The 549,922-nt window shown below is 44.2% G+C and overlaps 3 protein-coding genes and 1 long non-coding RNA gene across 5 annotated transcripts; 3 read left to right on the top strand and 1 right to left on the bottom strand.

Moving 5' to 3' along the window:
• Positions 1 to 97,717: 97,717 nt before the first annotated feature.
• trim44 (tripartite motif containing 44) lies at positions 97,718 to 341,752 on the top strand. The gene is made up of 5 exons (XM_039743940.1): positions 97,718 to 98,633; positions 187,195 to 187,272; positions 236,693 to 236,932; positions 282,715 to 282,734; positions 341,084 to 341,752. The coding sequence occupies exons 1-5, from the start codon at positions 98,091 to 98,093 to the stop codon at positions 341,145 to 341,147; spliced, it is 945 nt and encodes a 314-aa protein (XP_039599874.1). The 5' UTR covers positions 97,718 to 98,090; the 3' UTR covers positions 341,148 to 341,752.
• A 20,504-nt stretch (positions 341,753 to 362,256) lies between these two features.
• ldlrad3 (low density lipoprotein receptor class A domain containing 3) lies at positions 362,257 to 450,188 on the top strand. The gene is made up of 6 exons (XM_039743928.1): positions 362,257 to 362,451; positions 401,271 to 401,417; positions 413,072 to 413,197; positions 417,577 to 417,711; positions 443,756 to 444,125; positions 448,886 to 450,188. Exons 1-6 carry the CDS (start codon positions 362,400 to 362,402, stop codon positions 449,043 to 449,045), a joined length of 990 nt encoding a protein of 329 aa, XP_039599862.1. The 5' UTR covers positions 362,257 to 362,399; the 3' UTR covers positions 449,046 to 450,188.
• A 3,614-nt stretch (positions 450,189 to 453,802) lies between these two features.
• LOC120523005 lies at positions 453,803 to 489,618 on the bottom strand. 2 transcript variants are annotated; one of them, XR_005632549.1, is made up of 4 exons: positions 489,389 to 489,618; positions 487,271 to 487,370; positions 485,476 to 485,615; positions 453,803 to 453,970 (listed from the first exon to the last, which is right to left on the bottom strand). It is a non-coding gene; the product is annotated as an uncharacterized LOC120523005 (long non-coding RNA). The 2 variants fall into 2 exon arrangements; XR_005632548.1 differs by lacking the exon at positions 487,271 to 487,370.
• Positions 489,619 to 536,405: 46,787 nt separating this feature from the next.
• Positions 536,406 to 537,315, top strand: LOC120523000 (histone H2B 8-like). Its single transcript, XM_039743901.1, has one exon. The coding sequence runs from the start codon at positions 536,557 to 536,559 to the stop codon at positions 536,932 to 536,934; it is 378 nt and encodes a 125-aa protein (XP_039599835.1). The 5' UTR covers positions 536,406 to 536,556; the 3' UTR covers positions 536,935 to 537,315.
• Positions 537,316 to 549,922: the final 12,607 nt, after the last annotated feature.

Below are 549,922 nucleotides of genomic sequence, written 5' to 3'. Positions count from 1 at the left end.
TTATCCTATTGCTGTCTGAGTGTCGCCCCCTAGTGGTGAAGGCACAGGAATGGAAACCAGAAGGCTGAGCATTTAGCCTGTAATATGGAGCCATTGTGTGGTCCTGAGTGAGCTCAGGTGTGTGTGTGTGTGTGTTTGAGTGGACATGTGCATGAGTGACCGAGTGACCGAGTGAGTGAGTGAGTGAGTGAGTGAGTCTTGTGGCCACTAAGGGACAAAGCTGATCGAGCCTCAAACCCTTGCAATGGCTGCACTCCCCAATTTGAGTTTTATTACTCACAAAACCATCCAACAGGCCTCTTCCTTTAAACACTTTTCCTTCCTTCTTCCCTTCCTTCTCACCCACTCTCGACTCCCACTGCCCTGGTGGTAGATGAAGGGCTCCTTTTATTACCAGGACCTGATAAGATGTGTCAGTTACTGTTTTTCAGGTGGAAGTGAGTCTGCCAACACACACACACACACCAAACAGCTCCCCCTAGTGCCATCGGAGAGTCCCAAAAGGGTAGCACCACAGAACTACAACGCAGCCCTTTAGGTGTCCTAAAATGGGGAGCTTGGCCATCCAATGTAAAGGGGTAACGCCAGGGCCCCATGAGCAAACCTCCCTCTGCCCTGTTACAATGGCCTCCCAACCATGAAAGGAACCACAAAATGACCCGGTCGGGATGCCCGACCATCCACATCCTCCTTTACAGTCTCTAATCATTTCAGAACGTTTTGGAATGGAAACTGAACATCATCCAGCCTTCCCTAATGACTGACTGATGAGATGAGTCCATACTTGTGGTCACGGTGGCACCCTGCCCTAGTGCCCAATGCCACCCAGGTGGGCACCAGCTGTTTGAACTGCATTTGAATGTCTGCATCCCTTCAGAGTCCGTCCATGAAGACTGAGTCTGAAGTCTGGTTTGGAATGATTTCTGGTAGGTGCCAAGGGCAAATCCTAATCCCACTGACATACAGTAAATCCTGTAATAAAGCACTGTAGATGCCACAGAGGCTGGACGGGCATCCTGGCCAGAAGAGGCGGAGTGGTGGCTCTGAGGCTAGGGATCTGCACTGGCTGGCTGCCAGTTCGAATCCCGTAAATGCCAAAAGGGGCTCTGCCAATTGTAACCTGCAATTGCTGAGCGCTTTGAGAAGTGAGAAAAGTGTTATATAAATGCAAAGAATTAATTAAGAATTATGGTTCCTTACCCAGACGGGAGGCTCCTAACAGGCAGATGGGCATCCCAGTCGGGGAGGAGAAAGGGATCAGAGCCAGAAGGGAGGACTGGAAGAGATGGACGGACAGCCCGCTGAAAAGGAAAGATGTCGCTGGGGGCTATTTTCTCCGCCAGCACACTAGATGGCAGCAGCCCCGGATATCCGTGCCTAGTGGGAAGCCAGCAGGGCATGTCGGGAAATGTAGTCCAGCAGGGCAGCCCTGCTGGAGTCACTGGGGGCCACGAGAGGGCGCTGCATGGAGATAAGCTACCTGTTATAATGGACTTCCATGCGACCCGGAAGTGCTTCCATCGGGCAATCGCCCTGGCATCAGAAGTACTCCCGGGTCCAGGTGAGTCAGAGCTGGGAGGTAATGGAGCAAAGCTTGACTGGAGGAGGGTGGTGCAGTAGGGAGAAGGAAAGCATTGTGGAGAGGAAGACCTGTGTTTGTGTGTGTGCTTTTGTTACTTTTGGAGGTAGTTATAATAAAGCCTTCCATTATTTGAACCCGGGACTCTTTGTGTCTTCGTGTTTGGGGCTCACTGATGCCCCAGTATCATTCACAGCACATAACAAACCAAAAAGATTTGGGGCTCCGCCGTGTAAATTGTGCAGTATTAGTGAGTCGTCTATAAAGACTGATCTCGAGTTCTGACCCTGGCACTGATGGCAAATGAACACTGCAGGCTTTTATAGTGGAGGAAGAGGAAGGGCGTGTTAGTAGAAAGGAAGTGGTGTGAGGTCATCTGAGGGTGTTGGTAGTGACATCATCAGTGGGGCCAGAAGTGAGGACAGGGTCAGACAGAAGTGATTGGTCCATGTGGTTGTTTCTTCCGGAGTTCTGAATGGAGAGGAGAAAGGGAATTTAATACTCAACGCCAACCCTTTGTCTTGCGTCTCAGTGCCACGATTTGAGTCCTTTGACTGCCTCCCAAGCGCACGTGCGTGACAACCCATAATAAGCAAAGGACCCCGAGGGTCACAGGCCAATTTTGATCTTATTTAAGATATTCTGAAGAGAGCGGTCCATGATGAAGCTGGCCAAGATTTCACAGGCACTGCCAAGCAGGTAGAGCGAGAAAAGAGCACGCTGATACTTGAGGCACACGTATGTGGAGACAGAGAAGAAGTTAGACCAGGAGACAGAGAAGGATCGTTTTGAGAGGTACGACTTGAACCAGTCCAAGTCTCTCAAGGGAAAAGATTAGCAGGGAGTGGTTAAGATCGGAGTTTCATCTGTACAGAGGTGGTAGGACAAGGCCAGGTCAGGTCAGGTCAGGTTGGGTTGGGGAGGATGCATTGGTACACACCCACCACATAATGAAACAGCTTGGCATCCTGGTTGGCAACCCACCAGACAGACACGCGGTCCAGTGTCACCCTCCGGAAATGACCATCTATGTGCCAGGTGTTACGTGGGTGTCCCCATGTCCTGGTCCAGCCGATCAGGTCCTCAACAGTGAGCTGGATTACCTTCGGGTTATTCCGCCACATGGCCATAGTGCCATAACTGACACTCCCTCACAGTGCCGGTCATGTGCCTCATTTGGGTCTCGGTGAGCAACACAAAGTCAAAGCAGTGGGACCCAAGGACTCTCTGAAGAGACACACATGAATTAGTCCAGTCTTGGTTTCAGGTCACAGGATAGCGTCCATGACTCACAAACAGGAAGCACTAGGACTCTAAAGACTTGGACCTTCGTCCTGTTACATAGATATCAGGAGGGGCAACCACACACCCCTTTCCAAGGGACCTCTTGATCCCCCCCCACCCCATGCTCTCCCAATCCATCTACTGACTTCATAGCAAGAGTCACCGGAGTCATAAATGTCACTGCGAAGGTTAGTAAACCTCTCGATGACGAGGTCGACACTCTTTCCACAGTCAGACACACTGCTGATGGTCGTGCCTAAGAGGTCATTAAAGGCCTGGCTCTTTGGTTTTTATCAGGACCCTCATAAGCCCAGACACTCAGACACCTCACTCAGTCTCTTGAGAGCCCCCATTGTGAGGGAGAGTCAGTTATGACACTATGGCCACGTGACGCGATTACCCGAGGGTGATCCGGCTCATTGTAGAGGACCAGGCCTAGGGGATGCCCACATAACTCCTGGTTACGGCAGACAGAGGGTCATTTCCGGAGGGTGGGATTGGACCGTGTGTCTGCCTGGGGGGTTGCCAATCTGGATCCCAAGCCTTTTCGTAGTGTGGTGGGTGTGGATACTCTCTGTGCCACTTCATGCTCCCCAACCTGACCTGACCTGACATATCATCACTATAGTTGGACTTCTATGATGCTGTTGAGGAGAAAGTTGTGGATGTAAAGGTTGAACTATGACAGTGCAAGAACCACGGCTCACTTTCCTTGTCGTGCCTCATTCAGGTGTACGTTGAATTAACGATCGCTCGGCATGACGCCTGTGAGGTCTCAAATTCTGAGGTGTGAGGTTACTTTAGTGAGCTAGCACCTTCAACACCATCCAACCTCTGCTCCTCAGGGAAAAGCTCACAGAGATGGCAGTAGATTCACACCTGGTGGCATGGATTGTGGACTATCTTACAGACAGACCTCAGTATGTGCGACTCGGTAACTGCAGGTCTGACATTGTGGTCAGCAGCACAGGAGCGCCGCAGGGGACTGGACTTTCTCCGGTCCTGTTCAGCCAACATACATCAGACTTCCAATACAACTCGGAGTCCTGCCACGTGCAAAAGTCCTCTGACGACACTGCTATGGTGGGCTGCATCAGGAGTGGGCAGGAGGAGGAGTATAGGAACCTAATCAAGGACTTTGTTAAATGGTGCGACTCAAACCACCTACACCTGAACACCAGCAAACCAAGGAGCTGCTGGTGGATTTTAGGAGGACCAGGCCCCTCATGGACCCCGTGATCATCAGAGGTGACTTTGCAGAGGGTACAGACCTCAGATAAATACCTGGGAGTGCAGCTGGATGATAAACTGGACTGGACTGCCAATACTGATGTTCTGTGAAAGAGAGGACAGAGCCGACTATACTTCTGGCGTCCTTCAACATCTGCAATAAGATGCTGCAGATGTTCTATTAGACAGTTGTGGGGAGAGCCTTCTTCTACGCGGTGGTGTGTTGGGGAGGCAGCATAAAGAAGAGGGACACCTCACGCCTGGACAAACTGGTGAGGAAGGCAGGCTTTATTGTAGGCACAGATCTGGACAGTTTGACATCTGTGGCAGAGCGACGGGCACTGAGCAGACTCCTGTCAATCATGGAGAATCCACTGCATCCACTGAACAGGATCATCTCCAGACAGAGGAGCAGCTTCACAACAGACTGCTGTCACCGTCCTGCTCCATGACAGACTGAGGAGACCCCACACTATGGGACTCTTCAGTTCCAGTCGGGGGGTAAACGTTAACATTATATAAAGTTATTGTCTGTTATACTGTCATTGTTATCACTCTTTAATTTAATATTGTTCTTTATCAGTATGCTGATGCTGGAGTATGTAAATCTCCCCTTGGGATTAATAAAGTATCTATCTATCTATCTATCTATCTATCTATCTATCTATCTATCTATCTATCTATCTATCTATCTATCTATCTATCTATCTATCTATCTATCTATCTATCTATCTATCTATCTATCTATCTATCTTCTAGAGCAACTCCCTTCTTCCAGATGGTGTCTTATGCTGCCATGAAGGCCTGACGCTGTCGTGAATTGGGGCAAAGAGAGAAGGGGGCTACAAGGACCAGCATGACAGAGGACCGATCGGTAAAGTGTGGGCACACCACATATTCTGCTCGTTGAGGTTTTTTAATTCTGTTTCCAGCACCTTCTAGATGTTCCTGGATTCATCAAATCCATCCCTTCCATCATTTTATAAGACATTCCCACCTTCCTGCCTTTTTCCCCTTAAATGCCCAGTATGGGGGCACACTGGTCATCACCGACATTGTGACGGCTTTTGTGTAAAGTTCATTGAGCCGCATCCCAAATTCTAAATGTATTCTTATTATTATAATGTGTCTATGACTCTGGAGAGGACGGATTAAACCGTGTGACCCCTCAGAGGGCAGCATGTAAGGGGGTGGTCTGAAGCCCTGCCATTGAACCTGTGGCTCACACGTCCCACCAGCCAGCCTTTCCAGTTTTAATTGTGTGGATTTTTATCCTTGAACTCCCATCTCATTCCTGCCGACTGAATCCAAACAATCGGAATGTCAGGCTCCGCTTGATGTTCCTCTTTTCCTTTTTTCGATTTTTAATTTATGCTAACAGACTCGTCTTTTGTGTGTCTTGGGCGCTCTGCGCGGCGTTTTCTGCTCTCACGTGTTTCACTGATGGCATATTCGTCTTTTTTTTTTTTCCTTTCCCCAAATTAATTAAAATTCAGGCAGTGAAGCTTCTCCTCGTAACTTTGGCGAAACAATGAAGGGGTTCCTGTGGGAAAGAATCACAGCGGCTGCCATCACGCCACACTGGGCATTCACTAACGCTCTCTGAGGCAGTTTGTCGCCTGGGCGCTTAACTCCCTTTGCTCGTCACCTCTGGGCAGAGTTGGAGTGTTCAGCGGGCGTCAGGATTTATTGAAGAAGACCTCCGCTGTAAGTAGCTGAGGCTGAACGGGAAGAGCTGGCCGTCTGCTGCTGAGGATTTATGTGTCAATAAATGAACAAGTAATTCCTTCATTAAGAGATCAATTAATGCCACCAGTCATCACTTTATTTACTTATTTACTTTCTGAGAAATGAATTGACCAAACATAAATTCTGTAACCCCGTGATGGACTGGCACCCTGCCTTGTGCCCAATGCATGCTGAGACAAGCTCCAGTTTTCATGAGACCCTGCTCAGGGTAAGCGGGTTTGGAAGCAGATGGGTGGATGTGATTCTGTAAAAGAGAGTGGAGTCCTTCTGATTAACTTGGCACACAATGGAAAGAAAAGAAGAACTGGAATTCAGCAAGCAGGAATGGCATGAACCCCTCTAAATTAAAATGGCACTGCATTCCCTGCTGCCTCTAAAATGGACAGGCTCCATTCTTTAGTTTATATAGCGCCTTTCACATAGAGTGTCACCACAATGGAACACCCCAAGTAACTAAACCATCAGGTTTAAACCTATGATATTGTGCCCATTTAGTGCCCACATTGTGTGACAGTCATACATGTGTGTCTGACGATCGCCCCTCCCTGACTCATCCTTTTTAAGCAATGCCACCCCAGGACGGGAGGGGGCGCTGTCACTCATGCTATCGCTTCTTTCAGTTCCCGCAGCACAGAGAAGATGCCAAATGAGGGCAACTGACTCCGCCCCCTTTCAGTCAGAGGACTACAAATTCCAGAAGGTGGCACCTCACTGTAGACTGACACTGGAGAGAGATTTCATCATTACTATTGTTCAGCTAACAGTGTCTCTGTGTGGAAGTGTCTGAGCATCAGGTCAAGGCTGGCTGTGTCCCTTGGGTCCCCACAAATACAATAAACAAATCTCCATCTTCAGATGGTGTGAATCGCGACCGCTACAAGGTGACGAGGGGTTCTGGGTTTCCTCCAGACATGACACCAATCTTGGGGTCATCAGACCAGAGAGTCTTGTGTCTCAGCCTAAGGGTCTTTTAGTTGCCGCCTTCCATGTTAGGCTTCTCCCCAGCGATTCTGTCGGTGGAGTGTCACAGTGCTGGTTTGTCTTTCTGGAAGTTTCTCCCATCTCCACACAGGTTCTCTGAAGCTCAGCCAGAGTGATTATCAAATTCTGGGTCTTGGTCTCTTACCATGATCTTACCATGATCGCTCAGTTTGGCTGGGTGGCCACTTCTAGGTAGAGTCACCGTTGCTCCCAATGTTTTCCATTTAAGAATTGCGGAGGCCGCTGTGCTCTTGGGAATCTTCAGTGCTGCAGAGAGGTTTTCGAAGCCTTCCCCACGTCTGTGTCTCAAAGCTGTGCCGGCAATCCATTGAGCTCAGGGCTTGGGATTGGTCATCTGGGGGACCCCCCCTATAGACCGTCGTGTGCCTTTGTAATCGGGACCGTCGATTGAATTGACCACAACGTGTAGAAACATCTCAGTGATGGTCAACGGAACGGGAGGCAACTGAGCCGGATTGCAGCTGGCATAGCCAACGTCTGAGTACTTGGGACAGTGGGATATTTCAGACTGTTTTATTTTTGATGCATTTCCTCAAATTCCTAAGAAATCCGGTTTTCACGTTATCATTCTGGAGAACTGAGTGCTGCTTCATGAAAGACAACAAAATAAAATAAATGGAAACGATTGAGGATAAGGCTGCAAAATGTGAAAAAAAGTTGAAGGGTCTGAATACTTTCTGCATGCTTGACCCACCTGAATTCCAGGTGAAACAAAAATGTCAGCATTTATTCCTACCCATAATGCACCAGTCTGGCATTCAAGTCTTTGAATCAAAGATAGACTTAATAAGAAGGTGGGATTCCAGAGTAATGAAGCTGACCATGCTCTCCGTGGCAGTGTGCCATGGTCAGAAGGATGCCCACTGCGCTGAGGTGGACCCCGAAGTGACATCAGGGTTCTTCATCCAGTTCTTCAGCTTTAATTTCCATATCTAAGAAGGAGAATGAGTGAATGTTCATGGCCTGACAATCTAACCCTGGACCAGACTTACCATGCTTGGGACTGTGGCAGGTAGGGGGCACCACTGAGCCTTAAAGCCCCACACAGCTCTTGAGTTCAAAAGGAAAGCGTTTTTATTTTATTCATCAAAACAGAGTACCTTCACAGGTTCCTTCTTCCACAGTATAAATACAGTCAAACTCTTCATCGCTTTTCTCCTCTTCCTCCTCCTCTCCAGTGCACCTCATTCGTCTCCTCCTGATTCTGATTCCCAGATTGAGGTGCAGCGGGCCTCCTTCATGTTATGTTGCCAAAGCACTTCCAGGTTATGCAGAAGCTCCATAAAATAAGAGGGTCTTTTCCTGGCAGCGCCCTTTAGTGGCTCCCAAATACCCCAGCGAGTCCCATGAACCCCTGCAGGCATCCAAACTTGGGACCATGCTAGAGCAGAACTGCCACATATCGTACTGGGGGCACTGTCCCTGGTACACAGACTCCTTCAGTCCATCCAATAGTCCTTTTCCTCATCTTGGATTACAACCAGGTATCATCTCGGCCAGGTTGCTCCTCCATCCTGGTTGTCCTTTCATTATGGTCTCCCAGCTAGTTAAGACACCACTCTCCATTCCAGTCGGTGTGCCTGCCCATCTGTTATGACATCTTCAGGAGGTTGGCATCAGATAGAATTTAGATGGATCACATTTACGCTTAGACCACCTTCAAGGGTTATGGTGGTCTATGTGTCTCCTTCGTCCACATTAAAATTCACACCAGCTGACTCTTGTGAGGTTGTCTAATGCAGACAGAAGACACGTGTTAAATGCCCGCTTCTAACCATCTCAACACAATGTGGTCCAATCACATATATATTTGTTTTTTGATGTGGTCAAGTGCCACCTGATCATGACTGGACCACTGAAGAAAGACACACTGAAGATGTGGCACAATCCTTAGACCAAGTTGGTCAGGATGTATTGTAGTTTCCATTAGTATGTATTGTCATAGGTTGACCATTGGGTGAGAAGCTGCCAGGCTGGCACAATGAAGCACCTTGAAAACATAAGGCATCTTGCGCTGGCAGGCATGGCGCACAACATCATGGCATTGTGAGGCAAAGGAAGGGCATGTCGTATTTATTTAGAATGTCTTGCAGTTGTGATTATTCTGTGTGTGGAAAAGCATGCGAGAGGTCACTGTAGACTGCCAGGGTGACGGGGGGTCCCTTTAGCATATAATGGATGGCTGGCAGGCAGAAGACTCCTAAGGGTGATTGGAACTTGATTAGCAACTTGAAGCCCTGGCAGTGCCAAACTCTTCAAGAATTTCATCTGGTATTCCTGTCCTCAGGAGTGATCCTTGGCATTGCCCCCACAGAGTCAAGGCTGAAGAAACAGAAGGAAACAGAGGTAGGTGGGCCAGCAGGCAGCTTTGTGACAGCAGGTGTCACCTTCAACCGTGTAGAGAAGATGGCAAGCTGCAGTAAGAAAGCCATTGCAACAAACAAATAATAAGTAGGGGCTTGCCCTGGGTGAGGGACCACCACCAGTCTCCATGTCTTCTGTAATTAAAGCATAGAACAAAAGAACAATTAGCAATATGGAGACTGTAGAGCAGTTAAGCTCCTGTCCTCTCCGGTGCCCATCATGCAAGCTGTTGACTCGTCGTCTGATTCTGTGGTGGCTTCGGGTCTGCCAGACCCGATCCTCTCAGAGTCTCCTCCAGTTTACCAGTTCCTTTTGATGGTGTCGGACATTGAACTCACTGACACCTTGGCTCACTCTCTGATTCGGTAGAAAACACCAACACCTTCGAGGGTTACGGTGGCCTACATGTCACCCATTGTTAATCGCCTATTGTCCCAATGATACTTTGGAGGGTGTTTGCCCACACGCTGCTTTTGTACAGGCGGAAGGATTGTGCACTGTGAGTTGTTAATGGAAAAAGGTGATTGACAGGCGTGCCTTGAGAAAATCAAAAATCCTTAGTTTTATTTTAAAAACGTGTTTTGTGTATTAGTGTATCATGGGTTTGGAGCCCAGTGGTGTCCCCTTGTCCCATACAAAGTGAATGACGTTGACTATATTACTATTTATTTTGATTTATTTAGTAGACACCTTAATCCAAAGCAACTTACAAGACAGGTTTTAGAATAAGGGAGCAAGCCGCCATGCAGTAGGGACTAGGACTACAATGTGAGCGCGAGGGAGCAGAAGTTCTACATGATGATGAACTGCAGCTTTACCAAGAACCGCATCCGCATCTGAAAGTCTCTATCAGTAGATAGATAGATAGATAGATAGATATGTGAAAGGCACTATATAATAGATAGATAGATAGATAGATATGAAAGGCACTATATAATAGATAGATAGATAGATAGATAGATAGATAGATAGATAGATAGATAGATAGATAGATAGATAGATATGAAAGGCACTATATAATAGATAGATAGATAGATAGATAGTGTCAGGGATGCCAGGAGCAACGACCCTGCCGGGACGCCATGAGGGACCGGAAGAGGGTCAAAGCCCATCCTGGATCACGTGGGGGCCGCCTTCCTGGTTGCTCTGGGGGCCACGGGTACAGGGCATGGAAGCTTCACCCTGTAGGGGCCCGTGGTCACTGCCAGGAGGCGCCCCAATGCCTTGGGGACCTGTTACCCCAGCACTTCCGCCACACCAGGAAGTGCTGGGGTGAAGATTTAGGACGGCACCCGGAGAGCTGCCGGGAGGACAGCTGGCACTTCCGCCACGCTGGGGCGTGGCCAGAGGAGGAATGCCGGGAACACCTGGTGCTCATCCGGGAACCATATAAAAGGGGCCATCTCCATTCATTCAGGGCTGGAGTCGGGAGGAGGAAGGACGAAGCACAGAAGAGGTGTGGAGGCGGCCTGAAGAAAGGCATTGTGAGGCCAGGACTGTGAATTGGGGTTTTGTGCACATGACTGGGCTCTGTGTGACCTGTGTAATTTGTAAATATTGTAAATAATAAATGTGTGGTGGCGATTAAGAACATGTCCGCCTGTCTGTGTCCGGGTTGGCTCCACAATAGATAGATAGATAGATAGATTGGCTGTCACTGAAGCTGCTCCTCTGTCTGGGAATGATCCTGTTCAGTGGATTCTCCATGATTGACAGGAGTCTGCTCAGTGCCCGTCGCTCTGCCACGGATGTCAGACTGTCCAGCTCCATGCCTACAATAGAGCCTGCCTTCCTCACCAGTTTGTCCAGGCGTGAGGCGTCCCTCTTCTTTATGCTGCCTCCCCAGCACACCACCAGCGTAGAGGGCGCTCACCACAACCGTCTGATAGAACTTCTGCAGCATCTTATTGCAGATGTTGAAGGACGCCAGCCTTCTAATGAAGTATAGTCGGCTCTGTCCTCTCTTACACAGATCATCAGTATTGGCAGTCCAGTCCAATTTGTCATCCAGCTGCACTCCCAGGTATTTATAGGTCTGCACCCTCTGCACAGTCACCTCTGATAATCACGGGGTCCATGAGGGGCCTGGGCCTCCTAAACTCCCCCACCAGCTCCTTGGTTTTACTGGTGTTCAGTTGTAGTTGCTTTGAGTCGCACCATTTAAGTCCTTGATTAGGTTCCTATACTCCTCCTCCTGCCCACTCCTGATGCAGCCCACCATAGCTGTGTCGTCAGTGAACTTTTGCACGTGGCAGGACTCCGAGTCATATTGGAAGTCTGATGTATGTTAGCTGAACAGGACCAGAGAAAGTCCAGTCCCCTGCGGCGCTCCTGTGCTGCTGACCACAATGTCAGACCTGCAATTCTCGAGACGCACATACTGAGGTCTGTCTGTAAGATACTCCACAATCCATGACACCAGGTGTGAATCTACTGCCATCTCAGTACTACAGCAGCCATCTCGTAAGACAGAAGCGACGCAGATCGAAAATATTTCATCAAAAGAGTTGGGTGCAGGGAGATCACTGCACAGCTTTGGAACGAGAACGGAGAAGCGTTGTCCAGTCTTGTCACCTCTAGCTAGACGCGGGACGGTCAGCAGGCAATCAGGAGCAGAACAGAGACTTCTTGAAAAGAACCAAAGACTGGCGATACTGAGGAGCAGAACCATTCAGAGCACCATAAGAGTTTTGAACTGGAATCCAGTGCAGAGAGTGAAGCAAAGGAGGAGGAGGAGGAGGAGGAGTGACATGAAGAACAGAGAGAGCCCCAGTCGAGCAGGAGGAGCTGGAGAAGAAGCCTCACCAGGACAGAGTTGTAATAGTCCAGCCGAGAGAGAAAGAAAAGAGCGAAAAAGAAACTGCTCCTGGCATCTGTCTTCACCCAGTCCATCCAATATCCTTCACTCCCAGTCTGGATAAGAATTGTCCTGGCCAGTTTGCCCTCCGCTATTATTGGCACCCCTTGTAAAAATTAGAAAGAGGGGTTAGAAAAAAAAATCCCTGTTTGCTGAAGACGCGTCATCTTGCACTGGAAAAATGAGAACCATCTGACTTTTAATTAAAACAAGTTCACTCAAAGAAAAACAAAGCCCCTATCAAGATTTTTAACATAAACACATATGGGGTGGCACAGTGGCGGAGCGGGTAGCACTGCTGCCTCGCAGTAAGGAGACCTGGGTTTGCTTCCCAGGTCCCCCCTGCGTGGAGTTTGCATGTTCTCCCTGTGTCCTCCCACAGTCCAAAGACATGCAGGTGAGGTGCAATGGCGATTCTAAATTGTCCCTGGTGTATGTGTGTGTGCTTGGTATGTGGGTGTGTGTGTCTGCGTACGCCCTACAGTGGGCTGGCACCCTGCCTGGGGTTTGTTCCTGCCTTGCGCCCTGTGCTGGCTAGGATTGGCTCCAGCAGACCCCCGTGATCCTGTGTTAGGATATAGCGGGTTGGACAATGACTGACTGACTAAACACATATGCCACAATTGTTGGCACCCTTTGAAATTAATGTGAAACAATGGCACTGATTGGAAGTTGATTGGAGTGTATAGGAAATTTCCAGATGAAATTAATGACTTCCTGATGAACTGGGATATGAATGTGAGGAGACACAGAACCAAATTTCCATAGCCATCCATCATCCTGGCAAAGAAGAGAGAAGACTCAATCGAAATGACTTTCATACCGCAGGGAATGGTTATAACAAAAGAGCTGCTTGCCTGAAAATGCCCATTTCTACAGTTAGGGCAATAAAGTGGTCATCAACCAGAATTGTGACAAACCTGCCTGGAAGGGGACCCCAAGTTTATTTTACCCTCAGGTACAGTGAGAAGGATGGCAAGTGTGGTAATAGAAAGGATCGCTGTTGGGGAATTACAACAAAAAGTCAAATCCAGAGGTTATCAAGTCTCCAGAACCACTGTCAGACATGGGCATCTTCATGCCAACAGATTATTTGGAAGGTATGCCAGAAAGAAGCCTTTTCTGTCAGTTATCCACAAACATAAGCGCCTGGTGTTTGTAAAACGTTACTACAACTTTGACTGGAACCATGTTCTATGGTCTGATGACACAAAAAAATTGAACTTTTTGGCAATAAACACACACAGTGGGTTTGGTGTGAAAAGAAGGATGGCTATAATGATAAGAACCCAACTGTGAAATATGGTGGCAGTTCTGTGATGTTGTGGGGCCCTGGAACCATTGTTAGGGTACATGACATTATGGACTCCATGAAATATCAGGAGATTTGAAATCAAGGCCAGGATTCCTCCACCAAGGAAACTAAAATTGGGTCGTTATTGGATCTTCCAGCAGGATAATGATCCGAAACGCATCTCCAGATCAATCCTGCAATGGTTAACTGACCACAAAATCAAAGTTCTGCCATGGCCATCTCAGTCCCCTGACCTGAACCTGATTGTAAACCTGTGGAGTGAGCTGAAGAGGAGAGGACACAGGAGAGGGCCGAGGACCCCCTTGATGATCTTATGAGATTATGTAAAGAAGAATGGTGGGCTCAGATGCCATGCTCGGTATTCTCCAACCTTATGAAAGGTTACAGGAGAAGACTCCATGCTGTTGTATTGGCAAAGGGAGGTTGGGCAAAGTTATAAATTATTGATTTCATGATGAGGGCTTTGTTTTTCTTTGAATGAATTTGATTCAATTAAAAGTCAGATGTTTCTCATTTTTTTCAGCAGACAGGGATTTTTTTCTAACCCTTCTCCCTTGTGTGGAGTTTTCATGATCTCTCCATGTCCAAGGAGGGGTTACTCCCACGGTCCAAAGACGTGCAGATTAGGTGGACTGGCAATGCTAAATTAGCCCATGTGTGAGCTGGCACCCTGTTCTTGCCCTGTGCCCGATGGCTTCCATCTTCTTCACCACCCTGCTGAGGGTAAATGGGCTTGAAAATGGATGGATGGTTAGGAACATTTTAATAAGTTAAATGAATGAGAGCTGCTTATGATTCATTGGCACAACTGTGCCCACTGGCTCAAAATGCCCAAATGGCACTACTTATCTGTGTTTACTTAAGACCATTTGTTTATTTATTAATTTTATAGGATCAACACATGTACAGTATGTGTAGCAGTTCACTCAGGCGTCATATGAGGGCACCCTTAAGACACTCTGGGACCCTGAGACAGTTGGTTCTGATGCCCAAACTCCAGAATTGCACCTTTGGATGACACTACAGAAAGGCACTATATAACATGACAGGTGCTTGTGTCAGTTATACCACCGCTTGTCTGTGATTTACTTAAGACCATTTATTTATTTATTTATTTATTTATTTATTTATTTATTTTATAGGATCAGCTTATGCCCTGATCCCCGAATTTCAGTAATTGTGCCTTTGGATGAAATTATAGAAAGGCACTATATAACATGACAGGTGCTTGTGTCGGTTATGCCACTGTTTGTCTGTATTTACTTAAGACCATTTCTTTCTTTCTTTCTTTCTTTCTTTTATAGGATCAGCACACACATGTGTAGCAGTTCCCTTAGGGGTCATATACGGCCACAGTTCAAAGCCCACCTGCAAGTCACTCTGGGACCCTGAGACAGTCAGTTCTGATGGCCAAACTCCAGTAATTGTGCCTTCGGTTGACACTACAGACAGGCACTGTATAACATGACAGGTGCTTGTGTCAGTTATACCATCGCTTGTCTGTATTTACTTAAGACCATTTATCTATCTATCTATCTATCTATCTATCTATCTATCTATTTATTTATTTATTTATTTATTTATTTATTTTATAGGATCAACTTATGCCCTGATCCCCGAATTTCAGTAATTGTGCCTTTGGATGAAATTATAGAAAGGCACTATATAACATGACAGGTGCTTGTGTCGGTTATGCCACTGTTTGTCTGTATTTACTTAACACCATTTATTTATTTATTTATTTATTTATTTATTTTATAGGATCAGCACAAACATCTGCAGTAATTCACTCAGGGGTCATATACGGCCACAGTTCAAAGCCCACCTTCAAGTCACTCTGGGACCCTGAGCCAGTCAGTTCTGATGGACAAACTCCAGTAATTGTGCCTTCGGTTGACACTGCAGACCGGCACTATATAACATGGAAGATGCCACCACAGTTTAAAGCCTTTGCCCGGCAGTCAGATGATGAAGGTGTACTGGAGTGCCCGCCCAGTCATCTGCCCGCTCACAGCTCTCCTGGCCCGTCACAAAGCGTCCTCTCTTTAACTCCGAGCTGATCTCTGGGAAGTTCCCTGCGAGCTGCACAACAGATGGCTGTTAACGACTGCGCCCAGGAATGTGCAGACAGGACCCAACCTGTGTGTTTTCCTAAGACTCCGTGCCCATCCTTTTCATCCCCCCTCCCCACCAGCACCTTTGTAGCCGCTCTCCAGGCATGCAGGGAATGCTTTGCCAAGTGGAATCAAAAGAGCCGCGGGGCCGGTAATCCGTCTGATGATCAAACGGCCAGGCTGAGTCTCTGTGCTAATCAATCTGGCACGGGGTGGTGGTGGGGGGGCATCGGTCGGCCTGTCATCGCGTGCGCAGGTTTGGGTTTCAAAGGAAGGTCGGTGGCCCCCGTATCTTCTCCGTCCAGGTGCTCGTCTGATTTACGACCTGCGAGATCCAGCAAGGCAGCCGGCTATTGACGGGGCGGCAGAGACAGAAGGGCCTCGAAAGCAGATGATTTCCTTCAGAGAGGTTACAATAAGGTCAGCAGGCCACAAATCACGCATGTCAGGACATTCCTAGGATTTCAGAGAGCCGTGGATCTGCCTGAGCCTGTAGAGGTGCCGGTCAGCTTTCTTTAGTGGGGGGGGGGAATGTTCTCGGGTGTTGGAAACAGGAGTGGCACAGTGGTTAGCGCATGAGAATGGGTTCACTTCTCACCCTGGTCACTGTCTGCATGGGGTTTGCATGTTCTCCTCCACTCTGAAGGACTGTGGTTTGCGTGGGCAACGTATTAGCGTGGCACTCCATCCAGAGCTTGTTCTTTCATTGCCCCCCAGAAGCCTGAATTGTATAAGATGGACTCAGGGAATGAACTCATTGATTCATCCCAGTTCAAGTGACTCTGCCCATGATAGACTGGCATACTGTACCAGGACTTGTTCAGAATGATCCTAGGGTGGGCTCTGCCAGCGTGTAGTTGGACTCTTCTAGATGAGCGCTGCCCGCGGTTCAACGATTAATGAATGGACAGATATTGCTGGGCACCATTGACGTTCATCAGTTTCAGATTACTTTGTTGGCCTGTCTGTGCCTTGCTGAGCGTTCATTACGTCGCTGGCCATTTGTGTTCGGTTTTCACCTCGTAAACAACTCGACGTCTGACCTCAAGGATGAGAGAGCTGCACAAAAATACATGGAATTGAAATGAAGCAAATTCTACTTTACTCCTGCGTATCAAAGACATGCGCACTTTATTTTAATTACTGAACCCAAACCAGCCAGCTACGTGTGCACCCCGTGATGGGCAGGCATCCCGTCCAGGATCCGTTCTTGTTTATGCCAAATGCTGTTGTTGAAATTAGCCTAAAACCAGAATTTCATTACTTTAGTGGATGAATAGATAAAAACATAGACCTCCACTATAGGATGGCACAGGCACAGTTCTTAAAGACCTGGGTTCAGCCTTGCGGGCAGGTCACTGTCTGACTTCGGTTTGCTCTTATTTCCCAATTTTAAGTTTCTCCTAAGAAATGTACACCTTGTCTTCATTACTGACACTAAACTGTCCTGTGAAATTGACAGGCGTCCCATCCAGGGTTACTTTCTGACTTGTTCTCAGAGTATGTTCTCCCTGGCTACATCGCCATCTAGTGTCTGATATATGTTATTAATGATATTCCCCACCTACATCAACCCCTATGGTATCAGCTATGTCATTGATGATATGCCCAACTACATCGCCCCCTAGTGTCACAGCTCTGTTATTGATGGGATTGCTAGCTACATCACCTCCAAGAGTCTCAACTCTGTTATTTATGGTTTCTCCCACTACATCGTCCTCAAGTGTCTGCTCTCTGTTATGGATGATGGCCTTGTCTGCATCGCCCCCTACTGTTGCTACTCTGTTATTGATGACATTCTTGATCAAACTACCCCCCTTGTGTCTCAACTCTGTTATTGATGATATCCTCAACTATATCATCCCTTTAAAATTTGACATCTGATATTGATTACATCCCTGACTATATCGTTCCCTAGTGCCATTAATGCTGATACCCTTGACTACTTAATCTCCTAGTGTTTCAACTCTGTTACTTATGGCATGTCTGACTACATCGCCCCCTAGTGTCTGAACTCTGTTACTTATTGTATCTCTGACTGTATTATTCTGTAGTGTCTGCTTTATGTTATTGATGATATTCCCCAACTACATCGCCCCCTAGTGTCACAGCTCTATTATTGATGGCATTGCTAGCTACATCACCCTCTAATGTCTCAATTGTGTTACTTATTGTTTCTCCAACTACATCATCTTCGAGTGTCTGCTCTCTGTTATGGATGATGGCCTTGACTGCATCGCCCCCTACTGTTACAACTCTGTTATTGATGACATTCCTGACCAAATTGCCCCCTAGTGTCTCAGCTCTGTTATTGATGATATCCTCAACTATATCATCCCTTTAGTATTTGAAATCTCATATTGATAATATCCTGGACTATATTGTTCCCTAGTGCCATTAATGTTGATATCCCTAACTACTTAATCCCCTAGTGTTTCAGCTCTGTGACTTACAGTATGTTATCTCCATCTACATTGCCCTCTAGTGTTTTTAATTCTAATGGTGTTCCTGACTACATCGCCCCCTAGTGTCTGAACTCGGTTACTTATTGTATCTCTGACTATATTTTTCTGTAGTGTCTGCTTTCTGTTATTGACTACATCTCCCCCTATTGTCTAAAATCTATTATTGATGATATCCTCAACTATATCATCCCTTTAGTATTGGATATCTGATATTATTAATACCACCAACTATATTGTTCCCTAGTGCCATCATTGTTGATATGCCTGACTTTAACATCCCGTAGTGTTTCCACTGTGTTACTTATGGTATCTCCAACTAAATCACCCTCAAGTGTTATAACTCTGTTGTTGATGATATCCCTGACTACATCGCCACCTAGTGTCTCAACTCTGTTATTGATGGTAGACTGGGATAGCAGCTACACTGCCGTCTAGTGTCCATATTACTCATAGTGTCCCAGACAACATCAACCCCTAGTGTTTCAACTCTGTTACTGATGGTATCCCCAACTACATCGCCCTCTAGTGTCTGAACTATGAAGGTATCCCTGAATACATTGCCCTCTAGTGTCTGAACTCTGTTACTTATTGTGTCTCCGACTATATTATTCTGTAGTGTCTGCTTTCTGTTGTTGATGATATCCCAGACTACATCGCCCCCTACTGTTGCAACTCTGTTATTGATCTAATTCCTGACTACATCACCCTTTAGTGTCTCAACTCTGTTATTGATTATATCCCCAACTAAATTGCCCTTTAGTATTTAATGTCAGTTATTAATAATATCCCTGACTACACTGCCCTCTAGTGTAGCATCTCTGTTATTGATGCCATTACTTACTACATCGCCCTCTAGTGTCTGACCTCTGTAACTGATGATATCTCCGATTACGTCACCCTGTAGTGTTTTAAGTCTGTTATGGATGGTAGACTAGGATAGCAGCTACACTGCCCCCTAGTGTCCATATCACTCATAGTATCCCTGACTACATCATCCCCTAGTGTTTTAACTTCTGTTACTTATGGTATCTCCAACTAGATCACTCTCAAGTGTTTTAACTCTGCTATTGATGATATCCCAGATTACAATTTCCCCTAGTGCTAGAAACTCTGTTATTTATGATAAGCCTGACTACATCGCCCCCTAGTGTCTGAACTCTGTTACTTATTGTATCTCTGACTATATTATTCTGTAGTGTCTGCTTTCTGTTGTTGATGATATCCCCGACTACATCGCCCCCTAGTGTTGCAACTGGCATTCCCGATGACATCCCCCTTAAGTGTCTCAGCTCTGTTATTGATGATATCCCCAACTATATTGCCCTTTAGTATTTAATATCAGTTATTAATAATATCCCTGACTACACTGCCCTCTACTGTTGCACCGCTGTTATTGATGGCATTACTGACTACATCGCCCTCTAGTGTCTCAACTCTGTAATTGATGATATCTCTGATTACATCGCCCTCTAGTGTTTTAAGTTTGTTGTGGATGGTAGACTAGGATAGCAGCTACACCGCCCCCTAGTGTCCACACTACTCATAGTATGCCTGACTACCTCATCCCCTAGTGGTTCAAATATAATAAAGGTTTAAAAGGTCATAACTGTTGCGTGTTCAGAGTGCAGTGAATTTCTGACTGGCATGTGCTAATCAACTTGTAAGACGTTGCCGTGATTAGTGAGTAGAACTGCACTATCTTGAGAAATCTGAGAGCATATTAGTCATAAATGCATTTGACATAAATTACAGGTAAATTGCGAGGAGGAGGGGGGTTATTCAGGGCCATCTTAACATATGGGCACAATGGGCACCAGCCCCAGGAGCATAGGGGCCCACGATGTTTCTTATGCCTATCTATGTTTCTGTTTTCCTATCAAAACAGCGCATTACTTTGCTTGGGGCCTGTGATGCTGTTAAAACGGCCCTGGGGTTATTAGTGATGCAGGCCAGTGGGTGGGGCCTAATGATTGACTGGCAGCTGCTGAGCGAGGCCAGATGCTTGAAGTGATGCCAGCTGGGCGGGGTTTACAGGGTTCATTGAGGTGTTACAGTCACGTGTGCAGAGCACAGGGAAAGTCTCACTTGCATGTTTGTAAATTCTCTCCTGGTGTCCAGCCAGCCGTCCATCCATGCAAACCTGCTTATCCTGAGCAGGGGGACAGAGGAGCTGGAGCTTATAAAGTGTATGAGATAAATTAGGAGTTAATTACGAGGAGAAGGGCTGTTAGTAACGCTGAAGGCAAGGTGGGGTCAGACACTTGAGTGATATCAGGCTGGGCGGGTCCACATGCTTGAGTGGCAGCTTTCTGGGCGGGACTAGAGAGGCAGAGATAGTCTGCTTATTGTCTGTCACGTGTACGGAGGCCAGTGACTGTCTTGCTTGTATGTGCTAATCAACATGATACTGTAACATGGCACCACTCTTCAGAGTGCCTCACCTTGAAACTTCTGCCTTCCTTGAGTGAAGAATCTCAGATCACGTTTGTCATTTCCAACAAGACGTCAGCACGTCATCATGCAATGCAGCTAAGAGCAGATATAGCGCCTTCACAAAGCCTTTCGACGCCTTCACCTTCTCACACGTCCTTGTGATAAGATCAGTTCCCTCAACAACCAGCACTCAAATGTTCCAGAATGACAATGCAAAAGCAGGACTTCAGAAATCTGTGCACTGATCCAAGTCTTCAGACCTTCACTCAAGAGTTTGTCACTCCAGCCCGGAGTCTTGTTGGGTCTGACGCATCAAGCTGGATTTATGGGAATTTCTTCTCTGCAGACCCTCTCAAACTCTGTCAAGTTGGATGGAGACCATCTCTGGTCACTTTTGGTCAGGTCACTTTAGAGATGTTTGATGGGCCGGACCACTCCAGGGCTTTCCCAGAGTTGTCCCTAAGCCACTCCTGTGTTGTGTTGGCTTTGTCCTGTTGCAAGTGGCCAGTCCAAGGCCCAGGATGCTCTGCAGCAGGTCTGTTTTTATTTAAGGGGTCTCTCTGTACTTTGCTCGGTTTCAGCTTTCCCTCAACCCTGTCTAGTCTCTCAGGCACCAATGCTGCCACCACAGCACTTCACCTATGGAATGGAGATGAACCTTGTCTCACTTGAGTGTCACTTGAGGCCAGGCCTGCTCAGTCTTGGTCACATTAGACCAGTCAGACCAGTCAGCGAGTCCTTTTGGTGCCTTTTGGTGAACTCCATGTGTTGTCCAGCCACTCTGCCATAAAGCCCAGAATCAGTGAAGTGTTGCAGTGGTGGTTGTCCTTCTGGAAGATCCCCTCCATCTCCATACTGGTTCTTCAGAGCTCAAACAGAGTGAGTATGAGGTTCTCTGTCACCTCTCTCTTACCCTTGATTGCTCAGTTTGGCCGAGCCAATGCCTCTTCTTAAGAGTTCTGGTTGTTCCAAACTCCTTCCTTGTATAACTTATGGACACCACTGTTCACGTGGGAACCTTCAGGGATGTAGCCATCTCCAGATCTTAGCCTCAACTCAACCTTCTGCAGGGGATCCCTCTGACCTCATGGCTTGGTGGGACCTGCTGGACCTTTGATTGACAGCTCTATGCCTTTCATACTCAGTCCAATCATATGAGTTGACCAACAAGTGGACTTTGGACATCTCAGTGACAATCAATGGAGTGGGACACACCTGAGCCAAAGTCAGGTGTCAATGGGATATTTCTGCTTTTACAGTTTGTCACTTTGTCAGTCTGGAATGTTAAGTGTTGCTGGATGAGGAAAAAATGAATTGAAATATAACATAATATAAAAAATGAGGGAGTCTGAAGACTTTCTGAAGGTCCTGAGCTGCAAATGACCACTCCATTTATTGATATTCTCCACATTTTTGGGTCCTTCATTTGACAATCACACATATTGGGGGCAACCGAGACTCACTGGTTTTACATCTTTGGGGATGTGAAAGAAATTCACGTGAAAACCCAAACCAACACGAGGAGAACATGGAGACTCCGCACTGCGGCAGAATTCCAGCCCAGGTTTCTGATCCATAAAGCAGCAGAGCTACAAGCTGAACTGCTGGGTCGCCAACCAGTTAACCTGCAACTTCACAGCGTTCTTCATTTAATGTAGCGGGCTTCATGGAGGGGGTCATCACAAGATGCTTGATTTACAACACAAACTTATTTAAACTGGCAAGATTTATTAAAAGATTGAGATGCATCTCTGAGATGAAGTGAGGGTCCTGACACAGCAAGAAAAGAAGGAACGCTAAATTATTCAAACGGCTCAAGTAAAAAGTGACATGTCATTGGGGACAAACTTTAGAGGACATGGCAGCCTGCTGTTTTCCGGCCCTCTCCCAGTTTGAATGAGCATCCTGCTGTTAGCGCTGATTAGCACGTCCACTCCCAGCAGTAGCGCCATGTGAATACCAGAGCCATTAATTACTGTCATCTGGCGCAGCGGTGACATCACACTGGTGCAGCAGGTGTTGTTCTGTTTCCACGACAACGGGCATTACAGACGCGTGATGGAGCGAAGGGTGAACGGCGATCAAGGGCGCCTTGGAGGTCACATCCCGACTGTGACAGCCTGGTGACTGCGGTGCTGTTTGTCCTTGCAGGGCCTTTCGGGTCAGTCACACCACGTCACACCACGGGGCTCCTTCAGATTTCTACCAGAACTGCTGGCATTCCATTAGAGACTGGCACTTAATGAGCAACGCAATGCTGTGCTGCGCAAAATACGTTCAAGAAGAGCGCGTCTTAACATCAGACTGGCAACACATTGAACATACGAGTGTGGGCGGAGCCTATCTGGGAAGGCCGGGTTCGAGAAAGGAGTGGCAGACACCGGGGGTTATGGGACACACAAATACAGGGCACTGTCTGTCTGTCTGTCTGTTATATAGTGCCTTTCATATTATCTATCTATCTATCTATCTATTACTCTTATTCTCTCATATACTCTTATTAATCTTATTTATTACTATTATTATTATTATTATTTTGTTTTGATTTTATTGATTGGTTTAGTATAGTAGTGTGCAATGTATATTGAGTATATACTGTATATGCTGTGTAGTACCTGCTAACCTTTTTGTCTTTTAGTTGTACAGCACTTTGGTCAATTAAAGTTGTTTAAAGGTGCTTGATAAATAAATAAATAAATAAATAAATCTATCTATCTATCTATCATATAGTGCCTATCTATCTATCTATTATTTTTAATGCCTTTTTATATCTATCTATCTATTAGTGCCTATCTATCTATCTATTTATCTATTATTTATAATGCCTTTCATATCTATCTATCTATAATATAGTGCCTTTCACATCTATCTATCTATCTATCATATAGTGCCTATCTATCTATTATTTTTAATGCCTTTTTATATCTATCTATCTATCTATTATATAGTGCCTTTCACATCTATCTATCTATCTATCTATTTATCTATCTATCTATTATATCAGAGGGGACTGGGCGGTATCATGGTCTGGAATCCCTACAGATTTTATTTTTTCTCCAGCCGTCTGGAGTTTTGTTTTTTCTGTCCCCCCTGGCCATTGAACCTTACTCTTACTCGATGTTAATGTTGATTTATTTTTTTATAATTATGTCTTTCATTTTTCTATTCTTTAATATGTAAAGCACTTTGAGCTACTGTTTGTATGAAAATGTGCTATATAAATAAATGTTGTTGTTGTTGTTGTATATAGTGCCTTTCATATCTATCTATCTATCTATTATTTATAATGCCTTTCACATCTATCTATCTATCTATCTATCTATCTATCTATCTATTATTTATAATGCCTTTCACATCTATCTATTTATAATATAGTGCCTTTCACATCTATCTATCTATCTATTATTTATAATGCTTTTCATATCTATCTATCTATCATATAGTGCCTATCTATCTATCTATCTATCTATCTATCTATCTATCCATCCATCCATTTTCTAACCCGCTGAATCCAAATACAGGGTCACGGGGGTCTGCTGGAGCCAATCCCAGCCAACACAGGGCACAAGGCAGGAACCAATCCTGGGCAGGGTGCCAACCCACCGCAGGACACACACAAACACACCCACACACCAAGCACACACCCGGGCCAATTTAGAATCGCCAATCCACCTAACCTGCATGTCTTTGGATTATGGGAGGAAACCGGAGTGCCCGGAGGAAACCCACGCAGACACGGGGAGAACATGCAAACTCCACGCAGGGAGGACCCGGGAAGCGAACCCGGGTCTATCTATCTATCTATCTATTATTTATAATGCCTTTCATATCTGTCTATCTATCTATCTGTCTGTCTTATATAGTGCCTTCTGCCTATCGGTCTGCCCATTCCTCCCTCGTCTCTCTGGCAGTGCCACATGCTCGGTGTCACCCACCGGGGTCCATTGCTGACTTCTCGATTTCCTTCAGATGCTCCCCTCACTCGCCTCGTCTTTTTTTACGTTAAAGTGCGGCGCGATGCTCAGAGAAACGCTGAATATTTGACTCCGTGTTATTGAATGCATTGTCACAAACCGAAAGTGTTTTATGGATTAAGTGCAACCAAATAAAGCAGGATTTTAAAAAAACGGGAAACGCGGTAAAAAGCTAAAATGTCGGGCAAGCGACAGATCGCTAATGAATTTTCAACATGTGAGCATAAAAGAAAGAAGCCGGCAATATGAAGTCATTTGTCGTTTTCTCTCACGCTCTTATTAATTTGTCTTTCATGCTCCCGTTGTCTTCCTCCTCCTCCTCCTTCAAACAGATGCTGCAGTCCGCGGCTCCCTCCGCTTGTGTTTGGTCATCTCGTTGTCGTTCTGACATTTTAAACTCTTCTTGTTTGAGCTTGGAATCAGAAAAATGTTTTGTCCTAAAATGACACGGCTAAGAGAGCTGATCAATTAACGCGGCGCACATGCGCTGACAGGAGAGAAAACAACATTAGAAATGAAAGACGGTGGAAAATTAAAAAAGCAATGGCGCGGCTGTCACTTCACTGTCAAGCCTGCTGGTCGCTGGGTGGGTGTCGGGGATGGGGGCCTCCGTGATAGGGAGGCGCCCACTAAGTAAGGGAATAGGTGTGCGGATTTAAACAGATTGATAATCAGTGTGCGCCCTGACTTTTTAAACTGTCAGTGTTTTACATTGCCATCATCTGAAGCAGACATAACAAAACAAAAAAAGTCTGTGTGTTGTGTTTTTATTTCTTGTTTTATTTGCTAACAAACAAGTGTTACCTTTCCTGCCTGTCTCCGGACCGTGGTCGGGGTGACGCAGGGGAACTTCTTCTTCTTCGTGTCCAGTGGTGTGAAGCTCCAGGGTCAGAGCAACGTGCTTTGGGGTAAAACCCTGTCCCTGAGTTCCCTTGTCCTAATTTACAGCAGGGAGTGACACACAAGGCTTGACTGCTCAATGGTTGACTTTATTATATCTTTCTTTCTTTTAAGGTGCTTGTTTCAGCTTAACAGAGACCAAAACAGGAGAGCCCCACCACGCCAAAAACAGAAAAACCAACCACACCTTAAATACCTCAATATACAAAACTGCACCCCTCAAACACGACAACTCCACCCACAGCCCACATTCAGTATGATCAGGATGGCAGGCTGCTGTTTTAATCTCTGATCCCAACACAAGTCACCACCGAGAGGACATGAGATGAGGACCTTAGGGTTAGCATATCAGTGTGTGGTTATTGTGTCGTCTGGCAAGCGGGTTTGAACAACGTGAAAGAAAGACATCCGGGTGTGAAATAAACTAATAGACAGTATAAGAGAGTCAGAGAAAGAGAGAAACAGATATGAAAGGCACTATATAATGAATAGATAGATAGATAGATAGATAGATAGATAGATAGATAGATAGATAGATAGATAGATAGATGTGAAAGGCACTATATGATAGATAGATAGATAGATAGATAGATAGATAGATAGATAGATAGATAGATAGATAGATAGATAGAAATGAAAGGCACTATATGATAGATAGATAGATAGATAGATAGATAGATAGATAGATAGATAGATAGATGTGAAAGGCACTATATAATGATAGATAGATAGATAGATAGATAGATAGATAGATAGATAGATAGATAGATAGATAGATAGATAGATGTGAAAGGCACTATATAATGATAGATAGATAGATAGATAGATAGATAGATAGATAGATAGATAGATGTGCTGTACAAGTGCTGTGTTTCGTTCCAAAGCAGTGGTGTCACAGACCCCGAGGACTGAGCCTCTTTATGTCTTTTCTTCTACAGGGACATGTAATTGTCACCTATACAGATTGTCTGTCATCAGTGACACTGGCGGGTTAATAATTTCTGTACACTCAAGTTTTTAAAGCTTACCCTGGACTGTCGTTGTAACAATCATCCTGGTGGTCTTTTGTCCTTCAGAATCTTGAGCATATCTACGAGGGTCCTCGCCCGTTGCGTGTCTTTCAGAAGCATCATCCCTGACAGCAGCCGCTCTTGCTGGTTTGGCTCGACGTAATATTCCAGAATTTCAATGTGTGAATCGGATTTGAGAAGCTCGAGAGGAGCGCCGACGCGGGCACATTTAATATGGTGATTGAGTCCTATTGGATTTCACTTGCAAATCAGATCCTGAGGCCGCCATTGATCAGCTCTGATAAAACAGCCTGATTAGTCGTCTCTCCCGGAGGACGCGCAGCGAGCACAAACATCTCGCATCCACACAGACTGGAATGCACAAACTGTCTTCTGACGTTTTAATTTATTAAGCTGCGTTTAATATCTGGTCTCAGGGCCTCCTCGTGGATTTTGATTTCCGAATAATGTGATGATATTTGGCTTTTAGGTTGTTTTTAGATCACAGAGTAATTTAGAATGGCCTGAATTATTAATAAACACATTATATGCGGATTTCTCGATTTGCACAAATCCTGAATTCTATTGGAAATTTCAGAATTGGAGCTTTTTATTGGGCAGTGTGGTCTCAATTGTTAAGTCATTGAGGTTAGCTGGTTCAGTGCCCATCCTGCTCCCCTGCCATCTCCCTGGACTGATTTTGTAATAAAATGACGAAGCACTTGCAGAGTTGTGAGTGCACAGCCTCTCTACCAGTCTGGAGGGGCAATAAATGGTGAGCCTTTGCATTCACTACACACTTGTGTATGTGCGTCAGAAGGTCGTGTCTCAAGTTCTTCACAGGTAGGTGACACCACCCCAAGCCAAGAGGTGGCGGTGTCTCTCGTAACGACTTTATCTTCTCTTTATTCTGCAGCACAGAAGAACCGCCCAGTGAGTGCCACTAACTCCGCCCATTACGCTCCATGGCCTATAAAATCGAGACTGTCCTCAGGGAAATACGTCACTGAAGGCTTACACGAGAAGACTCAAGAAGACTCCTGGGGCTAAAAGTGGCTGAGTGCCTGATGTGGAGTGGAGACAGAGAGAGTGACTCTCGGTGAACCCGGTGCTCGAGCATCCTGCCGCGAATCCCAGGGGATTTTTCCTTTTAAAATTTTATTGTTCCCAAGTACTTCCTAAGGATTTCAGTCTCATTTCTTTCACCAAAACGATGCATTTGAATTACATCAAAGTATAAAGGATGGCTGACATGGGCTGGCATCCTGACCGGGATAGTGCATGATTCATTACCTGGCCGGGAAGCCGCCATACTGAAATGCTAATACAAATGGCAGGTTATTCCCTGTTTTAACAAGAGGTTGGCTGGCAGGGGGTGGCAACCTTGGAGTAAATATGCTGATGTCCCAGTCCATGGTTCCTTACTTTGCTGGGAGGCCAGTGTACTTAAGGAACAGAAGGAGACGATGTATTCAGATCAGTGGCTCCCCCAATATGTTAGATGGCTGCATACCCAGGCTAGGATTCCTATACAGAAACCTGCAGGGCATGCTGGGAGCTGTAGTTCCATGGGGAAGCCCTGTTGGGTTCTGTGGGGTCCACTAGGGGGAGCTGCTGGGATTAGTAATCCCTATTTTGTGGGACTTCCATTTGACCCGGAAGTGCCTCCTATGCCCTGGCACCGGAAGTACACCCCGGGACTAAAATAAAAAGAGATGCTCAGTCTCTCCCAGACAAGTAGGAGTTGGGTGTGGAGAACGGACAAAACTCATCTGGAAGGAGCAGAGGAGAAGAAAAGAGTTGGGATTTGAGTTGCTGTTTATTAAAGACGCCATTTTGTGAGGTCATTTATAATAATGAACCTCACGTTTGTACCTGGGACTGGTGTCTGTGTGGTTGTGTCTGGGGCTCGGGGTGCTTTGGTGCCCCCTACTGGTTACAGGCGGCACACAGAGGCGTCACCTGCAGTAAGTGGTGCCCTTTCAGAAATCACAATGCTAAAGCTGGACAGCAGGCTTCCTATGCTCTATTGATTTCAGATGGCTGGGATGGTGGACTCCAATGCTTTATTGATTTCGGATTGCAGAATAAAGTCTTCAGGTTTAATGGCTATCTGATTGCCCACATTGATGAGCTCCTGGAAAAGCTGAGTAAAGAGCCCACTTCCCAATCCTCAGAGTAGCTAAGGGGCTTTGAAAGCTGCAGTCAACCCAAAGGAATGTCTGAGTCTGTCACACTGCCATTCGGGCTTCAGGTGGCACCTCTGCCATTTCATCCATCCATCCATTATCCAACCCGCAATATCCTAACTACAGGGTCACGGGGGTCTGCTGGAGCCAATCCCACCCAACACAGGGTGCAAGGCAAGAATCAAACTCCGGGCAAGGCGCCAGCCCACCACAGGGCATACACACACACACACCAAGCACACACTAGGGACAATTTAGGATCACTAATGCACTTGACTTGCATGTCTTTGGACGGTGGGAGGAAACCCACACAGACATGGGGAGAACATGCAAACTCCACACAGGGAGGACCCTGGAAGTGAATCTAGGTCTCCTAACTGCCAGGCAGCAGAGCCCCCCGACTGCACCAACCATGCCACTTCTGCCATTTCATCTTGTACTAAATCACATCTGTCTGCCCATTTTATAATCACAGGGAGCCAGTGCAAGATGTTATAGAAGCCACATGGGTAGCAGCCCTGATCCGGGTGCCAGTCTGTCACAATGGGCACCTTATGACTTAAAGAAGTGCCCCTTTTCAATGTGGCCGAGTGCAGGAATGACAGAACAGGTGGGGCAATGACTGTGTTGTCCCATTTAATGCACAAGGCCAACTGAAAATAAAGCCTTTCTAACAAAACAAAATAATGAAATGAATCATAAAATAAGCCTGGCTCTTAGCCATCGTAACTCAGGGTCAATCACAGGAGCTTCGCCTGGTGGTCCGCTCTGATCACAAAAGACGCCTCCTTTCAGAAGGCCAGGCTTCTTATGCTATGCAGACTGGAAGGGGCGGGGCTAAGTCTCCTGATTGGATGGGAGAGAAGGAGGAAAGAAGACGTTAGCAACAGCGCCCCCTCTCGCTCCGGCGGGCAATCACATACCCACCAAATGAGCCCGTGAGGAGACCCTCTGTGTAAAAACGAGTGAACGGCCGTCACACACCCTGACGTGGACCTTAAAGCTGAGGATAGAATAAAAGGACAAGGAGAAAGAAGATGGAGAGAATCGATTCAAAGTACGCACTTCCTAAAGGAACTGGAGGTTGTTGTGAAATTGGTGGATCTCTTTATCTATTTGTTTAACTCATTTCTGAATTTAAATTATCCTCTAATTAATTAATGCTCTTAATTGCATCATCATTTTCCTCTTCAATTTTGACTTATTTGTGACATCGTCTTTGTGTGCGTAGCAATAATGGAGTCAGGGTCTGAGCTCTTCTCATATTGTTTGATGCATTTGCTTCAATCCCAGTTAGTGACTCGGCTCTGGTATTGGGCACACTTTGGGGTCACAGAATTGAATTTCGATGTTTTATTGAATTTATTAAAATCAAGTAACATTCCATACAAGCAAGTCAAGTTTTACAAAACTAGGTTTGAAACAAATCGACCCCCAGCCATGATAAAAAGAGAGCCAGGCCAACAGAGTAACATTTTAATAGTAGGAATAATAAGTAAGTAAGGAAATAAATAAATATAAATAACATAAAAAATTGCTCCTTCTAAAATGCCTCTCAGTTCTAATATCCTCTGCTTCTGACGTTTTTGTTCTGAGTTTTTCCAGAACGATGATTTTGGTTTCTCGTTCCGGCTTTGACGCTTGTGTTTTTGATCCTCTTTCCGTTGTGACAGTAGGGGTCGCTGTTGACCCCTGAACCCCGCAGACAATACGTCCAAACAGCAGGTAAAAGTCCCAATAATGAATTTATTTTCACAAGAATGCGCACAAAGCGCCTCCACCTCCACAACAATCACAATCAGAATCAAATAACCCTCCTGTCCACCCAGCAGCTCCGTCACCCTTCCTCCCGACTCGACTCAGTCTGCTGGGGTTTTCCACAGTCCTTTTATATTCCTTGACCCGGAAGTGCTTCTGCCCCCCAGTCCATGTGATTTCATCGCACTTCCAGGTCAGATAAAATCTTCTTCTTTTCTTCATTCCTTCCGTCCCCGTGATTAGGGAGTACTTCCAGGCTATAATGAAAACACTCGTGCCTCCCTGCAGCGTCCCCTGGCGGCCTCCACGGTATCCAGCAGGGCTGTGAAGCCAAACTCCAATGTCCATGATGCCCTGCTGGAATTCGGGCACCTGCATGTTGCAGCGAGGACTCCAACTAGCGGCGTGGGGGTATTGGCCGGGATAAACAGCTGACCAAATATCACACTGTTTACTCGTCTCTCTCCTGGTCTGCTCTCAAACTCGATGTGTGCACGGACGTTACAATGCAACACATGTTATGTCTGAATAGCGCTCTTCACTTACGCAGGCACAGAGCGCTGACATCTATTCCTGGTATGCAAGTTGTCACGCGTGTGCCCACAGGGGACGGCTGAAGGGCTCTAGCTCCAGGGGTTGGCGCTGTGCCCAAGTGCACTTCTCACTTCCTTCCTCTGCAGATGGGATGATTGACAGGAATAACACCTCTGACATCACTTCTGGTGTCCGTCCACCTGGACCCGCCTCTTCCTACTCTGCCATCTTTGTTAGTTCAGGATTGGTTGGCTACTCTTGATTTTGTTTCTCTGGTTTTAAATTGAAATTGACTCAGTTTTCATTTTAGTGTTCTCGCTCTAGAAATTTCATTGCAGTTTGCTGAACAATTCTTTGAAATTCCTGTACGACTGCGGTTATGGTCAATAGTAGGTGTCCGGGGGATCTTGCCTGGTTGCTTATGACCTCCTCCCTGACTCACATCACAAGGACTTGCTGATACATTCCAGCGAAGGGCAGGAGCTCCACTGTCCGAGACTCAGGTGTGACCAGTGAACAAGTCTAGTTAAATACTCTTGAGTTTGATACTAAGGTTTCACCTCCTTTGTCTTGACTCAGTTTTCATCTCACTGTTTCACTTCTAGTAATATAACAGAGTTTTGGTCACCAACTCTTTTCAAGCTATGATTACAGTGAATAAGAGGTTTCTGGAGAATTTGGCCTGGTTACCCAGAGATCATCTCCCTGACTTGCGTCATAAAGACTTGCTGATACATCCCAGAGCAGTGCAGGACCTCCATTCTCCGAGTCACAGATTTGATCAGTGAACAGTAGAAGTTAAACCGTCTTAATTTTCATACTCTTGTACCTCCTTTGCCTCGACTCGGTATTCATCTTAGTGCTCTAGCTGTGGGAATTTCATAGGATTTTGGTGAACGACTCTTTGCATTTCACTAACGACTATGACTACAGCAGCGACCATCTCCCCGACTTGCATCACAAAGATTCACTGATAAGTTTCAATGCAGTGCTGGAGCTCCTTTATCGGAGTTACAGATTTGACCGGTGAACAGGACTGGTCAGGCACTCTTGATTTTGTTTCTCTGCTATTCACTCGTAGCTCTTTTGTCTCAGAGTTTTATCTCTGGTAATACAATAGAATTTCGGTGAACAACACTTTCCAATTCTTGTACGACTATAATTCTGGTGGGTTAAAGCTTCTGTAGTGGGCTGGTGCCCTGCCCGGGGTTTGTTCCCTGCCTTGCCCCCTTTGTTGGCTGGGATTGGCTCCAGCAGACTGCCGTGACTCTGTAAGTTAGGATCTAGCAGGTTGGATAATGGATGGATGGATGGATGGATTAAAGGTTCCTAGAGGATCTTGCCTTGTTACCCAGGGATCATCTCCCTGACTTGCGTCTCAAAGACTTGCTGATACATCCCAGAGCAGTGCAGGAGCTCCTTTGTCCGAGTTACAGATTTGACCAGTGAACAGGACTGGTCAGGCACTCTTGATTTTGTTTTCACTCCTCGTTCTTTTGTCTCAACTCAGCTTTGGTCTCGATGTTTTAGCTCTGGTAATTTAGATGAACTCCTCTCTGCTGGTCTTGTATGACTTTATTTACAGTGGATTGGCAGATTTTGCTTGGTTGCCAGCGTGTTGTACGACTATATTTATGGTGGGTTAAAGGGTCCTAGAGGATGTTGCCTGGTTGCCAGTGACTTTCTCCCTATGGCGTGTCCCAAAGACTCGCTGATACGTCCCAGTGCAGTGCTGGAGCTCCTTTGTCCGAGACTCAGATTTGACCAGTGAACAGTAACGGTGAGATACGCCTGATTTTGATACTAAGGTTTTGACTTGTTCCTCTTTTGTGTTGACTCACTTTTCTTCTCAGTGTTTTTAAGTCTTTTAACGTAATAGAGTTTTGGTCACCAGCTCTTTGTAAACTATGATTACAGTGGACTACAATTATGGTCAATGGTAGCTTTCTGGGGGATATTGCCTGGCTGCTTATGACCTCCTCCCTGACTCACGTCACCATTATTCACTGCTACATCCCAGTGCGGTGCAGGAGCAGGAGATTTGACCAGTGAACTGGACTGGTCAGGTACTCTTGGTTTTGTTTCTCTCGTTTTCACGCTGTCAGTGTTTTAGCTCTGGCAATATAATAGAATTTTGGTGAACAACACTTTCCAATTCTCGTACGACTATAATTACTGTGGATTACAGGTCCCTAGAGGATTTTGCCTGATTGCTGGCAACTTTCTCCCTGAGTCGCGTCACAAAGACTCGCTGCTACATCCCAGTGCGGTGCAGGAGCTCCTTTGTCCGAGACTCAGATTTGACCAGTGAACTGGACTGGTCAGGTACTCTTGATTTTCTTTCTCTCGTTTTCACGCTGTCAGTGCTTTAGCTCTGGTAATATAATAGGATCTCCTTTGTCCGAGACTCAGGTGTGATCCTGCAGCTGAAGCTCTGGTTTCGACTCGTAGCTCTTTCTCCTTGACTTAGTTCTTGTCTTAGCAGTCAAGATATGGACACGTTCTCTGAAGAAACACATCTTTAGATGCCGGAGAGGTTATTAGTGCGAGTTCTGCATCTCCTTTGATGATCGGCTTCTCTTTTGATCGCCAGATGTTCTGACCTTGGCTCGTTTTTCTGGATTTCGATTATATCCTTTTCCTTGTGATAATTCATCACTTGGTCATTACTTTCAGACTGAGCCTTCGGGCCTTTTCTTTCTAACGACAATGCTGCACATGGGGCCAATTTAGAACTAACAATTACTCTCACACAAATGTTTTAGGGATGTGAGAGAAAAACTGAAGAACCAGAATTATAAAAACACACAGACATGGAGAGAAGGTGCAAACTCACACTTGATTTTATAAACTGAGGTGTAAACCTCGATGAGGTTGTCCTACCTGGCAATGACCGGGTGGGGCGCCTCACCCACCCTTCAGGCCTTTCTTCACAGTGCCTGGTAAGTGGGCCCAAACATAATCAGCCAAGCCACCTCCTCATGGACTGGCGGCTCAAAGGCTCGATTAATCAATCACGGCTCTAGGTGGGACGAGATACTTGGGTCACCACAGGGGGTCTGGGCCTTCTACACATGCACTGTCAGGAGTCGAGCTTTCATCAAAAGTGCACAGCAAAATGTGAAGCGGCAAAGCAAAACCAAACTGCACTCTGCCCTCAGAAGCTTGGATTTGAATCTGCAGACTGACGCCTCATAATGTCGTCTCGGAGCCGGGCTTTCAGAGATTTTCCATCCTGAGGAGCGTCCAATCATGAAATTAAGCAGGAAATTGCTGCCTGGAGCAGTTAGTGATTACTCTGACATTAAAAATGTATGTTAAGTGATTCAGAGGGTGATTGAGGCCTTGTGGTAACCCCAAGGGCTGGTGGTCTATGCCACATTTTCTGGTTTTGATTCCCTTGAACTGTTGCGCCTCCTCAGACTGGACTGCGGTATGTCAGGGTGGCCATGAGAGCGACTGGGCAAGCACTGCAGATGTGTGTCTGTGTGTGTGTTAGATGTGCCGTTGTACCCTTGAACTGAGACGTCACCAGTCCGAATAACCTGGACAGTAGGCACTGTGGGCAAGCAGCAGGGATAACCAGTGTGGGAAGTGGGAGACACTCGGCACATTAGGACAGAAAGATCCACATCAGGAGAGGGGGTCAGCAGCCACAATTATAAAGGGTCTAAAAATCGATCGTGGGGACAGCTGAAGGGCTCTAGTGACAGCAGGGGTATGCTGAGGAGAGCAATGTGTCCTACAGCAGAGTGAGACATGAGAAGTAGTCATGAAGCATCACTTTCCAGCTTCATAATCATCACTCTGTCTGACACTCTTTTCACCTCCAAACACTCTTGATGTGCTGTTCCTTCAGAATAACTCCTACTCCATTTCTCCTCCCATCCACACCATGATAGAACAATCTGAATCCACCTCTGACCCACCTGGCCATACATTTAGTCTCACAATACATCAACCTTCCTTCTCTCCATCATAGTGGCTAAATCTCTCCCCTTACCAGTCATACTGCCAACATTCACAGTTCATACCCTCAGTTCCGCTCTCTTTACCTTCCTCCTCTCCTCCTGCCTCCAGACACGTCTCCCCCTCTTCTTCTCCTTGTATGGAAATTTGTATTGTAGTCAACATATTGATTTGGCAAAATTTGACACCAGATGTCCTTCCTGACGTAACCCTCACCATTTATCCTGGCTTGAGACCAACATGAAGAAACACACTGGTTTGTGCATCCCCTGTGGCTGGGTTAGATGTGAAAGGCACTATATAATAGATAGATAGATAGATAGATTATGTGAAAGGCACTATATAATAGATAGATAGATAGATAGATTATGTGAAAGGCACTAGATAGATAGATTATGTGAAAGGCACTAGATAGATAGATTATGTGAAAGGCACTAGATAGATAGATAGATAGATTATGTGAAAGGCACTATATACACTATATAATAGATAGATAGATAGATAGATAGATAGATAGATAGATATGAAAGGCACTATATGATAGATAGATAGATAGATAGATAGATAGATAGATAGATAGATAGATAGATAGATAGATAGATAGATAGATATGAAAGGCACTATATAATAGATAGATAGATAGATATGTGAAAGGCACTATATAATAGATAGATAGATAGATAGATAGATAGATAGATAGATAGATAGATAGATAGATAGATGTGAAAGGCACTATATAATAGATAGATAGATAGATCTGAAGTGAATGTTCTCCTCATGTTTGGCACACCTGATTTTGAACCCATGACTGGAGACTTTCATCAATTCAGACATGTTGACATCTGTGTTTTGATCAATGACTATCGTGGTGGGTGAGAGCACCTCCTGCACTGCTGGTTCCCTTCCTGTGCCCAAGACAGAGGTATAGGCAGTAGCTTTGTATAACATGGATAAGGTGGAAAATGGATGGATGGATGGTAAATTCATACCAAGCTCCCATAGGTATGTGACGCCTTGGCAAACTAAGCAGTTCAGTTCCCAGAATTCCCACGAGGTCACATGCATATCAGATGACCCCAGTAGCAGACATTAGCTAAGGTGAATACTTCAGAGGCCTGCAAGCCAAGGGTCAGTCCAGGACATGAGAAAGCCACATGTGGACGCCTGGTGACCAGACACACAGTAAAACAAACAACAGGAAGGGTTTCGGGTTTCATTGTGATGAGCAGCTCTTGCTGTGTTAATCCACATCACGATCCTTGACTTTTCCATCTACGATATTAACACAGAGATGTGTTTTGTGAAACACCAGCATGGAGTGATAGAAGAGCAAGATGCAGATCCTCAAAGAGTGATGGATCTTTTTTCTCCAGAGACAGTAATACAACAGTGCAGTCTCCAATAATGCAGCACTTTTCTCTAGTGACTGGCACCCTGAGTCCATCACTTTTCCTTTTACTACTTTATGTTTTTCACATGTAGACCCAGGCTCAGGTTAGACGATGAGGTGCTTGTGGACACATCAAGTGGGACATCCCAAGGGTCCTGCCTTCAGGATTGCGAGATGCCCCCTAGCGGTCACACCAGGTATGTATTTTCTTTTTTAATTTGCCTGGTCATACACTAAAGGAGAGGCAGGGACTGAATTAAGGACTCCCAATGCCAAGGCATTCCACAAGTCCAATTGTATTCATATCTGTTTTACATTTGGAGCACTTCAGGTACAGTAAATATATTCAGCTATATATATATACATTGCCATGCATGCCCATCAGAGGTATGCAATACCCTGCCAGGACAAGAGGGGGCGCTGTCGCTGATGGTCTTGTCTTCTTTTTGTCTCCCTCACAGTGCCAATGAGGATAAGTGAAGCAGAAAAGCTTTGCCCCTTTGGGCCCAGACAATATGAAAAAGCAGACATGCCTGAAAGGTTGCATCACATTTTGGACCAAACCAACGACCAGTTCAGAGCGCCAACAAAGCCTCACCCAACTTTTAAAGGGCCATTTGAAGGTTAATCTTCATTTCAGTTTCTACGTTCTCAAGGACCTGTTTCTTATCCTCATAATTATTTTTGCTTTCTGGATCAGAAGTTGGTAGCCTGGTTTGCACCCTAACTTTACTTCGTGACTCTGTCATATCTGTCCCATAGACCACTTTAGGTCTATACTGTATGTCTTCTCGAAAATGGTCACGTCTGCATTCTGTTGGGCCAAACCACCTGGTGCCTCAAAAGACTGCCAAGCAAGATGCCATGCACAGCTTCAGCCCAGATGCCTACAGAGATCCCAGGTTGGCTGGCCTTCAGAATTTCTGGCATCATAAACAACTTTAAAAGACTGGTAAATGAAACACCTGTTCATCCATTAAAGATACGGCGAGCTGCACATCAACTGACATGACAATCTGCCGACACTTTAATGAGCGTTAATGTAGCCAGTTGGGGCTGTGCCAGACCCTCCATTATTTAAGTGCCTCTTGTGCCATTTCATGCTGGCACTCTTCTTTTAAAACTAGAGGATATGAAATGCAGGGATTATATAATAAAACAGAGGCAACCATTCAGAAGTGCGAGAGTCCAGTGCAGGTCACCACTTAGCGTTAGCCGCACACCAATTACACAGTTACCAGCGAGCTTATTGTAATTCCTATGTTCTGCAATAAGTGAGAATGAGCAGCACAAGAACCCGGGGTACCACTCTGGTCAGCTCTGTTTATTAAAGCCAAAGAAATACAAATAGAGCACAAAATCAACGGTGTCCACTATGAAAGAGAAGGGGCTTCAGAGGCTTTGACTGCTTCTGAGCAGGAGTGCAGTACCCCAGTCGGGTTTAAACTGAACGCCCACTCCTGGCAGCCGAACGAAGGGAAAGTGACGTCAAGGATCATCTCTCAGGACCGCCGAAGGCAAAAGAAAATCTGTCAGCTACAGTGCCCCCTGTCATCTCGTCCATGTTCATTTGACCTTGAGTTCAAGTAGACAAATGGTGGAGCGCTGTGCAGTGCATGATTGAACTACCCAGAAGCCATCACAAATGTATTGTATTGTGCCAGCTTCTATCTGTTGAGGGTAACACTTCATTTTTAAAATGCCTTTACTTTTTCATTTACCCTTACAGATAGATAGATAGATAGATAGATAGATAGATAGATAGATAGATAGATGTGAAAGGCACTATATAATAGATAGATAGATAGATAGATAGATAGATAGATAGATAGATATGAAAGGCACTAGATAGATAGATAGATAGATAGATAGATAGATAGATATGAAAGGCACTAGATAGATAGATAGATAGATAGATAGATAGATAGATAGATAGATAGATAGATAGATAGATAGATAGATGTGAAAGGCACTATATAATAGATAGATAGATAGATAGATAGATAGATAGATAGATATGAAAGGCACTATATAATAATAGATAGATAGATAGATAGATAGATAGATAGATAGATAGATAGATAGATAGATAGATAGATAATTAATTTTAAAATGACCTTTATTATGAACATTAACAATATACACAGTCATAAGATAAACAGCCCCAATATTCAAGATAAACAAAAAGTAAATATCAGACAACTACCACTACTCCCCCTTTACACTCCTCCTACTCCGCACATTAATAAGAAAATCAAAACAATTGACAGTTCATTATGATACAAAGACCACCACTGCCCCCCCTTTACACTCCTCCTACTCCGCACATTAATAAAAAATTGACAGTTCATTATAATACAAAGACCACCACTGATCCTCCTTTACACTCCTCCTACTCCGCACATTAATAAGAAAATCAAAACAATTGACAGTTCACTATGATACAAAGACCACCACTGATCCCCCTTTACACTCCTCCTACTCCGCACATATATAATATAATCAAAAAATTAACAATTCATTATAATACAAAGACCACCACTAATCCTCCTTTACACTCCTCCTACTCCGCACATTAATTAAAGCATATTGTTGAAGCCCACCAATGCTTTTCATTCCCAGTTGATCACCAGTTTGCCCCCCTCCACAGCACACAGTACCTGTCGTGTCCCCCACATGTCGCTGAACATTTCTAAATTGTTTGTTAGTTTATGGTACATGAATTCGAGTTTTAGTCGACTTTTAATTAAAACTTTGAACAGCAGCAGAGCGTCGGTCCCCATGAGGTTTCTCTCTTTATTCCTCCTTGTTTTTAGGATTGCCAACTTGGCCTGTCCTAAGAGGAAATTCCCAAGAACAGACTTATTCCTATTTTTTTGATTATAGTTAATACCAAAGATAAAGTTAATTTTTGAGAGACCAAAACCAAAACCACTAAGAATTAAATCCAAGAAAATAAACAAAGGCCTCAGCCGTTCACAGTGAATGAACATATGAAAGATGGTCTCCCTTGTGTCACAGAACGGGCACTGGTCAGTCTCTGAAGCGTTAATTATATTCAGAAATGAGTTTGTGGCCAAGGCCGAGTGCATTATCCTCCACTGCAGATCCCCAAGTCTTTTCTGTAACGGGAGTTTATAAAAGCTCTCCATGAAGGTGTTATGTTCTCTGAGACCTGCAGTTCTTTCCTCCACAAAGTATCTGGCAACCCTTTCAGTTGGTTATAAAATGTCACTTTGACACACAGTTTATAAAGTTCTTTTTTGTTAAACAGTTCAAAGTCTTTCTCGACCAGAGTCCCAAATCTGAGAAGGTGTCCAGGTCTGTCAGTGTGGTCAGTGACGTGTGGTCTTACAATGATGGTGGGTGATGTCATCTCTGCTTCTGGTGTCCCTCACCTGTGAAGTACTCGTCACACAGTGAACTCGCTCCTGACCTCCGCAGTGCTGTTTGTACTTGACTAAGAAAAATGTCAACCAAGCGTACTGATCTGATCCCCAGGACTGTCGCTAGGTGGGCAGGGTGTGCCAGCACCTCATATTTGTATTAAATAAATGTCTTATTTTTAAAATTCTTTTGTTTAAAAGAATTGATACGAATGAGTCAGAAAATAATAACGAACAATCTAAAAGAGGATTCCAGACTAAAGGTTCTTCCAAGAACCAAAAATACTTTCCAGATTTAGCCTGGTCCTTCTGAACTTTCTGTGCCAAACCTGAAGTGCAGATTTATAAAATTCCGCAGGTCAGACCCAACAACGTTGGCAGAATGTAATAAAAATAATGTTCAGCAAAATTTAAATTCCTTACCCCACGAAATAAGGTAAAGGCCAGCTGTCTCCATGGTAGGTGCTCAGGGCCGTATAAGAGCCGATGTAATGCCTGTAACCTAAAGGCCTCCATCTTGCTCACCAAGTCAATGAGTCCCTGACCGCCCTCTTCTACAGGCAGATACAGGACACTGCGCTTTACCCAATGCAGGCCATCCCAAAAGAAATCTAAAAGTATTGCCTGGATGTTCTTGATGACCGATATTGGAGGGTCTATACACTGTAACTTATGCCAGAACATGGAGGCTATTAAGTTATTAATAATGAGGACCCTGCCTCGACAGGAGATCTCCTTTTGAAGATACTTCCATTTCTTCAGTCTGGCTTGAACTTTTTCCGCCCAGTCTGCCCAGTTTTCTTCAGCTACTCCTCCTTGTCCTAAAACACCCCAGGTATCTGAAGACTCTTCTGTTCCACTTAAGGCCACCAGGTAGGCCCGGTGGGTCTCCATCCCTCCAGTTGCCAATTAAAAATGCGGTACTTTTGTCCCAGTTAATTTTTGCCGATGACAGTTTTTCAAATTCATCCAGGCAATGTTTCAGCTCCGTGATGTCTCCAGGATGACAGATGAACACGGTTAAATCATCAGCATACGCGACCACCTTGAGCTGTAAATTCGGGCACTGAGGGATGTTCAGACCTTGAAGGCGGATGCGAATTTGTTGTAGTAGCGGCTCGATGGAGAGCGAGAAGAGCATACCGGACAGAGAGCAACCCTGACGTATCCCTCTGGTGACCTTGAACGGGGCGGTTAGTGTTCCATTGAGTTTCACGACACTAAAAACGTTGTGATATAAAAGTCCAATGTGTTTAATGAATGAAGGTCCAAAGCCAAAGGCCTTCAGCACTGCTAAAAGGTAATTGTGGTCCACCCTGTCAAACGCCTTCTCCTGATCCAGTGATAAAAGACCAGCATCAAACCCAAAGAGCCTGGCAGCATCAATCACATCCCGAACCAGGAAGATGTTGTCCAGAATACACCTGCTGGGGACACAGTATGTCTGCTCGGGGTTCACGATACTCGCCATGACTCTTCCTAACCGGTTAGCCAGGGCCTTGGAGAAGATTTTGTAATCCGCACACAGCAGGCTTACTGGGCCAGTTCTTTAGCTCCGTGAGGTCTCCTTTCTTTGGGAGTAGTGTGATAACCGCCCTGCGACAGGAAAGGGGCAGTTCACCCACTCGCAGACTTTCACAGAAAACCTCTGCCAGATCAGCGCCAAGGTGACACCAAAAAGCTTTAAAAAACTCAACAGGCAAACCGTCAATTCCTGGGGACTTCCCAATGTTCAGCCCATTCAACGCTGTGGTCAACTCATCTAGAGAGATCGTAGTTTCCATGAAGTCTTTCTCTCCATCTAGAACCTGAGGTAAGTCCTGGAGAAAAACTGACGACTCTAAATGTACCTCTTCAATGTCTGCAGAAAACAGTCGCTGGTAAAATTGGTGTGCCCAGGATCGAAGGGCTTCAGGCTCCAGCAGGTTTTGACCTTTGTCATTTTTTAAACAGTTGATGGTCTTACTTTGGCCAATTGTTTTTCCAGTTTAAAAAATTGCGTAGGAGCGTCCATCTGGGTGAGCGACTGCATTCTCGAGCGGACGAGTGCGCCGTTGACTCTCTTGTCTATAAGGTCCATCAATAATTGTTTCTTAGTTTTGAGGGACTCAAAATGCTGCCGTCAAAGTTATTACATAAAACTGAATGAAGTTCCTCAATATCCTTCTCCAGTTCAGAAATGGCGCATTCACATCCCTGGTGGTGTGCTCGGTGTATTGTTGGCACAATACGCGTATCTCAGTTTTGAGCAATCCCACCATTGCCTCAGTGAAGAGAAGGTCTTCTTTTTGTATCTCCATTGTGTCCAGAAGTATTTGAAACAGTTGATGAAGTGGGGGTCTTTCAGTAGATTATTATTAAAGTGCCAGTAGGATTTAACAGAAGGAGCAGAGAGAAAAGAGATTTGAAGGGAAACAAGACAGTGATCAGATAAACTAGTTGGAAGAATGGAGCAGTTAGCTATGAGGTTCCTGTGATTTTTCTGGATGTAAATTCTGTCAAGTCGAGCCATAGACAGCAGCCCAGCTGAGCTCTTCACCCACGTATACTGCCGGACCCCCGGATAAAAATCCCTCCAAATATCAAGGAGATTATTATTGGTGACCACAGACCTCAGTGATTGGACGGACCCGGTGCGTTCTAGCCCATTCCTGTCCAGCTGCGCATTTTCTGTGCAGTTAAAGTCGCCCCCAACAAACACCAGCTCATCATTGTCACATGTCCCCAGGACATCATTTAAAACTGAGAAGCAGTGAGTTCTCTCAATCCCTACATTTGGGGCGTACACGTTAATGAACACCCACTTCTTCTCTCCCAGCTGCGCTTCTACCTTCAGCAGCCTCCCCTGGATTAACTCAGTACAAACAACACTGTCAGGTACAAAACTCTTAGAAAATAAGATCGCGACTCCTGCACTGAGATTTGAGCCATGACTAAGATGTGCCAGCCCTGGCCACTCTCTGTGCCAGTCAGACTGATTAGCCTCGTCAGTATGGGTCTCTTGAAGGAAAACCACGTTAATTCTTTTTGCGCTAAGTGCTCAAATAGCGCCGTTCTTTTACTAGATCTCTGCAGCCGTTTATATTGAAAGAGCACAGGAATAGACAGGCATTTTAAAAGAAAATAAGGTGGCGGTCAACAACACTACATTAACCAAAGAAACGGGTAATCGCATTAAAACTGCCATCATGATTGTGCTTCTAGTGAACGTTTCACTTTGCTTATGATATTCTTTAATCGGACTCTCTCTTTGGAGGTCATACCTAATTCAGCAGCCCGCCGCCGCACTTGCTTCGCCGAGCTCAGAAACTGATGGAGATCAGGAAAGTGTTCGACTATACTGACCCCCCGCTTCCCTTCTAAAACTCTAAAAGCGCAAAATGCTTTCTGTGCTGTAAGCCTCGTGTAAGCTCGAGTGAGATGACAGATCAACTCTTATCGACGGGTCAGATTCATTGCCGTCCTCCCCTCCTTCCTCTCTCGCTTTGATTTCAGTGCCGTCTGTCTGCTGCTGATCACTAGCGGCGGCCTCTGCACTTTCAGTCTTAGTGCTCTTCTTGGCGCGCCCACCACTGGTTATTTGTTCTTTTCTTTTCTGGTTACCGGCTTAACATAACCGTGTTCATCGTTACTGTCTTCAACGAGCATTTCTCCATCGGCCCCGTCTCATGCGTTGTTTCTTCAGTCAATGCCTGCACAGCCAGCGCTCTTCTCCGCCCCCTGAGAAGGCGCATCTCTTGGGCACGTCTCTAGAGCGGCAATACTCTCGGTGGGTGTTTTTTGGAGAAGCGCTGCAGGGTCATCTTTATAATATTCGACCCCTGGTATCACCTTAGCCACCATCTCCTCCTCTTCATGGCTGACTTCAGCCTTCTTGTTCCCATTACTTTTACTAATCTGCCCGGCATTAGCCGCTGCGGCCGTGATCATTTCAGCCCTCAGGTTTTTTCCTAACGCAGGCTCTCCGCTGGACACTTCCAGCTCCCCTGCTTCATGTCCCGGCCAGCTGTGATACTTTGAACTACAGTAATTTCACTCTGATCTTCAGCCGCTTCATCTGAATCGTAACTCAGATCCTCCATTTTCGAATCACTGATCACCGACTCATTCTCTTCGTTGTCCGAAGTTCTATCACGGGCTCTCTGTGCACACCAGACGGTCCCGGCATATCCGAGCTCTCCGTCATCTCACCCGCTTACACTGACTCGCTTTGTGCCCTGTCTGACCACACTTAAAGCATTTCATTTGTTCCGTAGTGATAAAAACTATATATTCGTAACCCTCTACTTTAAATTTCAAGGCCACATCAAGCTCCTCACGCGAGTTATTTAGTATCATGTACACCTGTCTCCGGAAAGACACGACATGCTTTAAATCCGGTGAGCGGCAGCCAAGCGGTATCATAACCACATCAGATATGACTTCACCATATCTACGAAGTTCATTTAATAAAGCCTCATTTTTCAAAAATGGTGGAACATTTGAAATAATAACTCGTTTAGCAGGAGTCGATAAAGGCAGAACCGGGACTAGCGAGCCGTTTATCACCAGGCCTTCCTGCACTATAGTATGCACCATAGCTTCGTCGCTTAGAAAACTACAATAGTTTTGTTCATTCGGGATGCTGACTTCACATTCTTACAGCCAACTCTTTTCGCTACCTCAATAACACACGCCTCAACAGAAACCATCGGGTCCACAACCACTTTAATTCCATTTTTCCTTGAAAGATTTTCAAAATTTCGCGGGTTAAGCCCTGGAGGCTTTGCTCGGGACGCGGCCATGGCGGCGCGGCAGCGTCCGACTATTACAACAACCACTGACAATAAACTATATACTTTCAAATAAATGGCAAATCAGTAAAAAAATCTTTATACATAAAACTAATAGTAAAGAAAGTTAGAAAAAGAAAACGAGAAATACTCACAGATACCCAAACGAACGGAGCGAACCTGCGACCAACAACCACGCCCACCCAGACCAGAGTAATCGACAGACAGAAACTCTGGCTCCCTGAGTGATGATGGCTGGGCTCTTTTATAGCCCACCCGGAAGCGTTCCAGGTGACTGACTACCTGGTCCTAATTGCACTTCCAGGTGGGGCTGAAGACTCATCCAGCTGGGCTGTTGAAAGCAGACACCCCCCCCTAGTGGTCACCCCGGGCCCCAACCCAGCTCCCATGGAGCCCTGCAGGTGGTTGGGGAATCATCGTCGGCCAGGGAGGCTGCCACCAAGCATCCTGGGGGAGATATTGGACTGCCCATGGTGGGTCCCCCATAACATAAGCAGATAGATAGATAGATAGATAGATAGATAGATAGATAGATAGATAGATAGATAGATAGATAGATAGATAGATAGATAGATAGATAGATGAAAGGCAGTATTTGATAGCTGCTGTACATACTGACTGAGCAGAAGCCATTTCTGCTTAATGAGGTCCATTTGCTTTGCTCTGCAGGCCGCCGATGACAACTGTTTCTAAATGAAGTTAAATGACGGGCCTCATTGGCTGGTCACCCCACTAATTGCTTAGTTTGCTTTCTAACAAATTCACTATATGAGTTGAATTAGAACTTAACGTGAATGTCATAAAGCCATCCAAGAATTCTCCCAATGTGGATTCTTACACCTAATGACTCTTTTTTTGTTTGTTTGTCTGTTTTTTTTAATAAACCGTCTGACGGGGGACTGGATGCCTTCTTAGAAGTACTGCTCCTCGTGTATTATTATTTTATTTTTTTTTGTTGTTGCACTGCCTTGATATGTCATCAGGCTGGCCTTCATTTTTGTATTCATAATCATCCTGTATTTTGATGGCTAATTAGGTGATTTGTCAAAGCAGTGATGTAGCAGAGGTTTAAAGTCAAAGAGCTAACCTTATACATTTGTGTATCTAATGCTGAATTTAAGTTTTTTTTCAGATTATCCTTCTTTATTTTTATAGTGCCCTTTGTATCATCCCTCATCATGAGGAACACCATAAAGGAGCACAATTAGGAAGCATACATTGTATTAAACTGTGTGTACTTTCTGAAGGGTTTGTAATGATGAGCAATACCCAAAATAGCAAAAGTCTGCAAGGCCTTTAAGCAGAGCCATACACTAGACCGGGGCCTCTCCTAGCCTGACTTGAGTTAGGCCTCCTTCCAGGCAGCCTGAAGCCAACTCCACTGGCAGGCTTGGGCCTGTTCAGATGCCCAAATGTGTGAAATTGGTTATTATAGTTAAAGAAATGTTCTAAATATCTAAAATATTTCAAAATTCCCTTCAAGGAAAATGGAATGTCCAAAAGCAGGATCTTTATAAAGAAAGCTATTTATTTATAACTAGCAAAATACCCGCGCTTCGCAGTGGAGAAGTAGTGTGTTAAAGAAATAATGAAAAAGAAAAGGAAACATTTTAAAAATAACGTAACATGATTGTCAATATAATTGTTTTGTCACTGTTGTGAGTGATGAGTGTTGCTGTCATATATATACAGTGGTGTGAAAAACTATTTGCCCCCTTCCTGATTTCTTATTCTTTTGCATGTTTGTCACACAAAATGTTTCTGATCATCAAACACATTTAACCATTAGTCAAATATAACACAAGTAAACACAAAATGCAGTTTTTAAATGATGGTTTTTATTATTTAGGGAGAAAAAAAATCCAAACTACATGGCCCTGTGTGAAAAAGTAATTGCCCCCTTGTTAAAAAATAACCTAACTGTGGTGTATCACACCTGAGTTCAATTTCCGTAGCCACCCCAGGCCTGATTACTGCCACACCTGTTTCAATCAAGAAATCACTTCAATAGGAGCTGCCTGACACAGAGAAGTAGACCAAACGCACCTCAAAAGCTAGACATCACGCCAAGATCCAAAGAAATTCAGGAACAAATGAGAACAGAAGTAATTGAGATCTATCAGTCTGGTAAAGGTTATAAAGCCATTTCTAAAGCTTTGGGACTCCAGCGAACCACAGTGAGAGCCATTATCCACAAATGGCAAAAACATGGAACAGTGGTGAACCTTCCCAGGAGTGGCCGGCCGACCAAAATGACCCCAAGAGCGCAGAGACGACTCATCCGAGAGGTCACAAAAGGCCCCAGGACAACGTCTAAAGAACTGCAGGCCTCACTTGCCTCAATTAAGGTCAGTGTTCACGACTCCACCATAAGAAAGAGACTGGGCAAAACGGCCTGCATGGCAGATTTCCAAGAGGCAAACCACTGTTAAGCAAAAAGAACATTAGGGCTCGTCTCAATTTTACTAAGAAACATCTCAATGATTGTCAAGACTTTTGGGAAAATACCTTGTGGACTGATGAGACAAAAGTTGAACTTTTTGGAAGGCAAATGTCCCGTTACATCTGGCGTAAAAGGAACACAGCATTTCAGAAAAGAACATCATACCAACAGTAAAATATGGTGGTGGTAGTGTGATGGTCTGGGGTTGTTTTGCTGCTTCAGGACCAGGAAGGCTTGCTGTGATAGATGGAACCATGAATTCTACTGTCTACCAAAAAATCCTGAAGGAGAATGTCCGGCCATCTGTTCGTCAACTCAAGCTGAAGCGATCTTGGGTGCTGCAACAGGACAATGACCCAAAACACACCAGCAAATCCACCTCTGAATGGCTGAAGAAAACAAAATGAAGACTTTGGAGTGGCCTAGTCAAAGTCCTGACCTGAATCCAATTGAGATGCTATGACATGACCTTAAAAAGGCGGTTCATGCTAGAAAATCCTCAAATAAAGCTGAATTACAACAATTCTGCAAAGATGAGTGGGCCAAAATTCCTCCAGAGCGCCGTAAAAGACTCATTGCAAGTTATCGCAAACGCTTGATTGCAGTTATTGCTGCTAAGGGTGGCCCAACCAGTTATTAGGTTCAGGGGGCAATTACTTTTTCACACAGGGCCATGTAGGTTTGGATTTTTTTCTCCCTAAATAATAAAACCATCATTTAAAAACTGCATTTTGTGTTTACTTGTGTTATATTTGACTAATGGTTAAATGTGTTTGATGATCAGAAACATTTTGTGTGACAAACATGCAAAAGAATAAGAAATCAGGAAGGGGGCAAATAGTTTTTCACACCACTGTATATATATATAAACACACACATATAAACATATAAATATACTTATCCATACATATCTACATATATACACACACATACACTATTTGGGGTGCGAGCAACTGTTGCTGGGGGTGCCAGAATCCATCAAGGAAGAAAAATGAAAAACATTATTTGTACAAAATCTTCATTTATTTATCCATTCCTAAATAATTAAATGGGCAGGCTATTTCGTATCAGTGCAATACGCTGCTTGTTAAAACGGATGACTCCGCTCTTATGCAAGTCTGCGTGGATATTATGAACTATCGTATCTGTTCAAGTTCTATTTCAATTTTAAATAGAAGGAATTTTTATTTAATCAACAGAAATATCTTTGGTAGGAATGTAAGTTAAATGTAGGCATCACTGCATAAATTTTTCTTCACCATAGAAATGTAAAGAGTAAATTCGCCTTACATTCCAACCAAAGATTTTTGTGTCGACTAAATAGAACTTGAAAAGATATATTTTATTGAATGTGATCGCGCAATTCAGATCGAGTTGACGTGCACTACAGTACATCGAGCTTGCGTGCTATTGTGGTGTCGCCTGCGTGCCTCAATAAGTTACCCTCCCCTCACTCTTACTTGTTTACCGTTCATCTAATGATTACACTGAGTGTGACTTTACCAAAACAATCATTGATGGCGAATAAAGTATCCATTATTCATGAAGCTTCAATTGGTGATCTGTCTTTCTGCGTTAACCGCATATTTTTTCATAAGTCTCAAACCAAGGGGATGCGAAGGTAAAATGAATCGGGAAGTGCGCGTACATACTCAGTGCACCCCCTCTCGGGAATCGAACCTCGGACGTCAGCGCTAGAGGAGAAGCCTCTTCCATTGCGCTACAGCGTGTGGTTTGTCTATTTGAGAGTATGTAGATCGCGCTTCGCAGCGGAGAAGTAGTGTATTAAAGAAGCTATGCAAAAGAAAAGGGAACATTTTAAAAATAACGTAACATGACTGTCAATATACAGTATTTGTTTTGTGAGTGTTACTGAGTGTTGCTGTCATCAAGGATTTGATTATCATTATTTCTTTCAATCAGGTTCGTATTTGTAGGATGTGTTGTGTTCAAGTTACATTCCGTGTTTGTCAATCGTTGTAAAGATGACAGGTTTCATTCATCGATTCGTTTCTTACTGCATCAATAAACAGCTCGTCTTCTTCTTTATCTGAGACCTGACACACTGCATGCATGGCTTTTTTTTTTCCTTTAGCGGGACGTTGACTTTTTCCACCGTGTGCTTTGTTTCCGCAGTAGCTGCACTTATGAATATGCTTGTATGTATCAGATGCTTCATATTTTTTTGCTGCCTTCTCAATTGTGTAATTCGGTTTTTGCTCAGCGCTCTTTGGAACAGTTGCTTTTTATCTGTGCACTGCGTCAGTTCACGTGAGCCACTCGGTGTACTTGCATCGAAGGTTCTCAGCTGTGCTGGTGCCATCTCATGCGATGTCCACGGCTGTATTTAATGTTAGCTAAGACCCGGCACTTAAAAGTTTCTCTCGCAGTTTCGCTGAGTTTGTGCCAAACACCACCCTGACCATCTCACCTTCCTCTGCATAAGCACAGTCCTTCACCCGTGAATATTTAGCGTCAGTGTTTCTATTGGATCTCCGCTGACATATATGGGCAGGCACTAAATTATGTGGGAGGCGTAACTCCGCCTCCCACGGCCATTGAGCAGAAGTCTATTATAGTATATGGACGAAAAAATAGGTTCCAGTTATGACCATTACGCGTAGAATTTCGAAATGAAACCTGCTTAACTTTTGTAAGTAAGCTGTAAGTAAGCCTGCCAAATTTTGGCCTTCTACCTACACGGAAAGTTGGAGAATTAGTGACGTTGGAAAGCCACTGGACAGTGGCGTCATACCACCGAAATAAGTACATACATCGGTTTTGGTTAGCGCAGGGAAGCCGCCTACCAAATTTCGTGAAGATGGGGCCATAAATAAGAAAGTTCAACATGGCGGATGTTGTCGACCGTTATCGACCGTTATGACCGTCACGTGTAGAATTTCGAAATGAAACCTGCTTAACTTTTGTAAGGAAGCTGTAAGGAATGAGCTGCCAAATTTCACCCTTCTACCTACACAGGAAGTTGGAGAATTAGTGATGAGTCAGTCAGTCAGTCAGTCAATATGTGAGTCAGTGAGGGCTTTGCCTTTTATTAGTATAGATAAACAAGATAATAAAATCTTCAAAATAAAAAAAAAAAAAACAAATGGAGGTAAAAAAGTGAACAAGACCCTGAGCAGAAATCCAGATTTCATCCTGGAGCGCCCTCTACTGGCCTCTGCCAGCTGCACACCTCTGAGTCTAATGCAACCATCAAAGGAGGAGGAGAGATGGAGTGGGCAGACTTCTCCTTGGTGGCGTCCACAGGCTGCTGGCTTTTGTTTCTTCAATTTTCTTAATTTAATATCAGTCTTGTGTCTAATATGGGAGTCTGGTCTGGACCGATTGAAGGGGTAGACCCTGGAAAGGACAGATGACGACCAGTGGGCACTCAATGGCCATCTCAAGAGCCTCAGGAGGCTGACCTATGGATTGCAATTTTCTGAGCAGGTCAGGTTGGGTGCTTTATCCTGTAGCAGGCTTGGGTCCAATTGGGATGCCTCCTTCTGGGGATCTCCTTTCTTATAAGGGTCTGACCAGAAGGAACGGGGCCTTTTCTGGGCTCCATGGGTGGGTCATGTGCCCTTGTTGGGCGTATTTTCAGAGCTACAAAGGTAAGAGGCAAAAACTCACTGTGACAGAATTCTGATGAATACAACATTCCCAAGTCTACCTCCACAAAAGAGAAACCGGGACGAGGCTCATTACTTTTCAATCAGTCCTTTTAATGACCAACATAGTTTGATTAATTTTTTAATACTAGTTTGGTAACAATTTCATCTAAACTCTTCTTTTTTTTAGCAATTTTCAACATGTGCAAGTAGGGTGTAACTTCAAGGTTATGACAAAAACGGTAATACCATCTCCGAGCATGAGAGGGCGTTGTCGGTAACATCCATCCATCCATTATCCAACCCGCTATATCCTACTACAGGGTCAAGGGGGTCCGCTGGAGCCAATCCCAGTCCCTCCTCTCCACCCAGCTTCCTCCTCGCTTCCTTCACGCCAGAACTCGACTCTTGCAAGGTTTGCGTTCTTGGTTGTTTACGGTTAGTTTTTGTATAAATTACAGATTTTTCAAACTTTCATTTTTTTCCCTGTGCTCAAAACTCTTTCGTAAGGGTCTAGCGTAAACTTGGTCTTGCAATGTTAGTTTTCTCAGTGTTATTCAATGTTCTTACGTTTAGTTTTTTATTACACTGTGGATTCTATGGTATAATGAACTATTTTTGTGCTTAACCACTTGTGGACGATTGTCATAAAATCGCTTCAAACCGATTCCAGCCTGAATGTGCGCTGAGGTGGAGTATGTATCCCGCCAATGCCAGTCGATGCGTATTCAATACTGTTGAACACTACTGTTGAATTCAATACTAGCTAAAGGGCCTGGGGAATTGTAATACTACACCAGACCAGGGGGTGGCAGGGTGTGCTGACTGTCTCTCTGTTTCTTGCAGACCATTCCCGGGAAATCTCACCAGGCTCCGGTGCCTCTGACAACGTCACTTCTGGCTCCGGTGCCTCTGATGATGTCACTTCCGGCGCTGTTGCCTCTGATGACGTCACTGCCGGTTCCGGACTAGATGACATCATTTCCTTCCCAAGCCCTTAAAACCGCCATCTTTCCTCCGAATGATCAGTCCTGTTTTGGACTCAGTCTTGTGAACATCTCTGTTCAAATATCTCAAAAACTTTTTGCAGCTGGGAAATAATATACGGGTGGCTGCCCCAAACCTTTATGACGTCTGGAGACTCATTCTTATTACAGTGGCGCAGTCTGCAGGATGGTGGTCCCCGAAAGAAAACGGGACAGGACCAAAGAATTATTCAGGCGAGAAAGTACCGGGGCCGAGTTTTCTTGTGGAATGTTCGTTTGGGGGGTCAGGAGTGACTTGGCGCAGACTCCGCTCCCTAAATATGAAACCGGGCTAGTATTCTCTCAGAGGAAGAATATGAATGATATTTTCAGACGTGCGCTGGTTCTTATGGAGGAAATCAAGGGGGCTCGGAGGAGAGAGCTGAGCTGCCCATTGGGATTAAGATCCCAGATAAATATGGGCTTTCCCCAGGCCAGCAGGCAATGATCTTAAAAAGACTGGGAGTTAGATCCAGAGCGATCTATCCGGGAGCAATGACTGCCCCAAACCTTTATGATGTCTGGAGACTCATTGCAATATGTACCAAAGATCACATTGGAAGCACCGGTCACATTAGAACACTCTAGACGAGAACAGGCCATTCAGCCCAACAAAGCTCGTAGTAGATGGCCACACCATCTAGCAGCCATGGTGGAAGCGAAATCCGCCTGATGGAAGCGAAGTGTTGGCGTGTCTGTGCACATGGAGTTTGGCTACTAATTTCGAGAAATTGTCCAAATTTGAAGGAAGTTGTGGTAAGATAAAAATACGTGCCCGCTTATTGTTTGCTTGTGTGCTATATTCAAATGAACAATCTCCACTTCATTCCAGCAGAGTGTAATTGCAGACCGCAGTACCTATGAGGTCAGTCATGTAAGGCCCCAACATCACAAAACGCCCTCAATGTCAGTCACATAACACCCAACACATTAGACTATGATTGGCATTAGGGCTCTGTTACACTATGGTTAAGATTAGGGTTGCAGGAGATTTATCTCAGTCAACTGACGTTGTGGGCATCACCTGACCAATGTCACAGGTATTGCAAGCATCTGCTTGATGGCAAAAACACAAATAATTTCATTTTTTATGTTACATACAGCTCGTGCGGTCTGGAACGGATTAATCGTATTTACATACAATCTTATGTGGAAATTATGTTTGGGTTGCGACCAAATCGGGTCACGTCCAGAGTTTTGGAATGAATGATGGTCATGACCAGAGGTACCACTGTACCCCAGGTAGTATAGTGTAAGCTGTACAGTATGTAGTTCAAAGATACATCTTGTGACGGACGGCCGGCGTCCATTCCCAGCTGGGACACCCCTTCGCTATATGTTCAGGGGGAGCACCCATGGACTGTGCAATACCTCCCCCTGGATGCTAGATGGCCGCCCCCCTGGGCTGGAGCAGTGCCTCAACTTCCCGCAGGGATCCATGGGAATTGGAGTTGGGTGCAGCCCTATTGGGTCCCGCAGGTGCAGCCAGGGGGTGCTGCAGCTGGGACTCCTGAGCCCGTATGGGCAGCGTATTCGCCACACCCGGAAGTGCAGTCGGAACTCGGCACTCAACCACCTGGACTATAAAAGGGGCCAGCAGCCACCACTCAAGAAGCCAAAGTCAGGAGGAAGAGGACGACAAAGCTTGGTGGTGCCAAAAGAAGAGTGTTTGTGCTCGTGCTTGTCTACTTGTGGGACTGTGGTGTGCCTGCGGGGGTCACAGGGAAAACGTGCCCCACAGGTAAAGAAAAATAAAAAGTTCTTGGTTTTTATACGTGCCTCTGGTGTGAGTCTGTGTCTAGTCAGGTGCCTATAAAGTTCCATGTTACAATCTTTAATATTCTATCTGAAATATAATGAAACATATTGTGTCACATCTGTGGGCTTGAGACACAACGTGAAGGCTTAGGACAACTTGGGACAACTTGAAGGTTTCTCTGATGGTAATTCCACCCGGAGTCGAGGGTTGGCGCTGTTGCCTAACGCGTCTCCTCCTTTCTCCCTTACAGATTAGATGACTGGCAGCCCAAATGACATCACGTCCGAGTTGAGATATCTTGGCCCCGCCCCCTTCCAGTCTGGCTTCTATTTAAAGGGTGCCGCCGCCATTTTGTGGCAGCCTGTGTTGTGTCTGAATAATTTTTTTTTCATCACTTATACGGGGGTCTGCCTTTCAGTGGTCACGACATTTCATTTTTGTCTTGTCTTATATCTTCCCCAATGCATTGTGTATAAGACGTGTCACACACGTGCGCATGGGAGGCAGCTAAAGGGCTGAAAAGAAGGTAATTCCCGATCGGACCAGAGGGTGGCAGAGTGCACTGATCCTTACTCTTTATTCCCCGCAGACCAAATGTGGGAAATTCCGCCCTATGACATCACTTTCGGTTCCACCCCTGAAGACATCACTTCCTCCTTACGACTTTAAAACCCACCCTATCTGTACCAAGCCTCAGTTCTGTTTTGGACTCTTGTCTGTAAAGACTCAACCTCTTTCTTCAATTTTCCATTTCCAAGTATACGGGTGGACCTCTTATTGCGTCAAGGCTTGATAACTCTTTGAGGGTGGAATATTTTTTCCAAAAATCAGTTTCTGAAAAGCAATGGTTTCACGCAGAAATCAACATAAAATATCTGTTGCTGCATGCTGTGACTGCCAGTTTGACAAGAATATGCGGCCAAGCTGTCTTTACAGGGCTAGGTCACAGTGCACTGCAATCTGGTTTCTACCTCTTATCAATGTTAAGTGACAGTCCTCCCTGGCGAACATTGTCAGTACAACGATTAGCTGGGGACCAATCAGCTGAAGCTGGAATCTCACATTCGCTTTCAATCACTTGTATCAAAATCGGAGTTTGACAAGTCATAGTCCAGCTCAGAGACAATAACAGACAAAACGTCATCCACGGAGTATTTTGCTTGACGCATTCGTGTTGATCTCTCGCCAGATGTCAGAGCCATTTTTGCCGTTGTTTGTGCCTTGCTACTCATGCGAGTGCAGAAAATCTCGGTCCAACCAATAAATCTAACTTTCCTTCTAGTCCAACTAAAACATAACGGTTGGTCTTGTCGCACTTTACAGTCAATTACCATCATCAACAAGAGCTGACCTCATTCCAGAGAAACATTTGTAAAACCAATATGGATGCAAACACTACAAACCAAGAGTGACGGTGCTACCTACAACCACACGCTCATTCAGGAAGTGGTCCCCTGAGGCAGAGCAGGCTCTGAGAGACTGGAACTACAGACTGGGATATCCTGCTGGGGTCACATAGTGAGAACAGTGAGGAGGTTGATGACTGCACAACTGATTACATCAACTTCTGTATGGACATTGTAGTTCCAGTAAGAAAAGTACGCTGCTTTGCTAACAACAAGCCATGGATTACAAGTGACATCAAAGGCCTTTTGAACCAGAAGAAAAGGGCTTTTAAAGGTGGTGATAAGCATGAGCTCAAGTGCGTGCAGAAGGAACTCTGAGTCCAGCTCAGGGCAGTGAAGAAGCAGTACAGGTGAAAGCTGGAGCAGGTTGCAGAATAACAGCATGAAGGAAGTGTGGGATGGGGTGAAGATCATCACTGGCTGCAGCTCGAAGCGGGGTGCCACCATTGAGAGAGACGTGGAGAGAGCAAACCAGATGAACAACTTCTTTAACAGGTTTGACCACCCTAATCCACTCTCACCTCAGAGTACTGCACCCTCCACCCATCCTTCTGCTGATACCAGTATAGGAGAGACATCACCACCCACAATTACAGCAGCCCAGGTAAGCAGAGAGCTGAGGAGACTTCGTGCCAGCAAAGCAGCGGGTCCAGATGGTGTATCACCACGACTGCTGAAGGCCTGTGCGCTGGAGCTGAGGAGTCCTCTACAGCGCATCTTCAACCTGAGCCAGGAACAGGGGAGAGTCCTGAGGCTTTGGAAAACATCTTACATCACCCCGATCGCAAAGGTATCACGTCCTGGTGAGCTGAATGACTTCTGGTCTGTCACTCTGATGTCACATGTGATGAAGACCATGGAGCGGCTTCTGCTTCACCGCCTGATGCCACAGGTCCACCATGCCCTCGACCCTCTGCAGTTCGCATCCCAGGAGAAGGTGGGAGCGGAGGATGCCATCATCTACATGCTACACCGATCCCTCTCCCACTTGGACAGAGGCAGTGGTGCTGTAAGAATTATGTTTTTGGACTTCTCTAGCGCCTTCACCACCATCCAACCTCTGCTCCTTAGGGACAAGCTGACAAAGATGGGAGTAGATTCACACCTGGTGTCATGGTTCGTGGACTATCTTACAGACAGACCTCAGTGTGTGCGTCTCGGGAACTGCAGGTCTGACATTGTGGTCAGCAACACAGGAGCGCCACAGGGGACTGGACTTTCTCCAGTCCTGTTCAGCCAACATACATCAGACTTCCAATACAACTCGGAGTCCTGCCACGTGCAAACATTCACTGACGACACTGCTATGGTGGGCTGCATCAGGAGTGGGCAGGAGGAGGAGTATAGGAAGCTAATCAAGGACTTTGTTAAATGGTGCGACTCAAACCACCTACAACTGAACACCAGCAAAACCAAGGACCTGGTGGTGGATTTTAGGAGGACCAGGACCCTCATGGACCACTCGATCATCAGAGGTGACTGTGCAGAGGGTACAGACCTATAAATACCTGGGAGTGCAGCTGGATGATAAACTGGACTGGACTGCCAATACTGATGATCTGTGTAAGAGAGGACAGAGCCGACTATACTTCATTAGAAGGCTGGCATCCAACATCTGCAGTAAGATGCTGCAGATGTTCTACCAGACGCTTGTGGCGAGCGCCCTTTTCTAAAACTTAAATTTAATAACTAAGATGTACGTAGTATTTTCTGAATAAATAATTGTTTGTCAAAAAATGTTTTATTCACAGCAGCCTGTACGTATGCAGTGCCGGACAATGGGTACGCGGCACCCTTGCGCAAAGTAATTGGCTCCCCAAATTTTCTTGAAATAATATTGATTTTTTCATTTTTAATAAAAGGGTCCGCAAGCCATCGAACAATTTTTAAAGGGACTGCCATGCAAGAAATTCTAAAGAAGTTTGAGAACCGCTGCTCTGGTTACACTTGCTCCATCGGAGTAAACAGCAGTTGGTAACAACGCATGGCGTGGTATTCTGCACATTCCAAGCATCCGTAGCATCCACGGATAGAAGTTGGACATTTCTGTGTGTATGACTGACTTAATGAGACACAAATAGACAGAAGCGCTAATAAACAGTAGGATACTACAGCTATCGCTAAAGTTCCTGGTGTACGTCACCATCTAGGATTGACGTTACAATCTGACGTCGAACAAACTTGGACTTGACAGACCAGCCCCGAGTTGCTGAGTTGGAAATGCAACTTAAGGGGGCGTCCCAGTTGAAAACCCCAACTAGCAACTTGGACTTCAAATGGAATATGACACAAGATCAGCAGGCAATTCCTTCGACCTCACGGCTTGGTTGGTGAACCTTCTACAGACAGATGTGTGCCTTTCCTGAATTGACCAGAGGTGGACTCCAAAGCTGTGGAGAGAGAACATGCCCCCAGATTCAGAAGCAAGATCCTTCCCTAAAATATTGTTTCATTTATGTTGATTGTTGTACTGTAGATTGCTACTGGGAGTGCTGTGACACATTGTGTGACCCTTGTAATAAATGAGAGAAACACTCATAAAGGTTTGGGGTTGTAGCCCCGTATACTGTAAACAAAATTTGGTCAGTAGTTTCCATAAAACTCAAAAGACATTAAAGGGTAGGAAGACGGACAGTTTATAGGGAAGAATGTGGGATGCTGGGAAAATTGAGATGGTGGATGGGAGTCTGACGTCATTGAGGGGGAAGCAGAGGGAAGAAAGGAAAGTGGTGTAGCTCTTTCAGTCGTCCGGGCAGTCTTACGGCGGCGGTGTCTCAGTCTTTCTGAAGAAACAAAGAAAGAGAGGTTAGTACGAGGACCTGTCGCCGTGCAAATCGGGTCCTTAAGATGCTCCCCAAGCGCTCGTGTGTGACACCCTCTACGTTTTTCCCAGTTGACCCTGGGGTCTGTCAGGGGTCTGTTCTGCTCCTACTTTGTTCCATGTTACCATGGACTAGGTGGTCAGCAGAGTTGTGGGGTCCAGCGGCTGTGAGGCATCTTGACTTTGCTGACGATGCCGTGATCTTCAATGGAGGCTCTGATCGAGGGTCTTGAGAGACTGAGTGAGGATTCTGAGGGTCCTCATAAAAACCGAGATGCAGGCCTTTAATGAGCTTTTGGGCACAGCAGTGTATCTGTCTGCGGAGAGAGTGTCGACTTCGTCATTGAGAGGTTTACTTACCTTGGCGGTGACATTCATGACTCTGGTGACTCTTCCTGTGAAGATAGTAGATGGATTGGGAGAGCATGGTGGGGGGTCATGAGGTCACTTTAATTCTTTGAGGGCTGAATATTTTTTTCCAAAAAACACAAAGCAATGGTTTCACACAGAAATTCAAATGAAGTATCTGTTGCTTTGTGCTTTGGCTGCCAGTTCACCAGGAATGAGCAGCAGACTGGTGGCCAGGCTGTCTTTGCGGGGTGCGAGAGTGGCAGTGGCGCTCACGGTGCGTCACAATCTGGTTTGTACTTCTCATCATTGTAAGTGGCGGTCCACCCAGGCGAATGTTGCCATAGGCACATCAGCTACAGTACATGAACCCGTTCAGCACCACAACCAGCTGATGCTGGTACCTCACATTCATTTGTGATCACTTGTATCAAAATCAGTGTCCGACAAGTCAGAGTTCAATTCAATGATAATATGCAAAACGTCGTCCACGGAGCATTCACCTCTATCTCTCACCAGATGTCGATGCCATTTTTGCTGTTGTTTTATGCCTCGCTTACTGACATGAGTGTAGGGAATCTTGGTCAGACCAATGAAGCTAACTTTCACCCTAGCAAAGAGAGTCCAACTAAACCATAACAGCGGGTTTTGTCTCCGTTTACAGTTGATTACCACTGTCAACCCCTCCTGTTGACAAAAGTCGATATCTGCCATGAACGAGTTAAAGGGGTGTATGGCGCTCCTGGTTTCTCAGCTAAAAGAATGAAGGTCCAAGTCTTCAGAGTCCTGGTGCTCCCTGTTTGTGTGACATGGACACTCTCCAGTGACCTGAAACCAAGACTGCACTCCTTCATGTGGGTCTCTTCAGAGGGTTCTTGGGTCCCACTGGTTTGACTTTGTGTTGCTCACGGAGTCGTGAATGAGGCACATGACCTGCATTGTGAGGGAGCGTCACTTACGACACTATGGTCATGTGGCGCGATTACCCGAGGACGATCTGTCCTGATAAAAACCAAGATGCAGGCCTTTAATGCGGAGTGAGTGTCAACCTCGTCATCAAGAGGTTTACTTACCATGGCGGTGACATTCATGTGACTCTTCCTTAGAAGTCAGTAAATGGATTGGGAGGTCATGAGGTCATAAAGAGACCCCCTCCTGATATCTCTGTAAAAGTACAAAGGTCCAAGTCTTTAGAGTCCTGGTGCTCCCTGTTTGTGTGACATGGACACTGTCCAGTGACCTGAGACCAAGACTGGACTCCTTCATGTGTGTGACTTGCGTCAGTGGGATATTTCAGTTTTTTATTTCTAATGAATGTGCGAAAATTCCTCAAATCCTGCTTTCACTTTGCCATTCAGGGGTATCTGAGTTGTTTGATGAGAGAAAAATCAAACCGAAATGATTTTAGCACAAGGTAGCAGCGTCACAAAAAAGTGACAGAAGTGAAGGGGGTCCAATTGCTTTCTGACGTCTGCCTTTTGCTTGGCACGAATACAAGTGATAGAAATTCTCCTTCCAAAGCACATTTTATTCCAGACTCATAGGAACAATTTTTGGTGTCTTTAAATAGAACTTCCAGAAACGTAAGAAATTGAATGAATCTTCAAGGGACAAGTCGACTCCATTCCGGTCTTGTCAGTTTCAATACAATTCAAAGGCTTCCTGTGCAGAGCTGCTCTGTTGTTATCTTCAGAACGGATCTGAAAGACAGAAGTAGCCTAGCTGGGGAAAGCCTTGTCGTGCTGGAGGAGCGGGCGCTTCTGAGCACTTTTATTACTGACAGACATGAGATTGGAGAGTTGAGGAAGTCAATCTGGCATTTCTCCGACATGTGCTTGTGAGGACGTGCGTCTTCTCTGGAATCAGATCATCCCTAGAAAGCACAAGCACTGCTTTCCATGCCGCCTCCATCAATATATATATATATATATATATATAGTCACCTGGAAGGGGTGTTACAGCCCCACAGCCCCCAGACACAAATCCTGGGTGCAAATACAAGGTTTAGTATAATGGAATACTTTGCAATAAGACACCCAAGCACAACTCACTTCTTCCACTGCTCCGCTCCTACAGGCGACCTTCATCCATCTATCCACCCAACTCCAGTTCTCCTGGATGATGTCTAGCAGCTTCTTTTATCCTGGAACTGCTAGGGCACAGCCCATTGGAAGCATTTCTGGGTCAAATAGAAGCCCCACAAAGTAGGGATTACTACTCCAGGCAGCTCCCACAGGTGGATCCATGGGACTACTGGTCCCAGCATGCCCTGCGTGTGGGAATCGTAGCTCAGGGATGCTGCCATCTAGTGCATTGGAAGAACAAATGGTCCAAGCAGATTAACTCCCTGATTCTACCATTTTATAATAATAATAATAATAATAATACATTTCTGCGGTGGGTTGGCACCCTGCCCTGGATTGGTTCCTGCCTTGTGCCCTGTGTTGGCTGGGATTGGCTCCAGCAGACCCCCGTGACCCTGTATTCGGATTCAGCGGGTTAGAAAATGGATGGATGGATAATACATTTTATTTATATAGCACCTTTCCCATGCTCAATATATTGGCCAGGGATGGCTGCATACCCACATCCATTATGGCATCTCATGCTAGTCTCTTGTCCGAGGCGGGATGATCCAAGTCTTCTTTTTTTTCTTGCTTCTGAAAGGCTAGCCTCCAGTCCGGGTAAGGATCCTTGCCCCATCCCAATCAGAACACCCGCTCCCATATCCATCACTTTATATATATTTTCAGACTTTATATATATTCTTACGTTCCGTAAGGAAAGTAAAGCATCCCCAGACCAAAAAAGGGGTGATGATAAAGGCCCAGTTTCGTTTGTCCCATCCCAACAAAGTCACCACTTGCTCAAAAGCTAAAGAAAACATCTCTGGGTCATCGGAAGGACCCATCTTCATCAGCACATTCTTAGAATTTTCAGGAAGAGGAGGAGCCGGCCCATCCTCCAGATCGTGAGGAAGCGGGACATTCTGAACGATTTGAAATAACTCCTCGGCATCCGTCTGTGCAACCACTTCTGGTACCAATTGTTAGGCTTTTTAAGAAGGTAGTCTGTCAACGTTTTTCTGGGGTGTTCCCAGGAGTGTCTGAATCCTCTTGAGGTGCGATCAGCTCCCCACCTCACAATATGTAGCTTGTGATGGCTGGCCAGGTCCATGACCCGGCCGGGACAGCGGCTGCGTGGAAGGACCGAGGGAGAGAAGAGGTTTGAGGCATTATCTTCTCCAGGACACTAGGGGACAGCCCCCCTGTGTTGTTGCAGCACTATGGATTCCCGCAGTGCATGCTGGGAGTTGAAGTTTGGAGCAGCTCTGTTGGGTTCAGTGGGCACCGCCAGGGGGTGCTACAGAAACCAAGGAGCCCTTTGTGGCACCATTTCCGCCATACCCGGAAGTGCTCTATAAAACGGGTCAGAACCAGAGCCAAGATGAGCCAGAGTTGGGTGGAGGTGGAAGGAATAAGAGACAGAGAGAAAGAGAAGAGGAAGAAGAAGAAGAAGAAAACTGTGTCTGGTGCTGTGTATGGTGCTGGGGAGCAAATGAAGGCGTGTTGTGGGGAGACTTGTGTCTGCATCTGTCCGCCTCTCTACATACTGTACTGTATATAGCAGCTGAGTGCTGGCATAACAAGGAGTTGAAGTAAAACAATAGGTGGGGCACCAGCTGGGTCACCCTGTTTAATTACACTGTCTGAATCAAGCATGCGCCTTTTTGGCTTCATTACTCAGCCCGTTTGGTGAATCAACAAAAAGAAAGCATCAGGCTCTTTAGCCATTAAAATCAGGGTCCTTCAGGGAGCTCCGTCCTTTGGTCTGCTCTGCTCAAAAAAGACACATCCTTCCAGCTTCCTGGGCTTCTTATGTACATGAACTGGAAAGGGCTAAGTGCCCTCACTAGGTGCTTGTTGGTGCTGCAGGGAGAGAAGAAGAGAAATCTGTTAGCGACGGCGCCACCTCTCATCCTGCCAGGTTATCACATACCTCGAATGAGCCCGTGAGGAGATCCTCGGATGCACATGCATCACATATACACTGTGTGCACAATTATTAGGCAAGTTGTATTTTTGAGGATTAATTTTAATATGGAACAAACACAGTGCTATCAGTCAGTCCAAAATGTTAATAAACCTGAAACCTGAATGTTTCACAACGGAAATGTGAGTGTGAACATCATCAGGGGAATACATATGTGCGCACAATTATTAGGCAAGTATTAGTGTGCAGAATTATTATACAACTAAAGGAAAAATTAAAATTTTCCCATCTCACTTGTTACTTTTCATCTGTTATAGTGAGAATAATAAACAAACACCTCAAAATTCACAAATAAACATCTCTGACATTTCAAAAATAAATCAATCAATCAATGACCAATATAGCCACCCTTCTTTCCAATAACAGTCATAAGCCTTTCCATTCATGGAGTCTGTCAGTTTCTTGATCTGTTGACGATCAGCTTTTTGTGGAGCAGTGACTACAGCCTCCCAGACACTCTTCAGAGAGGTGGATTGTTTTTCTCCCCCGTAAATCTAGCGTTTAAGAAGTGCCCACAAGTTCTCGATAGGGTTTAGGTCAGATGAGGAAGGGGGGCCATGTCATTATTCCTTCATCTTTAAGGCCTTTACTGGCTGGCCACGCAGTGGAGAACTTCGATGCAAGCTATGGAGCATTGGCCTGCATAAATATCCAGGTCTTCTGGACTTTTTCCTGTATCACTGTTTGAAGAAAGTGTCCTCAAAAAACTGGCAGTAGGTTTGGGAGTTGATTTTGAGTTCATCTTCAACGCGAGAAGGTCCAACTAGCTCATCTTTAAAAATACCAGCCCAGTTAGTCAGTCAGTCAGTGAGGGCTTTGCCTTTTATTAGTATATATATATATCTATATATATATATTATCTATACTAATAAAAGGCAAAGCCCTCACTCACTCCACTCACTCACTCACTCATTCACTCACTCACTGACTGACTCATCACTAATTCTCCAACTTCCCGTGTAGGTAGAAGGCTGAAATTTGGCAGGCTCATTCCTTACAGCTTACTTACAAAAGTTGGGCAGGTTTCATTTCGAAATTCTATGCCTAATGGTCATAACTGGAAGGTATTTTTCTCCATTATCTGTAATGGAGTTGAGCTGGAATGGCGTGGGGCGGAGTTTCGTGTGACATCATCACGCCTCCCGTAATCACGTGAACTGACTGTCAACGCAGTGCGTAGAAAACCAGGAAGACCTCCAAAAAGCGCTTAAGAAAACATGCATTATATAATTGAGAAGACAGCGAAACAATAAGAAGCGAGCGAGTGACATATACTACCATATTCATGAGTGCTGCTACCTCGGAAAGAAAGCACGATGTAAACCTAAACTTTAAATTAAGTTCATAGACAGGCTACCGCTGGCGTTTCACATGCCCACAGGTAATGCGGGATACAAGTTTAATGAGAGGGCGGGATATAAGCGAGAGTTTTGATCACTTTGTAACTAAGTTAAAATTGTAGGTGAAGGGTGTGCTTATGCAAATTCGAGACTGTGTTTGTGGGGATTGACAGTTAAAGGCGGGTGGGGAGTCACGTCATCATCTCCCCTCCCATTCACCTCATTTCGCTCCGAGCTGAGCTCCGCGGCTAACGCCGTCTTCCGAAGCAACTTCGTCAGACTGCCACCAAATACTGACAGAAAAATCCACAAGTTAATACACACGCTGTCTCTAGAGTTTCTCCACACTGAATCCTCCAGGCACTACTTACAAAAGGTCACATTGACAATCGTGTTACGTTATTTTTAAAACTTTCCTTTTCTTAGCACAAGCACAGCTGAGAAGCTTGATGCATGTGCTCCATAACGCGTAAAAATAATGTATTTAATCACACTTTGCATTACAAGCAAAGGGGAGCTTTTGTCAATGCATGATTTCCTGGTACACGATTACATTGATCAGCGCATCCCGATTTATTTTACCCTCGCACCACCTTAGTTTGAGAAGAAGTATGAAAAAATATGAGGTTAACACAGAAAAACAGATCACCAATTCAAGCTTTATGAATAATCGATTAAGCCATCAATAATTGTTTTGGTAAAGCCATCCTCCTTCCATTTTATAATTTTTCCGCCACTAGCCGTGATTAAATGAGCGGTAAAAAGTAAGAGCAAAGCGAGGGTGACTTATTTAGGCAGGCATATATATGACAGCAACACTCATGACAATGTCAATCATGTTACGTTATTATTAAAATGTTTCCTTTTCTTTTCATTACTTCTTTAACACACTACTTCTCTGCTGCGGGGGTATTTTGCTATATATATATATATATATATATATATATACATATATATATATATATATACATATATATCATATAATATATGAATGACCTCCAAAGAGCGCTGAGACTTTTGATATCATGAACGTGTCTGCAAAAACTGGGGTCTCCTGCCCAGCAAAAGTCGAGCAGCCAGCGCGCATAGCTGTGTCGGCCTTTGAGGCGCTGACTGCGCTTCTGCTTTAAGTCAAAGTGAGCACTTTTAATTTTTTCATCCTCCCCCTGCGCTATAGCCCAGACAAGTGCAAACACGGGACCCCTTTTCTGCACCACGGAAAAATAATATTAAGGCGATTCACACTTTCTTTTGCACGTATACGATTATGAGGTCCTAAACTCGGATTATGAATTCACGCACACGAGTGGAGGACTGACACTGCCATCACAGCCGATTAATGGCGGGGACGTCTCACCAGTCTACACAAGACCCACCGCGACTGTCCCCAAAAGGCGATCATAATGTCACAGAACACATCTCTCTATACTATATAAAAGAAAAAGGCAACTTTCCTTTCTTTACACCTTTTTTCCTTTTATCCCAAACCAAAGCCTTTCTCTCTTAACACTGCCGAGGACACAAAACTAATTTTCTTTAAATGCCGGTAAGGCACATTACCAGAGGCACAAATTTGAGCGTTCACATAGAAAATGTAATTTCTATACCACAGCCGTCGTGTAGCGCCTTTCAAAAGGGATCAACTACCGAGAGATGATCCATATACATTTTAGCTGCTGTTAGTTACTTACCTGTTGTGTTACACAGTCTTTAAAATGTAGTTAACCCGCAACCACTCCAGTAGTGCTCAATGTACCTGTACTTCTTAAAACGTTATTGTTTTACTGTTTAATTAAATTAAATTAAATTAATTAAAACTTATAGACTATATTTTATTATTTTTCCCTTGCACTCAGTGACTAAAGCTATACACACACATAGACACATACAAACATACACACAAGTATATGTATGTGTATATATATACACACACACATATATACATACTTATATATATATAATAATATATATACTTATATACACATACATCCACATATATACATATACATATCTACATATACACACATACATATACATACACACACAAATACATAAATATATACAGTACATACACACACATATATAAACATATATATACATATACATACATATCAACATATATACATATACACCACACACATATATATATATATATATACTCTTTGGGGTGCGAGCAACTGTTGCTGGGGGTGTCAGAATCCATCAAGGAAGAAAAATGAAAAACATTATTTGTACAAAATCTTAATTTATTTATCCATTCCTAAATAATTAAATGGGCAGGCTATTTCGTATCAGTGCAATACGCTGCTTGTTAAAACAGATGACTTCCGCTCTTACATGCAAGTCTGCGTGGATATTATGAACTATCGTATCTGTTCAAGTTCTATTTCAATTTTAAATAGAAGGAATTTTTATTTAGTCGACAGAAATATCTTTGTTAGGAATGTAAGTTAAATGTAGGCATCATTGCATAAATTTTTCTTCACCATAGAAATGTAAAGAGTAAATTCGCCTTACATTTCAACCAAAGATATTTGTGTCGACTAGATAGAACTTTAAAAGATATATTTTTTTGAATGTGATCGCACAATTCAGATCGAGTTGACGCGCACTACAGTACATCGAGCTCGCGTGCTATTGTGGTGTTGCCTGCGTGCCTCAATAAGTTACCCTCCCCTCGCTCTTACTTTTATTACCGTTCATCTAATGATTACACTGAGTATGACTTTACCAAAACAATCATTGATCGAGAATAAAGTATCCATTATTCATGAAGCTTCAATTGGTGATCTGTCTTTCTGCGTTAACCGCATATTTTTTCATACGTCTCAAACCAAGAGGGTGCGAGGGTAAAATAAATCGGGAAGCGCTGATATACATGTATGTGTGTGTATATATATGTATGTATGTATATATATATTAAAAAAGTTTTACTGTGAAATAATGCAAAGAGTACGCGACACGTGTTTCGCCCTAATTTTGGGGTCATGAGGCGTACATACTCAGTGCACCCCCTCTCGGGAATCGAACCTCAGACGTTGGCGCGTGTGGTTTGTCTATTTGAGAGTATGTAGATCGCGCTTCGCAGCGGAGAAGTAGTGTGTTAAAGAAGTTATGAAAAAGAAAAGGGAACATTTTAAAAATAACGTAACATGACTGTCAATATACAGTATTTGTTTTGTGAGTGTTATGAGTGTTGCTGTCATCAAGGATTTGATTCTCATTATTTCTTTCAATCAGGTTCGTATTTGTAGGATGTGTTGTGTTCAAGTTACATTCCGTGTTTGTCAATCGTTGTAAAGATAACAGGTTTCATTCATCGATTTATTTCTTACTGCATCGATAAACAGCTCGTCTTCCTCTTTATCTGAGACCTGACACACTGCATGCACGGCTTTTTTTTTTTCCTTTAGCGGGACATTCACTTTTTCCACCGTGTGCTTTGTTTCCGCAGTAGCTGCACTTATGAATATGATTGTATGTATCAGACGCTTCATATTTTTTTGCTGCCTTCTCAATTGTGTAATTCGGTTTTTGTTCAGCACTCTTTGGAACTGTTGCTTTTTGTCTGTGCACTGCGTCAGTTCACGTGAGCCACTCGGTGTACATGCATCGAAGGTTCCCAGCTCTGCTTGTGCCATCTCATGCGATGTCCACGGCTGTATTTAATGTTAGCTAAGACCCGGCACTTAAAAGTTTCTCTCGCAGTTTCGCTGAGTTTGTGCCAAACACCACCCTGACCATCTCATCTTCGTTTCCATAAGCACAGTCCTTCACCCGTGAATATTTACGCCTCCCACGGCCATCGAGCAAAAGTCTATTATAGTATATGGACGAAAAAATAGGTTCCAGTTATGACCATTAGGCGTGGAATTTCGATATCAAACCTGCTTAACTTTTGTAAGTAAGCTGTAAGGAATGAGCCTGCCAAATTTCAGCCTTCTACCTACACGGGAAGTTGGAGAATTAGTAGTGAGTGAGTCAGTCAGTCAGTCAGTCAGTCAGTCAGTCAGTGAGGGCTTTGCCTTTTATTAGTACAGATATATATATTGTGAACTGGGACCCGGACACAGGCAGATGGACATCGTATGTTCACCCACAAACACTTTTATTTACAATATTTACAATATTTTAACTCAGTGCACTTCCCAGTGTCTCCAGCACCGTTTCCCCCAAATGTCCAGGCTTCACAGTCTCTGTGCCTTTTCTCTTGGCCGCCTCCTGTCCTCTCTCCAGCTCTGTCCTCTTCCACCTGACATCCACTAATGACTGGAGGTAGGCGGCCCCTTAAATGGGAACCCGAATGGGCTCCAGCTGATTCTAGGCACTCTCCTTTGGACACACCCGTGTGTGGCGGAAGTGCCGGCTGTGCACCCGTAAGCCGTCCGGGTGTCTCCTGTTCTCCTCCCACCAGCACTTCCTGGTGTGGCAGAAGTGCTGGGCTCCAGGGTTTCTCAGGCACCTGGGCGCCACCTGGCGGTGGCCATGGGTCCCTACAGGGCTGGGCTTCCAAGCCCTGTACCCGAGGCCCCCAACATAACCAGGACGGATGCCCCCTCGCGGTCTGGAGGAGGCACAAGCCCTCCTCTGGTCCTCCTGGGAGCCCGGCCAGGGACCACAATATATATATATATAGATATATATTCCTTCCAATTCATGAGAATTACAGGTTCAAGATCCCTGTGAATATAAAAATCCATGAATCTATTCTGGGCCCAGGATTCCAGGACATTTTAAGTTTATTGCACTAAATAAGATATAAAAAGTTGCAAGACAAACAAGACAGAAGGAAACCACGAGTGTGAGGCTGGCTGCCGATATAAAGATGCATGGGGTCTGTTATGGTGTACAAATCCAAAAAATAATTCTGTATTATATTTTGCTCAATCCCAACAAGATGAATTCAGATGTAGGAGGCAGGCACATTCTCTTCCCTTACACCTCACTTTTATAACAGTTGTTCACAGCTTAGCTCTACTTTGGTTTACAGCCTGGGAAAGACGAACATGGTGATGTTTTAGGCAACATCAAAAAACTTTATTATATGGGAAAAGTTGGATTAAAGAGTTTCAGCAAAATTCACCCATCATATTGACAACCAGCCAATCAAGTGCATGGAACATTTATGTGTTGTGAAACCACGGCAGGAAACTTTATAATAAATATGCCTCATTTTGAAAGCAACTTCAGAAGAAGAGAAACATTGATGACGGAAGAGTGACGTCAGAAAATAAAACAAAGTCACGTGTGAGCAGTTTTCATCCGATCGCCAGTATACAGCATTTTCATGAACATCAATTGCTAAATCAAACGCCGCCCTGAGACTTTCATCCTTGACATCATTGATTCCTTTCAGTAAGCTTTTATTTTTAAGACTATTTTATCCAGACTTTACTATCAATCTTATTTTCTATTTCTTATTATTGTTCTTCAATAAATAGTAACTTGTTTTCATCTTTCTATGCTTTGTCTAAATGGCTAGAGTGATTGAAATAATAAGGTAGATTTCTTTGAGCACCTGGAGCAGCCAGAGAGTTGCCATACACTCTGTGCTGCAAGGTTTATTAAGGCTGAGGGTGAGAGCTCCACTCAATTGTAGGGAACAGGACATGAAGAAGGTATTCTCGGCTGATAAATGGCCTATAGTCAAGTATGCTGAGTCTTTGTATGTTTTAATATTTTCTTGGAGACCAAAAGTAATATTTAGGTTTGAGATCTATTTAAAACATTGTATGTTGTTCGTGCCGATAATAAATAAGTCTCTTGATGTGCGGAGAGAGTGACAAGGCTGTTTTATTCTCATAGCACTTGTGTGGATTAAAGTGCTAAAAGTTAGCCAACTGTGTGTGTCATTCATAGGGCACTGTTGTGGTTAGGGTCTGAGTGTGTGTGTGTGTGTGTGTATTTGTGTGTGCGTGTGTATCTATGTATGTGTGTGTTATTATTTAGGGTGCGGGGATAGACCATTAATGAACTTGACCCCATGTGAGGGGTAAATAGACGATAACACAGCGTCCCATCAAATAAATTGTGTCGTTCAGCAGTTAATGTATTATAATAATAAGGATGTGTATATATTTATGGAGGTAAAGGATAAAAATGATTAATATTAGATATACTAAAGAATACAAACGATAATGATGGACACAGTCCAGATTCACAGACGCTGATGACGATGGAGTAGTTATTAAATGAAATCCCCTGTGAAGTTTTGTCCTACCGTGTTATGAAAATGCAAATGAAGATTTGTAGACGTTGTGAGTGCAACTCAAACAAACCACAGGAACAAGCAGGCACAGGACAAGAGCAACAATCCAGAGAAAACTGTCATCAGACAGGTGTAATCATAATCCAATGGTGAAGTGAAGCTTGGAAACAAAAAGACACCAGCGGTTGTGATCCTGATGGCTTAATAGGTCTCACTTTTAAAACTAGTGCCCTTATCTTTTTAAATCCAAATCATATGATGGGATATCATCTACTGTTAAATTCTGCTTCGTAATTGTAATATTTTTATTTTTATACTGTATTGAGGATTTATTCTGCTCTGTGTATTGTGTTGTATTGTCCCCCCTTCTTTTTGACACCCACTGCACACCCATCCTGCCCGGAAAGGGGTTTCTCTTTGAACTGACTTTCCTGAGGTTTCTTCCAAATTTTTCCCTTCAAGTTTTTTTTCCTTGTCTTCTTAAAGAGTCAAGGCTGGGGGGGCTGTCAAGAGGCAGAGCCTATTAAAGCCCATTGTGGCACTTCTTGTGTGATTTTGGGCTATACAAAAGTAAATTGGATAGGATTGTATTGTATCTTTCACCCAGCAGCCCTTGAGGTGATCTCTAAAGCTGCCCAATGACGCAAGTCCTCGCAGGGTTGCTGGGATTTGTAGTCCATTTCTGTATCACTGCTATAGTGTCATCTGCAGTTTTCTGCAAATGAAGTCGCAAAGCCTGCAAAATAATTTCCATTTAATTATTAATGACAAACCCATGAGTAGGTGGATCCATGAATCGTAAACCTGCACCTCATAAGGGCCAACCAGTATACACAGAATATATAAAAAGGCCAAGTGGAGTGTCTTCTGACAGTATTACGACCCCGAGACTTTCTTCATACTTTATCGTGTTCTGCATTTCATTTTAAATACATTTGCCATTTTTGCCCATCAATCTACACTCACTAACCCAAAGTGAAAATAAGTTTTTTTTTAAAAAGTTTTGCAAATTTATTAAAATCAAAACCTGAACCTCTCCTTCACAGAAGTGTTTAGACCCTTCATTCAGTATTTCGAAGGAGTTCCTTGGGCAGCAGTTCCAGCTTTGAAGTATTCACATCCTTCACTTTGGGACTCCAAACTGTATGAAGAACTCATCTCTGCAGCATGAATATAAAGGCGGGGGGGGGCCTTCCTCTTGGCTCCGCCTCTTACAGTTTCAGCCACAAAACTCAGGAATGTTGCTATGATGTACAAATATACAATGGACACTCAGAAATAATAATTGAAATTAAACAATGACATTAAAATTAATATAATAATCGGACATGTGAAACACAAGAGAAGTAACAATAAAAAGCAAAACATACATCATCCAGGGAACAAACCCCATCTGAAACGTAACGGTCAAGTGTACAATCTTGGAAGAGACAGTGAAAGAAAAATGAAAAATGACCATGAGAACGGGCAAAAGTCAAAGCAAGGAATCAAAACTGAAATGAAAACCAAAAATTAGAGTCAAAAAACAAGAGCAGAGAATTAGTAGCCAAGAAAAACAAAAATAATATTCTGTTTTATCACAGCGAAATGAAGGTTTATCTGTCAGACTGGTACACCCTGGCATTGCTGAGGGCGATCTTTCAGCCGTCACTTTCAAGACGTCTCAGACGAGCACAGAGCAGTGACTTCTGGGAAACGGCAAATGCAAAGGCAAAACAAAATAGCCTTACAGCAATAAAAACATATTACATTCTTTTTAATCAAGCCAGATACATCATTTCTGACCAAGTATTCAAAAGCCTTGCACTTGGAAACCTAAGATTACATATAAATATTATCAGGAATCTGAAAATACTAAATAAATTAGTAAAAATGAAAGATCACCACATCAGGTAATTCTAAATACTAAGCATGGCGTTGGACTGTGGCTATTTGGTAGCACATGCGTTATGATGAAGTGGAGTCTGCAACATGGCACAGTGGGCTCAATTTCTAACGCCAGTGGCCTGCTTCAGGATTCATAGGCTCAAAAGGGATCTAAGCCTTAAAAATAAATGGAAATATCTGTAAAAGATAACAAAAGCCCTGAAAGAGAAGAGGAGACCATAAACCCCTGGCTTGTAATTAAAAATGGAAAACAAAGAATATCTGTACATGAAAGATATATTTAGACAAATAGCGCAATACGGAAAAAGGCTCAGCAGAGGTAAAAGACCCCCAAGGAGTGAAAGGACTATTCCAATCAAAAACAGCATCCGTTTTTAATATGTTGTTTACCCAATGTAGTTTGTAATGGTGCCCGAGATTAAAATATAATCTCACATTTTTATTCAGAGCAAGAGAAATAATATTATAGTATAATGGAACTTAATGGTGTCCAGTTCTGTCCAATGGCAAACAACATGAACATATTCTCATGAATCCACATGTCTGTTATCCACTTGTTTGATAGATAGATAGATAGATAGATAGATAGATAGATAGATAGATAGATAGATAGATAGATAGATAGATAGATAGATAGATAGATAGATAGATATGAAAGGCACTATATAATAATAGATATATAGATAGATATGAAAGACACTATAGATAGATAGATAGATAGATAGATAGATAGATAGATAGATAGATAGATAGATAGAAGAAAGGCACTATATCATAGATAGATAGATAGATAGATAGATAGATAGATAGATAGATAGATAGATAGATAGAAGAAAGGCACTATATCATACATAGATAGATAGATAGATAGATAGATAGATAGATAGATAGATAGATAGATAGATAGATAGATATGAAAGGCACTATATAATAATAGATATATAGATAGATATGAAAGACACTATAGATAGATAGATAGATAGATAGATAGATAGATAGATAGATAGATAGATAGATAGATACTTTATTAATCCCAAGGGGAAATTCACATAATCCAGCAGAAGCATACTGATACAAAGAAACAATATTAAATTAAATAGTTATAAAAATGAAAAAAAATTAAAATAGAATTAATGTTAGCATTTACTCCCCCGGGTGGAATTAAAGAGTCACATAGTGTGGGGGAGGAACGATCTCCTCAGTCTGTCAGTGGAGCAGGACGGTGACAAAAGTCTGTCACTGAAGCTACTCCTCTGCCTGGAGATGACACTGTTCAGTGGATGCAGTGGATTCTCTATGATTGACAGGAGTTTGCTCTGAACTTGCAAAATGAAGTCATGTTTGGCTCAGATATTAATAATACTTACAGTGCCGAGAAAACGCCAAAGTCAGGGCAAGTGACTCCGCCCCTTCCAGTTGACTCTCCATAAAAGACCGGCATCCACCAGACAGAGTGCTTAGGGAACAGAGCTAAACGCGGGGCTCATCCAGCTGATTACTTGGATTTGCTTTCAGCCCTGATATTTGAAAGGCAAATACACAAAAGAACGTTCATTTTTGATGTATTCTCGGACATTAAATGGGAGAAGCCGGTTGGCGCCTCAGATTGTCCTTTATGTTGGAACTCTCATCCCTACACTCAGCCACAGTGGGACAAATAAGAAAAGAAGGAATCAAAAATGAGAATAGGATTCCTTGTAGAAGAAGAAGTTTGGATGATGGACCGAGAAGGAGCTCCTTATCCTGAGCTTACATTCCATTACATCATAAACTGTTTGTCTCTCGTTCCGCATGCAAGCTTGAGATTAAAAATTGTTTTCAGCTTCCATCACATGGGGCAAGCAACATAAAAAATATCATTTTGGGGTAGAGGATTTCTTTAAGCAAACAAGTCCCCAGATGTAATCCAAAAATTGGGATCGTTAATCTGAAGCAAAAAAAGCAGAATAACCAGTAATTCCACATAACATCCTGGTCAGGGGGCATGTGAATTCATCTGGTGTTCTAGGACTCCATGAAGGCTATTTTAGGTCCTTTTATCGCAGCCTTTTTGAGAGGTGACATTGGTGGCACTTCCTGTATTGCTAGGGGTGTGGCTTCTAGGGGCGTGACCGTGGATAATCAGTGCAATGGGATAAAATGTTGGCTTGGGGTTTCCTTTCATTACCTGATCTGCAGATGCTTAAAGAGAAATGCTTAAAAGAAATCTTTTGTTATTGTGCTCCTCGAATACTTTGTTTGGTTTGACAGCTTGTAACAAGGCTACATAACTTGTCAGGCGGGTTGGCCTTTTGGACTGTTCGTCACTATATAATGTGGCTGGGAGGGTGTCTATGAATAGCCCTTTAGGCATTTTTGTGGACGGCCAAGTGCTGGAAGGATCCCGCCCGGTAAATATTCCAGCTGCCAGTTGTCGGTGTCTTGTTACTATAACAACCAAGCAGGTAAAGGATGTTTCGGTGGATCGAGGAGAAGGGGATAAAAGGAAAAGGCAGAAGGCATGGAGGTGACTATCTGCGCTTTAAGAATCATCAGGATCAGACTTCACCCAGGGACGTCTGCTATTTGTGGGGGGCCACCCCGAAGTTGAATCAGTGCGAAGAATCCCCGAGAAGAGGCCAGGTGCTGGTGTTCTCTGGGTGCTCCCATTTGGTGAGTTGGACTCGTGATTGAGTTTCTTCGGGATAGCCGTTTTCACCAGAGGACTGTTTTTGTTTTCCTCTACTCCATCCTACAATAGGAACTGTACTGCAGGTTTCTTAGATAGATAGATAGATAGATAGATAGATAGATAGATAGATATGAAAGGCACTATATAATAGATAGATAGATAGATAGATAGATAAAGTGAAAGGCACTATATAATAGATAGATAGATAGATAGATAGATAGATAGATAGATAGATAGATAGATAGATAGATAGATAGATAGACAGATAGATAGATAGATAGATGATACTTTATTTATCTCCAAGGGGAAATTCCCACACTCCAGCAGCAGCATACTGATAAAGAACAATATTAAATTAAAGAGTGATAACAATGCAGGTATAACAGAGAATAACTGGAGATGATCCTGTTCAGTGGATGCAGTGGATTCTCCATGATTGACAGGAGTCTGCTCAGCGCCCGTCGCTCTGCCACGGATGTCAAACTGTCCAGCTCTGTGCCTACAATAGATCCTGCCTTCCTCACCAGTTTGTCCAGGCATGAGGCGTCCCTCTTCTTTATGCTGCCTCCCCAGCACACCACCACGTAGAAGAGGACGCTCACCACAACCGTCTGATAGAACATCTGCAGCATCTTATTGCAGATGTTGAAGGACGCCAGCCTTCTAATGAAGTATAGTCGGCTCTGTCCTCTCTTGCACAGATCATCAGTATTGGCAGTCCAGTCCAGTTTATCATCCAGCTGCACTCCCAGGTATTTATAGGTCTGCACCCTCTGCACAGTCACCTCTGATGATCATGGGGTCCATGAGGGGCCTGGGCCTCCTAAAATCCACCACCAGCTCCTTGGTTTTGCTGGTGTTCAGGTGTTGGTGGTTTGAGTCGCACCATTTAACAAAGTCCTTGATTAGGTTCCTATACTTCTCCTCCTGCCCACTCCTGATGCAGCCCACCATAGCAGTGTCGTCAGTGAACATTTGCACGTGGCAGGACTCCGAGTTGTAGTGGAAGTCTTCGATTTGTTTATGGAGTACGTTAAATCTTTCTTTTTGTTTTCTCTGAGATCACTTCTTTTTCTTTCTCCTTATGTCTGTGTCAAACCGGTGGTTAAGATTTGGCTGCTGGGGAGGGCATCTGGAGAAAGGGGTTCACAAATGAGCATTCAGGCACCAGGCAAGTAAATTCAATAATTGAATTGTAATATATTCACCAGTCCCACTTCCTTCTGATATTTTGCCATATTATTTAAGGGTACATATAGGAGAGAAGAAGGGCGGAGGACAGAATATGTTAATGCTATTTTATCCTTCAAATTTTGTCCTCTTTCCTCTCGGGTGGTGAAGTGTAGTAATCAGGTCCCATATCGGGCGATTGTTTCACACTTTGCCTTTTTTAACAACTTCCAATTTTGTCTCTCATCAGGATTTGGTAGCTGGGTTTATTTTTTTCTGTTTTGATTTTTTTTTTTTTTTTTTTTGCGCTTCTACTGGTTAAGTTCAGTAAACCACATGTCCGTATCTCGTCAGGATATGCAGAACTCCTCCGTAAACCAAATGATCTCCAACTCCTGAGTCTTTCTCAGCTGATGTAAAAAGACAGAGGGAGGGCTCAGGGCCGGTGACATCAGGGTGGCCACGCCTCCTGAGGATCCACCCACAAAACACAAGGAACATATTTGAACATTAATACGCAGAGAGATTGAAATATATAACAAAATTAATAAAAAGCATGTTACCCACACTCCGGTTTGCTGGCGCCCTGCCCGGGGTTTGTTTCCTGCCTTGCACCCTGTGTTGGCTGGGATTGGCTCCAGCAGACCCCCGTGACCCTGTAGTTAGGATATAGCGGGTTGGATGATGGATGGATGGATGGATGTTACCTACACATACTGACAACAAAAACTTAAAAACAGAATTAACGTAATAAGTAACATTAAATGTAAATAATAAAGTGAATAAACAGAAAAGAGACAACCTTGAGCCAGATGGGCAACTCTGTCATTACCATGACAACATACCACTAAGAATTTCACGGTGAGAATAAGAAACGTATAAAATATTAAAATATGGGATTGAATTGTAATTATTGATGAACAAAATCGAGCTTCACCACTTCGAGGGACAATTAAGGCCTTTTACATTTGTGCTGAAACATTTCCATCCACTTCTATAATGAGTATTCATCACGGGGCAGTGATGGGCTTTCAATGATTTCTATGGAAAAGACAAATTTAGAAAGCACTTAAATGGAATACATACCACTAGAGATTGTGACCAACAGGGGCCACTTGGTTAACCTGGAGATCGAATGCAAATTTCTCTACATGCTGATATTATTTATTTTGCAGTTGGTTACTGGAAGGAAGTTAAGTCTATTGAGTCGGAGGTCATTTTCAGTCAAAACAGTAATGCCTGGAGCAGCCTCTCCAGCAGAGCTCTTCCTCATTTAATCTCAGATCAGTGATATACACAGCTTTGTAATTTAGCCCCTTTGTTATACCAACTGAGAGGTTAAAGCATTAGAACAATCTGGACTAGCAGAGGCCATTCAGCCCACCAAAGCTCGCCTGTCCTATCCACTGAATTCTTCCAAAATCACATCAAGTTGAGTACTGAAGGCCACTAATGTCCTCTTGTCTACCACCCTACTTGATCACTTATTCAAAGTGTCTGTGGTTCACTGTGTGAAGAAAAACTTCTTGTTGTTTGTGTGAAATTTCCCCTTCACAACTTTCTGTGTCCCCGTGTTCTTGATGAACTCATTTTAAAGTCACAGTCTCAATCCACTGGACTAATTCCCTTCATCATTTTAAACACTTCACTCAGGTCTCCTCTTAATTTTCTTTTCCTTAAACTGTAAAGGCTCAGCTCTTTTAATCTTTCCTCCTAACTCATCCCCGGTAGCCCTGAATCAGCCTAGTCGCTCTTCTCTGGACCTTCTCTAGTGCTGTTATGTCCATTTTGTACCCTGGAGACCCAAACTGCACACAGGACTACAGATGAGGCCTCACCAGTGTGTTATGAAGCTGAGCAGAACCTCCTGTGACTTGTACTCCACACATCAAGGCGCTATATAACCTGACAGTCGGTTAGCCTTCTTAATGGCTTCTGAACACTGGCTGGAAGTCAATAGCTTAGAGTCCACTACGTCTCCTAAATCCTTCTCATAAGGTGGACTCTCGATTTTCAGACCTCCTATTGTGTATTCAAACTTCACAATTTTACTTCCTATGTGTAATTCTTTACATTTACTGACATTAAATTTTATCTGCCACAAATCAGACCAAGCCTGTCTGCTGTCCAAGTTCATTTGTGATGATTCAGTGGATTCTAAATTATCTGACAATCCACCTATCTTGGTATCATCTGCAAACTTAACCAGATTGTTTTTTATATTCCTATGCAAATCATTTATAAATATTAAAAATAGCAGTGGCCCGAGCACTGACCCCTGTTGGACAAACTGGACATTGACCAAGCAGTTGTGTCTGGGGTTTGTGGTGCTGCAATGCCCCCCAGCAAATTATCCATTTATGTATTTCTTTATTGAAAGTGTTTCTGTTAAAAACTATCTATCTATCTATCTATTATATAGTGCCTTTCACATCTATCTATCTATCTATCTATCTATCTATCTATCTATCTATCTATCTATCTATCTATCTATCTATTATATAGTGCCTTTCATATCTATCTATCTATTATATAGTGCCTTTATATCTATCTATCTATCTATCTATCTATCTATCTATCTATTATATAGTGCCTTTCTATCTATCTATCTATCTATCTATCTATTGTGATAAGAACGACAATAAGACATCATAAAGGTGGGGCAGCCACCTGTATAATGTGCCTTGGCTGCAAAAACATATTTTTGAAGATAGCGAGTGGTTCACAAAACAGAACTGTAGTATATAGTCAAGATGGCGGCTTTAAAGGCCATTGTAGGAAGTGATGTCATCAAAGGTGGGGCCTGAAGTGACTTCGTCAGAGGAGGGACCGAACGTGACTTAATCAGAGGTGGGTCTGGAAGTGATGTCATCAGAGGCGGGGCCAGAAAGTGACATCATCAAAGGTGCCGGAACCCTGTGGGATTTCCCGAGAATGGTCTGCAAGGGATCGAGAAAGATAATTTGTGCTCCCCGTCCGCCCCCTTGTCAGACATGGAATTGACATTATTCATGCCCTTTAGGTGACTCCTACTTGCACGTGTGTGACACTATCTATTTGTCTGTCTGTCTATCTATCTATCTATCTAATAATAACAGCAGGCATGTCATGTCTACCAACTTACTGCCCAAATTCTAGAATGGATGTTGTATCCATCAGGAACATCCAAAGGTTTTTCTAAGGCTTTTCTGAAATGGTCAGAATGAAGATTCCTCCCATGGAGAAGTGACACAGCTCTGCCACCTTCCTCTTCCTGAATATTACAGATTTAAGTTTGTCCAGTCTAAAGTATTTCTATGCCCCTTCTCCAGACCCTGGAGGATCCTTCTGCATCCTTGCACCACTGTTTTACACCTTCAAGTTCTTCTTCTGGCAGTTGCCCTAAACAAAGCTGGTCACGTTGGCTTCTGCACAATGCTTTACTAGTGTGCGCTGCAGAGTTGGTAGAATTATCTGGCAGGATGTCCCACGTCTGTGCTTCCCAATGCCTGCCTCTGCTGAGCTCGGTGGCTCCAATCACTCCCCATTAACCTGTGGCGCCCACCGTTTTGTTGATGGATAAGCCGAATGCTCTGCTGCCTTCTGCCTCATTAGGCCAGGTAATGAAGGCTTTCAAATCTAGTAATTTACAGCGCTTTTATGAGCCTCAAAGACGTTTCCAGAGGCCCAGCGCTCTGCTGCCGCAGCAACTTTCTTCCATTAAATTTTTGCTTCTCCGGCTGTCTCAGAAAACGGAGATGATTTAAGGGAATGGCAGAATCCCAGAATGCACAAGGTGCCCGGTGTAAATCAATCGGCAGGCTGATGAGCCTGAGATGATCACAAAGGCGAGGCGGATGTGCAATGACGCCGACTGCACAACACAACACTCCTGATTGATGTACAGAAGGAGACAGGGAGGCCTGCTGTACAGCTGCACACCAGTGTCCAGTTTTCAGCTGTTCTTGGGGTTCACTGGAGTCACAAATGGCCACCAGACACACTGGACAACTCTGTACTTCTCCACAAGCGCATCTACAATAGATCTTCAAACAGGCCTATGTCATCTGTACATTGATCCCTGAAATGGTCTGTCAGGGCTAAGCTCAGGGTCTCAAAGGTCAGGGGGGTTCTTTAATAAAGATGAAACTAAGTGAGCCTTGGAAGCTGAACCCAGATGTGCTGCTAAGAATTTCTGGACCATCTGAATGGTCAACAGCAAATCGTATTAAAGGAAGACACGACAACATTTGAAGTCGCTCTCTCTAATGGTAATAGACAGTGGACTGACTGAAAACTTGCACTTTGGTGGTATTGTTAATTGATGTGCCAGGAGAAAAACAAAGTATATTTATTACGGTCAAAGATAAATAATCTCATCTGCTCCACTCTGGTCATATCCTTTTGTTGCCTCCTCACAGAATTCCAGCCTGTTAGTAAAACACGACCTCCCTCTTCGGACCCCATGCTGACTGTTCAGTAAAACTCCTGCACTTACCATGCGTTGCTCAATCTTATCCTTAATAATTCCTTCCAACCTGCGATGCACATTAAACTCACTTGGTTGCTTGGATCTGCCTGCTCACCCATTGTATATAATGGGATAATATTTGTCATTTTCCAGGACTTTGGAGGGCAGCACAGTGGCACAGTGGTAGCTCTGCTACCTCGCAGTAAGGAGACCAGGTTTTGTATCCCAGGTCTTCCCCGTGTCTATGTGAGCTTCCTCTGGGTCCAAAGACATGCAAGTTAGGTGGACTGCTGATACTAAATTGAGTCTAGTTGGTGTGTATATGTGTGTGTTCACCCTGTGATGGACTGGCACCCTGTCCAGGGTTTGCTCCTGCTTTATGCCCTGTGTTAGCTGGAATAGGCTCCAGCAGACTCCTGCGACCCTGTTCAGATTTTGAATACTTGGTTAGAAATGATGTGTCTGGATTAATTTAAAAGAATGTAATATATTTTTAGTTTGCTGCAACACCATTCTGTTTTGACTTTGTGTTTGCAGTTTCCCAGAATTCACTGCTCCATGCTCCTTAGATTCATCTTGAGAGTGATAACTGAAAGATCGTCCTCAGCAATGCCAGGGTATACCAGTTTAAGAAATGACTGACTGATGACAGTCCTTTGGAATTTCCCCAGTGCGCAGGGACTTCCTAAATTATGCATTAAGGGTTTTATATCTGCACTCACTAACCTCTTTAAGAGCTCGATGGTAAATGTTAGCTGGTCCTGGTGATTTGTTTGATTTTAGCCTTTTTATTCTGAGCAGCTCTTCTCTCTTTACAATTTCTAAATCCCTCAGTACCTCCTTAGTAGACCCTGTTACTGCTGGAAGGTTATCCACTTCCTCAACTGTGAACACCTCAGATAAATGATAAGTTTAGAGTGTCCGCTATTTCACTGTCTGTATCTTTTAATTCTCCTTTACTCATCCTATGCACTTAATCTCCTCCTTGACTCTTCTATTACTGCTAAAATATTGAAAGAATCTCTTTGGGTCATTTTTCACCATATTTGCTATATTCCTGTATAACCACCTTTAACCTCCCTAATATTCTTCTTAATGGTTGCCCTCATGTTCTCATACACCCTACAATTCACTTTGGATTTATTAGTCTTACTAGGGGGCTTCAGCCCCTGCTCGCTTTGTTCGACAAAGCGCCAGCCTGCACTACATGCCAGCCACTTCACATCTTTGCCACTCACGTATGTGGATTTCACTTTCACCAAAAAACAAAACTTTTAATTCTCGTAGATACGCCTGTTCATTGGGAAGAAACACTACTTTTCCCTGATGGCAACACGAATTAGTCGATCTACGAGTCTCCGACTTAAAGTTTAAATTCCAACAATATACTCCATCTCTTTTCGCTGTTCTGTTATTCCATCAAGTAATAATTTCCGTTTGTTTGCGTTAATGCAATATTTACTTTTTAGCAGAATTTTAGTACTTTCATTATCTCTAACCTGCTCTGCATTAGAGCTTCAACGTTTTTGAATTCTTTACGACTTTCTACTCTGTCATCTACTCTTTGTCTTTTATTTCCGGCCCTGGGCGTGGTTAAATCTCTTGGCACAAAGTCTCGTCTTGCGGAAAGTGAAAGTGTCACGTCTCGTCCCAGGTTAAAAAGTTTCGTCTTGTCCCAGGATTTCTTTTATTATAACAGAGAGCTATGTCTTATTTGTCTGTTTTTTTTTCCTTTGCAGCTTCTTTTCAACTTCTTTATAACCCACTAGGGAGTTTTTTTTAATTTCTGATTAATTCTAAACGTAGGTATGTACTTGTTCTGCATTAAAAGTAAAACATTTTTAAACCTGTTCCACTGCTCCTCGATTGTCTCCACGCTTACATTCTTCATTATGTAAAGCACTTTGAGCTACATTTTTTGTATAAAAAAAAAAATGAATGTTGTTGTTGTTAAAAGCTTATCCAAGTCCATCTTACTTCGACTTAGCCGCATCTGCTCAAAACTTGCCCTACCAAAATTAAACCATTAAACAGTTTTAGTCTTTACATTTGTACTCTTCCGAAATATTTAAAATTATATTATATTATGATTACACGACCCAAGTGGTCCAATCACATCTACACCCTCAATATTATCCTGATTATTATAAAATACTAAATCCAGACAGGCTTCACCTCGTATTGGTGCCTTAACATACTGTGTTTAAAAACAGTCACTGATTACGTCTAAAAACTCCTGCTCTTGTGTGCCACCATCTGCAAGGTTATCCCTTTTAATATTTGGATAATGAAAGTCCCCCATGACTATAATATGTCCCTGTAAATTTGCCTTTTTAATATTACTAAAAAGATGTTGGCATTTGGCGGCCTATAACGCACTCGTTACCTAAGGCCGCTTTCCTGATGAATCCAGACGTGCTCACTAAGATGGGGTTCATCCTCTGATTGAGGAAGACTTGCATTTCCATTCTGTTTGACATAGACAGCGTCCCCCAGTGTGTACCCGGCCATGTTATACCCATCGGCATCTTTTTTATTTAGCCAGGTTTTTGTTTTTGCTAGATGATAATTATGCTCCGCTACACTCAACTCCACCTCTCCTGTTTATTTATTTATTTTGTGTTCAGTGCCAGGCTGTCATCTGCAAACAGGGCCATGGCAGAACAGTTTTTAATATCCAGATATGAAAACAAAGCAGAATGTGAGATGGTGAAGGGATTTGAATATTTTTTGAATGCACTATAGGTAAATATGTACAGCCATGTGAAAAAGAAAGTGCACCCCATGGAAACTGTTGACTTCTTCAGCTTTTTATACAGACAGTACACTAGATCTTCATGCAAACGGTGACTAGAGATTAAGGTGATGCACTTGAGCAAATGACACATCAGTCTGATGCAGTATGTGGTATTCATTCTCTTAATCTAAGTTAACAAAAATATGCACATTTCTCATATGGAAAAATAAAGTCTACCATTTGCAGTATTCATACTTCAAATCCATCAAATTAGAATAGAAAGAAGGTGTATTCTGTCCATTTGTTACTTTTGTGGCTTTAATGTATGGTATTCCCCAAGTTGATTTGTTAACATTGTAGAAGAGACTACAGGGCAAGGTTAAGAGTATTGGGGCATCTTGAGGCCAACCCCGTATAATTTTAAGTATAAAGGAAATGCATGTTAGAATGCAAAAGCGATTCATCCTGAGTTCCATCTTAGGTAGACTGATTAGGATGGCGGCTCTGCCAAACTTAAGGCAATCTGAGAGGAAGAGGCGGGTCACACAGTGCCACCTCCTGTCTCAGCGGAGAATTACCGTCATCCAAGCTTTCAAGCAGTTTGCCATGGACACACACATGATAACGTGTATAGTTAATAGCCCACCTGTTGCACGTTGTAGAGTGGGCTTCCCTATTACTACAATAAATGCATGGTGGATCCTCTGGGGTGAAGACCATATTTTCAGCTCTCTCTCTCTCTCTAATTTTATTTTACTTGACATGTCTGTGTACGATGAGTTACGTGTTATTGAGTTCTCATATGCAGCTTTTGTAAGTTTCATTAAAAGGTTAGGGTTTATTCTTTGAACGCTGTGCCACTGGGTTTTGATGTAACTCGGTGAGGTGTACAAGGTGTTCTTGTGAATATTTTGGCCTTTAATATTGATGTATTAATAATGTTGGTCTTGTAATAATTTGTAATCAGTTTGATTTACAGTTTCATAAGCATTGGAGAGAAGCCATTTTAATGATGTTGTGACATGCAACACAGCCCCACCACGCTACGTGTCCTGCTTCAACGGCGCCTTTGCAGCCCCGTTGTACAGCAGTGTGTCCGTTGGCCATAGGAGGCTCATCACCAACAACCTCGCAATCCCATCGCGCAACTTGTCTGTCATCATCAGCAACCTTACAACCCCGTCACACAGTATGTCCATCGGCCATAGAAGGCTCATCACCGTGACAATGAGTTCCCTCCCAGTCTCGCCATGCAGAGCGTTCATCAGCCGCGGACTGATTGCCGACCTGTGGGGTGCTTTAATTCAGCCAATGACCTGGCCCACTTTCTCTTTGTCCCCTCTCCTCCAGGACGATCCTATCCCAGTCGCAGATCCACAGCCGCGAGACCAACCTGATGAGGAGGATTTCCAGTACCCAAACTGAAGATGGGATCCGAGGCGGAATGACTAATGAAGTCACTGCTTGTTTGCTGTGTTTGTGTGTCGTGGAGTGGTAGCTTCAATAAATACGCTTGCTCTTCCTGTTTGAAGTGCTTTTAATAAAGCTGGTCAGGTGCTGGACAGTGACTCACACATCACCATGTCCTGTTCTTTTTAATTACTAAAATGGTTTGCAAATGCATTTCTTGTTAAGAATATTCCTATTGTAATCTGTTCATTTAGCCAAAAAGGGGGGCCTTTTGCTTGACTTCTCATTGCATCCATAATGGCTAACAGGATACAACACCCTAGTACTACTACTTGTTAAGAATATATAAGTGCATTATAAAAGACAGGGGGCACCACTGAGCCTCAAAACCCCAGACCCACCACACTAAACAATCCCAGGTGTTAAATGCAGAAAATGCCTTCTTATAGAAACCAATTCCACAGCCTTTCAATGAATGATCCTCCTCCTCCTCTAGGTGAGCTTTGTCTTCGGCCTCCTGACTCTACTGTACAGTAATCTACACGTGAGGTGACTTGAGAATTAGCCGATACTTCAGTACTGTGTTGGGGAAGAACAGGACAAAGTCTAGAAATGTTTCGGAGCTGGAAGAAGGCAGCCTGAGAAATGTTATTTATATGGGAGGAATTATTTAATAACTAGAAATTAAGCCCGTTACAATAACGGGCGCTAGAACAGTAGTGCATAAACATTAGTAGGAACAGTCGATATTAAATGGCAAGGGACCTCGTATGTGGCTGTAATATGCGTCACTGGATTGTGTGCCTTTCATTTTCTCTCTCAGGAATACTGGTTTGTATTTCCGTAAAATGCCTGTAATTTTGTATGACAGTAATGCAGTCGAACCTCGGTGGAACCGAAGTAATTTCCCCCATAGGATTGTATGTAAATACAATTAATCCGTTCCAGACCGTATGAACTGTATGTAAATATATATTTATTTTTTTAAGATTTTCAGCACAAATATAGTTAACAATACCATTGAATGCACAGCGTAATAGTCAACTAAATGTAAAAACATTGAATAACAATAAGAAAACCTTGAACAACAGAGAAAACTAACACTGCAAGAGTTCGCGCTACAGCCTTACGACCCGCTCGCTAAAATAACTTTTTTTCAATGAGTTTTAAGCACAGGGGGAAAAAAATGAACATTTGAAAAATCTGTAATTTAATAAACAACCAAGAAAAGTAACATTGCAACAATGCACACGCGCGCCTGTGTGTGTGTCTGTCTGTCTGTCTGTCTGTCTCTGTAGCGCGCCTGTGTGTGTGTGTGTAAGTGTGTCTCTCTGTCGGACGGGTGGGCGTGCGTGCGTGTCTGTCCATCTCTCGCGTGGGCCTGCCTGCGCGCGTGTGTGTGTGCGTGTCTGTCTGTCTGTCGCGCGCACGCACCTGTGTGTATCTCTCTCTCTCTGCACATACAGGGAATGCACAGGAAGAGACTGAACATGTCCCGTGTGGTCCCGCGCATGCGCACTTCACCAGAAGACACACACACACGGACACTGGATGCACGCAAGGATTTTATTAAAGAGGATGATAATAATAATTACTATTATCTATACTAATAAAAGGCAAAGCCCTCACTGACTGACTGACTGACTCATCACTAATTCTCCAGCTTCCCGTGTAGGTAGAAGGCTGAAATTTGGCAGCTCATTCCTTACAGCTTCCTTACAAAAGTTAAGCAGGTTTCATTTCGAAATTCTATGCGTAATGGTCATAACTGGAAGCTATTTTTCTCCATATACTGTAATGGACGTTAGCCCGATGGCCGTGGGGGGCGGAGCTACGTGTGACATCATTACGCCTCCCAATCATGTGAACTGACTGTGACCACAGTACCTAGAAAAAAAGGAAGAGCCCTGAAGAAAAATGCCAAATACTTTATTCGCAAGATACAAGTTTAATGAGAAGACACGAGGTATAAACGAGACTTTGGATCACTTTGTAACGGAGTTAAAATTGCTGTAGCGAGAAACTTTTAAGTGCCGGGTCTTAGCTAACATTAAATAACGCCGTGGACATCGCAAGATCGCACGAGAGAGCACAGGCACAGCTCAGAAGCTTCGATGCATGTACTCCGAGCGGCTCACGTGAACTGACTATGAGCGTAGTACGTAGAGAAAGCAAGACCTCTAAAGAGTGTGGAGAGTTTTGCTCACGTGAACGTGTCTGCAAAAAGTGGCGTTTGAAGACACGCACAGGAGTGGAGTGTCGACAGTGCCATCCCGGAGAAGTAAATGGCAGGGCCGTCTCTCCAGTCTACATGAGACCCACCGCGACGCTCATATCGTCAGCGAAGACATCTCTCTACACTATATTAAAGAAAAAGGCAAGATTCCTTTCTTTACACATTTTTTCCTTTTATCCCCAACCAAAGCCTTTCTCTCTTAACACAGCAGAGGACACAAAAATGATTTTCTTTTAATTGCTGGTAATGCCGGTAAGGCACATTACCACAGGCAGAAATTTGGACATTCACATAGAAAATGTAATTTCTATACCACAGCCGTCGTGTAGCGCCTTTCAAAAGGGATCTACTACCGAGAGATGATCCATATAGGCCTACATTTTAGCTGCTGTTAATTACTTACCTGTTGTGTTACACAGTCTTTAAAATGTAGTTTACCCGCAACCACTCCAGTAGTGCTCAATGTACCTGTACTTCTTAAAACGTTAATGTTTTACTGTTTAATAACTTATAGACTACATTTTATTTTTTTCCCTTGCACTCAGTGAGCGAGGCCAATGGCTGATCAGTTATATATATATATACAGGGAGTGCAGAATTATTAGGCAAGTTGTATTTTTGAGGAATAATTTTAATATGGAACAAACACAGTGCTATCAGTCAATCCAAAATGTTAATAAACCTGAAACCTGAATGTTTCACAACGGAAATGTGAGTGTGAACATCATCAGGGGAATACATATGTGCGCACAATTATTAGGCAACTATTAGTGTGCAGATTTATTATGCAACTAAAGGAAAATGAAAATTTTCCCATCTCACTTGTTTCTTTTCATCTGTTATAGTGAGAATAATAAACAAACACCTCAAAATCTACAAATAAACATCTCTGACATTTCAAAAATCAATCAATCAATCAATCAATGACCAATATAGCCACCCTTCTTTCCAATAACAGTCATAAGCCTTTCCATTCATGGAGTCTGTCAGTTTCTTGATCTGTTGACGATCAGCCTTTTGTGGAGCAGTGACTACAGCCTCCCAGACACTCTTCAGAGAGGTGTATTGTTTTTCTCCCCCGTAAATCTAGCGTTTAAAAAGTGCCCACAAGTTCTCGATAGGGTTTAGGTCAGATGAGGAAGGGGGCCATGTCATTATTCCTTCATCTTTAAGGCCTTTACTGGCTGGCCACGCAGTGGAGAACTTCGATGCAAGTGATGGAGCATTGGCCTGCATAAAAATCATGGTCTTCTTCCTGTATCACTGTTTGAAGAAAGTGTCTTCGAAAAACTGGCAGTAGGTTTGGGAGTTGATTTTGAGTTCATCTTCAATGCAAAAAGGTCCAACTAGCTCATCTTTAAAAATACCAGCTCATACGTTGGAGTGGAGCTCTGTGCCCATTACTGATCCACAGGTCCATCCATCTGGTCCATCAAGAGTCACTCTCATCTCATCGGTCCATAAAACCTTTAAAAAAAATGTCTTCAGATATTTCTTGGCCCAGTTTTGACGCTTTCAACTTATGTTTCTTGTTCAGTGGTGGTTGGGTTTCAGCCCTCCTTACCTTGGCCATGTCTTTGAGCACTGAACACCTTGTACTTCTGGGCACTCCAGGTAGGTTGCAGCTCTGGAATATGAAAGTACTGGAGGATAATGGGTTCCTGGTAGCTTCACGCTTGATTCTTCTCAAATCTTTGGCAGCTAATTTGTCTTTTGTTCTCAACATTTCTTGCGACCCTGTTGACTATTTGCAACAAAATGTTTGATGGTTCTGTGATCACACACCAATATCTTAGCAATTCCAAAAGTGCTGCATCCCTCTGAAAGACTTTTTACAATTTTTGACTTTTCAGAGTCAGTTAAATCTCTTTTTGGCCCATTTTGCCTGAGGAAAACTAGCTGCCTAATAATTCTGCACACCTTGATATAGGGTGTTGATCTCCTTAGGCCACACCCTCCCTCATTACACAAATACACATCACCTGACGTGCTTAAATCCAATAAGCATTCAAGTTAATACAGCTTGGAGTTGGAATATACGCATTAAAAATGATGATATGGTCAAAATACTCACTTGCCTAATAATTGTGCACACAGTGTATATATATATATATATATATATATACTGTATATATGTATATATATACTGTATATATATATATATATATATATATATATATATATATATATATATATATATATATATATATATATATATATATATATATATATATATATATATGAATGAATGACCTCCAAAGAGCGCGGAGACTTTTGATCACGTGAACGTGTCTGCAAAAAGTGGCGTCTCCTGCCCTTCAAAAGTCGAGCAGCCATACACCCCGATCTACATACTGTCAAATAAACGAAACACATGCCGTGGTGCAACACGAGAGGCTTCGCCTCTAGAGTTGACGTCCGAGGTTCGATTCCCGAGAGTGAGTGCAGTGAGTGTGTACGCCTGATGAGCCCACAATTAGGGTGAAACACGTGCCATGTATTGTTTGCATTATTTGACAGTGAAACTATTTCAGTATATTCAATATATATAAATCAGTGCTTCTCGATTCATTTTATCCTCGCACCCCCTTGGTTTGAGAAGATGTATGAAAAAATATGAGGTTAACACAGAAAAACAGATCACCAATTGAAGCTTTATGAATAATGGATACTTTATTCCCCATCAATAATTATTTTGGTAAAGCCATACTCCGTGTGATCCTCCTTCCATGTTCTAATTTTTTCGTGTCTGTTTTATCTTGGTAGAGTAATATATATATTGCTCTACTTTCCCCTATTGTATTATTAATATGTAGCCTTAGAATGCCTAATCTCACAGACTTACCACTGTATATAACTTATCCCCACCTTCCCTTCTATATCTATAACCTCAGGCAATTAGATGTAGTAAAAAGACAAGCAGGAGTTAAGTTACACATAAAATAATGTATTACTGATAACATTCATAAATAATAACAAAATGCAAAGTACATTTGAATATTGGCAACCATACAACCTGATAAAATGGTGATGTGTAACTCAGGTGGCACACAGACTTGTAGTTACTTAAAATGTCTCTAGTTAAGGCATCGTTGGTGCTCAGCTTTCAGCCACATGTCTGTTCAATATGGCTGAAGCTGTACTCTTCATTGTGTTGTCTTCATCCTCACAGGTTAGCAAGAGAGATGCTTCTTCATCATATGTGAGTCAGTCAGAGAGAGAGAGAATGTGGTTGAGCAGCTACATTTATAGACGTTCTCTCCAATTCCTAGAGCCAATAGGACATCATGGTACTTAAAGGCCTCTGAGACAAGCCAATTCCAAACAGCCATACCTCAGACCAATGGGAGAAATAGGACATTTTAACACCTCAACCCCCCAAGACCATATATTAAGCTAACCTGGCTTTGTGTGGGGGATCAAACTGGTTTAGGACACATCCCCCCAAATCCTGTCATAAAATTACAAAGAGACAGTCGTAAAAAGGGGGATGGGGGAAGGCAAACATGAATACCTCTCACCACTTGGTTTGCCTAAATTATAAATAAAGACATACAAAACATTTATCAAGTTATATGCAAAATCTCACATCACAACAGCGACTAGCCATGATTACATGAACGGTAAAAAAGTAAAAGCGAAGCGAGGGTGACTTATTCAGGCGGGCAGGCGAAAGCTCAATAGCTTGAATTTGGATATAAGTAGATTCTATTTAGTCTCCAGAAATATCTTTGGTAGGAATGTAAGTTAAATTTACTCTTTAAATTTCTATGGTGAAGAAAAATGTATGCAATGCTGACTAAATTTACCTTTCATTCCTACCAAACATATTTCTGTCGACTAAATAAAAATTAATTATATTTAAAATTTAAATAGAACTTGAACAGATACAATACTTCATAATACCCACACAGCACTACAGTAAGTGCACATAAGAGCAGGAGTCATACATTTTAACAAACAGCGTATTGCACTGATACGAAATAGTCTGGCCATTTAATTATTTAGGAATGGATAGATAAATTAAGATTTTATACAAATAATGTTTTTCATTTTTCTTCCTCGATGGATTCTGGCACCCCGAGCAACAGCTGCTTGCACCACAAAGGAGATATGTACAGTATATATATATATATATATAGAGAGAGAGAGAGAGATATATATATATATATATATATATATATATATATATATATATATATATATATATATATATATATATATATATTGTGGAGCCAACCCAGACACAGACAGGCGGACATGTTGTTTCTCAACCACCACACGTTTATTTACAATATTCACAAGTATTTAATTGGTCACACAGACCCAGTTCAGTGCACAAACGAACCCCAAATACAAAGTCCTGGCCACTCAATGCCTTTTCTTCAGGCCGCCTCCACAGCTCTCCTGAGCTTTGTCCATTCCTCTTCTGGCCACGCCTCAGCGTGGCGGAAGTGCCGGCTGTCTTCCCGGCAGCTCTCCGGGCGTTGTCCTAATTCTTCCCCCCAGCACTTCCGCCACACCAGGAGCTTCCATGACTTGTACCCGTGGCCCCCAAAACAACCAGGAAGGCGACCCCCACGTGATCCAGGGTGGGCACAGACCCACATCCGGTCCCTCAAGACGTCCCAGCCGGGTCATGGCCCCTGGCATCCCTGACAATATATATAATATATAGTGTGGTCCCCGGCCGGGCTCCAGCCCAGGAGGAAGAGAGGAGGGCGTGTGCCTCCTCCAGACCGCGAGGGGGCGTCCGTCCTGGTTATGCAGGAGGCCTCGGTAGGGGCTTGAAGCCCGCCTGTAGGGACCCGTGGCCACCGCCAGGCGGCGCCCCAGTGCCTATTTATCCCGGGAGCCCGGCCCTTCCGCCATACCAGGAAGTGCCGGGGAAGACGACAGGGGACACGCGGACGGCTTCCGGGTGCGCAGTCGGCACTTCTGCCACACAGTGGCCAAGTTTAATTGCTGGGAAGCAACTGGAGCCCATCCGGGTTCCTATAAGAGGGGCCGCCTCCCTCCAGTCATTGGTGGATGTCGGGAGGTAGTTGGCAGAGCTGGAGAGAGGACAGGAGGCGGCCAGAGGAAAGGCACAAGGACTGTGAGCCCTGGACTTTGGGGGAATCGGTGCAAGAGGCACTGGGGTTGCACATGAGCAGAAATTGTAAATATTGTACAATAAACGGTGTGTGGGTGAACAATATGTTGTTCGTTTGTGTGTGTCCGGGCCAGCGTTCACAATAGATATATATATATATAGATATAGATATATATAGATATAGATATAGATATAGATATATATATATATATATATATATATATATATATATATATATATATATAACAGTGACAAAACAATTGCATTCATCACATTGACAATCATGTTACGTTATTTTCAAAATGTTTCCTTTTCTTTTTCATTACTTCTTTAACACATTACTTCTCCGCTGCAAAGCGAGGGTATTTTGCTATATATATATATATTTAAAATATAATGTGTGTGTGTGTGTATGTATATATGTGCATATATATATATATATATATATATATATATATATATATATATATATATGTATATATATATATATATGTGTGTGTGTGGGTGTGTGTATACAGTATATATGTACAGTATATTTATATTTATGTGTGTGTGTGTGTATATACATATTTACAGTATATACAATGGGTGGGCCTCTCTGGCAGGGTCTTAAATTGGTTTGAATCCTACCTGGCAGGTAGAAAATTCATTGTTAGTTGTGGTAATCACAACTCAAAGACCCCTGATATCCAATATGGTGGTCCACAAGGCTCTATCCTGGTCCGCTGCTCTTCTCAATCTACATGCTTCTGTCAGGTCAGATTATCTCAGGGCACAACGTGAGCTACCACAGCTATGCTGATGACACACAGCTGTACTTATCAACAGCACCTGATGACTCCGACTCGTTCGATACACTAACACAATGTCTGACTGGTATTTCTGAATGGATGAATAGTAATTTTCTCAAACTAAATAAAGAGAAAACTGAAATTTTAGTAATTGGCAATAATGGATTCAAAGAGATTATCAGAAATAAACTTGATGCATTAGGATTAAAAATTAAGACGGAAGTAAAAAATTTAGGGGTAACTGTTGACTGTAATCTGAATTTTAAATCACATATTCATCAGATCACTAGGACAGCATTTTTTCACCTAAGAAACATAAGTAAAGTTAGACCTCTTATATCACTGAAAGATGCTGAGAAATGAGTTCACGCGTTTGTTTTCAGTCGACTAGATTACTGTAACGCACTCCTCTCAGGACCACCCAAAAAAGACATCAATCAGTTACAATGAGTGCAGAATGCAGCTGCTAGAATCCTAACTAGGAAAAGAAAATCCGAGGACATCTCTCCAGTTTTGATGTCACTACACTGGTTGCCTGTGTCATTCAGGATTGACTTTAAAATTCTGCTTATGGTTTATAAAGCCTTAAATAATCTCGCTCCATCTTATATATCAGAATGTCTGACACGTTATGTTCCAAATCGTAACCTTAGATCTTCAAATGAGTGTCTCCTTAGAATTCCAAGAACAAAACTTAAAAGAAGTGGTGAGGCGGCCTTCTGCTGTTATGCACCTAAAATCTGGAATAGCCTGCCAATAGGAATTCGCCAGGCTGATACAGTAGAGCACTTTAAAACACTGCTGAAAACACATTACTTTAACATGGCCTTCTCCTAACTTCACTTTAACTTAATCCTAATACTCTGTATGTTCAGTTCATCATAATAACTATTCATGGTGGCTCCAAAATCCGTACTGACCCCAACGCTCTCTTCTGTTTCTTTTTCCGGTTTCTTTGTGGTGGCAGCCTGTGCCACCTCCACCTACTCAAAGCATCATGATGCTCAAACATTGATGGACTGAAAGCCAGAAGTCTACGTGACCATCATCATCATCAGGTCCTTCCATGAAAACCCTAAATCCAAAGAGGACTTTTTGATTTATGTTAGGTAGATTGCCCAGAGGGGACTGGGTGGTCTCGTGGTCTGGAATCCCTACAGATTTTATTTTTTTTCTCCAGCCTCTGGAGTTTTTTTTTTTGTTTTTTCTGTCCACCCTGGCCATCAGACTTTACTTATTCTATGTTAATTGATGTTGACTTATGTTTATTTTTTATTTTGTCTTCTATTTTTCTATTCTTTATTTTGTAAAGCACTTTGAGCTACATTTTTTTTGTATGAAAATGTGCTATATAAATAAATGTTATTGTTGTATGTATGTATATATGTATATGTGTCTGTATATATACTGTATTTATATATATGTAGATGTGTATATGTATATATCTATAGATATGTGTATGTGTGGATATGTGTATATGTAGATATGTTTATATGTGTGTGTGTCTGTGTGTGTATACTGTATATACGAGTATATATGACAGCAACACTCATATCAATGACAAAACAATTACATTAACAATCATGTTACGTTATTTTTAAAATGTTTCCTTTTCTTTTTCATAACTTCTTTAGCACACTACTTCGCTGCGAAGTGCGGGTATTTTGCTAGTCTAATATATAAAGCAGAGTCAATGTGTGTATGTATGTATGTATGTTTGTCCGCCATACAAATCTGCACCAGGAGTCCGATCGACACCAAACTGGGCATGGGGCTCCTTTGTGACCAGGAGAAGGTCATGGAGTATGCTTGGTTGGGAAAAATGTTCATGGTGACCCGCAGGGCACCTTTTCAGCGACACAACATTCGGCACACATCCCCGTACTTATCATCGACAAAATGGCTGCATGTTACAACAGACATTCACCGCAGCGCCATCTAGCGGTAGCTTTGGTCTCTGTGTATCGCTCTTCACCCATGTTTCTTTAAATTGCCAACAGATGGCAGAAGTGCCCAAGTATTAGAAGGCCGACTGCTTTGATCGGGTTACGGGGAACTGTCGTATGGATGTAAAACGTGAACGACCCAGTCCACGTGACCGGCTGACACACCCGCGTTTCCGCATGTCACACTCCCACACACACTGATAGTGCTGTATTTCATTCACCAACGTACGTTATATGGCAGCACGTTTGAACAGAGACTCGCCTTATAAAGACAGCATCCTTCCCCCACCATTTTCCCCAAAGGCAGCACCGGTTCTATGTCACTTCTCTCTGTAGTTAACGTCCATTAGATGATATCACGGTTCAACACAGATGCTCCTTAGAAACACAGCACCCCTCCCCGCCATTTTTCCCAGTACGGTTTCAGTGCTACTCTTTCTCACTGGCTTTCCGTATTTGTGGTGCAATTTCCTCATTTTCCGACTCCCAGTACGATTTCAGTGTTGCTCTTTCTGACTGACTGGTGCTATTTTTCCGCTTTCCAATGTATTGTCAATAACGTAAATTCATCTCACTGTGGTGCTTATTCCGTATGTAATACCATGTAACACATTATAATTGTCCTGCTTTTCGCTAATATACCCATGCCAACAAAAAAAAAGATGTACAATTGGAAGGTCCACTTCAGATGGCACAACAAAGTCTGTTTCAAGGGCGTCTGAAATGCCACAGCACACAGAATCCAGAGTGGAGCAACTAACAATAAAATGTCAATCAGAAAACTGTTTGCTCTATTTCTATGTTCTGTTTCTTTCATTTGGAAAATTCACCAGTTATACATTCCCAGGCAATGCCGGGCACTCCTGCTAGTTAGAGTATAAATGGATATAAATAATTGCATTTAAACGGTTCGCCAAAATCTGTTGTATGTAAACAATACTGTTTTAAATGTTATTGTTTTTTCCACGTCTACCTGTATTAGTTTAAATGGCACGTTTGCCACTCGCAATATGGCGGACTCGCTGACGTATCGTGTCGACTGGGCAACACAGTGAATGCAGCGTCTATCTATATATGTCTATGGGCTGGACGACTTGCTTTTATGTCCGACATAGCCCCTCGAAAGCACTTCCGGGTCAGATGGACGCCTCCTGAAACAGGGAGATCTCCTCCTCCCTGCAGTGCCCTCTGGTGGCACTCAAGGACACTGGCAGAGATGTCCCTCAGAACTACGATTGCCATAAACCCCTGTGGGCATCTTTGCTGGGTTCACAGCAGCAGAGCCCTGCCATCTGTTATGTTGGGCAGGAACTGCTCTTGATATCCCAGCTCCTCCTTACCATCCACTAATTTATCCCTTTGAATGAGATGTTGGTCCAGCCCGTCCGCTGGGTTATGTCTCCTTCCATTACAGCAACGAGAAAGAGTTCAGCACGGCAGTCACAGTGTAAAGGTAGAATAAGGATATTGTGTGAGGTTAGGAATGTTGGAAGTAATCTTATTCTAAAGAAAATGTGAATAATATATTGTAAATAGTTTTGTATGTAACAAGTATGTTATAGTAAACAAACAAAAAAATGCACGGTGGCTGCTGTGTGGATGTCTGTTTCATGGTCTGCTGTTTTATTTTTGAAAAGAGAAATAAAACTTCTCCTCTGCCTCTACATGTAACTTATTTGACTTTATTTTGTCACGACGCCGAGGGGGACATGTTCCAGTCTGCCACAGAATCAGGGGTCATCGATTGGGGGCCAATGACGAGAACCTCCTTAGGGAGTCTACAGGTGGACCTGACTGTCTTATTTAAACCACAGTTATTTGAGGGTCTGCTGTTGTCTCTGCTAGTGACGTGTGTGGTGTCATCAATCCGAGATCAAAGGAGCTCTCTAAGGCCCGCAGACAGACCGCAGATGCCTAGAAGTCTGATAAGAAATTTTAAAAGATCACCAAATTATTTGAAATCTCAACTGCAAGGGAAATCATTGACAGGTGGTGAAGATTTCAAAGGATTGTGAAATAATACAGGACTGGCTGGTCCATCAAATTCAGACCAACAGCTGACCATATGATACTAAAAAAGTCTCCAAGATGAGCCAAAGACATGTTTGATGTAAACAGGAGAAGACCCTCATGCCATCGCTTAGGAATGGTAGTGGAAATGTACTGGTGTGATAAATGAAGGAATCTGGACTGGCCTGGTCAGAGTTCAGACTTGGATCCCACTAAAATGTAGTTTGAGGGATTTGAAACAGGCAGGACATGCAAAAAATCCCACTTGCACTTGAAGAACTTTTGCATGGAGCAGTGGATAAAAATGTCGCCGAGCTGATGTCAGAGACTGACAGGCAGTTATGGAAAACAACTACAAGAAGTCATGTCTGCTAAAGGGGGCAACACCAGCTTCGGAGGACAAGGGTGGACTTACTTTTTCCAGTAAACCATTAGATCCATTAATATTTTTGATGAATAAATAACTAAAAAGATCACTTTTTTCTTCTGTTTCATTTAAGTAGATCACCTTTATATGTAGGCACTGTTTTCATGAAGATCTAATGTTCAGATATGTTGAAAATGTCAACAATTTCCATGACGTGGACTTACTTTATCAGATAGATAGAAATGAAAGGCGTTATATAATAGATAGATAGATAGATAGATAGATAGATAGATAGATAGATAGATAGATCTGAAAGGCACTATATAATAGATAGATAGATAGACAGATAGATAGATAGATAGATAGATAGATAGATAGATAGATCTGAAAGGCGCTATATAATAGATAGATAGATAGATAGATAGATAGATAGATAGATAGATAGATAGATAGATCTGAAAGGCACTATATAATAGATAGATAGATAGATAGATAGATAGATAGATAGATAGATAGATAGATAGATAGATAGATAGATAGATAGATGAAAGGCAATATATTTCACTTCAACGTTAAAGAGTGTTTTGCTCATTGGCAAAAAACATTTCACACAAAATCCCTCGGAATTTCATGTTGTAACATAATAAAGTGTGAATGTGCCGCAGTGGCTAGCACTTCTGCCTCCCAGTTGTATGAATATGTTTCCACGTCCAGCAGTCTGTGTGCTTCTTCCTGTTCTTTGAAGATTTCTCTTGGCTTCTCCTTTCTCGTCCCAGTGGTTTCTCTTCTCAGAATGAGAAGAGAAAATTTATTTATTCACCATTCGTAGTCTTTATTCCCAACTGCTTCTAGCTGTCATTTCTTTTCCAGAACTCCCAGAATAGATAGATAGATAGATAGATAGATAGATAGATAGATAGATAGATAGATAGATAGATAGATAAGACAGGCAGTGGATCCCCGTGACTCTTAATTCCATGGCAAGCGACTCAGCTTAAATGCGCATTAAAATGCTCACAGCTTATCCTACTGGATGTGATGGTCGTGTCCACGTGAGCATTTCCCACATCCATCTTAGGTACAGTGGTGGTACAGTGGTAGCGCTGCTGCCTCGCAATTAGGTGGCTTGCCGGGTCCTCCCTGTGTGGAGTTTGCATGTCGGTGTCCTCCGGTTGCTCCAGTTTCCTCCCACAGTCCAAAGACATGCAGGTTAGGTACATTGGCGATCCTAAATTGTCCCTAGTGTGTGCTTGGTGTGTGGGTGTGTGTGCCCTGCTGCATATTTTGTTCCTGTCTTGTGCCCTGTGTTGGCTGGGATTGGCTCCAGCAGACCCCCGTGACCCTGTGTTAGGATATACAGTAGATGGGTTGGATAATGAATGACTGACCTTGTGTACAAAACAAGAAGACTGTTTGTAACGTTTACACCTGCAGTTATTTACGCAAGTCCTATAGGTAGAGATCTCTCGTCCGGAATCATATTTGGTTATTAATAACTCGTTCAATTATTTTCCAGCCGCTGTCCTATCACATACAATGCGTTTTTATTGCCGAGCACAGGCGCTCCGCTGTTTGAACTCGAATACGCGTCATCGTTGCCTGGAGACGAGCGGCGTGGCCTGACCCGGAAGTGGAATCCTTTGAGGAAGTGAGCGGTTTTTAAAAGTGAAAGTAGTGATTTGGAGCCTACTTTCAGGAACCATTCGGCTTTGTTATTAATTGAGCATTTCCTGGCGTGTTATTTAAAATGCAAATGGCTGCGCTCAGCTGTACAAGCGGCGAGGAGGTGAGGGAGTGATATCTGAACCCAAAATAAAGAGAACCTGACCAGTTAAGACGCCGTTTTAAAGAAGCTGGTATACAGGCTGGCGGCGAATAGAGTTGCCATTTGGGGGCAAGGCAAGTGTCGGGGCCGTAGCTGTTATAACAAAGGTAGATCATTCAACCTGTCGCGAAGGCTCCTGCAGTAACAAAACTTTGACACTGTGAGAAATACAAGAACAGGGCCGTAATGGCGACAGGTGCCTCAGGCCACCCAGGTGGGAGCTTCAACAAAGACATGACGCTCGAGCAGGATCTGCCCAGTGATGGGACGTGTGACGCCTGTGACCCTGACGACCCTCAGTCGGCCGTCAAGTTCTGTGCCAAGTGCAGCTTTGCGTTTTGTGAGGAGCACGGCAGACAGCACCAGACGAGAAGCCTGCACGATCTCGTGGATTACGGCGCGGGGATGCGCCCCTCCGTCAGGGCGATGGAGCAGGCAGAAGGCAGCCTTCAGGAGGGGGTACTGGGGGCTTCCTGCAGCCCAGAAATGGACGATGCCCAGGCTGGTGGACCTCACCAAGCAGAGAGTGAAGACGGCCACGAGCAGGCTGGTGCTTCACGGGTTAGAAACACAGCCACGGTGGAGAGACTGCGGTGTCAGGAACACGGCCAGGAGGGAACGCTTTACTGCAAACCGGACGAGAAGATCATCTGTGTGCTGTGCGCTGTTCAGGGGTCGCACCGGGACCACCAGATCATCACTCTGCCAGAAGCCTTTGCAGCTTTTCGGGTGAGTGCACACAAGGGCTGGGCAGCACTGTCGAGGGAAATCTTTCACAAAAGTTAGAGTGGAACAGGATGCCTTTATTGTCATTTAATGTGTGACTCCTAAAATGATGCAAAATGAAATAGAAATGTACAGTTAGGTCCATAAATATTTGGACAGACAACTTTTTTTCTAATTTTGGTTCTGTACATTACCACAATGAATTTTAAATGAAACAACTCCGATGTAGTTGAAGTGCAGACTTTCAGCTTTAATTCAGTGGGTTGGACAAAAAGATTGCATAAAAATATTTATGGACCAAACTGTATGTAAATATGAAAAATACAATGAGAAGGAAGGTAACAGTGCTTAGAATGGTGGGAGTGGCATGGAGAAGTTGAACTGCTCAAAGGTTGGGCTTTGAGTGTTCATGAGACGTAAAATTGACTTTGCGTTTACTGGATGTTTCACTTAAGAATCAAGTTTGTCACAGGAGTTTCTCTTAAAAATAGCTTTAGATAAAAAGGAGACACGAGACCCAACCGAGGTAAAAGGGAGTCAAAACTGAGGACACTAATGACAGCAGCCATTTTGTGCCAGTTAACAATTAGGTGGTGATGGGGGGTGATTAGGGGTCCGTGGTGGGCAAATTAACCAGAACATCAGGGTACCCGCTACTCTTTACAAAGGATGCCCAGAAATCTTTCATGAGCACAGAGAGTCAGGACCTCAGTTAAATGTCTAATTTGAAGCACGGTGTCACCGTCACTGCACTGGCGCATTGGGATTTGCACTCCCAACATCTGGGAGCAACTGTGGGCGGCATGCTAATCCATCACAACATAGGAGTTTTGACAAAGAGGGGGAGACCATTAAGTCCTTTTTTCACTCAATAATAATAATAATAACAATTCTTTTACATTCGTATAGTGATTTTCTCACTACTCAAAGCGCCACTTCAGCTACCACCAATGTGCAACCTCTGCCCAGGTGATGCAATGGCAGCCATTCTTGTAGGTACGCTTATCACACTTGAGCTATTAGGTGGTGAAGTGGTGAGAGACAGACAGCCAATTAGAGACAGGGAATGTTTAGGGGGGGGCAACTGAGCCAGGAGATCAGGATACCCACAACTTTTTACAAAGGATGCCCAGGGATCTTTAATGACCACTTAGAGTCAGGACTTCAGTTTTATATCTCTCTATTATTAAAAAAAAAATCCTGGAGAGAAACAGTAGGGTGATGAGACATGATCTTCACGTTAAGATCACAGAAGACACTTAAAAGACCCGCAAGACTAGAGAGATTGGCCACAGAGCGTCTCGCGGGGACCTAAAGCATGAGACTTTGTGCCAAGAGATTGACCCTGCAGGACCGTCTCGCCATGACGTAGAGCATGAGATTCTTACAAGACACGTCATATTTACACATAAATAAGAGCGCGGGGAGCCACACAGTCAGTCGTGTAAAGGAGGCTTTGAGCAGACACAGATCAGGGCTCTCAGTGCATATAAAGTGTAGAAGGACAATACATTATAAATGAAACGTAGACGACTGAGTGAAGAAGAAAGCAACGTGGAGAAAAGAGACTCAAAAGCATTGGAGAGACAAAAAAGAAAAAGAAGAATCGAGGTGCAAATTCAGAAAATAAGGAAAGTAATAATCAGCCCGCAACAAGTGGAACTGAAAAAAAAAAAGCAGGTCCAGTTGGGCTCAGAATTAAAAGACAAAGTAGAACTTCATAAAGACGTTCACGGATGTTGGTGCTAAACACATGCAGAGCAGGTTAGAGATTAGGAAAGCAGTGGAATTCGAAAGGCTCAAAAAAAAAAAGTTGGTGTGATACACATGTGGAGAAAGTGAAAGAATATGAAAGTATAAAAAAAAGACAGTAAAGATCACAGGAGCGCAAACAAACGGAAATTATTACTCGAAAAATGGAAAATAATCACCACGGACCAGGTGTCATTGAAACAAAAGCAGAACAAAGCGAGGTCAGAAATAAAAGACAAAGAGTCGAAAACAAAGTCAAACATCATAAAGAGGTTAAAAAAACAATTGGGCCAAACACATGCAGAGCAGGTTAGAGAAAATGAAAAGTGGAATTCAAAAGACTCAAAAAGAAGGCGCAAAACACAAGAAGAGCAAGATACAGAATATGAAAGCAGAAAAATACGACAGCATCAAAAAAAGAAAGTAAAGATCACATTAGCGCAAAAAAAGAGAAATAACAAAAAGGCGAATAGAGATTGAATACATGGACACCGGTGATCTGTCAGAAGTATGGAAATATTGCAAGGCTTTGAAGTTTAAGTCAGAGAATTTCAAAAACGGAGTTTACCTCACATGCATTTATTGGTTACTTTGCAAAAAAAATGATTAACTGCGGATGGTGAAGATGGTGTTGTCTGTGCTGAAATTCCAAAGAGAGTCACCTGTCCTGAATTAGGGTACAAAGTCATCAAACACGTCTCATGGAGCTCATTTAAAAGATTCAGCACGTTGGGACTCCAAAGATTCTAAATATTGTTTTTACAGAAGTTCTGAAATTAAAGTGAAACTAATGAAATAGCAACAATTCAAAGAAAAAAAGAAATCTTAAAAGTGTGTATCCGGAAAAACAAAAATGGGGGTTGGCGACCGAAGCCCCCTAGTCTTATCTAAAGGACGGCACCATATTTCTAACAGTGTCTCTGTCACTGCACTGAGATCCACAGTCAGACTACAGGGTGAGCGCCCCCTGGTGGCCTCACCAACACCTTTTCCAGCAGTGGCCCAAGCTTTTCCCAGATGGTCTTCCTTCCACGTACTCGCCGGTCCCAGACATGCTTAGCTTCAGGTGGATGAGCTCTTCTGAAGTGCGTGTGGTATGGCAGCTGTCAAACATTGAGTGACAATTAACAAAAGAGAAACCTTACAACGTTAAAACCGAGGCTGTATTTTTTATCTAAAGGCCAGAAGAGAAAATAGTTTAATCAGACTGGAAATTTAAACACATTATATTACAATTTACATTTAGTCGGAGTTGGTAGATTTCTTCTGACTCCAGTAACCCAAAAGTTGTACTGCTCAAAAGTTGGGCTTTGAGTGTTCATGAGACGTAAAATCGACTTTGCATTTGCTGAATGTTTCACTTAAGAGTCAAGTTTGTCACAGGAGTTTCTCTTAAGAACAGCTTTAGATAAAAAGGAGACACGAGACCCAACTGAGGTTAAAGGGAGTCAGAATTGAGGACACTAATGATGTCAGCCATTTTGTGCCAGTACACTCGCCACACGTTAACGATTAGGTGGTGATGGGATGAGAGAGATAGATGGGGGTGATTAGGGGGTCTGGAATGATCAGGCCGTGGTGGGCAAATTAACCAGAGCATCAGGATACCAAACCCAGGGATCTTTTACGACTACAGAGAGCCAGGACCTAGGTTTAATTTGAAGCCTGGTGACATTTTTACAGCACGCTGTCCCCGTCACTGCACTGGTGTATTGTGATTTTCACTCCTAGCAGCTGGGGGCAACTGTGGACAGCATGGTAATCCATCACAACATAGTAATTTTGATAAAGAGGAGGAGACCATTAAGTCCTATTTTCACTAATCTGCTCAGTAATAATAATAATAATTCTTTCCATTCATATAGCGATTTTCTCACTACTCAAAGCGCCACTTCAGCCACCACCAATGTGCAGCATCTATCAGGATGATGCGACGGCAGACATTATTGTAGGTATGCTCATCGCACTTGAGCTATTAGGTGGTGAAGTTATTAGCGACAGGCAATGATTAGGGTTAATTTAACTAGGACATCAGGAGGGCCCAGAATGATCAGGCTGTGATGGGCAAATTAATCAGAATATCAGGATACCTGCTCCATCTTTACAAAGGATGCCCAGGGATCTTTAATGACCACAGATAGTCAGACACTCATCCAAAGGACGGCACCATATTTATAGCAGTGTCTCTGTCACTGCACTTGGATCCACATTCAGACTACTGGGTAAGTGCCCCCTGCTGGCCTCACCAACACCTTTTCCAGCAGCGACCCAAGCTTTTCCTAGATCACGGGTGCCGAACTCCGGTCCTGGATAGATAGATACTTTATTAATCCCAAGGGGAAATTCACATACTCCAGCAGCAGCATATTGATAAAAAAAAAATATTAAATTAAAGAGTAATAACAATGCATGTAAAAGCAGACAATAACTTTGTATAATGTTAACGTTTACCCCCCCGAGTCACATAGTGTAGGGTCTCCTCAGTCTGTCAGTGCAGCAGGATGGTGACAGCAGTCTGTCTCTGAAGCTGCTCCTCTGTCTGGAGATGATCCTGTTCAGTGGATGCAGTGGATTCTCCATGATTGACAGGAGTCTGCTCAGTGCCCGTCGCTCTGCCATGGATGTCAAACTGTCAGCTCCGTGCCTACAATAGAGCCTGCCTTCCTCACCAGTTTGACCAGGCATGAGATGTCCTTCTTCTTTATGCTGCCTCCCCAGCACACCACCGCGTAGAAGAGGGCGCTCGCCACAACCGTCTGGTAGAACATCTGCAGCATCTTATTGCAGATGTTGAAGGACGCCAGTCTTCTAATGAAGTATAGTCGGCTCTGTCCTTTCTTACACAGATCATCAGTATTGGCAGTCCAGTCCAATTCATCATCCAGCTGCACTCCCAGGTATTTATAGGTCTGTACCCTCTGCACAGTCACCTCTGATGATCAAGGGGTCCATGAGGGGCCTGGTCCTCCTAATATCCCCCACCAGCTCCTTGGTTTTGCTGGTGTTCAGTTGTAGGTGGTTTGAGTCGCACCATTTAACAACGTCCTTGATTAGGTTCCTATACTCCTCCTCCTGCCCACTCCTGATTCAGCCCACCATAGCAGTGTCGTCAGTGAAGTTTTGCACGTGGCAGGACTCCGAGTTGTATTGGAAGTCTGATGTATGTTGGCTGAACAGGACCGGAGAAAGTCCAGTCCCTTGCGACGCTCCTGTGCTGCTGACCACAATGTCAGACCTGCAGTTTCCGAGACGCACATACTGAGGTCTGTCTGTAAGATAGTCCACAATCCATGACACCAGGTATGAATCTACTCCCATCTCAGTCAGCTTGTCCCTAAGGAGCAGAGGTTGGATGGTGTTGAAGGTGCTAGAGAAGTCCAGAAACATAATGCTTACAGCACCACTGCTTCTGTCACAGTGGGAGAGGGATCGGTGTAGCATGTAGATGATGGCATCCTCCGCTTCCACCTTCTCCTGGTATGTGAAATGCAGTGGGTCGAGGGCATGGCAGACCTGTGGCCTCAGGTGGTGGAGCAGCAGCTGCTCCATGGTCTTCATCAGATGTGACGTCAGAGCAACAGGCCGGAAGTCATTCAGCTCACCATGACGTGGTACCTTTGGTACTGGGGTGATGCAAGATGTTTTCCAAAGCCTCGGGACTCTCCCCTGTTCCAGGCTCAGGTTGAAGATGCGCTGTAGAGAACTCCCCAATTCCAACTCACAGGCCTTCAGCAGTCGTGGCGATACTCCATCTGGACCCACTGCTTTGCTGGCACAAAGTCTCCTCAGCTCTCTGCTCACCTGGGCTGCTGTAATTGTGGGTGGAGATGTCTCACCTGTGCTGGTATCAGCAGAAGGATGGGTGGAGGATGCAGTACTCCGAGGTGAGAGTGGGTTAGGGTGGTCACCGGAATGTTCAAGCAAACTATAGAAAAAAAACAGATATAAATCCATTCAGGAGTTCTCTTGTGAAAAGCATATAGACAGACAGACAGACAGATGTTGGATTATCAATCTATCTATCTGTCTACTGTATAGGTGGATGTAGATATACTGTAAATAGATACAGATATTAAGCTTCATTTTAAACCCAAATTTCCTCCAGGGGACAAATAGAGTTCTATATATCTATCTAAACTTAATTCCAGGCCTATCAGTTAGGCTTACTTAACAAGAAGCCAGCCATCACGCACATCATGACCCTCAAGTCCACTTCCTGCTGCTGACTGATAAAATAAAGGAATTGTGGGATGAGCAAAGCCACCCAGCAACAGCATTAGTCAGACACATTTGAGCATCACATATTAGTTATATATTAATTGACTGAAAGTGTTTTCAGTTTTTAAAAGCAAAATTTATTCTGTGCTGGTGCTTTTATCACAGCATGCATACAGTCATTTGTGCTGATTACATTAGGAAAATCAGCAATGGCTGCAAATTGCCTTTTGATTTCCGCTTGCTCCTCCTGAGTGTAAGAAAGTTGAATGTGTCTGGGTAGCATCTTAATCACACCATCCCATATGGGTGTCATGACATGGCTCAGGGTTGGTAGTGAGATTCCTGACTGGTCAGTCAGTTCACGCTGAACATTGCCCATCGCCAAATATCCTGTGGTTGTGTGATGGTCCAGGTGGGCTTGTAATCGATTGATGTCTTTTTTTGGGTGGTTCTGAGAGGAGTGCATTAAAGTCATCTAGCCGACTGAAAACAAAGCGTGAACTCATTTATTAGCATATTGCAAAGTTATAAGGGGTCTAACATTTGTTCTATTTCTTAAGTGAAAAAATGCTGTCATAGTAATCTGATTAATATGAGATTTAAAATTAAGGTCCGAGTCAATAATTACCCCTAAATTCTTTACCTCTTAATTTTTAATTCTAATGCATTAAGTTTATTTCTATTAACCTAATTATATTAATTTATATTCACTAAAATATCTGTTTTCTCCTTATTTAGTTTGAGAAAATTGCTACTCATCCATTCAGAAACACAAGTAAGACATTGGGGTCAGTGAATCAAGAGAGTTGGGGTCATCAGGTGCTATTGATAAATACAGTTGTGTGTCGTCAGCATAGCTGTGGTAGCTCATGTTATGCCCCGAGATAATCTGACCTAACGGAAGCATGTAAATCGAAAAGAGCAGCGGACCCAGGATAGAGCCTTCTTAGTGAATATTTCTAATGGGGCTATTGACATGACATTTTCACCACACGTTGGTAACATGCCAAGTAATCCACATATACAAAGAAATCCAAACAAACGAGTCCATAAATGAAGTGATCTATGCTAATAAAAGGCAAAGCCCTCACTCACTCACTCATCACTAAGTCTCCAACTTCCCGTGTAGGTAGAAGGCTGAAATTTGGTAGCCTTATTCCTTACAGCTTACTTACAAAAGTTAAGCAGGTTTCATTTCGAAATTCTACACGTAACGGTCATAACGGTCGACAACATCCGCCATGTTGAACTTTTTTATTTACGGCCCCATCTTCATGAAATTTGGTAGGCGGCTTCCCTGCACTAACCAAAACCGATGTATGTACTTATTTTGGTGGTATGACGCCACTGTCGGCCACCATATTGAACTTTCCAACGTCACTAATTCTCCAACTTCCTGTGTAGGTAGAAGGCTGACCCCATCGTCACGAAATTTGGTAGGCGGCTTCCCTGCGCTAACCGAAACCGATGTATGTACTTATTTTGGTGGTATGACGCCACTGTTGGCCGCCATATTGAACTTTCCAACGTTACTAATTCTCCCACTTCCGGTGTAGGTAGAAGACTGACATTTGGCAGGCTCATTCCTTACAGCTTACTTACAAAAGTTGGGCAGGTTTCATTTCGAAATTCTACGTGTAACGGTCAACAATGTTCGCCACGTTAAACTTTCATATTTATGGTCCCATCTTCATGAAATTTGGTAGGCGGTTTCCTGTGCTAACCGAAACCAATGTATGTACTTATTTCGTTGGTATGACGCCACTGTCAGCCGCCATATTGAACTTTCCAACGGTCTTTGTTACTTACGGGCCCATCTTCAAGAAATTTGGTACGCGGGTTCCCAACGTTAACTGAATCCTACTTACGTACATATCTACATCCATAGCCTGCAGCTCGGTCACCGTGTGAGGTGGCGTTGGTCCCCCATCCCAACGCCCCACGCTGTTGGCTGCCTGCCTATATAAGGCCGTCCGTTGCTCCAGTCTCTACATTCCCTTCCTTGCTTCGCAACGGGAATTAACGTCTCCCTGCTGATAACTGCAGCTTTTTTATTTAATCCACGGCTTCTCCACTCTTTTATTGTTCATTTATTATGATTATAGTTATTGTGTAGGTATTTTAGACTTACTTTACATTGTTCAGGTGCCCATTTCCTTTATCATTCCAACCGTACCCCCATTAACATGTCTATCGAGGTGATCACCATCGATCAAAGAACTGTCACTTACCGAGTGGTTTCCATGCCCAGAGATGGCACCTGCCTTTTCCATTCTCTGTGTTACATATTGCACGGCCATATCAGGCTCACTCTTGATATCCGGAGGAAGATTCTGTCTTATGTATTGAATGACTGGGACAGGTTCAAGGTGTGGACTGATGACGGTACAGGAGATAATTAGACTACACAGGAGCACTAGAAGAGTGAAATGTTTAAGCCCTTCGCCTATGGATCTGCATGTGAGTTGATGGCTGCCGCTGAATTGTTCGGTTGTTGCTTTCAAGTGTACTGAAATGGCCAAATATTTTACACCTTTTGACAACCGCCAATGCCTCTTAAACATCTTATATTCACAGGTGACGCTTTCAGTAGTGGACACTTTGATGTTTATGAATGTTTAAACTCTCAAAAGCTGGATGTGATTTTATTGATGAAACCGGTTGTGTGCTTACAACGCTTGACAGATGCTGAATGTCTCTTCAGCATAAGTCCTACAAATACTGTCGTCATTGAAACAAACCATGAAACTCAAACCGATTATGACAGCAGCAATCCAAGCTGTGAGATTTGAGACAAGATTACTGTTCACATGGCAAACTGTACGTTACATGCTCAAGAGTAAGCTCAGCGCACAGCTTGGTCATATTACAACCGGAGGGCCGAACTCACAATGTGGTATACAAAGAGATCCTTAACAAATAATTATTGGTATATTTTCCCTCAGTTTAAAAAGGTTTAATTTTCTTCGTAATAAAAATTTTAAGGCAGCACTTCACCGCTGCGATGCGCGGGTATTTTGCTAGTGTGTTATAAAGTGGAATGACACAGGGAATAAGTATTGAACACGTGACGAAAAGGCCTGGAAAGCCAAATTGACGCCTGTCAATCCTGATAGCCCCCCATCAGTGCAAATGAATATCAGCTGCTTTAGTCCTAACTAATGGCCTGTCATTCTCAAGGGATCACACAAGAAGCATCTCATGATGGGTTGAAAAGCAACCCAAGCTCACTGGAACATTCAGAAGTTTAGAACTATGTCTGTCACCAATGCCATCAGTGTGTTTGTGAAGGTCTTGAGAGAGCTCTGTGCTTTTACCCATCATGAGATGCTTCTTGTGTGACACCTTGGTAATGATAGGCCATCAATTAGGACTAAAGCAGCGGATATTCATTGGCACTGACAGGGGCTAGCAGGATTGCTTTCTCAATACTGACACACTTCAGCAGCTTTTTGCACCTCCCTTTCTTCACGTGTTCAGTACTTATTCCCTGTGTTATTCCACTTTATTACGCATAACCTGATTTATGAACTTATTTGTTCTGATGGCTATGCCTGTCTGTGGAGAGATTGTCGACCTCATCTTTGAGAGGTTTACTTACCTCGGCAGTGACATTCATGTGACTCTTCATATGAAGTCAGTAGAGGGATTGAGAGAGCATGGAGGGGGTCATGAGGTCACTTTGAAGGGGTGTGTGGCGCTCCTGATATCAATGCAAAAGGACGAAGGTCCAAGTCTTTAAAGTCCTGGTGCCTCTTGTTTGTGAGACATGGACGATATCCAGTGACCTGAGATGAAGACTGAACTCCTTCATGTGTGTCTCTCCGGAAAATCCTTGGGTACCACTGGTTTGAGGCACATGACCTGCATTGTGAGGGAGTGTTAGTTACGGCACTACGGCCATGTGGTGCGTTTCCCCGAGGATGATCCAGCTCGTAGGATCCTCATTGTTGGGGGGCCCGAGTGGCTGGACCAGGCTAAGGGGTCGCCCACGTAACACCTGGCTGCGGTAGATAGAGGGGAGTGTGGGACTGGACCGCATGTCTGCCTGGCTGGGTTGCCAACTGGGATCCCGAGCTGTTTCGTCATGTGGTGGGTGCGGCAATGCGCTGTACCAGTACATGCTCCCCAACTTTACTTGACTTGTTCTGAGTTCTTTGTATGTGTGGATTACTTGGCTTGTTACCGACATCTGGTGAAAATTTCATGTCAATAGCCCCATTAGAAATATATTTGCTGCGAAAACCGTTGATGCGTTCAATGCTTATTTTCCCTGCTGTAAATAAAAGATGTGCGCCATGGTCTTTACAGAAAGCGGCCTTAACATTTCAGGGTCTGCAGCGAAGCAGCACTCTTGCCGTCTAGGGACAGCTTAGCAATTCGCTAAATAAAAACGTTTTGATGGACCGACTGGCCTCCTCTCGATTGTCAGATTTCTTATGTTCTACTTGTACGTTCTTATGACTAGAGCACTGCTTTTATTTTTTCTTGTGTCCCCATCTTGCCCTACTTAACGTCTTTGAGACCCACAATGACAGTCAGTCCATCTTTCCCCTTTGGAGAGTCGCCATCGACAGGGTTGCTTAACTCTTTGAGGGCTGAATGTTTTTCCAAAAAACAAAAAATTCTGCTAACAAAGCAGTGGTTTCACATGTAAATCAACACAAAATGTCTGTTGCTGTGTGCTGTGGCTGCTGTCGGCGCCTGCTTGTCATCTCTGGCAGCTATTCGGGGGCAGCTCGACGGCCAGAAGGAAGGCCGTGGCGGACCGGCTGCCTGGCTATCTTTGTGTGATGGCGGCAGTGGCAGTCTAATTCATGCCTCTTGTCATGGTAAGCGCCGGTATCCTCCTAGGCAAATGTTGCCCTTAACAGGCACATAAGCTACGTGAACATGTTCAGCACTACGATCTGCTAATGCTGGTACCTCAATTTCATTTTCGAGTCCAACAAATCAGAGTACAATTCAACGGTAACACACAAAATGTCACCCCCCGCGGAGCATTTTGCTTTGCACGTTCGCTTTGGTCTCTCACCAAATGTCGATGCCCCTTTAGAGGTTGTTTGCTCTTCGCTACTCATTCACACAAAGGCAATCAAAGTCAAATCAATGAAGCAAACTTTCCTTCTAGCAACGAGAGTCAAACTGAAAACGTATCAGCGAGTTTTGTCACCGTTTACGGCTGATTACCAACCTGTACTCCTTAATTTCGACAAACGTTGACATCCGCCCTTTAAAGTGTTAAATGACCTGCAGTGACCCATCGCGAGATTCTTCGCCAGCTGTGCACGACTCTTCTCTCATTGAATATGACAATGAGTCACATCTCGCTACGACTCAAAAGCAGGCCAACTTTGACCCATTAGATTAAGAAACTATGGGCCATGGCAACGATCTCAAAATCTAGTCCAAACCATGCGTCCAAGGGGTCAGTGGGCCGACATAGTTACCTTTCTTAAACAAAATTCCTCACTGTTAGGACCACACAAGGTGATTCCAAGATGGCTAATCAGGCTGTGGTCGAAAGTAAGGTACTGCGGGTCTATAAGCATACGTTTGATAGGTCACTGTGCTCTGTGCAAGTCCATCTTCTAAATTTGCTTTCTTCTGCTCACATGCCCAGCTGACACACAGCCAGATTAAGCACAGGGGTTCACCACACAGATCTGCCTACAAGCCGTAGGATGGGAGGCGGGCGGATTGGAACAACTGGACAGCGTGCAGTCAGACTGTGAGATGCTGTCACCGTGTGCTGTTTCTGTCTGTTAAGTCAGCATGGAATTGTATCCTTCGTTGAAGTACCATTGCCTTGTTTGGAATTGCATGTTCATCTGAAGGGGATCCTGCACGTGAAGAAAGAGCATTGCGCGCTACACCTTTGAAGCCAACAAATGGATGGAAGACCTCAGCGTCTGTTCCTGAGAATGCTTTCCACTTCTGCAATGATGACACCGACAGACTCTATTCCACTCCAGGACCGGGTCTTGTCACTGCCTTCATTCGTCATTGTACTTTCTGCAGTGTAAGGCCAGGTTTCTTCTTCACGTGACGCCTGCTCAAGCGGATGCTCTTGATACGTAAACGTTTTACTGTTCATACTTGCATGCGTACTTTACGGAAATCTGGAGGAATCCACAAGGTGGCAGTGCGAGATATTATCACGGTGAGAACAGGTTCGGCTTCGCTGTGTCGTGAATTACCTGGAACAGCCATTCAATTCCGATGACACCCTACCGCAATATCTCTGAAAAGGATATTTAATACTTGAATCCATCAATCCAGGGATGTGTCCATTCCAGCAAGCATTGGGCACGAGGCAGAAACAATCCTTGGATGGGTTTGGGTTCATCACTCATCGCAAGGTGAATACAAGTACTTACATACACACTGGAGTCATTTTCGTGTCACCAAATCTGCATCTCTTTGGATGGAAACTGAAAACCACTGTGGAAACCCAGCAGGAAAACATGGAGACTCCAGCGACGTGACTCCCTGCGAGACAGCAGTGCTACTGCTCTGCCACCGTGCCACCTCCATGTGTGTAATTATTATCAGTATTCATTATTTAAATTAAATTAACCATTTATCTATAAAATGTGACAGACATACTTTATTGCATTTCATCATGAAAGTGATATCAAGTATAAATTTTAGGATTGTAAATGTGCAGAGAGTTGGCATATCATACATTTAATGTGTTCAGTGTGGCGATCTACTGTTGTCAGGTCAGGAGGAAGCCCCAGAAAAAAAGAGGGCACAGAAGATGGTATGCGAGACTTTTAAAGCGTATCGTGTCATTATGATCAGGAATATGGGACACTTGAATATAAAAGCACCACAAATGCACGTGTGTGTCGGCATTTTGCTTCACCACATCAAACCGTTCATCAAACATCAAATCGCGCACATCGATCTCGTAGGATCATCATAGCAGCTTTCTGTCACATGTAGCACACTGCGCCCCCCCCCACCCGACTTTTTGCTGGTATTGCAACTCACGCACGTGTCACGTTAATCTCAGAGGACGCGTCAAATGAACGCTAGGAACGCGTGGCTGCCATGATGAGTGCACGTATGTGTTCTGAGCGTGAAGTATAAACGAGCCCTAAGGTGATGTTAAACAAAGTTAAGTTATTTCTCCTACGTGATTTCTTACCGCCGTGTCATCTTTTATGTTACTAGAGGGCTTCGCCCGCTGCTCATTTCGCTCGCCAACCCCTGTTTTTGTATGTCCAGATACACACTTGACATATTTTTTTTTTTAGTTGTTGCTACTTCATTAGTTTCGCTTTTATTTCAGAACTTCTGTAAAAACAATATTTGGAATCTTTGGAGTCCCAACGTGCTGAATCATTTTAATGAGGTCAGTGAGACGCGTATTTAATGACTTTGTACCCTAATTCAGGACAGGTGACTCTCTTTGTAATTTCAGCACAGACAACACGATCTTCATCATCAGCAGTTAATCATTTTTGTTGCAAAGTAACCAATAAAAGCATGTGAGGTAAACTCCGTTTTTTTTAATTCTCTGACTTAAACTTCAAAGCCTTACAATATTTCCATATCACCTGTGTCCATATATTTGGTCTCTATTCGCCTTTTCGTTATTTTTCCGAGTAATAATTTCTATTTTTTTGCACTAATGTGATCTTTACTTTCTTTGTTTTGACACTGTCGTTTTTTTTCTGCTTTCATATTCTGTCTCGTGCTCTGTTTGTGTTTCGCTCCTACGTTTTTTTTGAGTCATTCCACTTTTCATTTTCTCTAACCTGCTCTGCATTTGTTTGGCCCCCTTTGTTTTTTAACCTCTTAATGACGTTTGACTTTGTTTTCTACCCTTTGTCTTTTATTTCTGATCGCTTTGTCCTGCTTTTTTTTTCAATGACATCTGGTCCGTGGTGATTATTTTCCCTTTTTCGAGTAATAATTTCTGTTTGTTTGCGCTCCTGCGATCTTTACTTTCTTTTTTTTTTTTATATTTTCAAATTTTCCTACTTTCATATTCTTTAACTTTCTCCACATGTGTATCGCGCCTTTTTGTTTTTTTTTGAGCCTTTTGAATTCCACTGCTTTCATAATCTGTAACCTGCTCTGCATGTGTATAGCGCCAACGTCCCTATCGGACCTACTTTTTTTTGTTTCAGTTCCACATGTTCCGAGCTAATAATTACTTTATTTTCTGAATTTGCACCTCGATTATTCTTTTTCTTTTTTGTCTCTCCAGCGCTTTTCAGTCTCTTTTCTCCGCGCTGCTTTCTTCTTCGCTTAGTCGTCTACGTTTCATTTATAACGTATTATCCTTATGCACTTTATATGCGCTGAGAGCCCTGATCTGTGTCTGCTCAAAGCCTCCTTTACACTATTGAGTGTGTTGCTGCCCGCGCTCTTATTTATGTGCAAGTATGGCATGTCTTGCAAGAACCTCATGTTCTACGTCATCGTGAGACGGTCCTGCAGTGTCAATCTTTTGGCACAAAGTCTCATGTCTAAGGTCCCCGCGAGACGCTTTGTGGCCAGTCTCTTTAGTCTCACGGGTCTTTTAAGTGTCTTCCGTTATCTGAACGTGAAGATCACGTCTTGTCGCCCTACTGCTTCTCTCCAGGATTTTTTTTTCTATAATAGAGAGATATCTATATAGATTTGGGTTAAGTAACATGCCACAATCACAAACGAACTCATTCCCAGGGAATGAGTGCCCCATAGTGGACACAAGGTTCCAAAACAACTATTGGGGTGTCAAGCCGATCGTCCCCGTTTAATTGCAGTCCTAATATTAAACACATAAGGTCGCTATGTGCGTCTTCATTACAAATAACTGTAAACCAATTCATTCGAGATGTTCTGGTAACAATTCTAAGGAACACGGAACTTTGTCCTTCAGCTCAGTCGAGTCAAAACTGATTGTTTCTCTGTGGCAGCGGTGAGCTGATTTAAAGCTGGAAGACTTGGAGGGGCAGAATCAATTGCCCTCGCCAGGGATCTTCTCACCATTGCGGATAACAAAAAAAGAGGAGAAGGTTCGCTTGAGCGCCCCCACTCTGCCCTGGGTGGCATTGCCTGAATTAGACAATCCCAGCGGGTGATCCACAGACACACATGCTTGACAAGGTGTACTCTGCCCGTCTGTCTTACACATGATAATATCTTTTACTTCTACTCTGCTCGTGTTTGTTTGTAGTGATGGCACCTTCTCTTTGGACCCTTCTTCAAACTTAGAGCCTTATCTCCTGTCCAGACCAGCTTTGTCTTCATGTTTGGCTCTTTTTTCCCCCTTGTTTTAAATTCAAGCGCTGACCCATGACAGTGGCTTTGGCGACCCGTTAATTCCATGTGGCAGGTGACACACGCAGCGTTTGCTGTATTCATTCTCTCCGTGAGCCTGCTGTTAACACCATCTTCACTTTATTATGGATCACTGGCTTTGAAATGCAAATTCAGTGATGTTAGGATTGAATGTCAGCGCCATAACGTCCAACAGACTTGACTTCCTGCTGGGCAGAACTGAGTATCAAGTGATGCAAACACGGAGAGGATACACCGGCTGAACTGGTGAGAAGAGTACAGTCGTGGGCAAAAGTTTGGAGAATGAGCCGAGTGTTGGTTTTCACAAAGCGTGCTGCTTCAGTGTTTTCAGATCTTCCTGTCAGACGTTTCTCTGGTGTACTGAAGTAGAATGACAAGCAGTTCAGAAGTTTCAAAGGCTTTTATTGACAATGACATGAAGTTTACGTGCAGAGTTGGCCCTTCTTTCTTTTTCAAGACCTCTGTGATTCACCCTAGCAGGATGTCAATCAACTTCTGGGCCAAATCCTGACTCATGGCAGCCGCCCATTCTTGCATAATCAATGCTTGGAGTTTGTCAGAATTGGTGGTTTTTTGTTTGTCCACACGCCTCTTGAAGATTGACCACAAGTTCTCAATGGGATTAATAATGTCTGGGGAGTTTCCTGGCCAAGGACTTCAAATTTTGATGTTTTGGGCGGCACGGTGGCACAGTTGGTAGCGCTGCTGCCTTGCAGTAAGGAGACCCGGGTTTGCTTCCCACCTCTTCCCTGCATGGAGTCTGCATGTTCTCTCCGTGTCTGCGTGGGTTTCCTCCCACAGTCCAAAGACATGCAGGTTAGGTGCATTGGCGATCCTAAATTGTCTCTAATGTGTGCCCTGAGGTGGGCTGGCGCCCTGCCCGGGGTTTGTTCTTGCCTTGTGTCCTGTGTTGGCTTTGATTGGCTCTAGCAGACCCCCGTGACCCTGTGTTAGGATATAGCAGGTTGGAAAATGACTGACTGACTGTTCCCTGAGCCATTCGGTTCTCACTTTTGCCTTATGACCCGGTGCTCCATCATGTTGGTCACCAAACTGTTCTTGGATGGTTGGGAGAAGTTGCTCTCAGAGGATGTTTTTGTTCCATGAGGAATGAAATATGAAACAAGCCGACAGATGACCAGCTAAACTGGAACGTCACACTACAGCCAGTTTCTCTCCAACCAGTTTCTTAATGAGAAGGCAATTCTTGCTGTTAATTAAAGCCATTATTGAATATCAGGACTTGTTGCTGCTCTCAGACTGTTAATTTTCTGTCTTTTTTTTTACTAAGACCACCATCAAGATGTTTTGGTGACCTGAGCTGTCCAACATGACCAAGACCTTCACCTTTCTATATTTTCATTTCATTTTTTGTTTTTATTATTGTTTGGCTGCTCATTAAGGAAAAGGAAACAACTAAGGGGGTCAGAGTCACGATAATTAAAATGAAGGCAAAACAATTGAATCTGCAGCAAAAACGGCTCACTGATTAAGAAGATGGTTAGAATGAAACCCTGCAGCCACTGCGGCCCACCAGGACTGGAGTTGGACACCCCTGTCTTAGAGAGTTCTTTCACTCTCTGCATGGTGAAGACACACACTTCAAACCAAACTAAATATCTGAATGAGTTTAAATAATAGGACGGGCTCACACGAGGTTCTCTCTGATCATTGGCACCGGAGGTAGTGGTAAACGGACCGGTGGATTTACTATCGTACTCTTCTTTATTTATTTATCTGGTTTAGTACAATGATATATACTGTATACCCTGCTGTTCTTTCTTGAACTCTGTGAAGTGTTTTGAGCATGGGAAAGGCGCTATATAAATAAAATGTATTATTATTATTATTATCCATCCTGCTATATCCTAAAACAGGCTTCACGGGGGTCTGCTGGAGCCAATCCCAGCCAACTCAGGTCGCAAGGCAGGAAACAAACCTCGGGCAGGGCGCCAGCCCACCTCAGGGCACACACACACACACACACACACAAGGGACAATTTAGAATCAGCAATGTACCTCACCTGCATGTCTTTGGACTGTGGGAGGAAACCCACGCAGACACGGGTAGAACATGCAAACTCCACGCAGGGAGGACCCGGAAAGTGAACCCACAGGTCTCCTAACTGTGAGGCAGCAGCACTACTACTGCGCCACCGTATCACTATTATTAAAATTTATATTGTTTATTTAAATTATACAGTGGACTACAAAATGTAAATGTTGCTTGACGTTTGTTATGTTACATTTAACTATAAATACTGTGTAAACGAAGATTAAATCTTGATTTTTCCAAATATGTTAAAATAGAATAAAAAGCATTTCATCTGGTCCACTTGCTCTTTCACATCGCTGTAAAATAAAGTTTATCTATCTATCTATCTATCTATCTATCTATCTATCTATCTATCTATCTATCTATCTATCTATCTATCTATCTAAAATGAAGATCAATCTGCTGCTCTGCGCTAAGGCGGTGCGATGCCTTAAAAGTTCACATGGCCCTGTTAGATGAACGATGCCAGTGTTCTGCAAGTTCACACCTCACAAGGACTCGCTCAAAGTTCAGTTCACACCGATTAAAATGAATACGTTCACGTTCATAGTTCACCATTTCAGTTTTGAACTAGCTCATGTTCAGTTCATTTTGTATTTTTTAAGGAGTGAGAATAAATGACCCATGAGTAATTTTTTCAGTTTTGCATGCCTTACAGTGGTGTGAAAAACTATTTGCCCCCTTTCTGATTTCTTATTCATTTGCATGTTTGTCACACAAAATGTTTCTGATCATCAAACACATTTAACCATTAGTCAAATATAACACAAGTAAACACAAAATGCAGTTTTTAAAATGATGGTTTTATTATTTAGGGAGAAAAAATCCAAACCTACATGGCCCTGTGTGAAAAAGTAATTGCCCCCTGAACCTAATAACTGGTTGGGCCACCCTTAGCAGCAATAACTGCAATCAAGCGTTTGCAATAACTTGCAATGAGTCTTTTACAGCGCTCTGGAGGAATTTTGGCCCACTCATCTTTGCAGAATTGTTGTAATTCAGCTTTATTTGAGGGTTTTCTAGCATGAAGCGCCTTTTTAAGGTCATGCAGGTCATAGCATCTCAATTGGATTCAGGTCAGGACTGTGACTAGGCCACTCCAAAGTCTTCATTTTGTTTTTCTTCAGCCATTCAGAGGTGGATTTGCTGGTGTGTTTTGGGTCATTGTCCTGTTGCAGCACCCAAGATCGCTTCAGCTTGAGTTGACGAACAGATGGCCGGACATTCTCCTTCAGGATTTTTGGTAGACAGTAGAATTCATGGTTCCATCTATCACAGCAAGCCTTCCAGGTCCTGAAGCAGCAAAACAACCCCAGACCATCACACTACCACCACCATATTTTACTGTTGGTATGATGTTCTTTTCTGAAATGCTGTGTTCCTTTTACGCCAGATGTAACGGACATTTGCCTTCCAAAAGTTCAACTTTTGTCTCATCAGTCCACAAGGTATTTTCCCAAAAGTCTTGGCAATCATTGAGATGTTTCTTAGCAAAATTGAGACGAGCCCTAATGTTCTTTTGCTTAACAGTGGTTTGCGTCTTGGAAATCTGCCATGCAGGCCGTTTTTGCCCAGTCTCTTTCTTATGGTGGAGTCGTGAACACTGACCTTAATTGAGGCAAGTGAGGCCTGCAGTTCTTTAGACGTTGTCCTGGGGTCTTTGTGACCTCTCGGATGAGTCGCCTCTGCGCCTTGGGGTAATTTTGGTCGGCCGCCACTCCTGGGAAGGTTCACCACTGTTCCATGTTTTTGCCATTTGTGGATAATGGCTCTCACTGTGGTTCGCTGGAGTCCCAAAGCTTTAGAAATGGCTTTATAACCTTTACCAGACTGATAGATCTCAATGACTTCTGTTCTCATTTGTTCCTGAATTTCTTTGGATCTTGGCATGATGTCTAGCTTTTGAGGTGCTTTTGGTCAACTTCTCTGTGTCAGGCAGCTCCTATTTAAGGGATTTCTTGATTGAAACAGGTGTGGCAGTAATCAGGAAATTGAACTCAGGTGTGATACACCACAGTTAGGTGATTTGTGAACAAGCGGGCAATTACTTTTTCACACAGGGCCATGTAGGTTTGGATTTTGTTTCTCCCTAAATAATAAAAACCATCATTTAAAAACTGCATTTTGTGTTTACTTGTGTTATATTTGACTAATGGTTAAATGTGTTTGATGATCAGAAACATGTTGTGTGACAAACATGCAAAAGAATAAGAAATCAGGAAGGGGGCACATAGTTTTTCACACCACTGTATATTAGTCTATTATCAATCAATCAATCAACATTTATTTATATAGCACATATTCATACAAAAAAATGTAGCTCAAAGTGCTTTAGAAAATGAATAGAAAAATAGAAGACACAATAAAAAATAAACATAAGTCAACATTAATTAACATAGAATAAGTAAAGTCCGATGGCCAGGGTGGACAGAAAAAACAAAAAAAAAAACTTCAAAGGCTGGAGAAAAAAAATAAAATCTGCAGGGGTTCCAGACCACGAGACCACCCAGTCCCCTCTGGACAATCTACCTAACATAAGTCAAACAGTCCTCTTTGGATTTAGGGTTTTCATGGAAGGACCTGATGATGATGGTCACGTAGACTTCTGGCTTTCAGTCCATCAATGTTGGAGCATCATGAAGCTTTGAGTAGGTGGAGGTGGCGCAGGCCACCACTACAAAGAAACCGGAAAAAGAAACAGAAGAGAGAGTTGGGGTCAGTACGGATTTTAGAGCCACCATGAATAGTTATTATGATGAATTGAACATACAGAGTATCAGGATTAAGTTAAAGTGAAGTTATGAGAAGGCCATGTTACAGTAATGTGTTGTCAGCAGTGTTTTAAAGTGCTCTACTGTATCAGCCTGTTGAATTCCTATTGGCAGGCTATTCCAGATTTGAGGTGCATAGCAGCAGAAGGCCGCCTGCCCGCCTCACCACTTCTTTTAAGTTTTGTTCTTGGAATTCTAAGGAGACACTCATTTGAGGATCTGAGGTTACGATTTGGAATATAACGTGTCAGGCATTCTGATATATAAGATGGAGCAGATTATTTAAGGCTTTATAAACCATAAGCAGTATTTTAAAGTCAATCCTGAATGACACAGGCAACCAGTGTAGTGACATCAAAACTGGAGAAATGTGTTCGGATTTTCTTTTCCCACTTAGGATTCTATTACAGTGTTCTTGAATAAAATACAATAATTTAGATTTTTTTTTATTTAAAAACACTTTATTGAGTTATATCCAGCAATGAACACGTAGAACCATATATGCTGATATCCTCTCGGTCAAAAAAGAAATTAAACAGATGCGAGTATCCATACAAATGACCGCTGTTTCCAACTGTGTGACACAAATGGTGACGGCTGAACCAGCATGTAGGTGAACTAACTTTTTACTCTGCTGGTGAAAATTTGCCTCACATATTACATATCCAACGGGGAAAAATATAACGTGGCCTCGCGAAGTCCAACGTTTTCCTAAAAGCGAAAGCGGAGCTTCACCGCGTGCTCGTGTCAGTTGGGGTACAGCTTAAGCACAAGCAGGCAGATACAAACAGTGCCGATCTGATTTAATATTTTTTTCTGAATACAAGTAAATGGCAGAAGATTCGTATGAAATAAATCCATCCATCCGTTATCCAACCTGCTATATCATAACTACAGGGTCACAGGGGGTCTGCTGGAGCCAGTCTCAGCCAACACAGGGCGCAAGGCAGGAAACAAACCCCAGGCATGGCGCAGGGCACACACACACACAAACACGGACAATTTAGAATCGCCAGTGCACCTAACCTGCATGTCTTTGGACTGTGGGAGGAAACCCACGCAGACACGAGGAGAACATGCGTACTTCACGCAGGGAGGACCCGGGAAGCGAACCTAGGTTTCCTAACTGGGTCTCCTAACTGCGCCACCGTGCCACCCAATGAAATAAATATTCATAAATATCCAGTTATCTGAATACCGTAATCGGATTCGGCTCCACCCCAACATTACAGGGTAAGGCAAAAGGTTTAATCTGAACCTAAGGCAGATCCAGAGTGTCACCTAAAACTGAACAAGCTCACGTTCAAGTTCTTCACTTTGTGGCGGACACCCCTCTGGCAGAGTACCTGGGGGAACGGCCATGGGAGGCCAGTTACTTCCCCCCCTGAACACTTGGTGGCAGCCCCTCGGGTTGCATCGGGGCCACAGTCGTGGAACACCAGAGCTCATCCCTGTTGGGCTCTGTGGCCACCGCCAGGGGGAGCTGCACAGCTTAACGAGCCCATCTGGGAGGGAACGCAGCCACACCCGGAAGTGCAGCCTGAATTAGGCTAATTATCACCTGAAGTACTTCTGTGTGGACTATGAAAGGAGCCTGAAGCCGTTACTCCGGGTGCCAGAGTCGGGAGGAGTGTTTTTTTGGGGTGTTTTTGGTTTCTGTGTGCTTTGGGGACTGAGAGACATGGGCAAGACGTTGCCCCCAGCTGAAGAGAAAGTAAAAGTTTGTAAACTTTTTACATGTGCCTCCGTTGTCAGTCTGTGTCGGGTCGGGCACCTATATAGCGCCTTATCACAACTTGCAAATACGTTACGTTAAGTTCACCATTCTTAGACAAATTAGCTTATTCAATGGACGTACTTTTTCAAACTCGTTCATGCACAACACTGAACGATACCATCGCCTCTTTTTGGGTGGGAGAGATGGATAGCCGCATTATGGCTTACGAACAGTTACCCACGTGAAGCGCCGACACCGGGTTTGGCACGTGAGCATTTTGTTTGCTGCATCTTGGCACACATAGGGGTAGTCGGAAATGTCATTCTGATGATTCGAAGGTGATTTGTTCCAAGTGCATTTGGAATTACTGCAAATTTTGATGCCATATTGGCACAAAACCTTTAAAATTCAATCTGCCTTAACATAAAATGGATTTAAATAAAATGTGTTTTTTTTTTTCCTGTTTTGTCGCATTACAAACTGGAATTAAAATGGAATTTGGAGGGTGGTAGCGCCATTTGATTTACACACCATGCTGTGGTGCATAGATTAGCCTGGATATTGGTAAATACCCAACTCTTTATGAAAGATGTGCAGGGGTCTTTTTTGAACGCAGAGTTAGGACCATCTTATTCAAAGGATGGCACCATTTTTATAGCACAATGTCCCCGTCACTGCACTAGGGCCACCAGGTAAGTGCCCCCTTCTGGCATGTGGTATGGCTGCTGGCTTTCATAGACACAGCCTATGAGTGGCACAGACTGCGGTCTGCCTGGCAGATAGCCCATCCTCTAGGACCCCACAGGCTCATCCACCTGCATAACTCGGAGTTTATCCCTTAAGAGGGTTGGCCGGGTGGTACTGAAGGCACTGAAGAAGTCAAAGGGAATCATTCCAGTGTTGGTTGGCCCCACATGCTGGAGAGTGGACTCTGTGATGGACTGCTGCTGCCCTGTCCAGGGCTGTTTTGTGTCTTGCCTTCCATGCTGTTAGGGGAGGCTGTGCCCCCCAGTGACTTTAATTAAGCAGGTTTTGCAAACGTTATGTTGAAGTTTCTACTTGACAAAGGCTTCCAGTTTGATCTCCACTGCCATGTAAATGCTTGACTCTTGAGAAGGTCGCTTAACCAATCAGTGTTTCAGCTGTAGAAGAAATTCAGGAGTTGTTCGCCATGTGTTGTAAATTCATTTGAACTTCTGCCTTTTTAATGTCAAGGAAATCTTTATTATGGCACAAAAGGAAATTACAAGCTTTTGACTAACTAACTTTGGACTCCTTCGGTACTGTGTCTCTCCGGAGAATCCATGGGTGCCGTTGGTTTGACTTTGTGTTGCTCATGGAGTCCCGAATGAGGCACATGACCTGCATTGTGAGGGAGCGTCAGTTACGCACTACGGCCATGTGGCGCGTTTCCCCGAGGGTGATCAGCTCGTAAGATCCTCATTGTTGGGGACCCAAGTGGTTGGACCAGGCCAAGGGGTCGCCCACGTGACACCTGGCTGCGGCAGGTAGAGGGTCATTTCCAGAAGGTGGGACTGGACTGCGTGTCTGCCTGGGGGTTTGCCAACCGGGATCCCGAGCTGTTTTTTCATTTTGTGGTGGGTATGGCAACACACTGTACCAGTGCATACCCCCCAACTTGACTTGACTAACTTGCCTTACAAGTAAATAACCAATGATATCAGACAGCAAGAAAGAGAAAAACCATAAACTGTATGCTGCTGAAAAGCATCCTCACCTACAGTGGTGTGAAAAACTATTTGCCCCCTTCCTGATTTCTTATTCTTTTGCATGTTTGTCACACAAAATGTTTCTGATCATCAAACACATTTAACCATTAGTCAAATATAACACAAGTAAACACAAAATGCAGTTTTTAAATGAGGGTTTTTATTATTTAGGGAGAAAAAAAATCCAAACCTACATGGCCCTGTGTGAAAAAGTAATTGCCCCCTGAACCTAATAACTGGTTGGGCCACCCTTAGCAGCAATAACTGCAATCAAGCGTTTGCAATAACTTGCAATGAGTCTTTTCCAGCGCTCTGGGGGAATTTTGGCCCACTCATCTTTGCAGAATTGTTGTAATTCAGCTTTATTTGAGGGTTTTCTAGCATGAAGCGCCTTTTTAAGGTCATGCCATAGCATCTCAATTGGATTCAGGTCAGGACTTTGACTAGGCCACTCCAAAGTCTTCATTTTGTTTTTCTTCAGCCAGTCAGAGGTGGATTTGCTGGTGTGTTTTGGGTCATTGTCCTGTTGCAGCACCCAAGATCGCTTCAGCTTGAGTTGACGAACAGATGACCGGACATTCTCCTTCAGGATTTTTTGGTAGACAGTAGAATTCATGGTTTCATCTATCACAGCAAGCCTTCCAGGTCCTGAAGCAGCAAAACAACCCCAGACCATCACACTACCACCACCATATTTGACTGTTGGTATGATGTTCTTTTTCTGAAATGCTGTGTTCCTTTTACGCCAGATGTAACGGGACATTTGCCTTCCAAAAAGTTCAACTTTTGTCTCATCAGTCCACAAGGTATTTTCCCAAAAGTCTTGGCAATCATTGAGATGTTTCTTAGCAAAATTGAGACGAGCCCTAATGTTCTTTTGCTTAACAGTGGTTTGCCTTGGAAATCTGCCATGCAGGCCGTTTTTGCCCAGTCTCTTTCTTATGGTGGAGTCGTGAACACTGACCTTAATTGAGGCAAGTGAGGCCTGCAGTTCTTTAGACGCTGTCCTGGGGTCTTTGTGACCTTCGGATGAGTCGTCTCTGCGCTCTTGGGGTAATTTTGGTCGGCCGGCCACTCCTGGGAAGGTTCACCACTGTTCCATGTTTTTGACATTTGTGGATAATGGCTCTCACTGTGGTTCACTGGCATCCCAAAGCTTTAGAAATGGCTTTATAACCTTTACCAGACTGATAGATCTCAATGACTTCTGTTCTCATTTGTTCCTGAATTTCTTTGGATCTTGGCATGATGTCTAGCTTTGGAGGTGCTTTTGGTCGACTTCTCTGTGTCAGGCAGCTCCTATTGAAGTGATTTCTTGATTGAAACAGGAGTGGCAGTAATCAGGAAATTGAACTCAGGTGTGATACACCACAGTTAGGTGATTTTTGAACAAGGGGGCAATTACTTTTTCACACAGGGCCATGTAGGTTTGGATTTTTTTTTCTCCCTAAATAATAAAAACCATCATTTAAAAACTGCATTTTGTGTTTACTTGTGTTATATTTGACTAATGGTTAAATGTGTTTGATGATCAGAAACATTTTGTGTGACAAACATGCAAAAGAATAAGAAATCAGGAAGGGGGCAAATAGTTTTTCACACCACTGTATGTGGAATTTTCACTTTTAGTTAATCCATTAAAGTTCTTGTTAACTTGGGCTTTACCACTCAGCCGTCCAAGTGTTAGAGGTACCTTTGGACTTGTAGGTAGCGCTCTTTGTAATCTGTCTCGCCAATTGCAGTATATAGTAGAAAGTCTGAGCAGACTCATTATAGATTTGAGAAAGCCATTTTAAGACACACTCTGCATATCGCCATTCCTCAGAATGTTAGACTGACCACAGAGCTTCTGCCAGCTGCTTGAATCGAGCATCACAGTTTTACTTTATCGTGAGCTTGCATGCTTCCAGTAACGCAAACCGTCCACAGGACACAGCTTTCTACAAAATCCATGCTGTAGTTACACTACAGTAATATGGAAAATATGAAATGAGCGCCACAATGTGCCAGAAGGCAGATAGGAAATAAAAGAGCTGGAGATGAGATAACCAGAAGGGATAAGGCAGCAGAGATGTTATGGTCAGAGAGAGAGAGACAAAAAGGTCAGAATACCAGTAGGAGCTAAAACGCCAAAACGTTTAAATTTCTAAACAACAATTGGGGTTGAAAAAGTGAAGAAAGCAAAGTTCCTAAAACTAAGGTCTTCTCAGAAGCACATTTTAACTTTCACTAATAAGAAAAATGAGTTTGTGCAATCCAAGACGCTCAGACATCTTGCAACTGAAGAAATTTTGCTTGGAGGACTGGTGAAAAAAGTCACCAAGTCGATGTTACAGGCTGGTTAGGCGCTGAGAATACACACCTGAGGACTACTCAGTTAAAAGTGTGTAGTGAATAGCAGCGAAATCTGGAGCTGCAAAGACTACACCCACAACACAGTTTCTCCAGTCCGTGTGTTTTAAACCATCGCAGGGGTTTCGGGAAGAGAGCAAAAGATACTGAACAAAAGAGTTGATGCTGAAAGAAAATTAAAAGCTAAAAATGCTGTTATCCAATCAGGAGCACAAGGGAACTGGAGCTTATTTCAGCCCAACAAAGATTGCCAGTCCTATCCTCTTAATTCTTCTAAAATAACATCAAGTCAAGTTTTGAAGGTCCCTAAAGTCCTCCTGTCTACCAGGCTGCTTGGTCACTTCCATGTGTCTGTGGTTCTCTGTGTAAAGAAAAACTTCGTAATGTTGGTGTGAAATTTCCCCTTCACAAGTTTCCAACTGTGTCCCAGTGTTCTTGATGAATTCATTTCAAAATAACCGTCTCGATCCACTTGATTAATTCTCTTCATAATTTTGCACACTTCAGTCAGGTCTCCTCTTAATCTTCTATTTCTTAAACTGGCTCAGCTATTTTAATCTTTCCTCATATCTCATTCCCCAGGAGCTCTGGAATCAGCCCTTGTTGCTCTTCTCTGGACTTTCTCTAGTGCTGCAATATCCTTTTTGTAGCCTGACCAAAACTGCACCCAGCACTCCAGATGATACCACGCCAGTGTGTTATGAACCTCCTTGGATTTGTACTCCAATCATATTTGCCATTTTCCGTTCCTTCAGAATTTTCCCACTGCACTGTGACTTCTTAATGATATACTCGAAGAGTTTATATATGTACAGTGGTGTGAAAAACTATTTGCCCCCTTCCTGATTTCTTATTCTTTTGCATGTTTGTCACACAAAATGTTTCTGATCATCAAACACATTTAACCATTAGTCAAATATAACACAAGTAAACACAAAATGCAGTTTTTAAATGATGGTTTTATTATTTAGGGAGAAAAAATCCAAACCTACATGGCCCTGTGTGAAAAAGTAATTGCCCCCTGAACCTAATAACTGGTTGGGCCACCCTTAGCAGCAATAACTGCAATCAAGCGCTTGATAACTTGCAATGAGTCTTTTACAGCGCTCTGGAGGAATTTTGGCCCACTCATCTTTGCAGAATTGTTGTAATTCAGCTTTATTTGAGGGTTTTCTAGCATGAACCGCCTTTTTAAGGTCATGCCATAGCATCTCAATTGGATTCAGGTCAGGGCTTTGACTAGGCCACTCCAAAGTCTTCATTTCGTTTTTCTTCAGCCATTCAGAGGTGGATTTGCTGGTGTGTTTTGGGTCATTGTCCTGTTGCAGCCCCCAAGATCGCTTCAGCTTGAGTTGACGAACAGATGGCCGGACATTCTCCTTCAGGATTTTTGGTAGACAGTAGAATTCATGGTTCCATCTATCACAGCAAGCCTTCCAGGTCCTGAAGCAGCAAAACAACCCCAGACCATCACACTACCAGCACCATATTTTACTGTTGGTATGATGTTCTTTTCTGAAATGCTGTGTTCCTTTTACGCCAGATGTAACGGGACATTTGCCTTCCAAAAAGTTCAACTTTTGTCTCATCAGTCCACAAGGTATTTTGGCAATCATTGAGATGTTTCTTAGCAAAATTGAGACGAGTCCCAATGTTCTTTTTGCTTAACAGTGGTTTGCGTCTTGGAAATCTGCCATGCAGGCCGTTTTTGCAGGCCAGTCTCTTTCTTATGGTGGAGTCGTGAACACTGACCTTAATTGAGGCAAGTGAGGCCTGCAGTTCTTTAGACGTTGTCCTGGGGTCTTTGGTGACCTCTCGGATGAGTCGTCTCTGCGCTCTTGGGGTAATTTTGGTCGGTCGGCCGGCCACTCCTGGGAAGGTTCACCACTGTTCCATGTTTTTGCCATTTGTGGATAATGTCTCTCACTGTGGTTCGCTGGAGTCCCAAAGCTTTAGAAATGGCTTTATAACCTTTACCAGACTGATAGATCTCAATGACTTCTGTTCTCATTTGTTCCTGAATTTCTTTGGATCTTGGCATGATGTCTAGCTTTTGAGGTGCTTTTGGTCTACTTCTCGGTGTCAGGCAGCTCCTATTGAAGTGATTTCTTGATTGAAACAGGTGTGGCAGTAATCAGGAAATTGAACTCAGGTGTGATACACCACAGTTAGGTTATTTGTTAACAAGGGGGCAATTACTTTTTCACACAGGGCCATGTAGGTTTGGATTTTTTTTTTCTCCCTAAATAATAAAAACCCACATTTAAAAACGGCATTTTGTGTTTACTTGTGTTATATTTGACTAATGGTTAAATGTGTTTGATGATCAGAAACATTTTGTGTGACAAACATGCAAAAGAATAAGAAATCAGGAAGGGGGCAAATAGTTTTTCACACCACTGTACTTACTGACCTCCTTAAGAACTCGAGGATAAATGTTATCCTCCTATATTATATAAATAAATATTCATTATTACAAAATAGTAAATGTAGACCAGCTTTCCCCCACAGATTTTTTAACATCCTGTTTTATAAAAAGTCACCATTTACGTCTAAAAGTTCCTGCTCTTGTGTTCCACTATTTGCAAGGTTAGCCCAGTTAATATTCATGTCGGTAAAGTCCCCCATGACTATAATATCCCCCTGTAAAATTACTGTCTGCATTGAGTCGTCTGTAACTCCTAAAACAAGACCGATTTCCCTACGTATCCAGACGTCCTCACTAAGGTGGTGCTCATCCTCCGATTTGAAGAAGACTTGAATTTAAATTCTGTTTGACATAAACTGCAGACCCCAGTCTGTCTGTCCCTCCTAAAAATTGTGAACTCCTCCATTTTACATTCATCCCCATCTTTGTTATTTAGCCAGGTTTCTGTTACTGCTATAATGTTATAATTATGCTTGGCAACATACCACTCCAACCCACTTTATTTTATTTTTCACACTCCTAGCATTAAGGAAAGCTTTTTATAATGTGTTACACATTTTACTTTTTCACATAAAGTCTGGGTTAGAATTTACATTACTATACATATTCACTTTTGCACTATTGTTTGTCCCCTAGTGTACAATTTTAAACCTGGCCTGGCCTAATGATTAATCTTAATGTTTTAATGAGCGCTGCAACAATAGAGACAGACATACACACGTAGACCACCACAGCTACTGGGCTCCAAACGTTTGTCTGCTACGATATTTCTCAGTCATTTTGAGTATTGCGTCACTGTATGACATAACAGAAAACAGAAGTTAGATAAGCATTGTGGTCTGTGGATGTACAATGTGTTAAAACACTGCGGCTATTCTGGCATTGCATGTTTGCATTATCAGTTATTTCCAATTTCTTTAGTTATTTGTTTAGTTGTGCAGGCAGAAGGTGGATGTTGTGCAGCCTTGTCTGTGCTTTATTGGTGTCGTTAGGCAGATTTGTTGATTCAGGTGATTTGAGTGCTGACATATTCATCTCCTGAGGCTCTTCGTTATCCGCTCTCCTAACTGCAGTCCTTTTGACTTCCTGTGAAACACTGTTTGCATATTTTGCTGTTCATAGATTATAGCTGCCATTTCTTTCAAGCTTGACAACTACGCTATCGTCATAACACCAAACAACAGGGAGCGCACACAGCACCTGCCACAACATATCGTTCATATTTACCGCTTGTCTATTGATGCCATCAAATGCCAACATATAATCTGATGTTGCAGAAAGGGTTTTTCCCTTGCAACACGTTATGTTTAATTTTAAAACGTGCAGTGTGCTTTCCTCTTATGTGACACACATTTATATGTCTAATAGAGCTTTTTTAGGAGACTTCTCGACTCTTGACATTTTGTCGTAATCAGAATTTTGCTCTTTGTTGGACCAGGTTAACGAGAGCACCTCTGATCTTTGCAGTTCAAAATCATCACACCCTACTTTGAGCTCTGCCTTCATGAGGCGTTGGATTGGCTTTAGAAACATGACACTCAGTGAGCCGGCTAGTTATTCCCACCTGGTTTTAAGCAAAACTCACTCATGGCCGTCTCCTGATGTGTGTGTGTATTGTGGAGGACTGCCAGCTTCATACTCCAGTCCTCCCCCAAGGCCGCCAGGAGGAGTTCTCCCGACAGCAGGATCGTGCCCGGACTTCCAGCAGGGCATCATGGACCTTGTAGTGTTTATACACAGCCCTGCTGGATACCTTGGGGGCCGCTGGGAGTCGTTGTAGGGGGGCTCGTGGGCTCATATGTGCCCTATAACCCGGGAGTACGTCACGGTCACGTGACAGGAAGAAACGACGTGCTCCCGGGTTGAAGAAAAGGACTGTTTACCCTGGCCCGGAAGGAATAAGGAACTATGGACTGATTGGGCAGGAACACCTCCAGGTCAGGGTGTATAAAAGGACTCTGGGAAAACCCAGACAGTGAGCTGAGCTGGGAGGTAGGAGGGCAAAGTGTCTGGGCGAGGAGGAGAGAAGAGTATTGTTGTGTGGGTTGAATTTATGAGTAGTGTGGAGGGTGCTTGGCGCACTGTGCAAAAGAAGAATAAAGAGTCTTGGACTTTTACCTGGTGTCTGGCGTGGTACCTAAGGGTTCAACAGAGCGCTAGTGCCCCCTACTGCCACAGTGTATATATATATATATATATATATATATATATATATATATATATATTATTAAACGTATGGCTTGAGCGAGACTAGAGACCTGTAGACAATTATGCAGAACACCTCCAAGAAAAAATTTCTCCTAAATGTGGAAATGCCAGCTTTTGAGGGCAAGGATTGATGTACTTTTCCCCCCATTACTTCTATTGATATTTTTGTTGGATATTTGATTACAAAGGTGAGTTTTCCTTGAGCTTTTATTCAAGTTTATCACCTTTATCTGTAGGCATTGTTTGCATGAAGATCTACAGTTTCAAATTAGTGTTGGATCGGTACTAAAACTTTGACTTTATTATCAATAGCAGGTTTTGGACTTTAATACCGGTACTGAAATGCTCGGAAGCAAATAACAGATATCTCCCCCAACTGCCCCTTAGAAGCCCCCAAGCCCTCGGTCTCCCAGCTGTTTCGTTCCCCAACCCTGCATGCACGTATGTCTTGCTGCTCAGCTGCCCAGTTTTGCGCCTGTCTTGGATGCCGCGCTCCATATATCAAAAAGGCGAGCCTCCTCTTTGAACCATTTAGAAAGTTTACATTAACATATGTTCGACGATTGGGGGTTCTAAATTGAGTTCCCCTTCCAATCGTGCTTATTAACGGCAATGAATGAGGTGCTTGAAAACTGCCATTTAGATTTTGTTTCTTACCCCATCCCATTTTGCATGTGCACGTACCTCCTTGCCCTGCTTCATAATCGTGTGCGACTCACTTTGTAAATCGATTAGAGGGGCTTCCTCACTGAATATTTGTCAATAGGATTGAATACTTGTAATAAGATCTAAACAGCAGATTGCCCACCGTGGAGTTCGAGCTGTGCTTTTAGCTGTTTGAAAGCTATCATTTACTTCCGGTACTGAAATGAATGAAATTCTAGTGCCATACACGTTTTTAAAAATTCGTTTTTTAAGTTCTTTTTCAGTACCGGTATACAAAATTAATAAAATTCTAGTACCACACTATTTTAAAAATTCATATTTACAGTTCTTTTTCAGTACCGGTATACCACGCAAAACTAATTTAAACCTGTTAAAAGAGTCAACAGTTTCCATAGGGTGTACTTACTTTTTCACATGACTGCCTGAAGATTCCACATAACTATTTAGTTTTTATATAAAATTGTTATTTCACCATTTCAAAATTTTTTTTTCATGGTTTCTTACACCTTTTTGTTTTTCTTATGGGTGCCGCCATTTCGCAGATCCCATGGCTGGAACGCATCACCTGGTTTACGGCAGCGCAGCCCCAGAGGTTGAAATATCCGCCATTGTTAATGTGACAGGTTTAAAGTTCACCACTAGCGGCCATGTTCACATCCAAGTTTGCGAACATTTCCCCAAGACACCTGATTCAATTCCTTCATACCTTTTAGGTTGCGACTTTTTGCCGCTGTTTTTGACTGCGTCTGTTTTTGGCTTGGTTTGATTTTCAGTTTGATTCTCTCTTCATATTTTGACTACATCTCATATTCTGATCCATCAGTTTCAATTCTCTTGCTTCATTTCATTCAGTATACTTATTTATTTTTTCTCGGGGTAATAGGTCAGATTGTATTGTATATAATTCATCAGTCAATATGAAGTATTGACAAACCGTGCCTTTCTTTATTATACATGTGTTTCAACTTGCGATAAAATTGTTTGACAATTGACAGCCCCTGATGTGAGTCAATGGTGGTCAGACGTACTGTACATGCAAAGTGCATTAGCTCTTCACAACACATACAAAGGTTTTAAAACTCACTGATCTGAGCTTTGAGCATCAGCCAATCAATCCTGCCCTAATGGCAGGAGCTGCCAGCACCATGACAAGACATTTTACAGCTGTGACGATGGCGGAATTGAGGTGACAACAGTTAGAGTCTGGTGTGGCTGGAACATAGCATGATGGCACAGGTTTTATTACAAAGTGCTTCTATGATTTTATTTCCTGAAGTATTTCTTGTTCTAAGCTTGGTTGTTGCAGATGTGTAAGCCAAGGAATCTGAAGCAGCCAACATTTTCCTTTGTTACTTCATCGATGCTGACTGAGGTGGCTGTCTGTCTCGGTCGTATGCAATCCACAATGAGTCCTCATACATGGAACACGGTACACAGTCGGACCTCCAAATTCACTGGTTCCACATCCATGGATTCAGACACAACTTGAATTTGCCGTGTGACATGCACTATGTAGTGAGATGGGCTGCTAGCTCGGGAGAAGCACCACTGAGGGGTGGTGACAGGGTCGGCTGGCAGCACCGGTCCCTCCACTCTTGCTCTTCGAGGCTCAGTAATGGTACCTCCACTGTTTTACTTACACAAACCTTGTTACGATTGTTACTTCCTATAGAGTCAAGTTTAGTCGTCTTCTTCACAGTCCACTAGAGGCCACAAGTGGTTGCAGCAGGGCCAGCCTGAGGACCTCACTAGACCCCCTAGTAGCCGTGGTCAGTGTGTACAAAGAGCAAGGCATTAATTAGTGTGAGCTCAACGGCTAGAGGCCTGTTTATACACATCGCTGCCGGGTCCCGCTAGGGTGCGTATTGCCCTCACCGACACAATCCAATATTTAAAAGCACACTCCATTTATCTTTATTCATTTATTAATTTATCTATTCACAAGTTTTACACTGCTATTGTGAAGTCAACATTGTCATCCACTATACTGAACCAAAGTCATGAGTCTTAAAGCTTTTAGTATTTTTGTACCATTCTGTAAATATTCTTCTTGTTTTTCATTTCTATTACTTTATTTAATTACTAGCAGAAGTACTCTGTGGAAATTCATCACGGCTAAAAACAACCCACGATGTGACAAACTGACATAATCTTAGACAAAAGCTGTAATCCAGTGAGACAATGAAATTGCTATCTAAATTAGTTGAGAGCATCAAGACGCTGTACGTGTCTGTAGGACCGAGATGAGGAGCTGAGGCGCCGGGTGGTGAACCCTGTATAACTGGCAGGTGATTGGCCAAAATAAAAAGAAAAATACAAACGGTCGATAGTGCTGCAGTATAACATCCTCTTCATATGCAAGCCATAGGTCGACCAACTCCTTCAGGCGGTGGTGTTCTTGTATATGGCTCTGGCTGGAAGAGGTGGGGTGGTTTGTTGGTGGAAGTGCCTTGAGAGAAAAGGGGAGAAGAAGTGAAGCACCAGCACCACCCTCAACTTGGAGTGGCATTGTGCGTAGTGAATGAGCCCTGAAGATGTGCCTTACTTACAAATCTGGGATTGCTTATAATAAACATTTCCTCCCATCAGCCCCTGTGCATTCCTGCTGCCTGATGGGAATTGTAGTCCTCATGTAGGTTTGGTTTTTCAGTTGCTCCCCTCTCATTATACCTGCTCTCCTCTATATGAATTATACAGTCATATGAAAAAGTTTGTGAACCCCTCTCAGCCTGCATAACAATGGACTCTCCTTTCAACAACAAAGATAACAGTGGTATGTCTTTCATTTCCTAGGAACATCTGAGTACTGCGGTGTTTTCTGGACAAAGATTTTTAGTGACGCAGTATTTATTTATGAAATGAAATCAAATGTGAAAAACTGGCTATGCACAAATGTGTGTCCCCTTGTCATTGTGCTGATTTGAATGCCTGTCACTGCTCAATGCTGATTACTTGTTGGATGAGCTCGTTAAGCCTTGAACTTCATAGACAGGAGTGTCCAATCATGAGTGGTCAAAGGTATTTAAGGTGGTCAATTACAAGTTGTGCTTCCTTCCCTTTGACTCTCCTCTGAAGAGTGACAGACAGCATGGGATCCTCAAAGCAACTCTCAAAGATCTGAAAACAAAGATTGTTGAGTCTCCTGGTTTAGGGGAAGGCTACAAAAAGCCATCTCAGAGGTTTAAACTGTCAGTTTCAAGTGTAAGGAATGGAATCAGGAAATGGAAGGCCACAGGCACAGTTGCTGTTAAACCAACTCAGCAGGTCTGGCAGGCCAAGAAAAATACAGGAGCGGCATATGAGAGGCAGGATTGTGAGAATGGTGACAGACAACCACAGATCACCTCCAAAGACCTGCAAGAACATCTCACTGCAGATGGTGTATCTGTACATCGCTCTACAATTCAAGACATCTGTATAGCAGGGTGACGAGAAAGAAGCCCTTTCTGCACTCTCGCCACAAACAGAGTCGCTTGTTGTATCAAATGCTCATTTAGACAAGCCAGATTCATTAAGAACAAAGTGCTTTGGACTGATGAGACACAAATGGAGTTATTTGGTCAGAACAGAAAGCGCTTTGTATGGCGGAAGAAGAACACCGCATTCCAAGACAAACACCTGCTACCTCCTGTCAAATATGGTGGAGGTCCCATCATGCTGTGGGGCTGTGTGGCTAGTTCAAGGACTGGGGCCCTTGTTAAAGTCGAGGGTCGCATGAATTCAACCCAATATCAACAAATTCTTCAGGATAATGTTCAAGCATCAGTCACAAAGTTGAAGTTACTTAAGCAGGGGTTGGATATTCCAACAAGACGATGACCCAAAACACAGTTGGAAATCTACAAAGGCATTCATGCAGAGGGAGAAGTCCAATGTTCAGGAATGGCCGTCACAGACCCTTGCCTTGAATATCATCGACAATCTATGGGATGATTTGAAGCAGGCTGTCCATCAAATTGAACTGAACTGGAGAGATTTGGTATGAAGAATGGTCAGAAATACCTCCATCCAGAATCCAGACGCTCATCACAGGCTATAGGAGGACAGCGTCTGGAGGGTCAAAGGAGCAAAAGGAGGCTCAACTAAGTATTGATGTCATATCTCTGTTGGGTGCCCACATTTACACACCTGTCTAATTTTGTTATGATGCATATTGCATATTTTCTGTTAATCCAATAAACTTCACGTCACTGCTGAAATCCTACTGTGTCCATAAGACATGTCAGACATTAAAAGGAAGTTCAGCCGATGAGAAACAAAAATCCAAAGATTTAAGAGGGGTTCCCAAACTTTTTCATATGACTGTAATAAAACCAACAGCAATGCAAATACAGTCATGTGGAAAACAAAGTATACTCTCTTATAGTTCTGTGGTTTTACATATCAGGATATAATAATAAAAAATAAATCTGGTCCTTACCAAGTTCTTAAATTATTTCAATCTAACCTCAGGCGTGAGACAACACATGACAGTTCCCACTATGTTGTTATTTATTTATGAGAAATGAAGCCCAAATGGAGAAGCCATGTATGAAAACTAAGTGCAGGCCCTAAATTCAGTAGCTTGCAGCAGTAACTGGAAGTAATCATTTCCTGTCTGACTTTATCAGTCTCTCACATCATTGGTCGCTTTAGTTCACTGAGGTCTGCAGGCTTTCGTTTCTGCACAGCTCTTAGCATTTCAGTCAGGTTGAGGTCTGCACTTCGACTGGGCCATTGCAGCACTGATTCGTGATTCTTTTCCCTTTCAGCCTTTCTGTTGTAGGTTTGTTGCTGTACTTGGGCTCCTTGTCCTGTTGCGTCACTCAGTTTCAGCCCAGCTTTAGCTGTCAGACAGATGGCCTCACATTTGACTCTACAATAGTTTGATAAACAGGGTGGTCCAGATCTAATTATGCAGATCCAGATCATTCGGATGCCTTTGATTTATGCGAGGACGAGTCCAGCTCGGCGTGAAGACGATTCTTCATGTCGTCAGTTCGCACACTTCTCGATGGTCCGAGATTTTTTGGGTGATTTTCTATGTAATAAACTTAATAAGTCGTAGCGTAGTGAAAATTGCATAATTAGATCTGGACCACTCTATACAGAGGAGTTTACGGTCAGCTCAATGACTGCAAGGTGCCCTGGTCCTGTAGCTGCAAAACAAGCCCCAAATCATCAGCCCCCCTCCACTCCACCACTGTGCTTGGCAGTTGGTCTGGGGTGTTTGTGCTGATGTGCTTTCGCCAAATGTGGTGCTGTGCATTGTGGTCAAAAAAATCTCCACTTTGGTCTCACTGAGTACAAAAGATCTGATGGCTTTCTTTGTTTTTAGCATCTGAGAATATGAGACTCTGAGGAATATAACATGGGATGTATTAAAACATTCCCATAGTCACCTGGTAGCTCGTTTTTCCAAAGTGGTTTTGCTATAACCACTTTTCTTGCTACGACTTTTGAATTCAGTTTTTGTTTTGGTCTTGCTTTGGTAATTCGGTGTTTTCCTCTGTCTTTTGAAGTTTTTGAACTTGTCTGTCCATCTCTCAGTAATCCTGCCAAATAAATTGCATTGCCTTTTCCCTGAGATGTCACCCATTGTACGGCTGCACTCTGATCCCAATCCAGGTGGTTCATGGTGTGGCAACGTGCTGTAATCCCCCAACCTCTCTCTCTCTCTCTCTCTCTCTCTCTCTCTCTCTCAAAGGAAGCAGAGGGTGATGGGGCGAGCAACCTCATCAGAACTGACTGATGGTAAGACTGGTGACCAGCAGGGGGCAGTGCTGGGGCCGCTGCTATTTTAAATATCTATAAACGATTTAGATAGGAATATAAGGAGCAAGCTGGTTAAGTTTGCTGATGATACCAAGATGGGTGGATTAGCAGATAATTTGGAATCCATTAATTCATTACAGAAGGACTTGGACAGCAGACAGGCTTGGACAGATTTGTGGCAGCAGATTAAATTTAATGTCAGTAAATGTAAAGAATTACACATAGGAAGTAAAAATGTGAGGTTTGAATACACAATGGGGGTCTGAAAATCGAGAATTCACCTCATAAGAAGGATTTAGGAGTCATAGTGGACTCTAAGCTATCAACTTCCTGTCGGTGTTGAGAAGCCATTAAGAAGGCTAACAGAATGTCAGGTTATATAGCGCCTTGATGTTCGGAGTACAGGTCACAGGAGGTTCTGCTCAAGCTTTATAACACACGGGTGAGGCCTCATCTGGAGTCCTGGGTGCAGTTTGGGTCTCCATAAAGACAAAGCAGCACTAGAGAAGGTCATGAGAAGAGCGACTAGGCAGATTCAGGGCTACAGGGGATGAGTTAGGGGGAAAGATTAAAAGAGCTGAGCCTTTACAGTTTAAAATAAAGGAGATTAAGAGGTAACCTGAGTGAAGTGTTTAAAATTATGAAAGGAGTCAGTCCAGCGGATCGAGATGGTGACTTTAAAATGAGTTCATCAAGAACACGGGGGCACAGTTGGAAACTTGTGAAGGGGAAATTTTCCACAAACATTGGGAAGTTTTTCTTTACACAAAGAACGATAGACACTTGGAATAAGCGACCAAGTAGTGTGGTGGACAGTAAGACTTTAGTGACTTTCAAAACCCGATTTGATGTTTTTTTGGAAGAAATAAGTGGACAGGACTGGCGAGTTTTGTTGGGCTGAATGGCCTGTTCTCGTCTAGAATGTTGTAATGTTGTTCTAATTTTCTCTCTCTCTTCCCTCACGGCAGTCTACTGGGAATGAAAAGAATCATTTTCACAAACCAAGACAACCAACATACAGTTACATTTCTGCTACCATTATAATATAAAAGAGTGTCTTGAAATGTAGTCTCAAGCTTGACTTAAAGGTGTGAAATCTCCAAAAGAAGCTAGTAAAGCAGACTGTGACGCTCACTGGCCATTCCAAATGAGGCTCACCCAGTCCAGCTCTCTCCAGACTACAGCAGTAGGCTTCCAGCCTAGCAGGCCCCAAACAAGGGGAGTGGGCATGTCAACTAGAAATGTCCGAAAATGAAGCCAATGCCCTATATAGAGGAGTATTAACATAAGAACATTAGAACACTGTAGACAAGAACAGGCCATTCAGCCCAATGAAGCTCGCCAGTCCTCTCCACTTATTTCTTCCAAAAAAACATCAAGTCGAGTTTTGAAAATCCCTAACGTCTTACTGTCCACTACACTACTTGGTCGCTTATTCCAAGTGTCTATCGTTCTTTGTGTAAAGAAAAACTTCCTAATATTTGTGTGAAATTTCCCCTTCACAAGTTTCCAACTGTGTCCCCGCGTTCTTGATGAACTCATTTTAAAGTCACCGTCTCGACCCACTGCACTAATGCCCTTCATCATTTTAAACACTTCAGTCAGGTCTCCTCTTCATCACTGTAAAGGCTCAGCTCTTTTAATCTTTCCTCCTAACTCATCCCCTGCAGCCCTGGACTCAGCCTAGTCGCTCTTCTCTGGACCCTTTCTAGCGCTGCTATGTCCTTTTTGTAGCCCCAGGCTTGCACACAAGAGAGCAAACAAAGAATCATTATAAAAAAAATATAAATTATAGCAAAATGCAGTATGAGGTAAAAAAGGAGTATACTATCCGGAAATCCTATAACTAACCAGTTGAAATCCACAATTTGTAATCATAATCCTTGTAACAGAAATAAGAAGTCAACAGTTAACCCTTAAACTGCTGTCGGTTCCCAATGCACTTTTCCAGCACGCTGTAGCTGAGTATATTCGGTGACATATATTCGTTGAACACTGCAACCGGAAACAGTTGGTTCCCAGTGCAATTTGCCAGCAGGCTGTAGCTGATCAGTCTGTGCCGTACATTTTATTAAGCAGCCAGCTCAGGACCACTGGCGCCCCCTAGCGAATCAGCCTCACTGTCCCTGGGATTCAGCCGCTGCACTCGACTAGCCTGCCAGCATCAGCCAGTTGAAGCGCAGTTGGTTCGGTGATTTACTGAATTTCGTCAATGGCGTCAGCTGCTCTTTGTACATAGAATAAGAGATTGTTGCAGTGTGTAAAATGATCAGTGTTGCAGTAATCGTGATGCTCTTTGCTTGAAATAAATGTGCTCCATTAAAATGTCACTTTTTCTTGGTGAATTGTGACATTTCCCTAAAAAGTGCAGCAAAAAATGATTTGATGTCCAGGCGTGCATTAACCCCCAAGTATGTGGCAGTTTAAGGGTTAACAGAAAATGTAATGTAACACAGCAATACTTGGAACTCCCAATCCAGTCTCAATGGTATTCTGATGTAAACTCGCTCGAGTCTGACCCAAGCAGCCAGAGGGAGGGCTCTGAAGTGGTGATGTCACGGTGGCCCCGCCTCCTGTGGCTCCATCTGCAAAACACACAAAATGCAGCAGCACATACTTGTACACATAACAGAAAATACCAAAAAATATGAAATCTAATTGAAAAGAAACAATAAAACACGCATTAACTCATAGCAGGCAGTTTCTTTTGCCAGTTTCCTCAAGGCCATAATTCCTCACGGGTTTTGTGTCGGCACGACCTTGAGTTTTAAATTTTAAATAAGACAGTACGAGCTTTAGAGATTTTGGCGGGACATGAGCTTACAGCTCTGCAGATTCTACAGTAGCACTGAATACAAAACTGGTGATAACCAAATTGATCATTTCTTCAGTTTATGCTTTTTTTCTGTCCACAGTAAAGTAGCTGTGCATGCATAAACACTTTGAAATCTCGCCAAACCCAGCACTCCTGGCAGTGAGCGTCAGCTGCGGCTCAGCCTGAATGGAGCTTTTATGGCTAAGGTTCTGGGGTCAGGAGGATACGCTCATCTATCTCCATCTGATTCATTTTTATTTTCTGCTTTATGCAGTACAGGATTCTGGGTGAGGTAATCAGTCCCGGAGTACAGTGGATTCAGTGTGTATTGATACCCCTTCACTTTCTGCTCACTTTATTGTGTTGCAGATTTATATTTTATAATGGAGAAATTTGCCATTTTTTTGTCCATCAATCTACACTCAATAACCCATAATGACAAAGGAAAAACATGCTTTTAGAAAAGTTTGCAAATTTATTAAAAATCCAAAACTGAAATCTCGCATTCCTGGAAATATTCAGACCCTTTAATTCTCCACTTTTTAGAAGCCCCTTTGGCAGCAATTCCAGCTTTGAATGTTTATGGAAAAGTCTAAACAAGCTTTGCACACCTGGATTTGGACAGTTTATCTCATTCTTCCTGGCCTGGTAGATCTTCACAATCTCCATTAGATTGGAAGAGAAGTGTCTGTAAATTGCCATCTTCAGGTCTCTTCACACAAGTTCTCTGAGGTTTAAGAGTGGGCTTTGGCTGGGCCACTCAAGGACAATCAGAGTCTTGTCCCAAAGCCACTCCAGCATTATCTTGGCTGTATTGTTTGGATCACTGAACCGTCACCTCCATCTGTAGCAGGTTTTCTTCCAGGGCCGCTCTGAATTTCGCTGCATCCTTCCCTCATTCCCTCCAGTCTCCCTTTCCTCGCAGCTGAGAAACACCCCCATAGCATGATGGGACCAGCACCGTACTTCACAGAGAAGGTATAAGGAAGGGAATAAGCAGTGCTAGGTGATTGCCAGACAGACTGCTTAGAATTCTGCCAAAAGAGGTCAAGTTTTACCTCCTCAGACTAGGGCTGAATGTTATACCAGTACTGAAAAACCTACATTTTAAAATGGTATGATACCAGCCTTTTGGGAGTTTTGGTACTGGACGTTCCTCTCAATCTGTGCCCTCGACATTTACTGTTGCAGTTGTGGAAATGTCATTTCACAAATTGAAACTACACACTGTGATGTGATCGGAACTTCATGTGGGAAATTACTTACAGGTGAGCTTGACTTCACAGCCATTAAGAGGGACGCCTGGGAGGTGAGCAATTGTGCAGAGCACCTGGGAGGCAGGAGTAAGAGGAGCGGCGTTTTGGAGTTATGCACGGTTTGCTTCATATCGGCACTGAGATCCAAAAGTTGCTATTGATATGGAAGTCAAAGGTTTGGTACCGAACTAACGCTACATCAGACCAGAACATCTTTTTCCTTAGACTCCAAGCGGCCTGTCATGTGCCATTTACCTGGGAGAGGCTTCTGTCAAGCCACTCCGTCATAAATGCCTGATTAATGGTGCGCTCCTGAGATGGTTGACCTTCTGACAGGTTTTCATGTCTCAGCAGGGGACTCTCCTTGGATTGGATTGACCTTTGGGTTCTTGGACTAATGACCCTGTCCCAACCAAAGTCCTTGTCTGATTACTTCAGGAAGACTCCTTGTGGTTCCAAACTTCTTTCATTTCACAGTTCTTGAGGCCACTGCTCACTGTGGTTTGATCCTCTCGCCTTGATCTGTGCCTCACCACAGTTTGATCATGGATGTCCACAAAGAGTTATTTGGAATGCATCGCTTGGCTATTGTCGTGACATGCAGTGTGAATTGTGGAACCTTCTACACACAGGGACACATGTGACTTTATAAATGACTAGCTGTGTAAGCTCTTCAGCCAATCAATCGCATCAGTTGTGTATTAGCGGCTAAGTGTCTCCTCAGAGGTTTCGTTTTGCCAACGTGCTCATCTCGTTTTGTTTATCAGCGGCTAAGTGAGTTTCTCTTTTCTCGCTGGTTTCACTTTGGCGACAGAGTTGATTTCTTTGAGCTTCTACCATTGCACTTCCGGGCCAGACAGACAGACACGCGTAGTCAGTTATATATAAGATGTCAACTCAATTCAATGTGCCACAGATGGACACCAATCAAGGAGAATTAAAGCCATCAGGAGGCACCTGAGCACAATTTGGAGTGCCACAGTAAAGGGTCTCTTAATACTTCGTTTTTGATTTTTGATAGATTTTGTAAAACTTTCTGTAAACATGTTTTTACTTTTGACATTATTAAGTTATTAACTGTTAATATCAAATATATCCATTTAAAATGAAATTGACGATGCAATAAAGTGTGTAGACAGTGGAGGGGTCTGAAAACGTCCTGATGCCACTGTAGTACGATATGCAGAGGAAGCAGGGTGCATGCGTGTCTTACTTTACTTTGCATTTTAGCCGAGCCCAGATCCTATTTAGTGAGAGAAATTGTTTTCTATCCTTTGATACCTCTTTTTATTTTCTCGTATACATAGTATAGGAATCGTTAAAAAATTCAAGCTCGAGATTTTGATGAATCTCGATGTTTTAGACCTTCCTGAGTCCAAAAATACCATTTTAGAAATGATGTCGGTCTGTGTGTAAACACGATAACTTGAAAACGCTATGACCTCGGTCAGTGAGATTTTGTACGCCTGCTTTATATCAAAAATAAGGAATCCTATCAACTTTTGGGCCACTTTGGCGACCAAAAGTGGTACCATAACTGAATACTGTTCCTAATTTTTAAGTAAACTATAGTTATAATTACAGATAGTTGATTCAAATTTTATACAGATATTTATAATGATAAAAAGCAAACAGATATGAAATTTGAGAAAAACAACCATCTGAATTTTTTGTATCGTGGAAATATAAAAGTGTACACGATAAAAACTATGTTAAATATAGCACATATTCTTTCAATAACTGTTACTAATTTTCCTTTAATTTATACATTATCAGTTTAACAATAACGTGTAAACATTGAACATACCATGTAAATGTGAAGATGTCATGGAAGCAATAAGCTGCTACGTCCTCGTTGTGTTCCTGGTAATATATTTAATTTAATGATTTTTTTTTTGTATTTCCACCATCATTATCATACAGTCATATGAAAAAGTTTGGGAACCCCTCTTAATTCTTTGGATTTTTGTTTGTCATTGGCTGAGCTTTCAAAGTAGCAACTTCCTTCTAATATCTGACATGCCTTATGGACACAGTAGGATTTCAGCAGTGACATGAAGTTTATTGGAATACCAGACAATATGCAATATGCATCATAACAAAATTAGACAGGTGTATAAATGTGGGCACCCAACAGAGATATGACATCAATACTTAGCTGAGCCTCCTTTTGCTCCTCTGAGCCTCTCGACGCTGTCCTCCTGTAGCCTGTGATGAGCGTCTGGATTCTGGATGGAGGTATTTCTGACCATTCCTCATACCAAATCTCTCCAGTTCAGTTCAATTTGATGGACAGCCTGCTTCAAATCATCCCATAGATTGTCGATGATATTCAAGTCAGGGGACTGTGACGGCCATTCCAGAACATTGGACTTCTCCCTCTGCATGAATGCCTTTGTAGATTTCCAACTGTGGTTGTGGCTGTAGGTCATCGTCTTGTTGGAATATCCAACCCCTGCTTAAGTAACTTTAACTTTGTGACTGACTCTTGAACATTATCCTGAAGAATTTGTTGATATTGGGTTGAATTCATCTGACCCTCGACTTTAACAAGGGCCCCAGTCCCTGAACTGGCCACACAGCCCCACAGCATGATGGAACCTCCACCAAATCTAACACTGAAAGACTGAGGAGATCGTTTCTCCCCTTCACTATGCGACTCCATTTCCATCCGGGGGGTAAACGTTAACATTATTCAAAGCTATTGTCTGTTTTACCTGCATTGTTATCACTCTTTAATTTAATATTGTTCTTTATCAGTATGCTGCTGCTGGAGTATGGGAATTTCCCCTTGGGATTAATAAAGTATCTGTCTGTCTGTCTGGGTGTTTTTCTTGGAATGCGGTTGTGTTCTTCGGTCTTCTTCTGCCATGCAAAGCACTTTTTGTTCTGACCAAACAACTCAATTTTTGTCTCATCAGTCCAAAGCACTTTGTTCCCAAATGACTCTGGTTTGTCTAAATGAGTATTTGATACAACAAGCGACTCTGTTTGTGTCGTGAGTGCAGAGAGGGCTTCTTTCTCGTCACCCTGCCATACAGATGTCCTGAATTGTAGGACGATGTCCAGATACACCATCTGCAGTGAAATGTTCTTGCAGGTCTTTGGAGGTGATAACAACAACAACAACAACATTTATTAATATAGCACATTTTCATACAAACAGTAGCTCAAAGTGCTTTACATATTAGAGAATAGAAAAATGAAAGACATAATTATAAAAAATAAATCAACATTAACATCGAATAAGAGTAGGGTTCAATGGCCAGGGGGGACAGAAAAAACAAAAAAACTCCAGACGGCTGGAGAAAAATAAAATCTGTAGGGATTCCAGACCATGATACCCCCAGTCCCTCTGGGCATTCTACCTAACATAAATGAAACAGTCCTCTTTGGATTTAGGATTCTCACGGAAGGGCTTGATGATGATGATGGTCACGTAGACTTCTTCCTTTTAATCCGTCCATCATTGTTGGAGCATCATGAAGCTTTGAGTAGGTGGAGGTGGCGCAGGCCACCACCACAAAGAAACTGGAAAAAGAAACAGAAAAGAGAGTAGGGGTCAGTACCGATTTTAGAGCCACCATGAATAGTTGTTATGATGAATTGAACATACAGAGTATCAGGATTAAGTTAAATTACGATTAAAATGAAGTTATAAAAAGGCCATGTTAAAGTAATGTGTTTTCAGCAGTGTTTTAAAGTGCTCCACTGTATCAGCCTGGCTTAATTCCTATTTGCAGGCTATTCCAGATTTTAGGTGCATAACAGCAGAAGGCCGCCTCACCACTTCTTTTAAGTTTTGTTCTTGGAATTCTAAGGAGACACTCATTTGATAATCTGAGGTTACGATTTGGAATATAACGTGTCAGACATTCCGATATATAAGATGGGGCGAGATTATTTAAGGCTTTATAAACCATAAGCAGAATTTTAAAGTCAATTCTGAATGACACAGGTAACCAGTGTAGTGACGCTAAGACTGGTGTGATGTGTTCTGATTTTCTTTTCCTAGTTAGGATTCTAGCAGCTGCATTCTGCACTAGTTGCAAACGATTTATATCTTTTTGGGTAGTCCAGAGGAGTGCATTACAGTAATCTAGTCGACTGAAAACAAACGCGTGAACTAATTTCTCAGCATCTTTCAGTGATATAAGAGGTCTAACTTTACTTATGTTTCTTAAGTGAAAAAATGCTGTCCTAATGATCTGATTAATATGTGATCTGTGGTTGTCTGTCACCATTCTCACAATCCTGCCTCTTCATATGCCACTCCTGTATTTTTTTGGCCTGCCAGACCTGCTGTGTTTGGCACACAGCAACTGTGCCTGTGGCCTTCCATTTCCTGATTCCATTCCTTACACTTGAAACTGACAGTTTAAACCTCTGAGATGGCTTTTTGTAGCCTTCCTCTAAACCAGGAGACTCAACAATCTTTGTTTTCAGATCTTTGGAGAGTTGCTTTGAGGATCCAATGCTGTCTGTCACTCTTCAGAGGAGAGTCAAAGGGAAGGAAGCACAACTTGTAATTGACCACCTTAAATACCTTTGACCACTCATGATTGGACACTCCTGTCTATGAAGTTCAAGGCTTAACGCGCTCATCCAACCAAGTGATCAGCATTGAGCAGTGACAGGCATTCAAATCAGCACATAACTAAATACTGCGTCACTAAAAATCTTTGTTCGGAAAACACCGCAGTACTCAGATGTTCCTAGGAAATGAAAGACATACCACTGTTATCTTTACTGTTGAAAGGAGAGTCAATTATTATGCAGGCTGAGAGGGGGGGTCACAAACTTTTTCATATGACTAATTAAATGTAGCTAAATGTAGTTTTACTTATAGAAATTTATTGAAACAAATCTTATATAATATTAAAACTTTTTCTGTATTTTTAGATGACTATAACTCTTTACTTTGCACATAATCTCGGTATTGCATATGTTATCAGGAAAATATTCCACCACCGTTTTCGAACTCATTTGCGAAAATATCATTTTAATATAAAGTTTGATTATAAACAAAGATAAATGATTGTGTATCGATATTATCAATTAGTTATGATGAGAAACAAAAACATGGCATTTGAGAAGTATTGCACAACTGGCAGTGGTTCTACTGACCTTTTCCTCTATCTCGGTATATGAGAAAGTCGAGGGGAGCACACACTCCCGATTTTTATAAAGATTAAGTATCCCTAGCCAGTAATGCCTGGGATGAGAAGAATTTCAAATGCTTATAATATTTGCATATGCATAATGAGATATCTTGGGGGTGGGTAGGCAAGTGACCAAGTAGGGAAATGGAGTCAAGCCAGATAAATGACAACTCGCGTGTATAATAATTCATATCACCAAGCTGTTATTCTAATGTGTATTAACATGACAAACATATTAAATTAAAATTGATAAATACGACACACAGGCTGCATTTTAGTTCCCTTTTAAGGGATTTTCTGTCTCTTCTCAGTTTATATTGCTTACCTGTTGTCACTTCTCAGGGAACTGGACGAAAGGGCAGGAATATCTCAGCCAAACTTCACTCTGTCATGGCCGCCATGCCGGAGGCCATTAGCTGACTGAGAAGGTTTTCGTATAGTGTGGGTGCACAAACATAACACATTAGATGTTTTTGCCAACATCAACTTCTTCATTCAGCTGCTCCCATTTAGGGGTCACCATAACGGATCATCTGTCTTCATCTGTTTCTGTCTTATACATCATTTTCTACCACGACTGCCTTCATGTCCTCCGTCACCACATCCATAAACTTCCTCTTTGTCCATCCTCTTTTCCTCTTGCCTGGCGGTTCCATCCTTTACATTCTTATCTCGATGTACCCCTTATCTCACCTCTCCAAACCACTTCAATCTCGCCTCTCTTACTTTGTCACCAAACTGTTGTACCTGTGTTGTCCCTCATTCCTAATCCTGTCTACCCTTATCAGTCCAAGCGAAAAACTCTGCCACTTCCAGCTCCGCCTCCTGTCATTTTGTCAGTGCCACCATTCCTCAACTATACACAGCAGGCCTTACTACTGTTTTATAGATGTTCCTTTTCACTTTTTATAAAAAGTCCATTTGAAACAATGTCTGGTTTTCCCAACATAATCGGAGCATTTGACTGCAATCGGGGCACCGAGCGAGAATGACGCTGCTTTTGTTAACCATCAACAATGACATTCCATTAACGCACATGCCATCTGCAATTTTAACGGTGCCGCACAGCACTTTTGAATGCAGGTGTTATCACTTCATGCCTCGTCGACTGTGTTTCCTTGCTTCACCATGGTAACCCTCCCACACTCCCCTGTGTTGTTGATCGTGTGTCATTTCCTTGCAATGTCTGATGCTTTATGGGAGCTCACTCAAGGATCTTCTGATGCATGTCATTGGTTTGTTATGCTCGAAGCTTTCAGAGGACCCCCCTCTGACCCCCATCCCACTGTCACACATGTGCATCAGAGGAACCCCTCCCCGGCTCATTTCAGGCACGTAGTACCTCGTTGGGGCGAGAGGGGGCACTGTCGCCAACAGTCTCGTCTCTTTTTCTTCTCCTCTGTAGCAGCGAGAAGACAGCCCTTGAGGGATCGTAACCCCACTGCTTCCAGCCTTAGGGCTATAAAGGTCCAACGCCTCCTCTCATTTGGACCCGGACTTGGTGACAGAACAAAGCTTTCCACTCTCAAGAAATGAACCTTTCTATTAAGCCAGGAAGGCTACTGTGTGTTGTTTCTATTTTGTGCCCTTGAATGCTGATTTTCATGTTATGTTATTTGAGAATTAAATGGGCACACAATCCACATGCAGTTATTCACCTGTACACCCCACTCTGAAAGATTAAATCAGTTCTGAGTCTGCATAGGTTGTTCACATTCATGTTTTGGTGTAAGCCTATGTCCACATTTGAATCTAAGTCAAGTTTTATACAAAAGGGTCCTGGTGTGAAATTTTCCACTTGTGGCCTCAGGTTGGCACTTAAACGGTTTTGAATTTTGGATTAGGGTTAGTGAACCTGTGTCACCAATTGATACCAAAATGTATGCTGTGTTAGTATGTGTGACACAAAAAAAAAAATAATCATTTAATCAGTAAGTAAATATGCTGCACAGCTCGAATGGTGAGAATGTGCACAGTCAATGTTCCTTAAATGGTAGGCTGCTTTATTTATGACACTGGTATGATGTGCTTTATGAGCCCAGGAAGCAAATTAAACTAACAATATGATTATTGTAGGCTAATTATCCTCCATTGAATTCCATTACTGTGTTATTTCATTTTTTCCTAATTGAGCCCCATGCAGTATGTACAGTAGCTGGTAGAGCTGACAATGAGCAGAATAAGGCCGCTCTGCCCTTCTCTACATTGTGACTCAATTTAAATGCCTCCCGTCCATCCACTTAAACACACACAGGCCAGCAGTATTAGCTCATGCGTGATGTCCTCCATAGGGCTCGTTTATACTTCACGCTCAGAACGCGTACGCATTATCTTTTTTGTTGAAAGGAGAGTCAATTATTATGCAGGCTGAGAGGGGTTCCCAAACTTTTTCATATCACTGTGATTAAATGTAGCTAAATGCAGTTTTACTTATACAAATTTATTGCAACAAATATCTATACTAATAAAAGGCAAAGCCCTCACTCACTCATCACTAATTCTCCAACTTCCCGTGTAGGTAGAAGGCTGAAATTTGGCAGCTCATTCCTTACAGATTACTTGCAAAAGTCGGGCAGGTTTCATTTAGAAATTCTACGTGTAATGGTCATAACTGGAACCTATTTTTCTCTATATACTGTACTGTAATGGACGTTAGCCCGATGGCCGTGGGGGGCGGAGCTGCGTGTCACTTCATCACGCCTCCCACGTAATCACGTGAAATGACTGTGAACGCAGTACGTAGAAAAGAAGGAAGAGCTCCCAAAGAGCGCTGAAGAAAAACACTGAATACTTTATTCGCAAGATACAAGTTTAATGAGAAGACACAAGGTATAAACGAGACTTTGGATCACTTTGTAACGGAGTTAAAATTGCTGTAGCGAGAAACTTTTAAGTGCTGGGTCTTAGCTAACATTAAATAACGCCGTGGACATCGCAACATCACACAAGAGAGCAGCTCACGTGAACTGACTGAACGCAGTACGAGTGATCACTTCCATGCATCAAATCAGTTCAAAAAACACATTACACAATTGACAAGGTAGGAAAAGAATATGCTCTGAGCTGAGCTCCACAGCTAACGCGGTCTTGCAGAAGCAACTTCGTCACGCTGCCACCAAATACTCACAGAAAAATCCACAAGTTAATACACACGCTGTCTCTAGAGTTTCTCCACACTCAATGTATTCCTTGAATCCACGTTATACCCTCTCCCATTTCAATTCAAATGCCTCAAATTTCCAGTAAGGCTCTGCTACTATACGTTGCATTCTCAAGAGTAATCTCAGTGCACAGCTTGGTCATATTAGAACCGGAGTGCTGAACTGACAACGTGGTATGCAAAGAGATCCTTAACAGATAGTTATTGGTATATTTTCCCTCAGTTTAAAAAGGTTTTCTTTTCTTCTTAATAAACATTTAAAAGCAGTTCTTCGTCGCTGCGAAGCGTGGGGATTTTGCTATATACAGTATATATATGTATGTATGTGTAATATGTAGATATGTATATATGTATATGTATGTGTGTATATATATGTATATTTATCTGTATGTATATGTATATTTATCTGTATGTATGTATATACGTATATCTGTGTGTATGTATGTATGTATGTGTATATATTTATGTTGATATGTGTATGTATATGTATATATATGTAGATGTGTATATGTATATACACTCACCTAAAGGATTATTTGGAACACCATACTAATACGGTGTTTGACCCCCTTTCGCCTTCTTAATTCTACGTGGCATTGATTCAACAAGGTGCTGAAAGCATTCTTTACAAATGTTGGCCCATATTGATAGGATAGCATCTTGCAGTTGATGGAGATTTGTGGGATGCACATCCAGGGCACGAAGCTCCCATTCCACCACATCCCAAAGATGCTCTATTGGGTTGAGATCTGGTGACTGTGGGGGCCATTTTAGTACAGTGAACTCATTGTCATGTTCAAGAAACCAATTTGAAATGATTTGAGCTTTGTGACATGGTGCATTATCCTGCTAGAAGTAGCCATCAGAGGATGAATACATGGTGGTCATGAAGGGATGGACATGGTCAGAAACAATGCTCAGGTAGCCGATGCCCAATTGGCACTAAAGGGCCTAAAGTGTGCCAAGAAAACATCCCCCACACCATTACACCACCACCACCAGCCTGCACAGTGGTAACAAGGCATGATGGATCCATGTTCTCATTCTGTTTACGCCAAATTCTGACTCCACCATTTGAATGTCTCAACAGAAATCGAGACTCATCAGACCAGGCAACATTTTTCCAGTCTTCAACTGTCCAATTTTGGTGAGCTCGTGCAAATTGTAGCCTCTTTTTCCTATTTGTAGTGGAGATGAGTGGTACCCGGTGGGGTATTCTGCTGTTGTAGCCATTCCGCCTCAAGGTTGTGCGTGTTGTGGCTTCACAAATGCTTTGCTGCATACTTCGGTTGTAACGAGTGGTTATTTCAGTCAAAGTTGCTCTTCTATCAGCTTGAATCAGTCGGCCCATTCTCCTCTGACCTCTAGCATCAACAAGGCATTTTCGCCCACAGGACTGCCGCATACTGGATGTTTTTCCCTTTTCACACCATTCTTTGTAAACCCTAGAAATGGTTGTGCGTGAAAGTCCCAGTAACTGAGCAGATTGTGAAATACTCAGAGCGGCCCGTCTGGCACCCACAACCATGCCACACTCCAAATTGCTGAAATCTCCTTTCTTTGCCATTCTGACATTTAGTTTGGAGTTCAGGAGATTGTCTTGACCAGGACCACACCCCTAAATGCATTGAAGCAACTGCCATGTGATTGGTTGATTAAATAATTGCATTAATGAGAAATTGAACAGGTGTTCCTAATAATCCTTTAGGTGAGTGTATATACAGTATATATAGATATGTGTATGTGCACATATGTGTATATGTAGATATGTTTATATGTCTGTCTGTCTCTGTGTGTGTGTGTGTATATATATATATATATATGACAGCAACACTCATAACAGTGACAAAACAATTACATTGACAATCATGTTACGTTATTTTTAAAATGTTTCCTTTTCTTTTTCTTGACTTCTTTAACACACTACTTTTCCACTGCGAAGCGCGGGTATTTTGCTAGTTATATAATAAACACTTTTTCTATATTTTTAGATGACTATAACTCTTTTTACTTTGCACTTAATCTCGGTATTGCATATGTAATCAGGAAAACATTCCACCACCATTTTCGAACTCGTTTGCGAAAATATCATTTTAATATAAAGTTTGATTAGAAACAAAGATAAATTATGGTGTATCGATATTATCAATTAGTTATGATGAGAAACAAAAACATGGCATTTGAGAAGTATTGTACAACTGACAGTGGTTCTACTGACCTTTTCCTCTATCTCAGTATACGAGAAAGTCGAGGGGAGGCAAACTCCTAATTTTTATAAAGAGTGAGTATCCCTAATCAGTAATGCCTGGGACCAGTAGACTTTCAAATATTTTCGGATTTTCCGCATCTTGGCTGCCACGCATTCCAAGCGTTCATTTGAGCAGGCCCTCAGAAATTAACATGACTCGTGCACGAGTTGCAGTACCAGCAAATAGTCGGGGGGCGTAGTGTGATAAAAGTTGGAATGTGACGTCAGAGTCTCTGTTTACTTTCTACATGTGACAGAAAGCAGCTTTGAGGATCGATGTGCGCGCTTCGATGTTTGATGAATGGTTCGATGTGGTGAAGCAAAATGCCAACATGCATTCGTGGGGCTTTTATATTTAAGCATTGCGTATTCCCCATCGTAAGGACACAATACATTTTAATGTGAGCCACAGAGGGAAAAATTAAGGACGCGGTGAAAAGATGGATTTTGTGATTAAAGTGGAAATTTTGTCTTTAACCTCAAAATGTCCACTCTAACCTCGTAGTTTATCATTAAAGCAGACCGTGGTAAATGTCATCCCAGTTTTTAATCGCTATGAGCTTCTGGGACTTCCTCCTGACCTGACAGCAGCAACAAACAGCAATAGGTCTTCACACTGAACACATCACAGTTATGATATTCCAACTCTCTGAAAATTTTGAATCTTTAGATTTATACTTGGTATCACGTTCATGATGAAACACATTAAAGTATGTATGTTACATTTTGCAGATAAATCGTTAATTTTGTTTAAATAATGAATACTTTTAATAATTACACACATGGGAGTAACACGGTGGCGGAGCGGTGGCGCTGCTGTCTCACAGGGAGTCACGTTGCTGGTATTCCCTGCCTAGATTTTCCATGTTTTCCTGCTTGTGCTCCGGTCTCCTTCCAAAGATTTGCAGATTTGGTGACACTAAAATGACTCCAGTGTACTTGTGTGCTTGTATTCACCTTGCAATGAGCTGATGCCCCGTCCAGGGATTGTTTCTGTCTCACACCTGATGCTTGCTGGAATGGACACATCCCTGGATTGATGGACTTAATCATTAAACATCCTATTCAGAGATACTGCGGTAAGGTGTCATTGGAAATTAATGGCTGTTCCAAGCAATTCACAACACAGCCGAACCTGTTCTCACCGTGATGATATCTCGCACTGCCACCTGGTGGATTCCTCCAGATTTTCGTAAAGTACGCACGCAAGTATAATTAGTAAAACTCTTGCATAACAGGAGCGTCTGCTGGAGCATGCGTCGCGTCACGTGAAGTAAAAACCTGGCCTAAGAAGTCTACCATTGACCGCATCCTAGCACTGTAGGTTCTCATGGAGCGCTAACCCAAATATTGGCAGTGTTTCTTTGCAGCCTTTGACGATTTTCGTAAACTCAGTTGATCAAGGTGCACTATGGGACATCCTGAGACTTTGCGGGATCCCCGTCAAGGTTGCTGAATATCGTGGCCGACCTGTGCACTGGTACTGTGAGTGCTGTGCAGAGTGGAGGCAGAACCGCTGCATTTTTCACAGTTGATACTGGGCTTTCTTTCAGGGGTGTGTTCTGCTCCTACTCTGTTCAATGCTTGCATGGACTGGGTGTTGGTCAGGGTCATGGGGTCCAGCGGCTGTGGGGGCATCTGTTGCTGAAGAAAGATCTTGACTTTGCTGACGGTGCTGTGATCTTCACAATGTCTGAATGGGGGTCTCGAGAGACTGAGTGAGGAGTCTTGAGTTTCTGGGCTTAAGAGGGTCCTGATAAACACCAAAGAGCCAGACCTTTAATGACCTCTTGGGCGCGGCCATCAGCAGTGTGTCTGTCTTTGGAGAGAGTGTCGACCTCGGTGAGTTACCTCAACCGTGACATTCATGTCTCTGATGACTCTTCCTGTTAACCTAACTTCCTGGATTGGGAGAGCATGGGGTGTCATGAGGTCGCTGGAAAGCTGTGTGTGGCACCACCTGATATCTCTGTAAATGGACGAAGGTCCAAGTCTTTAGAGTCGTGGTGCTCCCTGTTTGTGAGACATGGATGCTATCCAGTGACCTGAGACAAAGACTGAGCTCCTTCATGTGTGTCCCTTCAGAGAGTCCTTTGGTACCACTGGCTTGACTTTGTATTGCTCGTGGAGTCCCAGATTGCGAGGGAGTGTCAGTTATGGCACTACGGTCATGTGGCATGATTGATTCCCTGAGGGTGATCTGGCTCACAGTGCACTTGTTTTATTCTATGTGTACATTTTGTTGAAAGTGTTTATTTGATCTTTGGACTTCACCCATTTTACACTTCTTGTCAACATTTTGTCATTAGTAGTATAATTTGAAAAAGTTTCTGTTTTAGGTGTGTTTAACATTTCTTGCATTTCCTGTCATCCTACACGGATACAAATTGTTGTAGACACAGAACACACAGCTATAACGATGTATTATTTACCCTCTACAACCCCAGGCACATCACATCCAGAAAAACGGACTGAGATAACATTTTACCTGAGTGGAGCTGTGTCGGTGGGATTGATGGGATAACAGTCTGCTTGCTGCTTGTGTGGATTGACACATTTACAACACAAAAGACGCTAATGGAGAGGTGTGAAGGAGTTTAAGGTGGCCCAGGATTACGACTTTTTTCGTGGGCTTCAGGGATTCTAGTGTTAATTCCCTACCCAGGATGAAGCAATTGCAGATTAAGGGCCTTGCTTAAGGGCCCAACGGAGTCACTTCTGGTGTTTGCGGGATCTGAACCGGCCACCTTCCCATTACTGGTGCAGATCCCCAGCCGCGGAGCCACCACTCCACCCCAGATGTGTTTGCACACAATTTATTTTCTTGGTGGCACAAAAATTTGCAGCTTTGACAACACATTTCGGCTAAGACAAATTCAGCTCTGTTGAATCTGTTGGATCAACTATTCTTTTCCTTTACCCGGGGGCTCTTTCTCTTTTCTGTTCATTTTTTATTTGTTGGCCTTTTGTGCTATTAATGCCACCGCAGGCACAGTAAGTAAAACACGCGGTGTATTTTGCTACAGAATCAGTGGGCCTGAGACTGAATCGCGGCTAAGCTGGCACAGGAGCCGCTGTTGGATTTGATCTCAGTGTCTTTGTATGTCGAGTGTAGAATTTGTTTTGTTTGAATGAGTGCTGAAATGCTTCTGGCAGCGACAGGCGCGGTGGCCACTGTGTCTTTTCAAAGAACAGAACCTTCTGCTCATTTGCAGCTTTGTTAATTGGCTGCTGTATACGACTCAATTGTTGATTTTCCATTCGTTCCTTCGACTGCCCACCCACTGTGGATTCGCACTGCGAAGCTCATGCCATCCTCTTATTTAATGTGCTTATAAGAATCACGCCAGAGTGGCTCGCATTACATAACTGCACACGGCTCATCTGGAGAGCATGAGATCAGTACTTAACCGATTCATGCAAGAACATTTGCATAATGCTTTTTGCTGTTAGTTTTTTCGATTGACTTCTTATTCCCAGTAGATGCAGTCATGGATGGGATTGAGCGGAGCAGTCAGACATTATCCGAGTGTGCAGCTTGATCTCTGAAATAATCAAGAATAAAGGGTAACCAGGTAGGCCGCATTCGCACAGCTCCACTAAAAATGACAAGTCGTTTTAAATGTCAGTATTGAACGTCAACTCCAATAAAAGGTAATTCTGGGCTATCGTGCGTAGTACAGAAGCTGATGCAACAGGAATCTCGTGAACGCTGCATATGCCCCGCATCTTGCGATTTGCTAAAATCCTGCAAAAATACCTTGGATGCGGTTTCCTTTAATTTTGCTCATTGCTTTTCCGACTGATGCTGGCGTTCTTTTTTGAGCAGAATTTTACCCATATGTGATCCATGAGTATGTGACAAGTTGGTCCATGAGGTGACCTCGTCCTCTTTCTTAGAAGAAATTAAAGCTACAGTTGAACCTCGGGTCACGACAGTAATTTGTTCCAAAACTCTGGTCACAACCCAATTTGGTTGTGACCCGAAGTAATTTCCCCCATAGGATTGTATGTAAATACAATTAATCTGTTCCAGACCGTACGAACTGTATGTAAATATATATATTTTTAATGATTTTTAAGCACAAATATAGTTAATTATACCATAGAATGCACAGTGTAACAATAAATAACACTGAGAAAACCTTGAACAGAGAAAACTAACATTGAAAGAGTTCACGCTACAGCCTTACCAACCGCTCGCTGTAAACTCATTTTTAATGAGTTTTAAGCACAGGGGAAAAAAATGAACATTTTAAAATTCCGTAATTTATACAAAATCTAACCATAAACAACCAAGAAAACTAACCTTGCATGAGTCGAGTTCTGGCATGAAGGAAGTGAGGAGCAACTGGGTGGAGAGGAGATTACAGTTTTGAGGTAAAGTCCGTCTGTGCGATGCACATCTGACCGAGAACAATGTACTGCATAGGGAGAGACTGAACACGTGCGGAAATCACTGGCGCGTGCAAACCAGAAGGGAAACTGGCTTGTTCGTCACCCGAGTGTGTGGTCGTGAACAGATGCAAAAGTTTGGCGAACTTTTTGGTCGTTACCCGATTTGTACGTGTTCCAAGACGTTCGTGACCCGAGGTTCCACTGTATAAGAAACCACTTTAAGAGGCCTGGGTATAATTGACGCCACGCGACTTGTACGCTGCTACGCAAGCAATCCTTGCACACATACTTCATGTAAATCTGGAGGATTCCACCAGGTGGCAGTGCGAGATGCTGTTGCGAAGGTTCAGAAAAAGAGGGCAACGTCGACACAGAAGATGGTATGTGAGACCTTTAAATGTATCGTGTTATTACAATGGGGAATATGCGATGCTTCTATTGCCCGTGCGAGAAATGGATGAAGAAAAACACCACAAATACTTTTGCAAGTCCAAAAGAGAGGCTGCGGGGTGAGGGAAGGGGAGGCAAGACCTCGGGAGTAGGGAGCCAGGCGGGGCCCTCCTCACTCACGATCCAGCCTTTGTTTGAGTCCCTCTACCTCTCGCCACATGTTGGAGAGCACCTTGCCTCTGCTGAGCTAGCTACCTGTTTGTTCAGCAGACATTATCATCTAGAGATTGTTAAGGAGTAATGTTTGATGCTTTTGAGAGAGAGATCAGAGCTCCATGTGTTTTAGAGGGTAGCTGCTCACTGGCAGAGATATCACAATCATGTGCTTTTTCTCCCCATGTGGTGGAACACGATCAGATACAGTGACAACGTTTAACATTCGAGCGTACCTACCTTCTGCTAGGCCAGAGATACCTTGTCGACTTTTTACATTTTTGGCAAAGGGATCACAGTGACATTCTTGCCCCTGTTAGTAAAACCCAAAATATTGAATATCAAGAAGCCTTTGGATATGAAAGCTATCAATAGAAATTCTACTCAATGCAAATTATTACATTTTATTTTTATTGATTTTTAAAGTTTGTCCTGTTTCACTACTATGTGGGCGGAGCTGCAGGAGACCGCTAGTCAACTAGAAGTTAAAGGTAATTGAGTGTTCTTCAATCTAAGTATGTGTGTCATAGCACTAGTTAGACGCTAGAGAGAAACGTGAACTGTTAGTCAGATGGGCATTAAGGGCACCGAGCTTTGGATTTTTGGATTTGATATGCTTTATTAATCTCCGAGGGGAAATTGTCTTTTTGCGTGACCTTGAGGGGTCAAAATGCAGGGTCAGCCATTGCACAGCGCCCCCGGAGCAATTCTCAGTTTAAGGGTCTTTCACAAGGTTCCCAACGGAGTAGCATCTCTTCTAGCAGTAATGAGATTTAAACTGGCAGCCTTCCAGATGCCTCTGACCGTTCGGTGTGCGCACCATGAGTGCTGAATGAGATGACAGATAGAACCCTGAAGAAATGTAACCTTAGATACTAACCATAGACGAGAAGTCTTCCATTTTTCATGTGTATTGTCAACCTTTTTCTTTAGTTTTTATGTGAACCGTTTTCTTTGAATTTCACAAAAATCTTTAAAACGAAGACACTTGAACTGCGGAATTTTTAATTTTTTTGTTTTGTACAATGAGTCATACTAGTGCTGGAACATCTTTCCGGGTAGCTGCATTTAAACTACAGTGCCCTCCGTAATGTTTGGGACAAAGACGCGTTTCGTTGATTTAGCCCTGTGCTCCACAGTTTAAAATGACAAATCAAACAGTTAAGACATTGTGATTGGTCGCTCAACACTTTTTCTAACCGGTCCTCCCATTTCAGGGCACCATAATGTCTGGGCACAATTGGTGTCACGGGTGTTTGTGACTCCTCAGGTGGGTTTCATGGCTTCATAAAATACCTCAGTTTGCTTCTACCCTTTAGTGTCTCTAGTTTCTATCGTTCAAGAGATATGTTAATGAAAGTCAAAGAAACCATCATGAGGCTGATAAACAAGAACAAAACCATCAGAGACACCAGTGACACCTTAGGATGACCAAAATCAACTGTCTGCAATATCATGAAGAAAACGGAACACACTGGTGGGCTCAGTCATTACAAAGGGACTGGTAGACCAAGGAAGACCTCCACTGCTGATGACAGAAGAATCCTCACTGTGGCCAAGAAAAAGACCCCAAGCGCCTGTCTGACAGACCAGAAACAGTCTTCAGGGGACCAATATTGACATGTCAGAGACGACTATCAGAATAAGACTTCATGGACAGTATCACAGAGGACACACTGCAAGATGGAGAGCACAAAAACAGAATGGCCAGATGACAGTTTGTAACAAAGGACTTCAAAGAGCCTGCAGAATTCTGGGAGAAGGTCTTGTGGACAGATGAGATGAAGATGAACCTCATCAGAGTGATGGTGAGAGCAAAGTGTGGTGATGAGAAGGAACTGCCTGAGATCCAAAGCAGACCACCTCATCTGTTAAACATGGTGACACTGGGGGTGTTATGGCTTGGGCATCTATGGCTTCCACAAGTCCTGACTGGCACACTTCTCTTCATTGATGATGAACTGCTGATGGCAGTGTGTAGAACAATTCTGATCTGCTCAAGTTCCAGTAAAAGTCTCCAAACTCGGTGGACGTCACTTCATCCACCAACACGATAAGGAGCTAAACAGACTGCTGAGGACACACAGGAGTTTATCAAAGCTAAAAATGGAAAATTCTGAAATGGCCAAGCCAATCACACGATTTCAATCCAACTGAGCAGTCCTTCCTTATGCTAAGGAGAAAACGATAAGAGATAAGCCCACCGAAACAAGCAGGAGCTGAAGATGGCAGCATTTAGAGGCTTAGCAGAGCATCACCAGAGAAGACTCTCTCAGCCCCTGATGATGTCTAAGAATGTCAGATGTCAAGCAGTCATTGCATGTGAGGGATATGCGACAAAGTCCTAAATATGACAATGGCTTTAATAGACCTGCCATTATGGTGCCCAGGAATGGGGGGTGAGGGGTCTAAGTGGTATGTGAGCAAAATGTCTGCAAATCCCCTTCAATGAAATCTGCAATGTGCACTTTAATCACAAGTCTGAATTGTTTGATTTCTGATTTTAAACTATGGAGCAGAGGTAGAAATCAAGAAAAAATGGGTCTCTGTCCCACACATTATGCAGAGCACTGTACATATTATTAGTGTAGGGTGGTCCAGATCTAATTATGCAATTTTCATTAAGCTATAACTTATAAAGTTTATTACATAGAAAATCACCTGAAAAAACCAGGACCATCGAGAAGTGTGTGAACTGACGACATGAAGAATCATCTTCACGCTAAACTGGAATCATCCCCACATTAATCAAAGTTATCCAGACAATCTGGACCTGCATGATTAGATCTGGACCACCCTGTAGTATTTGGCGTCACTGTGCCCCAAACCCCAGACACAATCGGACCCAGCACCCATTATCACAGTCCCAGGTTGAATTGAAGCCGTCTTTATTACTCACAGTACCTTAACCAATAAGCACATCCTAAATACCACGACCAAGTTCAAACAAGCAGACCTGTCCCTCTCCTTCTTCCACTCCTTCAGGTGCGCTTTGTTCACTGCCTCCTGACTCTGACTCTCCAATTGAACATTAAACGGCTCCTTTTATACAAAATCTTTTGGAAGCTCTCCAAAGTAGTGATGACTTCTCCTGACTGTGTCCCCGGGGCCACCTATGGACTGCGGCCGGGTTGTTCTTCCACTCTACAGATCCTATGATTCCCTTCAGATGCCCAGACTGATACCCATCTTGAGAAGCTGGCAGACTGATACCCATCTTGAGAAGCTCTGCCACCTGTGTTGGGGATTGAACTGACTGGCACTCGCCATCCCAGGCCAGGTTGCTTCTCCCATGTTTTTGTCTAACCTTTATGGCCTCTTGCCCAGGAAAGACCTCATCTACTATCCCAGTCAGGATGCTAGGTCATTCACCCTGGTACTGATAATATATATATATATATATATATATATATATATATATATATATATATATATATATATATATATATATATCCTGTCTTTGCTATCTGTTTTATTTTCTTTTGTATTCTTATTTTATTTAATATCTCTCTGTTATAAAAGTAAATCCTGGGACGAGACTTTCTCGAAGAGATTATTTCAAGTCCCCCACTCCATATTCAACCATGCTCACGGTACTCTCACCTCTCATTCTTGTAAATGCTTTCATCAGACACACTTCCTGTGCTCTCAGCTCTTATAAATTTTAACGTTTTCCACGTTTAAAGTCGTTTAGGACGTAGGGCTGCAACGATTAGTCGACGTAATCGACATCGTCGGTGTGGATTTTTTCATTGTCAACACGTCATAAACAGAACCTTCAATAGAGGCTCCAGTCACAAAGAACCACATTGGTTTTTGTAACTGCAATGCACTACATGATCATCGGGGGGCAGTATCGTTTGTTAATAATAACAATAATAATAATACATTTTATTTATATTGCGCTTTATATTTAACAATCTCAAAGTGCTACAAAATAAGAATAAATTAACAAACAAGATAATCTATAGAAATAATTTAACAAAATGCCTTTCTAAAATGATAAGTTTCATTTAAAAGCATCAGTCACTGTGGGGCTCTCAGATAATTAGGGAGAGAATTCCACAGCCTCGGCGCCACTGAAGAAAAAGCCCGATCACCCATACTGCTAAGTTTAGTCCTGGGAACTTGAAGAATGTTAGTATGCAAAGAGCGGAAGGTGCGTGAGGAAATATGAGGGATAAGGAGTTCCTGTATAGATACAGGGGAGCAGATCCATAGATGCACTGATGGGTAAGGAGCGGAACCTTGTACTCAATTCTAAGAGTTGCAGGGAGCCAGTGAAGGGTTTTCAAGATAGGAGTGATGTGGCTATGCTTTCGCACCAAGACTGCACACAGTCCTACCGACGAAGAAGAACGTCGGATGAGAAGAAGAATGCAGAGGAAAATAAACGTGGCTGCAAAGCCGAATGGTATAGAGGAGGGGAAGGAGATGGAACAAAAATGAGAAAGAAACTTTCTAAAGTGAGGGAGCACATCACCGAAAAAGAAAAAAAAGTTGAACGCAGATTATGTAAAGCGGAGCTTTCTTTTCACGGCTGCACCACCGCGATGCATGAGCATCTGAAATGCAAGCATCCTGGAGCTGTGATGTCTCCGTCTCTTGAGAGGTAAGTTTTAGCGAGTAAAGTTAGTGTTACGTGTTAATGTTGATGTGTATATCAACGTTTCGACAATGATAGTTAACCCGTAAACCGACACATGCTTGGGGGTTAATGCACTCCTGGACGGCAAATGCTTTTTAGCTGCTCTTTATAAGTAAACTTCACAATTCGCAAAGAAAATATAAAATTTCAATGGAACACATATTTTTTTAATGCAAAGAGCATCACAATTACTGCAACACGGATCATTTTACACACTGAAAAAATGAACTGTAAAAACTATAAAAAAATCCATTATTATATGTTCAAGGTGCAACTGAAGCCATTGACGAAAGTCAGTAAATCAAAGAGCCAACTTCACTTGGAATGGCTGCACGCAAACACACAGAGGTAAACGCTGATGATTGCAGGCTCGTCTAGTCCAGCGGCTGAATCCCAGAGACAGTGGTGCCGCGGTTCTGCCGGGGCTGGCAGTGCTCATGAACTGGCTGTTCATAGGAATATACGGCACTGACTGATCAGCTCCGGCGTGCTGGCAAATTGCTCTGTGAAGCAAATATAGCTGCCTGTGGGGTTCAATGAATGTACGTCGCCGAATATACTCGCCCCCTGCGTGCTGGCAAATTGCACTGAGACACGACTACAGCCGGTTGCAGCATTCAGTGAATACACATCGCCGAATATACTCGGCTTCGGCGTGCTTCCAAATTGCACTGGAAACCGACTGTAGCCGATTGCGGTGGTTTAAGGATTAAGTGAATATAACTTCAGTTATGTTTGCGAACGTGTTTGGAGCTATACTGTAGTAAACGAGTGAAAAGGAGTAGCTGAGCCGTCCTAGTTTTTTTTTTCTTCTTCCTTTTTCGTATAATATTTGAGTTCATATGAATAGTAAACCATCTCTAACTAACATTAGGTAACTTGTGTTTTGAAGTATGTCAGTAATTAGCTTGTTACATATTTTAGTCCGTTATTTTTTATTTTGGCATAATATAGTACATGATGTGATTAAACTGCACACTTTTCCTTCAGAGTGTGATGATTAAAACATCTTTCTCTGTCTGCAAAATCATTCTTGTGTATTCCTGCTACCTCTGAGCGTCTCTTCCCAGCAGCTGGAAACATTGGCTCAAAGAAGAGAGCCAGCCTCACACCAGAGCCTGTCGAAATGCTCACGTCCTGCACTGCAATCAGGAATATATGAACTGAAGCTTTTATTTTAGTGCACAATTCATTCAACAGTGTCCGAAGTTCTTTAGGAGACTAACAGTTTTATAAACTGTACATTATTGTTTTATTGTATTTGTATTGAAGCTTTATTTAAACTTTTGGATTTTAAGACACACCACTGGCCATTTTTGGTTAAGTTAAATGCACTTTTTTTGTTTAAAGACTGTGTGCACTTTAGTTTGTATAGATCGATAGATAGATAGATAGATTTGAAAAGCACTATATAATAAGATAGATAGATAGATAATGGAAAGGCACTATATAATAGATAGATAGATAGATAGATACTTTATTAATCCCAAGGGGAAAATACTCCAGCAGCAGCAACTGATAAAAAACAATATTAAATTAAAGAGTGATAACAATGCAGGTATAACAGACAATAACTTTGTATAATGTTAACGTTTACCCCCCCGAGTCGCATAGTGTGGGGTCTCCTCAGTCTGTCAGTGGAGCAGGATGGTGACAGCAGTCTGTCGCTGAAGCTGCTCCTCTGTCTGGAGATGATCCTGTTCAGTGGATTCTCCATGATTGACAGGAGTCTGCTCAGTGCCCGTTGCTCTGCCACCGATGTCAAACTGCCCAGCTCTGTGCCTACAATGCAGCCTGCCTTCCTCACCAGTTTGTCCAGGCGTGAGGCGTCCCTCTTCTTTATGCTGCCTCCCCAGCACACCACCGCGTAGAAGAGGGCGCCACAACCGTCTGATAGAACATCTGCAGCATCTTATTGCAGATGTTGAAGGACGCCAGCCTTCTAAGGAAGTATAGTTTAATGTATTTCTTTTTTATTGTGATGGTCACACTAATATAAAACATCTGATTATTTTCAAATTCATATGTTTCACTGGTTGTTATTTTAATTTGATCATTAGTAATTTTAATCATGTTAATGCAGAGACATCAGGGTGACATTCACAGGTGGACAGGCTTGAGCAGATGAGGTAAGACATCCACTGGAGCCCAGAACAGGATGTGAAACCACAGGTCACAGGTATCAAAATAGTCAGGCGTGAAATAATCGTGACTAATCGGGGAAAAAAAATTGAACGATTAGTCGACTACCAAAATAATCATTTGTTGCAGCCCTATCAGGAAGAGTCCTCCATTTCATCCTTTAAAGAAGCTTTTATGGACAGTATTGTAATACATACATTCTAAAACACGGACAAAGAAGTTTTCTTGGATTTCTAGATGAATCCGAAAGACCACGATGGCATCTATACTAATAAAAGGCAAAGCCCTCACTCACTCACTGACTGACTGACTCATCACTAATTCTGCAACTTCCCGTGTAGGTAGAAGGCTCATTCCTTACAACTTGCTTACAAAAGTTAGGCAGGTTTCATTTTGAAATTCTACATGTAACGGTCATAACTGGAACCTACTTTCGACCATCTATACGGCCGTAGCCTGCAGCTCGGTCGCCGTGTGAGGCGGAGTTGCGTCCCTCACCGTCACGCCTCCCACGTAATTGAGTGCCTGCCCATATAAGGTAAATATTCGTGGGTGAAGGACTGTGCTTATGCAAACGAAGATGAGATGGTCTAGTGTTTGGCACAAACTCGGCGAAAGTGCGAGAGACACTTTTAAGTGCTGGGTCTTAGCTAACATTTAATAAAGCCGTGGACATCGCAAGATCACACAAGAGAGCAGCTCACGTGAACTGACTGTGAACGCAGTACGTAGAGAACAAGGAATAGCTCCAAAGAGCGCTGAACAAAAAACGCATTACACAATTGAGAAAGCAGCAAAAGAATATGAAGTGAGGGACGCATACAAGCATATTCATAAGAGCAGCTACTGCGGAAACAAAGCACACGGTGTAAACCATAAGTTTAAATTAAGTTTATAGACACGCTGCTGCTGGCGTTTGTCATGCCCACGACAAATATGATATTCACGAGATACAAGTTTAATGAGAAGACACAAGGTATAAACGAGACTTTGGATCATTTTGTAACGGAGTTAAACTTGCGGGTGAAGGACTGTGCTTATACAAACGAATAGGAAAGCAAGGTGTAAACCATAAGTTTAAATTATGTTCATAGACACGCTGCCGCTTGCATTTGTCATGCCTAAGATGAATACGATATTCGCGAGATACAAGTTTAATGAGAGGATGCAGGGTATAAACGAGACTTTTGATCACTTTGTAACGGAGTTAAAATTGCTGGTAAAGGACTGTGCTTATGCAAACGAAGATGAGATGGTCAGAGATGGAATAGTGTTTGGCACAAACTCAGCAAAAGTGCGAGAGAAACTTTTAAGTGCCGGGTCTGAGCTAAAATTAAATAATTGCTGGAGAAGGACAATGCTTATGCAAACGAATAGAAAGCAAATGTTACGTTATTATTTAAAATGTTTCCTTTTCTTTTTCATAACTTCTTTAACACACTTCTTCTCCGCTGCGAAGCGCGAGTATTTTGCTAGTTTATAATAAACCAGCAAGTGACGAATTGTCCACGATAACAGTTTCAAAAGACAGAGATATCAACGATAGTGTTGATGTTCGTGTTTATCCTAAAGCACAGCATGATTTGTCGTGTCTGTCTAATAATTCGTCTCAATCAGATCCTTTGCTTTTCCCTGATGGCGAAACAGGACGGTCGTTTAATATGAAATGCATAAAATCCAAAAAACGAATAACACCCATAAAATATTTCAGGTCAAAAATAGCAATACGTCCCAATGTATTTAACCCACTTCTGTCATGTCAACGTCTGTATAGCAATATTACATCATTAATGCGTATCTAAAAGTCAAAGTTAGTAGTCTCTTCTTTATTAAATCGAATCAAGCAAACTTAAAACGGAACGTATGCAAGGTCTCATTGATCACGTTCAAAATTGAAATATCAATAGTTCTGTCAAATTCAAAGTAGGTAAAGCAGTAATATTACCATCATCTTATCAAGGTAGTCCAAGAGCATTGCAACAGTTATATCATGATGCAATGGCAATATCCGAAATATCGGTCAGCCAGATTTATTTATTACAATGACTTGCAATCCACAGTGGGCAGAAATTTGTCGAATCATGAGAACAGATCCACCATCTACATCGGCTCTGCATATTCCGACGTTTGTAAGAAGATTGTTTTATCAGAAAGTCTTCTCGAAATGGTGTTTGGACAAATCAGAGCATACATTTACATGATTGAAATTCAAAAATGGGGTTTGCCTCACATGCATTTATTGGTTACTTTGCAAAATAAATTATTAACTGCTGATGATGTCGATCGGTTTGTCTTTGCCGAGATTCCAAACAGAGAAACTTATCCTGAATTTTGGTACAAAGTCATTAAACACATGTGTCTCACTGACCTCATTAAAAGATTTAGTATTTTTGGACTCAAAAGAAAAAAAGTGTTTAAGGAAATTTCGTTAAGCTTTCGTAAATTCAACAGATATGACTAAGGCTGGCTTTCCTGATTATCGATGCAGAGATATTCGTCATGAACAACACACTTATCATGGAGAGAAGGATGAAAAAACTATGATGATCGATAATTCAATGATTGTACCGTATAACCTGTACAGTAATCCCTTGCTATATCGCACTTTGGCTTCACTCTATCACGAATTTTATATGTAAGCATATCTAAATATATACTATAGCACAAAAAGAAACGTCCCTTTTTCAGGACTGTGTATTTCAACAATAATGTTTTAAAAATCCAAATAACTTTACAGATCTTCATTGTAAAGGGTTTAAACAATGTTTTCCATGCATGTTCAATTAACCATAATCAATGAATTAACATGCACCTGTGGAATGGTCGTTAAGACCTTAACAGCTTACAGAAAGTAGGCATTTAAGGTCACAGTTCTAAAAACGCAGGACACTAAAGAGACTTGTCTACCGACTGTGAAAAACATCCAAAGAAAGATGCCCAGGCTCATCTGCGTGAACGTGCATTAGGCATGCTGCAGGGAGGCATGAGGACTGCTGATGTGGCTAGGGCAATAAATTGCCATGTCCGCACTGTGAGACGCCTAAGACAGCGCTACAGGGAGACAGGAAGGACAGCTGATCATCCTCGCAGTGGAAGAGCCCGGATCTCAATCCCATTGAGCACGTCTGGGACCTGTTGGATCGCAGGGTGAGGGCTAGGGCCATTCCCCCCAGAAATGTCCAGGAACTTGCAGGTGCCTTGGTGGAAGAGTGGGGTAACATCTCACAGCAAGAACGGACAAATCTGGTCCAGTCCATGAGGAGGAGATGCACTGCAGTACTTCAAGCAGCTGGTGGCCACACCACATACTGACTGGTACTTTTGATTTTGAGCCTTGCTACACATTGTGAAACATTTTTAGTTTATGTCTTATGGTGTTGACTCTTTTAGTGTTCATACAAATATTTACACATTAAGTTTACTGAAAGTAAAAACAGTTGAAAGTCAGAGGACGTTTCTTTTTTTTATATATTGTGGATTTTCCACTGTTTCGCAGGTTTCTGCGGACAATGGGTCTTTTAATTTATGGTCCATGCTTCCTCAGTTGGTTTGCCCAGTTGATTTCATACAATGGACGCTATTGGCGGATGGCTGAGAAGCTACCCTATCGGAGCACCCGGTTAAGTTCCTGGGTGCTGATTGGCTCAGTGACGGAGAACAGCATTTGATTCCGCTTTGCGTTAGCCAGCATCTTGTCTCGATAATTCAGCATCAACGTGTTTTTCTGTGTAAAGAGTTAACTTTTGTGCTCGTGCTCTTTTGTGTTTATCTTTGTGTGTAGTCAAGCCCTTCATTATGTCTCCAAAATGATCTGCTCCTGCTACTGCTTCAGGGGCCGTGCCCAAGCACCAATGGAAGATTTTAATGACTGCCAAAAAGGTAAAGGTTTTGGATATGTTGAAGGAAGGGAACAGCTACGCTGCTGTAGGACGCCATTACGGCATCAGTAAGTCTACAGTTTGTTATATTAACTCTTTTAGGGCTAATTTTTTTTTTTTTTCTTATCTCCCAGGGCTGAATATTTTACCAAAAACTGACATTTTTTAAAAAAAGAACACAAAGCAATTGTGTAACATATCAAATCAACAAAAAATATTTACTTTTGACAAATGTTACTGTCTTGCATGCACTGTCTTTGCAGCAGCACATTGTACCTATCACCATGCTGCATAACCTGTCCAAAGCCACCAGGGGACAAAGCACGTTTGGACCAATGCTCCCTGAAGTTATATCACCAGTTCTGCCCCATCTCTATTTGTAATACCACAGCACGCTTCATCTCGTCTTTTGTTGTGGGTTTACACTTTGAAACACGAGAATGCGATGCAAACGCAGCCCGCGATTGAAAAAATTTCTCTGCCTACCTGTTTATCTCACCTGACGGTAGCTGAAAAGCAGCATCAGGAGAGAGCAGCCTGAAGTACAGCAGCTGGTGATCTGTCGTGTCCAACAGCAAGCCATGCCGTCTTGTGAAGTCCAGCAGCCAGATCGGCTCTCAACGGATCAATGTCTGTGTATTTATCCCATGCGAACCTTGCCGTAGATGCATCGGCTGAGCGAAGCGCTCAACTGGCAGCAGATCCGCTAGCGCGGCATCGGCTGGTGTTTGATCAGCTGATGCCGGCTTCTCACTCTCTTGCTCAATCTCCTGATCACCGTCAATAAAATCTGATTCTGAAAAATCAGAGTCCGACTCCGCGATAATGCGCAAAACATTGTCTGCCGAGTGTTTTCTTTTCTGCACTCACTTCGCTCCCTTGTCACATGTCGATGCCATCTTGCCATTGTTTACATTTCGCAACTCACGCACGCTAGGATTAGTTGACGAGTCAACGAGTCTAGCATTCCTCCAAGCACAGAGGGAATGCCTGTGACGTGACAGTGAGATTTGTCGCCATTAACAGCTGATTATCGCCTCTATCCTGGATGTCGACTTTAGTCGACATTCGCCCTCAACCCCTCCTGTCGACAAAAGTCGACATCCGCCCTAAAAGAGTTAAGAAGGATGAAAAGAATATAAAAACTACGGCTGCAGTATCCTTTAACCAGGACGCAAAACGAGTTGTAAGTGGAAGTAATAAGGCAGTAGTCCGGATGTTACCAGCCGAAATCAGCTGAGAATGTGAACATTACCAGAATGCAAATGGCGCATGACTGCTGTGTTCGTATTTTAGAAATATTATACTAATACTAAAGGATTAAGCATAATATATACAATGTGTTTACTGTACATACATAATTTTACCTAATGTCTAAGAGAATATAAAGGGTTTATGCTGTATAACTGTGTGGGAAATGTTTATAAGAGTGTGGGAGAGTTTATAAAGGCTTAAAATATATAAAAAATAAACAGATGGTGTTTACTTCACAGATGTTCACCTTTCGCAGGGCTTCTGGAACACAACCCCCACAATCAAGGAGGGTTCACTACAGTATATTTGCTCAAACGATTCGATTGTCATATTAATGTAGAGTATTGTGCTTCGGTTATGAGTATTAAGTACGTCTACAAGTACAGTGGAACCTAGGAACACGTACAAATCGCGTTACGACCAAAAAGTTCGCCAAACTTTTGCATCTGTTCACGACCACACATTCAGGTGACGAAAAAGCCAGTTTCCCTTCCAGTTCATACGCGCCAATGATTTACGCACAGTGAGCGAGGGAGAGAAAGCAGTTAAAGAAGGCACCAGACTACAAGGTTAGTTTTCTCTGTTCCAGGTTTTCTCCGTGTTATTCAATGTTTTTACACTTAGTTTACTATTACACTGTGCATTCAATGGTACAATTAACTATTTTTGTGCTTAAAAATGTTTAAAAAAAATATATTTACATACAGCTCGTACGGTCTGGAATGGATTCATTGTATTTACATACAATCCTATGGGAGAAATTACTTCAGGTCACGACCAAATCGGGTTGCAACCAGAGTTTTGGAACAAATTACGGTCGTGACCCGAGGTTCCAATGTACATTCATAGAGGGCACGATCGAGTACCCAAAGAACAGTCTCAGGATGAAGTTCAAGCGTATTTAGGTACTCGGTACGTCAGTGCAATGGAAAGCGGGTGGCATTTAATGGAATTGCCGATGCACGGTCAAAGTCATTCTGTTGAATTATTAACGATTCATTTACCAGGTCAGAATATGATTCAATTTAAAGAAGGCGAAGTAGCTGAAGCTTTGCAGATGGCGAAAACAAAAAATACAAAATTGTTGGGTTATTTTGAACTTGATAAAAGAGACGTTAATGCAAACGCATATACATATGTGTACATTCTTTAACATTACACGTGGCAGAAACAAACAGGAGTAATGTAATGTAAAATACAGTAGTAAGTTCTATTATGCGTATGTAACAGTTCCCATGAAAATAACAACCGCTTTAAAATGTACATCCGGTTAACCATACCCAGGGGTTGGCAAGTGAAGCGAGCAGGGGGCAGTGCCCCCTAGATTTTTTATACTTTAATAAATGCCATGTTGCCTTAACATCTCTACAGTTTATCTCTCGATTGAGTGAAGTAAATGTCAGAGCACCTATTATGGGAAGACTGCCGCTTTCTTACCCACACGGTCATCAAGACCTTGAGGTCACCCCTCGACATTTAGAACAAGTGCAGTAGAAGGAGTGAAGAGAAAGTGACCCCATAACCAAAGTGATTGAGCCTTGGCGGGTTACAGGGACCCCCGTATGTTGTTAGTGCTGGTGACAGTGAGTCCCTGTGTTGAGCACTAAGAGTGACAGGCATTTGGCATCACTCTTATATGTTCTGATGTGAAGTGGGTCCTCTCTATGTGGAGTGTTGTGGGGTAACTGGTAACTGGCATCATCCCAGACATTGTCTGGACATGGTCTCTATATGTGTGTCTGTGTGTGTGTGTGGTGTGGGGCGTACGTGAACTTAGTAAACGTACCTGGTAAGAAATATTGTCTGATTAATGACACTTAACAGAAAATGGTGGCAGCCTCTCCATCCATTGTTTTAAAATACCTGTAGAAATTGTTTGGTTTCCCAGTTATCTCACATAAATGATCGATCAGGGCTTTGCCTTTCGAATGTGGCTGCAGACTGTTAGCCCTAAAACAGACCCGGCTGGCCTGAACTACAGTAATTACAACATCCATCATTGTACTCCCCGTTGCAGCCTGCTTCTCTGCCATTCCTGTAATAGTCATTGTATTCATAGCCACGCCACTCCATTGTCCACATAAGCCCCCAATCAAGAGTCGCCACCAGTTTGTATTTAGCAGGCCTCTCAAGTGCACATGTCAGTAAGATTGCACTTTAGTATGTAACCTTAACCATAATAGTAATAATTCTTCACATTAATAAAGCGCTTTTCTCACAACTCAGAGTGCTTCAGTGAGTGGGGAGCCTCTTCAGCCCCCACTGATGTACAGTTTCCACCTGGATGGTGCGACGGCAGCCATTTTTTGTGCCAGTATGTTCAATGTACATTAGCTGTTAGGTGGTGAAGGTGTGTGGGGCAGTTAGCCAGTTAAAAAATAGGGGGCGATTAGGGGGCACGAGTGACTAGGCTTAGGTGGTCAATTTAGCCAGGACATTAGGCTACACTCTGCTCTCTACTAAGGCCGTCCAAGGATCTTTAATGACCACAGAGAGTCAGGACCTCGTTTTTATGTCTCATCCGAAGGAGGGCGCCATATTTACACCACAGTGTCCCCGTCACTGAACTGGGCATTAGGATCCACAGGGTCAGCGCCCCCTGCTGACCTCCCCATCACCTCTTCCAGCAGCAACCCAAGCTTTTCCTAGGTGGTCTCCCATCCACGTACTGGCCAGGCCTAAACGTGCTTAGCTTCCTATGGAGGACCTCCTATGAAGTTTAGACGGTTAGCTGCAGTGCAGTGGATGGACGGGGTGGGGGTTGGGGGTTAATGGCTTGGCTTCCTCCAATGGTACATGCTCCCCCAACACACTGGATGGCTGGCAGGTTTTCCAGGGCTGTTATGCCCATTCATATACCTGCTTAGCATGGTGGGAGATACAGTCCCATGGTACAGCGTTGCTTGGGTTCCCGGGGTGCCAGACAGGTTGAGCTTCTGGGTTAGGGGCTTCCACCTGACCCATGTGTGCTTCCTTCTTGACGTTGGATGTATTCCTGTGTTCCACCATAAAAGAGGCCACCTCTGTTCACCAAGGGGTCAGAGTCGGGACGAGACTGCGGAAATATTGTATGAAATGAACATGCTGTATTTGAACCCAGGACTGTTATGTGTAGTTGTGTTTGGGACTTTGGGGTTGCTGCAGTGCCCCCTATACATAGATACTTTATTAATGCCAAGGGGTAATTCACAAACAATATCTACATATAACCTGTATCCATATATTCGATCTCTTTTCGCTTTTACCTTTTTGTCACTATCGCATTGAATTTTGATTCCGTGTTTGGAATTACATCATGCCAACACAATATATGACTGCCCGTGAGTGAATATCGTTTCTTTGTCTCTACATGAACTGTGTCTGACAATAGCTTTCACACAAATGAGAAATGATTGAACTGTGTGCGTGGTTATGTGGGCCGGCCTTTTTCAAATCTTTTTTGCATTAGCTCTTGTCTTACGGGGCTTGAAATTTTCCCTCGCGGGATTTCACTTTCACCAAACAGCAAATCTTTTAATTCTTTCGGATGCCCCTCTTCATTGGGAAGAAACACGGCTTTTTTTTCCCCTGATGACAACACGAATTAGGCGCTCTACAAGTCTCCGACTTAAAGTTTAAAGCCAAGCAATATATTCGATCTCTTTTCACTGTTCTGTTATTTCACTGAGTAATAATTTCGGTGCGTTTGCGCTAATGCGATCTTTCCTATCCTACTTTTGAATTTTCGTACTTCCATTATCTCTAACCTGCTGTGCAAGTGTATCGCGCCAACGTTTTTGAATTCTTTACGACGTCATCTTCTTTACTTTGTCATCTATTCTTTGTCTTTTATTTCGTGGTTAAATCTCTTGGCACAAAGTCTCGTCTCGCGGGAGTGTTCCCAAATTCTATTTTTTTAATTTATTTTGTCTTTTTTCTCTTTCTTCATCTTGTAAAGCACTTCATTTGTATGAAAATGTGCTATAGAAATAAATGTTGCTGTTGAACGCTTCGGTTTCCAGTCAACATCCAAAGACATGCAGATGAGGTGAATTGGTCCTAGTGTGTGTGTGTGTGTTTTGTCCCTCTGTGATGGACTAGCGTCCTGTCTAAGGTTTGCCAGCTGGGATAGGCTCCAGTCGCCAATGTGACCGTGGTCTGGATTAAGCAGATCAAAAGATGCAGAACAATTCCAAATCGTATTATGGGATAGAGTCCTCCCTGGGTGGAGTTTGCATGTTCTCTCCATGTCTGCGTGTTTTCCTCCCACAGTCCAAAGCCATGCAGGTTAGGTGCATTGGCGATCCTAGATTGTCCCTGGTTGTGCTTGTTGTGTGTGTGTGTGTGTGTGTGTGTGTGTGTGCCCCCTGCGTTGGGCTGGCGCCCTGCCCGGGGTTTGTTCCTGTCTTGCGCCCTGTGTTGGCTGGGATTGGCTCTAGCAGACCCCCGTGACCCTGTAGTTAGGATATAGCGGGGTGGACGGATGGATTATGGGATATCTGCTGTTGAATTCTGGTCTGTTCTTGTAATATTACTATTGTATTGTATTGAGGATGACTTGTGTTCTGTTCTGTGTATTGTGTTGTATCGTTTTGACACCCAACCTACCTGGACAGGGGTCTCTCTTTGAAATGCCTCTCCTGAGGTTTCTTCCATTTTTATATCCCCACAAGGGAGTTTTTGGTAGATGTTCGTTGTCTCCTTAGAGAGTCAAGGCTGGGGGGCCTGTTGAAGCCCATTGCAGTAGTCCTTGTGTGATTTTGGGCTATACATACAGTGGGTACGGAAAGTATTCAGACCCCCTTCAATTTTTCACTCTTTGTTATATTGCAGCCATTTGCTAAAATCATTTCAATTATTTTTTTTCCCTCATTAATGTACACACAGCACCCCATATTGACAGACAAAAAAAAGAATTTTTGAAATTGTTGCAGATTTATTAAAAAAGAAAAACTGAAATATCACCTGGTCCTAAGTATTCAGACCCTTTGAACCCTCAGTATTTAGTAGAAGCCCCCTTTTGAGCTCATACAGCCAGGAGTCTTCTTGGGAAAGATGCAACAAGTTTTTCACACCTGGATTTGGGGATCCTCTGCAATTCCTCCTTGCAGATCCTCTCCAGTTCTGTCAGGTTGGATGGTAAACGTTGGTGGACAGCCATTTTTAGGTCTCTCCAGAGATGCTCAATTGGGTTTAAGTCAGGGCTCTGGCTGGGCCATTCAAGAACAGCCACAGAGTTGTTGTGAAGCCACTCCTTCGTTATTTTAGCTGTGTGCTTAGTGTCATTGTCTTGTTGGAAGGTAAATGTTCGGCCCAGTCTGAGGTCCTTAGCACTCTGGAGAAGGTTTTTGTCCAGGATGTCCCTGTACTTGGCCGGCCGCATTCATCTTTCCCTCGATTGCAACCAGTCGTCCTGTCCCTGCAGCTGAAAAACACCCTGACAGCATGATGCTGCCACCGCCATGCTTCACTGTGGGGACTGAATTGGACAAGTGATGAGCAGTGCCTGGTTGTCTCCACACAGAAGTTCTATCTTGGTCTCATCAGACCAGAGAATCTTATTTCTCGCCATCTCAGAGTCCTTCAGGTGTCTTTTAGCAAACTCCATGCCGGCTGTCATGTGTCCTGCCTCTCCTCAGTGTGTGGAGACAACCAGGCACTGCTCATCACTTGTCCAATACAGTCCCTGCACCTGCCATGTCTTGGATCATTTTTCCTTTTTTTTAACCTACCAGAAAAGATTCAGTTCACCGTCCAACCGTATGTAAAAAGTGCCATCCCTGCCTGTGTGAGGACTGCAAGGAAAGAAATGACTTGTGTAACCCTTATGATTAAAAGCACAGAGCCTTACACGGTCAGCACATGTATTTATTTCTTTATTTAAAGTCTTCTCCATGTTACTTTATCAGAGAACAGATGCTGTGTGAGCGAAAGACAAGAAGGCCCTAGTGAAGCTGGCATTTGTCAGTGCGGCTTTATTATTTTATTTTATTATTTCTTTTTTTTCTTTTGTTGATGCTTGCAGAGGTGCGTGGCAAACAATAATCATTTGTCTTTGCGCTCATTTTAATAAATAGCTCCATCCTGAGCAGGATAACAATGCCTCGAGGCTTAGCCAAGCTCACATGCGATGATGGGGGGGAAAAGAAACTGGTGACTTGTAACAGAAATGAGCTCTCCTGGCTTTCATTTATGTCGCTTGTAGAGTTTCCTATAATAAATAGCATTATTAGCAGAGCCGGAGCCCGCGCGCGCTCCGTGGATGTACAGAGCAGCTGTCAAAATAGTAAATTAACAGGCCTACTTTTTCCGAAAGCACCTCCTGGGCGACGTTCCCCTGTTTTTAATTCCGTTCATATAGGCTTTATTGGCATTTCCGTCTGTAATATGGTACGGGCACCAGGAAAGCTTCAAGGAGGGCAGGCCATTCAGCGCAAAATGAAGGAAACAACGGCAGAGCGTGAAGTTACTTAATGGAGTGTTGGGTCAGCAAAGCACTGCTGAGTGTGCACCCAGTGCCGTGCCCGCCAGACAGGCTTCTCCTTCAGGTCTGCTCCGCATTTCCATCCATCCGTCCATTATCCAACCCGCCATATCCTAACTACAGGGTCACGGGGGGTCTGCTGGAGCCAATCCCAGCCAACACAGGGCACAAGGCAGGGCGCCAGCCCACCGCAGTGCTCCACATTTTATAATGGCAAACCAAACAATTCTGATTAAAGTGCACATGGCAGACTTTCATTTAAGGGGATTTGCAGAACATTTCGGTTACACAACACAGTCGCCCCCATATCAGAGCCATTGTCATATTTGGTTCTTTGTCGCATGTCCCTCACATGCAATGGCTGCTTGACGTCTGAGATTCATTGACATCAGCAGGTGCTGAGGGTCTTCTCCGGTGATGCTCTGCCAAGCCTCTAATGCAGCCATCTTCAGCTCCCGCTTGTTTTGGGGGGCTTGACCCCCTCACATTTTCTCTTCAGCGTATGGAAGGCCTGCTCAGTTGGCTTGAAATCAGGTGACTGGCTTGGCCATTCCAGAATTTTCCGCTTTTTCGCTTTGATAAACTCCTGTGTGTCCTCGGCAGTGTGTTTGGCTCATCATCTCGTTGTATCCACTGAGTTTGGGGGCCTTTATTGGAACTTGAGCAGATCAGATGTTTCTACACACCTCAGAATTCCTTGTGCCACTGCCGTCAGCCGTTCCATCATCAGTGAAAGTGTGCCAGGACCTGTTGGAGCCATACATGCCCACGCCATAACACCCCCAGCACCGCCATGTGCAACAGATGAGGTGGTCTGCTTTGGCTCTTCAACAGTTCCTTGTCATCTCCACACTTTGCCCTCGCCATCACTCTGATGAGGTTCATCTTTGTCTCGTCTGTCCACACGACCTTTACCCAGAATTCTGCAGGCTCTTTGAAGTCCATTGTCCATTCTGACCATCCTGTTTTTGAGGTCTCCATCTTGCAGTGTGTCCTTCATCTGTGTTTCTTTTCATGAAGTCTTCTGCTGATAGTCGTCTCTGTCACGTCCACATCGGCCCCCTGAAGTCTGTTTCTGGTCTGTTGGACAGGCGTTTGAGTTGTTTTCTTGACCACAGTGAGGATTCTTCTTTCGTCAGCAGTGGGGGTCTTCCTTGGCCTTCCAGTCCCTTTGTGATTCCTGAGCCCACCAGGGTGTTCTTTCTTCTTCATGATATTCCAGACAGTTGATTTTGGTCATCCTGAGATTTTACTGATGTCTTCGATGGTTTCAGCCTCATGATGGCCTCTTTGACTTTCATTAACATAGCTCTTGAATGATGGCAACTGCAGACCTCAAAGAGCAGAAGCCGGCCGAGGTATATTGTGAAGCCATGAAACCCACCCGAGGAATCACAGACATCTGTGACGCCAAGTGTGCCAAACATTATGGTGCCATAAAATGGGGGGACCTTGCAGACAAAGTGTCATGTGACCAAAGTGTGTACAAATCAGATCGCCTTCAATGAAAGTCTGCCGTGTGCCCTTTAATCACAATGTCTGAACTGTTTGATTTGTCATTTTAAACTGCGGAGCAATTCAACTAAAACTGGGTCTTTGTCCCAAACATTATGGAGACCTATTGTATTTTGTACTGTCTTTGTTATTGTTAGTCTTATTTTGGTTTCATTTTGCAGTTCTGTTTGTGTTTGAGTTTATGCTGCACTTTGGTTTAGCTTCTTGCTGTTTTTAAATGTCCTAATTTGATTTGATTTGATTTTAGTTAAGTTCACCAGAAATGGAAAAAAGAAAAAAAAAAAAGAAAAAGTCAAGAATTGAATGTCAGAGGACGGGAAGTCTGTACGCATAAAAAGAACAAATCGGTTCTCAGCATTTACAGCAGAATCTTCTCGGCTGCATTGTCGGCACGTTGTAATGATTCCGGATTTCTCTGACACTGTCATTGATCACAAAGCTCCGTGCTCTCCGTCATGGGACGAAGAAGAAAACGATTTTACCTTGAGACTTCAGCACAGATTTTAAATTTTCATCGGGTCCTTCTTTGAAAAATGTAATGTTTAAGAAATTCGAACTCCAGTTAGTCAAAAAGCTGCCATAACTAACAATAGCGTGACAATCGATGAAATTGTGACGTCACCTGAACAGGACTCTGAGCCAACACAAAGGGCTCCGTTTTGAACCACCTGCTATCGTCAAGGGCTGTTTAATGCAGGCTACTAACACATGCAGTTGTGTTGTGTTGTCATAGTTATTTTTGAATACGTCATACAAAATGACTATATGATAGATAGATGTGAAAGGCGCTATATAACAGGCTGATAGTGTGAAAGGCACAATATAACAAATTGATAAATATATAGTGTGAAAGACACTATATAAAAGATTAATATACAGGTATATATAACTGAAGCACAGAGGAGATCAATAGTTCCTGCTTCTTGTCTCCCCCTGTAGGCTAGATGGGAGCAGCCCTGGATAACTGTGCTTGTTCGGAGACCTGCAAGGAATGCCAGGAATTGTAGTCTGGTAGCAAAGCCCTTCTAGGGTCCATGGGTGCTGCTAGGAGGCACTGCAGGGAGTTACACTCCCTATTATTTGGGACTTCTGTATGGCCTGGAAATAACTTCCTACAGTCGAAGCCTTGGTACTGGAAATACTCCCGGGTCCTCCATAATAGAGACTGCACTGGGCGGGTCAGAGCCAGGAGTGGAGAGAAAGAAGAAGAAGAATAAGAAGAAGAGGAGACACCTGTTTAATTGTTTGAACAAGCTATTTTGTAATAAACAGATAGATACTGTAGATAGATAGATAAATAGAAAGGTGAAAGGCACTATATCATAGATAGATGTGAAAGTACTATAATGTATGATAGATAGATGTGAAAGGCACTATATTGTAGATAGATAGATAGATGTGAAAGGCACTATATTGTGGATAGATAGGTAGATGTGAAAAGCACTATATGATGGATAGATGTGAAAGGCACTACATTGTTGATAGATAGATAGATGTGAAAGGCACTATATTGTAGATAGAGTCAAAGGCACTATATTGTAGATAGATAGATAGTTTTTCACACCACTGTATCTATCTATCTATCTATTTGCCCCCTTCCTGATTTCTTATTCTTTTGCATGTTTGTCACACAAAATGTTTCTGATCATCAAACACATTTAACCATTAGTCAAATATAACACAAGTAAACACAAAATGCAGTTTTTAATTGATGGTTTTTATTATTTAGGGAAAATCCAAACCTACATGGCCCTGTGTGAAAAAGTAATTGCCCCCTGAATCTAATAACTGGTTGGGCCACCCTTAGCAGCAATAACTACAATCAAGCGTTTGCGATAACTTGCAATGAGTCTTTTACGGCGCTCTGGAGGAATTTTGGCCCACTCATCTTTGCAGAATTGTTGTAATTCAGCTTTATTTGAGGGTTTTCTAGCATGAACCGCCTTTTTAAGGTCATGCCATAGCATCTCAATTGGATTCAGGTCAGGGCTTTGACTAGGCCACTCCAAAGTCTTCATTTTGTTTTCTTCAGCCATTCAGAGGTGGATTTGCTGGTGTGTTTTGGGTCATTGTCCTGTTGCAGCACCCAAGATCGCTTCAGCTTGAGTTGACGAACAGATGGCCGGACATTCTCCTTCAGGATTTTTTGGTAGACAGTAGAATTCATGGTTCCATCTATCACAGCAAGCCTTCCAGGTCCTGAAGCAGCAAAACAACCCCAGACCATCACACTACCACCACCATATTTTACTGTTGGTATGATGTTCTTTTTCTGAAATGCTGTGTTCCTTTTACGCCAGATGTAACGGGACATTTGCCTTCCAAAAAGTTCAACTTTATCTCATCAGTATTTTCCCAAAAGTCTTGGCAATCATTGAGATGTTTCTTAGCAAAATTGAGACGAGCCCTAATGTTCTTTTTGCTTAACAGTGGTTTGCGTCTTGGAAATCTGCCATGCAGGCCGTTTTTGCCCAGTCTCTTTGGTGGAGTCGTGAACACTGACCTTAATTGAGGCAAGTGAGGCCTGCAGTTCTTTAGACGTTGTCCTGGGGTCTTTTTTGACCTCTCAGATGAGTCGTCTCTGCCCTCTTGGGGTAATTTTGGTCAGCCGGCCACTCCTGAGAAGGTTCACTACTGTTCCATGTGTATTTTGCCATTTGTGGATAATGGCTCTCACTGTGGTTCACTGGAGTCCCAAAGCTTTAGAAATGGCTTTATAACCTTTACCAGACTGATAGATCTCAATTACTTCTGTTCTCATTTGTTCTTGAATTTCTTTGGATCTTGGCATGATGTCTAGCTTTTGAGGTGCTTTTGGTCTACTTCTCTGTGTCAGGCAGCTCCTATTGAAGTGATTTCTTGATTGAAACAGGTGTGGCAGTAATCAGGAAATTGAACTCAGGTGTGATACACCACAGTTAGGTGATTTGTGAACAAGCGGGCAATTACTTTTTCACACAGGGCCATGTAGGTTTGGATTTTGTTTCTCCCTAAATAATAAAACCCATCATTTAAAAACTGCATTTTGTGTTTACTTGTGTTATATTTGACTAGTTTTTCACACCACTGTAGATAGATAGATGTGAAAGACTATATGATAGATAGATGTGAAAGGCACTATATTGTAGATAGACAGATGGATATCCAGCTATCCATCCATCCCCTGGGGGTATTTGGTTTTTTACAGTAGCTCTCATAAATCATAAATGGGTGGGTAATTTTTGGTCTGAACACAAACCAGAATGACTATAAAGTTAAGAATATTAAAAAGAAAGAAAAATCTATAAAAGTTGTGACCTGGCAGTCACAGTCCCAGTAAGGCATGGTGCCGAAGGGGTTTGTAAACTTTGTGAGCCCACTGCACCTCCTCGTGAGGTTTGCTCGCCCCCTTGCTGTCATGCATTAGAGAGCTGGTGACAATGTTAGGTCAGAGACCAGCAGGATTTGCAGGTTTTGTGTCATTTCCGATGACTTATGGCGGCGAGCTCCACTCATTTATACCCGCCAGTGTCACTTCATCTGATCTCGGTGATGAAGTGTCGTTCTGCTCAGGGGTGGCTCTCTCATCATGTTCATCTAACTTTAGTTTTGCCTCTTAGCACAGGGTGACATGAAAGACAGGAGTTTCATAAATGTGAAAATTACCGGCAGAAAGTCAATGTTGTGACGTGGAGAAGGCCTGACCCTCTTGGAATTCGGCACACATCTCCGCTAGGTGAGGATCGCCCTACAGGAATGTTAAAGCAAAGCCGTTTTCTTAAATGTGCCTTCATGCGGCGCACATGAGAAGCCTTTAAAGATAATATAACCCTTCAACGCCGTGCACTTTGCGAAACTTCTGCCGCAGAACTTAACCGCCTCCAAATTCCCCAGAACGTCCTTTTTAGCATCGGAAGAGAAATACTCTGCCAGAATCCCGGCTTCAAATGCCTGTACACAATATAGATTAATGCTTGAGGGAGGTAAATCTGACCTGTAAATCAATTATCAAACTCTCCGGCACGGCTTCCTCCTCTCCTCGCAAGCGAATAAAGCAAACCACCCAGGAATTAATCCTGCGGTGCCGTGTGAGCGCGTGAGATTGGATTTGTTTCTAATAAACACATCACAACACTTGCAGTGACCTCATTTGGATAATTGCGGAAAATATGTAAATAGTGAAGGAGAATAGAGGGGCTACCGCGGTGGGTGAAAAATGTAACAAATTGCTTTAATAAAGACGCACACTTTGGCGCCGGCTTTTGCCTTCCAATTAAGGTGTTGAGACGTCTCTCGTGATTCCTGTAGGTGAAGCGGAAGTGGGCCGTGTTAACAGCCCACGGCCAGCGTGTGAAGATTCAGACGACTCATTGTCACTGTCTAGACCGCTCAGGTGTGTGTGTGTGTGTGTAGGTGTCCATGGTGTTCCATTGATACTGTATGTCCCTGTGGCCTTGGCCTTCGGTACCCTGCACACTGCTAATTTACATTTATTGGCCTTTATTCCAAAGCGACTTTCAAAGGAAGCCACCATAATCAAGCAGCATTGGTTTCAGGGACTGCTTTAAAACAAGCTTAGCAGGACAGGTGACAGAACTTGATCACTACAAGTGAAGAGCTGCTTACTGGGCCCTCCATAATGTTTGGCACAAAGACCCATTTCTGCTTGTTTTGCCCCCCTTTGCAAATCAAACAGTTCAGACCTTGTGCTTTTAAAGGGCACACTGCAGAGTCTCATTCTCTCCCAAATTTCAGGGCACCGTAATGTTTAGGACAATTGGGGTCACAGGTGTTTGTGATCACTCAGGTCGGTTTCATGGCTTCCTAAAATACCTCGGCCTACTTCTACCCTTTTGGGGACTGTAGTCGTCATTGTTCAACATGAGGACCAGAGTTCTGCCAGTTAAAGACAATGAAGCCATCATGATGCTGAAAATCAAAACCATCAGAGACATCAGTTGAACCAAAAAATCAACTGTCCGGAATATCAAGAAGAAAGAACATACTGGTGTGCTCAGGGATCACAAAGGGACTGGTAGGCCAAGGAAGGAACATCATCAGAGTGATGGCGAGAGTAAAGTGTGGAGACAACAAGGAACTGAGATCCAAAGCAGACCACCTCATCTGTTCAACGTGGCGGCACTGGAATGTCATGAAGAAGGTAGAACACCCTGGTGGGCTCAGGAATCACAAATGGACTGGTAGGCCAAGGAAGACCTCCACTGCTGATGACAGGAGAATCGTCACTATGGTCAAGAAAATGCACCCAACACCTGTCTGACAGACCAGAAACAGTCTTCAGGGGGCCGATGTGGACATGTCAGAGACGACTCTCAGCAGAAGACTTCATGAACAGAAACACAGAGGACACACTGCAAGATGGAGACCACGAAAACAGGATGGCCAAATGACAGTTTGTGTCAAAGGACTTCAAGGAGCCAGCAGAATTGTGGGAAAAGGTCTTGTGGACAGATGAGACAAAGATGAACCTCATCAGAGTGATGGCGAGAGCAAAGTGTGGAGATGACAAGGAACTGCCCGAGATCTAAAGCAGACCACCTCATCTGTTCAACATGGCAGTGCTGGAATGTTATGAAGAGGAAAGAACATACTGGTGGGCTCAGGAATCACAAAGGGACTGGTAGGCCAAAAAAGACCTCCACTGCTGACGACAGAAGAATCCTCACTGTGGTCAAGGAAAAAACCCCCAATGCATGTCTGACAGACCAGAAACAGTCTTCAGGGGGCCAATGAGGACGTGTCAGAGACGACTATCTGCTGGAGACTTCATGAACTTCTCGTATTGTTCGACTAAGTTCTTCATTCCTTGGGAGACAAAGCTTTTCCGCTGTTCTCCAATCCAGTTCTGCACTGCTTCCTTAACCTCATCATCAGACGCGAACCTGGGGCTGTGACTTTAAGTGGAAAGAAGATGTGTGGTGTAACAGAGATGTGGAAGTCATTCAAAGCACAGCTACTGCATTATCTCCACTATTGTGTCCAGTGCATGGAGATGCGTGTTGTCGTGGATCGGCACTGTTTTTGACAGCATTCCCCTTCTTTTGTTGCAAATTGCAGGTTTCATTTCCTGTCTAAGCAGAGCGCGGTACGTTCTACGGGTCACTTATTGTCCGTGTTCCTGAAAATGTGCCAGAATGGGACCCATCACGTCTCAAAAGAAGGCCATCATGATTTTCTTGGTGGATGGCTGTCATTTGAATTTCTTCTTTACTGTTTCCACTGCACGTTTTCTCACTTGCTTTCCGGTGTTCAGTGATCGACCCCCATGTCCCATCTCCAGTGAAATTCCTTTCCAGAACACTTCTTCATAATGTTTCAAGAGTTGTGTCACAAGCTCTACGTTCTGTAAGCTGTTTGGATGCCCATTTTGCACAAACTTTATGGCACCCCAAGTCCTTATGCACTGTGGACTGTTCAGATCCTTAGCTGGTATCCAAATGTGCAGCAACGGCGGACAACGTAATCCGTTGGCCTTCCCTAATGAAGGTCTTCACCATGTCAGTGCGGGCTGGTGTGTGCCGTGTCGATGGTCGACTAGATCAAGGTTGATTCAGGTGTTTTGAGCCCTGAAATCTGCATCTCCTGTGGTTGTTTGTTATCTGCTCTCTTAATTGCTGTCATTTTGACGCAGCTTGATGCACCGTTTACCTCAAATGCATATTTTCATGATCACAGCCGCCAGGTCTTTCAGAGTCACTAACGCCGAACAGCAGAGAGCACACACAGCACTTTTGACAACATATCGTTCACGTTTACCACTTGCACACTGATGCCATCAAATGTCAACGTATAATCTGGTGCTACAGAACAGATTTTCTTTTCTATCAGGTTACGTTTATTTTTATTGTATGCCATGTGCTCTCCACACACACAACACACATTTATGTGTCTAATTGGGGCCTTTTCAATGGTAATCAATGCTTACTCTCTGTTGTGAGAAATCCCGGGCTCGTACAGCCGCCCTAATGGCGACACAGACAGGTGGCACACGGCTTATTTATACAAAAGAGTTTACAGTTTAAATTCACTGTCCGACTTTGAGCTCCGCCTTCACGAGACGTCAGATTGGTTTAGAAATGTGACACTCAGTGAGGCGTCCCCTCCCACTTTTAAACGCGAGCCATCTAATCGTCCCCAACCACTTTTAAATGAGAGCTGTCTACTCATCCCCACCCACAGAGCCGTCAAATTGTTCCCACTCACATTTAATTGAGAGACGTCTAATCGTCCCCACCTACTTTTAAACAGAAGCCGTCTAATTGTTTCCACCCACTTTTAAATGAAAGCCGTCTACTCGTCCCCAACCACAGAGCCATCTAATAGTCCCCACCCACTTTTAAACAAGAGCCATGTAATTGTTCCCACCCAATTTTAAACAATAGCTGTCTATTTAATCCCACCAATTTTTAAATGAGAGTCTAATCGGCCCCTCCCAGTTTTAAATGAGAGCCGTCTAATTGGCCCCACCCAGTTTTAAATGCGAGCCGTCTAATTGTCCCCACCCACTTTTAAACAACAGACTTCTAATCATGTCCACCCACTTTTAAAGAAGAGCCGTGTAATTGTTCCCACCCAATTTTAAACAATAGCTGTCTATTTAATCCCACCAATTTTTAAATGAGTCTAATCATCTCCACCCACTTTTGACTGAGAGCTGTCTAATCGTCCTCAACCACTTTTAAATGAGAGCCGTCTACTCGTCCCCAACCACAGAGCTGTCTACTCGTCCCCAACCACAGAGCTGTCTAATCGTCCCCACCCACTTTTAAACAACAGCCGTGTAATTGTTCCCACCCAATTTTAAACAATAGCTGTCTATTTAATCCCACCAACTTTTAAATGAGAGCCTAATCGTCTCCACCCATTTTAAATGAGAGCCATCTAATCGGCCCCACCCAGTTTCAAATAAGAGCCATCTAATTGTCCCCACCCACTTTTAAACGAGAGCCGTCTAATTGTTCCCACCCAGTTTTAAACGAGAGCCGTCCAATCGTCCCCACCCACTTTTAGGTGAAGTTCACTCCTGATGGTGTCCTGCCATGCTGTATTTATTACACGTCTGGCTTCAGAGAGACGTGTTTTAAGATCCCAAGTCACAGATGCTGATTCTGTACACTGCAGCTAAGCAAGTATTTTGCATTTTGAACACCACAGAGGTCACTGATACTGTCACTGATGAAACAGCCACGGTGACTTTGGACGGAATCATGGGAGCAGTTTAACTCCTGTCCATAAATTCCAGTGAAACTCGAGGGTGCGCTGGACGGTTCAGCTGCCACTCAGTGCCGCCATGAAGCTGAGCACCTGCAGACTCAGAAACCAGTCGTGTGCTTTCAGTTCTCATAACAAGAGAAAATGCCGAGAGGTTTGGAGCACCAGACTGCTTGGCAGCTCTCCGGAAGCACTCGTCCAAAGCTCTTCTGTTCTTCTTCATCTTCTCCTCAGCAGGTTGGTGACACGCCAATTAATAATCCACAAAGCAATTTATGTTTTCCTCAGCAATCTGTTCTTTTTAAAGGAAAGGAAACTTTTTTAAATTTATTTATTTATGTTTTGGGATCAGCATCTGTACCTTACCCAGTTTTACTTTTTGAATACCCCTGATGGCCCACCCCGCCCCACTACGTTTGGGTTAAATACTTATTAGTAATGTCACCTTTAGGGACCTGGATCATCCATTGTCACTTTAAAGGTCATCCAGCATGAAAGGTAAAGTGTCACATTTTGGGTAATGTCTTAGACCCCTTAGAGGAACAACTTTTTAGTCCTGTAAAGACCCACGGCAAAGGCGGCAAACGTCTTCAGGTGTGCGACTCTGGTCATCTTCCGAGCCCACCAAGGTAAGATGTCGTGTGAGATCTCAGGTAGCGCAGTTCCTTCTCAGCTAATCTGGATTAGCAGTTTCACACTTGAGTGCACCGAGGGGATTTCTTTCAAACTCCTTTTATGAGCCCTCCAGAGATTTTATACTAACAAATTCATTTGGCAGATTGTTTAAGACGTCTACTTTGTGAAAGGCAGATGTCGTTTTTTCCAACTCTGTTCACTGACCTCAGGGTGTTTCACTTTTAATTGACTAGATCACAATTCCAGTGGGTCACAAGTTTACATACATTTTGTTAACTGGGCCTTTAAGCAGCCTGGAAAATTCCAGAAAACTATGTCAAGCCTTTAGGCAATGAGACCATGAGCTACAGATAGCCAATTAGCCTAATTGGAGTCGACATGTGGATGGATGTTAAAGCCGACCATAAGACTCGCTGCCTCCCTGCTTGACATAATGGGAAAATCAAAAGAAATCAAGCAAGACCTGAGAAACAAAATGGTGGACCGCCACAAATGTGGTTCATCCTGGGTAAACAATTTCCAAAAGGCTCCACGTTCATCTGTACGAACAATAATACACAAGTATAAACACCACGGGACCACCCAGCCATGCAGATCAGTCCCAGAACAACAGGAAATGACCTTGTGAAGATGCTGGAGGACACAGGCAGACAAATCTCTCTATCCACAGTACAATGAGTCCGACATTGACATCACCTGAAAGGCCCCTCAGCGGGGAAAAACCCCTGCTCCAAAACCACCATCAGAAAGCAATTCTGCAGTCTGCAATGGCACATGGGCCAGTGTGGAGAAATGTCCTCTGGTCTGATGAATCCAAAATCAAAACTCTTTGGCCATCCTAACCATCGTTATGTCTGGAGGACAAAGGGTGAGGCCAGCAAGCCAAAGAACATCATCTCAACCGTCAAACGCGGGGTTGGGAGCGTTCTGTTGTGGGGGCTGCAGGAGGAACTGGTGCACCGGCTCACAAAATTAAAAAATGATGGAGATACACTGAAGCAACATCTCAAGAGCTCAGCAAGGAAGGTGAAGTGCTGAATATGTGACAGAAATATATGTGTAACCACAAGGGGGCACCACTGAGCCCCAAACCACAGGCACAATAGCACCCCACATCCATACGCCTGTATAGTGCCTCGCCGGGACAGTCAAGTCAGAGGTTTTCCTTCTTTTTAATCTATCTATCTATTATATAGTGCTATTCACTCTATCTATCTATCTAGTGCCTTTCATATCTATCTATCTATCTATCTATCTATCTATCTATTATATAGTGCCTTTCATATCTATCTATCTATCTATCTATTATAAAGTTCCTTTCACATCTATCTATCTATCTATCTATCTATCCATCTATCTATCTATCTATTATATAGTGCCTTTCATATCTATCTATCTATTATATAGTGCCTTTCATATCTATCTATCTATCTATCTATCTATCTATCTATCTATCTATCTATCTATCTATCTATCTATCTATTATATAGTGCCTTTCACTCTATCTATCCATTATATAGTGCCTTTCACTCTATCTATCTATCTATCTATCTATCTATCTACTCAAAATTCATGTTTGAAATTGAGAGCCAAATCGTCCTCTTTAACACAAGGTGGGATTTCGGACTCTATAAAGGGGGTGACATGTTGTCACACCTCACAGTTTAAAAATAAAATTTTCCTTTTAATATTTCAGACTATTTTTTTCAAATGTCACAACTTGTTCTTTCCGATGTCTGCAGTAGTTTATACAATTTTCAGTGGATAAACTATTTGAAATTTTGGCTGATAAGTTTGTTAGTTCAACTTATATTTGGCCATTAAAAGGACGACTTGCCAGGGGAAAATTTCTCCAGTAGAATAATACAAAAATGTTGCGAGTCTAAAATAAAATACGATAAGAAGGTTGTCTTTTGTAATCCATTCTGTCGTGTTCTTCGTGTCCGTGTGCGATTGTCTGCAGCTTTAAGACGCTAAGCAGTCAGCGTGAAGCTGTAAGTGTGAATGTTGTTAATTGAAGAAGTGGGAGATTTCTGTGAACTTATTTTTAGCTCAGGTGCCACAGTAGGACACGCTGACTGGCACTGCCACTTTACAGGTCCAGCGTGCTGCAGCACCTGACTATCTGTGTGAGGTGTGGATGTCCTCCTCATGTCCGTTTTTTTCCGGGTACTCCAGTTTGGTTGAATGGTCCCAGTGTGACTGTGTGTGAGTGCGTGGACGCTGTAATGGGAGTGGTACCCTCTACCAGGCCTGTTTTCTGTGCTGTGCCCAGTACTGCCAGGGCAGGCTGTTGCTCCCAGCTTGTCTGATTTGGACTGGGTTCGAGAATAACTGCGGCTCTTATTAATTTACTGGTGGCTTTCCTAAATCTGTATTTCCAGAAGAGAATGTGAAAGCGAATGTCGTCGTCGTCGTCGTTCTATTCAAAATCCTGATTTTTTTGCCGAAGTGTCCTTAAGCCAAATGAAACATTTTTTTAAAGTGAAATCTTTGAAAAGGTTTGTGTTTCTCACTGTTTTTTGTTGCCCGTGTCATTTACAAGCCTTGATTTTCAGATAAGCCATCATGTTGTATTTCTTGCACATTCAAAATTGGATTTTCTATTCTTGTTCAGTTTATTATTATTTTTTTAATAAAGTCCTCTGGCCAGTGAGTGGATGCTAAATGTGTGCTCTCCTTTTCTGCCCCATTGAGCCTGATAAGGGTGAGCAGGGTGGCAGCTGTGCCCGCCTGGAGGAGTCGAGAGGTGCAGTGAATGTGCTCGATCGGTCGGTGCCTCCATTTTTAGCTCTTCTGGTGCTTGCTGGATGTGAGGGGGGCTTCACTCGGTAAACATCATCAGCTTCTCGAAGGATTAGCAACGGATTAGAAAGATTAGATAGAAGGACCTTCTTCTGTCGTTTTAATCCAGAAGGGCTTGTTGCTCATTTGTTTTTAGTTCAAAGGAGTGCCAACTTTAAAAATGAAGACCCTTTGTCTGTGAATTTTAAGCATTAGAGGGCCTTTCATCTGTGGTGCGCTAGCCATCTTTATTTTTTTGTATTTCTTTTCATCACTAAAGGTCGATTTAAAGTGCAGTAGAAGGAAGAGTCTTGACACACCAGTAGATGCCTACCTGGGGGAGAACTCCATGACAATACGAGGGGTCCGTTATGTAGGACACTGACCTTGATGAAAACACTCGGGTGCTAACCATCGTTCTGTTTTTCTTCCATAGGCGAAGGAAGCCATCGATCTTCAGAGGGCCACAAGGGAGATGGCAGACAGAATCAAAACTAAATGGACCGACCCGAACGTAAGTGCTTTGAACTCTAATATGGGCATGGATTAGCGCTGAAATGTATCATTTTTTTCTTATTGCAAAGAATGACAAATAATTTAACATTGAGTGAACTATGTAGTGTAACCACAAGGGGGCACCACTGAGCACCCAGCACAACTGCCGTCCTGCAAATCAAGGGTTTCCAACAAGGAACATGGCTGAAATACCCTAACAGTACTCCAAGCCGACGCACTTTCTCTCTTTCTGCTTCCTCCCGGTGAGTTGTGCCCTCTGACTCCCCAGTGTGAGGCGATGGGCTTCTTTCACACCAGACCTGGAAGTGCTTCTGGTGTCATGGCATTGGTCCTCCTGATGAACTACCAGGGCAGTGCTCTCTTGTGGCACCCAAGGACCCTGCCCGGGCTACACTTTCTGACCCTTAAATCCCTTGCCACCTTAACTGGCATCAGCCTAGAGGGACACTGCCACCTGCCATTTGGATGAACTGCTCGTGGCATCCATGTTCGCCCAGTCCATTCTTTATTTTTCCCTCCTGGCTGGGATGAAGATTGTAAGACCTACTGGCCGAGTCCCCACTTTCACCGCCATCCTCCACTCTTGGCCAGGGTGCCCATCCTTTACTCCATGGGATTTGCAGTAGGCACACTAAACAGAAAACGTGTTTGTCTGTCTACCCTTCATGATTTTGTAAGGGCAAGTCCACACCTGAGGAGTGTTGTATCTTTTAGAATATGGAAATGCAGGCTAAGGCAATCCCACAGATACAAATGAACGGATAAAACCCTGAACTTTTTGTTTTTGCATTGCTCTGCTTTTTGATCGACGCGTGTATTTGGAGAAGTTTTTCTAAACACTTCTCCGGTTTTCTAAAAGTATCAATCTGATCCTTTTGACTGTTGTATGCTACGACATTCTCATTAATGCTTATCTAAAATAAGAGCCAGAATTTCGGTCGGTCTTTTATTACTATAATGCTTTAAAATCTCCACTTTAACTGTTTTAGGGCGAATGTTGATTTAGGTCAAAATAAAGAGAACATGAGAGCAACCATTAAGATGGCTATCAGGGGGCTAAAAGACAATTGGTGAGGAATACAGCAGATAAGGTGAAAGACGACCCTCAGAGATTCTTTCAGTATTTTAGTAGTAAAAGAACAGACAATGAGGAGGTGAAGTGCATCAGGAATAGTAAAGGGAATTAAAAGATACAGACAGTGAAATAGCGGATGCCCTAAACTTACATCTCCCTGAGGTTTTTACAAGTGAGCCAGTGGATAACCTCAGAGTAGTAACAGGGACTGCTAAGGAGGTGCTGAGGGATTGTAGAGAGAGAAGAGCTGCTCAGATTAAATAAGATGAAATCAAACAAATCACCAGGCCCAGATAATATTGACCCTCAAGTTCTTAAGGAGGATAGTGAGTACAGATAGAAACCACTGACACATATTTATAGGAAGTCACTGTACACTGGAGAGATTCTGAAGGACTGGAAAATGACAAATACTGTATACAGTAATCCCTCCTCGATTGCGGGGGTTGCGTTCCAGACCCCCCCGCGATAGGTGAAAATCCGCGAAGTAGAAACCATATGTTTGTGTGGTTATTATTATATATTTTAAGCCTTTATAAACTCTTCCACCCTGTTAACATTATTAGAGCCCTCTAGACATGAAATAACACCCTTTAGTCAAACGTTTAAACTGTGCTCCATGACAAGACAGAGATGGCAGTTCTTTCTCATAATTAAAAGAAAGCAAACATATCTTATCTTCAAAGGAGCGCCGTCATAAAGGAGCGCGTCAGGAGCAGAGAATGTCAGAGAGAGCGCTCACAAAGAAAAGCAAACAATCAAAAAATCAAGACATGCTTTTAAGTATACAGAAGCACCGCGATAAAGCGGCATTTTGTAGAGGAGCGTCCGTGTCCTCTGTGCAAACAGCCCCTCTGCTCACACCCCCTCCGTCAGGCAGAGAGAGCGAGAAAGAAAGATAGAGAGAAGCAAACAAGCGCCGCTGGAAGCATATCTTATAGCATTGAGGAGTTTTAGTTAATATGCAATACATGCTCTGATTGGGTAGCTTCTAAGCCATCCGCCAATAGCGTTCCTTGTATGAAATCAACTGGGCAATCAAACTGAGGAAGCATGTAACCTAAATTAAAAGACCCATTGTCCAGAAAGCGCGAACCAGCTAAAAATCTGTGATATATGTTTAGATGTGCTAACATTTAAAATCCGCGATAGAGTGAAACCGCGAAAGTCAAAGCGCGATATAGCGAGGGATTACTGTAAATACTATATGGGCTGAGCCAAGCAACTATAGGCCAGTAAGCTTAATGTGAATCACAGGAAAATGAATGGAAGGAATTATTAAGGATAAGATTGAGCAACACTTGGTAAGGACAGGAGTTATTAGGAACAGTCAGCGTGGGGTCAGAAGAGGGAGGTCGTGTTTTACTAACAGGCTGGAATTCAATGAGGAGGAAACAAAAGGATACGACCAGAGAGGAGAAAATGAGATTATTGATGTGGACTTTCAGAAAGCATCTGATGAAGTGCCACATGAGAAGGTGGGCATCAAACTAAAAGAAGTGGCAACTCAGGGTGTGGTGGGTGCAGAATTGGCTCAGGCACAGGAAGGGTGATGGTGTGAGGAACCTCATCAGAACTGGCCGATGTTAAGAGTGGTGACCAGCAGGGGACACTGTTAGGGCCGCTGCTATTTTTAATAAATATAAATGATTTAGATAGGAATATAAGGAACAAGCTGGTTAAGTCTGCAGATGATACCAAGATAGGTGGATTATAAGATAATTTGGAATCCGTTATATCATCACGGAAGGATTTGGACAGCAGACGGGCTTGGGCAGATTTGTGGACGATGAAATTTAATGTCATTAAATGTATAGAATTACACATAGGAAGTGAAAATGTTAGGTTTGAATATACAATGGGGGGTCTGATAATGGAGAGCCCACCTTATGAGAAGGATTTCGGAGTCATAGTGAACTCTGCGCTATCGACTGACAGACAGTGTCCAGAAGGCAAACAGAATGTCAGGTTATATAGCATCTTGACGTGTGGAGTACAAGTCACAGGAGGTTCTGCTCAGTCTTTATAACACACTGGTGAGGCCTCATCTGGAGTCCTGGATGCAGTTTGGGTCTCCATAAAGACATAGCAGCACAAGAGAAGGTCCAGAGAAGAGCGACTAGGCTGATTCAGGGCTACAGAGGTTGAAATTTAATGTCAGCAAATGTAAAGAATTACACATAGGAAGTAAAAATGTGAGGTCTAAATATACAATGGGAGGTTTGAAAATCGAGAGTCCACCTCATAAGAAGGATTTAGGAGTCGTAGTGGACTCTAAGCTATCAAGTGCCAGACGGTGTTGAGAAGCCATTAAGAAGGCTAACAGACTGTCAGGTTATATAGCGCCTTGATGTGTGGAGTACAAGTCACAGGAGGTTCTGCTCAAGCTTTACAACACACTGGTGAGGCCTCATCTGGAGTTCTGGGTGCAGTTTGGGTCTCCATAAAGACATAACAGCACTAGAGAAGGTCCAGAGAAGAGCGACGAGGCTGATTCAGGGCTACAGGGGATGAGTTAGGAGGAAAGATTAAAAGAGCTGAGCCTTTACAGGAGATGAAGAGGAGACCTGAGTGAAGTGTTTAAAATGATGAAGGGCATTAGTCCAGTGGATCAAGACGGTGACTTTAAAATGAGTTCATCAAGAACACGGGGACACAGTTGGAAACTTTTGAGGGGGAAATTTCACACAAACATTAAGAAGTTTTTCTTTACACAAAGAACGATAGACACTTGGAATAAGAGACCAAGTAGTGTGGTGGACAGTAAGACATTAGGGACTTTCAAAACTCGACTTGATGTTATTTTGAAGGAATTTAGTGGACAGGACTGGTGAGCTTTGGTGGGCTGAATGGCCTGTTCTCGTCTGAATCTTTCAAATGTGCTCAAAGAAGGTCAAAGCTGCAGGTTAGCGTATCTTACCAGTGTCAGGGTGCAGGGTTCAAGTGTCACAATAACGAGCTCAGGAGAGGAAGACCCTGTTAAAGCAGCACATGAGTACATCCTTGAGGTGGAGACTCGTGGAGTGCAGCAGGACTTGTCGATGACTCCCAGGCCAGATATTCCACCACAGTGCCAGACGTTCCCAAACTGTAAATCGCCTTTTTGAACTGCAGAAACTCGCTTGCACTTTTAAAGCCTTGTGGTGGAGCATTATGGTTTGGTTTGGGGGGGTCTTGGCTTGTTTCTCATCCTGGACAGCCTGATTTGAATATCTGAGCAGAATGTGAGGCCATCTGTCAAAACGCTGAAGCTGAACTCAAAGAGTGAGCCTGGCAGCGGGGCGTCGATCCAAAACCTCTGAGCAAATACACAACACAATGGCTCTGAACCAAACGAAGCAGAGTTTAGGAATGCCGAAGTCAAAGCCCTGCTCTCGATGCTGAGCAAATAAAAAAAAAAAAAGAAATACACTTTATGGGGGGCTTCAAACCGGTTATGCTGGTGGGACAGTGTCTCTTTCACACACATTTTATTTTCTTTTGGATAAATAATTTCAGAGTGCTGTCTTTTATTGGGTCCCTTGTTGTCACGCGTGCAGAGTCCAGTGAACTTCTGACTCTCGAGTGGGACCACCTGACCTTAAGGGTCCGCTCACAGGCTTTTATCTTCTGCTGGAGTCTCCTGCCCTGTAGGGCTCATCGTAAAACGCCAGGCCTGACTGTGTAACTTTGGAATGCACTTTCAAGTGGCAAATGCGTAAGTGCCACGTTTGTGAAGAATAAAGAAAAATATCAACCGTAACGCTTAGCAGAATGTTTACATACTTCAGATGCTTCAGATATTGAAACTGCCGACTGTGGATTTAAGGTCACATTAATCCAATTCAGTCGTCTTATTTTGTTATATTCGGTCACCTTAGTCTCTTCAGTGATGTTGAGACTGAAATATGTTCACCTAATTCTTGTGAAAGAACGCAACAGTTCTCCAGAAGTTTCTTAAAGCACCATATTGATCACTGAGGCGGCGGTGGTAACAGATTGTGGTGAGTCAGTGCGCCTTCGAAATTAAACACCACCACCATCTTTAGGAATGAAACACTAAACCAGAAGAAGAATAGATAGATAATAAAAAATAAATGTGCAGTAACATAAGGAGGGGGAACAAAGCCAATACGAGATTTTCAAAAAGGCTTGAAGAGCTTCTTTAATGAATGTTGGCAGCGCTTTTGAGACTTCAGCATACAAACCAAGGGCAGAAAGGCATGACCTCACCCCCTGGCAGGGTGCCAGCCTCCCTCTCTTTTATATATTCAGGTGCCACCCCGTAGAGTGTCAGGGTCACTTCTTGAAGCCACATTGTGACAGTAGAATGTGACAGTCCCCGTTCTTTCATTTATGTTGACTTTCTGACCACTGCATTTTGAGCTTCAGACTAATGCATCGCATAGAAAGGATCAGACCGGCAAGAAGTCGGCGCCTTTCTCACTTCCTATTAACGTGTGCAGTATTTCTTAAATAACACACAGTGATTTTGATGACTTTTTTTTAACCTATAATTTGATTTCTAAGTCTAAGAGCTGTGGGAGAAATGGGCTTCACTTTATGATAGATTGACAGAACTGCTCACCAGGAGCAAATTTGGCTTTTTACAGAAGCTCATTAGATTGAGAGAGAGAAAAACACAGAAACATCAGTCATGACTGCCCGTCAATCCCACGGTGACGCTGTCCATCTCTGACACATGGAAGGAAAAGCCTGATATCGGTGGCAGTGGGGGTGCACAGTCCTCAATCTCACCGCTTCACTTCCTGCTGGGCCTCAATGGAGCAAACTGTGGGCAGGACGACGAGGGACAGCAGGAAGATGCACCACTTTAATGGGACAGGGGGGTAGTGGCCAACACAGTCTATGCCAGGACCTCACCTCTGACTTTCCTGCCATGGTTGACCCTACTTGGGAGTTCATGACTCCCAACAGCAATGCTCGGAGGATCATTGGGTCACTCAGTGGAGGGAGATAAGATAGACAGACAGATAGATAAATAAATAGACAAATAAAGGCACTATATGATAGATGGATGGAAGAATAGATAGGTAGACAGATAGATAGAAATGGCACAGTATGATAGATAAATGGATAGAGTGAAAGGCACTACAGTATATGATAGATAGATAGATAGATAGACAGATAGAAATGGCACTGTATGATCGATAGATAGATAGATAGATAGATGTGAAAGGCACTATATGATAGATAGACAGACAGATAGGTAGGAATGGCAATATGTAATTAATAAATAGACAGATAGTGCCCTATCTATCTGTCTATCTATCTATCTATCATATAGTGCCTTTCACATCTATCTATCTATCTATCTATCTATCTATCTATCTATCTATCTATCTATCTATCTATCTATCTATCTATCGTGGCAGACAGCCGTGTCCAATGCCCAGCAGGGACGCCCCTGCTGCATCTGTTCTGGGGGAGCAACCACGGACAGCTCAATACCTCCCCCGGGACGCTTGGTGGCAGCCTCCCTGGCAGACGGTGATTTCTCAACCTGTCGCATGGCTCCATGGGAGATGGAGTCCTCCACAGCCTGGTTGGGGGCTCGCATGGAGTCAGTAGCACGGCTGGACGAATGTTCAGCCCTACCCGGAAGGGCAATTAGGACCAGGTGGTCAAGCACCTACAACGCTTCCGGGTGGGCTATAAAAAAGGGCCAGCCACCACCACTCAATGGCCAGAGTCAGGAGGAGGAGGAGGACTACGCTTGAGGAGGAGTGGTGGTAAAAGGGAGAAAACTGTTGGTGTGTTGTGATAGTGCTTTTTGGACTGTGTATTACCTCTGGGTCACGGGGACGACATGCACCCACGGGTAAAGAAAAATAAAAAGTCTTGTGTTGTTTCATACGGGCCTCTATGTCTATCTGTGTCGGGTCAGCCGCCTATATAGCGCCTTTGTTACCCTATCTATCTATCTATCTATCTATCTATCTATCTATCTATCTATCTATCTATCTATCTATCTATCTAATAGTGCCTTTCACTCTATCTATCTATCTATCTATCTATCTATCTATCTATCTATCTATCTATCTATCTATCTATCTATCTATCTATCTATCTATCTATCTATCTATCTATCTATCTATCTATCTATCTATCTGATCTGCAGAGCTCAGCGTGTCTACTCTCCATCTGAGTGTCCATGACCACTGATGGTACAGACTACAGAACTTGCTGATGACTTAGCAGAAACATCTAGAATAGCCTCGACACGGCCAAAATACTACAAGGGCAACTCAAATAGTAAAGGCAACAGATAAAGGCTTTCGCCATATGGCACCTTGGTGATGGCTTATGGGTAGTTCAGACACGCTCAGTGCAGCGCTCTGTCTGCTGTAGATGAAGAACATGAAGATGGATGCTCTGCTCCACCACTGCTGAACAACATGCGGCAGTGACGTTTCTTCTGGCAGAGATGGTGACGGGGGTTAAGGGACATTGCCCACATGCCCAACAGGTGGAGCATTTTAAGGCTTTAAGACCCCTCAGTGTTGGACTGTAAACGAGATGGTGGTGATGATGGCCCCCCTTTTTGAGGTGCAGCTTTGGCTCTTGTATTTAAATATCGATTGCCAGGCACCACTAGGAATTTTGTTTTGCTTTGTTTTTGTGTTTTTGGTGTTTGTTCTTGTCGAGTCCGCATGCGTTTAGCTCACTGTAAGCGTACAACGGGAAGACCTGGCGTCTGGCTGACACCGGTGTTTCTTCATGTCTAGTTGATCGACATTTCCGTGTGATTTATTGTATTTCCCTGTATCCCCAGAATGAATCAAACACCCCCTATTCGCTCGATACACTTAGGGAGACCCCCGATATGACGATTGCACTTTATACACTTAGAGGGACCCCCCACTATGATGATTGTGCTCGATACCCTTAGGGGCACCCCAGCTATGACGATTGTGCTTGGTACACTTAGGGAGACCCCCGTTATTGACAATTGTGCTCGATACACTTAGGGAGACCCCTGTTATTGACAATTGTGCTCGATACTCTTTGGGAGACCCCAGCTATGATGATTGTACTCAATACACTTAGGGGCACCCCAGCTATGGCGATTGTGCTCGATACTCTTAGGGAGACCCCCAGTATGACGATTGCACTCAATTGATGAAGGAGGACCAATCAGTCATATTGAGCAGCACTGACTGGAGTGACCCAAGTGCCACTTGATTTATTTATTTATTTTTCAGGACATTCTCATATTGTGTGCTGTGCTCCACCATTGGTCTCCATACATTCCTCTGCTATCGGTCTGTTAGCTCCTTTCTTTGTGAAAACAGAAGATTAAACATTTTACTCTGCCATCACTACAAACTACATGGGACAAGAACCAAATAGATAAAACATACAATGAACATTTGGGAATATCCCCTCCTATCCCTCTGCTCCTCACCATTCTGAAGCTGGCAGGGTAAACGGCGGTGAGGTGGACATTCACCTGTTTTGTAAATTTTGGAGGACCTTCTACTGATGACCCCCTCAAATTCCGGTAGGTGCCGTGAATTGTTAAACTGTGACTGTGCGCACTCGTTCAGAGCCGCAGCTTCAGTTTGCTTTCCTACCATTTAAAAGTACATCAGCTAGCTAGCGGATGGCATGGCGTCTGCGGGTGACTATTAATCTAATCAGGAATGGATTGCTTCATTTACACTGAACTGGATTAGCTGTGCTCGGCAATTAATTACAACGGCTTTAAACTGTCATTATGGCACCCTTAATACATTTTCTGAGGTTATTTTAATTAAGTATTCCAGGCAGGGTGTTATTGTTGTAGAGCGTTCTCATTATTATTTTTATCCTGTTGTTCATTAGCACTCTTGCCTTTGTCATATTACGCCATAAGCTGCCTAACACAAGCACACCAAATGTGTTAACCGTTGACGGCACGAGACTCTCACGGCTCTTTGAATTCCCGGCGTCTTTGTAGAGGGTGCGATGGGATAGGTTTCTGCCTGCTTTTACTGAGCCTCTAGAATTTAACAAAAAAAGAAAAAAGATAAATCAAAATCAGGTTAAGGCGTATCCACAAAAAATGACCTCCGTCCAGTAGTTTTGAGGAAACGTCTGATCAGAACCTCTGAGTGGAGACTGAAGGGCCGTGCAACACGACTGGCAGCTCGGCTGAATTTGTAAGGTGTTGCAGAGGGAGGAAGGTGTGATTATCAACACGCAGCCATCTTGAAATGGAGAAATGACAGGAGTGGGGAGAATTTTAGGAAAGCTACATGTTGGTCCAGTCAAAGACCACCGTCAGTTAATTATTGCCAAACAAATATGGGGCATACGATAATAGGAGGTGAGAATGTACTGTTAGGACCTGCAAACAATCCACATACTGTAGGCAACAAATATCTGGGTGTTTCTTCATATCAGTGTGTCCATTCAGTTCCTATGTCCCTGTTATGTGCCATTGGGTATGGGATACATAGGGCTAGTGCTAATATTTGTGATGCACCACCTGTTGGAATGAAAAAGTACAATTTATTTTATTACTACAAATGACAAATGCAGTGCATTTTATCACTACAAATGTTTATGATGTGCCATCTGTTAGAGTGACAAAATGCAGTATTTTATTACTGCATGTAATATAAAAGACATTCTCATAGATGGTGCCCTGCAAACTTTAACACTGACTATATCCAACAGAGAGTGACTGCTGGACGAAAAGAAATCAGCGTATCCGCGTCAAGTGCCTGTGAATCTGTCTGTCCATCTAGCTTCTAAGGCCTTGTTATATCCCATTTGGTATGGGATTCATAAAAGCAGTGGGTAATGCTTTCTTATTTATGGTCCCATCTTCATGAAATTTGGTAGGCGGCTTCCCTGCGCTAATCGAAACCAATGAACGTACTTATTTCAGTGGTATGATGCCACTGTCGGCCGCCATATTGAACTTTCCAACAGTCTTTGTTACTTATGGGCCCATCTTCAAGAAATTTGGTACGCGGGTTCCCAACGCTAACTGAATCCTACTTACGTATATATATACGCCCATAGCCTGCAGCTCGGTCACCGTGTGAGGCGGCATTGGGTCCCCCATCCCAACGCCTCCCACGTTGTTTGCTGCCTGCCTATATAAGGCCGTCCGTCGCTCCAGACTCTTCATTCCCTTCCTTGCTTTGCCACGGGATTCACGTCTCCCTGCTGATAACTGCAGCCTTTTTATTTAATCCACGGCTTCTACGCTGTTTTATTGTTCATTTATTATGATTATAGTTATTGTGTAGGTATTTTAGACTTACTTTACATTGTTCAGGTACCCATTTCCTTTATCATTCCAACCGTCCCCCCATTAACATGTCTATCGAAGTGATCACCATCGATCAAAGAACTGTCACTTACCGAGTGGTGTCCATGCCCGGAGATGCCACCTGCCTTTTCCATTCTCTGTGTTACATATTGCACGGCCATATCAGGCTCACTCTTGATATCCATTGTGTCTTATGTATTGAATGACTGGACAGGTTCAAGGTGTGGACTGATGACGGTACAGGAGATAATTAGACTACACAGGATCACTAGAAGAGTGAAATGCTTAAGCCCTTCACCAATAGTTCTGCATGTGACTTGATGGCTGCCGCTGAACTGTTCGGTTGTCGCTTTCAAGTGTACCAAAATGGCCAAATATTTTACACCTTTTGACAACCGCCAATGCCTCTTAAACATCTTAGATTGACAGGTGACGATTTCAGTAGCGTACACTTTGATGTTTATGAATGTTTAAACTCTCAAAAGCTGGATGTGAAGTTATCAATGAAACTGGTTGTGTGCTTACAACGCTTGACAGATGCTGAATGTCTCTTCAACACAAGTCCTACAAATACTGTCGTCATTGAAACAAACCATGAAACTCAAAGCGATTATGACAGCAGCAATCCAAGCTGTGAGATTTGAAACAAGATTACTGTTCACATGGCCGACTGTACGTTGTATGCTCAAGAGTAAGCTCAGCGCACAGCTTGGTCAGATTACAACCGGAGGGCCGAACTTACAACGTGGAATACAAAGAGATCCTTAACAAATAATTATTGGTATATTTTCACTCAGTTTAAAAAGGTTAAATTTTCTTCTTAATAAAAATTTTAATGCAGTACTTCGCCGCTGCGAAGCGCAGGTATTTTGCTAGTATATATATATATATATATATATATATATATATATGTGTGTGTGTGTGTGTGTGTGTGTGTGTGTATATATATATATATATATATATCCATCCATCCAGTTTCTAACCCGCTGAATCCGAATACAGGGCCACGGGGTCTGCTGGAGCCAATCCCAGCCAACACAGGGCACAAGGCAGGAACTAATCCTGGGCAGGGTGCCAACCCACCGCAGATATATATATATATATATATATATATATATATATATATATATATATAATATGTGGTGGGCTGGTGCCCTGCATGGGGTGACGTTTTAATGTCATGCTTTAAATTGGCTTATTTTAAAACCTACATATATATGTGTGGTATCATTCTTTTCAGAATTCATCAAACTTTAATGTGATGTTGTTAGATTTTCAGATTCTTATTCCGTTTTTAAATTATGAACTAAAAAGTATCAAGAACTCATGTCCCACTGGATGAGACTTTTGCGCCAAAAGATTTAACCACACCCGGGGCCGGAAATAAAAGACAAAGCGTAGGACAGCTGCTGTACAAGCTTTTAAATGTTTGAAGCGTTGCATGAGATGAAGATCACATGACATGGTAACAGTTGATCGATCAAAGAGGAGGCAAAAAGAAAAAATACCCCAAAAAACCTGTATTTGTTTCCCATTGCATCACTGTTTAAGAGGGGGTTTGGGAGGAGCGACTGTCTTTCCTTGGGGTGCGTTCAGCCCCGCTCTTCACAACGTGAGTGGCAGACTGGATGCAACTGGGGGTTGCCAAGCTAGTGTATTTATATATAGGAAGGAATATGACGGGTTTTTCAAGCTGGACTGGTGAGATGACGTCATCAGGCCTGGAACTGGAAATGATGTCATTGGGCCCAGGCAGAATTTCCCATGGTTGTTCTGCAATACGAGAAATACAAGAAAGGATTACCGCACTCTGCCACCCCCTGGAATGGCCTTCTTTTTGAGCCCTTTAGCTGCCTCCCTTACGCGCGTGGTTGTCTATATATAATATATGTATGTATATATAAATGGGAGGTGTGAACATTAATTTATTTCCCTGAATGAACTTGTAGAAAAAGTGTGTGCGTGTTTGTGGACTTGCAGCTACTGTCACCTTCACAGTCCCCTCGTTCCCCAGCTGTGCCTTTAGGTAGACGTCATGGCCATTGCTGGAGATCTCCGTTTCTGGACTAGAAGGTGATGCAGTCTGAATCCTTTCTGAATCCACTACAACTGCACTGTGCTGTGTAACAGTAAATTGTGAAAACTTCCAAGAGCTGCTGTAAATGTTCATTTTTAATTTGATGCGTTTGAACCACCACTGTTTCTTCCTTCTTGGCACTGCTCTGTTTCATAATTGCTGTCTTCTCCTGTAAATGGCCGCTGTATGTTTTTGCACCAGTTCTGTGAGCTACAGATGCTACTTATCATACCATCAGGCTTTGTGACATTACATTAAATTGAAGTCTCTCTCAGTCTGCTAAGCACTGCACCGACGGACCACCCCAAGACAGTTCAGTTCACTTCAGCAGGGCACATTTCTTTTTTCGTGAGCTCCAAGTTTGCGCACACATTTATTTTACTATTTATTATGCTCTGTCTTTTCTTTGTTTCTCCCTCTGTCAGTTTAACTGCCGGTTTCAATTTTCTTGGCCTATGCAGATTTGCCGGTCCTCCAAAAATGTTGGGGGTACTGGTGTAGAAAGGTTCTTATCTGGATGCCCTTCCTGATGCCAACTTTCTGTTGTCACCTTTTATGACATGTGAGAAGGACGTGGCTTTATTGTGATTGGTTGTGTGGCTCTTACCAGTTACTATGCTGATGTGATTCATTTCTACAGTGTGAAATGTAAAGCTGGTGTGGTATTCACAATGCCAGTTTTATCTCATATTCTAGTGTCCTTTGATAATTTGTGCAATAACGACAGCTTTCTGGTGGTAAAGCAGCAGCAGCAGCCATATCTGATCAGTTTTAACCACGTTATTTTTTCCTAGGGGCAGCACTGTGGCATAGTGGTAAATAATAATAATAATAAGAAGAATAATAATCATAATTCTTTATATTTATATTGCACTTTTCTCACCACTCAAAGTGCTTTAGATGGGGGGTGGACCACTGCAACCACCACTAATGTGTAGCACCCACCACATGATGTGACGGCAGCCATTTTGTGCCACTACACTCACCATGCGTTAGCTGTTATGTGGTGAAGGGGTGACAGAGAGCAAGCCAATTAGAGACAGGAGATGATTTGGGGCAAAATGACCAGACTGTGGTGGACAATTTAGTCAGCACATTGGGATACACCTGCTCTTTACAAAGGATGTCCAAGGGATCTTGAATTACCACAGAGAGTCAGGACCTCAGTTTTTAAATCTCATCTGAAGGATGGCACCATTTTTACAGCATAGTGTCCCCATTACTGCACCGGGGCATTGGGATCCACACATGGGCCACAAGGTAAGTGCCACACAAGGAGTAAGCCAAGCTTTTCCTTGATGGTTTCCCATCCACTTAGTGGCTGGACCTGAACAGGCTTAGCTTCAGGTGGATGAGCTCTTCTGAAGTGCAGGTGGCATGGCTGTGGCATCAAAGATGGTTAGCCGGCTCTCGTGATAAACTAAGCAGCCTGAGTGGAAATCCCACGCCTGGTTATGCGTTCTCTCCATGTCTGGGTATGGTGGTTCATCCCACAATTCTGAAGTTGTGCACCCTGGGTAAACTGGCAACCCGAACCATAATATTCTTACGACTTGACATGGACTCTTTAATTTAATATTGTTTTTTTTTTTTTTGTATCAGTATACCGCTGCTGGATTATGTGATTAATAAAGTATCTATCTATCTATCTATTATATAGTGCCTTTCAAATCTATCTATCTATCTATCTATCTATCTATCTATCTATCTATTATATAGTGCCTTTCAAATCTATCTATCTATCTATCTATCTATCTATCTATCTATCTATCTATCTATCTATCTATCTATCTATCTATCTATCTATCTATCTATCTATCTATCTATCTATCTATCTATCTATTATATAGTGCCTTTTATATCTATCTATCTATTATATAGTGCCTTTCACATCTTATATATCTATCTATCTATTATATAGTGCCTTTCACATCTATCTATCTATCTATCTATCTATCTATCTATCTATCTATCTATCTATCTATCTATCTATCTATCTATCTATCTATCTATCGAATCCTGTGATGTCATGCAGCCTGCTTTTGACTATTTTTATTATTTCTTTTCTTTTCATCCTCATTCTGCTGAATTCGTTTTCTGTCCTTGCATTTTCTTTGCAGCTGCTTGACTCCATATTTTTGGTTAATGTAAAGCAAGCGTGGGTGGACTGTTGCTGCCTTTGGCATTAAGATACAGTAGAGCCGTAGTGTTTAGTGTTTCACATTTGAATGCGTATTACTCGTGTGATTCTGGTATTTTCTTGCTATTTCTATGGTTTTTGTTGTGCTAATACCTTCTTTATCGAAACAGACCTTCCCCACACAAAGCTGCTTTGTATGCTTCATGCATATACATTTTTTGAGCCTGAAAATTCCCAAGTATTAACGTTTGAGTGAAATAAACGCATTAACATGTCACACTTGCACAATCTCACAAGAAGAAAGACGCAGATCTGCTGACGCCGTGCCCGCTCCTCTCTCATTGTGTGGTGCTTTTCGATGATCTGACGCTCTCTTTTCTTAGATGTCAAGTCACAAAACCCTGTTTTTATAAGGTGGCACTGTGCCACTGTGGATGTGGCCTTTGAATTTCTGTACCTGATGGAGTTTGCACAGTCTCCCTGTGTCATTTTGTCATTGTGGGCTTTCCTGGGCATTTCCTTGTATTCTTCCCACTGTTCCAGTTTGGTGTCACTTCAGGTAATGGGTGACTCTAAACTGGATGTTGTTGTGGTGGAGTTGGGTTGTAGCTGTGGGGTCTCACGTATGAAACATTGCTTAGATTCAGTACTAAAATGTACTTGCGTTCAAAAGGCAAACAAGGCCAATGCACGAGAAAAAAAAAGTAAACCACTTGCCACACGAAGATCTCTTATGAATCCCAAATCAGAATACGTAAAGTGCATCACGATTACTGCAACACTGCACATTTGACACACTGCCAATGAACTGTAAAAACTATAAAAAAAACACTACTGGAACAATCGCTTGTGATATGTAGAAGGTGCAGGTGACGCCATTGAGGAAATTCAGTAAATCACCGACTGTGCCAACTGCCCTTGACGTGGCTGATGCTTGCAGGCGAGTCTAGAGCAGCGGCTGAATCCCAGGGACAGTGATGCTGCAGTTCTGCAGGTGGTGCTAAGCTGGCTGCTCAACGAATGAATGGCACAGACTGATCAGCTCTAGCGTGCTATCAAATTGCACTGGCATCCGACGAGAGCCAGTTGCAGCGGTTTAAGGGTTAATGAACCAGTGGTCCTCTGTCACCAATCGTGTGCAGGAGTGCCCATCATTACGTGCCCTCCCTTGTGGTGTACCCACTATCACCCGAAAAAGAATTTAACATCCTAATCATGCCATCCGATACGAGATGGCATGGATGACTGAAAAATTACTGAGCGCTCTGCCAGTTCAAGCTGAGAAGTGCCCCTCACAAGATACCCTCCGATTGTTCAGACCTATAAGGGGACAAAGACCCTGCGATTGGTGGGTTTTGTTCTCTGTAATGTCGGCTCCAATTCGGCGCAGGACTCCAAGAGGACGACTCTAGGAAGTCTAAATTGGCTTATTAGTCATCATCATCATCATCATCATCATCATAGAAAACGAAGTGCAGCCTGTCAACATCCTCCAGAAGTGTGAAGGCTGCTGTTGTGCTGTGAAATTTCACATACAAGTTAATAAATATTTTCCATGTCTTTATTTGTAACTTAAACAAAACAAAATGTAATATTAGCGTTCTGTCATTGATAAGAACAGCAATGGTCTGATGGTTAAGTAACCACCCCAAATTTAGGGTTAGGGTCAGGTTAGTGAATTTTATGACCGGGTTGGTCAGGAGGATGTGCCTGACACCAGTTTGGCAGCAAGTGATTGATTCTCTGCAGGACCCCCTCAATCAACTCCCCCACCTGAAAACCTGACTACCCAGCTGGTATGCATCAGCTCAGCAAATGGTTTTGGTGGGCAGGTGTGAAAGGTACTGTGTGCCCCCATTGGTCCGAAGTCTGGCTGTTTGGGATTGGTTTGAATTGGAGGGCCGTTCTGCAACAACAACAACAACACCAAGAACCTTTATTTCTGTCGCACATTTTCATACAAATAATGAGCTCAAAGTGCTTTACATGATGAAGAAAAGAGAAACAAGGGACAAAGTAAGAATTAGAATAAGACAACACTGATTAACATAGAATAAGAGTAAGGTGGTCCCAAGGTCAGGGAGGACAGAAAAAACAAAAAACAACGCCAGACAGCTGGAGAGAAAAAATAAAATCTGCAGGGGTACCAAAGGCACGAGACCACCCAGTCCCCCTCTGGGCATTCTACCTAACATCAATGATCAGTCCTCATTGTATTCAGGGTTCTCATGGAAGGACTTGATGATGACGCTCATGTGGACTTCTGGCCTTTAATCCATCAATGTAGGGACATCACGGTGCTTTGATTAGGTGGTGATGGCGCACGTCAGAACAACACAGAAAACCAGAAAACGAACAGAAGAGAGAGTAGGGGTCAGTACAGATTTTAGAGTCACCAAGAATAGTTATGATAATGAATTGAATATACAGAGTATCAGGATTAAATGAAGGTGAAGTTATGAGAAGGCCATGTTAAAGTAATGTGTTTTCAGCAGTGTTTTAAACTGCTCTACTGTATCAGCCTGGCGAATTCCTATTGGCAGGCTATTTCAGATTTGAGGTGCATAACAGCAGAAGGCCGCCTGCCCGCCCGCCTCACCACTTCTTTTAAGTTTAGCTCTTTGAATTCTAAGCAGACCCTCATTTGAGGATCTAAGGTTATGATTTGGAATATAAGGTGTCAGATATTCCGAGATATATATTGTGGCAGTAGGGGGCACTCCCGGGTCGTACAGCACCACAGAGCCCATAAGCCCCCCCACAGCGACTCCTGGTGGTCCACAAGGTATCCAGCAGGGCTGTGTATAAACACTACAAAGTCCATAAGTCCCTGCTGGACCTCGGGGCACGACCTGGCTGTCAGGAGAGCTCCTCCTGGCGGCCTGGGGGTGAGGAGCAGCATGGGAAGCCGGCAGTCCTCCACAATATATATATATATATATATATATATATATATATATTATTTTAGGCTTTTCAAACCATAAGCAGTATTTTAAAGTCGATCCTGAATGACACAGGTAACCAGCGTAGTGACATCAAAACTGGAGAAATGTGTTCGGATTTCCTTTTCCTAGTTAAGATTCTAGCAGCTGCATTCTGCACTGATTGCAATCGATTTATTTATTTTTTGGGTGGTCCTGAGAGGAGTGCGTTACAGTAATCTAGTCGACTGAAAACAAACGCGTGAACTCATTTCTAAGCATCTTTCAGAATTTTAAGAGGTCTAACTTTACTTATGTTTCTTAAGTGAAAAAATGCTGTCCTAGTGATCTGATAAATATGCGATTTAAAATTCAGATTACAGTCAACAATTACCCCTAAGCTCTGTACCTCCGTCTTGACATTTAATCCTAATGCATCAAGTTTCTAATACCCTCATTATATCCGTTATTGCCAATCACTAAAATTTCAGTTTTCTCTTTATTTAGCTTGAGAAAATTGCTATTCATCCATTCAGAAACACAGGTAAGACATTGTGTTAGTGAATCAAGAGAGTCGGGGTCATCAGGTACTATTGATAAGTACAGCTGTGTGTCATCAGCATAGCTGTGGTAGTTCACGTTGTAACCTGAGATAATCTGACCTAACAGAAGCATGTAGATTGAGAAGAGCAGCAGACCAGGATAGAGCCTTGTGGAACACCATATCAGATATCAGGTGTCTTTTTGAAGTATAATTACCACAACTAACAAAGAATTAGGATTCAAACCAATTTAAGACCCTGCCAGAGAGGCCCACCCATTGACTAAGGCGATTTCTAAGAATGTTGTGATCAATGGTGTCAAATGCAGCACTCAGATCTAAGAGGATGAGAACAGATAAATGGCCTCTGTCTGCGTTCACTCGCAAGTCATTTACTACTTTAACGAGTGCAGTTTCTGTGCTGTGATTTGTTCTAAAACCCGACTGAAACTTATCAAGAATAGCAGGTTTATTGAGGTGGTCATTTAACTGCATAATGGCTGCCTTCTCCAGAACTTTACTTAAGAAAGGCAGGTTAGAGATGGGGCTAAAATTTTCAAGAGCCGAGGGGTCGAGATTATGTTTCTTAAGTAGGGATTTAACTACAGCAGTCTGAAGACAGTCTGGGACGACCCCCGTATCTAATGACGAGTTTACTATGTTAAGAACATTGTCAATTAGCATGCCTGATACTTCTTTAAAAAAACTTGTTGGTATTGGGTCAAGGACGCAGGTGGAGGGTTTTAATTGAGAGATTATTTTATATAAATCAGGTAAATCTATCCTGGTGAAAGAATTTAATTTGTTTATAATGGAGTACTGGGGTTTAAGTGTTTCAGTATTGGGGAGATGTACTATGTTATTTCTAATATCATTAATTTTTTGATTGAAAAGTACAGCAATAGCCTCACAGGTTTTACTGGAAGAACTTAGGAGGCAGTCCTTTGAGTTACTTGGTTTATCAGACGATTAATCATAGAGAAATAAGACTCTGGGATTACTAGTATTGTTAGAGAAATAGCAGCGCCTCTCAAGGCGGACTGTGTTATTGTATTCTGTTATTTTAACCTTCTGTTCATTAACCTTAATATTTCATAGTGAAAAGTTAGTTTAGTTTTCCTCCATTTACGCTCAGCTTTGCTACTACTCTACTTTTTCGGCTTGGAAGCTACTTTTAAAATAACCAGGTCGAAATGATCAACCTACATTGAACAATAATATACTATGTGTATATATATATATATATATATATATATATATATATATATATATATATATATATATTTTAGTGGCAGTAGGGGGCGCTAGTGCTCCCTTGAACCCTCAGGTATCACTCCAAACACTGGATACAAGTCCAAGACTTTTTATTATTTAAGAATAACGTGCACAAAGCACCCTCCACACTATTCATAAATTAAACCAACACAATACTACAATTTTCTCTCCTCCTCGCCCAGACACTTCGCCCTCCTACCCTCCCAGCTCAGCTCAGTGTCTGGACTGGCCCATAGTCCTTTTATACACCCTGACCCGGAGGTGTTCCTGCCCAATCAGACCACAGTTCCTTATTCCTTCCAGGTCAGGGTAAACAGTCCTTTTCTTCAACACCCGGGAGCACGTCGTTCCTTCCTGTCACATGATTGTGACGTACTCCCGGGTTATAGGGCACACAAGAGCTCACGAGCCCCCCTATAGCGACCCCCGGTGGCCACCAAGGTATCCAGCAGGGCTGTGTATAAATACTACATAGTCCATGAGGCCCTGCTGGAACTCGGGGCATGATCCTGCTGTTGGGAGAGCTCCTCCTGACGGCCTGGGGGTGAGGGCCGGAGCATGAAGCCGGCAGTCCTCCACAATATATATATATATATATATATATATATATATATATATATATATATATACACACACACACTATATACATATACACATATAGAATTCGAAGTCTGAATCACAATCTGATTATATGGATGGTTACCTATCAGGTAACGCGTGTGGTTGGTCTGCAAGTCAGCAAACATCCGCCATGGGTGGCCTCTCAGTTGCGAGAAGCAGATCATAGAATGTTACATAGTTAACTGTCAAATAGTTTAACGATTACTCGACACTATTTTGGGCTCATCAGGCATACACACTCCACCGCACCCCTCATCGGGGATCGAACCTCAGACGTCAGACAAAAGCACTTCGATTGTGACATTGTGAGAAACAATATCCTCTTCCAGTTCCACATCCAGCTCATAACCAACACATTTTTTTTAAATCCCTTCTTTAATCGATTTAAATTGGAAGGCTAACTCGATCACTTAGATAGTCGGAGTTTTGCAGTAGCTCACGCATTTGATGACCAATGTGTTAGAAGAGAAGAGATCTCACACTGGCCACCCTGTAAGTCAATCAAATGGCAAATGCCATAGGGAGGAGATGTGATAGACTAACGTTTAAAAAAAAAATTTTTGAATGCAACGCGATCTACCGGTCAATCGCGATCAGCGTATTGGACACCCCGATTTACATTATCCTCGCCATTATAATTAGCACCATAAACAGACTGATTGCTTAGGACAGTGAAAGGCAACCTTTTTCGAGTTGCGGCGCACTAAGTCCAAACATTTTCTTTCGCGGCGCACCTGAGTGACTGCCCATAAATAAAGTCGTGTCGACACAATCTATGGACAATCGCCAATAAAAACAGTTAATTTTACAAGTTTGAAAGACATTTTATTAATAAAGGAATCAGAGGATAAATCTTAAATTTAATTAATGTGAACGTTGAGATTGTTTTTCAGCACATACGAGATTGATGCGAGGATCAATTTTCGAAAGACAGACACGCATTTCCTTGTCGATCATTTGAAGTCTCTCGCATTTCTTAGACTTCATTTCCGTAAGTGTTTCGTTATCTGTTTTTCCAACATAAAATATTTTTTTTAAACATTATCTTTTTAATCAACCAAAAGTTCAAAAACACTAGCAACTTTCAATATTTTACAAAAGTTTTCGTGGCGCCCCAAAAAAATTCCATGGCACATCGGTTGCCCGACAATGGCTTAGAATGTTTGTAAGTTTTAAAACTGCTGATGAATCAAAGAAGCGTTTTTTAACAATGTGCTTCTCATGAATGTTTTCTATCATTTTTTCTATATTAAATATTAAAAGAAAATGGTCTGATAGACCGATATCAATGACCTGCTTTATATCAACTTTTAGTCCTTTAGTAATCACTAAGTCTAACGTATGACCTGCCTTATGTGTAGGCTGATTAACGAGCGTCTCAAATCAAAAGAGCCAGGAGGTTCATGAATTCTTCTACTTTTTGGTCACACTGATTATCGATATGAAAGTTAAAGTCGGCGACTATTAAGAGTGTGTCATAGTTCGGAATTATAATTGGCATTAAGTCTGAAAATTCCTCAAAAGATGCGTTAAATTTAGGAGGTCTATACATGGATAATACTAGAACGTGAGAATCTCCATGAATCACAACGGCGAGATACTCAAAGGACTTGAATTTACCAAAACTGACATCTTTACACTTTAACTGGCTCAGGTAAATGTTTGCTAAGCCGCCGCCTTTCTTACCTTGGCGAGCCGCACGAGTAAAACTGTAATTCGGAGGCGCAGATTCGATTAAAACAGCCACGCCATCTGAGCTAAGCCACGTTTCACTTAGTGCAATAAAATCAATTGTAACACGACGACCTCTTGGTGTCAGGAAGCCATTTTGAGACGGGCTGAAGAAAAACATAAAATGAGGCTTTAATTAGCGACATTTAAATAACAAAGAAGTGTGTGTGCCACCTGAGACTCCACATCAGCGTTTATCAGGTGGTATGGTTGCCAATATTCACTTGTACTTTGCTTATTGTTATTATTTTACGAATATTATTTAAAGTTGTAACTTAACTCCTGCTTGTCTTTTACTCTATGTAATTACATGAGGTTAGAGATGTAGACGGGAAGGTGGGAAGAAGTTATAAAGTACAAGACGTTAGAATCAGTGGCAAGTCTGTGGGATTTGAGGCATTCTGGGAAAAGCTACACAGTAAAGAATAGAAATTGGGAAAGCAGAGTCACACAGACCTCTACGAAGACAAAACCCCTGCCATTGCCAGTTATGTTGTACGACGCACAGCACACCCCATTTGCAGACAAAATTGATGGGCTGACTGCTGAAAACGTGATGCGTGAGCATTAGGCGTGACGACCACCTCTGACGACGGCTGAGGGAGCAAGTCAGTCACCTGATAGGATTAGTTCATGAACATCGCATCGGGACTGACACGTCATTGAAATACGCAGAGAAACGAGATTTCCTGCTCACTTCCTTGTCCTGTCACCCGGAGGCGCTGAAATGCCCAAAAAGGTCGCGACTTTCCGTATCGTTAAGCCAAATTCCACGGCGAGTTTGCGTTTTATAAATCCCGACTTTTGCGTCAGAAATGGCTTCTGCTCATTTTCAAGTTTTAGAAGCGAGGCCCTTGTTGTTTATTTAACATCTTTGCCCTTTTTGATGTTATTTATTATGGGGTTGAGTCGTCTTTCCTTGACTTATGAAAGCTCACATTTTACTTTGGTTGATTTAACTGGGCATTCAGTGGCTTGGCGGTTGTCTTGTCTCCATCCCCTGACTTGTGCTGTTCATGGAGTTGCTTGGTGAGCCCCCTTTGGTCTCCATGGTGTAGGTCAGGCCACCATACTGACTCGCCTCAAGGTGGTCCTTCAGATATGATCAAGTGGGTCACCAGGTGGGCCGCACCCGTGATGTGTCATGTTAAGAGGGGGAGAATTCTTATGAGATCAGCTATTTCATTTTTTTTTATATATCTAATTTATTTAGTCGACTTTACAGAGATCTGTGCTCAATTTGACATTAAAGGGTCTCCTGTGTTGTTCTGTTTCATCAACAAAGCCCACCGCTGCGGCTCAATGTCATGTAACAAGGTAACAAAGTGTGAAAATCCCAACTTTTGTACTTCATAGGCTCTGAGCACTGCATGCTACGTATACATTTTCTTTATTTGTTTTGTATTTTTTATGATCTGTTCTGAGTTACATGCGAGTGTGAGTTTCACTGTTCTGCGGACTCAGGACAACAGACGTGACACTCTCACTGAGACCCTCACACCGTACAGTGACAGGAGTGCACCTCTCCTGTCCCCTTTTGCGTGCACAGATATTTACACGTCTTATAATTAAACGTGTTTTATGTTCGCCGCCATCGTCTCCTGGGGCCTCATTTAGAAAACTTTGCACCGATTCAAACGTGAAAATACGCTCACAAAAAAAGAAACAGGAAATGTGTGTGCCAAAAAAATCCAATTTATTCAATCTGACTTCCACAAATTTCTATGCCCCCCCCGGCAAAATGAGAATAAAATATTTGCTCTCCTACCAATTGGAGTATTCCCGTTAAACTGAGGTGCACTGTGCTCGAGGAGAGACGAAATAAACGATCTGTTGTTTTAAACTGACGTTCTTATAGATAGAAAAACTTTATTTCTAATTTAAATAACCAAAAAAAATCACTAAGGTGGTATGCAGTGGGTCATCGTAACTTGACCTTCAGCTAACTAAACCACCTAAATACCAACATTGGTGTGATCAAGACATCTTTTTTTTTCTTAAATAGTTTGTTCCCATGAAAGAAAGTTTACTCGATCAAAAATAAAAACCACGACTTTCTTGATATTTTAGTTTATAATTTAAAACGGAATAAGAATCTGAAAAAAAATCTAACAATATCACATTAAAGTGTGATAAATTCCGGAAAAAAATGATACCAAACATATATATGTAGGTTTTAAAGTAAAACATGACTGAAAACGTAACACAAAAAGTCACATAAAATCATTGCACTTTCAGGCGTAGGACTTTATAAACATACAGTTGTGCTTGAAAGTTTGTGAACCCTTTAGAATTTTCTATATTTCTCCATAAATGTGACCTAAAACTTCATCAGATTTTCACTCAAGTCCTAAAAGTAGATAAAGAGAAACCTGATAAACAAATGAGACAAAATATTATACTTGGTCATTTATTTATTAAGGAAAATGATTGAACATTCCATATTTGTGAGTGGCAGAACTATGTGACCCTTTGCTTTCAGTATCTGGTGTGACCCCCCAATAACTCAACTAAACGTTTCCGGTAACTTCTGATCATTCCTGCACACCGGCTTGGAGGAATTTTTGCCCATTCCTCCGTACAGAAGAGCTTCAACTCTGGGATGTTGGTGGGTTTCCTCACATGAACTGCTCACTTCAGGTCCTTCCACAACATCTCGATTGGATTAAGGTCAGGACTTTGACTTGGCCATTCCAGAACATTCACTTTATTCTTCTTTAACCATTCTTTGGTAGAACGACTTGTGTGCTTAGGGTCGTTGTCTTGCTGCATGACCCACCTTCTCTTGAGATTCAGTTCATGGACAGATGTCCTGACATTTTCCTTTAGAATTCTCTGATATAATTCAGAATTCATTGTTCCATCAATGAAGGCAAGCCGTCCTGGCCCAGATGCAGCACAACAGGCCCACACCATGATACTACCACCACCATGTTTCACAGATGGGATGAGGTTCTTCTGCTGGAATGCAGTGTTTTCCTTTCTCCAAACATAATGCTTTTCATTTAAACCAGAAAGTTCTATTTTGGTCTCATCCGTCCACAAAACATTCTTCCAATAGCCTTCTGGTTTGTCCACGTGATCTTTAGCAAACTGCAGACGAGCAGCAATGTTTTTTGGAGAGCAGTGGCTTTTTCCTTGCAACCCTGCCATGCACACCATTGTTGTTCAGTGTTCTCCTGATGGTGGACTCATGAACATGAACATTAGCCAATGTGAGAGAGGCCTTCAGTTGGGGTCCTTTGTGACCTCGCCGACTATTACACGTGTACCTTGCTCTTGGAGTGATCTTTGTTGGTCGACCACTCCTGGGAAGGGTCACAATGGTCTTGAATTTCCTCCATTTGTACACTTGTATCTGTCTGACTGTGATTGGTGGAGTCCAAACTCTTCAGAGATGGTTTTGTAACCTTTTCCAGCCTGATGAGCATCAACAACTCTTTTTGTGAGGTCCTCAGAAATCTCCTTTGTTGGTGCCATGATACACTTCCACAGACATGTGTTGTGAAGAGCAGACTTTGATAGATCCTGGTCTTTAAATCACACAGGGTGCCCACTCACACCTGATAGGCATCCCATTGACTCGAATTTCACCTTCAAACTAACTGATCATCCGTGAGGTTCACATACTTTTGCCCCTCACAGATATGTAATATTCCATCATTTTCCTCAATAAATAAATGACCAAGTATAATATTTTTGTCTCATTTGTTTAACTGGTTTCTCTTTATCTACTTTTAGGACTTGAATGAGTGAAAATCTGATGATGTTTTACGTCATATTTAGGCAGAAATGTAGAGAATTCTAAACGATTCACAAGCTTTCAAGCACAGCTGTACAGCATCTGGATGGACACACAGATACAGAGGCATTCATCGTTTTACTAGCTGTGCTGCCTGTCTAAGATTAGTTGAGATCTAATCAGTCAACGTATACCTCATCAGTGATGTTTGCAGTTCACCATCTATCAGAATGTACTGTATTATGTAATGTATGTACTAATAAAACACTTTCCATTTGTTATTGCAACAGATTGCGCCTTAGAAACATTTGTAGTAAAAAAATGCATTGCTACAAATATTTGTGTTATACGCCATCTGCTAGAATTACAAATGCAATGCATATGCCTCTGTCATATGCCATTTGGTATGGGATTCATGAAAGCAGAGTTAATGTTTGTGATGCGCCATCTGTTAGAATGACAAATACAATGAATTTTATTACTACAAATGTGTGTGCTGCGCCAGCTGTTGGAATGATAGAGACATAGAGACCAGACAGACACACAGATGTTTTTCCTTTAATTAAGGTGGATAGCTTGTTACGATTTCTTTAGCTGTGTTGTTTTATTGAGTTAATGCCAATATCCGGTCTAAAGTCCACATGCATAGCTGGAAATAACGTTTAATGAGAAAAATGCTGACATTTTGAGTATTGTTGAGTAATTCCTTCACTATATCTATACTAATAAAAGGCAAAGCCCTCACTCACTCACTCACTGACTGACTGACTCGTCACTAATTCTCCAACTTCCCGTGTAGGTAGAAGGCTGACATTTGACAGGCTTATTCCTTACAGCTTACTTACAAAAGTTAGGCAGGTTTCATTTCGAAATTCTACGCATAACGGTAATAACGGTCAACAACGTTCGCCACATTGAACTTTCTTATTCATGGCTCCATCTTCTCGAAATTCGGTAGGCGGCTTCTCTGCGCTAACCGAAACCAATGTACGTACTTATTTCGGTGGTATGACGCCACTGTCGGCCACCATATTGAACTTTTCAATGGTCTTTGTTACTTATGGGCCCATCTTCAAGAAATTTGGTACGCGGGTTCCCAACGCTAACTGAATCCTACTTACGTACAAATATACGTCCATAGCCTGCAGCTCGGTCACCGTGTGAGGCGACATTGAGTCCCCCATCCCAACGCCTCCCACGTTGTTGGCTGCCTGCCTATATAAGACCGTCCGTCGCTCCGGTCTCTACATTCCCTTCCTTGCTACGCCACGGGATTCACGTCTCCCTGCTGATAACTGCAGCCTTTTTATTTAATCCACGGCTTCTCCGCTGTTTTATTGTTCATTTATTACGATTATAGTTATTGTGTAGGTATTTTAGACTTACTTTACATTGTTCAGGTACTCATTTCCTTTATCATTCCAACCGTACCCCCATTAACATGTCTATCGAGGTGATCACCATCGATCAGAGAACTGTCACTTACCGAGTGGTTTCCATGCCCAGAGATGGCACCTGCCTTTTCTATTCTCTGTGTTACATATTGCACGGCCATATCAGGCTCACTCTTGATATCCATTGTGTCTTATGTATTGAATGACTGGGACAGGTTCAAGGTGTGGACTGATGACGGCACAGGAGATAATTAGACTACACAGGAGCACTAGAAGAGTGAAATGCTTAAGCCCTTCACCTATGGATCTGCATGTGAGTTGATGGCTGCCGCTGAATTGTTTGGTTGTCGCTTTCAAGTGTACCGAAATGGCCAAATATTTGACACCTTTGGACAACCGCCAATGCCTCTTAAACATCTTAGATTGACAGGTGACGATTTCAGTAGTGGACACTTTGATGTTTATGAATGTTTAAACTCTCAAAAGCTGGATGTGAAGTTATCAATGAAACTGGTTGTATACTTACAACGCTTGACAGATGCTGAATGTCACTTCAACACAAGTCCTACAAATACTGTCGTCATTGAAACAAACCATGAAACTCAAACCGATTATGACAACAGCAATCCAAGCTGTGAGATTTGAGACAAGATTACTGTTCACATGGCCGACTGTACGTTACATGCTCAAGAGTAAGCTCAGCGCACAGCTTGGTCAGATTACAACCGGAGGGCCGAACTCACAATGTGGAATACAAAGAGATCCTTAAATAATAATTATTGGGATATTTTCCCTCAGTTTAAAAAGGTTTAATTTTCTTCTTAATAAAACTTTTAAGGCAGTACTTCGTCGCTGCGAAGCGCGGGTATTTTGCTAGTTCTCTAATAAAACTCCACTCCGTTAATAATAATAATACATTTTCTTTATATAGCGCCTTTCCCATGCTCATCAAACCAATCCCAATCAAAATGTGCACAATTTCCAGTTTGTACAGAGGAGAGCACCGTGGGCCGTGTTTCATTCCAAAATGTAGTTGGTATGCCTGCCCAGTTAGTGCCCTTAACCCGGGTGCCCCAGCTATTCTACAGTAATAACACCTGTCACTATGCCGACTGTGTAGCTGGTTTGAATTCCAATCATGGAAGATGAAGGTTGCTGTCAGACGCTTCTTCCAGATCTGAAATGGATGCTTGCCATGGGCAGAGGCAGCAGTGGCACAGCAGGTGAGTTCAAGATGCCTACAGATTGAGGTCAGGGGTCCGAGTCTCCTGAACACCAACAGAGGTAGCAGCAGGATGGACCCTGCACTTTATTGTGCCCGGTGAGAGCCCCACTTTCTTTTCTATTATGTGACCGTTCTTAAAATAAAAAGAGCTCTAAGTATTCATATAAAGATTAAATTCCACTTGGAGAATGAAAAATGAAACGTTAGGTTTTGTGCCAGAGGACTGTAAAAGAAATCTCACATTGCGCTGCCGTTTTAATTATCAGTCCTGTAGTTTACCTGGCTGTTAGGTGGATATAATTAGTTTCCGTGTTAATTAAAGTAAAAATCTGATGGCTGGGATGCTTATTAGTCTCTGAGCTCTCCTGGACGATATCCATCTTTCAATCAAAAAAAAAAAATGGAGCCATCTGTGAGCTTGGACGAGGCAGCAGTGCCTTCTGGGCAATCTGAAAATATAAAAAGCATTGTCTCGTTGCCCTTACTTTAAAATGGCGCTCTGTCTGAGCGTATCTGCGGCGCCAGGGCTGATGTCGGCGTGTGACTCTGAACTGAAATGAGGTTTGGAGGTTTAATTCTCTCCCCGGATGCTCTTCACTTCCTTTTACCCGACTACATAATGGAAGGTGACATTCCCAGACCATGGCGGGGTCATCAAAGCCCATCCTGGAAGCATCAGGGGTAAGGCAAGGCAGCAGCCAATCCAACAAGTCCCACTTTCATGGTCGGTTTATAGGGTCAGGCTGGACGGAGGCCATTTGCAGGGGTCTTCGGATTTCTGAACAAATCCAAATCGTATCACGTGATATCATCTAGTGCTCTGTACTTGTGATATTCCTATTGTACTATTGTATTGTATTACAGATGACTTGTGTTCTGTGTATTGTATTGTATTGACCCCCTTTTTTTGACACCCACTGCACGCCCAACATACCTTGCCAGGGGTCTCTCTTTGAACTGCCTTTCCTGAGGTTTCTTCCATTTCTTGTCCCTGGGGAGATTTTTCCTTGTCTTCTTAGAGAGTCAAGGCTAGGGGGCTGTCAAAAGGCAGGGTCTGTTAAAGCCCATTGCGGCCCTCCTTGTGTGATTTTGGGCTCTGCGCAAATAAATTGTAATTGTATTGTATGTTCACTGCGGTGGGCTGGCACCCTGCCCGGGGTTTGTTTCCTGCCTTGCGCCCTGTGTTGGCTGAGATTGGCTCCAGCAGACCCCCGTGAACCTATAGTTAGGATATAGCGGGTTGGATAATGGATGGATGTTCAATTATGTTAAGGTCTGAGCTCTTCCTGACGCAAGCATCCTTTACTCGGTATACTTGTGCAACGATTGCAGCCTGAAGTGTTGTTGGGTGCAGAACAACGAGCTTCGCACCACCGAGATTTGAGGATTTTCTGCCATTCTTGTCTGCTGACCCTTTCACGCTGTTTCCAGTTGGACGGAGATCACTGGTGGACAGCTGTTTTTAGGGCCCTGTGCAACTGGACAAGGACATTCACAGAGGAGCCCCTAAGCCAGCCGCTCCTGTGCTCTGTCGATGGATCATCTGCCCATTCTGATGCCCAGAGCAATGTGGAGCAGGTTTTCATTAAAGATCTCTCAGTAGTTGGCTTTGTTCAGCTCATCATCGACCCCCTCAAGTCCTGGTCTCTGATTCTACCGCCAACACCACGCTTCACCATTGGGTTGACATTGCACAGACGTTTAGCGGTGCCTGGTTTCTTCCAGACATGACGTTCTGAATTGAGGCCCATCCAACGGCTGGCGGGCATCTGTTGGTGAAGAGAGATTCACTGATCTTGACTTTGCGGACGATGCTGTGATCTTCACAGAGTCAATGGAGGCTTTGATCGGGGCGCTCCAGAGACTGAGTGAGGAGTCTTGAGTGTCTGGGCTTGTGAAGGTCCTGATAAAAACCAAAGAGCCAGGCCTTTAATGACCTCTAGGGCACGGCCATCATCAGTGTGTCTGTCTGCGGAGAGAGTGTCGACCTCGTCATCGAGAGGTTCACTGACCTCAGGCAGTGGCATTCATGTCTCTGGTGATTCTTCCTGTGAAGTCAGTAGACAGATTGGAGAGCATGGGGGGGTTATGAGGTCGCTGGAAAGGGGTGTGTGGTGCCCCCTTCAGATATCTGTGGAAAAATATGAAGGTCCAAGTCTGTAGAGTCCTGGTGCTTCCTGTCTTGCTATATGGTTGCGAGACATGGACGCTGTCCAGTGACCTGAGATGAAGACTGGACTCCTTCATGTGTGTCTCTCTGGAGAATCCTTGGGTGCCGTTGGTTTGACTTTGTGTTGCTCATGGAGTTCCGAGCAAGGCACATGACCTGCATTGTGAGGGAGCATCAGTTATGGCACTACGGCCTTGTGGCACCATTACCCGAGGGTGATCAGCTTGTAAGATCCTCATTGTTGCGGACTTGAGTGGCTGCACCAGGCCAAGGGGTTGCCCACGTAACACCTGGCTTCAGCAGATAGAGGGTCATTTCCGGAGGGTGGGACTGGACCGCGCGTCTGCCTGGGGGGTTGCCAACCGGGATCCCGAGTTGTTTTGTCATGTAGTGGGTGCGGCAACATGCTGTACCAGTGCATGCTTGCCGACTTGACTTGACTGGTCTGGACTTTAATCTTGACAGAGTCGTGTTTCTCATATTCTGACAATACATTCTGTGTTTTTCCAAACCCCAAATGGGCTTTCAAGTGTTGTCTGCCATATAGCCCATCATCATCATCATCATCAGGGTGTGGCAGTGATGGTGGACCTTTTTTGAAGTTTCTCCCATCTTCACACAGGTTTGTTTCAGGTTCCTGGTCTCAGTTCTTGCCATGACACTTTTCCTCGATTGTTCAGTTTGGTAGGAAGATTCCCGGTTGTTCCAAGCTTACGATTTCTGGAGGCCACTGTGACCTTCAATGGAAACCTTCAGTTTTTATCGTCATACCCAGATTGTATTCCTTGATGCCGTCCCGTGTGTAAACTCTGAAGGTTGTCACAATCAGTTCTTTAGCGGGCATCTGGACGAGACAGCCCTCAGAACCAGTGTGCTCTGGTAGGTGCCGATGGGTTTTGGGCATCCTGCATGATTTGCTTTCAGCTGGTTCAGTCTTGTCGATGTTGTTTGCGGTCGTCCTCAACTTGATGTGTCCAGGTTTTCGTAGGTGAATTTCGTTGTACCCTCCAGGTTGTTGGGTGGTTTTGCCATAGCAGTTGGTAGGAGTGTCGGTTCTCGTCCATTCTGCACACTTGGCCAAACCAGCGTATCTTTCTTTTCAGAATTTCCTCAGCTATGCTGGGTTGTTGAAGGCATCTCATTCTTATCGCATCTTTGGGTGAGATGCTGAGAAGTTTCTGCAGGCGTCGCATCAGGTTTGTTTCTTGCCTGTTGACGTCTGTCTGCACAAGCATCCAGGTCTCTGACTCATCGAGGCAGGCCGGGGTGACGAGTACGTCTTAGCTTTGATTGTTGTGTTGTTTGTTCACCAAAGGCACCGGTTTAGTGACCCAAAGGCAGCAGTGACTTGGCCAAGTTGACTGAAAACCCCGGTGATAGCAGCCATTTTCTTTTCCCGTATGATTGACCCGAGATATTTGTACTCCGCTACTTACTCAAGCTGAATCCTATTAAAGTAGACTGCAGCTGGCGACCCGTCGGACGTCATTACTTTCATTTATTCGACGTTGACTTTCGGCCCACAACAGTTGCGCCTCATTGGCAGTTAAGCATCTGCAGCTTTGGCGTCTCTGTCTGCAAAGATGGCGCCGTCGTCAGTGAAGTTAAGGGCCTTGACATGTCCGTCGACTCCGTACTGCACCCCTTGATGGCCGTCAAACGTTTTTCCTTGTTGCTGCATCGAGCCCTGTGTTGGGGGGCTTTGACGTGGCCTTGTCGGACGCACCACTCCCAATTTGGAAATCTTCTGAGAATGCGCCGCTGGTTAGAGTGCAGCATGTTTTCTAAAGTAGCCGGATGACCTCGTCAAGTAACCTGCTCTCTCTGGAGGGCCTTCCACGGGCCTGGACAGTGAATGTGGCGTCAGAGACGGCCTTACGCTCTCACGGCTTGTTGGTTTTTTTTTTGTTTTTTTTTTGTATTTTCTTGATTTTGTTAAAATCAAGTAACAATTCTATACAAGCAAGTCAAGTTTTACAAAACTAGTTTTGAAACAAATCGCCCCCACCCATGATAAAAAGAGAGCCATGCCAGCAAAGTAAAACTTTAAGCTAGTAATTGGACAATTGTCTGCGTGGGTTCAAACCCCAATCCTGGTACCACTTGTCACGCTTGGGGTCAGAGACTTGCACAGAAACACAGGAGGTTGTAGAGACAGGAGCTTACTTCAAACACTTCAAACAAAAGGGGTGGGCGTCAGGAGCGGGACCCCCCCCAGCAGGAGCAGTGAATAGGAGGGAGGAGAGAAAATGAGAGAAAGAGAGAGAGAGAGAGAGAGAGAGAGAGGGAAGGATTCAGACAAAATGGACAGGTGCTGTTCAGGCTTTTAAGTATGCGGAGTGCCGAGCGAGACGCACATCACAAGACAGAGCAGCCGCACCAGTCCAGCAAGTAAGGGAGCGATGTGAAGGTAGTCTGACAGCATTTTTAAGAGGGGGTTTTTGAGGAACGTCTGTGTCTTCTAGGGGTGCATTCAGCCCCCCTGCTCACAAGCTAAATTAGTAAATGAATAAAAATAGAGTGAAAAAAGAGGAGAGAGATTGCTGCCTCAGTGCTTTAAGCGGTTATTCTAAAATGTTATTGATCAGGTCCTGCCAGGTCTTCAAAAAGTTCTGCACAGATCCTCGAAGTGTGAATTTGATGTTTTCCTATTTCAAATAGTATATAACATCAGGTACCCACCGACTTAGAATCGGACAGTTAGGATTCTTCTAGTTGAGCGAGACAAGACTACGTGCCAGTAGTGAAGTAAAAGGCCATTCCAGTTTGTTTGTCCTCCTCCTCCTCTTTAAGCCCCTTTGTGAGCCCACCAAACACAGCTGTTTGTGGATTAGGAGGGATTGGGACCCCAAGGCTGTCTGAAAGGCATTTAGAGATTTTGGTCAAAAATGATGTTAATTTGGTGCAGGCCCAGAAACATGTGACCCAGTGAGGCTGGAGCTCGATTGCAACCTTCGTAGGTTGGCTCTCAGCCTGGAAACATTTTGGACAGTTTTAAGCGAGGCAAATGTGCTCGATATATCATTTTGAGTTGAATAATCATATGCTTTGCACATATGGAGCTCAAGTGACTTCTCTGCATTGTTACCTTCCGCTCCTCTTCCAAGATGTTGACCCTTTTCCCAGTGTCCTCTTGAATCTTTGAAAGGGAGGCACTGTAAAATGGTTTTATTTATTACGGAAATGCTGTCTGAGTCCTCGAGACTCAGCGATGTTAGAGGGAGGTGGGAGGTGAGGGAAATCGGACAGGTTCTGTTTAACAATGTTTCTGATTCGTAGGAAGATGTTGTCTATGTGCTGATCTCTAAATGATTTAATCCCAAATGTTTTCCAGATATTAAAAGCTGTGTATGTTTGAGAAGGGTGGTAAAAGGTGGTTATCATGCAGAGGGGCCACAGATCAAAGCTTCACCATCTTAAAATGCTTCCTACATTGGTTCATATTCTGAGTGAGTGAAGCACTATTGGGTTATTAGTACAGGGTGGCCCACGAAAAAGTAGCCCGCCTCCTGGCGAAAAGGTGCCCTTCCATAAAGAAAGAAAGAACTTGAAATGCAAAAATCTTTACAGAAAGAGCTGAAAGTGATCCTTTGTGGAATGGAATACATGTCGCTCAGCTCGTACTCACACGTTTGCACTACGTCTACACAGCTTTCGTGATGAGGGTAGTCAATCGGCGCGCCACTCTGGCAGGAAGGCGGGCTACTTTTTCGTGGGCCACCCTGTATATTGTCAATAACTTGCATTTACTGGGGTGCAAAGCAGGGAATATAAAGAAGTGCTGCAGGATTTCATTTCTATTGCGGACCAAACCTGTGTGTGTTCATCTATTTGTGTCCATGTCCAGGTTTTTATAGCTTGGATGTTTGCTGCCCAGTAATAAAACTGAAAGTCAGGTAGAGCCATGCCACCTTCCGCTGTAGGTCTTTGTCGGGTCGCCCTTTGGATACGAGGATGTTCTGAATTCCAAATAAATGAGGTTCTGCAGTGGGCTGGCGCCTTGCCCGGGGTTTGTTTCCTGCCTTGTGCCCTGGGTTGGCTGGGATTGGCTCCAGCAGACCCCTGTAGTTAGGATATAGCGGGTTGGATAATGGATGGATGGATGGATAAATGAGGTTATGGTTGAATCACGGCTTGGTTTTTTGCTCATCTTTGTGACCTTCCATATTCAGGTGGGTACTTTTCCTAATCAGTCCAATCAATCCGTTAAACTTGACCACAGGTGGACTCCAAGCAAGGTGTGGAAACATCTCAACAATCCTGAATAGAACGGGGTGCACCCAAGAGGCAAGGCAAAGGAGGGAGGATGACGAAGGAGAGGAATGGCACCTTGTTGGACGTTGGGAGTGAGGAAGCAGAGGTCGGAGGCTGAGGGACGAATGCTCTTTTCAGAGAGGTAGGAGGAAAGATGGAGCTTTAACTGAGGGAGGAGGATGTCCTAAAACGGACACCATTTGGTGGGACACCCTGGTTTATAGTGGTGAAATTCTCACGTAATCAGCACACGACATCTCGCCATGATTAGTGAGTGGAAGTCCTTTACCTTGAAAACTTCTGTCTGCCCTACCAGAATAATCTCAGAACGCGGCTTACCAGCATTAGGAGCAGGTGCTCTCCGGCGTCATTTCATCTTCATGTTAATCAAGCGCTCATTAGAAATAATGAGTTCACACTAAACCTGCCATGTGCATCACCATTGATTTCTGCCTCGTTTTGTTCGGTGGTCGTGTTTATTTTGTTTTCAGTGTCGTCAAACAACAAGGCGCTGCTGTCCGTAACGAGCCTCTTTTCAAACGCTGGAGCTCTTTAGCCCAATCACGTACGACACGGGCGCATCTCCGACTAGCCCTGTGTGCAAGTTGGGTTTGTGCAGAAGAGAGTGGAGGAATCACAAAGCCGGCGAGTCAATCAATAAGCCGCCACGGTCTCCGTGTCTCATTAGCGTGACCAGAGCGTCTGCTTTCATCTCAGGAGTCTGAGGGTCCTCTTCAACTAAAAGCATCGAGACGCGCCCGCTTCCTCGTTTCAGACTTGATTACGCTAATTGAGAGTTTCCACCTGTGCCGAAGTTGTCTGTTTTGTTTGCCGCGGTCTCTTTATCGATGACACCGAGCAGTTGCTTTGCCCGTGAAGAAGCCTTCTTTGTACAGTCCCAGATCCAAAAAAAAAAAGTTGGGCTAGTTTTGGAAAACGTTGATAAAAAACAAACAGGAGGAACTCATAAAGTGACTTGGACTTGTAATCAAACACAAGCAGTCCGAAGACGGGACATTTCATGTGTGACCTCAACAAATGACGATCCACAGTGGCCTCCATATTGTTTGGGGCAAAGACCCTTTTTTTTTTCCTTTGATTCACCCCTCTGCTCCACAGATTAAAATTACAAACCAGAACATTTCAGACATCGTGATTAAAATGCACACGACGGACTTTCATTTAAGGGGATTTGCAGACCTCTCGCTCACCACAGTTTTTCTACACGGTCCCTCAGTTTCAGGGCACTGCAATGTTTGGGACAAATGGCATCTCAGGTGGGTTTCATGACTTCATAAGATACCTCGGCTTGATTCTACCGTTTGGCATCTCGCAGTTGCCATTGTTCAACATTGTGACGAAGCTGGTCCCCTCCAGATTCCATCTCCCCTCATGGGGTCTGTTGAACCAACACCGTCGATAGTTATGACCGAGATGAGCTGACAAATCTCATTGAAGCCAGAGCATGGTGGAAAGTGCTCGAGTGCTTTTATTAAAAACAGCCAAAAGTGTCCACTGTGCAGTGTTGTCAAAAAAAAAAAAAGAACACAGTACACAAATAAATCCATAAAACCAGTGAAAAGTGAGGATAAAATCCACACAAATGAAATCAGTTAAACTAGAAGTTAAAAATGCAGGGTCTCTCGTCACGCGATCGCAGCCCACCACCTTCTGTCTCCCCTGCTCACCCAACACAAACTCCTTTCTGCCGACTCCCTCCACACTGCGCAGGCAGACCGTCTGAGGTCGGCTCACCTCCCGTCTTTCTTCACGCTCACACGGTTGCCCCTCGGATCCATTGGGAGGTCTTCAGTCATGCTCGCCCCACTGAATGATCTTGTAGAGTGCCACAGCCTGCGCTCCCTCACAGAGCTCCAGCTCGTGCTGCCTTCTCCATGCAGGTGCCCGGATCATCTACCCTTGACTGCCTTTCATGTCTTTTAATCTCTGTCTTCTGTTCCGTTCTTTCATATCTTTCTCCACCTATCCCCTTGTGCCGGCCCGTAGATATACGTCTCCCTGGGCTCAGCGCCTTAATCACATGCCGCAAGAAGCCGATGAGGCAATTGAGAACGGACGCACCCGCACATGCCCCAACTACCTTATAAACTCCCTGCGGCCGTGTAATTGCACCCACAGAGAAGGACACGTCTTTATGGATTTCAAAACTGCCCATATTTTTTTTTGTAGTTTTAGACACGCTATACCACAAAATGAGGACCAGAGCTGTGCCAATGAACGACACAGAAGCCATCATGAGGCTGACAAACAAGAATAGAACCATCGGAGACATCGAGAAACCCTTAGGATGACCGAAATCAACGGTCTGTAACAGGGGTCACCAAGTTCAGTCCTGGATGACCACCGTGGCTGCAGGTTTTCATTCTCACCCTTTTTTGCTACTAGATGATAGATAGATAGATAGATAGATAGATAGATAGATAGATACTTTATTAATCCCGATGGGAAATTCCCATACTCCAGCAGCAGCATACTGATAATAACAATATTAAATTAAAGAGTGATAACAATGCAGGTATAACAGACAATAACTTTGTATAATGTTAACGCGTTTACCCCCCCGAGTCGCATAGTGTGGGGTCTCCTCAGTCTGTCATTGGAGCAGGATGGTGACAGCAGTCTGTCTGTGAAGCTGCTCCTCTGTCTGGAGATGATCCTGTTCAGTGGATGCCGTGGATTCTCCATGATTGACAGGAGTCTGCTCAGCGCCCGTCGCTCTGCCATGGATGTCAAACTGTCCAGCCCCGTGCCTACAATAGAGCCTGCTTTCCTCACCAGTTTGTCCCTCTTCCTTATGCTGCCTCCCCAGCACACCAGCGTGTAGAAGAGGGCGGTCACCACAACCGTCTGATAGAACATCTGCAGCATCTTATTACAGATGTTGAAGGACGCCAACCTTCTAATGAAGGTATAGTCAACTCTGTCCTCTCTTGCACAGATCATCAGTATTGGCAGTCCAGTCCAGTTTATCATCCAGCTGCACTCCCAGGTATTTATAGGTCTGCACCCTCTGCACAGTCACCTCTGATGATCACGGGGTCCATGAGGGGCCTGGTCCTTCTAAAATCCACCACCAGCTCCTTGGTCTTGCTGGTGTTCAGTTGTAGGTGGAATGAGTCGCACCATTTAACAAAGTCCTTGCTAATTTTTTTAATTCATTTTAATTGACTTGCTGTTGAGGACTCAGACCCCTTGATTGTTTCTTTGTCCTTAATTAGCAGCCCAGCAATAATGAGATACAAAATGAGCCAAAACGACTGCTGTCCTTCATACGATATCTGAAAATAAAGATAGGTGAAGGTCTCAGGAATGTTGATCTGCTCAGGTCCACAAACATTTTATCAGAGATCTCAGAAAAGAGAAAATTTCGGAAATGTCTGCTATTATACCATGAGAGCAGCAACAAGCCATGGAATTAAAGAACGTGTTTAATTAACAACAGGAATTGGCACCTCATTAAGCAGCTGGTTGGAGTTTGATGCCCTGACTTCATTGGTCTTCTGTTGGCTCCCCCACTTCACGTTTCATTTCTTGACTCGACTTGATGTTTTCTTGGAGGAAACAAGTGGATAGAACTGGCGAGCTTTGCTGGGCTGAATGGCCTGTTCTCGTCCATAGTGTTTTAATGTTCTATTTGGGTGCCATTTAAGGAAAGAAATGAAGCAATGAAGAGGAACGAAGAAGAAATTCAGGAGAGCAAATCTTAAACAAGTAATTCAATTCAAATGAATTCACAAGAAGTTAATTAGCAGCACAAACAGGGCACTCATTAAAAAATGGGTTAGAATGAAAACCTGCAGCCACGGTGGCCCTCCAGGACTCCTGATCTATAATATCATGAAGAAGAAAGAACACACGTGGGTTCAACTGCCCGACAGCACACACTTCTGGCTGTTTGTCTAACGTATTGACTTTCATATGCAGTGCATGGCTTAATAAAGAAGGTAATGAGGTAATAAGGCCTTTGGCCCATTCCTGTTGCTAATTGGTCAATCTGGTGTTCTGCCTCTTTAATGTTTTAGTTTTCTTTTGTTTTTTAATTGTTTTTTTAATGACAGCAATCAGGGATACCTGCAGTTTTGCCACACGTTCATTTAAACTCTATGTGGCCATCAATAGACCAAGTTAGGTATCGGGTCCATTCAGGGCGGTCAGCTTGAGCGCAGAAGTTTGGAACAAAAAAAGTCGGGATAAGCATCCAAATTCAATCTGACCTCCTCCATGTGGCCAACACCTACAGCAGTGGTTTCCAGTCCAAGTTATGTTTTGCTATTCATGGGGGCCCCCCGATTCAGAAAATCAGCAAGTACATTTTAGGCCCCTGATTATGGTGTGTTATTTACTACACTAAATATGAACGAACACTGTGCCAGCAAATCACATACAGTCATATGAAAAAGTTTGGGACCCCCTCTCAGCCTGCATAATAACTGACTCTCCTTTCAACAGTAAAGATAACAGTGGTATGTCTTTCATTTCCTAGGAACATCTGAGTACTGCGGTGTTTTCTGAACAAAGATTTTTAGTGACGCAGTATTTAGTTTATGAAATTAAATCAAATGTGAAAAACTGGCTGTGCACAAATGTGGGTCCCCTTGTCATTGTGCTGATTTGAATGCCTGTCACTGCTCAATGCTGATCACTTGGTTGGATGAGCGCGTTAAGCCTTGAACTTCATAGACAGGAGTGTCCAATCATGAGTGGTCAAAGGTATTTAAGGTGGTCAATCGCAAGTTGTGCTTCCTTACCTTTGACTCTCCTCTGAAGAGTGACAGACAGCATGGGATCCTCAAAGCAACTCTCCAAAGATCTGAAAACAAAGATTGTTGAGTCTCCTGGTTTAGGGGAAGGCTACAAAAAGCCATCTCAGAGGTTTAAACTGTCAGTTTCAACTGTAAGGAATGGAATCAGGAAATGGAAGGCCACAGGCACAGTTGCTGTTAAACCAACTCAGCAGGTCTGGCAGGCCAAGAAAAATACAGAGCGGCATATGAGAGGCAGGATTGTGAGAATGGTGACAGACAACCACAGATCACCTCCAAAGACCTGCAAGAACATCTCGCTGCAGATGGTGTATCTGTACATCGTTCTACAATTCAGCTCATCTGTATGGCAGGGTGATGAGAGAGAAGCCCTTTCTGCACTCACGTCACAAACAGAGTCGCTTGTTGTATCAAATGCTCATTTAGACAAGCCAGATTCATTTTGGGAACAAAGTGCTTTGGACTGATGAGACACAAATGGAGTTATTTGGTCAGAACAAAAAGTGCTTTGCATGGCAGAAGAAGAACACAGCATTTCAAGACAAACACCTGCTACCTCCTGTCAAATGTGGTGGAGGTCCCATCATGCTGTGGGGCTGTGTGGCCAGTTCAGGGACTGGGGCCCTTGTTAAAGTCGAGGGTCGCATGAATTCAACCCAATATCAACAAATTCTTCAGGATAATGTTCAAGATCAGTCACAAAGTTGAAGTTACTTAAGCAGGGGTTGGATATTCCAACAAGACGATGAGACAAAACACAGTTGGAAATCTACAAAGGCATTCATGCAGAGGGAGAAGTACAATGTTCTGGAATGGCCGTCACAGTCCGCTGACTTGAATATCATCGACAATCTATGGGATGATTTGAAGCAGGCTGTCCATCAAATTGAACTGAACTGGAGAGATTTTGTATGAAGAATGGTCAGAAATACCTCCATCAGAGTCCAGATACTCATCACAGGCTATAGGAGGACAGCGTCGAGAGGCTCAAAGGAGCAAAAGGAGGCTCAGCTAAGTATTGATGTCATATCTCTGTTGGGTGCCCACATTTATACACCTCTCTAATTTTGTTATGATGCATATTGCATATTTTCTGTTAATCCAATAAACTTCATGTCACTGCTGAAATCCTACTGAGTCCATAAGACATGTCAGATATTAAAAGGAAGTTCAGCCAATGAGAAACAAAAATCCAAGAATTAAGAGGGGTTCCCAGACTTTTTCATATGACTGTATGTGAGAGTGGCTGCTGTGACAAAGGTGCGTATCGTCCCCCAGACAAAGTGCATAGCCCCATAGTTGTTTAGTGTATTGTAACCTTTTACAAAATTGAACTAATTATAATAAAGACGTGTCTATATTTATGGTAGTAAACAACCAAAATGATTCACATTTCTGAAGCGAAAGAAATCTAACATGACTTTAAGCACTAAACGATGACGATGGGTGTAATCCAGTTTTGCAGACGCAGATGATGGTGATGTATGAAGTGAATAGCCTCCTAAAAGTTAGATCAGGTTTTGTCCTACTGTGATGCCAATGTGTGTGAAGATTTATCGAAGTTGGGATCGCTCCCCAGATGAAGACATTCACAAAAACAAGCGGGCACAGAACAAGAGCATAAATAAAGATGGCCAAAGACATAGTACCCTGGGGCTGCTGGGATTTGCAGTCCATTTATGTAGCTCTGCTACACCATCATCTGCAGGTTCCCACAGTAGATTGCAAAACAGTTTCCATTTAGTCATTGATGATGGATTCCTGCAGATCTGCAAAATGTAAACACTCAAATTGCAAGGGCCGACCAGCATTCATTGTTTTGCCGTACTTGTAAATTCTTTATTCACTTTGATTGTTTTCCTATTAATTCACATGTCTGGGGAATTTGCTCCCTGTCATCTACCAAGGCAATGCACAATCCACAAAACAAAATGTTCGGCACCAACCGGGTCATCCCTTTTAATATACACAATGGCCCTAAAATAAAGAAGCTCTCGATGGCACAAGAAAGTAAAGAGCAGCAAGATTTCTGTGAAAAGAAGAATCAGAAGAGTTGTCCAAGAGCCAAGGACCACTCGCCGAGAGCTTCAGAAAGGTCCAGTAAGTAAAGCACTCCACTGCCATGGCCTTCTATGCACAGCGCTCACCGCACAAGACTCCACTGCTGAAGATAAAGCGCACTGAAGCTCATTGAAAGTTTGCTGCACAACATTTGGACAAGCCAGTGGATTAACTGGGAGAGTAGAGTCTGGTCAGAGGAGAGCAAAACGGAACTCTTTGGCTGTCATTACAACACCCCACATTTGGAGGAGATATGTCACTGTACATCACCCCAAAATACGGTCAGACTTCATAGAATTGAAGGAAGGATGAATGGAGAAATGTAGCGGGACATTCTTGATAAGAATCTGCTGCCATCTACTAGGATTCTGGACATTTCAGCAAGACGAGGATCCCAAACACACAGCCGAGGAAACTCTCAGTTGGTGTCAGAGAATTAAGAAAATAAAAAAGCTGCTCGAATGGCCCAGTCAGTCACCCGACTGGAATCCAACTGAAAATCGATGGAAAGAACTGAAGATCAGAGTTTATAGAAGAGGCCCCTGAAACCTTCAAGATCTAAAGACAGTTTGGGCCAAAATCCCTCCTGAGCAATGCGTGCGACTCGTTTCTCCATACAGGAGGCGTCTTGAAGCTGTGATCACCAACAAAGGCTTTTCTATTAAGTATGAAATACATTTCAGTAAACGTGTTTAATACTTATATCCTGCGTCATTCCACTTTATTACACATATTTTATGGACTTATTTATTTGGATTTCTTTGTATATGTGGATTACTTGGCTTGTTACCAACCTCTGTTGAAAATTTCATGTCAATGACCCCATTAGAAATATCTTTACTGAGAAATACGTTGACGCGTTTAATACTTATTTGCCCCACTGTGTATAGGTGTATATGCATTCATTCCCATTGCAAAGAAACCAATGAACTTCAGATGTCACATAATCGGTTGACGAGGGTCTAGTCGAAGTGTCACATCACCTGTCACATGACGTCTGTTCTGAAAGGCCCCCGACTCTGCGACGCCACTGAGCAAGAAACATGAAGACCAAGGAGCACTCGAGAAAAGCCCGACACAAAGTTGTGGAGAAGTAGCGATCCGGGTTGGGTCATCACAGAATATCCCATGTTGCACCATTCAATCCATGATAACAAAATGGTAGGAACGTGGCGCCACTGCAAACCTGACAAGAGACGTATAGACCAGGTAAGGAGGCCATTACTCAGAGGAGCTGCAGAGGTGGCAAATGTTCAACAAGTGACTGAAGATCTTGTTGGTCATCTTGAGGTGCACACCTCCACACATGTGCCACGTATTTGTCACCTAATGAGATTGATAGATTGAAGGGTCTCCTCTTGTTTGTTAAATTTTGTGTCTCCTTAGTCCGGCACTCTCCTTGTGTGGTAGCCATACACTGTTTCCATCACTTATTCCCAGACTCTTCTTCCTCACTGGCCCCTGGTTGTTTGTAACAGTAGGCAAGAACCTAGGAAATGTGACCAACGAGAGAAAACCATTGAGTCCATCGAGGCCGCCTGTTCAGCTAAGTGGCTCAGCTGTCACGGTCCGACCACACAGGCTCATTAAATGGCTGCTGTTCACTTGATTTAAGAAGCTGAATGTTAATGGTAGACTATCATCCATGACCTGACGACTCGGAGCTTCTTCAAGTATGTAATTCTCGGTGGAAATCCCGTCTGATCCATAGATATTTCTGGATGTAATCTTACAAAACAGGTTGCCTTTTTCATCTTGAAACCAAACGTCTAATTATACAGGACAAACAGAAGGTGTGGGCAGAAGAAAGATGGGAAAGAAAAACTGTAATTTTTCCGCATTGGAATAAATTTAGAAAATGATGTCACAAAGGGGAAAAGTTAATGTTAGAATGCAGAGACTGGGAATGTAGTTGGCGTCCTTTGTGTGGTAACATCGGCACTTGGCGGCTGTAATTACAGCTCCTCACAGTAACTCAGTCAGCCTCCCTGACCCACGACAGATGGTGGAAGCTCACCTTGGCTGTCTGCTGTTTCTTATTTTGCCTTTGATCAATGAACTCTTCCTAATCTTATTCTCTTTTTAAGGCGCACTAAATACCTTTAAGTGAAGGCAATCTTAAAAAAGGTGAAGCCGTCTAAAGCGAAAGGCAATCTGAGACAGGCCTGAACCCAAAGTGGGGGTCTCAGCAACGCCCCGAATTCCAGCTGCAGGTTTACGGCCTGCGTGTGTCTGAAAATGAAGTAAAGGCCTTAAAAATTCATTCAATGGCAGATTTGAGCATATTAATGTTAAAGGGGGTTAGTTTTACACACAAAGGTGGGGTACAGTAATTATTACTGGAGGACCTCCGAATCGCTCGTGCCAGTAGCTTTGTACAGACTTAGTGTGCACATCTCAGTATAGATTACAAAGCCTTTTAAATAACTGCAGTGCCATGCAAATCGACAAGTCTGGAAAATCCCGCCATCTAAAAAATTTGAACACGACTGAAATTACAGAGGGTAAGAATGGAGTATCCCCCCATAAGACACCCACAATTTATAATAAAACATGGTGGCGTGACGGTGGGGCGTGTGGTAAGGCGGGTGGACATATTGCAGTTTCAAATAAGAGCTGCCAATGTGCTCCAAACTGACGGTACGCTTAGTGGCATTTAACAGCTTGGGCACCGCAGGTCAAACTTTCTGTTACTGCGAACAGCCGAGTGAGATGGAGATGACCCGATGTCCAAAAGTTAAAGATGGGGCTGTCACGTCTCACCTGGGACTCGTCTTCTGCCTGGGCCTCACATTCTCGTTTTCTTTCTCTTTTGTTCGTTTTTGAGGATGTCCATCATTCTCTGTTTTTGTTTTGTCTGTGTATATAAGCTGACTTTGTGTTTGGTGGGTGGTCCTCCCAAGAGGCGGGGTCTCCTGCCAATCAGCACCAGGGACTGCCCTCCCTCTGTCCTATAAGTCCGGTGGGTCTCTTCTGCAGTTCCTAGAAGTTCATTTCGCATGTGCCCAGGAGTCGGTGAGTTTGTGTTTTGCTGTGTTATAGGGAAAGTATTGTAATCGTCCAAAAGCTCCATTTCGAGACTTTGATGTATCTCGACGTTTCAGACCTCCCTGAGTCCGAAAATGCCATTTTTACTTTTTCATATATGAAGTATAGGGAAAGTATTGCAATCGTCCAAAAATTCGATGCCAAGATTTTAATGAATCTCAAAGTTTTAGACATCCCTGAGTCTGAAAATACCATTTTTACTTTCTCGTATACACAGCCCAGTATAGCAGGAGAAGATGCCAATGAATGTGCGAAGTGAAATCCTCTCCCCTCATCCTCAACATTCCACTGACCTCCCTCTCATTCACACATGTCTTGGTGGTCCTACTGCTATACTGGGCTGTGTTGGACCTTGTGGTTAGTGATGATTGCTTATTGTGTTGAGTGTATAAATAATTATCGCTAGTACTGGACTTGGGGGGGCTCTTGCGTATGTATTTTTTATGTATAGCAGGAGAAGATGCCAATGAATGTGTGAAGTGAAATCCCTGTGGGCAGCCCTCTGAAACAAAATGTAAAGTTTTGTCCTACCAGGTTCCCATCGTCAGTGTGGATCCATCTTGATTTGCTTCATCTTTATCTGGAAGGCGCTCCCAATCAACTCTAATCGTCACACATCCTCCATCTCGGTAACCCTGACCTCCTCAGAATCTGCCCGATAGTGTTAAACCGCCGGGGCTGCTGGGACATGTCGGCTATTTTAAGTAGTGCTGTTCCATTCTTTTAATGCAGTATTTCTCAACCTTTTTGGTGCCGTGACCCTCTCTTTCCCATAGAAGGCTATTCATGACCCACTTTGGTAAACTGAACGTGACCCACCTCGCCACCTTCTCATGACCGCAATCTGTAACCAACGGCAAATCTCGGCCCACCGGTGGTCACGACCCATTGCTTGAGAGACATGTTTTAAATGCACACATCCATGTTAGTATGAGATATGTCTTCAGGTTTAACAGACATCAAGAAATGTGGAATTTGCATGTTCTCCCCGTGTCTGCGTGGGTTTCCTCCCTCGGTCCAAAGACATGCAGGTTAGGTGCATTGGTGATTCTAAATTGTCCCTGGTGTGTGTGTGTGCCCTGCGGTGGGCTGGCGTCCTGCCCGGGGTTTGTTTCCCGCCTTGCGCCCTGTGTTGGCTGGGATTGGCTCCAGCAGTCCCCCGTGAACCTGTGTTAGGATATAGCGGGTTGGATAATGGATGGGATGGAAGAAATGTGTTGGGATGTGTCACCAGTGATGTTACCTGGGCATCATGGGGTGTTTCACACACCTTTGTGGAGATGAGCCAGGTGAGGTTGATTAAACCCCAACTTGTGTCCCAGCGATGTTACTCCACAGGTCTGGTTTTCTCTGCAGCCCCTCTGGCTTCTGTGATGGCTCTGCTCCTTCCTACCCCTGTGATGTTAAGATCAGTGCTGTCCATCCGTTTGTCCACATGGAAGAAAGAGCCTGCACAACGGAGTTGTTGACGTCGGTGGTAGCGAGGGTACACAATCCTTAATCACGCCACTTCACTTGGCATGCTGTGTACACAATGATGAGGCACACCATGAAATGGCACCACATTGGATGGACCCTTGGTGGGAGGGGGTCTGTTGGTGGTTTAGGTAGTCTTAGTCAGGACCTCAGCATAGGTGGCCTACCAAAAGCATATGACTCTCTACGGCATCACTCAAGGGGTCATTGGTCATACAAACCACTGTGCCACATTAGGGCACTGGCTCAGTGGAGGGCACTGATAAGCATAAGGCAAGCGCGGACCCCTTCAGGCACTGACTTTACCCAAAGTCCTTGTGTGAAACTGTAAGGCTTAAGTCTGAAATGACTGAGAAAATGTTTGCCATGTTGTACTGTCTTACTGTCTGAGTTATCGAGAAAGGAGGCGATGTGCACCAGTAGAGAAAGTGAAGCGCAGTAGCAGTCGGTTCTGGTAGGCCCATCTACAAGTGCCACTGCGTCTGTGCGCCACATCTCCTTCCAGGATAAGAGAACAAGAGTTGGTGTGGAGGACTTCATGTGTTGGTCAACGCAACAGAGGATCTGGACGTGGGAATAAAAGAATCCATGTTTGAGGACAGGGTCGGCCCAAACCTGCCACGGTGATACAAACATCTGAGCTTCCTTTTTTTCTGAGCCTGAGTCTGGTTTAGCAGTTGGTTGCTGGTGAAGGATGGGACTGAAATTTCAGCTTATACTTTAACTTGACATAACAGTTTTGTTCCTTCCTCTCATCGCTTCATTAAATTCACTTTCCTTTTTCCATCAGAGAGCCAATGAAAGATGCATGCGTTTTTTAGCTAACATTCACAGTTGTAGACTTTTGCTGTTTGTGGATGACAAGTCCAGATAAGCGTCAGGGTATCACCCGTTTAAATGCTTTAGGCAGGTCAAAGCATTCACAAGCGCATGAGGGCACAACGCACCTGACTATCGAGTATTTCCAGGACAGTTTCTCCCCCTGGACTGACAAAAAGCAGCCCACTTGGTTTCCAGCGGGGTCATGAGCATAGAAGCTTAATCCAGTTGGGGTCCATGACCACCACCAGGGGGCACATGGATGTTTTCAAGTCTCCAGAAATGCTGTCGGAAGAAGCTCATTGGGCACCTGGAGTCCTTCCGGGTGCCCTATAAAAAGGGGCCAGTCGCCAGAGTCGGGAGGACGAGGACAAAGGGACTGTAGGGAGGACTGAAGGGGTGACGGCGAAAAGACTTTGCTTGCCTTGTGTGTTGTGTGGACTCGAATTGGTGTCCTGCCTGTCTGTGTCGGCACACACCCGGGCATCACAGCACAAACAATTAACCAGCAGAAATAACAGTAGCCTCCTGGGCCTCAAAAGCCACCGGCTCGTAAGAGTGGGGTCTCGAGCGCGGGCCTCCATTCACCAGTAAGTCTCTGGTCCAACTGAGATGCCGCCATTCAGGGATGTCGAGTTCTTATTGGTCAATGACCAGAAGGGGTGGAGTCAGTTGCCCTCAGTGGGTGTCTTCTTGGTGCTGTGGGGAAGGGAAGAGATGATAATGTTGAGCACAGTGCCCCCTGTCTCCCTGGCGGGGTATTGATTACCTTAAGTGAGCCTCTGATGCACAACGTGATGCATGTCAACCATCAGAGACACACAACCTGTCCGATTTCAGTCTGAATTTCATTTTCATTCTCACCTCCACTATTGACTCCACGCCCCTGTATGAAGATGTGCCGGAGATATAAATGCTGACACCGTTACTGTGAAGCCTGCCGGTGACAGCCTGGTGACATGTTGATCCTTCACAGCGATGGGTCTGGAAAGGATGTGAAGACAAGACGGCACAATGAGGGGAGGAAAGAGCAGAGCAGACGTCTGATTAGCCTGAATACAAAACTGACAGTAAATGCAATCTGACTGCGCCGCACAGATAGGACCTGGAAATACCTGACAGGGTTTGGCTAATTAAGGCCGCGTCGTAATTAGCTGAGGACTGCAATTGAAACACAAATGAATCTCCATAACTGATAAGGACGTTTATTGAACCCGATAATTAGATGGATAAGGAAACTCTTGTGATTTGTACTTTTGTGTCCTGATTGACGGCTTTGGCCCGCCATCTTTATGTTGCGTTTGCATGTATTGCGTGAAGCACCTATTGTGGTAGCTCATGTCTGTCTGTCTGTCTGCATGAAGCAACTTGTCACCCAGTTGGACCCATTTTGAGCTGTGGCTCACTTGTTCTTCCAAGAGATTTGTCCAGACAGTTCAATTCACATTCCGATGTCTTGAACTGAGGGCGGCACGGTGGCGCAGTGGCTTCACTTCCCGGGTCCTCCCTACGTGGAGTTTGCATGTTCTCTCCGTGTCTGCGTGGGTTTCCTCCCACAGTCCAAAGACATGCAGGTTTGGTGCATTGGCGATTCTAAATTGTCCCTGGTGTGTGTGCTTGGTGTGTGTGTGCCCAAAAGTTTCATGGACCACAAGGGAATAAATGATTGTTGGCGCTGCGAATATCATCAACAAGACGCTGGTGGACCAGAACAAAATCCTTCTCCCTCCGCTTCATAGTAAGCTGGGATCGATGAAGCAATTTCTTAGGGCTTTGGACAAAACGGGTAATTGCTTCAAGTACATTTGTAGATCATTCCCTGGACTGAACATGGAAAAACTAAAAAGCTGGAATCTTTGATGGTCCTCAGATTTCTAAACTCATGAACGATTCCAATTTTACCAAATGCATGAATGACACCGAGGCTTCGGCCTGGAAGAGTTTTGTTTCTGTTGTGAAGAACTACTTGGGTAATCACAGAGCAGACAATTATGAAGAATTGGTGCAAGATATGCTTGCTAACTTCAGAAATGTGGGAGTTAATATGAGCATAAAGATGCAGATAAAGATCTCCATAGCCACAAAGAGATTTGCAGAGAACCTTGAAGACTTCAGCGAGGAACAAGGCGAGAGGTTCCACCAGGATATGAAGGTGATGGAGGAGAGATATCAGGGCAGATGGGACATACACAAGATGGCAGACTGCTGTTGGAGTCTCCAACGTGATTGTCCTGATGACACACAAAAGTAAAAGGAAATCGCATAAACAGCGTTTTTTGAAGCATTGATATTAATAAGAATTAATTAAATATTGAATTAATCAAATCATGCAGAAGTATTTTCAGTCACTGTTAGATATTTTTAATTTCTTTTTTGTATGATGTTAGACTGTTTACTTACTAGTTGTAACTAAAATAAAAATATTCTTGCAATTCTGAATGCTTTTGAAACGTGTTGCATTAATTAATGAATTGATTACCTATTAAATATCTCAGAAACTAGAGCCAATCTGGCATATTCTTAATCAGCACCATAGACTTAATATAAAACCGTTCAGACATCGTTGGCACCAAAATCACTGTATACCAGTGTAATAGCTCGATATGATAGGCACTATAATTGATAGAGAGATATGAAAGGCACTATATAACGCAAAGGCACTGTAGTTATGTTCGATGGATAGACTGACGGGTTGAACGCTCAGACTTACCAACTGACTGATTTACTTGATTTGTCTTTTTACCTAGCGCTAACTTCTGTCTTCAGCTCTCTCTTCCTTGTTCTCCCCTCATACAGATCAGGGCGGACGCACTGGAGGCCTTTGTGCACGAGCAGTTTGACGAGCTTCACCGACTGGTGCTACTCGAGCAGAGACGCGCGCTGCACCTGGTCGACCTGAAGGAGGCGGTGGCGACGGCGCACGCCGCTGAGAAGATGGCAGAGATAAACTCGGAGACGGAGAAGTTGAAAGAAGAAATGGAGGAGATCAACAAACAGTTGAGTGCCTTATACCAGAATGCCGAGCCGCCTCAGGAGGTGAGCAGTCATTTAATTATCTAATATTACGTTAACCTTGCCGTGTCATGATTGTGTTATAAATTGTAACGTTTGGCTCTTTCTTTATTATTTACTGGTGGTGTTGATGACACCAGCTAGTGTCACCATTTCAGACTGGTCTCACTGCGGCATGTCCAGCATGTCATGTGTAGTAGCAGCAGCAGTGGCAGTTTATTGTCACATGTGCAGAGTACGCTTAAAGCATGATGGGCGATTCTGGAGCGATTTTTAAACTGCTCTTTTCATGGAGTTGTGCAGGTCCATCCTTTGTGATTCTTGATTCTCATTCACTTCACTTCTGATTCCTTTGAGTTTGATCTGAATTCGTACTGAGAGCTCCGTCACTGAGGCTTCCCTCATTCCTCCTCCGAGTACAATGCAGTAGCCGCACGCTTATATGAGAGGATCAGTTGTTTGTTAGGTGGAGTGGTGGCTCAGAGGTTAGCGATCTGCATCAATAATTGCAGGGTTGCCGATTCGAATCCCATAATGCCAGAAGTGGGAGAACTCGAGGGTTGGTGGCAGGACTGGCACTCCCTACATTGCAGAACTCCTCACGGTGTCCCACTCCATTGTGGCGCTGTGGTGTCGCCCATTGTGCGGCTGAACTCGGGGTCCTGATTGGGATCCTGAGGGGGTTTGTCGTATGGCGGGTGCAGCAGTGCGCTATATCAGTGCAGGCTCCCAGCCCCTCTCTCTACGCTTTGTTAATGGAACTGTTTCAACATCCTGTGACATTAAACTGATACACGCGTGTCGACTTGATGTTTTCTTGGAAGAAATAAGTGGACAGGACTGGCAAGCTTTGTTGGGCTGAATGGCCTGTTCTCGTCCAGAGTGTTCTAATGTGCATTTCAGTGAGTTAACACACATAAATCTGAACCTTATAAAAAAAATAACACTCTTCATTTCTAACAATTATTTGCTTCCATCGTATACTTGTTACTGCTCATTGACTCCACTGGTCATGGGTCATTCACTGGCTCTCTTGGGTTTGAACCGAATCATTACCCGAAAAAACGAGGCCTGTGATTGATTTGATTGGCAGACTTAATCATCACCCGTGAAGGAGTCGCACGATTCTCTTTTTGGCTTACGATTCTTGAGCTGACTCCTTACCTGAGAACAAGGTGTCTGATTCCTGTTCATTTCTTCTTGAATGTATCGCCTTGTATTAAGCTCTCTGTTGTACAATCTGCGTAATGGTAATAAAATCAAAACAGCATTTTTGACAATTGGACACAAAAGAGGAGAGCATGCTTGTGGTTTGAAGTGACCTTCTTGTCCTCAGCTTTTGCCCAACACTTATCTGCCCTTTTAGGGTCCTTATTGGGTGGTCCGATACAAACGGTGCTCTCTTCTATACTGCTCAACACATCTAGATGGCAAAAACGGGGCATGAAAGCTGAGAGTCCATATTTTGGTTTGTGAAATGCGAGTTCCTGCACTCCAATTCTCATATTTCAAAGAGATGGCCCACTTCTACATGTACTTGGGGGTCCACATCAGTGACAGGTTGGACTGGTCTCATAATACAGAGGAACTAGAGAAGCAGAGCAGAGCGCTTCTATCTTAGGAGACAGCGTTCTGTTAATGTGGTGAGTGACATCGTTCATGTCTTCTACAACTCTGTGATGGCCAGTGTGGTGTGCTGGGCTGGTGACATCACATCACGAGAGGACCATTGAATCAACAAGCTCATTAAAAGGATGAACTTGGTTATGGGACACACTGTGGACCCCTGGGTGTAGTAATGGAGGAGAGAATGAAGACAAAACTGAGTGTCATCATGAACAACACTGCACAACCTCTCTGTGACAAACCAACACTGAGGACTTTCAGCCAACAAATCAGACAGCAGACTTGGTCAAGAAACATGACGGGGAGGCTCCCGTTCATAATACGCCTGTACAGCACCTCACTGGGACTGCCACTGCCACGTCAGTTGTCTTTCTTATTAAATGTTCTTCATTTTCAGTCATTCAGGTGTGTGTTACGACTATTTTAATATATGTAATTATTGTTGAAAGCCATATAATGTCAGACAGCCTGTCTGTTAGTCTGTCTATCTAGCCATCTATCTGTACAGTAGATCTTACCTACTATGCCAAATTCTGTCTATCTATCTGTTATATAGCACCTTATCTATCTATCTATTATATAGTGCCTTTCATATCTATCTATCTATCTATCTATCTATCTATCTATCTATCTATCATATAGTGCCTTTCACATCTATCTATCTATCTATCTATCTATCTATCTATCTATCTATCTATCTATCTATCTATCTATCATATAGTGCCTTTCACATATCTATTGTAAAAGTTAGCCCCGGGCACAGACAGACAGACACTGAGACCGCCAGATGTCCAAACCACACGTTTTATTTACAGTCCAGCACACTCTTTTGTTGAGGCAGGCCACTGTGTGTAACACCTCATGTCCGCTTGTTGCTGCAGTTCTTGTCATAAATTGCTTGCTGTTCGACGTGAACTCCATTAGGAGGACACACTTGACGTTATCCAGTGTGACAGTTTTTCTAATAACTTTGCGGCAGAGATTTGTGGATTTTGATTTGTTGACCGTTTTCTCGGTTCAGCTCATTCAACTCTATCTCACACATACGCACGGGCCAGGGAGACGACTTCAGGGCTTGTCAATTTTGTAATCCCACCCCGAGCCAGGAGTTGCCGCTGCCACGTACCATTTCTCTGATCCTTCCCTCTGCAGAGCTGAGGATGTGACATCACTTCCTGTTCTGAGGCTCCTGGACCCGCCCTTTCTGCCTCACTGCCTTCATAACCAGCGTCACTGCCGTCTTGCTCCAGTCTAATGATTGACGTTGCCCGAGTTTACAGTTTTTGCTCTGTCATCTTTGATTTTGCCTGAGGGGGCCCCGACCTCTTTATCGTTGCTCTCAGTTTTTTCATTTCTGCACAGGAAGGCATCCATCACTAATTGGGGGCTCCCAAATTCACATGGGCTGCTGCACAATGACAATACGCATCAGCAGTTCTTACTTCTCTATAGGTTGGCGGATCTTCTGCTCGCGGGCTTGTGGGGGCCGTAAGGGCCTTTAAACTTTTATGACAGTCGAGCTGCTCTGCTAGGCCTTCATTATTTTGAAACGGCACTTTGTATTTTCCTCAGCAATCCAAACAAAATGCAAACATCACTTATTTTTAATCGCATGCCTTGACGTCTCGCAGCGGCGGCGGCATGCTGGATACTGTAAATATTTCCTGACGGTAATTAAATGCAACCCATTTCAAAAACAAGGCTAAATATACAGCCAGCGGTGGGCTTCCCAAAAGGCAGAAATAGGTCAAGTGGAACCATTATTGGTCGGCTCGAAGCTTTTGCTTGCATGAAAGGGTTTTTGTTATGGATGCAAGTGGGACTGGGCCTGTTAAAAGTAATTAATTTTTAAAGAGAAGTTATTCCTGCAGAGGCTTTGGAAATCTTGGGAAGTTTGATATAATCAGGGATTTGCTCAGCTGCCTTAAGTGCGGTGATCTCAAGTCTGCGGCGCGTGTGCCCGTCAGGACAGAAGGCACAGTTTGGATTAATGAAAGTGAAACGCATGGAGGATGGCACATTGTGCGGCACGTCGTGCGGATCATTCGGCCTCCCGAGATTTGCATATGGCGTGTAGAAAGCGTCTGGAGGTTTGTGGGGTCTTTGCTGGGCTTGTGGCCATTTACAACAACAACAACAGCTTTTATTTATATAATGCATTTTCATACAAATTTTTGTACCTCATTTAGCACCGTGAGGTCCCACTGCTCTGTTCTTCCTCGACTTGGGGTCTGTAAGGACACGGCTGGAGGTGCCCAGTTTGCCATCCATTTTAATGCGCCACTCATGCCGTCTACGGCGCCTGCAGAACGCCTTTTTCGCGTCTTGTTATGTTGCTGCCCAAATCATTTTACCAACATCAAGGACCACCCAGTACCCCCGAATGACAAAGGAAGAGCAGGATTATTGGAAAAAAACTAAAATGTGCAAGTTCTCGGACTGTGTCCAACTCCTGGTGGGCCGCAGTGGCTGCAGGTTTTCATTCTGACCATCTCCTTAATCAGTGAGCCGTCTTTGCTGTTAATTAACTTGTTTGGCCTTCGTTTTACTTGACGTGACTCGGACCCCCTTAGTTGTTTCTTCTTCCATAATGAGCAGCCAAACAATAATGAGATTCAAAACATGACCATGTAACCTGAAAATAAAGAAAGGTGAGGGTTTTGGTCACGTTGGTCTGCTCAGGTCACCCAAACATTTTGACGGTGGTCTCAGAAAATCAACAGTCTGAGAGCAGCGACAAGTCCTGATATTCAATAATGGCGTTAATTAACAGCAAGAATCGGCTTCTCATTAAGAAACTGGTTGGAGTGAAATGGGCCGGAGTTTGACGTTCCAGTTCAGCTGGTCATCTGTTGGCTCGTCTCACCTCTCATTTCTGTTTAATGAAGAAACAAATCAATTCTGAGGACTGAATCCTTAAAAACTGGGCTATGGAAATGAAGAGAAAAGGAGTTCATTAGCAGTGAAAACTGATTAGGAAAAGAGTCAGAATGAAAGCCTGCAGCCACTGTGGCCCACCAGGACCACCAGGATTTGGTCACCCCTGCCTTACACAGTACCTCGTGGTGAGCGCCATTCCCGCCTGTAGCCATCTTGGGTCTGACGCCACCAGCTCCACACACCTGCATTTGAGGATTTTCTGCCTTTTCTTCTCTGCTGATCTGTCAGGTCGGATGGAGACCATCGGTGGACGGCTCTCTTCAGGTCTCTCCAGAGACGTTCGATTGGGTTCAAGTGCAGGCTCTGGCTGGGCCACTCCGGGACATTTCCAGAGTTGTCTCTAAGCTGCTTCTGGGTTGTCTTTGCTTTTGTGGACCTTTGCAAACTCCAAGTGGGCTTTCACGGATCTTTTACTGAGGAGAGTCATCTACTTGGCCACTCCGCCATGAAGCCCAGGTTAGTGGAGTGTTGCTGCAATGGTTGTCTTTCTTCGCAGGTCCTCTGAAGTTCAGCCACAATGACCATTCAGTTGTTGGTCACCTCTCTTACCAGTGACATTTGCCCCGCAGTTGCTCAGCCCAGTCTGAGATGTGTGTAACCCTCATGTCTGCTTATTGCTAAGGTTCTGGGCGTAAATTTCTTGATATTTGATGGCAACGCCATTAGAAGGACACGGACTATGTGGCTTCTCCTCTGGCCGTGGAATAACAGACCAGAATGCTCTGAGCAGGTTTTCATTAAGGGTATCCTCTTTCTGCTTTGCTCCGTTTGGCTTTCCCTTGACCCTCACTAGCCTGCCAGTCCCTGATGCTGTCACCATCAGAGTTCTACTGCAGAGGTGATGAGCCGTGCCAGGTTTCCTTCAGACATGATGCCAATTTTGGGTCCCATCAGACCAGAGAATCTTGAACCTCGCGGTCTGGGAGTCATTTAGGTGCCATTTTTACAAACTCCAAGTGGGCTTTCAGGTGTCTTTTACCGAGGAGAGTCGCCTACTTGGCCAGTCCGTCATGAGGCCCTGGTTAGTGGAGTGTTTCTGTAATGGTTGTCTTTCTTGGCTGGTCCTCTGAAGCTGTGATGAGAGGTCCATGGCGAAGCGCGATTTTTAAATAAATAGTCGAGTCCTGGAGTGTGCAGATAGTGAACGTGCACGTGTGAGCGTTCACGTGTGTGCGTGCAGGTGAGAGGGTTTACATGTGAGTGTGCACGTGTGAGCGTTCACGTGTGGGCGTGCAGGTGAGAGGGTTTACATGTGAGTGTGCACGTGTGAGCGGTCACGTGTGAGTGTGCACGCACCGCCCCAGGTCTTGATTGGGGCACCGGGCTGTTCGTGCAGTTCACGTTTAAATGCGAGCGGGTCACTCAGGTGCCTCTTTTACACCTCGGCGCAGCACCCGCCTGCACCCTGTCAGCCTGCATGATGGAAAGGGCATCAGATCAGAAGAATAAAGAACAAAAAGCAACTGAGAGAAGGATGGAGGCTAACGAGCGAAAGAGAGGCAGAATCGAGAGGGAGCCGGTGGGATGAAAGCACACAGCCGGCACTTGGGGCGCAGCGGTTGCTCCTGCTGAGTGACTTTTGGGGAGCGGGAGTGACCCACCACCCCAGTATGGCTGAAGGACCTGCAGTGGGAGTCTGAGGATCGGGAGCCTGCGGGGGACCTGAAAGTCGTGTTCTGGTTGACTGCGCCCATTGGACGGCGTCTCCTGGGGCTGCTGAGAAAGCGGGGGAGACCTCAGAGTTTCGAAAGCTGTGCCGAGGTTCATGGATTTTATAAAGGATGCATTTTAGCCTTGTTTTTATTGGCTTATTTATTGGATTTTATTTTATGGATTATTTATTTTTTGAACAACAACACTTGGTTTGGTCTTTCACGGAAGCACCAACCCCTTTACCGACTGTGCGTGTCCTCCTTTTGCGGCTCATCTCAGTTTAGGGCAAGTGACCGGGAAGTGTGGAGCCGACCCGGACGGTCACACATGTCCAGTCAGAATGACTGTCCAGTTTTTGGTCACCTCTCTTACCAACGGCCTCAGAGTTGCTCAGTTTTGACCTGGCAGCCAGCGCTAGGAAGACTTCCAGACTTATGGAGGCCAGCGTGCCCCTTGGGAACCATCAGCGCTTGGCCAGACCTGAGCCTCGTCACAGTCCTGTCTCTACACTCCGCAGGCTCAGCTGGTGACCAGTAGGTGTCAGCCTTTACTGACCAGAGGAGTCCATTCAAGTGACATCTCGGCGATGAGCAGTGGAGTGCGAGACACCTGAGCCAAATTTCAGTCTTCATAGCAAGAATGTTTGTGTCATTCAGATATTTGAGTTCTTTATTTCTAATACACTTTCAACATCTTGTGTTTTCGCTTTATTTATTTATTTATTTTTCTGCCCGGGGTTTGTTTCCTGCCTTGCGCCCTGTGTTGGCTGGGATTGGCTCCAGCAGACTCCCGTGACCCTGTAGTTAAGATACAGCAGGTTGGATAATGGATGGATGGATTCCAGGCTGTTGGGTGTTGTTTGATGGATGGAACGAAATCATTTAAAGGGTTTTAGCAGAAGGCTATAAAGTAGTGAGCAACAACGTTTATTTCTAGTGCACGTTTTCATACAAATGCAAATGACGAAGCTCAAAGTGCTTTACAAGATGAAGAAAGAAAAATATAAAAATAAGATGAGGCAATACTAAGTAACATAGAATAAAAGTTAGGTCTGATGGCCAGGAGGACATGAAAAACCAAAATAAAACTCCAGACGGGCAAAATCTGCAGGGGTTCCAAGGCCACGAGACCACTCGGCCAGCCCCCCTAACATCAATGATCTCAATTAGTCCTCAGGGTTTTCAGGCTTCACATTGGAAGAACTTGATGGTGCCGGTCATGTGGACCTCTGGCCTTCAATCTATCGATGGAGGGACTGCACGGTGCCCTGATCAGGTGGCCGAGGCGCAGATCACCATCAGTGATATTTTCAGATCGAAAACGAGAACTAGGAGTAAAAATATTGTTTTTCATTTTACAAAAATGAGAACTGAAATTAAGGTAAATAGAGAAATTAAAACTACTGGCGCTGTTCCTTCATCTTTTAAAACTGCTGCAATAACCCCAATATTGAAAAAACTAGGTGCTGATCCGACTCATTTCAGTCATTTTCATCCGATTTCTTTTTTTTCTTTTTGAATTTATTTTATTAATTTTATTGGAATCCATACAAAGCAGTCAAGTTTTTACAAATAGAAAAATTAAGTTAAGAACAGATCCATCCCCACCCCAATTTTCATCCTATTTCTAATCTACCCTTCATTTCCAAAATCCTTGAAAAAAAATAGTGGCTATTCCACTTCATTGTCATTTATCTCCAAATAATCTGTATGAACAGTTCCACTCTGGTTTTCGTCCCTTCCACAGAACAGAAACAGCACTTATAAAAATGACTAACGACCTCCTTATGGCAGCTGATTCTGGTTTCATTCTTATTCTCATCCTCTGTGATCTGAGTGCGGCCTTTGACACCATTTGTGTCACACGACTCTTCTCAATAGATTATCTTCGATTGGCATTACCCACACTCCACTAGACTGGTTCAGATCCTCCCTCTCGGGCCGCACTCAGTTTGTTCAGCTTAAAACTTCCACATCCCAACCCATCAGGTGGGCTCTGTCCCTCTTCATCATTGACCTCCTTCCCCTTTCGTAATTATAACATTAGCTTCCACTGTTGTGCTGATGACCCCCAGCTCTGTCTCACTAGCAAACCTGCTGCTTCCTTTCCATCTCCTCCCTTACTGATTGCATAGCAGAAATGAAATCCTGGTTTTCTTCAAACTTTCTTAAATTAAATAACAAGTCACAAAACTGAGGTTCTCCTCATTAGTACAAAATCCCCATTATCCAAACCTGATCACTTTTTCTTTGCTATTGATTATTCCTCTGTCTCTCCTTCCCCACAGGTGTCATCCTTGACAGTACTTTATCTTTTCAGTCCCACATCTGTAACATCTCCTGGCCTGCGTAACGTTAATCGTATTCGCCCCCCGTCACTCACTCCCCACACCACTGCTATCCTCATTCATAGCCTGGTCACTTCTCGTCTCGATTATTGCAATTCCCTTTTCTTTGGTCTTTCTCGCAAATCTCTTTATAAGCTTCAACTGGTCCAGAATTCAGCTGCCTACATCATTACTAGAACCCCCTTCTATTCGATCGATCGATCGATAGATAGATAGATAGATACTCCTGTCTTGCAGCAGCTTCATTGGCTAACAGTTCAGTTCTGCATTCAATTCAAAATCCTTCTGTTAACTTGTAAGGCTCTCCACAACCTCGCCCCTCCATATGTGTCTGACCTCCTCCATGTTGACCTCTTCCTCCATCCACTTGACTGTCCCCTTCACCCGTCTTACCAACATGGGGGGCACAGCATTCAGGCGCTCTGGAACCATCTGAGCTTAGAAATATTGAATCGTTCTCACTTTTCAAATCTAAACTTAAAACTCATTTGTTTAAGACTGCTTTATCTCTTTGACTACAATTGCTCTGTCGGATTTTACTTTTGCTTATAATCTGTGTTTTGTCTATTGTTTGGTGTCCTTGAGTGTTTAGAAAGGTGCCTACAAATAAATAAAATATATTATTATTATTATCATTACTATTATATAAAAAATAATGATATGTTAACAAGGGCAGCACAGTGGCACAGTGGGTAGCGCGGCAGCCTCGCAGTTAGGAGACCCATCTGGGTTTACTTCCCAGGTCCTCCCTGCGTGGACTTTGCATGTTCTTCCCCGTGTCTGAGTGGGTTTCCTCCCGCAGTCCAAAGACATGCAGGTTAGGGGGGTTGGCGATCCTAAATTGTCCCTAGTGTGTGCTTGGTGTGTGGGTGTGTGTGCCCTGCAGTGGGCTGGCACCTTGCCCAGTGTTTGTTTCCTGCCTTGTGCCCTGTGTTGGCTGGGATTGGCTCCAGCAGACCCCCATAACCCTGTGTTTGGATTCAGCAGGTTGGAAAATGGATGGATGGTTGGATAAACATCAGTTACCCACTGACTTAAAAGAGGAGACTTTGGATTCTTCCAGTTTAGCAACATAAGTCAGCGTGCCAATAGCGTAAGGCCTTCTCCACTTTAAGCCCCTCTGTGAGCCCACCAAACACAGCTGTTAGAGGATTAGGAGGAATTGGGACACCAAGGCTGTTTGAAAGGCACTTAAAAATTTTTGTCCAGAATGATGGATGGATGGATATGTAAACAAACGAAAATTGAGTAAAAACAAAAAAAACAGCAATCGCATTTTCGTTCAGTCGCCCTGAGCCTTCAGTTGCGTTGTGTTCTTCACTATGCAGTGATCTCGTAACTTGGGCTTACTAGAGCCACGTGGCGTGACTTCCGTAAAGGACCGTCGTTTGCTCGCTTGTTGAGCACATTTGGCTCATCGGGTTGAAGCTTTAAGCACGTGTGGTTGGCAATGGCGAGTTTTGCACCGCTGTTTGTGGGTAGAAAGCGAGAAAGTAACGTGTGGGAATGCATTAATGACAGCGCCGATGATGATAAAAGCAAATGTAGTTTGTGAGAAGAAGAAAAAGAGTCTCGGAGTTTCAGTGCAGGTACAGCTGGATCAGAACTTAGTGGAAGTCCAGCACTTCTCTGGCGCCGGGACTGCACTTCAGTACAGGGACATGTGGTCAGGGGCCATCTTGAGAAGTAAAAACAACTAATAGTCATAACATAAAATCAATGTGTCCGCTGGTCTGCGCTATAAATTAGTTTTCTGTATGATTCCAAAAATTGTTGGGTCAAATGACCCCTTTATTGGCTAACTAAATAGATTACAAATGCAAGGCCCCTTCATCAGGCAAGGTGTCATTTCACCCTACTTTCCTCGGTGTCAATCTGTGGCTAACACGGTACAACACTCTACTGCTTCCAGTAATTGTGATCATTTTTATAGTCGAAATCACTGAATTGGTGCATTTCCTGTTCCAATACAGAGGAGAAACACAAGGGGCGGCAGCGACGAGCCTCGCCTCACCTCACCTCGCACTGCGCTCTCCCTCACACTCGGTTGATGCCTGTGATTGGCGCCTGCCTGTCGCTGTCGTCAATCTAATGTGTGCAGACACGTTTCTGATACTCCCTGGCTTTCCAAAGTCTGGCTAATATCTTTAAGGTGTTTAGTCTTGCTGATCGGACATCAAACTGCGTTGAAAAGGCACAAGGTGAGGCCGACGGTACTAAAATGAAGCGATGAGAAAGCCATATTTAAATAACGGGTTGTTAGCAGTTTTATAAAGTGCTCCACCTGCTGAATTTCTATCAGTAAACTCGTATTCCAGATTTGAGGAGCATAACAGCAGAAGGCCGCCCGCCTCACCACTTCTTTTAAGTTTAGCTCTTGGAATTCTAAGCAGACCCTTATTTGAAGATCTGACATCTTTGTAGCAGGCACCATTGACATTTAAAAGGAAAGAGAGACGCGTGCCGTTCATACTGGCTGGCCTAGTGCTACTTACAGAGGCCTCGGCTCATTCACGTGAAAGTCACTTATCAACGTCACATCTGGAATGCTGGAAAGGAACCGTGGTGGTGGATGGGAATTCATGACATCATCAGAAGGAGACCAGAGGGAAGGAAGGAATGCAGAAGTGGTTGCGCATTGTTAGCGTGTCCGGGTAAATTCAAGGCGGCATTGCTTCAGAAAGAAAGAGAGGTTAGTACCCCGCCTTTGTCCCCTGGCACGATATACTACGTTGCACGTTGGGTCTTTAAGCGGCTCCCTATGCACGCGTGCGTGACACTACCTTCCGCTTGGCCACAGATACCTTGCTAAATTTTTATATTTTTAGCAAAGCGATCACAGCGACATTCTCGCCCCCGATAGCAAAACCAAAGATATTGAATATCAAGAGGCCCTCGGATACGAAAACTATCAATAGAAAGTCTTCTCAATACAAATTATTACTTTATTTTTTTCATTTTATTTTGTTTTATTGATTTTTTTTTTTGAAGTTTGTCCTGTTTCACTGCTACACGGGTGGAGCCGCGGGGCACAGCTACAGTGCATCCGGAAAGTATTCACAGCGCATTTGTTATGTTACAGCCTTATTCCAAAATGGATTAAATTCATTTTTTTCCTCAGAATTCTACACACAACACCCCATAATGACAACGTGAAAAAAGTTTACTTGAGGTTTTTGCAAATTTATTAAAAATAAAAAAACTGAGAAATCACATGTCCATAAGTATTCCCAGCCTTTGCTCAATACTTTGTCGATGCACCTTTGGCAGCAATTCCAGCCTCAAGTCTTTTTGAATATGATGCCACAAGCTTGGCACACCTATCCTTGGCCAGTTTCGCCCATTCCTCTTGGCAGCACCTCTCAAGCTCCATCAGGTTGGATGAGAAGCGTCGGTGCACAGCCATTTTAAGATCTCTCCAGAGATGTTCAATCGGATTCAAGTCTGGGCTCTGGCGGGCCACTCAAGGACATTCACAGAGTTGTCCTGAAGCCACTCCTTTGATATCTTGGCTGTGTGCTTAGGGTCGTTGTCCTGCTGAAAGATGAACCGTCGCCCCAGTCTGAGGTCAAGAGCGCTCTGGAGCAGGTTTTCATCCAGGATGTCTCTGTACATTGGTGCAGTCATCTTTCCCTTTATCCTGACTAGTCTCCCAGTTTCTGATGCTGCCACCACCATGCTTCACTGTAGGGATGGTATTGGCCTGGTGATGAGCGGTGCCTGGTTTCCTCCAAACGTGACGCCTGGCATTCACACCAAAGAGTTCAATCTTTGTCTCATCAGACCAGAGAATTTTGTTTCTCATGGTCTGAGAGTCCTTCAGGTGCCTTTTATAAACTCCAGGCAGGCTGCCATGTGCCTTTTACTAAGGAGTGGCTTCCGTCTGGCCACTCTACCATACAGGCCTGATTGGTGGATTGCTGCAGAGATGGTTGTCCTTCTGGAAGGTTCTCCTCTCTCCACAGAGGACCTCTGGAGCTCTGACAGAGTGACCATCGTGTTCTTGGTCACCTCCCTGACTAAGGCCCTTTTCCCCCGATCACTCAGTTTAGATGGCCATCCAGCTCTAGGAAGAGTCCTGTTGGTTTCGAACTTCTTCCACTTACGGATGATGGAGGCCACTGTGCTCATTGGGACCTTCAAAGCAGCAGAAATGTTTCTGTAACCTTCCCCAGATTTGTGCCTCAAGACAATCCTGTCTCGGAGGTCTACAGACAATTCCTTTGACTTCATGCTTGGTTTGTGCTCTGACATGAACTGTCAACTGTGGGACCTTCTATGGACAGGTGTGTGCCTTTCAAATCATGTCCAGTCAACTGAATTGACCACAGGTGGACTCCAATTAAACATCTCAAGGATGATCAGGAGAAACAGGATGCACCTGAGCTCAATTTGGAGCTTCATGGCAAAGGCTGTGAATACTTATGGACATGCGCTTTCTCAATTTTAAAATTTTTAAAAATTTTTGCAAAAGTCTCAAGTAAACTTTTTTCACGTTGTCATTATGGGGTGAAAAAAATGAATTTAATCCATTTTGGAATAAGGCTGTAACATAACAAAATGTGGAAAAAGTGATGAAGCGCTGTGAAGACTTTCCGGATGCACTGTAGGCTTTATATGAAACAAGCCAACTACAGACGGCCATGTTTCTTGAGGTAGCCGTTTCATGTTGGCCGTGTTTGAACTTCTGAGACCCAAGTGAATGGAATAACAGGTGTCAGCGGTGGCAATTAAATGAGATTACGTAAACTTTAATAATCCCGAGGAAAAATGTAGATGTGTATAGCAGTGGAAACATAAAAAACACAAAGACCCAGACTCGCAGGAGAGAGAATAGAGCCAAGCAATCAATTCATCCATCAGTCTGTAAATTAATAACGCATATTGTGCACAAATTACAAAATGAACTTCGAGAGTATCAGCCTTTAATTTGGGACATCGGGAGGATGCCGTTTGGAATTGCCTGACAGCAGCGGGCAGAAAAGACCCCCAGAGGTGCTCCTTGATTGAGACAGAGGCTAAAAGTGTTCCTAAACGGCGCCTCCTGGGGGTATTTTTCATGATGGCATCCAATTTTGCCACAATATTGTGTGTGTGTGTGATGGAGCAGACTTTCCCGATTAGTTTGTTCAGCCATTTTGTGCGCCTGTTGAGCTCAAGTTGTTTTCCCCAGGAGGCCACAGCAGTGAACACCATGCTGACTACTGCGGTCTGGTGGGACATTACCAGCATCAAAAGACTTGAGCCCCCTTAGCAAGTCCAGTCTGCCGTGGCCCTTCTTGTCCAGTGCCACTGTTCCGTCACTCCAGTCCAGTCTGCTGGTTCTTGTAGCCACTGCGCCACTTCCACGTCCTCCCCCTGAATGGTGACCGATGTCAGAGGCTCCTTGGCACGCCAGAAGCCCACCACCAGCTCTTTTGTCTTTCTGTCGTTGAGCTGCAGGAGGTCCACCCTGTAATGTGATTGCAAGGATTTCTCTGTAATAACCGAAGAGCGTGTGAATGTGGCTGATTTAGCGATAAGCTAAGGGAGGCGAACCTTTAGGACCTTTAGGGGGCTTTGCAATCCTACGTGAGGAATAAACTAAAAGTCAGTCATTTCAGGCTGTAACAGCCATTATGCACACACTAATAAGGCCTTGTCTGTATTTTTAAATTAGTTTAATGCCATGTTGATAATAAAAGGTTATGAATTTCTAGTTTTGATCAGCATTGTATATGTGGGGGGAACAAAGTGGGTCACAACTCCAAAAAGATTAAGAATTGCTGCCCTAAGAGATGCAATTTTTGTCAAGTCATTTTCTAACTTGCTTATTCCAGACCATGGGGGGGCGTTTTGCTGTAGCCTATCCCATCCAGCATAGGCAGGAATAATCCCTGGATAAGGGCGCCAGTCCATTGCAGGGTGAAGATGCCCCAAACATACACTCAGGCCAGTTTAGCGTTGCCAGTCCACCTCACCTGCATGAATGTTTGGGGACGGGAACCTGGAAGCACCCGGCGTAAACTCACAGGAACAAACAGGGGACATTGAAACTACACACTTGGAGGCTCTGGGATGTAAACCCTGGTCTCCTTAATAGGAAGAGGCATGCCACCCACATCACAAACACTTGTAGTAAATAAAATGCCTTGCATTATTAATTCCAACAGATGGCGCATCACAAACAGTGGATGCTGCTTTTATGAGTCCCATAATAAATGGCACATGGAAATGGAAACCCAGGCAGTTATGGAGAGAACCCGGGACACGAATCCCACTATGCCACTGTACCACCCCAGATACAATTTGGTAAACAGCAAATGTCCAACGACGACGGCAAACTGAACTGAACACGGGACACCCAAAGCCCGCTTCCATCAGATATCATATCCGCCTTGGAGAATGAAGGAACGTTCTTTTTATTATTTTTTTAATTTCAGGGCATTTAATTTATTGTCAGATTGTTTTGTTTGTTTAAAACCACCGAAAATAAGAAAAGAGAGAAATTCAGTTGAAGGCACAGCAGATTTCCCCAGGAGCGAATGCAAATCTGCGCGCTTGTTTCTGAGCCGATTGCCACCACCACCCTCCCGAGTTTTGGATTTATTTAATATAACCGTGGCGGTCTTTAATAATGTGATTTTTCTCAAGCCCCCGTCTGCCGAGTCTGTTTTTCGTTGGATCTCCTGCTCCGTCTCGTCTCCTTGTGGACATCACTTTGGTGCTGCTAAGCTGGCTGGACGTTGGGGTCAAAGGTCTGAGCAGAAGGGACGAGGTGACGCCGGCTAATGGAAGTAGGAAAACGGTATTCAATGATTTGTGTGATGAAGTGCAACCTGGGAATTCTTGTCGAAGGAGGATACAGAAAAAATGTTTTTTCACCAAAAAGATAATAATCAAATTTTAGAAACTGAAAGGAAATTGAAAATACCAGCCTGGGTATCTTGGGCCGAGGCGCACGCTGCATATTCTCTTGTATTTTTTCATGTAGCCCACGTTATCAGCCGTTCCATCATATCTCTCAGCCGGCATTGTAGCCATTAATTTCCCAGGGCGACAGCAGAAGCCGCTGCAGTTCGAAGCACAAGTGTGTCTGCGGGCCTCGGCTAACGCCTGGTGAGGTACAAATGAGTCGCTCATTACGCACAAGTCCTGGGCGGCACACCGGTTAATACAGTGGCATCGCAGCTCCAGTGCCCTCGCCACGACTCAAATCCTGCTCCTGGTTTCTGTCTGTATGGGACGACCTCCCCACCCCTCTCAGCAGCCTTACCACTGTGGAGGAGCGCCCGGCGGGCACTTGGATGGGAGACCACCTCAGAATAAGAGGTGTTGGTGAAGCCAGCAGGGGGCGCTTACCCTGTGGTCTGAATGTGGGGACACTGGGCTGTGAAAATAGCGCCGTCCTTCAGATGAGACGTAAAACAGACATCCCGACTCCCTGTGGTCATAAAGGGTCCCTGGGTGTCCTTTGTAAAGAGTAGGGGGCATCCCAATGTCCAGGTTCAATGGCCCACCACGGCCCAGTCATTCTGGTCCCCTCATCAAACAAAAAGAAATGGGTCTTTAAGTGGAGGGCACTTTAGGCTGCCCAGTTAACTGAGAGGTTTGTCGCCATTTGGCTGTTCTATGAGTGCATTCGAGACGGTGCCCTCTGTCAAATGGTGGTCCAGATCTGGGGGTGATTGATCAGACGCGCCAGAGCACCAGTCGCTCACAGCACTTCTTAATTACTGGCTTGAGAACAGCCAGGCGACAGATCGTGAAACACGTTGCTGCCAATTTCTTGGGCACCGCAGTGATGGTGGAGGATTGGGGGTCTGTCAGAACAGCAGTTTGGGGTCACATGCGGCTGGACCTCGGCTAGCTGATTTACCTTCAGTGTGCCCCGTAACTTCAGGAAGTAGATGAACTGGGAGATGAGCGACAAAACAAATTCAAAATAAACCAGACAAGAGGCAAGAAGTCATGAAGGTCCATTAGCAAAGACGATTTGTTATTATTTTTTGAGGATTTGTTCACAGATTTAGATAATGCCTGGTGCATCGCTCTGACCTTTTTTTCCCCATCATGCCAATGAACCTGAGCTCATGTCCTCAGAGACTCCGCCACTAGAAACGCAGGATGTGACCCTAACGACGGTTACACAAAATGGCGTCTAATATGGAAAATAGCAAAAGGACCCTAAAGATGAGTCCTGTTCGTGACACCATGAGGACAGCCATTTTTTTTTTATGTACCAGTTTCCCCGCTGTCAGGGTTACATGTGGTGGGCTTGTGTACCCCTCTAATGAAAGGACTATTAAGTGGGCTCAGTTGCTCATACCTCTAAGTGGTCAGCCTCCACCAGAGGGTAATCCCACTCAGAATGGACGGAGACCCCTTTTTGAATGGTCAGTCTGAAGATGGTGGCTGCCTCTGGTTTTCTCCCTGAAAGCCGTCGTCCTCTTTATGCACAAACTGCATGCGTCCCTTTTGAGGCCGTCTTCTTCATCCTGCGTCGCTTAACTCCATCTAAGAAATAAAATCTACAATCTAATTGTATGGTTGCCGTAACTTAAAGTGAAAATGTCCTGAAGAAAAACAAAGAGCGTCATTTAATCAATCCACACGCTGTGGTCATGGAAACCCACCGGCAGACATTCAAATAGAAATGCAGGGGAGGCGCGTCTCCTTGAGAATTAAAAACAGCAGAAAGTTCACTTTAAAGCGGCCCAAATGACCCCCCGGGACTCTTGAATCAGCAGAACTTTGGCGGACGTCACTCTAAGCCGCCCCAGGGGCTTTTGCAATGAAAGGTGAGGTCACCATTAAGCTGCACCTGCCTGGCGGCCAGAAGACAGAATTGATCTCATCTCGTGTTTACTCTCTTGAGTGAAGCCTTGTTAAAGGGTAACGTCTGAGCAGAGCTTATGGATTGGCCCGTGACAGGGACAGGCTCTGCAAGGTCACCTTCCTGCTGCGCTTGTCTGTCACCAGGCTCCAGCTGCCAGTTTGGTAGGTACGCTGAGTTATCGACGCACACGTGGGAGCCAAATCCCTTCGAACTGGAGGAAAGTCAGCAGGTTATCTGACGTCTGCTAGCGGCGCCTCCAAACTGGCTTGAGGGTCTTCTTCATAATATGACTGTTATTGTATTTAACACTAGAATCCCTGAAGAATACGAAAAAACGTGTAATCCCGGGCCACCTTAAACCCCTTCTCACCTCTCCATCAGTGTCTTTTGTTTTGTAAATGTGTTGATCAGCACAAGCAGCCTGCTGCCTGCTGTCTCATCAACCCCACCGACGCAGCTCAACTCGGACTAAAAGTTCTCTCAGCTCAACTCTCCTTATCGTGGTGTGAGCTGCCTGGGGTTGTGGAGGATAAATAATATCTCGTTATTTGGAACACATGCATGTCATTGTGTGTTCTGTGTCTATGAGAGGTGCAAAGGAAATTAAGGTGGGCCAGGATTACAAGTTTTTCGTAGGCTTCAGGGATTCTAGTGTTAAAATGCACAGATGCACGTTTGGTAAGCAGGCAGGTCAGATTTAGACCTCCATCTGTTGGAGTTCACTTTTAGTGTCAGATATTCTGGAGATCTGACTGTGACCTTCACCAAGCACTTGAGCGATTCACTGCCTTGTGTTAAGCAGCAGAGAGGAGGATCAGCACCTTCGTGTCTCAGGTCCTCACTTGGCAAAGAGTGGAATGCTTCTCTCCCGGTGAGGAAGGAACAAAGTTCTCTTAGTGGTAAGGTGAAGTATCTCGGCATCTTGGTTATGAGTGATGGGATAAGGAGCAGGAGTTCAATAAGCGCGTCAGAGGATCACCTTCTGGGTTTATCTGAAGTAAACGATACACCGACCCTGGTTAGGCAACAGGGCGCACAGGGTCACCAACACAGCTGTCTCATTTTTCACCCACAGTGGCAAGAAGACCGCCAATAAGGGCAAATGACCACCCCTTCCATCCAGAATCCTATAAAAGAGAGTCTGGACCTGAACTGCAATCAGAACGGAGATTGCGAAAAAGAGCACAGACTTCTACCTGTTTCTGTTATTGAGAAATAAAAGGACAAAACAAAAGATTAAAGTTTGGGAACGCTTCCTTGTATGATGTCTGGGATGATCGGATAAAAGGTAGATGCGCTGCAAGAAAAGATTTCTTTTGCAAAAATACGTTCAACAGATGACATGTGCATTATGGAGCTTTTTATACTGTACAGAAGTAAAATGGCAGGAGGAAGAAGTGGAAGTAACGTCATCAGGTGAGAGCAGGAAGTGACGTCATCAGGTGGGAAGCAGGAAGTGATGTCATCCTTATAAGCCTTGAAGTGACGTCATAATATTTTACTCGGTGTTGGGGGAATGGGGCTCGTAAGCAACATCATTACCTATAGCCAGAAGTGATGTCGTCGGGGGGACAGAAGTGTGAGAGAATGGTTATTCTTCTTTCGTTCTGCCAATAGAGGAAAAAGGGTGTTTGAGGTTGTTTCCAGCCCCCTATCTCTCGTACTTTCATTTCCATTTAGACTGACTTCCTCCCAAGGAGTAGAGTTGATGAAGATGGAGTAGTTTAAATACTTTTGAACAACAGTACAGAGTAACGGGATTGTGGAAGAGAGGTGAAGAAGAGAGTGCAGGCAGTGAGGAGTGGATGGAGAAGAGTGACAGGAATGATTTGTGACAGACGAGTATCAGCAAGAGTGACAGGAGTGATTTGTGACAGACGAGTATCAGCAAGAGTGACGGGGAAGGTCTACAGGACGGTAGTGAGACCAGCCATGTTACAGTATATGGACTGGAGACGGTGGCACAGGAGACAGAGCTGGAGGTGGCAAAGTTAAAGATGTGAAGATTTGCATTGAGTGTGACGAGGATGGACAGGATTAGAAATGAGGATATTAGAGGGTCAGCTCAATTTGGACGGTTGGGAGACAAAGTCAGAGAGGCGAGATTGTGTTGGTTTGAACATGTGCAGAGGAGAGATGAGGGGTATATTGGGAGAAGGATGCTAAGGATAGAGCTGCCAGGTTAGAGGAGAAGAGGAAGGCCTAAGAAGAGTTATGGATGTGGTGAGAGAGGACGTGCAGGTGATGGGTGTGAAAGAGCAAGATGAAGAGGACAGGAAGATATGGAAGAAAATGATCCGCTGTGGTGACCACTAACTGGAGTAGCCAAAAGAAAAAGTTGGTGAAATCCTGGACCTGAGAGTCATGTTGGAATCATCCAGACAGTGGCTCTAACGAAGGCTAACTTAATGTCAGGTTATATAGCGCCTTGATGTGTGGAGTACAAGTCACAGGAGGTTCTGCTCAAGCTTTATGACACACTGGTGAGGCCTCATCTGGAGTACTGGGTGTTATTAAAAAAAAAAAAAAAGCTCAAGAGAAAGTCCAGAGAAGAACAACCAGGTTGATTCCAGGACTATGAGAAAAGACTGAAGGAGTTGAACTTCTGCAGTTTAAGCCGAGATTGAAGTCTTCAAATCCCAGTTGTTGCCTTAAAGTGAGTTCTTCAATAAGAAGATGTTGAAACAATCAGAAAATGTGTTAAGGGTTTATTCCACACAAATGTTAGGAAGTGTGTGAGAACCACAGACACGTGGAATAAAATGGCCAAGTGGTGTGGTGGACGGTAAGATGATGTTTAGAGATGAAGTCCATGAGCATGACCAGAGGTTTTATAGACATCCTAAAAGCTCCACACACAAGCAGGCCCGGACCTTCCTAGATCTGCCCAGAAATGGCCGTACATCAACTACTTACCCACAGCCTCCCAGCCTGGCCTGGCCCCAAATTGGGAATTGAGTGAAAGGCCTGTGACAGATTAAAGGACTCAGAGAGTTGAGGAAGATAAAAACTGAACTGTCTCTTTGGGGTAGAACTCTAAGCACTTGTCTGGTGATGACCTGGCACTGCTCACCTCCTGCCTAATACCACCCCTATGGTGACACACAGTGGTGTTGGTGGTGGCATCATCATGTTGTGGGGACAAGGAGACTGGTCAGAACTGAGGGAAGGATGAGTGTAGCTAAATACAGAGGGGTCCTGCTCAGAGTGCACGCCACCTCAGACTGGGGTGACCATTCAGTGATCTGAAGCATACAAGCCAAGACAACGCTGGGGTGGTTTTGGAACAATTCTGAGTGTCCCACCACAGCCCAGACTTAAACCCCATAGAAAAGCTGAAGATGGCAGTTTCCAGATGCTTCCCATCCAGTCTCACGGTGTTTGAGAAGATCTGTCAGAAGAGATGGAATCAGCTGCACAATTCCAGGTGTGCAAAGCTTGTAGAGAAGAATCAAGATTCTGGAATTGCTGCCAAAGAGGCTCCTACAAAGTATGGAGTGAAGGACCTGAATATTTCTTGGAATGTCAGATTTCAGATATTGATGTAAACCATTCTGTTCATATCTTGTCACTTTGTCATATTGGGTTATTGAGTGTATTCTGATGGGCACAACTGGCAGATTCGTCCATTTAAAATGAAATCTGCAACACAAAGTGTTGTGCAGAAAGTGAAGGGGGATCTCCAGACTTTCTCAATCCACTGTCTATATGCCGTGCTTCAAAGGGGAGGTTTGACATTTCGTCCCTTTTTTGAATTCCATAGGTATTAGTGACAGAACGTCTGTTTTTAACGTCAGTAAGTGTCACGACCGTCATTTAAGAATATTTAACCAAAGGAAGCCCAACCTCCTCTGCTCCAGCCCTCCGCCGACATCTTCTTCACTCGCAGTCGTCGCTTTCTAAAGGTCTTCTGGACACTTTCACCCTTCATGAATCATAGATGAGGCGCCCTGTAAGCCGTCACCGTCACTACCTGACAAATTGACACATTTCAGGATGATGGGGATAAAAAAAGAAAGAATAAGAAGGACAAAAGCCCCTCTGAGGCCAAGAGGTTTGGTGTCCCAGCGCTGACCTCCATTTCTCATCCCGTTCGGTGGAATTCATTAGTGGCCTTTTATCGGATGATTCAAGATATTTTATTTTTTGCAGAAAGAGCGCCTGTGAATCTGGGTGTCACATTCTTACACAGATTTAGAAATATAAAATATTGAAGATCAACCAAATAAAATACAACAGCAGTGTAGAGTCCTTGAAAACAAGAGAACAACAAAATGTGGGTGGTCATTGTGAACTGGCCGCCATTTTATAGCACGTGGCGGTCACATTTGGACAATGTAACCACTAGGAGGTGTCAGTGCGCCCCAAACCACAGGCTCATTAATGCCCAACATGCTTTTTGGGTTAAATAAGAGGTCTTTCCAAATAGCCTCGCTTATAAAGTTCAGTCACCCTGCCAATACATCAACCCGTTTCTGCCTCCTTTCCTCCTGCAGTTGAGTGTTGCCCGCTGCCTCCCAACTCGGACTCCAAGACGTGAGGCGGCAGGCTTCTTTTCAAGCTGTGCCATGCCGTGTCTTCCCTGGTCATATTGAAAGTAGGGAGGTCCTCCCCAGACAGCGCCCTCTATCGGCACTCGAGGGCACTTCTGGACTTCAATACCCAAGCACTCCAGCGGGTGTCCCAACTGTGTTCGGCTTCTGTGAGTTTTTCTCGAAGACTCTTTTAACGTGTTTACCTTTTGTCAGAAGATTTGGGCACAAAACGAATTGCAGCAAAAATCTGTGCCTCATTTTCCTGACTCCTTCGTGTGTGTCTCTTCGGAGAATCCACTGGTTTGACACTGGAAAGGGGTATGTGGCACCCCCTCCTGATATCTGCAAAAGGACGAAGGTCCAAGTCTTTAGAGTCCTGGTGACTCCTATTTGTGAGACATGGCCGCTATCCTGTGACCTGAGACCAAGACTGGACTCCATCATGTGTGTCTCTTCCTTGGGTGCCGCTGGTTTGACTTTGTATTGCTCACGGAGTCCCTAATGAGGCACATGACCTGCATTGTCAGGGAGCGTCACTTACGGCACTACGGCTATGTGGCACCATTACCCGAGGATGATCAGGCTCATTGTTTGGCTGGATCAGGCCAAGGGGTCGCCCATGTAAACCTGGCTGTGGTAGACAGAGGGTCATTTCAAGAGGGGAGACTGGACCGTGTGTCTGTCTTGGGGGTTGGCCCACCAGGATGCCAAGCTGTTTCATCATGTGGTGGGTGCACTGTACCAGCACATGGTACCCAACCTGACCTGAAGAGGTGAAACAAAAAGCTGCAAAAGCCTTTAAAAGGATCAAAATTGAGGAGATCCAAAACCGTATTGAGCGGTGGAATAAAACGTCTCGACAAGCGTATTGCATCAAACGGAGAGTAGGTGAGTGAAGACATAAAAACACGATCTTTTATAAGCAAATTACGTTTTTTATTTTTGGGTCCCCCCTCGTTTAATGTCACCAAATCCTGCCCTTTTCACAGCGGTGGGTCGACGTCTTGTATCTGCGGTATATCGATGACTCGCGTGCCGGATTTGTTTTTCTAGCGCTCTGTCCGCTGAGCCAGGCGCTGTATCATCACTCCGACAAGAAAGCTTATTTGCCGGCGTGTCTAGAGCGCGCCGTGACCGTGAACGGCCTGGCGCTTGTAATTTCCTTCAGTCAGATAACATCTGCCGCGGTGTGGCTTCTCTAAAAGCTCTTTACAAAGCAGTTACCCGAACTGCACGCAAAGAATTAATCGATTCGTTGAATTTAATGTAAAACTGTAAATAACAGTGGGTGCAGACGGGCCAGAAAATGAAGTGTCACCAAATAAATATATGAACGTCGGAGTCGGGAGGGCGGCAGCGAGACGCCACTAATGGGCTCCTCGCTTCACAGTCGGTGGCTGACGTTATTAAAGCCTGGACAAATTCTTTCAAGGCAAATTATGTTATGCGCTAAAATTGTCAAAGCCGGCCTTATCAATACCACGGCTCTTCAAAGCGTTCTGGGTCCCAATTTAATTTGGAAGCGTCTTCCTTTATCACAAATACTTGAAAAAGTCTTCAGCACTTGCAGTCTTCTCTGCCTCCGCCGTCCCTCCATCCACAGATTATTTGCCAGTGAACTTCTTTATCAGCATCGCAAGAGGAAGCATCAAAATGCCAAGAACTCTCATCTTCCTCAAATAGCTGCTCCATAGAAATGTCCATTTGAGGTCTGCAGTAGACGTGTGTCCAACTGGACTGACATCAGAATGGCGCCACGTCATCTGCTCAAGCGATTGCTGATCCATGTACTGTATGTACAATCAGGTCCATAAGTGTTTGGACTGTGACACGGTTGTCGTCATTTTGGCTCTGTGTGCCACCGCAATGGATCTGAAGTGAAGAAATCAAGATGGGACTGAAGTGTAGACTTGCAGCTTTAATTTAAGTCGTTTACCAAAAATATCGTATGAGCCGTTTTGGAATGACAGCCATTTTTAAACATAGAGCCCCCATTTTCAGGGGCTCAAATGTGTTTGGACAAACTAACATAATCACAAATATGGCAACCATTTCTTATATTTGGTTGACAGTCTTTTACAGTCCATGACTGCCTGAAGTCTGAGCCCACGGCCGTCTCCAAGTGCTGAGTCCCCCACCACGGTGATCCTTTACTGCCGAACAAGGTGCTGCTTGTTCATTGGACAGTTTTTGTCTTCAGTAAGTGACACGCATGTCCAGTTGTGTTGAGGTCACTTGACTGACCCCATTGAAGAATAGTCTACTTCTTTGTGTTGTAAAGTGTTTGGTTTTCTGTCTCAGTGTGTTTTGGCTCATCGTCCATCCGGACAGTGAAGTGTCGTCCTCTCTGTTTTGTTGTCTGACTCTGAGCAGACAATATGGTGCCCTCTATGCTTCAGAATTCATCCTGCTCCTTTAACACTAGAACAACCAGAGCCTACGAAAAAACACGTAGCTCCGTCCCACCTTAAATCCCTTCGCACCTCTCCATCAGCGTCTTTTGTCCTGTAAATGTGTTGATAAGCAGCACGCAGTCTGCTATCACATCCCCTCCACCCTGCACAGTTTTCTCAGCTCAAGTCTGTTGACCTGCGTGTCAGTTGCTTAGAGTTGTATAGAGTGAGAAGTCAAGCAAAATCACACCTTTTATAAATACTGTATCGCTATTTAATACACTTGCATTTCATGTGTGTTCTGTTTCTACAACGATCTATGTAAACACATTGTTAAAACAGAAACGTTTTTCATGTTTTAGTAATAATTGACAAAATGTAGACATGAAGTGTATAATGTGTGACGACTGAAGTCCAAATATCAAAGAAACACTTTCACAAAAGGTACAAATATAACAGAACAAGTGCGCTTCTATTCAAAAATATAACTGCAGAAAAACAACCTGTGTTAGGGTGCGACATCGACACACATTTACTACTACCGCTTTGGTGACGCAACGGTATCAAATGTTGACTGGTAATCAAAACTTCACGGGTTCGACCCCAGACGAGTGTGTTTTGAGAAGTGAGCTGCTCTATTTCTTACTATTTTAGAATAAAAACGTACATTTGTTTCCAGTCTGTAACAGCCGGTGTAATTTATGATACTTGTAAAGGTTAGCTTTGTTTTTTTATTCAGTTTTGTTCTCTCGGTTGCGTTCACGATCCTACCCTATCCCCCAAATTTGACACTGCTGTTTTCACTATGGACGCGCTGTAACAGAGGTGAACTCAGATGATGACGATGGTTCTACATAGGAGCAAGAATACACATTGCACTTTTGCCATCACTGTACTTTGTATATGTACATGGGAAGCTCTGCACTCTACTTGTGACTTTACGCTGTAGGAAGTAAGTAAATAAGTAAAGGTAAATAACATTCGATCTGGCTCTTACATACAAAATACAGCGAAGTTTTGATTACCAGTCGACAGTTCATACCGTTGCACCACCGAAGCGGTCGTAGCAAATGCGTGTCAATGTTGCACCCTAATGTGTGTTCTTTTTCTGCAGTTATATTCTTGATTAGAATTGCACTTGTTCTGTTATATTTGTACCTTTTGTGAAAGTGTTTCTTTGATATTTGGAATTCAGGCTTCACACATTATACACTTCATGAGTACATTTTGTCAATTATTACTAAAACATGAAAAACGTTTCTGTTTTGACGATGTGTTTACATAGATCGTTGTAGACACGGAACACACGTGAAATGCAAGTGTTCCAAATAACGATGTAGTATTTATAAAAGCTGTCATTTTGCTTGACTTCTCACTCTAAGCAACTGACACGCAGGGAAAACAGACTTGAACTGAGAAAACTGTGTGGGGTGGGAGATGTGACAGCTGGCTGCTGGCTGTTTGGTGCTTATCAACACATTTAAAGCACAAAAGATGCTGAAGGAGAGGTGCAAAGGGATTTAAGGTTGGACGGATTTATGAGTTTTTTTTCATATTCTCTGCTAATTCTAGTGTTAATGGTTGTGCCCCATTTTATTTGTTGGAACTGCTGCACTCTTACGTACCGTCTGTCTCGCTCTCTCAGGTCAGCAGACCAGAGGCTTTTATTTGTTCCTAAGACTCGATGCAAACTCCAAGGTGATTGGGCTTTTTTAGTTGCAGCTCCAAAACTCTGGAATGATTTGCTGTTGCACGTTAGACAATCACTCGCTGTCCTCAAATCTTATTTAGAAACGCACTTTGACTCCCTGGCCTTTAACCCAGTGTGATATGTTGGCTATCTGTGTACTTTTTATTATGAATCTCTTCAGTTCTTATGTATCTATGTGTTTCTGTTTCTTTCACCCTTTGGTTTTTGTGTGTCTGATATGTTGGGTTTTTCTTGTACAGCTCTTTGGTCAGCCTTGATGTCGTTTTTAAAGTGCTTTATAAATAAATACTTCTGTCAGCAGTCACATCATCAATAAACACCAGAGACCAACTTCCATTGGCAGCCATGCATGATCAGGCCATAACACGGCGTCCAGCGTGTCTCACAGATGAGGTGGTGTTCATCAGATCAGGAGTCGTTCCTTCTCTTCTCCATCCATCATTCTCGTACATACTGATCTCAGTTTCATTTGTCCAAAGGAAACCTTTACATGCATCTTGCATCTCGCCTGAGGGAAGGAGTGTGAGTTACGTCGAAAGCTTGTAATCATTTGTCCATATAAAATTGTGCTAGAGCAGGACTGGCTTTCAAAATGTCTTCTGGTAAAGTCTAATCTGACCTTCCTGTGCTTGAGGTCTACCAGTGGTCTGTACCTTGTGGTGAACCCTCTCTGTCTCTACTGTCATGAGGTCTTCTCTTGATTGTAGACTTTGGAATTACAGGCCCACCTTACAGAGAGTGGTCTCGGTTTGGCTTAATGTCATGAAGGGGTTCTTCTTCACCAAGGACCGAAGTCCATTGGTCATCCAGGCCTGGTGGTCCAGGCATTCTGGTGTTGCTGAACCCACTGGTGTGTTCCTTCTTTTTAAGAATCTACCAAATGGTTGAGTTGCCCACTCCTGGTGTCTCTGCTGTCTCTCTGATGAGTTTGTTTTGTCTTCTCTGCCTGTTTTTACTGTAATGGACGATTCTTTGGACCTCAGATTAAGAGCTCACAGTGAATGCCTCCACACTTGGTATCAACTGCAGACCTTCTACCTGCTTAATGGCTAATCAAATAACGAGGGGCCTGCTGACACATGGCTATGGAGCAACTGGTCAGCCAAATGTCCAAATACGTTTGAGCCCCTGGAAACAGCAGGGGGGACCAGATATAAAAACGGCTCTTATAATAAATCTTTGAATTAAAGCCGAAAGTCTGCACTTCAGTCATGTGACAGTTGCTTTATTTCAAATCCATTGTGGTGGCACACCGAGCCAAAGTTATGAAAATTGTTTCACCGTCCAAATACGTACGGACCGAATGGTCTTAAGGGAGCCGCACAGATTCCATAAACCAAATGTTCACACACAGTTTCCATTGAGTGTACCAAACTCTCCTGCATGTTTGTCTTCAGTTTCTCCTCAACTAATCAAAAATTGGTTTCCATGGGAATATCGAGAGCACGCATTTCATTTCTTGAAGGAAACTCTTCAGAGAATTACAGAGAAGCTGATGAAAACGCCTGGAAACATGAAATGTGAACACGTGAGCTTTGAAGAGGCGAGGGCCGCCACACCACGCAGACCATCCTGAAAGGTGGCGCCGACAGCAGGGCTTACCGTGGTCCTGGATGGCACTGCCAACTCTAATCACCGCTCCACGTTTAACCAACGTCAGAGAACATCAAACTTGAAGCAGCTTGCCAGTCCTCAGTCTGTGAAGCGAGTCTGGTGACATTTTGTGACTTTCCTCATGTCTCTGATTGCTTGACGTTATCAGGTTTTATTGATCAGGTTATTTACTCAAAGGTCACCCTGTAAGCTCCAACACAAACCCTCCATTTCCTGATATGGCGCATGTTTTGTAATTCAGTTGATCAAACTGGAATGTTACCCTTTTGCCTCAGGGGGGTCTTCGTGCCGGACGTGTCGTGCACCATCTTGGGCCGTGTTATAAAAGCACATCCTGTGACATGCAGAAAACGGGATTTTTATATTCATTGCGTGGGAATCTTCCTGCAGTACTTTTATCTTGTTTTAAATAAAAAAAGGTTTGACATTCTCTCACCTGAACACAGCGAGATGCTCTCTCTTTTCTTTTCGCTTTCACAGTTTCAACACTCAACAAGTGAATTTAAAATGACCGTGCAGCAAGCAGACATGTTGGCAGCCTGAGTCATCATATTCAGGAGAGGTTTGTCTCTCCGTATTTTACTACGTACTTTTGTTCACCTGTAGAGCGTATGAGTACATGAGGGGCAACCATTAAGGAGGACATCAGGGAGGCTAAAAGACAGTTGGAGAGGAATAACAGAAAAGGCGAAAGACGACCCTCAGAGATTCTTTAGTAGTAAAAGAACAGTCAAGAAGTGCATCAGGAATAGTAAAGGGAATTAAAAAGACACAGACAGTGAAATAGCGGATGCCCTAAACTTACATTTTTCTGAGGTTGTCACAAGTGAGCAAGTGGATAACCTCAGAGTAGTAACAGGGACTACTAAGGAGGTACTGAGGGATTGTAGAGAGTGAAGAGCTGCTCAGATTAAATAAGCTGAACTCAAACAAATCACCAGGACCAGATCATATTGACCCTCGAGATCTTAAGGAGGCCAGCGAGTGCAGATAGAAACCACTGACACATATTTATAGGAAGTCACTGAGCACTGGAGAGATTCTGAAGGACTGGAAAATGGCAAATATCATTGCGTTGTTTAAAAAGGGTGACAGGGCAGATCCAAACAACTACAGGCCAGTAAGCTTAATGTGCATCACATCCATCCATCCATTTTCCAACCCGCTGAATCCGAACATAGGGTCATGGGGGTCTGCTGGAGCCAATCCCAGCCAACACAGGGCACAAGGCAGGAACCAATCCCGGGCAGGGTGCCAACCCACCACAGAATATGCATCACAAGAACATTAATGGAAGGAATTATTAAGGATAAGATTGAGGAACACCTGACAAGGATAGAAGTTATTAGGAACAGTCAGCGTGGGGTCAGAAGAGGGAGGTCGTGTTTAACCAACAGGCTGGAATTCAATGAGGAGGAAACAAAAGGATACGATCAGAGAGGAGCAAATGAGATTATTGATGTGGACTTTCAGAAAGTATTTGATAAGGTGCCACATGAGTGGGTGGGCATCAGATTAAAAGAAGTGGCAGTTCAGGGTGTGGTGGGTGCAGAATTGGCTCAGACACAGGAAGCAGAGGGTGATGAGGCTGTGAGGAACCTCATCAGAATTGCGTGATGTTAAGAGTGGTTACCAGTAGGGGGCAGTGACATTTTTAATAGACATAAATGATTTGGATAGAAATGTTAATAACAACGAGGCGAGCACATCAGCAAAGCAAATCCTCGGAGGAGAGAGACGCCCAAGAGGAGTTCCTTTCATTTACCTGACAGCTCGACATTTCAATCTTTTTTTCTGATGGTTTCAATAGTTTCTAGGATCCTGGGCTTTTTACAGTACGGCCTTACACAGCTAGTTAAGTATAATTATAATAATAATATATTTGTTATCTTATATATAAATGTCTACGCATGGATGTGTGTGTGTTTGTCTGTCCGGCCCGGAACTGAAGAGGTGGAGTCAGGGTGATGGCTCTGCCTCCAAGGAAACAGAAGCTCGCTTAGCCGCTAATAACACAAGCAGGGCGAGCACGGCGGTAAAGCGAAACCTGCGAAGAGAGACAAAGTCGCTTAGCCACTAACATCAGCAAAATAAAATACCTTTTACTTTTCCTCCTGCCACTAATACAGAAGCGATACGAGGACGTCGGAAAAACGAATCCACCGAGGAGAGAGACGCCCAGAGGAGTTCCTTTCAGTTACCTGACATCTCAACATTTCAATCTTTTTTTCTGATGGTCTCAATAGTTTCTAGGATCCCGGGCTTTTTACAGCATGACCTTACACAGCTAGTATACATATATATCTTATATTTCTCTGCTGGTTTGTCCTGCTCCTTCTTCAAACCCCGTCACATCATGTCACGTCACGTCACGGCCCTATATCTAGCCTGACCACGTGACCTTTCACTTCGGCGGTGACGTGACACCAATGGGGTCATGAGAGAGGAGCAGGGAACGCGGTAGTCCGAAGGAGGAATAGGAATTGAGAAAGCGGCGTGGGGGTGTATGGGAGGCCGCAGCCAGCGTGGGGAAGGGTTTGGAAGAGGACGAATACAAATCGAGAAATGCCGTGTGGGCTGCGTGTGGGTGGACCGGGTTTGAAGAGGAAGTCCCAAGGACAAACATTTGCCAAGATTTGCATTAATCTACAACAGCCAGTCTTCAGCCACGGTCAGTTGTATGTGCCTTTTTCTAGAGTTAGATCTTTCGACTCATTATCTGTCGTCTCCAGCAAAACACCGATTCACAACTGCGTCTTCAAGAAGTATTTCTTCCTTCTTGATGTCTGAATTCCTTTCTCACTGTTTTCCATTCGTATTCTTACACCGCCGTACGCTACAGCGGGCTTCGGCTAGTATAGATATATTACTAGCCGTCCTCCGCGGCTCCACCCGTGTAGTAGTGAAACAGGACAGCTTGGAGGGCCCTGCTCGGCTCCCCACTCCTGACGTCACACTTCCTCCTCCCTCCTCTGTCTCGGATTAGTGCGAATATATCACTCCTGCAAGCGAACTATGATTCTATGAAATTATAGAATTAAAAATCTAATCTAAATCCATTAAGTAGTTGTCTCGTTCGCTAGCTAGGCAGAGTTAAGGTTACACCCCGAGGCTGCTGCGTGAGTGAGGAGGGCCCTTCAGTCAAGCACGGCCCACAAGCCTCTCTCAGATTCGCACAAATAAATCGGTACCGCATTGAGAGAAGTTGCAGAATCAACCAGAATGTTCAAGTAAATTCTAGAAATAAACCCGATCTAAATCTGTTAAGTAGTTCTCTCGTGAAAAATGAACAGACAGATGTTGGATTTTATTCATAGAGATATAATAGTGTATATAATATATTGTAACAATTATTATTCATTATTATTATTATATAATAATTATAAGTATTATGTTTTGTACAGGGTGGCACGGTGGGTAGCGGGTCCTCCCTGCGTGGAGTTTGCATGTTCTCCCCGTGTCTACGTGGGTTTCATCCCACAGTCCAATGACATGCAGGTTAGGTGCACTGGTGATCCTGAATTGTCCATAGTGTGTGCTGTGTGTGTGCCCTGTGGTGAGCTGGCACCCTGCCCGGGGTTTGTTTCCTGCCTTATGCCCTGTGTTGGCTGGTATTGGCTCCAGCAGACCCCCGTGACCCTGTAGTTAGGATATAGCGGGTTCGATAATTTTGTATATTTGTATATAAAATCTGTTTCTGCGAAACACACTTGTATCTCATACCGAATAATAAGAGTGCGAAGTAAATACGAAATCAAAACAGGAAAGGCGTCGATACATAAAGCTGAGAAGGTTTCATGTTGATGATCAGCAGCGAGACCCTCACTTTGGAGCTGCGATGACCTGCTCTGTGATGACAGATCGGGAAAAATATCAAAAATAAAGAAAGCGGAGTGCCATCCTGAATGAAGCATGCCGTACGTGGGCGGCACAATATGAAAGCAAGACAAGCAGCAGATGGTCAGTGAGAGGACGAGGAGGGGCGGCCAGAGAACAGAAGTGACAGGCAGAAAGGCAGGCAGAGGCTCTGAAGAGATGGCCGTTTCTCACAAGCTGATGAGGGACGGAGGAGGATCTGCTGGTTTGTTTTTTTGCTGCTGCTGTCCATTGGGGGTCCTCAAAGGTAAGGATGTATTTGGATCAACGTCTTCAGAAGAGTCCGTGTGACTGGCAAACGTTTAGAAGATCATGGGAGTCTGAGCGAGAGTAGACACTGAGCCTGAATTTGTCCTTCGGTGGCTTATTGGAGTGGTCCACTCATTGGCTTATCACACAGTCAGACCACCTGTCACCTCCACCTAACCAGAAAGACCCCATCTGACCTCTTAGGCTCTTATCTTAGAGGAGCAGCGCACTGTTTTGTAATGTTAGGGTCCTTCGGGGAGACCCCATTCTCACTTTGAAGCTCTTTATTACATTGTCGTCGACTGGGGAAAAAAAATGTTGGGGCACCCACCGGCTCGGCCCTTTTAATCTTTTGCCAAGTCCAACCAACTTAAGCAGGCAGGCGCTCAATGGCACGTAGAATAATAACAAAATGTAAAATAATAAAGCCAAGTCGTCAGGCTGGTTCAAGGGGGTCTGTAGAGCGGTCCGTACTCGGACGTTCGCTCCATTCTGTGAAGAAAGGGTGGCGGAGTCAGTGGCTGGTTTCTCATGTCCCCGAGTGGTAGTGCTTACCTCCGATGAGCCCCAAAGATGACCCTCAGACACATGCAGTACGCGTGACACCATCTGTAGCCCCGGTTTGTTACCATTCTTACCAGCCTGGTCGGCTACTGTTGTTCAATACGCCCCCCCGTGTCTTTGACAGACAGGAGACGAAGTGTCACTTGTCATTCATTCATAGTTTAAGTTAAGATTTGCCAGATTTGAGTAGAGTAGTTCATCCCGGATAACAATCAGTTCCTCTTACTGGGTGGCTCTCCGTCGAAGTGTGTTGATTGGTCTCTGGCATGGAATGGCGGACGCAGACAGCAGTGCCATCTGCACAGACACGGGGCAGCAGAGTTATGCCAGTCTGCTGTCTCCTTGACCGGTGGGATGTCGGAGTGCAGGGGCTCCTCAAACGGCGGCGTCCCTGGACTTTCATGTTGGCCTACTGTGTTCAGTGAGGCCTGCTGGCCAGAACGCGTTTCCTTAACAGGCTTATCTACTGTAGCTCTGAACTGTGGGAAGTTCTAGAACGGTTTCTTAAGTTTTATTTTTGGTTGGTGTTAAATACTTTTGGAGTCATTAAACTGCACTCTTCTCATGCCAGTTTTATATGTTACTTATGACGTAATAGCTTGTAGTGATGGCCACGGAAAAAATGTGACCTTGTTTGCACCTAGAATGGAGATAACGTTGGACAACAGCAAGCAATATAAAAATATCCATGAAAAAAAACATGTCACATTAATCACGTCGCATAATCCACGTCTCAAACCATCCATTGTTTGCTCAGAAGGTCCCAAACACGCACATTTTTACTTAAATATTAAGAAATCTTTATTCTGTGAACCTAAACAGAATGTGCTATGGCACACCCGCGCATTGGACCTGAAGTCCCGCCTCCCCGTCTCATTCATTGGTCAGGAGTCCAGCCCTGGATACTTAGGCGTACATTGCGTTTCACGTATAAACCGAGATGAGAATTAAAAGGTCGTCCTGCAGGCTTCTGTACAAACCTTTCATTTTCTACTGATCCGCTCTGTAATCCAGTTGAGTAGATTGTCATATTGCCACTTTGCCGAAGGTGGGACGTGTCATGGGCCCGTGTTATAATGAAGCATGCTGGGATATTCACAGAAGAGGACTCGTGTGTTCTTTTTCATATTTTTAATTTATAACCTTGACATTGTCTCATCTAAACGAGGAGAGTGAAGTTTGTTTCTTCCGCATCTTCAACACTCGACAGCGGATCTTAAAATGACCCCTGCAGTGAGCAGACATGTCAGTGACGTGAGCCCACGGTCAGCGAGGTTAGGCTGAAGGTCGTCATGGCCGCTCTGTACCTTCGTACTTCATTCAGTCCACATTGTGGGGTCTTTGATGTAAACGCAACCGTCTTTATTAAAAAAAAATGGTAGCCACCCTGTGCACCAGGAGTCGAGACGATAAAATCCAACTTTACTAATCAAGGTGGCCCAGAAAAGTGAAGAGGTGATGGTGAGAAGGGGGGCCAGAATTACCGGGAAGGACGTTTATTGGGTTCATCTGTGGCCACCCTTGAAGATCAACACACACACAGACAGACAGACAGACAGACATGCACACTCAGGTACACACACACACTTGCCAGTCACTCTGCGGTGTTTCTCTACTTTGGGACTCGCTGTCACCAGCACTGACACACACACGGCTGTCCTTGTGACACTCCTAGCGGCTCAACTCTTTTAGGTTATTTGCCACTTACTAACCGATATTTTGACTTTTTATTTATTTTTATAACTTGCAGCTCATCTGCAACATGAAAGATTATTTGTGTTAAATGCTATTAAATGCAGCCCAGCGTGTTAACTGCATGGCAGCGCAATGCACGTTCGTTTTGACACGGCTTTGTCGTGTGTGGTGGTGTGAGATGAGATCGTTCTTTACATGCCTCACCACTCCAAGTGCTCTCCACCCGGAAGGCGAACTCACAATCTCCTTACTGAAGAGCAGCAGCGCTACCACTGCGCCACCTGCTATGACCACCGATGCCAAGAAATGTTGGGGTGCCAACCTGGTCACCCTGTTTATTGGAAACAGAAAGTTAGGAACCAAAATGGCACTTCTAGAAAATGTAACTAAGGACAGGCAGGTGCTAAAACGATCAGGTGGGCACTCAAAATATGTGACAACCGTTATAACCGTTGCTTGTCACTTGGGTATGCAATTTCTTGTGTCAGTTTACATTCATCTATGGATTATCCAACCTGTTATATCCTAACTACAGGGTCACGGGGGGGTCTGCTGGAGCCAATCCCACCCAACACAGGGTGCAAGACAGGAAACAAACCCCGGGCAGGGCGCCAGCCCACTGCATTCGGTTTAACATGCAATACATAAGCGTATTTCATTTTAATTCATGTCCATAGATCGCGCGCCGTAACTTAATGTAAAGTGCTTTAATTGAAGACCACTGTAAGTGCCGTATAGGATTGTCCGTCATGCCATCCAGGAGAAAAGGTGGCCCCTCACCAGGAAGGGAGTCCGGAGTGGGAGGAGAGAGAGATGGACTGGGGTCCCAAACAGGAGGAAAAGTGGCTCCTTATCAGGAGGGGAGGACAGCGATGGACTGGTGTCCCGAGCAGGTTGGGAATTGGGAGACTAGAATAATGGAAGGACTGGAGGAGTTAGCATGTTTGGAATATATACTCCCCCTGATGTGCTAGAGGGCATCATCCATTTTCCAGACCACAGGGCAGGCTGGGATTTGTAGTCCAAAGGGGAAGCCCTACTGGGCGTCCCCGATGCCGCCAGGGGTCGTTTCAGGGATTGGACCGTCCTTACTTAATGGCACTTCCGCCTGACCTGGAAGTACCTCCCACCGGACTTTGCCCAAACACTGGAAGTACTTCCAGGATCTGATTTAAAAGGAGCCCTCCGCCTCAAATCCCGGAGTCAGAATCAGGAGGAGGCAGAGGACAACACTTGCTTGGAGGAAGAGTTGCAGGACAGGAGGACGAAGATCTTTATTGTTGTGGTGGCCCATACAGGGTAGGGTTCTAAAAGGGCCTGTTATGGTACCAGACAGAATAAAACCATCATGTTTGAACCCGTGACTGTGTTTGAGTCGGCTGTGTTTAGTCCTTGGGGCTCAGTGGCGGCCCCTATCTACCACACCATACATTAATCAGGCCAATGCTGAATGCAATCCAAAGACCAATGGGCATCAAAAGGTGGGGCAAGGGGCGTCAGCAGCTGGGGGTCGGAGACGTCCCACTTCGTAACGTTTCTGGGTTCTGGCGGTTGTTTGTCGTTTTTGTCGATTCTCTAAACCGATTTGTTTCAAATGAGCTGAAGTTGCGTAAAATGAGTTTGAGTTTTGGCATAAAAAAAAAAGCACAAGACATGCAGGAGGCGGTTGGCGTGAAAGACAAAACGCACCCGGTGCAAAGTCAGCAGATTGTGCAGACCCCGACTTTAGAGCGCAGGACGCCCGTTAAGTGTTAAAAGTGGAGCTGGCAGTCCGTTAGCAACAGGCGGAGAGTCAACTGAATGGGGCCTTTTATTCTTTTTCTCCATTAGAGATTGAGCAAAATTGTACATGCGGAGTATTTTTTAATTGCGCCTCATTGTTTTAGGCGTCAAAGCAGCAGCCACGTAAGACGGGGACCAAATATGTGACACCGCGTGTGGGTGGAGGAAGCTGAATATCCATTACTGACACTGAAGAGGCTCTTTAAAGGTGGGATTCAATAATAAAAAGGAAAATGACAGCCATCTTCCATTTGCATTAAAGAGGACGTCTTAGCATCACACAACACAAAGTCAGGAGTCGCTTGAGGGAATCGGAGTGGGGGGTCAGCTGCAGGACGACACTTTTAGATGTGGGCAGCAGAAGAGGAAAAAAAAACAAAAAAACATCAACTGTCCGAAACTAAACTGCGTTGTGAAGGTCCGAGGCTGTGAGTTTATCAATGACGATGACAAACCGACCCTTCAAAATGACAAAGAAGGCCCATCACGGGAGAGAAGTGTGCAGAGTAACAGGGTGCCACAGTCACTGCGAGGTGAAGCAAACAGCCGCTCAGATGTCAGCTTCTCTTCTTCATCATCTTCCTCTTCATCTTTTCCCACTTCTGTCTTCTGATCAGCCTTCCCCAAACATCTCGCTTCTGCACCTCCTCGCCAGTCAAGCCCCCTTTTCCTTTCAGATCTTCTTTTTATTTACCCATTCACCTCCACTTTGACCTCCCTCACCTTCACTTCCCCTGGACTCCCATTCCCATCATTCTCTTACCTCGTCACATGTCCATACCACCCCAGTGTCCTTTCCTGGAGGTCTCTCCCACTTTGGTTGCCCCTCATTTCTTATTCAGTCCTTCTGTGTAACTCCACATGTCCGTCTCCACCTTCTCATTTCTGCTGCCCTCCCTTTGCCATCCGTGTCACAGCTCCATACGTCATTGCAGGTCTTAAAATCCTGACCTTTAACCTTTGACTTGGTTCCTCAATATCACAATCCCCCTGATACTTTCTTCCCATTGCTCCATCCACACTGCACTTTGTGGGTCATCTTTGCATCTAATTCTCCATCTTGGGCCACCACTGATCCTGGATATTTGAACTTCTCCACTCATTTTCAGTCTCTTCAATGGCTTCCCCTCCAGGTTAACATCTGAATTCTGACCCTCATTAAACCTCAGATATTCTGTCATCTTCTTCTTATTATTTATATTCTGTCGACTGTCTTCCAAAGCCTTTCTCCATACTTCCAACTTCTTCTTTTCTGATGCTACACAACACAATGTCGTCAGCACAAAGCCTGCACTGGGTGGGGATTGGTCTTTTATCTCATAACGCATCCATAAGCAGATCAAAGAGGTAAGACCCCTGGAGCAGACCTCCTCAGACTGGGATCCTGTCTGCTACCCCACCCTGAGTCCTCGGTTCCTCATACATCTCCTGATCAATCCTCACACACTTCTCAAGCCCCTCCAGATGTGGCACCTTCTCCAAATCAATGACCACCATATGCAAGCCTTTCTGTTTTTCTCCATGCTTCTCTATGAGTTGTCTCAATGCAGAGGTGGCAGCAGCTATTCCTCTCCCTGGCATAGAACTAAACATCTTTTCCTCTGTGGACATTGACTTGTTTGATCAGACTTCTCCAAACATCTCGCTCCTGCACCTTCTCGCCAGTCAAGTCCCCTTTTCCTTTCAGATCTTCTTTTTATTTACCCATTCACCTCCACTTTGGCCTCCTTCACCTCCCCTGTACTTCCACTCCCATCATTCTCTTTCCTCCTCACATGCCCATCCCACCTCAGTGTCCTTTCCTGGAGGTCTCTCCCACTTTAGTTGCCCCTCATTTCTTATTCACTGCTTCTTTGTAACTCCACACGTGCGTCTCCACCTTCTCATTTCTGCTGCCCTCCCTTTGCCGCCCGTGTCACAGCTCCATACGTCATTGTTTGTCTTTAAATCCTGACCTTTAACCTTTGCCTTGGTTCCTCAATATCACAATCCCCCTGATACTTTCTTCCCATTGCTCTATCTGCACTGCATCTTTGCATCTAATTCTCCATCTTGGGTCACCACTGATCCTGGATATTTGAACTTCTCCACTCATTTTTAGTCTCTTCAATGGCTCCCCCTTTAGGGGAACATCTGAATTCTGATCCTCTTTAAACCTCAGATATTCTGTCATCTTCTCCTTATTATTTATATTCTGTCCTCTGTCTTCCAAAGCCTTTCTCCATTCTTCCAACTTCTTTTTTTCTGGTGCTACACAACACAGTGTTGTCAGCACAAAGCCTGCACTGGGTGGGGATTGGTCTTTTATCTCATAACTTAACACATGCATAAGCAGATCAAAGAGGTAAGACCCCTGGAGCAGACCTCCTCAGACTGGAATCCTGTCTGTTACCCCACCCTGAGTCCTCATTTCCTCCTACATATCTTGGACACTCCTCACACACTTCTCTGGTCCTCTTTTCTCTCAAGCCCCTCCAGATCTCCAGATGTGGCACCTTCTCCAAATCAATGACCACCTTATGCAAGCCTTTCTGTTTTTCTCCGTGCTTCTCTATGAGTTGTCTCAATGCAGAGATGGCATCATTTTATGTCATCCCTGACATAAAACCAAGCATCTCTTCCTCTATGGTGGTCTCTTCCTATATGGTGGTCTCTTCCTTGCACCTTACCTCTTTATCCCTTTCCCAGATTTTCATTGTGTGTGACATCCGCTTCATCCCTCTGTAGTCTCCACACTCCTGAATATCGCCCTTCTGCTTATCAATGAGTGCCATCCCACTGCTATTAACAACTTTCAATTTTCAGTCCTCCCAGAATGCAGTTCACCTCCGCTCAGCGTGACAAGACGTTCGGGCTAAGGGCTTGTTAATGCTGACCCCGTGAAGTCGATGCATAGACCATAGACCTTTGTTTGACATGTTGATAGTGTCCTAGTCAGCAGGTGACAGCTTTGTGTCAGTGTCACATACCTAACGGATCAGGTCAGAGCAGAGGAAGAAAGACTGTAATGATAGAAGAAGAGCGTGGAGTGAAGAGTAGTAGTGAAGTGAGTGGGGGGCCTACGTGATGAAGAGATGCACTTCAGATATCTTTGCAGGTCTGTCTTGCACTTCGATGACCCCGAGGCGTCATTTTCATCACTCTGGCCTCATTCAGATTCACCGCAGTGATAGAAACAGATCTGTGTGCATCAAAGCCCTCCCCGGTGCCCAGTAGGTTTGTATGGATGTTGACATCATTATTGCCATGTGGCCTTCACGGCACATGCAGACACGTCAAGTCTAAACCAGGCTTTAGACCTACCACCTGAAATCTGTCATCTGCACGTCCCAAAGAAGCCCGATGGCCGAGTGGTCTCCTCTTCTTTGTCAGACGTCTTCTGTTCTCACAAGTACAGTTGTGCTTGAAAGTTTGTGAACCCTTTAGAATTTTCTATATTTCTGCATAAATATGACCTGAAACATCATCAGATTGTCACTCAAGTCCTAAAAGTAGATAAAGAGAAACCAGTTAAACAAATGAGACAAAAATATTATACTTGGTCATTTATTAATTAAGGAAAATGATCGAATATTACATATTTGTGAGTGGCAAAAGTATGTGAACCTCACGGATGATCAGTTAGTTTGAAGGTGAAATTCGAGTCAATGGGATGCCAATCAGGTGTGAGTGGGCACCCTGTGTTATTTAAAGAACAGGATCTATCAAAGTCTGCTCTTCACAACACATGTCTGTGGAAGTGTATCATGGCACGAACAAAGGAGATTTCTGAGGACCTCAAAAAAAGAGTTGTTGATGCTCATCAGGCTGGAAAAGGTTACCAAACCATCTCTAAAGAGTTTGGACTCCACCAATCCACAGTCACACAGATTGTGTACAAATGGAGGAAATTCAAGACCATTGTTACCCTCCTCAGGAGCGATCGACCAACAAAGATCACTCCAAGAGTAAGGCACATGTGTAATAGTCGGCGAGGTCACAAAGGACCACAACTGAAGGCCTCTCTCTCATTGGCTAATGTTCATGTTCATGAGTCCACCATTAGGAGAACACTGAACAACAATGGTGTGCATGGCAGGGTTGCAAGGAGAAAGCCACTGCTCTCCAAAAAAAACATTGCTGCTCGTCTGCAGTTTGCTAAAGATCACGTGGACAAACCAGAAGGCTATTGGAAGAAAGTTTTGTGGATGGATGAGACCAAAATAGAACTTTTGGTTTAAATGAAAAGCGTTATGTTTGGAGAAAGGAAAACACTGCATTCCAGCATAAGAACCTTATCCCATCTGTGAAACATGGTGGTGGTAGTATCATGGTTTGGGCCTGTTGTGCTGCATCTGGGCCAGGACGGCTTGCCTTCATTGATGGAACAATGAATTCTGAATTATATCAGAGAATTCTAAAGGAAAATGTCAGGACATCTGTCCATGAACTGAATCTCAAGAGAAGGTGGGTCATGCAGCAAGACAATGACCCTAAGCACACAAGTCGTTCTACCAAAGAATGGTTAAAGAAGAATAAAGTGAATGTTCTGGAATGGCCAAGTCAAAGTCCTGACCTTAATCCAATGGAAATGTTGTGGAAGGACCTGAAGAGAGCAGTTCATGTGAGGAAACCCACCAACATCCCAGAGTTGAAGCTGTTCTGTACGGAGGAATGGGTGTGCAGGAATGATCAGAAGTTACCGGAAACGTTTAGTTGCAGTTATTGGGGGGTCACAGCAGATACTGAAAGCAAAGGGTCACATACTTCTGCCACTCACCAATATGTCATATTCGATCATTTTCCTCAATAAATAAATGACCAAGTGTAATATTTTTGTCTCATTTGTTTAACTGGTTTCTCTTTATCTACTTTTAGGACTTGAGTGAAAATCTGATGATGTTTTATGTCCTATTTATGCAGAAATATAGAAAATTCTAAAGGGTTTACAAACTTTCAAGCACAACTGTAGATCCCTGATCATCCCAGGGGTCTCCAGCTCTGGTCCTGGAGCTCCACGGTGGCTGCAGGTTTTCATTCTAACCGTCTTCTTAATTAGTGATCAGTTTTCCTGTTCTCTTTCACTTGCTTTCCCTTCATTTCAATTGCTGTCCGGCACCTAAACACAAATGAGATGTGACGTTGGTGAGCCAACAGATGACCAGATTATGGAAAAGCAGAGACAGTTATGAAGAATCGGGGCACCCCTCGGCAAACCCTGTCAAATATAAAGAAAATGCGGGTTGTAAACGCGTTAAAACCAAAAAGAAACGACGCGAGTCTCCAAAACACACTGCGTCAAGATGGCTGAGTTCCCGGTGAGAAGGACTTCGGGCAGGAAGGGGGTGGGTCCAGGCAGGCGGACCCCGAAAGTGACGTCAAAGGGGGGCTGTCAGACTTCCAGTCTGCAGAGAGAGAGGACAAAATCAGGTACCAGTTAACAGCGGCCTCTTGTGTTCTGTCCCCAATACAAACATGGGTGACTCCAGCCAAACTGGGCCTCAAACTCCAAGCCGTTGCTCAATTAGGAACCGACTGACTCTTGTTGCTCATTAAGCCCAGTCTTTAATTCCGTGGCCTCCATGCCGCTCTTATTCTGCCACAGCAGGCATTTTCCAGAATGGGTGATGACCATCAAAATGTTTTGTGGGCCCCAGCAGATCCTCATCACTGAGACTTCACCTTTCCTTATTTTCTGATATCGTATGACGGCCGCAGCTTGACGGGTGACGTGTCGGCTCGTCTTGTATCTCATTGGGTGTTGCCCCACCACAGGAACTTTGCTTTGACGAGCCAATGAGTTCCTGTACATTGTGGGCCCTGCGCCACTTTGCAGCTGCCCAACAGGAACTTTCGTCTTAATGTTAAGTATGTGATGTATAAAGAAGAGTGGCATGGTGTGGTGTGGAGTGTGGTGCATTTCGGGAGTTTGTTGCTTCGCTGCATTGCATGGCGCATTACGAGTGGCACTCAGTACAGTTTGAAGTGTGAGTTGTGCCCTTCCATGAACATTTGAATTGCGCCCTGGCAGGACTACACTGTGAGGCACTAAAGGTAACGGGGCCACCGCAGGACATCCACCCAGCCACCCACCCACTCCCAAGCCGGTTTGATCCAGTTCAGGGCTGCCGCACTGGGTACAGGGCAGAGCCGCGCCAGGCGTGGGTGATTAAGAATTACATATCTTATAAATTAAAAAAAAGAAAAAATAATGCCAACAGTATATTTTATGAACAGAAACCTCAAAAGACAAAAGAATGTTAACAATGCAAAATAAGCAAATGTATTTGAAGGAGGAGGTGGATTGTGTTAACAGCCATATGGGGAACAGATAAGAGTGTTAAAAGAAAATCTCCGAGTGGCAGAGTTACAAATCTGTAGATAGACTGTGCTTGAGATTTATATAATATATCAAATTATTAATACACACACACATTGGCACGTCCGGCAAAGAAATGTTAAGGGCGCCAATCGGGTCACCCCTCTTATAAGTTAACAGGCACATGATGGTGTAAAAATACACAAAAAAGGGGGCAGGGCTGGACCCCCCAATCGGGGCCAGGAGAATCAAGACTGTGTCGGGTGGGCACAGGGTCAGGCTGGAGCTTCGTCCGGCAGTCGACTCCTTCTGGAAGCGTCTCAGCTTTATAGTCACTGGACCAGTAGGGGAAGAATCGGGGAAAGGATTTAAGAAGATCTCCAGGCACTCCACTGTCTGGAAGATCAGCCACAAGTCCAGGGCAGGCAGCACTTTGGACTCGAACCCTAAGGGGCCGCTTCTGACACTTGTGTGACCACCAGCAAGTACCTGCACCTGCCTGTGCGTCAAACGGAGGAGAAGACAAAAGAAGTGTCACCAAACGTGACACTCAAAGGCTGTCAGTCACCTTGGATAACAGCGACAGCCAAATAAATAAATGTGAAAGTGAAGCGGAGAAGACTTCAAGATTGCAAGATATGTCAGTCCGAGAGCAGAACATACTGTGAGATGTTAAAGAAGTCTCTGAGCAGCCCAGGGTTTCATCCCGAGACCTCCAGGTTGCTCCTGCCACCGCTGATGCCAAAGTACACAAGTCTGCCATTAGAAAGAGGCTTCACGAGTGATATCTCAACGGGACATGTGCCAGGAGGATATGAGGGCAAGACTGAAGTGTGCCCAGGAAGACCTCAGCAAAGACCAGGATATCTAGAATGATGTTCTCTGGACAAATGAGGAAGGAAAGAAGGAAGAAAAAACGAAAGAAGAAACAGAAAAAAAGAAAAAGGGGAAAAGAGAATGAAAGAAAGGAAAGAAGAAAGAGAGAAAAGTAAGGAAAGAAAAAGAGAAAAGAGAATGAAAGAAGGAAGAATGAAAGAGAAAGGAATGAAAGAAAGAAAGGAAGTAAAGAAGAAAGAAAGGAAGAAAGACCTAAAAGAGAAAGAAAGGAAGGAAAGGAAGAAAGAAAGAGAATGGGAGTAAGGAAAGAAAGAAAGAAGAGAGAAAAGAGAATGAAAGAAGGAAGAATGAAAGATAAAAGAATGACGGAAGAAAGAGAAAGAAAGGAGAAAAGAGAAAAAGAAAGAAAGAAGAAAGAGAGATAAAAAAAGTAGAAAGAAAGAAGAAAGAGAGAGAGGGAGGCGTTTTGGAAGCTCGCGGTCAGGTCTGAGGACTTCCCAGAGTTTTGTCTGTCGCTGGGCCAGCGTTTTGAATTCCTGGAGAGCTGCAGACGGAGCAGTTGGGACGGCGTGTGAAGAGAGCGTCACAGACGTCCAGAAGTTTGTCGTTGTCCTCCGCGGTGTCCTAGCGTGTCCGATGGGAGAGGCCGACTTGCGCCGGTGTTGTCCTGTGGTGTGTGTGTTGTGAAGACAGAGTGATGTCGGCACCGCCTTCGCTGAAGAGCCAAACTGCACCAAGATGGACTCTGTGAGCGCCAGCTGAACTGTCGGCTTCTGCATAATTAAGTGAAGATGGCTCTTTGAGTTCCACTTACGCCTCCTTTTCGGCTCCTCTGTTATCACCATAATTGCTGTCTTCAGCAGAATTGCGCTCACATTTATGTAACTTAAGGATTTTTTTTGCACATCTCCTATTTCAAGTGATGTGTTTGTAATGGAAGCGTCCTTACCCAGCGTAGTGTGGGGGTCTCTGATCGCTCAGTCCATTAATTATCAGTTTGACCTTCGGCAATGCCGGTGATTAATTACAACTAACGACAAGATGCCCCCTCAGGGGGGACGCCAGCTTTTGTGTCGGTGAGGGATGTCCGTGTTACCGGCTGGGATGCCAGAAATATGAAGAGGGCTGTGCAGTTCATGAAGGAGGTTTAGAAATCGCATGAATACTGTTGGGGTCCGGACATGGCCGAAGATGAACTTTCACAAATAAACCCTGACACGCTCATTGGAATTACCAACAAAATACCATTGATTAATAACTTAAGGATAATAGAGGAGGATTACAGTCAAGAATCTATATACAGTACTATAGTGTGATGGACGAGAGAAGATGGACATATATCAGAATACATTGTGACCGAGATAGAGACCCACCGCAACAAAACAAGGAATGTCGGGATGCCAACCGGGTCCCCCCTTTTAAGGAGTTCATAGACAAAATCAAAATCGTGGCACAGCCGCCACAAACAAAATTCTTTGGCCATTTCTATTGCAGTCAGAGTATACGGCTTTGTCAGGATGCCAGGTTGAGTTCTGGTGGCATTTTCTGCATGGCGTCTGTTTCTATGGCAACTCCACCGAACGGGACGTGGCAAGTCTGGGCAAATTGTGGATGGAGGGGCACAAGGCAACCTGTCTGGGCTTCGGAACTGAACTGAGACAAAGAGAAGACATTGTCAGTGACAGCGCCCCTGGTATGCGTATGTGTATATATTGTGGCGGATGGCTGGGGCCCTTACCCATTTGGGACAGCCTGACCATGGAAGGACCGGGGGAGAGAATATTTCCAGGACCGACAGAGGGCAGCCCCCTTGGCTTCCAACGGGACCACTGGTCATGAGTATTGAAGCTCAATCCTGCTGGGGCCCATGGCCTCCATCAGGGGTCGCCTGAATGTTTGCAGGGACCTATTTGCCACACTCACAAGTGCTGCCAGAAGAAGCTCATTGGGCACCTGAAGTCCTGCTGGGTGCCCTATAAAAAGGGGGCTGGTCGCCAAGAGTCAGGGTCCAGAGTCGAGAGGAAGAGAACAAGGACCGGAGGGGCAACAAAGGGACTGTGTGAATAAAAGAGTGTGTTGTTAGGGCGGCCGTACATGACCGGGCATCACAATACACACACACACATATATATACTGTGTGTGTATATATATATATATATATACAGTGTATATATATTGATAATGAGACAAAAACCAAGAAATGGCCTTTAATGATCGACCCACAGGGTGGCATGGGGCATCTGTGGATTTCTTGATACCAATACCAGTGTCTGGGGAGAAGTTCATGTGTATGTCATCACTGAAAATAAATTTACTGACATAAACGTTGACACGTTCAGTGCTGATTCCCCCACTCTGTGCAGTGCCCAGTTCATCTGTCACTTAGAGTGTTTACTGATCAGGGCTTCACTGTTTGTCTAATTTGTCTTCTCCGTTTCATTGCGCCGCAGCCCTTCTTCTTTTATATTCTGGTCTCCATGATTATTTATTTAACTTTGGGGACCAGTAAGGAGTCGTCTCATCATGTCCTCAATTGTTATAAAACACTAAAGTTAGCATCACAAACGCACTCGGAGGACGAAGAAGACAACAAGAAGGATGTCAGGGAAGGTAAAGAGACGATTTGGAGATCTAAGATTCAAAAAGGTCTAAAACAAGCATCTTTTGTTTTAAAATGAAAAGGAGTGATTGTAATCAGAGTGAATCTTAATTGCTACTTAAAAAGAAGAACAATTTAGTAAATGTACAAAAATGACACAATAAATACCACTGCGTGTGAGTAAGAGCTGGGAAATGTGGGGGATGACTCAGGGGGAAAAAGAACAAAACGTCACATTAATAATAAGAGGCTTCTCTTTTATTTTACAGGGCGCTGTTCAGAAGCCAAGGTAAGAAACATCCACCTGTTATATAGCGCCTTTCACGTCACTCGATCGGCCTACTGCTCTGCTATGTTGTGCTTTTCATATTTGTCAGAGTGGCAATCACGCCATCTGTTATATAGTGCCTTACCTGTCTGTCTGTCTATCTATCTTTCCTTCCGACCCTACTAAGATTAAAATCTGTCTATCTGTTATATAGTGCATTTCATATCTATCTATCTATCTATCTATCTATTATATAGTGCCTTTCATATCTATCTATCTATCTATCTACGGTATTAATTTTATAGCGCCTTTCCTTACTATCTGTCTATCAATTATATAGCGCCTTTCATTACTATCTATCTATTATATAGTGCCTTTCATATCTATCTATCTGTCTATCAATTATATAGCGCCTTTCATTACTATCTTTCTATTATATAGTGCCTTTCATATCTATCTATCTATCTATCTATCTATCTATCTGAAGCACAACACCGCCATGTTCATGTCTTTGTCTGTTTGGGAATCTGACAGCTAATTAACATGTTACATCATGCTAGTCAAGTAACTTATTTGACATTTTCAGCAATTTTTGTCACTTTCCTTAATGATGGCAGAAGGGGAAAAAGATGAAGCTCAGCAGGCAGTTTGTTTTCACCACAAACGCTGATTTGTGCAGCCGGTGAGATGTGATGAGTCACAGATGTGTCTTTGTATCTCTGCTCAGAATGTTGAGACGGCAGTTGCAGTTGCGCTTTGATCAGTTCAAAATTAATTCATTCAGGGAAGCGTAGACCCTGCCAGGGGGAAAAGCACAGTTTTGGAAAGGAGGAGACGGCCTTAAATAGCAGGTAACCTTCACAAAGTCGTCTCTGCGCTGTTAGCTAATTCTTCAGTGACATCTCGAATTATACAAATGACATCAGCTACTCAGCAAAGCCAAGAAGGGACAAGCGAGCCTCACCTCCATTGTGCTTACAGTCCACTGGTCCTTCTTTGCCATTTCCACTTCTAAGGGTTTGCTCTGAATCTGAATTTGACAGCCTACTTGTGATCCGCGGGGATTAAGTGCGTCCTGTATTGCCTTGAGAGCGCGAGCCTCATAAAATCTCAAGCAGTCTGTTTAGCTAAGAATAGAATAGAAACGGGGACTCGAGTTTCTTATTCTGCTTATAGGATCTTCTCCCATTGGGAGCTTTTATCAACCCTACCTGGGGAATCGCAGAAGAACAGCAAGAGCCTGGTGAGGCCTCCATGCGTTTGAATTAGCAGAGGGGCTTCAGTCACGAGAAGTGCCATTGATATAGCACCGTTCATATCTATCTATCTATCTATCTATCTATCTATCTATCTATCTATCTATCTATCTATCTATCTATCTATCTATCTATTATATAGTGCCTTTCACTCTATCTATCTATCTATTATATAGTGCCTTTCACTCTATCTATCTATCTATTATATAGTGCCTTTCACTCTATCTATCTATCTAATCCTGCCTACTATACCAAATTCTATCTATCTTTTCTAAATAAGGAAGCAGAAAAGTGAGACCCAACTAAAATTTGGGGCACCATCTAGGCCACTCTATTTACAGCGAGAGTCCTAAAAAACGGCCGAGAAATCAGCCTTGTGGAGCAGACAGATAAATGGCGTCTTCCATCCCAGTCTTTGTCTGATAGGCAAACTTTAGCGGGTCAAAGTGGTCTTCCGCTAATGGACTCCCCATGAACTAAATAGGTTAGGCAATGGACGGCTAATTAGTGAAACTGGAACAAGAAAAGGCCATCATGCCCAACAAGCTTGTCCAACCTCTTCACCAAAATAACGTCAGGTCGGGGTCTGAGGGTCCCTGAAGTTCTGCTCTCCACCGCACCCCTTGGTAGTTTAATCCAGATGTCTGCGGTGCTCTTGTTGACTGCCGTTACCCCCGTCTTTGAATTGACCTATAGGGGGCATTGCAGCACCTGAAACCCCTAGACACAACCTCATAGCACAGTCCTGGGTTTGAATAAAAGGCGTTTATTTCAGACGAAATGCAGGGTTTCGGCCATCTTTTCTTTTCTGATGCACAACAAGCATTAAGCTTCTCCTCCTACGCCTCCCATGCAGCCCCGTCCGGCTCGATGGAGGTGTGGACCCTCTTATGCCAGACCCAGGAATACCTTCGGTGCCAAGGAGGAAGTACTCCCAGGTCAGGCAGAAGCCCCTGAAAGTTAGAGACAGCCAACCCCAGCAGCTTCCCCTGTCAGCGCCCAGGGAATCCAGCAGGGCTGCCCCATGGGACCACAATTCCCAGCATGCCTTGTAGATACCGGAATGGACTTACTGGCTTAGAAAGGCGGCCATCCAGTGTGTCGAGGGGGGGCCATGTGCTCTTGGGTGGCAGTCAATATCCAACTATTACAGTAGGCCTCCCTGCCAGGTGAGGGTATGAACTTCATCCCAGCTGGCGTGTGAGCCCGGGCCTGCCATTCGTCACACCCTAAAGCCACCAATAGGTGAGGCTGTCATGTAGGAGCTGAATGAGGACAAATTATTGGCAGTGCAACCAAAAACACAGCCTGTTATGAATGGCCGATGCGCTCTGATTGCATCCTGCAAGTCGTAACCTCGTGGTGCCCACCTGGCAAACTGGAGCGGCCGCCTCGCTTTCTGCAGCTCGTCCTTGAGCAGAAATACACGGCGTGTGTTCAACGAATAAGCCACTGATTGGGTGTAATCTAATCGAGACTCCTCAGCAATTTTGACCTCGTTGCCGACCCTCCGAGTGTACAGTCTGTTAGGCGCAGAAGAGACCGAGGCTCGTTCATAAATATTCCGTCACTGTGCTGGAATAGCAGATATTGATTTGGATGAGACTTACACCAGCTTTGCTGCCCACACGGAGCAGATTGATTTTTATTTTTATATGTTATTGTGTTTGTGAAGACTTCATTAAAAGAACGTTCTGAAGCCCATGGGCTGCAGCGCCAAGTTCTTACAGCTTCCTGCCCTGGACATGTGGAGGTGGTCCCAAGATGTGACGTCTGCAGCATTTCAGTGAATGCATTGTCCCCTCTGTGAGAACTTCATGTGCTCCTGAAAAGCGAACTCCTGTTTACGAAAAAAAAAATCATTCCGGTGGGGAGAAAGACGATGTGTTCCCGAGTCCCAAAATTGACCCCCTTTTCTCCAAAATAACAGCAAATACGTCACCAACATGGGATGACGCCGCCACTCCTCAGCCTTACGGCGGATTTTAAAAGCCTGCACAGCCCTGTTACAATGGCAGGCTTGTACCGCTCTCAGAACTGGCACGATTATAATACACGCTGCCCTATTTGAGAGGCAGCAAAAAGAAAACAAATAATCCAGGGCGCGAGTGACCAACACTACTTTCCTACTTCACCACTTCAATTATTGAGATACAACAGAGAAAGCAGGATCAAGCAAAAATGATTATTGGCAGACAATATATAGGATCACTGTAACAATAAAAAACCTTATATACATAATATCGCGCTGCAGCGCTTTCCTTCACCACACCAATCATAACACCAACACTTGAAAACATACATTACTAATAAAGACTTGAACAAATGGAAACACAACAAAAAACCAATGGATTTATAGTCTTTTAAATCTTATCTGTACGGAGCATTGAGCTCAGTCTGTAGTGGGGAATGAGAAGCCGACCATATCTCTTGTTCTGGGAAACGTTCTGATTAACAGTTCCTTGTGCTGGCCCGTCAAGTCCTCTCCCGTATTCCTTCCTCCCGAAAGAAAAAATAATTTGCTTGGAAATGAACCCGGGTTCACCTGACGATATCCCAGAGGTGTTAATCCTTTCCCTCGTGCCTTTTTCTGTTATGGCCTCCTTCCTTCCCTTTTTTCCCGCCACCTATTTACATTCGGATAGCTCCTCCCCGTACAGTCTGTTGGCCCTCCAAGCCAGGTGCTCCCCTCCCTCTGTATAAAGGGCCGTCCCTAAACATAAAGGCATACCACAAAACAGGTATGGGAAAAGGTACAAACTTACAGGTACATATCCATATTTCATTTGACTGTTACAGGCTTATGTGATTTGAAACAAGGAACCCAAGATCAGTCAGGTGTGTCTGGGAAGTGTCGGCCCACCCAAAGGTAAACCGCGTATGATATTAACAAAACGCGGGTTAAAAAAACGCATTAACGTTGTCGCAGATACCACAAGATGGCGGAGCTTCTGTTGATAAGGACTTCCGGCAGGAAGAGGCGGGTCCAGGCAGGCAGCGGGAGGACAAAATGAGGTGTTAGTCAACGGCGCCCCCTTGTGTTCTGCTGGCAGATTACCATTATTTGAGTTTGTAAGCTGCCCCCAATGTGCACACATGTGACGCATGTCAGTTCTTTATGCAGAAAAATGTGGATGTGGCTTTGCACCCTCGGAGCCAAGTTGCCCAAACTATTCTCTAACACTTCAGTCATTATTTACCACTCTGATGCTGATTATTCTGATGATCAAATAAGTTATTATAATAGCAAGTCGTAATTAAGTGCAGAATTACGGTATTTGAAGGTTTCTCTAGAGGGCCAGCTTCTCGTACGTGATTTGGCTCCACTCATCGTCATCTCCTAACAGGCCCAAGTTTCGAGTTTCATACTCAAGCTCTTGATCGTCTTCAAGAAATTGCGACACACCAACCCACCATCGAGATATCGATATTTTTGGTATCAGGGGACCCTAAAATGTCAGGATCCGTTGAAATAGGTTACGGTCGGGGAGGGCACAAAGCAAACAAGGCGCAAACAGATCAGAAACCGTTTATAAAAAGAAAATAAAAATCAAAAAAGGTAAAATGTAAGTAAGTGAGTAAGAGCACAGTTAAGGATGTGGCCGTGATTAGAATGAGCCAATCACATTCAATCTCATATTAGTTAGTGTTTGCCTAGTCTCGCTTTAGCCAGACTTGTAATTCATAAATCTGAACACAGCCAGATTTGCTTAAAAGTGGGTGGGAACGTTTAGACGGCCCACTGAGTGTCAATCATGAAGGCGGAGCTCAAAGTAGGGGCGGGGATTTGGAACTGCAAAGACCAGAGGTGCTCTTGTTAACGTGTGCGGAGAGGAGAGCACATGGCACGTGTTGCCAATAAACATAAGCTGATGCAGGGGAAGACGCCTTCTGTAGCATCAGAATATACGTTGGCCAATGGATGAGTGGTAAAGGTGAAGGATTTGTACTCGTAGGCACCGTCTGGGTCTTCGTTATTCAGTTATGAAGATCGTGTAGGAGTCAACATAAGCTGAGAAGAATTGGCAGCTATGATGGTGAGAATATGAAGTACAAAATATGCGTTTGAAGTAAACGGGGCGTCACACTCCGTCAAAAGGACTGTCATTAGGGGAGCGGATAACTTTTTGCCGATCAGACATGGAGGTCGTGTTTTACCAACAAGCTGGAACTCATTGAGGAAGAAACAAAAAGACTGGATCACATGATATGATTTATCTGGACTTTAGGAAAGCATTTGATAAGGTGCCACATGAGAGATGGGCATCAAACTAAAAGAAGTGGCAGTTCAGGGTGTGGTGGGTACAGAATTGGCTCAGACACAGGAAGCAGAGGGTGATGGTGCGAGGACCCTCATTGGAATTAGGTCATGTAAAGAGTGGGGACCAGCAGGGGGCAGTGTGGGGGCCGCTGATATTTGTAATATATAGAAATGATTTAGATAGGAATATAAGGACCAAGCTGGTTAAATTTGCACCCTAAAGTGAAATGCACCACCCGGCGGCCTATTCCTTGCATCTGAATGTATTTAACACCTGAGATTGCATTTAATTTTGCCGCAAATGATCGTCCATACAATCTGCACTCAACAACCCATAATGTCAAAGTGAAAATAAAGGTTTGCAAATTTTATTAAAATTCAAATAAACTGGCATCTCCACTTCCTAGAAGTATTCCGACCCTATCGAGTCTTTTCCAGGAAGTCTCTACAAGCTTGGCACACCTGGACTTGGGCGGGTTTGTCCCAATTCTTCCCAGCCTGTCCTCAAGCTCTGTTAGCCTGGATAGGAAGCGTCTGTAAGCTGCCATCTCCAGGTCTCTCCACAGGGGTAAAGGTCGGGGCCTCTCAAGGACACTCGGGGACTTGTTCTATGGCACCTCCAGTGTTGTGTTGTCTTTGCTGTATGCTTCAAGGAATCTTCGTGCAGGTATGTCATGCCAGTCTGTGGTGGTGTGCCCTCTTTAATAACCTCTCTAGAGTGGGCTGCATTCATCCTTCCCAGTCTCCATGTTCCTGCACCCCCATGTTGTTCTTCTTCCTCAGGCTGTCAGTTGTCCTCCTAAATGCCACTTGACAAACTCCAAGTGCTCAGTTCCATGCGCCTGAGTGATGGAGTGCTGCTGGGATTTGTCAGGTTCTCCCATCTCAGCAGAGGATTTCTTAATTTCTGTTGGGGTGACCACTGGGTTCTTAGTCACCTCCCTGACCAAAGATCCGATTACTCACTTTGGCTGGACAGCCAACTCCAGGAAGGAGTCCCGATGGTTCCAAATGTCTGCCATGTCACCCTGAATGGATCTGCTACAAAAGCTGCCCTGATGACAATTACTGTGACTCCTGTAGCCACACTGGTGTCACTGGCATTGGGTGACAGCCCCATGAATTACTATTTTACGATTTGACATCTTTTCTCACCTATCGGAATTCACCTTCCAGTCCACAAATGTCATCATGGCATCAAGCGCCGCAGCGAGTGACTTGATCCACATGTAATGCGCTTTATACTTAAGCAGATGTTTGTTTGCCGGGCACCGCGTGACGCTGCATGCCAGGGGTTGTCGTGAACTTTGAATCAAGGCGAGTCGGGCTCATCGGTACAGACTGTGGATTTGTCCTCAGGCACCAAGCCCGTGTATTTTTAGCTGTCCTCACTTTGATGCACTAAGCCGGGTTATGTAAGGGGTCTCTGGGGACCCGGTGATTAATTCTGGAATCCTCCGATTTAAGACCAAATCACACGAGGGTATGAGGGTTTGTGGCTGATCATTTCTTTGAATGGCGTCGCCTAATAGCGGGCTTGGCGAGGCAGCCGCGTACCTCATTAAAGAAGACGTCTTTGGTACCGAATAAGAGCGAGCGTCCTTTAGCAGGCATTTCTCTGGCCCTCGCCGTCTAATCATCGGGTAGATTGTCGGTGCCATTGTGTGCGCACCGCGCAGAAAGTGAGAAAACGCTTTTAGCTTCTGCCACGCCGACTGGCACTGTAATTATTTCAGCACGCCTGACGTTTCTTAAGGCGCTGCTTTTGAATTGAATTCATTACCGTAACCGTCTGAACACCCCGCTCTTATTACAGGTTATTACATTTTACTGTTCGGCACCTCGGGGGGCTTTTCAGAGCCGCTGAACACCTCATTTTAAATCACTTTCATGGAAGCAAACCGAGCGATCGAGGCCCAAGCTGCCAAGTGACGGAGGACGACGGTGAAGCAGATGAAGATGTGCGAGTAGAGCTGGGCGTGATGAAGACACCCGAAAAATGTCAGCTGGCATCCAGGAAGAGAAGTCTCAGCAGACTCGGAGCGTACGACGGCAACGAGACCCTCCATCGTTTAAATGGCACTCGCTGCACGGAGATTAGATAGAGGGATATGTGAAAGGCACTATATGATAGATAGATAGATAGATAGATATAGAGTGGTCCAGATCTAATTATACAATTTTCATTGCTCTCTAACTTATTAAGTTTATTACATAGAAAATCACCCGAAAAATCCCGGACCATCGACAAGTGTGCGAACTGGCGACATGAAGAATCGTGTTGACACCAAACTGGAAGCGTCCCCCGCGTAATTCAAAGTCATCCAGACGATCTGGATCTGCATAATTAGATCTGGACCACCCTGTAGATAGATAGATAAAGGAACTATATAATTGATTGATAGATGTGAAAGGCACTATATAATAATGAAAGGCACTATCTATCTGTTATATAGTGCCTTTATCTATATTATATAATGCCTTTCTTCTGTCTGTCGATCTATATTATATCTATTATATATAGTGCCTTTCATACCTACCTATCTATCTATCTATCTATTGGATTTCACTCTATCTATCTATATCTATCTATATTATATAGTGCCTTTCACATCTATCTACTGTATCTGTCAATAAATTATATAGTTCCTTTATCTATCTATCTATCTATCTCTATCTATCTATCTATCTATCTATCTATCAATCATATAGTGCCTTATCTATCTATCTATCTATCTATCTATCTATCTATCTATCTATCATATAGTGCCTTTTCTATCTATCTATCTATCTATCTATCTATCTATCTATCTATCTATCTATCATATAGTGCCTTTTATATCTATCTATCTATCATATAGTGCCTTTTCTATCTATCTATCTATCATATAGTGCCTTTTCTATCTATCTATCTATCTATCTATCTATCTATCTATCTATCTATCTATCTATCATATAGTGCCTTTTCTATCTATCTATCTATCATATAGTGCCTTTTCTATCTATCTATCTATCTATCTATCTATCTATCTATCTATCTATCTATCATCAGTGCAGCCGATTTGCTTTCTCATAGCTGGCCCAGCGTGCAGTACTAAGCGATGATCGCGCCCTGTACTGGCCTGGCACATCTTCCCAGGTTGCTTCCTGCCTTGTGGCCAATGCTGCAGAGATGGATTCAGAAGAAGTGCGGTTTGATGAACGGTGGAGTGAAGTCGTAGAGATCCCTTCGTTTATTTCACTTTCTTGCTTAGGTGGTTTTCCTTTCACTGCCTGTAAATTGCTTTTTTTCAAGCTGGCACGGACGTGACAGTGCCAACAGGAAAATCGCCAGAAGGGGTGCAGTTAATTCAGTCGGATTTTCAGCCTTCTGTAAAAAACAAAAGGGGACAAATGTATTCAGAAGATGGCAGCGCAGAATGTTTACTGGCATTGTGGCTCGGCTTCACAATGGAAGTGGAAATCTGTAAGCTGGTAATTTCAGTGGTTAAACACAAAATCCGTCATGTGCTGTGCCCGTAGATGTGTTTGTCATTATCTGAATGGGCATCCATCATGGTGCACATCCTCAGACCTGCGTAGTCCAATTCAAGCCAGCACTCCCAGCAGTATTGGGCATAAAGCAGGAGCCAACCCTGGAGACAGCAGCACTGCCTGGCATGACCCAAACATGAATATGCCCAGTTAATGTGGGAGGGAGGGAATCCCAGTGATCCAGACAAGTTCTAAGGGGTGCTGTTTTTACATTTTACCTTTTTAATGTCTGACTACAAATCCACAAGACTGGGAGATGAGAGAAAACAAAAATGAAAACTGGTTAGAAAACTAGAAGTTCAAAAACCGAAGCCCAACATGAAAGTCAGCACAGAGACGCCGGCGGAGTTCTAAATCAGTAAACATCTTCTGAAATACTTCAAACTTGCATTCGTTTTCAGAAACGATCCAGCGACATGGACGTGAATCACAGGGCGCCACCAGTAAACTGCCGTCAAGCAGCACGCGCTCTTGATCCACGTAGGAGTGACCGGTGATCCAGGACCTGAAGTGCTGACTGAATTTAGGAGACACGTTACACCATCGACGTGAAAGTTTGTTCACTCGGCGACAGAAGCGGCTCCGAGCATCTGTTACCAACACTGTCATGATGAATCATTCTGACCTCAACCAGGGGGACATTGGAAGGTCATTGTGGACATGACGATCTGGACCCGCTGTATGTGAATGTTAATGTCTTTATCCAAATGTCAAATGGCACAACTGGGCAGGTTTGAGCACATCTCAGTGCCACCTGCAAGCCTGGCATTGACAGCAGCAGCTTTCTTAGTCTCCATGATGGACGGACATCCATTTTTTTTCTTTTTCTTTTTTGTTTTTCTTGCGCTTCTGTAAAGTTTTAAACCTGCAGGCTGATTTTTGGGCCAACTTCAAAGTGGCAAGACACAAAATGAAACAAGATGGCAGTGCCCGCAGTCGGAAATAATGATAAAAGCAGCAGCAATATCAGTGCTTTGCAGTCTCCGTCAGCCTCGTCTGGGCCAGTCTGATGGACAGAGTGGTCCTGAGATGTCTTCTGCTCTTTAGATGTGATGGTCCTAGAAAGGCAAGGACGCGATGAGGAGCTCAGTTGTGACAGCGTTTACCGTTACACGCCTGCTTCATTCTGCTCCTTTCAGACGTCTCTTCTCTTATTTTTTAACCCCGAGTGTGACTCAGGCTAGGAGTTCAATGTCATTACAGTTAAGCCCGAGTCCGACTCGCAGTGACGGGTGACAACCCGCTTTTACAACCCCTTAGGGCTGTGCTCTGCTGCCATCTAGTGGATGAAAAAACTCAAATGTATCTGTGCGTTTGGCCACCTTTAAGGTACGGTGCCGTGTGAAAGTATTCGCCCCCCTCGCCTTACAGCCTTGAATTGAAATGGACGCTATTGGGGATTTGCACCATTTGACTTGCACCACTTTAAGGGTGCAAAATATTTTTTATTGCAACCCAAAGAATAATTAAGACAAACAAACGGAACTCCCCAGTGTGCACAGATGTCACCCCCCATAAACAATATTTTCTAGAGCCCCCTTTTCTGCAAGGCTCCATTAGCTTAGCACACCTGGCCACTGGGGTTGTCACCCACTCCTCAAGTCCTACGAGTCTGACGGGTTGTGTTGGTGTCCAGCCATCTTCGTGTCACACCACAGACCCTCCCCTGGATGGAGGTCCGGGCTTTGACTCGGTCTAATGTCTCCCTTTAATCCACTCCAGTGTCACTTTGGCAACGTGTTTGGGGTCATTCATTGTCCTGCTGGAAGGTAGACCATCAAGAATTGCCCCGTGTTTAATGCCATCCATCTTTCCTACAATCCTGGCCAGTTCTCCTGTCCCCCCCAGCATGATGCTGCCCCCCCACCAGTCTTCTCAGTGGGAATGATGTTCTCAGGGGGATGGCAAGTAATGGGTTTGCGCCCCACGTGGTGTTTTCCATGATGCCCAAAAAGTTCAATTTTAGTCCCATCTGAGCAGAGAATCTCCTTCCATGTGTTTGGGGGTCTGCCGTATGCGCGTTGTAAACTCCAGGCGTGTTTTCATATTTTTTGCTTTTTTCTGGCCACTCTTCCATAATGGTCTGCTCTGTGGAGTGTAAGGTGGTCCAGTGGACAGAAACTCCCACCTCTCCTTCAGTGTCCTCCTTGGTGTCTTTGGTGCATCTCCTTGGCCGGTCTGTGAGTTTTGGTGGGCGGCCTTCTCTGCTCAGGGTTGCAGTGGTTCCATACGTATTTTTTTTTCTATTTTGTTATCATGGATTTACTGGGATATTCAAAGTTTGGGATACCCCAACCCTGATCTCTACTGCTCCACAGCTTTCTCTCTGACCTGTCTGGAGTGCTCCTTGGTCAGCATGTCACCTTCTTCTTGGTGTCGCAGAGTCAGGGGCCTTTCAGAACAGACATCATGTCATTGGACCCTCATCAACGGATTGTGTGACATCTGAAGTTCATTGGTTGGACCAGAACTTATTGAGGGCTTCAATAGCAAAGGGGATGAATACACACAGATTTATATATACTGCCCAAAACAATGAAAGGAACCCTTTGAAAACCCATCAGATCTCCTGCTGGCTCTCTCTACTGCTATGGACCGATGTGGAGATGTGTGAGGAACCAAAGGATGGAAATGAAAAGGATCAACCAACAGAGAGACACCCCGAAAATCAAAGGGGACAAAATGATGGGGTGGGCAGGCGAGTCCATTTGGCCGAAATGTCATTGTAACGACTCCAAATCGTACTCAGTAGTTTGTATACCGACCCCCCCAATGGCTGACAACGTCCTAATGAGACGACAAATGGTGTCCTGGGGGATCTCCTCCCAGATCTGGACCAGGGCATCACTGAGCAGAGCCTTCAACCGGGTATGTGAATACTTTTGCATGGCATTGTGACTCGTTAATATTCATGAGGTGGCAGAGCCTTGAACTGGGGGAGGTTGGTGAATTCTATTGCATGGCACATTGGCTCATTAATATTCATAATGCGGCAGAGCCTTCAACCTTGGGGGGGCAGGGGTTTGTTTAATACTTGTGCGTGGCACTTTGGCTCATTAATATTCATGAGGAGGCCGCGACTTCAAGCTGGGGGGGGAATACTTTTGCATGGCGCTGTATCTCATTAATATTCATAAGGTGGCGGAGCCTTCAACTGTATGTGAATATTTTTGCATGGCATTGTGACTCACTAATATTCATGAGGTGGCGGAGCCTTCAAGTGGGGGGGGGTTGGGGTGTGTGAATACTATTGGATGGCTCATTGGCTCATTAATATTCATAATGTGGCAGAGCCTTAAACTATATGTGAATACTTTTGCATGGCTCTGTGACTCATTATTATTCATGAGGTGGTGGTGACTCCACCCAGGGATGGGGGGGTGGTCAATACTTTTACGTGGCACTTTAGCTCATTAATATTCATGAGGAGGTGGAGCCTTCAACTGGGGGGGAGGGTGTGAATACTATTGGATGGCTCATTGGCTCATTAATATTCATAATGTGGCAGAGCCTTAAACGGGTTGGGGGAGAATGTGAATACTTTTGCATGGCATTGTGACTCATTAATATTTATGAGGTGGTGGTGACTCCACCCGGGGATGTAGGGTGGTCAATACTTTTACGTGGCACTTTGGCTCATTAATATTCATGAGGAGGCGGAGCCTTCAGCCCAAACACACAATGGCCTGTACACGAGAAGCTGTAAAGGCAGTTGTAGGACACACTGAAAGTCGAGATGTTTGTTGTGACATATAGTGGGATAAAAATCAAATGCGTCCACAGCTAAATCTACTTCAGTAAAGGACAGATGTGTGAATAATGTACTTTAGTTCATCCATCCATTATCCAACCCGCCATATCCTAACTAAAGGGCTCTGCTGGAGCCAATCCCAGCCAGCACAGAGCGCCAGCCCACCACAGTACTTCAGTTCAGTCACAAAGTAATTTGGACTTCACTCTTCTCACCACAGACGTGTGTTTGGAGAAAAAATGGCGTAGAATTCCATGAGAAGAACATGTCTGCATCGGCTAAGCATGGTGGTGGATTGATCATAAATGATCGATTAGTGGGACGGGGAACATTTCCCTGGTAAAGGGAAGAATGGATTCCATTAAATACCAGCATATTCTGGAAGTAAACATCACACCATCTGTAAAAAAGCCCGGCTCTACAGAAGATCCGAAACACACCTCCGAGTCCACAGTGGACCACTTCAAGAAGGTTTTGACATGGCCCCCTCCCCAACCCAAACATCACCTGAAATATGTGGATGAACCTCAGAAGAGCAGAGCATGCAAGACGGACCGAGAACCTCAAAAGACGAGAAGACGCCTGCAAGGACGAAGGGGTGAAAATAAGAACTGAGAGACCCTTAGCTGGATACGCAAAGCATTTACAGGCTGTGATACTCGCCAATGGGGGTCTTACTAAGTACTGACCATTCAAAGGGGCCCAAACGTTTGCTTTGTGCCCGTTTCCTTTTGCTATTTTAAAACTGTAAATGATGGAAACTAAAACTGTAATCTTCACATAATCAAGAAGTGTGTCACCTTTGCAGAAATCAGGCCGTCTTTTACTTGCTGAGCTTCCCACAGGCCAGGGGTGCCCACACTTTTGCACGCCACTGGGGTTCCAGTGATTGAGAGCGAGCCGGGAGATAAAGTCACAACCTCCAGGGCCAAGCGGTGCGTGAGCTCAAACGACGGGAAACCAAAGTTTTCAGCCATTATAAGATGAGCGACGAAAAAATATTTCGGAATTAAAACGAAAGGGAGAAACTTGGAGACTAGAATTGGATTCAGTGACCCCAAGACAAGTGCAGAGAGACCCCAACTGATACAGGAGCTGCCATGACATCAGGCAAAGTGAAGAATTTTCATTCCATCAATTCCTTTAACGTTTCCGATCCCCACTCGTTTATTCCATCCTGCCTTCCGTCTCCCACTGTCTTCCCTTTTGAGACCCCCACACCCATTTTGTGAGGTGCAGTCTGCTGTTTGCCAACATCAGTCCATTCTCTACTGCTTTAAACAGTACGGCAAAAATCAATCCTGTGGCACTTAATGTATTCCTGCCTACCAGCCCTGCCACCCACCCCTAGCTGTGCGGTTGAATACTTCTGGGTGATTCAAGACCCTAAAATTCAGGGCTGGCACTTTCATAAATCTCACTCTGCTCAAGAGCAAACCACCATCAGCTGTCCCCCCGTGCAGAAGAAACAGACACTAGCAGCATTTCTCGCTCCGCTCACACCATCACAAAGTACAGAAGCCATGAGCCACTTTACAGGGCATTACCATGACAACAAAGATTGGAAAAAAAAGGAATGCACTTGGTAAAGGGTTTGCCAGGTTCACAAGGAGTTGCCAAGGGTACCAATGTCAGCAATTGCATGGATCTTAAAGAGAGAGCAAGAGACAATGAAAGTGTAAGGAGAAAGCCCACCGTGACGGCAGGAGTCCGTGTCCATGTGCCAGGGTGAGAAGATGGGCACTGTCAATATGCAGATGTACTACATGCCCCCAAAGCGAATTGTTTGATATTGAGATCAACATACAGGCTAAAAGATCCCACGGCCAACAGGTGGCAGCACTTGAAAGCTGGGCATGAGACAAATGACAAAAAGTCAGCCATTGTCCTCTAGGCTTCATTGCATGGACCCTGAATGTATGGAGTGAGGCCACATTACCCATTGGAGGCAGGTATCTTGGTGGCCTTTCAGGGTGACAAGGGGCTCATGGGTGCAGTGGCTCCATCAGTAGCTTACGAGTCTGAACGTGAAAAGTCTTCTGATGACCAGGATATCGAGCTGAAAGTCAGATTAAGCTAGGGATGGTAAGAAGGCCGAGTGTTGGTGGCCATACTTGTAAGACTAGCAAGTTGGTTCAGTCCCAGACCCTGTAACCTGTCACCTTGCATTGCCTGTTCCTGGCAGCCATTTTTCTTGTTAGTAGCCCTTTTTCTTCTTCAATCCAACTTCCACAATATTTAAAAGATTTCATCCCCCTTCTGTTCTCGCGTTTTTCGGTTGTTACCACCAAGACCACTGCTTTGTCCTGAGCTCTTCATTCATTCCTGCACTTTCCTTTCCAGGTCCCCTGTTAATATGATGAAGTCCACACACAACACCTTCACTCCTCACTTCATCTCGATCATTCTGATGATGTAATTCATAATGGTGATGACTAACAGTGGGCTTAGTGCTGACCCTTGGTGTAAATCAACTTTCACTCTGAAAACATCAGCTCTTCTAAAACATGCGCTGACTTTTGTTGTTGGCTGTCTAAAAAAATGAGCATTGTGTTCAGTACCCTGGGTACCTGTTCCACTTGAGCTCTGGCACAATCGAACCCGCCTTCATCCTGCTAACCTTTGTTTTGTGTGCCGCTCACTTCAGGCTTTCATTTTCTGACTCTCGGATTTCAAAGGCTCCGCCTCTTTGCATGCCCCGCCTCTTAATTGTCTGGTGTTTTCAATAGATAAGAAAGGCGTTATATCACAGATGGATGGATTGATAGATTTGAAACCATTATGTAAATGATAGCTAGATGTGCAAGGCACTATATAATAGATAGATAGATATGAAAGGCACTATATGATAGATAGATATTAATTTTAGTATAGTCGGCAGGATCACAACATTACATAGATAGATAGATAGATGTTAAAGGCACTATATAATAGATATATAGATAGATGTTAAAGGCACTATATAATAGATAGATACATAAGTAGGTAGGTAGATAGATTGATAGAATTTTATTTGTCTCTGGGGGAAATGTGTCTTTTTGCTGAAGCTCTTTAAATAATGTGACCATACAGGGAGACTGTTTTGTTACCCAGAGACACGTTCACAGACTTTTTAAGATCAATCCAACAATATGGGTTTCCAAGAACTTAGTGATCCTCTTGTTGATGGACGGCCATCTATAACAAACAGCCTGCCGCCTTTCTTCCCTGGTGGTTAGCAGACTTGGGGTACTTCAGTTCATTCCCTCACAGTTTCCACCCCTCATCTTGCGCTTACCTTTATTTCAACGACATTAAGGTGAATGTCTTCGTGGAGACCAAATAGCATGTCTCCCACGAAATGTGCTGTTTGCCTATGTGGATCCCAGGTACACAGACAAGTGGCCCGCCGCTGTCATATTCTTCTGTCTGTTGGTCTTTCTAGTTTCCCGGTGTTTGATAAGTACGCAGCACCTCTCAAATTGTCGACATTCCAGATTGACTTTTTCCGCTTCTTTAAAGTGTAAAGTAGTTCTGGATGTTTAGCCACAACAAACTTTATTTTGCAGCTCCTGGCCTACCAGACAGCCAAGAAATCCTTCCGACTATGCCAGTTGTGACCACAAAAGGGTGCCACTTAGCCCCAAACACCAGACACAACAACAATAATAATGTTTATTTCTTTCGCACATTTTCATACAGATGATGAAGCTCAAAGTGCTTTACATGATGAAGAAAGAGAAAAAAAGGCAAAATAAATAAGAACATAGAATTAGGGAACACTAATTAACAGAATAAAAGTAAGGTCTGATGGCAGGGAGGACAGAAAAAACAAAAGTAAACTTCAGATGGCTAGAGAAAAAAATAAAATCTGCAGGTGAGACCACCCGGCCCCCTCTAGACATTCTACTTCACATCAATGATCTCAACCAGTCCTCATTGTATTCAGGGATCACTTGGAAGAACTTGATGATGACGGTCATGTGGACTTCAATCCATCAATGTAGGGACATCACGGTGCTTTGATCAGGTGGTGGAGGCGCAGATCACAATCAGAGAAAACCAGAAAAAGAACAGAAGATATGATCTTATCAGGAATAATTATGATAATTAAATTCATATACAGAACATCAGGATTACACGAAAATCAAGTTATGAGAAGGCCATGTTAAAGTAATGTGTTTTCAGCAGTGTTTTAAACTGTTCCACCGTATCAGCCTGGTGAATTCCTATTGGCAGGCTATTCCAGATTTTAGGTGCATAGCAGCAGAAGGCCGCCCGCCTCACCACTTCTTTTAAGTTTTGTTCTTGGAATTCTAAGCAGACACTCATTTGAGGATCTAAGGTGACGATTTGGAATATAAGGTGTAAGACATTCTAAAATATAAGATGGAGCAGATTATTGAAGGCTTTATAAACCATAAGCAGTGTTTTAAAGTCAATTCTAAATGGCACCGGTAACCAGTGTAGTGACGCTCAGACTGGGGTGATGTGCTCAGATTTTCTTTTCCTAGTTAAGATTCTATCAGCTCCATTCTGCACTCGTTGTCACTGATTTATATCTTTTTAGTGTAGTCCTGAGAGGAGTGCATTACGGTAATCTAGTCGACTGAAAACAAACGCGTGAACTCATTTCTCAGCATCTTTCAAAGATATAAGAGGTTTAACTTTACTTATGTTTCTTAAGTGAAAAAATGCTGTCCTAGTGACCTGATTAATATGTGATTTAAAATTCAGGTCAAAGTCAATAGTTACCCCTAAATTCTTTACCTCCGTCTTGACTTTTAATCCTAATGCATCAAGTTTATTTCTGATACCATCATTATATTCATTTTTGCCAATCACTAAGATTTTTGATTTCTACTTATTTAGTTTGAGAAAATGACTACTCATCCACTGAGAAACACAAGTAAGACATTGTGTCAGTGAATGAAGAGAGTCGGGGTCATCAGGCGCCGTTGATAAATACAGTTTTGTGTCATCAGCATAGCCGTTGTAGCTCACGTTGTGCCCCGAGATAATCTGACCTAATGGAAGCATGTAAATCGAAAAGAGCAGCGTACCCAGGATAGAGCCTTGTAGACCACTGTATAGAATATCAGGGGTCTTTTTGAAGTATAATTACCACAACTGACAAAGAATTTTCTACCTGCCAGGTAGGATTCAAATCAATTTAAGGCCCTGCCAGAGAAGGTGATTTCTAAGAATATTATGATCAATGGTGTCAGATCTAAGAGGATGAGAAGAGATAAACGGTCTCTGTCTGCATTTACTACTTTAACGAGTGCAGTTTCTGTGCTGTGATTTGTTCTGAAACCCGAGTGAAACTTATCAAGAATAGCAGGTTTATTGAGGTGGTCATTTAGCTCCATAATGACTGCCTTCTCTAGGATTTTACTTCAGAAAGGCAGGTTAGAAATCGGTCTGAAATGTTCAAAAGCAGAGGTTTAACTACAGCAGTCTTAAGACAGTCTGGGAAGACCCCCATATGTAATGACAAGTTCACTATGTTAAGAATACTATGAATTAGCACGCCCGATATTTCTTTGAAAAAACTTGTTGGTATTGGGTCAGTGACGCAAGTGGAGGGTCTCAGTTGAGAAATTATTTTATATAAATGAGGTAAATCTATCCTGGTGAGTACCGGGGTTTAAGAGGATCAGTATCGGGGAGATGTACTATATTATTTCTAATATGATTCATTTTTTGATTAAAAAATACCGCAGAATGAATGAAAAGACAGACAAATTCTGACGTGGCAGTCACAGTCACGGTGACACAATTCTTGATCATTGCACTGAAGAGAAGAACTCACAATTCAAAGCACTTCATAAAACGTTCTAATAAACTGATCTCACAGGCTCACAAATTACGAGAGGCATTACGACTATCTAGTAAAACTCGACTGCTGATCTTTACAAAAAGATGGTTCCTGCGCCCCTCGTGAAACACGGCACACCAGGTGGCACTCCACCGTGTCCCGCTGCAATGCCCTTCACTTCCCTCCGATGTCGCTGCCAACGGCTTTCCTTTGCCACCCGCTCACACGTCTGTGTTCTTTTCTTTTCAGCCATGTCACTTGGCCAGTGGCACCACATGTCGTGAAAAGGACCCGTAGGCCCAGTAATGTGGCGTCGGAAGCCCGCATCTCCAATTTTTTATTCGTTTATGACTTTCTGTTGTAGTCGGATTGAGTTTGTAATGAAGATGATCACTTGCTTCACTGTCAGCTGAACTCGGTCCCTCTTGATGTGGAGCCCCCCGTGTCCAGCTCAGGGTTAAGTTCTTCTCCCTTTAGGCAGCAGAAATGAATTGCCGGGCCTTGGATCTGAGCTCAGAAAGTGATGGTCCATGTCTCTGTGCTGGCCTTCCTGGGATGTGCAGTACAATGTGATGGGTGGGTTTCCTTCATCTCACTGGCCTTGGCTTTCCGTTGTGTGAATTTCCTTCCCTTCTCTTTTTAAAGGGGTCATTTGGCTTTTTGCAGAAGTTGTTTAAACTAATAAATTCATAATTGGGTAGGTAACTAAATATATAATTACACCTGCTATGGTCTGAACGCACACCAGAATGACTTAAATGAAAGAACCTTTCTGACTTGGCAGTGCCAGGCCCAGTGAGGCGCCATACAGACGTTCTGGACACGCGTCTCACAGCTGAAAGTCCCCGGTGTCGTCGTGTCATGGAGAAGATGCACAGCTTTGTTCATAATGGCACTCAGCTATGACATTGCAGACACATGGAGTGAGTGACCAAGCAGTGTGTGGTGGACAGGAGGACCTTAGCGACTTTCTAAACTTGACTTGATGTCATTTTTCACTGGACAGGACTGCTGAGGTTTGTTGGGCTCAATGGCCTCTTCTCCTCTGAAGTTCTTATGCTCTTTGCCGCGGGGGGAATGCGTTTAATTTTTAACTTTGGAATAAGAAATAAACTCAGCTGCTGGATTCCTCGTCCCCCAGACACACCACCATAATACTTTTAATATTTTTAGACACCAGGAGACCATTTAGAGGGTTGGAACACAAAAGTCCTACCGTGACCCAAAGCAGCTGGAGTCTGTCAGCTCTAAGCACTGCGCCGCCCTGCTGTTCACGTTTCTTTGTCATTTTCTTCTGCTGTTTCTTTTCTTTTGCTGATGCCATCTGACACACACCTTGCTGATTATTCATTTAATTAAACCCATAAAATCATAAGAAACTGTGAAAAGGGGGGCTTGGAAGCCAGAGAGGCTGATCACCGCCTGCTGTCGAGGTGTTTCTGGATCCTAAATTAAATTTTATTACTTTATGGAAGTGAGACAATAGAAAGTAAAAAGTGCACTTTTCTATTTTTATTTTTTTGGACCAGATGCCTACCTTTATCCCTGGAGAATGCAGGCCGTAGTTTCCTCAGCAAATTGTTATTTTGCTCAGAACAGAACACTTCTTGAATAATTAGGACATTTAAAAACTGTGCTTTGTGACACTTTGAAAAACGGCATAAATTAGCGAGCCCACCATCTGCCGAGCTATTTCCGAACGCGCCCTGAACGCTCTCGCTTACTTTAAAGTGGAACGCCGTTCACAATTTCACTCCCCTGTGCAGTGATTCGTTTTTCTGTATCCGCTTCTGCTGCCCTTTCTGCGGTGCCCACCCACTCACCCGCCTGTCCTGGCAGCGCTGGGCGCAAGTCATGGTCGGGGCACACAAACACACTGTGGACACCAGGGGGCTGACGGCTCCCCCAAACACTCGACACGACAGACAGACAGAGAGAGAGGCACAAGGCCTGGCACAGGGGGGCTTCATTTCAGTGGGCTGGCGCTCGCTCCCCACCAGTGCCAAGCACAATCCAACACCGTCCTTTTCTCTCTCTCTCTCTTTCTTCCTTCCACCTCCACTCCTCCCTCAAGCTTCACCCTCTTCCTCCCGGCTCCTTCTATAGGGGACCCAGATAAGAGTGTCAGGTGTCCTGTGATCTACTTCCAGGTGTCATGGAAACCCCAACGTAATAATAATAATAATTTATTTTATTTATAGGCTCACAAGGATACCTTACAGAGCATATTAATAACAACAGTCACAACATAAAATTAATAAAATATTCCAGAACATTAAAAGCAGAATAAATACAATAATAAAACTGAATGTAAATTCATCAGCTAAAATGATCAGACAGAATACGCCAACTAAAAAAGGTGGGAAGAGAAACGACGTTACGAATGTCATGTGGGAGAGGCGAGGGGCCGCGTGGCTGAAAGCAAGCAGGAGGTCTAATAAGATGGATAGAAGAGGAAGACCTACGGATACGAGAAGAAGATCAGAAGGATAAGGAGCTGCCCGATTATGGAGGGTCTTGTAAGTCCTAAGCAGAATCTTCACATCACTGCCATCTTTAACAAGGAGCCGGTGAAGCTGCTAAAGGACTGGAGTGATGTGTCCAATGAGAAGGGCTTCTGCTAATCACATGAGTGGCGGCAGGATTCTGAACCAATTGGAGTTTGCAAAGGAGTTTGTGAGGAAGACCAGAAAGGATAGAATTACAATCATCAATACGAGACGTGACCAGAGAATGAAGAATAGCAGCAGTGCTGGGAGCTGAAAGAGATGGACGGAGATGGAAATAGGCCAACCGAGTAACGTTATTAATATGCGCCATGAATTTTAAGATACTATCGAGAATAAAACCATGAGCTCTTAACCTGGGAGGTAGGAGACCATAATGGACGTGCGGACCTCTCGTGCTAGGGGGGCTAATGAGAGCCGCAAGTGGGTGGAGCCCAGGAGCCTGAATGTCTGCACCGTCATCCTCAACCAGCTGCTCCCGTTTAACGGTGAGAGTCCACCGGCGAGTCGTCTGCTCCGTCTGACCCGCTCTGTTCCATAGCCTGTGATGAGGCTGACAAGACTGGTGTCCTGCAGGCGTCATGAACGTCACCTTTTCAGATGTTTGCGTTCACATAAACTCTTTATTCTTCCTCCCCAATGGGGTCATAAAGTATTTTTATGATGTCTTCATTAATTGCCTCTGATCCGCGTGTACCAACACCTAATTAGGTTTGAAGTCAGACAGGAGCTTCATTAGCTTGTTTGATGAAACAGAAGAAGAAGAAAAAAAACAAAGTGTGATGGGTGGAGGTGATGAAAGTCAAGTGTGACGAAGAGTTTGTTTGAACAAGTTCATTAAAAAATGCTAATAACGCGCTGCCCGTCGGCTCATTGATTTAATGGAGAGGCAACAGTTCTTCTAATAGCCAGCCTGGTGTGCAAATGTCAGGTGTCACTTTTATTTCTCATCTTGATTCATATCTGATCGTGATATCGCACACTCATTAACTGATTTTTATATCTCAGGAGGATTGTTTTGATGTTATTGTTTTTTAGTTTCTAGTCCTCAATATGGCACTTAACCTCTTAAGCAGCAACTCAACATATGAGCAGGCGCTGAAGCCTTTAGTGTGGTGGCCCCGCCCCATAGTCAGTTGGACCACACCTCCTAAAGTCATCCTACATTTGAACACGCCCCAAGAGACATTTTACCACTGGCCACACCTCCCATAGTCACTCTACCTTTGGACACACCCCCTCCCCAGATTCAGTTTACTGCTGGCCACGCCTCTCACAGTCCATCTTCCTCTAGCTGCACCACACACAGCTTACCTTTGAACATGTCTCCCTTTGGCCACACCTCCCACAATTGGTCCACCTTTGGACACGCCCTGAGACTCAATCAAACACAACTCACACAGTCAATCTATTTCTGTCCACACCCCCACAGTTAATTACTTTTGAATTTGTCCCCTAGAGTTAAATTCTCTCTGGCCACACCTCCCATCGTCAATCCCACCAGATTCAGGTTACCTCTGATTACACCTCTCACAGTCAGCATACCTCTGACCATGGCACCCAAAGTCAGGTTACTGGTGGCCTCAACTCCCATAGTCACTCAACTTTTGAACACACCTCCCAGATTCAGTTTACTGCTGGCCACACCTCCCATAGTCACTCTACCCTTGGACCCACCCCCTCTCCCCAGATTCAGTTTACTGCTGGCCTCTTCCTCTAGCTACTCCACACACAGCTTACCTTTGAACATGTCTCTTTTTGGCCACGCCTCCCACAATCGGCCCACCTTTGGACACACTCCGAGAATCAATTAACCTCTGGCCACATCTCACACAGTCAATCAGTTTCTCTCCACCCCTCCCCCCAGTTAGTTTACTTTTCAACATGTCCCTTAGAGTTAAATTCTATCTGGCCACACCTCCCACAGTCCATCCATCTTTGTACACGCCCATCAAATTCAGGTTACCTCTAATCACACCTCTCACACTCAACATACCTCTAACCATAGCCCCCAAAGTCAAGTTACTTCTGGCCACACCTCCCTCAGTCAGGTTACCCCATGGACACGCCCCTAGAGTCAGACTACCTTCGGCCACACATCAGGTTCTTACTGACCACATCTCTGATAGTTGGTCTAATACTGTACATCTCTCAGTCAGCGTCCCTCTGACCACAACACCCAGAGTCAGGTTATTTCTGACCACACCTCCCAAAGTTAGTCTCTCTTTGGACACGCCCACACTAATTAGGTCACCACTGTCCAAGCCTCATATAGTTAGTTCACCTCTGGCCACACCTTCCACAGTTAATCTACTGTGAGATACACACCGAGAATCGCTGTGTACCTCTGGCCACACCCACTACAGTCAGTCTGTCTTTAGACACGCCCCCAAGTCGTGTTTTCTGTCGCTGCTCCTTCCCCAGTCAGTCCACATGATGTATGCCATGCACTGTAATGGTGCCACTTTAGCAGGTGGGGTGTGATGCGTCAGCACAGATCTTAGGGGCTTCACTTCACACTCCACCAGAGCAGAGTGAATCCACAGCAGGTAGATGGATAGACTTGACAATGAAGGAGGATGTTTTAGATAGAGGGGCTTCCTCAGGCAAACGTATTTTTAAACTTTTTATTTCTCGGCATACAAATCATCTTTAGAACATTAGAACACTCTGGATGATTAAAGGCCATTCAGTCCAACAAAGCTCGCCAGTCCTGTCCACTTATATCTTCCAAAAAAACATCAATTCGAGTTTTGAAAGTTCCTAACGTCTTACTGTCCACCACACTACTTGGTCTCTTATTCCAAGTGTTTGTTGTTCTTTGTGTAAAGAAAAACTTTCTAATGTTTGTGTTTGTGAAATTCCCTTTCACAAGTTTCCAGCTGTGTCCCCGTGTTCTTGATGAACTCATTTTAAAAGAACCGTCTCGATCCACTTGCCTCATTCACTTCATCATTTTAAACACTTCAGTCAGGTCTCCTCTTCATCTCCTTAAGGCTCGGCTCTTTTCATCTTTCCTCATAACTCATCTTCTGTAGCCCTGAATCAGTCTAGTCGCTCTTCTCTGGACCTTCTCTTGTGCTGTTATCTCCTTTTTGTAGCCCGGAGACCCAAACTGAACTCAGGACTCCAGATGAGGCCTCACCAGTGTGTTATAAAGCCTTGAGCAGAACCTCCAGTGACTTGTACTCCACACATCAAGGCGCTATATAACCTGACAGTCTGTTAGCCTCTTTAATTGGCTTCTGAACACTGTCAGGTAGTCGATAGCTTAGAGTCCACTGTGACTCCTAAATCCTTCTCATAAGGTGGACTCTTGATTTTCCGACCCCCCAATGTGTATTCAGACCTCACATTTTTTATTCCCTTTACATTTACTGACATTAAGTTTCATCTGCCACAAATCTGCCCAAGCCTGTCTGCTGTCCAAGTCCTTCTGTGATGATATAACGGATTCCAAATTATCTGCTAATCCACCTATCTTGGTATCATCTGCAAACTTAACTAGCTTGTTCCTTATATTCCTATCTAAATCATTTATATACATTAAAAATAGCAGCGACCCCAGCACTGCCCCCTGCTGGTCACCACTCTTAACATCACCCAATTCTGATGAGGTTCCTCGCACCACCACCCTCTGCTTCATGTGTCTGAGCCAATTCTGCACCCACCACACCCTGAACTGCCACTTCTTTTAGTTTGATGCCCACCCTCTCATGTGGCACCTCATCAAATGCCTTCTGAAAGTCCACATCAATAATCTCATCTGCTCCTCTCTGGTCATTTCCTTTTGTTGCCTCCTCATAGAATTCCAGCCTGTTAGTAAAACACGACCTCCCTCTTCTGACCCCACGCTGACTGTCCTGTCCTTACCAGGTGTTGCTCAATCTTATCCTTCATAATTCTTTCCATTAATGTTCCTGTAATGCATGTTAAGCTTACTGGCCTGTAGTTGCTTGGCTCTGCCCTGTTGCCCTTTTTATATAATGGGATGATATTTGCCATTTTCCAGTCCTTCAGAATCTCCCCAGTGCACAGTGACTTCTTATAAATATGTGTCAGTGGTTTATATCTGCACTTGCTGGCCTCCTTAAGAACTTGAGGGTCAATATGATCTGGTCCTGGTGATTTGTTTGACTTCAGCCTATTTAATCTGAGCAGCTCTTCTCTCTCTACAATCCCTCAGTACCTCCTTAGTAGTCCCTGTTACTGCTCTGAGGTTCTCCACTTGCTCACTTGTAAGCACCTCAGTAAAATGTAAGTTTAGGGCATCCGCTATTTCACTGTCTGTGTCTTTTAATTCCCTTTACTATTTCTGATGCACTTCTTGACTCTTCTTTTACTACTAAAGAATCTCTGAGGGTCGTCTTTCGCCTTTTCTGTTATTCCTCTCCAACTGTCTTTTAGCCTCCCTGTTGTCCTCCTTAATGGTTGCCCTCATGTTCTCATACGCTCTACGATTCACTTTGCAGTCATTAGTCTTATATGCCTTATACAGCAGTTTTTTTCCTTTGCCACTTCTTTTTTAAATCTTTATTAATCCACCGTGGAGTTTTTTTAATTCCCTATGAATTCCAAATGTAGGTCTAAATCTGTCCTGCATTACATGTAAAACATTTCTAAACCTGTTCCACTGCTCCTCGGCTGTCTCCACACTTATCCCAGTCTATCCTACTTTGACACGTATTCCTTATTCCTTTTCATTTTGAACACAATGTGCTCAGAAGTTGTGGCATATGGCAGTGTGAAGCAGATGTCCATCCACATTGTCCTCCATATGCTTCAGTGACCGGTCAGTTTCTAGTGTCACTGCTGTGATGGCCACGATGTTCATACTCGGCCTTATGTGGGCGTCTTTATGCTTGTCACTTAACACTGAATGTGTGGAACGTGTGCCAGCTGCGTGATTTGAAATGTGTCCACGTAGGCCTCTTGAAGGAACAAACACTCCACCCGAAAACCATGAAGGAGTCTGACGATTGGGCTTGGGGGGCCAGACGAACCATAAAAATAGCAGCCGCACTGCCGCACACTGACATCGTATCCCAAGGCACCTATCATATGCTGTTAATAATATAAAGTTACAATATAACATAAATCTCACAAAAAAACTGTTTAAAACTTTACAGTGCTGAAAGATTATACAAGTTATGTTAACGAAATTGAAATGACAGAACACGTCTTTTAGTCTGCATGTGGCAAAATAAACAAATTCTTAACACGTTGAACTTAAGGAGACCACAGTAGTAGAACACCACACGGACTACTATGGACTACTCCATTGGGCAGGCACACATCAAAAGACCTGCGTCTCCTTAGGGAGTCCCGTCTGCTCTGAACCTTCTTGTACAGCACCACCCAGACCTGCACCACTTGCATGTCCTCCCCCTGAGTGGTGAGTGGTCTCAGAGGCTCCTTGGCATGCTGGAAGCCTTCCAACAGCTCTTCTGTGTTGCTGATGTTCAGTTGCAGGTGGTTGTCCCTGCACCACACTCCATTATCAATGCAGCCTATGATGGCGGAGTCATCTGAGACACTCAGTAAACGTCAAGGGCTGGCATTAAACTGCAGGTACGATGTGGAGATTTTAAACAGAAAGAACGACGGGACACTTCTGAGCCTCACAAGCCGTCGTGTGTTGGTCAGGTAATCCACAATCCAGAAGAGTGTCGGGGGGGCTTCGAGATGAAAAGCCCTGAGTTTGACCCCTAGTCTGAGAGGCAGTACCAGTACAGGCAATTAGGTTTATTAACAGTGGCATTTCTGAAGATGATTCATTGGGGCTATCTATCTATCTATCTATCTATCTATCTATCTATCTATCTATCTATCTATCTATCTATCTATCTATCTATTATATAGTGCCTATCTATCTATCTATCTATCTATCTATCTATCTATCTATCTATCTATCTATTATATAGTGCCTATCTATCTATCTATCTATCTATTATATAGTGCCTATCTATCTATCTGTCTATCTATTATATAGTGCCTTTCATATCTATCTATCTAGCTATCTATCTATCATGTACTTCTCGATCAGTGTGTGCGGTGGGATGGCGTTGAACGTTGAAGATCAGTCCAGCACTTGTCCCCCGACTTGTCACACAGTTTTGTCACATTACATGCACGTCTGATGTTGGACCCCCAGCACAGTATTTTCCACACTTCTGTATGTGAAGCGAGCACTTTGGTGATTTTCTTGAAACGACAGAACTCCCAATAGCGTTTTTCTTATATAGCGCCTTTCTGTAGCAGTCACCTCAAGCACATGTCAGTCGTGTGTATTTTTATTTATTTTGTTTATCATTACAGCCCAGCAGGTTCGGTGACTTTCAGTGTCACACGCTGCCATCTGATCCACTGTGCCCCACACCCTGTCAAATAAGGCGAAGCCGCCCCGTTGGACGCACATGGTGCTCGAGTGTGGCAGACAAGAGGCCAAGTGTTCGTTTGAGAGGCCTCGGCAGCAGAGCGTCAAAGCGGCCCTCGTGGCTGAAGCACTTTCATCTCTAATGCCAGGCTGACCCTCGAGAGCTGGAGTGCGGGCTGCGGCTTTCCAGGCTTTTAAAGGTTTTGAAAAGCAGGCAATAAAATGCAGTCTCTGTGCCCAGTTTGTAAATCGTGAAGTGTGTGACCTTTGAATTACATAAAGGACGGACTCTTCCTCTAAAAGCACTGGCCTGCCACCACCATGGGCACTGAGGCCCACTGAAGGTGTGTGTTATAACTCTCTATGTTGGCCAGTTTTTACATACAGTAGAGTCCCGCTAATCCGAACCCCGCTAATCCGAAGATCCGCCTAATCCGAACAGGACTAGGGGAAAAAATACAGTAATTTTTATAAAATTTCTGAACTGGGAAAAGTAAAGAAAACAAGTTTTTTCAAGTTATGTCGTACGTTTAATGTACATTTAAGAAACTTGTAATTTTTCAATTTCGCTGTCTAACTAAAAATCCAAAATACAGCCTTACTTCAAATTGAAACAAGTTTGAATTTACTCACATATGTAGAATCCATGTTCTGTACAGCATTTACACAAAACGTAAAAAGCAAACCATTATCTAAGAAGTAAAGTCAGTGATCTTCTTCTGACGCAACGAACTAAAACGGCTTGAAGAAGCAATGTTTCGCCAACGCCGCATAAACATAACATCTGTTGGGGTTGCATCGGCGTGTTGCTCAACGTAGCGCAAAGCGAGATCAAGGGCACTGGCTGCGGCAGTGTGTGGAACAACATCAGTCGGCGCGTCCCCTTCCTCCTCACTGTCGTCTGCGTCGAGATCAGCTGACGTTCCCTGCACAGCTGCCACAATGTCATCATCTGTGTATTCTTCATGGCCACAGTCGTCAACGGCCGTCCACTCTTCTTCTGCATTTTCACAACCTGGCATTCTTTTCACCAATTGAAGAAGTTCGCAATTTTCTTTTGTCGGGGGGAAAACTGTTTGGACAAACTCTAGCTCAGGCCAGAGATTTTTCCAAGACTTCTGTAAGGATTCCTTGCGTGTGTTTTCCCAAGCTTCAGCAACCCAGTAAATAACATCTTTGATGTTCATTTTCTTGAGTTTATCCAAAATTGTTAGCTCTTCATTATCATCAAGTAGGCTACGAAGAAGCATTTTTCTATAATTCTGTTTCAAAGCCTGCAAAACCCCTTGGTCCATTGGCTGCAAAATCGATGTGACATTTGGTGGGAGAAAAATAGCCTTGATATCATCGCAAACAACTTGCATTTCTTCTGGATGTGACGGAGCATTGTCTATAAGTAACAAAGCACGAGGAGGCAATCCATTTTCTTTGTTAAACGCCTTTACTTTTGGCACAAATTGCTTGTCAAACCATTCTTGGAACAAGGCACGATCCATCCAAGCTTTCTTTTGATTTCTGTAAAAAACAGGGAGAGAGTTCATGTTCATGTTCTTAAAACAGCGTGGTTTTGCCGATTTGCCGATAACCATCAGTGGAAGCTTATTTGTGGCAGAAGCATTGCTGCAGGCCAACACAGTTAGGCTGTTTATCCATTTTAAACCCTGGTGCAGATCGTTCCTCTTGTGATGCAAGACTTTTGGTAGGCAATGCTTTAAAGTTAAGTCCTGTCTCATCTGCGTTGTAAACTTGCTAGGGCGAGTAGGAAGAAATGATGCATTTGAACTCCTCAAGGTATTCAACAGCTGCTTCGTTGTCCGCTGACAATTTCTCCCCAGTTATTGTAAGCTGCCTGATTCCGTGTCTTTTCTTCCATCGGTCTAAGAAACCACAACTAGCCGTAAATGATACGTCACCATCCATGAGCTTGTTCAATTGAAGCGCCTTTTCTTGAATTAGAGGGCCAGTGATAGGGATTCCTTTCTGTCTTTCTTGTGTAAACCATAAGAAAAGTGCTTCGTCCAATTTTTCGTAAGAAGACACTGTCGTCTTGCTACGTTTTTCAATCGTTTTTTCACTTGTGGTAGCAAAACTGCTCAATTTTACCTCTGTTCTTTTTCCAATCGGAAATTGTTGCTTTCCCGACACCAAATTCCTTCAATAACTGAGTGGCACTTTCACCTTTGTCAAGTCTTTTCAACACTTCCAGTTTTTCTTTTAATGTACACGAGTTATGTTTACGTTTGCTTGCCATGATGATTAACAGCAGGGACAAGCACAGAATGTAAAGAAACCACACTACACACCACTCACAAGGACTCACAAAACACAGGGCAAGTGCGCGCACACGAACAATAACATTGCACAAAACACATCACTCGGCAGTAGCAGGTGGCACACTGACTCAGTGACTCATAGTTTGGGAACGGAAATCAAGAGGAATGCGTAGGTCTAGGTCACTGCCCTTCCGCTACTACTCACGTACCGCCCGTCATATCGATTTTACCTCCGATCACAGTCACACTACAGTGCAGTTTAAATAGCAGTGCACTAGAATACGTAATTTCTTACCTTTAATTCTTGACACATCAGACACTTAATACGCCTCATAAAGTCAATATATGGCATTATATGACAAAACTCCGCCTAATCTGAATTTTCGCTAATCCGAACAGGGTTCGGTCCCAATTAGTTCGGATTAGCGGCACTCTACTGTATTTGTTTACGTCTGTTTTATTCACAGTTAATTCCCAGTATGACTTTTTCTTTCATTTACTTTTATTATAAAAATTTGCAACACTCAGACCTCCGGACTTCAAAGAAAGGTGAATCATTCGCCTCTCATGAAAGACAAGACCCCAGATGACTATGCCAGAGTTGCTGCCATGCCCATCACTGCCATCCAGTACTCTTGCGGCTCTTTTCCTGACAGACACACCACGTGCTCAACGGACCCAAAGCCCACTAGCGCAGTGTTATGAGCCCACACCTCCAACTCTGTGGTCGGGTTTGACCAGTTGGCCTGTACACTGCGCCTCACTTGTCCTGCCAGCGGTGGACACCTCTGTGTTTTTCTAAGTAATCAATGTAGCTGGTGGTGTTAACATGTGCAGTGCACCATCTGCTGGAATGTGTTTTGAATTGTGTGCGGTAATGAGATGCATTGCATTTTTCCATTCCAACAGCTGGTGCATCACAGATATTTGTAGTAGTAAATCGCATTGCTAATAATGTTTTTGATGTGCCATCTGTTGGAATGAGAGAGACAAAGCAAATGGACAGACATACAGACACTTCTCTTTTTATTAAAGTGGAGAAACTGATTTCTGTCTGTCCGACAGTTACTGTCTGTTGGATGTATTCAGCATTAACGCTTGCAGTGCAGTGTGTCCATCTGGATGCAGTGCCTTGGGTTACATACAATTTGGTATGGGATTTGTAAAAGCAGTGCTAATGCTTGTGATGTGCCATCTGTTGGAATGACAAGTACAGTGCATTTTAGTACTACAGTTGTTTTGTGAGGCACCATCTGTTGGAATGACAGAAACATAAGAAACGGCTGGACAAACAGTCATACAGTCACACAAACACTTTATTTTTTATTAATCTAATTTCTGTCTGTATGGCACTTATCCCCTGTTGAACATTTTAATATTTACAGTGCAATGTATCTGACTAGGTACAATGTCTGTGTTACATGCCATTTGGTATGAGATTTGTAAAAGCAGTGCTAATTTTTATGATGCACCATCTGTTGGAATGACAAATGCAATTAATTTTATTACTACACATGTTTTTGATGCACCATCTGCTGGAATAACAAGTGCAATGTATTTTATTACTGGAAATGTTTCATGATGTGCCATCTGTTAGAATAACAAGTGTTATAAATTTTATTACTACACTAGTTTTTGATGCGCCATCTGTTGGAATGACAAGTGCAATTAATTTTATTACTACACATGTTTTTGATGCACCATCTGTTGGAATGACAGAGAGATAACAAATGGATGCCCAGACACATCTACACTTCTCTTTTTACTAAAGTGGATGAGCAGATTTCTGTCCATCCAGCAGTTTCCCTCTGTTGGGCGTATTCAGCGTTAATGTTTGCAGTGCAGCGTGTTCGTCCAGTTGCTCAGGCCATTTGGAACAGAATTTGTAAAAGCGGTGCTGATGTTTGTGATGCGCCATCTGTTGGATAGCATTGACATAGCAAGCGGGTGGACGCACAGACAGACACATTTGCCTTCATTAAGGTGGATTAGAAGGAGTCCAGTAAGCGACTCCCTCATTTCTTTGTGTCGTTCATATATAAAACAGCTTGTGCTCGACTGTGCGCTCTTTAATTTTGTAGTTTGCCTCAGGACGGAGCTCACAACTTATGAGCTAATCCTCATAATGTCTGAAATGCATTGGCACGTCTTTAGATGCAAGTTAAACGTATGCGTAAATATTGTAAAAAAAAGGCCGCATGCTTGTATAAAAGAGCTTGAAACTTAAATCCCAGTGACGTGCAGGTTAGCAGCCCACTTGTCACGTAATGATCGGCTGACAAGGACGTCTGTGAAATGATAAGCGGGACAATTGCGCTAATGATAACACGGATGACCTCCTCACCCTCGGGTCACGGGACGTGAATGTCTGCGGCGCGGCAGGCGAGCGTCTTTGAGGAGAGCGCTCTTCGAAGACACGCGCTGATTTGACAGCCCGCTGTAAGAACATGAAAGGTCTGATTCGACTTCAAAGAGCTGCGCTGAATGTCACACTCCGGCTCTTGAGTGTCTCGCTCTTAGTCTGTCAGGTGGCATGTGTAGCAGTCACCGGCGTGCCACTTGACGACGGCGACATGGCGTGACGCACGTGTATCAGGGAGGCCTGGCGTCACGTCAAGCCTGATGAGAGCGGCATACGAAACAGAAGTGCCTTCATAAAAGATGAATGTCATCTCCGAGCTTTTGTAGGCCACCTAATGCCACTCCAGGTGTGCCGTCATTTGTTTTTGTCGTTAAAGTTGCTGTTCTGTCATTATAATTGATCTTGTTGTGGCTCGGGCTTTTTTGTTTTATAAGGCGTCCTTTTTCAGTTCCACTGGCAGTTTAATAGCCGAGAACGCTTTACACAAATTATTGTCTTCTTCTGGTGGACTCGGCAGCTTTCCAGTTTGGTGGCCATTCGGACCCAGCAGGTAGTCTCGGCTTCTTCAGCCACAGAAGGACGTGGAGCCACTGCTGTGCCTTCTTGGATATTGAGATGGTGCTCATTGACCAAGGAAGGCAAGAAATCTGATGCTGTCGACCACTTCCAGCTCAGAGCCCTCGATGTAGACAACAGGGGCCTCCCCAATCTCAACCATCATCTCCTTCGTCTTGTAAGCTTAGCTGGTGGACCCTCTATACACAAGTGAGGGCTTTCACTAATCAGGTCCAGTCAATCGAACTGACCACAGGTGGACCTCCAAGAAGGTGTAGCAACATCTCAGCGATGATCAATAGAATCACATCTGTTGGAATGACAAATGCAAGGCAGGAACAAACCCTGGGCAGGGCACCAGCCCACCACAGGGGGCACACACACGCACACACTAGGGACCACCTAACCTGTATGTCTTTGGACTGTGGGAAGAAACCCACGCAGACACGGGGAGAACCCGGGAAGTGAATCCAGGTCTCCTAACTGCAAGGCAGCAGCGCTACCACTGCGTCACTGTGCCTCCCTGAAATACATTTTATTACTACAAATGTTTTGTGATGCGCCATCTGTTGGAATGACAAATGCAATCCATTTAATAACTCCAAAGGTTTTCTGATGCACCATCTGTTGGAATGATAAATGTAAGGCGTTTTATTACTCCAATGCCTTGTGATGCACCAGCTGTGCAAACGACAAATGCAATGCATTTTATTACTACAAATGTTTTATGATGCGCCATGTGTTGAAATGACAAGGTGGTACTGTTGACCAGTTCCAGCTCAGAGCCCTCGATGTGCAGTGCAGTGCGGACAGCATGAGCCTCCCTAAACTCGACCATCATCTTCTCCGTGTTGTCCACACGGCTGGTGGACCTTCTGTAGACAGGTGTGTGACTTCGCTAATCAGATCCAGTCAATTGAACTGACCACAGGTGGACCACCATGAATTGTAGAAACATCTCAACAATAATCAACAGAACCAAATGTCAAGTGTTATAACAAAGGGTCCAAATACTTGTGTCCATGGAAGAGTTCACGTGTTTTTTGTTTCTCAAATGTATAAAAGTTTTTTGGGTTTTTTTTTGTGTCATCATGGATGTAACGAGAAGTCAAACAAAGAGACTCCTTTTTTTTGGCTAACTAAACAGATTACAATATGTGAGCTTTCAAGGAAGTGCAGGCCCCTTCTTCAGGCAGGATGTACTACAGAGACTGCAGATCCGTGTGTTTATATAGACGGCATTGGAAAACCTTTAAGTGAGACATCTGTGATACCCGGGCGCGTACAGCCGCCCTGGCCCCGACACGCACACAACACACACTTTCATTTACAGTCGGGGAGCACAACACACTACACAAACACCAGCACGGCCCCTTCTCTCAGCCAGTCCTGGCCCCTTTTTATAGGGCACCCGGTGCCCAACGAGCTTCTTTCAGGTTCTGCCAAAAAGGGCCCTCAAAACGTCCACGGGCCCCAACAAGGTTGACCTTCTATGTCCCTGCTGGAAACCAAGGGGGCTGCCCTCTGTCGGTCCAGGATGGGGAAACTGTCCTAGAAATACTCTCTCTGTCCTTCCATAATCACGGCGTCCCAACCGGGTGAGGTCCCCGGCCGTCCACCACACATCTTAGATGATAAAAATTCATTAATTTTCCAATGCCATCTCTTATCCAACTGTCTATTACAGCCTGCCTGAAGAAGGGGCCTCAGTTAGCCAATCAAGGGGGTCACTTGACTTCTCATTACATCCACAATGGCCAACACGGTTCAGCCCCCTGGGACTTTGCCATCCTGGGGTACTGAGTGAGAGGAAAATGATTTTCGTCCAAACATTTCTGAACATAAAATGGGCCGAAGGCTCAACTTCCAGCAGGACCCAAAGCACCGACGTGACAGGCGTGGCTTAGGGATGACAGGGCCCTGTGGGAGGAGCCTTTTCCGTGACAGAGTGCACCGTTATTCACTGCAGACGCTTTAACGAGTTTCCTCGTTTGACCGTCACGTGTCGCCCCCCGAGACTAGGAAAGTGACTCACATCTGTTTAAAGTAAAAATCGAGTTTGACAATTAGTAGTATTTGATGACGTGGATATCTCGGTGGCACTTTGCGTGTTTTTTGTGCCCATCGGTCTTACAGGTCATGTTTTTAGACAGAAGAGCCAACGCTGGGAGGGATTTAAGTCCGATTAAACAGATGAAAGTCGAGCGAGGCGAGGTCTGGAGTGAGCACGAGAGGATCGAGGAGAGATGGAAGAGGGTCTTCGATGACAAGTCAAGGGTGGCATTTGGGGGACGGGAGTCACATGAGAAGGGTTAGTACTGAGAATAAGGAGGGAGAGCAGTAGAAGAGGGAGGAGACGTGCGGTGGGATCTGATGAGGAAGATCAGTGAACAGGAGAGAAGAGCAGAGGAGTGGAGGGCCACTGGGATTGGACCCTTTTATAAGGCGAAGGGAAACTAAAGAGGGACAAAGCTGATGAAAATCTAGGAAAGGGTTAAAGAGAGAAGGTTTGGGGAAGAGACCACCATAGGAGAGGGGCAGCTTGGTTTTATGTCAGAGAGAGGAACAACTGATTGTGAGAAGCATCGAGGAACACAGAAAAGATTGCAGATAGTGGTCCTGAATTTGGAGAAGATGCCACGTCGAGAGGTCTGGAGGGGCATGAGGGAGAAAGGAGGACCACCAGAGGAGTGTGTGAGGGAGTGAGCACTTGGGCTGGGGTAACAGGCAAGACCCCAGTTAGAGGAGGGAGGCCCCAGGGGTGGTCTTGAAGTCCTCACCTCCTTGTTCTGTTTATGGAGGTGTTGACTTGTGGGATTGAAAGACCAGTCCTCCCACACCCAGGGGGCAGGCTTTGAGCTGAAGACACGGTGTTGTGTAGCACCAGAAATGAGGAAGAGGAGTGAAAGTTGGGAGGATAGAGAAGAGGGGCTTTGGAAGATAGAGGGTTGAAGATAAATTAAGAAGAAGAAGACGGAATATCTGAGGTTTTTTGATGACCAGGATTCCGAAGTTTGCCAACAGGGGGAGCCACTGAAAAAAGTGGAGAAGTTTAAATATCGAGGATCAGTGGGAGTCCAAGATGGAGAATCACATCCAGAGAGAACTCACAGAGTGCTGTGTGATCAATATGGTAAGAGCAGCGGTGATGTGTGGAGCAGAGACCTGGACAGTGAAGGAGAAAAAGATGGCGGAAATGAAAAAGTGGAGATGGAGATGTGGAGCTACAAAGAAGGAAAGGAGAAGAAACGAGACCATCAGTGGGGCAACCAAAGAGGCAGAGAAATCTAAGAAAGCACAGGAAAGGAGAAGTGATGAAGAGTGACATGGAACATGTGGGCAAAAGAATGATGGGAGTGGAAGTCCAGGGGAAGAGAAAGTAAGTGAGTCTAAAGAAATATAAGATCTGAAGGAAAAGAGCCTGACTGAGGAGGAGGAGGAGATCGGAGCTGTGTGAAGAAGGCTGATCAGGCACATCGACCCGGCATAGAAGTGGGAACAGAGGAAGAGGATGCTGTGACCGCTCATGACTTAATTCCCTGGATTCACACACACTTAGATCTGCTCGTCTCTGGCGAGTGTCCCTACAAATTTGCTCCACACGACAGTGTGACGCGTTTGCAAATAATTCCACAGATCTTCGTTTTAAAAGTTTTAGTGACATTTATGGTGGGCCGGGGTGTGTGTCTTATCACCATTACTGTTTACTCCGTACACAAGTGACCTGAGGCAGAGCAATGACCAATAACAATAGGATTTTTTTCATGGGAACAGATTCATCATTTTCCTTTTATTTCTTATGGGAAAAATTCATTTGGTATACGTCCTGTTTGGTATAAGTGCAAGGATCAGGAATGGATTAAGGACGTACACCAGGGTACCACTGTAGGCTCATAGGACGCATATCTGGGGAGGATGGAAGCCACCATCTAAATCAAGTGGACTGGATGATAATCTGCTGCAATGACAACTCTGTCACTCGGAATGTAAAAAAGACCAAAGAAATGATATTTGATTTTAAGAGACAGAAATCTGTATGCTCACCTATTGTAGTTCTGGGAGAGGAGGTAGAAATGGTGACCGAATAGAAATACTTAGGAACTTACCTGGATGACAATCTCAACCGGAATACAAATACAAAAAAAATGACTCTGTAAATGCAACCAGCGCTTATTTCTCCTCCATAAACTCAAACTATTTAGAGTAGACAAGGAGCTCATGTTGTCCTTTTATCGCAGCCTGTGGTCACGTTCAGTTTCATGGCCTCGTTTAATAATCCGACAAACCAAAACTCCAAAAAGCTCCAGCAGATTACAAAGTGTGCAGCTAAAGTTATTGGGGCCGATGGAGATGATTTGACTAGTAGTGTGTGTGTGTCAGAGGGCAGGCAACGATAAAGAAACTGGAAATCATCTCAACTGGTGACCGACGTCCATTACATGGAGAACTAAAGTTCAGTAAATCAGCAAGGAAACCCACACAAATCGCTCCAGGAACTCCTTTGTTCCTCCTTGTGCCATACGACTGTTCAATAACTTTTTTTTTTTGGCTTCGCTCGCCAACCCCCGTTTTTGTTTTTCCGGATACACACTTTTAAGATTTTTTGTTTTCTTTGAATTGTTGCTACTTCATTAGTTTCACTTTAATTTCAGAACTTCTGTAAAAACAATATTTGGAATCTTTGGAGTCCCAACGTGCTGAATCTTTTTAATGAGCTCCATGACACGTGTTTGATGACTTTGTACCCTAATTCAGGACAGGTGTCTCCGTTTGTAATTTCAGCACAGACAACACGATCTTCATCATCATCAGCAGTTCATCATTTTTAATACAAAGTAACCAATAAACGCATGTGAGGTAAACTCCGTTTTTAAAATTCTCTGACTTAAACTTCAAAGCCTCACAATATTTCTATACTTCTGACAGATCACCGGTGTCCATGTATTCGATCTCTATTCGCCTTTTTGTTATTTCTCTTTCTTTGCGCTAATGTGATCTCTACTTTCTTTGTTTTGTCGTTTTTTTCTGCTTTCATATTCTGTCTCTCGCTCTGCGTGTGTTTCTACGAGTCTTTTGAATTCCACTTTTCATTTCCTCTAACCTGCTCTGCATGTGTTTGGCCCCCTTTGTTTTTTTAACCTCTTTATGATGTTTGACTTTGTTTTCTGCTCTTTGTCTTTTATTTCTGACCTCGCTTTGTCCTGCTTTTGTTTCAATGTCACCTGGTCCGTGGTGATTATTTTCCAATTTTCGAGTAATAATTTCCATTTCTTTGCACTCCTGCGATCTTTACTTTTTTTTTTTTATATATTTTCATATTCTTTCACTTTCTCCACATGTGTATCGCTCCGTTTTTTTTTTTAACCTTTTGAATTCCATTGCTTTCCTAATCTCTAACCTGCTCTCCATGTGTAGCACCAACGTCTGTGAACGTCTTTATGAAGTTTTACTTTGTCTTTTAATTCTGAGCCCAACTGGACCTGTTTTTTTTTGTTTCAGTTCCACTTGTTGCGGGCTGATCATTACTTTCCTTATTTTCTGAATTTGCACTTCGATTCTTCTTTTTCTTTTTTTTCTTTTTTCTCTCTCTCTCTCGTTTTTGAGTCTCTTTTCTCTGCGCTGCTGTTTCTTCTTCTCTTAGTCGTCTGCGTTTCATTTATAACGTATTGTCCTTCTACGCTTTATATGTGCTGAGAGCCCTGATCTGTGTCTGCTCAAAGCCTCCTTTACACGACTGAGTGAGTTGCTGCCCGCGCTCTTATTTATTTGTAAGTATGGCGTGTCTTGTAAGAATCTCGTGTTCTACGTCATGGCGAGACGGTCCTGCAGGGTCAATCTCTTGGCACAAAGTCTCATGCTTTAGGTCCCCACAAGACCCTCCGTGGCCAATCTCTCTAGTCTCGCGGGCCTTTTAAGTGTCTTCCATGATCTTAAGGTGAAGATCACGTCTCATCACCCTACTGTTTCTCTCCAGGATTATTTTTTATAATAGAGAGATGTATTATCTAACTGCCTTACCTTAACCTTTCTTGTTTCTGTTTGTCTGTTTTATTTCATTCTGTCTGTTATGAGATGCAACTGAGAAGGCAAATGTGATGTTTTCTTGTGTAAACAGAAATAAATAAAGAAACCTTAAACCTTAACACGGCCTCCAGCTTGTCTCACAGATGTTCATCAGGTTCTCTTCTCCATACTCTCCTCTGGCCGTCATTCTCGTACGTACTGATCTTAGTTTCATGTGTCCAAAGACAATTGTTCCAGAACTGGACAGGCTTTTTCAAAATGTCTTCTGGTAAAGTCTAATCTGTCCTTCCTGTGCTTGAGGTGGTCTGCACCTTGTGGTGAACCCTCTCTGTCTCTACTGTCATGAAGTCTTCTCTTGATTGTAGACTGATAGGTCAGAGAGTGGTCTCAGCTTGGCTTAATGTCGTGAAGGGGGTCTTCTTCACCAATTCTGTGATCATCCAGCACTTTTGTCTTCTGTGGTGGTCCAGACCTTCTGCTGTTCCTTCTCTTTCAGAATCTACCAAACAGTTGAGTTGCCCACTCCTGGTGTCTCTGCTGTCTCTCTGCTGAGTGTGTTTTGTCTTCTCTGCCTGTTTTTACTGTCATGGACGTCTCTTTGGACCTCAGATTGAGCGCTCACAGCCACAGCCTCCACACTTGGTATCAACTGCAGACCTTCTACCTGCTCAACGATTAATGAAATAGCGAGGGGCCTGCTGACGCCTGGCTATGGAGCAACTGCTCAGTCAAATGTCCAAATACGTCTGAGCCCCTGGAAACGGGGGAACCAGGTATAAAAATGGCTGCCATTGATAAACCCTTTAAATTAAAAGCTTAAAGCCTGCACTTCAATCCCGTAACGACTTCTTCATTTCAAATCCGCTGTGGTGGCCCATAAAGCCAAAACGATGGAAATCGTGTCGCCGTCCAAATCCTTACAGACCTGACTCAATTTCCCTGCAGCGGCTGGTCGTCAGATGTTTGATTTGTAACCCGTCTGATCTGCAGCTCATTCCCATTTTCTGTTTTTCTTCTTATAAAAAATTCAATCCCAAATAAATAAAAATCGTGGAAGGGCAGTGGCGGTGACCGAGTTCTGACGGGCCGCGTCATAAGAGTTTGAAGAAGCCGCTCCATTTGCCAACCCCTCTGTCAACGGCTGTCTTCCTGACAAAGGACGTTATTTTACATTCCGGTCGTTAGAATCGCAGGTTGGTCTTTTGTGCCTTCATAAAGAAAATGGAATTCACCTCGGAGCTGTAAGTAACGGCCGTACTCGTCGTTTCACCGCACACACACTCAAACACACACACACACACACGCAGAGTTTGTCAGTGGTTTGTTTACCTGCTAGAGAATAAGCCACTTATTCCCAGAAATCTATTTCTCCACACTGAACATCTGCCTCTCGCAACAGTAATGGTGGCAGCAACTTGTTTAAATAATGACGGCCGCCAAATGGCTCATGAATCCCATTAGTGCAGCCCTATGATATACGAGGAGCGGACATGGCGGACACTAAGTCACTAGGGTGACACTAAGCGCTCAGTGTCACCTATTTGCCGAGTGCATTACTTCATTTATTTGTGACAAGGCGCTTATGTTCAAGTGGACGCCCAGCAGTGGATCAAAACCCGACTTTGCAGTGTGGAACTAAGAGGAGATCCTCAGGGATAATTGGTGTCTCACTGAATATCAGAACAAGGTTAATCCCAAGTCTAACACATTGTCTGCTGGACCATTTATTACCAGATATGAAAAACAATAAATTCTATCAAAATTCATAATGAAAGGCTGCACAGATCAGAGGTGCCCTGTCATTTCGGTTTGCATGTCGAAGTGTCTTTTGTACCCCGAGTCGGTGGGCTGCTCCTGTCCTTATTTTTGCCTCGCTAGAGTATGGAGACGCTCAGCTCTGTCTTAGTGTGCGGTGGCATTGCTGGTCATTCTGCAGTTTATTGAAAGCTCTTTAAAAACCAAATCACCAGGACCAGATCAGATTGACCCTCGACTTCTTAAGGAGGCCAGCGAGTGCAAATATAAACCACTGACACGCATTTATAGGAAGTCACTGAGCACTGGAGAGATTCTGGAAAATAGCAAATATCATCGTGTTATATAAAAAGGGTGACAGGGCAGATCTGAGTAACTACAGGCCAGTAAGCTTAACGGGCATCACAAGAACATTAATGGAAGGAATTATTAAGGATAAGTTGAGCAACGCCTGGCAAGGACAGGAGTTATTAGGAACAGACAGTGTGGGGTCAGAAGAGGGAGGTCGTGTTTTACTAACAGGCTGGAATTCTATGAGGAGGAAACAAAAGGATACGACCAGAGAGGAGCAGATGAGATTATTGATGTGGACTTTCAGAAAGCATCTGATGAGGTGCCACATGAGAGTGTGGGCATCAAACTAAAAGATGTGGCAGTTCAGGGTGTGTTGGGTGGTGGGTGCAGAATTGGCTCAGACGCAGGAAGTAGAGGGTGATGGTGTGAGGAACCTCATCAGAATTGGGTGATGTTAAGAGTGGTGACCAGCAGGGGGCAGTGTGGGGGCAGCTGCTATTTTTAATATCTAGAAATGATTTAGATAGCAATATAAGGAACAAGCTGGTTAAGTGTGCAGACGATACCAAGAGAGGTGGATTAGCAGATAATTTGGAATCCGTTATATCATCACAGAATGACTTGGAGAGCAGACAGGCTTGGGCAGATGAAATCTAATGTCAGTAAATGTAAAGAATTACACAAAGGAAGTGAAAATGTGAGGTTTGAATACACAATGGGGGTCGGAAAATTGAGAGTCCATTAAGGATTTAGGAGTCGTTGTGGACTCTAAGCTATCGACTTCCAGCCAGTGTAGAGAAGGCATTAAGAAGACTAACAGAATGTCAGGTTATATAGCGCCTTGACGTGTGGAGTACAAGTCACAGGAGGTTCTACTCAACCTTTATAACACACTGGTGAGGCCTCATCTGGAGTCCTGGGTGCAGTTGGGGTCTCCATAAAGACAGAGCAGCACAAGAGAAGGTCCAGAGATGAGCGACTAGGCTGATTCAGGGCTACAGGGGATGAGTGATGAGGGAAGATTAAAAGAGCTGAGCCTTAAGGAGATGAAGAGGAGACCTGACTGAAGTGTTTAAAATGGGGCATCAGTGCAGTGGATTGAGATGGTGACTTTAAAATGAGTTCATCAAGAACACGGGGACACAGTTGGAAACTTGTGAAGGGTAAATTTCACACAAACATTAGGAAGTTTTTCTCTACACAAAGAACGACTGACACTTGGAATAAGCGACCAAGTAGTGTGGGGGACAGTAAGACTTTAGGGACTTTCAAAACTCCACTTGATGTTTTTTAGAAGAAATAAGTGGACAGGACTGGCGAGCTTTGTTGGGCTGAATGGCCTGCTCTTATCCAGAGTGTTCTAATATTCAAATAGAAGAAGAAGGTCACTTTGTAAGTTGACAACAGGACGTCTGGTGGCCTCTCCAGTGTCCCCAAATACCTGACTGCCTGCCTCTTTGTCAGAATTACAGACAATGTTACACTTGAAGAAAAGATCAATTATTACAAAGATGTCGGGGCACCTCATCTGCTAGCTGACAGACTGATTGCTCAGCCTTCTTATGTACCCCTCTTAAGAGCTGTAGTGCCCCTCATCTTCAAATGCCTTGTGGTCTTCATCAGGGTGTCCTGTCTTGTTCATAATTATGGGCACTGCGGCCCCACTCAAGTCTCCCTGAATGGACACTTCCATTAGTTGTGCCAGCCTGCTGTCCTGTATTACAGAAGATATGAGACCCGGTTTGATGGGCAGTGCCACCTTTCAGACTTCACGTCCGAGTTCAGTCTCTAATAATGAGGTCAGCGCAGAGTCTAAGATCTGTCCGTCAGAATATTCGTCTCTCGAGGTACCCAACTGTGGCAGAACTGTGCCCAGGTCAGCAGTATCTGTGTTCCCCTCTCAGACTTGCCTGTCTTCAGTGTTTAATTTTTGTGTCGCTCAGATGCCCGCCGCCGGCTGAGATGCCACAGTCTTTTGTTGCATTTCTCATTAGCGTTTCTCATTTGTTGGGATGCACGGCTTGGGGCAGCTTTTTTTTTTTTCCTGCCGTCTTCTGCGCTTTATTGTTTTTTTATTTTTTAAACCCTAAAATATAAACTTTGTTATGACACTTAAATAAGACAAGCATCTTATTTAACTGGCCGAATTTCTCTACAACTGACCTGCCCGTCTCACATCTTTCAATTCTGAGAGTTCCGCTTGTCCAGCCGTCTCTTGGACAGCCGCCTGCTGTTGCGCCGGACTCCTGTGGGTTTCGTAGATTTGAAGGGGTCTCAGTGTTTTTCAAGATACACTCCACTTCCTCCTCAAATTTCCAGATCTGCTGCGGGAATTTTGCCCAAACATAGACACACAGACGCTCCGTCTCCAGTGTGAAGTACTCGTCAATCCGTCCTCCTTCAGCTGCAGAAAGCCACCATTTTAGGGTGCACTTGGAATTCTTCAACCAAGGGTCATCCTGAGCCCCTCCAGCCCCATCAGGCAGGAGAAGCGACTCACAACACCCGACCTGTTTTGACGCTGGGCAGTGGACAACACCCACACGTGCCAACGTTCCGACAAGGCTCATTGTTTTATTTAATTGTTGTGTGAACCGAAGGCGGGCTGAGAGGTAAGAATTGTTGGGGTTCCAACCCGGCGATTCCCCCTTTAATTGTCAACAAAACTAATGTAATTAGTTTTTAGGAGAAGAGCTCTGTCTCTGTCTTCTGCCTCTCGCTTCCCAAATGGCAACCTTGATAAGTTTAATTCTGCCTGCTCCTGGAAGGGGCGGGGCCTCCAGTACTTGGTGGAGGCGGGGTCAGGCATTGTTTCCTTGGTGACAGCTTCATGCTGGAGGGGCCATCAGAGACACGGTTAGCGACGGCGCCCCCTCCTGCATGACGGTGGTAATGTTGGGAGCCCGTGAGACACTTGAAACCTTCAGATGGCAAAGCTGTTTGTTTTATTTAATGTTCTGCCTTCTCAGTTTCTAGATAGATAGATAGATAGATGGACGTGAAAGGCACTATATGATAGATAGATACTTTATTAATTCGAAGGGGCAATTCAAATACTCCAGCAGCAGCATACTGATAAAGAACAATATTAAATATCAGAGTGATAACAATGCAGGTATAACAGACAATAACTTTGTATAATGTTAACGTTTACTCCCCCGAGTCGCATAGTGTGGGGTCTCCTCAGTCTGTCAGTGGAGCAGGACAGTGACAGCAGTCTGTCTGTGAAGCTACTCCTCTGTCTGGAGGTGATCCTGTTCAGTGGATTCTCCATGATTGACAGGAGTCTGCTCAGCGCCCGTCGCTCTGCCACGGATGTCAAACTGTCCAGCTCTGTGCCTACAATACAGCCTGCCTTCTTAAAAGTTTGTCCAGGCGTGAGGCGTCCCTCTTCTTTATGCTGCCTCCCCAGCACACCACCGCGTAGAAGAGGGCGCTCGCCACAACCGTCTGATAGAACATCTGCAGCATCTTATTACAGATGTTGAAGGACGCCAGTCTTCTAATGAAGTATAGTCGGCTCTGTCCTCTCTTACATAGAGCATCAGTATTGGCAGTTCAGTCCAGTTTATCACCCAGCTGCACCCCCAGGTATTTACAGGTCTGTACCCTCTGCACAGTCACCTCTGATGATCACAGGGTCCATGAGGGGCCTGGTCCTCCTAAAATCCACCACCAGCTCCTTGGTCTTGCTGGTGTTCAGTTGTAGGTGGTTTGAGTCGCACCATTTAAGAAAGTCCTTGATTAGGTTCCTGTACTCCTCCTTTTTATATAATGTAGCGCAAAGTGCTTTACATGATGAAGAAATGAGAAAAAAAGACAAAGTGAGAATTAAAATAAGGCAACACTAATTAACATAGAATAAGAGTGAGGTCCGATGGCCAGGCAGGACATAAAAAAACAAAAAAAAAAAAAACTCCAGACGGCTGGAGAGGAAAAAATCAAATCTGCAGGGGTCTGAGGCCACGAGACCACCCAGTCCCCTCCAGGCAGTCTACTTAACATAAATCAAACTGCCATCTTTGTATTTAGGGTTCTCATGGAAGGACTTGATGATGATGGTCATGTAGACTTCTGGCCTTTACTCCATCAATGTAGGAGCATCACGGTGCTTTGAATAGGTGCTGGCAGTGCAGGTCGCCACCACAGAAAACCAGGAAAAGAACCAGAAGAGAGAGTTGGGGTCAGTACGGATTTTAGAGCCACCATGAATAGTTATTATAATAACTTGAACATACAGAGTATCAGGATTAAATTAAAATGAAGTTATGAGAAGGCCATGTTACAGTAATGTGTTCTCAGCAGTGTTTTAAACTGCTCTACCGTATCAGCCTGGCGAATTCCTATTGGCAGGCTATTCCAGATTTGAGGTGCATAGCAGCAGAAGGCCACCCACCTCACCACAATGCCAGGCTTAACATCTTTAACTCTGCCACCTCCAGCTGTCTCCTGTGCCACCGTCACCAGCCCATATAACACAGCTGGTCTCACTACCATCATGTAGACCTTCCCTTTCACTCTCGCTGATACCCGTCTGTCACAAGTCACTCCTGACACTCTTCTCCAGCCACTCCACCCTGCCTGCACTCTCTTCTTCACTTCTCTTTCACACTCCCCATTACTCTGTACTGTTGATCACACTCCAATGTAGTGATCTGAAGAGTGACGTGTGCTCCACTTGGCAGGTTGAACGGCAGATGCGCTGCTCCAATTCCAGGGACTTGGTGACACACGCTGGTACTTTTGCCAGTGGAGAGCTGCAGTGGTCCAAACCCATCAAGAGCGATGCCTGGACCAGGGGTTGTGCTGCTGACAGTAGCATCCTGGTACCTTGATGAGCAGATGGTCATATGAAGTGAACATAGTGGAGTAAAGATCAGTCTGGGGACTGTTTGGGGACAAATGTGACAGGGCCAGGGCACAGAATTGAGCATCACAAGTGACGAGCTCAGAACCAAATGCCAGTGAGTTACAATTCCCAGAATGCAACACCTAGCAGCTGATTTCAGTTGGACAGAAATTTGCTGAACAAGAGCGTCTTCAAATGCTTCTGACACACACATTGAGGGAGTTGGCATTTCAAATGGGCAGCTAAACAGGAAGAGAGTCTGGATTGAAATTTAATGCCATGCAGAGCTGGCACCACCAGACACCATCGAGTTGTGGAGAAGCAGTCAGGGACCTCACAAGGGTCTGTCTCTCCATGTGTGTCAGTGTTGACCCATCGACTACTCAGCATGTAAACGTCAAGATCTGAATGTCAGATGTGCTGCTTCAGGAAGTCAGTGCAATGATCTGAAGACAGAAGTGACCTGTGCCCAGCCACCAGACATGTCACTTCATTTTGAATTGTCTGCAGTGACTTGGTGACACACACCGGTAACTCCCGATTACAGCTGACCAACACCTGGGCCAGGAGTTGTGCCGCGCACTCCGTCAGATACGGGCTGATTCTCTGGATGTTGTAAAGAGTGAATGTGCCAGCCCCAGAGAGCGTACCACCTTAGTCTTTAAAGCACAGCTGGTCATCGATCACCACGTCGGGAATGCGCACCATCTTAGCGGGTGTTAGTGATAATGAGCCACCTTGAACAGAGATGCAGTGCTGAAGAGATGGACAACAAGAGCGATGCCTGGACCAGAGGTTATGCTACACTCTCTGGAGTTACCGGTGTGTGTCACCAAGTCACTGCAGACAATTCAAAATGAGGTGACATGTCTGGTGGCTGGGCACAGGTCACTGCTGTCTTCAGATCATTGCACTGACTTCCTGAAGCAGCACATCTGACATTCAGATCTTGATGTTTACATGCTGAGTAGGTAGCTTGGCTTACTGCTGAGAGAAGTGTTGGTGACACCAACAGGGGGCACTCACCCTGTGGTCTGTGTGTGGATCCCAATGCCCCAGTGCAGTGACGAGGGGGGGCGCTGTACTGCAAAAATGGCACCGTCTGTTGGATGAGCCATAAAATCGAGGACCTGACTTTCTGTGGTCATTGACGATCCCTGGGCATCCTTTGTAAAGAGTAGGGGGTATCCTGATGTCCTGGCTCGATTGCCCACCACGGCCTGGTCATTCTGGCCCCCTTATTGTCCCCCTGTCTCTCAGCCCTTCACCATCTAACAGCTAATGTGTGGTGAGAGGACTGGCACAAAATGGCTGCCATTGCGTTTCCAGGTGGGTGCTACACATTGGTGGTGGTTGAAGTGGCTCCATACTCACTATGAGTAGTGAGAAAAGAGCTATAGAAATGTAAAGAATTATATTATTATTATTATTATTATTATTAATGTTGTTAGTTTCTCTCCTACAGGGTTAACTGTAGAGTTTAGGATACGGATTGTTGTGAAGCCCATCTGCAGGCATAACTATGTGGTTGTTGTAATTCCGGTGTTGCTTTGGACGCTTGCACCTTCATGCTTGTACTGTATGTATTTAACTTGATTTGTAAGTCACCTTGGATAACGTCGGCTAAATAAATCTCTCTATTATAAAAAAAATCTTTGGGAGGGAGGCTAGGGAGACGAGACGTGATCTTCGCGGAAGACAATTTGACGTCCCGCGAGAGACACTTTAACTTTCTCTCAGCTCTTAAAACAACGACAAGCAAAACACGAAGCTCGCCAGCAGCAGCAAGCCAGCAGATGATCCGACCGCTTCTCCATAGCGTGTGTTCAGCAAAAGCCGCCATACCTCCCACCCCACATCCACCATTTCACAACGCGAGCGGCAGAGACACAAAGTGGCAAAAGGACAGCTGCTGTACAGGCTTTAAAATGAACAACGGGCAGCGCGACAAACAGAACATGCAGCTCGCCAGCAGCAGCTGATCGGACAGCATCTCCTTAGCCTGCGTTCAGCTGCCGCTCCCCTCCCTTCACAACGTGAATACGTCCTGCGAGAAAGAGATTTAACCACGCCCGGGGCCAGAAATAAAGGACAAGTACTGTTTTTACAAAAGTTTTAAAATAAAAGTGAATATAATGCATATGTAACAATTCCCTCTCTTTAAATTGTATATCCGGTAAACCAAACCCGGGGGTGAGCGAGCGAAGTGAGCAGGGGGCGGAGCCCCCTAGTCATAATAATAATAATAACCACCCAGCTCATTCAGTATGCCACAGCCTTTATAGGGCTGGGGGGCAGTCCCTTGATGAAGATTGACAGGTGACCCCGCCCACAAAGCACACCATGTAGATTTGATTATTTGTCTGACGCTCTAATCCAAGGTGACGTACAACATTTGAAATGCAGTAAGCGCCTTGGGTATGGGAAAGTCAAGTCAAGTCAAGTTGGGGAGCATGCACTGGTACAGAGTGTTGCCGCACCCACCACACGTCGAAACAGTTCGGAATTCCGGTTGGCAACCCCCCAGGCAGACACGCGGTCCATTCCTACCCTCCGGAAATGACCCTCTATCTGTCGCAGCCAGGTTTTATGTGGGCAACCCCTTGGCCTGGTCCAGCCACTCGGGTCCCCAACAATGAGGATCTTACGAGCTGATCACCCTCGGGGAAACGTGCCACATGGGCATAGTGCCGTAACTGACGCTCCCTCACAATGCAGGTCATGTGCCTCATTCAAAGTCAAACCAGCGGGACCCAAGAATTTTCCGGAGAGACACAGTACCAAAGGAGTCCAGCCGTCATCTCAGGTCATGGATAGCGTCCATGTCTCGTAACCATATAGTAAGTCAGGAAGCACCAGGACTCTAAAGACTTGGACCTTCGTCCTTCTGTGCCACACACCCCTTTCCAGCGACCTCATGACCCCTCATGCTCTCCCAATCCGTCTACTGACTTCACAGGAAGAAGTCTTGTGAAGTCATGGGAAAGGCACTGTATAAATAAAATGTATTATTATTACGGTTGGTTCCATTTCTTTTGTTTTTTCCATTGCCATACAGATGGGTGAAGTGACCTGCTTAGGGTCACACAGTGCCAGTAGCCAGATTTGAACCCTCAACCTCAGGGTTTGAAGTCAGAACCCTTAATCAGTATGCCACACTGTGCCCTGCCTACCTGAGCACACAGTCGTCCATCTTAAGGCTCAGTAAAATTGTGCCAGTGTCCGTGTCCCTGACTCTCTCGATTAGCGTCTTTAGTGGCATCCTAGTTGGGACGCCCTGCCTGTATGCACATACAGCACTGACCAAGTGGGAATGGAAAAATAAAACAAATAAATAAATAAATGGAGGTTGCCTTTTTTGCATAGAGGTTTCTATTTTTGTAAGGCAAAAAAAAAAAGCATCTGCTCAGCGCACTTTGAGAGAAAAATCATTTGAGAGGAAGACATCTGGCTCAGAGCAGAATGGATGGCAGCCTAATGAGATTCCAAAGTAAATAAAACAAATTAGGATGAGGCTGCAGGAGATACTCCATTCGGGATGTGACAGTCGATAAACAAGCACAAATGAACCTCCTGGGGCCGGCGGGCAAACAAAACCGGACCATCAGAGCCGCTTGATGGCCCGCCAAGATGTTCGGGCGCCTCGTATCGGATTGTCTACTGGCCAGCCGGCCCACCCAGATCTCATTATGGTGGGCTGTAATTCTAATTATAGAGCGTCCTTCACAGCGAGTGCTGCCTCGGCTCAACTCAGACTCAGAATGGGAAATTAGGTTGGTCGGCAGGTTTTTTCAGAGAGGCTCAAGACGGCTCATTAAAACGAGAAAGGCGGCCATCAGACTGAAGTGCAACGTAGGACATCGAGACTGAGCTGGCACCGGCCTAAGGGCGCCATGTGTAAGGGGGTACCAAAACACTGTTCTCTATAGATTTGTGAGGCTACCCATCTCCAAGGCGGGGACCGGCCACGTGTCTCAATTTCAATTACGGATCTAAAAGACGGACGTTACTCTGGAGGTGTCTTACCGGGTGGATGCAACCAAGTCTGCCAAGGGGCATAATGTACCGTTAAGGCGGCCCTGCGTCAGACCATGTGTATCAAATATAAAAGTTCACCTGGCCTGCGGATGATAACTGTTAAGACCACAAGTTAAGCCTGGGGACGTTTAGAAAAATAACATTTGGTACAGTTGTGTGAAAAAGTAAGTGCACCCCATGAAACGTTCTCTCTTTTTCAGCATATGGAGGTGATCTTCATTTAAATACTACTTCCAGATGAAAGAGTGATCATTTAACAAGCATCAGGCCAGCTTTACATTTTATAGTCCACTGTATCAATTAAACAAAAATGTCAGTGAACTCCGTTGACACCCATTCAATTTTGATTCAGGTGCACATGATTAGAACATCATGAGAAGAGGACCCCCGTCTGCACCTCCCCTCTTATTTAAAGCTCGCACGTTGACTTTGACTTGTTGCTGAAGCGGGTGTTACACATTTTAACGCTGCACATCCTCATCCTCTCTGTGACACAACAAAACTGAGGACTTTCAGTCAAGGAGTCACTCAGCAGACGCGTGTCAAGAAACACAACTGGGGGTCCTTTATACTAACGGCAGTGTGCCTGTATAGCGCCTCACTGGATGGGTCAGACCTTCTCTTTTTTGTCACTCATTCTGATGTGCGTGTGTGTCTGTCTATTTATTAAGTGGGCTTCTGTAGTGAGACGTCAAGCAAATGACCCCTTTTATTGGCTAACTAAGCAGATTGCAGGATTATAATACACATATTGCCTGGTACTGTGGGCTTCTGTAAAAAGGGGTCACATAAAAATCTTTCTGTCTGTCTATCTATCATTATATAGTGCCTTTCATTTCTTTCTGTCTTTATATTGGTGAGGCCTCATCTGCAGTCCTGGGTGCAGTTTGGGTCTCCAGGCTACAAAATGGACATAGCAGCACTAGAGATGGTCCAGAGAAGAGCAATGAGGCTGATTCAGGGCTACAGGGGATGAGTGATGAGGAAAGATTAAAAGGTCTGAGCCTTTACAGAGATTAAGAGGAGACCTGAGTGAAGTGTTTAAAATGATGAAGGGAATTAGTCCAGTGGGTTGACTTTAAAATGAGTTTATCAAGAACACGGGGACACAGTAGGAAACTTCACACAAACATTAGGAAGTTTGTCTTCACACAAAGAACCACAGACACCAAGTGGAGTAAGAGATCAAGTGGTGTGGTAGACATTAAGACTTTAGGGACCTTCAAAAAAACATCAAGTGGAGTTTTTGAAGAATCACGTGGACAGGACTGGCGAGCTTTGTTGAGCTGAATGGCCTGTTCTTGTCTAGAGTGTTCTATCTATCTATCTATTATATAGTGCCTTTCACTCTATCTATCTATCTATCTATCTATCTATTATATAGTGCCTTTCATTTCTATCTATCATATCTGCCAATACTGATGCTCTATGTAAGAAAGGTCAGAGCAGACTATACTTTCTGAGAAGGTTGGCATCCTTCAACATGCAGTAAGATGCTGCAGATGTTCTACCAGACGGTTGTGGCGTGCGCCCTCTTCTACGCGGTGGTGTGCTGGAGAGGCAGCATAAAGAAGAGGGACGCCTCACGCCTGGACAAACTTGTTAAGAAGGCAGGCTCTATTGTAGGAGTAAAGTTGGACAGTTTAACATCTGCGGCAGAGCGACGGGCACTAAGCAAACTCCTGTCAATCATGAAGAATCCACTGAACAGTGTCATCTCCAGGCAGAGGAGTAGCTTCAGTGACAGACTTTTGTCACTGTCCTGCTCCACTGACAGACTGAGGAGATCGTTCCTCCCTCACACTATGCGACTCTTCAATTCCACCCGGGGGAGTAAATATTAACATTAATTTTATTTTAATTTTTTTCGTTTTTATTACTATTTAATTTAATATTGTTCTTTATCAGTATACTGCTGCTGGATTATGTGAATTTCCCCTTGGGATTAATAACGTATCTATCTATCTATCTATCTATCTATCTATCTATCTGTTTTATAGTGCCTTTCACTCTATCTATCTATCTATCTATCTCTCTAATAGTGTTTTTCATGTCTGTCTGTTTATCTGTCTATCTATCTATCTATCTATCTATCTATCTATCTATCTATCTGTTTTATAGTGTTTTTCATGTCTGTCTGTTTATCTATCTGTCTATCTATCTATTAAATGCTTTTCACACATTCATTTCATACTTACAGCCATTTTATAAGCTGGTGAAATAATAAATCAGGAGGCGCACTGTGCCGAACCTGCCACCAACCCTACTATCCCTAATTGTGGTGCCCGTGTTTCTAGTGTGCCAGCACTGACAGCAGCAGGTTGTCTTCCTAGTTGTTCTTCAGCATTTCAGTTTTTCAGATCTTCTCCTCAGCCCACGTCCAGTTACAGACACAGAGCTGCAGGCAGGGGCCTTAGCTGTCCTACACCCAGTGACTTACACACGTGGACAAAATTGTTGGTACCCTTCAGTCAATGAAAGAAAAACTCAAAATGGTCACAGAAATAACTTTAATCTGACAAAAGTAATAATAAATAAAAATTCTATGAAATTTAACCAATGAAAGTCAGACATTGCTTTTCAACCATGCTTCAACAGAATTAATAAAAAAAACTCATGAAACAGGCCTGGACAAAAATGATGGTACCCCTAGAAAAGACTGAAAATAATGTGACCAAAGGGACATGTTAATCCAAGGTGTGTCCACTAATTAGCATCACAGGTGTCTACAATCTTGTAATCAGTCAGTGGACCTATATATAGGGCTCCAGGTAGTCACTGTGTTGTTTGGTGACATGGTGTGTACCACACTCAACATGGACCAGAAGAAGCGAAGGAAAGAGTTGTCTCAGGAGATTAGAAAGAAAATTATAGACAAGCATGTCAAAGGTAAAGGCTATAAGACCATCTCGAAGCAGCTTGATGTTCCTGTGACTACAGTTGCACATATTATTCAGAAATTTAAGATCCATGGGACTGTAGCCAACCTCCCTGGACGTGGCCGCAGGAGGAAAATTGATGACAAATCAAAGAGACGGATAATACGAATGGTAACAAAAGAGCCCAGAAAAACTTCTAAAGAGATCCAAGGTGAACTTCAAGCTCAAGGAACATCAGTGTCAGATCGCACCATCCGTCGTTGTTTGAGCCAAAGTGGACTTCATGGGAGACGACCAAGGAGGACACCATTGTTGAAAACAAATCATAAAAAGCCAGACTGGAATTTGCCAAACTACATGTGGACAAGCCACAAAGATTCTGGGAGAATGTCCTATGGACAGATGAGACAAAATTGAACTTTTTGCCAAGGCACATCAGCTCTATGTTCACAGACAGAAAAATGAAGCATATCAAGAAAAGAACACTGTCCCTTCTGTGAAACATGGAGGAGGCTCTGTTATGTTCTGGGGCTGCTTTGCTGCATCTGGCACAGGGTGTCTTGAATCTGTGCAGGGTACAATGAAATCTCAAGACTATCAAGGGATTCTAGAGAGAAATGTGCTGGCCAGTGTCAGAAAGCTTGGTCTCAGTCGCAGGTCATGGGTCTTGCAACAGGACAATGACCCAAAACACACAGCTAAAACACCCAAGAATGGCTAAGAGGAAAACATTGGACTATTCTAAAGTGGCCTTCTATGAGCCCTGACCTCAATCCTATTGAGCATCTTTGGAAAGAGCTGAAACATGCCGTCTGGAAAAGGCACCCTTCAAACCTGAGACAACTGGAGCAGTCTGCTCATGAGGAGTGGGCCAAAATACCTGCTGAGAAGTGCAGAAGTCTCATTGACAGTTACAGGAATCGTTTGATTGCAGTGATTGCCTCAAAAGGTTGTGCAACAAAATATTAAGTTAGGGGTACCATCATTTTTGTCCAGGCCTTTTTCATGAGTTTATTTTTTTAAATAATTCTGTTGAAGCATGGTTGAAAATCAATGTCTGACTTTCATTGGTTAAATTTCATAGAATTTTTATTTATTATTACTTTTGTCAGATTAAAGTTATTTCTGTGACCATTTTGAGTTTTTCTTTCATTGACTGAAGGGTACCAACAATTTTGTCCACGTGTGTACGTCTGACACATTTAGCGAGGGTGGCATTGCCAGTGTCAACGCCTGCCACCTGGGTCTGCTTAACCCCTTGCTGTCCATGTTGAAGTTGTGTTTGTGCAGAAGGCATTGTGATTCCCATTAAGGTTTTAGTGGTCGAGTCAGAACTACTAAACCACATACTGTACTGTATATGCACACCTTAATACAAAGGTAAGTGTCTGTGTTTCTGTGTGTCCATCCAGTTTCTGTGTCTCTGTCATTCCAACTGATGGCGCATCACAAGCATGAACACTGCTTTTTCAAATCCTATACCAAATGACATATAATAGAGACATATCCATGGCATTTATCGTTCCAACAGATGGCACATCACAAACAGGTGTAGTAATTTAATGCAGTACGTTTTTCATTCCACCAGATTTTGATTTGATTTTGATTTTTCTACTTTGTTAACAAAAACATTTGAAGTTTTAATCCTATAAATATTTGTGGTGCGCCATCTGTTAAAATAACAAGTGCAATGCCTATGCCTCTATCATACCAGTGGAAGGCCTACATTTCCACATCTGCTCAGAGTCTGAGTACCACCTGTTAGAAAGCTAAAACGGCCACAGACGAGCAGGCTGTTTCTGTTCAGTGCAGACAGACAGCTAGCAGGAAACAGGAACAGTCGATGCCGTGTCACAGTCACACTCGACACCCTCGTGTTCTCAGCCTTAATATATTCTGTAATATGTTTTGGACAGCTTAGCTTTGAGCCCAGTAAACAGGCTTGATGGACTGAATGGTCTCTCATTTGTCAAATTTCTTATATTTTTAGGAAAGCTGTTGACCACTACAACTGTACACTCTCAGTGCTGGGGGGCTCTGCAGTTTTGTCTTCCCCTTAAGACTTTAGGACTTTAGAAAGATTTAGTTAAGAGCAGGCCACTCAGTTCAACAAAGCACGCCAGTCCTGTCCACTCAGTACTCCTAAAATAACATCAAGTTGAGTTTTGAAAGTCCCTAAAGTCTTTCTGTCCACCACACTACGTGGTTGGTTAATCCAAGTGTCTATCGTTCTCTGTGTGAAGAAAAACTTCCTAATGTTTGTGTGAAATTCACCCTTCACAAGTTTCCAGCTGTGTCCCCGTGTTCTTGATGATCTCATTTTAAAAGAACCGTCTCGATCCACTGGACTGATGCCCTTCATCATTTTAAACACTTCACTCAGGTCTCCTCTTCATCTCCTTAAGGCTCAGCTCTTTTAATCTTTCCCTCATCACTCATCCCTTGTAGCCCTGAATCAGCCGAGTCGCTCATCTCTGGACCTTCTCGTGCTGCTATGTCTTTATGGAGACCCAAACTGCACCCAGGACTCCAGATGAGGCCTCACCAGTGTGTTATAAAGCTTGAGCAGAACCTCCAGTGACTTGTACTGCACACATCAAGGCGCTATATAACCTGACATTCTGTGAGCCTTCTTCATGGCTTCTCAACACGGTCTGGCAGTCGATAGCTTAGAGTCCACTATGACTCCTAAATCCTTCTCATAAGGTGGACTCTCGATTTTCAAACCCCCCATTGTGTATTCAGACCTCACATTTTTACTTCCTATGTGTAATTCTTTACATTTACTGACATTAAATTTCATCTGCCCAAGCCTGTCTGCTGTCCAAGTCCTTCCATGATGATATAACGGATTCCAAATTATCTGCTAATCAACCTATCTTGGTATCATCTGCTAACTTAACCAGCTTGTTCCTTATATTCCTATCTAAATCATTTATAAATATTAAAAATAGCAGCGGCCCCAGCACTGCCCCCTGCTGGTCACCACTCTTAACATCGGCCAGTTCTGATGAGGTTCCTCACACCATCACCCTCTGCTTCCTGTGTCTGAGCCAATTCTGCACCCATCACACCCTGAGTTGCCACTTCTTTTAACTTGATGCCCACCCTCTCATGTGGCACCTCATCAGATGCTTTCTGAAAGTCCACATCAATAATCTCATCTGCTCCTCTCTGGTCGTATCCTTTTGTTTCCTCCTCATTGAATTCCAGCCTGTTAGTAAAACACGACCTCCCTCTTCTGACCCCAGGCTGTCTCTTCCTAATAACTCCTGTCCTTGCCAGGCGTTGCTCAATCTTCTCCTTCATAATTCCTTCCATTAATGTTCCTGTGATGCACGTTAAGCTTACTGGCCTATAGTTGCTTGGCTCTGCCCTGTCACCCTTTTTAAACAACGCAATGACATTTGCTATTTTCCAGTCCTTCAGAATCTCTCCAGTGCTCAGTGACTTCCTATAAATATGTGTCAGTGGTTTCTATCTGCACTTGCTGGCTTCCTTAAGAACTTGAGGGTCAATATGATCTGGTCCTGGTGATTTGTTTGACTTCAGCTTATTTAATCTGAGCAGCTCTTCTCTCTCTACAATCCCTCAGTACCTCCTTAGTAGTCCCTGTTGCTGCTCTGAGGTTATCCACTTGCTCACTTGTGAAGACCTCAGAGAGATGTAAGTTTAGGGCATCTGCTATTTCACTGTCTGTGTCTTTTAATTCCCTTTACTATTTCTGATACACTTCTTGACTCTTCTTTTACTACTAAGGAATCTCTGAGGGTCGTCTTTCGCCTTTTCTGTTATTCCTCTCCAACTGTCTTTTAGCCATCCTGATATCCTTCTTAATGGTTGCCCTCATGTTCTCATACGCGCTACGATTCACTTTGCAGTCATTAGTCTTATATGCCTTATAAAGCAGTTTTTTCTTTTACAACTTCTTTTTTAAATCTTTATTAATCCACCATTGAGTTTTTTTTAGTTTCCTATTAATTCCAAGTGTAGGTCTATCTCTGTCCTGCATTACATTTTTAAATCTGTTCCACTGCTCCTTGACTGTCTTATCCCAGTCTACCCTCCTTAGACTGCTGCATCTGCTCAAAATTAGCTCTACTAAAGTTCATCTTAACAGTTTTAGTCTTTGCATTGGCACTCTTCCAAAATACTGAGAGTTATATTATGGTCACATGACCCTAGTGGTCCAATCACCTCTACACCCTCAGTTCTATCCTGATTATTACAGAATACTAAATCCAGACAGGCTTCACCCCGTGTTGGCTCTTTAACATGCCGTGTTAACAAACAGTCACTGATTACGTCTAAAATCTTCTGCTCTTGTGCTCCTCCATCTGCAAGGTTATCCCAGTTAATATTTGGATAATGAAAGTCCCCCAGGACTATAATATCCCCCTGTAAATGCCTTTTTGATATTACTAAAGAGATGTGCGTTGAAATGACTGTCTGCATTGGGTGGTCACCCAACATCACCCTGAACTGCCACTTGTTTTAGTTTGATGCCCACCCTCTCACGTGGCACCTCATCCCAACACTTTGCGAAAGTCGAGAATACATTTTCAAGTCGTTTATCTTCAGTTCTGCTGCCCCCCGGCTCACTTTTCTGTTCTTCATATTTTTCTGACTGTTATTCTTCCACCATCTTTGCCATGTCTATTGCTGGTCACATGACTTACTGTGTCAGCTTATCCCACCAATAAAACTGCTGCCGTCCAGCTATTGGGTCCACAGTTCTGTCTGTCAGTGTTAGAGGGAGAAGATTGTAGTGTTAGGGTCACCCGGGCTGGGGTTCAAATTTGTGTTGCGTGTCTCTTTCGTTCATTCTTGACTCGTTTATCAATGTTGACTTATTTTTGATTTTTGCCTGTGTATGTAAGCTGCCTTTGTCGTATTCCATGAGTTTTGTGAGTGGTCCCCCCAAGAGGCGGACCCACTTGTCAATAACCACTAGAAACTCCCCCCCCCGACCCAGTAAATCCCGAGGGTCTTCCACAGCTCCTGGCGGTTCATTTTGACTGGACTCAGAAGTGGTGAGTTCATGTGTTTCTGTGAATGAGCATGGGAAAGGCGCTATATAAATAAAATGTAGTATTATTATTATCATCATTCGGTGTGCTTTGTGGTTACTGCATTTTTGATGTTTTGCTCAGCATTTCGACTGTTCTTGGGACTTTAGTTAGCTGGGCTTTTATGTAAGAGCTAGCTGAGGGGCTGAAATCAAAGTAATCAGCATAGACCTCATTGCAGTGCACCGTCTGCTGGAGTGTATTTTGTGATAACGTCTGTCTGTGCAAACATCCCATTGCTAGGTCTCTGGCATGCCAACATTTATAGAAATATAATGCATTGCATTTGTCTTTCCAACAGATGGCGCATCACAAGAATTTGTAGTAAAATGCATTAGTTCAAGAATGTGTGATGCGCCACCTGTTGGAATGACAAATGCAATGCATTGTATTTCTATAAATGACAGAATGCCAGAGAAATGTTTCTGATGCGCCATCTGTTGGAATGAAAAATGCAATGCATTGTATTTCTATAAATGTTGGAATTCCAGAGACCTAGCAATAGGATGTTCGCACAGACAGACACTCGTCCTTTTATTAAGGTGGAACTTTGGCAATTCCAACCACAGACGGAATCGTAACGGAGCTGCGCCCCTCATTGTGGGGTAGCCAAGGCCAGCGTGGTGGGTGGAGCTTACATTTTAGCCATGCAGCGCTTTATAAAAGCGACTAGAGCTGACCATCAATGTGCCACCCCCGCCCCTCACGTTTAAGGGTCTTCTTTCACAGTGCGATGCAGGGGTGAACATCTCGTTTATGGCGCCTTTTTTTTTTCTTTCTTCTACAGGCAGGAGCCCAGTGAGGACCCACCAATGGACAGAGAAGATGGGAACCTGGGAGCTGCCCCCTGATTGGTAGCCCCACGAGCCTGGACCTGACGTTTTTAAAAAGTAGACATAGACGAGAGGTGTGGTGGGCCTGCTGAATTTATTACAGGATTTTATGGAAGCTTCCGCACGATCACCATTGAGATTGCCCGCCGTGAGCAAGAGGGACTTGAAAACGGAGGTTACAGACGGATGGCATTGTCACTTCTCACTGACGCCGCATGGCTGGTCTGCTAAGCTTTCTGTGGCTTGGGTTTTGTGTTTTTCTAGATGAGAAGTGGTGGGGGGTCTTCTAATCATAAAGGGGGTTTGATTTGATTATATTGCCTTTGTGCGCACATCTGGGCTTTAAGGAGGTGGCTTGTCATTCCCTGTACCTCCAAACTTGCATTTGGGGACATTCTGGTGTGTCCCAGTCCTTAACGTGAGTTTGGTCAAGTTGGCATCTGTGTGTTTTTTACTTTTATTATTCAATCATGTTTGCTGTGACCGCGGGCCCCCCTTGATGTTATGAAAGAATTGAGAGGCCCACGTGAGTGGCACCCAAACATAATGTCTGACCTTGATTACCATGTGATGAAATGATACTTTATGAAGGATTCATGACGTTTTAAATCATTAAGAATATGCAGAATTGTGTTGCGTTTTTTTTTACGCTCTATTATTGTCTGCCGTAGTCATGCGTCACATTTTGGATTCTTGTACAGTGTGCTCGGCTCATACTGTACGTGGAAGTGCACTTAATAAAATGAATAAACCGGGGGACAAACTGGGGACCACCGCCGTACACCACCAGGCGAATTCCTGTTAGCAAACGGGGTCGACTGCCTTGACAAATTCTGTGCCAGGCCTATTTCAGCACCCACTCACTTTTAACATCATAGCCACAGGGCAGACAAAGAGGGGGCAGCGTTCAGGCCAGTTAATGGGAACTGTGAGGGCCTGTCTGGGGACCGTGAGATGTTAGGCGCCGCCTGTTGGAGTTCAAGCAGATGGTGGCCACAGGTGCCGCAGTCACCTGACTTTTACGTGGTGTTTTGTCTGACGTGAGGCCCTCCGGTCCGAGCCCCTCTATCACCATTCAGAAGCCTTCCAAGGACAAACCCCCTAGCTTTCTGCCGTGAACGCCACCACGGGGGTCTTCGCCAGTTTAGGCACATTGTGTGCACTTGGGTGTTCCAGGACTGGTGACCTGCGTGTGGTCAGAGGCAGGATTTCAGAGTACTTCGTATCTGGTCGCAGTAACTGCCTCAAGCCCCCAACCCGCGGACCCCAGCAGATTTCTCGTTCCTTCACTGGTGAGGCCTTTCCCGGCTTTTCCTCACAACGTCTTTCAGTTGCCGTTTCTTCCTTCAGTCTTCTGACTTGGATGTTCAACTGGGTTGACGTCTGCTGATTGTCCACCCATTCCCCCAGTATGAAGCCCTCTGTTGAGGTGGCAGTGTGTTGTGGATCATCGTCTTGCTGCATAATAAAGTTTGGAGACATTTCTCTGTAAATTAACAGGCAATGCGTTTGTTTCTTCTGTAGACTTTAGAGTTCAGTCGGCTGCGACCGTCATGAGTAACATCGTCGATGTAAATGGCCGAGCCTGCTGCCTGGCACGTGGCATACGTTGCATTTTATAACTCCGATTTTGTTTTGTGCATACGGCGCTTTGGCCTTCTGAGCGTCACTTAAATTTGAAATCCAAGCGTGAGGCCCCCCCGCTCGCTCCAGGCAGTCGTGACGTTAGTCGTAGGTCGTATGGACCCCCTTCTGGAGTGCTGGACGTGCGGCAGTCGAGTCAAGTGGCCTTTTTTGTTGTTCCATTCATACACCGTATTGCAGCACACAGTGCAGGAGGTCATCAGTAATATGTTGGTATCAACACGTTCATAATAATAAGAATATTAATTAATCAGTTACATTGAACTTTACTTGCTACTCGAAGTGCTTAGGCAGAGGGGAGCCACTTCAACCACCGCCAATGTGCAGCAGCCATTTTTACCCAGTCTGATGAGGGTATGCGCGGGACCATCTTGGACCAAATGCCCACCTTCATCGTGAGGGACGTCCTTGGTGAAGGTAAAGCAGCCAGAACCACGTAACCTGAAGCTGTCAATCAACTGGAGAGCCGGATTGGTAGCTTTGAAGGATGATGGGAGACCTTCAACTGGTGGTCTCATGAGGCTGTCATGGAGTGGTGGGCCAGCTGCATGTAGAAACAACAGGGCGCCCTGGATTGTCCGGTTTGTGGATTTTGGAGAGAAGGTAAACCTGAGATCCTGTTCTCCTATCTGTCTCCTACTCTGACACTTTGGACTCCTCTACGGTTTGCTGGTCTCCTAGGTGGGCGCGCACTGAGTGACGGTGACGAGTCGCTTCCTGGTATCGGGCGTGACGGTCACTTGAATTCCGGTCACATGGCCGACTGCAGCACGTGATCACTTGGCCTTTGTCTGCTGCACTCGTGTCACCTGCGACACGGGTCACTGTCACTTGTTGAGATGATTGCGTTTATTATCACCTCTCGGTGACGGACATCGTGGAGCGTTCTTGGCACCTGCTGTTCCATGCCTGAGATGCTACTTGTCAACACCTCCATGTCGAGGTGACAGAAAGTCTGCAAGTGACACCTCGTTTCACAGTTAAGCGGAGTGTTAATTGAAAGGAGAAGAAAAAAAAGAAATCTGAACAAAGGGGCTTATTGTCATTAAAGGGAAACCAACACGGACCCCTGCAGCCCACCCATAGCCAGCCTGGCAACTTCGAACATCCAAATCCGTGGAATCAAAATCACACTCCTCAAAATGGAAATGAGACATTTTTAGAAAAATGTCGGATCGGTCCGTGAAGGACTTGTAGGACCCCCCCCAGTGAAAAAGGGTGTGTGGGGGCTGAAATGCAGCAATGGGACCAGGAATTGAGAAATCAATGGCAGACATTCTCTCGGTTAAAATGTCACTTTGGTGCGGTGAGAGTCAATCGGCAGTTCTTTGGTTTTGCTGCCGATTCTTGAAGTTCTCCCCCGGACTCCTGTCTCCTCTGTCTCGCCCCCCATAAGTGCAGCGTCATCTGAGAGTCACCTGACCTGCTGTTCTATCTGAAGACGGTGGGGTGCAGAGTGAAGCAGAGACGGGCCTGTGCTGTGGAATATGAGCTCCTAGATCAGTTTGTGACCAGGTGTCATGAGTGAGAGCGGTCCGAGCGGAATTCGTGAGGTTTATTAACCTGTACGCCATCATCAGTCAGCACCGGCAGTGCAGCAGAACCCCAATGGTGGAGAGTCACAGCTGTGACAGCGGCCCCCGTCCCACCCCACCTTTCTCGTAGTCACACATCTCATAGTCCCAGCAATGGCACGAAGACGGCACAAGCTCACCGTCGGGCATCGTTTCCACCTTCTCAGCCTACTCGTGTTCAGCTGCCGTCCTCCAGAGCCCAATGCAGTCCATACGTTGGTTACTACTGCGTCCATCTTGCTATTTTTAATGCTGCGTTTGACTAAAATGTGGAACTTGTAGTTTCTGTGCCTCGAACTTGGAAATTCCTGCTCGCAAACTCGGGCCTGGTCTCTCAACTTCAGATTATGATGTCGATCCAAAATGGTGAAGTCCACCGCGGTCAGTAGGTACAGTAAGACTTTAAAGGGTTCGTTTATTTATTAGAGCAGCGCACTTGAAATGACTCGCCAGGATTCGTAACTCGTGTCACAAGAACGACACAAAACAATCGTAAAGGTTTGGGGCAGCCACCCGTATAATGTGCCCTGCCTGCAAGCGGGAATAACTGAGAGGATCCAAAACAGAGCTGATAAGGTGTGGAGGTAAGATGGCGGCTTTAAAGGCCAGTGGAGGAAGTGACGTCAACTGGACATGAAGTGGCTTCGTCGATAGCCCCAGAACTGGAAGTGACGCCATCAGAGGCACCGGACCTGGAAGTGACATCATCGGGACTGCAAGTGATTTTGTCGATATCGCCATAACCAGAAGTGACGTCATCGGGACTGGAACCAGAAGTGACGCCATCAGAGCCACCAGAAAAAAATAACAGAAATGACGTAATTGGGACAGGAAGTAACTTTGCCAGTGGCCCCAGAAGTGACGTCATCAGAGCCCCAAAAAGAAACACTCTGACTGGAAGTGACATCATCAGGACCAGAAGTAACTTCACCGATAGAACTGGAAGTGACGTCATCAGAGGCACCGGACCTGGAAGTGACATCATCGGGACTGGAAGTAATTTTGTCGACTTCATTGGGGACTGGCACCAGAAGTGACGCCATCAGAGCTACCAGAAAGAAAACAGAAATGACGTAATTGGGACCGGAAGTAACGTCCCCTGTGGCCCCGGAAGTGACGTCATCTGGACCAGAAGTAACTTTGGCGATAGTGCTGGAACCGGAAGTGACATCATCAGGGCACACAAAAAAAAAACCTCACCGCCAGGAAGTGACATCATCGTTAGCACCGGACGTGGACGTGATGTCATCAGAGGCGCCGGAGCCGGGTGTGAATTTCCAAGAATGGTCTCCTAGGGATTGAGTAAGACAGTTACTGGAATTACTATTACTCAGACCCTTTAGCTGCCTCCCATTCGCTCGCGTGTGGCACTCTGAGTATCGACGTTACCAGAATGAATGACGATGTTAGCTCGATCCACGCTGCTGTCAATGGCTGCTCTGTGCAGTTTGTCAATGGCAGAAGTAATCCTCTTTATCGTGGCTGAGAGATTAAAGACCTGCATGGCAGCGGACTTTGTGCTCCTTTCTTGCTCATCGGTTTCTTCTTCGATCCAAACTGTAGAACTTTTCAGGGCCCTCTAGTGGTCACATGCATTACTGCAGCCCCATCTCAAGATTCCTGTCTTTATTTTGTTTTGATCAAACCGGAACACAAAGAAATGTTTCAGCTGCGCGCCTCGGCGTGACGAACAGCACAATCTGTGGCCCAGAAGGACGGACGACATAATACAGACGTACGAACACTTGGACTCCGAGCGAATGTCCGATTTTATTGTTTTATATTGCAGTGAGCTCAGCGTGCCCGGTTCAAAAAAGAAGCAGCACAGAAGGACAAAGAGGGGGTCACAGAACAGTTTGCTGGAACAGTCAAAAAAAACAAAATACACGATTGTAAAGCAAAAACGAACGACTTTGAACTTGAACCATTTACGGTTGTCTACAAAACTGTCATTTTTGTGGCCCGAGAGTCACCATTAGTGAACCCCAAAAATACAACAAATCCACTGACTTGACATGCATCACCCCCTTCACGACCCCCAGCCCTCGAACCATCCATTCAGGGTGCCGACCCCTTTTGTCCTTTTACTGTCAATCTCCCCCCCGACGCTTTAATTTTCGCATACTAGTGATGTTCGGTCTTAACATCTGACAACCTACACGGTCCAACTGTAACACGAGCAACAATGACAGTGACACCAATAATGATAATAAACCTCAAACTGTGGCACCGAAGAGACACACGTGATGAAATAAAATGAAACGACCAAAACGGCCACAGGACGGCAACTCCTGAGTGAACTGCCGATTTAACCCAAACTCCCAAATGCTCATCCATTCAAAGTCGTGTTCACACTTAGCAGATATCGTCGTCTGCTGCTCACTGCCATTTGTGACATTCGCTCTGTGTGCGCTTTCTTTGGACTGCCAGATTGCATCATTTGCATACACGAGCATATGGGAGATTTTTGGGTAGAGATTCCTATTTAAAGATTATCATTTTATTCTCAATTTCACTGAACATTGTCGTTGGGCTAAGTTTTCAATTTATTTTATTAATGTAAACTATACAGTATTGTAATGTCTTAGTTAAGAAAAGAAAAAAAATATATGTAAGAAAAGTCACCATCATCAAAAGACGTGCGTTGAGCTGGTGGTTTAAATACAGTGGTGTGAAAAAGTAATTGCCCCCTGAACCTAATAACTGGTTGGGCCACCCTTAGCAGCAATAACTGCAGTCAAGCGTTTGCGATAACTTGCAATGAGTCTTTTACTGCGCTCTGGAGGAATTTTGGCCCACTCACCTTTGCAGAATTGTTGTAATTCAGCTTTATTTGAGGGTTTTCTAGCATGAACCGCCTTCTTAAGGTCATGCAGGTCATAGCATCTCAATTGGATTCAGGTCAGGACTTTGACTAGGCCACTCCAAAGTCTTCATTTTGTTTTTCTTCAGCCATTCAGAGGTGGATTTGCTGGTGTGTTTTGGGTCATTGTCCTGTTGCAGCACCCAAGATCGCTTCAGCTTGAGTTGACGAACAGATGGCCGGACATTCTCCTTCAGGATTTTTTGGTAGACAGTAGAATTCATGGTTCCATCTATCACAGCAAGCCTTCCAGGTCCTGAAGCAGCAAAACAACCCCAGACCATCACACTACCACCACCATATTTTACTGTTGGTATGATGTTCTTTTTCTGAAATGCTGTGTTCCTTTTACGCCAGATGTAACGGGACATTTGCCTTCCAAAAGTTCAACTTTTGTCTCATCAGTCCACAAGGTATTTTCCCAAAAGTTTTGGCAATCATTGAGATGTTTCTTAGCAAAATTGAGACGAGCCCTAATGTTCTTTTTGTATAACAGTGGTTTGCGTCTTGGAAATCTGCCATGCAGGCCGTTTTTGCAGGCCAGTCTCTTTCTTATGGTGGAGTCGTGAACACTGACCTTAATTGAGGCAAGTGAGGCCTGCAGTTCTTTAGACGTTGTCCTGGGGTCTTTTGTGACCTCTCGGATGAGTCGTCTCTGCGCTCTTGGGGTCATTTTGGTCAGCCGGCCAGCCACTCCTGGGAAGGTTCACTACTGTTCCATGTTTTTGCCATTTGTGGGTAATGGCTCTCACTGTGGTTCGCTGGAGTCCCAAAGCTTTAGAAATGGCTTTATAACCTTTACCAGACTGATAGATCTCAATGACTTCTGTTCTCATTTGTTCCTGAATTTCTTTGGATCTTGGCATGATGTCTAGCTTTTGAGGTGCTTTTGGTCTACTTCTCTGTGTCAGGCAGCTCCTATTGAAGTGATTTCTTGATTGAAACAGGCGTGGCAGTAATCAGGAAATTCAACTCAGGTGTGATACACCACAGTTAGGTGATTTTTGAACAAGGGGGCAATTACTTTTTCACACAGGGCCATGTAGGTTTGGATTTTTTTTTCTCCCTAAATAATAAAAACCATCATTTAAAAACTGCATTTTGTGTTTACTTGTGTTATATTTGACTAATGGTTAAATGTGTTTGATGATCAGAAACATTTTGTGTGACAAACATGCAAAAGAATAAGAAATCAGGAAGGGGGCAAATAGTTTTTCACACCACTGTAGATGGCTTTAGAAATGAAGCCCCAGTTTTAGGAATACTTCTAAATATTAAAAGCTGTGAAGACTACCAACACAGCTCAGTTCCTACTAATTTTCTGAAATTGCGCCCCTCATGAGTTTATTTTTCGGAGACGGTCTTGTAAACACTCGACATTCTCAAATTGGAAACTCGAGGTCCTAAATATTTTGCCATCCCCGGGGCCGGTGTTACGTTATTTGTACCCTCAGCTAATCTAATTAGTGCGCCAACCAACTGTTCAGTAGCTAACCCGTGTGGCAGGGTCCCCCATTCCACCCCACCCCGCTATGACCTGCGCCCTACGCAAATGCTAATTTGCCTTAACGGTGGCACCAGCCCTGGCCGTCCCCAGTCCTGTCACCAGGTCTCAATGTACAGCACTGGTAGTGATGGGGTGGCGGGATGCCATTTACAGCAGGGCAGCAAAACTTTTAGTGTTAGTGTTAGTTGCTGAACCTGCCCTCATGGGCCCATCCATGTTTACTGTCCCACTTGGGTAGCGCAGACACGTGGTGGCCACAAGTGACGTAACTGTGACCTCTAAATTCCCAGCTCCGCCGCATGACGAATGCAGTATGGTACCGCGAGTCGTCTCATAAATGTGACATCTTTTGTTGTTGGTGAGGCAGATGACTCGGGCTATCAATGTGCATGAGGTGCCGATTCGGAGGACAGACGCACTCAAGTTAGAGTCACATACGGCGGGTCACTCGTACTTATGAATGCAAAAAATCAAAAGAAGCAAAAATTCAGAATTGAGCACCGAGGCTTGTAATGTGAGCTCGTCAGGCACTTCTGGGGACCTCATGGCTTGGGTTTTTGCTCACCATTATAATAAGTGGTCCGTGACGCTGTGCTAATTTTAACTGAATAATTTGACCCCACAAAAGAGCGGGCATCAATGGGGCACGGGCAAGAGCGACAACACGCTTTGATCTGGGGACAGATGGGGGTGCCTGGCTGACTGTGAAGGTGCGTGCGTCAGTCACACCTGCGCCCCGTTAGCTGTGCCAGGATAAGACAGGCCTGTATGGCCCCCCAGAAAGGGGATAGAAAAACGAAAGAATGAAAAGAGAGAAAAAAGAACGGAGATAAGCCGGCAGGAAAGCAGAGAGAGCCAGGAGTGAGCGAGCGAGCGAGCGAGAGAAAGTGGGCCGTCGGAAGAAGAGCCCCCCTGAGAGGCGGCAGAAGTCTACTCCAGCTGAGCGGTCCTGGCACTCAAGTGACCCGGATGCCACTTCCACGTAAGTCTGAGAAGGCAGCGGGAGTTGGGGGGGCTCGGGTGGGGAGTCCTGTTGGGGCCACAGGGACCTGAGCCTTGGTAGAGGATGTTAGGAGGGGTCGTCCTACTGGGAGCCATGGAGCGGATGGTCCAACAGCATGTAATTGCAGACCGCCATACCTATGAGGTCAATCACGTGACGCCCCAACACATCGAGACGCCCTCAACGTCCATCTGACTCCGAGGGCTTCTGGTGACAGACGTTGTGGGTGTCACCGGAGTTACGTCACGGGTGTCACAGGCTGCACTTTGACCCTCCTCATAGGCACCTGAACCTGGAGAAGGATGGCTGTGTCTGTCGGCGGGCATCTCCCCTGTTGTAAGATGTCACTTGGGGCTGGCAGAGATGCACCAGAGACCTTGGCATTTTAAAGGACATCTTCCTGCAGTATTTCAGCCTCGCTTTTATGGAATGTTTGACTGGGTGACGCTGCCACATTCCGTACCGTTTTTATGGATTATTTATTTCTTGACATCGAGGATGCACTGCACTTCAATCGCGATCGTTTTAATAAAATCACTTCTGTCCCCAGCCCTTGCTCTGTACGTGCCCTCGTTTGCCCGGCTCATCCCGGTAACGTTCTCAATTGGTGGCGGGTTCAAGTGGCTCCCAGGCAAGAGTGGCAGCGTGGAGCCGACGTACACCGTTCCAGCTGGCAGCCCTCTGCCAGACAGCTGTGTGCCCCTTTCCTGTCAGACGGCCTGAGGTGGACAGGTGGGCTCCACACAAGTTGACGGGCAACGGCGCGGGCTGCCCCTGAGCCAAATCTCTGATGGTCTGAAGTCTTGTGGCAGTTGGCAAAAATTCTTAAACTCCTGCTGTCACTTTGTCATTTGGAGGTGTTGCTTGATCAGGAAAACAAAACGACGCTAAACGTCTGACTAACACTTTGGCACAAGGCTGCAAAAGACCAAAATGTGTGAAAGGTGAAGGGTCTGAATGCCCCGTCCCAGTAGAGACTGCCAGTCACAATGTTGCCAGATTCTATGGACTCTGAAGCAGTTCAAGTCCAGGGAGTAACCTGAAATGGTTCAAAGGTCCACCAGAGGGTTAAACAATACGAAACTGTGAAATAATGTCATGTTCAGAGTCCTACATGACCCCCTCTCTCAGGGACCAGGCGATCGCAAAGGTTTTAAGCAGTGATCAAAGTTCACAAAGCCACAATTCCTGCAGGTGTCCCAACTTCTGCTGATTCCTTACAATCCCTCCATGTGTAGAGAGGCAGTGCTGGAACAAACACCTTCGGAAGTATCTCATTTGGACAATACTGCACTGGGTACTGCTGTCATGACAACGGAAGACAGACAGACCATAATAACCCTTAAAAGTGCTGCTCTTTCCTTGAGATGAATTGCTAAAGATGTCAAAGTGTCCACGAGTCCGGTTTCCTACACCATGAAGAGGAACTCGGAAACTGGAGGAGACTCCCAGAGGACCAGGGCTGGCCATCCCAAAGTCACCGCAGAGCCAGACGACTGCTTTCTAAGAATCAGCAGCTTCATGGTGGTCCGAATGAAGGGTCACTTCCGAGCACATGGAGACTGGTCCAGACAAGCCTCTTCTTCTTCTTGTTCACTTTTACCAACAGATTTCATTCTGCCACTCGACCTGCCAGACCTGCAGCAGTGACTGGCACTGAACACAACTGGCACAGTCTCGTCACGTTGTGTGCCACCTGTGGTTGATAGGTTGGCCTCTCAAATCTCTGCAGCCCAATATGGGGAAACAAAATAATGACAGCTTGAGAAAATGGAGGGAAACCTGAGCCACCAAACGTACAAGGAAGGTGAAGGGCAGAGAGAGTCGAGGCTAAAGCCACCATCACTTTGGCACGCTGTCTCCTCGTCCCCTCTGTGTCACAGCTTTGCTCTTTCCCACTAATGGAGTTTTGCTGGAGGTCTGTGCCTGACGTGAGGCTCCTCTGCTCTTGGCAGCCTCAGACTTCACCACCTTCATCTACATCATCATCATCATCATTGCAGATTTATGTAAATATATAGGAATAGCTCTCTATTATATAGTGCCTTTCATATCTATCTATCTATCTATTAATTATTATATAGTGTCATTTATATCTATCTGTCTATTAATTATATAGTGCCTTTCATATCTATCTATCTATCTATCTATCTATCTATCTATCTGTCTATTAATTATATAGTGCCGTCTATATCTATCTATTATATAGTGCCTTTCATATTTATCTATCATACATCACTTTTCACATCTCAACATCATATAGAGCCTTTCACGCCTATCTACTGTGTCCATCTATCATATAGTGCCTTTTACATCTACAGTGGGTACAGAAAGTATTCAGACCCCCTTCAATTTCTCACTCTTTGCTATATTGCAGCCATTTGCTAAAATCATTTCAATTAATTTTTTCCCTCATTAATGTACACACAGCACCCCATATTGACAGACAAAAAAAAAGAATTTTTGAAATTGTTGCAGATTTATTAAAAACGAAAAACTGAAATATCAACTGGTCTTAAGTATTCAGACCCTTTGCTGTGACACTCCTATATTTAACTCCGGTGCTTTCCATTTCTTCTGCTCATCCTTCAGATCCCCTTCATTTGAGTCTAGCTGTGTTTGATTCTACCGATTGGACTTAATTAGGAAAGCCACCCACCTGTCTGTCTATATAAGACCTCACAGCTCACAATGCACGTCAGAGCAAATGAGAATCAGGAGGTCAAAGGAACTGCCTGAAGAGCTCAGAGCACAGATCTGACCAAGGTTACAAAAACATTTCTGCTGCACTTATGGCCTCCATAATCCTTAAAGACATTTGGGACGACCAGAACCCTTCCTAGAGCTGGCAGTCCGGCCAAGCTGAGCTACCGGGGGAGAAGAGCCTTGGTGAGAGGGGTAAAGAAGAACCCAAAGATCACTCTGGCTGAGCTCCAGAGATGCAGTCAGGAGATGGGAGAAAGTTGTAGAAAGTCAACCATCACTGCAGCCCTCCACCAGTCAGGGCTTTATGGCAGAGTGGCCTGTCGGAAGCCTCTCCTCAGTGCAAGACACATGACAGCCTGCATGGAGTTTGTTAAAAGACACCTGAAGGACTCTGAGATGGTGAGAAATAAGATTCTCTGGTCTGATGAGACCAAGTTAGAACTTTTTGGTCTCAATTCTAAGCGGTATGTGTGGAGACAACCAGGCACTGCTCATCACTTGTCCAATACAGTCCTCACAGTGAAGCATGGCGGTGGCCGCATCATGCTGTGGGGGTGTTTTTCAGCTGCAGGGACAGGATGACTGGTTGCAATCGAGGGAAAGATGAATGCGGCCAAGTACAGGGATATCCTGGACAAAAACCTTCTCCAGAGTGCTAAGGACCTCAGACTGGCCGAAGGTTTACCTTCCAACAAGACAATGACCCTGAAGCACACAGTTAAAATAACGAAGGAGAGGCTTCACAACAACTCTGTGACTGTTCTTGAATGGCCCAGCCAGAGCTCTGACTTAAACCCAATTGAGCATCTCTGGAGAGACCTCAAAATGGCCGTCCACCAACGTTTACCATCCAACCTGACAGAACTGGAGAGGATCTGCAAGGAGGAATGGCAGAGGATCCCCAAATCCAGGTGTGAAAAACGTGTTGCATCTTTCCCAAGAAGACTCCTGGCTGTATGAGCTCAAAAGGGGGCTTCTACTAAATACTGAGGGTTCAAAGGTCTGAATACTTAGGACCAGGTGAGATTTCAGGTTTTCTTTTTTAATAAATCTGCAACAATTTCAAAAATTCTTTTTTTTTGTCTGTCAATATGGGGTGCTGTGTGTACATTAATGAGGGAAAAAATGAATTGAAATGATTTTAGCAAATGGCTGCAATACAACAAAGAGTGAAAAATTGAAGGGGGTCTGAATACTATCCGTAATCTCTATCACGTGTATCTCCTCTCTGTTTATATATCATACAGCACCTTTCACATCTCTCTGTCTATTTTATAGCGCCTTTTTCATCTGTCTGTCCTATAGAACATTTCACATGATCTGCCTCGTTATTATTTGATCTGTCCTTCATGGAGATTTTAATAGTGATATTCTCATCGATGTTCTTCGTATCCATTGAGTTAGTTTAAATAGCACCATTCCTGTCTATGTAGCAGTCGTTATATAGCGCCTTTCCAATATATCCATCCATTATATACAGCCTATCATATCTACTTATTTAGATTGTACTGAAACGCTTCTGTCTGCCAGTCATGTTATGTTGCAACTTATCAATCTGTCCGTTTTGTTGTGCCTGTTATTCACTTGCTTTGTATCGCCTTGCATATCTGCCAGTGAAGTTAAATAGCAGCGTTTCTGTCACTCCGTCCGTTCCTTACATGTAGTGTATCCATATTCCTTTTGCTGTAATAATGCTTTCCCTATCTGTTGAGTTAGAGAGTGCCTTTCGTCTCTTCGTTATGCAGCGCTCTCTCTCTCTCTCTCTCTCTCTCTCTCTCTCTCTGACTTCCTCCCAAGCTCAGAGCCCCACCCGTCGGTTAAACGCTTTCCCAGAATGCCGTGCGTCAGGCAGGCTCTGCTTTTCTTCTCTCCGCGCGTGTCTCCCCGTCGGCCTCCCGCCGCCCCTCAAGGTTATCCCATCCATTGCCGAATGGCGTTGACGTCTTTTAAGCCACATTAGAAAACTCTGCGCGCGTCTTTAATGGCATGAGGTTTTTGCTGGCGTGTGACCGGCGTGTGAAATCGCTGCCCGGCTGGGCACGATGAGCGAGTGTGAAAAGGCAGAAGCGACCGGGCGGGACAGCGAGAAGACGACGTCGACACGCCTGCTTTGAATGAGGCGCCATCCGGCTGAGCCCGAGCGGGACGCATTTTAAGGTGGTCTGCGTTAATTGGGGCAGCATGTTGTGCCAGTTTGCTGTGTCACTTGCCAGTTTCAATTGGTCTCTGGAGTGCCACATAGAGAGAACATGCAATCTCCACACAGATAGACTGAGACCATTCCCGAAACTGAATTCAGGTCCTTGGAGTGGTGTGCCCATTGGTGGTCTATGCTGTGCCACCTATGATCTCCATTCTATCATTCCACTCTGTGCATCAGCATGTTGCGGTTTGTATTCCATATGGTGGTGCTGAAGCCTTACCCAGCAGTACTGGGCCCAAGGTGGCAGTGAAGACCTTCAATGCCATGGCACCCACCCTCACTCAGACCAGGCCAGTGAGCCTGGCATCTTTGGCATGTGACTTGGAGAAACGCCCCACAGACTCAGGGAGAGTTGATTGTGAAGCAGTAAAGTGAAAGCCCCCTGCATCATGTAGATGACCTCCAAAGTGAGGTGCGGTGTTCAGATGTTTGTTATTTTTCTCTGAGCTGGAATCCTAATCCAGCCCTGGCACACTCGTGCAGGATGAAAGTGGCATCACTTGCCTCCAGATACTCCCACTTTGCACTTCCCATTTATGTTAATCCCTGCGATTTGTTGGATCTCGGATCGTTGGGAATTCCAGGCTCGCCACTGTTTATTTTTATTTTTATTTTTTTTTTGCCCACCACATGCCTGCCATTGCCCTTCATGCCCTGTGGCATTCAATGCCATTTAATTGTACAAAGGGATGAGGTGAAAGGGTAGAAGAGGAGAAGAATTAAAAGATCAATCCCACATGTGACCTCCGAGGTGCTCCGACTCCTTAAATATTCCAGAGTGCTAATCTGAGGATCAGCAGCCAGGTGGCACATTCCTGAAGTGGCTTAGAGGCAGGAGGAGCCCACCGTGGACGGGACAGCAGCCTATCACACTTGTGTACCCCTCTTACACTGTGGTCACCACGTCTGAGGGATATGAGGAATGAAACCCACACGGGCACAGGGAGAACATGCCACTGCACAAAGAAGGTGACCAGGGCAGGAATCAAACTCGGGTCAGCTGGGCAGAACACTACCCGCTGTGCCACCTCTCTGTCACCATCATTGTACAGTGGCAATGTAACTATAAAGTCCAACAAGAAAAAGCACAATGTAAAGTACATGAATGGAGATGAAAGGCACCATTGAAATGACAGATTGATAATAAGGCGCTATATAAAGTAAATGAATGGAGATGAGAGACCATAGAAATAACAGATTGATAGAAAAGGCGCTATATAACATACTTGATTAAATTGAAAAGGCGCTATATAAAGTAAATAAACAGATATGAAAGGCGCCATAGAAATGACAGATTGATTATAAGCTGCTATAAAATACCAATGAGCAATTGTAAAGGAGCTATATAAAGTCATACTATATTAAATATGAAAGGCACTACACAAAAAACATGAACGGTACGATAGAAACAATAGATTGATAGAGCAGACACTATATAACATGGCTGCTAAGGTGAGAGGGTGCTATAAGAAGTAAATGAATGGAGATGAAAGGCGCTATATTATAGATGGATACATAGGAAAGGCACCCTATACCACAGCTGGAAGACTTTATAAAATGGGTGCTGTGTGAAGTAAACTAATGGGTATGAAAGGCAGTGCTGTGAAAAAGTATTCGCCCCTTCCTGATTTCTTCTATTTTTGCTTATCTGGAACATTTAATTGTTTCTGATCCCCAAACCAATTTCACAGAAGACAAAAGCTGGTCTGAGTAAACACAGCACACAGTTTTAAACGATGGATTCATTGGCTGTTCCAAGCCCAACAGCACCGTCACCTGTCTTCTTTCTCCCTTTCGCATGCTGTATGTGGGGTGTATCGCCCCCTGGTGGCCAGTGTGCAATTCTTTCTTTCTTTCTCTCTTTCTTTCTTTGCAATTTGCTGGCACAACATGGGCTTTCTGTCCATCCAAGACCACTCAGTGCCACTTCTGCACCCTCACTTTCTTCATTCATAACATTCAAAATGAATGAATCGACAGTGAGGTTTATAGGCAAAGTCCCTCTTTAAGATAATTTCATATAGCGCCTTTCATGATAAACTCCATCCCACAGCCGCTCACTATGGCAGTACCATTGTTTCCAGAGGCACACAATGTCGGTACCATCAAACAGTGTGACTCCCACATGGAGTCAGTGGTGGGGAGGGAATGCTGTGATTTAATATAGTGCCTTTCACCGTACACTTCATCCCATAATGCCTGACTGGGGCAGTACAATGGTGACCCACATTTCTATGGAGTGAACTCTGGCAGATGAAGTGACTCACTGAGCTTTGTGATTTAATATAGCGCCTTTCACAGCCAGCTCTACCTGTTGTCTTCCTAATAGATAATAAATAGTAAATGCTAACATTACTCAAAGTTATTGTCTGCTTTTACATGCATTGTTATCACTCTTTAATTTAATATTGTTCTTTATCAGTATACTGCTGCTGGATTATGTAAATTTCCCCTTGGGATTAATAAAGCATCTATCTATCTATCTATCTGTGATTATATAGTGCCTTTCATCTATCTATCTATCTATCTATCTATCTATCTATCTATCTATCTATATAGTGCCTTTCATTTATATCTATCTATCTATCTATCTATCTATCTATCTATCTATCTATCTATCTATCTATCTATCTATTATATAGTGCCTTTCATTTATATCTATCTATCTATCTATCTATCATATAGTGCCTTTCATCTATCTATCTATCTATCTGTGATTATATAGTGCCTTTCACTATCTATCTATCTGTCTGTCTCTACAGTGTGTAGGCTGGCTGGCTGAATAATCCACTGAGGTTTATAGGCAACGTCAGGAGTCTTGTATTCTCATATAGCGCCTTTCATGGTAAACTCCAAAACACAAAATCATAAAGCAGGTCATTTATTAAAAAGTCTGCTGTCCGCTTCTCCTCCATGTTAATATAGCACCTTTCAGAAGAACAGCAACATGGAGCCATTCACAAAACTTACACACCTTCAGTTGATCAGTCCTTCTTTCCCACAGAAGCCCCAAAACACAAAGAACTTTACGAAGCCTCCCGTGAACTGGAACTTGATATCCTTACGTTCACATAAATTACAGAGAAAAAGCCCCTTTTACATTGCAAGCGATCTGCCTGCGTCTTTCATCATCTTATATTGCAGGAGTGGACACCACAAGACAAACTCATCCATCCATCCATTATCCAACCCGCTATATCCTAACTAAAGGGTCACGGGGGTCTGCTGCCAATCCCAGCCAACACAGGGCGCAAGGCAGGAAACAAACTCCAGGCAGGATGCCAGCGCACCACAGGGCACACACCAAGCACATAGTAGGGACAATTTAGGACCACCAATCCACCTGACCTGCATGCCTTTGGACTGTGGGAGGAAACCCACGTAGACACGGGGAGAACATGCAAACTCCACGCAGGGAGGACCCAGGAAGCAAACCCACAGGTCTCCTAACTGCGAGGCAGCAGCGCTACCCACTGCACCACCATGCTGCCCACAAGGCAAATCAATAAGTGAATTATTCCTTCCTTTATATAGTGCCTTTCACAGATCACAAAGCACACAGGCAGTGAGGTGTAGTGGTTAAGGCTTTAGATTTCAAACCTAGAATTCAAATCCCACTCCTGGCACCACTGTGTGACCCTGAGCCTGCTGGTGCACCAACTGGAGAATCGTACCTCAAGCATCACATGTCACCTTGAATAAAAGCGTCAGTCTGTTCTAGAGGAAGACTTCCAAAGAAATCAGCAGCAGCTTAGACATCAATCTCATCTTACTTTATATAGCGCCTTTGCCAAAAATCCCCAAAATGAGGCACTTTGATGAAGCACACACACACTTTGCACACTATATAGCGCCTTTCACTGAAAAATCAACAAAAAAGGACGCTTTAGAAAGTCAACAACTGTTGGGCATTGAATGAATTGACACCTTAAAGCAGCTTAACAAAGCAATCAACCGACCATTCGGACTCTTTGTTATATAGCGCCTTTCAGGGGAAGTCATTATTGAAAAGCACTTTACAAGGCACACAGTTCATCAATCAGTCTGCATTGTAATGTAGCGACTTTCTCCAAAATCAGTTAAACAAGGCAGCTCTACAAACCTAACAGACTCCCTAACTTTTTATATAGCGTCTTTAAGAGAAAGACCCGGAACAAGACCACTTACAAAACACGTGACTTGTAGTTATACAAACACCACACAACCCCAAAAAAGTCACTTTAGAAAGATAACAAGTCAGCGTCACCTAAAGGCACTTTACAAAGTAATCAATTAATGAGTCAGTCCGTCACCCTGATCTTGATATAGCGCCTTTCACAGGCCAGTAACACAAAGCAAGACCCCAGCCCTGGATGGGACCCCTGGATGGGACACCAGGCTGAGATTTAAAATCGTTAGGATGAAAGAGGCCACTGGGTGAAAATCCAGCAGGAGCAGAGGGACAAGGACAGTGACAGGGCCGGGGTCTGAACGCAGAACTCTGGAGCTGTAGGACTTTGCAGCCTTAATCTGCTTTAATGGAGGCCTTTTCACCATTTTCTTTTTATTTTTGAAATACGTCATGAATTCATGAGGGGAATTTGTCTTTATGCATGAGCTCTTTGGGGGTCAAAGTGCAGGGTCAGCCATTTTACATTTATGAACAAAGCATAAATATGTCATCCTTCATAATGCGGACCCTTTTATTAAGGACCCAGAAGTACTTCCAGTGCCTGGGCAACTGACTGATGGAAGTACTTCAGGGTCCTATGGAAGTCCCATTTATTAGGGAGTGCATCTCCCTGCAGCATCCTTATGCACCACCCACGGTCCGCAGCAGGGCTCTGTTGCCAGACTACATCTCCCAGCATTCCCTGCTGGTTCCCAAATGAGCACTGATACAGAGGGCTGCTACCATCTAGCATCCTGGGGAAATAAAGAATCCCTAGCGACATGTTCGGGTAGGCTGTCCGTCCATCCATCCACTCCAGCAATCACTTTTGGGCCTGGCTCCTTCCTTTCTCCTGGTCGGGATGCCCATCTGTTTGCTTGAGCCTCCTATCTATCTATCTATCTATCTATCTATCTATCTATCTATCTATCTATCTATTATATAGTGCCTTTCTTATCTATCCATCTATCTATCTATCTATCTATCTATCTATTATATAGTGCCTTTTATTTCTATCTAACTATTTATCATATAGTGTCTTTCATTATCTATGTATCTACCAGTCTATCTATTATATAGTGCCTTTTATGTCTATCTATCTATCAATCAATCAATCACATGGTCCCTTTTTTATCTAAAATGAGGGTTGTGAGAGGTTTAAATGACTCAAATAATGCCAAGTATAGTCTAGGGCATTAAGTACACCTACTTGGAGCTCCAGGGTGGAGGCTCTGAGCTGCAGAGGTACCAGACACATAAATGTAGTGTTATTGTTTGTGATGCCCCACTTGTTGGAATGACAATTACAGTGCATATGTCTCTGTTATGTGCCATTTGGTGTATTTACAGTATCTGCAGACACTTTAGAGTTCCACGTTTGTGAAGTTGACTCTAATGCGCAGTCCAAGTAGATGGAGTTGATCCTAGTGGCCACCAATAGAGTCGAGCTGCAGATCTTCAGAGATCCACCTGGTTTCACTATGGTTAAGATTAGGATTGTGGGAGGGTTATCTGACTCAAATAATGCCAAGTATTCTGAAGGAAGGGCAACATGGTGGTGCAGTGGGTACCGCTGCTGCCTCGCAGTTAGGAGACCCAGGTACGCTTCCCAGGTCCTCCCTGCATGGAGTTTGCATGTTCTCCCCGTGTCTGCGTGGGTTTCCTTCCACAGTCCAAAGACATGCAGGTGAGGTGCATTGGCGATCCTAAAAATTGTCCCTAGTATGTGCTTGGTGTGTGTGTGTGCCCTGCAGTGGGTTGGCACCCTGCCCGGTGTTTGTTTCATGCCTTGCGCCCTGTGCTGGCTGGGATTGGCTCCAGCAGACCCCCGTGACCTTGTGTTCGGACACAGCGGGTTGTACAATCACTGACTGACTCTGAAGGAAGTTAACTACACCTACTTGCAGTTTCAGGGTGGAGGTTTGTGGTTGCAGAGATACCGGACTCTAAAATCTGTGGTAATGTTTGTGATGCGCCTTCTGTTGGAATGGAAAATACAGTTACATATATCTCTGCCATATGTGCTTTGGTATGGGATTTGTAAAATCAGTGTTACTGTATTGTGATGCACCACCTGTTGGAATGACAGAGACATAGCAAATGGAAAGACACACCAACCCTTTTATTAAGGTGGATTTAACAGTATTTCATTTGCTTATTTATGTATGTATTTATTTATTTTTGTCCAAAATATTCCTCCTTAGGCAATATATTTACCAGTGCATCAAAAAGTATCATACATTAAATCAGCTTCCTCAACCACACAAAACTCATGGCATAAAAAAAATACTAAATGTCTGTATGCAAAATATCGAACTTTATGTAAATATAAGATAATCACATACTTAAAACATGTTTAAATGATATGAAATTAATTCAACTGTGCATAGGGAAAATAAGAATGCCATGTTAAAGTTGTTAATTCTGAGTAAGACTAAAGTAAAATTGGCAAGTAATGACAACAGTCTCTGGGGTGATGTCTCAGTTTAAATGAAAATAATCTGATTTCTTAGTTTTTTTTTTTCAAATCATATTTAATTTGTCATATACAAATAATTCGTACAGTGCAATGTGTAGAGAAAAATATTTATGTAAATAAATAAAACAAACAACCGCCCATTCAACAGTTAATCTTATTCAGGAGACATTTAGACATTTTTGTTAACGTAACTAGAAAAAGCAACGCAATACCATCAAAGGCGATCATTTTAAGATAAATTATATAAAATAAACATCAAGGCGCGGCGTCCCGTCCCGTCCACGACTGGCTTCTGCCGAACTGCACTCCGAAGACACGCAGCTTCACACAGTGGACGGGCGGAGGGATCCGCGTGGCAATGCCGTCCGATTTGAAGAAGCGCATCGCAGTGCGGCACGCACTCACTCACTCACTCACTCACTCACTCACTCCCAGCATACAATGTCCTCGACGTTGCTATTTTGGGAGTCGGGCAGACCCCTCCTCCTCCTCCTCCTCCTCCTCCTCCTCCTCCTTCGCATTCTTGGCGCTTCATGTCTTTAACTTTAAGAGCCTCTCGGCTAACTTGCCGTCCAAGCCAAGTCACTGGTTTCTCTGCTAGTGTCGTTGTCGCTTTGCGTTTTGTTGGATGTGGCCGGGTCCCGTTTTTTTTATTACTATTTGTTTTCCTCTCTCTCTCTCTCTCTCTGCCCCCTCGTCCTGTCCGTTCTTCCCCTCGTTTAATTGCTTTTTTGAGACGGGGCTCTGCGAACTGAGGCAAATCCGACGCGAGGCCCCGCCCCTACACATCACGCCCCCTCCTCCGCCACTCTCCGACTACTCCACGTCCACTCCCTCTGCTCTGGTCACGCCCCCTCCCCCGCTCCTCCCCCACACCTGGTTCCCGCCCCCACGGTCAGAGCTCTCCCTCTCACCCTCCCCCTTTACTGCCAGCCCCACAGACTCGCATCTCCTTTTTAGCAAAAACTTTTCAACTTTGTCGGCCCCCGACTCCCTCCCCAGTGCTCCCTTTCCCCACTCCACCCCTGAGCCAGGAGCACCAACAACAGTAACAACTAACAGGGCGACCAGAGTGGAACGGGTTGGTTCGGAGAAGTGCAGGCCCTCTGCGGGAGGGACTGGAGGCAGGCCGGCGGAGAGGATGTGGATCTGGTACCTGCTCCTCGGTTCGGGCTCCGGTTCCAGCTCGGTCGGTAAGTACGGCCGTCTGCGCGAGGCGATTGGCTCTTCTTTGCGGGAGGGAGAAGTGCGCAGTCGGCGTTTTTGACACGGAGCTTGCGATCTGCCTGATTGGATCGGCGCCGGGCAGCTTCGTGTCACCGGCCGATCGCCATGAGCTCCCGGGGCGCCGAGCAGTGGCCGCTTTCCCGTTATTTGCCTTTGGGACTGGCGGCGCTGAGATTGTGTTTGTATTTGAAGTCCCGGAGGGTCCGTGCGAGGGGGGCGGGGATGCTGGTGGAGCGACTGACAGGAGGGTCCGATCTGTGACACCTCAGTCGGTGCCTGCAAGTGTGCGCAACTCCCACCCCCCCCGGAGTCGCGTGCCCGCGCTCTCTGTTCGGAGGGTCCAAAGGGGTCTTACGGGGTAGAGCTGACGGTGCAGGCGTAGGCCGGAGCTGCGGGACAACTTCTTAAAAACGCAACGGGCGGCTGGCGCTCGAGAGGCGATCCGATGCGTGAGAAGTTGGCGGAGTGACCGCGAGCACGTGCACGCGTGACCGGACTTTCTATCATAGATGGTCTGGGGGTCCAGAATCGCGCAGAAAAGTCTAATTTGACCCCTTGTGGGGAGTTGTGTGGAAAGAGTTTTTATTTAATACTCGGAACTTTTGTGGTTTGCACAGGTTTGTGTTGCACTCAGTGGCGCCGGTGAACTCGAAAGGCGCTATATAGAATAACGCTACTGGTCACGTGGTCTTATTTAGATGTTAGTGTGGCGCCCACTGGCCAGGCGCTACATAATGTACACTGGTGGCCAAGAGTTCTGAGAATGAGCCAAGTGTTGGTTTTCACAATGTCTGCTGCTTCAGTGTTTTCAGATCTTCCTGTCAGATGTTCCTCTGGTCTACTGAAGTAGAATGACAAGCAGTTCAGAAGTTTCAAAGGCTTTTATTGACAATGACATGAAGTTTATTTGCAGAGTTGGTCCTTCTTTCTGTTTCAAGACCCCTGCAATTCACCCTGGCATGCTACCTGGCAATCAACTTCTGAGCCAAATCCTGACTAATGGCAGCCCATTCTTGCAGAATCAGAATTGGTGGGTTTTTGTTTGCCCTCCCGCCTCTTGACCACAAGTTCTCGATGGGATTAAAGGTCTGAGGAGTTTCCTGCCCAAGGACCCCAAATTTCGATGTGCTGTTCCCTTTTTGCTCCATCAAGTTGGTCACCAAACTGTTCTTGGATGGCTGGCAGACGTTGCTCTCGAAGGAGGTTTTCTTATCCTGCATGGTTTCATTAATAAAAACCAAAAAAGTCCAGCTGCCATTTTCAAGTCAGAAACCTTCTAAGGTTATTGTGTGTGTGTGTTCAGAAATGAAAAGACGGGATTGGTGCGCGCTTTGGAATGAAGAGACCGTTCAACTGTGCCAAAATGAGGGCATCAGAAATGCCAGTGAGGCCATTCAGCGGGTGAGAAGCTGGGCATGTTGGGTGGACTTTCAGCGTAACAGTTTGAGAAGCATCACCACCGACTTGACTGTGAATGTTTGCGTGTCTGCCCTTTGAGTTGCTGCTGCTGGCTTTAAAACTTTTTCTTATCTTCTTGGTTTACTTTTTTGCTACTGTTGATTGCTTTCAGGGCGGTACAGTGGCGCAGTGGGTAGCGCTGCTGCCTCGCAGTTAGGAGACCCGGGTTTGCTTCTCGAGTCCTCCCTGCGTGGAGTTTGCATGTTCTCCCTGTGTCTGCGTGGCGATCCTAAATTGTCCCTGTTGTGTGCCCTGCGGTGGGCTGGCACCCTGCCTGGGGGTTGTTCCTGCCTTGTGCCCTGTGCTGGATGGGATTGGCTCCAGCAGACCCCCGTGACCCTGTAGTTAGGATATAGCGTGTTGGATACTGACTGACTGACTGATTGCTTTCTATCGTTTCTGATGCGATTGTTCTGCTCCTTTATTGTTTTCCTACTTATACAGAGTGGCGCTGGGAAATGTTCAATGGACATTCAATGCACGAATAAATTTAATGGTGAAATGTACTGCACGGGATATGCAATTATATTTATTTAATACTCATTTTAGGTTTTGAATCATCAAGGTGTCGTCCATTACATTCTGACAGCCTGCATTGCTCGACGTTATGTGTCACGAGGAATGCCCGCGATTTCCTCTTCGGCCCTCCTCTTTAGTTCAGTGATGGTCGCAGGACATTCGGCACACCTGGCTTTTAAGACGACCCCACAGGAAAAAAAAACAGTGAGATCTGGGGACCTCGGAGGCCATTGAACGCTACCGTTGCGTGAAATGACGCGTCGTCGAATAGCCGCCATCGATTGTGAAGTGGTGACTCTACCTGGGGGACTTCTTTTTTTAAGGCTGTTTCCGTTTCTTCAAAATTACGCACCCGTGTTGTAATCACATGAGCAGATGGGACGCGACCGTGACATCCTAACTGGTAATGACGCCGAAGTTCCCTTTGAGCAGCAGTCCCACTATCGCCATTCTTATTAGAGGCTTTCACAGCAAACGCTCGCTACACGCCGCTCCAGTAGAACTAAAGGCGAGGGCTTCTAAACGAAGTCGCGTCGCTCCCAAACAACTGCTGACACCCCGGGGTCGCCAACGCCTCATTCCACAACGTCCCGTTTCCCTGCGCCACCACCCTGTGTCTTTTCTACTCCCCTAGTTATTATGTAATATCGGTGTGAGTTGTCAGACACGGAGTTTGAAAATCGTCAGCCAGGGTGGATGGAAACCCTTTTGACTTTCTCGTAATTGAATCGTCCAAAAATTCGATGTCGAGATTTTGATAAAACTCATCGTTTTAGACCTCCCTGACTTTCTCTTATACGAAGTATTGGAATCATCCGAAAATTACATTTCGAGATATTTGATGAATCTCAATGTTTTTAGACCTCAGAGTCTGAAAATGCCATTTTGGGAATTCTGTCTGTCTGTCTGTGTCTCTGTCTGTGTGTGTGTGTGTGTGTCTGTCTGTGTCTGTCTGTCTGTCTCTGTCTGTGTGTCTGTCTGTGTGTGTGTGTCTGTGTGTCTGTGTGTCTGTCTGTCTGTCTGTGTGTGTCTGTCTGTCTGTGTGTCTGTGTGTGTCTGTCTGTCTGTCTCTGTCTGTGTGTGTGTGTGTCTGTCTGTCTGTGTCTCTGTCTGTCTGTCTGTCTGTCTGTCTGTGTCTGTGTGTGTCTGTCTGTGTGTGTCTGTCTGTCTGTGTGTCTGTGTGTGTCTGTGTGTCTGTCTGTCTGTCTGTGTGTGTCTCTGTCTGTGTGTCTGTCTGTCTGTCTCTGTCTGCCTGTCTGTGTCTGTCTGTCTGTATAAACGATAACTTGAGTTTGTTTTCACTTTTGCCTACAAGTAGTCGGTACAAAACAGACATTTCTATTAACTTTTGAGTTATTTCCGCTAATCAGAAGTGTTACTTTACCTTTTATTCATGCAGCTGCGGAGTCCGATTTATTCCACTTTACTTTTATAATTGTTCAATGTATTATTAATTTGATTTGATTTGTTTTTGATGGTTCTTTAATGTACTTAATATAAAAATATAATCGTTGTCTTGAGGTTTACTCCTCAAATATCCATCCCCATATCTGAGCATACGAGAAAGTTGAGGGGACACCACTCAGGATTTTTTTAAATGACATGCTAGTGTCAAAAATAACATTCAGTGAAACGTGAGGTGACGCCAGTGGAGCTAAAGAGTGACAGGACAAGTCATCTGGAGTCCTGGGGGCAGATTGAGTCTCCATAAAGACATAACAGCACAAGAGAAGGTCCAGAGAAGAGGGACTGGGCTGATTCAGGGCTACAGGGGTTGAAAATTAATGTCAGTAAATATAAAGAATTACGCATAGGAAGTAAAAATGTGAGGTTTGAATACACAATGGGGGGTCAGAAAATCGAGAGTTCACCTTATGAGAAGGATTTAGGAGTCGTAGTGGACTCTAAGCTATCGACTGGCAGACAGTGTTGAGAAGCCATTAAGAAGGCTCACAGAATGTCAGGTTATATAGCGCCTTGATGTGTGGAGTACAAGTCACAGGAGGTTCAGCTCAAGCTTTATAACACACTGGTGAGGCCTCATCTGGAGTACGGGGGGGCAGTTGGGGTCTCCATAAAGACATAGCAGCACAAGAGAAGGTCCAGAGGAGAGCAACTCGGCTGATTCAAGGCTTCAGGGGATGAGTTAGGAGGAAAGGTTGAAGGAGTCCCTTCTGTCACATTCCCCTTCACTTCTGTATCCCCATTTTGTGCCTGAAGACGGCGGCCCCCTTACACACACCCAGCTTGTGCCTTCTGCTTTTGTTTTGCAGCGCATTTCGGAAATCCCATATCAAATGGCATATAACAGAGACCTATGCATTGCATTTGTCATTCCAACAGATGGTGCATCACAAAACTTAGAAAATGACCAGCGCTTGTCCCAGATGTACCAATTCAAGTAAAAATAGATCATTCCAGATTGGAAAAGAGTCGCGTCAATAAAAGTAACTTCAAGAAAACAAACTGCACATGGCAAACAAAGGTAACTCCGCTCCGATTTGAGATTTGGAACTTAAAATAAAGGACACAGATGTGCTCTTACTGGTACTGTCAGCTCACACAGTTTACACACGCAGTTCCTTACAAATTCTGAGGCAGGAAGATAAGAGCTGACAGTAGGGATTGTCACTGAGCCTTTGTTGCTGCCAATTCCTCGGGGTGACTTTGACATTACTGGTCTCTGGGACTGGAAGCCCTGGTGTCCCGCATGTTCTATGGGATGGCAGGGGTTCAGGTGGTCCAATAACGTGGCACACATTTTTGATGCACAGCACCAGTCAGACTTTAGACAGCAAAAGGACAGGCCACCGTCTTTTTACCTTTGCGCCTCCTCAACGTCTTTCTTTTCTTTAAGGATTTTGTGGCCGCTGAGCTGTCGATTTTCTTTTCCGACACTTAAGGATTCCCCCTGAATGAGCGCCCATTCATTCCTTCCATGACTCTCGTGTGTCCACAGCAGCAACGTGTGGCGTAACCATGGACCCCACATTCTAACGCGGGCCCCTAGGCCAGGATCTGTGGCGGGCCCTTCACCTCGGGTTAAGGAAAACGTGATACCCGATAGGATTTAAATGTTGAAGATCCGCACGGTTCTATGACGCTTAGTTTTTCATGTTCTCCGGCACTTTTCTAATGTAGGGTTTCCTATAGGAAATTTTCCAGGTTAAATAATGGCGGATGTCGCAGGCCTGAATTTTCTTGCAAAAAGCCGGAAATTACGTCTTTGAAAATGGCGGCAATTTTGAAAAAAATCTAAATTTTAACTTTAACTCTTTATATCTGCAGAAGTAAGTGACGTAAATGTGTGTAGTATTTCTTATTTAATTGTGTTTAAAACCATGTATTATTTGTTTAAGTTTATTGTTTATAATATTTATAAATAAAGAATATACACTCACCTAAAGGATTATTAGGAACACCTGTTCAATTTCTCATGAATGCAATTATCTAATCAACCAGTCACATGGCAGTTACTTCATTTAGGGGTGTGGTCCTGGTCAAGACAATCTCCTGAACTCCAAACTGAATGTCAGAATGGCACATAAAGGTGATTTAAGCAATTTGGAGCGTGGCATGGTGGTTGGTGCCAGACGTGCCAGTCTGAGTATTTCACAATCTGCTCAGTTACTGGGATTTTCACGCACAACCATTTCTAGGGTTTACAAAGAATGGTGTGAGAAGGGAAAAACATCCAGTATGCGGCAGTCCTGTGGGCGAAAATGCCTTGTTGATGCTAGAGGTCAGAGGAGAATGAATGGGCCGACTGATTCAAGCTGATAGAAGAGCAACTTTGACTGAAATGACCACTCGTTACAACCGAGGTATGCAGCAAAGCATTTGTGAAGCCACAACACGCACAGCCTTGAGGCGGATGGGCTACAACAGCAGAAGACCCCACCGGGTACCACTCATCTCCACTACAAATAGGAACAAGAGGCTACAATTTGCACGAGCTCACCAAAATTGGACAGTTGAAGACTGGAAAAATGTCGCCTGGTCTGATGAGTCTCGATTTCTGTTGAGACATTCAAATGGTAGAGTCAGAATTTGGCGTAAACAGAATGAGAACATGGATCCATCATGCCTTGTTACCACTGTGCAGGCTGGTGGTGGTGGTGTAATGGTGTGGGGGATGTTTTCTTGGCACACTTTAGGCCCCTTAGTGCCAATTGGCCATCGTTTAAATGCCACGGGCTACCTGAGCATTGTTTCTGACCATGTCCATCCCTTCATGGCCACCATGTACCCATCCTCTGATGGCTCCTTCCAGCAGGATAACATGCTGTGTCACAAAGCTCAAATCATTTCAAATTGGTTTCTTGAACATGACAATGAGTTCACTGTACTAAAATGGCCCCCACAGTCACCAGATCTCAACCCAATAGAGCATCTTTGGGATGTGGTGGAACGGGAGCTTCGTGCCCTGGATGTGCATCCCACAAATCTCCATCAACTGCAAGATGCTATCCTATCAATATGGGCCAACATTTGTGAAGAATGCTTTCAGCACCTTGTTGAGTCAATGCCACGTAGAATGAAGGCAGTTCTGAAGGTCAAACACCGTATTAGTATGGCGGTCCTAATAATCCTTTAGGTGGGTGTATAAAACTATATGACACCAAATCAGCAATTCATATCAAAATTTTCGACCAGTGGAGAGGTCTGCGTTTTATTTGGATTCATAAAATGTCAAAGCGAGAAAGTTGTAGAAAAATGTATGTAGAATTTTTTTTTTTATCTGAAACTTTTTTTGATTTTGTTTTTAGTTTTCAAAATATTTTATACTGAAGTTGACGCCCAACGCTGTAGGACCAATTCTTGCTTTCTGTTCATGTGTTTTGTTTGTGCATGATATCTACTCATCCCGCGCCGGACCCCCTCGCTACAGCCCTGTCAGTTTATGGGGGCCATGACCGTAACCCTTGTCTTTCTTTTTGATTTTTAACATACAGGCTGTCGGTGTCTAAAAGAGTCGCATATGATTGGTTAGACCTGCGGCAGTCTCTGTGCTGTGATAGGCTGATGTGTCCGATCGAGCCGTGCCCCTTATTTTCATTTCAGTTTTGTCTGACGATGAGTGTGCAGGGCATTGATGAGCCACAGTTGAGTTACGCCGACTGCCGGCTCAACACACGTACGTGTCGCAGACAAAATCTGGAAGTCTGCCGTTGGTCTGTTTCCATTGACTTATTTGGCCTGTCCGCCTCCTTACAACTTTTGTGATGCAATCGACTCCATTTCTTTAGTTTCTCCAATTGGAGCACAGGCAGGTCATGTGACATGCTCAGGGTCACACAGTGGCGTCAGTAGTGGGATTTGAACCCCACAGCCTCAGGGTTTGAAGTTCAGAGCCTCAACCGCTGCGCCACCCTGCCTGTTAAAATGGTGCCCTTTATTTTAGTGAAATTCAGATGCCAGGTTATATGTGCTGCGCTCTTTTATTCTTTTATGGTGGTAGAGTGATGCCATTGCAGGCTACAGAAAACACGAGTACCCTGTGGGTAAGCCAAAGGGTCCTTGCTATTAAAATGTGGCGGCGCTGATGCAAACACACATTAAGAAAAATGGCAGCACAAACACAAAAAACAACAGCAGAACAACATTAAAAGAATTCAAAATAATAATAAGCGACCATCGAGACAAAATCCTGGGCACTTTTAATAAAAATACCAGCCAGACCTCTAAAGTCTCAAAAGGAGGACATTGCAGGGAGAAAGAGGTCACCTGGTCACCCTCTTATCTATTCTGCTCTCTACTTATTATTTCAAAAGGATATCAAGAGGTCAGCCCTGATTGCACTGCGACGACACTCACACTATTTTAAGGGTCCATTTAGGCCAGGGGTCTCAAACTCCGGTCCTGGAGGGCCGCAGTGGCTGCAGCTTTTCATTCTTACCCTTTTCTTAATTAGTGACCTGCTCCTAATTAACTCCTCTGTCTTTCATTATAATTGATTTGCTATTTTTAATATTCGTTCCCCTGAATTTCTTCATTTCTTTCCTTAAATGGCACCCAAACAGAAATGAAATGTGAAGTGAGGGAGCCGACAGAAGACCAACTAAGTCAGGGCCTCAAACTGCAACCAGTTTTACTCCAACCAGCTGCTTAATGAGGCGCCGATTCTTGTCGTTAATTAAACCCGTTCTTTAATTCCAAGGCTTGTTGCTGCGCTCATTGTGTAACAGCTGACCTGTCCGACATTGTGGATTTTCTCTTTCTAAGAGCTCTGGTCTAATGTTTTGTGGACCTGAGCAGATCCTGAGACCTTCACCTTTCTTTATTTTCAGATATTGTATGATGGACGCCAGTTGTTTTGGCTCATTTTGTATCTCGTTATTGTTTGGCCGCTAATTAAGGAAGAAGAAACAATCAAGGGGTCTGAGTCTTCAAGAACAAGTCAATTAAAATGAATTCAAATGAAGTTAATTAGCAGCAACAACAGGTCACTTATTAAGGAAAGGGTGAGAATGAAAACCTGCAGCCACGGTGGTCCTCCAGGATCAGAGTTTGGGACCCCTGATTTAGGCTGTGTGCCCAATTGAAGTGCCTGTTAGAAAAGACAGCAGGAATGTGCAACCTGTTGTGGGCGCAGGAGAAAGGGGGTGAGAGCGGGCAGAACTGGGGAGGAATTGAAACTGTGGCAGGAGCGGGGGCACAAAAGTCTACTAATGCTGACCTCTACTTAAAACACACGGTTGGGTAGATGTGGCTGCGATTGCGCCCTCTCACGGACTGGCACCCGGTCTGAAAATAGAGCAGAGCCCTCCCTTATGCTGCTGTTGTTGGTCATTGTGGAAGAAACACAAACTGTCAAAAAAAAAAAAAACGTACATACATTTAAATAGTCACCTCGAGGAAGCAGGCCAGAGAAGGCTTGTTCATTGCGTCTTTAGCTTCTCTTCATGAAGGGGGAGCCCAAGGATGGTCACAGAGCAGAAGTGCCACAGAATGGTCACAGTCCCATATTTAATAATTGAATTTACATATGCAATATAATTACAGTACACTACAATTTATTTTTGTGTAGCCCAAAATCACACAAGGAGTGGCACACTGGGCTTTATCAGGCTCTTCCTTCTGACAGCCCCTTCAGCCTTGACTCTATAAGAAGACCAAAAAAAAGACCCTTGTAGGGATAAAAAGAAACCTCGGAAAAGTCGATTCAAAGAGAGAGACCCCTGTCTAGGTAGGATGGGCATGCAGTGGGTGTCAAAAAAGGGGGGCAATACAACACAGAACAGAACGCAAGGCATCCTCAACACAATATAATACTACAATAGGAATATTACAGTTACACAGCAGAATTCAACAGCAGATGATATCACATAATAGGATTTGGATTTGTTCAGAGTCCTGGAGACCTCAGCCATCAAGCCGCCTCCCCCTATTGGCCATCCTGCAGCTGAATCAGTGCTGGGCCAGCCAATCCGATGAAAGGAGCCATCTACACGACGATTCCTGTGATCCTCCTTCAGGGAGGACATTACCTTAGGCAGATAAAACAACTTGGCAGGTGGGCACCGAGTACTGATGTTTTATTTTGGGAAAATGGTTCAAGGGATTAAAAGATAAGTAGGCAAGAATCAGAGAGAGAAGGTCCGATACTTCAATAAAATTTACTTATTCAATTATAACATTTAAATACATATAATGCAGTATAATGCAGTAGCGATAGATTATAGAAACAAATATATGCTTACAGTAATAAAAACAAACGTATGCTTACAGTATATCAAAAGAAACAAAGCTATCATCCTAGACCAGTAGACTGAGGGAGCCTGCATGTCAGTCTCGTCAGAGGATCAGCCCGTGGCCTTTCATCACGTACCGGGCGGTGTGCACCTTTCCCCACGGTTGAGCTTCCAAAGAAACTGAGGGCGGAACCTTCCCTTATATACTAATTAGGTGTCCTTGCCCAAAAGCGGCCTACGTGGAAGCAGTGTTTGCAGAAGTGATCAGTTTCAGCATACACCCCTTCCCACAAGACATGGTATTGTTTTTCTTCTACTTGGCCCTGACTGAGGCAGTGCCTAGTACTAGAAGACACAGTAATATGCTTACATGTGAAAAAAGTGAAAAACAACTCCTTACATAGCCTTGGCTGTATCTTTAGAACATTCCCGGCTGTTTTTCCCAAAACATTAGTCTTTGCAGCTGGCTTTGCGCTGGAGCGACCAACGCCCATCTGCTCTCCTGATTCCCCTTCCTCTCTTTATTTTCCTTCCATTACAACTGAGAAAAGACACAGAATAGGTGAGGGTGAGTAACTAATAATTCTAACTATCCTGTTACTTCTGTTTTAGTGCTAATGACCAACAACAGAGATGGAGTCTGTACAGTTCATCAGCAGCTCTAGTCAGGGTGTGCTAAACTGAAGTTGTGAGTCTTCAGCCTGAGAGTGAAGGGGCATCTCTTATAGTGGCAGGCAGACCACTCCACAGTTTAGGGGGTCCTCTAACTAAAAGCTCGACCTCCCACTGTTATTTTATTAATCCTTGGAATCCTAAAGAGACCAACAACTTGAGATCTTAATGTGCGCTCAGGTTTTTAAGTCATGATAAGTTCAGACAAGTAAGCCGGACCTCGGCCATTTAATGCTTTATATGTTAAGAGGAGGATTTTGAAATCTGCCCTAAACTTAACCGGGCGCCAGTGTAAAGATTTAAGAACTGGAGTTATGTGTTCGTATTTTCTTGTTCTTGTAATAATTCTTGCAGCGGCATTTTGGATTAATTGGAGGCTGTATAGAGAACAGTTTGAACATCCAGTGAACACCGCATTGCAGTAAAGATAAATCAATGAGCTGTCACCTGACATTTACTCTGATTGGTTCATTAGCACACACACCCACCTGACCTTTATTCTGATTGGTTAGATGTTTTCATCAGAGCACCGCCAGTTTACATTCCCAAAATAAAAGTCTCATTCCAGTGTATTCTTGTTCTTCCAGTACCTCTTAAGTTTTGCTCTTCCCCTTTTCTGTGTACACAACAACTGTCAAGTCTTGGAGTTCCCACTTTTTTCCTTCGTCACCTTCGTAATTTTTTTTCTCCTCAATAATTTCTTAATTTCAACCCCCTGGTTTGCTTAACTCTTTATGCTACTGCTTAAGATAAACGCTGCTTTTTAATAAGGAAAGCATACACAATAATTATATTGTTTGCCCAGAGGGGACTTGGCGGTCTCTTGGTCTGGAATCCCTGCAGATTTTATTTTTTTTCTGCAGCTCTTGGAGTTTTTTTTTTTGTTTTTTCTGTCCACCCTGGCCATCGGACCTTACTTATTCTATGTTAATTAATGTTTATTTTTTATTGTGTCTTCTATTTTTCTATTCTTCATTTTGTAAAGCACTTTGAGCTACATTTTATTGTATGAAAATGTGCTATAGAAATAAATGTTGATTGATTGATTGATTATCACCCCTTGATCTCCTTTGTTTCCTTTCACATCGTGACAATGGGAGAGCAGAAACAGATGGTAGACAACCAATCAAAGGGATCAGACCCCAACGATCTATGCCATATGCGCCAGTCTGCCCTCCAACCCTAAACGCTTCAAATTTAAAAAACTATCCACCCAACCTTCCAATTTCTTAACTACTCGTCCAGTGCAGGGTTGTGGTTCAGCTGGAGCCAGTGCCAGCCATCGTAGGTGTCAGGGTGGGAAAAACACCTAGACGGGGCGGCTGCCCATCAGAATTGATAATTAAAATGAATTTAAATTGATAAATCAAAACACAAAAATGAACAATATGTTATGTTCAACACAAATTATAATTAACTTAGGTAACCTAATGGGAAGCTCATGCAAGGCTCATCTGCTGTTAATAATAATAATAATAATAATTTTTTACATTAATATCGCACTCTTCTAACTACTCAAAGCGCTAGAGAGAGTGGAAAGCCCCTTCTAGAATCTCTAATGTGTAGCAACCACCTGAATGATGTGACGGCAGCCAATTTTGTGCCAGTACACCACACCGCACATTAGCTTTTAGGTGGTGCAGGGGTGAGAGAGAAAGGCAAGGGGGATGATAAGGTGGCCAGAATGACCTGGCCATGGTGGACATCGGGATTACCCCCTGCTATTTACAGAGAATGTCCAGGTATCTTTAATGACCACAGAGAGTCAGGTCCTCGGTTTTACGTCTCATTCGAAGGACGGCACCATTGTTACAGCACGGTGTCCCCGTCACCACACTGGGGCATCAGGACCCACATTCAGATCACAGGGTAAGCGCTCCCTGCTGGCCTCACCAACACCAACCCAAGCTTTTGGTGGTGGTCTCCCACCCAGTTACTGGCCTGGCTTGAACAGGCTTAGATTCAGGTGGGTGACCTCCTCCGAAGTGCAGATGCCGTCGCTCATCTTGTTTCAAGCTTTTCAATGGAGTTCAGGTAACGCTTCACTGTAATCGAATTACACGTTGAAATTCATGAAAGCTGCTGACTTTAACTAGAACTAAAACTTTTGTGTCACACATGTTAAGTCACACATAACATGTAAATGGAAAAAAAGGTTCAAGATTACCATATATACTCACGTAGAAGTCAGGCCTTGAAACCTGAAAAATCGATCAAAAAATCAGACCCCGACTTATACGCCCGTTCAAAAAAAACATTTTTTTTTACATCTTCTCGCCTCCTCCAATCTCACATCAGTTTCTCAGACACATTGAATTTTGTTACCAATTTCTTTCGCCATTTCAACAACTTTTAGTTTAAAACCAGCTTCACATTTTCTTCTGATCGAACGCTCCATCGTAGATAAGGGACGCTGTTACAATAAAAGTTGTATGAGGATGTGAGATACAAAAAACACAAAACGATGCAAACGTTGCTTTGGAAAAGTTTGGGTTTCTCTGTGGTCACGTAGGCACAATACATAGAAACAAAAGGCCGTGTGCCCCCTGGTTACTCTCTCAGGGGGGCGTTCGCATGTCATCATCTCTTGGAGTTTTCTGCATTCGACTTATACGACCGACATTATAAAATACCGGAAATTATACTGTAAAATCAAGTCCTGACTTATCCGTGAGTATATACGGTTATGTCCAAGCAGAAAAGGAAAGACAGTAAAAGGCACAACGTTTCGGCAGTAAAGACTTCATCAGGTGTGTAACTAAGAAAGGAAAAGAGCAGGGAGGGGAGACGCGGTGAGATAAAGCTGCCATTAGAGAAGGTCATGAAGACCTGGAGAGATGTGTGAGGGCCCAGGCGGGAACAGCTTCTGTTGTTCTTTGAAAAGTGTCTTTGGAGCCCTGGGAAGCAACAACATTTATTTCTATCGCACATTTTAATACAAATAATGGAGCTTAAAGTGCTTTACATGATGAAGAAAAGAGAAATAAAATAAGACAACACTAATTAACATAGAATAAGAGTAAGGTCTGATGGCCAGGGAGGACAGAAAAAAACAAAAAAAAAAACTAAAATCTGTAGGGATTCCAGACCACGAGACCACCCAGTCCCCTCTGGGCATTCTACCTAACATAAGTCAAACAGTCCTCTTGGGATTTAGGGTTCTCACAGAAGGGCTTGATGAAGATGATGGTCACGTAGACTTCTGGTTTTTAATCCATCCATCAATGTTGGGGCATCATGGTGCTTTGAGTAGGTGGTGGCGCAGGTCCACAAAGAAACCGGAAAAAGAAACAGAAGAGAGAGTTGGGGTCAGTACGGATTTTAGAGCCTCCATGAATAGTTATTATAAAGAACTGAACATACAGAGTATCAGGATTAAGTTAAAGTGAAGTTATGAGAAGGCCATGTTACAGTAATGTGTTTTCAGCAGTGTTTTAAAGTGCTCTACTGTATCAGCCTGGTGAATTCCTATTGGCAGGCTATTCCAGATTTTAGGTGCATAGCAGCAGAAGGCCGCCTGCCCGCCTCACCACTTCTTTTAAGTTTTGTTCTTGGAATTCTAAGGAGACACTCATTTGAAGATCTGAGGTTACGATTTGGAATATAAGGTGTCAGGCATTCCGATATATAAGATGGAGCAGATTATTTAAGGCTTTATAAACCATAAGCAGAATTTTAAAGTCAATCCTGAATGACACAGGGAACCAGTGTAGTGACATTAAAACTGGAGAAATGTGTTCGGATTTTCTTTTCCCAGTTAGGATTCTAGCAGCTGCATTCTGCACTCGTAACTGATTGATGTCTTTCTTTGGTAGTCCTGAGAGGAGTGCGTTACAGTAATCTAGTCGACTGAAAACAAACACGTGAACTAATTTCTCAGCATCTTTCAGTGATATAAGAGGTCTAACTTTACTTATGTTTCTTAAGTGAAAAAATGCTGTCCTAGTGGTCTGATGAATATGTGATTTAAAATTCAGATTACAGTCAACGGTTACCCCTAAATTCTTTACCTCCGTCTTGACTTTTAATCCTAGTGCATCCAGTTTATTCCTAACACCCTCATTATATCCATTATTGCCACAATTAGAAGACAAGCGGAGAGATGAGCGTGGCTGTGATCAAGCCATGTGAAGGTGAACAATTCATTGAATCGAGTGATAGTGACGATGATGATGATGACGTGAATTGGTCATTGGACTGTGAAACGGATGCATGAAAGCAGAGACAGTATGACCGAACTGTGGTGACCTGCCTGGCGAAGTGTTCTACAATCGGCTCGGTGACGTCTTAATGGTCCAGACGTTCTCCCTTAAACGGTCTGCTAGCCGTCTCCCCGTTTCACCTCTGAAGATGGCCACACACTTCCTACAAGAAATGCAGTAAATTAGATTTTTAGATGTTGTTTAATACTGAATTTACCAGTAGGATCATACGTAAGAAATTTGACAAACGAGAGGAGACCATTCAGTCCATCAAGTTGGATTGTTTAGCTGATCCTGATCATCTCCAGGCTTCTGCTTCAACTCCTGAGTCCCCCAACTCTTTGCGTAAAGAAGAGCTTCCTGACTTCAGTGCTCAACGCCCTTCCCGTTAATTTCCATTGATGCCCCCCGAGTACGAGAATCACCCTTAAGCTGAATCAGATGTCAGGGTATAGTTGGTGACACACACTCACTGGCCACTTTATTAGGTACACCTGTTCAAATGACTGTTAACACAAACCTGTAATCAGCCAATCACAGGGCAGCAAGGAGACGTTGTCAAGACGACCTGCTGAGGTTCAAACCGAGCATCAGAATGGGGAAGAAGGAGGACTGAAGTGACTTTGAATGTGGTGGCATGGCTGGTGGTGCCAGATCAGCTGCTCTGACTATTTCAGAAGCCATTTCTAGGGGTTTACTGGAAGTCATCCACAAAATGGGAAAATATCCAGTGAGCGGCAGTGGTGTTGTTGATGCCAGAGGTCAGAAGAGAATGGCCAGACTGGTCTGAGTTGATAGAAAGGCAACCGGAACTCAAATCGGCACTTGTTACAAGCGAGGTGTGCAGAAGAGCAGCTCTGAACACACAACACGTCGAACCTTGAAGCAGGTGGGCTACATCAGCAGGAGACCACCCCGGGTGACACTCCTGTCAGCTAAGAACAGGCAGCTGAGGCTTCAGTTCACATGGCTTACTAAAATTGGACAATAGAAGATTGGAAAACCGATTTCTGCTGTGACCTTCGGATGGTGGAGTCAACAATGTGAAAGCAGGGATCCATCCTGCCTCGTGTCAACAGTTCAGGCTGATGGTGTGATGGTACGATTGATATTTTCTGGGCATACTTTGGGCCCCTTAGTACCAACTGAGCATCGTTTAAATGCCACAGCCTACCTGAGTCCTGTTGCTGACCATGTCCATCCCTTTATGACTGCAGTGTCCCCATCTCTGATGGCTCCTCCCAGCAGGATAACCCGTCATGTCACAAAGCTCAGATCATCTCCAACTGTCTTCTTGAACATCACAATGAGCTCACTGGACTCAAATGGCCTCCTCAGTCACCAGACTTCAATCCAGTTGAGCACCTTTGGGATGCGCTGGAATGGGAGATTCGCATCATGGATGGGCAGCCGACAAATCTGCAGCAAATACCTGATGCTGTCCTGTCAATGTGGACCACAATCACAGAGGAATGTTTCCAGCACCTTGCTGAGTCTACGCCATCAGTACTGAAGACAAAAGGGGGTCCAGGCAGGTACTAGCAGGGTGTACCTAATAAAGTGGCCTATGAGGGTATTTGTAGTTGACACAAGTTACAGCTGAAGGTGTCCGATGAGAGATGTGGCTGTCCTCTGTGTTAACAATTAAGGCTTCTATGGGAGGATCAGCGTGCGAAATGGCGTTAACCCCGGATGTCTCTCAGGCTCGGGATTCCATGTAAAGACGGTTAACCCCGAGAATCTCTGAGGGCCGTGCATTGGTGACGGTCTCCGAACATGGCATACAACGGACGTGTACCAAATCTGCATCAGGACAGCTGTAGACCCTCGACAGACCTCTCCTATTATATTTCTGTCGTCGTTTTGGTATGTCCGCGTTAAACGTAATAACATTTTTTTGAAAGAAATTCACCGTTTTTGGCCCGTTTTTTCAGGGGTAAACATAATGCTGAGGAGGATAATAAACTTATGGGCAGGTTTGGAGTGGTAGTGTGGGATGGTAGGACCACCGGGATACGGGTTTCATTCTTGGGGTTCCTTTTAGGGTGGATGATACGAGGTCCATTCCTGGTTTGTCCACGATATGAGAAGGCCCCCCCGTAAAAACCCCACCCTGCCATGAATGAAGAAGCTCCTCATTCTGAGGGCCTCATTACAGAAGTCACCCTCACCATAACATGAAATACATCATAAGTGTCTCGAGGGGCAGGCGTTCCAGCTCTCAGGTGAGTGTTTCTCCCTGATCGGCATCACACGCGCTCACTAGGAATGAGAGGGGGGCTTCCTAAAAACGACAAAGACCCCACACTCAAATGAAACCAGACTCTATATAAAAAGAATAAATTAAAACCCAGTCAACATTAAACACAATGAAGCAATTTTAAACTATTGTTACCTGTTTATTGACTTTTGATTTTATTCTTCCTCATCGGAGTCTTCATCATTACCACTTCGTTAGAAATGTTTGCATTCTGGAGTGAGACGCTCTGTGCCGCTAATTTTAGGGGAAGGCAGGTGTGTCAGCCAGCCAATCAGGTGGCCAGGATTTCCTTTCTAGCCAATCACGTGACGGAGTTAGAGAGCGAGAGGGAGGGAGAGTCGAGTGCAAGCAGCATGTCAGGGATAGAAGGTGCGCCATCTGTTAGAGACGCTGCAGCCTGGCAGTGAGGTGGCCACCAGTCCCGTTGCCCAGAGTGTGCCCTGTGTGGACCGGGAATGCCTTCTGTACCTGTGTGATACGCATACTGGGTGCGTTCCCAGTCCTCAGCAGCCTCGGCCACTGTTAATATACCGGGTCACGTATACTAAGAACGCTTTTAAATTTTTAAATAAAAAACCCAGACGGGGCTCAACAAAAGCCAGCACTGGGCCCCTCCTTTCAGAGTACGTTGAATTTCGTGACGCCGTCAGTCCTGTGCCAGACGTCTGTGTTACTTTATGACCTCGCACGAGAGTTTGTTGTCTTGCAGGGTGGCATTGACGTCATCTTTGCCTACTAAAAATGACCGATTTTGAGTTTTCCTTTGAAGCGTATGCACTCTGCAATTCTGCGCAAATTGAAGTCACATGTTTAAAGGCGAAGGAGCCAAGTGGCACGTGGTGGGCGTTCAGGAGCTGCCATCGTTAATCTTTTTGCTCATTGTGACGGGAAGCCCCCTTGATCAGTGAGCACATTAAGGGACACGGAGGTCTTTGATGGCCAATCAGACGCAGCGGTTCGTGTCGTAAAGAGCGGCGCCGTATCCTGGCGTGCATTTTGATTTCGTTTTTGTTGCTGCAGGTTTGTGTACAAGTGAGGTCACTCTGTCTGGACTTTAACTGTAAGTGAATGCCAACAAACGTTACTGACAAAGTCCCATTGGCCCACAATGACAGCCCTGGCGGGACATGGGGGGTGTTGAAAGGCTAGAAAAGGACATTTGCTTACTTGGCGACTTACAACGTTTGACATACAATCGGTGACATTTCATTTGTTTCTCCAATTAGAGCCCTGGCAGGTCATGTGACTTGCTGAGGGTCACACTGTGGTGTCATTAGTGGGATTTAAACCCACAAGCTTTAACCACTGTGCCACTCTGCCTACCAGTAGGTGAAGACATTAGGGGTCAGCGACTGTCAGATGTGTCCTCTTTCCCCTTTTTATCCAAGGTGACTTATGACATTTGAGATTCGGCTGCTTCCGTTTCTTTTGTTTCTAAGATGTGAAGTGACTTCCTCAGGGTCGCACAGTGGTGTCAGAAGTGGGATTTGAGCCCACAGTCTAAAGGTCTGAAGTTCAAAGCCTTAACCACTACGTCACACTGCCTGCCAGTAGGTGAAGACTGTTTGGGTCAGAGACTGTCACATCTCTGGTTCTAGAGTCCCCTTTCAGTCTCCCCCATGAGGTGACATTCTTGACCATCCCCCATCCTGAAATGTCCTGAGACGGGGCAAAATGCTAGGGGGTGATGGGCTTCATCATGAGAGGGGAAAATGAATGGAGGCAGAGTGGCACCCAGTGCCATCTCCCAGTGATTTACACTGCCACCGTGTCACAGCTCAGGGGCCCGAGTTTGATTTGTAGCTTGGACTCAGTCAGTGGAGTTTGTACTCGTTAGAATGAAAGAGACGTCTGGAGGGGAAAACGCCATTCAGCCAATCGACAGACTGATGCCAGGACGGCCGAGGTGCCCGCTTCAGTGCCATGTGAGTCGCCAATTGACAGACTGACGTCAGGAAGGCTGATGTGCCTGCTTTAGTGCCATGAGAGTCAAGTCTGAACAACCGGTCACTTGTAGGCTTGGAGGTGTTAAAGTGGGCCACGATGAAGAGCACCAAAAAACAGCAAAGCATGAGACGACGAAGAGGAAGGTGGGCTTAATACCAGTAAGTGGTGGACACTGGACTGGAAAGCATGGCACACATGCAGAGGCACACACATGGGCACACATTCTCATGCAGACCATGTGCACGCGCGCACACACACACACACGTGGATATCAGGCCCTCACCCGCAGACACACACACATGAGTGTATGGCAGGGGCCTACAGTTTTGCACACATATGTGTGTGATGTCCGGATTGGCTGCAGCTCGCATGCCCCCTTGAACCCAGGACATGGATAGTCGTAGGCCGAGGATGGAGTGGGCAATGATTACACATAGCATGGCAGAGGCAGGTACAAAATGTGCCAAGTGCTTTTATTAACAAAGTGGAAAACCGAGTAGTGTGGTGGTCCATAAAAACTAAATAAATGATCCATAAGAAGAGTGAGATTAAAATCACCATCAAATAAATCCTATCACAGATTAAAAGCAGGCCTACAAAACAATCAGGATCTTCTCATGTTAAACCAACATGGAGCCTCACCCTCAAGACCACCTGGCAGGAGATGCCCACCACGAAGTGCAGTCATCCTTCCAGCTCAGCCCATCACCACTGGGGCACCCCAAGCACGCCTCCATCGCCCCGCCACTCGCAGGCGTCACTCACCCCCAGAAAAACTGGCAAAGGTGTGGTCTAGTGGATGAGAACTTTGGTGCTCCTCTCGTGGTCCGCTACCCGACCGCCCGCTCGCTCGCTCGCTCGCCTCTACCCTGCTGCCCCCCCGCTCTCTGTTTTCGCTCGCCTTCCTCCTTAGCCGCCCCTCTCTTTGGTTTCTTTCCGTCTTTCGTCATCTTTTCCCACAGTTTGTACCTCGGCGTGTGTGGCGCTCTTATTACCTGTGACCCGGCGAGTGCCAATGTGGAGCTGCTCGCCTCTGCACTGCCACCCTGCAGTTATGTGCAGCCACGCAACCGCTTTATATAATAATGTGTACACGGACCCTAAACACGCATCATGCACACACACACTTGTAAATGTGCACACAGGCGAGCACAACACACAAGTGTGTGCATTCAGACATACTAGCGTGTGCAGACACACACACACTTAGAGACACACACACATATGAGTACATAGAAAGACACAGAGCAGCATGCGTAGAGATGTGCAGACCACCCGAGTGCGTTTCGAGACACATAAGCACGTCACACACCTACACACACTCTGGATACGCACACTCAGAGACCTGCACACTCACTTGCATTCCTGAGCACATATAAAGACACAGAGCAGCATGCGTATGGACGCACACACACACACACACACACACACACACACGAGAGCAAACAGAGACACAAACCTGAGCATAACATTTATTATTATTATTATTATTATCATTTATTATTACAGAGAAGCACCCAGCCCAGCCACAGGGGATGCACAAGCCAGTGTGTTTCTTCATGGCGGTCCCAAGCCTGGATAAATGGGGAGGTTTACGTCAGGTGTAAAATTTTGCCAAATCAATATGCGGACAGCAATACAAATTTCAATACCGGATCAGTCGAACCCCAGGTTAACAACAACCACCACCAGTACTATTAGCCAGTGTGGTGCTGGTGGAAATTGGGAACGGAACAAAATGCAGAGGACGGAAAGATATGGAAGAAGATGATCCGCTGTGGCGACCCCTAATGGGAGCAGCCGAAAGAAGAAGAAGAAGAATTACTACAGAGAAACACACACACACACACACACACACACACAAGCATGCCTCGAGACTCAGGGGCCTGCACATCAACACACCTACACACACTTGCATGCAGACCCCCCATGCAGAGTCAGACATGAGTGCGCACACACACACACACACACACGTGTATATAGAGACACAGATAAGTGCGGACGAAGACTTAAGCACATGCAGACCAGACAATGCCCATAGACACACACACACACACACACACACACAACCCAATCATGAACGTAGACACACCTATACACACACAGACATGCACACAAATGCTTGTTCGTAGACCCCGTCTGGTCACTTTTGGTTGGTCTCCTAAATGTCCCCCTGATGCCACGCCAGTCACCCCCCTCCACCCGTGTCCGGTGCTCACACTGCCGCCTTTCAGACACCACAGATACCTGACGTGTCTTTTTTGGTTGTTGTCACATTTTCAGATTTCCTGATGTGTCATTTGAAGTGACAAGCATTGCTGTCACCTTCTGAATTGGAGCCCCTCTTTGCAGGACCCTGGCTGTTTGCTGTGGTCTGTACTTGGCAGGGGGTGTCATGAGCCCCATAACAATTGGAGAGGCAGGTGGAGAGGGGCAGGCAGCCATAAACAGGAGGATTTCATTGATTGATGACAATTCAAACCATAAAGGCATGAAGTGACGTGACGTGACGTGACGTCATCCTAATGGAATGTAAATTTGGTCAAATAAAAAAAAACATTTGGTGCTCACGATTTGCCTGTAAAATTGAAACTTCAATCGTGAAATCAAAAAAGTTATGCACTTTCGGGTCGCCCGGGTCCCTGCACACTCTTGTGCCGCCTGCCCGCCGAGTCCTCACCATGCCGTGGCAGAGCCAGGATGGAGTTTTGTTTGATTCTCTTGTCTTCCTTCAATTCTCCAGGTCTGCGGTCCAGATGGCCACCATACACGGTGCCAGGCGTATCCTCATTTGTGTACGACGTGGCCACCTGGTGACCTGTTGGACTGCTCGGGTCACCAACGACCCAGAACTGTTGCTGCCATGTTTCAGAAGTGCCACCTCTTAATCTGGCGTGTGGTGCCCAGCGGGTCTCATCTTCGAGAGCCTTCGTGTTCTCCTCATTCTGTGAGAAAATCAAAGAAATGTGGCAAAGTGAAAGGGTTAGGGTGGTGTAGTCAGTGGGCAGTAGGTATGGGGGGGGGGGCTTACAGAGATTTGGCTTGATGTTATTTTAAGGAATGTTTAAAATCCTTCTGATATTCTGAAAAATAAAGCAGCCTTGATTTTATATAGCGCCTTTCCATCCCAAGCTGTTATTTCAGCTTTGGCCCCACACCTCCATAGTCAGGGCATTGGATTTGACCCCCTGTGGGTCACCCACTGTAGTGAGTTGGGGGTGTGAATGCTTTGTGTTTTTATATAGCGCCTTTCCAAGCACCACTTTGTGTTTTTTTTTCTTGTAACTCACTTCATCTGGGGTCTGCTGTGAATCAGTGGGGGGCATTGAACCAGGAGCCTTGCCATCTGGGCGGCCCAAATGTGCTGAGGTGTGACCACTGAGCTTCAGGAAGACCCTCGATGGCCCTGGTGAGGCACACTATGGTGTTCAGACGAGTGACAAACATGTTTGGTGGGCTGTGCTGGCCATGCTGGTGGCCCAAGGTCGTCATCATCATCATCATCATCGTCATCTGATAGAGTCCACATATCACCATTTGTCGCCCTCTAGTGGTGGCCATTGGTGCTGATTTGATTTTCCCCTCTTCCAGCATTTCAAACAGGCGCCGTCCTCCTCTAAATTTATAACACAAACCTCGCTGTCTTTTTCTTCATAAGATCTCGACATGACATGTCGTGCCGCCGGTGGTCTTGTCATCATTACCGGCTGTGGTGCCAGCAGACGTTTCGCCCGACTGCTCCCTGCTCTCGGAGACGATGAAGTAAGGAGATGTGCCCGTGGGTAGAATAGGCAGCAGGCTGGCAGCATAAATTGGGAACTACAGAAGGGCTGGCGCCCCACCAACTGCACTGAAGCCCCTACAGACCCAATGACTGGACTAAGCAGGTGTAAGAAGGCCTGGAATGAAATGTCATTGTCACCTGAGGCGCGAGTGGAGGCCCGAGGTGAGAAGCCGGCCTTGTGTCACCTGGCCAGTCGTCCGTCTTGGGTTTGTCACGGACCTTCAGTGTCACTCAGCGTTGTTAGGCTGGAGGAGAGTTTCTACTCTGAATGGATACCAGGAAGTGGGGGTCAAGCCTCTCCCCGGACCTTCTGAGGGGTCTCATTCAGAATGTACATGACATCGGGGACAGGGCCTTCCCTGACAGCACTGAGTGCAAGGCAGGAGCCACTCATGCATGGAGGTGATTTGGAAACGCCACCCGATTTGTGATCCTTTGGGACGATGAGGCCTGCTGAATGAATTGAACCGAATTTCCTGAAGCTGCACAGCCCAAGAGCCCACCTGATGTGCTGACCGCCGTACGCAATTTGCATAAATAAGATAAATGGAACGGTTTAGTGGGAGTAGGCTGGGGGGGGGTGCCTTAAATAATTCACACACTGCTATGGAAACGAATTTGTAAAGGGGGGTGGGGTGTCGGTAGTGTTAGTGGTGGGAGATGAGAGCCAAGCAGGGAGTCACCCGCCCCGGACCCCTTGGTGAGGGCGGCAGACCATCGGGCACTTTATTAATTAACCAGTCGGTCCTCACTTAGGAGAATCCACGACGTGAAGAAGCGGATCGATTTGACGTCCATTTTGGGGGGGTCGTTTCAGACAACGTCCTTTATAGCAGCGATTAAGGCCTTTCAGTGCCCCCCGCGAGTTAACTCTTTGTGTTTTGTGGCACTCCTTTGACTGCACTTCCATGTTAGTCCCCCAACCATCCATCAAGCCATCTGTTATCGCACTCGTCCATCCATCTCTCGTACCTGTCGGCCCGTCCATTGTCAGGCTCCCTCCATCATCAGAAACTTTTACCAACCATTCGTAGGTCCATCAATTACTGGACTCATCAATCCAGCCAGCCATTATAATACCAATCGGACCACCAATCATCGGTCTCACCTGCCCAGCCCTTATCATACCTGCCAGCCCATCTTTTACCAAATGCCTCATCTCTCCATTATCAAACTCACCCAATCACCCTTATATCTGTCCATTGCTGAACTCATCCCTCCATTACAATACCCATCAGTCCATCCATTATCTAACTCATCCATCTATCCATCCATTTTTACAGAGATTGTATCGTCCATCGTCAGGCACATCCATCCATCCACCATCACGCTGGCAATACTACAGCATCGGTATGTGATTTATTGAAATCATCCATCCAGCCAGCCATTGTAATATCTGTCGGTCCATCCATCCATTATCATAGCTGTCATCCCATCTACTATCAATCCTGCATCATCAGACTTTACTAACCATTCACATTCTAAACCCATTTATCCATCCATCCTTTCATTATACCTCATGGCCCATCCACTGTCAGACCCAATTACTCCTTCATCATCCAACTCACCCACATATTCATAGGTCTCTCAGTTACTGAACTCCTCCATCCATCCATCCATCCATCCATCATCACACTTGTCAGGCCATCCATTATCAGAGTTTTCATTACTTCATTATCAAGCTTAGCCTATTCTCTGTCAGACACATCCGTCTGTTTTTCTACCAGTTGTCCCATCCATTGTCAGACTCTTTTATCCCTCCATCCATCAAACTCACCCAAGTATTCATAGATGCATCAGTTAATGACCTCATCCATCCATTCCTCCATTATTATTTCCATCAGCCCATCCACTACCAAATGCATCATCTCTCCATTCTCAAACTCACCCAATCACTCTTATATCTGTCCATTGCTGAACTCATCCATCCATTATAATACCCATCAGTCCATCCATTATCTAACTCATCCCTCCATCTATCCATCCATTTTTATAGCGATTGTATCATCCATTGTCGGGCACATCCAACCTTCCATTATCAAACTTGCAATACCATTGATCGATATGTCATTTACTGAACTCATCCTTCCAGCCAGTCATTGTAATACCCAATGGCCAACCCATCATCAGACTCATCCATCCATTATCAAACATTTCTAACCATTCACATTCTAAACACATTTATTCATCCATCCATCCATTATACCCAATGACCCATCCACTGTCAGACTCATTTACCTCTTCATCATCAAACTAACTCATGTATTCAAAGATCTGTCTGAACTCGTCCATCAGTCCATCCATTACTAAATGTATCATCTTTTCATTATCGAATACCCCAGTCATTACATCAGTGCATCAGTCCATCTACTCTTCCATACATCAGTCCATCTCATTTTATACCGTTCCATTCTTCATTTATCAAACTCTCAGCACCATTCATCCATCCATCAATTACTGAACTCATTCATCCATCCAGTCATTCTAATACCCATCTGTTCTCAAAATGATCTCCTCCATTACATATGTACCCAATTGTTCTTACATCTGTCTGTTACTGAACTCATAGTCAGGCATAACATCGATAACAGCTGAGACGCTAGAAACTAGAGGATGATGAATTTACAGATACCATCAGTAACCGAGCTCATACACAAGAGGGTGATGGACTCAGTAATGCTATCAGTAACAGCTCTGCCACTAGGGGGCGATGTAGGAATCAATACTGTCAGTAACAGAGTGCAAACACTAGGGGGCGATGTATTCATGAACAGAGCTCTGCCACTAGGGGGCGATGTATTCATGGATACCATGAGTAACAGAGCTGTGCCACAAGGGGGCGATGTCTTAATGGACACCATCAGTAACAGAGCTCTGCCACTAGGGGGCGATGTCTTAATGGATACCATCAGTAACAGAGCTCTGCCACTAGGGGGCGATGTCTTAATGGACACCACCAGTAACAGAGCTCTGCCACTAAGGGGCGATGCAGTCATTTCAGGCCATGGTGTTCATTCCAGGTAATGCAGCTCTACTTACTAATGATGACCCCAGAGAGTTGATTGGCTCATACAAGTAAGGATTTCCCTCAATTCTGCACACGCGACTCTAATGACCTTCTAAAGTCTACTTCATGAGGATATTTCAATAGCAAAAGAAAGTCGTTAATAGAAAACATTCCGCCCTTAACTGCCTGACATTTAACAAAGGAAACACAAAATGGAGAATCCTCAAACTGGAGACAGAGCCCTTGCCTCAGGTTGCTACGGCTCTTTTAAGAGGGTCAGTGTGTTGCCACCCAGGCTGGCTGTGTCACCAACACCAAATCTCCTAATAATTACAATTGCCTTATTGTTTCAATATGATTTTTTTTTTAAAATATGTTGCATGGCGCCACTGGGCCCACCAGGGTTCATTCGGCCGTTTTGTTCTTCATTTTCCGTCCATCCCTTCTGCGTTTTCTTTCCCTGACCACCTGACTGCTCAGTCTGAACTGTCTCTACACATGCAGCTTGTCCTCCCTATTTATTAATGAACTCTGATAGCGTAGTCGGCGAGATAGGCCGGCATTGCTAACGGTGACAACTTGCACTGTTGAAGATGTCAGTGCCAGGCAGGACAGTGGACACCAAATGACATTGTCCGTAGTGACAAACCCAGTTAAGTGGAGGTAGCCGCGCCCCAGATGACCTCACAACACGAGCGTGAATCTGCACGAGCGACAGCCTGTAAGTGCCGTCAAGTCGCTTTTCTCTTTTGTTTTTCTCTCTCATTTCATGTGGCAGTCTGTTTCTGCCAACTCAGACAAACTCAAGACACGCTGGCACCAGAGGAGGGGAGCGGGTGGTTAAGGCCACATAAATAACCGGCACAGCGCCTTTTGACATCCGCCTGGCTTGTTTCCAGTTGACTTTAATTGTCTCTACACTTCTAGAATGTTCTTTTCTGTTCGCCACATTAGAAACAAACATCACAAACAAGGAAAAGCTGTAATTGTGTGAGAAAAGAATGGCAGCGCATTACCCCAAGTGCCCTTAACCACCGTGTGCTGCCTAACGGGCCGGTCGTGCTGTTGGCGCCGGGTGGCTTTAATGCCACATAGGGGGGGCATAGCGGCAGGTCACTTCTAATGTATATAGTGCTGTGGAGTACAATGTGGGCTGACAAGCATTGGTCCAAAAGTCAAGTGGGCACAAATGAAGGGCACAATGTCAGGAGGGAAACAAAGACCTGAGAGCCATCCACAAGTGTTTTACAGGTGTGTCGGATCAGACCTTCATGATGAGCTCTTTGTCATCTGCTGTTGTGTAGGGGACACTGGGGAGGAGACAAGCGGGATGGAGACGCTTCTGTCCATCGTATAAGAGAGAGGAGAGAGAGGTCAGGAGCAGACCACACCCACCATGTGACAAACCAGCGCAGGACCCCAGATTAGGACCCGAGAGCAGCCATGTGACGGGTGACACCTGGACAGCAGGAGGTTTTTTATGATGGCTGGAGTGCCAATTCTGCCACTGACCCCCTGCAGGTTGGAGGGCCTACTTGTATGAGGGGCTTCTGTAATTCAGTCCTTAACTATTTTAGATATTATTACTTACATTGAAATGAAATGTAATATTTCTTATTGTTTCTTATTTTTTATTTTTACATTGTTGGTAGGTTAGTTGCTGTCCAGGTGTGCCATCAGTAAAAGAACTTGGACTCTAGAGGGCAATGTAGTTAGTGGTACTATCAGTGCCAGAGGGGGATGTAGGAATGGGTACAGACAGTAACGGAGCTCGACCACTAGAGGGCAAAAAAGTCAGGGGTCCCGTCAGTAATGAAGTTTGGACACTAGAAGGTTTATGTAGTCAGGGGCACCGTCAGTAACAGAGCTGAGACCCTAGAGGGCGATGTAGTTAAGGGTACAGTTAACTAACAGAGCTTGGCCACTAGAGGGTGAAGTAGTCAGGGGGTCTCATCAGTAACAGGGCGTGGACACTAGAGGGCAGTGTAGTCATAGATAACATCAATAACAGAAATCGGACACTAGAGGGCGTTGTAGTTAAGGAGAGTGACAGTATCAGAGCTGAGACACTAGAAAGTGTTGTATATTTGGATACCATTAGTGACAGAGATCAGACAATGAAGGACAATATAGTCATAGGTGACATCAGTAAGAGAGTTGAGTCACTAGAGGGTGATGTAAAAATGGGTACAGCCAGTAACAGAGCTCTACCACCAGAGGGTGAAGTAGTCAGGGGTCCCATCAGTAGTGAAGTTTGGACACAAGAGGGCGACGTAGTTAGAGGTGCTGTCAGTATTAGAGTTGAGACTCTAGAGGGCGATGTAGGAATAGCTACCGTCAGTAAGAGAGCTTGATCACTAGAGGGCGATGTAGCTAAGGGTACCGTCCATATCAGAGGTGAGTCCCTAGAGGGCGATGTAGGAATGGGTACAGTTAACTAACAGAGCTCGGCCACTAGAGGGTGAAGTAGTCAGGGGGTCCCATCAGTAATGAGGCTTGGACAATAGAGGGCGATGTAGGAATAGCTACCACTAGTGACAGAGATCAGACAATGCAAGACAATATAGTCACAGATGACATCAGTAAGAGAATTGAGTCACCAGAGTGTGACGTAGTCAGGGATGCCGTCAGTTACAGAGCTGATACTCTGAAGGACAAGGGGCTGCTATCCAGGTGGGCCATCAAGAGTTCTGACACCAGAAGGTGGTGTAGTCAGCAAAGCCATTAGTATGAGAGTGCAGACACTAGAGGGCGATGTAGTCAGGGGGTCCCATCAGTAATGGAGCTTGGACACTAGAGGACTGTTGACTGCTGTGTGTGTGTGCGTGTGTGTGTGTGTGTCCTGATCAGGCTTTAAGGTTTGGGTAGGTTTTGCAAGTCGATGGATGCCCGATTGTGTGCGTGGCAGGTGATGGACTCGGGTCAAAGCCATAGTTAATTTCTGCCTTGTGCCCGTTGCTGCCAGGGTGGGCTCCAACCAGTCACAAAGCAGAGTGCATGAGAAGCTGGTCGTTTGTTTTCTGATGTCTATGAAATGTGCTCTCAGATATTGTTGCTATTGGAGTTTCACCGCGTAAGGTGCTATAAATCTGAGATTTGTTGAAACTCAAGCTCTTTGGTATTTCCTTATCGTGACTTCAGAAGTGGACACCCGCCACTGCCATTCTTCTTTCCCGGGGTCCACCCTTTGGCCTACTATGGTGCTGATGAGCCTCAGGCCATTTGAACCTTTTAATAGGCGGCTCATAAACCCTTGAGCTTCAACATTAATGGCTATGGGGTAGGGGGAGACACAATGGGGACGATGAAGCTGTTCACTCTGCCAGCCTATCTTGCCGACTACGCTATGAAGAGTGAGGACATACTGTATGTGCAGAAACAGTTGAGACACATAAGGAATGGATGATAAATTAACAAACAAATAGCAGAACGAACCCCGGGCTACGGTGAGCTGGTGGGCCCAGTGGTGCCAGGCTGAATTATTAAGAACAGAAATCGAGGTAAATGGCTTTCATATTCAATCAATTCAGCTCCTCTCCTCCGTTGCTCTCTCCTCTGTTCATTTTTTTCAGTTTGCCCCAGCAGGGATCGTCTTTCCTCCTCTTCTTCTTCTTCTCCTTCACCGCTAATGTTCTTCATTTTTCTCAGAAGCACTTGAGCTCTTTAAAATGCCATGCCCAGGAGCTTTTAGCCGGGGCGATGACGTCGAGGACACTCATCTGCTATTTAGGTAAAAACCCAAGCCATTAAACTCCTTGACGTCCGTGGCACCTTCGGGGCATCCCCTCCATCCGCATGTATTAAATTATTCATCCCTTCATTTCCTAAAGTCGCTCATTCTATTACACGGCCTTGGTGGGGGGAGGGGTGGTGCCAGTCCCACCGGGATTGATGAGGGAGCCCATCTCGGACAGGACGCCAGGGCAGCACACCCACAGCCAGTCCACAGTCAACACAAGCCAGGGTTTGAACCCAGGACCGGGCCCACTGTTCCCTCAGTTTAAAAAGGTTTACTTTTCTTCTTAATGAAAATTTTAAGGCAGTACTTCGCCGCTGCCAAGTGCGGGTATTTTGCTAGTATTAGATAAAGGAAAGCAATCCTCCATTTCCAAGTTGCTGCTTCATACTGTGAAGTGCTGGTGCCAAGGCCAGGTGACATTATGTGACATTTCCAGTGATTTTCACTCGTTGCCTTCATTTACTCAGTCGTCACCTCCTGTCACCTAGTGTGACATCCCCAATGACCCACACCTGCTAGTCTGCGACTCGCCCCTCAAACAGGTTTGGTTTTCTCTTTAGTCGTAGGGGTGGCACTGTGTGTATGTGAGGGCTGACAGCCAACGAGTGCCCACCCAGATATACAAGGCATAGGATGCAATGACAAGAATTAAGGAACATGGGGGCTTTGGACCCCCCAAACAGAAGATAAGCTCCTCTGTCGGATGTCTGATGTTTTAGAGAGAATGGAAAAAAGGAAGAAAAGACAGCGATTATGGCCGAGCCCTCCATGCAGCACGGGCACCGTCGGGCCACTTGTCACAAACAAATATCAGGAAAGTTGTCACACAGTCGGTAAATGTCACACGGCCAGCGATGTTTTGATCCGACGAGGTCGGCAACTGCAGTCAGTAAGTCTGACATCCCCCATCACCAGAAGCCGCGTAAGGTCCCATCAGTTTAATTTTCGTGTGAAAAAGTAATTGCCCCCTTAATTCCTCACTCAAACAGCTGACCAGAGTTCATTGTTAATTCAAGTCGGGCATCAGGACACATTGGTGAGGAGCAAGGAGTCAGTGTGTGAGACCCGTTGGTGCCCAACCTACCCTCAGCAGCCCCTGCTTTCTGGCCACCCTTAAGCGTTGGGCACCCATGGTATCATCGTCCCTCGTTCACATCTGGCACAAGCATGCCAGCCCCAGAGGAATTACATACCAGACGTAACTAACACTAAAAAAACACACACACATTTGGCAGCCAAAACAGAATTTGTGAATAGAAGAAGTTGCCGCCTAAACTGGCAGATGGTAGAAAGCGAAGAGGAGCCCTGGCACTAGCACAACCCAAACTGGCGTCTGTTTGTTTTTTTTTTTATTTTGGAGAGCAGATTTGACTTTGACAGAGAAAAAAAAATGGGCAGACTGGTTAGTGTCTGGCTCAGTTATGGTATACCAAGTGCCACCCTGTGCCCCCCCCTTTAATGTTGTGCTCTCCAGGTCATCATGAATGCATACAGTCATGGGCACAGTACTGTATCAAACTGGGCTGCCAGTGCCAGGGTGCCTGGTTCCCAGTTCAGTCCCCATCCTCTCTATGCTGCTCTATTGTCCCTTAGACTGCACCCTGGAATCTCAATGTGGTCATTCAATATAGCGCCTTACGCATTCACCAAACAAAACATTGAAGTCCAAGGTTTATTTAGGTTAAGGCTGCATGCATTATTAATAATAACCCATTTTACTTGTATAGCTCCTTTCTTATGCACTCTGCCACATCTCTGTGACACTTGGCCAGATGACTTGGTCACTCCACTATGGGTCACTGTGACTGGTGAAGGAGTGGCATCCCATTCAAGGTTTGTTCCTGCCTTATGCACAGTGTTGGTGGGTTTGACTGTGGGCACAAACAGGAAAATGGATGGACTGGCAGATGGCCACCCACCTACGCACAGCTAGTGACGTCAAGCAGTGACCGGGTGGGTTGGCCACCTCCTCTGCCCCTGTTTTTTCAACTTGATTGGTAAACAGCACCCATCAGTCACAGTGTCAGACTTGATGCCATGTCTCACTTGGTTAGTCCCACACTGTGGCTTAGTGGTTAAGGCACTGACTGGACTGCCACCTTCAAACTTCCCAGTCCAATCTCCACCTCTGAGTCACCTTAGTGGCCTGTGTGCCTCTGACACACATACATGCAAAGTCACTGAAGAAAGGCGCTATATAACAAGTCTCTTTATATTGAAACTATTCAGTGAGGGGCTGAAATATCAGTGGGTTGATGCTAATGTCAGGGCTTAACTCCAGCACCGTGTGCCCACCTGAAAAGGGGAACCCTTGTGCTGGCCTGGAAACAGAGGCCACCAGGGGGCAGTGTGACCTGTTTCTCTGAACGTACAGTAAATATTTGTGAAAGAGACCCCCTGTGGCCCCTTTGCTAAGGCACTGGCCTGTAAACCTCAGGCTTTCCAATTCCGTCCCCATCTTGGACTCGTGTTCCGGGTGTGTAGCGCCTTTCAGCAGTAAACACCGTCCCAGGAGACTTTACAGGTTCTGACCTGTGACCCGATTCTCCATCTGTTCCCTCATTCTCTTATTCTCTTTACCCGTTTGTATGCTGATGACACACATACTGTGTGTGGTCACTAAAGAAAGGCACTATATAATACCAAGGTGTCTGTTAATATTTTAGCAAATTGTGCAGATGTAATGAGACAGATATGAGCTCTAAGTAATCAGCGTTAATGTTTGCAGTGTACCATCTGTTGGAATGTTTTTGTAATCCACGTAGCAATAAAATGCATGCAGTTTGTCATTCCAGCATTTTGCACATCAGAAATATTTGTAGTAGTAAAAGACGTGACTAGAAATGTTTGTTATTCACCGTCCGTTGGTATGGGGTTTGTAAAGGCAGTCTTCACGTTTGTGGTGCGCCATCTGTTGGAATGACAAATGCGATGCATTTTATTACTACACATGCTTGCGATGTGCCATCTGTTGGAATGGCAGAGACAAAGCTTATGTTTTTATAAAGGTGGATTCTCTTTACCAGTTTGCATGTGGATGATCCACTTGTGTACTCACTAAAGAAAGGTGCTATATAATGTAAAGGTGTCTGTTTATATTGTAGCAAATCGTACAGATATATTGAGACAGATGTGAGTTCTACGTAATCAACGTTTGCAGTGCACCATCTGTTGGAATGTAATTTGTAATTTGTAATGTAATTTGTAATGTATGTAGTAATAGAATGCATTGCTACAAATGTTTGTGATGCTCAGTCAATTAAAATAACCAATGGAATGCATATGTCTCTGTTTTATGCCATTTAATATGGGATTTGTAAAAGAAGTGTTAGTATTTGTGATGCATCATCTGTTGGAATGAAAAATGTAACACACATGTCTCTGTTATGTGTCATTAGCAGTGTTAATATTTGTGATGCGTCATCTGTTGGAATGAGAAATGCAATGCATTTGTCTCTGCAATATGCTATTTGTTATGAGATTCATAAAAGAAGTTTTAATGTTTGTGATGCGCCATCTGTTAGAATGGCAAACAGTGCATTTTATTACTACAGATGTTTGTGATATGCCATCTGTTGGAATGACAAATGCAGTGCATTTTATTACAGAATTCTTACAGTTAAAGAAGTGTTACTGTTTGCACCATCTGTTGGAATGACTAACTGCATTTTATTACTACAAATATGCAATGTCACTGTTATATGCCATTTGGTATGGGATTCATAAAAGCAGTTTTACTGTTTGTGATGTGCCATCTGTTGGCATGACAGATTCATTGCAACAGGATAGACACACAGACTCTTATCCTTTTATTAAGGGGGATTCTCTTTGCCAGTTTGTATGCTGATGATACACATACTTGTGTAGGCACTAAGGAAAGGCGCTATATATTAAATAAAGGTGTCTGTTTATATTGTAGTAAATTGCACAGATGTATTGAGCCAGCTGTGCGTTCTGAACTTCTTGTCACCCTCAGTTTTTATCTGGTGACTTTCCATTGTGGATGGTCTGTCTGAAGTCGCTACATAACATCACAGTGTCTATGAACATTGTAACGGGGCGCCTATCTAGTGAGGGGGCACCTAGGTCTTGAAGAGCAGAGGACTGGCAAATGTCAGGGTACAACCCCAGCTGTTTGTGCCCACCTGAAATTGGAAACTTGTAGAGCCAGTGTGGCTAAAGATAGGCCAGCAGGGGTCAGTAGGCCCAGCTTGTTTACAAGTAAATAATAGTGAGAGGGGCAGAGGGGGATAGCAGACGACAGGGGGAGCATCCTCAAGTTTGGCACCCTTTGTTCTGAGGCAGGATGGCACATTTAGATGCCTCCTCAATAACTATCGATGTTATTACTTGAAGGGTACCACAGCAGTTAACGCTGGTCCTTCACAATTCTATGGAAAGGCGCTATATACTATAAACTCTGCACAACCTCTCCCTGCCCCAAATGCGCTTATCTCGTGACGTGACCACCCCAAATTGCTTTCTGTGTTTTTATAATATGAGCAGACGTCAAGATTGTGATGGGCATTGAACCCGTGACTCTGTGTTTTTCAGTCGGCTGCCCCTTCAGTTTTCTCAGTCAGACTCCTTTCCAGAGTGGACGCCATCCTCACGTTCTTCACACTTAACGGTTTCCATAATGAGAGCTCTGGCAGGCAGGTAGCCCATTTTGCACTGGCAGCACTTTGTCCACTTCGCCCCTAGGGGGCACCATTTTGTTGTATTCTGCACCTTTACATCCTGAAGTCATTGACCGTAAAGGGTCACTCATTGGTATCTCGATAACGTGAAGTGACTTGCGTGGCTGGGCGCTATGACTTTGTATTGTGGTCAGATTTCCATCAGTTTTATCGTTTGACTTCCTCCTCAAGCGGACCCCTCTAGAGTGGACGCTCTCCTGATGTCCATTACAGCTGTAATGTGAAAGCCAGCAGGTGGAGTGACACCTTGGGCTTTGCAGTGTATGCCCACCCGCCTCACCCTGCATGGCCACCACATTTCTTTTCATTGTTTTTTATTTTTCTTCGAGCAGTTAAATGGAGCCCCTAGTAACAGGATACATCATCGGGGGGGTAACAGCGAGAGATCAGAGTGCTGCTCAGCTGCCAGCTCACCGCTACCACATGAAATTTTAATGTGCGGCCTCTTAGTGCTGACTGGGCATGATAGTGTGTTAAGAGGTGGGCACTCGCTGGGCTTGGCTGGCAGTCTCCCAGCCTCTGATGACCGAGTCCAAGTGGCAGTGCCTACTAATGGGTAGTGGTATGTAGCAGTGGAACCATCTGGAGGGGCAGAGTCAGCTTTGGTCCATCTTGGACACCAGTCTGACACCCAGATCTCCTCCTGTTCTACCAGCTCTTCCTGCGGCGCAGAATTATGTGGTATTCTGGAGCCCCCCCCCCTCCAGACAGCCGTGTATTATGGTTGGATGAGTGAGACGCACCACGTTTGTTACTACATTGGTCTTCTCTCTCGCACCTTATGCTGGCGGTCACCCCTCAGTAGTCCACGAAGGGTCACCCATTTGAACGGCTTATGGGAGCCCACAGCTAAATCCTACTTTGGTCTCCAAGAACATCCTAAGCCTTAAACTATTCAGTCTTGCCCTCCTTTGCCAGGTGGGTGGTCTCCCTTGGAGGATGGCTGTCGACAGTCAAACCATAAGTGACCCTTTCAGATTGAATATGACGGTGAGTCAGGACACCACGTGACCCAAAAGGTGCCAACCAACCCACGACCCATTTAGGGTCAGTCAGGACCCATTATTGACGAAAGTCACATGGTGGCAGATACATCTTTTGGTTTAATGGTGATATCTTACTTATTACCACCCTGTGGTGTCACCCCCCCCACCTGATGACCCATTTGATGAAGATAGCAGCGATCTCCGCTACGCCAGGCGCCCTGTGCTTACCTTGTGACTTTGGTCGCTTCAGATCTAAAGGCAAAGTATAGAAATGTAAGAGCAACGTGGCGTTTATTAAAGTAAAATAACGCAGTGGAAGAAGATCTAATAGAAAATATAAAGTCTGGAGATCTACATGTAGTAGAAGTTGGGGACCGAATCCCAAGTGAAGGGCGAGTACCGAGAAGAAGAACGGAGGAAGTGCAGGGGGGCACTGAACAGAAGGAAGAATGGAAAGTCAACAGGCCTGGATGGAGTACCCGCAGAACTATGAAAGAGTTTAGGAGTAGAGAGAGGGGATGAGCCGAGGGGTCTTAATGACAAGATCTACAGACAGGAGTGGAGCTACAAGAAGAAGAAGAAGACCACGTTACATTTGTATAGCGCCTTTCTCACCACTCAAAGCGCAGAGAGTGGGGAGCCACTTCATCCACCACCACCAATGTGCGGCATCCATCTGGGATCTGATGAGACGGCAGCCATTTTGTGCCAGTACGGCAAGTGACGGTGAAGGTGGTCCCCACACTCCCTCTTCCATTTTGGGAGCCTCTTGAACCCGATGCCGCTGGTAGTCACGATAACATGGGTTACATGTAGGTACATGGGTTCGTGCTGCTGGTGCCCACCATGTGTGAACCTCAGCAGCCATCGAGATTCATCAGTATTGGCCAGTGTTGGTGATTCTGCGCCCACTGCAGTGTCCGCTTTCTGTTCTTGGCTGACAGGAGTGGACACCCCAGGGTGGTCTTCAGCTGTCAAAGATTGACGTGTTGTGCGTTCTGAGATGATTTTCTGATCACTACAGTTGGTTATGTGAACTAAGGGCACTCTGGCCCTTCTCCTCTGACCCCTGTCATGTATGCCACTCAATGGACGTGCTTGGTAACCTCTGGAGGCCATCGTGATACAGAAATACTCAAACTGGTCCAACTGGCACCAACAGTCATGCCGCACTCCAAGTCCCATTTTTTCCCATTCTGGTATTTGAGGTGAACATGAAGTGAAGCTCCTGACCTGCGTGGGCCTGACTGTCTGTGTGTTGTGCTGCTGCTGTCACTTGCTTGGCTACAAATGAAGTCAGTAGACGGATTGGGAGAGCATGAGGGGGTCATGGGGTCACCTTAAAGGGGTGTGTGGCGTCCCCTCCTGATATCTGTAAAAGGACAAAGGTCCAAGTCTTTAGAGTCCTGGTGCTTCCTGTTTGCGAGACATGGACACTATCCAGTGACCTGAGATGAAGACTGGACTCCTTCATGTGTGTCTCTTCAGAGGGTCCTTAGGGGCTGCTGGTTTGACGTTGCGTCCCTCATGGAGTCCTGAATGAGGCACATGACCTACATTGTGAGGGAGTGTCCGTTATGCCACTACAGCCATGTGGCACGATTACCCGAGGGTGATCCGGCTCATTGTTGAGGACCTGATAGGCTGGACCAGGCCAAGGGGACACCCACATAACACCTGGCTGCGGCAGATAGAGGGTCATTTACGGAGGGTGGGACTGGACCACGTGTTGGCCTGGGGGGATGCCCACCAGGATCACGAGCTGTTTTGTCATGTGGTGGGCGTGCCATACCAGTGCAGGCTGACCTGACCTCACTTGATTGGCTGCACAGGTAAGCAGGCGGGCAGGGGTTGCTAATCATTTGCCCAGTGAGAGTAAACCAAAAAGCTCTGGGCATTGGAAATGTTGCCAGTCCATTGCTGGGCACACTCACTCACCCACCCACAACACCCACTACACCCCCCCTCATTCTATCAGCCCGACTTAAAGATGTGGGTGGAGGGCAGCCGCACAGATCTGTTGAGGACGGCTTGCATACTCCGTGAGCGTTGAACCCGAGTCCCTGGCCCCGTGAAGCAGTGCTGTGCCACCCGTTCATTTAATTTCATTTTCCTTTTTTTTGTCAACACGTCCTCAGACATTCTGAGTTCTCTCCGTCTTCATCTTCCCTCGTGTTCCCTCGCGCTTTCCTCCCTTTTTTATTTCTGTTACTTGTCGCTGTGGATTTGTCGGCTCCTCCTGCAGTCTGCGCTCTTTAAGATGGGACCCCCGCTGGTAAGCAAATGGCGCTTTGACTAAAATCTTTCAAAAAAAAAAAACCAAAAAACGACAAGGCGTTCAGGTGGCACCATGGCCTCCCGCAAAGACGGAATCTGGGGCATTCGCACTGAGGAACGGAGCGGTTGCATAATTATGGAGATGCCGAAAGGAACATTCCGGACCTCCGTGATGAGAGGGCGGCCCACAGAAGCTCATCAGCATTTCTTTTTCTTTTTCTGGTTGACTTTGGCTTATTCGTTTTGGTCTTTTTTCAGTTTTGTTTTGTATGTGAGTGGATGGTAAGGGGGGGCTGTGGGGGTCCTGAGCGGAGGGGATATCTGGGGGTCAGGATTGATGACTGAACTAGGACCTCAGAGAGAGTGTGTGTGTGTGTGGTGATCAGACAGACTTGTGAACAGGATCAGGGAACTGGAAGTACGACATTAGTGAAAGGCGCTATATAAAATGAAATAGAATACGGTGGGTCAGTCTGCATCTGCAAAGAAGGAAAACCCAAAAAACATTCAAAGCAAGAAGATTAAAGGCAGAACGTCTCGGCTGTAAGGTGGGCAGAGAAGGGCAGAGACATAGGAGAGGAAGAAGGGGGCAAAGGCTGGGGAGGGGGGGTGAAAGCTGCCTTTAGACAAGGTGAATATGGACAAATATGGGACCCCAGGCCGAACACAAACTGAGGGGTCCGTGTGGCAGGGTCCTGCAATGGCCTTTGGTCTCAAAGGCCCAGACGGGCTCCCTGGGTCACCTCTGTAGATGGCGGGCACTTCCTACATGGAGTCCAGCAGTTTTCGACTGCCCAGGGGGCTCGTGGTTTAGTATTGAAGTTATCAGAGGGATCAGAAACGAGGGCACTATTGGTGACATAAGAGCAGCTCCTGGTGGGTACTGTGGCTCTCCACCGAGAAGGACGAGATGTTTGAGCTCCCTCCTCAGTGGTTGTCTTTTTGGGCAGATGGCTGAGGTATGTGAAGTGATCATCAACTTCTGGCATTTCTCCAGTGATGCCAAGGACATCTTGAATGAGCACTTTGGTTTTCCCATACGGATGTCTGGTCTCCTCGATTGTTTAGGGACTAACCAGGGGGGGTCTCTGCCACCTTACGCTGGCAGGCGTTGGAAACAAAGGACAAGGCCAAAAAATATTAAAGAACATGATAGTGAAAATAAAAAGCAAGAACACATCATGAAAAGGAAGAGCAACTAACATAATAAGTAGAAATAAAATACTGTGGGCAAATGAGAGAACGATGCTCATCAGCAGGTGACACGGCTGCCACGTTTACTGAACTCCCGTAAGAAACGATGAGTGGACTTCATGGCCGTCTACACGACTTGTGCTGAGGAAGACTGGCACCCCATCCAGGCTCAGCTCCTTCCTTGCTGCCATCTTGCAATGAAATCAACAGAATTGTAAATGGTCAACCGTCTAGAAAGGCGCTTTATGCCAGCTGCTTTCTGCTGGTTGTTGTTGTCTCTTTGTGTTTGCAAATCTGACGAGTCTGAATTCACTGCGGCCATTCGGTCTTCTGTTTTCTCTTTCAGAAAGCCAACTGCTCCCTGGAAATAATTTCACAACCGAGTGCAACATTCCAGGGAATTTTATGTGTGGAGATGGAAAGTGCATCCCTGGGGGCTGGCAGTGTGACGGGCTACCGGACTGCTTTGACGAAAGTGACGAACGAGCCTGCCGTGAGTGTCCTGCTGTCTCTTCAGATCTTCTTATGAATTCTCATAGACTGTGAATGTGAAAGAGCATAAGATGTTTGATTTGTCTGTGTATTATATAGTGCCTTTCACTCCATCTATCTATCTATCTATCTATCTATCTATCTATCTATCTATCTATCTATCTATCTATCTATCTATCTATCTATTATATAGTGCCTTTCACCCCATCCATCCATCTATCTATCTATCTATCTATCTATCTATCTATCTATCTATCTATCTATCTATCTATCTATCTATCTATCTATCATGCATTAACACCGCCTTTATGAATCCCATACCAAACGGTATATAACACAGACATGTTTTGTACATTGTATTAATCACTGAGTGGAAGTTGTCTTTTCACATAATCTTGCATTGCACTGTAAATGTTAATGCTGAGATCAACATTGATTACTTATATTTGAACCCGTCTTATACAGATAGCACAGCTAGTCCATCTTCATAAAATAATTGTCTGTGTGTCTGTCTGTGTGTCTGTCCCTTTACTATGTTTCTGTCATTCCCACAGATGGTACATCACAAACATTTTTAGTAATAACATGCATTACATTTATCATTCCATCAGATGGCATATCACATATTTTTGTGGTAATAAAATGCATTGCAGTTTCCATTCCAACAGATGGCGCACCACAGACATTAGCACACCTTTTATGAATTGCATATCAAATGGAATATAACAGAAATACATGCATTACATTTATCATTCCATCAGATGGCATATCACATATTTCTGTGGTAATAAAATGCATTGAATTTGTCATTCCAGCAGATGGCGCATCAAAAACATTAACACAGCTTTCATGAATCCCATGCCAAATGGCAAATCACAGAGACATTTGCATTGCAGGGTTCACTGTAAGACATTAATGCTTACATGTATGTAGATGGTAGCACTGCTGATCACATTATATTTATATAGCTATAACGAAATTACAAAGTACAGAATTAATTCAAATGTTATTGTAGTGCACTGTATAAGTATGAATCATGTTTTCAAATGTACACTAAGTAGATCCAGCACATCTTTCCACGGGACACCAGCGAGGATGTTATGCAGACGGCCAGGACAACATTTTACAGGACGGATGCATTAAATCAAAAAGCCAAATGGCCCACAAACACGTGCGGGCACAGCAGAGATTGGTGCCAATCAGGCCGTGCTGTGCCCGTGTTGAGCTCACCTCATTACGGTGTGCGTCTTTTTTGTTTGTTAAATTTCAGGTTGGACTTTTCCGCATTACATGTAAACCCACCCTGCATCTCCTTTGCTGTCTCCACACTTAAAAGGTTTTCCTGGTTTATCATTTTTTAGCCCTGCTAAATATTTTGTCCTACTAAAGTCAAACTTAACGGTCCTGCTTCTCAAATTGGCCTAAAGACCACGACACGGATTATATGGCGGTCGCTCGACATCTACCCCGTGATTACTAATGAAAGGCTAAATCTGGGCAGGCCGCGAGTTTTCCTTTCCACAGCAGCCCATGTGCACCTTTCAGTTTTTAGGTTGTGGTGCCAGCAGCGTATAAAATAAATAAAAGATAAAGCCTGAATTTCACGATGCTGGCTGTCAGCCTTCATCTTCCTCACCTGATGCCACACGCGTGCTGCCCGCCAGAAGAAGCCGGTAATTGAGTGACGATGGCCTCTCCTTTTTAATATTTTATTATTAGGTTCCAGGACTGGCGTCTCTGCTCGGTGCAGGGTGGTGTGAACTTGAACCCGCAGCCCCTGAGCGGAGGTGGTGGGCTCCTGCTAGGTGACTGGTGAAGTCCCCAGAGGTGAATGCAGCTCTAATGACCACCGCAGCATCTGAGAGTCCTAATTGCAAATATGAGAGGAATTTATTTGGGGGGATTGAGAATCTACAAAGTGAAAATGGGGCTGAGAATGACAACTAAGAGCAGAAATAAGACAGCAAAGACCCTAACGGATCTCCACTCCGGTGTCCGAGACCACAATGTCGGGGTCAGACGGTAACGTAATCCTCAAAATGAATTTCTAGCCCCTAAAATAAAGAGAGGAGGTCCAACACACACACACACACAGGATACACTAATAGACAACGGGCACATCATGTCCTACACGAGGCCTTCTTCATGTCACTTCTGCCCAGATGACACAGAAAATGGGGACAGGGAGAAAAAGTGAAATGAGACGTGAAAGTGTTGTGAACCAGAGAGTTCCTCAGCACAAACGTCCGACTAATGACCGTCAAACCCTGGCTAGAAACAAGAGGGCAAACGTCCAATCGTTTATAGATAAAAGGAGCGCAGAAGGCACAGCAGGGGTGGCATGGAATGGCAAACGACACACAAATCCAAAGAACAAATGAAGAAAAGTGCAGAAAGATCGAGAATGCAATAAATACACAAAATGCAGGAATCAGACCAGAGAAACTCACCAACGACAGAGCATTCAATGAACCGCAAGGGACTGTGGGTTGACTGATGAGCTTTGACACACGACAAAGGTTTGGGGGCAAAAAAGGCAAAGTTTCAGTACAATCGAGTACAGAAGAGAGTCCAAAATAGAACTGATTACCAGAGGGAGGAGCCCGGGTTTTACTTCCTCGAGGTGCGCGCCATTGCAGGGTCTCTCTTTCTCCTGCTAGGCTAGTTGGGATGCTCCTTTGGGTTGCCAACCTCTCTCTCTCCTTCATGAAGTGCCCGGGTGGCTGCGTATGCAAGTTTGTCAACAGTTGTGCCAGTCAGCACTGGGCTGCTGCTAATTCCCAGTGGTCTTGTTACTTGTCAGTGAAGCTGCTTTTAGCTAAAAACGAAGGCAAGGGAAGGAAGTGTAAAAATGAACTGCAGGGGACAGAAGCCGACACAGCGTAGCCCGGTCCCGATGGCTTCTGGGCCATCTGAACAGCACACACACACACACACACACACACACACAGAGAGCAGCGCTCTGCCGTTAGTCGAGTCATCTGAACACGGACCCCCTGCTGTAGGATGGCACCACAGTGAGCCGGAGGTATGGAGGGAGTGAAAGAGACAGAAATTCACTGAAGGATGTTAACTCGACTTAAAGTTTATGAACGGTCAGAAAGCGGCGAAGCTCGATGTGGTCGACGACGCTCACAAGAGCCCACCTTCAATGGAGAAGGCCGACGGGTCACGCTGTCCACTGTTGCCACACATGGGGATATCAGCTACGGATCTACACGGGCCACAGTGCACCATACCCTGAAATGGGGGTCTATAAGGGAAAAGTGTTGTGTGACCGAGATGTCTGCATATCCCCTTAAATGAAATGTGCACTTTAATCACAACATCTGGAACAGAGGGGGATATCAAGGACAATTGTGTCTTTGTCCCACAAGTTATGGTGGGCAGTGTAGTCCAGGTCACCATAGGCTCATTCCTAGAGCAGTTTCTGGTCTTCAGCATTCCTTACGTTTTAATTTATCTACAGTAAGCCTGTCTTGACGTTCCTTGTGTTTTGGGGGTGGTCCCCCAATGAAGTGACAGTCACCACCAGGAACTGTCAAAACCCGCGACCTGTAAATGCAGAGGGCGTCTCCCATGGCGGTTCATTGCAAATTCTTGCTGTGCTTTGTGTTTTTTTTTTCTGCTCTGCTCTTTTGCCCCCTCTTTGGGTTCAGTTTGGGACCCTCTTTGCTTTTCGAAATCGTCTTTAGTGGGCATTGCATATCTTTTGTGCTCTTTGCAGCTTCACAGTATTACAGAGCAGTACTTGTGAAGAGTACATCTTTTATTTCTGACAAAGCCCTTTTTGTTTCTAGCCGGGGTTTTTGACAGGATTTCCCCCTCGTCTTTTGAAGTGCTTTTGAAACTCCTAGTTCTTGACAATAAGCCTAATAGTCACACAAATCCTATATACAGTGTATATAAACGTCTATGTATGGAAGTGTGTGTGTCTGTCTGTCCGGCCCGGAAGTGAGAGGCGGAGTCAGGGTTAAGGCTCCACCTCTGAAGAAACACAAGCAAGGCGTCGGCAAAACGAAGCCTCCTAAGAGAGAGACGCCCAGAGTTGTTCCTTTCAATTACCTGACATCTCAACATTTCAGTTTTTTTTCTGAGGCTTTCAATAGTTTCTAGGACCCCGGGTTTTACAGTAGGGGGCTTACACGGCTAGTTTAATAATTGTTTTTTAACTGTATAAGTCAGCCTTACAGTGTAAAGAATGGCGTGTTTTAGTTTTTAACAGTAGATCTTAATTTTCAGTAGAGGGCATTACGCTTGAAGCTGTAAATGAGGAGAGGTAGCGCAGCACCCCATACTCACCCAGATGCCCACCTGTGCCAGTCCGTGCTCAGTGTTCAGAGACACTTTCTTCATTTTCAAGATCTGAACTTTTGTTCCGTTTTTCTCCCTGTCATCCTGCCACACTTCTGTCCAAGACGTGCTTTGCTTTTTCCTGTTCCCTTTATGGCTCATTTTTTGTTATTAATTTAATAGAAATTGTCCCACCAATCCAATGCAGCCGACTTCACTCCACTCCTTCTGGCCCTTCTGACTGAACTGATCCAAGTCGGTGGGGTGTTACTGAATTTCCGGACTTGATTGCACTCACAGAGCCCACGAGGCTGGCACAGTGAAAGAAATGAGGGCTTGACATTGAAGGGGGGGGTGTCCTGTGGTGTCAAGGGGGCACCGCTGATGATTTAGTGGATGGCATCGAGTCTCTGATGGATTGAAGCTCATCCACAGTTGTAATCTGACCAGCAAGACAGATAACAAGCGAAAGTCGAGGTGGTGGGGGGGTTGATGTCGGGAGCCATTTGTCAGCACCTGGCAGCATCAAGCCAGGACCAGCAGCGCTCTGCCAGTTCAGATTTCCATTCTTTTTAAGCTTTTCCTGCACTGGAGGAGTTCACAAAACTGGCATTATAGTCTGTAGTGCCAGGGCAGGTTGGCTTTTCTGCTCCATACCGCTGTCATGTCTGCCTCCACGTGTACCTCCCGTTGTCTTCTGTGTGATGCTACTTATTATGGCAACTCTTATATAATACACACAGTGACGCATGGATTGTTGATTCGAGTCCATCCATTATATAACGATAAAATGTATGCCAGTCACCGTAGGCACAACGTGGAATAACTGAGCAAATGTTCTTCAGGTCCCACAATGCATGTAGCGCCTTCTGACGGCCAGTCTGTCTGCTGCGCCCGTTCAGCTCTCCCTTCGTAATGAGCCAATGGTGCTGAGCGGCGGAATTCGACAAAGCGCTTCCCACTTACTGGTGACCATCCATCCATCCATTGATTATCCAACCCGCTATATCCTAACACAGAGCCACGGGGGTCAATCCCATCCAACCCAGGGCACAAGGCAGGAAACAAACCCTGAGCAGGGCGCCAGCCCACCGCAGGGCACACACACACACACACACCAGGGACAATTTTGGATCGCCAATGCACCAAACCTGCATGTCTTTGGACTGTGGTAGGAAACCCACGCAGACACGGGGAGAACATGCAAACTCCACGCAGGGAGGACCCGGGAAGTGAACCCGGGTCTCCTTACTGCGAGGCTGCCCACTGGTGACCTTACTCGACAAATATTGACCTGGAAAGTCTTCCTGTGGTGGGCTTAGGCAAACATTGTTATTTTTTTTTCCTAGTGGCCCATGATGCTTTGCAAGGCCAGCGTGACATGACAGAGCCATGGCAGCCATGCGCATGAACTCTAATGCTGGCAGCAGGGCTGTGTGGTGCCACCACCTGATCAGCACTCCGGCCTGCTACCACGCCTGCCTTTTAGAAAACAAAACCCCAAAAACGTGGCAGTGTTTTCATTTGAGGGGTACGCTAGCTGACCTTAAGGCGAGTATTAGGAGTACTGACTCTGGAGTGACCGTATAACTCAGCGCCACATGGCTAATTTACATACATAATGAGCCTCCAAGGAGCCTTTGCTCCTCCCACTTCGCCCAGAAAGAAAGCACGTGCAGCCCTGTGAAATCATAAAAATAATCCTAATAATAAGAATAAAGGAATTCTTACTGTCTGCAAAGTCTCTGCACAGAATTCAGAAACAAAAAAAGACACCCGAGCGACAGCCCACGGCAGGACCTCAAACAATGGAGCGAGCACACGCTACACTGCATGGCGAGACTGGAACTCTGTGAGTGCAATTATATACTGTACACTCAGCGGCCACTTTATTAGGTTCAAAGCCTCTAATCAGCCAATCACAGGACAGCATGGAGACGTTGTCAAGGCGACCTGCTGAAGTTCAAGCTGAGCATCAGAATCGGGAAGAAAAGGGACTGAAGTGACTCTGAACGTGGTGGCATGGCTGGTGGTGCCAGCTCTGGGTATTTCACAAACTGCTGATCTACTGGGATTTTCACACCCAAACATCTCTAGGGTTTACAGAGAGTGGTCCGAAAAAAGGAAAAAAAATATCCAATGGGTGCCAGAGGGCAGAGGTGAATGGCCAGACTGGCTTGAGCTGGTAGAAAGGCAACAGGATCTCAAATCAGCACTCGTTACAATCGAGGTGTGCAGAAGAACAGCTCTGAACACACAACACACCGAACCTTGAAGCAGGTGGGGGGCTACAGCAGCAGGAGACCACCCCGGGTGGCACTCCTGTCATATAACACCAGGCCGCTGTGGCTACAATTCACACGGCTCACCAACACTGGACAATAGAAAACTGGAAAAACGTCACCTGGTCTGACGAGTCTCGATTTCAGCTGTGACACTGTGGGGTCAGAATTTGGCATCAACAACATGAAAGCAGGGATCCATCTTGCCTTGTATCAATGATTCTGGCTGGTGGTGTGATGGTGTCTGCGATATTTTCTGGGTACACTACCCATACCAATTGAGCATCGTTTAAATGTATTGTTGCTGACCATGTCCATCCCTTTATGTCCACCATCTTCTGATGGCTCCTTCCAGCAGGATAACCCGCCATGTCACAAGGCTCAGATCATCTCCAACTGGTCTCTTGAACATGACGATGAGTTCACTGGACTCAAAATGGCCTCCACAGTCACCAGATCTCAAACCAGTAGAGCACCTGTGGTGGAACAGCAGATTCACATTATGGGTGTGTAGCTGGCAAATCTGCAGAAACGGCGTGATGCCATCATGTCAATGTGGGCCAACATACCTTTTTGAAGGTTTGACTCAACACCATGAAGAATTATGGGAGTTCTGAAGGCAAAAGGGGGTCCTACCCGGTGCTAGCAAGGGGTACCTAATAAAGTGGCCGGAGACCTGTAAGGGGCATTATGGGACCCTCTGACACAACCACATATACACAAGACCGGGGTTCAAATACGAGTGTATTCCAAGCAAACACTTTGCACACTGCACGTCTTTTATTTTCTCTTCTTCTTTTTCGTCTCCTTCTCTCATCCCAGGCGAGCTTACACTGCGTTCACCTGCACTCAGACGGACAGTAAATCCAAGTTATTGAGCCATAAATACCACGTGGACGCCTTTCAGAGGAAAGATGAAATGTCACAAAGTGGCGCTCCAGACAGTCCAAGAGCACACGAACGTAGCGTTTCTCCGTCCTCCACAATCGACTCCAACTCACATGGGTGAGGCCCGGGAGTCCTTTAGTTGCCATGGCATTGCCCTTAAGAAAGCCCCAGAAAGTAGGCATCACGGATCTCTGCAGCACCCCCTGGTGGAGCCCATGGAACTCAACGGGGCTGCCCCGTCGGATGACAATCTCCAACATGCCTGCCCTGCGGGTGTTCTTAGGGGCATTGCATAGAGGGGTATGACAGGGGTCTACACAGTTCGAATCAGTTGCATCCCCTGCATCTCTGGGCTGGGTAAGGTGCTTTGGTACCCCTCTTCCGAGATATCAGTGTATTTCCACATTGGCATCTTCTGCCGAGCTCCTGACTGAGGAAGGGAACTTTGTGCCATCATTCCTTCCTACTTATTACTCTGGTAGGTAAAGGACTGGGACCCATCTCAATAGGGATGCCAGCCTAGGTGTGCCACCCATGCCAATATACTATATTTTTGTTTCACTTGTTGCTTATTCGATTATTGTGTTGGTGTTATCGGTGTTCCCAGAAGGAGGTGTTTCATCTCGCAGGGCACCCTGGATATCATCGAGAGGAGTCGCAGCACACGGCTCAATGGCATCCTGAGAAGGACGGCTGCGAGGGCACTGAGGGCAGATAAGGATGCGTTTGTTAGAGGAATCTGTGAGCAGGTGACACACCATCTGTGGTCTAGCGACCCACGTCCAGCTACAGAGGAATCAAAGAATTACGCACATCTGGATCTGTTCCTTGGAGAGTTGCAGTCAGGCCAGCTGATGGGATGGTCCTTACGGATGGCACTTCAGTTGTGACCCGCTGGGCTGGCTACTCTGAGCAGTTGTTCAAAGCTGATCCTCCGGCTAGGACATTGGATATCTCTGGTCCTACGGTTCTTGAGGCCAATCCTCCGATTAGCTGTGAACCACCCAGTCTCATTGAGATGGCACAGGTGGTGAACCAGTATGAGGGGGGGAAAGGTTGCAGGGATCTGTGGTATCCGGGGTGAACTTCTCCAGGCTGGTGGTAAGGCTGTCCTCCTGGCACTGCAAGCAATCTTTGCTTCCATTTGGGAGACTAGCATCATCCCAACTGACTGGAAAACGGGACTTATCTGGAAAGGGAAGGATGTTGGCCTGGATTGGGGGGACTACAGGGGATAACACTGCTCTCGGTGTCAGGTAAGGTCCTTGCTAGGGTCGTCCTCAATAGGATCCGTGATCACCTGCTCACCTACCAACGACCAGAACAGTCTGGATTTACACCTAAGAAGTCTACCATCGACCACATCCTGGCACTGAGGGTTCTCATGGAGCGCACACGCAAGTATAGGCAGAGTTTCTTTGCAGCCTTTGTCGATTTTTGCAAAGTGTTCGACTCGGTTGATCGAGCCGCCATGTGGGACATCCTGAGAGTTTGCAGGATCCCCTCGAGGTTGCTGGATATCCTGGCCAGCCTGTCCACTGGGACAGTGAGTGCTGTGCAGAGTGGAGGCAGACCATCTGTGTTTTTCCCAGTTGATTCTGGGGTCCGTCAGGGGTCTGTTCTGCTCCTACTCTGTTCTATGCTTGTATGGACTGGGCATTGGGCAGAGTCGTGGGGTCCAGTGGCTGGGGGGCATCTGTTGGTGAAGAAAGATTCCCTGATCTTGACTTTGCTGACGATGCAGTGATCTTCACGGAGTCCATGGAGGCTCTGAACTCGAGAGACTGAGTGAGGAGTCTGAGTGTCTGTGATTGTGAGGGTCCTGATAAACACCAAAGAGCCAGGCCTTTAATGACCTCCTGGGCACGGCCATCAGCAGTGTGTCTGTCTGCGGAGAGAGTGTCGACCTCGTCATCGAGAGGTTTACTGGCCTCGGCAGTGACATTCATGTGACTCTTCATATGAAGTCACTAGACGGATTGAGAGAGCATGGGGGTCATGAGGTCATAAAGGGGTGTGTGGCGCTCCTGATATCTGCAAAAGGACGAAGGTCCAAGTCTTTCGAGTCCTGGTGCTCCCTGGTTGCGAGACATGGACGCTATCCAGTGACCAGAGACGAGGACTGGACTCCTTCATGTGTGATTCTCCAGAAAATCTTTGGGTGCCGCTGGTTTGACTTTGAGTTTCTCATGGAGTCCCAAATGAGGCACATGATCTGCATTGAGAGGGAGCGTCAGTTACGGCACTACGGCCATGTGGCGCGATTACCCGAGGGTGATCAGCTCGTAAGATCCTCATTGTTGGGGGCCCGAGTGGCTGGATCAGGCCAAGGGGTCGCCCACATAACACCAGGCTGAGGCAGGTAGAGGGTCATTTCCAGAGGGTGGGACTGGACCGCGTGTCGGCCTGGGGATTGTTTCGCCATGTAGTGGGTGCAGCAACACTCTGGCTCCCCAACTTGAACTTGAACGTATTTGTAACTTGTGGCCATTTATTGTATTTTGTTTCTTGTTATTCCATTTGTGTCTTTTGTTTGAGTGCAGTGGCCTCTCAGTTCAGCCACGATAATTGGTCCAACATAGCTGGCAGATGCTTCCCTAGCCCCCCAGGGACATTTAAAACATCACTGCACCATTATAATCTTTCCCCATTGACTTCAATGCATTTTCCAGAGTTCAGCGAAGTTTGTGAACGTTTTTGTGATTTTGACAAAGTTTCACTTCTCAGTGTGAGCCAATTAGTGAATAATCGCACAACTCCAAGTAGCCCCCTCAGTATTTGATGCCTGCAGCGCCTTCACTGTTACACGTTTTATTTTGTCGCAGCCTTTTGCTAAAATCATTTCAATTCATTGTTCCCCTCATCAAGCAGCACTCAACACCCCAGAATGACAAAACAGGATTTTTGAAGACCTCTTGCTTTGGCTCAGGTGTGTCCCATTCTGTTGGTCATCACTGAGATGTTTCTACACCTTGGTCTCCATAATTCTTAAAAGGAAAAGATTTGGAGCAGAGACATAGAAACCTGACGGGCACACTGAGCTGCAAACGTTAACGCTGAACTCATCCAATGGAGGGCGACTGCTGGGCGGACAGAAATCAACTTCTCCACCTTAATGAAAGGACAAGTGTCTGCGTGCGGCATCTGTGTGCCCGTCCGCTTTCTGTGTCTCTGCTATACTCCATTTGGAATGAGATTCAGAAAAGCAGCGCTGATATGTTTCTGATGTGCCACAAGTTGGAATGACAAATGAATTGCATTTTATTACTGCCAGTCTTCGTGATGTACCATCTGTTGGAATGACAAATGAACTGCATTTAATTACTAAAAATGTTTGTGATTGCCACCTGATGGAAAAACAAGTGTAATGCATTTTATTACTGCAAATGTGAGTGATGTACCATCTTTTGGGGTGACAAGTTTAATGCGTGCATTCCATCAAAGGTTTGTGATGCACCACCTGTTGGAACGAAAAATGCAGTGCATTCTATTCCAGCAAAAGTTTGGGATGCATCACCCGTTAGAATGACGAATACATTGCATTTTACTACTACAAATGGTTCTGATGTGCCATCGATTGGAATAACAAATGCAGACCATTTTATTACTGCAAATGTTTGTGAAGTGCCCTCTGTTGGAATAACAAATGCAATGTATTTTACTGCTGCGTGCTTTACAAAATGCATTTCAACAGATGGTGCACCAGAAACATTAACGCTGAGGTCCATGTTGGTTACTTCGATTTCAGTCCACCTTTGACGGGTAGCACGGCTAGTAAACAATATACACCAATAAATGTGAAGTCCTTGGGTGCTGCATGTCCTGAGGTTATGTGCGGCTTAACAGTTAGGACACTGGGCCACAAAACTGCCCCAACACTCCCTGTGGTCCACCGCACCATATCAAAAAGATTTTCAGACCTCTGTGGTCCTTGTGGAGATGCTTGTGGGTGTCCGTTTAGCTGTAAAAGTGATCTTAACAGAATATGGAAGGTGAATTTAATTTAGGACAATTTACAACAGTGTTTTTAAAGCGAGATGTCACTCTTGGACTGTGTGATGCACCTCATTTCATCCGTTTCAGTTTGGTGTCTCTATTTTAGAAGCTGCCTGCCTGCCTGCCTGTCAGTCTCCATAATCTTTGCCTGCTCCTCACTCACTCCGTTTTTTCTCCGTTTTCTTTCTTTTCGCAGCCAAAGCGAAGTCCAAGTGCGCTCCGACCTTCTTCGCCTGCGCCAGCGGGATGCACTGCATCATCGGCCGATTCCGCTGCAATGGCTTTGAAGACTGTCCGGACGGCAGCGACGAGGAGAACTGCAGTGAGTTTGCCTTCTCTGATTCCTTTCTTGACGCCCGTCACTTGAGTGTCATTTCCTGCTCATTCTTTTGTATCAAATGTCGACTCAGGTGGAGGCCAAATGCATAATGCACTGTCTGCAAAACACAGCCATTCAGTATTAAAGTGCCAGACCAGCTTCTATTGTCAGAGAGTATTATGGGATACGTAGCCCACGGTCTGTGCCTGATGTGAAATTGAGCATTGAGACCATTAGCGATGCCAATGCTCTTGTAGTCTTATGTACAGCCGGATGTGGATGGCCAGGCTGGTGGCTGGTACCTTCACTGACCGCGAGGTCCTAATAACAGAAGGACGGTGGGGAGGCCATGTGCTCCCCCAGCACACTAGATGGCAGCATCCCTCTGGTATGGCTCCAGCGCCAGACACCCGCAGGGCATTATGGGAGTTGTAGTTTTGGTGAGCAGCCCTGTTCTCAACCTGACCCAGAAGTTCTTCTAGGAGGCAACATCATTGCACCAGAACTTCTTGACAGAGGGTCCATCGCCTCGGCCAGAAGGGTCACTCCTGGGAGTGGAGTAGGACGAGGAGGGAAGGAGAAAGGATTAGAGTTAGAGTTTTCTTTAATACAGACTCATTTATTTGAACCCGGGACTGTCGTGGTGAAGTCGTGTCCGAGATGCCCCCTAGAGGTCACACTGTATACAGTGGATTCAGAACGACTTCAGAGCCCCTCATTTTCCTGACACTTTATTGGGCTGTAGGTTTCATTCTGAGCGGATACAGTTGCCATCTTAGCCCATCCGTCTACACATAATGACCCAGAATGACAAAGTGACAACACGCCTTCAGAAAGGTTTGCAAAGTAATTAAAAATCACAAGCTGAAGTCACTCATTCCTACAAGTACTCAGGCCTTCTGCTCGGGTGCCAACTGTTTGCTTGAATTTTCCTTGAGATGCTTGTAGAAGTTCCACTTGTGGACAACTGAACTGACTGAACATCGTTTAGAAAGACACGCGTGGACCCGTGAATAGAAGGTCCTACAGTTCACACCGCATGTCAGGACAAAACCAAACCATGAAGTCCAAGGGGGTCTCTGTCCAATCTCCACAGTCAGATTGTGGTGAAATTAAAGCTCTGGATGTTCTCAGGAGCACAGCGGCTTCAAGAATTGTGAGATGGAAGGAGTTTGGAACCATCAGGACTTCTCCTGAAGTTGGTCATCTGACTAAGTGAGCAAGAAGGGGCTTGGAGAAGGAGGGGTAAAGACCCCAATGGTTTCTTTAACAGAGCTGCGGTCCTCCGCTGAGATCAGAGAACCTGATGGAAGGACAAGCATCTCAGCAGCCCTGCATATCAATGAGGCCTTTACTCGCAGTTGGCGTTTGTCAGACGCCATTTAAAGGACCCTGAGAGCTGAGGATGAAGATCATCTGGTGTGACAAACAATGAACTCTGTGTCTGCTTATCTGCTGCCCAATGCCATCCCTATGGTGAAGCGTGGTGGTGGGTGGTGCTACTGAGTGTGGCTTATGTGTGACCTTACGTGGGCGTGGCCAGACGGCCATCTTTAAAGGAGTAAGCTGTTGGAACAATTAGTCAAAAAGGAGTCAAAATTCCCAGCAGGGACCAGCAAACCCTGGCTTATCACAACAAGGGCAAATGTAGCATCTTCTGTATATATAGATATATAAAATCCAATGTCTGTCTGTCTGTCTGTCTGTTCGCTTTTCACAAGTGAATCACTTAGCGGATTTAGATCTGGTTTTTTTTCTCTAATTTCCTGGAACATTCTGGTTGATTTCGTGACTTCTGTCACGCCACTGAGAATCAGAGTTCGCTTGTGCCACTGATTTATTTACGCAATTCCAAGAGAGAGGGGGCGGGGCCTCAGGAGTGGGGAGGCGGGGCCTCAGGAGTAGGGAGGCGGGGCCTCAGGAGTAGGGAGCCAGGCAGGGCCCTCCTCACTCACACACCAGCCTCCGTTCGAGTCGCTCTCCCTCGCACCACATGTTGGAGCGCACCTTGCCTCCGCTTAGCTAACGATACCTGTTTATTCAGCAGACATTATCATCTACAGATTATTAAGGAGTAACGTGTGACGTTTTTGAGCGAGAGATCAGAGCTCTGTGTGTTTTAGAGGGTAGCTGCTCATTGGCAGAGATGTCATGGCCATATGCTCTTCTCCCCACATGAGGGACACTCTCCCGTCAGAGCTGAACACGATCAGACTCAGTGCCACATTGGAGTGTACCTGCATTCCACTTGGCCAGAATTACATTTTTTTACATTTTTTTTATAGATTTTTAAAGTTTGTCTTGTTGTACTGATATATGGGCGGAGCCACAGAGGACTGCTAGTCCATCCATCCATCCATTATCCAACCCGCAGTATCCTAACTACTGGGTCCTGGGAGCCAATCCCAGCCAACACAGGGCGTAAGGCAGGAAATGAACCCCGGGCAGGGTGCCAGCACACACACACACACACACACACACACACACCAAGCACACACTAGGGACAATTTAGGATCACCAAGTCACCTAACCTGCATGTCTTTGGACTGTGGGAGGAAACCTCACACAGACACGGGCAGAACATATAGTACCCGGGAATTGAGCCCAGGTCTACTTACTTGCAAGGCAGCAGTGCTACCCACTGTGCCACCGTACCGCCCGGGACTGCTAGTTATAAATAAAAATATTTTTTCTGTAGAAATGCTCTGTAAACAGTGAAGCTCTGAAGAGCACAAAAGACAAAGTCTTCAAAATTGGCAATCCCAATAGCAAACCCAGGGCGCCCTCCGAAATCCAAGAAGAAAAACAGAGCATAAGGTTGAAAACATAAAAACAGAAAAATCAGAAATATATAACATGAACAAAAAAACACACAGGAGAACCTCCCCAACCACCTAGCGCATTCAATGAACCGCAAGGGACTATGAGTTCTCCTCAGTGTTAACTGGGCTGAGGGCAGTCCCTTGATGGTGATGGGCAGGTGACCCCGCCTCTTGAGGAACCACCCACAAATCACATGGGACGTAAAAAAGAAAGAGGAAGTAAACGGTCAGCAATGTACAACAAACAGAACACATGCAACAGACATGAAACACAACAGAAGGCTGAATAAAAATAAATGGCGTCAGCTGGCAGGGCAGTGGTTACTGGGGCTGCCTTACAGCCCCTGGGTTCAAATCCGGACACCTTCAATGGTGTGCAAGAAGGAACGGTCCGAGCAATGAAGCCCGGGTTCAGTCCAAAATTAACAGGCCTAACTTTTCATCTTTGCCAAAAAAAAATAAAGGGACATTAATGACAAAAGGAGGAGGCCTTCGAAAAGACCACCAAAAGAGAAACAACCATGAAACTCTGGCTGGTACAAAGTCAAGTCCTACTGGAGTCTTTATAAAAGGAGGATTTATTAACAGTTCAGGGAGCCTGCATTGGTACAGCGTATTGGCGCACCCACCACACAACGAAACAGCACGGGATCCTGGTTGGCAAACCCCCTGGCAGACACGCGGTCCATTCCCACCCATCTTTCTGCTACATCCAGGTGTTATGTGGGTGTCCCCTTGGCCTGGTCCAGCCACTCGGCTCCTCAACAATGAGGATCACCCTCGGGTAATGGCGCCACGTGGCTGTAGTGTTGTAATTGCAGGTCATGTGGCTCATTCGGGACTCGGTGAGCAACACAAAGTCAAACCATCGGTGCCCAAGGATTCTACGAGGAGACACATGAAGGAGTTGAGTCTTCATCTCACTGAATAGCGTCCATGTCTCACAAACAGGGGGCACCAGGACACTAAAGACTTGGACCTTCATCCTTTTGTGCCACACACCCCTTTAAAGTGACCTCATGACCCCCCCCCCCATACTCTCCCAATCCGTCTAACTGATTTCACAGGAAGAGTCACCAGAGTCACGTGAATGTCACTGCCGAGGTAAGTAAACCTCTCAATGACGAGGTCGACACTCTCTCTGCTGATGGCCGTGCCCAAGGGGTCATTAAAGGCCTGACTCCTTGGTTTTTATCAGGACCCTCAGATTCCTCACTCAGTCTCTTGAGAGCTCCCATCAATTGACTCTGAGAAGGTCACAGCATCATCAGCAAAGCTGACAACCATAGACAACATAACAAAATATTCAGAAATATCAAAGAAGCTTTCTGATTTCATCCTGGTTTGGACTGTCATCTTGCTCTTTAGATTTGGTGACTTTTATCACGGTGGCCTTGACCGCTTCCAGTCCACTGTCCTCACTTTTCTCATTTCTTTTATGGAATGATCAACTCAGCTGGTCTCCCCCCTCGCGCACCATACAGTAAATATGGCACCGTGGGGTAACGCTAACTGCCGGCCCGTGTGTCTCGTCACTAACATCTTTGTCCTCTTCCACAGCCGCCAACCCTCTCCTCTGCTCCACGGTGCGCTTTCACTGCAAGAACGGCCGCTGTGTGGACCGCAGCTTCCTCTGCAATGGGCTGGACAACTGCCAAGATAACAGCGACGAAGAGGACTGCGAGAGCACGTCAGGTAACGAGGGCGTCCTTCGCTCGCCTTGAGACTTACTCACTAGTTGGATAGCCGAGTGTCGCCGAGTGTCGCGTGTTGATCGGCACACGCATGTCAGACTGAGCTCTGCACACGTGGCTCTCCGGGGCTGCCTGCCCATCTCAGCACTGTGAAGGCTCAGGACACACACAGTCCTTTGTGGTTCATTGAATGTGCTTGTGGTGTTGGTGAGTTTGTGAGATTTCGATTGTTGATGCCTGACTGTGGATTGCTGGATTTCGACCTCCTGCTCTGTAATTTGTGTTTTTTAGGACTTGTTTGCTGTTGGGTTGTCTTTTTCAGGCAACTCTTTCTGGGCCCTTCTGTGCTCTTTGGAGCTTTGATTGTTTTAGAGCATTTTTATTACAAATAATAATTTGTATGCTCTTTAATGACAAGTCAGGGTCTGATGGTTTTCCCCCTCTACGGGGCATGATGAGGTATTTTTTGGGAGTTTTTTGCATAGAATGAATTTGAACACCAGCCAGGGGAAGAACCCTGGCGGCTGAAATATAACAGCAGCAGTCTGGGCAGCGTATTTCACTGTGGGGTTTGCATTCATTCTATTTTTTAGATAGATGTGAAAGGCACTATATAATAGATAGATAGATAGATAGATAGATAGATAGATAGATAGATAGATGTGAAAGGCACTATATAATAGATAGATAGATAGAATATTAGAATATTAGAAATTCAACTCTTTTAATATTAGAACATTCTAGACGAGAACAGGCCATTCAGCCCACCAAAGCTCGCCAGTCCTATCCACTTGTTTCCTCCAAGAAAACATCAAGTCGAGCTTTGAAAGTTCCTAACGTCTTACTGTCTACCACACTACTTGGTCGCTTATTCCAAGTGTCTATCATTCTTTGTGTAAAGAAAAACTTCCTAATGTTTGTGTGAAATTTACCCTTAACAAGTTTCCAACTGTGTGCCCGTGTTCTTGATGAGCTCATTTTAAAATACAAGTCTTGATCCACTGGACTAATTCCCTTCAGAATTTTAAACACTTCAATCATGTCACTTCTTAATCTTCTTTTGCTTAAACTGTAAAGGCTCAGCTCTTTTAATCTTTCCTCCTAACTCATCTCCTGTAGACCTGGAATCAGCCTAGTCGCTCTTCTCTGGACCTTTCTAGTGCTGCTATGTCCTTTTGTAGCCTGGAGACCAAAACTGCACACAGTACTCAAGATGAGGCCTCACCAGTGTGTTATAAAGGTTGAGCAGAACCTCCTGTGACTTGTACTCCACACATCAAGGCGCTATATAACCTGACATTCTGTTAGCCTTCTTAATGGCTTCTGAACACTGTTGGGAAGTTGATAGCTTGGAGTCCACTATGACTCCTAAATCCTTCTCATAAGGTGTACTCTCGATTTTCCGACCGCCCATTGTGTATTCAAACCTAATATTTTTACTTCCTATGTGTAATACTTTACATTTACTGACATTAAATTTCATCTGCCACAAATCTGCCCAAGCCTGTATGCTATCCAAGTCCTTCTGTAATGATATAACGGATTCCAAATTATCTGCTAATCCACCTATCTTGGTATCATCTGCAAACTTAACCAGCTTGTTACTTATATTCCTATCTAAATCATTTATATATATTAAAAATAGCAGCAGCCCAGCACTGACCCCTGCTGGTCACCACTCTTAACATCACCCAGTTCTGATGAGGTTCCTCGCACCATCACCCTCTGCTTCCTGTGTCTGAGCCAATTCTGCACCCATCTAAAAACATCACCCTGAACTCCCACTTCTTTTAACTTGATGCCCAACCTCTCATGTGGCACCTTATCAAATGCTTTCTGAAAGTCCAGATAAATAATATCATCTGCTCCACTTTGATCGTATCCTTTTGTTGCCTCCTCATAGAATTCCAACATGTTAGTAAAACACGACCTCCCTCTTCTGACCCCATGCTGACTGTTCAGAATAACTCCTGTCCTTGTCATGTGTTGCTCAATCTTATCCTTAATAATTCCTTCCATTAATTTTCCTGTGATGCTTGTTGCTTACTGGCCTATAGTTGCTTGGATCTGCCCTGTCACCCTTTTTATATAATGGGATGATATTTGCCATTTTCCAGTCCTTTGGAATCTCTCCAGTGCACAATGACTTCCTAAAAATATGTGTCAAGGGTTTATATCTGTACTCACTAGCCTCCTTAAGAACACAGGGATAAATATTATCTGGTCCTGGTGATTTGTTTGATTTCATCTTATTTAATCTGAGCAGCTCTTCTCTCTCTACAATCCCTCAGTACCTCCTTAGTAGTCCCTGTTACTACTCTGAGGTTATCCACTTGCTCACTTGTGACAACCTCAGAAAAATGTAAGTTTAGGGCATCCGCTATTTCATTGTCTGTATCTTTTAATCCCCTTTACTATTCCTGATGAACTTGACCTCCTCCTTAACTGTTCTTTTACTACTAAAATACTGAAAGAATCTCTTGGGGTCTTTTTTCGCCTTTTCTGTTATTCCTCTCCAACTGTCGTTTGGCCTCTCTGATATCCTTCTTAATGGTTGCCCTCATGTTCTCATACGCGCTACGATTCTCTTTGCAGTCATTAGTCTTATATGCCTTATACAGCAGTTTTTTCCTTTGCAACTTCTTTTTTAAATCTTTGTTAATCCATCGTGGAGTTTTTTTTAAATAGATAGATAGATGTGAAAGGCACTATATAATAGATAGATAGATAGATAGATGTGAAAGGCACTATATAATAGATAGATAGATAAATGTGAAAGGCACTATATAATAGATAGATAGATAGATAGATGTGAAAGGCACTATATAATAGATAGATAGATAAATGTGAAAGGCACTATATAATAGATAGATAGATAGATAGGTAGATGTGAAAGGCACTATATAATAGATAGATAGATAGATAGATAGATAGCATCATATAATACCATCAGTGACAGAGTTTAGACTCTGGACAGCATCAGTAACATACTTCAGACACTGGAGGCCGATGTAGAAATGGTTAACATCAGCAGAGTTGAGACGCTAGAAGGTGATATAGTCGGTGATACTGTCAGTAACATAGTTCAGACACTGGAGGGCGATGTATTCGGGGATATTTTCAATAACAGTTATCATCACTAGAGGGCAGTGCAGTCAGGGGTATCACAATAACAGAGTTCATACACTAGAGGGAGATGTAAAAATGGATGACAGTGACTAAGTTCAGACACTAGAGGGCAATATAGGAATGGATACTATCAGTAGCAGAATTAAGACACTAGACGGCGATGTAGTCAGGAATATCACCAATAAGAGAGTTCAGACACTAGAGGGTGATTTAGTTGGGGATACCATCAGTGACAAAGTGACAAAGAGATAACATCAGTAACAGAGTTGAGACACTAGAGGCCGATGTAGTCAGGGATGCCCTCATTTCAAGTTGACGTGGTTATTTTGAGGTAACAAAGACCAAAGTTTCCTGGTCAGGTTGTTCTGCTCACTAATGATGGCACTGGACAGGGGACATTAGTTTCAAGTTTCAGCAGCACACATAAGTAAGAACTCCTTCTGGACTTTGCACAGGTGACAATAAGGACTCTCTGTATAAATGTGTATCCCTTCTGGGATGAGGCGTGAATGGATCACCAAAGTGGCCAGTGCTGCCTCCTGCTGTTCCCAAAGAGTATCACACCCTTTGAATTTCCTGGCCTGTTTAGTGAGTATCCCTCACAGTTCAGCCCCAATCTACTGTATGTAATAAAGCTACTACCCCCTAGTGGCCAAAAGCTGAAGGCATTTAAATTCCTTGTACCTGGGACGCATGTGCCCCAAAGCTGGCATCTGTTAGAGTTCCAGTTTGAAATGGCATGTTTGAGATGGCACATTCAGAAGGCCCCCTCCATTATTATTATTCACTCGGAGCCTTTCACATGTCTGCGCATCAATTGCACTGCTGCCTTCTCATGAGCAAGTCAAACAGGCTGACCTACATTACGGCACTACGTGACACCTTGAAATTGTCATTAAAATGCAGACGCCAGTGACACCGCTGTTTGCAAATGTGCTTAGTGGAGATTAGGTGTTATGTTTAATAGGCTCCCTAAAATAAAGGAATGGCGTCAGAAGAGCCGAGCGCGCCTGCAGGTCGGAGATAAGCGGAGCGACTCCTCTAATAAGCTACCTGAGTGCTCACCTTTTGAGCAGAAAGCAAACCGTTTAATGGCGCCTGGGCTGTTTAAATGTGTGACAAGGACAAGGGCGGCCGCCAACTGATCTCTTTATACACGGGCTGAGGAGCTGAAGGAGGGGGGAAGAGAGGAAAGAAAGAAAGAAAGGAGGGAAGAATTCCGCTTGTTAAGTCAGAAGACAATCGAATCTCTTCATCAGCAGAACAACGCGGCTCAGCACAAAGCACAAGTCGCATTTCAAATCAGAAAAAGTTTACAAAACGCCTCTTGAATACAAACATCTTGTGGCTGGGGGCAGGAATGACGGGTCACGGAAAAGTTGAATATTTGGGACACCAGCCGGCGGGTCGTAAGAAGTCCAACACAAAACTCGCCTCTTGGCGTCTCTGCCAGCAAGTAACAACAAAAGAGATTCGGCTCATCGCCGTAGAATTGAGGGTCGACTGCTGGAGCGCCGTCCTCTGGCGGGGTTTGCAAAAGACGCCTCTTGTGTCGCACAAACAGGAAGGGGCGGGGCTAAGTGCCCTCCCTGGGCGGTCACTCAGAGGTACAGGGAGAGCAGGAGAAGCGAATCTTTGCAGCAATAATAATAATATATTTTATTTAATAGGCGCCTTTCTTAACCGTCAAAGTCACCTTACAATGAACAGTAATCTCTATACGTGAATCAAATCAACGTCTGTCTGTCTGTCTGCTTTTCACGAGAGGACTACTTCACAGATCTAGATCAGGTTTTTTTCCATAATTTGCTTAAACATTCCGGTTGATTTTATAACTTCTCTCATCGTGCTAAGTATCAGATTTTGCTTGCAGTACCGATGTATTTGTGTGAATCCGAGAGAGGTGCGACAGGGCTTCGGGGCGTACCTTATCTCCACTTAGCTAACGAACAAGAGAACGACTTCACGGATTTAGATCGGGTTTTTTTCAATAATTTTCTTGAGCATTCCGGTTGATTTTGCGGCTTCTCTCATTGCGCCAAGAAGCAGAGTTCGCTTACAGGTGTGATATATTCACGCTAAGCCGAGGGGAGGGGTAAGAGTGACGTCAGGAGTGGGGAGCCGGGCGGGACCCTCCTCACTGTGCTGTTTCACTACCACGTGGGCGGAGCCGCAGGGGGACGGCTAGTAAGGTATAACAGCAAAGAGGATGATAGAATCAAATAGTAATAAGTTACAGAGTAAGTAGCAAACATCAAAGATAACAGGCAGGAACCGTGATAAATCCATAGCTGGTATGCCAGTTTGAAGAGACGTGTATGGAGGGCAGTTTTAAAATGTGTTACTGAGTCAAGTTGACGGATATGAGAGGGAAGACAATTCCCGAGTTGAGGGGCACTATGAGCGAACACTCGAGCTCCCATAGGACAGATTTTGATGTGTGGTACAGAAAGTCGAGCTGCAGATGAAGATCTGAGTGAGCGAGAGGAGTGTAAGTCTGTAAAGTCATATGATAAAGTTTGTGACCCCCTCTCAGCCTGCATAATAATGGACTCTCCTTTCAACAGTAAAGATAACAGTGGTGTGTCTTTCATTTCCTACGAACATCTGAGTACTGCGGTGTTTTCTGAACAAAGATTTTTAGTGACGCAGTATTTAGTTATGAAATGAAATCAAATGTGAAAAACTGGCTGTGCACAAATGTGGGTCCCCTTGTCATTGTGCTGATTTGAATGCCTGTCACTGCTCAATGCTGATTACTTGGTTGGATGAGCGCGTTAAGCCTTGAACTTCATAGACAGGAGTGTCCAATCATGAGTGGTCAAAGGTATTTAAGGTGGTCAATTACAAGTTGTGCTTCCTTCCCTTTGACTCTCCTCTGAAGAGTGACAGACAGCATGGGGTCCTCAAAGCAACTCTCAGAAGATCTGAAAACAAAGATTGTTGAGTCTCCTGGTTTAGAGGAAGGCTACAAAAAGCCATCTCAGAGGTTTAAACTGTCAGGTTCAACTGTCAGGAATGGAATCAGGAAATGGAAGGCCACAGGCACAGTTGATGTTAAACCAACCAAGAAAAATACAGGAGTGGCATATGAAGAGGCAGGATTGTGAGAATGGTGACAGACAACCACAGATCACCTCCAAAGACCTGCAAGAACATCTCGCTGCAGATGGTGTATCTGGACATCGTTCTACAATTCAGCTCATCTGTATGGCAGGGTGATGAGAGAGAAGCCCTTTCTGCACTCACGCCACAAACAGAGTCGCTTGTTGTATCAAATGTTCATTTAGACAAGTCAGATTCATTTGGGAACAAAGTGCTTTGGACTGATGAGACACAAATGGAGTTATTTGGTCAGAACAAAAAGTGCTTTGCATGGCAGAAGAAGAACACCGCATTTCAAGACAAACACCTGCTACCTGCTGTCAAATGTGGTGGAGGTCCCATCATGCTGTGGGGCTGTGTGGCCAGTTCAGGGACTGGGGCCCTTGTTAAAGTCGAGGGTCGCATGAATTCAACCCAATATCAACACATTCTTCAGGATAATGTTCAAACATCAGTCACAAAGTTGAAGTTACTTAAGCAGGGGTTGGATATTCCAACAAGACGATGACCCAAAACACAGTTCGAAATCTACAAAGGCATTCATGCAGAGAGAGAAGTACAATGTTCTGGAATGGCCGTCACAGTCCCCTGACTTGAATATCATCGATAATCTATGGGATGATTTGAAGCAGGCTGTCCATCAAATTGAACTGAACTGGAGAGATTTTGTATGAAGAATGGTCAGAAATACCTCCATCCAGAATCCAGACACTCATCACAGGCTACAGGCAAAGGAGATTGCACAACACAGAAGAGCTACCTCGTCAGGCCAGGACTCCACAGTCTATTTACTCCTACAGGACAGTGGTTACTCTTTCACTGATGAAGATGTGCACATCCTGGACAGTGAGGAGCACTGGTTTGAGTGAGGAGTCAAGGAGGACATTTACGTGAAAAAGGAACGACCATCTGTGAACCGAGGAGGGGGCCTGAAGATACATCTCTTACCATCTTACAATGCAGTGATTGCAGCCATTCCCCAACTCTCTGTGAATGGTACTCATTGGACAATTGGCATATCATTGATCACATGACCCATTGTTAGTCAATGGTGTTGTTTATAAGGTTGGAGAAACCTGCAGTCGACTGAGACGGAGGAAGTCACTTGGATGAGTGATGTAACGTATCTCCCTGGAAATGAACTCTGTCCAGATGAACTGAATCAACTTTCTAGAACTCTTCTCCCACTATTGCTCAGTTTGGCCAGGTGGTCAGCCATAGGAAGACTCCTGTTTGTTCCAAAGGTCTTCCATTTAAGAATTATGGGGGCCACTGGGCTCTTGGCAGCCTTCAGTGCTGCAGGGATTTTCTTCTGGAGCCTCTCCTGGGTCTGTGCCTCTGAACTCTGCAAGCAACTACTTGGCCTCATGGCTTGGTTTTAATCCAACTGTGGGCCAAAGTGAACCACCCATCAAGACGTTTCATTAAGATCCTGTTTGATGATACAATGTACTATTCGCACAACAAAGTGGTGCCCCCTGTCCCACTGTGAAGCAATTCACAAGCCAAAATGACCAAGGGGAGCTCACTGAAGCAATTTACTATCTGTGAGTTGAAATGACCCGGGGGACCCCCATTTCCCCCCTCCCCACCCCCACCACATTCAATAAAACAATCACATCTTGAGGTGAAATCAAAAGTGAGGAACAATGCGCTACCTTAAGTGACCCAGTGTCTGCAGCTAGGGATCTGCACTGGCAATCAGAAGGTTGACGGTTCGAATCCCATAAAGGCCAATAGAGACTCTGCTCTACTGGGCCCTTGAGCAAGGAAGGCCCTTAACCTGCAATCGCTGAGCGCTTTGAGTAGTGAGAAAAGCGCTATATAAATGCAAAGAATTATTATTATTATTATTAACAGCATGGACAGCTCACTGTCAAGGGGGTCCGTGGGGGTCTTAAACCAATCTTACCTGTGGAGCCTTCTGTACACCGCTGTTATCCTTTATAATAATAATAATATTTTATTTATATAGCTCCTCCTTTCCCATGCTCAGGCCTAATGAGTCCAATCAGTTGAACTGCCCACAGGTGGACCCCAAACAAGGGGTAGGACCACCTCAACGATAGAATGGGATGCACCTGAGCCAAATTTCAGGTGTCACCACAGCAGCGGCAGCAGCAGCTCTCAATACTCGTGCCTATGGGATATTTTAGGTTTTGTTTTTAATAATTTTTGCAAGAACTCCTCAACTCCTGTTTCCAGTTTGTCATTCTGGGGTGTCGAGTGTCACTGGATGAGGGAACAAATTGAAATGATTTTAGGACAAGGCGGCGACATCACAAAATGTGACAGGAGTTTGAAAGCTCGTTGAAGAAATTCTGCCTTTCACCAGACCAGCACTCATTTTGGGAAAATCCCACTGCCTACAGAACTTCTCTTCTCCTTTTGAGATTTTTGACTGGCTGCCTTTACCTGCCAAGTCCACAAATTCCCAATCGTACATTTTGGTTGATTATTCCAAGAAACACCACAAATATGGAGAACATAAGAACAGAACAAGTCTGACGAATGAGAGGAGCCCATTCAGTTCATCAGGCCCGTGTGTTCAGCTAATAGCTAAGCTGGCCATCTGGCCAAACCGAGTAAACTGTCCCAGTATCTCCTCGAGATCCTTCTAGAAGGGTGTCAGGGCTTCTGCTGCAACTCCAGGTTTTGGTACCATGTTCCAGATTCCCACAATTCTTTGCGTAAAGAAGAGCTTCCTTACTTTGGTCCTAAATACATTTCTCCTTAATTTGCAGTGGTGCCCTCGAGTTCATGATTTACTACTGGATCTCCTTTATTGATGCCTTTGAGGATTCTGAAGACCTGGATGAGGTCCCCACTTAGGTCGCTCTGCTCAGACTAAACAGGTTGAATTCTCAGAGTCTGCCCCAGTAGGCCATGTCCTTTAGTCCCATGATGCACTTGGTTGCACTCCGCTGCACAGCTTCAAGAGCTGCTATGTCTTTATTGTGGTGTGGTGACCAGAGCTGCACACAGGACTCCAGATGTGGTGTCACCAGTGCATCTTGTTCATTTGCTTAGCTACTTATGGCGAAGGTGCCCCCAATATCTCATCCAGGACCTTCTTAAATGTTGTTCTGCTTCAACAACATGTCCCACAACCCTTTGCATAAAGTAGTGCTTCCTGACTTCAGTTCTAAATGCTCTTCTTGTTGATTTCCCGTGATGTCCTCGAGTATGTGATTCATTTAGCTGAATTAATTTTGCTGGATCTCCTTTGTCAATGCCTTTGAGGATTCTGAAGACCTGGACGATGTCCCCCCACAGTCTCCTCTGCTCAGATTAAACAGGTTGAAAGGGGTGGGGGACACCCAGGTACAGAGAAACCTCTCATTACTCTCCTTAACTCTTTTAGCAACGTCTCCAACAATGAACATCCCTGTCTATTCCCCCTATATTCTCTAAATGAGACCACCATTCATTTTCAGTGCACTCTGAATGTCACTCTAGAGCATCGTAATCTTTGAAATGAAACCAAAGGCCTCAAAGGACCTTCCAAAAATGGTCAGATGTTCTTTCCTGTATCCAGACCAAGAAGCTTAGGGCATCTGAACGATGTCCGTAACCAGAGAGAGATTTCATGCAGTGGTCTCTTTGGTATGCTGCTGTCCTTATCAGGATGGCACACCGAGGCCATCGCTTCTCCAAGTCTGAGGGCCACCAGTGTGTCACAGGTGATTTTACAGTCCATGCAGAGCAGTGCCACGGGTCTCGACTTCTGCACAGGTCTCCTGCTCAACCATCTGAGGTGGGCGCACGGCCCTTTTCTTTTCAGACCCCTGCACTGGCTTCCTGTAGCAGGACAGATTAAAGTTCATATCCTTGGTGGTGACCTCGAGAAACGTCACTGAGTCACCAGCTATGCGTACGGTGACACTCAAGAGGCTCAGGTCTGCTGATGAACGCCATCTGGTGATCTCAAATCTCAATGCAGGCTCTTTGTCAGGAGTGGAACACACCGCCCACCTCTATTTGAAATTCTGCCCCCCTCAATGTGTTTAAGAAGACCCTCTTTGTTTGGTGAATTTCTGTGTCACCGATGGTCGCTTTGTGAGGTTCTTCTCACTGTAACTCGCTTGTGTTTTGTTCTGAGCTCTGCACATGGCGATCAATTTTGTCACACTTGTTCCCAAGCAGTCCAAGACTGAGGTGTGCCAAAGAACTGAACAGAAATGTCAATATGGAGAAGCGTCGAGTTTCAAGTCTTAACTAGCAAGGCGATGGATTCTGACTTTCTTGGTGGCTTTCTGTTTGCTGTGCCTCTGCTGTTCCTTTTTACGTTTTTTGATATCACCCCGTGCCACCTGGGGCGGCTGCAAGGCTCCCCGTGTCGAGGTCTAATGAGATTAGCCTTTGGTCTTGGATAACAAAAGTCGTCCACCCGCACACAGCTTCACACTGATCCTGTTGCCATGACGATGCCGCTCAAAAGAGGACATGCCGCTTCGGACTTCAAAGGCGGCCGCTGCGGACAAAAGGAGTTGTGTTTCAGCACGAATGTCTGTCTGACGTTCATCGGTTCAAAGCTTCAGCAGCCCTGTCTCCATTACTGAGTCGGGGGGGTCAGCGACAGCAAGGAGTGCAGAACACTGACGGTGGGGGGCACAAGGGGACATTTAGGGAGTCAGCGGTAAAACCTTGCACTTACGGCTCTGAGCCCAGCAGGTCGGTGGGCATCTCATGGAGTGGGCAGTGGGTGCACACCACGGCTTAAACACCACCTGCACCAGCCGCCATTTTTGAGGAACAGCATATAATCCAGTAAGCCCACCCTGATACCCTCTCTCTTCCACACCTTGTCTTACTCTTGTCCACTGTTCCTACATAACCAGTGTGGGCATAGCAATGAAAAGGACATAAGACGGCCAAAAATATCAGAGGATGGAACGGGATAGGACCCCCACCAAATGCCTGGCCTACTTGCCATCATGTGATTTCATTCTCTGCTAATAGACCTTCACTTGTAGGTCATGGTCATGACACAGGTGCCAGTGGTACCAACAGAAAAGAAGAACAAGAGGAGCTCCTGAGACTCGTGTGGTTTATTACCAGCCAAGTCATCCTACTACCTCATCCATTTCGTTTTTAAACCTTGTGGAGGTCTCCTCATCCAAACCTTAGCTGTTCCCTTTGTGTAAAGAAAGCCTTCTGACTTTTGGTCTTGAATGCACTTTCCTTAGTCCCCACTAGGTGTCCTCAGGTAAATGACATGGTAAATAACTTGAACGTGGCGCCTGAAAATCAGAAGGACTCTGGGCAGGTCTTCACGTGACCTCCTCTACTGAGGACTAAAAAGCCACTGTCCCCTCAGTCCATTGCAGTCGGACATGTTTCTGAAGTCTTGGTTGTTCTTCTCTGCTGTTTTGTCACCTAGAATTTGAGAGGATGATTCAAAGGGACACTTCCAAGGTAGCAATAGGAATACATGGCACACAGAATATTTGAATCGGGTGGCATCTGCAATGTGGCACGACCCAGAGTTGATGGAAGTTGACGGGCTGCCCTTTCAGAGTGGCACTTTCCTTAGTGCACCCTGGATGCTAAAGTTCCAGTGGGCTCAGAGGACAAATGCCAGCATGGAGAGATGGCACTTGCTAGTGGCCTTGTTTATTTGTGATTTCTGGCCACAGGGCCGTAAGGATATGGGAGCTCACAACTCTGCCCGGCGGAGAGGCCGTTGCTATAGCTGTGCTTGTGTGTGAAGTGTCATTGAGCCCACCAGTCACTGCCACATTCCCAAGCTCTGTCCGCTTCAATTTGCTGTCCAACAGTGCCACCTACATGAATATACCATCACTACCAAGTAAAGCCAATTTACATCATTAACATGTTAGGGAAGGGTGGTGTGGTGATTGGCCTGGATTTGAATCGCAGTGTCCAGTGTGCAAGTTCTTCTCGTGTCCTTATGAGCTTTTCCTCTCAAACTCTCAAAACATGCCTGTTAGGATAGGTGGCAGCTCTAACATGGTCTGTGATGAGTGGCAGTGTGGGCAGGGCAGCACAGTGTCACACTGCTTAGCTGATGTCATATGCATTCAGTATCCAGGGGTCAAATGTGGAGATCCAGTAGATAGATAGATAGATGTGAAAGGCACTATATGATAGATAGATAGAAAGGCACTATATGATAGATAGATGGATAGATAGAAAGGCGATTTATAGAAAGGCACTATATAATAGATAGATAGATAGATGTGAAAGGCACGATATAATAGATGGATAGATAGAAAAGCACTATATAATAGATAGATAGAAAGGAATTATATGATAGATAGATAGATAGATAGATAGATATGAAAGGCACTATATAATAGATAGATAGATAGATAGAAATGAAAGGCACTATATAATAGATAGATAGATAGAAAGGCACTATATAATAGATGGATTTTGCATGATATTCATAAGAGAAGTGCTAATGTTTGTGATTTTCCATCTGTTAGAATGACAAATGCAATGCATTTTATTACAAGTATTTTTGGTAGCCCTCTCTGCTGGAACGAAGAACTCCATGCATCTTAATATGACATGAATTACAAAATGCATTCCAGCAGATGGTGCTCTACAAATGTTAATGCTGAATACACTGAGGTCTATGCTGATTATTTAGATTCTTTAGCACAGCTAGTACCAAATTTCACTTTGGGTCTCATAGACACCTTTAACAGTAAGGGTCTGTTTACTTCTTATCTTGGGGGGTATGCTGGTGGTGCCCATCTTAGACCTCATCTCGATTGTTGCCGTGCGTTTCTGTCTTGTGCTTTGAATCCTGGACTTCCTGTGTTCTTGTCCCCTGTTGCTCCATATTCAGTATGACTTCTTACTTATCACTGTGGCTCAGCATCTTGTATTCTTGTCATTTCTAATTCTCGGTCACTGCATTACCTTCTGCAATTTGCTTGATGCCCAGCAGATGTCGCTTCTCTTCTTTTTCTTTCCGCCATTATGGTGGTTATCACTTGATCACTTTGCCATCATTTATTTATATGTAACAAAGTTTGATGTTTAATGATCAATAAACATAATGCTTACACTTGATTATGAATTCTGAATATGTGACTGCTTGTTTTTATAACTTTCAAAGTTTAATTTCGCACAAAGGAGGCCTCAGTGTAAAATCAGAAATTTTGTCAACTTTCCTCACCCTCAGCTGCCTGCTTTCTGCTGTCTGGACAACCGCCGCTGTTATTGCTTGCAGGATTTTAATTGAGTTATTTTCAAGTAACTTGTGCTACACAGCATATTGTAGTCTACAGCAGTAAACCCCTCCACTCGATGACCAGATGTGTTTTACGTGTGACATGGTCTCGTTTATTTCCTAATTATTCAGTTAGTCTTTGTTTGCTACAGCAGCCCCTCATCTCTTCATGTTGCCCCCGTATCATGTTCTGCTTTCCAGCTCACCAGAAACTTGAAAGTCCACCTTACAAGTTGGACTGAGGAGTCGCAGTGGAGTTGTCACTATCAACTGCCGGGCAGTGTTCAGAAGCCATTAAGAAGGCTAACAGAATGTCAGGTTATATTGTGCCCTGCTGTCCCCTTCTTTTAAGTCTGACCTGGGAGTCCTTCCAGCATTATGGCATTGCATGTCAGAAGCACATCAGTGTCTTGTGGAAAGCAGGGAGATCTACACCCTGGCAGTGCCCAAGGAACCCGACAGGGCTGTGCTTCTGAACTCCTAGTTCCATGCAGTCCTGTGGGGATCCCAACTGGGACCAGTCTAGTGGAACACTGTCAAGTGTTCTTGATTTCCAGCCTGGCCCAGTGCATCCTCTATTCTTTAACTTTGACTGAGATAAGGATTGAAAACCATCCCAGCTGAGTTGCACCTCCATTCACGCTGTCCTTCCATTATAGCATTCTGGTTGGACAAACTATCATCCTTCATCCCAGTGGGGATGTCCATTCCTGCTCTTTCCTCATAACTCATCCCCTGTAGACGACTGCAATGCGGTGTTCACTGGATGTTCAAACTGTTCTTTATTCAGCCTCCAGTTAATCCAAAATGCTGCTGCAAGAATTATTACAAGAACAAGAAAATCATATTATGGGATATCATCTACTGTTAAATTCTGCTCCGTACCTCAAAATTTTTTTATTTTTATGCTGTATTGAGGATTTGTTCTGTTCTATGCATTGTATTGTATTGACCCCCTTCTTTTTGACACCCACCGCACACCCAACCTACCTGGAAAGGGGTCTCTCTTTGAACTGCCCTTCCCAAAGTTTCTTCCATTTTTTCCCTACGAGGGTTTTTTTTTGGGAGTTTTTCTTTGTCTTCTTAGAGAGTCAAGGCTGGAGGGCTGTCAAGAGGCAGGGTCTGTTAAAGCCCATTGAGGCACTCTTTGTGTGATTTTGGGCTACACAAGAATAAATTGTATTGTATTGTAGCCCTGAATCAGCCTAGTCGCTCTTCTCTGGACCTTCTCTAGTGCCGCTATGTCCTTTTTGCAGCACGGAGACCCAAACTTCACACAGGACTCCGGATGAGGTCTCACCAGCTTGAGCAGAACCTCCTGTGACTTGTACTCCACATGTCAAGGCGCTATATAATCTGACATTCTGTTAGCCTTCTTAATGGCTTGTCTGACAGTTGATCATGTCGAGTCCACCACGACTCCTAAATCCTACTCATAAAGTGGACTTCTGATTTCAGACCCCCCATTGTGTATTCAACTCTAAAGCTTTATTTTCTACGTTGTGATGGTCTGGATGGGCTCCATGCTCCCTGTTGCTTTTGAGAGTCCTTCCAAACTGGCACTGTCGATAGTCATGTACCAAGATGAGCCGGGTGGATGAGGACACACACATCCTGCGAGGGGCTGATGCCAGTGCCTCAAATCCACAGTAATGGTGTCCAAAGTGCAGCACATAACATTGTTCCAGTTAATAAATAAATAATCCAATACAATCAAAGTGATGGTGGAGGTTAAAAGCCATCCAATTAATCTGTACTAATAAAAGGCAAAGCCCTCACTCACTGACTGACTGACTCACTGACTGACTCATCACTAATTCTCCAACTTCCCGTGTAGGTAGAAGGCTGAAATTTGGCAGGCTCATTCCTTACAGCTTACTTACAAAAGTTAGGCAGGTTTCATTTTGAAATTCTACGCGTAACGGTCATAACTGAATCCTACTTATGTACATATAGCCTGCAGCTCGGTCGCCGTGTGAGGCGGAGTTGCGTCCCTCATCACCACGCCTCCCATGTAATTGATTGCCTGCCCATATAAGGCCGTCCGTCAGCATCAATCCAATAGACACGCTGCCACTAAATATTCGCATGCAAATCAAAAAGGTAATACCGGGAATGCCTGTTAAACATCTTAGATTCACGAGTAGCGATTTGGGTGGTGAGATGTCTATCGAGGTGATGAACTGTAATATTTATATGTCATTGAAATGTATTATTATCAGGCATGGTTTAGGCACCTATGTCATCAGGAAGGCACCAGAAAACGGGACCTCAAGGTTACTATTATGGAAGTTGTCACAGGCGGCTGGGGGTGGAGCCCAGCCGGGACGCCCGAGGGGACCGGAGGAGGGCTGGTGCCTCCTCCCGACCACGAGGGGGCGACCGGCTTGGTTTTGTTGGTGGCCTTGGGTAGGGGGCTTGGAAGCCCAACCCTGTGGGGGCCCGTGGCCACCGCCAGGCGGCGCCCCAGTGCCTGAAGAACCCTGGAGCCCAGCACTTCCGCCACACCAGGTAGTGCTGGGGGGGAAGAAGACAGGAGACACCCGGAGGGCTTCCGGGTGCGCAGCCGGCACTTCCACCACACAGGGGCTGTCCAAGAAGGAGTGCCGGGAAAATACCTGGAGCCCATCCGGGGTGGAATAAAAGGGGCCGCCTCCCTGCATTCGAGAGCGGAAGTCGGGTGGAAGAAGGATGGAGCTGGAGAGAGGACTGGAGGCGGCCAGAAGAAGAAGAAGAGGCACAAAGGACTGTGAGGCCTGGACTTTTGGGGGATCGGTGCTGGAGGCACTGGGACGTGCACTAAAAACTTGTAAATATTGTATATAGTTGTGGTGAATAAAGTGTGTGTGGTGAAACAACGATGTCCGTCTGTCTGTGTCCGGGTCCCGTTTCACAAAGTTAATTTACAGCACGGATGCCGTGAATGTCAGAGCTGTAATAAATAAAGTTCCCCAGCATACTTTAAAAGAAAGTCTCGCCATCATTTCATTTTTCACAATTTGTGAAAACAAGACATGGTGTCAGAATTTGAGGACAGTCATGGATTTTGTTGGAGTTCCCTCGCCACGAATTGACTGGGATTCTGTTAACCTGCCGGGAGAATGGAGAAAGTTCAGACAGCACGTGGAGCTGATGTTCTCAGGCCCGCTAAAAGGCAAAGACGAGAGTGAGAAATGCAGCTACCTGCTCCTGTGGACTGAGGAGAAAGGAAGAGACATTTTTAACACATCGACTCTCACCCAGGAGGAAGCCAAGGTACTGAAAATTTATTATGACCGCTTTGAGGCGTTTGTCACGCCTCAGACGAATACGATATTCGCGAGATACAAGTTTAATGAGAAGACGCAGGGTATTAACGAGACTTTGGATCACTTTGTAACGGAGTTAAAATTGCTGGTGAAGGACTGTGCTTATGCAGATGAAGATGAGATGGTCAGGGATAGACTGGTGTTTGGCACAAACTCAGCGAAAGTGCGAGAGAAACGTTTAAGTGCCGGGTCTGAGCTAACATGAAATAAAGCCGTGGACATCGCGAGATCGCACGAGAGAGCACAAGCACAGCTGAGAACCTTCGATGCATGTACTCCGAGCGGCTCACGTGAACTGACTGTGAACGCAATACGCAGAGAACAAGCAAGACCTCCAAAGAGCGCTGAATGAAAAACGCCTTACACAATTGAGAAGGCAGCAAAAGAATATGAAGCGAGTGACGCATACAAGCATATTCGTAAGTGCAGCTACTGCGGAAACAAAGCACACGGTGGAAAAAGTCAACGTCCAGCTAAAGGAAGAGAGTGGAAAAAATGTGGTAAATTGAAGCACTTCGCTAAAGTTTGCAGGACTGGGAAAGGTAAACCCGTGCATGCAGTGTGTGATGTCTCAGATAAAGAGGAAGACGAGCTGTTTATTGATGCATTAGGACAGAAACGACCCTCTGACGCTGAACAAGCCTTTGTAGACACATCAATAGGAAAGCAAGGTGTAAAGCTTAAGTTTAATTTAAGTTCATAGACACGCGGCCGCTAAATATTCGCAGGCAAATCCACAACTTACTACCGGGAATGCCTGTTAAACATCTTAGATTCACGAGTACAGACTTGGGTAGCGAACACTTCGATGAACGAATCCTGTCATCTTTACAACGGTTGACAAACACGGAATGTAACTTGAACACAACACGTCCTCCAAATACGAACCTGATTGAAAGAAATAATGAGAATCAAATCCTCGATGACAGCAACACTCATAACAGTCACAGAACAATGACATTGACAATCATGTTACATTGTTTTTAAAATGTTTCCTTTTCTTTTTCATAACTTCTTTAACACACTACTTCTCCGCTGCGAAGTGCGGGTATTTTGCTAGTAAACCATAAAAGTGAGGTTAACATCCAAGGCAGTCCAGTCGCCGTCTCCTCCGCTTACCCTGCCTGGGTTCCTGCAGCCAGAGGGGACGTCCTCCCGACACATGCAGTCACCAGTACCTGGCTCAGGTCCCCCATTGCCTGGCCCTCGTGGTCCATGGGGCGCCACACCGAGCTGCACGTCTCCCCCCGCCTGTCATATCGGGTCACTGTGGCATAGCGGGCCGTTTTAATAAATAATCCATTGGCCGGCTCATTCTCTGTGGGCGCACTCTCACAGCTGCAGGGAGTCGGGGCAGTGATCAGGGCGTGACGCACCCACACGTGAAGCTGCGCTCTTTCTCAATTGTTCAACGGCTTCCTGCGGTGTGCGACTGAGACGCTGCGCCCATGGAGCCTTACAAGAACGAGCCGGTGCAAGAGAAAAGGGGATAAAATGAGAAACGAGGACGGAGGTTACGGAAATGAAGAAGAGAGACAGGAGCGGTAGTGAGCCGGTGTTTAGAGAGAGAAGCGGGGGGGACAGGAATCGAGTGGGCAGCACTCAGGTGGGGACTTGGGGATCACTCTTGTCGTGCGATTTGGGAGCAGGAGTGATCATCACGCTCGGGTGGAGCCAGCGGTGGGAGTACGGCACGCTTCCGCCAGGTGGGGCCTGGAAAGGCAGCGGGGAGCGCAGGAGCAGGAACACTGTGGATAGGGCAGCGGGGACGCGGGCCTGGACTGCAGGATGTCTGCATGTTGGTAGATATCGCTCCATGCTGTGAGGTCGGAGTAGGATAAGCTGGAGAGGGAAACACCAGAGACTGAGAATTTGAAAGGAGACTCCTGCATTGGTTTAACCTCATTTTTACTAGATGATTTATTTGCATTTTTCTGGACGTTTTTATGGATTATCCATCCATCCATTATCCAACCCGCTATATCCTAATTACAGGGTCACGGGGGTCTGCGGAGCCAATCCCAGCCAACACAGGGCGCAAGGCAGGAACCAAACCCCGGGCAGGGCGCCAGCGCACACACACACACCCCAAGCACACACCTGGGACAATTTAGGATCGCCAATGCACCTAACCTGCATGTCTTTGGACTGTGGGAGGAAACTCCACGCAGGGAGGACCCGGGAAGCGAACCTGGGTCTCCTTACTGCGAGGCAGCTGCGCTACCACTGCACCACCGTGCCACCCTAGTAAAAACAATATAAAGTGGTCCAGATCTAATTATGCAATTTTCATTACGCAATAACTTATTAAGTTTATTACATAGAAAATCACCCGAAAAATCCCAGACCATCAAGAGGTGTGTGAACTGACAACATAAAGAATCGTCTTCACGCCGAACTGGAATCGTCCCCGCATAAATCAAAGTCATCCAGACGGTCTGGATCTGCATAATTAGATCTGAACCACCCTGTATTTGGAATGAACTTTTCTTCAAGATCGCATTGAATTTTGATTCCGTGTTTGGAGTTTCATCATGACAGCACAACGTATAACGTATATAAGTGAATATCATTTCTTTCTCTCTAATAAATAAAACGACTTTCTCGGATGTTTGTCCCTGCTGTTTGTTCTTCTCTTAGTCATTGACGTGTCATCTAGAACAGGGGTCACCAACTCCAGTCCTGGAGGACCACCGTGGCTGCTGGTTTTCATTCTAACCCTTTTCTTAATGAGTGACCCGTATTTGCTGCTAATTAACTTCTTTTGAACTCTTTTTAATTAACCTGCTCATGAAGACTCAAACCCCTTTATTGTTTCTTTTTCCTTAATTAACAGCCAAACAGTAACGAGATACAAAATGAGCCAAATCAACTGGTGTCCATCATACAACATCTCAAAATAAAGAACAATGAAGGTCTCAGGAATGTCGATCTGCTCAGGTCCCCAGAACTCTTAGAAAAGAGAAAATCCACAATTTCGGACATGTCTGCTTAATGCACCACCAGAGCAGCAGCAAGCCACAAAATTAAAGAACGAGTTTAATTAACGACAGGAATCGACACCTCATTAAGCAGCTGGTTGGAGTGAAATTGGTTGGAGTTTGAGGCCCTGACTTGGCTGGTCTTCTGTTGGCTCCCTCACTTCACTTTTCAGAAGAACGATGAAGAAATTCCGGGGAACAAATCTTAAAAAAGCAATTCAATTAAAATGAATTCACAAGAAGTTATTTAGCAACAAAAACCGGGCACTTATTCAGTAAAGGGTTAGAATGAAAACCTGCAGCTATGGTGGTCGTCCACGACTGGAGTTGGCGACTCCTGATCTAGAACGTATAAAATGATTGTCCTGATAAAATTTATAAGAGCTGAGCGTGCAGGAAGTGTGTCTGACAAAAGCATTCGCATGACTGAGAGGTTAGATGACCGCGACTTGTTTCCAAAGGTTGTAAGCAGGGTGTGACTTGAAAGCATCTCATGTTAAAAGTCTCCATCTCACGGGACTTCATACTGCGCCAACATTTTTTGGAATTTTTTTAATTCTCACTGGCAACATGAATTAGACGATCTGCAAGTCTCCGACTTCAAGTTTCAATCTGAACAATATATTCCATCTCTTTTCGCGGTTCCTTCATTTCAGTGACTAATAATTTCCATGGGTTTCCGCTAATGCCATCTTTCCTATCCTTTTTTTTTTTGAGACTTTCAAATTTCCGTACTTCCATCATCTCTAACCTGCTCTGCATGTGCACCGCACCTCATCTTGCGGGACGTGTTAACTGTCTTCACGAGAAAATCACGTCTCGTCTCCTTCCTAGATTTTTTTTTTATACAATAGAGAGATGAAAGTCCCTTCACCTCGCTCAGTGAGTGTTTGTCCTCATCTGCCAGGCTCATCTTGGTTACCGTACTAATGGTGTCGGGTTCAAGAGGCTCCCAGGAACAAAGAGGGACCCGCACCATCACAGTCAGTAGGAGAGCCCCTTCTTCAGTCCTGGGCTCCTGCCGCCCTGAGGCTCACACCCCCTCGACCACTTGCCTCTATTCACAGCAGCAGGGGGTCTCCCTGATCGTGCCCCTCCATCATTCTGCCATTAACCCTTTGTTCATTTCCTTCTTCTTCTCACTGTGTCTTTCTGTCCCATCTCTGACCCCCCTTCTTGTCCCACTCATCTTACCTGAGTGGCGTGGGTGTGATTGAGGCACCTGACTTGACGCTCACTTTCACACTTGTGTGCATGATCAGCCAGGCACCACAACCAACCCCGGAGTGCAGCACACTTCTGCCCACCCATGCCCGATTCCAAGCCCGCACGTTCTCGGGTGTGAGTATTAATTTAAAGCTTGCACAACACCACAGTCCACTGATCACAAACGTGTAATACTTTAGATTTACGGACATACAATTCCATCATCCACAAATGTCCCCATGCCTGTCTGGTGCCCACGCCCCGAGGTGACTGCTCAAAGGCATCGATAAAGCAGATCCAGCTAAATTCTTTCATCTCATATTCGAGGACATCGATTAAAACTGAGGGGAAGCGCCTTTAAGACTGAAGCTGCAAAGACTTGTGGGAATCTGAAGCCCACCACCAAGCCAGGGAGTTGAAGCAGAAACCTTGAGAAGCTTTAAAAAGGCTCAGGATGATGAGATATTGGGACAGCCTGGTGATCTGAATGGTCTCCTCTCGTTTGTCCAGTTTCTCTCGTTGTTGTGTAGGTTCTCTCTTACCAGCTTTGTGAATGTGAACCCATTGCCATTATGGAGGGGGGGGGGTCTGCACCCCATGTCAGCCTGCTGCTTCTTTACGCTGTCAGCTCCCGCAGCCCCACCACCGTCACAGAACGGATCGGCTTCATTGGTCCTCGTATCTCCGATGAAACGCCGACTGCTCTCCTAAGAGGCTCACCGACTCTGATAAAGAGCAGACAGTCGTATCTGCGGCCGCATCAGGACCGCTGTGCTGTCAGGAGCGTCTGCTTGCTGCTCTGTCTGATGGAATTTCTTGGCATGAAGGATTGCCAGGAGAAGCGTGTGTGGGTCGCCCTCGGCTCCAAATCCACGTCCAGCCTCGACGATTCTTGAGGTGCCAGTCTGATTAACATCTGAGTGCCAAAATGAGTGGTCTTCAAATCCAGAGGGTCCTCTGAGGGGTGGTGCACTCACATTTTTTCTTAATTCACAGACATTTCCACTTCGCTCCTCTCTTATTTTTCTGATGGTGGAGTCACCACCGCGGGCGTTAGCTGAGGCTGGAGAGCCCTGCTTTGGGTGACTACTTGAATGAGTCGTCGCTGCTCAGCTCTTGGGGTCATTTCTGGGCAGATTCTCCACACGCTCTCCATTTGGAGATGATGGCTTTCACTGTAGTCTTTTTCCTGATTGGTTAGCCTCAACAGCTTTGTCTTCACCCCTAACTGAAGTTCCGTTGTTGCGAGCCTCATGTTCTTGGGGTGATGATTTCACCCTCACGCCGAGGGTCCGTACAGGGTGAGGTTTACATTTCACAGGTCAGCTGAGTTGAATTATCCAAGGACTTTTGGTCAGCTGTTTGAATGAGGACCTAAGGGGGCAATTACCTTTTCACACAGGCAGTACTACGGTTGAATTTTTTATCCCTTAAATATATTAAGTACCAATTTAGTAACTTCAATTCCATTCATTTTATCTACTATTACATGTTGTTTTAAAAATATGAAGCCATTCATTGTGACATATATCCAAAGATAGAAGGGGCAAATACTTTTTCACAGCACTGTAAAATGACGAAGCTCCTTACTGCCACCTGCTGGACTTTTTATTGCTCATTAAATCCCCACTGTGCTGGTCCTAGCTGGTGTCCTCCTCTACAAGCACATGCATTAGCGCCCCCTGGTGGAAGTGTGCCGAGTCAGAGGTCATATAGTGCCCCCTCTATGGTGCCCCCTCTTGCCTACCTGACTTCTCTTAATATTGCCGTGCAGTGTGGCATACTGGTTACGGCTTTGGACTTCAAACTGAGGGTGTGGGTTCAAATCCCACTACTGACACCACTAAGTCACTTCACCTGTCTGCGGTCCAACTGGAGTAAAACAAAAGAAATGGAGCCGATTGGATGACAAATGATGTTAAGTCACCCTGAGTTAAGGGGTCCGCCAAAAATAATAAGTAATAATAATAACAGGCAAACAAATGGCGACCACGTACGGGTTTGCTGCTCCCCTCGTCCAAATCCAGTCTTGCTTGCAGATGCGGACCCTCGCTGAGTGACACGACAACACAGAACGCCGTCCTCCCGGTGTCTTCAAAATGACTTCTTCACTCAATTCATGCACGAGGCGTCTGGAGATGTGGATTAACGCTTCTGGGATTTAGGAGAATAAATAAACCGCAAGCAGCCAGAGCAATGAATATAAATGACTTGTGTTCTCAAACTGATGTTTATCACAAGTGTGTTCTGTCATTTTTTTATTTGTTATTTTAGACTTTGAATAAATAACTTTAAAAAAAATGCAGCTTTGATCTTCAAACTGGCGTGTTAGGAAAACAGCTGACATCCATACTGCCGTGCCGAGAGCTAATAAGGCGTAGCAGCACCGCGGGTACTGATGTCGCCTCGCTGCATTTGGACCAGCTTCACGTCCCGGCTGGAGGGTCTGCATGTGCTCCCCGTGTCCAACATCTCACAGACGTGACTTTACGGTGGCTTCATTCTGTCCCATCCAGGGTTGGCCTCAGCCTTGCAACCTTTACTGTCACCAAAAGCCCTGACGACTCAGGGGTGCGAACTGGGACAAGTGACTTCATAAAATGGACAGGTGGACCTTCTAATGTTTATCAGCAGCAACCAAAGAGGGAGGTGTGGGGGGGGTCCAATTCAGATAAGTAGCTCACCTCACCTGGGGGGCCTCTGAGAGCTGAAAGGAGAACACGAAAACTCCACACAGACAGTGACCAGGGGTGGGCGCTCAACTCGGGTCCTGCGATCGTCAGGCCGCCGCTCTGACACGGAGTGCACTCACTTCTCTCTTTTGTAATTTGCTCGTCATTTCTTGTTCAGTGGTGTCCTGAGAAGCTAGCATTACTCATATAGCACCTCGATGAAAGTGTCTGTCGGTTATTGTCTTTGTATTACGCATTTCACATCTGTCTACCTGCAGTATATTCCTTTTTCATACAGTACTTATATGTTATATACTGCCTTTTATATACAGTACAGTATACTTATAATACAGTTAGGTTAGGTCAGGTTAGCCTTTATGGTCTCTCTGAAGAGAACTTTGTCCTGACATTCGAGAGAACACAAGCGTCCCAGTCGCATACAGATCACTTACACTAAATACATTACACAAGTACTTTACACCAAAAATACTGCACCTTGCCTTTCAAAAAATACATAAATAAAATAAAAAATACTTATCTATAATATAGTGTATCAGATAAAGTCTTTCATAGTTATATCTGTATAGAATTATATCTGTAATATTGTGTTTTTCCCCCTATATCAGATATAGCACCTCTCATGTCTATTTATCTGTACGTCACAGAGTGCCTTTCCATCTCTCTGTTGATCATATGGCACCTTTCTTGTCTATCAAACAGTGGCTTTCCTATCATATAGTGCCTTTCATATCCATCTCTATCTAATCATTAGTGCTTTTCATATTTTTATATTCATTATATAACACCTTTCATATCTATCTGGTCATTGTATAGTGTCTTTCATATTTTTCTGTTCTTTATATAGTGCCTTTCCTATATATTATATGGTTTATTATCTATTAACATTATAGCACCTTTCATATCTATTTATTGTATAGTATTAATGTTTGTGATGCGCCATCTGTTGGAATAACAAATGCAATGCATTCATTACTACAAATACCTATGCTGCACCTCCTGTTGAAATGACAAATGTAAATCATGTGTCTCTGGTAACTGCCACTTGATATGGGATTGATAAACGTGGTGTTAATGTTTGTGATGCGCCATCTGTTGGAATAACAAATGCAATACATTAATTACTACAAATACTTATGCTGCACCTCCTGTTGAAATGACAAATGCAATGCATGTGTCTCTGTTATATGCCATTTGATTTGGGCTTGTTAATGTTTTGTGACACACTCTGTGTTGGAATGACTAGAGACACAGCAACCAGACTGACACACCTTTGATTCAAGTGGATTTGGTGTACGGTTCATCACATAACCAATCCTGGTGTGTAATAAAGCCTTACCATTACATCAAATCACTACACACAGTATATACAGTACATGCCCCTGCTTGAAATGCCCCCAGATGCCCATCACCGCCCATAAAGTCTGGAATATGTTGATGCCTTCTGAGAGGCACAGGGTCACTGTAAGGTGCAGCCATCAGTTTCTTGACCTCCTCTGCTCACCTTCTAAATTCTGATACGCGGTTTTCCTAGTGTGCTTGGCAGATTAAACGTGAAGTAACCGCAAAGGGCTTAAAAATAAGAGAGAGAAGTGAAGGAGATGGGCACTGAAATGCACACCAAGGCCCCGTCAGCCCCCCCATATATTCACAGTACCAATTATGGTGGAGGACGCTAATTATGCGAGTATCTCTGGTGTGGTGACAATGACACGCCACTTTGGGGCCTTTTTCATCTTGTTTCACTGATCAGTGCGTTCAACCGTTAAGCGAAAGAAAATGAAACAACATGAAACGTGGGTTTGCAGATTTGGAGGAGAAAAAAGAACAAAACCAATCAGCGGCTGCGAGGTGGGGGGCTGAGAAAGTGTGAGAGGCTCAGGCTGCTCATTCCCTGGACTCTGATGGAGCCGAGTCTTCTGAACTGATGACAGTCGAGTCCCGTCACTCATCACTTAGGTCTGCCTTTGTCAGAGAGAGATGGCTAGAAAAGGCAGAGACCACCAAGAAAAGAAGGGCAGAGAACAAAGTGGCCTCTTCCTTCAAATTCGCAGCCAATGCCAGGGAGGTACTGAGACTCCAGATGGCACATCTTAATGTCCTTGGCATAAAGCGAGCAAATATGTGGAAAAATTCAACCCAAGTTTGACGTTCTCGGCTGGGTTTGAGGTCATTTACAGTACGTCATGACCTCAGTGTGGGTGGTGACTGCAGGGGGCACATCACCATAAGGGGCTTCGTGAAGGCATCATCTCAAATGGCCCAACTTGGGCTGAATTTTTCCAGGCGAGCCTGTGGTGGTCTTGTAGTAACAATTACTCTTCTTTTCTGTCAGTGCTTTGCACAGGAGTCTGAAGACTGAGCTCAGTGTCCATTTTACGATCACAGCACTGACCCATTTTCAATTCTTGTTTTACAGAAGCCGTCCCAGGACAGGACTTTGTGACGCTGGATTACCGGCTTCGCTACCACCCCACCATCACGTACGCGGTCATCGGCAGTGCCGTCATATTTGTGCTAGTGGTGGCCCTGCTGGCCCTGGTTCTGCATCACCAGCGCAAGCGAAATGTCCTCCTACCCCGGGTGGCGGCGCCCCTTCACCGCCTGCACCAACCTCTGCTGCTCTCCCGCCTGGTCATCCTGGACCAGCCGCAGCCTTGTCCGACCAGCGCCAGCGCCGCCTCATACAGCCCATCACGGGGCATCCAGCTGCTGTCTGGGACCTTCTACCACTGCGACCTGGCCATGGAGACCCCTCCTTCATACTCACAAGCGGCCCTCGACCACAGGTGAGGACGATCATTTGTGACAGCCGGGCTCAGTTTACTTTGTTTAGATGAACTTGTGCACGGATTTAGTTCTTATTATTAGCATTACAATTGGTATTATTATTTGAACGATGTCTTTATCCAAGGTGATTTACAACATCTGAAATACAATTGGCTCCATTTCTTTAGTTTTTCCACTTGGAGTACAGGCAGGTGAAGCGATTTGCTCATCGTCACACAGGTGTCAGTAGTGGGATCTCAACGCACCACCTCAGGTTTTGAATTCCAAATCCACTACACTACACTGCCTCCCACGCTCCTGCCTTGTGCCCGATGCTCACCTGGATGGCTTCCTGTTATTTCCACTCTTGTAATAAAAAACAGAAAATGAGTGGCCAGACTAACACTCATGTATGAGGGGACAACATGTAGGTCAGCAGATTCAATTCAGGCCACCAGAGACCGACAGCCTTCTACAAAGGGTCCTTACCGTCACTCCTGCTGATCAAAATGCAACATGTCTCCCCTCTCCAGCACCATCATTAGTCAGCAGTAGAATTTGACCGCAGTGCTATACTGCCTTTCACTATATATGTACTATATAGTGCCTTGCACTCTACAGTATACTTGATGGAATGGCTCCAGCTGCCCCTCAACCTGCTCTGGTAACGGAGACAGATGGATAGTGACAGCCATCTTTATTTACAAATCTGGTGTGTTGTGCCTGTTATGTCTGCCCATCTCTCTCATATATTGAGCCATTCATGTCTAATCATTTATCTGTTATATAGTGCCTTTTATGTTGATCTGTCTACCATACAGTGCCATTTGTCAATGTTATAGCCGGCCTTTTATGGCTTTCTTTCTATCTGCTACATAGTACCTGTTATGTCTACTTGTCTATGTTAGATAGACATAAAGGCATTATATATCTACTACGGTATATAGTGCCATTCAAGTTTATTTATCCATCCATCCATCCATTTTCCAACCCGCTGAATCCGAACACAGGGTCACAGGGGTCTGCTGGAGCCAATCCCAGCCAACACAGGGCACAAGGCAGGAACCAATCCTGGGCAGGGTGCCAACCCACCACAGAGTTTATTTATCTATCTTAGATATTGTTTATCTACTGTATATTTCCTTTCATAAGTATTAATCTGTGGTGTATAGTGCCCCTTGTAACTATCTCTATTATATAGTGCCTTTCTTGTCTAATAATTTATGTAGTTCCTTTAATAAACTATCTGTCTACTGTATAGTGCCTTTCATGATCAAAGATCTTATATTGCCTTTTATGTTTATCTATCTTGTCTTTATTTCTACGGTAATGAACATTTCATGTCTTGTCTTCTATCTGTGATATGCCTTTTATGTCTATCTACCTACCATATTGTGCCTTTTATTTCTGTTCCTCTGCATTATAGTGCCCTTCATGTCTATTCATCTGCCGTGTTGTGCCTTTTATGACAACCTATTTAATCTTCTCTATGGTGTCTTTCATGGCTATTAGATATCTATTTTATATAGTGCCTTTTATGTCTTTTAATCTACTCTATAGTGCCTTTCCTGGGAATATATCTTTTATTGCCATTTATATAATTTACTACTTTTAACAACTATCATATAGCACCTTTCACTCTATTATAGAGTGTCATTATATCTGTCTGTCTATCTATCTACCAGCTTATCCTGCCAACTACACTATCTATCTATCTATCTATCTATCTATCTATCTATCTATCTATCTATCTATCTATCTATCTATCTATCTATCTATCTATCAACATATCCTCCCAACTATGCTATCTATTTATTATATAGTGCCTTTCACTCTATCTATTATATAGTATCTTTCATATCTATCATCTTATTCTGCCAACTACGCTATCTATCTATCTATCTATCTATCTATCTATCTATCTATCTATCTATCTATCTATCTATCTATCTATCTATCTACAAGCTTATCCTGCCAACTATGCTATCTATTATATAGTGCCTTTCCCCTCTATGTATCTATTATATAGTGTCTTTCATAACTATCATCTTATCCTGCCAACTACACTATCTGTCTCTCATCATCATTATTATATTGCCTTTCAATCTATCTACTATGTAGCCCTTTTTTGTCTACTCGTCTATCTGTTTTATGCAATGCCTTTTATGTCTATTTCTCTACTATAAAGTGCCATTCTTGTTTATTGTTCTATCTTGTGGTGCTTTTTATGTTAATTTATCTCCCATATTATGACTTTGATGATCTGTCTGTTATATAGTGCCTTTTATTTCTATTTCTTCACTACATAGTGCCTTTGGTGAGTATTCCTCTGTCTGTTATGTAGTGCCTTTTTACGGCTATCTATTGATCTACTGTATGGTGCCCCTCATGAATATCCATCTATCTTTTATGTTGTGCCCTTTATCTCTACCATCTACAGTGCATCCGGAAAGTATTCACAGCACATCACTTTTTCCACATTTTGTTATGTTTCAGCCTTATTCCAAAATGGATTAAATTCATTTTTTTTCCTCAGAATTCTACACGCAGCACCCCATAATGACAATGTGAAAAAAGTTTATTTGAGGTTTTTGCAAATTTATTGAAAATAAAAAAACTGACAAATCCCATGTCCATAAGTATTCACAGCCTTTGCTCAATACTTTGTCGATGCACCTTTGGCAGCAATTCCAGCCTCAAGTCTTTTTGAATATGATGCCACAAGCTTGGCACACCTATCCTTGGCCAGTTTCGCCCATTCCTCTTGGCAGCACCTCTCAAGCTCCATCAGGTTGGATGGGAAGCGTCGGTGCCCAGCCATTTTAAGATCTCTCCAGAGATGTTCAATCGGATTCAAGTCTGGGCCACTCAAGGACATTCACAGAGTTGTCCTGAAGCCACTCCTTTGATATCTTGGCTGTGTGCTTAGGGTCGTTGTCCTGCTGAAAGATGAACCATCGCCCCAGTCTGAGGTCAAGAGCTCTGGAGCAGGTTTTCATCCAGGATGTCTCTGTACATTGCTGCAGTCATCTTTCCCTTTATCCTGACTAGTCTCCCAGTTCCTGATGCTGCCACCACCATGCTTCACTGTAGGGATGGTATTGGCCTGGTGATGAGCGGTGCCTGGTTTCCTCCAAACGTGACGCCTGGCATTCACACCAAAGAGTTCAATCTTTGTCTCATCAGACCAGAGAATTTTGTTCATGTGCCTTTTGGCAAACTCCAGGTGGGCTGCCATGTGCCTTTTACTAAGGAGTGGCTTCCGTCTGGCCACTCTACCATACAGGCCTGATTGGTGGATTGCTGCAGAGATGGTTGTCCTTCTGGAAGGTTTTTCTCTCTCCACAGAGGACCTCTGGAGCTCTGACAGAGTGACCATCGGGTTTTTGGTCACATCACTGACTAAGGTCCTTCTCCCCCGATCGCTCAGTTTAGATGGCCGGCCAGCTCTAGGAAGAATCCTGGTGGTTTGAACTTCTTCCACTTACGGATGATGGAGGCCACTGTGCTCATTGGGACCTTCAAAGCAGCAGACATTTTTCTGTAACCTTCCCCAGATTTGTGCCTCGAGACAATCCTGTCTCGGAGGTCTACAGACAATTCCTTTGACTTCATGCTTGGTTTGTGCTCTGACATGAACTGTCAACTGTGGGACCTTCTATAGACAGGTGTGTGCCTTTCCAAATCATGTCCAGTCAACTGAATTGACCACAGGTGGACTCCAATAAAACATCTCAAGGATGATCAGGAGAAACAGGATGCACCTGAGCTCAATTTGAAGCTTCATGGCAAAGGCTGTGAATACTTATGTACATGTGCTTTCTCAGTTTTTTTATTTTTAATAAATTTGCAAAAACCTCAAGTAAACTTTTTTCATGTTGTCATTATGGGGTGTTGAGTGTAGAATTCTGAGGAAAAAAATGAATTTAATCCATTTTGGAATAAGGCTGTTACATAACAAAATGTGGAAAAAGTGATGAAGCGCTGGGAAGACTTTCCGGATGCACTTTATGTAGCACCCCCTCATGTCAGTTCCTCTGTTAGTTCATTCCATCCTGGGAGTTTCATCCTCGACTCGAGTTGCTGTTTTAGCACAGTAAGCATAAGCCAGGATTAATTGAGACCCCAAGTCGACGGACCATCAAACCGTTTCCCCTCTTAAGTAATCAGACCCCCCAAGGACTGGTGCCCCACATTAGACTCAAACTGGAAGCTGAGCTTCCATTCCTCCGTTCCTTTAAAGTGTCCAGGTAGTCTGGAGGTGAAGGCTGTGCCAACAGCAATGAGCTTAAAGCAGGGGCCATCCAAACGGGATGCCAGTTCACCAGCTTGGTTTTCTCCAAGTCATCATTTGGCCCAGTGGAACAGGGTTGAGATGTGGGCTGTTTGCTGTAGTCTTTGGATGGGACCCCTCATAACCATTTCTTTATCGTGGTATCCATGCATGTTCAGTTCAGGGGTGTCGGGGGTCTGTGTTTATTCTGAGGACCAACCAGCCCATTGCAGGGTGTGTTTGCTTATAGTGTGCCAGTTAACATAGTGGGTATATCTCGGGGGTTGCACCCTGTCAGGCATTCTGGGCAGGGAAGTGACTGTGCCACCCCACAAATAAATCATAAGCACCAAAGTGTGCAATGGCAGGCTATGGCTGGTGGCGTTTCTTACGTTCTTTATTCGTCCTTTAACTGGCGCCATATCAGATAAAGCGTAGGTCTGACACGTTGACCCGTGTACTAATTCATTCTCCTTTCTTCTTTCCTTTTTCTCCCCTCCTTTGAAGCCGACCTCCTTGGTTTGATTTACCTCCACCTCCTTACTTCCATGATGGAGAGGATCTGCCCCCGTGCCAGTCCGGTACAGGGAGCCCCCCGAGTCAGAACAGTCCCAGCGTGGAGTGCTCTGATCCTCCTCAGTATGAAGGACAGTCGAGTGCGGTCTGAGTGCAGACGGCGGCCATGGACGCACTGTAGGTGACGTGATGAGAGCGGATCGAGACGGACCTGAGCCGAGTCTACAAAACAATCCAAGGAGAGCAGGAGCCCCACTATAAGGAGAGACATGAGCCATAGTCGAGTTTGTCTTCTTTCCAGGCTGACCTTGTGAATAGCAGGATTTAGAAACGAAAAAGAAGCAACTGGTCACAAGCCTCAGGATTTCCATTTGGAATTTCAAAGTTGGGAGTTTTCCGAGAGACATTCCCAGCTTTATTAGGGCAACCCTGGTGGGACACGGAGAAGAAAAATGAAACCCGAGGGTTGGGAAAGGACTGTTGGGAAGCCCAGAGAGGACCTCATCTCCTCTTTGCATATGTAATACGATAGATGAGGCACTTTAAGGAGGAGAGCTAAGCAGCACACCTTTGGGTTTTTGGGGGCCCCACCATCTTTGATTAATTTTTTTACAGACAGAGGCTGCTCACCAAGCTCATCATTTAATTAGAATCTGTGATCTGACTGGGAGATTCACTCAGATGAGGGTACTAAAGGGGCACAAAGGCTAGATAGTGACCAGTGTGAGGGGGCAAAGTGATAATCGTAGTGCGACAATCGAAGGAGGGAATGATGGGGTGACCATATAGTGCCTTGAGTTATGATAACTAAACCCTAACCATAGCCTGTGTCTAATTCTCAAATGAAATCGGTGCCCCAGCCTGGACAGTGCCAGGTACAAACAGACAAGCAACAAACTTGAAGAGAGAAGATCTTATCAAAGATCAAGCAGATCAGGTCCACACCATTGAACTCAAGTCTGTGACGTTTGGCACCGTTTTCCTGTTTGTACAAGGGAAGACCCTCGGCAGTGCCCTGCTTGCGTTGCTTTGTCGCGCCGTGTCAAATTGTGCAGAGAACACCATAGCCTGGGCTTCATTCTGGGCAGTGCCACGTACAGGAGCTGAATATAGTGCCTTTCATCACGGTGCCTATACAAGGTATTCATTCACCCCCTCAAAAGTTTTCATATTTCAGTGCTCGTGAATCACAGTGGAGTTAATTTTATGCTCATTGGACCGTTACCAACAAAACAAGACCCTTTAATGTCAAAGTGAAAACAAATTAATTACAAATATAAAAATTCTAAATAATTCTAATCTTAATTTGATGTGTGAGAAATATAAGGACTTACTTTATGAGGTAAAAGTACATCATAAATAAGAAGAGCTGAATCAAATATTTGAAATATTCAAATGTGTGCTTCAGTTTAAATGTTTCAGGGTGTCAGTATTCACAATTGTAATAGAAACTATGTCATTTGTCACCTTCACAAAGCTCCATAGAGGGCTAGCAAAGAATCAAAAGTCAAAAATCACCCCATGCTTGTGTCACTGACCTATAAGCAGCCAAAAACGACACCCCACATGCCTATGTTTGAAATTTGTCACCCTATGATAGAGAGGTCCATAGAGAGCTAGGAAATGGTCAAAAATCAAAAATAACCTCATATTTGTGTTGCTGGCCTTTAAAAAGCCTAAAACGATACCCCACATGCCTATGTTTGAAATTTGCCATTTTTAACCGTCTGGGTCTTAAGAGGGCTAGGACCACTGGTAAAGAATCAAACGTCAGAAGTATGACTATAGCTATGATCAGCAACCTTGAAATAGCATAAAATGGCACTCCATGTGACAATATTACTGATTTCCCTATTATTTCCAAGTTTTGTCAAAAGAAGTAAGCCACCCCTCCTATCCCATTATGGGGACACAACTTCAAGACATTCTGAACATTGTTGCTGAAGACCCCTATTGGTTTATTCTTTATCGTAGGGAAGTCGCAGGAAACATGACCCAAAAAATGAGAACAAAAATAGGAGGGGAGGCCCGGACCCCAAACATCTTGATGTCTTACATAACTAGACATCAAGTCGAGTCAAACGGGGCAGCAATATGTGGGGGGCTTTCTCAGGCTGGTGGGTCAGGAGACACAGAACATAAAAAACACAAAAATTAAGCATTCAGAAGAATTCCTGATGAACACCAAACCATTGATCTCACAAGTGTTCACCTTCTTCATTAGGACAGCCCATTGGTTTTAGAAGTCCCATCATGAGTTCAGTGGAGGTCACCTCACTGGGATTTCAGCTGAATGCAAGTGGAAGGTCCAACTGGTGGTGAGTTAGTATGCTGGCCTGACCTAAACAATGAAGACTAAAGAACACTCCAAGCAACCCAATGAAGAGCTCTAGTCCTGGGATGGAGACGTGAAAATCTCCAAGTCACTGACTATGTAGTGAAATTGATTATGAAGAAAATGGGAAGAGCGTAACAAAGCTGGAAATCTGCTAGAGCACAAAAAGCTGTAGAAGACAAGTCAGGGAGGCCACCATGACGCCTCTGGGAGCACTGAAGGAGTCACAAGTTACAGTGGATGAGATTGGTGAGACTGCACAGCCAACAACTGGGCCCTGGTGCTTTACCAGTCACAGCTTTAAGGGAGACTGGCAAAGAGAAAAACAACGCACAGGGCATCTCGAGCAGAAGGTACATGGGAGACTGTGAAGTCAGTTAGATGATGGTTCTGTGGTTGGATGATACCAAAATGGCCATGAACACACCACCCACACCGTGAGGCTTGGTGGTGACAGGTTCAATCAGTGGAGATGCTTCTCTGCAGAAGGCTTCTGAGGGGAAAAATGAAGTGAAATATTGGAAAATCCTGGAGGAAAACCTGATGTCTGCAAAAAACCTGCACTTTGGGAGAAGACAATGGACCCAAGCACAAAGCCAAAGATTACACAAGAATGGCTTCAAAACAACAATTTGAAAGTCCTGGAATGGTGGAGTCCAGATTTTAATCCATTGGAGAATGTGTGGCTGGTCTGGACAAAGTCTCTTCACTCACGACCTTAATGGTGACTCCTAGCGAGTTCAGGTATTTTGTGTATTGTGGAGATCCATCTTAAAGTTCTTGTTCCAGATGTTATTTTAGTGCTGAACATATGATCAAAAAGGCAGGAGGGGGACTGGACAACTATGTGAATGAGCAGTGGAGAGAAAGTGAGCACACTACAATGAGAACTAAAACGAGGAAAGCAGACATTGAACTACCAGCTGGGGAAATTCATCCACGTTACTTGACAGGAGAGAAAAACTCCATCCATTTCAAAACCAGGGCAGGGGATCTGGAGCCTATTGGGCATGAGACGGGAACAAGCCTTGGGGTGCCAGTCCATCACAGGTGAATACACACACACGTATACATACTAGGGCCAGTTTAACTTTGCCAGTCTACCTCACCGACATGTCTTTGGACTGTGGGGAAAACCAGAGCACCAGGAGGAAACCCACACAGACACGGGGAGATGTGTCCCATCATATCCACCATCTACAAGCAGAAACGATTCTGTCTACTGCTGACACTCTAATGTCGAAGTGTCCTGGACCTGTAGTTATAGTAAGTGGATATGACAACCACGGCACTTTGGAAGGAACAACGAGCAGCTTCCATCAGTTGGTGTCACGTGCCGCTTGTGGACACAATAAGCCGAACCTCCATGAAATAAATGTCAAGAGCTTGATGACTCTTCTTTACTTACTCTCTATCCATCAATTTTATATAGTGCCTTTCACATCTATCTACCTGTTATATAGTGCCTTTCATATCTATTATCTGTTATATAGTGCCTCTCCTATCTGTTCATCTATTATAGAGTACCTTTCATATCTATCTATCATATAGTGCCCTTCATATCTACAGGGTGGTCCAGATCTAATTATGCAGATCCAGACCGTCTGGATGACTTTGATTTATGCGGGGACGATTCCAGTTCGGCGTGAAGACGATTCTTCATGTCGTCAGATCGCACACTTCTCGATGGTCTAGGATTTTTCGGGTGATTTTCTATGTAGTAAACTTAATAAGTTAATAGCGTAATGAAAATTGCATAATTAGATCTGGACCACCCTATATTATCTGTTTTATAGTGCCTCTCCTATCATCCTATCAATCCATCTATTATAGAGTACCTTTCATATTTATTTATCCTATAGTGCCCTTCACATCCATTTTATAGTGCCTTTCACATCTATTATCTGTTTTATAGTGCCTTTCCTATCTATCCATCTATTATAGAGTACCTTTCATATCTATCTATCATATAGTGCCTTTCCTGTCTCTCTCTCTCTATCATGACAGAGCTTGTTTTTCAAAGAAGGCTGTGTGGAGACGTTCAAAGTTGGCAGAGGCAGAACTGGGCACACAGACTCAAAACTGTCATGGTTGCCACCTACAAAGCACTGACCTGAAGGGGGCAAAGACTTGTGTGATCAATGAGTTTGTGTTTTATATCTGTCATTAATTCAGACCATTTTGCAGAGATTTGTTGTCACTTTGACATTAAAGGGTCTTTTTCCATTGATTGGTTTTGTTAAAATAGCCAAATTAAATCCCTGGTGATTCAATGTTGTATAATAAGAAAAAGTGAAACCCTCCAAGGGAGTAACGTCTTTTTATAGGCACTTTATCTTTATTAATTAAAGGGGAAAAAAATGACAGACCACAGAGTGTCTCTCCTTATGATTATAAAGCAAAGGCAACAAACTTCACAATGTAGAAAGAATCAGTGAGAGTGCCGGCGTCCGAGGTTACGAGCGCAACCAAGAGTGTACGGCGTGTAGGTGACGCACACATAAGATGTCACGCTCGACATGGCGTGCTGGGTGGCACAGTGGCCTTTAAGAGCTCTGCATTCCCTTCCTAAACCCGTCATATCCTGTGTGGATTTTCGATGCAGACATCAGTTTCCTCTCCTCAATCCCTTGGCTTGTTTTTGGTGTCAACTCTCAATGAGCCCGATGTGAGGGTGTGACGGTGTGGATGTGTGCTGGTGCCCTCTGCTGGATCAGCATCCCCTCCACCTTTGCATGACACTGTTGGATCAATAAAAGAGTTAACAAAGTGGAAGAATGAATAACAGCTAACCAACACACACACACACACAACTCAAACACTGTAATGCAAAGAACTTCATAAATTATTCAGACCCCTTCGCTTTCTGCACACTTTATCATTCTGGGTTATTGAATGATTGTCAAAAATGTCAAATGTTGTGTCACTTTTATGCCATTAAATTCATACCAGGGTTGCATTAGGCGCTGCAGCCTAACTCAGCTAGAAATTCGAGGGCGCACAGCAGGAAGAAACCCTGGACAGGGCGCCAGTCCCTCACAGTCTGAATACACACACACGGGCCACTTTTACGTCCCCAATTCACCTAACCTGAGTGTCTTTGGACAATGGGAGGAAACCCACACCGACACGGGGAGAACCTGCAGACCCCATGCAGATCAGACCTGGTACACAGACCCTGGTCTCCTTACTGGGAGGGAGCAGAGCTACCACTGTGCCACCGTGCCACCCAATGTCAAAAGTATCCAATAGAAATTCAATCTACCATAATAATAAAGTGCAGAAAGTGAAGTGGTCTGAATACAAATCCTCTGTACATGTTATACTGAAAGGCGCTATACAAGCAACAACACTCCTGTTTTGATGATGAGGTCTAACAACTTCTTGTTTTTTGATATGCATACATTTTAAAATACCCATCAAATCGGGGAATCCTAAAACTGAAGGACCCTCAGTAAGACACACACACGTGGCCTTGTATATTTCCAGAGTGACCCCGTTCCAATGTCAGGGCATTTTATAGCTTCAATGCCTACAGAATAAGTCAGACGCATTTAGTGGCCGGCGATGCCAGCATCAAGTCCATCCACAACACCATCATTTTCTGTCCTTGGGTCTCGCTCTTCTGAAGCACTTCCGGCATCTCTGTTTTCAGCCATCTTGTACCCACCAGCCATCCTTTTTGGTTTAACTAGAAATCATTCAAACAGTGAAGACTTTGGCCAGGAAGCCATTGACTCAGCCACCTCATCCCCTGGACTGGCACTACGACCGGACATTTCATTTCTCAGCCTTTTGCGAGTGTCGTATCTGAGGATTTTTTTTTTTTTTTATTCTGCTAGATTCAACGCCTACAGCTCTTTCTATAATCTGATGTTTGAATATTGTTTTCTAAATGCTTATTAAGGTAAAGTAATATAAATTATTTCCCATCCCCTGTGGCATTTCCTTGTGTCATTTTTTAAAACCTTCTCTTAGTGGAAAACCAAACAAATAAATCACCGACTAAATAAACCCTGTGGAAGAAACACGAGCAGCTCTAGCCAGCAGCAAACCAGAAATATGCAGATTACGTGATGCACATCCGTAGCCAATCAGCTGGCTTTCTAATGACGCCATAAACATGATTGACAGTTCTCTCTCACCAGAGCAACATGCATTTTTAAATACGCCCTTTGGTCTAAAAAATAAAATCCTTCAGCTTGCCATGTCTTCCTTCATTGGGCAGCATGGTGGCACAGTGGTGGCGCTGCTACTTCGTAACAAGGAGACCACGGTTCAAGCCCTGGGTCCTCTCTACATGGAGTCTACATGTCCTCCCTGTATCCTCATGGGTTTCCTCCCAGAGACAATTGGATGGTTGATATTTCATTGTCCCGTGAGTGTCCTCACTCTATTATGTTCAGGGGGCTGTTGCTCCCTGATGATTGCTGGGATAGTCTCCGGCTACCCTGGGACCCTGCCCTGGATAAGTGGTTGAAGCAAAATGGATGGACTTTTCCCATTCATATTCAATGTTTGTCATCACATTCAGGAAACTTGTGTAACATTTTAGCCCCCACCAAAACATTTCACACGCACCGCTGTAGGTGGCAATTTATGTGACTGCTTTGAATAGAAATTCTGTCAAGCAGGCCCTCCAACTTGCAGGGAAAATGGAAGGGTTGGTGGCACGACTGGCACTCCAGCCACTGTAAAAAACCTCACCCTGTTCACACATTCCATTTGAATTAGTGTGGTGCTCAGGTGTCACCCGTTGCACGGCTGCTCTCGGGTCCTAATTTGGGATCCTGAGGTGGTTCGTCATGTGGTGGTTGCGGCAATGTGCTGTGCAACCTCCTCCTCTCCTACATATAGCGCCTTGCACAATACTGTACACCCGGGTAGGGTCGTCTACTCTTTTATGGGTTTATCTTCTCCAGCATCCCACCAGCTGGAGTATTTGTGGTTCTTCTCTTCTCTCTGGACATCTGACCACAACAGATATGATGAAGTCAGACTCTGTATTGACCATTTTATCCGTTAAGAGGCTTACAAACCTAAGATTCTTCCATGTGAACTTTATCTTATAATTTTTATTTTTTCTCATATTGGCTGTAAGGTTCTTTGAGCTGCACCAACGTATCAAGATGTGCTGCAGCATGAAACGCTGTCGTCATTGTGGTGAACAAAGCCAAGGCTGACAGCAGAGGGGTCTGCAAGCAAAGTTTACAATGATGTTGGAGGCAACATGTCCTTGGGGGAAAGAGAACAACCAATTGGTTACCCTTGTTAAATGTCCCCCAGGTCACCAGACTGCACCGGGGAGGACAGAGAGACTGGCCGCCATCCACAGATTACCCTGTGGGGTGGCAGTACCTAGTCTGGGGTACCTGTAGACCTTTTGAGTCCTGGACGGGTAACCTGGTAACAGTTGTGATGGTCTGGTTTCCTGACCCGCACAACAAAGGCCCCTGCAGTCAGCATGCTGGGGGGACTTGGAGTTGGAAGGAAACAATTGTTAAGTGACTAGTCAAGGAAAGGAGCCTAGAGGGTGAAAAAAGGGCCAAAATTCTTAGGCTTTTCTCATTTTTAAGTTCCTCTGTGTTTATGGAGGATATATTTTAAATATTCACCCGCTTTGGGTAATAAAACCCTTTTCTTTTGTCACTTCTGTTCTTTTTTGATCAGCATTTGGATTCAAGGACAAAGCATGAGCACCCCCTATAGTCCACATCAGACTTAAAACTCCATTTGGCCGTACGTGGATCACAAAGAGTACAGGTCATTGCAGTTGTGGGTCACTGGTATGCATATTTTAACTGACAGTATGGACTGGCACAAATCGGTCTTTGTGCTTCTGTGCCCACCTGCATGCCAGGTCCGTGTAATGCAGTGTTTCTCAACCACTGGGTATCACTGCCAGTGGGGCACTGGTTGTTGTTGTTGGTTTGTGAATGGGTTCCAGTGGGTCACCTAAGAAATCAGCAGCACTAGGCAATAGGTTTACCCGTTTCTAATGGATTGCACCTTCATAAGTCCACTTTGTAGTGTGGACCTTTAGAACTTAAGTATTAGGGTCATCCAGGCCCTCACATCCACTTGACTCTCCCCTCTACTGAGTGAGTTGTTCCAGTGTCTATTGTGCTTTAGTCACCATCACCTTAGTGCTGACTTGCTTGGTTGGTGATGAAAGCCACAAGCTTCTTTCAGGTTGACCATCCAATCTTCAAAAATGGTTGGCCTGGGAATCCTTTGCAGCCTACTTCCGCCGGTAGATTATATGCCCGCCATCCCCTCTGTTTGCATTACAGGATGAATGTTTGGTAATTTCCATGCTTCCTTCCATGTGCTTCCTCCATCATCTTCTCCCACGGCACAGTCAGCTCAAGGAGCACAACTTGCTTTGGTGCACTAAGCCAGTGTTTCTTAACCTTTGTGGTCTTTACATACATTTTTGAGTGTAGGGGTACCCTGGCAGTAAATTTAGAGCACCTGTCTGAGAAGAGAAATGGAGTGGTTCCCCTTGATGAATCGAGCACAATTGTCAAAGTTGAGGGATCCATGCAATCACCAGAGTGTAAAATGAATTAAACGCAATCTTCAATGCTTCTCCTCCTTAGAGTATCATGTACCGATTGAGGTTATCCAGGATTGACCGCTACACACCTATGATGCTACAAACCTGCTACAATCATCAGCACAGGTATGGGTTTCATCTACAGGCGGCCGCAGCTGCCCTGCTATGCCATCATGATCCACAGGTAGTGAAATGCTACACTAGACTATCTGGCCTGATCATTGAGGTACCAACCTCCTCTGGGAATTTTATTTGTTCCTTGAGATCCACTCTCATCTCCCAGTCAGCAGCTGATGCCAGAACTCATGTGGTAATGGATGCTGGACCTTTGGTTCTGGTTGAACAAATCTTATGAAGAAGGGCCCTAAAATTAAGGTATTATTTCTCCTCTTCTTTCTCTCTTCTTCCAGGCCCACGGCCACTTCAGGTAGAAAGAAGTATGGTCACATCTTGGCTAAACTTCCTGCCCCTGTCAGTAAGGCTTGATTTGGAGATTTCCAACATTTGTTCAAGGATTCCAGGTCTTCCACAAATGGTGCAACTCAGACTCTCCATCAGACCCCAGCGATTCTGATTTGTGAGTGTGAGTAGAACATCATACATGGAACCTCAATAGAGTTTGTTTCAACTCTCCTCCATGTTCCACGTGTTCTTCCACCCACATCACTAATGTGAAAAAGAAATTGCCCCTATAATTTACGATACCTTTAGCAGCAATAGTCACATACAAATATTTTCTAGAATTTCTCCATTGGTGCTGATGAATTTTCTCCCACACTGTTCCCATGCGGTGCTGCGGAGCCACCCGTTGCACGGCTGCACTTCCGGTCCCAATCTGGATGGTTCATCATGTGGTGGGTGCAGCAACGCGCAGTATCTGCGCATGCTTCCAAACCGCCTTCTTTGTTGGAATTCAGACACATTGGTAGGTTTTTGAGTGTCGACTGCTCATGTGTGGTCCTGTCTCAGCATCTCTACTGGATTGACGTCAGGACTTTGACTAGGCTACTCCAAAACATCTGAGCCATTCAGTTGTAGACTTGCTTTTGTGTTTTGGTTTCTTAGCCCAATGATACTTCGGGAAGTCCTCCAAAGCATCCCCATTCCATCACACCAGCTCCACAATGTTTTCTTGTAGGTCTGAAGTCATTACTGCCCAATGACAGACATAGTGGGACCTGTGTCATCCAAAGAGTTCTGCTTTTGACTCGTCTTGATCTTTATTTCAAAATGCTTTTGGATGATCTGAGTGTTGCACTGATATTCCTCTTGTATATCACAGGTTTCTGTCCTGCACCTCTCTTTGGAATCCCATTTATCAACTCTTTTTCTGATTATAGAGTTATGAGTACTGACCCCAGGCTATAGAGGCCTGTGGTTTCCTTGAATATTTTTCTTGGCTATTTTCTCATCTTTTGAATACTTTCTCACTGCACCCTTGGGGTTATTTTGGCTGGCTGGCTTTTTCTTGGGAAATTTCTTCATATTCGTTCCACATTTGGGAATGATGAGTTACAGTGTGGTGTTTTTAGAAATGGCTTGTCACTCATTCTTGACTGGTTAGTCTCAACAACTTGTCTCTCATCTCTTCTGAATGTCCTTTGTTCAAGGTCTTGTGTTGTTGTGGTGATCATTTTACTATTTAAGTTGAGGGTCAATATATGGTAAGGTCTAAAATCAACAGGGCTGGCTGTGTTTGTGATGCCCAGTGCCTTGTAACCTCTGGCACAGCTCAGACTTTGGGTGTCTGAAGCCATACCTGAGCAGATCAGTGGTGGAGGAACTCTATTTACAATAGTGAAACAACACAAGATGGAATCAGAAATATTCAAAGCAAAGCCAGTGCAGTGTCATCCACAAATACACTCTCCAACAAGCAAGAATTAAAATAAACAAACAAACAATATTTTCAAAAAACAAATCTTTTCTTCTTCCCTCTGGTTCCAGAAAAAGAAAAGCGAAATTCAAAATTATTAACAAAGGGAAATGAGCATTCAGCTCACCCACTCCTCAAATCTCCAGGGCTATCCCCGCGGGCCCACTGTCCAGTCATCCATGCTATAAAGACCACTTGCAGCCCTAAACCGCCTGCTCTTATATGGCTGCAGGAGTGTCATGGCCAGTCCGTCCCACCCATTACCCCTCTATAAATGATGCCCTGCCTCTCACTTTAATTTGTGTAGAATTATCACTGCCTGATCCATACTTAGAAACCTGGAGACACAGGAGAGGAGTAGGACTGGGAAAGAAGAAACATGGAGGGTTTGGATACAAAACAGTGAAGTTACAGTTTGAGAATGTCGAAGTGGGCATTCGATTACTTAGAACATCTGTCTCTGAAAAATGTGCTGTTGACAGGTGACATTTCAGAAAACAGGTTAGGATTTGGCTGTATTAGCACGCTTTATTTATTCATTTTTTGTGTTTAACTCTTTTAAGGCAGAGGTCGACTTTTGTCGACGGGAGGGGTTGAGGGTGCATGTCGACAAAAGTCGACATCTAGGGGTAGAGGGCAACAATCAGCTGTTAATGGTTACAAAACTCACTGTTACGTCACAGGCATTCTCCCTCTGCTTGGAGGAATGTTAGACTCATTGACTTGGCATGCGCATGACTTACGAAATGTAAACAAATGTAAACGAAGGTAAGATGGCATCAACATCTCACGAGGGAGCGAAGCGAGTGCAGAAAACAAAACTCAGCAGACAATGTTTTACACATTATCGCTGAGTCGGACTCTGATTTTTCAGAATCTGATTTTGTTGAGGGGCGGCACGATGGTGCAGTGGGTAGCGCTGCTGCCTCGCAGTTAGGAGACCCAGGTTCGTTTCCCGTGTCCTCCCTCCGTGGAGTTCCTCTGGGTACTCCGGTTTCCTCCCACAGTCCAAAGACATGCAGGTTAGGTGCACTGGCGATCCTAAATTGTCCCTAGTGTGTGTTTGGTGTGTGTGTGTGTGTGCCCTGCGGTAGGCTGGCGCCCTGCCTGGGATTTGTTTCCCGCCTAGCGCCTTGTGTTGGCTGGGATTGGCTCCAGCAGACCCCCGTGACCCTGTAGTTGGCATACAGCAGGTTGGATAATGGATGGATGGTTGATTTTGTTGACAGTGATCAGGAGATCGAGCAAGAGAATGAGGAACTGGCATCAGCTGATTGGACACCAGCCGATGCCGCCCCAGCTGATTGGCTGCCAGCTGAGTACATTCATACAGCCTCAGAATACAGAGGAATACCCAGACACTGATCCGTGGGAGCCAAACTGGCTACCGGACTTCACAAGATGGCATGGCTTGCTGTTGGACTCGACAGATTACCAGTCGCTGGACTACTTCAGGCTGCTCTCTCCTGATGCCGCTTTTCAGCTACTGTCAGACGAGAGAAACGGGTATGCAGAGCAATTTTTTAGATCGCGGGCTGCGCTTGCACCGTATTCTCGTTTTTCAAAGAGGAAACCCACAACAAAAGACGAGATGAAGGGCTTTGCGGCCTTACAAATAGAGATGGGACTGGACTGGTGATATAACTTCAGGGAGCATTGGTCTAAATGTGCTTTGTCCCCTGGTGGCTTTGGACAGGTTATGCCGCGTGATGATAAGTACGTGCTGCTGCTGCAAAGTTTTATTCACTTCTGTGATAACCAGAAGCAAATCCCAAGGGGTGAGCCAGACTATAAACCCATGTGTTGTGGAACCAACAGATAAACAGTTCTATCAGCCTGGCCGTGATTTGTCTGTGGATGAATCAATGATAAAATACAAGGGATGCCTTTTTTTGCCAGACAGGCCACTTTCCTGCAACATATGAGGACATAAAATACAAACCTGACTGCGTTGTGTGCAGCAACAGACAACTGAAAAGGAGGCACCAGTGCAACTCATATTGTAAGCAGCACAATATCTGACTTTGCTGTGTAACATGTATGTGATACATACTGTATGTGAAATCACATAGTGTGCAGGCTCATACAACATGCAAGACAGGAACATTTGTCAAAAATAAATATTTTTTGTTGATTTGATGTCTTAAACAATTGCTTTGTGTTCTTTTTTTAAAAAAGTTAGTTTTTGGAAAAATATTCAGCCCTGGGAGAAAAGAAACAAAAAAGAAATTAGCCCTAAAAGAGTTAATGTTTCTCCAAAAAAGAATGAAAAACACCTCTTTCTCATAATCAAGTTACAATTACTAAAAATTCTTGTAGGCCTTTGTTTAAATTACTAGCTACACAAGTACCTTACAGTGGTGGTGACAATCTAATTACATTCTTAATAAGGCATCTCCTTAAAGATATTTCTTTTAAATTAATGAAACAAGTTGACACACCTAAAGTAATCATATAAATGCAATTACAATCAAGTACAATAAAAAAAATTAACTATTTACCCATCATTCCTATTTACTGTATCTCACATATGCAAATAATGGACTAGAACTATCCAATTACTATGCAGCTTCAGTGTATCAGATCTGTGAATGATGCCATCTCCCTCGCCCTACAAAATGCTCTGGGACATCTCGAAAGGAAAACCACCGATGTCAGGATACTGTTCTTTGACTTCTGCCAACCCCTCAAATTAAGACTCAACGTGATAGATAGATAGATAGATAGATAGATAGATAGATAGATAGATAGATAGATACTTTATTAATCCCAAATTCACATACTCCAGCAGCAGTATACTGATAAAGAACAATATTAAATTAAAGAGTGATAACAATGCAGGTATAACAGACAATAACTTTGTATAATGTTAATATTTACCCCCCCGAGTCGCATAGTGTGGGGTCTCCTCAGTCTGTCAGTGGAGCAGGACGGTGACAGCAGTCTGTCGCTGAAGCTGCTCCTCTGTCTGGAGATGATCCTGTTCAGTGGATGCAGTGGATTCTTCATGATTGACAGGAGTCTGCTCAGCGCCCGTCACTCCACCACAGATGTCAAACTGCCTAACCCAAGGTGTGCTCCTGCATGGCTGAATGACAGCTGAAAACAAGCAAAATGGAGCTGTAGACATCTTTCCCACCCAGTGTTTGTTGCTATTGATGGTCAGGGTGGAGTTTTGGCATTATCAATGCCCCCCCATCACTGTCTTGGTTGATTTTTATTTTAACATATTATAGAAATTGAAGTCCCTTTGCCACCGCCTCCTGTCCGACACATTAGAACAACAAACCCATTTATTAAATTTGTCTAGATGGTCCATATTAATATCAAGTTAAGATTTGAAGGTCCTGAAAGTCTTACCCAACTGCTTGATCATTGATTCCTTGTGTCTACAGTTCTTCGTGTAATGGTAATCTTTCGAACATTTATGTAATACGGTGACATAAAGTTAGAAAAGGTATAATGATGGCACAAACATCAACCACTAACTGTCAATTGACCCCTCAGCAATGGTGTGCTATGGGGATCACTAATTCACTCTCTGCGTTGGAACATCTGGAACACATACTTAGGGCATCAGGAATTAGAAAACACTAGAACTTTAGAAACATTGTGACGAGAAAAGGCCATTAAGCACAATAGACTCGGCCACCCTATTATATTGTCCAAAGTAACATCAAGTCAAGATCTGAAGGTCCTCAATTTCTTCTTTCCACCACACAACTGGATCTTTTATTCTATTTGTCAATGGATCTTCATGTGAAGGAAAACGTTCTAAAATCTGTGTGAAACAGTGACATAGAGTTAGAAAAGGCATAGCAATGGCCCAAAAACCCACCATTAACAGTCAAATGATCCCTCAGCAGAGATGTGCTGAGGGAATCACTAAGAGTGTTAATTTCTCCCCGAGTTGGCCCATCTGGAACGCATACTTAGGACATCAGGAAATACAAAACATTTAAATTGTGCTGTGAACAGGCCATTCAGCCGAACAAGCTCATCCACCCTGTTCACAGGTATTGTCCAAAGTAAAATCAAGTTGAGATTTGAAGGCTCCCAATGTCCCGCTCTCCACCACACTACTTGATCCCTTTGTTTCATGTGTTTATGGTTCATTGTGCAAAGCATTTGTGTGAAACACCGATAGAGTTAGAAAAGGCATGATAATGACCCACAACCCACCACTAACTGTCAAATGACAGTTAGAGATGTGCTGAGAAGATCAATAAAAAAATGAGACTTCTCCCCGAGTTGGCACATCTGGAACGCATACTTAGGATATCAGGAAATACAAAACATAAGAACTTGAGAAAACTTATGATGAGAACAGACCATTCAGCCAAACAAGCTCATCCACCCTGTTTACCGGTATTGTCCAAAGTAAAATCAAGTTGAGATTTGAAGGCCCCCAAAGTTCTGTTCTCCACCACACTACCTGGCCATTTCTTCCTTGTGTCTATGGATTTTTTTTTTCCAACTTCCCAACATTTGTGCGAAATCTGCCCTCAACAACTTTCTAGCTTCATTTCCCCCCCATTTTCTTCTTTCTTCAACATTGTGGACATTGCGACTGTAATGTGACTTTAACATGGAAAACCTGAGATTTTAACCACTTTCTCAAGAATATGTATTAACAAGAAGTCGCTTAATGTTGTACAAATCTAGGAGAAATTTCTTATAACAGGAACCACTGAATCATAAAAATTACAGAATTTTCCCAGTGGAAAAAAAAATGTAATTTACTTCAAATCAAGGCAGGTAATTCTGCCTGAAGAAACGAGGAGGTCTGTCAATTTGAAAAGGAAACGAGTACAGCCAAGTAATCTGTGCAGAGTCGGCACTTCCACAGTGCACTATAAATAGGCCCTGACTTTACCACTGTTAATTCTGCTCTTAATATTCTTTTCCATATCAGATGCTGCACACACAATACTTGAGATTAAACCGTTAAGTCATAAGAGCCGTGGTATCGTGTTGCAGAAATCCGCTTGCAGACTTTTAATTTTTACAGCCCGATGACTGCGCTTCTTTGGTATTTGTCATATTCAGTTCAGTTCACGCCATGAGCTTTAAGAAGCTCATTAAAAATGGCTCCACGAAAATGCTTGTCCCATGTAACCTGCTGTGTGGCGTTTTTCTCTTTTAGTTTAACAACTTGGGTGACATATTGGTTTTGTAGAGCTTCACAGCTTCACGTTCACATCCCTGCACTGGTCTGTAGGGTGGATGCTCCCCCAAATTTAAAGAGCTTCTGTAAAAAGCCAAAATTCCCCGTAGTGACAAATAAAATTCTATCTATTATATAGTGCCTTTCATATCTATCTATCTATCTATTATATAGTGCCTTTCATATCTATCTATTAGAAAGTGCCTTTCATATCTATCTGTCTATTATATAATGCCTTTCATACCTATCTATTATATAGTGCCTTTCATATTTATCTATCTATTAGATAGTGCCTTTCATATCTATCTATCTATCCCTCTTCACCCCCAACTTCCTAAAGAGATGCACTTTAGGCTAAATGGCTACTGGGGATAGGATTATGAGTGGGCCCTATAATGGTCAGGTGTACCATCTAGGGATCCTTCCTGCATTGTGCCCAGTTGGAAGCTCAGAGTTTTCAAAACTCTTAAAGGTATTGCTGAAGTAGGTCCAGAGAAATTCTGGACATTTTCGACTAAATGATTAATCCCGTAAACTTAAGACTGAAGCCAGGAAGCACTTCTTTACTCAAACAGTTATAAAAAATATGGAATACACTACGGAGACATGGAGTTCAAGTAGCAGGCTTAAGAGCCTTTAAGAAGGATCTGGATGAGATGTTGGGACAGCTTAGTGTAGATGCAAGGGTGGATAAACTGCCATCCCTACCAGGAGAGAGCATGGTTCCCCACCAAATTGGAAGGACATGGATGGGTAGGCACTCTGGCTGGGTTGGTTGCTGGTACCATTCCTGGCTGGGAGACCATAATGGATGGACGGAAAGATGGAGGTTGGATATCCAAAACAATTCCTTCCCCAGTACAGTAGATGGGAGCATCCCTCGGGTGGGTCTCTCAGGTACACAGTTGAACAGCAACATAGAAGTTGTAGTTGCAGTCCTGCTGGGTTTCTTGGGAGCCACCAGATGGCGTTGCAGAAAGAAAGAGCTTCCAGGATGCAATACAGCGGTACCTGAAATGACCCTAGTGTCTGGCATATATGGAACTGTTCAACCTCATCCAGGCAAGTTAGAGTTGGGAGGAAGAGGACAACACCTGCCTGGAGGAGTGGAGGGTTGAAAGAATAGAAAAGAAATAGTTTTTTGTTAAATGCAAAAGAAACCTGACCAAGAGGCACATAACCTGCCATGTGGTGTTTTGTCTTTTGTTTTAAAAACCTGGGAGACAAATTAGAATACTCTGGACGAGAACAGACCATTCAGCCCACCAAAGCTCGCCAGTCCTATCCACTTATTTCGGCCAAAATAAACATCAAGTCGAGTTTTGAAGGTCCCTAAAGTCTTACTGTCCACCACACCACTTGGTCTCTAATTCCAAGTGTAAATCGCTCTTCGTGTGAAGAAAAACTTCCTAATGTTTGTGTGAAATTTTCCCTTCACAAGTTTCCAATTGTGTCCCCGTGTTCTTGATGAACTCATTTTAAGGTCACCGTCTCAATCCACTGGACTAATTCACTTCATCATTTTAAACACTTCAGTCAGGTCTCCTCTTCATCTCCTTAAGGCTCAGCTCTTTTAATCCTCATAACTCATCCCCTGTAGCCCTGAATCAGCCGAGTTGCTCTTCTCTGGACATTTTCTTGTGCTGCTATGTCCTTATGGAGACCCAATCTGCACCCAGACCTCCAGATGAGGCCTCACCAGTGTGTTATAAAGCTTCACCAGAACCTCCAGTGACTTGTACTCCACACATCAAGGCGCTATATAACCTGACATTCTGTTAGCCTTCTTAATGGCTTCTCAACACTGTGTGAAAGTCGATAGCTTAGAGTTCACTATGACTCCTAAATCCTTCTCATAAGGTGGTCTCTCGATTTTCCGACCTCAAATTATGTATTTAAACCTCACATTTTTACTTCCTATGTGTAATTCTTTACATTTACTGACATTAAATTTCATCTGCCACAAATCTGCCCAAGCCTGTCTACTATCCAAGTCCTTCTGTGATTATATAACAGATTCCAAATTATCTGCTAATCCACCTATCTTGGTATCATCTGCAGACTTAACCAGCTTGTTCTTTATATTCCTATCTAAATCATTTATGTTTATTAAAAATATCAGCGGCCCCTGTACTGCCCCCTGGTGGTCACCACTCTTAACATCACCAAGTTCTGATGAGGTTCCTCACACCATCACCCTCTGCTTCCTGTGTCTGAGCCAATTCTGCACCCACCTAAAAACATCACCCTGAACTGCCACTTCTTTTAGTTTGATGCCCACCCTCTCATGTGGCACCTCATCAAATGTTTTCTGAAAGTCCATATCAATAATCTCATCTGCTCCTCTCTGGTCGTATCCTTTTGTTGTTCCTCATCATTGAATTCTAGCCTGTTAGTAAAACACGACCTCCCTCTTCTGACCCCATGCGGACTGTCCTTGCCATGTGTTGCTCAGTCTTATCCTTAATAACTCCTTCCTTTAATTTTCCTGTGATGCACGTTAAGCTTACTGGCCTGTAGTTGTTTGGATCTGCCCTGTCACCCTTTTATATAATGGGATGATATTTGACATTTTCCAGTCCTTCAGAATCTCTCCAGTGTGCAATGACTTCCTATTGGTTTAGTGACATTGTGAATTTAAAAAAGAAGCACATTTGGATCCAGGACTTCTGTCTGTCAAGTTGCGTTTGGGGTTGATGGGGCGGGCAGGGCCCCCTACTGGTCACATTAGCTATTAGCTAAGCAAACAAGCAACAAGTGGACTGAATGGTCTCCTCTTGTATGTCAAATTTCTTTTGTTCTTATGCATGTTCTCATGATGGTGCATTAGGCTCCATATCATCCTAAACTTGGATGGGTGACTTATCTGGGGTTGCTTCCTGCCATACACCTGATACTGGCGAGATAGGATCTGACAGCTAACACTGAATTGAAATAAGTGGGTTTGTGATAGTATGTAAAAATTTATGCAGGTAGCGTGGTGGCCCAGCAATTGTGTAAATATGACTTTCCCAGTTGGGAATGCCCTGCGATCTTGAAGCTACGAGTCAGACAGTCTGGAGAAAACAAAGCCACCTGAATTCAGCAAGTTATGAAACAACACAGACTTTTCACTTTAGTCTGCATTACAAAATAAAACAATTAATGTGGTCAGCCAGAAATTAAGCCAGTGAGGCCTCCAACTTTTTCATCTATGGACTAGAGAATGACTCCATTGTAAAGCACTAGCGAGGAGGAAATCTATTTTAAAATTTATACAACACACTGGACTTTGGAGCACAATATCGCATGGTATATGCATGACTTTTGAGTCATGCCATCCCGTTCTCGCCAGCACTCCCTTGTGGCGCCCCAGGACCCCAAAATGGCTTCACATCTGGACTCCAGCACCCATGAACCCCTGCAGGTGCCCAAGCTGGGACACCAATGCCAACCCAACATATGGGGTTTGGCAGAACTGTTCCTATACTCCAGCTTTTGCTTGCTTGTCCATCCCCTGGCTCCTTCCATCTTGGCCAGTGGTCATGCCATTGTATACTTGGGATGCCAATCTGTGGCAATTCTTTCCATCTTGGCCAGTGGTCATGCCATTGTCTACCTGGGATGACCGTCTGTGGCACTTCCTTCCATCTTGGCCAGTGGTCATGCCATTGTCCACCTGGGATGTCTGTCTGTGGCACTACCTTCCATCTTCGCCAATGGTCATGCCATTGTCCACCCGGGATGCCCATCTGTTGCACTCACAGTACTTGGTCAGAATTTCCAAGTTTTAAATGTGTTTTCGTTACGAGACATTTAGAGGATATGTAAGTTTGTGTTAATAAAAAAATGAGGATGTGTGATTTGGGATGCAATGTAAACATGTAGCAGCACCACTGAGACTCTAAATAAAACACAGTCATTCTTGATGGTTCATCTAAGCAGCCAATACATCAACTCCTCCCATGGTCTGAACATTTTTTAAATGCGCTGTGGTTACATGGATTTAGAGAGTAACGTTAAGTCATTCATAATGAGATTTCTATTTCTGCAAAGTAATGAGGAAAGTAATCTGGATGCAATCTGAGAGGCGTCTTTAGTGGTTTGTAATGCATTACTTTCTTTGAGTAACAACACAACTCTGTCAACTGCCTAACCCAGTTTGCCCAGTCTGGGGTTACAGGGCTGGAGTCTTCCCCCGGTAAGGTTGTTTCTTTGAACATTTCTCTTGTTCCTGCTTATTTAGCATCATCAGAAGTCATAATTGGCCTGTCCTCTTCCATGTACTCATTTCTGCCTATTACAGAGATGAGGCATCAGGCGACCCATCAACCTGCACGCCAGCTCACTCCCATTGTCTGCCTGAAAAAGATGAAAAATTACCGGCGTCATGAGCCACAGGAGTTAGGCATAGAAAACAGAAGAGCAGACCTCTTTAAAACTGTGACTTAATGGCAAACGCTTGTATGCCATCTGTGCAGCGTCCAACGCAAGTATGCACAGTGTGCCATGGTCGACAGATTTATGATGTTATCGAATGAGCAAACCTCTGAATTGTTAAACTGGAACTTAAAAAGCATTCAGACAAAAAAAGGGCCAGGCATCTCAGAATAGCTCATCACTTCCTAATGTTTCTGTCGAGTCGAGAATTGACAGTCCCCAAGGTGCTTTCATTAAACGACATGACTAACCTGCAATGTGGGCATTAAAAATGCATGCAGAGATAAAAAGTCACATTAGACAGCCGCAAGCAGCTCTGATCAGGGGGCTAGGAAATGGAAGAAAATGGGGAAGATTCAAATGTATCCAAAAATCAGACTCAGAACAACATGAATAAAAACCTGTCCGCAATCTTGCACCTAGTGCTGCTGGGAAAGGCTTCACCTCCCCACGACCCTCAATTTGAATGAGAGTGTGCCTAAAAATGGGCAGACGGTTGTGTGCTGTGTCAACTACCAGAGAAGACATGAGACAATTCAATTCAATTCTTTGTTGTCATGTGTACAAGTACAAGAGCCACGCTTGCTTGCATGTGCCCGCGCAGACAGTGAACATACACAAAAAAAAACATACACAATAAATACATGAATATAAATAAGTAAATAAATAAAACCAGAATCCTAGGAACAAATAGAGACAGTGGCAGAACTATATGTGCAAGGAGCAGTGGAGGTGACACAAGGTTACTGACTGTTCATGAGTCTGACTGCAGTTGGGTAGAAACTGTTCCTGTACCTGGAGGTGTGCGTCCGAATGGATTTTAGTCGCTTCCCAGACGGGAGGACGGTGAAAAGTGACGAGGTTCACTTTTTCTGAGACAGCGTGTAGTGTGGATGTCATGGACTGCAGGGAGCTATGTGCCCGTGATCTGCTGCGCTGTGTTCACCACTCGCTGCAGAGCTCTGCAGTCTTGAACTGAGCAGTTACTGTACCGGGATGTGATGCATCAATACACCTGTAGATTCTGCACAGGATTGTGGGGGACATCCGGGCCTTACTCAGTCTCCTGAGGAAGTAGAGACGTTGTTGGGCTTTCTGGACTACTGCCGCAGTGTGACTTGACCATTTAAGGTAATCAGTGAGGGTGACTCTGAGGAACCTAAAGCTGCTACCTGCTCCACAACCTCACCTCCGATGTAGATGGAGCTGTGCTCTGTTGCCCGTTTTTGGAAATCCACAATCATCTCCTTAGTTTTCCTAACGTTGAAGGTGAGGTTGTTGTCCTCACACCATTCTGCTAGAAGTCTGACCTCCTCTCTCTAGGCCATCTCAACGTCCTCGCTGATCAGACCTACTACAGTGGTATTGTCAGCAAACTTGAGGATGGTGTTAGAGCTGTACTTAGCTACATAGTCATGGGCGTAGAGAGAGTAAAGCAGAGGGCTCAGCACACTGCCCTGCGGGGTGCCAGTGTTGATGGCGATGATGGAGGAGGTTTTTCTACCAATACGCACTTGCTGAGGTCTGGCAGTGAGGAAGTCCAGCACCCAGTTGCACAGTGAAGAGCTAAGCTCCAGATCCAGGAGTTGAGCGATGAGCTGGGATGGAATGACGGTGATAAATGCAGAGCTGCAGCCCACAAACAGCAGCCTGGCATAACAGTTCTTGTTCTCCAGATGAGACAGGGTGGTTTAAAGTGTTATGGAGATGGCATCCTCTGTGGGTCTGTTGCAAAGGTAGGCAAACTGGAGGGGGTCCAGACTGTCAGGGATGATGTCCTTAATGTGCTGCTACTCCAAACTCCAAATCTTTACTTGCCTTTTCTTACCATGCATATTCTGGAACATTCTTCTGGTAGCAATTCAACAACCAATCCCATCTGTCTATTTGAATAGCCCTCCCAACATCATGTCACATACATCAGCTGTAGACAGGCAGTCCAGGATTACACAAGGGAACTGGCAGGCTGAAAATTCATCTACCAGAGCGTGGGGCTTCATAGACGAGGTGCTGAATGTGTATTACAGCCATGTTTAAAGTTTTTAATTTGTAATTCTACATATCCTGTACAGGATGCACTTTACATTTTGTGACCAACCTGTGCTATAAAAATCAGATAAGCATGGCGTTGTATATCACCAGAGAGCTCAATAACAAAACGAGAGATCTTTAATAATTGCAATGAATCCTTCAACAACAAACAGTGTCTCTAAAAAGTCTTCACCCCTCGGACGTGTCCACATCACACTTCTACACAACACTGAATGTCAGGAGAGTTAACCTGGTGGCCTTTTGACTACTGGGATAGGCTGTAGCTTCCCCGTGACCCTGCTCAAGATAAAGCAGGCACAGAAAATTGATCATCACGTCTTTCAACCCGGGACGGTCGATGGTCACGTCTAAGACTGAGCCAGGCAATGAGGACACAGAATCCAATGTAAAAGAAGCAGACACAACAAGGTGAAAGAGTTGGTGACCCCATATAATTGATAAAGTTGAAAATAATCAAGTTACGCAATCAAGTTATGGATAACGTCTTCTCAGATGGGGAGCTCAGAACTGAACTAGAGCAGATTGGCCGGTTCTGGGTTTATATGGTGACTTAGTGTGGTGTAGCGGGTCCACGGCTCAGTTTTAAATAGGTAATCGCCACATTCGCGGCTTAAACAGGGGGCGTGGTAGTGTGGCCGGAGCGGATCCCAGGCGCATCGGTGATCGAAGCCGGGAGTTGCTAATCGCCACCACCACGTCCCCATAATATATAGAAGAAGCATGAGAAGGATGGGGGAGGGGGGGTCGGAGAAAAAAAGGAAAGAACGGGACTGGAGGTTAAGGATGAAGGCGGCGGCAGGAAGGAGAAAGCCGGTGTATGAGAGCGTGAGCGACAGCAGGCTCGTTGAAGGTTGAATGCAGCTGGTAGGAGAGCCCCGGAGGAGTGTTTGGCCAACTCTCGGGGGGGCAGATTGAAGCGGCCGCTCCAGCTGAGCAGTTTTGAGGCAGAGGAGATGACTTGCCGTTGAAGAGAGCGGCAGCCGAGGATGCTTTGGGCGTGTTGAGCCCCAGTGTGAGCGCCTAGGCCGCTGGGGAGGGAACCCAAGTGTCAGTCCGGCTGGAGCCTGACGTAGCCCGGGATCAGAAGGCTACCGGACCAGAATAGGAGGGAGCTGCATTTGCTGGTAGGGAGACTAAGCTGTTGCGGGGCCATATGGGAGAATTAGGGGAGCCGCCAGTAGAAAGAAGAAAGCACCGGAGTTTTAAGACAAGACTGCTTCCAGCCATTATCATTTTAACCTCGTTTAAAAAGGATGTATTTATTAGATTTTAACCTCCACAGATTCACCTCTTTTAAAGGATTATTTATTTATTTATGAACTACTTGAGACACTGGACTTATTTATTTGGACAATGTTTTTGGTTTTGTTTTTAATAAAAGCATTTTGCACTATTTACACCATCCCCTTGCTTCGTTTTTGATGTCTTCACTGTCTAGCTCATTGGTGACATTACCAATGGTGTCGGGTTCAAGTGCTCCCCAGAAGCCTAGATGGGAGCATGGAGTAGAACCCGCATCGTCACACTTAGCAGGATAGGGCAGGTGACTGAGGGTGGGAAATGGAAAGGACATCAGTGGTGAAGTGGCCATCTTAGTCCACAGCGCCATCCCCCTGATTGGACGGGTAACTAACATCAGTAGAGCCCTTAAGCGGCCTCCCATTGCGTATGTGCGCGACCCTAACGAGAGATGGTGGAACAAAGTGCTCAGTGCTTTGATTAGCGAATCCAGGGTTCAAAAACAAAAGCAAAGTGCTTCAAATAAACAAAGTCAACAAATATTCCATTAAAAATAAAATCAGTGCCTATTGGAAGGTTAAAGCCACTCCATTAAAATCCACAATAAAACTTCAGACATTGAGTTCCATCGACTCTGGCCAGCCCAACAAGCCCTTCTCCTCCTGTCTCCCCAACTGATCTTACAGTTAGCTGGAGATGCCAACACTGTGATCGTTCATTCCTGCTGCCATTCCGACCGCCTTCTCTGGAGTCTGCAGGACCACTCTGAGCTGGACTTCCTCTGTCAGAGTCTGCAGAACTTATACAATACAATTTATCGTTATATAGCCCAAAATGTAACAGGCCCTGCCTCTTTACAGCCCCCCAGCCTTGACGCTCTACGAAGACAAGGAAAAACTTAAAAAAAAAAAAACCCTTGTAGGGAAAAAATGGAAGAAACCTCGAGAAAGGCAGACCTTTCCAGGTAGGTTGGGCGTGAATATATAAAATTCAATGTCTGTCTGTCTATCCATAGGTCTGTCCACTTTCACGAGAGAACTACTTCACGGATTTTGATTGGTTTTTCTAGAATTTGCTTGAACATTCCGGTCCATTTTGCGAATTCTCTCATCATGCTTAAAATTCATAGTTCACTGGCAGTAGTGATTTATTTGCGTGAATCCGAGAGACACGCTGCGGACCGAGGGGAGGGGGAAGTGGGCGGAGCCTTCCTCACTCACACGCCACCGGTCTACCTCCTGCCAGGTGTTAGAGCGTACCTTGGCTCTGTTTATCTCGTGATACCTGTTTGTTCAGCAGACATTATCATCTAGACATTGTTAAAATTTGTCCCATTTCACTACTACGTGGGTGGACAGCCGCGGTGGACAGCTAGTGTTGTATTAAAGCGAAACGTGAGAACTTCCACACGGTGAAGAACTTTTTAACGACATTGAAAATAACAGTCACCGATGAATGCTGCAGTTTTTATTTTTTATTTCTAGGTGTTAAACGGGTCCCACAGTGGGCATCTCACCCATGTTTGTTTTTTGCCTTGTGCTCCATGTTGCCAGCACAGGCGCCAGCTGACCGCTATCCATAACCGGATTAGACAAGTTCTGGAGTTAAGTTTCTTTACAATAAAAATGAAAAAAGCCAAACTAACAAACTAACAAAGCAGTACATTTCTTCTAAAGTTATAAATACATTGTCAGCCCAATAGCACGCGTTAACTCATTTGTTTTTAATTATGTTTGAAATTAAACGTTTCACATTGTCTGGGCTGCCGACCTGCTCTCAGCGTTGTAGCATTTTCCTCCATTACCTCACATACCAGCCATTACTCAGTTTAAAGAGGCAGACACAGCACATTCAACAGTAGGAGGCAATGGACAAAACAAAGACAACGGCAGAAAACGTCGGCCAGAAAATCCATTGTTCTGTTCAAAAACACCAAAAGAAGGTCTGCATGCATGTTAGAAGCAACATGTTGCAGATTGTTGGGTCTGTGCCTTGAAGATGGCGGTCTATTCACATTCACACATCACCCAACCTGCTCACTGCACGCCGCTATCGTGTGATCTTTGAGAGGTCTGTCCTCTTATCATCAATGGAAAGGCGGCTGCAGGGAATGAGAGGAGGCGTCCATTTACAGCAGCAGACATCTTTGGAACGGGTGGTCATCCATCCAAAGTTATCAGATAGCATAGGCACACTGTCCACTTGACTCTCTGAAGTGTACATCCTATAACATCCTCACACTGGCGGAGTGGTGGCTCTGAGGCTAGGGATCTGCACTAGCAATCATAAGGTTGCCGGTTCGAATCCCGTAAATGCCAAAAGAGACTCTGCTCTGTTGGGCCCTTGAGCGAGGCCCTTAACCTGCAATTGCTGAGTGCTTTGAGTAGTGAGAAAAGCGCTATATAAATGCAAAGTATTATTACACTTCCATGAGGCTGCAGCACCTCTCTTCAAATCTCTCACTTGAATGTCTCCTAAAACAAAGTAAAGAAGAGGTGGTCACAAACTCCAGGACTGTTTCGGGGCTGCCAGCCAAGCTGTCTCTGTAGCGATTACTTCTTATACAGTCAGGTGAAAAAGTACCGTAAGTACACCCAGTGGAAATGGATGACCTTTATTAACATACTTGAACAAGCAAAACAGGAGATCTTCAAGCAAACAGGAGATATGCTTGAACAAACGACACCTCAAACTGACATCATGTAATCATTCTCATCATCACATTGATGAAAAAGGCACATTTGTCATGTGGAAAAAGTACGTCCACTCCTCCACTTGTGACCACTTCAGATCCATCAGAGTAGAATCTGGTGTTCCAGGTGAGGTGCCTCTATATTACACACACATTATAAACTGCTCAAAAAAACGAAAGGAACCCTTCTGAATGAGAGTATAGCATCAAGTCAGTGAAACTTGTGGGCTGTTGATCTGCTCAGTGAAGTAGCAGAGGGGCTTTTTCATCAGTTTCAGCTGCTTTGGCGCACTAGAGGGGGGGCAACACTGAGACGGCCCTCAAAACAGGAATGAATGGCAGGTGGAGGGAGGCCACTGACATTTGTCCCTCCTCGTCTGTTTTGTCACTTGTTTTGCATTTGGCTACAGTCAGCGTCACTACTGGTATCATGAGGCCATACATGGACCCTACAGAGCTGGCACAGGTTGTCCAACTACTCCTGTATGGCAGGCACATCAATACATGCCATTACCAGAAGGTTTTCTGTGTCTCCCAGCACAGTCTCAAGGGCATGGAGGAGATTCCAGGAGAGCTAGACAGGGCCCCTCGTAGAAGGTCCTTAACCTATCAGCAGGACCCACCGGTATCTGCTCCTTTGGGCAAGGAGGAACAAGATGAGCACTGGCAGAGCCTACAAAAATGACCTCCAGCAGGCAAGCATGCCACTGGTGTGAACGTCTCTGACCAAACAATCAGAAACAGACTTCATGAGGGTGGCCTGAGGGCCCGACGTCCTTTAGTGGGCACCGTGGAGATCGAATGGCATTTGCCATGGAATACCAGAACTGGCGACTTGTGGTTTTCACAGATGAGAGCAAGTTCACCCTGAGCATATGTGACAGACATGAAAGGGTCTGGAGAAGCCGTGGAGAACGTTACGCTGCCTGTAACATCATTCAGCATGACTGGTTTGGTGGTGGGTAAGTAGTGGTATATCCATGGAGGGACACACAGACCTCTACAGGCTAGACAACGGCACCGCAGGACTGCCATTAGGTATCAGGATGAAATCCTTGGACCCATTGTCAGACCCTATGCTGGTTCATCCTGGTGCACGACAATGCCCGGCCTCATGTGGCGAGAGGATGAAGGAACTGATACCACTGACTGACCCCTATGCTCACTCGCCTGACCTCAATCCAATAGAACACCTCTGGGTGGGTCATTGTTTTGTCCATCCGATGCCTCAGCCTGTCCAGTAGGTCAGTGATGCGATCCACCAGGACACCATCCGTCGTCTCATTAGGACATTGTCAGGCATTTGGCATACAAACTACAGAGTACGATCTGGAGTTGCTGCAATGACATTTCGGCCAAATGGACTCACCTGCCTGCCTGCAACAATTTTTTCCTTTCGATTATCGGGGTGTCTTCGAATTCAGCCCTCTGTACGTTAATCATTTTCATTTCTATCAAACAATGTGGCATCCTTTCAGTCCTAACACATTACCCAGTCCATATCAGTTGAAATAGCCAGCATGAGAGCTGATGTATTTTTAAAGTGGTCCTTTAATTAATTTATTCGAGTCGTTTCTCTCTCTCTCTCTCATATATAAATATATATACTGCTCAAAAGAATTAAAGGAACACTTTTTAATCAGAGTATAGCATAAAGTCAATGAAACTTATGGGATGTTAATCTGGTCAGTTAAGTAGCAGAGGGGGTTGTTAATCAGTTTCAGCTGCTGTGGTGTTAATGAAATTAACAACAGATGCACTAGAGGGGCAACAATGAGATGACCCCCAAAACAGGAATGGTTTAACAGGTGGAGGCCACTGACATTTTTCCCTCCTCATCTTTTCTGACTGTTTCTTCACTAGTTTTGCATTTGGCTACAGTCAGTGTCACTACTGGTAGCATGAGGCGATACCTGGACCCTACAGAGGTTGCACAGGTAGTCCAACTTCTCCAGGATGGCACATCAATACGTGTCATTGCCAGAAGGTTTGCTGTGTCTCCCTGCACAGTCTCAAGGGCATGGAGGAGATTCTAGGAGACAAGCAGTTACTCTAGGAGAGCTGGAGAGGGCCATAGAAGGTCCATAACCCATCAGCAGGACCAGTATCTGCTCCTTTGGGCAAGGAGGAACAGGATGAGCACTGCCAGAGCCCTACAAAATGACCTCCAGCAGGCCACTGGTGTGAATGTCTCTGACCAAACAACCAGAAAGACTTCATGAGGGTGACCCAAGGGCCCCATGTCCTCTAATGAGCCCTGAGCTCACTGCCCAGCAGCATGCAGCTCGATTGGCATTCGCCATAGAATACCAGAATTGGCAGATGCACCACTGGTGCCCTGTGCTTTTACAGATGAGAGCAGGTTCACCCTGAGCACGTGACAGAAGTGAAAGGGTCTGGAGAAGCCATGGAGAACATTATGCTGCCTGTAACATCATTCAGCATGAGCAGTTTGGTGGTGGGTTAATGATTGTCTGGGGAGGCATATCCATGGAGGGTCACACAGACCGCTACAGGCTTGACAAAGGCACCTTGGCTGCCATTAGGTATCAGGATGAAATCCTTGGACCCATTGTCAGACCCTATGCTGGTACAGTGGCTCCTGGTGCACGACAATTCCTGGCCTCATGTGGTGAGAGTATGCAGGCAGTTCCTGGAGGATGAAGGAATTGATACCATTGACTGGCCACCACACTTTCCTGACCTAAATCCAATAGAACACCTCTGGGACATTATGTTTTGGTCCATCCAATGCCACCAGGTTGCACCTCAGACTGTCCAGGAGCTCAGTGATGCCCTGGTCCAGATCTGGGAGGAGATCCCCCACAACACCATCTGTCATCTCATTAGAAGCATGCACCGATGTTGTCAGGCATGTATACAAGAACACAGGGCCATACAAAGTGCTGCGTACAATTTGGAGTTGCTGCAATTCAATTTGGGCAAAATGGACTCGCCTGCCACATAATTTTTTCACTCTGATTTTTGGGGCGTCTTTGAATTCAGGGATCTGTAGGTTGAATATTTTCATTTCCATCAAACGATGTGGCATCCTTTCGTTCCTAACACATTACCCAGTCTATATCAGTATAGATATCCAGGAGGATTTCTTTTTCCCATTGAGATCTGATGTGTTTTCAAAGTGTTCCTTTCATTTTTTTGAGCAGTTTATATATATATAGATATGGACTCTGGTAATGGTAATTACCTGCCACTCCAGGGGTTGGTGCTGTACTTTGATGTCTCTTCTCTTCCTCCCTCTGCACACTGGAGGGCAGATGGCCCTTTCAGTGTCCATCCATCTGGACCCGCCTCTTCCTGAAAAAAGTTTCTCAGCGCTGGAAGATCCACCATTTCAGATCAGTTCTTTTATGAACTCACATCTGTGAAGACGTTTTCTCAATTTCTGTGAGTTTTCTTTGCTTTAAACCATTCAGTTATACAGGGTTACCAAGATGGTACCCCAAATGTTTAGTGTGGCCTTTAGTGTTCCCTTGTAATATGACAGCACTCAGATAGCATGAAATAAAGACAGTGCAGTTACAGGCTGTTGTTCTGACTGATAAATGGATCCCAGATGTAAAGATGTGTGCCTTCACAGTTTCTTTGACAAGGACAAGCTGACGTTCTCTTTGATATATTACTCTGCACTACAGCAGACAGGAGCTTGCATTCTTGCATGGACTACAGGAATAGCTGCCTGGCCCTGAAATGGAAGGTACGAGGAAGGATAAGAGTTTTACACCATCCTTAACTAACCCACCTCTTGGACAGGCCAGAAACCCCTTGTAGAGTTTGTTGAGACGATAGATAGATCGATAGATGGATAGATCTAGTGTAGTTGACAGGATTAACTAGATCGATCGATAGATAGGAGTGAAAGGAAGTATATAATTGGTCAATAGGTCACTAGACTTGGCAGTTACACTCAAGCACTTAACAGGTGTATTGCTATTGACATAAGAAACAAAGTTCTCGCCCCCCCGACTCATCCCCCTTATCGATAGACCCCATAGGTGCTGAATCATCTGAGAATGTCTGCAAGTGGCCTGACTTGTTGTTCTATTTCTAGACTGAGGCGTACAGAGTGAAGAGACAATCAGACTGGCCTGTTCCTTGAGGTGCTCCAGTGTTGCTCACACGGTCCTTAAGTCACACAAACTGTGGTGTGCCGGACAGTCCATTATCCAGGATACCACAGGCTCACTACGAGAACAGTTGTCTTGATTTCAGGACAGAAATAACGCAGATTTTTAAAAAATGATTAAAATACTTATGGCATGAAATCTTGCGACAGTGGCCACCTTCCCATTCCACAAGAAGGCTGTCTACTCATTGCTTCCTTATGGCATTGTGAAGCAGAGAAGCCACCTAGCTGTCTTTTCAAACCAACCAGGAACAGACGGTGGTCTCACCCTCTACATCATTAGGTTCAGGTCATTCAGAATATCGCATTAGCTTAGGAGGCTGGCATATCCTTAGATGCTGCTCATTAGATGCCTTCTGCTGATTATTCAGATGCAGATACTTGTATCACTGGACACCATTTGGTGTCACCAATTATTCTCAGATGCATGTCTTTAGGGTACAGGCAACGCAGCATAGAGGGTAGGGCACTAAACCTTAAAGCACCATGCTGTCAGTATTATATATTGTGATCTTCAGTGTGTCACTTACCCTGCACCAACTCCACGGAAGCAACTGTTATGTGCCCTCATCTTGTAAGTCATCTTGGCTAAACATATTTTCTAACCAGATATTTGAAATAGAATGTGTGTTGAATGGATTTCAATAGTTTTTATGATACACCATAACATTTTATTACCCTTTTCACAGCTACAAGACATTTTCTGGAAGAATAAGAATGTTTCTGAGTATTCTTTTCGTAACTCTGTGTAGCCCAACTGACACGAACTGGAGTTCTAATTTGATTTTTTCATGTGGCAGGAACTCCAGCCAGAAAACAGGGAGCACAGAGTTATAGTCACAGGGCTTTGATCATTTCTGAATGGGCATACAGACTTCTTGCTCCAGTAGGTGTAACACAAACATGCAGCATACTGGTAAAGATCACAGAAGCGCGCGTGTGTGTGTGTGTGGCCTGGAGGCAAGCAAGACAAATTAAAAGATTAGTTATCTATTATCAAAATAACCACAACAAGCAAAACATAAATGATTATGTAGATAGGTGAGCAATTATCATACCATCAATAGCCCAGAAGAGCATCAATACCACAAAAACAGCAGTTAAAGGTGGAGATAAAGCTTGCGCAATACTGCCATCTTCTGGAAACATCATTTAACTGCAGTAACCAAAAGGATAGATAGATAGATAGATAGATAGATAGATAGATAGATAGATAGATAGATAGATAGATAGATAGATAGATAGATAGATAGATAGATAGATAGATAGATACTTTATTATGCTCAATAGTAAACACCAAACATCAATATATAGAGTTAATAAATAATCCAAGAAATTTCACATGAAATAAACAGTTAATAATTAGTTTACTCCACCACTACTGCCCAATACACTCCTCCGATTCCGCACATAATTTTCAAATAATTGTTTGAAAATTACAAACAACCCCATCCACAATGTCCTCTCACCAGTTACGAACTAGTTTTCCCCTCTCAATAGAACACAATGCTCAAGCCCCCGTAACTCACAGAAGGTCTCCATGTCATTGATGAGGATGTGATACGTAAACCCCTGCACTTCACTTGCACTTTAAACAGAAGTAGCACATCAGTATTTTGAAGTGCTTTTCCTTATTTTGTCTTAATATCTTAACTGCCTACTTTGCTGTTCCTAATAGAAAATTACCAAGTAGTAGTAATAATAATAATACATTACATTTATATAGCTCTTTTCTCACTACTCAGAATGTTCAGTACACACCTTTGTTTTTTTGTTTAGGATTATAAAAACAACTTCAATGTTTGGAAAAAGCAGTCCAATTTCATTAAAAAGCACTGTAGTAAAATGAAACACTGGCGTCAACCCTGGTCGAGTGAGGAAGCTACATACAGTAAAAGCTGCGGGACCAGATGGAGTCAGTCCTCAAGTTCTTGTGGTGCCCTCTGTCACCTGTTCAGTTTGTCCCTAAGGCTTCATAAAGAGCCACTGCTATGGAAAACATCCTGCCTTGTAAGTCAGGCATCTCTTCTTTTCAAAGCTACAGACCAGTGGCATTTATGTCTCACACTCTGAAGCACTTTGAGGGGTTGGCCCTGGAGTGCAGTTTAATAATCAGACAAATATTGGAGTGGATGATGCAATCCTCCGTCTGCTTTTCAAGGCTTATTCTCACCTGGACAAAGTTGGCAGCACTGTAAGGATTACGTGTTTTGATTTCTCCAGCACCTTCAATACCATCCAGCCATTCCTTTTAAAGGGTAAACTCAAAGATATGCAGGTGGATGAGCGTGTGGTGTCCAGGATGAGGAGTCTCATCATAACAGATAGTCCAAGGACTGTGTGAGCAACACTGAAGCACCACATGAACAGGCACGTCTTCACTCTGCACACCTCAGATGATAAATATAACACCAGGTCAGGTTACTTTCAGAAATTCTCAAATAATTCCGCAGTTCTTGGGGTGTTTTGAAAAAGGGAATGAGACAAATGAGGAGTCTGGTGGAGAACTTTGAGAAATGTCTACACCGCAATATCAAGGAATTGTTTGACTTTTGCCACTCCCAAAGAGCCTCTTACAGTTGGGTGTTGGGTACTCATTCCAGCATGGAGACCCCTGACAAGAGGGAATGCCACATTGGAAATTCTGAAGTGTTTAACAGGTAATAACCAAACAACAATCATTCAAAAATTACTAAAATAATAAACTATACAATTTTCCAACGGCAGTACTACACTTTGTAATTGACAACGGCAGTTGCCTGGCATCCTGGTCAGAAAGGAGGGATCTTTACATAGACGGGAGGCTCATTTAATGCAATGAAGTGGGTGAACAGGTACCCCAACTGGATTGCTTAGTGGTACCTTTCCCTGTCAGAAGCCCATTAAAACCTTCTCATTTATCAAGTTGCTGCTCGCAATCTGCGATTCGTGAAGGATTTGTTTTTTCTGAACGACTCTTTTCAGTGACTCATATGTATCCATTTGTGAGCACGAATGAATCAGTTTTGTGGAATTCAATGGGACTACAGCTAAAGCACATGTGTGTCTTACATGACGTTTTCATCATCTTCTGTTTTCACTGCTGCCTGCTGATGGATGTGTCTCATACACACACACACACACACACACACATGCGCAAGAACCACACGAACTTGTCTGATTTGTGAACGAGTCAGTACGAAGGCTCAGTCTACCGATTCTCGTTCATTTAATTCACAAACAAATCATTAGGAGTTTCTCATTCACTTGTAATTCCACCCATCCATCCATCCACTTCCGCTTATCCAAGATAGGGTCACGGGGGCAGCACCTTGACCAGAGATGCCCAGACTTCCCTCTCCCCTGCCACTTCTTCTAGCCCTTCCGGGGGAATCCCAAGGCGTTCCCAGGCCAGCCGGGAGACATAGTCCCTCCAGAGTGTCCTGGGTCTTCCCCAGGGCCTCCTCCCGGTTAGATGTGCCAAGAACACCTCACCAGGGAGGCGTCCAGAAGGAATCCTGATCAGATGCCCGAGCCACCTCATCTGACTCCTCTCGATGTGGAGAAGCAGTGGCTCTACTCTGAGCCCCTTTCGGATGACTGAGCTTCTCATCCTATCTTTAAGGGAGAGCCGAGACACCCTGCGGAAGAAATTCATTTCAGCCACTTGTATTCGCGATCTCGTTCTTTCGGTCACTACCCATAGCTCATGACCATAGGTGAGAGTAGAACGTAGATCGACTGGTAAATTGAGAGCTTTGCCTTACGGCTCAGCTCCTTTTTCACCACGACAGACCGATGCAGAGCCCGCATCACTGCAGATGCCGCACCGATTTGCCTGTCGATCTCACCCTCCATTCTTCCCTCACTCGTGAACAAGACCCCGAGATACTTGAACTCCTCCACTTGGGGCAGGATCTCGCTCCCAACCCTGAGAGGGCACTCCACCCTTTTCCGGCTGAGGACCATGGTCTCAGATTTGGAGGTGCTGATTCCCATCCCAGCTGCTTCACACTCAGCTGCAAACCGATCCAGAGAGAGCTGAAGATCACGGCCTGATGAATCAAACAGGACAACATCATCTGCAAAAAGCAGTGACCCAATACTGAGTCCACCAAACCGGACCCCCTCAACACCTTGGCTGCGCCTAGAAATTCTGTCCATAAAAGTTATCGGTGACAAAGGGCAGCCCTGGCGGAGTCCAACTCTCACTGGAAACAGGTTCAACTTACTGCCAGCAATGCGGACCAAGCTCTGACACCAGTTGTACAAGGACCGAACAGCTCTTATCAGGGGGTCCGGTACCCCATACTCTGGGAGCATCCCCCACAGGATTCCCTGAGGGACACGGTTGAACGCCTTTTCCAAGTCCACAAAACACATGTAGACTGGTTGGGCAAACTCCCATGCATCCTCCAGGACCCTGCTAAAGGTGTAGAGCTGGTCCACTGTTCCGCGATATCAAGTTTTCATCTTCCACACCATCACCACCAATCGTGGTAACCGATTGACAATTCTTGACTTCATTGTTTCTCTGTGCTAGCATTGCCCGTGTACTCATTTCTTCTGTTGATAACCCTTCAGGATGAAATTCTTCAATAAGATTTGGACCTAATACGTCTTCTTTAATTGGGAACTTAAAGTGAGGAAAACGTTAAAATGTATAATAACTGAGTGTGCAGGAACTGTGTCTGACAAAAGCATTCACAAGAATGAGAGGTGAGAGGACCGAGGGCCGTTAACTGTAAATGGTTGGGAGGAGGGTGGGACTTGAAAAAAATCTCTTGGCAATAGTCTCGTCTCAAGTTTTTCTTTTATAATAGAGAGATATTTTCATATATACTCATATAATTTTAGATAATGAATTATATACAAATTAACAAGCAATAACATTATATTTATATGCATACACGTCCATATATGAAACTAAGGCATGCATTTTCATATTATAACATCACACATGCATGTCGGAGGACCTCCTCTCAGGCTCAGTCGAGGTATGTACATTAATAAACCCTCCGAGACAAGATGGGGTGCTGTTAACTTTTTCCTCTCCTTCTTGCCCACGGTGCACAGAAGCCACCCAGTGAAGGCGTTTGACCCTGCCCCTCCTCGCCCAGTCACCATAAGACCCCGGGTGTCGTTTACTGGGCAGAGCAACCCGCCTAACAGAGCTCCACTAGAAGTGACCAAACCCTTTCTAAAAAGACTTCTTTATTTAAATTCCCACCATTTTGGATGCATGCACAGGGACATTCCTCTTTTTGTTTTGTTTTTTGTTGTCCATGAACAATAAAAGGAACAATCCGGTTGAAGCCCCAAACTTTTTTCTTCCTGTCTGAAGACCCGTCATTCCCGTACCCCACCACATATATATTTGTGATGCAGTCAGAGGGGAACCCAAATGAAAGTACAGTATAAGCGATCGCTAAAAATTGATCAGATGAATCAACAGAATCAAGTGACTTAAATGGAGAGTTCAAAAGAATTGATGCAGTAAAATGAACCGAAATGCCCATCACTAGTCCTCATCAAAAACAGCATGAGTACTGCTGCTTTGAATAAGTGTGACGTCAGAAAGGTATGGCAAGCAGAAGTGGCCAAAAAAAGACAAACTGAAAAGAGCGGACACTGCAATTACGGTTATCAAAGCGTGGACTGTGGACTTCGGCTCATCTAAGCAGCCCTTGTATTTGCCCACAGTCTGACTTGATGAATAGGACTGACGACCTCTCTTGGAGGCCTGTTCTATTCAGACTTCTTTTAATACAATGCTAATAAAAAGTATTTGCCCGCTTTCCTGACTTCCTTATTTTTTTTCTTATTCATAATACTCCATTGTTTCTGATCTCCAAACAAATCTGATTAAATACAAAAGACAATCAGAGAAAACGCAATGCACGGTTGTCAAATGATCATCTGATTTACTGAAGGAAAAAATGTTTAACGCCACCTTTATTTCCAACGTTGAAAAATAATTGCCCCCTAAATTTATTTAATACTTGGTTATACCACATTCAGCAGCCACAATTGCAATCAAACACTTCCACGTAAAAGAAGGTCAGTCTTTGACATCACTGAACATGCTTTGCTACTTCAGGGCCTGGGTGACTTACCATAAACGAGGGAAGCTTGAATTCAGAAAGCAATGAAGAAGAAAGTGCGGCCGTCAGTCCGTGATCTGAAGTTCAAGTGCAATTAGCTTATGCAGCAGGATAATAGCCTGAGGTACAAGGGCACGTCCAATTCTGAATGGCTGAAAAAAATTAATAGAAAAACAAAATGGAGATTTTGGAGAGGCCTGTAATTCACTGCCCAGCCCTGATTGCGTCCCTTAACTTGACAAAACATAGCAGCCATTAAACTGTACAAATGAAGCACTCTGATGAGGTTTAATAATAATAATAGTAATACTACATTTCATTTATATTGCATCTTTACCATGTTCATGGCTTCCACTATGTAAAGGTGCTATATCAAAGCAGAAGGTTACCACCCGACTACCCACTCAGGACTGTCTCAGTAGGATTGTAAACGAGTGGTTTCAAAATCCAGGGCTGAAAAAAGAAGTACAAATGCACAGCACACCACATCTGTATGGTGCCTTCAGGCACAGTCTATAACATTATGACACTATATAGAAACAAACATTTATATTCAATTAACATAAAGGCACTATATGAAAACATAAGCATGCAGGTCCAATCATCACCTCAGAGAGACTGCGAGACCCTGAATGAGGCACTTTGCCTGCCAGTGGTCAGTCTGGAGAAATGGGGAGCCAAACTATAAATGTCCATGTGCAATCTAACAGTCAGCTTCCTCTATTAAAATAATTCAACTGAAAGTGCCAAGCTGTGGCATGTTCGTTTTTGTCTGTCTGCTGAAACCGATTTAGATTTCCAGGCCCTCGAATTCGTGCCACACTCTTCCAGTTCCATTGCCGCCATCTGTGCTTTAAAAAAGTCACGCGTTAACATTTACGTGTGTTTGGAGATGTGCCGACATTATTTTAAAGTTGGGGTGTTTTTTTAAATTTTCTAATCAACTCATCAAAAAGTTTGCTATCACAACTTTGTTTATTGCATATTTTTGCAACAGTGAGTCATATTCAGAAATAACAGTGTTAATAGAATGGAATTATTCCGCGTGCCCAAAATGTTTTTCATGCCATCTTACAATATCATGTTGCTAAATTACTTTCAGATTCCAACTCAAGTGATTTGAAGATTCCCGAGTTGTTGTTAGCTGTTGATTGTGGAGGTCTGTGACTAACGTGAGCTACCACAGCTATGTTGACGACACACAACTGTATTTATCAATAGCACCTGATGACCCCGACTCTCTTGGTCCACTGACCCCAATGTCTTATTTGTGTTCCTGAGTGGGCGAGTAGTAATTTTCAAAAACTAAATAAGGGGAAAACAGAAATCTTAATGATTGTCAAAAATGGACAGCGTGACGGTATTAGAAATAAACTTGATCCTTTAGGCTTAAAAGTCAAGACAGAGGTAAAGAATTCAGTGGTAATTATTGACTGTGACCTGAATTTTAAATCACATATTAACTCTTTTAGGGCTGATTTTTGTTTTCCTTCTCTCTCAGGGCTGAATATTTTCCCCAAAAACTCAATTTTCTGAAAAGCACGTAAAGCAATACTTTGTCACACGTATCAATGTAAAATGTCGGTTGCTGCATGCAGCACCTTATTTCAGCATTTTAGCCCTCTCTGGCTGCTGAGACAATGTCAACAGCTGCATGAGGGTGGTGTCGGCAGAACAAAGCACAGCTGATGCCGGTACCTCACTTTCGTTTTAGTTCTCGATCTCCAGACCACCTGCACCAAAACATTCAAAATAATAAAATATATGTAAAATGTCACCCACTGAGTATTTTGCTTTGCGCACTCACTTTGCTCTCTCTTGCCAGATGTTGACGCCATTCTAGGGATTGTTTACGCTACTCACACACATGCAGGGATTCGACATTCCTCCCACCATGGACAGTCTACCTATAAAGCAATGGTGAGTTTTGTCATCGTTTATAGCGGATTATCACCCTCTACCCATGGATGTTGACTTTAGTTATCATCTGCCCTCAACCCTGTTGTCGACAAAAGTCAACATCCACCCTAAAAGAGTTAATTAGATTACCAGGACAGCATTTTTTCACTTAAGAAATATAACAAAAGTTAGATCCCTTATAACTTTTCAAGATGCTAATAAATGAGTTCACCCTTTTGTTTTCAGTTGGCTAGATTACTGTAACGCACTCCTCTCAGGACCACCCAAAAAAACACATCAAACGGTTATGGCGAGTGCAGAATGGAGCTGCCAGAATCTTAACTAGGAAAAGAAAATCCGAGCACATCACCCCAGTCTGAGTGTTACTACACTGGTTACCAGTGCCATTTAGAATTGACTTTAAATCCTGCTGATGGTTTACAAATCTTATATCTCTGAATGTCCCTCACCTTACACTCCAAATCGTAACCTTGGAATTCTAAGCAGACCCTCATTTGAAGGTCCAAGAGCTAAACTTAAAAGAAGTGATGAGGCGGCCTTCTGCTGTTATGAGCCTCAAATCTGGAATACGAGTTTACCGACAGAAATTCGCCAGGCTAATACAGTGGAGCATTTAAAAAAAAAACTGCTAAAAACACAATACTTGAACATGGCTTTCTCAAGGCTTCATTTTAGTTGAATCCTAATATTCTGTATATGCATTTAATTACCTTTTTTTTTTCCATGGCTCCACAATGCATACTAACCCCTACTTTCCCTGCTGTTCTTTTTCCGGTTCTCTGTGGTTGTGATCTGCGCCCTCACCACCTGATCAGGGCACGGCGATGTCCTTACATTGATGGATTGAAGGCCAGAGGTCCACATGACCAGCATCATCTAATTCTTTCATGTGAAGCCTGAACACCATAAGGACTGATTGAGATCATTTATGTTAGGGGGGCCGGGTGGTCTCAGAACTCCTGCAGATTTTTTTTTTCCTGTCCTCCCTGGCCATCGGACCTTACTTTATTTCTTGTTATATAGCATTGCCTAATTTTTATATTTTTCTTTCTTCATCTTGTCAAGCACTTTGAGCTCCATGATTTGTATGAAAACGTGCTCTAGAAATAAATGCTGTTGATGTTAATCGGAGTTTGTATTTCTTAAACAAAGCATTTTTGAAAGAAATACCTGATGGAGATTTCAAATATATGCTGAGGTCACTGCTGCAATTGCTGGCGGCATCTGAATGTGACATATAGCGGATCATCGTGGCACTTTGTCGATAAATTACAGTGTAAGAGAAATATTAAATTGTTACTACTGTTTGATAATGTAACATGGAGAATAAAGTGTTATCGCGCCATCTTTAATACATTTCTATGTACTGTAGTTAATTTACCACACTTGGATCCACGCCTCTCTCTCTCTCTTTCTGTCCTGCGCCGCTTTCTCCAAGTTTGCTCTTCTGGCTTTCCTCTCTTAAGACCGTAGCTTTCCAGATTTTTCTTGGTTGTCCTGCCCTTCTCCTATCTTCCGCTCTTCTTGCTGTCCTGCAGTCGTCCGAGCGCCAAACATGCCCTGCCATTCTTATCATTCTCGGCACGCCTGTTTCACTCACTTCCATCTGACCCGTCTTTTTTTTTTTAACCAAATCTTCATTACTAATCATTCTTGGCCATCTAACTCCCATGATCCGTTTCAAGCATCTTCGGCCAAACACGTCCAGTTACTCTCTTAATTGCTTCACTAAATGTCCGGCTTTCAGGGACGCACAAAGCTGCCGACACTACTAGCGCGGTCAGACTCTCAATTTCGTCGACAGTTTGATGTCTCTGCGCCCCTGAAGTCCTCAATCTAATTTAACAGACACTCCTCACTCCTGGCAAACCTGACCTCTTCGTCACATCCATCCCATAACCGCCTTCACCTCGATCTCGCTTCTCAAATATGCCAATTTCTACATAAACTATTATTATCACTTTACAGTGTTTACTTTTACGAACAGGAACGTCGTGTCACTTACCCGCTTCGATTTTCGGGCAGCAACACAAGTGAACTGCGGTGACCGAAGTGATGAGAAGGAGGGGCGGCGGCAGAAGTCGACTGTGAGCAGATGGCGGTAAGTACCGCCGCATTCTGAGTCAGTAAGGGACGTCGTTAAACAAATAAACGATAACATTACTACGGTATCGAACGCATAATGAAACCCCTTAATTAGTGAGCTGAAGAAATACACACACACCGAACGTCACATCTTCCTAAAACGGCAATAATCGGTCATCCAAACACGCCCACCTCGGCTCCCGCCATATCCCGAGATGCACTTGCTTGCGCGCGCTCGACTGCGAGTATTTGCCCGCCTGAAGTTAAAGAGAAAATATACACAAGTTGAAATGAACCCCCTGCGGTGGGTTGGTGCCCTGCCCTGCCCGGGATTTGTTCCTGCCTTGCACCCTGTGTTGGCTGGGATTGGCTCCAGCAGACCCCCGTGACCCTGTTTTAGGATATAGCGGGTTGGAAAATAACTGACTGACTGAAATGAGGTAACATTGAAAGAGTAAACTATTTTTGTAGTTGAAGTTACTCGGAACGTTTTTTTTTTTTTTGTTTTAAAATAGATGACTTCACAAATTCGCCAGTGTTTTTCAAAGGGAGATTTTGACATTTCCAAACTATGTAAAGCGGGCAACGTGTTTCATAGCGGGCTGCAGTCGTTTGGTACGGGAGTGGGTCGTGGTGCGTCTTCTTCTTTTTCTTCTTCTGTCTTTTTATGGCAGTTGGCAGACCTACTCATGGTGCATTGCTGTCACCAACTGGACTGGTGTGTGGTGCAGAATATGAAGGAGATAAAAGACTCCGTTTAGAACTCAAACTAAATTACCCCATAAAGCCCTATAGATTTTAAGTAGTGAAAAATCGCCCTATGACCGATCTACAGTTATTTTCATAACTAATCAAATCTTATAAAGTTAAACTGTTAATCCCAATTTCTTGAATTGCTGCCTGAAGTTGTTTTCTTTCCTCTTTGTACGCTTCGCAGTGAAATATGACGTGTTTTACAGTTTCTTGCTGATCACAGTGCCTACATAATCCAGATGGGTGTTTTCCTATTTGACATAGTGAATTATTTAGCATTGTGTGTCCAGTATTTAATCTGGTTATAATTATTTCTTCCCTTCTTGTTTTCCCACGTCCAAAGTCTGACTTTTTTATATATTTTGTACAAATGCCTCCTCTTACTCCCTTTATTCCATTGGTTTTTCCATAATCCAATCATTTTTGATTTTATCAATCCTTTTACTAATGGAGATATTTATATGCACCTCAGACAATTTTACAGCTTTTTTAGCCACGCTGTCCACCCTTTCATTCACTTCAAGGCCTTTATGTGCAGGAACTTGTAAGAAAACCACATAGATACCCATGTTTTAAATAAAATCGGATTAATTTCCAGTAGCAAATCCAATCTACACTTAGTCTGTCTGTTTTCAATACTCATCAGTCCTGAATATGAATCAGAACATGCAGTATTACAACTCTGTTTGGCATAATTTTTTCAACCCACTGCAAAACTAGAATGACTGCAACCAATTGTGCTGTTTATACAGATACATGATTTGTAATTATTTTTATTATTTTAACCTGAAATTGTGATACATAAGCAGCTACTCCAACCTTTCCATTTATTGGTTCTTTAGAGCCATCTGTGAAAACTGGAATTGTTCCATAAAATTTCTCATTAATATATTGACTAACAATCTTCCATTCTGGGATACGAGATTGATTTTTTTTTATTAAATCATACAGACTTAGATTAACTGTTGGTAACAGAAACAACCAAGGGGCTATTGCACCTAAAGATGCCGGTCTGCTTATGTTTCCTAGGATTAATAAAATAGCAGTGGGAGGTCGAGCTTTTAGTTACAGGGTCCCTAAACTGTGGACTGGTCTGCCTGCTACTATAAGAGATGCCCCTTTAGTCTCAGCTTTCAAATCCCAACTGAAGACTCACCACTTCAGTTTAGTACACCCTGACTAGAGCTGCTGATTAACTGTTCAGACTGCATCTCTGTTGTCAGTCATTAGCACTAAAACATAAGGAATATGATAGTTAGAATTTGTTACTCACCCTCACCTATTCTGTTTCTCTTCTCGGTACTCAAATGTGCCACTTGGTGCCACTGTCCACCTGCCAAGTTGTTTAGCCTGCCTAAGGTAAAGTCATCTCCGATGGAGGATCGCAGGAATCATCGGGTTGAGGGGTCCTTTCATCGGATTGGCTGGCCTAGCGCTGACTCAGCTGTGGAATGGCCAATAGGGGGAGGCAGCTTGATGGCTGAGGTCTCCAGGACTCTAAACAAATCCAAATTGTATTATGGGATATCATCTTCTGCTCTGTACTTGTGATATTTCTATTGCACTTTTGTATTGTATTGAGGACGAGTTGTGTTCTATTCTGTGTATTGTATTCACCCCCTTATTTTTTTTTTGGACAGCCACTGCATGTCCAACCTACCTGGAAAGGGGTCTCTCTTTGAACTGCCTTTCCAGAAGTTTCTTCTATTTTTTGTTCCCTGCAAGGATTTCTTTCTTGTCATCTTAGAGAGTCAAAGCTGGGGGGCTGTCAAAAGGCAGGGTCTGATAATGCCCATTGCGGCACTCCTTGTGTGATTTTGGGCTATACAAAAATAAATTGTATTGTATTGTAAAGCTACAGTTGGTCTTATCTCCTGATTCAGTAGACACAGATTACCTGCATGATATGAACCCACCCATCCAAAGCTAATTATACTTTTCTTGTGCTGTTCCCAACTCTCACTCAACACTTTTTTAGCAGGATGACTGTGGTGGGTCACAGGGGGTAAGCCTGGTTTACACTTGACACATCCATGCTGGGTGCTCTCTGTCAGATTTGGAGACTCACCCCTGTGTGCAGAATTGTTTAAAAATTGTTTTATTATAATTATTCAGTAATAATACCATTTATACATTGCATCATTACAATACATGTAACAAAATTAACATAAAGCAATATATTCAGAGAATAACATGTCATACATACAGTAACATAGACAAAGTGTATATATTCATATTTATATTTGGATAACAAATTTAATGAGTTAATTGCCTTACTATTTTTAATATTTTTGATAGATTATATAAAAGAATTAAGGTCATCGCTAAATAAATAATAGTTTGGAATTCTGTTAGTAACTCTCATTTTGTGTCTAAAGTGTTTTGCAAGTAATATGAAGAGATTTATTACATATTGTGAAGCCTGGTCATGTACAGCCACCCCAACCCGACACAGACAGGCAGGACACAGGTTCACCACACAACACACATCTTTATTTCTCTTCACCTTTGGCTTCGTAATCCGTACTAACTCCTACTCTCTCTTCTGTTCTTTTTCCGTTTTTTTGTGGTGCTGCGCCACCACCAGCTGATCAAAGCACCGTGATGTCCCTACATTGATGGATGGAAGGCCAGAAGTTCACATGACCGTCATTGTCAAATTCTTCCACGTGAAGCCTAAAAACCAGGAGGACTGATTGAGATCATTTATGTGAGGTAGAATGCCTAGAGGGGGCTGGTCAGGTGGTCTCGTGGCCTCAGAACCCCTGCAGATTTTGTTTTTTTTTTCTCCAGCCATCTGGAGTTTTTTTTGTTTGTTTTTTTTTCTTCTCCCTGGCCATTGGACTTTACTTGTATTCCATGTTAATTAGTATTGCCTAATTTTATTTTAATATTCTGTCTTTTTTCTCTTTCTTAATCCTGTAAAGAACTTTAATAAGCAACATCATTTGCATGAAAATGTGCTATAGAAATGAATGTTGTTGTTGTTGTTGTTGTTCACAGTATACAAATAATGTCAATAATGACAGCACAGCCCTTCCGCCTCCAGTTTTCCACACAGGCTTTGTCCTTCTTCCTCCCGACTCTGGCCATTGAATACTGGTGGTTGGCCCCCTTTTATAGGACACCTAGAAGGACTCCAGGTGTCCACTGACATTCTTCTGGCAGCAGTTCCTGGTGTGGTGGAAATGCTGCCATACAGGGCCCAGTGAACGTCCAGGCAAACCCCTAGTGGTGGTCACGGGCCCCAGCCGGGTAGAGTCTCCATGCTCCAAATCCGTGGCCCTGCTGCAAGCCAAGAGGGCTGCCGTCTATCGGTCTGAGAAAGAGAATGTCCTTCAAAAGCTGCCTCCCCTGGTCCTTCCATTGTCAGGACTCCCGGCCGTCCGCCACAACAGTTACATTTTGGTTTCTTTTTGTATGATAGAATAGGACAGGGGTCCTCAGTCCCAGTCCTGGAGGGCCGCAGCGGCTGCAGGTTTTTGTTCTAACCTGGTTGCTTAATTAGAAAGCAATTCTTGCCAATAATTTAATTTCATGGCTTGTTAGTGCATTAACGCTGCTATGTCAGCTCATTCTCATATCCTGGATTTTCTTCCCCTTTCTAAGGATCTCATCCAAATAATTTGAAGGCTAAAATGGAGGAGGAATTCTCAGTCCTTCACTTATTTCTTTTCACTTTCCTTCCAAGTATTTAATTAAACCCAATAGTGCATGATGAATACACACAGGGGTGTAAATGCTAACAAGCTAAATGGAGAAATGCTGCTCTCTCTTGTCATTTGCATGTTATTTCTAATTAAGAGCAATTAAAAACCGAGAATGCAGCTGTTTAAGACTAAAATACGCAGTAAGGGTTCAAAATCTTAATGGGCGAGACAACTAAAGTGAGGCAGAAGTGTCACTTGAGCCATGAGTGCTTCTTATTAAGCAATTGGGTTGGAGCAAAAACTTGCAGCCAATGTGGCCCTCCAAGACTGTGATTGAGGACCCCTGGAATAAGATATCACAATTGTCTATATTTATTATACTATTCATTTTTTGTCCAAAAGCTTTCATTAGAGCAAGCCAAACCTTTTTCGAATGTACACCGTTACAGAAAACATCTTCAATACACATCTGTCATGCAGACCGCAGTTTGTGAGACTCAAGGACTGTGAGAGCAACACTGGAGCACCATAAGGAGCAGGCCTGTCTGCCTGTCTCTTCACTCTGTACACCTCTAACCTTTCACCACAAAAGCTGCATACCTTTAATACATCTGGATTAAATTTAGATATTAAATTATTGCATAGATAATTTTTATTAATGAACTTATATGAAATTTCTTTCACTTTATTTATTAACATATACAGTCATATGAAAAAGTTTGGGAACCCCTCTTAATTCTTCGAATTTTTGTTTCTCATTGGCTGAGCTTTCAAAGTAGGAACTTCCTTTAAATATACGACATGCCTTATGGACACAGTAGGACTTCAGCAGTGACATGAAGTTTATTGGATTAACAGAAAATATGCAATATGCATCATAACAAAATTAGACAGGTGCATAAATGTGGGCACCCAACAGAGATATGACATCAATACTTAGTTGAGCCTCCTTTTGATCCTTTGAGCCTCTCGACGCTGTCCTCCTGTAGTCTGTGATGAGTGTCTGGATTCTGGATGGAGGTATTTCTGACCATTCTTCATACAAAATCTCTCCAGTTCAGTTCAATCTGATGGACAGCCTGCTTCAAATCATCCCATAGATTTTCAATGATATTCAAGTCAGGGGACTGTGACAGCCATTCCAGAACATTGGACTTCTCTCTCTGCATAAATGCCTTTGTAGATTTTGAACTGTATTTTGGCCCATTGTCTTGTTGGAATATCCAACCCCTGCTTAAGTAACTTCAACTTTGTGACTGATGCTTGAACATTATCCTGAAGAATTTGTTGATATTGGGTTGAATTCATGCAACCCTCGACTTTAACAAGGGCCCCAGTCCCTGAACTGGCCACACAGCCCCACAGCATGATGGGACCTCCACCACATTTGACAGGAGGTAGCAGGTGTTCTACTTGGAATGCGGTGTTCTTCTTCCACCATACAAAGCGCTTTTTATTCTAACCAAATAACTCCATTTTTGTCTCATCAGTTCAAAGCACTTTGTTCCCAAATGAATCTGGCTTGTCTAAATGAGTATTGGCATACAACAAGCGACTCTATTTGTGGTGTGAGTGCAGAAAGGGCTTCTTTCTCATCACCCTGCCTGCCATACAGATGTTCTTTGTGCAAATTGCCCTGAATTGTAGAACAATGTACAGATACACCATCTGCAGCGAGATGTTCTTGCAGGTCTTTGGAGGTGATCTGTGGTTGTCTGTCACCATTCTCACAATCCTGCCTCTCCATATGCCGCTCTTGTATTTTTCTTGGCCTGCCAGACCTGCTGGGTTGGTTTAACAGCAACTGTGCCTGTGGCCTTCCATTTCCTGATTCTATTCCTTACAGTTGACACTGACAGTTTAAACCTCTGAGATGGCTTTTTGTAGCCTTCCTCTAAACCAGGAGACTCAACAATCTTTGTTTTCAGATCTTTGGAGAGTTGCTTTGAGGATCCCATGCTGTCTGTCACTCTTCAGAGGAGAGTCAGAGTGAAGGAAGCACAACTTGTAATTGACCACCTTAAATACTTTTGACCACTCATGATTGGACACTCCTGTCTATGAAGTTCAAGGCTTAACGAGCTCATCCAGCCAAGTAATCAGCATTGAGCAGTGACAGGCATTCAAATCAGCACAGTGACAAGGGGACACACATCTGTGCACAGCCAGTTTTTCACATTTGATTCCATTTCATACAACTAAATACTGCGTCACTAAAAATCTTTGTTTGTTAAACACCCCAGTACTCCTAGGAAATGAAAGACATACCACTGTTATCTTTACTGTTGAAAGGAGAGTCAATTATTATACAGGCTGAGAGGGGTCACAAACTTTTTCATATGACTGTATCTATGAGGAAGTGTCAACACCATTTTCCAATCAACCATGTATTTTGCTGCCCACTTAGTAGATCCTTAATAAATATATTGTTAAAATTTCTTTCCGCTACACTAATCCCATTTACAGAAATTATTCCAAGGATTTCATGTGACGGGTGACGGAAATCTTTCTAAAGCCTGGTTTATACTTAACTGCGTGAAGCTGGCATGTAGATCACAACACAGTGTGAGCGCACAGTGAGCAACCAAAGCACATTTTACATTGTCATAAAATCAGAAAGACACTCAGGATTCACACTTGGTGTTCAGCTCTGTTTACTTACATTTACTCGCCCCACATATGTTAACGTTACGTAACAAAGCCAAGATCAGCTATGGCTGCTGAGAAGTTACAGTAATAACGAGGTTAATCAAATTAATCTCATCAACTCTCCTCTCTGAGGAATGTTCTGAACATTTTAATTCTAATCTAACACAAACAAATTAAAGCATTTCTAGTATCCATTCTAAAATATCTAAAGGATTAATTAAAGTTAAAGATATTGAATTTATTTTCAGTGTTTATAACAGGCAGGTGTTTTTTATAATGTTTTTATAATTCATGGCTGGTGGTTCCTTCAGAGTCAGAGTTACAAATCTATGAACCCCAAAGAGTCGCTTATTCACTGTTCAGCCGGCAGCCTGCCCATTGCCTACTGGTTATGTTTCACATCTCATTCTTTACACACACATAGACAGGTAAGGCGCATATTTGGCTAAGAAAGAACGTTACATTTATAGCGGCGAGAGAGAGTGCATTTGCTCCTCACCCTACATGTGTTCTAAATTCGCCGTTGCAATTCCCTAACCCTAAAACATCAAAACTCGGGCACACATCAGCATCTCCTTTACAGCCTTCAATTCGTCATTTTGACTTTTTTCCCAAACACCATCTGATATTAGGAGTTCGTTTAGTGGTTGCAGCAGAGTACAGCTGTTTGTTTAGTACCCGCCAAGGTAATTAATCATGCCAAGTATCTGACATTCTGAGGTCTTTCAAGGTCTAGAACTGCACAGGACCTTTTCGGGGTCATGGCTCACTCTTGTGTAACTAATATTATGCCCTCCAAAGATAAGCTAAACCAGACAACAGGTCAGACAATTTGTTTTGAAAAAGTTCGGCCATACTAGTTATTCCGAATGGAAGCCGACGGAAGCAGTGCCTTTTGAAGGGGGTTATAAAAGTTGTCAATTCTCAAGGAATCTTCCAGAAGCCACAGGCTTCACCCAAACTAGAGAACACTTGTGTTCCAGCCAGCCTTGGAATGATATCATCAAGGGTTGATAAGACGTATTTTTCACACACCGTGGCTTCATTTAGTCATTTCAAGTTGACACAAATCCCATGTTCTCCATTTCTTTTAATAACTAGAACCATTGGTGCACACCAAGGTGTTGGCTCAGAAATTTCATTGATCGCGTTGCGTTCCTCCATCCTTTTTATCTCCCTTTCCATTTTTGCTAATAATTTAATGGCCACTCGTCTTGTCACAGTTACCCTGACTGTCTCTTTAAGGATTACCTTTACTGGTTCGTATTTCAGCAGACCCACTGAGCCAAACATGCTCTCCTGCACCTCTTCAGTTCTCTTTATCAGACCCAAGCTGATGGCGGCTCTGCATCCCAAACGATTTCTTTCCCCCCACCCAGGTCTCCTCTAATCACATACACTGTAATGCAGCATGTCTGCTTCTTATAACTGACTTCTGCTTTCATTTGGCCAAAGCACTGCAATGGACCACCTGGGCTGTTTAAGATGACATTTGTTTTTTGAAGCTGAGGCTCATTTGTGAGCTTGTGGGAGCCAGACACAGGGACACAGGGACCAAAAGAAGGGAATTCCAGGCCCGGCCAGGGGGTGACGGGGTGCACTTAGCCCTCTTATTTTGTCCCCGCAGACCAGGCACAGGAAATTCTGGCTGAGTACGAAGGCGTCACTTCCTGTCCCGGCCCCGAAGACGACATCACTTCCTTAAACTTCCCTATAAAACCCAACTTCCTTCCTCCATTGTGGAGTTCTGTTTTGGACTCTCTTCTGTACTCTATTGTGCTGAAAACTTTGCCTTTTTGCAGCCACAGCTGGCTGCCCCAAACCTTTGTCTTGTGTCGAGGCTCACTTGCCTCTGATATCACACTGGCATCGGCCCCAGAATCCATCTTAAATTTCAAAACTTTACTTCTATTTGAAGTTCGGCATACCATGGATTAACTTAATTCAACTTCACAGTGAATTTGCTCCCAGAAACACTGATTCTGGCTCTGTTTGTCAATTCATTGTCAATTCCTGTACAGAACTGGTACGGCACACCACTGCAAAATGACCCCATTTCTTACATTTTCTGCAGGCCGCAATCCTTGCTGGGCAATATTCTCGTTTACTGTGTTCTTTATTACATCTCGTACTTCTCCTCTTTGGATTCTCTATCTTGCTTGGAGGTTTTTTCAGTCTGCCTGGGCCTGTTTTGTAGTCACCACTCCGTTTGCGCTGAGAACATTTGAACTCTTCCAATTGTTTAATCATGCTGAGCGTGGCAGAGTTTTGGTGTCTGATCAGTTCATTTACATTGTCACAAAAGAAGACCACAGACATCAAAAGATGCTATTGTGATATTGTGCCTTGAATTGGTTGTGATGTTCACAAGTTTGACTCCAAAACAGGACTGATTGTAAAATGAAAAGATGGCGGCTTTAAAGCCCGAGACAGGAAGTGACGTCATCGGGACCGGAAGTGACCGTTCTGGACTGGAAGTGATATCATCACTGGTCCCCCCGGAAAGTGATGTCTGCGAGACCAGAAGTGACATCATCACTGGTGCCAGGACCTGGCAAAATTTCCTGTGGATGGTCTGCAGAAGATTGAGAAAGAGAGTTAGTGCCGCTCGCCACCCCCTGGTCTGGAGTGGTAGTACTATTCTTAAGGCCTTTCAGCTGTCTCCCAATTTATATTTACTTATTTAGCTGATGCCTCTATCCAAGGCAACTTACGATATTTACGATAAAGCTATGGATTACAAGTGTCATACACATGCGACTAGGAGTGGACCAAGGGAAGGTAATCACCTGCCAGGTGATTACCAGGGGTGGCGGGGAGCACTAAACGTACTTCTGTCATCTCTGCAGGCCAAAAATAGGAAAGCCTGCCCGATTCAACATCACTTCCACTTCCGGTGCCCGGACTGATGTCACTTTGGGTTCACGGCTTGTAAAACCACCATCTTCCAAAACCTCATCAGTTCAGTCTTGGAACTCAACCTAAGCGCATGATTCTTGTTTTCTATACCCTTTTGCAGCCAGGAACAATATATGGGTGGCTGCCCCAAACCTTTATCGTGTGTTGAGACTTCTTCTTTTACACAAGCCATTTCAATAGCTTTCACCAGCGTCAAATACTCTTGTGGCTGTCATTTGTTTCTGACAGTGACTTATCCTTCAAACCAATCACTATTCTTTTCCATACATGGTCTTCCTTTGCATTTCTAAAATTGCAGTGTTCACCCCGTTGGTAAAGCCCTCGAACAAAAGCTTCAATGGACTCCCTGTCGCCCTGATTACGCTGGTGAATTATATATATATATTACATTTCTTTTTGGAATGAAGTGTTCATCAAATTTCTCAATTACAACTTCAAAGATATCTTTATCTTCTTCCTCGTCGAACACAAATGGTTTAAATATATTTTCGGTTTCCTTCCACGTGGCATAAATCCCCTTGGAATTAATAAAGTATCTATCTATCTATCTACCTGTACCTCGCACCGTGGTGGACCAGTATTGCTTGAAACACAGTTTCAACTCCAGCCAAACACTTGGCCTCTCGAAACAAAAGCTCTCTGATGGTGGAAACTTTACCATTAGTGTTTGCTCAGTTCTTCACTTGCAAAAGAGCTTCAGGGCGGGTAAGTAGCTTTTCTTTTTTTGAAAATTGTCTTTCTTGAATTTATTAAAGGCATATAACATTCCATACAATCAAGTCAAACTTAACAAAACTAAAATCAATTCAAACTCCACACATGAGAAAGAGAGGAAGGCCCACAACCAGAACAAAATTGTTAAGAATAGTAAACAGAGAAAGGGGGCTTTCCCCCCAATACACAGTCATATGAAAACGTTTGTGACCCCCTCTCAGCCTGCACAATACTGGACTCTCCTTTCCACAGTAAAGATAACAGTGGTATGTCTTTCATTTCCTAGGAACATCTGAGTACTCCGGTGTTTTCCGAACAAAGATGTTTAGTGACGCAGTATTTAGATATGAAATTAAATCAAATGTGAAAAACTGGCTGTGCACAAATGTGGGTCCCCTTGTCACTGTGCTGATTTGAATGTCTGTCACTGCTCAATGCTGATTACTTGGTTGGATGAGCGCGTTAAGCCTTGAACTTCATAGACAGGAGTGTCCAATCATGAGTGGTCAAAGGTATTTAAGGTGGTCAATTACAAGTTGTGCTTCCTTCCCTTTGACTCTCCCCTGAAGAGTGACAGACAGCATGGGATCCTCAAAGCGACTCTCAGAAGATCTGAAGACAAAGATTGTTGAGTCTCCTGGTTTAGGGGAAGGCTACAAAAAGCCATCTCAGAGGTTTAAACTGTCAGGTTCAACTGTAAGGAATGGAATCAGGAAATGGAAGGCCACAGGCACAGTTGCTGTTAAACAAACTCAGCAGGTCTGGCAGGCAAAGAAATAAATATACAGGAGCAGCATATGAGAGGCAGGATTGTGAGAATGGCGACAGACAACCACAGATCACCTCCAAAGACCTGCAAGAACACTCACTCACTGCAGATGGTGTATCTGTACATCGTTCTACAATTCAGGACATCTGTATGGCAGGGTGATGAGAAAGAAGCCCTTTCTGAACTCACGTCACAAACAGAGCCGCTTGTTGTATCAAATGTTCATTTAGACAAGTCAGATTCATTTGGGAACAAAGTGCTTTGGACTGATGAGACACAAATGGAGTTATTTGGTCAGAACAAAAAGCACTTTGCATGGCAGAAGAAGAACACCGCATTCCAAGACAAACACCTGCTACCTACTGTCAAATTTGGTGGAGGTCCCATCATGCTGTGGGGCTGTGTGGCCAGTTCAGGGACTGGGGCCCCTGTTAAAGCCGAGGGTCGCATGAATTCAACTCAATATCAACAAATTCTTCAGGATAATGTATCAGTCACAAAGTTGAAGTTACGCAGAGGTTGGATATTCCAACTAGATGATTACACAAAACAGTTGGAAATCTACAAAGGCATTCATGCAGAGGGAGAAGTACAATGTTCTGGAATGGCCGTCACAGTCCCCTGACTTGAATATCATCGACAATCTATGGGATGATTTGAAGCAGGCTGTCCATCAAATTGAACTGAACTGGAGAGATTTTGTATGAAGAATGGTCAGAAATACCTCCATCCAGAATCCAGACACTCATCACAGGCTATAGGAGGACAGCGTCGAGAGGCTTAAAGGAGCAAAAGGAGGCTCAACTAAGTATTGATGTCATATCTCTGTTGGGTACCCACATTTATGCACCTGTCTAATTTTGTTATGATGCATATTGCATATTTTCTGATAATCCAATAAATTTAATGTCACTGCTAAAATCCTACTGTTTCCATAAGGTATGTCAGATATACTCAGCAAAAAAAGAAACGTCCCTTTTTCAGGACTGTGTATTTCAACAATAATGTTTTAAAAATCCAAATAACTTTACAGATCTTCATTGTAAAGGGTTTAAACAATGTTTTCCATGCATGTTCAATTAACCCTAATCAATTAATTAACATGCACCTGTGGAATGGTCGTTAAGACCTTAACAGCTTACAGAAAGTAGACATTTAAGGTCACAGTTCTAAAAACGCAGGACACTAAAGAGACTTGTCTACCGACTGTGAAAGATGCCCAAAGAAAGATGCCCAGGGTCCCTGCTCATCTGCGTGAACGTGCATTAGGCATGCTGCAGGGAGGCATGAGGACTCCTGATGTGGTCAGGGCAATTACTTGCCATGTCCGCACTGTGAGACGCCTAAGACAGCGCTACAGGGAGACAGGAAGGACAGCTGATCATCCTCGCAGTGGAAGAGCCCGGATCTCAATCCCATTGAGCATGTCTGGGACCTGTTGGATCGCAGGGTGAGGGCTAGGGCCATTCCCCCCAGAAATGTCCAGGAACTTGCAGGTGCCTTGGTGGAAGAGTGGGGTAACATCTCACAGCAAGAACTGACAAATCTGGTCCAGTCCATGAGGAGGAGATGCACTGCAGTACTTCAAGCAGCTGGTGGCCACACCACATACTGACTGGTACTTTTGATTTTGAGCCTCCCTTCATTCAGTGACACATTGTGAGACATTTTTAGTTTATGTCTTATGGTGTTGACTCTTTTAGTGTTCATACAAATATTTACACATTAAGTTTACTGAAAGTAAAAACAGTTGAAAGTCAGAGGACGTTTCTTTTTTTGCTGAGTATATTAAAAGGAAGTTCAGCCAATGAGAAACAAAAATCCAAAGAATTAAGAGAGGTTCCCAAACTTTTTCATATGACTGTAAATGCTTACTCTAGAATGTTATTGATTAGGTTTTGTAAAAAGTTCTGCACAGATCGTCTAAGTGAGAATTAGATTTTTTTCAAACAGTATAGAACATCAGCTACCCACTGACTTAGAAGAGGAGAGTTAGGATTCTTCCAGCTGAGTAAGATAAGTCTACGTGCTAATTGTCAAGTAAAGGCCATGACAGTTTGTTTGTCCTTCTCCACTTTAAGACCCTCTGTGAGCCCACCAAACACAGCTGTTAGTGGATTAGGAGGGATTGTGACACCAAGGCTGTCTGATAGGCATTTAAAGTTTTTGGTCCGGAATGATATTAATTTGGTGCAGGCCCAAAACATGTGGCCCAATGAGGCTAGAGCTTGATTGCAACGTTCACAGGTTGGATCTCAGCCTGGAAACATTTTGGACAATTTTAAACAAGACAGATGTGCTCAATAAAAGATTTTAAGTTGAATGATTGAGTGCTTTACGCATATGGAGCTCGAGTGAATTCTGTGCCTGTTGCTTCCTTCCACTCTTTTCCTGAAATGTTGAGCAAGAGATCCTTTTCCCACTGTATTCTGGGATCTTTCAAAGGAAGGAACTGTAAAATGTTTTTATATATTATAGAAATGCTCTCTGAGTCCCCAAGACTGATCAGAATCTCTTTTGGATTATAGATATATGGGAGGTTAGGAAAACTGAGCAGATTCTATTTAGTAAAGTTTCTAATTTGGCGATAATGGAAAAATTGTGTTGATGGGACATACAATTTTGAGTACAGTTGATCACAGAATGGAAAGACATCTCTATATATTGTCACAAAAATCACTATTAGACATCAAGAAGTTTTGTGGCAGCCACCCGTATATTATGTACTAGCTGCAAATGGTTAGGATTTAGCACACAGATCTTTACAGATTGAAGTCCACACCTGAACTGCTAGTACAGATACAAGATGGGCACTTTAAAGGCCAGTGTGGGAAATAATGTCATCAGAGGCGGGACCGGAAGTGACGTCTTTAGAGGCAGGGGGTGTAGGGGGCTAAGTGACATCAGAACCCTGCAGGATTTCCTGAGAACAGATTACAAGGGATTGAGAAAGATAGTTAGTGCAGCCCGCCACCCCCTGGTTGAATGTGGAATTAATATTATTCAGGCCCTTTAGTTCTCTCCTACTTGCACGTGTGTGACAATATATAAAATCCAACGTCTGTCTGTCTGTCTGCTTTTCACGAGAGGACTACTTAATGGATTTAGATCTGTTTTTTTTCTAGAATTTGCTTGAACATTCTGGCCGATTTTGCAACTTCTCTCATCGTGCTAAGTATCATGGTTCACTTTCAGCACCGATTTATTTGTGCGAAACCAAGAGAGAAGATGCGGGCTGAGGGGAGGGGGGGGGGTGGTCCCTGCTTACTGATGTGCCAGCCTCGGGGAGTTACTTGCCTCCACTTAGCTAGCAAACAAGAGAACTACATCACGGATTTAGATCTGTTTTTTTTCTAGAATTTGCTTGAACATTCCGGTTGATTTTGCGACTTCTCTCATCGTGCTAAGTATCAGAGAGTTCGCTTGCAGGAGTGATATATTCGTGCTAATCCGAGACAGAGGCTGCGGGCCGAGGGGAGGGGGAAGCGTGATGTCAGGAGTGGGGAGCCGGGTAGGTGGGGCCAGCCTCACTGTCCTGTTTCACTACTACGTGGGCGGAGCCACGGGGGATGGCTAATTATTTATATACAAATCTCTAAATAATTTAATCCCATGCTGCGTAAGTTCGAGAGGGTGGAAAAAGGTGGTTATCATGTAGCGGTACCATAGATGAAATATTCTCTAACACTAAGGTAAGTAGTGTTTCCATATAAACTTCTGTTCACTTAACATCACGTAACAAAGCCAAGGTCAACTAAGGGTGCTGAGAAGTTACATTAAAAAGGAGGTAAATCAAATTAAACTCACCACATCCATTTTTCTGACTCCTCGGTGTGGCAGACTCATCGTCACTGGGCTTGTGGGCTGCTCAGTAGACATGACGTGTGATTTGTAGGTTTTTCCGCTTGGCGCTGCTCAGGCTCAAACTACAAAACAATGCGGATATGGTGACGTGTGTATCCAAAATGGTGGATTTCGAGGAGAGTCTGGTTATGTGGGTGCCAGAATGATGAACAAAGAGCTGAGTATGACACAACAGGTCATCCAAACACAAGGAATACATGCAAAAACATTTGAAATGCATCTGCTTATCATGTAGGTCCATAGTCACGAGAAATTTTACACTTCCCTTTCCTTCCTTCACCACTTTTGGTCAATGGGTCTGACACTCCACCTTCTCCTTTTCTTCTTCTTAAAGACAGTAAGAGCAGGCACAGGCTCTTCGTCCATCACCAGAGTCTCATATCCTCTACTGTGACATTATTAGCTATGTGACATTGACCAAATACTGGCACTTACTGATTAGGAGAGTATCAACGTGTAGATTGAACAGGCCACAACAAGTAGAAATGAGTTTTGGCTGCTCACCACATACACGCTTTACAGCTAATTTATTTTGTCATTAGTTATAATGAGCACCGTTAGTTCGCGGGTGGCGACCCGAAAGTTTTGTGCATCTTCATGGGTCAGCAGTCAAGGCTTACAACATTCCCATGTGTGTGGAACAGCAGAGCCAAGAATTAAACGGCCAGCTAGAAGAACAGCTACAGTTTGGTGCCATACATATCATCAGACCGCTGCTTCATATTAAGATTGTCAAAGCCCTGTCAAAACTGGGGGAGCCTGTTTTGTGTACAATACTCTCCATAATCTCTGGGACAAAGACACATGCTTTCCTAGATTTCCCCCTTTGCTCCACAATTAAAATGACAAATCAAACAATTCCGACATTGGAGTGCACATTGCAGACTTTCATTTAAGGTGGCGGTTCTCAGCCTGTGGGAAAACAAGAATCGAAAATATGAAAAATACACCAATTGAAACCAAAGCAACTTAAACTACATTGTGATACTAGAAAAATAAATATAGAGTTAGATAAATGTCGATATAAGTTATAAAAATAAAACTTGTAGCGGTGTATCGGCAGCAAAAAATATAGGAATACATTTAATTAGGGTTTCAAAAATACGTTAGGGGGGTGCGATTAAAACTGTTATGAAAACTCGGGTTACAAATACTTAAAGGTTGAGAAACGCTGATTTAAGGGGATTTGCATACCCTCTTTCTGAGGGGCAGGTCACCAGCTGCATCATTGTGTAGCCCCACCTCCTAAGGGGGCGGACACTTCAGACACATCATGAGGTGGCTCTACCCCTTGTAATGTATTGTCACACACGTGGACCCTAATGATGGTTATTCGCTTCCAGGACCGGGGTTGGCACTGTTGCCTAATGCCGTTGGAAGACTGACACCTGTTTCCCCTCTGATGTCGCCTATGTCACATGCCCTCCTGGATCCACCTCTTCCTGCCTGGATCCCATATAAGCACCTCCTACTCCACATCACCTCAGTCTGATCTCGGTCCCCTGTCTGAATAGACATGTCACTTAGATCACATTTTCTTCTTTTTCCTCAGAGTACTCAGGAATCACCAAAGTGCTGCAATGTTTTTTGATTTACGTTTGTGTTCTTCTTTCAGTATGTGATATACATTGTAAAGACGCTAGGGGTCGCAGTTGCCCCTTTAAGACATATGATCAGGACACCAAGTAAAAGCAATAAGAAGTGTTTTTCTTTCTTCTATAAGTAATGCCCTTCAAGCACCACAGCCACCAATAAACAGGCAAGTAATCACTAAGCACAATAATAATAAACACGATTCTCTTTTGATCTCCTCCACCACACCTCCCAGCAAGCTTCATCCACCTCTTCCCGACTCCAGCTCGCTTGCTGGGTTCACAGCAGACCTTTATATAGTTCTTGACCCAGAAGTGCTTCTGTCCTTCCCACCACATGACTTGCCAGCACTTCCGGGTCAGATGGACAGCTCAAGTTTTTCGTCAGCCTCGAAGTACTTCTGGATTTCCGACTTCATGATTATAAGGGAAGCACGACTCCCCAGGTCCTTCCACAGCACCCCCTGGAGGCACCCAACAGGGCTGAGGTAGCGAACTCCAAGACCCAGGATGCCCTGTGGGAATCCGAGGTACCGCTACACTCCAGGGGAGCTGCCATCTAGCGTCTTTTGGGAGGCAGTGTCCAAAAGTAGCTGCCTTCCCCCATCCTATCATTCTCGGAGCGTCCCAACTGTGTTTGAGCTGCCAGTCGTCCATCACAGCATGCAGTTTCCATTTTTGTTTTTTATCTGCCTAGTTTACTGTAACTAAAATTCTTTATGGTAATTATATATATATATATATATTTTTTTAAGAAAACCTGTTCCATTGTTTTATGAATTAGCATTACAGGGTTGCTGGTGTTATATAAGATGATGTTTATATTGTAATTTATATAAAAGGAAAGTCATCTTAACCTCCTCCTACCCAAGAGAAGAATGCAATGCAATGAAAATTCCAAACATGGGCTCTAATATATTAAGGAGTACAAAAATGTAATTGTTATATCTATGCAGACGGTAACCCTAAAGAAAATAATTCAGGAGGGATGGCCTAAAGAAAGACAAAAATGTCCACTAAACATTTTGGAATGCTGGAATTGGCGAGATGAGCTGCGCCAAATCAATGGCATTGTCTTTAAGGGGGAGAAGAGAGAAGATCGTCATTCCAAAATCCATACGAGAAGACCTGCTACTGCGCATTCACGCCAGCCGTATGGGGATGGAGAAAAGTAAACAGAGGGCTCGAGACTTCTTCTTTTGGCCAGGTATGTGCAAGCAGATCGAGACGATGACTGGACAATACAGTAAATCACTTGCCTTGAACGACGTGTGTCCAATGCGATAGAACACCAGATCCCACTCCTGACACCATGTGATATGTTTTGCTGTCTTATTCTATTTAAAGGACTCAGAACAACAGGACGGCTTGTTGCATGTGTAGATTACTTCCTTCATATATTCCATAATATGTATAACAGCCCATAATATGCAGTTAATCCCATCAGCCTTACATTTAAAGTAATAGATACCTCTGCAGATGCTAAAGTAATGAAAGAAATAATACTAGAGAAGAACAAGGTCATCTAAGAGTAAATTAACACAAGTCATTTCTGGTGGAATATAAACTGTGTGAGTGGGGTATTGTGGGATAGCAGATGTGCTCTCACGGGTATTAAACACAACCACAAATTGTCTTTCAGATGAAATTCAACGCCAACAAGAACCAATGAAAAAGAAGACTGAAAAGTTGAGGAGCGACTGAAGGTAAGACGTGACAACTTTTTATCAAATAGGTTGTGAAAAGCTAATGTTCGATCGGCAGAATCCAGAAAAGTGCTATGGGAAGAAGAAATGGAATACCAGGAGGAAAGAAAGTAACATGTCCAGAGTGTGTCATGCTCTTTTTAATAGAAGGCAAATGAACAAGGTACTGTGGTGGGCTGGCACCCTGCCTGGGGTTTGTTTCCTGCCTTGTATCCTGTGTTGGCTCCAGCAGACCCCCGTGACCCTGTAGTTAGGATATAGTGGGTTAGATAATGGATGGATGGATGGATGGATGAACAAGGTAGGTCAGGGTCCAGGTAGGCATGCCAGTTCACCACCAGGCAGAATGAGACAAACACACACACACACCCTCATTTAAAATGGAAGCTTTCCAGAAGCTCATGCATTGCTAAACCGAAGCTGAATAAAATAAGGAATGACGGGAAAAGGAAAACTTGTAGCTAACTAAAGAGAACAAATGAAATTTTCAACTCTCGGCCTTCAGTCAACTAAATGTGAGTTGGCTCATGAAATCTGTGCATCTGCAAAAAATCTGGGAAATCTCCCAAGTCACAGCGCCAGGGATGAAATAAGTGACTGTCACAATCCCCCCACCCCCAATCTGTCACTTCAGAGCGGGCGCCATTTCTTTATCTGTGCCGTAGTCCCTTTGCCGGCCTTTGATGCCACCAAGCTGTTGATTCACACAGTGGGCCGTCCAGCCGCCGTCCAGCTTCATGGAACAGAGAGATAAGCGCCTGTCATGGCTCACAGCTACGGGACACAGAACTGGAGGTCTGCCAGCTGGGAGATTTGGATGAAGCACACACCCAGCATGGCAGTCATGGTAGCAGAACCATGCGTTCATTCAAGAGAACAAATGCGCCTCAGTTAATCGGCCGTGAGATTACGCGTTGTTTATTTAAATTTAATTCCAGGAACTTTCCAAAAGAAAGCCTGCATGTCATCAGGAGATCCAGTGTGATGTTTAGGACTTGACGTGTGGAGCATACAAGTGAATCATACAAATATTTCTAAAGCAAACATTTTTAGATACGCACTGTCTTTGCTTCATAGGTGATCTGTGGGAAGTTAATACTGCTTGAATAAAAACAAAAGGTGGAAAAGATACACAAATCCATAAAACACAATGCAGTTTTGACAATATTGGCAACTGTATGCATCTGCAGACAGACCTGGGGCCTCCTGTATAACGCCGTGCGTAGAACTCACACTATAATATGGTGTAAGCACAAAAGCGGGAGTGTGGGTACGCACAGAAAAATCCAGATGCAGGAATCTGTGCACACACAAACTTCCACGTTCTTCCGCTACATAAATCCCAATCAGCGTGAAAAGTAATGAATGTGCACGCGCCTGCAGTCCCGCCCCAACTCCTCCCAGAATTACGCCTCTTTGAATATGTAAATCGATATTAATAGCCCTTAAGCTCAGTGTTCTGTGAAAAGTCAATGGCAAAACCACAAGGAAAAATAGAACAATTTCAGCGAATACCAAGCGGAGGCAAAGAATAAAGTACTATTTGTTGGTTTAAACAGAGGTATAAACAAGAAAAGGAAGCTGATCGAGTGACATAGCGTGTCGGAGAAACTGGAAAGCTCAAGTTCTCAGAGTTGCACAGTGCCAAAATAAAAAAGAAGTTGTCAGATATCAAATTCGCAGTGAAAAGGCGAGTCGTAGCCCACCGTCTGAGTTTCATATGAAAGATTATTAAGGTACAGAGAAAAAAAAATAGGGACACGGTGGGGAAAAAGCACGAAATGTCAAGTTTAATCTCAAAATTTCCACTTTAATCACGTAGTTTATTTTGTCATTAAAGTAGAACATCATAAACTTCACCTTAAAATCGTTTAATTTACTAGTTTCTCAAATCCCATTGTAACTAAAGTAGCACGTTAAATGCTTTGTATTCTAAGTGTTCTTCTATGTGCTCTATGTGTGTGAATCACTACGTGCTTCTTAAACAGGCTTTCTCTTTCTCCGACAGGACACAGAATCCATTACATTCGTGATTTTACAGCTATCTGAATAATTTAAATACTGAGATGTATAGTGTCGACGATGCCAGGGGCGACGACCCGGCCGGGAGTGGGTGTGCGCCCATCTGGGATCACGTGGGGCCGCCATCCTGGTTGCTTTGGGGGCCACGGGTAGAGGGCTTGGAAGCCCAACCCTGTAGGGACCCGTGGTCACCGCCAGGGGGCGCCCCAATGCCTTGGGGACCCTGGACCTCAGCACTTCCACCACACCAGGAAGTGCTGGGGGGAAGAAGAAGAGGGACACCCGGAGAGCTTCCGGGAGAACAGCCGGCATTTCTGCCACTCTGGGGTGTGTCCAGAGGGGAATGCCGGGAACCACCTGGAGCTCATCCGGGAGCAGATAAAAGGGGCTGTCTCCCTTCATTCAAGGCTGGAGTCGGGTGGAAGCAGGACGATGCAGGAGCAGAGTGGAGGTGGCCCGAAGAAAGGCATTGTGTGTTGGCCAGGACATTGGGGACATTTGGGGGTTTGTGTGGCACTTGAATTGTAAATATTGTGCAAAATAAACGTGTGGTGGTGGAAAACAACATGTCCGCCTGTCTGTGTCCCGGCCGGGTCCACACTGGCATAGTTGGCAGGATTCTCTGGCCGTCTGTTGGCAGGGGACCTGTATCTAAAATAAATATTGTGTGGGCAGACAACCCTAAGGAGATCACGCTTGATTGCATGGAGGTATAAAACCACCCACTACTGAGAGCGCTGCTGCTGAGCCTAATTATACACGGAGAACGATGGGGAAGAAGTCCGGAAAAAAAAGGTCAGTCCCAGCTGGGTACAGCATCTGACGGACGCCGAGATGACTATGCCAGTGTGGCAGTAGGGGGCGCTAGAGCTCCCTTGAGCCCTCAGGTACCACTCCAGACACCGGATAAAAGTCCAAGACTTCTTTATTGTATGACAAAACATGCAGAAAGCACTCTCCACACTATTCATTTACTATATAAACACAATAATACTCTCCTCCTCGCCCAGACACTTCGCCCCTCTACCTCCCAGCTCAGCTCACTGTCTGGGTTTTCCCAGAGTCCCTTTATACACCCTGACTCAGAGGTGTTCCTGCCCAATCAGTCCACAGTTCCTTATTCCTTCCGGGTCAGGGTAAACAGTCCTTTTCTTCAACCCGGGAGCACGTAGTTTCTTCCAGTCACGTGACCGTGACGTACTCTCGGGTTATAGGGCACATATGAGCCCATGAGCCCCCTACAGCGACTCCCAGCGGCCCCCAGGGTATCCAGCAGGGCTGTGTATAAACACTACAAGGTCCATGATGCCCTGCTGGAACTCGGGGCACGATCCTGCTGTTGGGAGAGCTCCTCCTGGCGGCCTGGGGGTGAGGACCGGAGTAAGAAGCCGGCAGTCATCCACAATAGTTGATATCATTTTTATGATGATAGGAGTTAAAGCATGTTATTAAACATGGGAACACGGTGGCACAGTGATTGTGTGCGACCTTTGATGAAATAACTTATTGCAGCAGTCCTCTCTGTTTCAAACGTACTAACCTCCAATTCCTGTCCTTCCTTTTCTTTCCCCAAGTAACCGATCGCCACACAATCAGCTCTGTAATAGACGTTAAGCCATCTGTAAGCTTAGCGCCGATTCTTCAAAACGTTTAAAGAACATTGAAATATCTTCGTAGTACATGTTTAATTATTCTATCCTTAACGACACTCCCAGTGAAGAATATAGATTATTTAAATGAAGTTAAAGTTTTATGTGTATAATTTAACAAACATATTTTGCTGCATTTCACCTTAAAAATTATATTGTCATCATATGTAAATACGCGCTTTATAAAGTGGCCCAGGTTGTGCGATATTATAACTGTAGTGCAAGTTTACAGTGAGGTGATTGTACTTATAAGTCCTAACAGTTCTACAAGGAGCAATTGATTGAGTGCATTTAAAGTTCTTGGGATTAAACTGTTTGTGAACCGCGAGGTCCGTACAGGAAAGGCTTTAAAACGTTTTGCAGTGACTGAGACAGCGTGTCCTTAAAGCTGTATCCCGATAATTCTCTTTCCGATCAGCTGCTGCTGTGATTCACACTCAGATACAGTGATATCAATACTCCGAGTCGTGCAGTGAGAGTAATATGGAAAAAGATGATCCGCTGTGGCAACTCCTAACGGGAGGAGCTGAAAGAAGAAGAAGAAGAAGGAGAAGTGAGAGTAACAACGCTAAAGCAGTTCTGGTATTTGAATACTATGGCTGTTCCCTGGACCATTATATTGTTAAGAGTTAATTACAATCAGATGCATTACACTAATAAACAATATGCGGTTAGTTTCTGTGTATTAATAAAGCTGTGTCGTGAAAATAAAGAGTAATCACACAAGAACAGTAGCACTGCTTTGACGCTGGGTGCCGCCAGTTTGCAAAACCGAGCGGAGAACTTGCGTACGACAAGGTATGAGGTACCGTGGAAAAGTGTGTGGCTTTACGCCAAGTGTAGGTTTTATACATCGCGATTTGAACGTGGAAAAGTTCTTACGCAACGTTTATACATGCGGCCCCAGATCTCAACCCAATAGAGCATCTTTGGGATGTGGTAGAACGGGAGCGTCGTGCCCTGGATGTGCATCCCACAAATCTCCATCAACTGCAAGATGCTATCCTATCAATATGGGCCAACATTTCTAAAGAATGCTTTGAGCACCTTTTTGAATCAATGCCATGTAGAATTAAGGCAGTTCTGAAGGCGAAAGGGGGTCAAACACCGTATTAGTATGGTGGTCCTAATAATCCTTTAGGTGAGTGTAGTTAAGGGTTAAACTATAAAAAGCCCTTGCCTACATATTTTATTATTTTCCTCTTTGCAGCTGTAAACCACCAAATATCTTGCTGCTAAGTTTAAAAACTTTAGTCAAGGACACGGTGAACTCTGAGAAGGCTAAACAGGCCATTGTTTTAAGAAATGCAGTCACTGAGGCCTTCGCCATAAGAGAAACACCAGACGGGCCGCGTACTTCTGCTTGCAACGGCTGGGCCTCTGCCTCCCTGTCTGCCTGCCTGGACAGATGATGGATGACAAGTCAAGGAAAATATTAGTTGACTAGCTGAGTAAGGCTGTGCTGGAGAAAGACCGGACTATAGAGACCGTGGATTCTGGCACTTGAATCGGTTGTGCGTTAGCAGCTAAGCGAGTTTCTCTCTCCTCGGTGGTTTCATTTTGCCGACGTGCTCACCTCGCTTATGTATCAGCGGCTAAGCGAGTTTCACTTTGGAGACAGAGTCGCTTTCTTTGAGCTTCATGCTGTAGCCTCGCACTTCCGGGCCGGACAGACAGACAGACAGACACACACACTTTATATATATTATGGAACACAGTACGGGCACAGTAAGGTAGACGTCATTGGTTTTAAACCCACATACGTTTATTTACAATTCCTATGTACAAAGTGAGCACACAACCCAAAACTCCCCCAAAGTCCAGGCCTCTCACACAATGCCTTCCTCTCTGGCCCGCCTCCACTCCTCTCCTCTTCTCCGAGCTCTTACCTTCTTCCTCCCGACTCCAGCCAATGAATGGAGGGAGGCAGCCCTTTTTATAATCACCCGGATGTGCCTCCCGATTAGCTTCCGGCGGCACTCCCCAGTGTGGCGGAAGTACCGGCTGTCTACCCGCAAGCTCTCTGGGTGTCCCTGATCATCTTCCCCCCCAGCACTTCCGGGTGTGACTGAACTGCTGAGGACCAGGGCTCTCCAGGCATTGGGGTGCCCCTTGGCGGTGACCGTTATTTCTCCGAGTAATAATTTATCTTTCTTTGCGCTAATGTGATCTTTACTTTCTTTGTTTTGTCGTTTTTTTCTGCTTTCATATTCTGTCTCTCGCTCTGCGTGTGTTTCTACGAGTCTTTTGAATTCCACTTTTCATTTTCTCTAACTTGCTCTGCAGGTGTTTGGCCCCCTTTGTTTTTCCATCCCTTTATGATGTTTGACTTTGTTTTCTGCTCTTTGTCTTTTATTTCTGACCTCGCTTTGTCCTGCTTTTTTTTCAATGTCACCTGGTCCGTGGTGATTATTTTCCCTTTTTTGAGTAATAATTTCTGTTTGTGTGCGCTCCTGCGATCTTTACTTTCTTTTTTTTTATACTTTCTAATTTTCCTATTTTCATATTCTTTAACTTTCTCCACATGTGTATCGCTCCGGTTTTTTTTTAACCTTTCGAATTCCATTGCTTTCCTAATCTCTAACCTGCTGTCCATGTGTAGCACCAACGTCTGTGAACGTCTTTATGAAGTTCTACTTTGTCTTTTAATTCTGAGCCTGCTTTTTTTTTTATCAGTTCCACTTGTTCCAGGCTGATTATTACTTTCCTTATTTTCTGAATTTGCACCTCGATTATTCTTTTTCTTTTTTTTCTCTCCAACGTTTTTGAGTCTCTTTTCTCCACGTTGCTTTCTTCTTATCTTAGTCTTCGACGTCTCATTTATAACGTATTGTCCTTCTACGCTTCATATGCGCTGAGAGCCCTGATCTGTGTCTGCTCAAAGCCTCCTTTACACGACTGAGTCTTATTTATGTGTAAGTATGACGTGTCTTGTAAGAATCTCGTGTTCTACGTCATGGCAAGACGGTCCTGCAGGGTCAATCTCTTGGCAGAAAGTCTCATGTTTAAGGTCCCCACGAGATGCTCCGTGGCCAATCTCTTTAGTCTTGCAGGTCTTTTAAGTGTCTTCTGTGATCTTCATGTGAAGATCACATCTCGACGCCCTACTGTTTCTCTCCAGGATAATTTTTTTTAAAACAGAGAGAAAAGAAACAGCCTTTTTGTTTTAGAGGCGCAGTTGCCCAAACCTCTAGCCCAGTGTTATATGTGTGGGTTCGCCTGATTCCGACTTACTGGTGGGAATCGATTGATAAATGGAGTTTCGGACACCTGCACAGGATAAGGAGCAGTGTTGGAAAGTTTCAATCAGATGACAAATATTGGGTAAGCTGATGGACATTAGGTAATGGTAAAGATCAGCCAAGTGGGCATGATGAGCAGGACATCATGAGGCTGAAGGTATTGGTGAACTAACTAGAGGCAGGTCTACAGCTACAAGACAACTGGGAGTCAGATGAGGACGAGTAAGGAGTTCTATGATTAGAATTGTAATAAAAATACGGTTTGCCCATTTTTGGGCGCTCATTTCCCTTGATTTGAGTCCACATATGCGTCATTCTTGATTCTGCTGCCTTCCTGAGACTCCGTGTGCCTTCTTTGAGCAGCGTGTTTTCTGAAGGAACAACCTTGCCAGCTCAATGTGGCAAAGGCGCACACCATCTTGATATCTGTTCGTCACCCCATCTCAGTTTTAGCTTGGCTCATTACTGCTAACACAAGTCAAGTCAGTAGACCCCCCTTTGAGGTGGTGATCAATGACCAGCTAGCTGTCCTTCATGGACTCCGTTGCTAACGTCTCTAGATCTGTATAAGACCAGACCACATCTGACAGAGAGAGCAGCACAACCTCTGGTCCAGGCTTTGGTCTCGTCACATCTGGGCCACAGCACCTCTCTGCTGGCAGGTTCAGCCAGTGCGGTGGGCACATGTCACTCCTCTCTTTAGATCACCACACTGACTACCTGGAGCAGCATATTTTAAGTTCAAATCCTTGATGCTCACCAATGGAGTAGTCAGCAATCGACAACACAGGGAAACCCTCGACTCGCCAGGTTCTCAGTTCTGTCTCACCCACTCAGGTCTGCTGATGAATTATTTCTAGAGGTGACATGAAATCATCTCAGTCTAGACTCTTCAAGTTGCCCACCTCCATTTCAAATTCTGACTAGCTCAAAGTGTTTATGAGGCGTTTGAAGACTCTCTGGTTTGGTCACTTTCTGTGGTAATGGCTTTGTAACCATGGAATTGTAACTTGCTTGTCTTTTGTTCTGAGCTCTTCACTTGTGATGGTCACTTTTGTGCCACTGTCCACTAACCGGCCCCCAGACTGACGTCTACTCTCTCGCTTTCCATAAAAGCCTGTGCTATGCAAATAAATTGGGAATGTGGAACCGTCAAGAGCTCTGTGCACGTGACGGGCCTGGACGGTCACACCGAGGCTGCCCCCTTTATATAAAACGTTCAAACTGACATGGCGTCCGTTTTCGCTTTAAGCCCCGAGTCTCCTCATTCCGCTGCACATTCCGCCGTCCGCACTTCCCGCGCAGCAGGCAGCCCGCCGCTCTTCCCTCATTTGCATAAGTGCGCCAAATTTAGCTTTTCCCCGCCGTTCTCTTTGTCAAATGTCAGCGCGCGTTACAGACGCGGAGCCCCGGCTTTTGAAATGATCGGTGTCGCCTAGCAGCCGGGGGTTTTTTAAACTTTTTAAATGCCGCATTGAAGGAGATTAGCATTCGTGCATCGATCGGCTCGGCTCTGCGGCCCCATGTGGACCGGCAGTTTGTTCAGCTGTCACTTGTGTCACATGCGCGTGACAATCACAATCCCGAAGCCATTTAACATGCAGGAAGAAAGCGCCTCCAGCAGACGAGCGCCATTACCAGCGACAAACTCGTAAATTGCACATTTTACACCCATTTGCATTTTTATTTCCCTGATTACTGTCACTGTCCGGAAAAAGGTTGCAATTTGCAATAGTCGTAACTCTGCTAGATGTTTATTAATGTCACTTCATACCGCAATTAAAGCGTCGTGGCAGTGAAATGGAACTTTCCAGATGGAAAACAAGACCGCCTCGTGCATTCGCGGCTCGGAAAGAAAGAAAGAAAGAAAGAAAGAAAGAAAGAAAGAAAGAAAGAAAGAAAGAAAGGGCTGGCGGCAATGTAGTGCTCTGAGCGATTCAGACCGATGTGCAAAACAGAGGAGCCAGGCTTGAAAGGCGCTATATCATAGATCGCTAGATAAACAGACAGATAGGAAAGGGATAAGACGACTTGAAAGGTGCTATACAGTAGACAAATAAAGATATTTATTAGATAGTTTGAAATGACACCTAATCACTGACAGATACATATACAACATAAATAGATATGAAAGGCACTATATAATGCATAAATAGACAAATAAATATGAAAGGTGCTATATGTCGCATGAGGGCGACACGGTGACGCAGTGGTTAGCGGTGGGTCCTCCCTGCGTGAAGTTTGCATGTTCTCCCTGTGTCTGCATGGGTTTCCTCCTGGTGCTCCGGTTTCCTCCCACAGTCCAAAGACATGCAGGTTAGGTGCATTGGCGATTCTAAATTGTCCCAGGTGTGTGCCCCCTGTGGTGGGCTGGCACCCTGCCCAGGGTTTGTTTCCTGCCTTGCGCCCTGTGTTGGCTGGGATTGGCTCCAGCAGACCCCCGTGACCCTGTAGTTAGGATATAGCGGGTTGGATAATCAATGGATATATGGCACATAAATAAATATGAATAAAGAATGTCATATTAAAATATAATATATATTAAAATACATTGGGATGGATAGATAGATAGATAGATAGATAGATAGATAGATAGATAGATAGATAGATAGATAGATAGATGCTCTTTGTCATAGACAAATATATATGAAAGGAGCTACATAACAGATATATATATAAAAAACACTATACCATATATAAATTGACAAAGAGTGGGAAAGGTGCTATATGATAGATAAGTAGTTAGAAAGTTACAAGGCACTTTACAAGATTTATACAGATAATGTGAAAGATGCTATATAATAGACAAAAAAAATGTGATATACATAGATAGATATGTAATGTGCCATATCACTAATAAATGGAATTGGCAGTATATTAAAGATTAATAGAAACACAGAGATAGAAAAGGTGCTATATGAAAGATAAAAAGTACTTAAGCACGCATAAGAAGACATATATATATATATATAACTCTCTCTCTCTCTCTCTATATATATATATATATACAGTACACAGTATATATATATTTATATGTCACATAATAAATATATGTATAGAAAATAAATTGACAGAGATACAAAAGGTATCATATGATAGGTATGTAGAGATGCCATATTACAGATAGAAAAGACACATGCAAGACTTATATAGATAATGTCAAAGGTGTTATATAATAGGCAGATATGACAGGGAATATCCATAAAAAGACAAGAATGGCACCACAGGATATCCAGAGATAATAACAGTTCTATAATCATCATAATTATAGATTGACATGAAAGACATTATTGCATACATAGATAAAGAGACCGAAAGATATGAAAGGTGCTATAAAAAAGATAGCCATGAAAGATATAAAAAAAGAGAAGGCCCTGTTATAAAATAGATATTTACTGTTCTGATATCACTACACTTCATTCCCAATATCCATTTTTATCCACTGTAACTTTTACAAGTGTTTCTGGATATTTATGCGTTTATCATGTTATATTGCATGGTATCACACAGTATCTTTTATATGTTCCTGTCTATTATATAGTGCCTTTCTGATCTATCTATACCTGGCATGTTGCCTTTTGAATCTCCCAATGCATTTCACCTGAGCCAGCGCTTGCGTGTTTAAGTTGATGTGTGTGTCTACTTGTGTATTGTCACACATGTGCATTTGTGGATCACCTTAACTTCAACTTTGTTGTCATGTGTACTCAGTACAATGAAAATCTTATTTTGCAAGTCCTCCAGCAATAGACAAGAATACACAACAATAAACTAAGACAATAAAACGGGCTCATCTTTGGTAAGCAGCCCCACCACGTGACAAGAGGGGGCGCTGTTGCTGACTGTATCATTTCTTTCTTTTGCTGTAGCCAAGAGAAGATGCCCAGTTAGGGTAACTGATTTGTCCCCTTCCAGTCAGAGTAATATAAAAGTGAGACACTCACAGAAGGTGACATCTCATTCTGGACATCAATTTTGGAGAGAAGGAGCTTCAAACCTGACCTGACCTGGTAAGAATTCCCTGCTGTTGGCAGCTTATGTTCTGTTATTGCGCCATTGTGCTTTGTTTTTGTTTAATACCTCAGTTTGTCCTGGTTAATAATACGTATGTATAAGTGTGTGTTATTTACACATATAGAGTCTTTATAAACTTTAAAAACTATAAAAAAGTAGACCTTTACTTCTTTTGCTAGCCCTAAGGAAGCTGGGGTGTGCGTCTCGTGCGCAGGGCCACCTCCTGCCTTGTGTCCAGTGCTGCAAGGCTTGCCTTCCGCTTCCTTTGGCATTTTGCACACGTGGATGTCTGACTGGTTTTGAAATGTTGAAGAGCAGCACCCTCTGCTGGCAGAATGATGTAGTGAAACAATAAAAAACTGCGTCGGGCTGCAGCCAAAAAAAATGTAAAATGCTGCTGGTATTTCAGTTTTGTTGTATTTAATTTGTGTGTGTGTAGGTTTGAAGCTTTTGTTTGCATAAACAATTGTAAATATTGTATGTAGGTTTAACGATTTATTAGTAAAGGAAACAAACTGAGATTCTTGAGAAAGACAGAACTTCTTGAATAAAGGGCGAGAGCAGACATAAAGAAGTGAATTTTGACAATGATCATACTAATAATAGTAATCATAATCATACTAAAAATTCCTTACATTTATATAGCTCTTTTCTCATCACTGGTTGTGTTGGCAGTTAATGTCACATCAGGTATTTTGAGAAGAATTTTAATGAGGCATGTGGCACAGTGGGTAGCGCTGCTGCCTTGCAGTAAGTAAGGTTTGCTTCCCGGGTCCTCCCTGAGTGGAGTTTCCATGTTCTCCCCGTGTCTGCGTGGGTTTCCTCCCACAGTCCAAAGACATGCACGTTAGGTGGATTGGCAATCCTGAAGTGTCCCTAGTGTGTGCTTGGTGTGTGTGTGTACGTGCCCTGTGGTGGGCTGGCACCCGGCCTGGGGTTTGTTTCCTGCCTTGCGCCCTGTGTTGGCTGGGATTGGCTCCAGCAGACCCCCGTGACCCTGTAGTTAGGATATAGCGGGTTGGATAATGGACGGATGGATTGTAATGAGGCTGCCCTGTCTCCTGCTGAAGTCAAAGTGTAGTCTGCCATTTCTGAATATGGACATTTGCTCATCTCATTTAAAAGCAGGACAGTGGGGTGCGTCCCGTGTGAGGTTTGCATGTTCTCCCTATTTGTCTGTGTGGCTCTCTTCTTGGTGCTCAGGTTTGCTCCCACAGTCCATTGGTGTGCTTGCGCTGCTAAGATAAGTTCAGTCAGGTAGACTTTATTATCTCAAAAAAAAAAAGAAACATTTGTTTGCAGCAAGAAAGCACAAAAACATCAGGCATTGCTACTCTGATCCAAGCAAATAAGCAAAAGCAGAACAATTGAGCACACATGGACACAAACTCAAGAGAAGACACATTTCATTCAACAGCACAGTAATGGAAAAATGCAGAATGTTAGCATTTAGCAGCATCAGGGGATGCACAAGCCAGTGTGTTTCTTCGTGCCAGTCCCAAGTCCGGATAAATGGGGAGGGTTACGTCAGGAAGGGCATCTGGTGTAAAATCTTGACAAATCAATATGCAGACAAGATGATCTGCTGTGGCAACCCTAACGGGAGCAGCCGAAAGAAGAAGAAGAAGAAGAAGAAGACGCAGCATCAACTACAAGTAGCAGAATTCAAAACGCTTCAAGCACAAAGAATAAAAGACATCTTCAATGAGACGCTCTTCACCCTCGGAAACCGAAATCTACAGCCTGACGGCAGCAACTGAAATTAAAGAGAAAGAGGACGGCGTCCATCTGACAGAATCAAGTCGGCCTTCTTCCTAACTCGTTTGACACAAAGCACAGTGACAGACGTCGGTCTGCTGGAAACCAATCCGTTTACTGAGGAGGCAGTTCAGGGTGTGGTGGGTGCAGAGTTGGCTCAGACACAGGAAGCAGAGGGTGATGAGGGTGTGAGGAACCTCATTGGAATTGGCCGATGTTAAGAGTGGTGACCAGCAGGGGGCAGTGCTGGGGCTGCTGCTATTTTTAATATAAATATAAATGATTTAGATAGGAATATAAGGAACAAGCTGCGGTGGGCTGGCGTCCTGCCTGGGGTTTGTTTCCTGCCTTGCGCCCTGTGTTGGCTGGGATTGGCTCCAGCAGACCCCCTGTCACTCTGTAGTTAGGATATAGCGGGTTAGATAATGGATGGATGGACATAAAGAATAAGCTGGTTAAGTGTAGTGATGATACCAAGATAGGTGGATTAGCAGATAATCTGGAATCTGTTATATCATCACAGAAGGACTTGGATAGCAGACAGGCTTGGGCAGATTTGTGGACGATGAAATTTAATGTCAGTACAGTCGTGGCCAAACGTTTTGAAAATGACACAAATATGAATTTTCACCAAGTTTGCTGCCTCAGTTTTTATGATGGCAGTTTGCATCGACTCCAGAATGTTCTGAAGAGTGATCAGATGAATTGCAATGAATTACAAAGTCCATCTTTACCATGAGAATGAACTTCATTGAAAAAAAACACTGCATGTCAGCCCTGCCACAAGAGGACCTGCTGATGTCACTTCAGTGATCCTCTCGTTAACTGAGAGTGTCGATGATGACAAGGCTGGAGGTCACTCTGTCAGGCTGATTGAGTTAGAATAGTAGAGGAGATGAAGGCTTCAGGGCACCCAAGAAAGTCCAGTAAGCGCCAGGGGTGTCTCCTAAAGTTGATTCAGCTGTGGGCACCACCAGGGCAGAGCTTGCTCAGGAATGGCAGCAGGCAGGTGGGAGTGAGGCAAAGATTTTTGTAGGATGGCCTGGTGGGCATCAAGAAGGGCAGCAAAGAAGCCAAGAAAAACATCAGGGACAGACTGATATTTGACTGCTGAGGATTGCTGGGCTAAAGTCATTGTCTCTGATGAATCCCCTTTCCGATTGTTTGGGGCACCCGGAAAAATAAAAGGTGAGTGGCGCTACCATCAGTCCTGTGTCAGACCAACAGTAAAGCATCCTGAGACCATTCATGTCAGCAGAGAGAGTGCAGGGCTCACTCACAATTGGGCCTAAGAACACAGCAGCCATGAATAAAAAGTGGGACCAAAACATCAACCAAGAGCAACTTCTACCAACCATCCAAGAACAGTTTGGTGACCAACATGATGGAGCACCGGGCCAGAAGGCAAAAGTGAGAACTGAGTGCCTCGGGGAACAAAATAAAATTGAAATTTGGGGTCCATGGCCAGGAAACTCCCCAGACCTTTAATCCCATTGAGAACTTGTGCTCAAGAGGCGGGTGGACAAACAAAAAGCCACCAATTCTGGGCCCAGAAGTTGATTGCCAGACAGCCTGCCAGGGAGAATTGCAGAGGTCTTGAAAAAGAAAGAAGGGCCAACACTGCAAATACGGACTCAGCGCATAAACTTCATGTCATTGTCAATAAAAGCCTTTAAAACTTCTGAACTGCTTGTCATTCTACTTCAGTGTACCAGAGAAACATCTGACAGAAAGATCTAAAAACACTGAAGCAGCAGACTTTGTGAAAACCAACACTTGTGTCAGTCTCAAAACCTTTGGCCACAACTGTAAATGTCAAGAATTACGCATAGGAAGTCAAAATGCGAGGTTTGAATACACAATGGGTGGTCCACCTTATGAGAAGGATTTAGGAGTCGTAGTGGACGCTAAGCTATCGACTTCCCGACAGTGTTCAGAAGCAACTAAGAAGGCTAACAGACTATCAGGTTAAATAGTGCCTTGATGTGTGCAGTACAAGTCACAGGAGGTTCTGCTCAAGCTTTATAACACACTGGTGAGGCCTCATCTGGGGCCTCATGTATAAACGGTGCGCACGCACAAAAATGTTTGCGTACAAACGTTTCCACATTCAAATCACAATGTATAAAACCTAAACTTGCCGTAAAGCCACGCACATTTCCGCAGTACCTCATACCCTGACGTATGCAAGTTCTCTACTCGGTTTTGCAAACTGGAGGCACCCAACGTCAAAGCAGTGCTACTGTTTCAGTGTGGTTTCCATTTCTTTTTCAGATCTACATCCCTGACGCGGCTTTATAAATACACTGAAATTAACCGCATGCTGTTTATTAGTTTAATGCCTCTGATTGTAATTAACTAGTAACACGGAATGGTCAAACCAACCTAAATACCATAACTGCTTTAGCGTTGTTCCTCTCACTGCACCTTCTTCTTCTTCTTTCAGCTGCTCCCGTTAAGGGTTGCCACAGCGGATCATCTTTTTCCATATTAGTCTCAATGCACCACTCGGAGTATTTATATCACTGTATCTGAGTGTGAATCAAAGATCTACAGAAGCTGAGAAAGTGAATTATCAGGATACAGTATCAAGCACACACTCCCTCAGCCATGCACACAGTCTATTTGAACTGCTTTCACACAACAAACGCTTCAGAGCCTTTCCTGTGCGGACCTCGCAGTTCATAAACAATTTCATAACAAGAACTCTAAACGCACTCAGTCAGTCCATCTGGTTCTCCTTGTAGAACTGTTAGGACTTATAAGTACAATCACCTCACTGTAAACTTGAAATACAGTTATAATATTACACAACCTGTGCCACTTTATAAAGCGGGTAATTACATTTGTGCTTGAAAGTTTGTGAAGCCTTTAGAATTTTCTATATTTCTGCATAAATGTGACCTAAAACATCATCAGATTTTCACTCAAGTCCTAAAAGTAGATAAAGAGAAACCAGTTAAACAAATGAGACAAAAATATTATACTTGCTCATTTATTTATTGAGTTAAATGATCAAATATTCCATATTTGTGAGTGGCAAAAGTATGTGACCCTTTGCTTTCAGTATCTGCTGTGACCCCCCAATAACTGCAACTCAACGTTTCCGGTAACTTCTGATCATTCCTGCACACCGGCTTGGAGGAATTTTTGTCTATTCCTGCGTACAGAACAGCTTCAACTCTGGGATGTTGGTGGGTTTCCTCACATGAACTGCTCTCTTCAGGTCCTTCCACAACATCTCGATTGGATTAAGGTCAGGACTTTGACTTGGCCATTCCATCACAATTACTTTATTCTTCTTTAGCCATTCTTTGGTAGAACGACTTGTGTGCTTAGGGTGGTTGTCTTGCTGCATGACCCACCTTCTCTTGAGATTCATTAATGGACAGATGTCCTGACGTTTTCCTTTAGAATTCTCTGATATAATTCAGAATTCATTGTTCCATCAATGAAGGCAAGCCGTCCTGGCCCAGATGCAGCACAACAGGCCCACACCATGATACTCCCACCACCATGTTTCAAAGATGGGATGAGGTTCTTATGCTGGAATGCAGTGTTTTCCTTTCTCCAAACATAACGCTTTTCATTTAAACAATAAAGTTCTATTTTGATCTCATCCGTCCACAAAACTTTCTTCCAATAGCCTACTGGTTTGTCCACGTGATCTTTAGCAAACTGCAGACGAGCAGCCATGTTTTTTCTGGTGAGCAGTGGCATTCTCCTTGTAACTCTGCCATGCACACCATTGTTGTTCAGTGTTCTCCTGATGGTGGACTCATGAACATGAACATTAGCCAATGTGAGAGAGGCCTTCAGTTGGGGTCCTTTGTGACCTCGCCGACTATTACACGTGTGCCTCCCTCTTGGAGTGATCTTTGTTGGTCGACCACTCCTGAGGAGGGTAACAATGGTCTTGAATTTCCTCCATTTGTACACTTGTATCTGTCTGACTGTGGATTGGTGGAGTCCAAACTCTTCAGAGATGGTTTTGTAACCTTTTCCAGCCTAATGAGCATCAACAACTCTTTTTGTGAGGTCCTTAGAAATCTCCTTTGTTGGTGCCATTATAATCTTCCACAGACATGTGTTGTGAAGAGCAGACTTTGGTAGATCCTGTTCTTTAAATCACACAGGGTGCCCACTCACACCTGATTGGCATCCCACTGACTCGAATTTCACCTTCAAACTAACTGATCATCCGTGAGGTTCACATACTTTTGCCACTCACCAATATGTAATATTCGATCATTTTCCTTAATAAATAAATGACCAAGTATAATATTTTTGTCTCATTTGTTTAACTGGTTTCTCTTTATCTACTTTTAGGACTTGAGTGAAAATCTGATGATGTTTTAGGTCATATTTATGCAGAAATATAGAAAATTCTAAAGGGTTCACAAACTTTCAAGCGCAACTGTGCATATGATGACAATATCATTTTTAAGATGAAATGCAGGAAAATATGTTTATTATATTATATAGATAAAACCTTAACTTTAACTACACTGTGCCGCAGTGATAGCAAGCCGCTGGCGCCCTGTTCACGGATTGTTCCTGCCTCGCGCTGTATTGTTGCTGGTGCTGACGCGACACTGGAAGGATAGATGGATAGAATAATTAAACGCTGTCAGGGATGCCAGGGGCCATGACCCGGCCGGGACGTCATGAGGGACCGGATGTGGGTCTGTGCCCACCCTGGATCACATGGGGGTTGCCTTCCGGGTTGCTCTGGGGGCCACGGGTACAGGGCATGGAAGCTCCACCCTGTAGGGGCACTTGGTCACCGCCAGGAGGCGCCCCAATGCCTTGGGGAACTGTTACCCCAGCACTTCTGCCACACCAGGAAGTGCTGGGGGGAAGACTTTGGACGTTACCCAGAGAGCTGCCGGGAGGACAGCCGGCATTTCCGCCACGCTGGGGCGTGGCCAAGGGAGGAATGCCAGAAACACCTGGTGCTCATCCGGGTACTGAATAAAAGGGGCCGTCTCCATTCATTCGAGGCTGGAGTCGGGAGGAGGAAGGACGAAGCACAGAGGAGCTGTGGAGGCGGCCCGAAGGACAAGGCATTGTGAGGCCAGGACTGTGACTTTGGGGTTTGTGCACTATTTAAACTGAACTGGGTCTGTGTGACCATTGCTAATATTTGTAAATATTGTAAATAAACGTGTTTGTGGGTGACATGAACGTGTCTGCCTGTCTGTGTCCGGGTCAACTTCCACAACGCGTACTACGAAGATATTTCAGTGTTCCTTAAAAGTTTTGAAGAATCGATGCTGTAAGCTTACAGATGGCTTAACGTCTGTTCCAGAGCTGATTGTGTGTTGATTGGGTATTTGGAGAAAGAAAAGTAAGAACAGGAATTGGAGGTTAGTACGTTTGAAAGAGACAGGAGTGCTACAATAATGTATTTCATCAAAGGTCACGCACGGCGCAGCAAGCATCTTGCGTGAGACATGAACAATCACTGCGCCACCGTGTTCCCATGTTTAATAACATGCTTTCATTCCAATCATCATGAAAATGATATCACGTATACATCTCAGTATTTTAATTATTCAGAGAGCTGTAATATCACGAATGTCATGGATTCTGCGTCCTGTCGGAGGAAGAGAAAGCCGTTTTAAGAAGCACGTAGTGATTCACACACACAGAGCACATAAAAGATCAAATACAAACGAAAGCATTTAACGTGCTACTTTAGTTACAATGGGATTTGAGAAACTAGTAAATTAAATTATTTTAAGATGAAGTTTATGATGTTTTACTTTAATGACAAAATTAACTACGTGATTAAAGTGGAAATTTCGAGACTGAAGTTGACATTTCGTGCTTTTTCCCCACTGTGTGCCTTTTTTTTTCTCTGTACCCCAGTAAGATTTCATATGACACTCAGACGGTGGGCTGCCTTTTCACGGCAACTTTGATATCTGACAACTTCTTTTTTAATCCGGGCACTGTGCGACTTTGTCAACTTGAGCTTTCAAGTTTCTCTGACATGCAATGTCACTCGATCAACTTCCTTTTCTTTTTAATACCACTGTTTAAACCAACAAATAGTACGTTTTTCTTTACCTCCACTTGGTATTCACTGAAATTCTTCTATTTTCCTCATCCTTTTCCCTTTGTCATTTCACAGAAGGCTGAGCTATTTATATTCATTTGCATATTCAAAGAGGCGTAATTCTGGGAGGAGCTGGGGCGGGACAGCAGGTGTGTGCATATGTGTTACTTTTCATGCTGACTGGGACTTGTGTAGCGGAAGAACGAGTAAGTTGGTGTACGCACAAATTTATGCATCTGGAATTTTTTGTGCATAAGCACATTTCCGCTTTTGTCCGTATGCCATGTTATAGTGCGAATTCTACGCACGGCGTTATACATGAGGCCCCAGAAGTCCTGGGTGCAGTTTTGGTCTTCAGGCTACAAAAAGGACATAACAGCACTAGAGAAGGTCCAGAGAAGAGCGACTTGGCTGATTCACGGCTACAGGGGATGAAATTTAATGTCAGTAAATGTAAAGAATTACCCATAGGAAGTAATAACGTGAGGTTTGAATACACAATGGGGAGTCAGAAAATCGAGAGTCCACCTTATGAGAAGGATTTAGGAGTCATAGTGGACTCTAAGCCAGGCATGTCAAACTCACTACCATCGGTGGGCCGCTTGACTGCCATACGTGCATTAGCACGCCGCACTTATAACAAACACTATTATACAAAGTTACTGTAGCTTTCTTTCCAATACTGAAAACTTTAAAAAATGTAACTCTTAAAGTTTAAAGTTTAAAGAAATGCAATTTATTTCCATACACTCTCCGTACAACAGCGTACAATTAGATTCTTAGCCTCTTAGCTAGGTCCTTATATTATTATATTATATTCATTGCTTATATAGGAGTCTTACAGTGTGAGATTTATTTCTTTTGTCCCGACACTTGGCATCTCTTGTTAGTAACCAGTTTGTCAATATCAGGCTTGAAATCTTGTGCAGCTGCAACTTTTATGAAGGATCAAAGGTGCTCGACGGTAAGTCTTGAGCGATGTCGGGTTTTGGTGGCTTTCATTAACGAAAACAATTTCTCACAAAGTTAAGTGCTTCCGAACATAGACAATACTCTCAATGCCAACTTACGGATCTGCATATACGAGGGTGGCAGGTAAGCATACAAGCCTGGCACACCAACTTCGTTGTATTTTGCCTTCAGAATAGAATCTGGCTGCAGTTCAATCAGTTTCATTTGGATATTCTCAACGTTGTAAGAGAACAGCGCAAAGTCCTGTTCGTGTGGACTGAAATTGCGAAAACACTCAGTGAGTTCATTGCTCAGTAATTCAAGTCGGAAAACAAATCCTCCAAAAATCAAATTTTACTTTACTAGGTTTACTTCAAAGTTAATATTGTAAAATAAGCCGATATGCAAAAAGCCACTTGACCTACACTAATTATAGAAACTCAAATTCACAAAAATCTGTTAATAAACAACTCACCAATTTCTCGCGTTCACTTCAGATCTTCAGCTGTAGTCTGCACTAACTGTTCGTTACAATACTAGCACAAAATTACATAAAACTAGAGCACAAAAATGTGAAAATATGCGGTCTATTACTACTCGTGATGGTCAGTTGTGCCCAGTGGCCAGTCTCAGCAGCCCAACCAGTAGTGTAGCCTAGCAGGGGCAGCTCTAGGCTTGTGGTGGCCCCTTCACATGCAATTGTCAATATGGTATCTTATGCATGGCGGATGGCCATGTCCGTTGCGGACACTGCATAGCCGCCTCGTGCTCATGACACGTTTCTATATGCGCGTGTCCGTAACTTGAAAACCAAGTGGCGGCCCATGATATTCTCATTACGGCAGAACATTATAATACTACATTTAGCTTACTGCTCCGAATCTAGCGACATTAGTAAATACAGCGTACTAATTAACAAGAAACACAATGTTTTTCGGCGGCCACATTGCCATCAGCTATGTCGTTATTTTCTCTTTCTGTTTAATATTCAATATATATTGGTGTGGCGGCCCTGTGCAGGTGCACAGTTTGCACATACCTAAGGCTGCCACTGCTGCAGCTTAGCACTTCAGTTGTGGCGTTGCGGCTCATTAACTTTGGTCAAGGCTCGTGGCTATACTAGCAGATGACGTTTCCGGTACCATAATGCCATGGGAAAACGCTCATTTGTCAGAAGGCAGAAGTAAGAAAAGTCAATAAGTAACGCCGAAGATAAAGAATGATTCAATCACAAACAATAGTAATCATTTTGTACAAGTTCAGTGCTAACTAGGATCTGTCAGGTGGGCCGCACAGATTTCTGTTGCAGGCCGCATGTGGCCCGAGGGCCGCGTGTTTGACATGCCTGCTCTAAGCTATCGACTTCCAGACAGTGTTCAGAAGCCATTAAGAAAGCTCACAGAATGTCAGGTTATATAGCGCCTTGATGTGTGGAGTACAAGTCACAGGAGGTTCTGCTCAGGCTTTATAACACACTGGTGAGGCCTCATCTGGAGTCCTGGGTGCAGTTTGGGTCTCCATAAAGACACAAAAGCACAAGAGAAGGTCAAGAGAAGAGCAACGAGGCTGATTCAGGGCTACAGAGGATTAGTTATGAGAAAAGATTAAAAGAGCTGAGCCTTAAGGAGATGAAGAGGAGACCTGATTGAAGTGTTTAAAATGATGAAGGGCATCAGTCCAGTGGTTTGAGATGGTGACTTTAAAATGAGCTCATCAAGAACACGGGGACACAGCTGGAAACTTGTAAAGGGGAAATTTCATACAAACATTAGGAAGAGAACCAAAGACACATGGAATAAGTGACCATGTAGTGTGGTAGACAGTTTAGCGATTTTCAAAAGTGGACTTGATGTTATTTCAGAAGAATTAAGTGGAGAGGACAGATGAACTTTGTTGGGCTGCACAGCCTTTTGGAGGTAACGATAGTTAAGTATGTTGGTTTGCTTTCCATATTAAAATACAGCATCTATCTTAGGAGTATAAAAGGGCTAATAAATGTCAGAAACCTGTTCAGACATATCGGGAAACCAGATGAAGGTCAAGTGAGGAACAAAGACAAGGATGCACCAGGAGAAGGTTGACGCCACATTCCAAATATACTAAGAGGTGACTAAGAGATCAGCAGATGTCCTGTAAACAGCAAGACTGGACGGTTGTCACATACACCGACATTTCAAGAGTGATGGTCAAACCTAAAGGTAGAAGAAGAACAAGAGTGCGATAAAATAGACTTTTATTTTAATAAGTCATTTGGGTGTAGACCAATGAGCCAATCAGAGTAAATGTATCCATCCATCCATCCATTATCCAACCTGCTATATCCTAACTACAGGGTCACAGGGGTCTGCTGGAGCCAATCTCAGCCAACACAGGGCGCAAGGCAGGAAACAAACCCTGGGCCGGGCACACACTCACACCCACACACCAACCACACACTAGGGACAATTTAGGATCGCCAATCCACCTAACCTGCATGTCTTTGGACTGTGGGAGGAAACCCACGCAGACACGGGGAGAACATGCAAACTCCACGCAGGGAGGACCCGGGAAGCGAACCCTTAAGGGTCTCCTAACTGCGAGGCAGTAAATGTATGCATTATTATGTAAATTCAGTTGTTTATAAAATGGACCTCTGCCCTTATTATTATTTTGACTATTCCGCTCATTTTGTGACAGACTGCTGTGATAGATGTTCCCTTCCTCTTCAGTATTTGCTGTAAGAGTGCGTAGAGGATGCAGTGGACAAGTGTTCTCCTGCCCGGTTTCCGACTCAAAGACGTTTTTATCAAACTTCTCCTAGTAGAGGGTTGGTTTCCTACTTTGATTTCTACCACACGTGTCCTTGTCCCGATTGTTCTGATGTACTGCTGCTTTTTACCGTGTTCATGTGTGTCTGTCTGTTCACCCTGCGGTGGAGTGATGACCTGTCCAAGTGTTATTCCTGTCTTCCACTGCTGGGATCGGCTCCAGCTGCACAGTAACCCTGTTCACTGATTAGGAAGGGGAATACAAACCTCAACAAGAACATGGTGGGACCTTGGTAAGGGCAAATTCTGCATGTCAGAATGTTTCTCTTCACACAGGGAACCACAGAAACATGGAATAAATGACCGAGTTCTCAACTTGATGACCAAACTCTACTTGGTGTTATTTGGGCCAATCTGAGTGAGTAGAATTGTTGTTAAGCTGGAGGAGGTTAGGACTGTCTAGTGTTATAAATAGCCACTCTTTCCTTTTGTTACTTTCTTCCTGTTAAGCTATTAATATTGTCAGGCAATTTCAGTCCCTTTCATGTATGACAACACGCTAGAGAAAGGGCTGGCCATCTTTGTTAGGCTGGGATGTACTGCTCTTAACAGAATACACACAAATGGTCTAAACACTAAACACACCGGAACAGCGAAAAAGAGACGTCCTGACTCGGCAGCTAAAGTCGTACTGCGGCACAAAGCAGACATCGTATATATAAAGTGTGTCTGTCTGTCTTTCTGTCTATCCGGCCCGGAAGTGTGAGGCTACAGCATGAAGCTCAAACTCACTTAGCCACTGATACACAAGCGAGGTGAGCAAAATGAAACCGCTGAGGAGAGAGAAACTCGCTTAGCTGCAGATAGACAGGGGGGACGAGCACATCCACAAAACGAAACGAAAAGAGAGCCTCACTTAGTCGCTAATGCACAACCAATGCGATTGACTGATTGATTGTCGTGCCAGAATCCATGTTTTCTACGAGCCAGGGCTTTTTACAGCACAGGCTTACACAGTGTGGCGGATGGCTGGCAGCTCAACCCTGTCGGGACACCCCATGAAATGGAAGGATGAGGGAAGGAAGCTTTTTCAGGACAATGCCTACCCCAAAACGCTAGATGGCAGCTCCCCTGCAGTGCAGTGGTGCCCCGGGACTGGAGTTCTATCTATCTATCTATCATATAGTGCCTTTCACTCTATCTATCTATTTATCTATACCTGTGCCACGCGCCAGTCCAGGTAAGATTGAGGAGATTAGAAGGCTTAACGCGTGGCTCAAATCTTGGTGCAGGGTAGAAGGGTATAGGTTTATGGGGCATTGGGACTCCTTTTGGAACAGATGGGACCTGTTCCGCCGTGACGGGTTACATCTGAACCGGAGGGGCACCAATGTATTGGGGAGGCGTATGTGTAGGCTAGTCGAGGATTGTTTAAACTAGGGAATGGGTGGGCAGGGAGTTTAGGACAGGCCAGATTTAGATCTATACATGGAAGAACAAACAATGGTGTAGAAATAAAAATGCATAGTAATGTAAATTTTAAGCAAACACGTAAAGATAGAAGGATTAACACATTAAAAATAGCTTGCCTTAATGCTAGAAGTATCAAAAATAAGGTAAGTGAGTTGGAGTTGTATGTAGCAGAGCACAATTATGATATTATAGCAATAACGGAAACCTGGCTAAATAACAAAGATGGGGATGAGTGTAACATAGAGGGATACACATTTTTTAGGAAGGATAGACAGAACAGAAAAGGAGGTGGGGTTGCTGTTTATGCCAAACAGGAATTAAATGTAAGTCATCTTCAGTTGGATGATGAGCCCCATCTTAGTGAGGACATGTGGCTTCGCCTGGAAAATATTAGGGAAAAAGGTCTCATTTTAGGAGTGTGTTATAGACCACCCAATTCAGACAGTAATTTCAACACACATCTTTTAGTAATATCAAAAGGCAAGTTTACAGGGGATATTATAGTCATGGGGACTTTAATTATCCAAATATTAACTGGGATAACCTTACAGATGGAGGAGCACAAGAGCAGGAGTTTTAGAAGTAATCAGCGACTGTTTTTTAACACAGCATGTTAAAGCACCAACAAGGGGTGAAGCCTATCTGGATTTAGTATTCTGTAATAATCAGGATAGAATTGAGGGTGTAGAGGTGATTGAACCACTAGGGTCAAGTGACCATAATGTAATACAATTCTCAGTATTTTGTAAGAGTACAGATGCAAAGACTAAAATTGTTAAGTTGAACTTTAGTAGGGCTAATTTTGAGCAGATGCGACAAAGTCTAAGTAGGATAGACTGGGATAAGCTTTTAAATGTGGAGACGGTCGAGGAGCAGTGGAACAGGTTTAAAATGTTTTACATGTAATGCAGGACAGATACATACCTAAATTTGGAAGTAATAGGAAACTAAAAAATCTCCACGATGGATTAATAAAGATTTAAAAAGAAGTTGCAAAGGAAAAACTGCTGTATAAGGCATATAAGACTAATGACTGCAAAGAGAACCGTAGGCGTATGAGAACATGAGGGCAACCATTAAGAAGGATATCAGAGAGGCTAAAAGACAGTTGGAGAGGAATATAGCAGATAAGGCGAAAGAAGACCCCAAGAGATTCTTTCAGTATTTTAGTAGTAAAAGAACAGTTAAGGAGGAGGTCAAGTTCATCAGGAATAGTAAAGGGAATTAAAAGATACAGACAATGAAATAGCAGATGCCCTAAACTTACATTTTTCTGAGGTGTTTACAAGTGAGCAAGTGGATAACCTGCCAGAGGTAAACACAACTACTAAGGAGGTACTGAGGGATTTGGAAATTGTAGAGGGAGAAGTGCTGCTCAGATTAAATAAGATGAAATCAAACAAATCACCAGGCCCAGATAATATTTATCCTCGTGTTCTTAAGGAGGCTAGTGAGTACATATATAAACCCTTGACACATATTTTTAGGAAGTCACTGTGCACTGGAGAGATTCCAAAGGACTGGAAAATGGCAAATATCATCCCATTATATAAAAAGGGTGACAGGGCAGATCCAAGCAACTATAGGCCAGTAAGCTTAACAAGCATCACAGGAAAATTAATGGAAGGAATTATTAAGGATAAGATTGAGCAACACATGACAAGGACAGGAGTTATTCTGAACAGTCAGCATGGGTTCAGAAGGTGGAGGTCGTGTTTTACTAACATGTTGGAATTCTATGAGGAGGCAACAAAAGGATACGATCAAAGTGGAGCTTATGATATTATTTATCTGGACTTTCAGAAAGCATTTGATAAGGTGCCACATGAGAGGTTGGGCATCAAGTTAAAAGAAGTGGGAATTCAGGGTGATGTTTTTAGATGGGTGCAGAATTGGCTCAGACACAGGAAGCAGAGGGTGATGGTGCGAGGAACCTCATCAGAACTGGCTGATGTTAAGAGTGGTGTTCCACAGGGGTCAGTGCTAGGGCCGCTGCTATTTTTAATATATATAAATGATTTAGATAGGAATATAAGTAACAAGCTGGTTAAGTTTGCAGATGATACCAAGATAGGTGGATTAGCAGATAATTTGGAATCCGTTATATCATTACAGAAGGACTTGGATAGCATACAGGCTTGGGCAGATTTGTGGCAGATGAAATTTAATGTCAGTAAATGTAAAGTATTACACATAGGAAGTAAAAATATTAGGTTTGAATACACAATGGGCGGTCGAAAATTGAGAGTACACCTTATGAGAAGGATTTAGGAGTCATAGTGGACTCCAAGCTATCAACTTCCAAACAGTGTTCAGAAGCCATTAAGAAGGCTAACAGAATGTTAGGTTATATAGCACGATCTGTGGAGTACAAGTCCAAGGAGGTTATGCTCAACCTTTATAATGCACTGGTGAGGCCTCATCTTGAGTACTGTGTGCAGTTTTGGTCTCCAGGCTACAAAAGGACATAGCAGCACTAGAAAAGGTCCAGAGAAGAGCGACTAGGCTGATTCCAGGTCTACAGGGGTTGAATTATGAGGAAAGATTAAAAGAGCTGGGCCTTTACAGTTTAAGCAAAAGAAGATTAAGAGGTGACATGATTGAAGTGTTTAAAATTATGAAGGGAATTAGTCCAGTGGATTGAGACTTGTATTTTAAAATGAGCTCATCAAGAACACGGGGACACAGTTGGAAACTTGTTAAGGGTAAATTTCGCACAAACATTAGGAAGTTTTTCTTTACACAAAGAACGATAGACACTTGGAATAAGTTACCAAGTAGTGTGGTAGACAGTAAGACGTTAGGGACTTTCAAAACTCGACTTGATGTTTTCTTGGAGGAAGCAAGTGGATAGGACTGGCGAGCTTTGTTGGGCTGAATGGCCTGTTCTCGTCTAGATTGTTCTAATTGTTCTAATTGTTCTATCTATTTATCCATCCATTATATAGTGCCTATCTATCTATCTATCTATTATATAGTGCCTTTCATATCTTTCTATCTATCTATCTATCATTCATATAGTGCCTTTTGTATCTATTTAATTTCTCTATATTGTGAAAGACCGAGGCCTCTGTTTGTTTTCCTAGATTTGATTTTTAATGGGTTAGAAATTGATTTTACAAATGTCTGTTTTATTTCTGAAATAAAACACAACAAGAAACTTAAGAATAAGTGAACAACTGGGAATTTACTGTTAGACAGGCAAAACTAGTGATTGTACAAACGAGACTAAACAAGGAGAGAAACCTCCTGGCCAGTGATGTCCTGCTGCTGGACTTGTAAAGCTGAATAAGCGCATCATAGTCTCATTAATGAGGTCAGATGTTTTGTGATCTACGGGAAGTCAGGCACATGCAGTGCTCTGTTGAGGAGGGCAGGTTGGCGATGACCTGCTGGGTGTTAAAAATGCGGGGGAGGCTTCACTGTTCTCTGTTCATATTATTATTGATATTTGTTAACCATCAAAGTGCATTTTTTTCTGAATATTTCACAGAATCTCTTGAGGTTATGTGCAGAATAGCAGATGTGTAATGGGAGAGGAGTGGTGGTGTGTTGAAACGAATTCTAATCTAACAAACATTTGTCAGAATTTGATGTATGAAGTAGGAGGCACATTCAATAGTGGAGAAGTACGAGTTTGAAATGAGTGTTTGTGATGTACGACTATTATAAGATATGTGGAGAGGGTAAGAGGTGGGAGGTGCATGAAGCTCGTTTGAGTGAAAAATTGAAAGAAAGATTGGAGGAGATTTGTTTAAGTGCCTGTTACTAGTAAATATTTCGTTTTTGTGTTTTACCTGGATAACTGAATTAAGATCATGTCTGCCTTTCGTATCTATTTATCCTTCTAAATATATTTATATCCAAGTTAAGATGCAGATTAGAAGCCAATTAAAAGGGTTTTAAAACATTCATGGCCGTGACAACTTCAGTTTTTGTCTTTGTGGTATCACCTGTAAGTTGTGTAGATAAGATTTCAGTTACCACAAGGTGCCCGTTTCCTTAAAGACACGGTCATTCTGCTGCTTTTTAAAAGACTGGCGTCCCGTCCAGGAGTCGTTCCTATTCTTCTCCGATCCTACGTTCGTACCAAGAGGTTTAATGGATGGGTGGACATTCAGACAATTTAGCAGGTAAGGTGGCTGAAAAGGTCATTTAAATGCAGGAGAATAATAAAAGAACACAAATAAGAAAAGCATTTATTCCAGAGGTTATTCTTTTTTAACTAAAAATAAAAATAAAATGATGCGAAAAGCAAACAAGACCAAGACGTAACCGCCAACGCGGGCCCCCAACAGCGGCTCGTTTTTGCACAGCTGCATTGTCCGCACGTGGGTTGATTTAGCCAATGGCGTTTTAGCGTCTGCTCAACATCACCTGGGTTCTTCCATTCTCCGCTGCTTAAAGAAGGTGACCAATCAGAGCGCTCGTTTATTCTTTGTTTGCCGTCAGGCCTCAGCACTGATATCAAGCAGCGGCGTCACAGAGGAGAAAGCGAGCAGGCGGCCCGGGATATCACACCGTACGTTTGAAGTGTTCCGCATCGTTCAGCATGCCAGAGCCAAAGAGTGCGCCCGCGCCTAAAAAAGGCTCCAAGAAGGCAGTGGCGAAAAGTCAGTCGAAAGGGGGTAAGAAACGCAGGAAAGTGAGAAAGGAGAGCTACTCCATCTACGTGTACAAGGTGCTCAAGCAGGTGCACCCCGACACCGGCATCTCGTCCAAGGCGATGAGCATCATGAACTCGTTCGTCAACGACATCTTCGAGCGCATCGCCGGGGAGGCGTCCCGCCTCGCGCACTACAACAAGCGCTCCACCATCACCTCGCGGGAGATCCAGACGGCCGTCCGTCTGCTGCTGCCCGGAGAGCTGGCCAAGCACGCCGTCAGCGAAGGCACCAAGGCCGTCACCAAGTACACGAGCTCCAAATGAAAAGCCAGGACAGTCCGGAGTTCCCGTATGTGCTCTCTTGGTTACGGACGGCATTTTGTCTTTTTGTTTTAAACTGATCAGCTGCGGTGGCGTCACTTAAAAATCACATTGTCTGTTTTTTAAAGCCTGCCGGATGGCCGACACGAAGCTTTCCACAATCTCCGCGCTTTTTCCGTTCGTTGAGTGCCGTGATGCGGTGTGTCGGTGAGCCCCGTGGGGCTGGTAGCGGTTTCTGTGCCGGGACTCTTTAGGACCTCGTCCGTTTATTGTTCTTAATACTAATAATGATAATGCAATACTATGTGTAATACCAGCATATCCTATTTTTATTTTGTATGTAGAAAATGTTTAGTCAATAAAGAATATTTTAGTGGCTTCTAACTTACTGCCTGCTTATGCTGTTTCTTATCAGTTATGGCTGATTAAAGTTTGAGTTCACGTAAGCTGCATAATACTGGTGACAAATTTAAGGATTTATGTGAGGCTGTAATAAGCAAGAATGGTTGTCAGATATTTTATAATATAAAGGTGTGCTTCAGTTTAAATTGTCATTTACTAAACCGCTGGGGGTACAGAGCCAGTCCCAGCTCGAATGGGTTGCAAGGCAGGAATAAACCTTGGATAGGGTGCCAGCCCATCGTAGGGCAAACACACACTGGTGCCAGTTTAGCTTCTTTTCACCTGACCTGAGAGTCTTAGGGCTGTTGGAGGAAATGCATGAGAACAGGTAGAGCAAGTCCGCAGCAATGCCACCTTTTTTCCAATTGCAATAAAAATGTGTCCTTTGTCACCATCTGCTGGAGGTCTGTAGAGGGCCAGTAAAGGTTGTCGTACTTTTAATCGCTGACCTTTGAAATTGTCTAAAGCAGGGGACCTCGCAGTCCTGGAGGACCACTGTGGCTGCAGGTTTATGAGCACCCTGTTTGTGCTGCTAATTAACTTATGAATGAATTTTTGATTCGATGGTTTAAGATTTGTTCCCCTGAATTTCTACATCGTTCATCTGAATTGCTTCATTTCTTTCCTTAAATGGCACCCAAACAGAAATGAAATGTGAAGTGAGGGAGCCGACAGGAGACCAACTAAGTCAGGGCCTCAAACTCCAGCCATTTTCACTCCAACCAGCTGCTTAATGAGGTGCCGAGTCTTGTTGGTGGTTCAACTCGTGTTTTTATTTTTGTGGCTTGTTGCTGCTCTCGTGGTGCATTAGCAGATATTTCTGAAATTGTGGATTTTCTCTTTTCTAAGAGTTCTGTTAAAATGTTTGTGGACCAGAGCAGATCCGCGTTTCTGAGACCTTCAAATATTGTATGATGGACACCAGTTTTGGCTCATTTTGTGTATCCTTATTTGGCTACTAATTAAGGAAAAAAACAATTAAGGGGTCTGAGTCTTCAGGAGCAAGTTAATTAAAATGACTTCAAAAGAAGTTAATTAGCAGCAAAAACCGATCACCCATTTGGAAAAGGGTTAGAATGAAAACCTGCAGCCACAGTGGTCCTCCAGGACCGGACTTAGTGACCTCTGGTCTAAAGCAGGGGTCCTCAGTCCCAGTCCTGGAGGGCCGCAGTGGCTGTGGGGTTCATTCCAGCCAGTTTTCCCCAATTAGAACTCCATCCTTGCTGATCATGAAACTTGGGTGTTTAACTCTATGGCTTGTTAGCACTTTCATTCATCAAAGGCAATTTTTAATTACATTGTAGATCAGGGGTCCTCAATTAGTGTTGGTGGGCCACAGTGCCTGCAGGCTTCTACTTCAACCAATTTTTATATTTTAATTATAGCCCATTAATTTACTATAGGGTGGTCCAGATCTAATTATGTGGTTTTCATTACGCTAGAAGGTAAGTTTATTACATAGAAAATCACCCGAAAAATCCTGGACCATTGAAGTGTGCAAACTGATGACCTGAAGAATAGTCTTCGTGCCAAACTGGAATCGTCCCAGCATAAATCAGTTATCCAGACTATCAGGATCTGCACCACCCTGTACTAAAGCAGTTTGTTTTTGGGCTTCATTTTATTTCTCTTGCCGGTTACTATTCTGAACCCTTAATTGCCTATTTGTTTTAGCAGCTGCATTTAAATTTGCAATCGTTGCCTGTTTTGTTAATCAGACATTAGTAATAAAGTGCAGAGAACCAATAAACCAGCAGCTCTCCAGCCAGTGTGCTTCCTTTTAAACCTGTGCTTGTGCACCATTAAAAGTGTTTGTGTTTTAAAAAAATATTTAGAAATAAATGAGGGGGGAATTGGAAGGAGTTTGAAGTTGAATTGTGTTCTGCCCACAAATCCCATGGCTGATGCTCTCCGGTAGAGAAACTCAACAGCACAATTACAATTACTCTTGGATGAATGAAAGCACTGACAAGGCCAAGGCCTTCAGTTAAACACCAAGGTTCATTAGCAGCAAAGCCTGAGTTTGAATTGGGAAAACCTGCGGCCGTCCAGGACTGTGATTGAGGACCCCTGGTCTGAAGCAATAAAAGTGTTTCAAATAAAACTTCAATTGTGCATGAAATGATGACATTATAAAGAATAAACTGACAGGTGTCTTTAATGATCGGTTGTGCAGACCCCTTAATGGATACGAGGGGTTAAAGTTTTCACAAAACTTTGAAAATCTGTCTGTGTGTATCTCGCTCTCTCTCTCTCTCTCTCATATACAGTGGGATGCAAAAGTTTGGCCAACCTTGTTAATAGTCGTTATTTTCCTGTGTAAATCGTTGGTGGTTACGATAAAAAATGTCAGTTAAATATATCATATAGGAGACACACAGTGATATTTGAGAAGTGAAATTAAGTTTATTGGATTTACAGAAAGTGTGCAATAATTGTTCAAACAAAATCAGGCAGGTGAATAAATTTGGGCACCACAAAAAAGAAATGAAATCAATATTTAGTAGATCCGCCTTTGGCAGAAATTCCAGCCTCTAAATGCTTCCTGTAGGTTCCAATGAGAGTCTGGATTGTGCTTGAAGGTATTTTGGACCATTCCTCTTTACAAAACATCTCGAGTTCATTCAGGTTTGATGGCTTCCGAGCATGGACAGCTCTCTTTAACTCACACCACAGATTTTCAATTCTATTCAGGTCTGCGGACTGAGATGGCCATTCCAGAACGTTGTACTTGTTCCTCTGCATGAATGCCTTAGTGGATTTTGAGCAGTGTTTCGGGTCGTTGTCTTGTTGAAAGATCCAGCCCCAGCGCAGCTTCAGCTTTGTCACTGATTCCTGGACATTGGTCTCCAGAATCTGCTGATACTGAGTGGAATCCATGCGTCCCTCAACTTTGACAATATTCCCAGTCCCTGCACTGGCCACACAGCCCCACAGCATGATGGAACCACCACCATATTTGACTGGAGGTAGCAGGTGTTTTTCTTAGAATGCTGTGTTCTTTTTCCTCCATGCGTAACGCCCCTTGTTATGCCCAAATAACTCCATTTTAGTTTCATCAGTCCACAGCACCTTATTCCAAAATGAAGCTGGCTTGTCCAAATGTTCTTGAGCAGACCTCAAGCGGCTCTGTTTGTGCTTCCTCTTCATCACTCTCGCATACAGCATCTCCTTGTGTAAAGTGCGCTGAATGGCTGAACGATGCCCAGTGACTCCATCTGCTGCAAGATGATGTTGTAGGTCTTTGGTGCTGGTCTGTGGGTTGACTCGGACTGTTCTCACCATTCGTCGCTTCTGTCTGTCCGAAATCTTTCTTGGTCTGCCACTTTGAGCCTTAACTTGAACTGAGCCGGTGGTCTTCCATTTCCTCAATATGTTCCTAACTGTGGAAACAGACAGCTTCAATCTCTGGGACAGCTTTCTGTATCCTTCCCCTAAACCATGATGGTGAACAATCTTTGTCTTCAGGTCATTTGAGAGTTGTTTTGTGACCCCCATGTTGCTACTCTTCAGAGAAAATTAAAGAAGGAGGGAAACTTACAATGGACCCCCTTAAATACTCGGATTCTCCTGTGTATGTAGGTCAGGGTCAGTGAGCTTACCAAGCCAATTGGAGTTCCAATAATTAGTTCGAAAAGTTTGGGAATCAATAAAATGACAACGGTGCCCAAATTTATACACCTGCCTGATTTTGTTTGAACAACACTATCTGTAAATCCAATAAACTTCATTTCACTTCTCAAATATCACTGTGTGTGTCTCCTGTATGATATATTTAACTGACATTTTTTATCGTAACAACCAACGATTTATACAGGAAAATAATGACTATTAACAAGGTTGCCCAAACTTTTGCATCCCACTGTGTATATATATATATATATATATATATATATATATATATATATATATATATATATATATGTATGTTGGGGAGGGAGACAAGACGTGATCATCTCAGAAGACAATTTAAAGTCCCATGAGAGACACTTTCACTTGCTCCCAGCTCTTAAAACAATAACGAGTAACAAGCAAAACGCGCAGCTCGCAGCAGATGATCGTACCACTTCACCTTGCGGGCATTCAGCCACCCTAACAACCCTTCACAACGCGAGCAGCAGAGACACGAAGTGGCAAAAAGGACATTGGCTGTACAGGCTTTAAAATGATCGACGGGCAGCGCAACAGCAGCTGCCCCCCCTTCACAACGTGAGCAGCGTCTTACATCCTGTGAGAAAGAGATGTAACCACGCCCGGGCCCGGAAATAACAGACAAGTATGTTTTTTTTTTTCTTTTTTCAACGTCACGCGAGACAAGTTAATCGGCCATCTTTTAAAACAAGTCCACGGACATCTAACCAAGCAGTTGTTGGATTGCTTTTGGCAGACACGCATCATGTGCTCCCAGCTCTTAAAACGACAACATGCGACAAGCAGAACAGGCAGCGCGCCAGCAGCAGAAAGACAGCAGATGATCCGACGGCCTCTCCTTAGTGTGCGTTCAGCCGTCCCCCCTTCACACCGCGAGCAGCGTTCTGTCTGCCAAGAAAGAGATGTAACCACTCCTGGAGCTGGATATAAAGGATTGTTTTTACAAAAGTAAAAGTGAAAATAATACATATGTAACAATTCCCATGAAAATAACCAATCTCTTTAAATTGTATATCCGGTAAACCAAACCCGGGGTGGGCGAGTGAAGCGAGCAGGGGGCAGAGCCCCTTAGTATCTCTATAAAATCCTGAGCCTAAAAGTGCAATGGTGATTTTTTTAATATCATGATATTTGTCAGGCTTTAAATCGGACTTCTTTTAAAACCTACATATATATGTTTGGTATCATTCTTTTCAGAATTCATCGAACTTTCATGTGATGTTGTGAGATTTTCAGATTCTTATTCTGTTTTTAAATTATAAACTAAAAAATATCAAGAAAGTTGTGGTTCATGGATCGTTTATTGCGTCTCTTATACTCATTGAGCAAAGTGGACCTCAGTTTAACAGGAATACTCCAATCGATAAGAGAGGAAATATATTATTCTCATTTCATGATTTTTACTCTGTTAAAAAATAATTGTTCTTTTACATATTTATAGAATTTTGTGATTTTTGACTCCAGTAAATCATTTTTCTTTTGTACATTTACAGATTTTACTAATATTTTGGCCACAACTGGGGGTTGTGCTCCTCTCACCCCTCTAGTAAATCAATAAGGGTATTTGTAATTTCGGCACATGCAGTGTTTATTCTCTGCAGTTTCAAGGTTGCTGATCCTGACTAGGGTGATGAGTTTGATATTTGATTCTTTACGTGTGGTCCTGGCCTACTAAAAGAAAATGCGATAAGAGTAATAAATAACGGCGTCTGGATAAGTTGCCCCCGGTAATTTTCACCAATTACACACACATTTTCACCATCACTATATTTTGCCCTGGTATTTATGTACATATCTATAATTGCATTTAAAAATGTAATAAACCTTACTCAACATTGAAAATAAAATAAAAAAATCACTTAGGCAGTGTTCTTATACGACTCACAGATCAACGTGTTCTTCTGTAAAATCGTCTGGATTCGTTTAATCGAAATAAAAATTTATATATGTTTACAGAGTGTTTCTATGGAAGCCGAGAGAGGACGTGCAATGTCATTTTTTTAAAAATTGTCTCCTCGAGATAACAGACTAATTTTATCATAATCTCGAGAAAACAAAAATTTGTTTTCTTGAGAACAGAATAATTTTATCGCGATGTTGAGAAAACTAAACTTAACCTTTGCTCCTGGCATGAGGCTGGCTTAGATTGCGATGCCCATACAGCTGAAGTCTTGCTAACCGTCTTCTTAAATGATGCACACTAACGTTATTTTCTAAACTATGGCATAAATGTATTTCAGCCTGCCTCAGCCCTCGATTGAACAAATTTGTGACGCACTGATCAATACAGTTCTGCTCTTCTGCCATTCCAAACAGGTCGTGGCTTCAATAAGCTAAACATTAAATGTTAGATACAATTATTTCGTAATTTTGAGAAAACAAGTTCTTTTTGTTTTATCGAGGTCTCAATGAAATTATTCAGTTATTTTTTCTCGAGATTGTGTTAAAAGTAATCCGTTATCTTGACAAAATAACAATAAAAAAATAACGATATTGCACATCCTCTCTCAGCTTCCGTACGTTTCATTTAAGTGATACACTATTGCTAACTTTTTTTTATCATTGTGCTACAAAAATTTTTAAATAAGGCAGGTCAGTTTTGAACGCTGAGAACGATTATTCACTTTTTATCTAGAAACTTCCAACACTCAAAACGTCTGGGCATCAGAAGTTACTGGGGTGGGGGAGAAATATCATGGGGCAAAATTTCCATAAACCGGCCATGACAGATGTGTAGGTGTCACTTCAGACTTCAGCATTACAAGGGTACTGACTACAAACAGGCGGTTGGTTTTGATTGTTGATCTTCTAGTAGCCCCTTCTAGTAACCCTATGGACAGAGGGTGTCAAATGACACGTTTCTGTCACAACTGAGAATATTTAGACTTTGAGATTGAAGCTCACCTCTGAATGTTTCCGATATCTGACGCAGCTCTTCGTGTTTAGGATGTTCTTGTACCTCATGAAGTAAATCCTTACAAATTTTTATTTTTTTTATCAACGCCCCACGGTGGGGCAGCTGACACTCATTCAGACTTTGTTTTTGTTTTTTTTTTGTTTTGTGCTCAAGATGTAACGAGGGGTCTGTCACACCAATGTAACGAGGTTTCCCAAAAAAAAATCTGAATCTGTTCCTCGGAGAGTTGCAGTCAGGATGGCAGACTGAACGGTCCTTACAGATGACAGTTGTGACCCGCTGGCCTGGTGACTTTAAGCAGTTGTTCAGAGCTGATCCCTCCGGTCAGGACGTTGAACATCTCAGGGTCTGCAGTTCTTGAGGCTGATCCTCCAGTTAGCTGTGACCCCCCCAGTCTTACTGAGATGCTGAACCAGCTGAGGGTAGTAAAGGCTGCAGGGGTCTCTTGGTATCCGGGGTGAACTTCTCCAGGCTGGTGGTCAGGCTGTCCTCCAATCTTAGCTTCTGTTGGGGAGATGGGCATCATCCCAACTGACTGGACAACGGGACTTGTCATCCCTAACTGGGAAGGGTAATAATATACTGGGGGATACCACTGCTCTCTGTGCCAGGTAAGGTCCTTGCTAGGGTCGTCCTCTATAGGATCCGTGATCACTTGCTCACCTACCAGCGATGGGAACAGTCGACTGCATCCTGGCACTGAGGGTTCCCATGGAGTGCAAACACAAATATTGGCAGAGTTTCTTTGCAGCCTTTTGTCGATTTTCGTAAGGCGTTGGACTCGGGATCCCCTCGAGGTTACTGAATATCATGGCCGGCCTGTACACTGGTACTGTGAGTGCTGTGCAGAGTGAAGACAGAACCACTGAGTTGATTCTGGGGATCGTCAGTGGTCTGTTCTGCTCCAACTCTGTTTACTGATTCCAAGGACTGGGTGGTGGGCAGGGTCATGGGGTCCAATGGCTATGGGGCATCTGTTGGTGAAGAAGATTCAGGGATCTTGACTTTGCTGATGAAGCTGTGATCTTCACAGAGTCAATGGAGGCTCTGATCGGTGATCTCGAGAGACTGAGTGAGGAGTCTGAGTGTCTGGGCTTGTGAGGGTCCTGATAAAAACCAAAGAGCCAGGCCTTTAATGACCTCTTGGGCACAGCCATCAGCAGTGTGTCTGTCTGCAGAGAGAGTGTCGACCTCATCATCGAGAGGTTTACTGACCTCGGCAGTGACATTCATGTGACTCTTCCTGTGACGTTAGTAGACAGATTGGGAGAGCATGTGGGGGTCATGAGGTCGCTGGAAAGGGGTTTGTGGCGCTCCTGATGTCTCTGGAAAAGGACGAGGGCACAAGTCTTTAGAGTCCTGATGCTCCCTGTTTGTGAGACATGGACGCTATCCAGTGACCTGAGTCCAAGATTGGACTCCTTCATGTGTGTCTCTTCAGAGAGTCCTTGGGTGCTGCTGGTGTGACTTTGTGTTGTTCACAGAGTCCCAAATGAGGCACATGATCTGCATTGTGAGGGAGCATCAGTTACGCCATGTGGCACGATTACCTGATGATGATCCGGCTCAATGTTTAGGACCCGAGTGGCTGGACCAGGCCCAGGTGTCGCCCACGTAACACCTGGCCATGGCAGATAGAGGGCCATTTCTGGAGGGTAGGACTGATAGATAGATGATAAATAGATAGATATTTTATTAATCCCAAGGGGAAATTCACAAAGACTGGACTGCGTGTCTGCCTGGGAGTTGCAAACCAGGATCCTATTCATCGTGTGGTGGGTGTGGCGAGGTGCTGTACCAGTGCCTGCTCCCCAACCTGACCTGAAAGTCCCTTTGATCTTTTTATTGACAAGTCTTTAACTCTGATTACTTTTTTTCTTTCCTTTTTCCTCTGGCATATTTTTTTTAACAATAGATTCTGTTATTCATGGATGGTATTTCTACAGGGGGTGGCTTTTTATTACTTGTATTCCCTCCCCTTGTGTCCCAGCCCTATGGTGCACTTTGTGTTCTGCTCCATTTTCACGTGAGCTCCATTATATTTCAGTCCCCACCTCTTCTTTCTTTATTATTATTATTACCACGTTTCTTTTAACTTCACCCGTTTGTTTTCTGGTATAAATCTTGCAATCGATATTTAACCCACTTCCTATTATCGAAATAACTTGAAATCTTGCACACTTACTCACTTCTGATGACAATACATGAATGAATAATCCACGTTAATTAAGAAATGAAATTTTCATATGAAGAACAGTTAAACATTTCACAATAAGATGGCACTAGTAACAGATAGAAATATTAAAGGAAGTGTCCATCCATCCATTTTCTAACCCGCTGAATCCGAATAGGGTCACGGGGGTCTGCTGGAGCCAATCCCAGCCAACACAGGGCACAAGGCAGGAACCAATCCTGGGCAGGGTGCCAACCCACCGCAGGACACACACAAACACACCAAGCACACACTAGGGTCAATTTAGAAACACCAATCCACCTAACCTGCATGTCTTTGGAGTGTGGGAGGAAACCGGAGTGCCCGGAGGAAACCCACGCAGACACGGGGAGAACATGCAAACTCCACGCAGGGAGGACCCGGGAAGCGAACCCGGGTCTCGGAACTGCGAGGCAGCAGCGCTACCACTGCGCCACCGTGCCGCCCTAAAGGAAGTGTTAAAATATTAATTACAAAATTATACTAAAAAAAAAACCCAAGACTAAAAAGTTGAAAATAATATATACAGTTGAACCTCGGTTTGCGAGCATAATTCGTTCTGAAAATGTGTTCACAATCCAAAGCACTTGTATATCAAACCAAATTTCACCATAAGAAATAATGGAAACTCGGATGATTCGTTCCACAACCCAAAACTATTCATATCAAAATGATTAATACAAAATATAAAGTAAAAATACATAAAACAAATTAACCTGCACTTTACCTTGGAAAAGAATCGTGGCTGGTGTGAGTGAGTTTCTAAACTCTTGTGGGATTCCACCCCAGAGAGAGGACACATGGAAGAGCGTCCCGAAGTGACCGCAGGCACCCAGCGCTGTAACAGTTCATCGTAAAAAGCATATCCGAAAAGATCGTGGTCACGCTATAAGCACCTGCCGTTGATGGGTGATACAGCAAATTATAAATGCGCAGGGCACAGGATTACTTGGCCACTAACCTGGGCATGACCATGCCTGACTGCTGTGTCTGTGTGTGAGTAGAGTGGAAGATCCCGCTCCAATAAATAACCGCGCTGTTCCTGTGCCAAGCTGAATAAAGCTGGTGTCGCTAAATTATTGAGACTCAGCTTGGTGTTTTGGGGAGCAAGATGGGGACTCACACATTACAACACACACACACACACACGGTCACCATGCTATAGTAAACAGTATACGCTTGTACGGATGACGCTAAATGAGACCGAGAATGGGAGAAGATTGCCCACAATCCCGTAGCGAGAGAGAGAGAAGAACCACCAGCTCAGTTGTGATCACGTGACACTCGGCAGACAAAGAGTATACGGACTACTCGTAATACAAGACTCAAAAGTCAAAATTTATTAAAAATTTTAGCTCATCTTGCAAAACACTCACAAACCAAGTTACTCGCAATCCAAGATTCCACTGTATATCAAAAAATAGGTTTTAAAAACCACGCTTGCATTAAGTTAAAAAGTATACAAAAAAGTAAAAAATAAGTCTGTTATACATCACTCGTAAAATAAAAGTGTGGGTGCTTTTCATTAATCAACATGCAAAAAACACTTCTTAAAATTTTAGCAAAAGCACCCACACTTTTATTTTATGAGTAATGTATGACAGACTTATTTTTTATTGTTTAATACACTTTTTAACTTAATATGCATGTGATTTTTATATATATATATATATTGTTTATATATATGTGTGTGTGTGTGTATATCTATACTAATAAAAGGCAAAGCCCTCACTCACTCACTGACTCACTGACTCATCACTAATTCTCCAACGTCCCATGTAGGTAGAAGGCTGAAATTTGGCAGACTCATTCCTTACAGGTTACTTACAAAAGTTAAGCAGGTTTCATTTTGAAATTCTACGTGTAACGGTCATAACTGAATCCTACTTATGTACATATATACATGCATAGCCTGCAGCTCGGTCACCGTGTGAGGCGGAGTTGCGTCCCCCATCACCACACCTCCCACATAATTGAGTGCCTGCCCATATAAGGCCATCTGTCAGCAGCAATCCAATAGACACACTGCCGCTAAATATTCGCGGGTGAAGGACTGTGCTTATGCAAACGAAGATGAGATAGTCAGGGATAGAAAAGTGTTTGGCACAAACTCGGCGATAGTGTGTGAGAAACTCTTAAGTGCCGGGTCTGAGCTAACATTAAATAAAGCCGTGGACATCGCAAGATCGCATGAGATAGCACAAGCACAGCTGAGAACCTTCGGTGCATGTACTCCGAGCGGCTCACGTGAACTGACTGTGAACGCAGTACGCAGACAAAAAGCAAGAACTCCAAAGAGTGCTGAGCAAAAAATGCATTACACAATTGAGAAAGCAGCAAAAGAATATGAAGCGAGTGACGCATACAAGCATATTCATTAGTGCAGCTACAGCGGAAACAAAGCACGGTGTAAACCTTAAGTTTAAATTAAGTTCATAGACACGCTGCCGCTGGCGTTTGTCATGCCTATGATGAATACGATATTCGCGAGATACAAGTTTAATGAGAAGACGCAGGGTATAAATGAGACTTTTGATCACTTTGTAACGGAGTTAAAATTGCTGTAACGGAGTTAAAATTTCTGGTGAAGGACTGTGCTTATGCAAACGGAGATGAAATAGTCAGGGATAGAATAGTGTTTGGCACAAACTCAGCAAAAGTGCGAGAGAAACCTTTTTACGTTCATAGACACGCTGCTGCTGAATATTCGCAAGCAAATCCACAACTTAATACCGGGAATGCCTGTTGAACATCTTAGATTCACGAGTACCGATTTGGGTAGTGATCACTTCGATGAATGAAACCTGTTATCTTTACAACGGTTGACAACGAAGATGAGATGGTCAGGAATAGATTAGACAAACACGGAATGTAACTTGAACACAACACATCCTCCAAATACAAACCTGATTGAAAGAAATAATGATAATCAAATACTTGATGACAGCAACACTCATAACACTCACAAAACAATTACATTGACAATCATATTACATTATTTTTAAAATGTTTCCTTTTTTTTCATAACTTCTTTAACACACTACTTCGCCGCTGCAAAGCGCGGGTATTTTGCTAGTATATATATATATATATATATATATATATATATATATATATATATATATATATAGTTGACATTAAGCCCATTACAATAACGGGCGCTAGAACAGTAGTGCATAAACATTATTAGGAATAGTCTATATTAAATGGCAAGGGGCCTTGACCTCATTCTGTTTGTTGTCTTAATTTTTTTTGTCAAAAATGTTTTTGCATGATACGTATATGATAATACACAATTTCTGAAGAAGATATTTAGGAAAAATGTTCTATATTTTTACCTCATGAAATGTTTCTATAAAATTTCATTATAGACAGCATTTCTTGTAAATATTCTGTCCGAGTTTGGCAACAGTTTGCCTTGTTCAGGACCATCTACAACCTTGACAACAACATCTGGAAAATGTCTAACTCTCGATAATGCAACATATAACTGACCGTGGCTGAATGCTGGCTCTGGCAAGTAAATGACAACTTTTTCTAAGGTTTGCTCTTCTGAGTCTTTCTCATTTAGCGTTTTTCTGACGTTCATTTTCTTTTTCTTCAATCGATCTATTTGCTCGTATTTTTCTTTGTCTTTCAGCCTTTCTTTTGTTGATGTTTACTTGTTCAGCTGACTGTTCTTCCAGGAGATGTTGCTTATATAGGATTTGATTGTCTGTGTCTTTTGTCTTACTTGATGTGTCCTTTTTTTTGGGCGGCATGTTGTCAGTAGATACGTCCGTAATATTTTCTCTTACAGTAATACCAGC

The sequence above is a fragment of the Polypterus senegalus genome, chromosome 1 (assembly GCF_016835505.1).
Source record: "Polypterus senegalus isolate Bchr_013 chromosome 1, ASM1683550v1, whole genome shotgun sequence".
In the NCBI taxonomy this organism is placed as follows: Eukaryota; Metazoa; Chordata; class Cladistia; order Polypteriformes; family Polypteridae; genus Polypterus; species Polypterus senegalus.
This window is presented reverse-complemented; position numbering and strand designations above follow the sequence as displayed.

Excerpts from the sequence above, each read along its gene's own strand:
- ldlrad3 (XM_039743928.1), top strand. The coding sequence starts at position 362,400 with ATGTGGATCTGGTACCTGCTCCTCGGTTCGGGCTCCGGTTCCAGCTCG. Across the intron at positions 417,712-443,755 it reads GGACTGCGAGAGCACGTCAG|AAGCCGTCCCAGGACAGGAC; the intron begins GTAACGAGGGCG and ends CTTGTTTTACAG. Across the intron at positions 444,126-448,885 it reads CAAGCGGCCCTCGACCACAG|CCGACCTCCTTGGTTTGATT; the intron begins GTGAGGACGATC and ends CCTCCTTTGAAG.
- LOC120523000 (XM_039743901.1), top strand. The coding sequence starts at position 536,557 with ATGCCAGAGCCAAAGAGTGCGCCCGCGCCTAAAAAAGGCTCCAAGAAG.
- trim44 (XM_039743940.1), top strand. The coding sequence starts at position 98,091 with ATGGCGACAGGTGCCTCAGGCCACCCAGGTGGGAGCTTCAACAAAGAC. Across the intron at positions 98,634-187,194 it reads AAGCCTTTGCAGCTTTTCGG|GCGAAGGAAGCCATCGATCT; the intron begins GTGAGTGCACAC and ends TTTCTTCCATAG. Across the intron at positions 282,735-341,083 it reads GGCGCTGTTCAGAAGCCAAG|GCAGGAGCCCAGTGAGGACC; the intron begins GTAAGAAACATC and ends TTTCTTCTACAG.